The 564,542-nt window shown below is 49.7% G+C and overlaps 19 protein-coding genes across 39 annotated transcripts; 8 read left to right on the top strand and 11 right to left on the bottom strand.

Moving 5' to 3' along the window:
• Window positions 1-19,525: 19,525 nt before the first annotated feature.
• Window positions 19,526-91,138, bottom strand: TEDC1 (tubulin epsilon and delta complex 1). The gene is made up of 8 exons (XM_066555762.1): window positions 90,989-91,138; window positions 89,792-89,870; window positions 83,878-84,080; window positions 71,723-71,881; window positions 66,086-66,184; window positions 45,696-45,782; window positions 42,311-42,523; window positions 19,526-20,765 (listed from the first exon to the last, which is right to left on the bottom strand). Exons 1-8 carry the CDS (start codon window positions 91,136-91,138, stop codon window positions 20,409-20,411), a joined length of 1,347 nt encoding a protein of 448 aa, XP_066411859.1. The 3' UTR covers window positions 19,526-20,408.
• A 7,961-nt stretch (window positions 91,139-99,099) lies between these two features.
• CRIP1 (cysteine rich protein 1) lies at window positions 99,100-103,189 on the bottom strand. The gene is made up of 5 exons (XM_066555951.1): window positions 103,080-103,189; window positions 100,333-100,427; window positions 100,183-100,240; window positions 99,799-99,846; window positions 99,100-99,451 (listed from the first exon to the last, which is right to left on the bottom strand). Exons 1-4 carry the CDS (start codon window positions 103,117-103,119, stop codon window positions 99,806-99,808), a joined length of 234 nt encoding a protein of 77 aa, XP_066412048.1. The 5' UTR covers window positions 103,120-103,189; the 3' UTR covers window positions 99,100-99,451; window positions 99,799-99,805.
• An 8,010-nt stretch (window positions 103,190-111,199) lies between these two features.
• Window positions 111,200-127,081, bottom strand: CRIP2 (cysteine rich protein 2). Its single transcript, XM_066556039.1, has 8 exons — window positions 126,953-127,081; window positions 117,440-117,534; window positions 115,598-115,655; window positions 114,979-115,119; window positions 114,734-114,802; window positions 113,215-113,309; window positions 112,893-112,950; window positions 111,200-112,306 (listed from the first exon to the last, which is right to left on the bottom strand). The coding sequence occupies exons 1-8, from the start codon at window positions 126,993-126,995 to the stop codon at window positions 112,239-112,241; spliced, it is 627 nt and encodes a 208-aa protein (XP_066412136.1). The 5' UTR covers window positions 126,996-127,081; the 3' UTR covers window positions 111,200-112,238.
• An 8,078-nt stretch (window positions 127,082-135,159) lies between these two features.
• MTA1 (metastasis associated 1) lies at window positions 135,160-210,732 on the bottom strand. 2 transcript variants are annotated; one of them, XM_066556212.1, is made up of 21 exons: window positions 210,609-210,732; window positions 195,879-195,946; window positions 193,438-193,531; window positions 186,450-186,576; window positions 186,217-186,280; window positions 180,913-181,030; window positions 178,606-178,708; window positions 176,540-176,639; window positions 174,906-175,094; window positions 173,722-173,796; window positions 167,053-167,111; window positions 160,649-160,764; window positions 159,692-159,843; window positions 157,872-158,061; window positions 157,398-157,487; window positions 155,395-155,547; window positions 154,531-154,566; window positions 148,710-148,721; window positions 143,826-143,857; window positions 140,843-140,994; window positions 135,160-136,779 (listed from the first exon to the last, which is right to left on the bottom strand). In XM_066556212.1, the coding sequence occupies exons 1-21, from the start codon at window positions 210,634-210,636 to the stop codon at window positions 136,641-136,643; spliced, it is 2,097 nt and encodes a 698-aa protein (XP_066412309.1). In that variant the 5' UTR covers window positions 210,637-210,732; the 3' UTR covers window positions 135,160-136,640. The 2 variants fall into 2 exon arrangements, with proteins under 2 accessions (XP_066412309.1, XP_066412310.1); XM_066556213.1 differs by lacking the exon at window positions 148,710-148,721.
• Window positions 210,733-215,428: 4,696 nt separating this feature from the next.
• On the bottom strand, window positions 215,429-292,654 carry PACS2 (phosphofurin acidic cluster sorting protein 2). 7 transcript variants are annotated; one of them, XM_066555377.1, is made up of 25 exons: window positions 292,527-292,654; window positions 265,817-265,904; window positions 262,792-262,881; window positions 258,524-258,649; window positions 256,332-256,494; window positions 255,196-255,269; window positions 254,382-254,462; window positions 252,244-252,303; window positions 250,850-251,007; window positions 249,050-249,140; window positions 248,240-248,317; window positions 247,386-247,507; window positions 246,785-246,917; window positions 246,050-246,154; window positions 244,518-244,624; window positions 243,712-243,866; window positions 240,367-240,477; window positions 238,351-238,459; window positions 236,468-236,500; window positions 231,749-231,791; window positions 228,355-228,397; window positions 227,067-227,202; window positions 223,657-223,883; window positions 221,076-221,189; window positions 215,429-220,124 (listed from the first exon to the last, which is right to left on the bottom strand). In XM_066555377.1, the coding sequence occupies exons 1-25, from the start codon at window positions 292,652-292,654 to the stop codon at window positions 220,006-220,008; spliced, it is 2,694 nt and encodes an 897-aa protein (XP_066411474.1). In that variant the 3' UTR covers window positions 215,429-220,005. The 7 variants fall into 7 exon arrangements, with proteins under 7 accessions (XP_066411474.1, XP_066411476.1, XP_066411477.1 ...); XM_066555379.1 differs by having other exon boundaries at window positions 248,240-248,314; window positions 292,527-292,626; XM_066555380.1 differs by having other exon boundaries at window positions 254,406-254,462; window positions 292,527-292,626.
• A 332-nt stretch (window positions 292,655-292,986) lies between these two features.
• On the top strand, window positions 292,987-300,770 carry SEC22B (SEC22 homolog B, vesicle trafficking protein). The gene is made up of 5 exons (XM_066555826.1): window positions 292,987-293,120; window positions 293,363-293,472; window positions 297,751-297,911; window positions 298,238-298,384; window positions 298,749-300,770. The coding sequence occupies exons 1-5, from the start codon at window positions 293,046-293,048 to the stop codon at window positions 298,901-298,903; spliced, it is 648 nt and encodes a 215-aa protein (XP_066411923.1). The 5' UTR covers window positions 292,987-293,045; the 3' UTR covers window positions 298,904-300,770.
• Window positions 300,771-308,664: 7,894 nt separating this feature from the next.
• NOTCH2 (notch receptor 2) lies at window positions 308,665-398,040 on the top strand. Its single transcript, XM_066555271.1, has 33 exons — window positions 308,665-308,760; window positions 318,377-318,458; window positions 328,156-328,415; window positions 329,084-329,419; window positions 336,885-337,007; window positions 351,319-351,552; window positions 352,389-352,544; window positions 353,948-354,136; window positions 355,263-355,376; window positions 356,495-356,608; window positions 359,886-360,119; window positions 360,611-360,721; window positions 362,366-362,558; window positions 364,782-364,927; window positions 365,436-365,555; window positions 365,654-365,806; window positions 369,187-369,415; window positions 372,833-373,034; window positions 375,518-375,671; window positions 376,599-376,783; window positions 377,560-377,692; window positions 380,219-380,464; window positions 383,022-383,134; window positions 383,649-384,178; window positions 384,912-385,259; window positions 385,502-385,644; window positions 386,580-386,790; window positions 387,405-387,501; window positions 387,988-388,156; window positions 392,346-392,647; window positions 392,979-393,126; window positions 393,377-393,474; window positions 394,378-398,040. Exons 1-33 carry the CDS (start codon window positions 308,679-308,681, stop codon window positions 395,716-395,718), a joined length of 7,296 nt encoding a protein of 2,431 aa, XP_066411368.1. The 5' UTR covers window positions 308,665-308,678; the 3' UTR covers window positions 395,719-398,040.
• A 2,394-nt stretch (window positions 398,041-400,434) lies between these two features.
• REG4 (regenerating family member 4) lies at window positions 400,435-402,663 on the top strand. The gene is given in 8 exon segments (XM_066555272.1): window positions 400,435-400,481; window positions 400,483-400,529; window positions 400,974-401,068; window positions 401,754-401,829; window positions 401,927-402,024; window positions 402,109-402,246; window positions 402,326-402,431; window positions 402,590-402,663. Coding segments are annotated over 8 exon segments (681 nt in total).
• Window positions 402,664-403,754: 1,091 nt separating this feature from the next.
• On the top strand, window positions 403,755-407,071 carry HMGCS2 (3-hydroxy-3-methylglutaryl-CoA synthase 2). The gene is made up of 9 exons (XM_066555869.1): window positions 403,755-403,867; window positions 404,114-404,553; window positions 404,804-404,929; window positions 405,204-405,368; window positions 405,439-405,607; window positions 405,692-405,862; window positions 406,387-406,493; window positions 406,582-406,707; window positions 406,787-407,071. Exons 1-9 carry the CDS (start codon window positions 403,755-403,757, stop codon window positions 406,891-406,893), a joined length of 1,524 nt encoding a protein of 507 aa, XP_066411966.1. The 3' UTR covers window positions 406,894-407,071.
• Window positions 407,072-407,590: 519 nt separating this feature from the next.
• Window positions 407,591-411,230, bottom strand: PHGDH (phosphoglycerate dehydrogenase). Its single transcript, XM_066555468.1, has 12 exons — window positions 411,018-411,230; window positions 410,621-410,772; window positions 410,369-410,434; window positions 410,239-410,293; window positions 410,064-410,162; window positions 409,830-409,962; window positions 409,596-409,744; window positions 409,235-409,387; window positions 408,978-409,110; window positions 408,641-408,768; window positions 408,218-408,446; window positions 407,591-407,889 (listed from the first exon to the last, which is right to left on the bottom strand). The coding sequence occupies exons 1-12, from the start codon at window positions 411,153-411,155 to the stop codon at window positions 407,732-407,734; spliced, it is 1,593 nt and encodes a 530-aa protein (XP_066411565.1). The 5' UTR covers window positions 411,156-411,230; the 3' UTR covers window positions 407,591-407,731.
• A 4,364-nt stretch (window positions 411,231-415,594) lies between these two features.
• On the top strand, window positions 415,595-453,519 carry PDE4DIP (phosphodiesterase 4D interacting protein). Of its 11 annotated transcripts, XM_066555890.1 has the most exons (45): window positions 415,596-415,721; window positions 422,357-422,415; window positions 422,595-422,773; window positions 423,221-423,331; window positions 423,750-423,826; window positions 425,621-425,744; window positions 425,821-425,975; window positions 426,242-426,359; window positions 432,259-432,378; window positions 433,849-433,968; window positions 434,208-434,300; window positions 434,392-434,607; window positions 435,109-435,267; window positions 435,637-435,750; window positions 435,975-436,112; window positions 436,394-436,573; window positions 436,804-436,998; window positions 437,309-437,443; window positions 438,433-438,511; window positions 439,043-439,131; window positions 439,310-439,426; window positions 439,883-440,020; window positions 440,347-440,462; window positions 441,075-441,202; window positions 445,908-445,996; window positions 446,111-446,259; window positions 446,360-446,675; window positions 446,767-446,935; window positions 447,054-447,170; window positions 447,250-447,718; window positions 448,319-448,554; window positions 448,772-448,823; window positions 449,093-449,310; window positions 449,468-449,662; window positions 450,200-450,406; window positions 450,560-450,685; window positions 450,788-450,907; window positions 450,997-451,174; window positions 451,256-451,380; window positions 451,592-451,693; window positions 451,835-452,022; window positions 452,272-452,415; window positions 452,488-452,626; window positions 452,727-452,773; window positions 452,968-453,519. In XM_066555890.1, the coding sequence occupies exons 1-45, from the start codon at window positions 415,702-415,704 to the stop codon at window positions 452,998-453,000; spliced, it is 6,399 nt and encodes a 2,132-aa protein (XP_066411987.1). In that variant the 5' UTR covers window positions 415,596-415,701; the 3' UTR covers window positions 453,001-453,519. The 11 variants fall into 11 exon arrangements, with proteins under 11 accessions (XP_066411986.1, XP_066411985.1, XP_066411987.1 ...); XM_066555889.1 differs by having other exon boundaries at window positions 415,595-415,721; window positions 451,835-452,415; XM_066555888.1 differs by having other exon boundaries at window positions 415,595-415,721; window positions 425,618-425,744; window positions 451,835-452,415.
• Window positions 453,520-453,716: 197 nt separating this feature from the next.
• PRKAB2 (protein kinase AMP-activated non-catalytic subunit beta 2) lies at window positions 453,717-461,782 on the bottom strand. 2 transcript variants are annotated; one of them, XM_066556041.1, is made up of 8 exons: window positions 461,733-461,782; window positions 458,638-458,815; window positions 458,266-458,432; window positions 457,333-457,426; window positions 456,637-456,757; window positions 455,320-455,453; window positions 454,952-455,020; window positions 453,717-454,601 (listed from the first exon to the last, which is right to left on the bottom strand). In XM_066556041.1, the coding sequence occupies exons 2-8, from the start codon at window positions 458,797-458,799 to the stop codon at window positions 454,524-454,526; spliced, it is 825 nt and encodes a 274-aa protein (XP_066412138.1). In that variant the 5' UTR covers window positions 458,800-458,815; window positions 461,733-461,782; the 3' UTR covers window positions 453,717-454,523. The 2 variants fall into 2 exon arrangements, with proteins under 2 accessions (XP_066412138.1, XP_066412139.1); XM_066556042.1 differs by lacking the exon at window positions 461,733-461,782 and having other exon boundaries at window positions 456,643-456,757; window positions 458,638-460,698.
• A 290-nt stretch (window positions 461,783-462,072) lies between these two features.
• LOC136559906 (flavin-containing monooxygenase 5-like) lies at window positions 462,073-467,025 on the bottom strand. 2 transcript variants are annotated; one of them, XM_066555415.1, is made up of 8 exons: window positions 466,587-467,025; window positions 465,205-465,393; window positions 464,966-465,128; window positions 464,158-464,300; window positions 463,723-463,922; window positions 463,284-463,633; window positions 462,819-462,891; window positions 462,073-462,727 (listed from the first exon to the last, which is right to left on the bottom strand). In XM_066555415.1, exons 1-8 carry the CDS (start codon window positions 466,719-466,721, stop codon window positions 462,370-462,372), a joined length of 1,611 nt encoding a protein of 536 aa, XP_066411512.1. In that variant the 5' UTR covers window positions 466,722-467,025; the 3' UTR covers window positions 462,073-462,369. The 2 variants fall into 2 exon arrangements, with proteins under 2 accessions (XP_066411512.1, XP_066411511.1); XM_066555414.1 differs by lacking the exon at window positions 466,587-467,025 and having other exon boundaries at window positions 465,205-465,818.
• Window positions 467,026-467,369: 344 nt separating this feature from the next.
• LOC136559907 (flavin-containing monooxygenase 5-like) lies at window positions 467,370-472,442 on the bottom strand. Of its 2 annotated transcripts, none has more exons than XM_066555418.1 (9): window positions 472,398-472,442; window positions 470,877-471,034; window positions 470,487-470,675; window positions 470,248-470,410; window positions 469,860-470,002; window positions 469,319-469,518; window positions 468,698-469,047; window positions 468,385-468,457; window positions 467,370-468,168 (listed from the first exon to the last, which is right to left on the bottom strand). In XM_066555418.1, the coding sequence occupies exons 2-9, from the start codon at window positions 471,006-471,008 to the stop codon at window positions 467,823-467,825; spliced, it is 1,596 nt and encodes a 531-aa protein (XP_066411515.1). In that variant the 5' UTR covers window positions 471,009-471,034; window positions 472,398-472,442; the 3' UTR covers window positions 467,370-467,822. The 2 variants fall into 2 exon arrangements, with proteins under 2 accessions (XP_066411515.1, XP_066411514.1); XM_066555417.1 differs by lacking the exon at window positions 472,398-472,442 and adding an exon at window positions 471,470-471,574.
• A 1,846-nt stretch (window positions 472,443-474,288) lies between these two features.
• Window positions 474,289-477,340, bottom strand: PLPP6 (phospholipid phosphatase 6). The gene is made up of 2 exons (XM_066555607.1): window positions 476,842-477,340; window positions 474,289-475,093 (listed from the first exon to the last, which is right to left on the bottom strand). The coding sequence occupies exons 1-2, from the start codon at window positions 477,239-477,241 to the stop codon at window positions 474,723-474,725; spliced, it is 771 nt and encodes a 256-aa protein (XP_066411704.1). The 5' UTR covers window positions 477,242-477,340; the 3' UTR covers window positions 474,289-474,722.
• Window positions 477,341-477,703: 363 nt separating this feature from the next.
• Window positions 477,704-483,476, top strand: FAM78B (family with sequence similarity 78 member B). Its single transcript, XM_066556203.1, has 2 exons — window positions 477,704-477,966; window positions 479,328-483,476. Exons 1-2 carry the CDS (start codon window positions 477,704-477,706, stop codon window positions 479,848-479,850), a joined length of 786 nt encoding a protein of 261 aa, XP_066412300.1. The 3' UTR covers window positions 479,851-483,476.
• Window positions 483,477-484,804: 1,328 nt separating this feature from the next.
• PRDX6 (peroxiredoxin 6) lies at window positions 484,805-493,910 on the bottom strand. The gene is made up of 5 exons (XM_066556204.1): window positions 493,725-493,910; window positions 491,073-491,229; window positions 486,636-486,782; window positions 486,022-486,168; window positions 484,805-485,486 (listed from the first exon to the last, which is right to left on the bottom strand). The coding sequence occupies exons 1-5, from the start codon at window positions 493,814-493,816 to the stop codon at window positions 485,355-485,357; spliced, it is 675 nt and encodes a 224-aa protein (XP_066412301.1). The 5' UTR covers window positions 493,817-493,910; the 3' UTR covers window positions 484,805-485,354.
• A 21-nt stretch (window positions 493,911-493,931) lies between these two features.
• Window positions 493,932-507,748, top strand: TADA1 (transcriptional adaptor 1). Its single transcript, XM_066556202.1, has 8 exons — window positions 493,932-494,044; window positions 494,303-494,394; window positions 495,443-495,508; window positions 501,474-501,571; window positions 503,623-503,832; window positions 504,830-504,981; window positions 505,715-505,877; window positions 506,790-507,748. The coding sequence occupies exons 1-8, from the start codon at window positions 493,971-493,973 to the stop codon at window positions 506,940-506,942; spliced, it is 1,008 nt and encodes a 335-aa protein (XP_066412299.1). The 5' UTR covers window positions 493,932-493,970; the 3' UTR covers window positions 506,943-507,748.
• A 28,541-nt stretch (window positions 507,749-536,289) lies between these two features.
• On the top strand, window positions 536,290-546,092 carry TNFSF4 (TNF superfamily member 4). The gene is made up of 3 exons (XM_066555206.1): window positions 536,290-536,487; window positions 543,200-543,242; window positions 545,752-546,092. Exons 1-3 carry the CDS (start codon window positions 536,290-536,292, stop codon window positions 546,090-546,092), a joined length of 582 nt encoding a protein of 193 aa, XP_066411303.1.
• The last annotated feature ends 18,450 nt before the right edge of the window (window positions 546,093-564,542 follow it).

The raw sequence follows: 564,542 nt of genomic DNA, 5'->3' as shown, positions 1-564,542 counted from the left end.
GCCACTGGCCCCCACCCAGAGCCCAGGGCCAGCACAGAAAGAGCCCCAAAACCAAAATGCTTTGCTCCCATTTCCCTTTCCAGTGCTCCCACGGAGCTCCTCAGCCAGCCCTGCCAGCTGCAGACACAAAGAGCCTTGGTCAGTAGCTGGCACTGCCTGGAAAGGGCTCCCACCTGGCTCAGCCTCACCAAAGGAGCCACCAGGGCTGCACCTGCCCAGGGCCAGGCTCCAGCACAGCTCTGAGTGCCAGCCTGGACTTAGGCACAGCTGGCACCACCGTGCCTGGCCACAGCAGCCCCACGGCAGGCATGGGGGGACAGGAGGGCACTGAGGGCTCTGCAGGCAGCAGGAGGTGGCTGTGACCTTCCCAGGAACCAGCCATCCCTTCAGCTCCCACACAAATTACAGGATCAGCCTCACAGTCCACTCAGAGCATTAAGTACCCATTTCCTCATGTTGCTCTTGTTATTCTTATTACTATTTGTTATTATTATTATTATTATTATTATTATCATCATCATCATCATCATCATCGTCTTCTTCTTCTTCTCGACAGGTATAGAAACACCTCAGGCTACCAGGTTCTGTTGTGGCAACAGCTCAATTCCTCTCTGCCTCCTGCATGGAATCCTTGCCATAAAAAAGGCATTTGTAGGGAATGACTTTCCTCAGCTCCAGCACTTTGCTGCTCCTTTGTTCTTGCTGCTATCTCCTGATCTGCAGATTGAATACATCACACTGTCATCTCCCAGCCTTGATCCCGAGGCAGGATCAATGGGATTAAATTCCAGCTCTCCTCATAACCTTTCTCCCCAGAGCTGGCTGGAATAACCATTTGTGATGTCCCTCAGTCCCCTGCAGCCCCAGGCATCCCCTTGCATCCCCTGGCAGCAGTTTCAGGCTGGAAGCTGTCTCAGGAGGGCAGGATGGTCCAAAACCCGACAGCACAAGGGCTGCTGAGGTGTGGCTGTGTGCCCCCAGCTGTGACAGTGCCCCTGGGAGCCTGGAAGGTGCTGGGAGGTGCCTCCTGTCCTCTTGTCCTCTCGTCCCTGTTTGTAGCCTCTCTGGGACAGGGAGCAGCTCGTTCCAGCGCAGACTGAACATTCCCAGTGTGGTCCCCACCCCAAGGGAGTGAGGCCTCTGCCCTGCCCCAGCACAGGGAAAATTGCATCTGAGCCCTGCCCCAGCACAGAGCAGCCCTGCACTCCTCACCACCACGGGCTCCTTTGGGAAATGAGAGGGTTTGCTCTGCCCTGCCTGCTCCCAATGGAGAAATCGTGTTCTGCTCCCTCCCAGCCCTGGTACCTCCCCCAGCTCAGCAGCTCTGCCCCAGCACAGGTCAGATCTGAGTGCCCAGGAGGTGGAACAGTGTCTGTCACACCCTGCCTGTCACACCCTGTCACACCCTGTCTGTCACACCCTCCCTGTCACACCCTGCCTGTCACACCCTGTCTGTCACACCCTGCCTGTCACACCCTGCCTGTCACACCCTCCCTGTCACACCCTCCCTGTCACACCCTGCCTGTCACACCCTGTCTGTCACACCCTGTCTGTCACACCCTCCCTGTCACACCCTCCCTGTCACACCCTGTCTGTCACACCCTGTCACACCCTGTCTGTCACACCCTGTCTGTCACACCCTGCCTGTCACACCCTGTCACACCCTCCCTGTCACACCCTGCCTGTCACACCCTGTCACACCCTCCCTGTCACACCCTGCCTGTCACACCCTCCCTGTCACACCCTGTCTGTCACACCCTCCCTGTCACACCCTCCCTGTCACACCCTCCCTGTCACACCCTGCCTGTCACACCCTCCCTGTCACACCCTCCCTGTCACACCCTGCCTGTCACACCCTGCCTGTCACACCCTCCCTGTCACACCCTCCCTGTCACACCCTGCCTGTCACACCCTGCCTGTCACACCCTCCCTGTCACACCTTCCCTGTCACACCCTGTCTGTCACACCCTGCCTGTCACACCCTGCCTGTCACACCTTCCCTGTCACACCCTGCCTGTCACACCCTGCCTGTCACACCTTCCCTGTCACACCCTGCCTGTCACACCCTGCCTGTCACACCTTCCCTGTCACACCCTGTCTGTCACACCCTGCCTGTCACACCCTCCCTGTCACACCCTGTCACACCCTGTCTGTCACACCCTGCCTGTCACACCCTGTCTGTCACACCCTCCCTGTCACACCCTGCCTGTCACACCCTGTCTGTCACACCCTCCCTGTCACACCCTGCCTGTCACACCCTGTCTGTCACACCCTGCCTGTCACACCCTCCCTGTCACACCCTGCCTGTCACACCCTGTCTGTCACACCCTGCCTCTCACACCCTGCCTCTCACACCCTGCCTGTCACACCTTCCCTGTCACACCCTCCCTATCACACCCTCCCTGTCACACCTTCCCTGTCACACCCTGTCTGTCACACCCTGCCTGTCACACCCTCCCTGTCACACCCTGTCTGTCACACCCTGTCTGTCACACCCTCCCTGTCACACCCTCCCTTCACACCCTCCTTGTCACATCCTCCCTGTCACACCCTGCCTGTCACACCCTCCCTGTCACACCCTGTCTGTCACACCCTCCCTGTCACACCCTCCCTGTCACACCCTCCCTTCACACCCTCCCTGTCACACCCTGCCTGTCACACCCTGCTGCCCAGGATGGCTGCACAAAGGCTCTCCCAGGCTTCCCACACTCCCCATGCAGGCTGGAGGGAGGGCCAGGGGCTGAGCAGGATGGGCAGAGATCCTCACCCAGCCTCACCAAGGCTGAATGTAGGGAGGAGAGAGATCAGGCAGAGCTTCTCTGTTAAGCAGGGGCGCAGCCACAGCACTTTCCTCAATCCCAGCTCCCAGCCAGGGCTGTGGAGGCTGTTCCTGTGTGCTGGGCTCAGCCTGGCTCTGCTCCCACCCCAGCAGGTTCCCAGGGGGTACCTGGAGCCTTGCAGACAGTGAGATGTCACTTTGGTGCTCCAGCACTTAGGGAACAGAGCAGAATTAATGTTCTTACAGAGCTGGTGTGCTAAAATATGATACAAGTTAGGCCATAACTCACCTGACCTTGCATTTCACATAATTTCTAGTGACATTTGTCATTAACAAATAGCCTGTCACGTCCCTCTGCTCTGGGGCAGCTGCTGCAGAGCACAGGGAGTCCCTCCCTCAGCTGTTTACCCCTGATGTTCCCTCCTGCCATCATTTCCCATTCAGCAGCCAGCAAGGGACAAAGGACCAAAGGAACTGGAGCCCCTGTGCTTTGGGAAGGCTGGGGAAGCTCTGGGCTGGGGCTGGGGCTGCTCCTGCACACCCAGCCCCTGCACACACAGCTCACTCCTGTCTGCTCGGGAATCTGCCCATTGCCATGGAAACCGTGCTGACATCAGGCACTGCCAACGTTATTCCAATGACTAATTGCTTTAGGAACGGTGAGCCAAATTACTGAAACAATTCCCAGGCCCCAGGATCTGTAGTTAACACCCAGACACATGCCAAAAATTGTCCCTCACCTGCAGGGATGCTGGGCAGGGCTGTGGGAGCACAGCTGGGGACTCTTGTCCAGGCTTGGATGTGTGGTACAGAGGGCTCTTAAATCCTAATTTTCTGTGCTTCTTGAGAGCTGTTTTGTACCTATTTTAGCTGCCTGGGTAGTGCCAAGACTCCAGTTCAGGGGTTTCTCCTGTTTTCCCAGCTCACAGGGTCTGTGGTTGTTGCTGCTGCTGACAGCATCTGCCTGGTCTTTTTCTCCCTTGTTTTCCTCCTTTCGTGCCTTCTTCCTTCTCTGTGTCTCTTTGGGGTTGAAGGCTCTCAGGATGAGGATCTCCCCTTCCAGACAGTGCAGCTTTCCAGCTGCTGCCTCAAGCTGCCCCTGTGGCCATTCCTGTCCCTGGCTGCACCATTGGAAGCTGCACACATGGCAAGTGCCTCCTTGTCCCTGTCCTTCATGGGAGCTGCTCCCTCTGCTCCCACTCCAGAGCCCCTCCCAGCTTCCAGTGCCATGCCCAGAGCCCCTCCAGGCAGGGCAGCTGTGGCTGTGCAGCTGAAAGGGAACAGCAACTCCAGGGCTTGCATCCACAAGGGCTAACCCCAAAGAGGAAGAAGAAACAGCTCAGTTTCAACAGCCAGACTGAAAGCTGATGCCTCACTGGCCTCCCCCTTCCTAATGCTCAAGGATGGTGCAGGAACCATTGCTGCCTCTGGCAGAGTCAGAGGATGGGGGCAGAGACACCTCCTGCTAAACCAGGCTGCTGACAGCCCCTTCCAGCCTGGCCTGGGGCACTGCCAGGGATCCAGGGGCATCCACAGCTCCTCTGGGCACCTGTGCCAGGGCCTCACCACCCTCAGATTGAACAATTCCTCCTAACATCTAATTAAACCTGCTCTCTTTTGGTTTATTCCCTCATCAAATGTCCCTCTCTCTGTTTTCTATGAGTACTGGAGGGATGCTGGAAGTTTCAGGTGCTGGAGAGGCACCTGAAGAGCCAGCAGTGAAGGCAGGCAGCGTCTGGGTGCTGGTTATCCCAGCACTCCATAATTGCAGAGCATCCACCAGACTTCAGAACAAGGCAAAGCTCCAGGAGGAAGGCACTCAGGGGCTTGGCCTTCCAATTATTTCATTTTGAAATAACAAACAGCAGAAAAAGCCCCAGTCAGAGACCTCTCACAGGACAGGACAGTGAAGCTCCTGCTCTCAGCAGACAGCTGTGGGAGTAGGCTCACAGCCTGTGGGCTGCTTTCCTCTGAATCTGCTGGATCCTGCAGCCAATCTGATGGGAAAAAACCCCAAAACCCAACCAGGCCAGCTCTGAATGTTTATTCACTTAAATATTTTAAATCCCTTCTTTAAGGATATGTGATAGGTTATTGCATCAGCAATTTATAACCCCTGCCTCCCTACAGCATCCTAACTGTTTATGGCTCTGTGTTATTTACTGCCTGACACTGAAATAAGAAACATTATGGGAATTTGTTCAGGAGTTATTTGGGCACCCCAGAGGCAGAGGGGAGGCACTGGAACAGCTGTGGTCCATGGCAACCTCAGTGCCCAGCCTGCAGCACCATGCCTGCATCCCTGCCTGCATCCCTGCATCCCTGCATCCCTGCCTGCATCCCTGCATCCATGCCTGCATCCATGCCTGCATCCCTGCCTCCCTGCATCCATGCCTGCATCCCTCCCTGCATCCCTGCATCCATGCCTGCATCCCTGCCTGCATCCCTGCCTGCATCCCTGCATCCCTGCATCCCTGCATCCATGCCTGCATCCCTCCCTGCATCCCTGCATCCCTGCATCCATGCCTGCATCCCTCCCTGCATCCCTGCATCCCTGCATCCCTGCATCCATGCCTGCATCCCTCCCTGCATCCCTGCATCCCTGCATCCCTGCATCCCTCCCTGCATCCCTGCATCCCTGCCTGCATCCCTGCCTGCATCCCTGCCTGCATCCCTGCATCCCTGCATCCCTGCATCCATGCCTGCATCCCTCCCTGCATCCCTGCATCCCTGCATCCCTGCCTGCATCCCTGCATCCCTGCATCCCTGCATCCATGCCTGCATCCCTCCCTGCATCCCTGCATCCCCGCATCCCTGCATCCCTGCCTGCATCCCTGCATCCCTGCATCCCTGCCTGCATCCCTGCCTGCATCCCTGCATCCCTGCATCCCTCCCTGCATCCCTGCATCCCTGCATCCCTGCATCCCTGCCTGCATCCCTGCATCCCTGCATCCATGCCTGCATCCATGCCTGCATCCCTCCCTGCATCCCTGCATCCCTGCATCCCTGCATCCCTGCCTGCATCCCTGCATCCCTGCCTACATCCCTGCCTACATCCCTGCCTACATCCCTGCATCCCTGCATCCCTGCATCCCTGCCTGCATCCCTGCATCCCTGCCTGCATCCCTGCATCCCTGCATCAATGCCTACATCCCTGCATCCCTGCATCCCTGCATCCCTGCATCCATGCCTGCATCCCTGCATCCCTGCCTGCATCCCTGCCTGCATCCATGCCTGCATCCCTGCATCCCTGCCTGCATCCCTGCCTGCATCCCTGCATCCCTGCCTGCATCCCTGCATCCCTGCCTACATCCCTGCCTGCATCCTTGCATCCCTTCCTGCCTCCCTACAGCCTTCCCTGCATCCCTCCCTGTATCCCTGCCTGCATCCCTACATCCTTCCCTGCATCGTTCCCTCCATCCCTGCCTCCATCTCTGCCCTCATCCCTCCCCGCATCCTCCTGCGAGCCCTCCGCAGCATCATCCCCTCAGTGAGTGGCAGACACTGATGGCACCCGTGCGGCTCCGGGGAGCGTTAATCACGTTAATTACGTTAATTACGCGGGGCCAAGGCTGAGCCGCTCGTCGCTGTGCCCGAGCCCGCGGTGACACCGATCTGGCAGCGCTCGGGAATTATCCCAGCACGTTCTCGCAGGACTCAGCAGCAGCAGCCGCACTCACACATCCCCATCCATCACCAAATGTCAGGCCCTCCTACGGTGATCAGTTAAGAACAAACCGGCCTTTTTTTTCACCATCAGACAAAAAAATATTAGCATTTCTCTTTTTTTTTTTTTCTTTTTTTTTTTTTTTCCTCCCCTTTCTTTCCTTCCAGACACGAAGCGCACCTTCCCGCGCTGGACAGACACACGGCTTTCCCCGCGGGCTGCCAGGGGCTCTGGCTGAGCTCTGGCTCATTAATGGGCTCATTTAGGCAGCTGTCCCCCTCAGCGCCCATTAACACACACGAGAGAGTGCCCGGAGGTGAGAGCTTCACTAATCAAATGTGCTATTAAGATCCTAATCCATTTCATTAGCCCATTTCATTTGACACTTAGTGAGGCTCAGAGATGCTCTGTGGAACGGGGCTGAAGGCACACGGCCTGTCCTGTGGAAAAATAATCCTTTTTATGACACCCGTAATTCCCTTTTATCTTGTATTAGTTTGTTTCTGGAGCTGAAGGGCGCCTGGGATGTGCAGCTCCGGCAGAGATGCCAGGGATTTTCCCTGCGTGTGTGAACGTGTCATCACACAGTGTAAGCCTGGGAGGGATCAGGGCAGCAGCAATAGCCGAAAATAAAATGAAAACAAAACAAAACAAAACAAACAACAATAGCAAAACCCCAACTGAAAACCGGGCTACTTGATTATTTGATTATATATTACAGGACTGTATTTTGGGGATGTTATCTAGATGACCTTCCACTGAATATTTTGGAGGCTGAAATTATTAAAAGCTTCAGGTCTAGCTGAAATAATTCCTAATTTCTCTCTGGCTTTCAATGCCAGCCACGTGAGGTGTGGGAGTGCAGCAGAGGGGCGGGATGAGGATGAAATGCAGGTTGCTGGGCTGAACCTGCCCAATTCCCTGCACACATCCCCTGCCCCCTGCTCCAAACAAACGAGCATGAACACGGGGCTGTGTGATTCTGCCCAGCAGCTCTGCACAGCCCTGGGAATTCTGAGTGTCAGGAAAGGTCCTAAGTTATCAGATAAGCAGGGCTTCCTTATCAAATAAGCATCCCTAAAGGTTTGTACTTCCCACACAAAAACACACTTGAAATGGCATTAAAACTCGATACTATTAAAGAAATATTTTATGAAACAATAACTTTGTGGGTATAATATTCATCTCGAGGAGTGGATGGTGGCAGTTCTTCAGAAACAGCTGAGGAAAATTCCTCCATATCATACAGAATCACAGAATAATGAGGTTGGAAGAGACCTCTAAGATCATTGAGTCCAACCTATGCCCTAACACCTCAGCCAGACTCTAGCACCAAGTGCCATGTCCAGTCTTTTATTAAATACATCCAGAGATGGTGATTCTACCACCTCCCTGGGAAGAGCATTCCAGTACTTTATTATTCTTTTGGTGAAGAATATTTTTCCTAATATCCAACCTATACTTTCCCTGCCATAGCTGGAGACTGTGTCCTCTGGTTCTGTCAGTGCTGCCTGGTGGGAGAGACCAACCCCACCTGTGTGCAACCTCCCTTCAGGAAGGTGTAGAGAGCAATAAGGTCACCCCTGAGCCTTCTCTTCTCCAGGCTAAATAGCCCCAGCTCCTTCAAATGTTCCTCACAGGGCTTGTGTTCCAAGCCCCTCTCCAGCCTTGTTGCATCCTCTGGATGTGCTCAAGCATCTCAACATCCTTCCCAAACTGAGGGCCCAGAACTGGACACTGAAATGTTCCCTCTGAGCAAAGCTGAAATGCTCCAACTGCAGGATAAGCAGGCTCCTATCTGAATGCAGCCTTCTGCCTGCGGTTCCAGGGGTTCCTTGGGAGCAGCCCCCTGTGCCAGCCGGGCTGCCAGGCCATGCCCTGGCACCAAACCCTCCCTGGGCTCAGCCCAGAGCTGCCCCTGCTCCCCGGTGGCATCCAGGCTGGCAGGTGAATGGAGCCCCCTGTGCCACCCTCCAGCAGCCACACCTCGGCTCCCATCCCCAGGGACTGGGACAGGACAGGAGGCACAGCCTGGTGACATCCCCTGGCTGTCCCTGGCCGGGGCTGCTCCCGAGGGGGGTGAGCAGGGCCAGGCCCTGTCCCCGCAGCCAGAGGTGGCAATGGAAGGGATGAGTGGCAGTCACAGCATCTCCCACAGCAGGACTCTGAGGGGGACACAGGTCCTTTTGATAATTTATTAGCACACAGAGTCCCTGCAGCCAAAACAGCAAAATCCCTGTTCCTTGCTCTGTTCTAACCCACTTTTTCAGGACAATTTCTGAGCAATTGATAGGAAAAAAAAAAACAACAACCAAACTTTAAAAAAGCATCTTTACTCTTAGAAATTCAGTGCCATCTGCTCCCTCAGCATTGCCCAGGGCATTTGCCTCCCCCTGAGCAGCCAGTGAATGGAAGCTGGCTCCCACCTGTGCCCACCCCGGGCTGCCACAGGCATTGCTGTGCTCTGCAGAGTCCCTGGCAGAAAAACAGAGCTCAGAGCCTGGTGCCACATTCCTGTGCTTGAGAAAATGGGGCTGAGAGAGAGGGGAAATGCAGGGCACTGCTGCTGGGCAGGGAGAGCTGCCAGGGCCCCCAGACCCTGCAGAGGTGCTAGGGCTGTGTGAGAGCAGCACAGGATGTGGGCAGCACTGCTGGGCTGCACGGCTGGGCTGCAGGGCTGGGCTGCAAGGCTGGGCTGGGCTGCAGGGCTGGGCTGCACAGCTGGGCTGCAAGGCTGGGCTGGGCTGCACAGCTGGGCTGCAAGGCTGGGCTGGGCTGCACGGCTGGGCTGCAGGGCTGGGCTGCAGGGCTGGGCTGGGCTGCAGCTGGCACAGGGGAGGGGAGGATGCCCCCACAGGCTCCTCAGGGCAGGCTGAGCATTCAATGCCCACATTAAACACTCACAGCTTGACTGCCTTGGGCACTGCCAGGGCAGCACCAGGAAACCTCTGCCCGGGGTCTCTCCTGAAGGGGATGGGAGAGAGTGTTTTAAAAGCACCATCCTCTTCAAAGAAAATGCAGCACAGGGGAGAGAGGAATCCCTGCTGTGGGAGCATAACTCAGTGCCACCCCTGTCCCTGCACTGCAGCACTGCAGGCCCTGGCTGGGGCTCTTGCACAAAGTGTGTTCTCCACCTCCCTGGGACCGGGATCTCCTCCCTGGGAATCCCAGCCTGGGGAACCTTTCCCTGTCCCCATCCCTGTCCCTGTCCCCATCCCCGTCCCCATCCCTGTCCCCATCCCCGTCCCCATCCCTGTCCCTGTCCCCGTCCCTGCCCCTGTCCCCATCCCCATCCCTGTCCCCATCCCCATCCCTGTCCCCATCCCTGTCCCCATCCCCGTCCCCATCCCCGTCCCTGTCCCCATCCCCGTCCCCGTCCCTGTTCCCTGTCCCCAGGGGAGCAGCAGGGCAGTGCATCCCCACAGGGCTGGCTGTCCCCACAGGGATGGCACCTGGGGGTGACACTGTCCCTCCCCACCCTCTCCCACAGCCCCTCCATTCCAAGCCATGGCCTTTGCCTTCCCAGCAGGACCCAGGTCTGTGCTCCCCCCGTGCCCAGCCCGGGGGTGGGACCCCAAGCATGTCAATGGAAAGCTCTTCTTGCCTTAGCAACCTGAATTACAGCATGATATAAAGGCCTATTAAAGGCTGATTTCTAGAACAAATGCTGCCCCCGTGGCTAATCAGAAGAATATTTCCTTCATTGAGAGCCAAAATTAATATTGCTGTTTGGCAGATGCAATGATGCCAAGCAAATAACTCGCAGTTGAGCTTTATTGTTATGATGCCTTTGGTTGCTGGCCTTGGCCCCGAGAGGGTAGCAACAGAAATGGGGAAATACAAATGGAAACCTCTACAAGCCTGGAATAAATGCATGCCCTGGAACTGCAGGGAAGCAGGGTTTAACAGGAGCCATCAGCATGCACAGCACAGGCTGGGCACGCTGCCCTGGCCCCTGTGGTGGCACCCAGCAGGCAGGACAGGCACACAGCCTTGGCTAGGACATCTGCCCCAGCCCCCAGGCTGCCTGGGCCCTCACTGGGGCTTTACAATGTATTTTCATTTTTAAAAGGGGTTTGGGAAGCGAGAAGGCACTGTGTCAACACCATGAAAGCTAGCATTAATCAAGGGTGATAGCATGGTCTCCTTGCCAGTGGTTAGCACTAAAAAATACATATTAGCATTTTTAATATTAATCAGTGTAAACAAGAAAGATACTTCTATAAAAATTAATTAGAAAGCTCCTTTCCTTAGAGGACACTGATGAATTAATCTCACACCTCAGGGCTGCAAAGCATTCTTCCAGAGTGAACCTCCTCAGGCTCCTGGTTCTCCCACCCCTCACACGAGGCAAGGCTCATTCCCTTGGGTCAGGGGGAGTCACAGGCCAGCTTGTGCCACCAGGGGATGAGCTGAGCTGCAGAGCCCGTGCTCAGCCCAAGGCTCCTTCCCCCTCCCTGCTGAGCCCGTGGCAGGAGTGGATTTGCCATGTCATTCATGGTGCAGCCTGGCAAAGCCATTCCAGGCCCTGCAGGAGGCACTGAGTGCTGTGCTTACAGAAAACACCCAGCCTTCCCTTCCAGCCCTCTGCCAGGGGCCACAGCAGCAGGAAGGAGCCTCAGGCTGGGCCACAGCAGCTCCCACCCACACTCCAGCCAGCCTGGCTCTACAAGGAGCCTTCATGGAACAGCATCCCAGTAAAACCTCTGCCCTTCCATAGCCACATCTCTCATGCCCTGTGTCCTCCTGGGGCCTGGCTGGCAGCACAGCCCTGGCACCCCTTGGCTCATGGCCCAGGAAAGCTGCAAGTGCCACGTGGAGGACAAGAGGCTGGGAGGATTAAGCAAAGTCCTCGACTTAGCCCTGCCAAGTGCTGGAGATTTTGCCAACTGAGCAGTTGGAATGGCAGAAAACACCAGCTTTTCCCTTGGAATTGTGTTTGTAACATAAAGGGTGTTTGGTGGCTCCTGCAGTGTAAGAGCCTGAATGAGGGATGTGGGGCTCCAGGGGCTCTCCAAAATGCAGTTTATAACATCCAAGGTGTTACAGCAGGACAGAGCCTGTGCCTACAGCTGTCAGCTCCAGCTGCAGGCAGCCCTGCAGACCCTTAGTTTAGGTTACATTCCATTCTATACTTTTCTTTGATGAGAATCTTAATACAGCAGAACCAATCTATACCTTAACTTTTATCTATAGCCTATCATAACTGCTATAATTACCATATTCTTGTTACTATTCTCCAATCACTAAAAGTTTGTACATTACAGTTTAAGCTAGAAGTTGTTTTTCAGTTTTCTTGCAGTGGAAAATTCTGAGACCTTTTTTCTACTTGCAGCATTGGCAGGCTTGTTTGCCTGTGCTCTCTTTCTGCTTGGTAAAAACATCTTCTTGTTTGGGGTGGGTTTATCCTTTCCTCTAAGCCATAAAAACCCCTTCTAACTAACACACCCTTTGCCTCCTTGGTTATCCAGTAAGACTGGCTCAGCAATTCTTTTCTTCTGTATCAAAACTTGCTTCCATCTCTATTCCTTCATCAGACTCCACATTTAAAAACCTTTCTGCTAAGCATCCATATCTGTGAGACTTTCTTGTCAAACTTTCATCCTTCCCAACACCGTAGGACGAGCCCAGGGCTGGCAGAGCCCTGCTCATGCCCCACAGCCCCACTCCCTGCCCTGCTCCACTGCGCCCTGGGCTCTTCCCAAAGGATTCTCAGCTCTGCTCCCTCCAGAGCAGCTGGGGGCTGCTGCAAGGCAAAGCAGCATCTTGTGAAACAGCCAGGCTGATCTAATGGACTCAGATGGGAGAAGAGGAGCATTAGCAGGGCCTGAGAGCCTGCTCTGACTCTACCCCAGTAAATCCCTTGCTGCTGCTCTCTGATGCAGGCAGCCATGCTCAAATATTTCTTAGCTGTACTTGATGCTAAATGAAAGCAGGAGCCACCAAGAGAGTTCAGCTTCTCCCCAGCCCCACTGCCCCAGCCCAGGCTGCTGGGGGCCATCCTGTCCCCCTCCTCTGCTGGCCCTCCCAGTGCCCAGGAAACCACAGGGGTGCCTTTCCCCAGCTGCCGGCATTCCCTTTGCTCAGGTTCAGTGGAGGCTGCACCTCCACGAGGGTTTCTGGGCAAGGCAGGGGCTCTCCAGCCCTTCAGATGGAAGCAAACCAGCAGGAGCAGATGCAGACCCCAGGATTCCCACTGGGAAATAAGCTGGCACAGCTGCCAGTGAAGGTGACAGCTCCTTGGCTGAGGGGGACAAGGTCACCTCATGGCTGGGGGATGATGGTGTGGCTGGCAGAGCCATTTGTGAGCACAAATTTACACCATTTGTGAGCACAAATTTACGCTATTTGTGAGCACAGATTTACACCATTTGTGAGCACAAATTTACACTATTTGTGAGCACAGATTTACACTATTTGTGAGCACAAATCCCATCCGAGACAGAAGCTGAGGCCAGGCCAGACATGCCCAGCCTGGGCCAGGAGCTTTCCTGGGTGACTGAATGCTCACACGAGCATGCACACCTTTGCTGTCCCTGCCTCCCATTTCAGAGCAGCAGGGGAACAGAACACTTCAGGGAGAGGAACAGGGCTCTGGCCATGATGGCTGGGACACAGGCTGGGTGTGGTGGGGCTGCAAGGACAAGGATCTTCCCAGCCTAGAGGTGAGACACCAGTGACCAGGGCTTGGCTGTGAGCTGAGGAGCAGCAGCCCTGCCAGACTGCTCCATACGAGCTGTTGGCTCCAGGAGGTGAAGCAGGAGGGTGAAAGACCCCAGGCTCTCGCTGGAAGGGGCTGGGGTCAGAGGAGAGGGAGCAGAGCACCAGGCTGGGTCAGAGGAGAGGGAGCAGAGCACCAGGCTGGGTCAGAGGAGAGGGAGCAGAGCACCAGGCTGGGTCAGAGGAGAGGGAGCAGAGCACCAGGCTGGGTCAGAGGAGAGGGAGCAGAGCACCAGGCTGGGTCAGAGGAGAGGGCGCAGAGCACCAGGCTGGGGTCAGAGGAGAGGGAGCAGAGCACCAGGCATGTGTGTGTTCACTCCCTGTGTTCACTCCCACGGAGCTGCACCTCCCTGCCACACACACACATGCTCACACCAACTGCCAGCAGCTCATCCTCCAGCAGGGGCTGGGGGAGGAATCCCGCAGGGAACCCAAAACACTCCAGGCTGGAAATCACTGCTCACAGCAGCTCTTATTTGGAGCACAGGTTGCTTTAAGCCCTTATTTTCCAGCAGGCTCAGCGCTGTTGGGAGCGGTGGCTGCGGGTGCCGCGCTCGCCCTTCCCAAAGGGAGCCTCCTGTTTTGGCTGCCAGCTCAGCCATGCTCAGATATTTGGGGAGGAACATTTCCAGCTACACAGCGTGAGGCAGAGTTATCAGCCAATTATTTATGGCCAATTCCATTTTCCTAGCGAGATGCTTGGAAAGCAAGCCCCAGTTACAGCAGAGCAATGGGTTAAACGGTGCTCTCCTACAAACACCTCCGTGCTCCCCACCAGAGCCTGCGCAAGTCCTGTAAAAACTTCTCTTAAGGCTCTGCTGGAAAATGATCCATCAGCAGTCTCGGGGTCTCTAGCTGCTCAGAGTGACCCCAAGATGTGTTAGAAAGTCTCTTTTCCCAGCCCAGCTGTCAAGGAAGGAGTCAGAGCTCTTCAGTTCTCGGTCTCAAGGTTGTTTATTGCTTCTTATCTATAAAATTCTTTCTCCTGTCCTGCCAAGGTCCACTCAGCAGGACAGACAGAGGCACACTAACCACCCTCAGGGTGGTGTTATTTTTTTATACTAAAAACTACATGCACAATGTTTACAATTACTTTCCAATACCTATCACCTATGTTAGACAGTGAGCTTCTACTCTAAACCAATCTAAAAGTGCCAACATCACAGCAGAAGATGGAGACCAAGAAGAAGAAGGAGAAAGGCTGGACATGCCCAGATTCCTCCATCTTGCCCCCTGAACCCCTATTCTGAAAACCCCAAAACTAATTATTGTTTTACTTAGACTTTCATGGCTTGCAGATCTTCATATAAGGTTGGTAACTTGTTCCATGGGTCATAACCAAAGTCCAGGTGTCTTGGGCTCTGTGCCAGGGTCTCTGAGCCCCCTGGCAGGGTCCTGGCAATGCAGGGCAGCCAGAGGGATGTCCTGAATTCCGACAAGCAGTGTGGTTTGAACACTGCAGCAGCATCTCAGCATCTCAGCCTATCTGCAGTGAAGCATCAGCAGAGCATGAAGCCAAGGCCAGGTGCTCCCAGCCCAGGAGGAGGGGCAGCTGTGATGGGGCTCCACGTGGACAGGCTGTGCTGGCAGCTGGCACCAGGTGAACATGGGACAGCTCTGCTCTGCCTGACCCTCACCAGGGGTAGCTGACAAGCACATGCAGCATCTCTGCCAGGTGCTGATTTAAACCTGCTCTCCTGCTTTTCCAGCATAGGCTCCTGTCTTTCCCAGTATCACTTAGTTCCCAGCTGGATCCAAACCCAAACAACATCCTTCAGGATTCACCTACAAGAACTGCTTCAAACAAAGCAGAAAGCAAACTAAACCACTGCTGCCCACCCCAAATGTTTGGACAGCATCACCACCAGCTTCCCCCACCGCCTGAGTTCAACAACCACCTGCACACAGTGAGACACCCACACAGCTTCCCCAGCCCACACCCTCCTGTGCTCAACTCCATCAACAATTTCAGGGCAGATTCCTGCTTTCACAGGAAATGAACAACCAGCATGGTGGAATGGCAAAGGGCAAACCTCCCAACAGCTTCTGGCTTTGTTTTCAGCCTGTAGGGGGTTGTTTACAACACTCTACACTTTCTGTGAAGTAATGCTTAAGGTTTCAGAAGCATGCAGGAGCCCATGGGTGGCATGAACTGCTTGAGTCACCTTCCTTCTGTCACAGCATCTGCCACAGAGCAACCAGGCACGTGGGAGAGCCTGTCCTGCTCTCCCAGGGCAGCCATTCCCCCTCCTGCAGCATCCTCAGCTGCTGACACAGCACCAGGCCCCAGGGACTGAAAGGAAAATACCACAAATGCCATGGTAACCGTGTGAGGTGACAAACACCTATTTGCTCCTAGGTTATGCCCCATTTCGTGTAACTGTGGTCACTCTGTTCACTTTCCTGCCCTCACTGCAGCTGGTGTTAATCCAGGGATGTTTTCTTAGGCTTTTAAGTGGTGTTTATCACTCATCAGCTCCCAGCAGTACTGGAGAGACAGCTGATGGCTCACCAAGCTCACGAGGACTGGAGAGCTGTATTCCAGATGCATTGATATGCCTCAAAAGTTGTGACCAGTCACCAAGGCATGACCAGAGCTCAGCCCCTGTGTGCCCAGCTCCTGGGGAGGTGCTGTGATTTTTAAAAAGAAAAATGATCCTCCAAAACTCTGTGTGGGAGAGCACCAAGCCCTTATAGCATCCTGTGCACTCTGTGCTGAGAAAAGAGGCAAAGGAAGAGGAGGCTGCAATATTTTATTTGAAACCACTGCCAGCTCAGAACAGACTGCTGACCTTCACCAGGGCCTGCAGAGTAGCTGCTCTGGTTCAAGCTAATTGGTACCTGAAACAAAAGGCAGGGCAGAATTGTCACCATCACATTTTCTGAAAAATCTCTTTGCCCAGGACTTTGCTCCTGGGAAGCTGAGAAGCCTCAGAGAAAAATGAAAACAATAATTATCTGATTTGCTTCTCCTGTGTTTTGCTGTTTAGGAATGTGGTTTGGACATTGTTTACCAACAGGTGATTGTTTCATTGGTTTCATGTGAATTGTTTTTACTTATTGGCCAATTACAGCCCAGCTGTCTCAAGGTTCTGGAGAGAGTCACAAATTTTCATTATTATCTTTTAGCCTTCTGTCTGTATCCTTTCTGTATTCTTTAGCAGAGTTTAGTATAGCATTCTTAATTTATATATATTTATCTCTTATTTAATATAATACAGATCATGAAATAATAATTTAGCCTTCCAAGAACACGGAGTCAGATTCATCATTCCTCCCAACAACAGGGGACCCTGAAAATCCCACACAGAATGGGGACCAGCAGATCCTAACAGGACCCCCCAGCTCTCAGCAGCACCCAGCACAGCACAGCAGCCCAGGGGGAAAGGTGAGACCCTCTCAGCTGCCTCAGCTGCAGCCTCCTGATGGACACTCCAGGACAGGCAGCTCCAGCTCTCCTGACAGCTCCTCTGGGGCCACCCCAGCACAGGGGCTTGTGCCATGCAGGTTTGTGCCAGTCACTGTGGGCACATCACACACACACTGTACAGACACACTGAGCACATCACACACACACTGAGAATATCACACACACACTGTACAGACACACTGAGCACATCACACACACACTGAGAATATCACACACACACTGTACAGATACACTGAGCACATTGCACACACACTGAGCACATCACACACACACTGAGCACATCACACACACTGTACAGATACACTGAGCACATTGCACACACTGAGCACATCACACACACACTGTACAGATACACTGAGCACATTGCACACACACTGAGCACATCACACACACACTGAGAATATCACACACACACTGTACAGACACAGTGAGCACATTGCACACACTGAGCACATCACACACACACTGAGCACATCACACACACACTGTACAGACACACTGAGCACATTGCACACACTGAGCACATCACACACACACTGTACAGACACACTGAGCACATTGCACACACTGAGCACATCACACACACACTGAGCAGATCACACACACACTGTACAGATACACTGAGCACATTGCACACACACTGAGAACATCACACACACACTGAGCACATCACACACACACTGAGCATATCACACACACACTGTACAGACACACTGAGCACATCACACACACACTGAGCACATCACACACACACTGTACAGACACACTGAGCACATTGCACACACTGAGCACATCACACACACACTGTACAGACACACTGAGCACATCACACACACACTGAGAATATCACACACACACTGTACAGACACACTGAGCACATCACACACACACTGAGCACATCACACACACACTGAGCACATTGCACACACACTGTACAGACACACTGAGCACATCACACACACACTGAGAATATCACACACACTGTACAGATACACTGAGCACATTGCACACACACACTGAGCACATCACACACACACTGAGAATATCACACACACTGTACAGATACACTGAGCACATCACACACACACTGAGCACATCACACACTGTACAGACACAGTGAGCACATCACACACACACTGTACAGACACTGAGCACATCACACACACACTGAGCACATCACACACACACTGTACAGACACACTGAGCACATCACACACACACTGAGCACATCACACACACACTGTACAGACACACTGAGCACATCACACACACACTGAGAATATCACACACACTGTACAGATACACTGAGCACATTGCACACACTGAGCACATCACACACACACTGTACAGACACAGTGAGCACATTGCACACACTGTACAGACATCACACACACACTGAGAATATCACACACACACTGTACAGACACACTGAGCACATTGCACACACTGTACAGACATCACACACACACTGAGAATATCACACACACACTGTACAGACACACTGAGCACATTGCACACACTGAGCACATCACACACACACTGAGCACATCACACACACACTGTACAGACACAGTGAGCACATCACACACACACTGTACAGACACACCGAGCACATTGCACACACTGAGCACATCACACACACACTGTACAGACACACTGAGCACATTGCACACACTGAGCACATCACACACACACTGTACAGACACACTGAGCACATTGCACACACTGAGCACATCACACACACACTGAGAATATCACACACACACTGTACAGACACAGTGAGCACATCACACACACACTGTACAGACACACCGAGCACATTGCACACACTGAGCACATCACACACACACTGTACAGACACACCGAGCACATTGCACACACACACTGAGAATATCACACACACACTGTACAGACACACAGAGCACATCACACACATTGCACACACAGAGCACATCACACACACACTGTACAGACACACTGAGCACATCACACACACACTGAGCACATCACACACACATTGCACAGACACACTGAGCACTGCCTTTCTCACCCTGAGAAGTAAACACTTCTTCAGGGTGAAGCAGGGGCAAGGTGCTGCCAGTTGCAGTCCCTGCTGAAGGGGCCCTTGGCTGGACAGAGGCACAGGGCACTCAGGGTGTGGTGACAAAGGGCTGACCCCTGGAAATGTCACCCCCAAGGCACTCCTGTCAGGGTCAGGGCACAGCAGGGTAATAAATCCTGGCATCCAGCACTGAGCCAGCCCTGAGAAGCCACAGCAGGCCATGAGTTAGACCTGCACTTGAATCTGAGGGTTCTTGCCACACTCAAGAATATTTGCCCACTCTTCTCTGCTGAGTATCCCAGAAGAAGAAAAGATCTTTTGAGGGCAACATTTTAAACCTAAATGTGATGCAGTATGAAAATTTCCTTGTATAAAAGCTAAAGGAGGATATAGTCAAAGAGAGAGAGACTGGTGCTGGCACCCTTGTTAGTTCTGGGATATACTGCTTCACTCCCATTCATTCATAATTTTCTGTGAAATCTGTCTGAATGAGCCCTCTCATGCATTAAATGTCAGCAGTCCTGGAGCCAACAGCTGCCCAAAGTTGTACCAGCCTGAAACAGGTACCCTGCACCTACAGAGATGGTTTGGAAAGCAGAGTGGTGTGGATTGGCTTTTCAAAGCCATGGAGATTCTTCCAGGAGCAGCAGCCTGGGGCCACCTGCCCCAGACATGGACCTTGCCAGTCCCACAGGGTGTTTCTGCTCCAGGACTGTGTGTCACTCCCAGTGCCAGCTGCCAGCAGGAACACTGGCTGTGACTGACAGCCTTGCACAACACACACAAACACCCTGCTCCCAGGGGCTGCTTCCCCAGACAAAAGAAATCCCACTGCTCACAGCAATTCACAAATGAAAAGCAGACAGGTTTCTTTAAATATTATTTATTCCTCAGAGTGTACAACTAGAACATAAAAATATTCCTTGGTGAAAGCAAACCAGAAAAGGGTAGGAAATTAAGGCCAAAGGAAAAGCATTTCACTGTTCCAAGGGAAGAAGCCTTCAGAAACAGAACTTGGAGACTCCTCAAGCTTGGAAGTTAGGGTTGTATTTCTGTACCACAGAAACTTCCTGTAGCAGGTGCAGAAGTTATCCATCTCACTGTGACTCAGGACCTGATGGAATGGTTTCTAGTTTGTTCTCTTTGAGAACCCAATTACTTCAAGTGCATCACACCAGTAAATAAAATCAGTGCAGTGCTTTATTTATTATTAGGCATTTGTTTTTCTTTATTGTGACTACATTATAGCTGCCACAAATACTCCGAGCAGCTGAATTAAAACAACACACTCTTGAATATTTCCAATCTCTCTAAGCCTTGGTATTTTTCATGTTCTCCAATACTTGGATTTTTCTGACTAATGAACTCTTCCAATTGCTGGGAAATATTGAATGCAATTAGTACTTCAATGCACAGCCTCAGTGTACACCGTGCCTCGCAGCTGAGCACTGTAAAGAGCCAGGGCTTGGCAGAAGAACCAGAAATCCAGAAGATAAAAGGGAGATTTATGCACACTCCCACCAAGGCCTAATGCAGAATTTAATTGGCAGGGTTAGCAATAAAGGGGCTGCAGAGAGAGCACTGGGGTTGTGGCCCCAGCACAACTCACAAAGCAGTAACAAATTATGATTCCCAGGCTGTAGAATTAGAAATTACATTTGGTTCCTCAGCTCACACTCCCCTGTGCCAGGCTGCACAATGTGAGCAAGCCACTCTATTCCTTTGCTTCTCCCAGCCCAGGTTTGTCTCTTCAAGGGGAGATACAAATCACTCCCTCCAAGCCCTCTGCAATCCCATCCAGCCTGGTCCTGCACTGCTGCTGCAGCTGCTGCAGCTCTCCCTGCAGGCTGGCCTCCCTCAGCTGCAGCTCTCTGATCACCTCTGCAGCACTGACAGCTGCAGCAGCCTCCTTGGACACACACTGACCAAAGGCCATTTTGCTGGCAGGCTGTTTGTTCCTCAGCACCAGCCTGCACAAACCATGCATTCTGTTTTTCTGTGGAGCACAGAGGGATGTGAGACCGCTCAGTTTCAGTTCAATGCTTTCCTGTGCTTTTCTAGCAGTGGCAGAGAACCTCTCCCTCTGCAGTTCTTCTCTTGTTGCCACCTGTAGAGGGAAGAAAAAGAACAGGAAGGGAAGAGTAGGGTACATTTGTGTGAAAGAAATCCTCCCCCAGGTAACAACACCAAACATCACCTCTGGACTAGGACGAACCGAAAAGAGGAGCCAGCTGTGAGTGTAAACTAAAGCATGTGGCAGAGCAAACTGGATGAAGCTAAGCTGTGCTTTCAGCCAGGCAGCAGCCTCAGAGAGCTGCCTGCAGTCACTTGTTTGCACATTCCCAGTCCAGCAGCCCCTCCAGTGATGATTTACACACAAGGTGTCTGCACGCTTCCCTCTCTCTGGGGAGCGGGTGGGGTGGCTCCAGAGCAAAACACACGGAGCAAAAAGGGAGAGTCAGCAGAGTCACCTGCATCCCTGCTGTGCTTTGAGCCACCAGGTTCTCATAACAGATCAACTGCCTATGAACAACAGCATTATTTTGGTTTGCTAATGTTTCCTGCACTTGGCAATGCTGAAAAGTAGGGGTGACAAGTGTAAGCAAGCAATTCCTTAATTCTCAGTTCTCATTATGGGGTAACAATTAGAAAAAGGAAAATAATGGAGCAGAGTCAAGCAGAGGCCAAGACCAAAATGAGTACCAGGCAGCACACTTTCACTGAAGACAAGTCCCAATAAAATAAAAGCTTCTCTTGTGACAGCATCACAGTCTGGATTACAAAAGCAATTGTATATACTGGGATTTTTCCAAAGCATTTGATTTAATGTTCTCCAACAATTTGATTTGAAGAACTTGCAAGATGGTAATTGCCTTGCCAATTTTACTCGTGGATTAAATATGAATTCAGTGACTCATCTCAAAATGCACTTGTCAGTGGGGAAACATCTGTAAAAGAGGCACCCTGCTAAGGCCTTCAGGGAAATGGCTCTTGGCCCAATGGGATTTTCTGTTTCTGCTATGGCAAAAAGCTGCCAGATCAACTCAGTCAAAAAGCAGCAAAGTTTCCCCAAAGCGATGCTGCCTCTGCAACCTGCACAAATCTCAGAGCTCTCCTGAGACTTGTGCACAGTTCTGGAGTTTGTGCCTCAAAAAACCACAAGGAAACAGCAGGAGTCACAGGCAGGGCATCCAGTCACCCACAGCCCAGAAAACAAACCTTAGAATATGAAACTTAGAGACGTCAAAATATTCCATTCATGGAGACAGACACACAGTTTGTTTTACTTCCTAAAAGGAAGTGGGGAAAAAAGTGGCAAAGATCAGACTTTGCTGACAAAGCCACAAGAAGATCAAAATTCGAGTTAAGATATTCAGCTTCAGAGTAAGACACTGTTTCCTACTGTGAGGATAATGAACCATGAAATGCTTCAATGCAGCTCCAGGGACAAAGCCTTTGGCCAAAGCTCAGCTCAGGTCAAGCTCAGTGCTAATGATACCCCTTCCAGCCTTGAAATTGCTCTGCAACCCCTCCCCTTCCTGCCCGTGGGTGAAGCTGAACAACTCCTTGGGCTTTTAAATCTGCAGATCTGCATTAAGATATCTGTACCTCAGACATCACAGCTCTGACAAGTTCCCTGTAAAGTCAGGGATATTTTGGCAGCTCTCTGAAGCACCAGAGATCAGGCAGAGCTCAAAGCAGCCCCAGCTGCAAGGACAAGGGTCCTAAGGCAGTGAAGCACCTGCAGCATTTCCCCCTGTTCAGCTGCAGTTGCTCAGGGTCAGAGCAGCTGCTGTCTGGGAGAAGAAAAGGAATTTTATCCCCCAGATCAGGGGGGAAGGTTTTATTACTGAAACAAGTTGAGAAGGGGATGGCATGCAGGGGATCAGTCTGCACTGTCTGACAGTGAAACACTGCAGGTGTGACAGCTGCAGTCACAGCTAAATTCCTCCAGACACCAACTTCACCAGGGCTTCGCTCACTCATCCCACACCTTCCTTCAGAATATCTTCAGGAGTTTTCCAGCCAAGTAATTAATCCTCTCCATAGTCTTCTGATGAGTTATTCTCACCCCTCAGCCTCAGCTTAAAGAAGATTAAGAAAATCAATCAAATCAGAAAAGAAGTAAATTTCTCTGAATTTTTACTAAGACATTAAAGGCTTTATCGATGCAGAACCATCTGTTAAAGGAGACCTCTGTTGATTAAGGCATTTGAACAGAGAATTGAAGCTGAGAGAAGTCTATCTTTGTCCTTGTCCAAGAACCAGGGGTCCCTCTTTATCATAATCCCCAAGGAATCCCAGGGACATCTCTCGCTGTTGGCTGTAAGAATAACTGAGGTGCAATCCTCTAACACCACTTCAGAAGGAACAAAACTGAAAAAATAAATTCAGTGTTATCTGGTCTCCCCACAGCCAATGAATAAATGGAAAATGATGTTTGCACAAAGTGGATTTAACACTGGAATCCAGGATGGGAAAAATTTCCCATCAGTTACAAACAACAACATCACTCAGCAAACAGAGCCCACAAGATGTTATTTATTTTTCACATTAAACTCCAGCAGAAGCACAGTAAGGCTCTATAAAAGCATTTTTAACGAAACATAGGTTTTCACACTCTCCACCAGTCAAAACTGGAGAATTTCATTATCCATTAAGCAAGGCACATGATGGAGGAGCAGCATGCTCCTCTGAGCACTGAGTGCATCCAGCTCTGACCCACAGCAGCAGCAGGGATGGGAATTACTCCAGACAAGCAGGAGCAGTTCTGAGGACAAGGACAGCAGCCCTAGAGCCAGGGAACAGAAGTGTAACAGCACCTGCAGCCAAGCATCAGAAGGATGTTGCACATGCTAGCTTCTCCAAAGAGGACCAGTGTTTCCTGAGATAAATTAGATAAACTTAAGAGGGGAAATTTTTAAAATTATCAATATTAAATAACATAACAAGTTCAGCAAAGCACTATTTATTTCCTATCAGCACAATCTGGAACTGCAAAGCTAACTCCAGTTCTGTTCTTGGAAGGCTCTGCAAACATATGTATGGCCACAGATACTCTTGTTGCAGTTTATAGATTTCAACTGCTAAAAATCTCCAAGGGTTACCTTCAAGCAATATCCTTTACTCTTCACATCCTGAATGCTTGTGAAAATACTCAATAATCTCCTCCAGTATAGTTAATTGATGCTCTTTAACAGCTTGCTGTCTCCCATTAGTCAGCACACAATGATTATTTTACTCTGCAAAACAATCTCAATAGACCACTTTGTATTAAACAAACATATTGTAAAAGATTAGGAGCCTCAGCATTTTGTGCCTGCCTGTTTCCATCCCACAGCTCTGTCTTTCAGCCTCAATCTACCAGCTGGAATTTGAATTCCCAATTAGGTGCGTGGAGCTGTCTGAAAACTGCTGCACATCCTCTCCAAATAAATACAACAACATGATAATCATCTTTTCACTTGTACAGAACCATCCTCATCCCAAAGGGACCCGGTACACTTGGAGAAATTCCACTGCAAACACAGAGGGCATCAGCTGATGAAGAATCAGCATCTCCAACCTGACACATATCCTGCTCTGCAGTGCCTTGGCTTCTCCCTGCCCAGCTCTTCATGTCATGGCTGCTCTTTGGCACAGGACAGTGGCTAAACTGCCCTGAGTGTCCCAGATGTTCTCCTTTAGATAACTTCAGTCTTCACAAGGTATTAGGAACTAAAAACTAACAGGAAAACTGCAATAACTTAGATGTTCTAAGAAGAAGCCAACAAACCAGTGGAGTTGCAGGGAGCAGTGCTGCATCTGGGACCAGACTGAGCAGGGACCAAAGAGACAGCCAGCCTGGGCTGTGCTCCCCAAAGCTGGCAGGGTGCTAAGGGCTGCAGTGTGCACAGGCACAGGTCCTGCTGGCATGTCCACAAGCAGCAATGTGCACAGGAATCAGCACTGTCATCAAACAGACCTCTTCAACGTGGGCTGGAGGGTGGGCACGCAGCTGGTGCATGGTGGAACCAAGGGCAGGACATCCAGCAGGTGTGGAAAGGACTGACCACCCCCCTGGGACATCACTGGGATGCTGCCTTCACAAAACCACTCAGGCTGATCTGATTGAGGAAAATGGCCAAAGCAGAAAAGGATGGGCCAGGACAGAGCTGGAAAGGGGAACAGTCAAAGGGGAGGCCCATCCAAACACCAGGCTGAGCAGGCAGCTTGGCTAATCCACTGGGCTGGATTAACTCTTGCACCAATGCACAGAAGAGGCTTGGAGCCTGCAAACACCTACACACATGATTAACTCCTCCAGCACCTCCTCAGCACAGCCTTCTCTGAAATGTCTCCTACTCAAGGGCAGCTGGCTAAATGAAGAGAACAGCCAGTACTATCTCACCTCTTTTCAGTCCTGGGAATCCTCTGGCTTTGAATAAATCTTGTAACAATGACTTCAGTGGGCAAGTCATGGCAAAGGTAACATTGCATATTTTGAGTAAGCTGCCTTCCAGGTTCTTTGCATGTTCCACAGCTTTGAGTCACCTCCCCTGACATGTGACAATGTGCCTTGTGGACAGCCCCAGCCTTCCTGCTAGTGAAGCTCTGCTTCCATCTCCTGCTTGGATGCCCCCCATACTCAGCTCACTTGATCCCTCCTCAAAAGGAAACCTTCCACCACTCAGCTCCCTCACATTTGCCTGCACCTTTCTGGTAAAGAGATTCCCAGAGCTCTGTGTTTCATTCCACAGGGTCTGGAATCATTCCAGAGAGGCTGATCTCTCTCCCATTTTTAATAACTCACTAAAAAAAATGCAGGAAAAATTACACAAAAATCATTTGTTTTTCTGCTGAAAAGCAAGCTGAATGTGAATTTATTTGGAGAGAATGCAACGAACACGCAAGACATCCCAAAGAGATGCTGAGAGATCTAGATAACCACATCATGTTCCTTAAATCATTCCCAGTAATGGCCTAGCTGAAGTGACAATCTCCCAAATGCTGGAAGTCAACATTTCAGCTTGTTGAAACTTCACATGGCAACCTGAAAGCCTCACAGTTGCATCCTTGAAGGAAGCCACTAGACAGAGATGTAGGTTTAAAAAGCAGCAGCAAGGAAAGGTCCAAACATCTACTTCCAGGAGGAGGAGGGGGAATCATAGGAGCATTTCCATTTTTTGATAGTATTGCTGCCAGCTTCAAAGAAGGAAGAGCAAACAAATGGCTGGAATTTCTTTTGAAGTGGATGATAAAGACCAGAATCATGTCATTACTTTTAAATCACAATCTCTTCACATTATTTTAGGAGTTTTGCAGAAACATCTAGAACAGCTCTGTTCAGAAAAAACACACTGCACAAGCCTAGGAATGGCACATTTTCTGTCTCCAGTCCTACCTGTCCACTCCTCCTCTCAAATTTCCCGTATGAACAGGGAGAAGACCCCATATGCATAGAGGATGAAATACAAATTATCCTTGCCAAGCTGCACAGATACTACAAACTGTGATGACTGCCTGAAAACACAATGAGCCTCCTTTGTGCTCCCAGACACAAGGAACAAACAGAAAAATCTCAGATCTTGTCTTTTGGGGTTGAGGAGTGAAAGGAAATTAGGAAATATAAACAGACACAAAACCCAAGCCACCAAGTCATGCTCCTTTGCCATCAGGGTGTAATAACCCAACACATTTCATAAACTCTGAAAACACCAAACAGCATCTGACTTGCAGAATTTTGTATTCCTAAAGGCTGCTCATTTCTGAGTTTTAATTTAAACCCATCATGCCTAAGAAGGCCCCCGTGCCTGGGCAGCTGAAAAGGATGAAATATTCCATGCTGGGCAACAGAAGATCAATGAAGGGTCAGACTGCAGGAAGAGAGGAGACCTGCCAGGCCAGCCTGAGCACTCTCCATCCACCCTGGCTGCAAACAGCTCCCCAGCACATCACAACATCTCCAGCAATGGCTTCACCAGCCTGGAGGAGCTGCCCAGGGCTCTCAGCCTCCCTGCAAACTGAGCAGATTCAACAGACAAGAATCAATTTTAGATAAAGATCTCTAAGTGAGGAATGAAAGCAGGATAAGCATGGAGATATCACTGGGATGGAGCAGAAATCCTGACAGCTGGGCACTGGAATCTAGGAATGGCAAATTAACACTGCTTTAGGAGCTCTCCCTTTCCAGAGTGGAATCCAAATCAGTCCAGGGGCTGAGCCTTACAAGCACTTGTCTTTAATCAGTACAAACACTTCAGAAAGGATCATTATTTATACCTTGTGTTGCCTTACACACAGTTTAGTGGTGTTTTCACTACCACCCCCCAAGAAATGCCTTGCAGAGCTGCAATCCCAGCTGACAGTCTATCTGGGATACAGAAAACAGGATACAGAAAAAGGGATAAACAAGGATTTGCAGATTACTTTTAAGAAAGTCTTCCTTGTAAGCACTTAAAAACCAGCACCAAGTACAAAAGAAATGAGCAAAAGGAAATAATAAGCAGAAGTATCAATAACATAGTAGGGGGAAGAGCAGAGTCCCCTCTAAGTACAGGAGAAATACCAGTAGATATGAAAAGAAAGTAGAATATAACCAAAAGAGCCAGAGGGATCCCACAGCTTCCACCCACAAGCCCTTTGTGTTGCTGTACAAGGATTTCCTCACTGTTCAACATGCATTCTGTACCTTGCTGCACACAGAGAGGCCATGAAGGCAGCACCCAAAGGGGATGCCCAAGCAGAGTCTGTCTCAGATATCATCAGAGATAGCAGGAACTGAACATGCCAGCACTGCTTTAACCCAAGAGGCCTGTGTGACCCCAAAGCCATAAAAACAAAGCTTTTTTCACACATAAATAGGGTGAGGGGACTTTAGCCTTCTTTACCAATAACAAATAATTTGGTGGGGGTACCAGTTTCTTTTAATAAAAATGTTTGGTTTTGGTTTTTTTTTGACAATGATGGTTGAGGGTATGACAAATGCTTTCCTTCCTTAGCTGCAGACAGTGATCCATTCAGGCTCAGAGGAGCAGAGAAAGGCACTATTTCAAGGGATGCTGTGAATGCATAATTGATGGAAAATCAAATCCTGCAGCTCCTACTGCTGGGAAAAGTAATAGAGCAGAGGGGACAGGACCCTGCAGAGCCCATGAAGTTCAGACATTTGCTGAGAAGGAAAATCAGGCCCCCAACTTTCAGAAAATAATCTAAAGGCGTTTGCTGCTTATATACAAAAGCCCACAAGTTACAGCAAAAGCAATATCTGAAATCAGCTGTTCTGGATACACCACAACACTGAGTAAGCAGGTGTTCTACTATAAAAAACACCTTACCCTAATTTCAAATTCATGTCTTATAGTAACTTGCCCAAATGTAATTTCAAGCCTGTAAGGAAGTTACAGAGTTAGTACTGCAGATCTATAAACCTTGTCTCATGGAATCAAGCTTCTCTGCTGTCAGCTTTCAAGGGTTTTAATTTTCAGCTGCAATTTCTACACATTCAAGACTAACCAGTTTAAAAAGCTAGAAACCATCACTTTCTATTTTAATAGCTGAAGACTTCCCACACTGTCCTGCCTAAATGAGGTTTCTTTCTTCTCGTGAGAGCATTGATTGTACACAAAGAGACTTTAAATAGCCCATTTAATGCCAGTTTTCATGCACTGGAGGATTAAAGTCATAATAAACTGTTTGAATAGTCTAATCTATCACAAAGCACAGGCTACAGTCTCTCACCTGGTAATTTCTGCAATGTTCTGCTACATTTTGGTAAACTAGAAACATATAGCTTTAGGTTTCTAAACACAGACTCCAGCAGATTAAAATACTGCCCTATCACTGCACTACCCCAGCAGTGAAATGCAGTTATGGTTCAAAACACACCTCTTTCCAGCAAGCTCCACCTCAGCCACTGGGTCTGCTCATACCATCTTCCATCCAAAGTCTAACACCCTCAAAATTCCACTTCTGCCTAGGAATTTGCAGAACACGGTCCCACTATGAACTTGCCTTGGTTAAATTACACTTTTCTCACTTCTCAAAAAGCCAGACCAAATTCATTCCTTTACTGCCCTTCCATTAATCCTTTCCAACCTTTCAACCATTTCCCAGCTGTGATGGTGGTGTAAGTGGTGCCAACACACTTCATTAAACTCTGAAGTGTGATCTCTATCTCACCTGTCCTTCAATGACCAGTGGCAGATAGCAACACTTAGCTGCCAATAACCTAACAACTTTTCCATGACCCATTACCCTCTATTTCCAAAGGCCATAAAATGGAAGGGTTTGCATGTAACCAAAATCAAACTGACCTGAGCTACAGGAATTGGTACTTCTTACTAAACCCAAGCCCAACAACAGGAAGAAACTGAAATGATGTCTTTTGGCTTAACAGTAATTACAGCAGCTAAAGCAAAACGCCACCTTAATATAATCACTATTTTTTAACACTTGTTATTAGTTCAACATGAGGAAAAATTTCAGTCCTTTGGAACTGGTGGTGAATAAATGAAAGGGGTGATCTCAAAGTAACATTAACAGGGGCATTATTTGTCCCATAAACTATGAAGATATTTTAGAAGGGCTGTAAAGCTGAGCTATAGCAACTGACAGAAGATGTAATTATATAAGCAGCTGCATTCCAAATTTTGCTGGGATCTGCAATTTCCTGCAATTAGGAAGGAATGTGGAATGTATGCATCTCCAATCTTATGCATTTTGAAGCAAGACATTCACCATCAGAATGCTGGCTCCTGGTGCACCTATTGTCATTCCAAAACATACTGACAGGGAAGCCAGGGAGAAGCTAGTTACTTATCTTACCTAGGAACAGATCTGATAACTAAAAATACAGTTTTAATACCCAGAACATCCTTAGCTGCATCTGAGGAGAAGAGCTGGCACTGCTGCTCCCTGCTTCAATTAAACATCAGATACTGCAGAGCACTTCCTAAGCCTTCAGATCCACACTGTTCTCTCCAAAGGAAAGATGGTGAGGAAGCACAGCAATGGGAAGCTGGATGCTAATTAAACCATTTGACTCAGATAATTTCATAACAAGGAGTGACCTGATCTTGTCAGGATGGATAACAGATTTTTCTTGGGGTTTGCTTGGCTTGTTTTGGGAGCTTTTCACTTTGGTTTTTCTTTAAGATAATCCAATGGCTCTGTACTTAAGACTCATGTCTCTAAATAGGAGTCAGAAAAGTTAATTTAGCTTAAGGTAAAGGAAAAGGATCCAGGATTAAGAAAAGAGAACAACATTAATATTTTTCAGGGTCTTTACCAGAAGATTACAAATGCCCCCCCAAATATCAATACAAGGCACACAACTGATAAAAGCCCTGCCTGTGTGCTCAGCCTACAAAGAGCTGCAGCACAGGCAGAGCCCAGGGGAGATGAGATGAATCCTCTGGGGCCTGAGAGCAGCTGAGCTCTGTGAGAGCTGCTCAGGGGCAGGGCTGCCCCAGCTCTCCCCTGCCCTCCTCCAGAGAGCCCTGGGATGGATCCCTGGGGGCCAGGCCTGAGGCAAACAGCCCAGACTCAGCAATGCTGAGAGCCTCACACACCCATCCCTCTTCCACAGAGCCACAGAAAGGTGTCCTGGCTCAGGGGAGACCTTCTCACTCTCTAAAACTCCCCAAAAGGAGGTGGTAGCAGGGGGGATCAGCCTCTTCTCCCCAGGAAGAAGCAATAGGACGAAAGAAAATGGCTTCAGGCTGTGCCAGGGGAGGTCTAGTTGGATATCAGGAAAAGTTTCTTCACTAAAAATGTTGGCAAATGCTGGAACAGGCTGTCCAGGGAAATGGCTGAGTCACCATCCCCAAGGAATTTAAAAATGCCAAGTGACATAGTTTACTGTTGGATTTGTCAGTGCTGACTTTGACTCCATGATCTTGGCAGTTTTTTCCAATCTAAATGATTCTATGATTCCGTGATTCTGTTCCATAATATTTTCTGTACTCTCAGTTTTGATTTTTTGGCATATGTACTTTGCTTCCCAGTGGTTAACTTTTGAGGAGAGCAACTTAAAACAAAGGAAAAAACCAAACAGGAGTCAAAAATGTAATCATATTACTGCAGCAACTCTGCAGATCCAGACAAGGACAGGTCTTAAAATAATAAATGGTCTTCAAAGAAATTTCTGCACCACCTCTGCTCTGCTGAAGAGGATGCCAGCACTAAGAGAGCAGACACAAAACTTCAGGAAGAGCACCCAAGCTGACCAGAGCCCCTGTGCTCTGGAGGCAGGAGCTCACCTAAAGCTCCTCAGCTCCTTCCCAAGCTGTGCATGCCTGCCACTCAGGACAGCCTCTGCCCTGAGAACTGGGACAGCTCCAAGCAGCATCAGCAAACTTGCAGACTCCTTACCAGTAACTGCAAGGAGACACAGTCCAGACTTGTGAAAGTCCCATGTCCCACACAATTCTGAATGCACACCACAGGAAATAAGAGAAAAAAAACCAACCCTATTTTCTTCTCCAAATTAGAAATCTTGAGCATTTTACAGTAATTTAAAAAGTTCCATTCTACCATTCCAGCCTTTCAAAATGCATTTCTTTTTAACTACAGTTTTATCTCTAGACTTTCCCAAACCCTTGAATTCCATTAGAAGATCACAGAAATTAAAGTAGGAATAGGCACATACTGAAAATATATGATATGAAAACCAGAATATGTCAGTGTAAGTAATTTAGACACTTGCAAAAAGGCTGGTGTGCTACTCTGAAAAAGATCCTGACAACTACAAATTGCAAAGAAAGGCAACAGACAAGTATTGCTTTGGATAATAAATTGCTCACTTACTTTTCAATTTTTTCTACCAAACTTTTATCTTGGGCAGCAGAAACAAACACTGATGATAGATCATCTCAGATCCAAGTGGCCTGCAGAGGCTTGGAGGGTCTCACTTTGCTTTTAGAATACTTTTATCACTGCACAGCATGGAAGTAGCCACTTCAGAAAGAGTGCTGCTTGTGCCCTGCACTTGTCTGAATCATCCTGCTTCGAGAGAACAGGATGTAAAACTTGAAATCCAAGCAATGGGGTCCTTGTAAGGACAGCCAACAAAAGCAATGTTCATACAAAGCACTCCTAAAATACAGAGAAGAGAGGAAGGTATTACCACCTAGTCATACAAATTTTCAGAAAAAGGTTTTTCTTCCCAAGAATTACAAACAAAAACAAAGCCCCCAAAAGCCACCATGACTTATAGGGCATTTGTTCACCCCCAAAACTGGTTTTGTTCCCAGTTAGAAAATACTCCCTTGTCCCTTCCAGGGGCTTTGCATGAGCACTGCAGAACCTCCCCCAGCAGCCAGTCCTGCAGCTCCTATCCCAACTTTTGGGATCCAGAGCAGTAAAGGTCATTCCAGCAACACAGCCTACCCAGAGCTATGGCACAAGGAAAAGGAACTTTAACTCCCAGGTGGAGATTTTCTACAGAAAACACTGTCAGAGAGGTTCAGTGCAGACATTTTCTAAAGCCACTGCTCTCACAATGATTCACAGGGTCTGTTATCTCCCAGTCTGAGGGTGAGGAGCAGCTGCAGGTGGATGTGAGGCTGCCTGGATGGCCCCTGGGACTCCTACAGCAGCTAAAGACCAGGCCCTACAGCCAGCCTGCAAAGGGAGACAATCAAACAGCTCTCAGGGCTGAGAGAGCCAGTAAATTGAAGGGAAATGGTGACTTTGGAGCTCAGAAGAGTACTCAGGCTTTATTTAGATGCATTTCTGGCTGGAGAGAAGATATGTGACGACACTAAATTACAGATGTACTTTTATGTCAGCTCTTCCACAAGCACAAGGGACAAAGACAGAAACAAGGTGGATACTTTCTTCTCTTATGATCAAGTACCCTTGATTTCAGGCAGGCAACTGAGAGAACAAGGCCAAGGTTTCAAGAACAAAGGAAACAAAGTTAAGCTTTGAATGCCTGGATGCAAAGAATCCTTCTAAAAGCACCTCACCAAAAACAAAAACCCCAAACCAACCCCAGCAGTGCTGCGAGGCACTCAGTGACCCCAGCTCCTGCTGGCAGAGGGGAACCCATCCCCACAGCCTGCCTGGAGCTGCAAAGGCAGCCTGGTACCTCCTGCAAGTTCCTGTCCCCAAATCCCACCCTAAAGGTGCAGTAAAACACCCTGACAGAGCTCCAGGTGGAGCTGTCTACAATGAGCCTCTGGCTGGGGGGTTTAACACAGCCTCTGCCAGCCAGAATTAGCTGGGAGCCCGAGGTGCTGCCCTTGTGGAGGATGTGTGCTCTTGTGGCTCACCACTTGCAAGACAAAATCCAGTAACTTTGGTTTCTGGTGCCTCAAATCCCACCCATCAGCCTTGAAGCTTTTCAAAAAATAGCAGTGCTGGGACCTGTGCTTCCATATCTTGTGCATCTGAGCCCTGCAGACATTCCTAGTCTCCATCCTTGTTTTATTGTGTGCTTTAGCTGTGAGAGCCTAAGTGCTACACTTATTTCTTAAAAATGCACTAAAACATTTACAGTGGCTACAAAACAGTGGCTTCTCTCATTGCAATGGGGTTTTTTACACTCTATCATTAAATAAAGCTCATCTGAAATTTACTGGAGTATAATTCTCCAGCTGCATTTATTACATGTTTCATTGCCTTGGTCAGTAGCCAACATCTTCATAAATAATGCAAGTAAAATATTAACCCTGGTTATTTATTATACTTTAACTGATCCTGTCACCTGAGCAAACATTCTGCATTTTGGTAAGGAAGGGAAAACTTCTGGGAAGCAAGAAAAACTTTCACCCACTTTGCTTCCTTCAAACCCCAGAGTTCTGCACACAGAACAGGAGACGGCACTCGAATTTTTCATGTTCCCCTCCTCCCCAAGGAGCTGCAGTCTTTTAGCCTACGTAAGCCCCATGAAAAATGTCAGGCTAGGTAATTTATTTCCAGTTACAGTTTTTGTGTGTGTTTGAAATCAGTTTGCTGATTTAGCCACTGGTACACAGAGTGCCTCTGTGTCTCACACTCGGAGCTCGTCACTCTTTCAGCAATCTGCACAAAAAGTTGCATCTGCAAACAAAGAATAAACACTTCTCTTTCCAACTCTTTGTATGCTGCAAGCTTAACGTTGACTATTCAAGCCTGGCCAGCCTACACAGAGTTCTTAGAAGTGAGCAAGAGTCCTTCAAACAATCTTCCAGCTCTGCTTCTGTACAGTAACTTTTCACCTGCATCCCAGCCCTAAACCAGGCCAACCTGGGACTTCAGGTCTAAAGCAGATTTTAGATCCTGCTGTCAAAAGGAGAACCAGTGCACAGGTGTGATTCCCTTTCTCCTTCCATCAGGAGAGAGAGCACACTGCCTTCCACCTGGATCTCTGCAGGCACTCAGCACAAACAAACAGCCTCGGATCTCCTGCCAGGAATATTGATGACTGAGGAACAAGCCAATGCAAGGCAATCCAAGAGCAAAGAGCAAATGTAAAGATCAGTATTTACTTCCTACTGTTTACAGCAGCTTCATGTTTTCTCATGGCCTAAATCTGCTAGAGCCACAGCAATTCCACCAGCAGCAGATTTAATCCTACATTTAACTAAGAACTGCACATAAGAGCCAGCAGACTTGTCCCTCCCTGCCCTCCTCCTGTCTGTGTCCCCCACTGCTGCCTTTGATGGATGTTTGGGTTGATCTCTGTGGGTTCCCTCCCTACCCAGGCATCTGGGCCCAGCCAACCATGCACTTCCAAAAGCTGCTCTTGTGGTCTTGCTAGTTCTTCAATTCCTTTTCGCATGAGGAGCTCCACTGACAGCTGCTCAGGGCTCCAGATGGAGGCTTGCAAATACAAAGTGGAGCACAGAAACGTTCTGGGAGCAGGAAAGGGAATATGCTGACTGAGGAAATCCACCAGCACTGAACCATTCCCCAGCACTCCTCCACTTCCTGCACCCCAGACAGCATGGATAATTAACTGCTCACTACACTAACATCTTCATATTAGCAAAAAGCCCAGGGAACCAGAATCAACAGCAGCAACAGCAAAGATGAAATGGGAACAGTGTGCTCACAAAAAAATAACAGAAAAAAACCCCACACCAAAAAAAAGGTGGTTTTGACAAGTCTCAGAGAGTTCTTCAGCGAGAGCTCAGCTGTAGCTTTGCCACAAATCCCTGGTTTAAGGCAAGGGAAACACACCCCAGCCCTGCAGCAGTGCAGGAAGGAACTCAGCCCAGGGAGCCAGCCCAGCCCCAGCCGTGCCCCTCACCATTCACATGCTGCAGACAGCAACAAGATTTATCTTTTCCTAGCAGTGGCTACTAGGGACCCACAACTCCTCACCCCCCTCTCCAATCATTATAAGGCATAAAGAAAAACTTTGGAAGTGCATTTTTCTGAGTTGATAAAATTCAATTCAATCTTGGTAAGAGAAACAAAAAACCCAACCACAAGGGAAGTAAGATCATGTTCCAGCATCAGCTTCTGGAGCTGCTTCCTACTCCAAATATTGAAGCCTTAAATCAAAAGCAATCAAAAACCATTTAGTCTTGTATAAATGTAAGAACCTTAGAAGAAAGATCTCTCCTTTGTAGACTCTACAAGGTCTCTGGCAGTGTGCTGTGATGAGCTGACAATGGCAAAATGTTTATATGAACCACAGAACTCATAATGAGTGGAGTTCATCATGGAGTGATGGAGTGAAAGTGCCTCTGTGTTTCAGTCCCCACCACCTTCACCTGACTGGGTGCCCCAGGCCATTCCTGCCACCCTTGCATCCCACCCTGTCCCCAGAAAGGGAAAACAAAACATCCCTGTCCTGTCCAGCCCCTCCCCAGCCCACTGTGAATTCAAAGGGCATCTCTTCCAACACGGGGCAGCCCTGCATCCTCCCATCCCTACCCAGGAAACAGCTGCTAGGGTTTGGGAAGGCTGGAGATTACTGAATGGAGGGGAGGAGATGGATCAGGAGAAAAACACAGAAACAAGGACAAAATGTAGGTTCCAGTGGCCTCTCACTGTGATTATGGAGGTCTGGTCCAGGTCAGGGACTGCAGTCTCACCTGGGTGCTCAGACACCACCAGCCAAGCAAGAACAGCCACCAGAACTTCTGGGTGGAATTCTGGTGTGGAAAGAGCCTGTTCTAGCTCAGATTAATGGCTGCAAGCCTTCCTGCTCTGTGCCTCAGAGATGTATGCATGAGCAAGCTCCATCCCAGTCATACCACCATCCCAAAGGAGTCTGCCTTGCTTTTAAATGCAGGAGAACACAGAGGCTCCCAGGATACAATATCCCAAGTCTCAGCAAAAGCTGGGAATGGTACCAGCATTTATGTGACAAGAACTGAAACAATTACCACTTGGAGTCAAACATTCTGCATTTCAGCTTGTGGATGCCAAACGTTTTAACACAGACTGAAATCAAATCCTCCCCTCTAATAGAGGAGCAGGTAACAGAATATTCAGAAAGGAAAAAGCAAACAAACAAGTTCTCTTCTGGGATTAGATGTCATCTCTTAGAGTTAAGTTTGTTTCTGAGAGAAGAAATGTTCTTAAAGCTTAACCATTTCCCTCCCCTTTTTGATCATTTCCAGATCCCCAAAATGTCACCAAAGAAATGATTATTTGCCCAGTACTGCACAGAAAAGAGCAAAGCTAACAGAAAGAAAGCCCCATATTCAGATCACACCTCTGTCATATGCCTTTTCTCCTCCAAGGTACTGAACACTGCTGCCTAGAGATGGGTATCAGTTAAAATGTCCTATTAATCAGGGTTTCACAAATCACCCAAATCCCGTGGCAGCATTCAAATGTCTTCTAGTGAATGTCTCTGAAAGGTTAAGTCATTTCAGGGTCATTCCAAGCACATAACCAAAGAAACAGCTGGGGGTAGGCAGAAACAAACAAAAGAAAACAAGGAAATGAAAAATGAAACAAAATAAAAGAAGCAAAATAATTTTCTTAATTTTAAGAGACTTAAGATTGATAGTTTTAACTACTAGAATCACAGTGTGCAAATGATCAAACTTCCAACAAATAGATTCAGCCCCCCTGAAACCACATCCTGAATCATAAATTACATTCAGTGGTGCAAACCAGGCATTGTGGCATAGCAATGACTTTAACCCATCTGAAATACCTCTGCACAGTCCAAAATAAATAGATTAATCAACTGCAGGCTTTCCTAAATGAAAGACACTTCAACAGGCTTTCAAGCCCAAACCACAGTCTTAGAGCAGGTGGAGTAATTTCCTCTAGGTTCACCCATCATGAAAACCAAGGAGCATCAGAAGAACATAAAAAATGCTTCCTCCTGCTCCATCGTGATACCCCTCTCCATTCTCTCCTCTTCTTATGCAAGGAGCCCAGTAAGTTTCCTCAGAAGAACCCTTTCACAACTTGGGTCATCACCGCGTCCCCTCCCTGTTCCTTTCCAGCTCAAACACCTTTTATTTTAATTTATGAATGGGACCAGCACCACACAGCACATTCCAGAAAGAGACGGGAATGTTTTAGGTTTTGCTTTTTTTCTGCTTCCCTAACAGTGTTAGGATCCAGTTTAGTGTTTCTGACCGCTGCCCTTTCCACAGAGCTCGCTCGCGTGCCATGACAATCCAAAGAAACACATGTAAAATTATGATGCTTGCTTCAGATGTGTTAGCCTGGATTTATCTCCATGCAGTTTTTCTGATGTTTTACCACTTCCCTACTCGGCACAAGGACCCTCAATAATCCTTTGCTGTTGCTTCTAGGGATTCAGTCTCCTCTCTCCACGTGGGCACCTCGCCATGCTGCCCTGATTGGTTTTGCCTGGCCTGGTTTTTGGCTGCACCAGTGACCTCCACCAACCCATCCCAGCCACCTCCTCCTGGCTTCCTGCTGCTGTTTGCTCAAGGGGGAGAGGGAACACAGCCCCGTGGGCAGTTTATTTTTGCTCAACATCTTTTCAGGGTGTCCTGGTTTAGGGCAAATTTGGGAGAGAACCCCCAAAGGGCCTCCTCTAGGAAAGCAGATTCAATTGGCCCAATTTTCTCCACAACCAGTCCGGGAGAAAATACCTCCTTAGAGAAAAGTGGAAAAACCTATTTATTAAACAATAAAACCTAAACAACATTAAATAATAAAACCCCTTGTTGCTCCAAAAGAGATGACAAACTGAGAAAGTCCCTCCCTGGGTTGCAGTTCAGCTCACTCAGGCTCTGATCAGTCCCTCAGTGCTGGAAATGTTGCGGGCCGGGCCCAGCCCAGTGGGCCACAGGTGCAGCTGCCGGTGCTCTTCTGGATGTTCAGTCCAGAGCAGGTTTCAAGAGATCCAAAGAAAAGGGAAAAAAGAAAAAAAAACACAGTCCAGGGAACTTCTTTGCCTCAACAAGCTAAAACTAACTAAAAGCAAAGGAGAGCTCTGTCCCACTGTCTGTTCATCCACAGACAACACAGTCAGGAGCAGGAATGTGGAGGAGTGCGTGCAGTGTCTGAAAACAAACTGCACGCTTCTTCTCTCTTTGGAACAGGTCTTCAACCCCTTCACTCTCTGGAACAAGTCTTAAAGGTGCAAAACTTATTATTCAGCATAAGCAGAACAGATGATTGGGGATAAAAGCATCATATAGTCAACCCAGGACACAGGGCCTTCATCAAATGCCATTTGCAAATGGAACCAATGCAGCCACCCCTGCCCACACGCTCACCGGTCCCTGCAGAGAGCTCCAGCAGATCCCAGCCATCCTTCCCCCCTGCAGGAACTCCAGCAGATCCCAGCCATCCTTCCCCCCTGCAGGAACTCCAGCAGATCCCAGCCATCCTTCCCCCCTGCAGGAACTCCAGCAGATCCCAGCCATCCTTCCCCCCTGCAGGAACTCCAGCAGATCCCAGCCATCCTTCCCCCCTGCAGGAACTCAGCAGATCCCAGCCATCATTCCCCCCTGCAGGAACTCAGCAGATCCCAGCCATCATTCCCCCCTGCAGGAACTCAGCAGATCCCAGCCATCATTCCCCCCTGCAGGAACTCAGCAGATCCCAGCCATCATTCCCCCCTGCAGGAACTCCGCAGATCCCAGCCATCATTCCTCCCTGCAGGAACTCCGCAGATCCCAGCCATCATTCCTCCCTGCAGGAACTCCGCAGATCCCAGCCATCATTCCTCCCGGCAGAGTACTCCAGCAGATCCCAGCCATCATTCCCCCCTGCAGGAACTCAGCAGATCCCAGCCATCATTCCTCCCTGCAGGAACTCAGCAGATCCCAGCCATCATTCCCCCCTGCAGGAACTCAGCAGATCCCAGCCATCATTCCCCCCTGCAGGAACTCCGCAGATCCCAGCCATCATTCCTCCCTGCAGGAACTCCGCAGATCCCAGCCATCATTCCTCCCTGCAGAGTACTCCAGCAGATCCCAGCCATCATTCCCCCCTGCAGGAACTCAGCAGATCCCAGCCATCATTCCTCCCTGCAGGAACTCAGCAGATCCCAGCCATCATTCCCCCCTGCAGGAACTCAGCAGATCCCAGCCATCATTCCTCCCTGCAGGAACTCAGCAGATCCCAGCCATCATTCCTCCCTGCAGGAACTCTGCAGATCCCAGCCATCATTCCCCCCTGCAGGAACTCCGCAGATCCCAGCCATCATTCCCCCCTGCAGGAACTCAGCAGATCCCAGCCATCATTCCTCCCTGCAGAGAGCTCCAGCAGATCCCAGCCATCCTTCCCCCCTGCAGGAACTCAGCAGATCCCAGCCATCCTTCCCCCCTGCAGGAACTCCGCAGATCCCAGCCATCATTCCTCCCTGCAGAGTACTCCAGCAGATCCCAGCCATCATTCCCCCCTGCAGGAACTCCGCAGATCCCAGCCATCATTCCTCCCTGCAGGAACTCAGCAGATCCCAGCCATCATTCCTCCCCGCAGGAACTCCGCAGATCCCAGCCATCATTCCCCCCTGCAGGAACTCAGCAGATCCCAGCCATCCTTCCCCCCTGCAGGAACTCAGCAGATCCCAGCCATCATTCCTCCCTGCAGGAACTCTGCAGATCCCAGCCATCATTCCTCCCTGCAGGAACTCAGCAGATCCCAGCCATCATTCCCCCCTGCAGGAACTCCGCAGATCCCAGCCATCATTCCTCCCTGCAGAGTACTCCAGCAGATCCCAGCCATCATTCCCCCCTGCAGGAACTCAGCAGATCCCAGCCATCATTCCTCCCTGCAGGAACTCAGCAGATCCCAGCCATCATTCCTCCCTGCAGGAACTCAGCAGATCCCAGCCATCATTCCTCCCTGCAGAGTACTCCAGCAGATCCCAGCCATCCTTCCCCCCTGCAGGAACTGTGCTGTCTCTCCCCCTGTCCATCATGTTTCAGCTCTCAATTCTGCTGCTCAAACAGTTCCTACCCAGTGCCCTGGCACAGACATCAGGCCTACGGGCAACAACAGGCACAAACACACTGTGGATTATCAGGTTCTTTGTCAAGTACAAGGAAGTGGACATAAGAGCTGTAATAAACTCTGCTGGCCCTCAGCTGGGCATGCCTGTAGGAGCCAAGATAATTTCCAGATGTCTCAGTACTGCAAGATACAAAGTTAGCGATAATGGCTTCAGCTACCGCTGTGCCTTCTCTTTGTTTGATTAAAAAATAATATAGAAGGAAAGATTTGATAAGCTTATTTCTCCAGGGAAAAGAAGGGGTCAGAAACATGCACTTGATAGAGGAGCCTGCATTCAGCAAGCATCCTGGCTGTGGGAAAAAAGGACAGACCACAGGAAGAAAGCATCACAAAAGCAGCAGCACTATGCAAAGCAAGGCTTGATATAAAGAGGATTGATGGAGAGTCATCTGACCCCAAGCATTCCAAAAAATGCAGTCATGTAGCATTACAAAACAATTCTGTTTCAGGGCATATGTAGAAGAGAAGGCATTTGTGGTAAACCAGCCTTTTAACAACACACTTAAGATGTACTCCATTTATCACAGTCACAAACTCATATGACATCCAGAGAATCTCAGAAACACTGGAACAAGACCAACCATTATTCAAATGCAATCAGTGCATCTATTTCAAAGAAGAAATCATCAGTTAAATCTTTCTGGACTTAAACCCTGAATTTAATTATTTAAAAAAAAATCAGTGTGATATTATGTAACACCTAACATCATATATATTGTAACATATAAGAGAAGTCAGAGCATATCTTGCTTTAGAAATCATGCACTGGAAATTTTATTTTTAGAATTCGAGGTCTGAGTGGTCCCACAACAGTCATGTCCATTTTGCCCAGGAACAAGCAAATCTGATGATTCTAGAGATCTGCCTAGTCCAGTACCCTGTCACTGACAGTGAGTGACAGCAAGTGCCCAGAGAAGGCTCTGAGACAAATGTAAATACATGGATATGCTTCCTCAGGATATTCCCCCAGCCTGCAATGATTTGTTCTCCCACTAACTCATAAGGTTGCAATTTGTATCTGCATATTTTATAGTCTTTGATGGATTTCAACTCCCAAGAACGTGTACAGCAGATTTCAAACCCGTGTACGCTGCTTATACCCACAGTGCCCTGTGGTGCCTATGTTTTGTACTTTGTGTGAAGCAGCAGCTCCTGGTGCCTTCCCTGTCCAACTGATCCTAATTAGCTCCTTATGCTTAAGGTGGAAGAGAGCAATTAGCTCTCTTTTCCCACACCAGCCACCTTTTGAACTCTTGGGCAGATACTTTTTGATGTGACAACCTGCCATTTTCCATTTTGTCAGCTGATCTGCAATCCTGTCTACCAACACCCCAATCTAAAACCACACACTCCCCTCTGTCCTGAAAAGAAAAAAAAATCAAATACTCTGGGCTAAAAAAACCCTCTCCTGAGTTAAGACAGACACAAAGTGGTGATACAGTAATTTTATTACTGCTCTGTCATCCCAACAGTTTCTTTCACTTTTTCTCCACCCACAGGTATTATAAATTCTCTGGTAGCCTTCTGTCCACTTGCTGCCTGGAAAGAATCACTAGTTTTTTATGCCTGCATCTTCATTGTTCTCCTTGTGCCAGGATGTTGATACTCAGATTCACCTTCCACATCTACATTACCTAAACCTCCTTTATTTATGCCCCACCACCACTCTGGGTGCTTCCCAGTGTCTCCCCATCCTTGTACAGCAAATACCAGGCACACTTCCTTCGTATCACCTGCTTTCCTCCACAGCCAGCCTCCCACAGCCAGTCTGTTCTGCCATCAAATCTTGGGCTCAGTCTCTTCCCTCACTTCACAGGTTTCAAATTCCTCTTCCCCATCAGACATTTCAAAGACTCCTAATTCAATGAAAGATGACAAGCTCTGGCCTCTTTCCCTGTAAATACTTCATTTTCTCACTGTGACCATTACCACTGCTTTCAGCCTGCTGCATCCATCCCCTCTGGGGGCTGCCATGACTCCTTCTCTTTTCTTTATCTTTTCTCCTCTCCTCTGCAGTGCCTGTGCTTTGAAGCCTGCCCTTCCAGGAGAACTGTGGTTTTGTTTGTCCCCTCTGGGACAGATGCTTTGTGTTTGGAAGAGCACTGGGCAGGCTGTGGGCACAACAGAGCCCTGCAGCCCTGGCACCGTGACTGCAGCAAGGGTGGCACAGGGCAGCCGCAGGGCCCTGCCCATGACAGGCCATGGACAGAGAGCTGAAAAATGCAGGATTAAACCATCTGCAGTGGTGATGAGCAGCACCCCAGCCCTTACCTTCTCCCACCAGGAAGCCTTTCTCTGAGCCACGAGCTGATGCAGCTGCTCCTGGAGAGCCAGCAGGTCCCTGGATAATCTGTCCATTTGCCCAGCCAGCTTGGCAGCCCAGGGGCAGCAGGAGGTCACCTCTGGCAGCCTTCTTTTCTCCACATCAGCATCCTGGGACTCACACATATTTCCCTCCTCAGCCATATCATCCAACACAGTTTCCTAAACAAAAAACAATAAAAGTTACTTTTCAGCAGGAGCTAAAATGGTTCCCTCCATCCTTGTGGTAATTCTTAGCTAGGAATTCACTGCTGCCATCTCAATCTACAGTTGCTCCACAATTTCAGAGTTATTTTGAGAGAGAACCCCCTCAGTTCACTATAACATATTTCCAAGTTAACAGAAAACTTATGTTGCTAACCCAGCTTATTTTAGAAAGCACTGCACAGTCAGCTACTCTGCACTGCACTAAAGCATAAAGTAACACTCCTGAGATGGAGGTGATCAGCACTGCAGCAGCCTGGATATGCCCTTCCTCTCAAATTCTGAGCTTGGATGCACTTCTAGGGCTTTTGGCAACAAAGTGATGACCAGGGAGGTACATGTTCACACTGTCCAGGAGAGCCCCCCCTGCTCTAACACCCACAGGGTCACTTGTGCCCATGGAAAACTCCACAAACTGAGAAACATCCAGGGATCCCTGCTCCAGACTGGTCAGGAGCTGACAGCTCTGCTTGACCATGACCATCTAGCTGGTTTGATAATTAACTGTGCAATTGCCTTCCAAGGTAGCAACTGCTATTTCAAACACTCAAGGAAAAAAAAAAAAACACAAAAAACCCCAAAAGCATTTAAACAAAACATTCAGAGCCCATCTATACACTCTGGTGCACAGACTGTGCAGAAACACACATTTTTCAAGCCTGAATAGCACAGCATAACTAAAGGACATAGGCCTCACTCACAGAATATTAAATATTTATTTCCATACTGTTATCAAGAAGACATTCAATAGGAGAGGTCATAATCTCTTTTAAGGACATAATTTGCATCCAAAATTATCTTTAGCAATTGAAGGAGTAATTTAGAAGCACTGGCAGGAAATTCAGCAGTTGAGCAGCGTGGTCTATGCACGAGCAAGGAAAATCCAAGAGCATCATTACTGCACAGCAGCAGCACTGCTGGAGGAGATGCCAGAGAGCCAGAAGTCACCAATGTCACACTGCTCAAGTCAAGCACCGTGTCACAAACCATAACCACGAGTCCCAGGGATAGAAGAGTGCTGACTGTAATGCTGACTTACAGGTGAGGCACTTGAAGTTAAACACAGACAAACAGGAGGGAAAGTCCCAGATGAGAGCAGCAACAAACATCAAAAGCTCGAATGTATGGCCTACAAGGACACATAAAGACATCAAAACTTTAGCTTAGCCTAGAAACAGGGACTGGGACGGCAGTGACATGCTAACAACCTTCACTTATATAAAAGATTGCTATAAAGAGGATGGGAAATTTTATTTTTTTCTCCTCTTTCTCTCTTTTCTCAGAAGGTAGGTTAAAAACTGGCTTAATTCAGAGCAAGAAATTCTTAGACTCATGCAAGAGAAAGCTTCATAAGACAGCTAAGAATGGCATAGGACACCCTGCAATAGCTCCTTTCTAGGCAAGCACTGGTGCTGGGAATTGGCACAAAGCAGCACCATGGCCCAGCTCCTGAGAACACAGACACAGCAGGGACACGGACAGGATAACAAACTGCAAAGAGATAAAGCACAGGGCTTGGGCTGTTTGGGGTTCTTCTGTTGATGCCTTATTTTGTAATTGATTAAATTACAGAATTGTAACATTAACATTCAGACAATGTTCTCAGGCACGTGGTGGGATTTTTGGGCTGTCTTGTGCAGGGCCAGGAGTTGGACTCCATGGTCCTTGTGGATCCCTTCCAGCTGAGGATATTCTGTGATTACTGCAGTCATGCCATGCTGTGGTGCTCCTGCCCACCACCAGCAGGCAGCAGCTGTGCAAGAACCACCCCATCCATCAGATCAGCAAAGCAAAACACAAGTTTGGTACAAAGAGAAAACTACTGTCTTTTCTAGGTACATCTCATCCCCATACACCCCACTGCATACAGGAACAACCACCATCAGCAGAGAAACAAAAGAAAAAGGCAAATTCACCATCCAGCACACTGAGTGGCTTATAAAGATGCTGCTGGTCAGTTTTCAAGTATTTCTTTAGAACTTAACTCCAGAAAGCAGGCTAACACTCTTCAACACGTCAAAGGCAAATGTTTTGGTGGATACACAGAAATAATTGCAGTTATATTTTCCCCCCGGGAGCCAGGCCTGTGCTAATGTTGATGCTTTCCAAAAAAGCTTAAGATGGTAAACATGTAAAGCAAAAACCATTAGAGAACTAATGGAAATTGGAAGTACTCTTCAAGACAGGTGAGGCAATTTCACACTGCCCTTTGCCTTGCTTTTAGTGTAGAAAAAGGCACATGGGCAATTAGCAGTCAGCTCAACTGATTCTCAAAATTCTGTAAGCTCATAGAGCTAATGTGGTGTGCTAAAGAATTATTTCAGCAACACTGAATGGGCAAAAGTGGTAGAGAGAAGTGAGATGGATGGCATCGTTTGCACTCACTTGAGAAATCCTAAGATGCAGAGAGAAAGGGTTATTGATTTTCTTATGATCATTCAACACAGTTCAAGGGGAAATCAGCAATGTCAACACACTATTTGGCTGGGGAAAAATGAAGTTGTTTTCAATATCAGCTGCCTGCAAATTTAGTTGTTCTCAAGACTGCAATAAAGCTCAGAGGCCCTCTTCTGAAAAGCCATTTAATTTTACAAAAATGTGCAACTGCTATGTTTAAAAACTATTAAAAAACATTAAGACCAGACCTTTTCATTTGTGTTAACTATATGAAATTCTGCCATTCTGCCCTGCAATTCCTCAACTTAGCTGGGTGAGTCCCACTGAAGAAAACAGGAATGAAAGAGAACTGTGGAGTTTACTTCCTCAAATCCTGACTGGAGGTCAGGTGCTGCTACATTGACAAGCTGACCCTTCCAGATGTCCCAAACCCAGGCTGTCCCCTGATAACAATGCAAGGGGGTAAAACAGAACTATAAATCTATAAAACTTTTCTTAACATCTATACATGATATTTGTCTGTTAATTGTGAGATCAATCACCACATTACTCATCTATCACAGAACTATGAAAACATTCCTTACTTTACCAAGACTTTTTTTTCTTTCTCTCAAGTGCTGTTGAACAGATGGTTTGCAACATTTAGTTTTGTGGGACTTAAGGGCCCTTGGGAGTAGCCAGCTATGTTAAAGTCAAGAAAGATGCACCCCTCAAAATCAGTTTGATTTGTTACCATCCACTGCCAGTAAACTGCTTCCAGTTGCTTCCATTCCAGAAAGGCTTCCAGCTGCGTGCTCTCAGACTCCAGGAGCTGTAACAGCTACAGGAGAGGAGACAAAAGAAAGGAAATCAGGTAACTTTGGCCACTTGAGAACTGCGTGAAATGTGTGCTTAGCCTGAAAAAGGTACAAAAAGAGTGTGAGTGGTACATGGGACAACACTGGGTGGCTTTACAAGAACATTTTAAAAACAGATGGGGAAAGGTGAAGTAAAACACTTCTCCCAGTAGCACTGATTTATCCCTCACCCCAAATGTACCAACTTCATCAGCTTTTCCACACAGAAATGTGAGTTTCCTATTGTTTTGAGGGAACAAAGAGACGCAGTTCTGATAGACATGCTTAGTGAATGACCAGCTTCTAATCTTCTACACTTCTTGACCACCAAAATAAGCTGTTTCTGCAAAAGTATTTTTCCCTGTCCATCCCTTCACTCTGAAACAGCATGGAAGAACTCCCTGTAAAATGTTATGTATTTCATAAACTGCATCATCTGCTGCATGAGGAATCCCTCCCTTTGTCTGAGAGCACTCAAAGGAGAGATGCTGCATTAGAGGTACACAAATTATATTTTTTTCACAAATATATGCATGATACACATGTATGCATACACATATACGGTGAAGGAGACATTCCACTAAGTATTTACATACCAGTAAAAAAAAAGCTCTTGTAAAGAATGGTAAGGTGAACAAATTTGTTATAAATCACAGCTCACCAGCTTTAACAATTCTGGTCCTGACCATACTTTTGAAATGAACAATTTTAACACCAATCTGACACCAAGGGCGACTTCTTAAAATGACCACAAAGAGTGTAGGGCCTTGAGGAGAATGATAAAGACCAGACCAGTACCAGCTAAATCCATTTTATGGACTACATTTTATACAGACAACTATCTTCTACTAGCTTTGTTTGCTTTAGTTACTTAGTACATAACATAATTTAAGTAAGTACAAAGCATGAGCTGAGTTTGCAATTTTACTATGCAGATATTACTTGACGGTAATGGAACCAAAGAAAGGAAATCACTTTGCAAGAGTAACTGCTGGAAATTGTATGCAGTTTGCCCTAAAACACTGCTGGATCCAAAATACAATTATTACACATTTGCTCACACACCAGACACTTGGCATTACGCTTAATGATTCTGCCAGTTCCAAGCTCAGCTGGGATATAAAAGGTGGAAGAATGGATTTCTGTCTCCTTTTTTCTTTTCTCCCTTTTTTTTTCCATAGGTACATCTACAGCACCAATGGCTTACATTATGGCATCTGAGGCTTGCAAGAAAACCCAGCCAAAAAGTTGATTAAATATTCAGGCAACAGTGAAGTTACTTGATTTTAAAGTAGCTCTGCAATGTGGTCACGAGCTGTGAGTGATTGCAGTATGAATACTTTTATTGCAGCTAAAGAGGGCTGAAGGTTGGGATGGGGAGTTTTTCATTCTGAGCCTTCAAAAAAGAGTGATCTTAATAAAAACACAGTCATCATCTTTATTCTCACCAGAATGTTAGAAGCACCATATGCCACTTGCTTTCACAGCACAACTGAAAGGATATGGTTCTGAACTTCACCAAACCTCTACAGGATCTGCTGCAGTTAACTGACCTTACCAACAATCAAAGCTTCCTGAGCAGTCTCCTAATCTGAAACCCTTTGGCATCTTTTGTATTTGGGTGCTGTTGTTGCCTTTTTTTTTTAACTGCTTCACAAGTTGCACAAAACTCGAGCAGCTTGTGTGAAAGCCTTCATCTGACTCACCCACTTACAGCAAACTCACCTTTCACTCAGGTTTTAACACCCTCAGAAACAGCAGGCCAGCAACTGTGTGCTGGAAAGCTTCAGCCATAAATCAGTAATGGGATGACTCCAGCAGTCCTTGGAGGACAGTTTCCAGCAGAGCTGCAATACACCGTGGCAGCCTCAGGCAGGCCTGCAATAGCCAGCATTTGAGTTTCCACCCTGAGGGACTTAAGGCACTGCTCCTGAATGCCAATATCCTCTGCCATCCTTTTTTTACAGGCCTTGCAAGACTTTGATGTTATTGAAGCATGGAGAATAAAGCAGAACGCAATAAAAAAATAATGTACTACAAATATCCTTGAGATACCTTAGCAAAAATCATAAAAACAAATAAATGTTCAAGGTTGGGAAGGGACAATGGATTGTATGTCCATGTGCCCTGAATTTGGTCACAAAGACGGGGTCCATATGCCCCAGGGGTGACAGGTCTGACAGGTTTTCACTCAGACATGCCTACGCTTTGGAATGAACATTTCTGTCAGGCAGCTTCCTTCCCCCAGCCTCATGCTTTGCACGAGCTTTGTTCTTTAACAAACTCTGCATTTTGAGACTTTGAGGCCACAATTGTGCATGTTTTCTTAGGTTACACATCCCGGAGCTGGCATTTCAGAAACCAAAGCCCAAATTGTGCCTCTGCATCCCGCCCAAACACAGCACCACTTCTCCCCCCAAACACAGCACCACTCCTTGTTCATTTACCCCCCAAACACAGCACCACTCCTTGTTCATTTACCTCCCAAACATAGCACCACTTCTCGTTCATTTACCCCCCAAACACAGCACCACTTCTTGGTCATTTACCCCCAAACATAGCACCACTTCTCGTTCATTTACCCCCCCAAACACAGCACCACTTCTCGTTCATTTACCCCCCAAACACAGCACCACTCCTTGTTCATTTACCCCCCAAACACAGCACCACTCCTTGTTCATTTACCCCCCAAACACAGCACCAGTCCTTGTTCATTTACCCCCCAAACACAGCACCAGTCCTTGCTCATTTACCCCCCAAACACAGCACCACTTCTTGGTCATTTACCCCCCAAACACAGCACCACTCCTTGCTCATTTACCCCCCCAAACACAGCACCAGTCCTTGTTCATTTACCCCCCAAACACAGCACCAGTCCTTGTTCATTTACCCCCCAAACACAGCACCACTTCTTGTTCATTTACTACCAACAAAAGTTCACACACGTGCCACGAGCACTTCTACCTCTGATGCTACACCAACCTCTCAAAACATAAAACAAATTCCCAAGCTGTAACTAAAGCTGGCAGCCCATTTTCAGTGAACTGAGGACTCGATGTCACACCTCCTAATGAAATTTAAAGACTGAAGCCTGTAGAAGAGCATCAATTTTGTTTCATGAAAAAAGCGAAGCAGTGAGTCAAAAAAGTGCCTCACGTGGGTATCTAAGTGATGCTTAAGGATAATGCCTGAAAAATGTGTTTCCCTCTACACAAAATTAAGACAACCAAATCCATTTCCTTCATTCTTCTGGAGGAAGTTATTGCTTTAAAATATTTACACTGACTGAAAAAGTAACGACAAATTCAAATTGCTAATCTCTGTGGAGAGGCAATTCCATAATGAATGCTGAGAGCAAAAGCTTTGCAGGAACAACTTCTTTGAGCCTTTGTAAAGAAACCACCCCTGGTGCAAGCAACAGCTTTGCTACAGAGGGTGAACTGTGCCTGGCTGAGCTGGCTCAGAGCAGGCTGCCAGGAAACCCCAGTGTGATGCAGAAGGATGCTAACTCTGTGAAGAGCATGCCTTGCTTCCTCCAGCACATGGCTGTGACCTCCAAAGCCAAACATCCAGCCCCCAGCACAGATCACAGACTTCAGGAAACAGGGGGAGCTTCAGCAGCAGAAGGTGACAAGAACACTGAGGTGGTTTTGGACACTTCCCTGAAAATACTCAAAAGCCAGCTGCACACAGCCCTGTAATGTGCTCCCTCCTTGAGCAGGGAGGTTGGACTAGGCGCCTCCAGAGGTCCTTTCCATCCCTGCCCATCCTGTGATACTCAACAAGAGGCCAAAGCTGAATCTTCCACAGCATCCCCAAGTGTAATTCGTATGTTGTTTAAACATATTTGCAATTACTTTTTCTGTAGAGATATTAATCTCTTTCTTATTATTTACCACCATATTAGAAAAATCATTAGTGCCTGTAGACTGTTATGGAAATCAATATTTAATAAATTTGCAGCATAATGCACCCTTTTCACAGGCTCAGTTCCAGAGAGCTCCCTGCAACAAGTATTTAATCTCCGATGCCCACAGCTCATAATTCAACATCCATAGCACTGGCAAAACTATTTTTAATCAAAAATTGCCCTGCCTAAATGTTCAGAAAATCATTTTATTGTTAGACAGACAAAAAAAAATGGACTTTCAGCAATAAATTCTGTTTCTTGGCTCAGAGACAAAACACTGCTAATTCATCACTGTTCATATATGTCTGTAGACAGAAAACTTGCACTGAACTCCTGAGCCCTGCAAACCTCACCCAAATGCCAACATCTCTGGAGAATTTCTCAAGGCTTGAGACAGGGTTGGCTTAGCAGGAAAGCTTGTATGGGGAAGCTACCTAGACTATTCAATAATTGTTTAATAGGTAAGGGCTTTATTCAATGTGCAGTTGGGTAATCTGAGTTCCAGCTCTGAATATCTCACAAGCACAGGAGAGAAGCTAAGTGGAGAAGTCCATTCCAAAAAAATGCAAAGAAAAGGAGTAAACATTCATGGAAGTTATACCATTTATGGTACCAGATATAAACCATAACTGGGATTAAAACTTTAGAGACCCAACCAAGTATCAGATGAAACAAAAAGAATTCAACACATCTTCTCCTCTACCAATACAAAACTACCTTAACTGAAAAAACCTGCAAACCTTGACAATTTAGAGCCTCTTAGCAAGCAGGTTTTCAGGTTTAAATTTGGTTTAAAATGGCCCACACAACCCAAATTGAACTTTGGCATGGCTAAGTTTCACCAAAAGAAACTGAGCAAATCTCAGTATCACAACCATCTCAGGTTGGGACAAACAAACAACACTGTAGGTGGACACACTCAGTGTTCCAAGTTTCAGCTCCACACTGTGATTTTTCCAGATGCAAAGCTGATTTAAGACATTGCCACATATCCCTTGAAGGCTAAAACAAAAATAAACAGGCCTGAAAACTAGAAAGTCACGCTAGAGTAGTGTGAAATACAAGCAGCTGAAGAGCACAAACCCACAGAACAACAGGCAGCCTCTAGGCACAAGGCAAATAAAGACCTTCTCTAATTTCTCTGCCTGTGAAATACCACTGAAAGCCAAGAGAGAGCAGGAGGAGCACTGCAGCCCAACCATCACAAGGCAGTGGATCTGAAAGGCTCTTGGAGGACAGAAGTGGATGAGAAGCAGGACTTCAATCTTTTGCAGAAGACACAATACATAAAATACAAAACACAACAGTTCTGGGTGCCTGAGTAAAATTCCAGATGCCTGGATATGTGCAAAATCTCTGACACCTACACCAAAATATGGGACCTTTCCAGCCACCAACACCAGTTTCACACCACTACAGCTCAAACTCCAGTTGAGCTATCTCAGGGAGCAGGAAATCAAACCACTAGTTAAAAACTTAAATGACAAAGACCATCATGATAAAATGTAACTGCTATTTGTGGAGGGATTCAGAAAACAGCTGTTTAAAATGCAACTGAGAGAAAATGATATTTAAAACAAACAGAATGAGGCGTTTGGCAGATAAAAATTGTATTACAGCTTTCACAGTGATAGGCAGTGAACTGGGATGTATCAATGGCATTCATTTGCAGAGGAACGGGTCAATGAAGGGACCACTTGGCATTTTCCCCATGGAAACGTATTAAAACGTGGGAAAAATACCAGGAAAAAGAAGCCTGAAGTTTTACACTTCAACAGCCAAGATCAATAATGTAAGAATGAAAAAGGTACATATTTTCTTCCCTAAAGGTACCCATGACTTTGGGTACCTAACCTGGCATCCCTGAAAAGCTAAATTTTCAGGCAGTACCAAGTACCTGTAGCTCAGTTAAAGCACATTCAGTAGATACCAAAAATCACACTTTAGAGAAATCTCAGCTAGAGGATTTCAAAGAAAAGCATCAAATTGTATCACAGTACTTCCTGACAGCTGTTATTATTGTACTGCCAACCAAAACCCCCATGCAGCTGATGTCAAAAAAAGACCATTATTCTTCTGCTTTTATTCAGACTGTTTCTGTACACAGAACAAAGCATTATCTATCCATACTCATTTTTTTCTTTTCCTCCCCCCCATTTACTTGCCCATTTCCCAGTATTTTTAACAGGCCACAAACAATTAATTTAAAAACATGTTCGAGATGTGGATTAGTCTAAGATTGCCACTTGATATGAGTACAGTTTCTCCCAGCCTGGCTCTTTGACAAGCCATCATAGACTGTTTGTGCATGCAGGTATTTTCACACATTTTAAAATGTGTTACTGACTAGAGAAACTACTAATTTAAAGTCTGCTAGAGTTCCTCATGTCAATTAATTTCTCTTGCTAGTCTCTTTCATACTCCTTTAAATTAAGCAACAAACTTTAAAAAGAACCACAAATCCAAATCTCTTGCAAAACATGAGTAACAGCTGATTTTATAACTCTATTTTCCTTGGCTATTTAAAAAAACAAAAATACCTGCCAGGAGAGCTGAGTTAACATTATGGGCCAATTGCACAGAAAGTTTAATTTTACAAGGCTGTAAAAACAGCTCTACCAGTCTACTCACAAGCTGAGCTGCATTCTCACATGCAGAAAAGCAGCACAGGTCAGTTCAGCTTTCCAGCAACAGTTCAGAGACATTGCAACATATGAATTTAACTGTGGTCTGCTTCTTTAATGAGCAGTGAGGCTGGAGAGAGGAGTGGTCCTGTCCTCCTTGACTTTCTGCATGGGTTAAGTGTATTTTTGATTCAGAGGTGGATGCAGGCACAAGGCCCCAGTTAGGGATAACAAGATCATCATAGTTTCTGGGGCACTTCAGGATCAGCCCTCATCAATAGCTGTACTTTGGCACAAAAGAAGAGTGGGAAGCTTCTTTTCTGTCAGAAGCTGATAACTCATTTCTCTTTGGCATGAGAACAACAACAGGGTACACTCCTCAAGCAGCTCTGCCCTTTCTACTGACTACTGTGAGCTTCAAGGCACAATTCAAGAGATGACTCAGGAGTTTTAAAGCTCCTCACCCAAACTTTTTTCCCCTGATATTAAATTTGTCCTTCAGGGTCCAATACCCCAGATAAGATCCAATAGGCTGCACCAGCAGATCCTTTCTGACTCCATCACCAAAAACTATCGGCAAGTAAGGCACTCCCACTCTGAGTCTCCTCTGCCAGGAAGGCAATAGGCAGCACAGCATGACCAGGGGATTTGGATGTGGATACAGGACACTCCTGCCACCACAGCAGCTTCAGCTGCTCATGGCAGTTCCATCTTCAGCTTACAGGCATCGGGGATGATGCTGCTCCAACCTTTGCTGTAGCACTGTGGGACCACAGTGCCTGCCTCTCCTCCCCGTGCTGACCCAAAGCATCCCCTGAGCTGCACAGCTTGCTCCCCCCAACTGGGTTTGCCAGCACTTCCACCAGGAAAAGAACAAAAAAGTTGAATGAAAAAAAGTGATGACAAAATACCTCAGCCTTGTCTCTCCAGCTTATTAATTCCAGCTGCATTGTCTCAGGTGGAATTACATTCTAGTATATCACTGTCATTGTCACTGTCACAGCATTCAAATTATGTTAAGTATGGCATAAAACAAGCAAAAGCACAGAAGCAGCAGTGAAGCTCAGTATCATTGTATCAGTTCTGCTGCTGGCAATCACAACCTTGTGCTCACACCAGTGCAGTATGGATATCCTGTGCTTCATGTGCTTCAGAGACACCTTCCTTTCCTGTGGTGGAGGAGTCTAACATATTGCTGCTACATAGTCCAACAATTTATGGAGTCTGTGATAAACCACTGCATCATTTTTCAAGGTCCAAGAACTCTATAAGCTTGGTCAGTAAAATGTGCTAAGCAATAACTCATCCCCAAAAAAATGGCAATGGCAACTACAGAACTGCAGCTCTATTAACTCCTTCCTTTTTGTATGGATAAGTTTAGCTAAAAGCAATATTAGTGACAAATTGCAGCCTGGGGATATTTTCAGATCAAGGTAATAATGCTATAAGGTAGAATGATTTGCTTTAGTGTTGCTATATAATGCTGCCAGTTCCCTCCAACTGGACACTAACTGCAGCCAGAGGCCACCTTGCTTAAAAAAATATCTAAAGAAATATTTTAGCACTAAATCTGTCTGGAGTAATAAAAAAAAAAAACCCAGAGCATCCTTCCCAAGAAGGGGAAGTGGGAAAGTGAAATTGGGTAAAAAGTTCAACAACTAAGTGATTCATGGCTGATGATAAGCTAGTGCCTGGGAGCTGTAGGAGCTGGTTCCATGCCAACACTGCTGAACCACACAGGTGGGAAGGAGCCTCTGGAGGTCTCTAATCCAATCTGCTGCTCAAAGCAAGGTGCTCAGGGCTCTGCCCAGCAAGTCCAGAACACCATCAGCACAGAGGTCACCGCTTCTCCAGGATCTGGTTCCAGAGTTTGATCAATTCACAGCATTTTTTTCCTGTTTTACCTGGCCAGAATTTCTCATGTTCCAACTTGTGCCTGCTGCCTCTTCTCCTGTCCCAGTGCACCTCTGAGAAGGGCTTGGTCCATGCTCCAGCTCTGACCACCTCAGAGAGCTTACTGGATTTGCTCCTGGTCCTTGTGCTGGGACAGGGACACCAAGCACTCAGGATGTGCAGAGGGGCAGGATTCCTGCATTGCACTCCCAGGGACTCAGCAGAGGGGCAGGATGGGCAGAGGGGCAGGATTCCTGCATTGCACTCCCAGGGACTCAGCAGAGGGGCAGGATTCCTGCATTGCACTCCCAGGGACTCAGCAGAGGGGCAGGATTCCTGCCTTGCCCTCACAGGGATGGGCAGAGGGGCAGGGTTCCTGCCTTGCCCTCACAGGGATGGGCAGAGGGGCAGGGTTCCTGCCTTGCCCTCACAGGGATGGGCAGAGGGGCAGGATTCCTGCATTGCACTCCCAGGGACTTAGCAGAGGGGCAGGATTCCTGCCTTGCCCTCACAGGGATGGGCAGAGGGGCAGGATTCCTGCATTGCATTCCCAGGGACTCAGCAGAGGGGCAGGATTCCTGCACTGCCCTGCCAGGGATGGGCAGAGGGGCAGGATTCCTGCCTTGCCCTCACAGGGATGGGCAGAGGGGCAGGATTCCTGCCTTGCCCTCACAGGGATGGGCAGAGGGGCAGGATTCCTGCCTTGCCCTCACAGGGATGGGCAGAGGGGCAGGATTCCTGCCTTGCCCTCACAGGGATGGGCAGAGGGGCAGGGTTCCTGCCTTGCCCTCCCAGCATTCCAGCTGGCAGTGCTCACGATGCAGTCACTGCTGACTCCTGGGCAACCCTCTGCCCCCCTGAGCCCCCAGCTATTGCTAAAGGGCACTGCACCACCAGCTGAGCCCAGAGGGACCCCACCAACAGCCAGACACCAATGTGAGCTCAGTGGCCCAAACAATTCCCCACTGCTCCCTTATGCACACCCCTGTAACCAATTTGGCCACAAGGATGTTGGGATTTTCCTTCAGTGCTACACAAACACAGGCTCATTCTCTGTGCCTCCTGCCTTCCTCAAAGCTCCTTAATGACATGTCCCTGCCTCCTCCTGGGATGGGACACTCCACACTGCTTTGAAAGAGAACCAGCAGCAGGATCTGAGGCACTGCAGAGGTGGAAAGTGCCTGTCCCAGAGCACGTGGAACTGAACCAGCTGGGAACAGCAGGCATCAGAGGAGCAGAAACCATCTGATGCCACAGCCAGTTGCAGGGAAAGAGAATTGTTTTGATCATATTCACATTTTGAGATTTAGAGCAGTTTAGCTCCTGCAGAGGCTTCTTTCTTCCTACAGCATGAGGAAGAGTCATTCATACATTTCTAGCCTCTTCACTCTCCCTCAATTAACTCTCCTTTCTCCTGTCAAGCCTGAACTTCCACTCTGAGCTCCAGCTTTCCATGGTTCTGGAAAGTGCTTGTCCATTTTCCAGGCAGGATTTGGAAGCCAACCTCCCTGCTTCTGGAGGGTGAGTAAAACCTCCAGCCGCAGCACCACAGGGATCAACAGGGAAGTTAGGAGAGAATTCCTCACCCAAGACAACTGGTCCATTGCCTGCCCCAAGAGGAGACTACACAAAGTATTCAAAGTCATTTATATTAAACTTTTTTTCAGCCTTCCCTTCTAAAATCAACTTCAGTCTGCCTTAGAAACTCCCAATATCCATTATCTCACACAATTTGACTGCTCTTGCTTCCACAGTGCACAGCAGGGCAGAGATTTCCAAGATCTCCCTTTCTTAAGAAGGATCAGGAACTTGGCTACAAGCAGACACTGCCTAAAAGCAGCTTTGAAGCCATTTGACCTCTGTAATTCTTCCTGAATTTACATGGATGACAAGGCTAGAATCTGTTCTGCCTCAGTTTTGCAAATGAGTACCTGGATCCACTGTTTCCAAGAAGTTTTAATAACTCCTACAGCAAACCATGTTTTATGTAAAAATGTCAGGAAAGGAACTGAAAACCATTTGCCCACAGCATTTCGGAAGGAAAATGACATGGCAGCCTACCCTCTCCTCCTGTAAAGTGAATCATTATAAAAGGCAGGAAAAATATTCTTTGTTCCTACCATGTAGCACAGGGTGGGCAGCACATGCTGTCACTGACAGCTCCTTTGCTTTCTTAGCACTTACTCTTGCCTTGCAATGAAATGTGAGGAAGAAAAATTATGTCTGAATTGCCCAGCATTCTTTGGATTTCTGCTTTAAATTGTTTTCTCAGTAGCCTCTCTCCCATTCTGCAGGAAATACATAACAACCACCAAATCACCTCTTGTAAAACAGCACCCACTGCTGCTCCAGGAAGGGTGGGGAGGGGTTCTCAGGTACACAGGCAGAAGGAACAAAATCCACCAGAGCTTTTTCCAACCCCAACAACCTTCAGTGCACCAAGCTTCAAACCAACAGAGCCTCCTCACAGAAAAGCAACGAGTAATAACTATCCTGAATTTTAAAGGGGATCAAAGCAGTCCCACTAGGAAGACACAGCACTTCAAGGGATTGTGTTGAGCATCTTCACATGTATGTAAATATGGATTTCCAACAGAACGTCCCCTCCCTGGGGGCTCTGCAACTCCACCCATCCCAGCATAGCAATGTCACCAATTTTCTGAAAAATCCCTTTGCCAGGATTTTTCTCCTGAGAAGCTGAGAAGCCTCAGGAAAGAAATGTAAACAATAATTATCTGAGTGCTTGGAATGTGCTCTGGAGGTTGCTCACCAACAGGTGCATCTTTGATTGGTTGCCTGTGAATTGTTTTTAATTAATGACCAATCACAGCCAGCTGTGTCAGACTCTGGTCAGTCATGAGTTTTTATTATCATTCTTGTCTGGCCTTCTGATGTCTCCTTTCTCTTTCTTTAGTATAGTTTTAGTATATAATTCTCATATAATATCATATCATAGATCATATCATATCATATCATAAATCAGCCTTCTGAGAACTTGGAGTCAATTCTCATCTCTCACCTCGTCCTGGGGACCCTCACAACAACACTGCAGCACAGCAGCCACTTTGCTCCTGACATGACACCACCAAAACACCAGAGACAGCTAGAGAGAGAGAATAAACCTTTCAACCACCACATCCCAGGGAGGTTTAAAGCCCATTCTTGCTCCACCATCCATCTGGGTGATGGCAGGGCACCAAGGGGAAAGCAGCAGTCCAGGAGTCTCTGGCAGGGTCAGGTCAGCTCAGAAAAGGGCTGCCTACATATCAGACCCTGCTCATCACAGAGCAGCATCAAGGGTATACTTCATATTAAACCCATTCTTTCAACCTCCTCTGAACAACCACCATCACAATTCCAGCACTCTGGATCATTCAGCTCCTTCAAGCTTTCTTGTGTGAGCCTCCAGGCCTCCTGCATTTAGGTGCTGGAGCCCCATATATAATGCAATACATCATCAGATCTGCTCTTCTCTGCAATATTAATGCCAGCTCCCATGTTATTTCTCACCAGCCTGACTACCATGCATGTAAAATGTCTAAAGTAACTGTTGTTGGAAGAGCAACACAAAACATTAAGTCATTTAACAGGGGGGAAAAAAGCATTGCCTTTCAGTGGCAGTGCTGCTCAGAGCACATGGCAGGAAGCGTGTTTTACACCTCTAATGCACAGCCCAGCAGGATAAATGCTAAAGTTGGAAACTCTGGCATTCAAAGTTAAAAAGTGCCAGAATTCAAGCTGCCTGAACAACACTAATTTGACCCTCCCATGTGTATAAGGTCTAGCATTATGCAACCAAAATGTTTCCCTTCCTAATCTGTCTCACCAAGGGCACAGATTGGCTGGTGCTCACTCCACATGCTATTCCTTTTCCTTTCAAATGGCACATTATTCTGTTTGTTCTTCAGAGGGAAACCATAGCCTTATTTGTCACACATCATTCAAATCCCCTTCTAAAAGCAGAATTTTTATCTTGAAGATAAACAAGTTATCTTCCCTAATGACCCATGTGAGACAAGATAATAGCATCGCTGCTGGGCCACAAATGGGAAATGAAAACAAGGAGATGTAAGTAAAATGCTTCCATTGCTTTTGGATGCCTTAACTGAGACTTCCAAGACACGATTTTCACAAAATTTAGGAGTTACTATAAAGCACTTCGTGGATACATCTACCCAGCACAGCTCAACAACTTGCAACCCTGTGCTCAGCCCTCCATGGTCTTGGGTTTCTGTGGTTGAAATGGCTCCCGAGGTATTGAAAAGTCTCTTTCTTCCCAGCCCCATGACTGAAGAAGTCGAGATTTGTCAGTTCTGCTTTTCAAGGTTGTTTATTTTCTCTTATCTGTTCCATTCTTTCTCTGACCTGCTGAGATCTGTCCAGCAGGTCGGGTTGTGGCACAGTCCCTGCCCTTGGGGTGGTGTTAACTTTTTATACTAAGAACTCCGTGTACTTTATTTACAATAATTTTCCAATACCTACCACCTATGTTAGACAGTCTGTCTCTACTCTAAACCAATCAAACAGTGTCACCACCCCAGCAGAAGATGGAGGACAAGAGGAAGGAGAAGAAGGACAGGACACACCCAGATTCCTGCATCTTGCTTCTTGAACCTCCATTCTAAAAACCCCAAATTCTACTTTTTCACCCTGTGAAAAATTCACTATCATTCTACTCAAGCTCTTGTGGCTGGTAAATCCTCACACAAAGTTGGTAATTGTTTCCATGGGCTAAAATCAAAGGCACAGGTGTCTTTGACTCTGTGCCAAGGTCTCTGAGCCCCTTGCCAGGGTGTGGAATCACCCAGGGCAGCCAGAGCAATGTCCTGGGTCCTGACACCATGGAAAGTTTAGTTAACCTGAGAATCCAAAGGCACAGGAGTCTGGCAGCACTCCAGGACAGAGGAGAACTGCCTCAGCTGCTGAGGCTTCCTTCCTCTCCCAATGGCTCTCCCACCCTTCTTCACCTTCATCAAGCCCTTTCTTCAGCACAGCTGTGAACACAGACAAGGCATTTATCCTGCCCTCTGCATACACCATGGCTCCTAATTAACATACCTTACACTCCAGAATTGTGCTCCCCCCTTCAGATCACTGGTAACTTTGATGTTTTTAGAAAGACACTTTTGAAAACTCCTCCTGCAGCATCAGGAGGAGGTTGAACACTCAGAGCATCACAGGAGGGGGATGACATTTCCTGCAAGAGGGTGACTTCTCAGACTCCCACAAGGAGCAAGACACTGAGCCAAGTCTTTAGACAGATCTTCCCCATTCACAGAGCAGCATCAAGGGTAATTTCCCTGTCCTAATCTTCCCCTCCAGTCATGGTCTTCATGTTTATATTCAGCCCCTTATGCCTCACTTGGTTTCTTTTCACTCCTATCATCTGAATTCTTTCACATCAGAGCTACCTTGCTTCCAAAATGCCTCATTCAGGCTTCCTGTCCAGGAATGTGTCTCTCCCAGCTCCTGACTTCACTGGACAAGGGCCAGAGCAAAAAGGTTCTTCACTCTCCATCCTATCCCTTCCCAGAGTCCTGCTCCAGCTCCCAACACAGTCCACATTCCCTGTTCTTCAATGAATAATGTTGGAATGGCTTAGTAAAAGCAAGTTAAAGACAGGAAGAGAGGAAAATACTTTAAAAGGACAAAGCCTTTGCTATTTTTATTCCAAGTGTCCTAGTGAGCATAATTATGCAAATTCAAAAAACTTGTCATAATTGACCTTTTCAAAACATGTGTCCATGGGCCTAACATACAATTCTTTGGTGAACCTTGAAATTTATTAAAGGTCAGCAGCCCTAAAACTTTATTTCATTTAATCATTGAAGAACTTATTAACATGCAGCTATCACTAATCATCAAAGAAAAACAAAATTGCTTAGACACAGGTAAAAATTTTGATGCATTGGACCAGCAAAACCTGTAGCTTTAAAAAGCTGTAAAAGAAAATTTTAAAAATGTTCTTGCTACAGAACCTAGCAGTTTAGTTGTTGTTCTGAAAATTTAGCAATGCCAAAATCCAAGGGTTCAGGTCCATCTGAAGCCCTGGAAGCAGATCTGGTAAATGGTCAGAAGTCACTACTGATTCAAACTAAGTTAATTCCAGCAGTGTATAGAGTAAGTCTAAAATCTCATTGTGTTTAGATTCTCCAGGGCTTGGCTGTCTCTTCTGAGCTACTGCTCCAAGAACTGTCACAGATCTTTGTGCTCCTTTGGGGAAAACTGTTCTCCACCCTTAGAATCTCATTTGCAGCAACACAGTCTCTGCCCACCTCAGAACCTGGTTCTTTGTGAGAAAAGCTCACCCAGAGCCTGGCACGACTCCTAGTAAAATGCAACTCCATGAAGATTTCTGAGACATCGGGACTGGCCAAGGAGGGATTTTGGACAGAACAGGCACAAAAAGAAAACCAAAACAGGAAAACCCCAGGTTTTCACAAACACTCACAAGCCCCAGTGCAGCTACTCTTATGCTATTTATTTTTTATGCAGGAGCCAATTGAGAAATTTCAGGTTGTTTTTTTTTTTTTTTTCTTCCAGGGAAGTAAAACACGATTTTACTTTACAAATAGGCAAAGCTGTCCTTAATTAGACCAGGAGCTACCACACAAAATACTGATCTCATTCAAGGACAGAAAGGACAGAACTATGGCTTTTACCAAGGGAATGAAACAATAAACACATAAACAGCTGAGGGCCAGACCAAACAGAATTAGTTGCCAGAGCACCACAGAAGATCATGAATCTATGACAATTTATACCAGTGAAGGCAGCTTGCCCTTGAAGCTCAAGGACATTTTTTCACTAAACACCAAACCTTTTTCCTGAAATTTACATGCAGTACAAGCCTTCATCTCCTGACTTAAATCTTCTGCCCAGCAGCATCACAGTCTATAGAATGAATGTCATTTTTTCCCATTGGTACCTACACTCTGAGAAATGTGTTGCTTGAACTGCTTCTTGTACAACAGATGGAAGGACGTTCTAAAATATCAGACGGCTCCCTAACAGGCTCTTTGAAATTCAAATAAGGTTACATATCCTTCACCTCACCATACAAGACCACAACAGGGCTGATTACAGAAACACTGGCACAGGTCTGTGTCCAATCAATAATGTGACACAGTGTCAAGCTTATCAGAGGGGCTGAACTGTTTATTTTCATTTGGCACCTGCCTGCAGTGCCTGTCACCACCAGGAACATTCCAGGAAGTCCCAAGCAGCCAACACAAGGACACCAAATATAGCCTGGGACACAGCAGCTGGAACTGTCCTGCCACAGTTATTCCATTTTCATCCAAGGGGATGAACAACCTGGGATCCATTTCTGGAGATAATGCAGTAGCACAGTGATTATTCAGCAGCCAGACAAATACCTTGTGTTAGCTGACAGAGCTGATTTGGCAGCTCTGCCCCCACACACGTTCCAGGAGGTGGTGCTGTCCCTTGGATGCACTGAAATCACTGCTTTGTCTTGGCAGAGAAAAACTGCAGCAGATAAGGGGAACTTTAAGCAAGCGCAGAGCCCATGATACCAAGTGAAGACTCAACTTTTTGATGAAAAAGTAACTGTTAAATGCACATTCAACATTTCTGAGAATTCCAAGACTGTCAGTTCCTCATGCTTTCAATGTGAATGCACTTATTCTGGAAAGAACAGCAGCTCTGTAGTGCTTTGCATGAATTCAAACCACAGCCTATTACTCACAGAGAATAAACCTGTTGTGTCACCCATCTGTAACAGCCATCTGGGACAGATGTTTTAAATGGAAACTGCAACAAGATTTAGGCTTCACTGACAACCTACCTTACATCTTGATCAGTTATCCCTCAAATGACCCAATAAGAAATTATGGATCCCACCTGACTGAAAGAAGCAATACAGGTACTTCACATTGGTGTCCTTTCCTGATAAATCAACAGCCCAGAAAGCAGATCAGTGCTGTGCCTGCACATCCTACCCCATCCCACCCAATCCCTGCTGCTTGGAGAGCTAAAGCTCACTTGAATCTTTTATGGGCATGGAATTGACCATACATTATGTATGCAAAGTCAGACAGACTATTTGTTTGCTCCCATTTACTTGCTACCAAGAACCTTAGCTTCTTATGCCAAATAAATCACCTTTAAAACATGTTAATGATCAACAGATATAAACATTCTTCATAAAATTCTGAAACAAAATTATTAGCTATTCACATCCAGGTTCTATAAATTTCACTGCATGTCCATCTGGCAGACATCTGCATTATTTATTTGCTGTCACACTCAGTAAATTGATTTACTGGCATTTAAAGGTGTCATCTTTACTCATTACAATTTCAGTGATCACTCCAGCACTGCCAACATTGCACCAATGACCTGAGTTTCAACTATTAATCTCTCCTAAGATTGAATTCCACATACAAAGCAGTATGTGAAGAGACAGAGGAAACTGAAGGTGCTTTGATTCAAAGTTCATTGATCTCTATACAGTAACAATAGGGTGAGAAAGTTAATTTAATGACTCAAGTGCAACACACATTTTTCTGAGCCCAAGGTAAACTTCAGAACTGGCAACACTGCTGTGCAGAGTTAAGACAGGTGGACTTGATAGACAAGAAAAAGGAATGAGACCACATCCTGGGAAAGGATTACTGCCTGGAAAGTTTGGGGCAGATGTGGCCACATCACCTCTGTGCTCTCCCAAGTGTGCTTCCCAGCTATATCAGCAGCAGTGCCAGAGAGCAGAACTCCATTCCTGCCCTGGAGATATTTCAGGCTGTCAAACAGCAGCAGCCCCTTACCTCAGTTGCTGGGGGGAGCCATTTGAACACAAGCTGTTCATCAGCTTGGAAAATGCATCAGAACACAAGAGATACTCAGGGTGCTCTGGACTAAGTGATAAGTGCAGGAGATTTTCACAAGAAGATGCAATGACCCCTCCCAAGCTCCCCAGTTTGTGTGCTCCAGCACAAGCTCAGGCCAACAGCTCCAAAACCATCCCCACTGACCAAGGAGCTTCTGAGCTTCCACTGGAAACTGAGCTCCAGCTGAAATAACAGCACCTCCCCTCCTCTGACAGCCCCAGGCAGCACAGGAACCAAACACTGCAGTGACCTGCAGCTCACAGCCACACACATACACACAACCACAGCCAAACCACAGGAGAAGCTGGAGTTTGATCATGCCTCACTAGAGAAAAACATAATTAAAACCATTAGGTTTGGAAAACTTCCAGCCCTATGAATCTGAAAAAGACATTTATGATGGTAGAGGAATAATAATGTCCAGTAAAATCCCTGTACATAAAAGCACTAAAAGTGTTTTACAGTCAAAAATCCAAGGAAAGAACATTTTAAGTAAGTTAATATGCATCTTCTATAGAAAAGGAGCAGCGTGACTTTTACATTTCATAAAGTGAGCTTGACTTCACAGCTATCTGTATCCTATCACACTTTTCCTGTCAGACTAAACATCTCTTGTTTTGATGCAAACAGAGCAACTTCTCTTGCAGGGTATTTTTGATTAAAATGAACTCAAGGCTTAAAAAAGAAGAGCCCCAGTCCTTCTGTGATAGCAAATTTCTGATGCTGCAATCCACTTTGCACTGCTGGGCTTTGAAGGATGCCCAGGATGAGAAGGAATTCATAACCCCCTCCACCAAGAGGGGTGCATTACAGTAAAGCATACTGACTCTTTTTATTCATCCATGCAGCAGGTTCTTACTTGAGGTAACATTAAGAGAAATTTCTCATTTACTTGAAAAGACAAAAAAACAATTTCACAGTTTTTGGAGAAAACATTTGGCAGAGTGCTGCCATCTGCACCAATATTTGAAAACCAAGCCATTCAAACACTCATAATTTACTTAATCTTAGCAAGATATTTGAAAATTAGAGGCTTTTTATTACATTTTCCAACCAAAGCAGCATCACTTTGCATATGGAGTATTAGATCCATCTGGAAAAGTGACACTCAAAACAACAATGCCTTTTCAAGCCCATACCACCTTGCTGTACCAGGCTCTTCATACATAGTGAGCACATGACTTCCAAAAGCTGCTTTTGGGAAACAAGGGTAAGGGGAGACAAAATCCACAAAGAAAGTTCAAATGGTGACCATGACAATTATAAGGCTCTCAAAAGCATCAATACTCAAGTGTTGGCTTCCTGCAATTTCTCCTGTTTATTTTAATATCAGGCTCAAGAGAGAGGCTCAAGAGCCTCCTTTCTTGAATAGGTCTGAGAGCTTTAAGAGGTTAAGAATTTCACAGCTGATTATACTGACAAATAATTCCAATTTTGGATCAGTCCAAGCAATAAGCGACATAAGAAAGGAATTTCCAACACACATGCACTGGAGCTGAAGCTGTTTGGGATTGCACCTGTCAGACCCAGAAACTGAAGACAGACTGTGCCACTTGTAGTTTATTTAAAGAAAACATCTTCTGTCACCCTGCCTCTCAGTCATCACCCTGGTTTTGTTTCACGTATGAATGAAGACTTTGTTCATTTTAATTAAACTACAGAGCTGCCCACTAAACCTTCTTGACTACAGCACTCTACCTAACCACAATGCTCACAACACAGAAAAACTCCTTCCACTTTATCCTGAGCCTCCCCTGAACAGAACACCTGGAGCAGGCATCCAGGAAAGGGAGCAGAATGCAAGGAAAAGCTCCTGGACTGATTCATTCAAAGCAGTCAAAACCAAATACCAAGAGTACCATTAAGCTTTATTGCAACAGATCAGTGACACGCTCAGGGTAAGGCTTTGGGAAAAAAGGTCGTTGCAAAGTCCCTCTGCAGAGCCTGGAAGTTTCTAAAAAATACCAGCCTGCCAGACCTTTACAGGCATTTGCTAAGATCTGGAGACTACAGACTTCAGAGCAAGGTGCTGCTGTGTGTGCTGAGCCAACCACAGGAGGGGCACTGTGAAATACAAGTGAAAAAGAAATCTCTAGCTGACTTAAGGCCATTTGCTCCAGAAAAACAGTAGTTTTCCAGGAAAATGCTCTAAACAGATGAATCTTACCACGAGGCTGGATATGAACTGTTCATCCAAGAAATACTCAGCAATGAAAGATTAACATGCACTTTACTTTAGGGGCTTTGAATATAAAACTATCCTCCCACCTTCAAATCTACTTTCCTGAATTTCTTTGTGCAGAATATTTACAATGCCCACTTTCATTCTTAAGCAAACAGCAGAAAGAATATCTTCTTTGAGCAAACAGGTGTGGACAGACTGCAGAAATTTGCCAAATATTGATTTTGTTAGGGATAAGCTTGAAATTTCCATCTTGTTTCAGTTTCATACTGAATGAACTTTTAGAAAGTGATTTTTAAAAACAAATGTATTATACTGCATTAAAAGAAGTGAATTAAACTACTTCAGATAATGAACTGAAACACCTGTGATAATTGAGTAATTGAGAGCAGTAGGAATTTATCCTTCAGGGTAAAACAGTACACTGGGGAAAATGATGTTTTCCTAAGAGGTTGTGTCTTGCTCAGACAGGGCCACAGGCAGACACTGTGCCTGACTGGCCCAGATGTGGTTAAGCAGGATACAGCAAGTCAGCCAACTTATCTGGAGTGTTTTATTCTACAGGCTGTTTCTCCCGTGGCACTTTCAGTCAGGTCTCTTCCCACTTCTTGTCTATCAGGTTTTATAAAACTTACCCTGATACCTTTGGGCTTATGTTCTATCAAACCAAATTTGGTGAATACAAATAAGTGAAGAAACTGAAAATTCAATATATAAGCCCTTATTTCTGCTGGAAACTAAGTTTAAAAATGTTAAAAGAAATGCAGTCTTCACAATGTTTGTGTAAAGCATACTGAGCATCCAAGAATTACAGGAGAAGCATTACCTGCTTGTAGTTCTCTGGATGTCTAATGAGATCTGCTTCTGTGACAGAGAAATGTCCAAGGTTCTGGTCCATGTGGGAGCCACTGGTGAATAAATGGATCTGGAACAGATTGATTTAAAAGACAGTTGTCAGTGCAAGGAGCAGATCATTAAGATCATTAACTACCACCCAACGGCTGTGTGGGTTGGCAGGGTGATGTGACCAGTGCTCACAAAGCCTTTCCTGTGGACATGGACAAGTGTGAGTGCCACCACCAATACAACAGCCAGAATGGAGAGGAGGAGCAGGCACCACAACCACCTCTCAAAATGGTGCATCTGGTAGCACTGCCAGAACCACAGGCAGGAACTGCAACCACTGCTGCCACAGGAAAACTGAAGGGTTCTCTCTTCATCCTGTCTTGAAGTCTTTTTCCTTACAGCACACATGGCTGGGTGCATGGCATGAAAGGAGAAACCATTTACACAGAGAGCAGCAGTCTTAACTGAGCTAAAGTATACTCTCACAATAATTTTTATTTCTTTCTTTTAAGTAGAAAATGCTACCTAGTTACAGTAAGGTTCTCTTTTGCTGCTCTATACTGTTGGCTTTTGCTTACCAAGACCTTGTCCCAGCTGCACTGGTGATAGTATCATCAATTACTCGATGAAGAAGCTTCCCAAGTTAGTCAAGGGAACAATAAAAAGCAATTCCTCCTATTCAGAGCTGATCCCTTTGTAACTGTAATAACTGCAGCTGCCAAACAAGATAGCAGTGCACATTTGTCAGACAATCACTCATATTTCATTAATATTTCTGCCAGAAGACAGAGAATGTTTCCTGCTTTTCTTCCTTTATTCTAATACGAACTTTATCACACACTTGGGTATTGACAACTATTTTAAAGTTGACAGGCACTGGGTAATTATCAACCCTTCCATGAAACTTCAGAATATTTTAGCATTCCTTTCCCAAAACTCACTGCTGGTGACAACCATCTGTCACATGTGCAGAGCTATGCGAGTTTAAAAATAAAAGAGCACCTCCCCACACAATGTTCTTCCTTTCCACTGCCACTCCTCTCTCCCTGCTGCATTCTTGTGTAACCCTGGCTGCCAAACCCTTGGGCCCCAGCCGGGAATTTCAGCCCCTTCTCCGAGGCAGGTGGCAGCAGCATCCCTGGGTAAAGCCCAAAACAAACACAGTAAAGCTGTAACAACAGAGGAATGAGGTGCTCCCCTGAGACCACACTGGATGGATACCCAAATAATCCAGTATTTATATTTTTGCTCTCTTACTGATGGCTAACAGAAGATAAACAAGGCTTAAAGAGGGAAAGAGCACCAAAGCAGAAGCAGCAGGTGAGAGGGTGAGAGGCAGAACATGCCCAGCTTTTGCTCCTTGGCACTGGAATACCCCAGGTGGAGGCAGCTCTGATTTAACCTCACACTAACCTTTGCAAGAGAGCACAGGCACAGCCCCCACACTCAGCACCACTTTGGGGAGTTTCCAGCACCAACTCCTAAATGGCCTTGAGCTCACTCAAGCTGCTCTCCCTGCAGGGTGCCTAATTCACCTAGAGAAGATGAAAAGGGGGCTTGCTCATGGTTCACACACATTTGCATGAGAGGAAAAAATTTTACTGCATTAAAGAATGTGCTTCTGAGATCTAATGGCAAATTCACCTTAGGGGGAAAAAAGCAAAGATTTTCAAACCAAACAGACAAAAAATATATAAATAAACAAGGTAGCAATTCCCAGAGCAATGTGGTAGATTTTTCATGTCAAGATACAGATGCATCTAACAATTGCAGTTTAGCTCACTCATAAATTACTGACAACGAGGTAATTACCCAGCACCAGTCCCTGCCCTCTATTATTCAGAGATCAAGACTTTGTCCTTGTCCTTTACTCTTTCTACCTCAGATACAACCCATTCAATCTACTCCACTACATATTATTCTATATTGTTAACAGATAAATTGTTTTATATTTTTAACACCTTAGAGGGGCACAAGAAACCACTCAATTTGTAGGTAGTAATTCCCAGTGCTGCTCTGCATTCTTACTAACAATACAACTCTTGCTCTTAGTTTCCAAGCAGATTGAAACCATTTTTGTTGCTTTACCATGATCTGATAATTCCAGTTATGTTAAACTCTTCTTCTATCATTGAGAATTCCATTTAACATTATTTTATTCTTACTAACCCATATTCACAGCTCACAATCAGATATCCACCTCCTTAAAAAAAAAAAAATCTCTGAGCCTGATCTAACCCTCCACTACTTCAGGATGGAAAATACCCCTGGGATATCCATCAGTTTTGTAGAAACTCACCTGTTTCTCTGCTTTTTATAACATGCCAATTGTGGCAAGGTACATTTAACAGAGCCCCCCCAAAAATGAAATATATTTTAAACTATACAGGTTCCTTCCTGTTTTGCTGAAACGGTGCAAGGCTTCTTATTCACATTTTCTAAGGCAAAATTGTAACTCAAAGACTAAATAAAAACAACTGCTCTCTCCTATGAATTCAAGAGGGATCAAAACTCAGGTAGACAGATCCTTCTGGCATTTGACAGAAAGAAGAAAGAGAACAGAAGGAACCAAGAGACGTGCCTGAACACAGTAATTTATTCTCCATGTTCCCATGCATTTGAAGGCACACCAGATAAATATGTACCACTGAGAATTTCCAGGGAATTAGAATGGTATTACTACATTATACTTTCAAAGTGAACCAACCTGTCCATGTTGAGAAGCCATTAAAATGTTATTCAACAGCTCATTGCCTCAGGCTGCAAACCTCCTCAGAAACAGAGAGGTGAAGATTTCCCTCAGGAAGTCTTCCTCCTACAGCAGGACATGTGTGCTTCTGTGAGCTTCAACATGCCTTGTGGGAGCTGAAGTCACTGAACAGCAGCTCCTTCGAGCAGCCAGCAAAGAGCAACAGCCAGGCAGGCCACCTAACAAGCAATTCCCAGCACAGGAGCAGCTGTAGCTCCAGAGAGGCTTCCCTCTCTTGGGGACTGCAGAACTTCAGCCCATCAACCTCAGGTGGCTGCAGGCAGGATGGAGTAGACAGAGGGCACAGCAATATTCATACTAAAAAATAGAGTGGAAGGAAGAGCAGTCATCTTCTGAGTAAGAACATTTTTTCCAACTGTGTTGTGTTCTTCTCAGAAAGGCCCGAATAGAGAAAATGGCATTTTAGAGCCCGTGTGAGTCACAGAATGAAAGCTGCAGAAGTGTCGCCGCCAGTTGACAAAAATTCTAGCTCCTGATGAGCAGTAAATAAGATTGTTCCACAGCTGAGACACATAACCAGCTACGTTATTAAACAGAGAGAGTAAAAGCCTAATTATCATTTTGTAGAGAAAGCCCTCTGTAAATCTGCCAACATAATTAAAAAACATAACAGTCATTAGCCTTTTGCATACTGTGTTTGTGGTTTATTAGAGGAAAGCAGCAGCTCATATAAAGGTCATACTGGGTCAGTTCAGTCTTCTAACACATAGAATAGTTTAAAAGTTTTGAAATTAATGCAGTGGTAAAAGCAATTTCTCTAGAAAGAGTCAGGAAATATCAATTATTGTTTATACAGCTGTTAAATTGTGCAAGTATCTTATATTTTGTGTTACCCTAAATGCTAACATTAATGTGGCACTGTAATGGTGTCCTTCCAAAGTCACATTTACCTTTCTATTCTCCTGCTTTTAATTCAAACTAAAGTATAAATCAGAGCACTGCACTTTATTACAGCTCTGAACAGAACTCCCACAGCTGCACACATAATGCCAGTGTGGGTTCACATGTGGAGGAGTTGGGCTCAGTTCCATCTTCCTTTGTGCACCCCCATGGTGGCAGCTCTGACTGTGACAATCACCACCAGCACCACTGCTGCCTTCAGCTTCACCCAGCAATGACAGCTGGAGAAGGCAGTAATGACAGCTTTGGGAAACTGGATAACCAGAGACACAGACCTCCCTCCTGCTTATTCCTCCAGATTCTGGAAATCGTGGTCCAGCGACCTGCAGCATAACTAACCTGCCTCTTGCAGTTGTCTGACTGTCCTAACTTTAGCACACATTCTGCCTTAGACAGCCAAAAAGGGGGGAAAAAAGTCCAAGTTTATTTCAAAGTACAACTTCCACAGGAGGGTCATCATCTCTCATCTCCCCTGCCAACAAGTTTTTAGCATGTTGCCCCATCAGCACATCTCTCCATTACCTCAGAGCCTCATTTGGACTGCTGAGAATATCTCTGTTTGTACTCCAGCCCCAGGTCTGACCTGCTCTTAATTCTTCCTTGGCCTCATTAACTGCAGGCTGAGGCACTGGAGCTGCCTAATGATTTGTTACTGTCAAGTCTCACATAAATCAGAGCACTGATGATGAGTTATGGAGGCATTTGCCTCACCTACTAGAAAAACCAGCATACCTTAAATAGAGGTAGTTTATCAGGGGGAGGAGATGCCAATCATTTCATGTGAGATTCACCTCTCCCAGCCCCACACAGTCTGTGATCACAGTGCACAAAGCCAAGGACTGCAGGGGCACTTAAAGGGAATTGCCCCCTTTGTTCCCAGACCTGGGAAGCACATCAGCAGTGGTCAGTGAAATGCAAAAGGTTATTTTGGATGCTGCACACACTCACTGTGGTTGTCTATCAGACACCAGCCCTAGCAATCAGCTCATGGAAAGAACAAAATGTAACCTCATTATAGTTTTTAGCACTGCTCTGTCAGACACAGGATTAAAACCAAGAAATCATCTTCATTCAAAGGTGAAGATGGTTCTGACAACTTTTTGATGTGTATTTTGGGAAGAAATTTCCCCAAACCGTTTTTAGTCTCAAAAAAAGGTTTTCTCTGAAGGTTTTGAGAACAGTAATAGCTGTCTCCATTTAAGTTATTTAAATGAGATATAAATGGAAAAGGGGGACCTAGGAAAGTAATACATAATAACTTTTAGGACTCTCTTAAGAACTTAAGAGAAGTATTTTTTTAATTTGTTTCTGGAGTCCCCACCACTGTTGACTTTGGGACTGAAGGCTGGTTCCATCCTAAAGAGATATAATGCTCCCAGATATCTGTGATTAGACAGGCATCTAAACACTCATAAATGGGAAGATAACTGGAACCTTAGCAGTGTAGGGACCATTACTGATTCCTGATTTAAAAGCAGATAAATTTTGGGTTCTGCTGAGATGTCCCCTAGTACTTTGGAGAGAGATTTTGCATTTTATTTTGCTATTACTTTCAATATTTATGCTTAACATTTTGAATCCACATTTCCAGTGAACTTATAGTTCTGCATTGCTACTTCTTGTCTGGGGAGCCAGAATGCTCTGTCTTGTTTCTACCAGGCATTTTCTGAGAAAAACAGGAGCAGTCTTTGGTTGCAGAAGTGACTAATGTGCCAACCTGCAAAAGAGACTTTTATACAATTACAGCCTTACAAACACTGAACATACTACATTTTCTCATGGTTCTGCCACACTGGGGAAAGACAGAGCTGCTTATATTCAGAGTGATTCACTCTTACCTACAGAAAATGCAGAACTAGCAAACAAGAATAATTTGTACATTTAGCCCTAGCTGACAAGGCTTATAAATAATCAACTATGTCATAGTGAGTTAGAAGAATCATTTACCTTGTGCAAAAGTTTGCATTGCTCTTGGTGCTGAGCGTGCAAACTGCACCACTGAAACCTCAGCCTCCCGTGCAGCCACTGCAGGTATCGAACATCCACTCTGCCTTCAGCTCCTGCTTCACTTGTGCCTTCCTGGCTCTCAGGCAGATCATCTTCACACTGAAAGCAGGAAACAAAACCAGATTGGTTTTCATTAGTTTCAATATTTCCAAGTCATTCATTAGTGAACATACAAGATATACAGGCCAAAGAGGAAGGAAATTACCCTAAAATGAAGTCAATTCCAGCAGCACAGAGAAATTAGAACACAGGACTGGGAACAGCCTAAACAAGTAGAGAAGTGTGGAATACATATCAGCTTCTCAGCTGTGATATGGTGAGCTGTCTCCCCTCTCATCTTTCATTTTCCATACCCAGGAGGACACAGTGTTCCTGAGACAGCAAGCATGTTCTTTACCCAGATGGGAAAAAATGTATTTTGACTGCATTCTAATATGTCAAAGAATATAAAAAACAGATTTAGCTCCTGCAGTGTCTTCCTGAGACCCCATTTTGTAAATCAGTAGCTTATGTAGGGACAAAATCGTGGGCCTGTGCTTGCCCAGCTATTTTCTTTTCTCCATCCAGCATTTCCCGTCTGGTAGGATTGAGGAAAAGAAAAAATCCTGCAGCTGGCAGAGACCAGGACTCCACAGAGGCACTCCCAGCTACAGTTGTATCATCTGTCTTGCTTGTTTTGCCTTTTTCTAGAGTAATTTGGAAGGAAGAACAGAGAAGCAAAGAGTTTCCATTTGTTCATCTTGTCCCACTTTCCTTCTGCTGCAGATGAAAACCCAACAACAGCCAACACCTTCATCTTCTACATGAAATTCCTGCAGCACATTTGTTGTATCTCTTTCCCAGGAACACGGGGAATTCCACCTCCCCCAGCCCCTTGCACAAAGAGATCATTCACATGTACAGACAGATCTCTCCCTTTGCAGCTAAGACTCCTGCAGATTGCAAATTAAAAGGGGAAGAAGACATGGGTAGTTTTACTTCTGATGCCAGTAATACTATTTAAAGTAGAGCTTTCCATTTCATGCACTCTATAGGAATTACACACAATAAACACAATCCATTGTTCCAAACATTTTTACCACAACATGTCATAAGAAGTAGAAATAATACAGAACTGCAAAGACCCGGTTATTCAGAAGGGATGTTTGCCTTTCTGAAACAAAGTGTCTCCCAGTTCTTAGACTCTCAAGATATTTCTTTTAAGTAGAAATTTTTAAAGCCTATTTGAAACATGACTGTTTGCAAGAAAACACTTAGGCAGATATTTGGACCCACAGACCTTGATGGTATTTAAGCATATGTGCTTCCCTGCTTCACAGATTTGCACGTTCAGTAAAATCTTCAAAAGATCCAGTTGGCAGGCAAAGCTTGAATGTAGTTCCAATTTGGATCCTAAACTAACAATGCAAACTGTAAAATGAAGAGATTTAATCTTGCCTAAAATGCAGATTTCAACAGAAGTGTGTCTACAACCATGATTAAATAACCCCCTAACACTTGTTTTAACCTAAATATCTCCAGCTGACAGGGCCTCTATTACAATGTGTCCCTATTATTCATAAGCACAAAAATGCTGTTCTGGTCACATACCAAACTGTATCAGTATTACAGGTCTGTTCCCTTTTGCTCTGTGGCTCAGATAAACAAATGCTATAAATCACAGAGGTGCAGGGCTGGTAAAGGGCTTCTACTTTAAAGGCACTGATTCATCTTTAACAAAAAAAAAAAAAAAAAAGAGAAAAAAAAAGAAAAAAGAGTTTGTGTCAACTCCAACATCCCTCTTCTTCCTCTGTTCCTTCGTCTCCAGGCTCCTAAACCAAGGCACTGTGTCCTAGGACACTGCAGTCCAAGCCAAGGACCTCCACGGCTCAGATGGTTTTGCCCCAGGCAGGAAGGTTCCAGGACCAGGACACCATGCAGATATGATTACCAAGCTGCCCATTAGCATGGTAGCCAAGCAGCTGGATATTAGTCATGGCAACAGAGAAAACCCACCTGGTACAGAACATTAAAACACCTCACATAAGCAGCTAGAAAGCCACAAGGCCAAAGACAGACTTGGGAATCCCAGATTAAAATCTGCAGTGTCCATAATTTACAGTCCTACTCCAACTTCCCTGGTTAGAGGTTTCAGAACAGCACAAATACTGCTCTCCTGGGGATTTATTTCAGGAAGGAATGGCATTAGACTCGATTGCTTTGGCAGTATAGTGACAAACACCATGCAGAGCTAATTTTATTGTAGCAACCTGCCTTATTAATATTAAAATAAGGAAGCCAGCCAATGCATTTTTAACAGGATCTCTCCATTATTTATTTCACAAACTGCACAAAAAATTTACTTTTGCTATGAAATACTTAGCCCGGCATAAAGTAAACAAGGTAAAAAAAAAAAAAGTCTTGCATATTATACTGTGACCTCAATTTCCAGTCCCATCTTTACAATCTAAGACTATTTACTGCTCTCCCAGGGGGTGAAAAATCACTAAAACACCAGCCCAAGCTACAGGCTTTGCTTCGAGTATCACTGTGAATTTATCTCATCTATGCAGCAGTCCAGGTACACACCTACACTCACTCTGAGATACAGAAGTGCATATTTTTTTAGTCCAGTTCACAGAGAGAGCAGCCAAGGCAACTACCCAGAGACCCCAATGGCCTTCCCACACTTGGAATGCTCCACACCACTTTTGGAAGAGATCATTCCACAGCCACTCCCCAGAGAAGCATTTTGCTTGCAAACTGCTGCAATTAATGCTTCTCTCTGATTCCACTTCACAGAAGGGACGTGCCTGGATCAGCTCGAGGAATTGGTGGCACAGCCCTAAGGTTCAAAAGTCACATGAGCAAACATCAATGCCCTCATCACCACGTTGAGGCCTTTCCCATCACTGGTGGTACCTGAGCTGGTCTGGTCAAACTGGGGGATGTGGACCTGCCAGAGCAACCCTGAGCAGTGTAACTTAGGAAAATTGATTAAGCAGAAGATAGAATGAAGCTCCATATTTCACTCCCACCATAACTCACCCCAAAGGAGCTTTCTATCCTAAAAGCTCCAAGTACTGCTGTTAGAAGTTTTCAGTATCCACTCATTGGCAAGACTAAGAAAAGCAAGCACAAGTCTGATCAAAGTGACAAGCATATATTTACACAAGATCCCTCCAAGCCAGTTTCTGAACTATCACCCTGCCCAAACTTCAGCAGAACCACCTCTCCTGTGGTAAAAGATCCAGGAGAAATAAACAGCAAAGCCCCAGGACAAATACACCTCCCAAGACACCACCCATCACCATCCCAGTTAAGGTAGCTCACAAACTACAAAACCTACCCCAGGCTCACAAATACACCTCTGGCTTAGTCAGACCTAAACATGGTTTATGTCCCAAAAGCATATATTTAATAATTTTTGCAAGGCAGCCTAGAATTCCGTCTTTAACACACAAATTTTGCCCTAAACATTCCATCCCAATCTATTTCAAGTCAAATTATAAAAAAAAAGGTGTCAGATCATTCCCAAAAAGTGTGAATAGGCTTGTGGTTAGACAATGCAGCAAGTGCATTAAAAAACCTCCAACCCTGCCAAAGTCCTCCTGGCAGAATTGTTCTGAGCAGACAAGTCAGAGTCATGAAATACAGTGAACTGAAAAAAGCCATCAGATATGAAAGTACTCAGAGGAAAAGAATAAGGGGTGGGAGAAAGGAGGGTGTGGAAAAGACATAGTGCTTTATCAATTTTCAGCCACATTCCATACATGTGAGGAAACAACTTGCATGCAATGTGCTTAGAGAGAAATTAAAGATTAAGAAGTTTCAACTTCAACAGCAGAAATGAAGTTGTTCTTTTTGGTTTGAAATACAAAGCAATCCCACGTTATCAGAAATCAGAGAGCAGGTGTAGCAACAGTGGATGGAGATAAATTAAACAAGTACTTCATCATATAAATACTTCATCAAAGAATAACACAGGCACCAGTGTGTTTACAGACATAACAGAAGGGAGCATTTTTTCCACTGCTTGCTCTATTTGAGGATTTTAGTGACTTGGTATGGAATAGATTTTGCTCTGCTCATACATTTTGATTTAAAAACTCCAAAAACTGATTTAGTGAAAAATTCCTTGCAGATCCAGCGATATGCCATTAGCAGGACTGCAGAGGAAACATTCTGCTGTGCAAATTCATCTAGACTTTCTACACTATTCCTACTGATATAGGAATCTTTAAGGCTTATAAATCCTTACCTTAATAAATTCACTGTGCCCTGTGCAGGCACTGGAATAGAAAAGGCCGTGCTGCCTGCACTGCTGTAAAACACAGCGATGGCAGGGCTGGCTCCCCCAGAGATGCTCTTTTCTGACTGTGAGCTGCCACCTGTCGGCCCAGGACAGAGCCCAGCTCATCCCCACCGAGCTCTGCCTTTTCCCAGGCATCTTCCAAACCCCTCCAAGCACCAGCTCTCTGCCTCCACATCTGGACAACCAGCAAACCATCTGCTGCTCACGCTACCCATGGAGAAACAAGCCTGCTGGAACATGGATAAGATGTTTAACCTATGGATAGATGCACTAGGTCAACTCCCTGACACTAATCCTTGAGCAGAGCAACATGAAACAACTGCCAGCTGAAGCCTCCAGTGCCCATTCCCAGCCCACTGCTCACCTGCACAGGACTGACTCCAGGTCTAGACAGAAAATATTTATTCACTCACCACTTAGATCTGAACTACTCTAAGCCCACAGCCTGGTATCACAAAGGTGGGTAGGAGCACATTTAGATCCTCACTGCAGGGCTCAGGAAAGGCAAGGCAGTCACATAAATCAAGCCAATAAAGTGCTTCTGCAGCTTTTACTGAGCGTTCGTTCCGAGCCACTCATAATTCAGACATTGGTTTTGATGTGACATAACATATGTTAACTTCTGTAATTACACATCTTTAAACAGAACAGAGTTTTTTGTTGTTTTTTTTTTTCCTAATTAAACACCATAGCCAGAAATAACAGTATCAGACATGCTTTCTTAATTAATACAGCCATATATCTATCTGCAGGAGGGAAAATGTGAAAAGGAACAATCTGAACAGATGAATGCAAAAGGGACAGCACTATTTTCATTAATAGCACCATAAACAACACTAAATGGATTTCTTCATAGACAAGACAGGATCCAGATTAGATTTACACAGGGAAAAGATAGATGGTGTAAAAACCCATTCCCACATGGTGCACATACCAATTAAATCTCCAGATATTTGCATAGAAGAGTAAGTTTTCCACAAACATGAGTGCTCTCAACATCGAAGTTATGCTCGTATCGCGTTCAGCAATTAAAATAAAAAAAGTGAAGTCCTGTGTTTCCTCAAGGCCTTTTAGCTTTTAAATTTCTATGCCTCTTGTAAGAATTACTACTCACAACAGCACTCCCAAGAGCTTACTCTTGGCAAAGAGTGAAAAAGAGAAGGTGCTGAGGGAAGACAGAAAATGTGAACACAGCTCTTACCCATGCCTGCCTTGTTCAAACAAGCCTCTCTGGCAGTAGCCACGGGCCTGAGGCACTAGAGCACATCAGTCCTTTATCCCATCCCTCCCCACTCATTTGGGAGGCTGTTTAAGAGCTCTGCAATACAGCAAAAGCACGAGGCCTTTAAATGAGCTCGGCAGCGCTGCCTAATCTTTGGAGCCGCAAGGTTTTAAAAGAACACTAAAATCCCAATGCTCACTGCATTATATATTCAGACAGAACATGGAAACTCAACATCCTAAGACCAACACGTGACAGGGCAGACCTCAACTGGGAGAGCATTCTGCAAGGCTCATGAAATGCAACACACAGATAATGCCTGCACTGCTTTTTTCCCCCTGCCTGCAGCTGTAGTTCCCCTTGCCCATGGCCATTTGCTCCATGGTGGCAAGAGAGGACCCCTGGAGACAGAAAGATGCAGCTCCCTGCAGCAACAGCACACCTGGAGCAAGGGCAACACAGGGGAACAGCACCTGCCCTCCAGGAGAGAGGAGACAGAGCTCTGCCATGGGTAAGAGCCTGCCATGCCCCTCTCCACGCATTCCTGAAGGAAGAGTCCTCCTGAGGGAAAAGTGCTTTATTTCAAAGGATCCTCTCAACCTTAGACCCAGGTTCCTGACAGTGGGACACCACAAACAGATGTTGACATTTAACTCCAAAGGCTGCAAAGACAATCAGAACGTACCAAAGGCACTGGCTGCTCCCTGGCACTGGAGGGCAGGAGAGGCACTGAAACATCTCAAAATCCCTCTCATTTCCCCAACAGCCTGGGAAGGAGCTCCCTGTGCTGGATTTCAGCAAAATATCAGTGTGACCATGGTAAACCTTCCTACTAGCACACCAGTCCTCACCATTTGCTCCTCACACAGCTCAGGGGCCTGTCTGCTGAACCCCATCCAGAACACATCAGCTGTAATGTCAAGCTCAAGAAATTCTGCAATTCAGACATTACCAGAGACACAGCAGATTCAATAAATTATAAGCCTTTCTGATCAGTTCAGACTTGTCTTTTACAGTGTTTTACTTTGACATGCTGTCTAAAAAAAAAAAAAAAAAAAAAAAAAAAACACTTCTTAATTGTGCATTCACTGTGTCAAGCAAAGACAAATGTTGGTAACTGCACATCTTCCAGTGTAGCACAGGAAGAAGATACCATGACAAGTTCAAAGTATGCTACAACAGACTTGTCAGCCACACTGAGGTGAGGAAAATTCTGCAGGAGAAACCTCAGGGATCCTGCACCCCCTGCTCAGGTTTAGCAGATGGCTTATAAAAAAAGTGTTCCTTAGCAGCTAATGAATCCAGCAACAGTAATAGCAGAAAAAGGGCAAAAACATAAATGGTGGGAGTTACTAGGAAGACAGGAGGACAAAGAGAACAGAAGTGTAAGCTGAGGGAATAAGGGAGGAAAACCAAAAAATGAAAGCTGACAGACTAATATAGCCCATAAAGATCTGGAAAGTAATTACGCCTCTGAGTCAGAATCAATAAGGTTAATAAAATTCCCTCCTCTGTCCTCACTGGAATTGATAAAGACATGGAAAAACTGCAGAAAAGTACTTTTCACTGAAACTAGTGCCCAAGGTTTCCTGTTTTTCTACTAGGGGGAACATCGAGCTGGGCTGCTACTTTAACACTTTCCTCTAATAACATGGTTTATGGAACAGCAGTGACTGTCAAGTTTTCTGTAAAAGAAAGGCATTGCAACAAGATCAGACCAAGCATAACCCTTACACTATACTGGATATAGCCAGTGAGCCAAACTAGACCATGACAAACAAAAGATAATCAAATTGCAAACCTAAGGGTCAGAAGGCATGTTTATCTTCATTTTTGCCCACCAGAAGTAATTAAACTGAGTTATTTTGGCATGCTAGAGACACATGCATGAATTCCAAGCACAAGAGACATAATAGCTCTATTTGTTGATTACTACAAATTCACAAAAGGGGAGGGGCATCCAATTTCAGACTCAGAGGCCCAGAAGCAGACAGGGGGAACTAGTGGAAACAAGAACCAGTGTTTGTACAACATCTCCTGATGATCATGAGGGATATAACATCACTACACCATTTAAAAAGCTCAACAGCCTCCACACATAATCAAATTACATTAATTTCAGCTGTAGAAATAAAAGAAGCACAGGCAGTATTCCTCCCTGGAAACAGGAAGAATATGTGCTCACAAAGTACTGCTATTACCTGCCCAAACCATCACAGATTTGGAGAAAGCTGGGGCGGTACCATTGAAATTTAAAATGTGAGGTAAATAAGAATTAGTCAAATATTGAATGTGCTAAAAAGGCAAGTTTATATCAATTATATGCCTCTCAGAGAGAATGAGAACTCCCCAGGTGTGCCTCCCAAGTTCAGTGAAGGAGACAGTTTCAACTACAGGTTTTCAGCTGTGTCTTGTACACTTGGATTTGTTCTGTGTGAATAGGAATCAATAAATGGCACTTGAGAATAATCTGCCAGTACATGATCACCAAAGCAACAGAAGACGTTGAGACATCACAGCAGTGAATATCTGAGATGGAAATTCACAAGGGTTGTCAAAAGCCTTTGCAAACCTTGTCCATCAGTTACTGGCCCAGTGCTTTAATGCAATTAACAGGTGAGAATTCCCAAGCAGACACTTCAGTGCATCGATGTGAGCCTCCAATTCAGATTCTACTTAAGTCTTTATAGATCTAACAGAGTTCGTGATTACTTCTTCTAAAGAGTTGGCCAATGCAAGGTTTGAACTTTCACTTAGTGCCTCTGGAGTCACCAACCTGCTGACAGATGAGCACAGTAAATTCACAGAACCTGAACTGCTGCAGCCCAGCTCTAAAGTTTATCATGGATTATGGATCCCCTCCTCCTTCTCCTCCTGCACAGCAACACAGTTTGCTCCTTGAACTGTTGCCCCTCCCAGTTTATAAACTTCACATGCTAGAAGAGAGAATGGCCAGGGAAAGACCTGCCACAGGCCCCAGGATCCTGGCTCAGGAGACACTGCAGCTCTGCCCCACCAAAAAACACGAGCTGGAGGTGCCCTGAAGGAATCTCTTACCTAACACACAAAAGCAGCCAAGCCCCAGAAGCACCCCAGGCTACCAACCATGCCTGTCCTTGCCACAGCTACCTCACAGTGAGTTCTGACTACATTAGCACTACCTATTACCACCTTTCATCATCTCTGAGTTTATCATTTCAGGAATCATTTAACTCTTGGTTCTCAAAATGTAAGTACATGCAAAAGTCAGCTTGTGGAAGATTTTCACAGCTCAGGTTCAAAAGATTAAGAATTCCACACAGAGCCTGAGCTCCTTGTCCATCATGTGTCATGAATACCCTTGTACCTCTGAAAATCCTTTAGAGCTGATGGAAGTGTTCAATTTGCAGGGAAAGAAAACGGTGTTGCTAAGGAACTGCAAAGGAAAAAAAGGCCAGAGTGTGGTAGTCTGAAATGAAATTATTTAAATTAATTGGCCATTGATATGTTGGGTATTTGGCATTTTATCAGCAATTCAGCAGGCTTTGTTTTAAACTTGGGCTGAAAGAACAGTCAGAACATGATTGTACACTTAATTTAGGGATTAGCTCCATTCTCTCTTCTCACACAACAGACCCAGTTGTGTAAAACAGTAAAACAGTGGATTTCAGACAAAATTTTAAAAGCAAACCACATGAATATCAGTTTGAACTAAAGCTATGCCTACTGTTATTGAGACTCCTTTCCTTTTAAATGAAGACAAAGGGTAAGGATTCTCTCCAAATTTATTCTCACTGGTAGACCAACAGATGTACTTTTCCAGCAAGTACTGGCTTTCACACTTTGCTCATTTTGGCAGAGATCTCAGCCATGCACAGAACCAAATGTATTTCATGGATTTTTGTTTTGCAACATTTTCACTTCAGGAAAATTGTTTATAATCATTAAAGATTTCATTCAGTGGAAGATTTTTCAAGTTCTCAACTGAGAATTTAATTTCAATTGTTTCAAAGAGCATTCCCTTCTCTTTCTCCTATTTTTTGAGACAGATCTTTCCTGAGTGAAGGTTTTTTTCCTCTTCTTTTACCTTTTTCCTTCACTTTACTGAAATAGAGAGAAATAAGACTGCAGAGACTACATGTCTGGTGTGTTAACTTACAAGATGTCAGGTAGCAAAGTGACAACCTCACCCTCCCCCTCTCTTACTGAGATTTTGGGGTTTTATTGCTGAACACTGGCCGATGAGCAGGTTTTGCCACATGAATAAAAATAACAAAAATAACAAAATAACAACAGCCTCACAAAATAACAACAGCCAGCAAATAACAATATCTAACAGCAATAAAACTTCATGCTTTTATGAAACAAACAAACAGCAGGTTTTCATGAGTGGTTTACAAGGAGCTGATTCACTGACCAAAATGAGGTGTGTGTGACCCATCCATCTCCTCCTCACCCACCACTGCCTCCTTGCATCCTTGCCAGTGCATTCCTAGATCTTCATTTGCTTGGCACCTAAAGGTTGAATTTATTGGTTTTGCAATGCCTAGTTGATCAAATAAAAGGTAAGACCTCTCCCTAAAAATTCCATTTGTTTTAACTTTCTTGTGATGGAGAATCACAAAACCCACTAGTTATGCTATAACTATATTCTTTTTTTTTCCTAGTAAATATCTATTTTTATTGGAACATGAAAACTGCTGGATGAACACCATACAAGAAATGTTTCCATTAATACAATGAGCTTTACATACACAAGCTAAGTCCAACTTCCAGTCTATACAATTTTTGTCTGGTCTATTAAAAAAAAAAATTCAGACTCTCAAGCCTTTCCAAACACTGTTTTGGACAGTTATGGAGTAAAAACATTTGATATGCATTCCATGCTTTTTGAGAAACACGAGTACAGCAGGTGAGAATTGCAGTGAAAGACACACCAGTATGTGTGGCCATAAGAGATAACATTGTATTACCATAGTTCTTTCATCCCTTTTTGGGAATTGCAAAACTTGAAGCCTTCAGAGAAAATAACACAGGTGCTGCCTCACTCCCTGAATTCATGTCACATTTCACTTGTCACTCTTTTGTAACAGAAATTAAGAAAAATTTTAACAAAAATATTTTTAAAAACCAAAAAAAAAAAAAAAAACCCTGCTACTGCAGATGAAAAACAAGAAAAAGGTAAAAGAGAAGTTGAAAATAAAAAGTTGTCCAGCAGTGTGTTTTTTCTGAAATCTTAAGGCACCCTTCACATAAGTAGATGGCACTGCCACCCACAGCTCAGCCTCTTGTGCTCCCTCTTCTGTGCAGCAAATAATTGTAGTGCAGCAAGAGTGGTCCCTTTCCTCAAAATACTTCTTGTAATGTTGTTACAAAAAGGATTCTTTCCCTTGAACTGTTTTCCATTTGTACAAGTGTTTTCCTTCTGAAGACAGTGTTTTTATATTGCAGCTTTCCTGCTTTGCTTCCCCCTAAAAAGGCTCCAGAAAACCAGGGAAAAAACATATATGGGTTCAAGGAAGACCACACACCTCAGACACCACAAGATAATCAGCAGGTAGGGCTTCTGGCCTACAAAGTCCTTTGCCAAAAAACTAAGAAATTCTGTGAGCCTGTCATCTTGAAGCAGACTGAGCAGTAATTAGTGTCTGACTAGATGATGGCTACTTCAGAACAGACTTTCTATGTACTAACAGCTTTTATTAACAGAAAAAACAACATACTCTAGTGTGTTCTCAAAGGTCATTAGTTACCTCAAGGGCAGGAGCTGCCATTTGAGACCTTGCTGTTTGCAAAAAGTATTATTTGCCTTACCTGCTCTACCCAACAGTGCCAACATAGCCAGCATTCATTGCTAACCTGTTTGCCTGCCCTGCAGGACCACTCACAGCTCAGTCTGGGAGCCCAAGGCCCAGAAGCAGAGAGACTGAAGAGATTCACTTACCTCCACAGTGGTCTCATCTGTACTGGAAATAGAAATCAGGGAATTCAGGCAGGGGTGGGAGCTTGATAAAGAGAAAGAACTGTGGTGGTGTTTGCAGGGGTCCCAGGATGAGGGAAGAGATGAGAATCTTGACTCCATGTTTCAGAAGGCTGATTTATTATTTTATGATATATATTATATTAAAATAAAATGATATACTAAAACTATACTAAAATAATAGAAGAAAGGATTTCATCAGAAAGCTAAAAAGGAAAGGAATGGAATGATAATAAAATCTTGTGACTGACCAGAGAGTCCAAGACAGCTAGACTTTGATTGGCCATTAATTAAAAATGACCACATGGACCAATCAAAGATGCACCTGTTGCATTTCACAGCAGCAGACAATTATTGTTTTTCTTTTCCTTTGAGGCTTCTCAGGAGAAAAAATCCTGGCAAAAGGATTTGTCGTAAAATATGTCTGTGACAAAGAAGCCCTAAGCTTTGCACACAGAAAGTTTAGAGAAGGGAAAGGAAACAGACACTGGCCTTCTTTGAAGCTGAAGTCACTTACCTGCCAAGGCACCAGGACAGCACCCATGACACGCTGGTGGTGACACAGCTGCTGTCACAGGTGGCTCGTGGACGGGGGGGGTGGGGGGACACAGCATGCTCACCGTGCACACAGAGGTCTGATCCCCAGTCTGCACTCTGTTCCGAGCCAGGAGCTGCTCCAGGAGGCCGGGGCAGTGCAGCAGCCAGGAGAAGGCCAGCAGCAGCTCCCGGCTGCCCGCGGAGCCGTCGGCCGGGAGCCGCTGGAGCTGGGGCCGCCCGTAGCCCTGGTACCACAGAGCCCACTTCACAAACCTCACCTGGGCACCTGGAAGAGAAAAACACCGCAGAGTGACACCCTGCAGCACTGCATTCACCCACCCAGCTCCACGCTGCTGCCTCCTCAGAGGGCAGCACTCTTAAGCCAGCCTCAGGAAGGCAGTGGGGACTTGGTCTTTATCAAGGGTCATTGTAGCCTTGAGCTGGAGATAGAAATGAGATGGATGAGATGCTTGAGTTTTTTGTGTAGAATGGCTGAATCTTTATTGTACATAGCTTACTTTTATATGGTATTAGAAGTACCCTGTTTGAATTTGATAGGTTAGCAAATTACTGAAACTCAGTTGATTGGTTGGTAATGGCTAATGTACATGTTGATCAAATTTTTTTCTTTCCAGATAGTTTATATTTTTTCTTCATGGACTCACAGGACAGACTTCTTATTTTTGTAGCTGCAAACTCTTTTCTCATAAGAATAGATTGTTATGTAAACTGATTTTTATTCTTTTTTTTTTCTCATGGGAACTTAACAGGTTAGTTTAGCCAGAATAGTAAGGTTTAAACCATGTTTTATAAGGCTTTTCTTTTATAAGGTTTTATCTATATGATCTATATGCAACAATCAACAACTGGTGAAGGACAGGAGGGAAAGGATAAAAGCCTTCTTTATACTGCCCCATTCTGATTGCAGGAACTACTGGTCAGGGAAAAGAAGAAATTCAGAGTTGGGATCAAGACCAGTAATGGCCTCTTGGAAATTAATAAAGGTAACTAGCCATCCCCACTACAATGGGACTCCAATTCACCTATTCATTTTTTATGAGTCACCAAGCATGCTATGAATTAGTAAACACTCTGAACCACTCTACTCCTGAGCTAAACTGGAATTTAGAGATACGAGCTTCACAGCCTGCTGCAAATCTTTGAGTGCCAGAGAGCAGAGATAATGCAGCACAGCACATGGGCTATTAAATTCTCAGGAATGCTCTGATCCATATTCCTTCACACCAGCAAATGTTACCTGACAGCTACAAGACAGGCACTGCAGGGCTGTAAAATACTGCAGAAACATAGAGAAAGTTATTATTAAAAAAGGTTCTGCCCAATAAACCTTGGCTTTGTACTAAGTCAAAAACAGAATAAAGAACATAATTAGGAGGACAATGAAAACAACTCATAGTGGCTAAGAACCAACAGCTGTAAAAGGAAGACCTGCTCAGAAAGTTTCTGGAGTTCTCCAAGGGCTACAAGAAGCAAGTGATTTAGGAAGATTCAACCAATGCAAGACATTTAGACTTCCCATTGGGGTTCAGCTTGCACAAAGAAACCAAGGGACTGCAGTGGGGGGAGAGGAAGAGCCTTGGATCAATGACAAGTACCCAGCAGACAAGAACCAGAGGGCAGGAACAAACAGTGGTTTCACATGAGGGCTCTGTGCTAAACAGCTGCTGTTCAAACAACTCAAAATGACACTTAGACAACGTGACAGTGACAGAAAACTTGGTGCTGATGTGATATTAGTAGTAAAGAATGCAGGCAGATCATGAAGGACTGCAGAACCTTGAGCCCAAGCTTTAAAAAGACAGATAAAAGTATTTTTAGAAAAAATGAAAAATTATGTGCACAAAGAAAGAAATGTTCCTAACTTTACTGACTTACAACATGAGACTGGACCTGGAGCTGCTCTGTGGGCTCAGCAACACCATCTCAGATGACAAGGTTTTTAATGATAGTATCACAATTGGTTCTGACAGGCATCCAAAGGCAAACTCAGTGTGAGAAACCTAGCAAGGACACTAAACAGAACACAAATACCCACCATGACCCTTATTTCTTCTCTCCCATTAAGGCTGCAGAAAATTTGGAAAGAAATTGAGAGAAAGGACAAGTACAACCACAAGAACAGAACAGCTGCATTGTAAGAAGCTATGAAGTAGGCCAAGAAGAGCAAGAATGGATATGACAAACTCTTCAAAATCCTGAGTGCTGTGCAATTGGTGAAGAGTGGATGATTTGTTTGCACAACACTCAACACAAGAACTGTGAGCCAACAAAGTTAGCAAGCATGTGAGTCAAAACATGGTAAAAGAGATGCTCTTCACACACGCAGCAAAATTCTGAAATTGCTCACTGTGGGACTCTATGGACTCCTAAGAGTCACTCAGGCTCAAGGAGAAACTGGATTCACAGAACAGCAGTTCATGGAAACTTATGAAACACAAACATATCCTCTCTGGATTGCAAAGTCTGAGATGTAAACTGCTGGAGGCTGAAAGAGTATCCCCCCATGCCATGAAAGAATCCTTCTAGATTTGCTCTTTTCTTTTCCTTTGACAGCTGTCACAGCTGGGTGGAGCTAGAGGAATCTACAGTTTCATGCAGTTCAGGCATTCCTACAAAGACCTAAATCACTCCATTTGCTCTTTTCACAGACCCTGCCCTGTTTCATTCACATATGAATGAAACAAGCAGCTTCCCTTCCCCATGTCAGGGTGGCAGAAATGCCTATGGCTTGCTAAAAATCTTGCTGTAGATGTGCTTTCCAATCCCTCAAGCACAGGAGGAGCATGGAGATATTTCAGATTTTATTTTGATCACTTGTGAACATTCTTACAGGAGCAGGGTTTTCATGTCATCCTTTCCTTTTCTGTGTGCATTTGTCAAGAAAGGAACTGCCATAACAGATAAAGGCAGAAATCCTCCAAAAGGAAGGATGGTCAGTACATGCTTTCTGCCTTTTTCAAAGCAAATAAGCATCACATGCTGCCATCTGCAGTTCAAGGAGCTCCTTAACAAATCACATCTCAAAGTGGAGGAAAGGAGAGCAGGTCAGGTGGTTTTTATTTTCTTTTATCACCATTTCCCTGCTCTGATGTATCACTCAGGTCAGATCCAGCAAGGCAATTCACCACCTGAATTTCGGTGTTCTTCTGGTCCTTTATCTCACCCTCTTTCATGTCTCCCTCTGCAACATGCTGCCCTCACAGGAGAGGGTACAGCTGGTGTGCCAGGCAGGAACTGGGAGTGAGCAGTCAAGGCATGGATCTGGAAGTGGGGCTCAAGGAGCCTTCCTTTGACCTCAGAGAAATCCCTTAGTTTTCCCCATCTCCAGAGTGCTCAAGTTAAAATGCAAAAGTATAAATGGCAGTAAAGATTATGGGAGTACCCAGGACCAAGATGGATTCTTCCATAATGCGTGACCAAGGGAGAGGAAAAAACATCACTCAGATAGAAGAGACACACCAGACACCTCTCTGACATCTTCTTATGGCACTAGGACTGGGAAATTTATACTGAAAGACCTTCACAAGGCTCCCACCTAATCCCCTTCTCCACATAATATCCACAGATATTATTTATAAAACTATATTCAGCAAGCAAGACCAAGCTCAGGGTTCAGCTCACTTAAAACTGTACTCGAGCTGTGCTCTTCCACTGTGAGTCCTGACAAATATTTTCAGCGATTTACAAGATGATATTCAAACAATAGCTATGCACTAGCCTGGCAGGCTAAAATGGAAAGGAACTACAAACCAAGAAGAAGCACAGACACATTACTTCATGCACTCAGACAAGGAACACCTGCATAGGTAGTGGTATTATGGGAAACTACTGCTTCAGAAAAACATTTTCTGCTACATTTGTCAAACAAACAAAAAATCTATTGCAGCTCCAGACCTCTTTCCCATGCTATAAAAACTGAACAGCAATCTCAGAAAATAAATGTTTCCTCCAACTATCCAAATGCATATTGCACTGCTACCTGGTGTGGCTGTCAGGCTGTTAACCAAGTTCATCAGCCTCTGGGAAGAACAAGCAGCATGAAACCACTAATCATGATTTCATCAGCAAGGTTATGCCCAGAGTATTCACACAGCTTACTCTGACTCTCCACTGTCCAATGGCCCACTGCTGTGACATGTTTAAGGGGCTGGGTTTTACAGCAAGTTTACACCAAAGTTTACAGTTAAGTGTTTTTCACTGTGGGAAGAAAAAATTCTTACAGAACCAGAAACCAGGAGGCAGCTGCAGAATTTTATAACCACTGACTGGTAAGCTTCAGTGGGATTCCTGAACTGGCCAAAGATCAGTGTTTCCTTTTGAAAAATAAAGGATACAAGATCACTGGAGAATGGCTTCTCTTTTCCAGAAAGCTGTTTCTATGCTCACAGTAACCCCTAGACCAAAGGAGTCTTCACAGCCTTCCTCTGGGATCTGGCAACTGCTGCCCTCCTTATTTTAACCCAGGTAATTAAGAGGTTGTACAAAAAGAGCAAAGAAAAGCAAAGCTTGATCTGTGGACTAAGGCACTAGACTTGGATTAGAGGAATCTGTTTCAATTCTCTCTTGTGTAACAGGATCCTACACAAACCTGAGAAAGTTATTTAGTGCCTATGCCCAAGGCTTATTTCATTTGCATTAAATACACAAGAGACCAGAGCTGGGGCAGAGAAGAAAAGCAGTAAAATATCGATTGTGTTCAGAGCAGACAATTCATTCACTTGCCAAGCAAAAGTAATTAGTGTCATTTGAAAAACAGTACAGCTCTCCAGCCTGAACTTCAGCTTTAATCACCAAGTTGTGACTAAAAAGGTTTCTCAGAAATCAGCTGAGCAGTTCTCAGCAGAACCACACATTGCTACCTCACAATATAGCAGTGGAGGCTGTGTTTGCTGTCTCCAGAGCCAGGAACCTGCCACATGCACTTGGAATTCTGTCCCCAAATGCTACAGGCAATCACTATGGGAGCAGCCAGGATCCAGTAAGGTTGCACATGTGCAGGACCACATCCACAATGCTGTGGGAGACAGTCAATAAATAGACTTCCCATACACAGCAGACTGTGGATGAGTGGAAAAATAAAAACAGGCAAATGAAAAATAGCAGTCCTGCGAGTAACGGGACTTCCTGCTGAGCTACCAGCTAAACTATGCTGGTGGTTTTGCTCTGCATTCCACAATGCTGAACCTTTCTTAATTCCATTTACAGAGCCACCAGGCTCACAGCCAATCAGGGGCTCATACAGGGCTGTTTAGGGTGTTTTGCTTTCACGGGCAAAAGTGAATATTAAATGGAGTTGGTATGAGGAGACCTTGATTCATCACAATACAATTCCCACACAATGAAAAGGCCCTAGATAGACATGTTTCAAGAGAGAAGGTGGGGAGTAGTGGTACATTTAAGAAGTAAATAGTGTTCTGCTGTTTTGAGAAGCCAATCTGGATTCAGCTCCTCTCTGGAGAAGTGGCCTTGTCCTTAAAGACATTATTCACAGTCCTCCTAAAATAATCATACAAGTCCATTTCTTGTTTTGTCTAGAACTTCAATCCAAAACACTGCCTTCATGGTTCTCACATTGCAATTCCTGGCTCTGACACAGGACTGGATAGAAAAGGACCAACAGAATCATGGCATGAATGGGAATGGGAAAAGAAGGAACCAAAGGAAAACACCAAATCTACTTCTCAGTCTTTGCAGATACTGAGAAGGCATAACATCATTGCAGAGATTTACCTGCAATAAAATGTCACAGGGATGCAAGAGCCTGTGGAACATCCCAGTTTCCAGGACAAAGCACATCAAAGAGCAGCAAACCTGCCTCACAGCACGTTTCCTCATCACTAAACCTGAGGTCTGGTAAGTTGGTGGCACAGGTGTGCAAAACAGAGCACTCACTACAGGGAGAAAGGAGCCAAAGGTGCTACAAAACCAGTCCCAGGACAGATGGAAACTGCAGTCAGCCAGAATGATGTTATTTACCTATGGCATCAGACTCTGTCCACTTGCCCCCATGGATCTGCTTCAGAAGCACATACAGCAGCTTCCAGAAGTCCAGGCTCTGCAAAAGAGAGGGGTGGAAGGGGAGATCAGCAGGAAAAATATCTGCCATATTATTTAGTCTTAATTAGGCAATTAAGCCCATATCTGAACATCACACATTGAACAGCACATCTGCTGACCCAGCCAACACCATCTGACAGGCAGGTTCATGTATGTCAATGTTCCTGTTCATGTATGCTCACATGTTCCTGCCTGATGAACAGAGAATCTATAGAAAGGAGCACCCAGAAAGAAAAGGGCTAATGCTGGCTGCACAGCAACACCCAGCACTCCTACAGTGAGACCCATGTGCGGAGCATTCCAAAATCTACTCTGATACAGTCACATATGGCACAGCTCAGCCGTAGTCAAACAGGCACCTGAACACACCGGTAAGATCTGACCACGACAGCGCCAAACTCACAAAGAGGCACAACAGAATGAGCTGGAATTGGGAATCGTTTCTTGGCCGCACAAGGACAGCATGCTGACAAACTCAAATAGTGATTCCTACGGCTGGAATGTCAGTCAACACTCGTAAAACCCTTAAAATAGCCGAGGAAGGGAGGTACCCTGTGTGCGAGCTGGAAGTCTCGGAGGCAAAGCAGCCAGACCCAAGCTGGGTACGGCAAAGAGCAGGAAAGCCCAGACGACACCGAGGAGGTGTCACAGACCAGGGTGAAACACCAAGCCCCAAGTTACAACCACAGTGAGGCACAGCCCTTCCCAGAGCGGCGAGTTTGCTGAGATTCCCTAACACGTGTCAGCTGGGCGGACAGCGAACCTGGGCCACAGCGAACCGAGGCTACAGCGAGCCGGGGCCACAGCGAGCCGGGGCCACAGCGAACCGGGGCCACAGCGAACCGGGGCCACAGCGAACCGGGGCCACAGCGAACCGGGGCCACAGCGAGCCGGGGTCACACCGAGCCGGGGCCACACCGAGCCGGGGTCACACCGAGCCGGGGCCACACCGCGGCCCCTCACGCAGGGCCTGCCCAAGGCTCAGTGCCCGTGGCGCTGCCGTGCAGAGCCGAGCGTGTCCCCGGGCCCCGCCGCACTCGGGTGTCCCGCTGGTCCCCGCTGGTCCCCGCTGCCCTGTGCCCCGCAGGGTCTCCGGGCGGAGCGGCCGGCGCTCACCGCCTGCGGCCGGTCGAACCTGGCGCGGCGTAGGGTGTCGGGGGCGGGCCGGGCGCGGGGCGGCAGGGCCCGGCACAGCGCCCCGACGGCGGCGGGCAGCGCCGGGCCCCGCTGCCGCTGCTGCTCCCCGTGCTGCTGCCGCCCGCGCATCGCGCCGCTCCCGCCACCCCCGGCCCCAGCGGGAGCGCCCTTCCGGCCGGCCCGCCCGCGGCAGCGCCCCCTGGCCGCGGGGAGGGGGCACTGCGGGCGCGCCAGCCCTGCCTCTCGCCCTGCATGTGTCTGCATCTCCCTGCGTGTCCCTGCACCGCCCTGCATCTCCCTGCATGTGTCTGCATCTCCCTGCATCTCCCTGAATGTGTCTGCATCTCCCTGCGTGTCCCTGCACCGCCCTGCATCTCCCTGCATGTCCCTGCATGTCCCCGCACCGTCCTGCATCTCCCTGCATGTCGCTGCATCTCCCTGGATGTGTCTGCATCTCCCTGCATGTCCCTGCACCGCCCTGCGTGTCTCTGCATCGCCCTGGATGTCTCTGCATCTCCCCGCACTGCCCTGCATTTCCCTGGATGTGTCTGCATCTCCTTGGATCTCTCTGCATCATCCTCCATCTCCTTGGATGTCCCTGCATTGCCCTGGTCGTCCTTGCATTTCCCTGGATGTCTCTGCATGTCCCTGCATCACCCTGCATCTCTCTGCATCTCCCTGGATGTGTCTGCATCTCCCTGCACCACCCTGCATCTCCCCGGATGTCTCTGCACGTCCCTGGATATCCCCGCAGTTCCCGGACCGCCGGTGGTCCCGACGCTCCCTCGGCCTGCGCGCATGGCTGGGGACACAGAACGCTCCCAGGCTGTGACCCACACGGGGTGTCACCCCCCCGAGCCATGGACGCGCCTCCTGCCCCGGCAGAAAACACCCGGGGAAGCCCTGCGAGCTCCCCCCATCCTTCCTGGTGGACAGAGCTGCTGCAAAAGCCGGCAGAGCTACGGCAAAAGCACAGCTCTGCTGCAGTCAGAACAGCTCGGGGACACGGAGAGCAGCGCTGGGCAGCAGCAGCAGCAGCTCTGCGATGTCCCTGCCATATCCCTGCCATATCCCTGCGATATTCCTGCGATATTCCTGCGATATTCCAGCGATATTCCTGCCTGCCTCTTGCTCAGCGGGCCATGCTGCGGCCAGCCCGGGTCCCCAGGCGTTCAACCCCCGACATGAAACGATCCCAGGGGTTAATCCTTGGGGGCCATGGGGGAGGAGAAACGGAGCTGCCCTCTGGGAGAAGCCTGAGCTCCTGAGGGAAGTCCGGCCGTGAGCAGGGTTTACAGAACCAAAACCTGGCACGGAGATGGATTCCTGCTGTGGGTTAGCAGAGGGAGGACAGCTGGTCTGTGCCAGGGACACGGGTCTGCTCTGCCAGCGCCGCGGGGATCCTGCCTGTGCCTGGGCATGAGACCTGCTGGGAGCCCCCACTGATGGTTTCTTGGCCAGTTCCCCAGCTCATAGCCCATTTAATGTGCTCACTGTGCATCTAGCGTGATGCCTTTACTTTTTTTTCCACCAGTATCTGAACAACATGAAACAACATGTGAAATTCCTTCCCGCTATGCAGCAGGCTCTTGCAGCCAAATGGCTGCTTGCAATGAGGAGAGAAATCGCAGTGGTCCAAAGGGTCCTCCAGCCAACGTGAACTGTGTTTGCACTCCTTCCCTCTGGTTGCTCCTCTCCTGCCTCCCACCTCTATGCTGGGGAGCACAGCCCTTTCCAGTGCTGAGTGCTGCTTTAGAGCTCTCCCCATCCTGTGGATCCTGGCTCCTACTCCAGCTAGCCCTGAAAGGACCCCTGGGTGTGAGTTATCCAGGCTTAAGGATTTTTAAAATATCTTCTCTAGCAGCTGTTGTCTCACATCCTCCTTTCCTAATGGCCTGGAAAGCATTTTCCTTATCCCTTGTCCAGTTCTAGCTCAGCAATCTTTATCCACTTCTTTGCTCTCCTTCCTAACAGGCTTGGCATTTCCACATGGTTCCTTGCCTTTGGTTTCCAACAGCCCATAAAGTCCCTTTTTATTGCCCAGAGCCTTATCGAACCGGGACAATCCTGTGCTGTCTTTGGCATCCTTCTTGGCTTTCCATGCCTTGCTGCTATCGGGCGCTGTCTACTCCCTCCATGACACATCGCTTGTCTATTTTCCCATCCCTGCTGCAGTCTCCAGGCAGGAGGACCTTCAGCTGCAGCCAATTTCCTGTGTTTTCTTGACCACTCCATAAACCCAGCTCAAAGCTTTCCCTGTCCCCACACACATTCCTCTGTCTAGGCCTTTCCTCCCCAGGGCAGCTGCCGAGACAAGGGCTCTCCTGCACAGCCTGATGCACGCACAGGGAGTGGTTCTGTCCATCACCCCTCCTGTGGGCTCCTGTCCCCCAGCCAACCCCCAGGCCAGCCAACATCACCACTCAGCAGCTGAGATTCATACCGAGAGCCCCGTGCCACTCTCCATCCCGTTGGCCAACCCAACCCCAGCACAGGGCTGGCTGCCCTGCTGGCCAGCGTGCCCCTTGTGCCATGGCTCCCCTGGCACACAGCCCCATGGGCACAGCTGACACAGGACACTGGTGCTGTGCAGGGCTGGCACTCAGCCATGGGTGGACTGGAGACTAGGCAGAGCATCCCAGGCTCCCAGCAGCCCAGCAGCACAGCGGGTGCTCGGTGCTGGCCCGCCAGGCCCCACTTATCTGCTCTGCCTGGGCCATGTTTCAGCGTGGGAGAGGCCAAAGGGAAGGCGATGGTTTCCTGCTGCAGACATGGACCGTGTGCTATGGACAGGCGATGGAGGTGATGGTGTGACAGCCCCAGCATGCTGTCCCAGCAGGGGTGGCGATGGCGTCCCACTGGCAGCAGAGCCCTGCTCATCCAGGCCGTGCTCACCTCCCCTCTCCCAAGCAATACCAGCCATGGCTGGCTGACATCAGCACACAACCCTGATGTCATCGTGGAGGTTGGAAGCCCCCAGGACCCTCTCTATAGAAAGGAAGCAGGACGGGCTGGCTTATCAGCTGGTCCCTGGCTCCCAGGCACTGAGATAGATTCAGGGCAACAGTGCAGTGGGGACAACAAGGGGAAGGGAAAGTCCAGGCACGTACTGAGTGGCCAGGGACGCTTTAGCTGGGAGAGGCCATTGGACTTTGCCCTCTCTGGGTTCCCGGGCCCGCGTGGTGCCACACAGTCCCACAGCCGCCCATTTCAGTGCCGTGTGTCAGCTGTGGCCATTGCCGTGCTGGGTGACTCAGTGGGGCTGAGGGCGCCTGTTTGCACCCGTGCCATGGCAACTCGCCACCACACACGGCCCCGCTGCGTGCACAGGGCTGCCTGAGGTGATGACGGCGGCCCTGTCCCATTGCCTCATGCCGATTGTATGCGATAGCAGCCATCCCTGCCCGCTCCCTGATGTCACCTCAGCCCACTCTGCCAAGGGCAAGGTGGGAGCTCTCCTCCTGCAAAAACAACTTCTTTGGTCTTTGGTCTTAATGTTTTTATCCCCGTGAAGGCGTGGGCGGGAGCCAGCCTGTCTCCTGGCCAGGCCCCTAAGCCAGGCATCAGCGCTTCCCACACTCCGCCGCCAGCTCGGGTGGCCAGAGTTCTTCACCCCTCTCCTTCCCCTCTCCTTTCCCTCTCCTTCCTGCAGTGTGGTATCTGCTGAGCAGCTGTCAGAGCAGAGCACAGCTTCCCTCCCTGCCTGCTCGAGGGAGGCCTTGGGTGGCAGGAGTGTTTCACACCCTGAGCAGGTCAGGCAGACTGCACCACTTTCCACTGCAAACATTTCCAGCCCCTTCCCCATGCCCTCCTGGCCCTTTCATACACACTTGCTCTTCCCTCACTGGGACATCAGGTTAAGCAGAGTGGGAAAAGGCATGACTTGGCAGCATGGCCATGGTGCTGGCAGAAAGGAGCCAAGCGAGCACAGGGCTGTGGACATGCATTGCCTGCATAGATGGACTGCAGCAATGCTGCCATGACCCCACAAATGCTCTGGTGCAGCTTTTCCTGGACACAGGCAGTCAGTCAGCAGCAGGCCTGTGTGTGGGCTGTATAGCACCAAAATTCAAGGTCAGCTCCTAGCAGCTGGATGGTTAAGAAAGGTGTTGGTGTTTCAGGCCCTCTGATGCAGGGCTTTCAGTATGATAAGTGAATTGGGAACAAATAGAAAAGAGGTCTGAAGTCGCAGCAACTCTCTTCTTGGGAGTTTCAGCCTTTTTACTCTAATAGCCAAGTTTCTCTGCAGGAAACTCCCTGTGATCTCCTCCCCCAGGGCCTTTAACACAAGACTCACCAAAAGAAGACAGAGGCTTCAGTGGGAAGTCCTCGCACCCTTCCCTCTTGGAAACTCTCCCTGTTTCATTGAAAATAACACAAGAGGTGTGAAAGTAAAATTCAGCTCTAGGTGCCTGATGTCAACCTTTCTGCTTCCACTCCCTGCTTGGGCAAGCCACCCAGGACCTGATAAACACCCCCAGGGCTTTCTGCCCCCAGCTGCTCTCCAGCACAGGATCACCAGCAGCAGGAAGGGGTGAGAGTAGAGCAGCCTGTGCCTTCCTCTCCTTGCTCCCTAGCTAGACCTCAGGTTCCAGTACCTCAGTTCATGGTCCCATTCACTTCTTGTTACACCCCTGGCTGTCATACCCAGAGTCCTTCTGCCTTCAGTATCTTCAGTGTTTGCTGCAGGTGTTGTTCCCCATCAGGAAAATGGTTTTTCACCTCTGCAGAGCTGTTTCCGTTGCTGAGATGGGGGTTCCCCGAACCACCGCTTTGCAGAGCTGGATGGGAAGTCCCATCTTCCCCCGCAGAGTTCCTGCTGCCTGATATCCACTGCACGGCCCCTCTTACCACACTGTCTGCGTAAGAGGGCAGATTTCTGAGGCATTAGGTGATGGGCAGACACTTTTGGACCTAAAAGATATCAGAGCTCTTTGAGCTTAACACAAATCAGCCTTAAAAATCCCTGAAGCAGTGGATACCACCCAGCTCCAGCCCGGCTTCATCCCCATGAGCTCTGCACAGCACAGAGCAGGAAGCTCCTTCAGCCACAGCCCCTGTGCCACTCCCCCCCAGCCAGAGGCTGCACAAACCACCTCAAGGGAAGTGGTAGAAATGTCACATCAGTGCCCCATCAGAGCTGGCAGGAGAGGGTGAGTGGCCCCATTGGTGCCCCAGCGTTGACCCGGGCACCCAGCACATGTTAGTCCAGATGTGACCTGAAGGCTGCAGCAACACTGCCAGAACACAGCCCTGTCCAGGGCCCGAGCCTGCTGCCCTCCTTAGCATGACCCTGAGGAGAACCCTGCTGCAGGGCTTCCAGCCTGAGCCACCTCCCTTGCCAGCTGCAGGCACAGGGAAACATCTGTCCCCTGCTTCAGATTAAGGTCTGTCAATCTGTGCTGAGAGGAGGACACAGGTTCAGATCACCCTCACTGGCCACTCCTGCCTGCACTGTGCCCCCACAGCTGAAGGGCCCCCCAGCCCTCTTTCTTCTCCCCTCTCCTTTTCTCTTCTGTACAGAAAGTCACAAAGCTGGGATGGGGAGCAGCAGCAGTTAACCTAAACCCATCCTGTTTTCTGTCTTTGCCAAAATCTCTTCTGCTTCCCTACCCAGGGCGTTGGGGCTCGCCCACACCCAGCTGCCAGAGGAACTGTGATGTTGTTTGTTTTTTTTTGTCACAGTGATGAAGTGTTTATAGCAACTATCACTCCACAACCCACAGACTGATCTCAGCCCAAGCTTAGGAAATAACGGCAGAGGAAGCACGGCCCCTTTCTTCAGAGTCACCAACGGTGGCGTTTCAGGTCACCAAAGCAGGGAAGTTTTGTGCTGGGCATCACCATGCTATAAATCGCCCAACAACTTTTGCTGTCCCAGATAGGCAGAAAACTGGGATTTGCCCTCAGCATCTTGCTCTCCCTGCTGCAGAAGCAGCACAGCCAGGGCATCACCACACTGAGAGGGAAGGCACCATCCCTGCCTGTCCCAAGCTCTTGCCAAGGCTCAGAACCAAAAGCATCACAGATGAGAGGCACTCATCTGTGCCATGAGATGGAAACCACACTGCTGCCTGTCTGTGCAGTCACACTCCAGGCCACAGAGATTTACTGTTCAAAAGGAGAAAGGATTGTGTCTGCTGACAGCCCACCTCCCCAGCATGCCGGCCGCTGCTGAGCCTCGCTGAGCATCCAGGGGGGGCCTGGCTCAGCCATGGATTTCCCATCAAATGAGATACAGCTGTTCCTGCTTCCTCTCCAAAGACCAAAGTTAGTTTTTAAAAAAATCAATTTCTCATATATTTTCTTTGACCAAGGCTCCTTGTGGATGCGGCCTGTGCCTGAACTGCCCAACCTCACAGCACTGAGGCTGCATCAGGCAGAGAGCGTGGCTTGTACAAGCACGGCTCTTGGAGAATATCCCAGCAGAAAGTCCTGGGGCAAAAAGCCATCTCAGTGGGAGCTCTTACTGCAGAGCAAGCAAAAAAACAGGACTCTAAGAAGGAGATTTTGGCAATCAATACCAAGGGGCTTGTCCCCAGCCCATATTTGAGGGACCCCTGTTTTTAACGCACACATATATTCCCCTCTGCAGCACAGAGTGAGGCACCTGCAGGATCAAGCTTAGCTGCAGCTGCACAGGCCTGGCACCGCTCAGTTCCTGCATCCCTGCATGCACCCAGGACAGGGAGAGATGTCCCCCAGCCACCACAAGTACACTGCAAATCCAGGGACAGAAGTAAAAAGGAGCCCTGGGCAGCACACACTGCAAACAGCAGCACACAGCAAACAGCAGAACACTGCCTCCTGCCCCAGCTGCAGCCACTGCCACTGAAAAGGGCTGGATCAGCCCAGACTGCCCCTGTGCAGCCCCTGCTTTTCATACCTTTCACTGGTTCCTTCCTCATCCCTGCTGGCCGGGCCCCTTGTACTTGGAATAAGCTGCTTCTGAAATTTTACTGCAGGACCCTGCTGGGAAGGACCCTGAGCCAAATCCACAGGTCCTTTGCCCAGCTGGACACATTTATGCAACCCTGAGGATGTGTTTGCCATTAGTTTAAATGCCTGAGGGAAAACACTATCTCAGTGGCACAGTCAGGCTGCTGAGATTCTATCACTAGTTTCCTTTGAAGCTCAGCTGGCAGGGGAAATCATGTCCCAGTGCCCAGAGGCAGGCTGGAGAGGACAGGGTGTGGATGGCCAGGAGCCACGGGTCCATGGGTGCTGGCACCCCTGGGAGGCTGCGGGCACCCCGGGGAGGCTGCTGGCAAAGGCAGCAGTGGGAGCAGGAGGTCCCCACGAGCCCTGACTGCTGGGAAGCCTGATGACACCGAGCAGCAATAGCCAGGGTTTGCCTTTGACACAGACGCCTGTGTTTGTTGTGCTGTCGGGGTGGGAGGCGAGGCAGCGCCTTGCAGCATCAAGCAAGTTTTAATTGGAAGTTTTAAGATGCTTATCAGATCATGCTGCTTCTGACACCAAGGATTTTGACACTGGACATGTGTCTCTAACCCCTTAGGGTTTTGGCAAGTCCCAGGAAGGCTGATGTCACAGTAAAATGCAGAGCAGCCTCTAAGGAAATGCATGCATAAACTGTAGACAAAAATATCCCAGTGGGTGATGAGATATCTCTGAATATGTAAATGGAGTTGTTCAGGTTAGGGAAAGACATGGTTAAGAAATCATTTTAGAAACATTCCTCAAGTTGACATCTTTGACATCTGTCAGTGCCGTGTTTCCAGTAGGGCAAAAACGTTGAAACAAGAAAGAGCAAAGCTCTGGAGCCAGCTCTTGCTTTCGAACACCACAGCTCTGCTGTCCCTGCCGGGGGAGGCTGGCTCTGCCTCAGCAGTAACCTCCCGCTTCCCTTGGCCTTTTCAGGTGGCTGCTCAGATCAAGAGCAGCAAATACCAGGTTGTCCTGATGTGACAGTCATTCCCCTCCCAGCAAGACACCTCTGTGCCCCAGCTGAGGGCATGTGGGGCCACCACACAGTGTGGGGCTCAATCCAAAGGCCAGGGGCATCAAGCAGGTGGCAAGCACTTCACAAGCGGGTCCCGTGGGACTCCCGTTACAGAGAACACAGCTGCTACAGGAGGGAAGCATCTTTTCATTTATTAAAGACTGAGAATACAACTGTGGGCCCAGCCATGAGAGCTGGATGCCTGAAGCAGAGCTAGGTTTTGGCTGGAAGGGTGCTTTCTCCTCTCCAGGCAGCCTTCAGCAATTTCAGCCAAATTTCCTACCCGGCAGGGCAACCCAACGCCCCCACCCTGGCTGCACTCCATCTGGAGCACAGCCTCTCTCCACACCAGCCCAGCCTTGGTTACTTATTGCTTTGAACGTGCTAGTCTAGTACAGGGTGAATTAAAAACAAAAATGCATCTGCTGCGGTGTGTTTGTGCTGTCCTCAGGTTGTGCTGGGAACCCTGGACGTCAGACCTGGAGAGGGATGGAAGAGAGGAGTGGATGAAGTCAGGCTGGGCTGGGAGCAGAGATATCCCAGGGACAGCAGTGCTCCAGGATAGATCCTGTCTTTGCCAAAGGGTCACAAAGCAATAGCCTTTGGCACCCGGTGCTGGAGCCAAGCAGGTGCTGACAGTCAGCTGGGGCTGGAGGAGAGGAGCAGCTGGCACCCAGCTCCTGAGCCCTGGTGTAAGGGCTGGGAGTCACAGCCAGCCCAGAGGGATGCTGTGGCAGGCCTGCCTTCCCCACTGGCCTGAGGGAGGACAGCCCCAGCCAGCCCATGGAGCCAGAGACAGGAGAGGAGCTCCGAGGGAAGGACCAACCTGAGGCTTATTTGAACGTGTGGCTCTCAGCTCCTCCCCGGCCGAAACCTGGAAGAGACAGAGCAGGGTCAGCACTGCCATGGTATGGTGAGCACACCGAGGCTGCAGCTGGCCTGGAGACAGCAGCCCCGAGCCAGACAGCAGCCCTGACCCCCTCACTCCCTCCATGACCCTGCCAGGAGACAGGAGCCCCGAGCCAGACAGCAGCCCTGACCCCCCTCACTCCCTCCATGACCCTGCCAGGAGACAGGAGCCCTGAGCCAGACAGGAGCCCCGAGCCCCCTCACTCCCTCCATGACCCTGCCAGGAGACAGGAGCCCTGAGCCAGACAGGAGCCCTGAGCCCCCTCACTCCCTCCATGACCCTTTGGCCACACGCACGCACCTTTGGGCCCGAACAAGGCAGCGTAGCAGGGGTGGTTGCAGTAGGGTTTGCCATCGTGCTGCAGGGAGAGAGAAAGAGCATGAGCCTCACCTCTGCTTGTCCCAGCCCCCAGGTGCAGCAAACCCAGACCTGCTGGGCAGCAAACCTCACCTCTGCATGGCCTCCAGACGTCAGGGTCTTGTTACACTTCTCACATCTCAAGCAGGGCCGGTGCCAGTCCTTCCCCAGAGAAGTCACCTTCTCGGCTGCCATGCAAAGGAAAGGAGGCAGGTGAGTTCAGGCACTGACAGGCACAAGTTAGTTTTGGCAGATTGGCTGCCTTGCTGTCAACCCTAGGGAGGACAGTCTTGGGCATTTTCTCAAGTCTGTCAGTCCAGGACAGAGGGCACTGTGTTCAGACCCAAGTGTGCACATGCAGGAACGTGGATCTGTAGCAGTGGTGCCACACCCAGGGTGAGCAGGGCTGCATCCATGAGGATGGACTGACTTCTACCCCACCTTCCAAAGACCTGAGGACCTCCCTCCTTCCAACATCAGCATGCAAGGGGATTAATTCCTCCCCAGAGAGCTGGAGCCCAAGGAATCACTAGAGTTGGCAGGGGTGAAAGGGGATGTTGGCAAGGACTGGGGAGGCAAAGCCATTGCCACACCCTGCCAACACAAACCAGTCCCTTCCAGCCACAGCTTGGATTCTGCTGGCACCATGGCAAACCAGAGCAGAGCTGGAGCCTGGCAGGGGTTCAGGCAGCCATGGGAGGGACAACATGGGAGCCAGGACACGTTTGTGGAGAGAGGGGGGAGCACAGGGGGCCTTTTAATTGGAGCACAGCAGGGGAGAAGGGTATTTTCTGCAGGCATGTGTGCTCCTCATATTGGCAGCCGAGCTCCTGGGAATTTATTAAGTGATTAAACAGAGCTGTCCACAGGAATCATGTCAAAGCCAGGTCTGAACACTGTCCCCATGCCTGCAAATGGGACCAAGCCAGTGTGGGTAGTGCATGCCTTGGGGGGCCCTGGGCAGCCTGAAGCACCTTTTGCAGTCCAAATATGTCCACAACAGCCTGTGCAAGGAGCAAGCTGATGGCTGCAGAGGTGGGAGCGGGGGCAGTGCCCAAATGTCACAAGGCTGCCCTGCTGCCATTCTCCAGTGGCACAAAGGGCCTCCTGTGCCTGCAGCCTGGCAGCAGCAAGTGTCCTCCCCCGGGTGCCCCTAGGAGCCTGAGCCTGGCCCGAGGCAGGACCCTCCTATCACTGCAAGGTTTCTGCAAGGAGCACAGCCTCCCCACCTCTTGCACATGCATTTGCACCAGCACTTGGGCAGGAGCTCTGCTAAGGCTCATTACAGCACTCAGGCATGAAGGCAAAATTCCTGCAAACCCCATCCCTAGTCCTCTCAGCATCACCTCCTCCCCACCCCTGCTCTCTACAGACACGATTTAGCCCAGAGCAGCCTGAGGCACGCCCAAGCAGGACCGCCAGGCTCCAAAAGCCTCAGGGTGCCCCAGAGCCAGGCTTGCTGTGCCTCCTCTGCCAGCACTCTGGATAATCTGCAGGCACAGAAATCATGCATCCAGCTTGGTCCTGAAACAGCGTTTGAACCCTCCTCAGCCTCTCATCAACAGAGACATTTCGTAATAAGTGCAAGTGTGATAAGTGCAAGGTCAAACCCCTCCTTGGTCAAACTGTGCCGTCCCAGCTGCTCCATGGCCACACCTGTGGGCACAGCAAACCCAGCTCTGACTGACTGACCCACACCAAGGGAAGGCACACGCTGCCACCAGCACCTTGGTGCCTCCTGATATCAAGCCACAAACTCTATTGTGCCTGAACTGCCATCCCAAAGCCTGGCTGCAAGCAGTGAGTTCAGGGCAAGGCAGTGCTGCCCAGCTGCAGGAACCACAGCCCCTCAGCTCTCTGGGCAGTGCCCACGTCAGCCCCAGCACAGCTCCCCAGGGTGGGCATCACTGACACACACAGAGAGCAGCTCCTGTGTTTGAGCCTCCAACTCCTTGGCTGAGCACAAATCTTTAGGGCACAGGCACAAGCAGAACAGAAATAAAGCAGAGGAAGTAGTCAGTGATGGCACCTGGGTTCCAGATCCCTCATCTTGAGTAAATCAGAGAGCAGGGAGTGTCTCTAAACTGCTCCCAGCAAACCCCCTCAAGTTCAGCTATGCCAGGCAAGTGGAGAGGTCTGGCAGAGGAACCTGCCTGTTCCAAAAGCTGATAGCAAAGTGAGAACTCAAACCCCACAAAACCTCAGACAGGACAGCAGGTCCATGGCCCCAGAAGGGGCAGGAGCTTTGAGCCCCAGTTTGGAGGGAAGACATCTGCGGGAAGCCCAGCAGCAGACAGCAGCCCAACAAGGCTCACACCTACCCTGCAACAGCGGCTTAAAAATAGCACCCAGAGGTGTCATCCACTACACCACACAGAGCAAGGTGTGGGTGACCCACTGACCCAGGCACTTGCCCGAAGGCATGATTTGCCATTGGGAAGGTGCTTGCTTCACCTGCCCAGGCTTTCAGAGCAGCGGGGCTTTACCAGCCGGTCCTTTGGGCTCCAGTGCGGCTCAGGGCTGCGGGCTGTGCTGCGAAGGAAGTGGGGCTGGGCTCCCTTCTGCTGTGGAAGCACCCAGTGCAGCCCGCGCTCTGCAGCCAGGCATCTCCTTGGGGTGCATCTGTAGGATCCCCCACCCGGGGCACCCCGGGGACCCACAGCGCAGGGCTGAGCAATTCTGGGATACCCCAGGAATCTGCAGAGATGGGCTGCGCAGCAGAAGGGGAGGGGGGCGGGGGGGGCCAGAAGCCGGGGTGCCCAGAGGGTCCTCAGCCCGGCATCGGTGCCCGGCAGGTGCCCCAAGGTGGGGGCGGCTGGGGCGGGGCAGGGAGCCCTTACCGAAGTAGACCTCCTTCTGGCAGCGGGGACACTTGGGCATAGTGTCGGCTCGGCTGGGCTCGGGGCTCCGCTCGCACCGCCTGTGGGATGCTCCACGCCGGCCCCGCCGAAGTCACTGCTCGCCCGCCCCGCCCCGCCCGCCCCGCCCAGATGTGCGCCCCGCCCGCAGCTGGAGGGGACAGCCCGGGGCACGGCCCTGCGAGGGCTCCCGAGACGGGGTCCTGCGCCCCCTCCAGCCCTGCACCCCCTGCACCCCTCGCCCCTGCACCCCTCGAGCTGCACGTCCCGCGCCCTTTGCAGTGCACAGCCCCACAGCCCTGGCGCCCCGACCCCCGCTGCCCCCAGACCCAGCCCTGTCCCCTGTGCACCCCGGCCCTGCCCACGCGTGGGCTGCGGGGGGAGCCCCGCTCCGCGCGGGAGCTGCGGTTGGCGTCTCTCGGTTAACGCCACTCCCAGCCAGAGATTCGCGGGGTGCTGCCCGCCTGGGCTCACTCCCTCCCAGCACAGATACGTTTTTCTCCCAAGGGAGAGTAAAAGTCGAGCCTCAGGCAGGGTCTCCTGCCCATGGGGAATTTTGGGGTGCGGGGTGAAGCAGGCGGGAGCTTCAGGACTGTAACCCCGCTCCTGCAGGACATTGGGAATGGCGTGGGTGCGGCACACGGCTCCACTCACTGTGGAGAGCCAGCCCAGCTGTGTCACTGATTTTGTCATTTTATTAGGAGGGAGGACTTGTTGTTCCTTTGTGCTTGGCTGTAAAGGAAATGAAAAGCCTATCCAAAGGTCTGTTTTGTATGAAACAATCCTCCCCAGGGCACGTTGCTGTGCTGGAAAGGTCATGAGGGCTTGTGAAACCCAGCGCCAGGACGCCTAGTGACTGCCTCCCGAAATGCGAGGCATCCCTCCCGCCACAAACAGGGCCCTGCTGACACCGGATCCCAGCCGTGGGTGCAGGAGGAGAGGCGGCAAGCTGTGCCCAGAGGCGAAGTTCATGTTCAGCTGGGACCGCTTTAGGAGCCAGCCTGGCTCCGGGAGCCTCCCTTCCAGCACAATCCCCCTGCTGATGCTCCCTGCTGCTGCCGGTGGTCCCGGTCTGTGAGCCCACAGTTGGCAGCCCCACTGCAGGCTGGGGGCACCATCCTGCCCCAAGGGCAGCGCTGGGCAGCACCCACATCAGCAGGATGTCACCGGGAGCAGTGAGGCATGAGGCGTGAGTCATGCTGAGATGCTGAGACAGTGTCTTACAGTATGGGAGGGAAGGCAGAGTGTCCTGCAAGGGCCTCCACCCTGCCTCCTCCCCATTCTCCCTGCCCTGAGGCACCAGTACATGCAGGCACCCGTATTTCAGCCACATCACATCCCTGTACCCAGACACAGCACTCACTGAGCACCCACTGGGTTACCCAGGTCAGGACTCTTCCCCACAGCACGAGGGGTGCAGCTGGCACCCTGGTGAAATACAGGGGACAAGACATGTCCTCTCCCCCCTCTGGTGGCCCTGCTCCCCCTCGTACATGGTGCCAGTCCGCTTTGGGGCCACTGATTGCCTCAGACAGATGCCTTCAGCTGCAATCCCTTTTAAGGCAGGTTTTGTGCAGGCCAGCAGCTGAAAACTGCCCTCCTGCAAGTCCCTCCAGCTGGCCAGCCCTGTGGCCAGTCCCCATGGACCACTTGGCCCAGCTCCGTCTGTGTCAGGAATGCTCCCATCCCGGCTGGGGCAGCAGGGGCCTGTGCATGGCACCGCACACCGAGTGACGCGGCTGGAGCAGAGCCTGGCTGTCCCCTCCTCTCCGTGTCCCCATGGGACTCTCTCACTCAAGAGAGCAGGCACAGGACGTGGGCCACTCTCACAAAGAAGGCAGCACCGAGCCATATGGTGCTCTCTGCCAAGCCTGCCTGCACGGGGCTGTGTGCCTGCTGGCCCCTCATGGCTCTTGGTTGTCCTGGCTGGCCCTGCTGGGTTACCAGAACCCATGGACCCAGCCTGCTTCACCAGGAGTGAGCCAAAGCATGGAGCTGTGTGCCCTGCAAACCTACATGAATCCCAGCAAGCCCATCTCAGTGGGAAGGCTGCTGTGGGGCACAGCCCTGGATCCTGCACCCCATGGGAGTTGTGCCTGCACCCTGCCCACTGCTGTCCCCTGATCAGCAGGCATGCACAGGGCTGGGGCAGCACAGCAAAGCCATCTGGCAGAGGGCCCCAGCAGGGAGGGAGGAAGGGCTACAGGTGCTCCTGGAGCACAGCAGCATCTTGGGAGCTCATGGGATACAGCTTCTTGCCCATTTTACAGGGAGCGGGTCCATAAACACTTGGAATGCCAGTGTGCAAAAGTCATCAGCGCTCTGCAATGGAGCAGTCCCACTGTGCTGGAGGGAGATGGCTTGAAATGCTGCAGAGGATGACATTTGGGGTCACTGCTCCTTCTGCCACGCAGGGTCCCCCCAGGACACAAAACCGACTGTGTGGGAGCATTCTTGGAGTGGCAGTGAGCAGCAGCCAGCTCATCCCTCTTCATTGGGGTGCTGCCCATGGTGCCGTGCCCACGCATACAGACAAGGTCATCCAGTGGGCAGCTCCAGTGCTGGGCAGAGACAGCACCAGGGAGCAGCAGGAGAAGGGCAGGGGTGGTATTTTCAGCAAACCCAGGTCCCACCCAAAGCATCATTTCAAATCAAGGTTCATAGCCTGACAGGGAAACAACCCAGCCAGTGCCAAGGAGAGCAGTCTCTTCAGGAAAGCACAGCTTTATCTTATCTGCAGACCTTGTTCCAGCTAATTTAACCATTAGACTGAGCATGCCTCAGCTGTCAATGGCCTCTGATAGGAATCTGTGGGTGAGGCTCTATCCTGAAGCATCAGGCGCCAGCACTCCCCGATGGCATGGCAACAGCCCTCGGAAAACCTGGGCTGTCTCATTTGTTTGTTTGGGTGGTGTTGTTATGGCCAGGGCTATCCCTTCCCTTGGCAAGAGCCAGCACCAGTTCCCCAGCTCCATCTGTGCCCTATTTTGTGAAAGGTCCCTCCAGTCCCCAAGAGTTTCTTGGGCTCCTTGGACAGAGTTGCAAGTCAAGAGCTCCTGGGTGTGCCAGAGCTGCCTGCCCAAGTATCTCTCTCAAGCATCTTGGCCACTGGTGACTGCTGCACTAACAACTGGAAAAGCCACTGGCATTTTTGCAGGCAGGGCAGTGACATAAGCCAATTTGGGTTTGTTTTGCTAACACAGCAAGAAAAAGACAGCTATTTCCATGTAAGCAGACCAGCCCATCTGCCCAGGCAGCAGCTCCAGGCTCCCCCTCCTGCCCCACCTTGCTGGAGTGGGGTGGGGGCTTCCACAGCCCCCAGCACCCTTGCACAGAGGGGAGAGGATGCACCAGTGAGGGTGTGACCCAGGGCCAGTGGCACCCCAGTCCAGCATTGTCCCAGCACTCTCACAAGTGCGAGTCCTGCAAAATCTCCCTCCTTGGCCATGTTTCAGCCCACACTTGTGCATGTCAAAGGCTCTCTCAGCCAAGACTATTTGTTGAAAAATATGCACCGCACAACCCAGCGTGGAACTCTAATTTGACAAGAAAATTATAGGATGGCTTAAAACAAGCCTGGCAGAAGCTGGGGGAGCTGCCAGGCGTGTGATGCCATCAAGAGGAGCTCTCGGTGTGCCCTGCAATGGGGGCTGGCAGGCTCTGCCCCCACTCCCCTCAATCCCCTCTGATCTGCACACAGCTAATCCCATTACCAGACAGACAGGAAAACAACGGCACCGAGGCGGCTGTCAGGGCAAATTACACCCAAAGGAAAACCTCTGGGATACGTCTTCATAGAGCTGACAGGCAACCACTGCCGGGGAGGAGCTGTGAGCAGGAAAAGCCTTGGGGGGCTTGGGGAAGGGCTGGGAAAGGGGCACTCTGCGGGTTTGTGGCACACCCACCAGCACACCAGCACCCTGCCACTGTGCTGTAAAGCCCCAAACGGCTTGAGCCTGTCAAATACGCTCGCCGCCACGCCAAATCTGTGCTCTGTGCCCTTGGGGACACAGTGCAGAGCCGTCCTGCCTCAGGCACGGGCAATCACATGTCTGCTTCCAGCTGAAGCTGTAAAAACGCTTCCAGGCCAGCTGAGGCAGCTGGCTGCCCCCACAGCCCCTTGTCAGGTCAGCTCTCACCCTCAGAGGCAGGGTGTGAATTATCACCACGGGGTTAATGTTACACTGCACGAGCAACAACAAACACGGAGCTGCTCCCGCCTCAGCGTGGATGGAGCACGCAGGGCTGCCCACGTGGGGACAACAGGGACACGGTGCAGCTTCCATCCCTGGGACAAAAGGGTGTGGCAGCCCTTGTCCACCCTTCCAACCCTGCCAAGATGTGGAAAATCTCCTCCAATTCCACCCAGGCTCCTCCAGTCTCCCTGAGTACAGTCTGGCCAAAGTCTCCGCTGCCATCTGCTCTTTTCTGCAAGTTTCCATTAGTGGCAGCCCAAGGAAACCTCCTGGCTAAATCCTGATGGGGGAGGATTTGGTACATTTTCCTGGCATGGCCTGGCTGTTTTTATTGTGGCTATCGAATGGGGCCAGGATTGTCAAGGAAGCAAAGTCTGCTGCTTTGGAAAGCTGCCCAGTGTCCAGGAGGGGTTTTCTCTGCCTGCCAGGGAGATGCACATGGGTGCTGGGGCTGTCAGGGACTGTGGACAGCATTCAGGGGCTACTCTCAGGGGATCTGTGCCAGGGATCACCTCCCCAGCCTCCCTGGCAGTACCGCTTGCCCTGGGCTGGCTCCAGGCTGTTGATGCCACACCTTTTATTCCTGGTTAAAAATTCACTGTAGGTGAGGCAAAGGGGTGCAAAAGTGTTTGCTCTCTCTGTGAGCGCGCAGCTCAGCGTGGTCACGCTGTGGCAGTGGAGCAGGAAGGTGAAAAGGATGTGATTACTGTGCTCTGACATCCCCAGGCACAACAGAGGGCCAGGGCAGAGCAGGAGAGAGGAGGAGGAGGAGTCACAGGTTTGCTCACATTAGCAGCCTGCACTCCTCCATCCCGGCACAGGTACTCCTCCCCCAGTACCCCCAGGTACTCCCTTCCTCTGGCCCTGGGCACTCCAGGAGCCCCTCGAGCTCCCAGGGATGGTTCCCAGCTGCTCACCCTGCTGTAAACCTAAAGGCTGATGCAGAGCTCTGCCTGCATCCTGGGGTGCTCCCTCGTGGATGTCCCCAGACAGCAACACTGAAGAGGGGGAGCCAGCAGCAACCTCAGCAGGGCCACAGCCAGAGCCTGCACCAGCAGCTCTCCCTGTGTGACACTGCAGGGCACTGCACTGCCAGGGGGATTTACAGCCCAAGTCCTTCTCCTCTGGTTGGTTTTGTGCCATTCCTTCTTCATCCCTGCCTGCCCACCCACACCCTCTCCAGTATTTACACCCAGTTCTTTAATGTCCCACTGGGACCGGGCCAAAGCTCAGCCGGGCCAGGAGAGCCCCTCTGCTGACTCCAGGGAGCAGCTGAGCCAGCTCTGGGCCATGTGGAAACAAGCTGTGCTTACTGGGTCACTTTCAATATCCCATCTTAAATCACATCTTCCAGCACTTCGTCCCTTTTGGCTCCTGTTTATTGACTTCCCAGCAAATGCTTTCAATCTGTCTGGCTTCCCTGCCCGGCTGTGCTGCTCTGGCCCCTGCTGTCCCCCAGCCATCCTGTCCTGCTGTCTCCCTGCATTTCAGGAGCCCTCCACACCGTGATGGCTGCATCTCCTTCCCTGCATGGACCAGCTCAGAGGTACCCAGGGCTGCCCTCATCATTCCCACCCCTACCAGCTCCTTTCCTGGGTTTCCCATGTGTGCTGTGCCTCTCTGGGAACAGCCTTTGTGCACTCTCCATCCCTTTTCTGGGCCATGAAGGATGGCACAAGCTGTGCAGCCCCGTTTCTAGTGGCACAGGCACCCTCAGCCTCATGTTGAGAAGCACCAGTAGGTGACAATCCTGCTCCTCCTGCAGCTTGGGGACACCCAGGCTGGCACCCATCACCCACACTGCCCTCAGAATAGTTTGACCAGGAAACCTGGGAGCCAGCAAGTGAAATGGCCCAGGACAAATTCACAGGGCTTGGGGGATTTCCAAGCAAAGCTGCATCCACTTTGTTCTCTATTTTCATCTGTACCCTGGAGAGCTTGTCTGTAATCACCAGGGCCCTCCGACTTTTTTATCCCACTAGCAAGTCCAAGCTGAAAAAAAAAAATATTTGACATCCCTGAGGGGAAGGATGTTTTCCAAGCCTCAAGTAAAGGAGCACTTTAAGCTCACATAGGCCTCCCAAAAATAAATACAAAAATGCATCAAGGATTAGAGGCGAGAGCTGCCTTCCCTGCTTGAGCAAAGTGCCACTCTGCTGTGTCTGTGCTATGGTCCCCACACTGACCCATGAGCACAGGGACAGCCCCAGCCCCATAGCACACACAGATAATCCCATACAGGACCCCAAAGCCCTCCTATAGCCTTCAGGTTCCTGCTCTTAACACCCACCCTGGGGGCACCTGCTGTACCTGGGGACACTTTGTGTCATGAGGGGCACCCAGTGCCTCCACCTACCTGAGGGTGGAGGACATTGCCCACCCAGAGCCTGAGCAGCCAGGTTGTGCCCTGTGGCGTAGCAGGATGCTGTGATATTTGCAGGCTTCCCAGCACTCCATGGGGTAGCAGAGCTGAATTTTGTCTATTTTTGATTTCATTGCATTCCTTCAGCAAAACTCTCATGGGGAAAAGAAAATGTAAGGATTAAAAAAAAAAAAAAAAGAAAGAAAGAAAGAGAAAGGAATCGAGGGGGAAGCCAGTCCATGGTGGGATCCTGCTGGCATTGCTGAGCCTGGCTGGTGCACAGCACGGGAAGGAGAATCAGCCTGGCAGGCCATCAGGGAAGCTCCCTGCTGCAGGGCACGGCCACAGGCTAGCAGAGAGGCTGGCTTATTAAGCTCGTTAATTAATGATGGGAAGTAAGAGTTGCAAGGGGAGATGGATTGGTGCCGAGGGCGTTGCTGGCAGCTCAGCTGGGCCCCGGAGGAGCGATGGGCACCCCCCAGCTCAGCACCGCTGCTGCTGCACGGGGCAAACTTGGCAAATTGTGGCTGCGAGGGCCGAGCTGCGGGTCAGGGGAGGAGCCGAGAGCGACACCGCTCTGATTTACACCGCAGCCTTGTCCCTAAAGCATCCCGGGGTCAGCTCTCCATGGAAACCGCACCAAAACACGAACACACTGAGCCGGTTCCCGAGCCGGGAGCTGCGCTGCCGAGCCCTCCGTGCCTGGGAAAAGGCTCCGTGCCCTGGGATTGCTGCCAGCAGGGAAAAGCCGCTGCTCCCTGCCGGCCCCGTCCCGTCCCGCAGCTGTGCCCGCTGCATTTCCCAGCTGTGCTGTGCCCGTGGCTGCCAAGCAGCCCCTTCTGCACGGCCCGGGGCTGCGGCTGGGGCTGGCTCCGGCCATCGCGGGCACCGCGGCTCTGCTTTCCCCAGCGGACGGGCCGGGGGCATGGCCGGGTCCCCAGGGGCACGGCCAGCAGGGAGCCCCACGGGGCTCTTGCAGGAGCGTGACAGGAGGGACGGGCCCGAGCAGCAGTTCCCAGAGCCCGTGTTTGGCTTGGCAGCCCCAGCTCCGAGGGGAACAGCTGGATGTCTAAAAGCAGGCCTGGCAGCAGGGCTGCGATCTGGCTGGGGACAGGGCAGCCCCCAGGGGCTGGGCAATGCCCCACACTGCATTCCTGCCCTGCTGCTGCCAGGCCGAGCTTTCCCGAGGACAGCCCCACTCAGGCACTGTGCCTGCTCAGCGAGCCCGGGCTGGGGGGAGCAATGGCATCTGCTCTTTAACTTCTCTCCACTGGTTTCTCACTCCCCAAAACTGGGAAGGACCCATCCCACCGCACCCCATCCTGTCTGCAGGGCCAGCACAGCTTCCTACAAGGCTGTTGTGCTCATGGCACAGGAACAGCTCCTCGGAGGAGCTCGGGCTCCGCTGGAGCTCCTCAGGCCGGCCCCAGGAGGAGCCAGCTGGGATGGGGCAGCAAGGTCCCACCTGGTCATGGGACCCGAGGGATGCTGTGTGGTGTGTGCAGCCTCCCCCACCTCCGCCCAGAGCTGAGCTGCACAGCACATCTCTCAAAACCTTTATTGTCAGCAAATAACAAAAGTCAGCCCTGCAGCAGCGCAGGGAGCCTGCAGAGAGCGGGGTGCTGGCAGCCAGGGCTCGCTGCCCCGGCCCCCCCTGCTCTCCTGGGCAGCAGCAGGGCTGGGCGTGCACAGGGGACGGGTGAGAGGGGGCACGTGTCATTCTCCAAAGCAAGGAGCACATTTACAACTGCTTATAAATAAACAACAACAACGAGAAACCTCCGGCTCTGGGAAGCAGCGGGGGTCCTGCTGCCCAGGCCAGCAGCCCAATGCGCTCTGTCCTCCAAAGGTGGGGAGAGGGGAGCCCCCTCCCTCCCCCGAGCCGCAGCTGCCAGGTGCCCCCGGCACAGGCTGGGCCTCTGGGGGGATCAGGCTGGGGACACCAACCTAAAGCAGCCCGCAGAGCAGGCTGGGGCACCTGCCCGGGTGCCCCTACAGGGATTCGGGATTCAAAGACAGGGATGTAGGGAGCTGCCAGACCCAATAGTGGAGTGGGCCAGTGGTGGGACCCAGGGACAGTGAGAGCCAGGGCATGGAGCTGGGAAGGGCCAGGAGAAGGGCAGTGCTGCCAGGTGTCACACACCTCCAGCAGCTGGTGAGGAAGAGGGCTGGGAACCCTCACCCCAACCCCAAGCACTGAGGGACAGCCTGGAGCACCCTCCCGTGGTGAGAGTCCTGCCACCACCTTCCCCCATCCTCAGCCCTTTGGGTGCCACCCGCCATCCCCTGCCCACGGGGACACCCCCAGAGCTGCCCTGCTGCCTCCCACACTCGGGGGCTGTGGGAGGGCTGGGGAGGGCAGAGCGCATTGGGAACCACCAGAGATACCTTCTACCTTAGCCTTAAAACACTGAAGCTTATATTAGAGACATGATAATAACCAGGGGCAGGGCTGTCCTGCCGGGAGTAGGGACAGCAGAGAGGGCACAGCTCCGTGGGCAGCCTGGTGAGGCTCTGCTCGGGCTGGGAGCAGCAGGTTAGTACAGGAGGGGCACAGAGCGTGCGGCAGGGCGGGGACGCCGCCTAGGGCTGGTTCTTCGCCTCAGGGTCTTTGTCGTAGATGTAGCTCCCCACAGCTCCGGTGTTGACACCTGCACGGGGCGAGAAACAGCAGGGTGAGGACAGGGCAGGAAGGTGGCAGGTGTAGGAGTGTGCTCTTTGTTGATGGAGTGACAAACCTATCTTTTGTCCCCTTAAAAGGAAAGAAGCCCAGAAGTTTCTCTCCTTGATTAAGTGAAAAGACGCTTCATAGGACTTGGGGGACTTCACCTCAAACTTAAGGACACAAATTGGACAGAAGCCAAAGAGTCCCACCTGGGAAATTAACTAGAAAAGGACATGAACAAAGAAACTAAAGGCTTTTGTAAAGTGTTTTACCAGGAGCAAGAACGTCTAGCACCTGGCTCGGTTTTTCTGTTCGTTATTTTACCTTTTATTAAACCTTTTTGTTTCCAACACTGCAACAGCAGCCATCCTGATGATTTTTATGCCTCCAAGGGTAGCTGAGCTATCTTGGGTGTATTATAGGCCTCCAAGAGCTTATTAGACCTGGCTCAAGGAGGTTACTATAAGAGGCGTGCTCCAGGGAGATGTCCCCTCTGGCTGGTGGCACGAGCATCGACAGGGGCACGTGTGCCTGGTCTGGGTCCCCTCTTGTGCCCCCAGGCTCTCACTCACCCTTTGGCCCGAAGAGGATCCCGTAGCAGGGCTTGTGGCAGTAGGGCTGTCCATCGTGCTGTGTGGGGCAGAGAGAAAAACCTGTCACCTGGGCTGGGGGCCAGGGAAAATCCAGTGCCCAGGGCGTGCCCACCTCTTGTGCTCTTCCCCTGCAGACACCCCAACAACCCCAGCACTTCCCCAGGCTGAGGGGCTGCTCCTCCCAGCCCTGCCCTCCTGCAAAGGCAGTGGGTGCCATCAGGGTGGCCTGGGACATCTCAGCCATGCCCTGCTGGCATCCCCAGGTGTGAAGGCCAGGGTTCTGAGGCTGGCACCCCCTTACCTCGGCGTGTCCCCCCGGGGTCAGCGTCTTGCTGCAGCGCTCACAGCGTAGGCAGGGACGGTGCCAGTCCTTCCCCAGAGAAGTCACCTTCTCAGCTGGAGTGGGACAAGGAGAGAGGGTCACATCAGCCCCCTGCAACATGCCAAGGGGGAGCATTCCCCACGGGGATATCACAAAATCCCAGGAGAGCCCTCAGGATCTCCAGCCTCCCACATCCCTCCCACCCCTCTGGTGCCTCAAAGGTGACAGGGGATGGCTGAGCACAGCTATTACCACATGGGAGGTGACACAGCAGGGGATACAATGCAGATAAAGCCCTGCACCAGGAGTATATCCAAGAAGACCCATCCCTGAAGGCCCCTCAAGCACATCCCTCTGTACCCACAAACCCCTCTCAGATCCAAACCCCACTCCCAGCCTCTCTGCATGGCCCAGGGTTCCTGCACAGAGCCCATTCCCATGGGGCCATGCCATCCTGCGGGGCCATGCCACCCTGCGGGGCCATGCCACCCTGCAGGCCCATGTCACCCTGCGGGGCCATGCCACCCTGTGGGGCCATGCCACCTTGTGGGGCCATGCCATCCTGTGGGGCCATGCCACCTTGTGGGGCCATGCCATCCTATGGGGCCATGCCACCCTGTGGGGCCATGTCACCCTGTGGGGCCATGTCACCCTGTGGGGCCATGACACCCTGTGGGGCCATGCCACCTTGTGGGGCCATGCCATCCTGCGGGGCCATGCCACCCTGCGGGGCCATGCCACCCTGCAGGCCCATGTCACCCTGCGGGGCCATGCCACCCTGTGGGGCCATGCCACCTTGTGGGGCCATGCCATCCTGCGGGGCCATGTCACCCTGTGGGGCCATGCCATGCTGTGGGGCCATGCCATCCTGTGGGGCCATGCCACCTTGTGGGGCCATGCCATCCTACGGGGCCATGTCACCCTGTGGGGCCATGCCACCCTGTGGGGCCATGTCACCCTGCGGGGCCATGCCATCCTGTGGGGCCATGCCATGCTGTGGGGCCATGCCATCCTGTGGGGCCATGCCACCCTGTGGGGCCATGTCACCCTGTGGGGCCATGCCACCCTGTGGGGCCATGCCATCCTGTGGGGCCATGCCATCCTGTGGGGCCATGCCACCTTGTGGGGCCATGCCACCCTGTGGGGCCATGCCACCTTGTGGGGCCATGCCATCCTGCGGGGCCATGCCATCCTGCGGGGCCATGCCATGCTGTGGGGCCATGCCATCCTGCGGGGCCATGCCATGCTGTGGGGCCATGCCACCCTGTGGGGCCATGTCACCCTGTGGGGCCATGCCACCCTGTGGGGCCATGTCACCCTGTGGGGCCATGCCATCCTGTGGGGCCATGCCACCTTGTGGGGCCATGCCATCCTGCGGGGCCATGCCATGCTGTGGGGCCATGCCATCCTGCGGGACCATGCCACCCTGTGGGGCCATGCCATCCTGCAGGGCCATGTCACCCCGAGGCAAGCACGCACTGCCCACTTGTCACCTTACCAAAGTAGACCCTCTTGCCGCAGCGCGGGCACATGTTGGGCTCCCCGGTGAAGGTGGTGACACTGGAGGCTGGAAGAGAAGAGGACATGTGCCTGGGAAGTGGGGGGACATCTCAGCCAGGACACAGCAGGGTGGGGTGGGCCCCACACACAAACCCTGCACTCACACCGTCACCAGGCACGGTGGCTCTGTGCTGGCTGCCCCATGGCAAAGGGCCAGGCTGCCTGTCCTGCCCTGCCCCTCACCTTTGCTGGGTCCCTTGGGAGGTGCAGCGTTCACCTTCCTCTCCTCCACCTTCACGGGGTGCTCGATGGGTCCCGGGGCAGTCTGCCCCTCGATCTGCGGCTTGTCGTAGATGTAGGAGCCAGCCCCGCCGATGTTCACCCCTGCAGAGGGGCACAGAGATCCTGCAGTGACCTGGGAGCCCTCGGGGTCTCCAGTGTCCCCCCAGCCCCCTGTCCCTCCTCCCCCAGCCCCGCTGAGCCAGGGGCCACTGCTGCACTTCAGCCCCAGCTTGCTTTCTCCTGACCCAGGCTTCCTCCAGCCACCTCTGGGATAGGAGACTAACTCCACCTTCTGTTTGAATGGGAATTTGTTTTTTTAAATATTAAAAAAAAAAAAAAAAAGGCAGCTCTCAGAATAGATTCCTCCCTCCCTCCCTCCTTCCTTCCCTCCAGCATCTCTTCTCTACCTCTGCACAAGCAGACAGCTGGCCTGGGACTGCAATTTGCTGGCTCAATGCTCAGCCCATGCTAGGCTGGCTTCTGGGATGTTGCTGGGGCCACCAGTGGGGATGAGGGGACCTGGCCCCTCCTGCAGCCCCAGGCCCGGCACCCCAGGCAGGGGGGACACACAGGGACGTACCTTTGGGGCCGAACAGTGTGGCATAACAGGGCTTGTGGCAGAAGGGCTTCCCATCGTGCTGGGGAGAGAGGGCAGCGTTAGGAGCAGTGACCACGGCTCCCTCAGGAGCACCTTCATCCTCTGCTGTTCAGAGACCACCACGGCCATGCCAGCACCCTAAAATGCACCCAGTTCTGGGTGTGCAGCACCAGCCTAACCTGGCCTGAGCACTCGGGGGTTTCACCTGCATCAAACACTCAGGGGTTTCACCTGCATCAAGCACTCGGGCTGCTGTGCACAGGTCATGCCCTGGGGCTGGAGCACCAGTGGCCATGGCAGCTTAGCCATGGGCACCTCCATGCCCTGACCCAGCCACGTGGCACTGGAGCCAGCGCAGCATGGCCTCAGCCCCTCAGCATGCTGTGCACAGCCAGGCCACTCTCCATGCTCAGAGCACCGTGGGAGCTCAGCTTCACTGTTCCCTCATCTTGGCCCAAGATCAGAGGCCCCGCACGGGCTCTGGTCCCAGCCCAGCTGCTATCGACCCCGCTATCGTCTGGGGTGATTATCACAGGAAGGCAGGAGGCAGGCGATAAGCCCCAGAACTCCCCGTTTCTCATGGGCCAGCTGAAACCCAGTCCAAGAGAAAAGAGTGTTTGTGGCTGGAGCAGGGGGCCAGCAGGGCTGCCACACACACTGCCCTGGGTAGAAAACCCACTGGGAGCCTGTGCTCGGGCAGAATCCCACCCCATCTCCTGCTTGGCCCCACTGAGCCCTGCTCCTGCCCCATGCTCCTGCCCTCCATCCCTCTGCTGCAAGGCAAGGAGTGCTGCCCACACAGGGCAGGGTGGCAGCTGAGCAGAGGGGCCGTGCCAAAGCAAGGCATAAATATGAGTGTGCTCGCAGTGTTGCCATGCCAGAGGGGAGGGTAAACATTTAACTGGTCTCCCCGCGACACCTTTCCACCCTGGCCTCCTCAAAAGGAGGGAGAAAAAGCAGGGAAGGGCCAAATCTGCCATCAGCAGAGTCAGTGGGGCTTGGCTGCCATCCCCTATGGGAACAGAATCCAACCTTATATGGAGAAGCAGCAAATCTTCTGGGCTTAACCCGGTCTGGAGCACAGATCCACCTCGCTGGCAGGACAGGCCCCGCTTCCCCACGGGCTGGGGGCCACCCGCACAGCTGTCCCTGCTGGTGCCCAGCTGTTCTGCCTGCTAGAGCCAAGCTAAGGAGCTGGTGACACTGTGGAATGACAGGTGCTGTGCAAACCCAGGGTGTCACACAGGGACACTGCACAGCAGAAACACAGTGGCTCCTAAGCCCGAGCAGCTGCAGCCAGCAGCATGGCACCTCACACTCCCCAGTGCAGGGCAGTGGCATCACGCTCCAGCACAGGCTCCGAGCACAGAGAGCACCAGTGCCGAGCTCTCGTTGCCATGGTAACCCAGGCATTCCCCGTTTTCGGTGTTTTTAACCATAGGTCAGTGCAGGCTCTCAGCACACAAACCTCTCCAAAGCTGTGCGATGCCCAAACAAGTCTGCCCAGCGCATGGAGCTTCAAGTGCTTACTGGGGCATGCCAAGCCCCACCACAGCTGCCTGGGAGCCCGGGGTGACAGAGCAGTGTCACCACACGTGGTGCCAGCACCACTCTGTGGCTCGCCCAGGGCTGTGCACAAGAGCACTCTGAGCTGCAGCAGCAGCGTTTGAAGCCTCAGTGTGCTCTCCTGGGCTTGCATGCCGCAGGGACAGCGCCTCCACATGGATCAGATATCGGCCCCAGCCCTGGCTTTGAGATTTTCGTCCCGCCAGGCCCCCCCAGTGCCAGCACGGCTCCCACCCGGCCTGCCCTGGCAGCTCTTACCTCGGCGTGCCCACCCGGGGTCAGGGTCTTGTTGCAGCGCTCACATTTCAGGCAGAACTTATGCCAGTCCTTGCCCAGGGAAGACACCTTCTCAGCTGCAGGGGACACGAGAGAGGGGTGAGCCACTGCCCAGCACCCGCCGAGGCCCCGGGGGAAGCCAGGCCTGGGAACCAGGGGGGCTGCACCCCAGAGGGGCTGCACTCGCTCAAGGGGGCCTGCTCACCCTGTGCACTCAGCCACGCTGCAGGGAACAGGAGCCACGGTGCTGCAGCCCCCGGGGCCCCCGCAGCCCTGTGGGATGTGGGCACAACCCCGGCTCTTTGACCCCTCACAGCATGGCACCAGCTATGAAGAACATTAACCCTGTCCCAGCACCAGCTCTTAAGAAGAACATTAACCCTGTCCCAGCTGGAGGCAGGACACCCCCCAGCTGCTGTCCCACAGCCACGCTTTCCCACACGCCAGTCCAGCAACGGTAGCGTTTTCTTCCCTGCTCCCCTGGCTATTTTTATCCGCCACGCTACCCGGAATGACTTCACTCCCATTCAAATATTTGGCGTTTCCATGCCCACCCCGCCCCTGCAGTCACACTCCCCCCACGCACAGCCGGCCTCTCCCCAGGCTGGGAGCCTCAGGCGCAGCTCCAGAGATGCTCCCAGGAGGAGGGGATGGCAGATGGCCTCCACTGTCACCCAGGATGGACATGTGGCCTGGAAAACACCTGCCCCTTGCCCCCAGCCCGGGAACAGGCACGATGTGTGGATGAGCACACAGCCGCCATCCTTGCACGGCCACAAACCTGCAGAGCAACTGGCTGCCAGCACTGAAAACAGTGACAAAGCACCAGTGGGCAAATTCAGGCAAGGCAAACGCTTTGAGACTGGTTGTATGAATACAAATACAATCCTTCCATCTGGCCCTGAGCTGTAGGTGTCCAGGAGCACCCTGGGAGGCAGCACAGGCTGCCAGTGCTCCTCTTGCATCCCCAGCCTTGCACCATCCCCTCTCCCTCCCAGCTCCTGGGTGGCCACGGGCTGCCTTGTGCCCCCCACGGATTCCTGCTGGCCCTCCCTCTGCCCTGCACATGTGCAGAGACAGCTGGAAAACAGTGTGAGCCCGTTAAAGCCACCGTAAAACTAAATCAGGAGAGCCAAATAAAATATTTAACAAGCAAATAAAAGTGCAACCAGAGCTGGCTGCACTCCACGAGAAGACCTCCTCCGCGATGTTGGGTTTCCCCCCAGGACCTCAGCAAATGTCACCTGTTTGCATCCAGTTGAGACGGGGGTCAAGAGCTCCCCAAAGGGCAGGTCCTGGCTTCTAGAGCCACCCTCCTCCCAAGGCAAACAGCTGCATCCGGGGCACGTCACAGGGCCAAGATAAGCCGAAACAATGCCATCATCACCCAAAAATTCCATCTCAGTGCAAAGCCAGGGTGGGAGGGAGGGGCAGTGTGACAGAGCAGAGCCACAGCCATTGCACCAGGGTGCACAGGAGACTCCTGAGAGCACCCCAAGCAAGCACACGAGAGATGGACTCTGGGGACTCACATCGGTTGGAAGAAACTCCAAATCCACCTCCTGCTGATGACGCACAGGCTGTAGAACCAAACCCAGGCAGGAGCAGACAGCAGGGCCAAGGGATGCCCCACCAGGTTTCCCCCCAGGGAAATGCTGGGCCTGCCTGCCCAGCATTGCCAGGGCTATTCCCTGCTGGCTCCAAGCCCAGGGGCTCGGGAGGGCCTGTGTCTCCCTAGCCCCTCACAGAAGGCAGCACGCAAGGAAGGGACCAGGGCCAGAGCTGCCCTCCTTTTCCTCTGCAGCCGTCATCTGCCTCTGGGAGCAGAGAACCAGCTGCAGGGTGAACAGCCCCCAGGTCCCCCAGACCCCAGGGATTCCCCAAAACCAGGGGAATATGGAGGTCCCAGCACCCCACTGCCGTGGGGGCACTGCAGGAGCCCTGCATCCTCCCAGCCCTCCAGCAGGAAGGTTCCTCCCCGGGTGACCAGGGCAGGAAACCGAGCGTGATGGGCTGAAAGGCGAGCCAGGGGCTCGGGGCCAAGGAGCCGCTGGGCTGTGTCACGGTGGATGCACACACAGCCAGGCCGGGCTGTGCTCCCCCTGCCCCGACCCAGCGCCGCCACGGGTACAAAGCAAGGAGGAAGCTCCCGGCGGATGTTTTCCAGAGGCCATGGCAATTATAGCTGGCCACAGCCCCCACCAGCTCCTTCCTGCTCCCGCGATACAAAATGCTCCCCCAATGACCCCACCCCCCCCCACCCCAAGAAAAAACAACAAAAAAAAAACCCACATTCAGCAGATGGAAATCCTGGCTCCTCCCTGCCAGATGCACCCCCCCTGCCGATGCTTCCCTGAGGCACGCAGAGCCAGAGGGATCCCAGCGGGGCACGGGCAGGAGGGACGGGAGAGCACCCGGAGCACCCCGGGCACAGGGACAGCCCGGGAACCACGGGGGCTGCCCTCGCCTCCAGATGGAAATGATGGAAATGCCGCCCAGGGGCCGCTCGGGCATCCTCTGGCTGCAAACAAGGATTCCCGGGGGATGCATCCAGGACCGGAACAGCCGGGATGGCTTTCCAGAAGGCATTGTTTGCACCGAGCAGAGGAAGCAGCTTGGAGCCGCTCCGGCCCATTTCCAGGGCAGCAGCCTGCGGCCACACCATCCCATAAATCACCGCGGAGGGAAGGGACCAGCGCCCAGATTTCCTGTCACTCGGCCACAGCTGCTCCGCTGTTGCATCAGCTCCAGAGGAAAAGGCTCTGGCCACATCCGCCTGCTGCCGGGGCAGCCCCTCAGAGCCGCCCGGGCGGGCAGTGCGGGCCGTGCCCAGCTCCGAGCAGGGAGCAGGGGACGATGGCACGGGGCACACGTGTCATTGCAGCCAGCCTCTGCCACCCATGGCCGTGCTGATCCCTCTGCTCTCCCAGCACATCCTGCTCTGGCCCCCGAATCCCCCCTGCCCACTCAGCCCTGCAGCTGCCAGCTCTAAACCAGCTGGGCAGCAGCCCTGGAAGGGCAGGGGTGAGGATGCTTGACTGCAGGAATTTGGCCTCTGCCACATGTGTGTGGCTCGGGGGGTTTGCCAGCCCTGCGTGGGTAGGCACGGGGTGCCCATGGATGGGTGGGCACGGGGTGCCCAGAGGAAACAGCCTGAGGAGAGGTGGAGGCACACGTCTGACTGCAGGACGCAAAGGCTGTGGGGTGGGTTTGCTCTGTGCAGGCTATAGGGTGGGTTTGCCCTGTGCAGGCTATAGGGTGGGTTTGCTCTGTGCAGGCTGTGGGGTGGGTTTGCTCTGTGCAGGCTGTGGGGTGGGTTTGCTCTGTGCAGGCTGTGGGGTGGGTTTGCTCTGTGCAGGCTGTAGGGTGGGTTTGCTCTGTGCAGGCTGTAAGGGTGGGTTTGCTCTGTGCAGGCTGTAGGGTGGGTTTGCTCTGTGCAGGCTGTGGGGTGGGTTTGCTCTGTGCAGGCTGTGGGGTGGGTTTGCTCTGTGCAGGCTGTGGGGTGCGTTTGCCCTGTGCAGGCTGTGGGGTGCGTTTGCTCTGTGCAGGCTGTGGGGTGGGTTTGCTCTGTGCAGGCTGTGGGGTGGGTTTGCTCCGTGCAGGGGATGCACCCACGCTGCGAGGGACGGCAGGAGCAGGCAAGCAGCCGAGGGGGCTGTCAAGGCACACTGATCCCATGGCTCCACAGCAGCCCCGCCCCACAGACAACGCGGCTCAGCCCTTAATTACCCGCCGTGCCCAGACAAAGCAGCTGGCACAGGCCAGAGGTGGGTGCATCTTCTCAGGGTGGGAAGAGAGCATCCCTCCTCCCAGTTTCTGTGCCGCCGGCCGCATGGAGCCGGCCCCAGGCCCTCGCACAGGTATTTCCACAGCCTGACGTCAGTGCTGCTCCCAGGCGGAGCCTTATTCAGCGAAAGGAACCACAACTGCAGCTGCATCTCTGCAAGGGCTGGGCTGTGCCCCATCCATCCACCACAGCCCTGGCAGGGCACGGGGGAGGGCTGACAAAGCCCAGTCTGGCAGTAAGGATGCCAAATCCCCACTGGGATCCAGAGACAGGCATCCCTGGCAGAGAGGGATGCTGTCAGACTGACTGTAGATTCACTTCAGAGCAGTTGCAGACACAAAGGAATGGAGAAAGAAAAGTGCAAGGAAAGGAGCCTGGTAAATGGCTGGAAACAAAGCCGAGAGCCATGAGCCAGCAGCCTCATCCCTTCCCCAGTTCCTCACTAAGTGGCCAGGAGATGGAAAAGGTGGAAGGACAGGTTGAGGATTTCCTGCCCTTGCCATGCCAGGCCATATCCCAGGCACGCTGCCCTGCCCGGTGTCTGCAGTGCCCTCCCATGCCCCAGCCCATCCCCAGCCCTGGCACAGCTCCTCTCCCCCATCCACAGCCGGTGCTGACGCTCACACCGCACCCTGATTTGTGGCCAAACATATATATTTAGCTTCCCTGCAGCAAGGCAAGGCAAGGCAGCCCTCCAGCTCTCTGGGCTCCCTCCAAGTGTGCAACAAAGCCAGCTCAGTACGGCCTTGCTGCAGAGCACAGCCAGGGGGAACAGGGAATATCCCAGGGGGGATCCCACTTCCAGCCAAGGGGAGAGTCAAGGGCTTGAGCCCCCGTGTAGCTGAGCCACTTGTGTGCAAGGGGAGGTTGTTTGATTTCCACCCCAGCCTTGGTGCTCAGCACTGCTCCCGTCCCCTGCTGCTCCCTGCCTCTCCTCTGCCACAGCCTCACCTACTGCAGGCAATTCCCTGGCCAGGAGGAATCTCCTGCTCTGGTTTGCAGGGCAGCCTCCAGCAAGTCCCCCACCATTTTCCACAGGGCTTCATCAAGCAGCATCTGAATGGGATGTGTGTGAGGTTGGGCAGCCTGGCTGTGTCTGTGCTGGGGGAGGATCAGCAATGTTTCCAGCCAGGCACTGGCTTCAGCCAGGGCTGAGCCCAAGGAATCAGCTGCTTTCCATGGCAGCCCTGCATGTGAGGCATGGCAGGCAGGACCCCAGGGGGGGCAGGGGATGCAGCCCACACTGCCAAGGGACACCACCACAACAATCAGAGGCCCACCTGCAGCCCTGCCCTCACCCAGCACACAGGCAGGGCAGAGCAGGCAGTGAGAGCCGGGCACAGGCAGGCACACACCAAACACTCCCTGGGTAGCTGCTGGCTCAGAGCACACTGTTCCTTCTTTCTGCACTCTGAGATGTCCTCTCTGGCAGGCAGTGCCGGGAGAATAAGACAGTTTCCTGGCCCGTTTCAGCAAGAGCAGGATTCTGGGACATGCTGGAGCAGCCAAGCTTGTCAAAGCACCCTCCTGCCCCATGGCTCCTCACCTCCCCACCCTGCTGGGCCCCCACAGCCCCAAGCAGGGTTCAGCCCAGGGCTGAGGATGCTCAGGGGCTACAGCACTGGGGCTCCCCACCAGCAAGTGCACAGCAGGACGGTGGGACAGCTCTCCCCATCCTCATGCCAGGACCCATCTCCCACCATCACCTCCCTAGTAGCACCAGGGCCCTTGGCAGGAGCAATGGGCACCACCACAACCAGGAGTGGCAGCATGGCTCATGCTCCAGGCTCTGTGTTTGATTGCAACACTGGTGTGACAGATTTTCCATTACTCCTTGCTTGGGCGTTCCTGCTCCACCTTTCCCTGCCTTTCCTTTCCAGTCCCATCACCTCACCTCTCCCCATCCCTGTGCTCCTGCCAGGGAGGGAGGGAGGATGGGAACATGGGGACCTCTGTCTGCCTAGAAGCTGGGACACGGCTGCAGGACTCCATAACCCAGACACCAACCCAGACCAGCCCTGGGTTGCACAGGGCTGCCCCCAGCACCCACAGCCCTGGGGCAGCACCGCTCCCACTGCTGGCACTGCCAGCACCACCCTGCCAGGAGCCCCAGCAAAGCCCAGGACATAAGAGCAAGGGGACCCAGCCCTCACACCGCCCCGTTCCACACTCCCACAGACCATTTTCTGTAGCCCGTGCTTTTTTCCCGAGGGAAAAACTAATGCTAATCAGCCTGTTCTTCAGCTTCCCACAGAGGCATCCCTCCCATGGGCAGGGCTCTGCGCAGGGAGCAGGGAAGTGGAGCATCCTTAGTTACCACTCTGCACGGTGCCCTGACGCTCCCAGGCCCGGGAGGAGGCAGTTCCCGAGGAGCCCATCCCGCTCCGTGCTGCAGGGCAGTGCCCACACGGCCTGGAGAGCCGCATCCTTTGTTAGGGACGGCTGGAATGGGAATCCAGCCCTCCTGCCGCTCCTGCCCCACCGTCTCCCTGCCCGGAGCCAAGCACAGCGGTCACTCATTAATTGCAGAGCGGCTTCTGCAGCTTGAATTTCGCCGGGCGGCCCCGGCGGTGCTGTGCTCGGCAGGGAGAGCACCCCGGATCTGGCTGCACCCCGTGTGCCCCGGCACCTGCTGCGGGCCCCTGGCAGCACGCTGGGCTCGAGCCTTCCTCATTTCCCAGCTGGATGTGTCCGTGTCCTCAGCGCCCCTCTGGAATCCCACCGCCAAACCAGCGCTGGAGAGCAGCTTTATGCCTGGGGGCTACTGAGTGACTCCCACCTGCTTTGGCGATGCCCCTTTCGGAGCAAACAGAGCAGCAGCCTCCCCTCAGCCTCACAGCCCCCAGCCCGGGCAGCGAGCGCCCCAAGAGCCGCCCGCAGCCGGAGCCGCCGCACGTGTGCTCGCAGCATCCCTGGGGCTTGTGCCTGCCCCGTGCTCGGGACGGGAAAACAGGAAACCCCCTGCTGCCTCAATCCCCTGCTGCTCTGGGAAGAAAGGATGGGAGGCGAACAGGCTTGGCCAGGGCTCCCGGTGACCCTGCAAAACTCATTTAAGGCTTAGCAATGCGAAAGGGAGCTGGGGAAATGTGTGGCTGTTTGGCTGCAGGAGACTCTAGTTCCCCCGGAGCTTCCTGGCAGCAGTGAGAGCGCGAAGCCAGCCCCGAGCCCAGCGCTGCCACCTGCCCGCGGGGACGGGACGGGAATGGCCCCGCTCCCCGGCTGCTCCTGACTCTCAAACATTCACTGCATCCAGCCAGCCTCCCAAAGCAGGAAAGTTAGCCCCAGCCGTTCCTGGAAACAATGTCACAGACCTCCTTTCAAAAAAAAAAAAATTAAAAAGGGGAAAAAAGCCAAAAAACTATTTTTATATTTCCCCGTGCTTTTTAAAGGAAAAAAGCTCATTCTGTAGCTCAGGAAACGCCCACATCCTCCTGACTGCGCAGGGAGGAGCCCATTGGATTTTTCCAGGGAGCATGAAGCAACAGGCATGCTGGAAATGAGTTTTCCATGGGTACCCGGGAGTGCGGGCGCTGGGAGCCGCTCGGCTGCGCGGGGCCGGGACGGGAGCCGGCGGCGTCTCTCACACATGACCGGGGCTGCAATCCCAGGCATTCGGGCAGCCCGAGCTGCCAGCGCTCATTCAGCACGGCCAGGGAGGCTCCCGAACAAGCGGGGCTTTATGAATCACCTCCCCGCTAAGCTTCGGGCCGGCCCAGGAATTCAGGAGCGACACCAAAGCCCGGGCGCGGAGCTCCCATCGCCTTCCCAGCGGAGCACGCCCGGGGTCCGCACCCCGGAAAGACGGCTCAGGATTTGCATGGAGCTTCCATGCATTGAATAAACGGACTCAGGTTTATTCTTCCAGAGCCTGGGCGGTTCCTCAAGGGAAACCCAAGGTTCCTCAGCTCTAAGCACAGAGAAGTTTTTTTGCTCCCGTTTCAGCTCAGCGCTACCTCCTCTCCCCAGGTCTCCCTCGGGGGCAGCATTCCCTGCGGGAAGGTGTGGGATGGGGGCTGGCACTGCCCCGCTTCCAGGCACCTGCCTCCAGGGCAGGGAGCAGCAGAGCCCGGGACAGGGACCACAGTACCCACAGAAACCGTCCGGGAAGAGCAGCTGGGGCAGGGGCTACAGCCTTGTTCCCCCCCAGACCACATCCTCAGGAGACCCACAAGTGCCCCAGGACATGGGAGGAAAAAGAGCAGGGACACTGCTGGGGGCTGGTGCTTCTCCTCCTGGCACAGCCTGGCCTCCTCCTCGGGTCCCTGAGCCCAGCCCTGACACCCCTACGCAAGGCAGGCTCATCCCTGGAGCCAGAGGAGCAACTCTGCCCCCGGGTCAGTGCCCAGCTGGCTGGGGAGGCACTATTTTTTGCTTAAAAAGGAAAAGATTCATACAAAGAAAGACATCCAAGGGGCCAAGCCCTTCCCACCCACACACAAATAGGTTTATTTAAAGGAGGAAGACAGCAAATTCCTATTTCCCTGTGTTTACTTGGAGATGGCCGGAAAAGAATGAAAGCACCGATGCCTCCAATGCTCAAACATCATTTGGTATTTCTCCACCAAACAAACACACTGAGGCAACAGGGGCTGGACCCCGGAGCATGGGGGGAGATGAGTAGGGAGGGCTGTAGGGAGGCAGCGCCAGCTGCACCCCGCGGTCAGCTCGGGCTGGAGTCCTGGATCCATCCCCAGGGCCACCCCGAGCTCACGGTGCAGGCCCGAGGGTGCTCACCCAGGGCAGAGTCCCCGCCGGAGGCTCCGGGCTGGGGCAGCTCCTCGGGAGCACCAAGGCCGGGGATGGGATCCGCCGCTGCCCCAGCCTCGCTGCGAGCCGGGCGGCGGCGCTCAGCCCGCGCTGCCTGACCGGACACACGCCAGCCCCGCTTCCCAGAGATCCCGACCGGCCACAACCCCAGGCAGGGCCCTCGGAGACCTGCGGGGACTCGCTGCTGCCCTAACCCAGCCCAGGCGTGCTGAGATGGACCTCCGAGCCCAGGAGTGCCTTTGAAAAAGTCCCGTAGAAACCCCAAACCCTTCGTTAGATCGCCCAGCTGGGAACAGCCCGCTGGGGGCTGGCTGCGCGGCGAGACAGGGAGGGGTGAAGGGCACACCTGGGGCCAGGTTCACAGGGAATCAAAGAAACCGGCCGCGAGGAGGTTTTGTTTGCACCTGCCACTGCCAACTTCCCCGCCCCAAGAGATCCTCCGGATCACGGGAGCCCCATCCCGGTACCGGCCGGGTCAGGTGGGCTGGGTCCCCCTGACCCAAGGCAGCAGCACCTGGGGACAGGAGCCAGCCCCTCTCAGCACCCCAGGTGCGGGCACACAGCCCAGCCAGGGCTCCTCACCGCCTGCTCCCCCCTCAGCCCAGCAAGGCCGGGACCACCCAGACCCTCTGTGCCCCTGCCCCAGGGCCGGCGGGCAGCAGCCTCAGCACGGCCGGGATGCGGAGCGGAGGGGCCGCGGCCGCCCCGGGGGGAGAAGGAGCCGCCGCCGGGCCGGTCCCGGGTGAGCCCCGCGGGGAGCGCGGCGGAGCGGACACCGGGGCGGTACATCCCAGTGTGGCAAAGGGGGATGCACCGGGGCTCGGGGGAGGGGAAGGCAGCGATGAGCGCCGGCTCTGGGCTGGGGGAGCGGTCTGAGGTCCCGGGGATGCGTCTCGGGGCGGGGAAGGGGATGCGGGGCCGGGCCCCGGGGATGCGCTCACCGAAGTACACGGTCTTGTCGCACTTGGGGCACTTGGATGCCATGGCGGGAGAGCGGAGCCGAGCCGAGCCGTGCTGTGCCGAGCCGTGCTGTGATGTGCCGCGCCGTGCGCCCCGCTCCGCCCGGCCCCCGCCCACCGCCGCCCGGGGGGAGCCGGGGCGGGGCTGCCCGCCGAGCGACGCCGGGCTCGGCACGGCTCGGCACGGCCCGGCTCCAGCCCAGCGCAGCAGGTGCCCGGCCCCGGCGGCGGAGAGAACACCCCCTGCCCTGTCTCCCATCCCCAAAAGCTAAAATCGGGACACGAGTGCTCCCGACTTCCCTTGCCTGGGAAAAAAACCTCCATAATAAACAGGTTGTAGTTGAGCGACGCGACTTGTGGGGTTTTACCAGCTCCAAAGGCACCGGCCGGGAGCCTCCCCGGCTGAGTCCGGGACATGAGTGGGGGGTGGCGGTCCCGGCCGGCGGCCGCAGAGGGGCTCGGGCATCTCCCACCGCCCGCGGGAGCGCGCAGCCCGTCCCCGCCCCAGCCCCGCTCGCTGCCCGGCTCCAGCGCCCGCATCCCCCGGCTCCCGGCGCCATTCCTCTCTGTTGCCATGGAAACTCCCATCTCGAAAACCCCTCCGGCTGCGAAGGGATGCTCAGGGAGCCGTGAAGCCGCGGCGAGGATACCCGAGGAGCCAGGATGCCGTGGCGAGGCAGGGGAGCCCCTCCGTGCCCGGATGGTGCCCCGCGGCGGGACTGCGGTGGGCGCAGGGCAGGGGTGACAGGGCTTGGTGACAGAGGTGGTGACAGGGGCGCAGGGCCCGCGGCCGGGGAGCTGCCGTGTTGGTAAACAGGACATCTGCCGCGCCGCCAGCGCAGCCCTGCATTATTCATCAGCGGCAGCCTGGCTCTGCTCCGCCGCCATTGTCACAGAATTCCATTCCCTGCCGGCAGCTGCTGCAGCTGCCAAGCTCCCGCCCGGCCCCGGCGCAGCCTTGGGAAGGGAACCCGGGCTCCGGGACGGGACACGGCGACCCTGCCGGCAGCACGGGGCCCGGGGGTGCCCGACAGCGGTTCCTCCACAGCCCCTGCACCCCGCGGCGCTGGAAGGCCCAGGCACCCCTGTCACTCCTTGGCCAGCTGCTGTCACAACAATGCGTGGCTTTGTGGCTGCGGGGTCCCTGCGGGGCAGGTGGCAGCGCTGCTCCCACGGCTCCCGGGAGGGGCTCAGCCCTGCGTGCCCCACCGCGGAGCCAGGGAGTCCCAGCCCGGGCCTGCAGCCACCGGGGAGGGCAGGAGCTGGGGTTTCGTGGAGCTTCTGGTTTCCAGAAGAGCGACTGCCTGCTCCAGAACAGTCCCAGAGCACTCCTGGGGTCCCTCTGTGTGCCCGGGGTGGCTGCAGCCCTAAAGCACCCCAGGGCAGCGGGCAGAGCCAGCACAGCATCCCTGTGCCTGCAGCAGGTCACGCACTAAAGGGACAGCCTGAAAAGGGTCTCCTGTCTAAATCCTCTCCATTGTGAGGCGGCCTCAGCTGGTGTTCCATCCCTGGGGGCTGAGGGGTGCAAGAGGAGGAGGAAGAAGGCTGCATTCACCCTGTGGCCTGGGTGGGGGGGCCCCAGGAGAAAGCCTGGGCACTGCCACGCTGCAGAACCAGCACCCAGAAGGTGCCGGCCAAGGGCTTTTCACACATAGAGGCTGGGGGGAATTAAGACAAATCACCTAAAGGTGTGAATCCCTGCCTGCAAATGCGCTAAATCCCAAGCGGATATGCTGGTCAGGAGCAAAGTGGCTTTAGCTGGTCGTGTCTTAATCTCCCCCGATTTAGGCTGGGCATGCTCCTGCACGGAGGGCAGGGATGTGACAGGTGACTCGGGTGCCACAGGCGGAGCCAGCAGGGATGGCCGAGCTGCTGTGGGGACAGCACGGCCAGTGCCAGGGGGGACAGCCCGCTGCCGAGGGGACACAGGATGCTGGCAGGGGGTGGTGGCACGTGAGGGACACCCCCGACCCTGCTGTGCCTCTCCCCAGAGAGCACATTAATAATTTTCACCAAAGGATGCGTTTTCCGTCAGAAACTGGAGGGGCCCATCCCTGCCCGAGGGCTGAGCTGGAGTTTCCCTGGCAGCGGGTGACAAAGGCGCCTTTCAGCGGCCAGGGGAGGTCTCTGGCACGGGCCGTGCCCCCTGCAGCAGTGCTCGGGGGTGTCCCAGCCGAGGGGGCCGTGTCCCCAGTGGCGGGAGGTGACGCATTTTCCTGCGGCCCTCGGGATTTCCTCAGCTGCGGAGGCAGCAGCCTCCGGCCTGGGGCAGCCTCACCGCGCCGGGGCACTGCCCGTGCCCTGCCCGTGCCCCAGTCCCCGCTCCGGGGCTGTGCGGGGCCTTTCCCCCGCCATAAAGCCGGGCTTTAACCCGGCCACTTCCCTCAGTGCTGCGGGGAACGGAGCAGGAGCCGCATCCCTGCAGCATCCCGTCCTCGGCCGCAGTGGGCCCGAAGCAGGCCCATCCTAAAGCCCATCCTAAAGCCCATCCTAAAGCCCATCCTAAAGCTGCTCCTGCAGCCCTGTCCTGGCAGCAGCGGCTCTGCAGGGCCCGGCAGGGGCTGCGGGACACGGGGGGGCTTTGCCTTTGGGCTGGCCCTGGAACAGGGATCGCCTCCACTGGGAGCCCCCAAAAGGTGCGAGGCTGGGACCCCTGCCCAGGGCAGGGCAAGCAGAGAGCTTTGTGCAGAGATTAAGGGAAAGTGAGGAATAAATAAGGAATAACTCCCTCCAGACTGCCTCTCCTTTGGCTCACCTCTCTCCCCCTCCCCACGCCGACTCCCCTCAGCTCTTTTTTCTTCATTCAGATACAAATACCACAAAAACTCATGGACCAGACAGAGCTGCTCCTAAGGGGAGTTGGAAAGCCTTCCTCTGCTCTCATGTTTTCTGGCACCTAGGACCCCTTGGATTTGTTACCGGGCAAGAAGAGGTTGGGGGGGGGGGGGGGGCAGAAATAAAAGAGGTTATGGGAAAATCCCCTGCTGCTGGCTTGGTGTGCCCAAAGATCAGTGATCCCTGTGTGGCCTGCAGAGCCTTGGCTGGTGCACCATGTGCAGCCACAGGCCCAGGGCCCTCTGTCCCTCGTGACAAGGTCACCCCAGGGTGACACACTTCTCCTTTTTCCACCCCTGGAACTCCCATGTCCCAGACACAGCCCACAGCCAGGGCTTGTGGTTAAGAATGGCTGCTGCCCATGGCCAGGAACAGCCACTGCCCACGGCCACCCCAGCTATAACATGCCTCAGATCCTTGTGGTAGGCAGGAGTTTCATGGAAAAAGTGGTTGGGCTTCCCTTCATGGGCTTCCCTTCATGGGCTGGGAGCAGTTCCCTGTGATGGGATGCAACAGAAAGAGCCTTTCACAAAACCTGGCAACACACTTTTTTTCTTATTTCATTTATTCTCCACAGCCCTCCTGGATGTGCAGTGCCTGCCAGCGTGGATCTGGCTGTCCTACATGGCGAGCAGGGCAGCCCCCTGCCTGCAACAGGGGACATCTGTCCCCCAAAACGAGGATCCCGGGGTGAGGAGGCAGCCAGGGGACAGCCCCACGCCCGCCGGGCACCCAGCCCTGCTGCCCAAGGGTCAGTGCACAGCTCTGGAGGGAGCACGGGGGCTTAGGAAGGATTAGCAGGAGCCTAAGGGAAGATGGAGGAGCAGAGGACGGGCGTGCCGAGGGCTGGCAGGAGCTGGGGCCCGTCAGGCAGCACATGCCACTGCCCAGGGCCCGGCACGTCAGCGCCAGGCCGTGGCCCCTGCAGCTCCAAGCCTCCACTCCTCGCTCCTCTCCTTTAAAAGGCATCCGAGCTCCTGCCCTTATCAGGCAGGGCCGATAGCGCTGTCACGCCTGCGATAAACAGGTTTACAGATTGTGTCCTTGCCACCTGGAATGGATGTCCCCATTGTCCCTGTGACCGCTTCCCGGGCCGGGGGATCCCAGCGCGCTGCACGCCAGGGCCGAGGCTGCAGAGCTCGGTGTGAGCCCCTGGGGCAGATGTGACCCCTCCGAGGATGCAGAGCTCGGTGTGAGCCCCTGGGGCAGGAGGGATCCCTCCATGCAGTGGGATCAGCCAACCAAAGGCAGGAGAGCAGCTGCAGAGATCTGAGCACAGCCCTCAAACCCCGTCAGAGCCATGGTGGGACTGCAGAGAGCAGCCAGGGGTGGCCACTGCAGAGCCTGCATCGGTGGCTCTCCCCCAGGTTTTCCAGGGAAAGAAAGGGTGTCCCAAGGAACGGGCTGTACTCAGACCCAGGCTGCAGTGGCAAAGTTCAGCTCAGGGCAATTGGCCATTAAGCCCTGGCAGAGCCACGGCCCCCCCGGACGTGCTGTGGGCAGAGGTCGGGCTGGCCATGGCGCAATGTGGCTCTGAGGGCTGGCACAGCAGCAGGAGCAGTGCTGTGCCCAGGGGCTGCCCAGCTTTCATGTGTCTGTGCCCCACATGCACCTCCAGGACACTCTCAATGATCCCCTGGGGTAGGGAAGGGACTGGACACACACAATCCAGCACCTCACGAGTGCTGCAATGTCCCCACAGCACCATCTTCTCCGTCTCCATCAGCATCACCCACCCACCCACCAGGATGCATTTGGCCTTGGTTCCCCCCAGACATTCTGGGCATCTTCCTGGGATGCAGAGAAACCCAGCTTGGCTCCTCACCCACAGGATGCACACGTTCACCTCCCTCCTGTCCTGCCTGGGGGCAGCCAGAGCACAGGCAGGGGGAACAAACTCGCTCCTGTTCAGATGGAAAATCTCTGAATGAGCACAATTTGGCTGAAACCCTCTGGCCAGAACCTGTAAATCTGCTCCCCGTGACGCTGCCAGCATCCCACAGAGCACTGGATCCAGGTGGAGAGTCCCCTTGCAGGAGGGAAGGGAGGAAGCTGTCTGCAAAAAGATGCTGAATTTATGTTATTCATTCTCATTCCAAGAATGTGGTGAATGAACTTGCAAAGCCCAGGGCAGGAATCAAGTGTGCTTCAACCCTGACCTGCCCTGACTTTCTTCCAGGCTGAAGAAGAGGTGGAGACAAGCCCCAGCCCCACAACCCATCTGAATTTACTGTGCGTCTTTGCTTGAGGCAGCTTTCCTCCTCCTGCACGGCTGAAACGTGATTGTCAGACTGAGTCTGCCACCAGGTTTTGAAGCTGCTCAAGCAGGGCAAAACCCTTCTGCCAGTCCCCAGGCAGGGAAGTGAGGGCAGGAGGGACAGGGGGACGTGGGCCACCCCAGCCTCCTGCCTTGGGAAGGGCATAAACACCACCCACACTCCAGACATGTTCATGTTCTGGGGATCACAGCAGATCCCATCACTGTTGGCTCTTGCAGGCTGACCTTGAAAGGCACTGACTACATTTACAGGAAAAACCCCAAACAAACCCTCTCTCACCAGCTAGAGAGGGCTGTCATGCCTTGACTTGCCTTTCTGCAGTGATCTTTCCTTTCTCCCTCTAATGCTGCTGCCAAAGCTTATTTGGGTTAATTGTGTTTTTATGTCTGTGCCCTCTTGATGGATTAAGGAAAATAGAAAAGATTCAAGGTCCAGTTTCTGTAAATTAGTAAAATTCCTTCCTTCTCCTCATAGTCAAAATCTGCCAGATTTTATTTGTGCTCTTCCCACAAATCCCCCAGCAGGCTGGCACACCTCCCGTGCCACTGCCCATCCCGTGGCCCCTGTGAACAGGTGAGTGCCCCCTCCTCGTGTGGCAGTGGGAAGCAGCTCCACCGTGATGCAATCCCACCATCCCAAAGAGCCTCTCCAGCTTCCCAAGGTCTGGCTTGTGTAACACTTGCACAGAGAGCCAGAGCCCGCAGCAGAGCTGGCACCGGCTCCAAATTTCCATTTCAAAAGAAAATTTCAGCGTGTATTTTGTTTTACAACTCTCCAATAGTGTCCCAGTTACAGCCCTCCTCCCACAGCAGGAATGCCAGGTTTGGAATTGTTAGTTTTGGTCATACTTTGCTTTTTTTCATATTATTTCATCAGTGCTGTTACGGTCAGGGCGCTGCCTTCATGTTACAGCAGCAAAAGCAGAGATCACAGAGAGCTGCTATTAACAAGCTGGTAAAATGCAAAATGCAATGTAAAAAAGCGCCCCCAAAACACTCAAGTTAACTTTAAAAAAAATTAAATCTGTAACAAAAGCATTTTGGCATGAAGTATTGTAGGAATGTTTGGATTTTTGTTTTGTTTTTAAAATACTTTCCTGAGCAGCTTCCTGCTTCTTTTTAAGCCTGTAAAATTGCAGGCATGGCACTGAGTCTGGAGGTCAGCATGCTCCATCCACGTGAGCACAGTCCTCTCCCGGGGATCACAGCTGAGCCTGTGACATATCTGCTCCCACGTCCGCATGGCAGAGAGGGGAGGGAAGGATTGGGATGCCAGGGACACACAGTGAAGGGAAAATACCCAAATGCACATGGCAACACTTATTACATCCCAACAGACCTGGCCTGCTTCGGGCGGGCAAGCACTTCCCAGCTCCAGGCTCTGCTCCCCCTACAATCTCAGGGGCTCATTAGGAGGTGGGAAGCAAGGAAAGGAAGGGACCTGGAAAATGGGACATTGCCCCAGCTGTGTGAACATTGTTCTATTTTGACAAGGCTCTAGAGCAGGAGGGTGAATAACCAAAGGCAATTCCTGCAGCAACAGCACAGGAATGTGAATACAGAGGAGAGGCTGGCACAGGAGGGGCTGTGACAGCAGCAGCTCAAGGGAGTGACCCCTCAGGCTTGGACAGGTCAGTGCCTGGACCTACCACTCCCTGCACTTCCCAAGAGCCAGCGTTTTCCTTTGGTGGCCAAAGGGATCTTCCAGCCTCCCCTCCCAAGCTGGTACAAATATAAGCCAGGGAAACAAACACATGGCAGGGGAGCCTGCTACTGCACGCCAGAAAACAGCATCTCTATTGAAGGACACGCAAGGGTCCTTCAAAGTTAGGGCAGCACAGGACGTGCTCGCTCTCCTTGCCTGGACTCCTTCCCAGAGCAATCTCTGGAGCCGCTCCAAGAAAGCTTTTAAGTTGTTGGAAACCGCAGGGCTGGCACCCCCAAGTGGTTCTTGTGCTCTCGGTGCAGCCGGAGCCGCCTTTGCCGGGCTCATGGAGAGCTCAGCCCCAGCCCCGGGATCCTCGGCACAGCAGCAGCTCCAGCATCCCGGGCTGTCCGAGCTGCCCCAGCCCCGGGATCCCCAGCACAGCAGCAGCTCCAGCATCCCGGGCTGTCCGAGCTGCCCCAGCCCCGGGATCCTCGGCACAGCAGCAGCTCCAGCATCCCGGGCTGTCCGAGCTGCCCCAGCCCCGGGATCCTCGGCACAGCAGCAGCCCCAGCCCCCCGGGCTGTCCAAGCTGCCCCAGCCCCTCGGGCACTGCAGAGGCCAGCTTGGACACGGGGTTTTCCAACGTGATGTGTTCAGATTTCCTGTGGCTACTGGAAGGAATCCACAAGAGCTCTTGCCCTCACAGAGACAGAAGTGTTACAAAACCCTCCTGCAGCCGGTGTTTGTGGCGTACAGAGGGTTAATTCTAAGGATTGATGGTGACAAAGTAAAACTGCCAATGGTCACCGGTGCTGCTCGAAGCCTGAGGGCTTTTGTGCCCTTCCTGAGTAGCACATCCTTCAGGCATGGCTGTCCTGTCTCACTTTTAAGCTGAGGACAGGAAAGCCTCACCTGTAGCACAGGATACACTTAAGAGCTGCCAGGGTGCACAGGTGCTCACAGCCACGGGGTGAATCTCACCACTCCTGAGCAGCAAATGAGAGCAAACACGGAGCCCATGCTGCTCATCTGGGAGGACAGAGCGATGCAGAGCTCAGAACTGCCCACGGGTTGGGCTGCTGACCCCCAGGGATGTCCCTCTAACACACCAGAGGCAGGCCCAGAGCAGCAGGACCAGGAGCTGCTGTGGACAAAGGGCTCATTCAGAGGCCCAGCCCCGCATCTGCTGCCTGTCTGAGGAGGAGGGAGATGCCTCTGAAGCATAAGGAAATGTTTAAACTGCACAGGGGAGGAATCAAACTATGAGTGACTCTGACTCTTGCCCTGTACTGCTGGCCCAGGGACCCTGGGGAGCAGGACACAGCCCAGGGATGGGACAAAAGGCGCGGGGCTGCGAGCCCCGGGCACGTGGAACCTGAGCAAGGGCGCTGTTTCAGAAGAGACAAAAAGCAGATGTTTCACAAAAGCTCACTTTCCAGGTTTATTAAGTAAAGTTAACTGAATTGTTTTCATTTTGTGGGGATTCCTTTCCGTCTAACCCGGCGGGTTAACAGAGTTGCACAGAATCACGGTTGGACTGTGATAACCCAAATACAACTTTGGCTCATCTCACCGCTGACACATATGGAATGACTAGGGGGTTATTACATGCTGTGTCTGCTTGAGGCAGGTACATGTACAGATCAGCACAAGTTGCAAATGATAGTTTACATCCTTTCAAAACCGAGCAGGGCATCCAGCAAATGCACTGCCGTGAGAAGACATATGAAAAAGAAATGATACAGACTTGCAAATACATAAGAAGTTGAAGAGATGCAAGAAACCTCAAACACAAGAAATGTCAAGGGGGGAAAAAACCACTTAAATTCAGACACAATGTGTTCAAATGAAAACCCAGCTGTAATTTAAAGTCCCTTCAAAATGGGAAACATACAGTAACGCAATTAAAGAGAAACCAGGTCTCATCCTGGGAAACGTGTCCAAAAGCACTGATGCACAAACAGGTTCAGAGTTCTAAGCAAAATGTCCCTGGGCATTGGTGTACTTGACTCTTGGAGCCAGAGCAAAGCAATTCATTACACTTGCTGGGCCTACTGCTAACAGCACGTAGGATCCCAGATGTCACAGAGAAGGCAGCACGCAAATGCTGGTTACTGGGAGAAATGCCACGGGCCACATCTCCCAGAGAGCAACTAGAGTAAGGACACCTAATTCTGGCAGCCTGGCTCCACTGCACACAATGGTAGTGTAATGTTCTGCAAGGTTCTTCAGTTCTTAGCTCACTCCTTTCTCAGCCTGAGTTGGTCTGTCTTGTGCATGAGCACAACTGGCTGTGCAAAAAGATCCAAAAAACAGAAGGGACAGGACCAAAGAAAACTGGCTGAACCTGGGGCTGGCTTTCAGCTCCTATTTTCAAATATCAGTTAAAGATTGGAAATTTATCTACAAAAGAAATAATATAAATGAAATAAAAAAATGGCACCGTCCACAAAATTAAAAAAAAGAGAAAAGAGAAATCTTACAACACAGCCTCATAAAATGGCTTTGCAACGATAGCTCAGTCACAAAATGAAGGGTTCTAGCTCTTCATACATCAGAAGAGGAAACAAAGCTAAAAAGTACTAGTCCACATTCTCTTAATAAGTTAAACTTACTTTCCCTCCCCCTTCTACAAAAGGGGTAGAAGCAAAAGGGAAAGGAGGCTACTAAAAAATAAAAAAAAAAAAGAAAAAAAAGGAAAAAAATAAGAAAAAAAGATAGGAGAGAGTGCAAGAGAGAGAGAGAGACAGAGAGAGAGCAGTCTGTGGTCAGAGGCTCAGAGCAGGGCTGAGTTCCTTTTAAGGGTTTAAAAGATGCAAAACAGTTCCTCAAAAGTCCCCTCTCTTCAACAGTTAGCTCAATGCTGTAGCCATGGAAACTCAAGTAGATACTGGAGGAGATTGCCGGCGTTAATCCTCGATGATGATGGGCTCATCGTTCATGGGCTGGCGGAGCTGCACCGCCTGCATGGGCCGCAGGATAATCGGCTTGTAGGGGCGTCTGGCGGCTCGCTTGGCTTCCGAGGAGGAAAGCAGCTTGCGGATTTTCCTGCAGACAGGAGGGAGAAAGGCACGGATTACAGAGGCACCAGGGCTGCTCTGCTCCTCCAGGGGAGATGGGGCCCGCACACGCCTGCTGGGCTGGCTGACAATGGCTCCTTCTGCAATGGCTGCCCTGGGAAACTCAGATTCTCTGATTTATAAACCCCCCAGTGAAGAGGAAACCGCATTCTCTGCTCCAGAATCCTTCCCCTGTAGAAGGCATTCTGGTCCAGCCTGGTAGGACCAGGGTCTCTTGCTGGGAATAGAACATTGAAATAGTCAGGACAGCCAGTTTCCACACCATTTATTTATTTTGAATTTATTTTGATCAGCTGGATGTGCTGCAGGTAGCTCTGGGGAAGTTTACAAAGCCAAGGCAACACCAACAGGGTGTTTCCCCTTTTCCCTTCTCCCATACTGCATGTGCCCAACCCAGAGATGGGCAATATTCACACCTGGTATTTGGTTAAGGATTTCCCTATATGTACAAGACTGGCAACAAGTCCTATCAGCTGCAGGAAGCTGTTTTCCATATGGATAGAAAGAGACACCAAAGCTTTAAAATTACCGAAGTAAGTTAGACAGAGACAAATACTGAATTTGTTTCTTTTTCTTAATACCAGGCTCAGAGATAAAGAAAGCATCATTAAAAAACCCCATCCAAACCCAAAAATGCAGCAACAATGAAAAATGTACTGTGTAATTAAAATGAGGAATTCTTTTATACAGAGGATGTTGTGGTGGTCAAAGGCACACAGAGATTAGAAAGGAAAGTAATAAATAGTCACAAGAGTAGTCCACCAGTACCCACTATGAGTCTCCAGCTCAGGAACTGGGGCAACAAGAAGGGTCTGATAAGGCAGCACTGCCTGCCCTCACAGGCTCCTGACAGAACAAGGTTTTGGCTGACCACAAGAGACAAGAGAGAAAGGGCTCTGCAGCCCACATTTCAGCCACCTATCCCCCAATTTCATTTAGGGAACACTACTGGGGCCAAAACCCCCTTTTGTTGGTTGTGGTTTTGGCTGTTTGGTTTGGTTTATTTGTCAGTGGGAGAGAGGCACTGAGCTGATGCCTATCACTGTGCTATGATTTCTGCCTTTAAGATGTGATGGCTGCTAAAGAAAGTGGTCAAAATACCTGCCTTATCCTCAAAAACTTACCCTTTGCACCACCAGAACTGACAAACCATCAACTTCAGCTGAAGATTTTTAATCACTTCTTGTCAGATTTGGTCATCTCTTCACTTGGTTTTTTTGCGCACTGAGCAGGACAAGCTGCTGCACTCACACAGACACATTTTTTGTCTGCCCAGTGTCCCCATTTCTCCAGCATCTTCTAAAACTAAAAAGCCACAGGGTGAGGAGAGGTGAAAACAAGCTGGCAAAGTGGTGGTGCGGGAGAGAGAGAAGAAAATCTTGATATAATGACTTTTCCAAGATGTTTGACTGCAGTTGATCCACTTTCAGCCAGCAGAGCTCCTTGCAGCACCCATGTGTGCTCCATCAGCCACGCTGCCATCAGAAACACGTCCTGCAGCACTCTGGATTCTGATCAGGTCACCGCTGCCTCCGCTTGCCTGAGTTATAAATGCCAGCTCCTCACTGGGAGCCTTCAATTCAAAACTTACTCCTTTCATTCAACCAACTTTTCAAACTGCTCCTTCAGAGCCACAGAGTTTTCCAGCACCTCTGTTGTGTTCTCAACAGAGCTAAACAAAAAGGGGAGAGGAGGAGCATGTAAAACTTCAGGGAAACCTACTTGCTGTGACTGAAAACACAGCCTGACCCTCAGCTGGGGGACGATATGCAGATATTGCAGCTAGATTGATTGCTATGGAGCCAACACAAAGCTCAAATTGTTCCAGAGCTCACAAACAAGTCTTACATTCCTGACACTGGAATGCAGCAGATGGTTCAAGGAAAAGTTAGAGGTGAAATGCCCGACAGAAAACCCGTGCCACTGACAATGCTCCATCGCTCAGGCTTCCCTGCTCTTCACAGCCTGCCAAAAATCTCCTTTCACCACTCAGCAGTCAGCTAAGCAGCATGGCTGTCAGACAAAGAAGCCTGGGTGGTTTTTTTTTCCCTTTTCTTTCTCTCTCTATTTTTAAATGGAAGTGATAAGATCTTATTGAGCTGATGTCTATCACCACGATTTTCATTAGAGCTGTGCTGGCTGCTGCGGGACTGATCCTTCCTGCCTCTGTCAGTGGTTCTGTTTGAGCAGAGGATTCTGTGTATGCAGTAAATTGTTGTCACAACCAACACCACACTGGATGAATATTGTCACAGTTCTGTCCAGGTCAAAGGGCAGGACCTTGTACTGACACGCTGCCACTGTGCACCTGGAGTATTTAATGTGCCTTGGATAGTGAAGATGTCAAGAAGAGCTCCCTAGATGCAGGATTATGAAACAAGCCTTGAGCATCTAAGGAGTGCATACCCTGTGTCCACAATGGCACATGAATCTGAGAGCTGCAACAGGATCCCAGTACCTCTTTATCAGAGCGACAGCAGTAATAAGAAAACTGCTTTCCCTGAAAATTAAATCCTTCTCTCACTTTATTTTCAATTATATATGGAATTCCATATATAACTGCTTTCTTTCACAGCATCTTGCAGGCACAGAAAGGAGAAGGGAAAGACATGGCAAAGATATGAATGAACTGGTGTGAAATGCACAGTTGCATTAAAGGTGTCCATAGGAACAAGTCTGACCAGGAAATTAATTTCATGTATCTTCTGAGTTCCAACATGGTGTTTCCTGCACTGAAAACTGATCATCCAATAGATCAGTGGTTAGTAACTTGAATGTTACTAGTATCACCTATTCTACAAAGCCTATTTTTGATACTAGGCCCACAGAATAGTCCCTTGGCACTTGAAATGCTTTGCAGGTTAAGGAGAAGTTTGGAGATACCAGGACTCTTGCCTATGACCTTTGCGCTGAACAAATGAAGACTCAGAGCAGTGCCAAATTTAGTAGTACCAGAAGAGACAAAGCACTAAAATTCTCAACCTCCTCAGTCACTTGAAGGGTTCAGACATCCAGTAATTGCCAGGTCCATGTCTGCAAGTGGAGGGAAAGGTAAGTGCTTCTCTGCTCTTGGGGCACTCACTGATAGCGCAAGTGTTGATAACTCCAGGCTTCAGACCAAGACAGAAGCCAGACACCACTTCTGCTGTCAGGGAGGGCTGGAAAGCAGGGCTGCAGCTTTGCTCTGACCTTCCTCAAGGTTACCCAGAAGGGAGGCATCAAGTTCTTGGGAGGAAACCACACAAGCCAATTTCTCTACCTTCTCATCACACCCAGGAGCAACACTCCCCTCCTAGGAATACCAGTACTGGGAACTTTGCCTAAGGGATTGGGTCACATAGCTTCTACCACTCTGTCAGCAGTTTGTAAACAGTTTGAAGTGAAACTCACACAAGGAAAGCTTCTTCTACTATTTTTATCCTGTGGGCAGACCAACAAGAAGAATTAGGACTAGCAGAAGTAGTACCACCAAAGGAGGAAGATTGACACTGTGGGACTAAATCTCACTGCTACTGGTGGCAAATGCAAATCACTGAAAAATGAGTCAGCTCAGCCTATGGAAATCCTCTGTCACTCACAGGTTCCAGGACTCAGACACACGTGGAGATGTCTTGAGGGGTAATGCCAGAGTTCAGCATGCAAGAGGACATGCAGAAATCTGTGTAGAGGAGGCTCTGCTCCTCAGTGTCACCCGTGAGCCAGGAGGGCCCTATCCTGTCCCACTGAGATGGGACCTGCGAGGGCAGTGATGGGTCTGAACCAGGTGAATTCCCACCGCAGTCTTCCTCCCCCCTTTGCATCCATCTCCTACAGCAACTGCTTTGGAAGAAGAACAAGAATCTGCTTTCTCTGGAATGTAAGTGCATGATTATTTCCCACCCTTTCCCCACCTCAGCACTGGCTGTGGTCTCTGCATTCAGTTTGTAGCATCGGACTTGCTGACAAGATCCCCCTCTAACCACAACACCAGGTGCAGCACCCACAAAACAACAGACATCCCTTTAAATCCTCTGAAACACCACATTTCCTACCTGGTTTCTTCAGTGGCCATGTAAAAAACATCATCTGGTGCATCAATCCAGTTCATCCTCCTCCTTTTCACTGGAGGCATGGATCCACCACGAATTAATCGGACTTTTGTTGGGTATGATTTCCCATTGAGCAGCAAGTTTCGGCTTGGTCCCTAACGTGATACATAAAACAGCACAGTTATGGCCTGCAACAAACCTGCTGCAACATGTGCTAAGCACGCAAAGGAAAAGAGAATTAAAGTTTTTGTATGGCTTGCTGAGAGTTTAAGGTAAACACCTCCCCCTCTGGCCCAGGACTGAACACAGAATTCACACATAAGCAATTGTTCACAAGCAGAACAAGTCAGGCGCCTTCGATATGCAACAGGACAGCAATACTTCAGCGACAGGACAAATAATAAATGGAAGGCATTACCAATAATTTGTGGCTTGTGTCTGAAAGATGACATCAAGTTCAAAAGATTGAGCATCAGACTTAGATTTCAGCTACTACCATAAATCTAGAGCAATTCTATTGATTTCATGGAAGGAAATTAGCTACAGAGCAAATCAAATACAAGAATCAGAATTTACAGTTATTCTGGAGTACCAAACTTACCCACGTCCTTTTTGTTCTAGGGAGGTCAATATTTAATGAGGACAGTATAGAATTAAATATGTTGTTGAAAACAAATGTAGTACTACAAAGCTTGGCAGCTTTCATGATAAAAACCCTTTTAGTATTGAACACCACAGACTTCCCATAACAACACATTTGCTTTGCGAATCAACACAGGCATCATTTTCCAGACTCACAGTAAGCCCCTTACACTCAGCAGGAAAAACATGAGCTGTTATTAAGAGAGGTGCAGATGAAAGGGAGCAAAGTGTTAAGCTTCTCAAATGCAGCTGTCCTTGATCACTGAAGTCCAGTGCTGCTGCCCCTCTTCCTGCTGATCAGCACATTGAGAAATCCCACTGAAATCAGTAACACTGAGCAGCTGGGAAAGATGCAAAATGAAGGCCCAGAAAATTTGATGTGCATGAATTAAAGCTGGTCAGAAAACACCCTGGCATAAATTCAATAGTGGTATTTCACAGGCCATCTCCCCAGATGCACCAAAGCTTCCCCTTCTGCCCATAGAGTGGGAAACTGAGCGTTTGTGTGAGAGATGTCTGCCCTGGGAGACCCACCTCAAAAGGAATGCTGTGGACATGGGGACTTCAAATCCTTTAGTGTCAGGTCATTGCAATAACTAATTGAATTTTAACCTTGACTTAAAAAGGGAAGAATTCAGTCTAAAAACCAAGGGGAAAAACCCAACAAACCCCTGTGTCTATCTCATTTTGTATCTGAGCAGAAAACAGAAAATGATAATGACTTATTTTTTGACCAGCCTTAATCAACTGCTCTACAGCAAGATCTGCTTCCTGTAGAGCACCAGGGCTTTAGAGCTAAACAAACAAACCCCCCACCTTTTAAAACCCTAAGCTCTTTAAAACTGTTGCATACAAGTGCAATAACAATTTAATTTCTTAGTTGCCCAGCTCCATGTTATACAAGACAGCTTCAGCACCACTGCAGACCACTGAAATACTTCAACAATTGCTTTTAGATTTGACATTTGTTAAGCAAAAGGTTTCAAATAAAAGCTTTTCTGATGGCTTTATTTTTACTCCCTCCAGGTTTCTCCAAGAAAATCCATTCCTTAAGGTTGCAAAGCATATTTTCTCCACATATGCAAGATACACAGGAGAACAACTCCAGAAAAAGTTACTGGAAATACCTAGAAATGGCACCCCTGTGCTTCCAGGTTGCCCTTTCTCTACCTACATGGTGAAATCTATTTCAAATGATACATCCTAAATGAGGACCTTTAATTTTTCATTCACACTTGATCGGGCAACATGGAATCAAGGCAGTTCTGGGAGTTTCACACTAAAACACCTAAAAAGTGTTAAGTCATCAGAGATTTCTCCCTCTGCTCTGAGTTGGTTTATTCAGCAGACACAAACAAGTAGCCAGTCTTCTCAGTGACAAGGAATGAAGCTGAATTCATGGAGGAATACAATTTACCACTTCAGATGGAGCAGCAAACCAAAGGAATGCTCTGTCATTCCAAGCAGCCTGGCACACCCAAGTTCTGGCCTCCCCTCGGGCCACTGCTCACTTCCCCAAACCCTGTCAGGTTCAATAAAGCCTGTGATCACTGTGCAGTGACCATCAGCCACACCTGCTGCTGGCTGACCTGTGTCACAGGGACCCTGCTGACACAGTACTTGTGGCACTTCAGCTAATGAGGCAAGCTCCATTTGATCAACATCAGAAGATCATTTTGCGGGGGGAAAAATATATGCTTGAAGTTGTTTCCCATAAGCCACGTGCAAGGGGGGAAGGGGATGCACAGCCTTTGCACTGGCCCCTTCACAATTTAGTGAGAAAGCATTCTGCCAGAGACACATCAATCAGACTGGCTATTTGCTTCTGTCCTTTGATTAAACTCAGCACAATAGATGAAAGGCTACAAATATTTTTACTCAAAAAAAAAAAAAAAGAACGTAAAATACAAGCATTCTCAGCACGTAACTTGCACACCAACTTGCTAAAAGAAAATTAAAAAGAAACTGTTTTCCAAAACAAACCCTTCCATCATTTAAACTTTTCTCCTTCAGGGAAACACATTCACCTAGAAACACATCCCAGAACTTTGCTGTAAGCAGCCACTCAGTTTCTGCATGAGCAGAAACAAAATGCTCTGTTCAAAACAGGATCTCATTTATAGATATAAAGGTAGATAGATTTGAGGTTTAAATTGTATTTAACCACTAAGATGATTTAGATGCCCCAAAACAATATTTTTTCCCTTTTCAGTGAATTGGGAATTGTGACCAGCTGCAAACAGCAAAGGTGGAAGTGAAGCACTACGGTTTAATGGGGTGTTCTATCTAGTGTGGGTTAATAATTCTTCTTTTCCCTGTTTTGGTTAAATGAACATTCTCTTACCATTTGTCTGGTTTGTCCGTGGTTAGGCAGACCTAACAAACAGGAAAGAGAATAGAGCTGGTAAGACCATTGCTTTTCCAAGACAGAAAAAAGTACAAATTCAAAACACACGCAGCTATGATTACAACTGTGTTGTTTTGCTCAGCCTAGAGTTGCCTACTGAACTGACTTCTGCCCTCCTACAAAGGTGACTGAGAAAAGCTTCCTTGGCAACGTGGTTTGAAGAGCAGAGGCCCCAAGTCACAAACACGTTCCACTCGCCCAGTCCCTTCTCCATGTACTCAAACCTTGCTTCCCACTAGCACTAGAAGCACACCTCCCTTTCAGATCCCAGCCTTGCTGTGCATCTGGGGAAAAACCTGACATTCTCCTTTAGTCTGAGGAATTTACTGACGTCAAGGAGGAGAAAGTGGAAGGCATTATTCACTGTCAAGGCAGCAACAAATAGAATCTTCCTTATCCTCCTTGGGTCCCCTGGGAACTCCTCAGCTCCGACGTCAGCTACAGGCTGTTCGCAAACAGAGTGGATCTGCTGAACCTGCCACGAGCAAACACCTCCAGGCACAGAGCACAGCCACTGAGCTCTCACAGAGCCCTCTCCCAAGCACACACAGCACCAGGGGCTTTGCTGTGCTGTCAGGAACCCCTCACACTGCCCCCAGCTGTACTGAGCCCACACAGGAGCCTGCAGGACTCTCAGAGCTCCTGGGATCTCAGGGAAAGGCCTGCTGCTGTAAGGCAGCACAGCCTGGCACAGAATGGACTGGGAGACCAAATAAAGCTGTTTGCTAGCACTGTTTGGTTTTACAAGATGCACATTCCCAGAAAACACCACTTCATTAGCATCTGTGCACCAAACCACCTTCCTCAGCCTCTTCTGGCTGAGAACCAAAATGTCAGTGAGCAAATCCAACAGGTCCTATAGGACAGGCATCAGCAAATGCTATTGCTGCCTGCAAAAGGTCTCAGTGCAAATTCTCCTTTCACATTCACAGGATTTTGAACCTTCCCATTGCTAGAGAGTTAGCTAGGATTAAAAACTTTTTAAAGAAACCAGCAAGAATGAACTTTCACAGCTCATGGTCTGTATTCCAGCAGGTTCCTGGAAGTTCTCATTGGTAAAACTGTTCTTGCATCAAGTATGACAGGAAACACAGGGCACAGTAGTGTCAGGAGCAAGGAGGGCGAAGCAGGGGACATTTCCTGAGCATTGAGTATATCACAATATACCACACCAGAATCATCAGTTTATATCAAGTGTATTGTCCATCCTGTGTAGATGTTAAACTGTTAGCTGCTTCAAATGGGAAGACACATGGTTTCAGTTCTTGCTGCATTTTTGTGTCTAAGTATCCACAGAGATGAAGAAATAGCTGCCAAAAATATCTCCACCAAGCCTGTAGGACAGATGTACCAGGCACCAGTAAGAAGGCCAGTAAGAACCTTTGGATGTTGACAAAGGCAGTGTAGGCACCAGATAATCATTTGTTTTTACATGGGAGCAACCACAGCATCCAAAACACAGCTGTGAGCAGCTGTTTGGGATGGATGGATGGACAAAGGGCTCCGTGGATGCTGGGAAACAGCACAGCCAGCAGGATGCAGCCAGAATCTGTCAGCCTCAGAGCTAAGCTCCAGCACTTGTTACTTTCTTCCCCCTTCCATAACTGAAAGATTATGTTTTCTCCATTCACAGAAAGTCTGGGATGTAAATCAAGTGATGCTAGTCCCTGGATTGAAGCCACATATTTTCTTTTAACCACACTCCAGTTCAGTTCTTTTCTTGTAGTAAAAACACCCCTGATGCCAGAAAAGACTGTCCTGATATGTGGCTGCTGCTGCACTGACTATTGCTGGATGTACAACAGACAGTAAACAGTGCTATTTCTAAGCACCAGAATTAAACCAGAATATTCCATGGTGAGAAGCTGAGGGATGCAAACTGAACAAAGGCTGAGCAGAACTGCTGCTTGCTCTGAGCCCCAAAGCTTCAGAGCCCTCAAGCAGCACAGAAGCAGTGCTAACAACAGGAACACAGCTCCCTCCCAAACTGCCATTTCTAGGATAAAGCTGCCATGACAACTTTTTGCTGCAATAAAATAGGACACAAAACAAAGCTACAGCTTCAATGCAATTTATACCCTTGCTTTCACAGCAATAAGGTATCAATTAGCATATTAATATTGGTGAATTAATCCATGAATTTTCACTTTAGTCACACTTCAATAACTGGAGTCTGAAAGAATGAAAACAGGCACGAAAATGACCTTATTCAGTTTGCAATTAAAAATAGTATCACAGTAAGAGCATATGCAGCCAAAGCACTGCTATTAAGTGAGCAACCTCTATGCACAATCACCACCAAAGAGAGGCACAGAGACAGCACATCTGTAACCCATTGTGGAACTGCTGGCAAGTCAACAGGATGCATCTGGACTGGAAACAATGGATTTTCACCCAAAAGCTTTTGGTGGCTTCTGTGTGAGAGAGGAAGCCTATGAGACAGGCACCTCTAAAAACTAAACCAATCCTGTGTCTGTGGGTGAGTGGTGGCACAGGCAGAGAACTCACCATGCCAGACTCACACCTGCCCCACGTGCCTGCTCCACTTTCACAGATGAAGATTTGAGACATGTCTCTCCATGCATCCACAAGCAGGTTAAAAATAAGATAGCATAAGAATTTAAATCAGGAGCAAAATGTAACAGTTCTGGCAGCTCCTCTCCAGGAAAAAAAAAAGACTATACTTTATGGAAGAATGTCTAGAGAAGACACAGGGTAGAAAATGTGATTATTCCTTCTGATGAGATCTAAGGTCCAACTGCTTGAATTTGCACAGCTCCACATCAGCATCAACACTGACCTCCTCCAAATGACAGAAAAATACACAAACAACAAAAGGAAGTGTTTTCAGGATTCACCAAACTTCTAAAACCACAAAGTGTAAAGGTATACAGTGACAAATCTAAGCAGGTCTTCCACTCTTTTGCAGCCAAAGAAATTGAAATATACTCTCAAAATTCCAGACTAAATGTTAGGGGTAGCATTGAAAAGAACCCAAAGCTGTAGAAAATCTCTTGCCATCCAATTCTTCCTGCCAGTCTCCTCTATACACTGAAATAAAGAGGAAGGCCCAGAGGATAAAATGAAGACAAAGTCAATTGAAGCTATAGCTGCAGAGAATCATAAATGCCCTTTGCCACAGCCGATTGTACACCTCACTGACATGGCAATGAAACAGCTGATCACTGCAGAGATTAACTGGCACCCTCAGGGCAGGGCTGCTCCCCACAGCTCAGGGCCAAGGACCTCGAACTGCTCCTCAAGCTAAGCACAATCAGAGATTTTGGATGAAAACCAGTCCAGCAGGTTATTGTGCCCTAATGATCCCCTCATTCCTGAAGTACCAAAGCTGCAGGTGAATAGACTTTCTCCCAAAGAAATACAGGTGGGGAAGGACTGCAATCAAACAGCAACACAAGTCTGTTACTGCTGCTACTTTGCAGCTCTTTGTTGTCTTTGGAGGACAGGGAAACCACCTCTCAGTCAAACAACCTGTTCCAACAATCTCATGTCATTTGCCTCTCATGGTTTAGGATTTGTTAAAAACAATAATTTGAATTAGAGAATGCCTAAACCTCCAGCAGCAACTACAGCACTGCCCCAAGAGCATGCTGTGGGAGTAGGGGACAGCTGGCACTCCAAAACACAGAGAGCAAGGGAGAATCTCATTTCCCAATGGAAAGCAAACCAGCACATCTGGTCCCCACGGGATGCCTGACTCTAGACATGCTCTTTGCTGCTCCAGTCCCATCCCCTGCGACTCAGCACCTCGATGGCACAATTCCAAAATCACCCTCGCTGCTCACATTCTGCCCGTTTTGCCAGCACCACACAACACACAGCTGCCACGTGGAGAAACAGGAGAGCCTAAACCCTCAGCAGTGAGCCCAGTGCAGGCTGGAGCACAGGGATATTCCCATGAAGTTACTACAGCAGCCTTCAAGAAGCTGCTGAAGCATGGAGAACTTTCTGCTTGGTCAGAAACCAGCCAGTGCTTTTCCACACCTGAACATACACCCTGCTGCTGGGGATGTACAGCCCATTGCACAGTCTGACACAAGTCTGTACAGAACTGGCCTTGTACCAAGGAGGAAGAGTAGCCCAGCTTCCAGCCTGGACACAACTCAGACTTAGTAAACTTGTGTTTACTCAAAGTTACTAACTCCAATCTTCTGCACATCCACCACACACCAAAATTGTTTCATCAAGCAATTAGTCACAGATGGCATTTGGTTTCTACTTTGTTTACCCACAAGAAGTATCGTGCAGAACATGTAATATGCACTAAGACTCAGACATACATCTTCAATCACAATGAATGCAGAGAATTTCACAACCAGTGACTTCACTATTGCTTTCTAAAATCCATATACTCTGCATGTGCATTTTCCTGTTCCAAAAGTAATCCTCCTCCTGGGACTCTATCCTTCCCAGCACTAACAAAAACATCAACAGTACCACATTTGTGAGTAAGCTAGAGAAAAATATAAAAATTCATGCATGAATAAGGTTTGATGAACAAGGATTTCACTTCCAAGTTACTGGCTCACTCGAGGCAGTCTCAGTGTGTTGACATACACACACACACACTTTTTTGCCAGCTTGCAAGAACACTTCAGCATCCCTGCCTCTCTTATAACTACCAGCAGTGCTTTACCACTGTGAGTGTCCACTTTCTAACAACCAGAGGCTACAAACTTTCAGAAATGTAAGTGCAACAAGCAGAACAGAACATAAATTGTGCCAAACACCACCTAGATTTAACATTTTCTTAAAATTCTTTTGTACCTAAAAACAATGTTAAAATTGCAATTTACTTACCTAAGTAAGTTCCTACCAAGATTGGCAAAGGAAAAGGAAAGAAAAGATTTAAGGTTAAAAAAGGGAAAGATTCAAGTAGTTCAGAATACAGTAGCTCGGCCCCATGCAACAAATAGAGATACACAGACTGGTTTGGCTGTAATGAAACACAGAAGTGATCACATTTCTCTGTTGGACAGATAAAACCAAGACAACATTAAACACACAGCAACTCCAAGTGAAAGATTTTGCAAAGAGCAGCTCTAATTTTGGATAGGTAAGTACTGGTCTGTACCCAGCTCCTTCCACCAAGCCCTGCACATGAACATCACTGGATTTTGACAGCACTTCCTAAAATGCTTGGTCCAGCAGGTCACACAAACTTGCTGTAAGCACAGCCCCTCCCAGATGAGGTGTCTGTTCATGCAAGGCTGTACCTCCTGCTACAAGCACCTCAAGAACCCTGCTAATACTTTCTGAACAGTGGCATCCAACTGCAGAGAGCCAGCAGCTCTCCTTGGATAAGCACAGTGAGAAGGGAGAGCTGATTTCTGTCTCAGGGTTGACTCAATCAATACTGTCCACTCATATTCCAAAAAGAGCATCATGGTGGATTTTGCCTGGCTGTAACACACCAAGTGGGTAAAAAAAGAGGAGACAAAACTATGCAGCTCTCTGCTTTAGGATTTGCTGATCCAAGCTATCTAAACTAGAAAGCACTGAATTCTTCACTGTTCTTAGCATCAGGAGTATTTTACCTCATATACAATATACATATATGTGTGCATGCATGTATTTTATATATATATATATGAATGATTGCTATGTGTCACACTCCACTCCACTTCCACTCAATTACAAATTCAGGCTTTGTACTATCCAGGGCACTTGCAAATCTGCCCTTGCTCTGTTATACATTAATTTCCTCTCACATTAATTACACCTGCTCTCTACCATTGCCTGGGGATATGCACTCTCCTCTCAATCAACATTTGCATCTTACTCCATGCCATCACTACTAAATGAAATAGTTTTCACTAGCTGATCCACAGAGCATGATGCCCATCTGCTGATTTTATTTTCAGATCTTTCTTCACAACACCAAAAGAACCTAATCAGAATATCAAGGCTAAACGGAAGGCAAGTGAAAATTGTTTCACTTAGCATCTGAATACAAAATCCCATATGAAATCCTCAAAAATAATCATTACTTTAGGCAAATCTTAAAGTGAGAAAGTTGCACAGGCACATGGCTCTTGGGGTCTCCAAAAAGCAGTTCAAGCAACCTGACATTCTTCCCAGCTGTGCTGCAGCTGGCACTGAACATTTGCTCTCTCTCACTCAGCATCACTGGGGGCTGGATTCCAACAGCTAAAGCCAGGCCTTTTCCCCAGCACCCCACCATTTATTAAAGGACCAACACTCCCTGCCATGTACAGTAATTCCTGGATGAGCACATTTCCATTGGCTGGTTATCCCTCAGTTTTTAGAAGGACAGCTGGGGTCACTGGTGATAAAGGCAGAATTTTAATGGAACTTATGTATACAGGTAAGTCCACATTTTCTGCAAGTCTAAGTGTCTAAGTCAGAAAAAACATTTATATATATATATATATATATATATATATATGTATGTGTGTGTGTATGTATAAAATATTGAGGCAGTTTTGGTCCCCTACACAGCTGATGTTAGACAACTTCCCTATCTTTCCACCTTGACAGCTGCTTTTGTTCAAGACCAGTTCTTCCACTGCCATCCTCTTCTCTTGATAACTCAGCTAAGACCATGCCAGGCTGATAAATGCTTCCACTTTTGGTTCATTCACTTTTCCCAAAAAGGATGTGAGAAACAATGAACCAGAACATGTTAAATTAGATTGACATTCCATTTGGGTTTAGAAATCCCCAGCAGCAGAAGCAAGGTATTCCAACAGTTAATTAACCTCACTTAAAAATCTGCAGCTTTTTTCCAGCCAAAGTCCCCAACTGTACCTTCTGGCTACTGCAGCTTGTTATTGCACTCCCAGCTAGACTGAAAGCCCCCTATTATTATACTTCTGCTGTTCCTGTCAGCAGAGACAAGCATCTACAACTTCCACTTTTTTTGATAGAAGCATTTTCCATTATACAGAGTGTTTTCCAGTCCCTTCCCTGTTTTCATGGCTCTTCTATAAACCCTCTCCAGTTTTCAGCATTCGATCCACCACCATGTTATCAATACAAGTTTGTTGCTGGGAAAAGCCTTCCCTTTATTGCAGCTACTCATTCATGTTCTCCCTCTTTCTGCCAATTTTAGGAGTGCATGTGATGACCCTGAAAAACAATTTTGATTAGATGAAAGCCAGCATGGTGTAAAAGAGAGGGGAAAAAATAAAAATCTAACAATGCTCTCTCCCTTCCCCCAGCAGGAATTTGCATAGCCAAGTACCACACAGATCCCACGCTGCATGGCTGTAAGGAATCAAGTAAACAGGTTCCTGCACACAAAACATCCTCTCTCTCTCTCCCCAGAGGAAGTTTCATGGCAAAGACTGTCAGTCGAGCTCCAGAACACTACTGAAAAAGCAATGAACTACTGATTTTTTAACATCTCACTCTATTTGACAGCTTATGAGACTCCATGTACTTTTCATGTTCCGAAAATAAGATTCTGTAGCAATTTGTCCATGCTAAGTTAATGTTGAAGGAGAGCTGGGAAGTGTACTGTATGCCTAATGATGCCTCCAACATGATTTAAATAGGAGGAAAACAAAGTAGATTAAAGAACTACAATCTTCTAGTAAAATAAAATGGAAGCAGTGAGAACATGGCATTAAGACTGTTTTCCTGTTCTTGGAATTCAGGCACTGGTCAAAATTCAAAATGCCTGGCCAGATAAATCATATTCAGAGCTTGAAGAAGTTCGGGTTTCAAGGACTAAGCAGAGATGAGTCAGAAAAACAATAGTCAAAAGTTAAAATTACTTAGCTGGAACTACAGAAGCAAGAGAATAAAAATAAACAAATAGACAGAATTCCAAAGGAAAAATGTGAACTAACTCCTTGAAGTTCAGCAATTGTCGTGTACAAAAATGTGCCTTAATGCTTTACACTATATAGACACAAGCTCTTTCCTGCAAATAAACCTCTTGATTGTACTCTGCTTTACACCCTGGCCTTGAGGAAAGCCTTACAAAACCATCACATGCCATAATTTCCTAAGTGTTCAGGCTTCTCCCCTGTGTTTGGAGGTGATGGCCCAGCACCATGAGGCTTTTATCACCAGCAAAGAGACTTCAGCTAAAGCCCACCATAAAAGATTCCACTGTCCCCTGTCACAGACTTTGGCATGGTGACCTGTACAAAACCTGAGACATCTTCCAGGTGCCACCAATGCAGCACATCAGCAGGAAGCAGAAAAACTCCTGGATAACACATACAATTTGGCACTAGGTTAACATCTCTTTGGAAACTATTTAAACACAGGTGGACCAAGTGTCTTCCTGCACCTAAAGTTGTGCAGAAAGAATTTCAACCTCTCTGTGTAGATATTTTAACACCATCTTTTTTTTTTGCAGTACATGCCCCTACAGTGACCTAAACTAGTCAGTATGTCAAGAGGAGATGAGAAACATGAAAATAACACTCTCAATTCCCCACAGTATATAGGTAAATGCAGAATCTGACCAATTATAACAAGTCGGGCTTATTCTCAATATTTTTCTACTATTATAGGTCAACTATAATCCAAAAATCAATTATTCTGAATAGATGGGTTTATTTCAATCCTTTTATACTCCCTCACTGGCTCCTAAATTCTGGCCACAAGGCTTCAACACTCTCACTGCCATTCACCTCTTCTTCACAGCAGTTCCAACTGGTGCCCTTCCTACAGCAGCCCCCCAGACTATTAAACCTGGATGGCTCCATCCAAAACCAAGGAGAAGCCTCAGTGCCACAGTCCCAGTCCTTTCATGGCACAAGAAACCAGTTGTATCCATGCCCACAACCAGTAAGGTTTACCAGTTCATACACAAGGCAGCTGGGAACCTGTGCTAAGAGGCACCAACACACAAACTGGCACCAGGACAGAAAGAGATCCACCAAACTTCCACCATCTGCTTCCCTGTGTTTCCCTTGGATCAAAGATCTTGATCCAAGTTCTTTAAAATGTTGTTTCCTTGCAGGTGGAACCCTTCCCTCTCAGTCCTGGCAAAGCTTCCGGCAACCCAGAGGCTCAGGAAATATTACAGATGCAAAACTGCAGCATGGCAAACATTTTCCATTCACAAATAAATCTCAGCCAACAGGTTTAAGCTGAACTGCTCACAAGAATATCCAGTTAACACTCACTACCCCAGCAGGTAAGCAGATTCTGGGAGTGAACTGGATTCTGCTACCTTGCAGTTACAGGAACAAGTACTCCAGCAAGTATTTCAGTGGCTGGCTGAGAACAGACCCAACAGGTAGAGCAGCAGGTGCTCGAGAAGATCCAGGCCCTGCACAGCTACACAGACCTGCTTCAGAGAAACACTAACTCTGAGGAACAGGCACTTTTCCAAAATCATCTTTGCCGATGGCTCCAGCAACAGTTCTAAGCGAATGGAGCACTACAACAGGGATCCTCCATTTCCAGAAAATCATGTTGGGTTATCAGGTCCAGTGCTCTCTGCAGAGAGAGCCTTCCAGAGGAAAGGATCTGTTCTACCTCCTTCCTCTGGGCCACAACATCTCTGAGCTTCCCAAGTGTGTCATCTGCTGAGGAGGACATTCAGCAGGGAGCAGCAGGCCTGCCCATAAGCAGGTATTCACCAGGAGCTGTGGAAATTCAGTGAGCTACTCTGCACCTACATCCCTCATTACTGGATGAAGGTTCAGAGGAAGCCAAACTGACCAATGCAGCAGGGTTTTGTTACTCTTCCCAAAAGACACGTTACAAAGCACATAAAAACTCAGCAACAGGGTATCAAGGAATAAATTCCCAAGGAGAGCAAGACAGTAGAACAACCCCTGTCGTCACTGCTGCATTCTCCACATACACTCATATTTGCATGCATGTAAATATGGGTAACAGCCATCCACTGTCTCAGCCACAAAACACAGGGATTATCATCAGGGCATGCAGTGCTGGCCAGTTCATGGCAACATGTAAGCTTTTGTGTTTGCCTGTTCACAGTGACATTTTGTGGTTGTTTGCCTCCTAAATATTCAAAATTGGTCCGTTCTGCTACATTTGGAGAAGTGACATCATATATATGTTTCCTGCATGATCACAAATGAAAGATTCTGACATCTCTTCAGTACTCAGAACAGATTAATTTTTAATCAATGGAAATTTTGAAAATCATTTTCTACTGCCTGCAGAGACTGTCCAGACAGAGTCTCTAACCAGTGAGACTGTCCACTCTCACTGGAAAATACGGAGAGTTGAACTTGGGACTTGATGTAAATACTGTCTTCTATTTCTTTTGGTCCAAGCAAATTCAAAGCAGTTCAAGACATGTGAAACTTTGCTTTCTTAGAAGTCAAACAGTGAAACAACCCCTATTTTCAAACCAACCATCACAGCTTCCTGCAGTTTCACAGAACTGCTGGAAGACTGTTCTGTCAACTTGAGGAATTAGGAATCAATTCTCAACACAGGACTTCATGTCTTCAGTACAGTTGCACAACTTGTTGCCTGCATGTGAAAAGCCTGAAAGGTGAGCAGCAAAACCATGGGTGGAAGTGGTTACCCAAGGAACACTTAGACATCAACACAGAAGGTGCACACAGACTCATTAGCCACAAAGCACAGACAAGCCAGCAGATGAAACTAAAAATCACTCTCCTAGCATAAGCTGAGCGCAGCTTCAAGGTCTTACCCCTGCTAGGCATCAACAGGCGCTTCTTCATGTTGCCTGATAGAGCACAAGTGAACAGAAAAGAGAAAAACATCACATCAGCAACCTGAACAGCAGCAGTTTTAAAAGTTCTTAATGTTAAAACACAATCAGATATCATCAAATGTTTGTAATTATATAAACTACTTATAAAGTTAAAATTAAAGGTAAAAAATGAGAAAGACTCACTGGATCTCCCTCCCTGCTGGAGTCACCACTACACCAACTGTTCCTTTCCCATGTTAAGGAGAGCTACCTTCTGTGTTCTCACTCCTGTTATGACCATTTCCACAGACCCTTTTCTCTCATCTGACAGAGGCTGCACTTTCTCTTCTCTGACACTCTCAAGCAAGAGCAGTTCTTCAGAACAGAGACCTGGAGTCCACACCAGGAACATCCTGCTTCTATCTCCCACTTCAAACACCTTTCCCTTGCCTCCTCTTCTTGAGGAGTTGAAGCCCAAGCACAGAGGTGGCCAGTAACAGGGCCAACAAGGGAAACCTCACTCAAGAAGTCTATCAGGGTATTCTTCACACTACTAATTTAAAAACTGAAGGGAAGTTTCTCCTTCACTATCCCATTTGCAAGGTTGGCCAAGGCAGGCAGAGTTCCACTAGCACAGTGACTTTGTGTGCATGCACCTCCTAGGCAGTACACACCATGTGCCTCACCCAAAAGGAGAAATGGGACAGGTGGCTTTTACAAAAGTTAAAAATAATCTCCCTCAAGAATAAGAAATTCTGAATTTATGTAAAGGACTATGAGTTTAGATAATGTCCCTGTATACCGAAAGGACAGAAGAAAAAGCCTATAGACACAACATAAATTTTGTGGAAAAATATTTACCATCCATTCCATTGTGTTGTTCATAGCTTCTTTTTCCCAGGATAGTTGGGGACCCATTATTAATGACAGGTGTAAACTTAGCAGGAGTCAGATTGTTGAGAGAACTGGACAAGCTCTTTGCAGGATCTGGTTTTGGAGGACATGGATGAGACTCTGGTGGAAAACAGCAAAGTAGAAATTTTTTTATTAGCAAAAATACTGGAATTATAAATCCGAAAACAACCTGCAAACTTCCCAGGTGACCAGGTACACCTCCTCTTACATACAAACAATCTCAGTCAATAGTTTTGAGATTGCTACTGATATAAAGCATTTCCATATATTTAGAAATTCACCACTATTAAAGACATGGAAATCATTATCATACTCTTACCCTAAAATAAGATTTGATAGCAAAAGCACTTTGTATCCATTTCTGTAACACTGTTCTCCAATTATTTGGGGTGATTTTTGGGGTGCTGGATACTACAACCCAACTTTGGCCATGTTTACAACCCCTAAACTCTGGGGAAATTACAACTCTGCCAGTTTGCCAGAAAAGTTTATAAAAAATACAATTTCTCCAACAGCAAAAAAAGTGAAGATTCAAAGATCCACTATAAAGAACCCAACATCTGAATTCAAGCTTTGGGCCAAGGCAGACATCAAGCCCACACTCTTCAACTTTGAGTTGAGAAAAGACTTTGAGAAAGTTATAAGAAACAGCAAATGGGAATTTCAACTGAGTCTTCCCTCACAGGCCCAACAGCAGAATAAGATATAAATTCAATCCCACTAACACCACCAAAAAAACCTCCTTGCCAGTCCTCCCTCCATTTCCATCACTCTTTTCTCCCAGCTCAGTAATCCAGTGGAGACCCTGACACAGCACAAGGAAGGCTCAAAATCTGCTGCTACTTTCTGTACAATTATTAAAATAAGGATTTTATCCAACAGCATACTTCTCCCTTCATTTGCTCTCTTTTGTTGCACTGTATGTTTCCAAAGGTTTGTCAATCCATGTATCCCATTAGTACACAGCAGAAGTACACCACCCAACAGAGAGCAGTAAATATTTAATACACCCTCAGCCTTACAATATTTCATCAACAAAAACGTTCAAAGAAACCTAAAATCAACTCCAATGCTGCTTATCTAAATGAAAAGGCAATCAACTTCCTTGCTAAGCTGGAAGCCTTCAAAGAGGAGACACTCTTGTTTGGCTGCCAGAACAACCTGAGGGATGTCTGCAGGGCAACAGGGAGCACTGGGGAAAAGCATTTGGCATCTGTCTGGAGTCAGCACTGGCATGTTACACAGCATCACTCTGGATGCTTCCAGCAGCTCAAACTTACACCAAAGTCCTGCATGGGGCTACACAGTCCTGCCCCAAAGATCAGCTCATGAGGCAAAAGTCCTCAAGAAAATTGTAACTAAAAAAAATAATAAAAAACCCATCAAAACCCAAGAGGAAAGTGAAAAACAGAAGTATGATCCCCTTGTCTAGATTCAGCACAGAACAGCCATCAGCTGATTCACAAGCTGTGGGACACAGTGCTATCCTAAACCCAAGAGGCTTCTTGGAGCACCCAACTGCACAAACGACCTCCAGACAGCCCAAAACCAGAAGTGAATAATCAAATGTTCCCAAAACATGATGCTAGTGCCTCCACTAGCAAACGTAACTAGTCTCCATATACATCAGAAACCACAGCAAACACATCCCTCCATTCACAAGTTTCTGATACAGCTTTATGACCCCAGAGTGGACTGCAGAGACACTGAGTCTGCCAGATAAAGTAGGAAAAGTAAAAAGGACACGTTAACGAGATGGGGTTTAGATTTTCTTTTGTTTGCGGGGGTAGGGTTTTTTGTGCCTTGTTTCTTGTTTGTTTGTTTTTAATCCTGAATGAGCATCTAAATCTGGACCCAACTGGAAAACCCAAATGGGTCAGCAGAGTATCTAGGAGGGTGTTTCCTGTGTTTGGGGGGTTTTGCACGTGATGGTTTGGTTTGTTTAATACCTAAATACCGGAGTACTGCTTCTAAAGGCTTTCGAACCACTTGCTTTAATAGCAATGGGTTTTCTGATGCCTCAGGTAAACGTGCTGTGCCTGTAAAACACAGAAAAATAATTAGATGGTGAAGACATTTAGCTATTATAGCAAAACCAAGTGAGTAACTCCAGTGTCCTGAAAGAGCTTTGCCATTAAAAGGAATTTTACAGGTAGCAAGCAGATCCTGGCAACAGGACACAAACACAGAGAATGCTCCATGTAATAGCAAACACAAATGTTTTAAAACTAACAACTCATGAACTTTCAAAGTTATTTTGCCCAGCCTACCATCAGTTAGAAGGCTCTGCAACTACACCTAGGTTTTGTGAAAGCACTAGCTACGTGCAAGAGAGCATCTCAGCAAGCTGCAACTCAAAACTTCCCAGGACAGGCATCTCAAAGGACTCCTTGGCAAGGAGGTCCCAGCTGCAGCTCACTCACATTCTGCTTTGATTGCTGCACTGTTGATAGGCAGATAGGGGTGTCTTGCAGCGTGCCAAGGGCGCAAGATATCTCGACATAAACGTCTGGCAATTCTGGTCAGTTTTGTTGTGTGCAGATAGAAAGCTTGTCGTGTCTTCATAGCAAACTTGGGACTCCCACTGTTTCGTACTGGCACACCATGAGGACTCTGAAGGGAAAGGAAAATAAAAATAGTTTCCGAAAAAAGTAATTATTAGAAAGTACAGCTGCAAAGAAGAGAAAGTATTATGTAAAAATCACTTTCAACTACTGATTCTCAGACACAAGAACAGAAATGGTATTACAAATGAAAGTATTTTTAACCCAGCTATTCCCCATTTCCCAAGTCTTACCCCTAATATCTCAAAGGATAAAATGAAGGTAAACTTTTTCACTTTGCAGGGAAGCATTTATTTCTATGCTGTCACAAGCTTTAAGGTAGGGATCCAAAAGCCAGACATGAAGAAGTTACCTGGTGCTATCACATGATTAGAGCTTATAGGCTCAAGAGAAAGACTCTCCAGTTTTGGATGCTCAGGGTTGCTCTGGAGGTATAATGCAAACTCTTATAACAAAGCATTTGTCAGAAGGAGGGGAAAATCAGAAAGAGCTGCATAACGAAAATATACACCAAAAACTAATTTTCCAAAGCAAATGTATGGCATGCAGGAATGGTTTTGGTTCAAAGCTGCAAGAATTTAATTCTTACTCTCAACAAATGTACTCAGAGATGGAGCTCATATTCATTGCATAAAATAAAGAATACTACTGGAAAACATTTATCAGCTACTGAGAACCAAAGTAGTTATCTTCTTTATGAAAAGCAACTAAGTCAACCAATGAAATAATGCAAGTAGTATCTTATCTCAGACCCACCCACAGCTGGAAAACAGGAAGAAACTTCAGTTTGGGGAGAACAAGGCTTTCCCTTCTATGACTATTTATATACTTTTAATTAACAAACAAGAGGTATAAGGCAGTTATCTCAGCAATTAGGAGGCTTCAGAGGGCAAAGAGAAGCCTGGATAGGATAAATGTTAAACAAAAGAAATGGAAAGGGAATGATAGCAAAGAATAGGAGAGAGGAAGGAAATTATCCTGAGATAAAAGTTCAGTGTGTGCTATCCTTCTATCCATGTGATACAGCTACCTTCTCCAATCAGCTTAATGTCTAATGCTTCCAGATTAAACTTCTACCAAATTCAGAAAAAAACCTGAGAATTTTGGTTTTCAAATAAGAGAGAAAAAATGAAACAGAAACAGCTCATACAATGTTTACTCAAACCTTTCCAAAAAAAGGAGGATTATTAACAAAAACAGGATTAGGTAGAAAAACAAGATAAAGGATCTCTAAAAAGTCACTAGCTATTTGGGGTATATCTAATTTTGAATATGCCTTGGGAGAGTAAATAGGTTTCAGGAAATAATTAATTCTTTTGGAGAGAAAAAAACAGTGCTGTTCCCCCTACAGCAAAAATCATGGAAACCAAATACCAGAAACACTGGCTGGCATTTCAGTTTCTCCCATCTCCACTAAGTCATTTCATGCATTTGAAGGCTGGTTTGCTAAACAAACGATGGGTTTCTTTTCCTCAGGGCAGTACTTGGCAACAAATTACTTCTAGCTGAGGTTAATGCGCCAACTTCTGCTTGACACGAAATACCAAACCCAAGGACAACAATGAGGGCTGCAGGCATTCTTTTGGTGGTTAAATATTTAAGACCAGTGAGCAGGCGGTTAGGCAGCATGACACTCAGCTTGCCAGGCAGAGGCAGCAGTCTGCCTGGTGGATACCCACCAAATTATTGCGGTTTGGTCCGGGCCTCTCCCCATCTAAGCGTGTTGGCATTTTCAAGCCACCGTATTTCTTCCAGTAGGTCCAACAGGATGCACAGAGGCGACACTGCATGTTAGGGGGACCCCAAGAATACCACTGGTAAGACTGGGTGGCTAGAGATAACAAAGGTGGAAATTATATATATCCTTACACAGGATCACTTTTCAGATCTTATTCTCTTTAGAAGCAGCACAAAAGAAAACATCCCCCCACACACAGAGCAAAGCTCAAACAGACCTTCAAAACTGATGATGGCTTCACTGTCATCACCACTGTTAAACATACTTGTGATTTCAGCAGAATTAATTACATTAATTAATCTACATTCCTTTAAAAAAGCTAACAGAAAAAAACAATTATTAAGATAGGAAGATTTCCTGTCAGTGGATGAGAAGGTTCTCTTTTTGCAAAAGAATTTCTGCAGAACATGGGAAACAGCAAAGATTGCCTTCAGGAACTTCCCATATATTAATTTTACAACTAAAAAATGTACAGAGTCTGTGACTTGACTTCTCATACAGCATCATTCCAGCATCTCTATAGGCTCCCCATAAAGGAGCACAATCATTAGAACTCAGTATAATATCAGGCAGCAGATCAAACACAATGGTGTCACATATTTTAAAAACTACTAAAAATGATGAAAAAAAATTGTCAAATTCACACATTAGTGATTTAAATATTCACTCAATAGTTATATGCAATTATGTAGAACATTTACTAACTGCCCCTTTAGTACTTCATAATTCTATATACAAATGTAACACTAGTAGTTAAAAACCAAAACAAACACTAAACAAAAACAACCTCAAAAACCCCCAAACTTTTAAATGCTGCAATATCCAGTTCTGCCCCCACCCCAGCACAAGACAGCTTTGACTTTAACATTTCCATCTCAGCTGCCATTCTGGCACTTACTGTAACAGCTCTCACAGGCCCGTCCTGCTCCCGCGTTCTGTGCCTGGACTCCAGTACCATTTACCACTCCTGGTTTGACATTATTTACATTGATCTGGTTGGGGTTTGGCTTGTTACTTAAGACACAAAGCAAAAAGAATGACAAGTGTTAATTGAAGCATGCAATTTTTTATTTGACTTTTGAAAGTATGGCCCAAAATGGCTGAAGACTCAAATTTCATTCAGCATGGGGCTTCCAGAACCAGCTGTAATTACCAGCAATCTGAACTTTTATGAAGACACTGTCTTCAATAATATTTTTAGAATATTGATAATGAAAATAACTATAATGATAGTTGGATGCCATTTACAAGACTTCAAAACCTTTCAACAAACAATAAACCAGTCCAGGTAGACTTATATTTTATTCACTATCCCAGACATGTGAATTCAGGCAAAAACAGATCTCACAAGTCCTCAACATGAGAGATATTTTACTTAAATCTCCAAAAAGAAGGCTGGGGGCAGGAGCAGCAGGCAGAGAGAGGGCAGTGTCTGCTTTAATCAGGGAAATACGACCCTAGACTGCAGTCACAAATATTTTCATGTTGTCTCACTGCAAGAGTTTGGATCATGTGGCTACAATTCCCACAAAAACACCCAACATACAACAACATCTGGGTCACCTCAGCTCATCCCTATACCCTCTTTTAAAATGATGATTCTGGAAAGGCTAAGATCTATGAGCTAAAACAAAAGCTACTGGCGGGAGCTGAGAATGGAAGGTCAACAAAACCTTGGCATGGAGAGCAGTATGGAATAGCACAAAATCTCTGCAGAGGAAGAAGTGCCTGAGGGGGAAAATGAGGCCTTCAAAAAATCGGGCATGGGAGGGAAGGAGGAGGACAGAATATTGCTATTGCAGGGACAGGACTTCTGGGGAATAGAGGAAGGTGGAAGAAGTCGTACACAAAGTTTCACACAAGAGCACACATCAAACATGCAAGGACTCTGGAGTGCTGTTAGGGTTCACATTATAGAAGTAGCAAAGAGCAGGCAGGCTTTGGAGCCAACTGCTGAACATGAGCCCCAACTGCAATGCTGGTTACATTCCTATCGTATTCCCTTACCTGAAGACTGAAGGGAGTGGGCATATTCCTTTTATTTCCAACTAACAAACCCATGATTTGGAAGGAGAAATATCTTAAAATGGCTATCTGCAACCTCCTTTTCTTACACATCAGTTGCACACTGACACAGGAGTCACAGTGATTGCAGTAACCCAGAATACTTGCTGTGTTTCACCCAGGCTAGAGCTACAAAAACAGCATTGTGGGAATAGAGCCAAATTAATTTCTTTCTAACGGGGCACCAGCATCAGGTTTCATGTTCTCAGCAATGAAAAGCAAAGGAGTTCTAACTGACATAATTCTGAAGACAACTGGAAAGCTGATGCTTCTCTGCAAGCCAGAAAACATCCTTCTTATCTGAAAATGTCCAATCAGATCCTGAGATACAGAGCTCAGTAAAGCTCCATTTTGACAGAGACAAAATAAGTTCTGCTGTGAATGAACTACAGGAACTACACAGAGGTTGCATAAGGAGGGAAGACTATGTTTGTCCAGTCCAGGAAAAACTTCTGATAGTGTTCTCACTGTAAAATTCAGAGCCTTTTTGTAGCAGAGAAAGCTCAGGAGGCCAAATGGCACAGGAACACTGTAGGTAGTTTGTTCTTATAGTGCACTGAGCAGCACATATACAGCTCAAAAGCAGCAGAGGAGATTAAAAAAAAGACATTTAGATGAATTCACAAGCCTGAATATTTTTTCATCTCCTTTTGCTTATTAATTTACCCAGCTCCTCCAAAGATTAAAGTGTTTCAGGGTGCTTATCAGAAAGGCACCAAGTTCTGACCCTGCAGATGGCAGGAGATCCGAGGGCAGTTTAACAAAGGGGCAGTTGAAAGAGGGAACATTCACGCTCCTCTGCTCTGGGATGTCACTATAGTAACCTGCTGCAAAAGAACTTCTGCCAATGATTCACCAGCAAACTCCATATGCAAACATTGCCCCAGTACTGCAGAACAAACAGCCCTCCCAGACACACTGCCACAGGCGGTGCTGCTTCACAAAGAAGAGACTGAAGTAAAGAAAACTAAGGCCTTATGCTTCAACATCAGGCCTGTTGCTTCCCTTCTTTACCTTGGATTTATTCCCCAAAAACATAGCAGAATAGTCTGACATCCATCAGCAAAACCCAACAAAGCAGGTCCAAAGAATTGGGACTAGAAAGGAGGATCATGGCCTGACTCCATTATCCTCTCTAAAACCATTATCAAGCCTATTAAAACGTGAGTGGAAAGCATGCACTGGTGCAAGCTGAACACCAAACCACGGTGATCAGAAGGACTAACATGCTGTAGTTGAGGTAAATGTCAGGATTCTGCAACACTACAAGAAGTGAAGCTGCAGCAAGCACCAGAGAGTGTCCTGCTCCAAAGCTACGGTCAAGTTTCTGAGTGGCAGTAACAATAAAATTCAGGCAGATAATGTTTTCATCATATGAGAACGAAAAAGCTCTTAATTGTTGATGATATGTTAATTAAAATTGTTTGATATCACCAAAGCCTGCCACAGCTATTAACAAGAGAATCAGATGAGTAACTGGATGAATCATTAAGCAATTAATGAAGCTGAAGCTAAAGATGCAAATAAGGTAGTGAGAATACTGATGGTATGGCAAACTGTCATTTCCAGTTCTTGTTTCAGGAATGGAAGTCTCTTAAAGGGGTTTCAGTTATGAAGGAGCAGTCAGTTATGCTGGAACAGGGACCATGAAGTGCAGATTTCTGGGCTGTATTCTTCAGCTCAGTCCCAAGGGAAGAGATGGAGGCAATAAAGTATATGCAGAGAGAAGCCTGTCAACAGAGACTGAGACCTCTGCACAAAAAAGACCCAACTTGCAGATAATCCTGATCCCCACACAAGACTGATATCCCTTCAGCAGATGAGTAGACAGCATTTGGCCCACAGCACAGTGATAAAATTTTTGTTGTTAGAAATAATTATCAACTTAATACCATCCTGTGAATATTTCCTATTATTGAAGAACCCATGTGTGCTGGATGCAACAAAACAAGTTAGAAATAAAGCCTCAGAAATAAAAACAATTTTAAATCCTTTTTAAGGCACATTTGCACCATTCATCTCTGGGCATCTAATGGAAGTGTTTGGATCCAGGCAACAGAGGTGAGCTTTCATCACAGCTCTCCAACCTCCTGTGAATACCCACTTCTAAGAGCAGGTCTAATGACCATTAAACAATGCTTTCTGAATAGGAACAGCTTTCTCCAACAAAATGTTGGGGATTGCCATTTTAACTAGCACAGCTACAGAGGGAAGAGCAGCATTACACCTTTTTAGCTTTTCATGTTGCCATGGACCTCTGCACAATGAAACAGGGAAGAAAAACGATCTTGCTCCTCAAGTAGAGGACAACCAAGAAACAGACAAAGGAATTATCTTCAGCTTGTTAAGCAGTTGCCCCTTGTAGTGAACCAAAGCTTTGACCTATTCCTCCAGTTTCTCTATTGGATTCACAAAAGGGGCACAGTAGGGAGAACAGTATTTCCCTGCTTCACAGCCTTTGAGAGGCTGCATTTGCAGCTTGTCAGTGTGCTTTGAGAGTCTCAGATAAAATACTGTAAATAGAATGTATTCATTAACACATACAGATGGAGAGTTAAAAGTTACATTTTGGAGACTGGAAATCGTGTGGAGCAGTTCACTCTTCCCTTTCTGTTCTTACCCCTTCTGGTATCACTTAGATCAAAGCAAATGAGGGAAAAGCCACACAAAACTGGATGTCTCAGCCTTCACAACTGCAGATGTCCTAATCCCAAAAAGCACAAGCTACACAACGAGATCTTCATCAAAAAGAAGATGGTACATATGATGCCTGCAAGATTAGTAAAAGCAGAGCACAGCTTCCACAACAACCTGAAGAGTATGTTTGGGTACACACTAGAAGGAGAAAGAGTCTGAGACTACACCTGCATGAAGGTCTTTCAAGCACTGCACTCACTTTGGAAGATGCAGGATGAGGAGGTGAGAATGTGGAATCTCTTTGTGTGTTCAGATTTCTGTTGCTGCTTCAACACCACTCACACTGACACAGACAGTGCTACAGAAAACAACTGAAACATTTGTTTTTCAGTATTTCCTGAGTTTAACTGATTTTACACTTTTTCCTTTCACCAGGAAAGCACATCAGTGCTTTTCAGCCAAAGAGTTTCATTGCAAAGCCATATTTATAGACATCAGGTTCTGTCGAGTCAACTACAAATGTCTGCCCCAAAACCAGGGTTATTCTTGGAAGAGGTACAGAAATGCTTATTCAGTCTGAGTCAGAAGTGGTTTTCTAAGACTTTGGTGTAGGGCTTGATAACCTCACATCAACTACCTGTATGACCCTCCATGCTTCAGTTACCTGCATCAAAAAATTTGGGGCACAGTTTCAAGTTAAAAAATATCAACTCTAAAGCTTTACATAGAGCTGCTATTTGTCACTGCGTAACACGTATGTGACCTTTGAAGACAGCTTCTATTCTTTTTCTTATTATCTTCCTCCTCTCTGCTACATTTTCCTATTTACCATCAGAGAAACAAACAAGAGCCCTATCAATGGAAGACAGCCAGAGGAAAAAAAAAGGTAAAATTGTTTGAGCCTGATATCCTCCAGGGTCTCTCACTGCCAACAATTTTACACCAGTTACTGTTAAAATGGGTTTCAGTCAATCAGGTGATACACTTCTGCATAGGTCTTGTGACAGCCTATATCAAGTAATTTATTTTCGAGGTGACAAGTGGATCATTATGGCTCAAGCCTAGAAACAGGAATGGGCTCAGTAACATGATAAGGACAAATCAATAACATTGGTATTTAGATCCCTACACCGTGCATTGCTATTACAAGCCAAGAATATAATCTCCTTCTAGGTCACAAGATAATGTAGATGTCATAGAGTCTCTATATGCCAGCCCTTGTACTCAAGCTTGTGTAGAAGTAATCCAAAAAGCTTAGAAATATTTAATTATTGCCACCTTTAGAGGTATTAATAGCAAGAACACAGAAGAAACATTCCTGTGGGATTAAGTAAGTCATGTAATTGCTACTTTCCCTGATATACATGAAAGGATATTGAAGGAGGAGGAAAATGTATCCCCCATTTTATCAATTAAATAATATGTAACTTAAGGTACAACACTCATAAAATGAACCGTGACTGGAAATCAAAGCCAGAGACAGAAGAGCAGCCACGTGGGCAGAGCCAGGTCTCCTCCTGGAGCAGGGAGCTAAGTTGCTGATTTGATTATGTGTTCTCTAGGTAGGAAAAAAAATTACCTTGCTGAGGGATAAGATGCCACTCCAGGCAGCCATTATCAAATGAACACCACAACCTTCCAAACATAAAGCCCTCCCTCCACACATTCTAATCCAAGAGAACAGCAGGACTGCCAGGCTCTCTCGTCTGCAACATCCTTTTGCATCTGCAGTCTAAATTATACTGCCTTTTGCTTTATGAGCTTATCACATTGTGAATTCGTGTTTAATTTGATGGCCAGTGTCCCCCTGCAGAGTAACACCATCCACAAAAAGCAATACTGTTGAAAAATTGTGTGACAAGAAATCTATTTGGCTTCACTCTGAATATTACACCTCAGTTTTAGTAAATTCACCTGAGAGGTATTGACATATGATCATGGATCCTCTACTTTCAGAAGAAATAAGGGGCTGTCTTGCAAGCTAAATATATAAAAATTAGTTTTATCTAAAGTAACAGAACAGATGGTAGAAGTTCATAAATATTTAAAAGGAGACAGCATAAAAGAGCAAAGAAGTTATTTGGGATAATACACAGGGGAGCATATCTGGGAGTGAAAGTTGAAAAGTGAAAGGAAAGGGTAGACTAGAAGTTCTGCATTATAACTACTACTGACTAGGCTATGCAGATGAAATGCAAGTGAAGACACATTTTACTAAATATTTTGTTTTAAAATATATGTACACCTATAAATAATTATACATTATTTTTAATATATAATGATATATAGCAAACAGGCATTGGTGATCCACTGCTGAGAACAATTAAGAAAAACAGATAGATTATTAAGCAGTTAATTAGCTACCCTTTTGTTCACAACCATGCTGACCTGCCAGTAAGTCCCCAACTCTCAGTCCATACAAAAAGAAAAATTAGAAGATAATTAACAGTCACTTCAGGATGGGAACATTACAGAGAATGCAGGAAATGAGCAACACTTAGCACAACATCCTAACCAGGAAATAATAATATTGCTAGGACATAGAAAATGCTACACCAATCACTCTACAATGAGATAAAAAACAAAACAAGAGATACTTACTAGTTGGGTATATACACTTGTTTTAGCTTGCTTTCTGCTTCTGCTGCTTTCAATCGTTTCTTTGAATAGAAAAAAGAAAATGGTTAAAATAAAAAGAAAATAAGAGCCATCTTAGCTGAGTCAAGTAGTAAACCTAGAAAGACTTCAGCAGTTATTTACCAAGCAGTTACCACTAAATCTCCTTCCAACAAAAAAATATTCACTGAAGACAACTGTGGGCATCACATAACTATGTAGCTTTTCAAAAAGTTCAAAGAGATGTCAAGCTAATATAAATGAGGACAAACTTTTCATTCCCATTCACTTCAAATCAAATTCCTCTTTTTAAAAGTTTTTATTTTCCCTGCAGAAGAAAATCTGATATGTCACTGTCAATTCTCCATGATAACATTCACCAGTTGGACAGTAAGAGATACAGCAATACCACCTCTCCATCACAGTTCCTCAACAGCTGCACCAATTCAAAGTTTCAAGTAAGACTTTTGTGTTGATACCCCTAAATTTCTGAAGGCTCAGTGACACAGGATATTTTTCTTTTGACATGAGGAAGATCAATAACTCCTTTTATAACTCATACCTTCACCATTTAAGCAGTAAGAGAGACACTCTGAGATTCAAGTTTTCTCCTTATTACATTTGCTAAATAATTTTAGGGTGAACCTCTGGAGGTGTCTAGTTCAACCTCTGCTCAAAGCTGATACCAGCTGTCTGCATAAAGCTGTGACACTGTTCTCCAGACAAACCGGCAGCATGGGGATATTCCAGACAAACAGGCTAGCTTAACATGTGCTATGCAGCAGCCTCAAGGCACAGTCTAGGAAAATAATTTTAAAGCTCAAGTCAGTATCTTCATAGAAGCAGGAAGCATCAGAAAACATAATAAAATTGAAGAGTGTATCACTGAGGAGCTGGACAAACATAAAAACTGTTTTTACAGAGACACCACAGACACACGCAGAAACAACAAAGTAAATGTTTCCTGAAAGCATAAAGCTTTTATCAGGACAGTTTTAAACAACCATTTTCCATAGGACACACTGACAGTTCCTCACCAAAGCTCTCTGGACTACTGAAGAATTCCCCTCTTCCCTTTTCCTGTAAATAATAGTCACCCTATCTTAGAAACCAAAGTGAAGTTGTCAGACAAGAGAGCAAGGAATGAGAAAACAGAACCTCTGAAAGTTATCCTAATGCTACACCTACAGAGAGCTGCACTCCTGGCTGACTCCTTTCTGCTGGCATGGGCCAGTTTCCCAGATTGCCTCTGTTAAACTCCACCTAGGACAAGAACTGCTGCCTGAAAACTGGCCTCCAGAGAGCCCAAACAAAGACCTGCTGGAGATAATCCTTATCAATCCCACAGATGTGCAGGAAGCAATAACACACACCTTGCTGCCAGTCATGGAACTGAAGAGGTTCTCCTGAATATGAACTGCAGGTTCAAACTGATTATTTTCAAGACACCATAACTGAGCATCTTGATATAAGAAACAAAAGCACCCAAAGAGGGGCCCCAAGAAGTGCTGTCACCATGGCTCTCCAAACAGCATCAGAAATCCTCCTCTACCTTCCAGAGACACTACACAAAAAAATGATCCTTTTAACAAAATGCATGCTCAGATGCCCTTCAGCTCAGGAACTGGAGCCTGTTCCAACACAGCCTCAGCTGAAAAAGAGGACTTCATGCTCCAGGCCCAGACTGCCACAGGCACCTACATCAGCAGATGAACAGCTCCAGAGCTCGTAGTCCCCCCAGGAAATACATGGAAATCCAACACCAGACACTGCCAAACAGCTTCAAATACTGCTTGATGACCAGTACCAGATTCCAATTTCCTTGAGACTGGAAATTCAGGAAACTTAAACTGGTAGAGGACTGTAGTGCTTTTTAAGTTTCTAGATTGCGAGAGGAAAAAGCTGCAGTTTTCTTGACAACATCTCCCAAAGGGACTGTATGGCATCATTATGTTCTGACAGTTTTGGAAATGTATGAATGCAAGAGCTTCATCCAAGCACAAAACATTACCAGTAACTACAACACTCTCCTGTGCACAACATAAAGCCACTTACTTGCCTTGGGGATGTGGCTACTTTAGGGTATTAAGCAGTATTTTGGTAAACAGGTGATGAATGTTAACCTCACCCCACAGGTTTCCTTTGTGACTGATGACCATGGAGCAAGCCCTGAGCTAAGAACTGCCCTAAGTCACCTGGACCTCACAACACCCTCCTCTCTCCCTGCTGCCTGGGGAGCAGCACAGCACACAACAAAGGGCACACACCCCTATGACAAACAGCACACCAGGAGAACTGAGGGTTTCCAGAAGGCACCACAATGTCCTGGGTAAGAAGAGGCTCTGCACTAAGTACCTGTGGCTGTGGGCAATCAATAGAGATATGATGGGTTTCCTATTTCCTGGCAGTGACTGATCCCAGAAGGTACAAAAGAAAGGTGCCTGAAATGTAAGTTGTGCACAATTTCAGAATAATCCCTTCCCTGATAGAGTGCTTTGCTAGGTCCTTTGCCAGTTATTAATTGATCTGTGCCTGAAGCATATTTCTGCTATAAATTCTTAATGCTGTCTGATGTAGTTATGAATGTCCTCACTCCCAAGAAAAACCCAGAACATCTGTAACTTTTTCTAGTAGTTTGGCCTAAAAAAATCTTTTTGAATTATTTATATATATACAGATCTTAAGTATATCCTCTTATTTACCTCATCATATTTTCCCCATCTATAAAAGGAAGATACTACCAACATATCTATCCCACAGGGACCAAGGGATTAAAATACTAAGCACTGAACATTCAAGTTGGTGCAAACATTTGTCTTTTATATATCCTCTCCCAGATTTGCCATCCTACCCACTGAGCTTGAAAGAGTTTTTTAATAGGTGACGTATCAGAGCAAATGTTTGTGGTCATTTTCTGAAGAGTGAACACTTACAAAGAGGAAATAACAAAAGTAATCCAGGAACACTGTGGATATTTCAACCTCCACAGCACAAGGTTGGTGGATAGCGTGGGGATACCTAAGATATACTCAAATATTAAGTCTTTATTAGTTTATGATAGGAAAGACAAATTACACCTTCTGGGTTCAGAAGGAGGAGAACTTTCACATTGCTCATTCTTTTTTCAAACCCCTGAGCATACAAGTGTTGAACACACAATGGAGGTCAAGGAGGTGGGACAGAAGAGGGAATTAGTCTGTGATGCATTTGGGAGAAATGCTCCCAGCTGCTTGTGCTCCAGCAACACATCTCAGAATGGATGGGTTGTACCTATGGTCTCTGGCAGTTTTGGTAAGGAAGTGACTGAGTTCCATATTACCACAGGTTTAACAGGAGGTGTTTGGGGATAAAACATCCCACAAACCTGGAAAAACCTTTCATTTATGTTATTTCTACACTTCAGCACACAGAACTTTATGAAGGCTGGTACATTAAGACATCACTCACAGCTCTGGGTTAGGTATAAAGCAGGCTTACATCTCTTCAGAAATATGCATTCTATCTGCATCAAGACTGACCCAGAGATCTCAACTTTGTGGAGTCAAATGTAAGGGCATTTCCACTTTTCCCAGTGTGTTCTCACCAAGCAGACCTTAAAACCAACTTTCACTGTCTGTTCCTCCTATACTTCTCTAATGCCACTTCCACATAAAAAATAGAACAGTAGAAAATGATAGTATTTGATCTTCCCCTTGAAGTTACCTGCTCCTCAGAAACAAATAAAAATGGAAAAACTAAATTAAAGCCTTTAACTCTCAGAAAGAATGTGACTAATTTAAACAATCATCTGCCACTGCCATGTCCCAGGCTTGTCTCAACCTATAGAAAATTTAATGTTTTCAAGTTTTCAGGACTTCCCTAATGATAAGCATAACAGTAGAAGCATTTAGTATTTTAAAAAAATCACCCTGGAATTCACAACTATGCAAGAACTCAACCTCTAACTGAATGAAAATGTAGGCCCAGCCAAACACCACATCAACCCTCAGAGCTCTCAAATCACTGGGAGAAGTCAACAAACAGCTGTCAACCAGTCAAAGCCATTTCAAACCTTCCTTAATCAGAAATAGACACTCTTGTGTACTGACACAGAAAATCTGTCCCAGGAAAAGAACACGTTCAAAGGAGACCCAGGATAGTGAATTTGGAATGCACCACCCTCATTTTGTTCATGACAGTTCTGAAAGGCTGTTATTGACAGGACAGCTCTTGGGATCACTGTGGCCAGGCATTCAGGAGCCTGCACTGAAACACCAATCCTGTGTGGCATCGTAGTAGAATCAGTCCTAGCAGCTCTGTTCTTGGGGTCAGTCCTTCTCCAGATGACTGAGCTCCTACTTATGCTGGTAATCTTGGAAAGGTTATCTTCAAATAAAAACGACTGGAAAAGAGATCCAAGTGCACGCTCCAAAGGAAGCCAATTTGCACACATCTTCATCTCAGTGTCCTACTCACAAGACAAGGCAGTGCTGCACTGAGCCTTCTGATCTCCGGTACGCCAACAGGAGTACAAGTTACTGTTCAGTTCTCAGAATGAGCCTTCTGTCAAAGGCAACTCAAAATGCCCCTTTCTCAATGGCAAGAAACAGAGAGATTGTGATTCAGTACTATGGCAGTGTTCCCTCATCCCAAGAAAATATCAAGGGAAACACAGAAATCCAGAAGGATGCAAACAGCTCCCAACTAACTCTTGCTTCTTCATCCAAGCAGGCAATTGGTTGGTGACACAAATCTTCATTGCTATGTTTTTTAACTCACAGAAATAGACAATTTAAACGTACTTTTAATGTTCTTTCAACCAAAGATTTTATAAGAATAAGCAAATTATTAATACTATTATTAAACCCTGTAACATACAGACTTGGAATATAATTTAATCATGTTCTTGGAAAGAGGGAAGTGGAAGTGCAAAAACTCGAGGTACACACTTTGCATATCCTTACTTGGGATATTTTCTGTATCTTATGTACAAAAGTGCTGTCAAGACTCAGAAACATTTTGTGGTATTAGACCAAGGGAAGAGTCTGCAAAGAACAAACACTATGAAGAAACAGATGGAAAAAATGGCAACAGATGTACTTTGTCAAAGACACTGCCCTCATCAAGTAAAATACAAATGTAATACACCATTATTTGAACTACAACTTCCTATGCTTTCTCTTTGTGGTTACATATAGATAGCTCTCTCAAGCTTTTTATAAATGTTTCATGGTATTATTTGCTTGTACAACCTGGGAATTTGAGATGAGTCTCCAGCTCAATTCAGACCTAATTGATGTGGTGTCTCTGCACTGCAGCTTCTACTGTTCAGCTTATACTGTCCCCAAGAGCAGAGTCTCTAATTGGAAGTTTTCCCCAAATCCTACATCCTGGTAAACTCCTGGGCAGCACATGTAAGGTGCAGCATAACCACGAGAGAAAACCCTGTGCCCAGGAACAGAACAAGCCAGTATAAGAAATTTTAGGTTTAGGGTGTTTTTTAACTGCTGCAAGAGCAAATAATTAAAGTCCTCTGCAATTTTGCCTATGCAAAAACAAACTTTAAGAAAATGGAGAAAACAATGGGGAAGAAAAAAAACATGAGCATTATTCTTCCCAACCATACCAGCTTCCATCACTATCTCATGTTCCTACCACCCACTTCCTACCTAGAATGAAAAGTTTCAGTCAAAGAATGAACTTAGGGAAATAGTGGAATGAGGATGCCACTAATACTTTTATTAAAAATGAAATATAATTGATGCAAAAAAGAGTTCTCATTTGTCATGAGGGGACCTCTAGTTTCAACAGTGCCCCAGCCAGCAAGAAAATGGTAAAAATCACATTACAGCACATGGCAAACATTGGTCAATGCCTCAGGCACCTAGTCTTTATCCCAGGTTGAATTTCCAAGGAAACAAGTTAAGGCAGGACATTGTCACAATTCCACTTTTTCTAATACTTCAACTAGATGCCTCATCTCAGGACTGATAATTATAAAGAAAAACCCATTCTAAATTTCTCCCTTCTTTTACTCAGTTTTCCTGTCAAATATTGTGAGTAGTTTTCAGCAACTGATACTCTGCAAGAATTTGCATGCCACTTGCATTGTGCTTGCTTTTTGTCAGGGACCAGCCAGCCTTTGTATTTAAACAAGCAGAGATAAAAATGATTGTAAACACTACTCAAAAGTTGATTCTCAAGTATAACAAGCCTGGGAATTGGAGCCAGTGACACTTCCCAGGTAAACACTTGACTCACAGAGCTTACATGGGGCAGCCTCGTGCATCTGCCACCCAAGCCATGGGCAGCAATGCTGGGGAATCAGGGTGGGGCCTCCTGCACAGCAACTGCCCCTCCAAGAAGTCACTGAAGGGAACCTTGAACTCCACAGTCAAAAAGCAACTGCCCTGCCTTCCCTCCTCTGCTGAATTCCAAACCAGACATTAGAAAGCTCTGAGCAAACAGGGTAGCAGCAAACATGAAAAGAATGCACTCTTGCCAATGCTGTTTGTATCCACAGAAGGGCTGATGAGTTTAGGGACAAGAGGCTGATCATAACAGAACTCACCTGTTGGAAAGGCTGAACCCCAAGAGGGAGAATAAACAAGGCTTGGTTTCACAGGCAAGAAAAACAACTTCTGTTAGAATGAAGGAGGTGATTCTGACTCTTACCTGCTGAACGTATCTGTCTGTAGTTTTCCACATATAGTAATATTCTATAATGCTTGTTAAGGACTTCCATGGGAGCTGGGGACACAAAGGAAAAACAGCATTTATTAAGGGAGTTGGCACACAGTCTCACTGAAATTCACAGGATTCTTCTGACTAATGGTTGCAGCAGTCTTGCAACTACTAGCCCTCCTCAAAAAAAAAAGACAGTCTGAATCTACAAAGGAGATTAGATGCACATGGGACCCAGGTTAAATTAAATGCCCTTTCAAAATACTCTGAGCTTTCAGTGTAAAAGTGGAACAGGCTGCAGGTAAATCTTCATGCTGCACTGGCTGACAGCAAACCATTCCAGAGAGGCACAATGTGGAAGGAATCCCACAGGCTCAGACTCTGCTTCAGCAGCAGTTAAAGCAAGAGTCACAACTACAGTATCACAGCTCTGATACGTTTGGCTTCAATGGAGCTGGCCCATTAAAAAAAAAAAAAAAAAACAAACCAAAACAAACTGCTAACAGAATTGTGCCCTGCCAGTTCTGTTCTCTGCATGAGAAGCATGAGGATTTCAGCAGGACCACAGAGTGTGCTGCTGTTTCCAAGTCCCTCTAATAGATTAGAGCACAGGACAAACAACACTGGAACTACTTGTTTTGTCCCAGAGCATCTGAACAATGACACAGTGAAACTTGGCTCTTCTTACAGCGCTCCATTCAATCTGCAGGCTGAGCACCTAGGGTGGTGCTTTGGCCAAACACAGGACACTTCCCTTGGATGCCCAGGATTCCTTTTGAAAACTTTCAAAAGGCCCTTTCTGAAACCACATTGTAAAGGTGACTACATTTTCAGGTTTCAGAAGGCCGAATATTTATCTTCCTTTAAACACAAATTACTCTAGAGCAGCTCGGCTGTCACAACAGTTTCCTACATCCTCCCTTGGCTGTAGTGGAACAGATGATCCTAAATTAATGTTTCTACAGGAAAAACTATGATCTGTGATTTGAAATTCTGACTGTACACCAGGCTGTCACTAGTATGAGGTCTCCCTTTCCCCACTTTACAGCAAGACACGCACTCCAGTTCAAAGCCCCCTTGCTCACACAATGAAGAACACAGTTTAGACAAGCTGCAAGTCAGCTCTGCCACCAGTCAGAGCTGGTCACCACAGGGGCACCTTTTTATATACTTACAAAATCTTGCTGAATGTCAGTGAAATCTTTTCCATATTTTTCTAGTGCTTCCTCAAAGAGGTTTGCCTCTGAAGCAGACCACTCCTCCATCTCATCTCTGCACAGGACTGGCCCACCTTGTGGCACAAGTGCAGAGATTGCCTTGGAAATGTCATAGACATTTTTGTGCAAAGTGTCCATAGCATGGAACTAGGGGGTTGGAAAGGAGAAAGAAACGTAAGGACAAGTATCTGGGGGGAAAAATGTTCAACAGTGAAACAGCAATGACAAATTCTGCACTGAGTTGTGAAGGTGTGGTATTCTGTACCTGAGGAAAAGTCAGTAAAAGCTGGTTCCACCCTCACACTGACTGTAGTTGTCAGTGTACAAACCTAACATTCGCTAATAGTGAGGCTTGTGGAGCACAAGCTCTTGTGTATCAATTATTCCTATCAGCTCCTCACCAGCAGCACCATGGCAGCACTGCTGGTAAGAAGATGCACGGGATGGATCCACTCCCCCCAGGACTGAGCTACCATCCCCAGACGGGCCATGGAGATAAGAGGTCCAAGGGCGTTTCCTCACAGACATAGCCATGCATTTTCTTTGTCAAATAATCCACAAAAAATTCATATATGAAAAACAAGAGCAGCAACACATGTATACATCCCCACCCCAAAGGGCAGAAACCTCAACAAAGATTCAAGTTAAGTCACACATCACAGCTGAATAGGAAAAAAGAATGACTCTCAGGGGCAATTACTCCTCAGAAAGGCAAGCTACGGCTGTCTGCAACTTGTGATTTATAAGGGCTGAGAACATGCTGAGAGGGAGGAATTGCTATTAGTAAATGAAAGCTTGGCTTTATTTCCACGTTTCTGCAGTTTTAATCAGGATGTTATTTGCCTTTCATCATACCAGTTTTGTGTATGTGCATAATTAACCTTCACTGTTCTGGACTAGAATTTGTTCTATGTCTAAGTTTACATTACTCCAGTAATGAGGTGAGGCTTTGATAACAGTTCTCTGGAGACTTCAGATATTTTATTCAAATTTTCATTAAACTTTCTGTAGCATAAAAGTTCAAGTTTTTTCCCTTTCCTTGATCTACTCAGCAATATTTATGATTATGAAATGTTAACAATATCACTACTACTCAAGTACTCTAAACTGGAAGTCAAAGAGAACAGTATCAACTGACATTTCTTATCTGACCACAAGCTTTTCCCCCAGACATCCTTGGTCAATCTCACCCAAGGATGCCAGTGACAATCTGGTGTTGGGAAAGTGATGATGAATGGCATTCTGGCATTGTAACATTACAGACAGGCAGACCATAATTTGTGTTCTTCTCAAGAGAGCTACTGAGCCCGTGCAAGGGATGAGCTGTCAAGCATGTCATCAGACTATTTTAATACAACTAAACAAAAAAAAAAAAATTGCCTCATAGTATTATCCGTGATGGATCATAAGAGGCACAAGACCAGAAGAAGTTACTTCATCTGTAATTAAAGGATTCCTTTGCAAAAGCAGGGTCTGTTTCACAGCAAGCCACAACTACAATCCATCTGTCCCTTCCTCTTTGCCAACTGTTAATGTTGAGGTGAATATTTTGCATCTCTCACAAACTTAAGGTCTTCTAAAGAAAATCTTACCAGTGTGATGTCCCTGGAGGCTGCTGCAGCACTCATGTGCAAACTTGGCTGTCTGACAGAACTACTGCAATCAAGGGCTCGGGCAAAAGTACCAACAGACCTGAAAGGAATTAAACACAGTGTTAATTTCACGTGCAAACCCAGCATAAACACCCAGCCAGCACTTTCTGAGATGAGCAGACTCCATTTCCCAGTTACAAGATTACATGGTTTACCACTCATTCTGAGCCAGAGACCATTCTCTCCAAATGTGGTTTGTTATTGTGAGCACTTCACTTAGTTCGTATGATTGAAGAGGCTTAGGCATGGCAGAGGAAACAGAGAAAGACTCAGGAGTCACCAATGGGGAGTTCTGAGCTACTCTCTTATCTCTTATCTCTCAACAGACTTGAGCTGCAACAGGAACAGGGCACAAGCAAGCTTTATGAATGACAATAATCTCCTTCACAATGGCAAAGAGCCTGTCCAAAAGGTACAAAGACAGATGCCAAGATCAGACACAAAAAATGCAGCAATGCAAGCGTTTTTCTAAAAGTCTCAGAAAATTTGAAACAATATTATTTTACAACATTGTATTATATATATTTCATAAAGCTTGCATAACACAGCAATTCTCAAATACTTCACAACTCATCTCTGCATCTGAGACCACAAGCCCCATGCTCTTCACCTTATTCCTACAGAAATTAGTTGGAAAAACCTGTAACAAGCATTGGTTCTCAAAATTCCTACTCCCCCACTTGCTTGCTACGCCACATGGGTGCAACACTTGTGCTGCTGCACAGTGAACTGGAGCTGAACTCCTCTGAGCAACTACAACAACAAAATAGGCGGGTTGGGTTTTCCCCCTCCACTCAGGTCACTTCCCCAAAGCAGCTGAGAGCACAGAGGAACACACTGGTGCCAAGCAGTGCAGGAGTAGGAAAGGTAAATGTTTGGTGACAACTACTTCTCAAACATCTAATTTTGGCCAAAATCCAAACAAGCCTCCCCCATCAGTGTCTGTGGTGACTCACACCTCACCCTCTTCCCAGCCTCCCAGTCACTATCCCTGCCCCACAACTCCCCCGAGCCCAGCTTCAGCTGAACTGATACTTCCCTATGTGTGAACTAATTATAAACTGGAACGCTTTGCTGATTCTGAACAGAAGCAATTCCTGCACTCATCTTTGCAGTGATTCTCATTACAGCCTGCACCTTGCAGCAGCAAACCCAGTGGGCAGCACTGACTGCCAGAAAGAGCCGCTCAAACCAGCTCTGCCACCAGAAAGTGGAAACACCCATCACAAAGCAGCTCCACGGTCACTACAAACCAAACCACGTGAAAACCCAAGAGGGGGAAGGGGAAAAAAAGGCAGACAGAACCAGGGTTCATTTCTAAAAGTACCACCTAAAACACAGAGAATTTGGAGAGTGCTACTGTGTATTTTTTTCCCTAAATTATTCAGTCATCAATTGCTATGAGAGCCTAAAATTTAATAGAGGCTTCTGTTTATAGAAATGGATACACCAACGAATTAGTTCAAGAACCTTTTATAAAGGAAGAGCTGATCAACAAAGATTGCTTTGGGCTTGAATAAAAACATCAGTAGAGATTTGCAGGGTTTTATTTTATTGTGCCTACCTCTTGGAATCTACTCATAAGAAAATATCTCCAGCCCATCATAAGCATTTACCAGAATTCTTAGCAAACCATTAATGGATGTTAAAGTGTCACTGGCTTTGAAAAAAGCAGTAAATGGACAGAGCAAAGAACTGCCAAGAATTTAATTCACTAAATCTTCTGCATGCTGACTAAAGTATTCAAAAAACCCCACCAACTACAGGATCATTTTCACATGCAACTTGCTTTGCTTTTATGAAACCAAGTTGTAAATCTGAGGAGCTGTTCCTAAAGTCATGCTATTCCCACGAATGCATGTAAAATGTACCTCATCTTAAAATGGAGCAAGTGAATCAAGCAACCAGAACCAGCACTCATTCTAATAACACAAAAAAGAACACAAGAAAGTGCTTGGAAGAGTTACACTTACTTCTTCTTCAAAGGAGAGGTGAAATACTCTTACCGTGCTACCACCAGGAACTGGTCTATCTGCTTGTCTACTAGTGGGTTAAAGGCTTCCCAAACTTTTGTTTCAAGTTTTGACTGATCTCTTCCATCATCCTCACCTGGTTGAAAAACAAATCAGAAGTATTCAGTATGGCTCTTCTAAAATATGAGTACTTTCTAGATTCCTTTTTTATCTCACAATAACGTCACTGTTAGCCCATCTCAGTTACTCTGCCTAACAGGCCACTGTGAAAATTTCACTCACTTATTTGTATGTGACAATTTCAGCTTGACAGACACAGCAACACAGCTCATCCACATTGGGCAATCAGATTTTCACAAACTGGTGTCAGAGGATATGTCATGGAAAACAGAGTGCATATTTCTCCAAACTAGACACTTTCTTTCCCCAGCTTGTCTGTCTTCCTCCTTTATCTTGCAGCAGTTCCAGGAAAACACACACACTCCAAGCTGCTCTGAGCAGGCAAAGAGTAGATCTCAGCTGCTTTCTAGGGGGGAAACCATGGCATCAGACACTCCTCATTTTCCTGAGTCTAAACAAGCCAGAATACCATGGTGTTGTGGTTTGTGTTTGGTTTGTTCCGTTCTCCCCTCTCCTAGCTTGGCAAGTTGGTCTGGCTCAAACCCCCAGTTATGTCAATCACGGTTTTCCCCTCCTCATTTTCCCTCATTATCCCTTATTTGTCCTTGTATCCCCTCCCCAGGCCTTCTGCCAGTCACCGACACCCCGCCCCAAGTTCCAGAATCTTCCAGCTAGGGTGTCGAGTGATTGGCTGGTAGGCCTGGGCTCCTCCCCTGACCTATCCCCATTGATCCACACCACCCATCAGTCTTCAATGTATGCAAATTTTCGTTCTATGATTGGTTTCTTGTGTACCCACCCCTTCCCTGTAAAACCCGGTCCCCAGAGGGGCCCGGGGCTCCTCCTCCGCTCGCCACCTTTGGGTGGCCACCCTGCACTTCCCCTACCCTGGATTAAACCAAGTTAATTCACCCAGCAGAGGAGGGCCGTCTCTTTCCTTCACTCCTGCGGCATGGTTGCTTCAATATCGGTGACTGTTTCCTCTCACCCCACCCACGGTCGGCACATGCTTCTGGCTTCGTGCCAGGGGAGTGCCGGTATAACTGAAGGTGGCTGGACTCTCTAAATCCCTTCAGCCGGGCCCCCCTTAAAAACAGCCACAGCTTCACCATGGCAAAATACAGGAGCTATTGAGACTTTTTTCTTTCTGCTTCCTTTAAAACATCTGGCAATTATCCTTCTCTGAAGCCCCATGTTGGCCCACTGAGGGAACAGGATGCCTTTCAGATTAGTTCATCCTCACTTAGGAGACTTGCCCCGCTGTTGGATAAATACTGGTTTCAAAGACAAATTAAACAAGAATCCTGAGCCCTTTTTTCACCTGTCTTAACATGAGACTAACAGTGTCAGGAGAGCTTCTAAGCAAAGACAGAAGCACCTCATTGCTTCCACATCCTGGCCCATCCAGACTGGATGTGGTCTTCCCAACACAGGTCACAACCCTCTCTCTCCTAGGAGAAGCTTATGGATAGACCTTGCCCTCTGCATTACACAGGGCTCAGGAAAGAACAATTAGATGCCAACACTCCTCATCCCCCTCAGTTTTTCCACCCACTTTAGGATCTGTAGGGTAGTGCAGAGACAAATCTAAAGTTAGTTACTATCTGATAAATATTCCTGGTTCCTGCTACTTCTCCCTCATCCTCAGGTCCTCATGGTCCCACTGCTCCATGACACAGGCTGAAGTCTCAATGCATGCTCCAGCCAGCAAATTCTTCCTCCTGCCTGTTAACACTGCAGGTGAGAAGTCTAGGCTGGCAGCCAACACTGGGATGGGGAGAGGGCTCCAGGGAAAAGGCACCCAGCAGTAATGGGCAAATTGATGAGGGTAGACAGCATTTAATTGGCAGCAATTTGGGAGGAGCTCTTATAGGGAAGTGAGGCTTGATTAAAAACACAAAAGGCTTTACAGATGTGATGGAAATTTGTGTTTCCCATGGAAATTCTGAAATCTCTTAATAAAAAGAGTGCAAGCTCCGAGAGAGCCCATTAATTCAATTTATTTCAACAACTTTTATGATTTGGACAAATGCCCATTTAAAGACCCATTTGCAAGAGAACTAATTGCCTTCAGTGGGCAACAGCCTCCACAAACCCAGCCACTGCTGCACACATGGCCTGGCAGTGGAAACCATCTCCCACACCTAGGCAGGCCTCACACAGAGAAGTGGCCACGTTCAACATGAACTCTTGATAATTTAAATAAATTACAGAAATTACCCTCTTTTAGTAAGTCTGTTATATCTGCCTGGTATCTGTTTCCAACTCGAATCTCTCCTTTATCAGCAAGCAGGGTCTTTTGCTGAGGATCATACACTAGCGAATAAAAGAAGAAATCCTAAAAATAAAACAAGAGCAAAAAGGTAAACAGTGTTATTAGCTTTTACTTTCAGCTTTGCAACCATACTACCAAGTTTTTACAGTTTAAGTGTGGTTTTTACGTATATATATAGATTTTAAAATTGGGCAAACAAAAAGTAAATGAACCACCAGTTTAAAAACTCCATTTAAGTGCCACTACTTTCTTCTATATTACAAGTGTTAGCTCCCAACAACAGTCTCTCTCTTAACATACAGCCTCCCAAATTGAACAAAGCTCCTCTTGCACAGGGCAAGGCTCAGAAGGGCCAGGACACAATTTTTAGTCACATCAGCTGTTTCGGAACACAAAATTGCCACATTCCATGCAATTCCCATATTCCAGACCAGGAGGATTAGACATCAGTGACCCATCCACACAGAAATACCAGCACATATTGAAACATAACTTCAGAATGTTACAGCCAGACTAATGCAACCCCATAGAGGTGTGAAGCCCCAGACAAACCCTATGGCCTCTGCTGGGCTTGCTCCAATCTCTCAATGTCTCCCATGCTGCAAGGCCCAAAGCTGGACAAAAACCTGCACAAGTGGTCTCACAAGGGATGAAGTGAGGAGATGACCCCCTTCCCTCCATCTGCTGGCTACACTGCTGCTAATACAGACCAGGATGTGCCCAGCTTTCCCTGGCACAGGGATGTGCTGCTGACCAACTTCTGGCCTGCCACCATCTAAGCTTAAAGCACCACGTTTCTTTCTGCTTGTTATTAGGAGAGGGGCAGCAGATTTGGCAGCAGCAGTAATTAGCTGCAGGTGGCAATCCACTAATTTGTTGCTTTTGTTCAAGTAGATGTGGAAAAGGCTAAAATAGCTGCTTGGCTTCCGCTACCTTGGTGTGTAAAATGAAAGCAAGAAGGCATTCCAGAATGAGAATGTTCTGCCAGGGCAGAGAAAGGAAACAGCCAAAATTTTTAACTACCTAAAACTGTACAGTTTAAGTAATTAAACTTTTCTGCATGGATAAGTACTGAGCTATAGCTATTGACCAGGTATGCTCCATCAAAGTATAGTGTGCAGTTCTGGGCAGGATTAAAGCTCTGGTAGGACATGGAACAACAGACCTTTTGTAACCTCTGTCCACAGCAACATGTTTATCAGGAAGGAGAATTGTCTGAACAGAAACAGGATGTGCAGTGTGCCATTTTCCACATCTCAGGTTTCTGGCTTATTTTTTCACTCCCCTTATTTCTCTGGCACTGGCAGGCACCCTGTTTAAATACATCTCATTTCATGCTCACCTCATTTTTCCCTTTCCCTATATTTGTATGTGTCAACAGTATGCAACAAAAATTAGGACAAAACCAGCAAGAGTTTCAAGCCCGTTCAGCTTTATGAAGAGGTGGCAAAGGAAAAGAGAGTCTCCCAATCTGTCATGCAAAGCCCCAGAAAAAGAAGAATTGCTGCGAGTTTCCACAGTAACATGGCAAAAATTCTGGAAGACAACTGAACTTCAACTAGAAAGGTTGTCTGTAGTTGGGTTTAGGGTCAGAGGATTTGATTGCATCCTAAGCAAATGATACTTTTGAAAAAACTCCTACTCCCACAGACACCAGGGTCAAGTTACATCAACCTACGGGCAGAAGGCAACTTCAGAACATATGAAAACTCATTTATATCACATCTATGTAAAGAAATCTGGGGCTCCTGCTCCCTGACACACTCAGAGCTCAAGATATTGCAATAGTTTGAGAATGTATCACTGTGGAAATAAAACATAGGGAAAGCTTTTGTCTCACAGGCTTCCAGGTTATAAATACAGTGTTTAATTTGTTCCAGCTCCAAAATACCTGACTGCAGGACAAAGTATATGCAGTGCAACATTAATGCTTTGTGGGCACCTTGCCCAGCAAATATACAACACACTGCAGAGTAACAACACAGTGAGCCCCAAAGAAGACCAATTCCACAGGCAATTTCTTTAGTCTTTTTTGGCCAAGGAAAGTCATACATTGTGGAGGAGGTTTCTCCCATGATATTTGATTGTTAGATGCCCTACTGCTTTTCTTTTATTGGTTATCACTGTGAATTTTGTCTACAAAATCTCAATTAGTTTCAGGTCATCCATTTATGTCTCGTCCAGATCTGTCTCAAATCAATCAGGTTGAACAAAAGAATGAAAATCCTGTGGTCTCTTCTCCCCATCCAGAGCCTCCTCAACAGAGGAGAAATGGAAGCCTGGGGGCCCAAGTGTGAATTCTACAGAGGCTGCAACCCCTAGAGGTAATACAACACCACTGCCATCTTCCCTCACAGACATTGAGATTCATTCTTGCAGACTGAGTGGGACTGCTGAAAACATTAATACACATCAGCTTAGTGCCAATGCAAACTAAGAAACAAACCAGATCCTCGTGTACTCTAAAGCATGTGTGAACTCCTGACCACCACTATGTGATGAGAACTATTTTTCACAAGGGTTTCACAAGAGTGATGTTCACAACAAAATAACACTGCTCTTCAAAATCCTCAACACTCATTTGTGCTGTCAAACTGTGTATGCTGGGTTTGCAGCAGGCAAAAAAGAGAAGGGTTTTCTCTTTTCATTTCAGATCCCAGAAAACACCCAACACGTTCAGGAAAAATTAACGTGACCTGCCAAGAGTTAAAATTGAGTAATGACTTTCTGCTTCTCTCAACTGCTAGAGAGCCTTATCTGCTCAGAGCTCCCCTATCCAAGCCCCTAAGCTACCCATAGCTATGCCAAGAACCAAAGTCACCAAGAAACTGGAGAAAGAAAAGCCAAAGTACACCACAGAAATAATGGTTACTTCCCTGCAGCTTGCAAACTTACTTTCATGTATTTGATATATTTTAACTATAGAACATTTTATTTTTAGGGGACTACCAAAAGGAACAGATATGTCAGACATCTGCTCAGCAGGCAAATTCACACAAGCCTCTGGATATAGCCAGGCAGAGCAGTAAAATAGATGTACATTCAAAACAGTTTCCTGCAGAATAGGGAAATCTAGTGCTTTTGCCATAATTGGCTATGATCTCCATGGGAATTAGGTGAATAGAAAATTCAGGTTTTCTAGTTGCCTTTTTTTCCCCTCTATTTCCTGTTATTCCTCATTCCTGCTACAAATTTTAAAGAAAAAGTCAGTGCTGGTCCCCTCCAGCCTGTTTTCCAAACGTGCAAGGCAATCTTCCTGAACAGAGAGAGGGTGGAGGAGGAGAATAGAGATAGCAAAAATGCAATTTTGCTTTGCTTACTATCTCCCTAAAAAATTCTGTCTGGATGCTTAACCTGCTTCAAGGCAGACAGCCTTGGGCTGAAAGCCTACTTTTACTGATCATAACATTTAGGAAATCAAATACCAGGTTCCCTAGAACTGCTTAGGTTGTATTGACAGAAGCCACGTTAGAAAAAAAGGAACTACCCTGAAACATTTTGAAAAGCAAAGGTTGGATTAAGAACAGGAGGCATGGGGAAAGAAGAAACAGTTCAAAACAATAACATGAAGTGTTAGGAACCCATTGGGCAACAACTATCTCCTTTTCTTAATCTCTTTACCCTCCACCCAAGCATATTTATGTTCCTGAGCTTTTAATTTCTTTACCATCTGTCCAAGTTAGTTTGCACCACAGCAAAATGCCATGCTAAGTGACAGGACACATTCAGGGAACTCTCTCATTCTGTGAAACCTCTAAGTGCCTGCTCAGTTCTAAAAATAACCCACATCACTCATCTTGCATTTTGAAAGTTCAAAAGGATGGGGAAAAAAATTATCTTTCTGTGCATACATCTACAGCTGAGCATTGCATGATCAGAGGAAAGCATCTCCCTTCAGTCTCTGCACACCTACCTGTAACACCAGTGATAATAAAAATATGTTGGGAGCAACTGAGAACAAACACTACTTAAGAGCTGGGTACTAAAAAATCTGAAATCATTTCAGTTTGATTAACTTGTGCTTTCAAACTGGCATATCCTGGGCTTCTAGCTGGTTACAAGCACTGCTGAACACCACATCCCTTGTTTGATGCTCTGCCATTTGGCAGCCTTCAGCAGAGCCGACATTTTTTGGTTTCACATTGCAAAGAGAAACTCAACTATTTAATCCCCGTGCCTTGTTTAAAATTCTCTTAAACTAAAGTATCAGATTAAAACTAATCTTATGCTTAAATAAATACTGAAGAAAGCTACAAAAGCATTTAAAAAGAAAGCCCAGCTATGAGAGAGACTGCAGTATGCTCCTTGCATAAAATGGCCTCTTTTCTCCTTTCTTAAAGGCCAGTAACGGCCATCACCCCACTGGTTTAACTACAAGATTTCCTCTCTTGTATAACATTTCAATGTTTTCAAATGCAAATTATTTGCTTGCAGATGTGTTCAAATAATAATATCCTGAATTTCTTTGTTAATCTCCACAGTAAATCTCTCACAGATTGTCAGACTCCAAGACTGTCTAACCCAGCCACCACCCAGAGGTCTAGCCACAATTAAAGGTATAGAAACACAACTTTTAAAAAATACAATGATAATAATTTAAAATCACAAAATACCTGAAAAAGTAAATCCCTATATTTATATTCTGAATGGTGTTTAACTGTGCAAGACAATTCAGTTTCAAGTTTTGGTCTGAGATACCTTTAAAAAGAGACTGGGTAAATTTCTGTCAGATGTCACCTGACAAGCAGTTTTTCAAGGATTTAAGTGTCAGTGGTGGTCTGTGAAGGAGTCCAGATAAGTATTTTGACCAATGAACTCAAAGAACAGGGAACTAAGCTCCTCAAAAATCTGAGGCAAGATCAAGCTTAAAGCATATTAACATAAATCTGTATGATTTCAGGATAAAGCAAATACAAAGAAGCACAGCTTGCTCTCTCCTCTACAGTTACAGCATCTCCCAGGGCATCAGCCTCCAGGTTGGAGCTCTCAGCCCTGCCACACTGATGAGCAAGTTGGGTTCACTTTACAGGAGAGGCAGCTCACAGGGGTGTAAACACAAGGTATGGCCCCCAGACCCACAAAATTTTATGCACAATGAAGACTGTACAGAGCCTAAAGCTTCCCACTGTCAATGCCCAGTACATGCAGAAATGAAAGAACTCTTTTTAGAAGACTTGCAAAAAGGCACCAAACCTAAATTGTGCCAGAAAAAACTGTTCAAGCTTTACAATGCACAAAATGGTTCCTACCTCCCGTTCCAGATACGATTTAAGGGATTCTGTCTCATTTAACAGAGTAACGCTGCATTTGCCTCTAAAAAAAGAGAAACACATCTCATGAAAAAATACATCTTAAATGCTCGTGTGATTCACAAGATGGTATCACTGAAGTTGTACACAGAACTTGATCTTACATTGAAGAGCACTTGAAAAATAACAGTGTTGTGTGATTTTTTAATAAAATGGCAGAAAACAGTCATTACCTAATGTGTGTGGCTGGCAGAGATTCCAGCTGTCGTGAGAGAAACAACTCACGGTGTCGTAGCTGATGCTTCTGTTTCTCTGGTAAATCAACCATTTCTGGATTTTCCATCTCCTCTTCCATTTCTCCTAGTCATAAAGAGACAAAATTGATCAAGAACAAGACATGGATTGACTTTGAACAAGGCAGAATGACCTGCTCCAAAACCTTTGCTAAATAACAAACTTTGTAATCAGATTTAATGTAACGTTTTGGCCAACTGAACAATTACATGATTAGTACTCTTGAAATTATGCCTGTGAAGAATTTTATTTATTTACCACCACCATCAAATCAACCCCAGGCACACACAGGTCACACCAAGCTGGAAGGCACACAAATCTGCTACCAACAGAGGAGTTCTGGAGAGAGAGAAAGAGAGAGAGAGAGAGAGAGCTGCTTTTGGAGACCATCAGTGCATCAGATTCATCCGGTAGAAGCTGACACACGATGAGTGGGGCATACTGAAGTCTTTCCTCTTTGCCAGGCACAAGTTATCATAAACGCTAGTCCTCTTTCAGGACATCATACTGTCCCACGCCAGCTTTAACAGCTTCTGCAGGAAATGCCCACTGGAAAGGGCAGTTTATTTAATTAGTGTTATTTGGTACTCTCCTCACCCCAACCACAGCCACAGGATTAACTGGAATGTAACCAAGTGCCTGAGGCCACTCCTGCCACCCTGGTTACCCAACCCACACCACACACACCCAACTGCAGCACTCCTGCATTGCAGCAGCCAGGATCCACCACCTCTGCCTTGGAGCTATCCAATCTCCATCCAACCAGTTCTCAAACATACACCAAAGTAAATACATGAAATCCCACCCACACTGACATGCAACTGATCCCAAACATCTTCAAGCATCTTTCTTTTAGGAAATAAATTGTATGTTTTGTGTTTGTTAAGAAGTGTTCTGCCACTTACGCCAGCTAAAGCTGTAAAGTGCAAAATACTCAAAGAAAAAAAAATTCCAAAGATCCTCCATGACAAATGACTGAGAAAGAAGAGATCAGACTTTTCCCTTCTCTAAGAAATTGATGCAGTTACTTGTATTTTGCAAAACCACAGGCAAAGTTTCCCAGACTGTAGTAGAATAAGCTGTAAAAGCCTCATGCATGAATTGTAAAACTCTTAATTTTACAGCAGCATTACTCTAAAAGAGCAGACTTATGCCTCCAGCTTAATTCAACAGTTGTTGCCAAAAAACATTTCTAATGAGAAACACATACAGACACAGTTATGATTTATATACCCTTAAGATTAGTTAACTAAAATCCCCATAGTTATCCCAGAAATAAAGCAAACAAAAATCTCCATTTTATAAAACACTAAAATTGCATTAAGTTTTAAACAGGCCACCATTACACCAAAGGTGGTGACAAAAAATTATGTACCCTTCAGGTTGCCCACAATTTATCACCATTTTACTGCCCTGAAAAAAAGACCTGCAGTTTATTTGCTCATCAGGTAGGCTGCTCCAGCAAGGAAGGAAAAAAAGAGCAGCATAATTAAACCAGACTTCAACACACAATAGCTGCTACACCACATGAGCTGGTAACCATACAGCAGCATGTACTTAGGTTTTAATATTTTCCTGGGAACTAGAACACCAAATTTACATTTGTTGCACACTCTCATGGGTCTGCAATTTATTTACTGAAGTGGATTCTGTTTTAGTTGAAAATTAATATTGTGACTGCTATCCTACACTGTAAATATACCACAAACAATCTAACAAGTTCCAAGCTCATTTGCCTGAAAACTGAAGGATGCACAAAGGAAAGGGGAATTCATGCCTGTACTTACAGCAGCTTTTGGACATGACAGTAGTGCACGGTATAATGCAGGGAAAATACTACAAGGAGCAACCTAAAATAGTTTGTATCTTCGGTATATTTGATAGCCTACAGCTTTTAGAAATTACATTTTTCTAAAAAGTATGTCAACCCCTTTGTGGCAATGAAATCTACAGACAAAAGGAAAGCACCCAGCACAACCAAACTAATCCCAGGGACTGCATCCCTTCCGGTAGGCTTGCCTTCCAAGCAGTATTTTATTTATGTGTCTTGCTTTTGTAATAAAACACAGAAGGTGGAGAGCACACATGTTCTTATGGCAGCTCTGCTATGAACAGCTTCTCAAAACCAAAAAGCACAATACATTTCTTTTCAAAAACAGACAGACATTTCTACAGGTAACAAACATTTCCCTCACACACAGCAGTAAAACTGTCATAGCACCCCCAGACAGAGGCAGGAACATTCCAAGAAATAACAAACAAACACATCCATATGAACATTGTCCCTCCTTTTTCACAGCCATGATTTAACCCTGAAAAAAATTGACCTGATCAATGTACTGGGAACCAAGGGATGGAGGAGAGAATGACTGGAACCAGGACAGGAACCTCTCCCTCACTGAGGTCAGGCAAAAGCTGCTGGACAAAAAGCACCCAGCAGCACCCCACCCCCAGTAACAAAGAGCACCCAGTGGCACCTCACCCCCACTAACACCTCACCCAGACAGCTCAGGCTGAGTCAGACCATGAAGCACAACAGGGGCTGTCCCAGCCCCAGCTCCAGGACAAGTCTGACATATCTGCATTTCACCTTCCCACAGCTCACCCACTCACACTGACTGGAGCAAACACCACCATCAAGAATGGTGGCATCCGAGAAAAAACCTTTAAAAAAATAGAAACACATTTATAAAATATCCAAGAAACCTTTTCAGAAAGATTCGCCTGCATTCTTTACAGTACTGTGGAATAAGTGGTATGGGAATACAGGAGGTGCAGTACATTGGGACTTCAGTGCTCTCATAAAGCCTTACTTCAAATTAATCTTTCTGCTTGATAGATGTGCCTGTGCAGATTTGAAACTAAACATTTAATCTTAATACAAACAGTAATATATCAGCTATGCAGCAGTAGCCAGTGGAATGCTGCAAGAAGTGTATTAGATTAAGTATTATTTGATATTTAATGGCAGAATCATTAATAGCACATTAAGAAAGCTTGAAGATGACTTATATTAGGAACAAGAGATAGGCAGATTAGGCACAAACAGCAAGACTTGTGTGAAAGCTAACATATATGGGGAAAATAATTACAAAGAGTAAACTTTGAATTGGCAGGAGAAACCCAAGAGGCAGTAATTGTAATTTAAAATGACTGGGTGTGTGAGATGTGAAATTAAACATCAATATTTGCTAGACACGAGAAAGAATAGCAATTTGCTATAGATCAGATTTGGCTCTCCAGAGCATCAAAAGCAGAAAGCAGCAGCCCTTTCTCTGCATTTTGGGTGTCATACAAGTAGCTACATGACAGAATTCAGAAATGCACAAAGGTAAACAAGATACAGAAATCAGGTTTAGAGAGCAGACAAGGTTTACCAGCTTGGGAAACAGTCTGCAGTAACACAAAAATTAGTTAGCATAGTTATAACCAGCAAAAAAATGTAAAGAATAAAGAAAAAGAGTGGGGCCAAATCATTGGGAAACACAGTAAAACCAGTGGTACTGATCTGCACAATAGCTCCTTCGGCAGCAATGGAAGCTGCAACTCTGGCTGCTTTATCAGCTTAACTAAGAACCTTGGAGGAACATTCTAGAAATGCTGCATTTGAATAAATTAAAATACAACCCCAGGTTCCTTCTTCCAGGTTCAGTTTCAAATGGCTTGTATGAAGCTGTAGCCTTAATTCTTTTTTCTCTACAAAAAAGAGATATTGACTCATAGCTGTAGAAAACATGGAGAAAGTTTTAACAGGCAGGAATCCTTACAGCTTGACACTTGAGAAGGAGTTTGCCACATAATCAGTGTGGATCCCCTGCCACAAAGCTCTGGTGGTCATCTCTTGCAGCCATGGCCACTGTGTCAGGTAGCAAACAGACACTATTTTGGACACCTGCATCTTCCCTCACTGCACCACTCCCAAAGAGAGAAGACACAGTTCCCTCCTCTCAGCAACAATTGAGTCAAGGTGTCATTAGTGGATTTATGATTGGACTCCTCTTAAATCTGCATGTGTGGGGCTGGGAGAATATAGAGAAGGAGAATAAAATGGAAGAAATAAAAAGAGCTAATTCATGAAGCTTTGTCCAACTTCATTTAGATTGGTGTTATTTAAAATGTAAAAAAAATTCTCAATAAACTCCCTACCTGTTTAGGCACAGAGGTATCATGCAAACATCTATTTTCAGAAGCTTTGGTACTTCCAAAACCAAGCTGCCCTGTGTGCCAGAGCACCTGCTGAAAACCAACCATAAATCTGCCAATCCAGACAGTGCTATGTCAGTTCCCCAACCACTACCAACTGGTCAGTCATGGCTGCAAATACTGAAATAATTATGAAAAACTGTGTAAGACATTAAATAAAGAAAATACATAGTGACAGCATCCAACAAAAGGTTGAGGAGTGAAGTATCTTTCCCATTTCTCTTCCATCAAGTCCTGTCTGCAATCTTGTTTTCTAAGTCTCTCAGCAAGAACTAAAATCAGTGTCTTACTGGTGAAGCAAGTTCATTTCAGAAACAGTTGGAGAAACTCCCTAGAATAATCTGTGAGGTGATTAAAGAGGCTTATGAATAAAAAGCACTAACAATGCATGGAAGACATCATAGGGCTGAAAGATTTATAGGACAGCCCAGACAAGCTTTACATCATATGATAAAAATAGTAAGATCACAGATTAAATCCAAGAATCAGGTTACATACATCAGGTACCAATTTATAGTCACCAACTACAAAATAAGGCTCTTTCAACACATTTCTCTGTATACAGACTTAAGAGAACAGACAACATTTCAGACTTGCCTGTTTCAGATACCTGATGGATCGCCCAAGCTAAAGTGACCTTTTTTTTTTTTTAAACTTCAAAACATTGATTTCACAATTACATCTTTTTCTTTCCTTTACTGGAAGAATAAAAAAATAACAAAATATCCATAGAATTTTTTCATTCATGCTCTGGCTGTATCTCCCCACTGCTTAGCTCTCTCACTGCACTGATCTCAACAGTAGGTCTAAAATAAAGGCATCTTAAACAGAAGACTGTGTGAATCCAGAAATGTCTGCAGTCAGAAAGCTCCATTAATCAGCTGAACAAAGGCAGTTAAAAGATCAGCGATGCAGACACGTACATCTACTGCAAATGCATCAAAATGAGGCAACAGGAGACTTTATGGAAATGAACTCAAAGTCAGTGACAGTGTGCAATATCTGTACTAGAATCCTAACATCTATAAAATTTAATTTCATTATATCATGCAGAATGCTGATTTTTTTTTCAGAGTAAAGAACTAATGGCTGTCCAAAGAGCTTAATTTTGCTCTCTCTTCTGCCTTCTTATGAAGAACAGAAACCACAGAGCAGCACATCTATCTAAATAAATGGAAGTCATTCAGTAGGAATTTTATTCTGCACCAGAAAGAAAGATACTGGAGAAAATGCTAGTTACTAATGAAATTTACTCTAAGAGGCAGACTCAGTTGTCTCTGGTTGCTCTATTAATATGATTTTGCTATAGAAGAATTTTCCCATCTTTCAAACAACATATATGAACAATGAATTATTTGTCTGCATTACAAAAAAAACACTTAGATTTCTTATCACAAAGAGAAATCAGCATTTGCAGGTTCAAAGAACATTTATGTGGGTTCAAATTATTTTTCATTTTCGGTCTCAGCTCTGTGTTCCTGTGAACCCTTCCCACCTGCTTCCTTTACTGAACCTAGTGAAGTGAGACACAGATGAAGGAATCAATAGCCACGTTGTTTATGGTGAAGCTCCTATTGAGCTCCTCAGATAAAATGAATACTGCTGCACTGAAGAGATCTCAAAAAAGCTTCGCCTGCCATCACAATTCTGTGACACAGCAGACTCTCCCTCAACACCACGACCTCTTTCCACGGTATGGCTGCAATGGAGGGATTATGTGGACACACTACAACAGAAAATACTCAAATTTATCAGTAGTTTTGCTGCATCTTTTCCCCAATGGCATTAAAGCAGTGAGAACACAGCAAGGCATTATATTCCTTGCTAAAACTGAGTACCTGATTGAATCAATCCCCAGATCACTCTATTGATACACACACCAAGAAGCACATTAAAAGACAGTGATGCTTGCCAGCTAAATCACAGTTCTGACATGCCCATATCTGATTGCTTCCCTCTCATTTATAGATGTGCCCTGAATTACAAGGATTCATAAGGCCGTCCATGCTTTTTGCTAAATTTTAAGCAATCTGAACAGCTACACCTCACACAGTTCGCTGTTTACAAGAGAAAAACATTTTAGTTACTCCACTTGCTTCCCAACAAAAGGGCTTTAATTCAAAATTGTGATAGGAGAGTCTCAGATTTGCTGTTTTCAAAGTCTATTTACTGAGCATGTTCAGACAAAAGCTGTGTCACTGCAAGAAATATTATTAATATTGAAATTCAAAGAGAAATCCTGTTAGTCAGGTTTCAAGCTGGCCATGTTTCAAGTTGCTTTCCCATAATCAGTCTACCTGATTCCCTCATATAATGTTTGAGGGGTTTTTTAATATACAAACCAAACCAAGCAATTAATGAGAAGTTATACTCACAGGGAGAATACATTCTCTCATCCCAGAAATTAAAAAATTCATTTCTGTGGAGCAAATAAGATGTCTTTACTCAGCCCTAACTGAAACCTTCTGTCTTGTCCCCACCAAAATCCAACCATACACAAACGAGGTATTAAAAGGTTTAAGGAAAGGGGAAAACAAAACAAAACAAATAAAAAAGAGAGTCAGGTAGAAAGACAGAAAAGTCAGCCAAACAAGTAATGCAAATTGCTAAAGATGACTACAGAAAAAAATACATTTAAGATACTGGTACTTGAAATATCAAAGTCGTCCCCAGGTTGGACAATTCTGTGCAGAAGCAATGTCATTTAAACACAAAGCAGCTTACTTGCATGTTTGTCTGCCAGTACAATGAGCGTGCTGGAGATGTCTCTCCTCCTGTAGAAACACACCACCTTTGCTTCCACATTTCCATTGGCAGTCTGAAACAGGGAACACAAGAAAAAACTGATCCCTGACCAGGAACTTGATAAATTATTGGGAATTTTGCACAAGAGCTACACAGAGTCTGCTTTTAGCACCTCCAGCTGCACACATTACCTCACACACAAACTCCTGCATGATTCAGTCCAGGGTAGGGCAATTCCAGGCAGTTTGGCTCTGCCCTGGTAATGGTTCCTGAGGAATCACCACCTTTAAGTTACAGATGTTTCAAGCAGAGAAAACCACGCTCACCTGCCATTGCAATCTATTAACAAGTCACTTTGCTACTTTTGAGGTGATGCCTATATTAAACAGCACTCAAATGAATCTTTAAAAACCTAATTAAAAAACCTGTGAAAAATAACAGAATTCAGATCTAGGCTGTTCTCCAAACTCTACAGGGCAGGAGAAAGGCAAGAAAGAACGCAGCCATTGTTACTTTTGCAAAAGAAATGACATGAGATTCTCTGACAGCACTGGTGAGCTAAATAATGACCAACACACCAAAAAGTCATTACAGAAGGAGAACCAAAGAAGCTGCACCAGACAATAAACTCTTTTTGTATGCTGTCACTGAAATAAATTCAGAATTTTTGAAAGATTATTCACTTAATAACTCTTAAAATGAGATAGGTGATCAAATGTAAGATGGCATCTGTCAAACAGTGCAAGTGGCTTTTTACAAACTCTAGGGGAAATAAACCTACTGGTTTGTAACAGCCTCAGCCAATTTACTATCTCTAAAATCAAATCATGCAAAAGTAACTCAAGAGTTGAATCCTACAACTGAAGACTCTTTGAAAACCATAATGAAGGCACAGTTCCCAAAAGCAGAAGATACAAATTCCCTGCTAGGGAAGTCAGCAAAAAAGGGTAGTAAACCAGCAATGTGTCCACAAGGAAACAAAAATTTATGTACATGCTCATTCCTAAGATGGGAATGAACGAAAAATTTCAACTTTTCTAATACCAGTTTTCCTAACAGAAATAAAAAAAAAACAAAACACAGACATCACATACGTGCAAGGATATTTCCCTTAAAGACCAAAAGTTTTCACTAATTTCTCACAATTTCTACCTTCTTCTGGTAAATATAATTCAGAACTTTTAAATTTTGAGAAACTAAAATATAAAGGCAAGAACCATCTTGTTCAAACACAGACAGCTTTCATGTAAATTGATCTGGTTTATTTAATTGCCAAAATTTCATTTACACTCAGTTAAAAATAAACAAGCTAGGATTCATTTCAACCTGAAACATTCATTTTTAAAGTGTAGGTCAGAGAAATCACAGCTCAAGCAAGAGTTGCACCAAGATGGGGGATCCAGGTTGAAAGTTCATCTTTTTTTAAAGGTGAGGGGTAAAATGAAACTGAAGAGCAAGAGGGGAAAGCACTTTCCAGGAAAGTGATAACAAACCTGCACCCTGTAATGGACTGGAATACAGACAGTGATACCTCATGGATAGGGATCCACTGGGAACATTTTAAGAATTCACTCATGTTTCTTTAAGGCAAATGAGACTTAAAGATATTTCAGTAAAAGACCTCCATGGGGTGACCAAGGATGTCCTAGTACTCAGATTTTTATTGGTCATGAAATTGATACATTTTCTCTTCCAAATAACTGTTTGAGAATTACATGCTTTCCCATGACTGGTGGCTGTAGAAGAATACCTGATACCAGTCAGGTATCAGGTATTGCAAATACCAACCAAATTTGCAAATCCAAACCAGCAATGTGACATTCCTTCTGTAAGGGCTGCCCTACAGTTGGTGTTAAACCTGAACATATGGTGTATTTAGGATACAGCCACCGGCTTCAGAACCCTCTTCCCCTCTCAGCCAGGTCAAACTTCAGCTGCCTTCCCACACAGAAACCATCGTGCTTCCCTGCTCAATCCATGGAAAGGGAATTTGGCAGATCAAGTTCACTGGCCCAGAAGGACAATCAGCAAAGACAAAGTCTGAGCAAGCAGATCACAGCTGCAAACCTTTCTCCTGAGCAAGAGTCTCCCACAGGAAAAAACCAAAGTAAAGCTCTCCATAGGCAAACTCTTGTATATTCTTCATATCCAGTGATCCTGGCATGGAAGTGAAGAACTGCAGAAACCTGCCCTAAAGGTGGGCATCATCACCTTGAGAATGACATGCCACTGATACTCAGTTCTTTCATACCAAAGGAGAACAAAAGGTCTTAAAGCATTCCAGAAAATTATCAGAGAACAAATGTATTTTTAAGCTTCTAATTACCGCAGAACTGCTAAAGAATTGTTTTGATTTTAATCAATTCAAGCAGATCATAAATTCAATTAACTTCAAAGACTTGATGGAAAAAAATGTTTACCTTATTGAGCTCTTCTATTCTTCGTATCAAATAGGGGTTACTTGAAGAATTTTCGAAGTAGACATAATCTGACAAAAAGAAAAAAAGACTTTTTAAAATATGAACTGCTAAAAATCAAATCAAAACCTTTATAAGCCTGGAGAGCAAAGCATGTGATCTTCCTCCTCTCTCTGATCAGATTATTTCCACTTAGACCACACTGTTGTCTTTACTTGCTTCCTGTTCTTATCAAAATCCAGCCACTTTTCACCAGCAATATGTGATCTCTCTCTTCCCCTCCAGTTTACAAGCATGGCTCATTTACTTAGAACACATATAGTTTCTCTCTCTCATCTTTTACACTTATGTGATCCTAGAATGCCCTCAAATTTCCATATCGCTGCCCAGACTTATCAGCAATATCTGTATTTTGAGTGGGTTAAACATCTAAAGTTATAGGAAAAAAAACAAGTTCTTACCAAAGGTAGTGCCTTAAAAAAACCCAAACCAACCAACCAAGCAAACAAAAAAAAACCCCACCCACAAAGAAAACCCCACAAAAACAAAAAACCCCACCAAAAAAACAAAACACCACAGAAACATGCATGAGTGCCATATAAATTATTTGGTATTAGGGAACTCCAAGCTTCAGCACTCTCTAGGAAAACAGATGCTCATGAGTTCTGAATGAACTGGCCTGTCTCTCCTAGAAGCCCTAAGCCTGAACCGAGACAAAGAGGGACTGAATCCACCTCCTGCTGCTAAGGTGCTGACCTTGCACACAGATCTGACAATTCCTTCCAGGACTATCTAAGACGATTTCCCTGCAGACTTCCCAGCTCATTTGTGTTTGGAGGAAAACACCCGTAGCCCCCGGGCACACCTCAGGTGATCTTTTGCAATGCCTGCATTAGCACGATGCTCCAGGATGAGCTGGTGTTCAGCAGTGCTCAAACAGGGACAGCTCCTGAGGGTTACTCTCAATCCCCCTGAAATCCTTGTAAAAGGGCTGTGCAAAGCACAGATACTGCCCCCTCCTCCCCAGCCCAGAGGAAGGAAGACATCCCCCAAAGGTCTCTGCTCCTGGAAAAACTGCACCAGGAGAGTTAAGGGGACCCTTTCATCTCTGGGCTGACCAGAGAGACCTCAGGGCTTTTATCCATCACAGCCCTTCCACCTGCCCCGTGTAACACCACTCGAGCTGCAGACACACCTTTTTTCAGACTGCTGCTCACACCCGGTTATCCATAGGTCTCCCTGGATTTACAGACCCACCTACTTGCTGCATGGACACCAGAGCACAGCACTGACCACCGGGCAAACAACCCCAAGGAAGCTGCTCTTGCAAAAAAGAGCAAAAATCCCAAGTGCCCGCCTGCCCCTTCAGCGGGGCTGGCTGCCTTAGGAGCGATTCACTAACCAGGAATCCCAGGGGTTACAATCCCAAGAGCAACAATTCTTAACAAACCTATTTTCCAAGCTCTTGGCTTGCCAGAATGTGTGTTGTTGTCAAGCCACCTTGATAGTGAAGTGCCAGCCTGGTCTTGGTGGGAGTGACAAGTGAAGAGTTTCAATGGTTATGCTCAGCACGACTCTTGGGTTACCGAGCCACAGAGTGTAACCAGGGCTAAGAAGCACTGAAATAGCACACTCAATTTTTGATATTTTTGTGCATTCAGTGCTCCAGGCCTCTCAGGCTGATCCTCAGCCATCTTAACACACACCAACAAGCACCTGAGCGACGCCAAAACTTTACTCCCAGCTCCTAGAGTCAGTTCCTCTTAAATATCACATCCCTGCAGCCTTTAAACTGGTGGGAGGTCTCAAGTGAGGAACAGAATTTGGACAGCTGGCTTGTAGAAAACTTTGGGGGTTGGTATCAGAAATGGTTAAAACAACCAAGTAAGTAGATCCTAAATTTCAATTCCTAAACACTGGCTCTGTGCAGCACATCAAACAGGAAACAACAGGCTCAACATTATTATGACCAACTGTACCAGAAGTTACAAAACCAAACAGATATTTGGCAGCTTCAACAATAACAACTGCTGACTGAAATAAAAATGGTGGGCATTAAGCAATTTACTGATCAGCAGAGTAAAGAGAAATTATTTCTCCTACAGCTGAACCACCCACAACCTACAAGGGCACTGCAGCAGAGGATGTTGAAGCCTCAAGGTGCCTCTCCAAGCTCACTGGCCACTTCTCACTGGAAGGCTTCAACAAGTGAAGAAAGGATGAGCTCTTTCCCTCCAACCTTCCAATAATTCTTAAGACAACCAGCTACTTCTCACTTCAGGTACTTTGACTGAGGCAGATGCAAAAAACATTACTTTTTTTTGTAAGCACCGTGCCTGAAAATTATAAATTAAAACTAAAAATGTCAATTTATGTCTTGAAAATATAACCTTGACTTTAATCCCATGGGTTTCAGGTGGCTGTTACAAATGCTCCTAGTTGACAGCATTTTTAATCAGCTTTTTTGTGTGCATGTACACGCATATATTCTCAGAGACACATTTTATACCTCAAGTGAACATTAACTTCATTTTTTACGTAACTATAGTTTATTGATTGTAAAATCTGGCACGGATTTAAAGAAAGCTTATCACAGATGAATGGTTTACCAAAGAACAGCTGACAGTGGTATCCAACAGTACTGAATAATAAACCCCCATCACTGTCTTGGTCAGCAGCAGGAGCATCCCCAGACCCACAGTGTGTGACCAACAACTGCAGCCCAAGCTCACAGGAAGGAACCACCACGTTCTGCACGCTGCTGGCACCAAGGCAGAACCAAACCTGGCCCTCAGGATGCTCCAAGAGCTGACACATGACAGTGCACAGCTGCATTCCTGGGCCGCTGCTGATGACTTCACCATGCCAAATCCACAGTCCAGTATATCTCATCATCTCATCCATGTTTTAGACTAATTCCACAACTATGCTAAGCATTTCATCAGTATCCATGCAACTAATGGAGACCTATCTCCCATTGCTCAAATTACCTGGAAAAGGGCTTCTTCCTCTCTGCAAGTAATGCAGAGCACGCTGCAAACCACCTAACACAAAATAATGTGTATCAGAGGAAAGTGTCTGCATTTTTCATAAAGATTTTAAATAGTAGAACTAAAATTAAAATGCTATCTTGCACAGAGAATGGTCTGAATTCCTGTTCCACAGGTACAACATGGAAATTTTAAGTTCAACAAACCTCTCTCCAAACTGATGCTTGGGCTGGTGAGAACAGTTCTGAAACTCCACAAGCATCCAAGGCCAAGAAGACTGGTTTCCTGCACAGGAGGTTTAAAGGAGGCACACCACTACACTCCAAAACACTGCCTTTCTCCTTGAGTAGCTCTTCCACTTCACCTCCAGCTTCCCCCCATGCCATGGAAGTGCCCCCATTCTCATACTGCCTACCCAACTAATACGATTCCCAGTTTGCTTCAGGGCAGTGCCTACAGTTGCAGATGCCTGTGCACACACACACACAATAAAGAGAAACCTTCCACAGACTCCCAACAATCCAGCTGTCAATGGGAGATATCCTGTATGTGCACAGCTGCCAGGGGTCCTTACCCTGGGCTGAAAGGGGGATGGGGAAGGAGACAAAATTAGTCTCTAGACAACAGGGAGATACACATCTCAACTCCTACTAAGAACAGGATGGAAGACTTCACTAAAACGAAATATAAGGTCTAGGGACAGAAAGGTAGAGCCTGATAGCAAACAAAACAAGTCAGGCCCTTCAAACACAACGACTATCCTTGCTGATTTATTTGCTTTCCTACTTACAAAATTGAAGAAAAGGACTAGTCTAAAACTGTTCTGCATCCACAAGCATGACATGCCCCCTAACCACCATAAAAAGGACATGAAGGTAATCCCTCACCACCCAGCCTGAAGAGAGTTTCAACCCCATACCTTCACAACAGCTGTTGGCTTCAGCTCACCATCCCCGAATTAATCAGCCGTGCACCCATACCACGGCCCTAATTAATGGCATCACTCATGCATGCTACAGTTATCTGTGATCAGGCTACAACAATCACTGAGGAGTGTGGAAATACCAAAAGGCAGTAAGGACCATCACACAGATCATCACCCTCTGACAAACTCTAAATGTAGCTCTTCCCCTTGCCTGTGCTGTTATAGAGCAGAAGCACCCACATACAGAAATCTATGCAAAAAAGGGCTTTATATCCCATTATACTTTTTCTGAATATGCACAACATAACTTGCCAGAAAGCAATGCTGTGTTACACAGGTAATGACTGAACTGCTAGAACACACAGACACAAGTGCAGCAGCTAAAACTAGAATGACAGCCTACAGAGCACAGAAGATGAAAATTTTCCATGAAGGCAGTAAGATAACAGTTCTCTATTCACAATTAACATAACAGAATTTCTTTTTGCTCTCATATGCTTCTAAGACATTATTGCAAGACAGTTTCTTCCTCTGTCTTCATGTTCAGCTGTTGCTTATGTTTACATCAGTCCATGGAAAAGAAAATCAGGAAGGGGTACAGCAAAATAAATAACACACTCTGTCTAGAGGTCATATATTTATAAGATTAGACATGTCTGAGCTACCTAATAACCTTATAGGCTTTTAGGTGATCAAGTTGCAAAAATGCCCAAAAGTATTTTTATCCTTCCCAAGGCACACTTGCCTTTCAAGCTACAAGTGCTTTCTGAGGACTGAGCTGGCTGAGTATTCCCTCCCTCACCCCCCAGAAGTCTTACACAGTGAGTACTGCACCAGCCTAGAGATGTGCCCAGGATATCAGGGAGGCTGGAGCCCTCCTCTTCCCACACTCACTGCCACTGCTGGGTACAATCTGCAATTCCAGACACGAGATAAAGAAGCAACTTCACAGTTGTAACTATTTCCCCTCCCCAACCCACAAAGCTGCTACCCTAAATTAGAGATGAGCATCAAGAGAGTGCATAAACTTCTGATGACCTGCTTATTTTATGACTTCTTTTACAGGAAATATATGGCTCCTCATACTTTGGGCTCTCCAGCTTTGGGCCAGTTTGCTTCATTAAGTTCCAGTGTTCAAATTATTCACCAGCTTTGTCCCTAAACTGTCAATCATTTTACATTCTGGATAATACAATTCCTCTTGGTATGAAAGAGGAGGTTGGAGAGGCAACCCTACAAGTCCTGCAATCTCACCTGGCAGAGCCCAAGTCCTACTGCTTCTGGCTCTTCAAAAAGCAGCAACAGCCCCAGCAGCAGTCACCCAATGAAATGTTTAGTTACAGAGCAGAGTTTCAATAGAGAAAGCCTCACCAGCACAGTATTTTCATTAGCAGAAAGGCAAAACTGAAACAGTTCTTTCTATTGCAAAAGGAACTATGGGGTCTAATACATCTGGCAATACACACAAACCAGGTATTTACAAATTAATGTCTTTCACAGATCAACAAAGGTATTAAAGATATACTGTCAGCACGGGCTCAATTTGTATTTACAGGACAGCAGTATCTGTGGCTACTGTATGCACTGGATGCATCGAGCTGAGGATGAGGCAGCACATGCTATGGGAAACACCAGCACTACCACCCAACTCCTTAAAAGAGATGTGTAAATACCTGTAGCCAGCTAGCGAGGGACATGGCAAAAGCAAACATTCCCCCTCCACACAGTTCACAGCAAACCATCACTAAATTTAGCAAGGATAAGTTGAAGTACCCCAGTTAAATCAAGCCAGCTTTGCTCTGTTTCTTGAGCAAGAATTATCTACACATTCACAAGGTAAACAAAATGTTCATGTTATATTTTCTTCCAAATGTGCAGAATGAGAAAGGGACAGCCAATGTTACTTGGCTGTTTTGAAATGTAACCTATGGATCACTTTTTCTGACAGGCCTCCAAAAGGCCAGGTTCAATATTAGCCAAAACATAAGTCAAAGGAAAAGCAATTCATGGCAAGATCCATGTAATAGGACAAAAGGTTATGCACAGGCCTATAAAAAAAGTTGATACAGTTGTTTATCATGCCAGGTCTTATAGCAAGAGTTATTGCAACAACAAAAAAAACCTTCACCAAAACACCAAACTCTGAAGGACCTGTAATAGCTATAAACAAAACCTAAAGTACCTTCCATACAGAAATCTGTTCAAGGTAAGACATAACCTATATTTTTGAAGTTAGAAGAAAAATAAACCGAAGTTAATGACATGCAACTTGCTTGGACAAACTATTGATTGCTTGATCCATTTTAAACTCTGAAACATTATGATATTTGGAATTTTCCAGATGTCTTCTGCTCTTTGTTTTTTATCATGTCAAGGGAGGGGGTAAGAAAAATTCCTGTCCAGCCATCTAGTATCATTTTTTTGCCTGATTCTTAGTGAAACAAGGTTTATGCAACTCCATTATTCATGCATTAGTTCTTCCCTATTAACTCCTGAACCCTTTGTTCAGACATTTCACAAATGGACAGAAGTCTCAAAGATAATTAAGTTCTGATCATTGTTCCCTATATAAAAGACATAGACACAAAAACTACAAGTGAGAAAGGTAAGACAGAGATATTAAATGGTTCCTGTTTCAGAAACAATTAATAGACTGGGTTTTAAAGCAAATCACTGGAGATTCCACAGTGTTTGGAGGAATTATCAGAAGTCCTTGCATTCTGATGCACCTCTCAACTCCCCTATTGTCAGTGCTGCTCAAGGCAGGTCCTGGGCTCAATTAACTTCTAACCTGATTCACAATGGCCAGGTGTGCTCCCAAATATTTCCCCTCTCTGCCAGGGAAGGAGGCAGGTATTCTGCCTCACAGCAATCACCTAGGGACAGAAGATCTCAGCTCTGCATGAGGCCCAAAGCTCATACAGGTGGTACCTTTCCCAGTAAAAGTGTATAATTCCCAAGTAGGGGGAACAGAAGAAAGGGAAGAACCACCTCATGGAAGAAAACCCACAACTTCTGGATTGTCAATATCCTTATTTCTGTTCCTCGCAGCACTGTTGGCTGTTTTCACTTACAGACATCTATGGAAAAAAAACAAAGGACAGGAGTGTGCTGGTGCTTTTGACAAAGAGATTATGGGTGCCAGCTGTACTTCATGGGTCAGTCATAGGTAAGAACTGTGCCATACTAGAGTAACTGCTACTAGGGATGCCACCCCAAAGGAGACAAAAAGTCTGTACAAAAAGATTAGAAAAGAAACTGCAAGAATCCTAGAAATAAAATTAAGCCTCCAAAGCACTACCCTGAGGACAAAGAAGCAATTTTACTGTTAGAAATCAATTATATGGCAGTTCAAGAAAACCAATTTCAATTAATCCACTGCCAATATTCCAGCTATAACTAAGGCACATTTGCATGTGGCACTGACACTTCAGGTTCACTGAGTCAACTCCCTCCAGCTTCCTCCAGGACAAACCTATGCTAAACATTCCTAGAGAACAACTTCTTTTATTCTGTGCTTTACAGGAGACATGGAAGCACAATTTGAAGGCCTCTGGACACAAAGCCTCTTCTGCCACTTCAGTTCCCAAGAATGTAGCCATACAAACATTTTCTGCAGCAGCAAAGTTGTGAGCCTATGCAATTTCAGCTGCATCCAGTGCCATTCTTTGTGCGTCAATACCATGGAAATAGTTCAGGCTTAAAAAAAGAAAAACCTTTCCCCAAAGGCATGTTGTAAGGGAAGGGCCAGGATGGTCTAATTTACAGAAGAGTCACTTGAGCAGACAGAGAAACTAGTGAGAGTTCCTTAAATCATGGGGGAGTATTTGGAGGGGGTAGGGGGAATGGAAGAGGAGTATCCTCAAGCTACACCCTAACAAAAATCACCATCTGTAGCAGCCAAGAAAACAGCCTGTTCCATTGTAATTGTCATTGCTAAGGACAGATAAGAAAAGCATTCTTTTCCAAAAGATATTTAGGCAGCAAAGAAGATGACAAGAAACTAGCATTGTGTTCCCTGCAAGAATCTGGAGAGTTGCAAAACAAGAACCTCTGTAGTACTCAAGACACCAAGTTTAGCATCACCTCGAGAAAAAAAACAAACTAAAAAAAGTTGTGTTTCTTGTTCGGTTTGCTTGCTTCTTTAAAGGCAACACTGAACTTCAGTTTGTCAACGTGAACTAACTGCTTAGGCCATGGTATGACAATATATTAAGTCCAAAGGTAGGGCTTTCAGTGCCAGATCAGAAACATCACGGCTTCACAATGCAAAACACGGACAAAGTGTAAACTCCTGCCAGCGTTTCTGCAGATGTTTCTTCAAACAAGAGTGCCAGTGAAGCTGATTCATCCTCCACCCTCTCATACCACCCCCTCAAATTGTGACAGCCTCTCCCTGGATGGCAGGAGGCCTGCACATGGTAAACACAGTTAGGCACTCACATGGGTCAAAAAACTGTCTCCAACCAAACCAAGCCCTGCCCAGCTCCACCGCACAGCCTGGCAAAGGAAGGAGAGAACAGCTACAACTGCTTCAATGGACACCCTACCAAAAGAAACATCCACTCAAGAAACTGTCTCACTTGGCTGGTTCAAATTTGCTCAGATGTTGACAACTTAACTCTGTAAGGACAAGCCCTGTGCTAAATCAGGAATCATCTGTTCACACCACACTAACTTTATGCTTGGTCAAGTGTCATCTGTCCTCCTACATCTTGCATGAAAGCGTAAAGTCCCCAAATTAATCAGAGCACACTGTGTGCAATTGAACAGAAACGTTACCATGGGCCACATCTGACACATGATCTGGGAGTGCACAGAACCAGAGCCACAGAAGCCCAGGCACCATGAAGACTCAACAGCTTGCAAGCAACACACGTGTAAAGGACTGGAGAAGCCCAAGTCTTTCCTCCACTTGCAAACTCACTTTAAAGCCACCAACTAACTTCTTTGCTTTGCTTCACTGATCAATGCCAAGTAAAAATTTCACAAATGCTTCTCCTTCCTAAAGGTGGTCCAGCCAAAGAGTTGGAAGAGAAGAACATGTGAATACCTTCTTTGAGGCTGGGCTACAGCCCAAAAGCTTGACTAGTACTTTGCAGAACCTTCCAGATTTGATTTCACAAATAAAGAGGGGACATTCCAGACCTTCAAAGACACTCTGAAGCAGGGCCTCTTTGTATACTGGATTTATGGTGGTGAGCTCCAAAGACCCAGAACCATAGTATCTTACAGGAGCACCTCTCCCAACAGCTCCCGTTACCCAAACCTCATGGGAAACTAAGGCAAAGCAGCTGCAGGGCTTGCTCCCTTACCTGCTTGGGGATTAGAAAAAAAAAAAAGTGCTTGGAAAGCAACAAGATAGTGTGTAAAAAACACCTTACTTGGTGCAGAAGTAACACGGATTTCACAGGTTACTTTTTGCCAGCAGATGCCCAGAACTACCAGAAGCCAGTCTCCAACAGTTCATACCTTTGTTTTCAAGCGACCCCAAACTGCTCAGGAGTGGTTTATAAATCAAAGTAAAAACAGTAACAGCAAGCATCTCATTCTCTCCTCATCCTACTGGGGAGACTAGGCACTCCATGTCCTTACAGAAATCAGGACGATTAAACAGGAAAAGTTGCTTGAAAAAAACTGGATGCAAGTGAAAGGAACATTCTGACATTCACCAAATCCAACTAGTTAAACAAAACAAGTTTTAAAAGTCCTTTTTCCACACTTTTTAATCAAGTGCCTTTTCTTCACCATCACTGAAAGGCAAAACACCAAGGAGCAAAACAGGCACTGCCAAGGAGTGCCCAGCCACTCCCCAGACCTCCAGCGGGGCCCCCGGCCCAGCCCTCCCAGAACGCTGCCCTGGCACAGCCTCCCACCCACCAGCCCAGGAACAGCCTCAACTCACCCACAGAGCAGAAACAAACTTAGTCCTGTCACTCCATTGTGCCAGCTGCAAATGGCTTGCAGCTTTTACAAATCCAGAGCTGTCACAGCTCTAGCCCCCAACACACCGAAGCTGGCTGACAGCACTCTCCCCCATGCAGCATTTCCCAATAAAAGGCTAACCAATGCTGAAGCAGTCTGATATGGGGAGAGGAGAAAGGGCAGGGAAGGAAAGGAAGACTGCAAAACATGTGAGATAAACTTGTGTAACTAGAAACAATGAAAGGAAAAGATGAAAAAACCCACTGCCTAACTATTGCTGAAAGGTGATAAGCTAGAAGCTGTCCTAAATTTATTAGGGCAAATGACTGCAGAAGCCTATTAGTAATTTTCAAGAATAAACTCTCATTTTTATCTTTCCAGGTTATTTAATGCCTCTCTACTAAACCCATTCCCAGCTCAGGTTACCTGCAAAGTTAGAAAACAAAAACCCAGCAAGCACAACCAAAACAAGGATATTGCACAGGAAGCCCTCCTGTCACCCTAAACACATAAACACATACACACTCACAGCAAACCAAGGGGACAGGAGAAGGTTTACAAGTGATCCTGCAGTTAAATGATCTGAATTGGCTCCAGATTCGGACTCCAGCAACATGTTCTATGCAAGCTTCCTTAACAGCCCTCAGTTCTTTACCAGGAAAGCTCAAACAATTATTATTGACATTATTGTCATGTCAAGAGGACTGATGCACCATCCCTGTGCTCAGAGCTCTCTGGCAGCACTAAGGAAGCCAAGAGCTGTAGGCTGGATGCCAAGGGGGAGTAGGGAATGGGATGGGGGCAGGTCAAACCACAGTCCCCAGCCACGCATTCACAGCACCCTATGGTAGCAGAGAGATGATGTCATATTGCCATTCTTAAAAACTGTGGGGACTACACTGATAAAAGAAAGATGTGTGACTGCAGCACAGACAGGCAGACACACCACCACCAGCTATAAAGTAGTAGCCAGTAAATTCTGGAGCTTAAGCCTCCAGCACACTGGAATAAAGCTGCTGTGAACCTTGGGTGCCCACGTCAGGCACTGTGGGTCATCACTTCCCTCACTTCAAAGGTATTAGATGCAGCAAGTACCTCTATGCTTAACTGACTTGTGATCAGATCTCCCAATGCCATTTAAACATACCTTAAACGTACCACAGACTGAAAAAAGTGCTAATTTTGTAGCTAAGCATGCCCCCAAACAAGAGGGTAACCCGTAAAAGTCAAAAACACATAAAAGACTCCATCTGAAAGTATTATCTGACATTTATCTCAGCAAAAGTGTTGTCTTTAGTAGTTTTTCCTCCATCCTTCCTATCCGTTCTTTCCCCATCCCCTTGTTCACTGCCCTCCCACTGAGCCCATTCAGCTGTTCACACAGTCCCACAGTGAACCAGATTGAGTAGCTGATGCAAGATTAAAAATAATCCAGGAAAAAACAAAAAGTGAGGAGGAGGGAGGTGGAAAAAATTAAGTTGCTCAAATCAGTGCAAGATGAAAACGCAAAAAATCATTGTTTCACTGCATCAAGGGAAGGCCATAGGGTCATAAACCTGCAGTGGGGCTCAGTCAACTGCCAGCACTAACGGAGTACGTGTCACACCAGAGTTAAACTCTCCCGAAGAAGGTGGAGACAGAATACCTGCTGGAAAGTCTCTTGATACCAAGATGACCTGTTCCCTTCCAGGCAGCTGACACAGCACTCTCCTGAAAGCAGAGCCTGGCACTAGCTAGAACAATGAATATGTCTCTCCCACATGCATTTTTTCATCAGAGGCCCCAAATTCCAGCTCAGAGGTCCCAAGCTTCTCCGATCTGGTGTTTATGCAACATTCCCATACAGTCTGTGATCGTGCAGGCTGCCAGTCCTCTCCATGAAGAGGCAAACCAGCCCACCATGACTCCTTCCAAGTGAAAGCAGTCCACTTTCTTTGTGCTGCCATTTGTTTCATGGCTGTACAGCAGCTGTTAAGAAAATCTTCACTTCTGCTATACCAGAGGCAGGCAATTCCAGAGTTTCCTACAGACCAACAACTAAGATCCCCCATTTCATTTTGGAATTTGATACCCTGGCATTCTTCCCCACACATTTCCAAAGTTTTACATCCCCCCTGAACTATGCTAGCTTGTGACAGTCCCATTTGTATTGGAAACCAACTCTCTTCCCATCAGAAACCTACCAGGAGAAACTTGGCAGGATCCAGCAGAGCCAGCTGCTCTCTCCAAACAACTGGATGCCACCAGCCAACTTACCCAGAGAGCCTGACAACCATTCCAGGGGCAGCTCCTAAGCCCCCCAGCATGGTCACTCTGCTTCTCACACAAAGGGGAAGACTCCAGCCCCCACAGCACAGGCTGCTCAGCTCCTCTACCCAGGAACACACGAAGAGAACAACACACTTCATGTCCATCTGGTGTCAACCCACCACCGGCTTCTGGAAACAGCAATTCATGGTGCTTCATGCCCAGGCCTAAAGCAGTGACCATCCTTTCTGAGTGAACAGAGACTTCCAGGAGCAGTATTGATCTGTAGTGAGCAAGCTGCTTTTGGCAGCTGTTAGGTCTGGAGTTCATGCAGCACATCCGGTAGTCACAAGTGTAATAAGAGATTATCTGCTGAGTGTTTGTCTTCCAGTGGGAAGTGTATGAAATGACTGTGCACAAATCCCATCCCAGATTTAATCCTGCCCTGGAGTTCACATACAACTTCAGTGCACAAAACCATTAGTGGGAGATAGGAGCACCAGAGGTCAGAAACAATTCGATAACACACACTTCTGGGCTCAGGCTGAACAGAGCTCTCACACAGAAACAGCTGCATCCATCCATATGTTGATCTTGGTAATACATCAAATCAAGACTTCATCCATATGGACCATAACAGAGCACTGCAACCCTGGCTATCAGCCAGCTGCCTTGCCCTCTGCCCAGAAAGGCTATGGAGCAAATCCTGGGCAACATTTCCAAGTGCAGGAAGGACAAAAAGGTAACTGAGACCAGCCGAAATGGATATTCCAAAGGCAAATCCCACCTGACCAACATGACTCCCCCATCTGGGATGAAGTTGGCTCTGTGGCTGAGGGGAGAGCAGGGGGTGTTGGACACCTTGACTTATGTCAAAGGCCCTGTTAAGCCTCCCACAGCATCCTTCAAACAAAAATGCTTGAAAAACTGGATGATAAAGGTAGGGGGAAAACTAACATCAGGTTTAAAGGATCACAACCAGCAGTTGCAACCTCCACTGGGCTGCTGGTTACTATGACATCCCTCAAGGATCAGCCAGCCCTGCTTAGAAACAGGGATAGGGTGAGGGATAACGGGAAGGGGGACCCCAGCTGGAACAAGAGAAAATCCATCTAGGCACACGGAAACAAATATTTTCTATAAGCATGGTCGAGCACTGGATAGGGCCCAAAGTAAGGGTGGCATCACCATTCTTAGAGCCTGGGATGGATTCAGCCCTGAGCACTCGGATCTACCAGGAGATTTTTCTAGCAGGAGGTCAATATAGAGACCTCCAGAGGTGCTTTCCCACCTTCTATGGGATCCACAGTACAGATTTAGCCATACAAAATGCTAAGAGATGACACTCCCCACAAGACTTGGCCATTCAATGCTGAACAAAAATTTCCAGGAAACTATTCCCTTCACAAGTCACACCAGGGTGAATTTCCACAACTCATCTTGCCTATCATCCTACTCTCAGCACCCCCAAACCAACATAATGCTACAGGCACACTATCAGCTTGGGCAACCCAAGACACAAAGCTGGGACAGCCAAGAGTCAGCTCTCATACCTCTGTGAAACCAGGTGCAACCAGAAAAAAAGTACAAACACGACAAAAGCAGCTGCATTTTTCAAAAAGTAAGGGTAGGCCAGAAGAGCAGAAAGAACAGAAAGTAGTTGTTGATGGAGAGCAGCCAGACAGGATGGCTTGGCCACCTTCACTATATTTTTTCTCTTGTTTACTTTACTTTGGTTTTGCAGAACTCCACAAGAAACAGGACATTTTGAAAAGGAGGGAACTCCACAAAAACATATTCCTGTACAGCCTATAGTCCTGGGGAGAAGGAAGCTCCAAAGAACAGCTTTTATGAAGGAAAATGGCTGAGCACAAATTCATGCCAGACCACCCTCAGTTTATGTTCCATAAAACACGGTCCCAAACCCCGTTGCCTCTCCTTTCTCTTCACGTGAGCCAAAACAAAGGACAATCAGACAGGAGCACAACCCTGAACAGAAGACTAATGGGAAAGCACACAACAAAACAGCAAGAGTGGAAGGGGAGGCCAAGATCTGCAGGACGTGCCTCACAGCAGCCCCCTGGTCCACCAGCAGCCTCTGCCCATCTTTGTGCTCCTTATCGCAGCAACTCCTCCTGGGTCCCCACCCCGAGAACCTCGCATGACCCCCCATGCGAGCAGCCTCTCCGCGCCGGGCCCATCCCGGGGCCCGGCCCCATGGCTGCTCTGCTCCAGCCCCGCTCACCCATCCCACCCTGCCCCGGTCCCGCATCTGCCCCAGCCGCCGAGCGCCCACCGCCTCGAGCCTCGCACGCTTGGTTCTCCCCGCACCTTCGTGCTCCGTGTGGCCCCACGCGGCTGCCCCCCCTCCCTGGGCCATCCCGCTGCGCCCCCCGCCCCGGCTCCCCCAGCCCCGGGCACGGCGCCCCAGCTCGCCCCGCGCCGGGCCCCGCAGCCCTCACCCCGCGTAACCCCACGGCGGGCGGGCCTCCCTCCCCCGGGCAGCCCCCAGGCCCCTGCCCCGCGCCCGCCGCCCCCTCCCGGGCCGCCCCGGCCCCCGCCCCGGGCCTGCCCCGCCGGGCCCCGAGCGCCGGCCGCGCGCGGGAAGCAGCACGGGGCGGGCGGCGCCGCCGCGGCCGCTCTTACCTCCGACCCGGTACATGTTGGCGGCCATGCCCGCGACCGGGCCGGGTGCGGGGCGCGGGCCGCTCGCCGCTCCCGCCGCCGCCGCCTCCAGGTGCCGGATCCGCTGGAAAATGGAGGCTGGAGCGGGCAGCGGGGGAGGGGAGCGGGGGAATTAAAGGGGCCGCGCCGGCGGACGGGGAGGGAGCGAGGCGGAGGGCGGGGCGGCGGCCCGGACCCGGCGGCGGCGGCGGCGGGGGCGGCGGGAGGGAGGGAAGGAAGGAGGGAAGGAGGGAAGGAAGGAGGGAGGAAGGGAGGGAGGGAGGGAAGGAAGGAAGGAAGGAAGGAGAGAGGGAGGGGAACGAGCCAGAGCCGCCCGCCCGCGGCGTGTGAGGGCGGCGCTACGGCCTGCGAGGGGAGGGACGGGACGGGAGCGAGCGGCACGGCCTCCACACACAGCCTGTCCTTGCACACGCACGCGGCCTGTCCTCACACACACACACACCAACCGCCTGTGCACACCTGTGGCACACACACACTGACCGCCTGTGCACACCACAGTGACACATACACACTGCCTGTGCACACCTGTGGCACACACACACTGACCACTTGTGCACGCCTGTAGCACACACACACACACACTGACCAGCTATCCTCACACACATACACAGACTGACTGCCTGTGCACACTTGTGGCGCACACAGTGACCGCCTGTGCACACCTGTGGCACACACACACACAGACTGACCGCCTGTGCACACCTGTGGCACACACACACAGACTGACCGCCTGTGCACACCACTGTGACACACACACAGACTGACCGCCTGTGCACACCTGTGGCACACACGCACACACTGACCGCCTGTGCACACCTGTGGCACACACACACACTGACAGCCTATGCACATGTGTGGCACACACACAGACTGACCTCCTGTGCACACCATAGGGACACACAAACACGCTGACCGCCTGTGCACACCACAGTGACACACACAAACAAACACACACACACAGTGACTGCCTGTCCACACCCGTGGCACACACACACACAGTGACTGCCTGTGCACACCTGTGGCACACACACACACAGTGACCGCCTGTGCACACATGTGGCACACACACACACACCGACCGCCTGTGCACACCTGTGGCACACACTGACTGCCTGTACACACACATGACACCCCTACCCTCACATAACCCTCCTCACGCAGCTCTCTGGGCCCCACAGAGGCTCTGCTCTCCTCATGCACCTGCCCTGATGTGGCATGGGCAGCCCTACACACACTGTGGAGACTGTCCTCAGGTACACACTGACACACACACACACAGTGGAGACTGTCCTCAGGCACACACTGACACACACACCACCTGTGCTCACACGTGTGTGCCTGTACTCACAGTCTGTCTCATTCACTGGTATTCACACACAGCCTCCATCATGTACAGGCACCACTGGTATTTTTGGACAGCCCTCAACACTGCCTTGTTCACACACACACACACACACACACACACACACACACACACACACACACACACAAAGAATCTTCCTCACACACACCCAGCTGCCACAGGCCATGCACAGCCAGGGCAGGAACAGGAACAGGAACAGGAGGCCCCTGCACGGACATAGCCCTCCTGGTGCACACCTCTCCTGCTCACACCTACACCCGCGTGCTTCCCACACACATCCCTCCCACCCTACACACCCCTCCTGCTCACACTCCCCACTCCTGCACTGTCCCACTTGGGTCCTCTCTGTGCTTGTGTCCCCCACTGCCACGCTGGGGCTTTCCTCCCTCCTCAGGGGTCAGCCTGAGAGGTGAAATGATGCCTTTAGCTTTCCCTTGCCCACTGACCTGTGGGTGTCACTGGTCCTGGGCACACCAGGGCTGCACTGCACAGGTACCTCCCTTCTTCAGTCCTGCACAGTTCCTGTCCAGGTGTCTCCTCAGCAGCCCTGCAGTGGTTATACAGTTGTTGATCAGCTGTCAGCTCCAGATCATTCTGTAAAACTTGCACATTGCCACTGCCACTTCCTCTCCTACAGGAACTGGCTGATGCCAAAACACACCCCAAGAAACCACCATTCTGCGTACAGAACACCTTTACAGCAGGTCCCGCAGCCGGAGCTGACAAAGTGCAGCAGTGAAGGCGACAGACCATCCCCCCAAGGACTTCTCCATGCACGTGGCCAAGGGTAGATGGTGAAGCTCAGTGAAAAGCTGCCCCTCTGATGGCCAGTAGAAGCAGACCTGGAGCACTGCTCCCCTCTCAGGCAAGGCAGGATGACTACCCTTGGCTCCAGCACAGAGCTCAAGGGTCACCTGGTGTTACCCAAACCAGGTGACACCCCAGGACCTCTCCACACAGTCACACAGATGAGGATGGCCAAAAAATATCTGTCATGAAACTCTTTGCTGGAGTATGTGATCAATAGTGCAGTCATACCTTTTACTGGATATGGGCTAGGCAGAGCTGCTGCCTGCACTCTAAACACGCTTCTCACAAAGTACTGATACACCTACATAAGACTGCCCAAAATACATATATTTTTCAGAAAGAACAGGGCTTAAAATTTGCTTTGTGTGTTAGGAAAACAACCCTAATCACCAAATTTCTGACAGTCCTCAGATCCCAGGAGGGCACAGGGCTCTGCTTTTATGTTCCCACTGTGCACGAGGAGCACGGCTGAGTGAGGAAAACACTTCTGGGGGTGAAAATCGGTCAGCCAAAAAAGGTCAGTGCGCCGGGGAGCAGGGCTGTGATATTTCCTCCTTCCCGAGGCACCGGGGGAGCGCGTGCCGGCACAGGCGCCGGGCATGCCGCAGGACACGAGGGCCGGTCCCCCCAGGCTGCTGCTGCAGCCGCTCTGCCGAGCTCAAAATAATCCAGCAGGACACAGAAAAATTATCCAGAACAAATATTTACAAATCGCATCCCAGCACTCTCGGTAGCTGCACACAGAGAAGTGGACAGTCACACGGCGTTGATTACTTTTTCCAAATGCTAAATCGTGTTTTAAACGATAGCGAGAAAAACGTGTTGGATCTTCCCTGCTGTTCCTCTTCCAGGTTAAGCAACAGCTGTGGTCAGGGCCAGGGTGTTGTGCAGTTGGAGGGAGGCGAGCTGGAGCTGCCACACTCAGCCTGGGAAGGAGCAAGCTCCTGCAATGCCCCATCTCCCACCACCAAACCCCACTCCCACGAGTGCCACCAACTCCCACCGTGCAAACCCAGACCTCCCAGAAGGCTTTTGGTGCATCCTGGCAGGGCAGCACTTGCATTTGACACCTCTCCCATGGTAGTGAAGGTCTGAGCACAAGGTGTGAGAAAGGCCCAGACCTGCAAAAGAAAGATGCCAGTGCTTTGAGAGCCTAGGTTGCCTGGCAGAAATTCATCTGTCCCAGTGCATGTGAATGAGGGAGGCTCTCCAGGCCCATTGCATGCAACCTGCTACACTCTGACCCAAAGTCATTCTTGTTCCACCCAGCCCTCATTTCTTTCTCCTCTTTTCCAGGCAAGAGCAGAGTGTGCCAAGGGCACTTGGGTTGGTGCTCTCCCTGCTGATGTGGGGCTCATCCTCTGCTTCCCCCAGCAGCACACAAGCCTTCCCACCACCCCAGGCCTCTCCACTCACACCCATATTCACTTGCTGAGACAAATTCCTCCACGGGTTCTAAAATGTGTTGCTCAGGATGTGCCTCTTTCATAGAGCCAGGCCATCAGTGCAAGTTTACAGCTGAACCTGTGCAGAAAATACACAGCCAGAACACAGCCTTCACATGTTTGTCTCCCCCAGCTCTCCCATGGTGCCCCCCCATTTCACCACAGCCATTTCACCACCCCCTCCGTGGCCTTAGGTGCTGTTTCTGCACTCCAGAGTACTGATCTTGCCCTCTCCTGAGCTACCCCCATTCCTCCTACCTGGAATGATCCAATGCTTGCTCTGTGCCACCATGTGTGGGCTTTGTGTCCCCTCTTCCAGCAAAGGGCTTGGGCCATAAATGCATCTGCACCTGGCCGCGCCACGCAGAGCATCTGAGCTGTCCACAGAGACACGTGTCCCTTGAGAGCAGCCTGGCCTGCTCTGAGGGGCTCCCTTCACCCCAGCTCTTTGCTCCACCAGCTGTCACCCCTCCACCCCTCACCCTCGGGTCAGGACAGCGTGAGGATACAGGCTGTTCCAGCACAGCATTCCCATTTCTGCCTCCAGCATCCTGCATCCTAAGGACCATAGCCATAGGCCCATTTCTCACAATTTCTTCTTCACCTTCCTTCCTCAAAACAACAGCTTAGGTCCCCTCTTTCCTTCCTCTCTTCACCTTCTGACTCCCCAGCACCAAGCCCAAGTTCTTGGAATCCCACACATCCCTGTCCATCCTACAGTCCTCCCAGGAGCACACACAGCTTCAGGCTCCCACAGCCTCAGTGTTCCCCCCAAGATGCCCCCTTGGTACCCCAACACCACTGTGTCCATCCAATGCAGCCCCCAGATGAGAAACAGGCACCAGCCTGGTCTTTCCCTGCTGAGCAGAGGTGAGGACTGAGTGCTGGAGACGGCTGTCATATCCAGGAGAGCTGCAGGAGCTTGAGCAGATCCTTCTGGGAGAGGAGGCAGCTAGGAGAGCAGCAGGGCTGCAAAAACTACAGGAGGGCTCGGTGCTGGGAAGGACGTGCCAATCCACCAGCTCTGCCCTGGAAGTGGCAGCTGGATAAATAACACAAGAGAATCCCCAGGGCAGAAAGCCATGCTGCTGTTTCCTCCTGCAAACAACTGCCCTGGGCATGCCAGAGCAGCCCCTGCTGAGAGACGACTCAGGGGACGGGTGTGTGCTTTCATGTCCAGTTTTATTAGTGTTGCATTAGTACCATAAAATAGTTGACGAGGTCGAGCACGTTGCAGTTTGTTCCAAAAAAAAGGCTATTTACATTTAATCTGTCTTCATAAAAAACAACCCTAGAACCCAAACAATACAACAATGAAACAGATGGACAGCTCGGGAATCTACACAGTGGTAACTTCCCCTCTCATGCCGCGGTCCGGACAAGCCTGGTGGCACGCAGCCCCGGAATTCAGGCGCTTCCCCACGGCTGGGGCACGTCCAGAGCCAGGCAGGCCACACTCCAGCCACTGTCCAGCCAGGGCTGCAGCCAGCAGCTGGCTGGATATGGCCCCAGAACAGTGGCCCTCTTCTTTAAGGAAACCGGCAACCTGCTGCTTCACAAGTTGGCACATCCCCTTCTGCCCCAGTCTGTCCCAAAGCACCAGAGTGATCCTTCCTGCAGGAGCCAGCCCTGCCAGGAACATCTCCCATGAGAATACCATTGAAGAGGCTCCAGGAAACCTCCAGGAGATGCTGCTGCTCATTTCTGGCATTCTCCTGCCAGGTTAAGCCCAGAGAGAGTGCTACATTAAAATGCCACCACTCAAATATCTGCTGAGATCAAGACCCCCCAGATGAAGGGGACAGACCCATCCAAACTAATTTCCAGAAAGCTCCAGGGCCCCAAGCCCTTTACAGCAGCATGGCCCCACTGTCCTAATCCCGTTTCCCAATCCCTTAGCACACCAAGCAGCAGGAAAAGACCACTGGTTCTGCTGCCTCTTGACATGATTTCCCTCTCAACTTTGGAGACTCCAGGTGCAACATCCTGTGCCCTGGCTCTCCAGTGCTCCCACCAGCACACGCTGCTGGTGAGAAACATGACAGGGCCTTTGCTGCAATCACAGGTTAAGCACAGGGCAGTGTGGTTCCTGGCTGAGTGTGATGATGGGAAGCAAACAAGCACATCTCAGCCCCAGAAACCTGCCAGCCACCTACCCCTGCCCTCTCTGCAGGATAAAGCTGCAAGCTTTATCTCGTGTTCTAACTAAAGCAGCAAAACAGCCAAAGAGACCACGGGTCTCCCAGAAGTCATGTGTAATTCAGGAGGGCTCTGCAGTCACCGCTGCCACGGGAAGTGACAATTGGACTGGATGGGAACTGCAGCACGGAGCTGGACCAGCCACACGAGATGTCCCTGACACCGCCAGTGCCCACAGCAGAGCCAGCCCTGGCTGAGCGCTGGCAGGGCTCAAGCCCAGCCTTTGTCTCCAGGAAATTCAAGCCAGAGGAGCAGGAAGCGCTCAGGGTGCAACATGATGCCACAAACCCCTTCCATCTTTCATCTGCTCTCCGGAGCTGCTAAACTAGGTCAGCTCAGCATGGAGCCAGCCACTCCCAGAGCTCACCCCGAGCCAGCCGGGGGCCTTGCCCACAGCAGCTGGAAAAGAAACCAGAGCTCCGAGAAGCCACAGCCAGAGGGGCAGGAGAGACGGGCCCTGTGGGGGGCTGGGGTGAGCTCTGGGACACAGAAAGGGACACACCAGGGGACACCACCTTCAAAGCACCTCCTGGCTAGAGATCCACTCAGGTGCTGCCCACCCCAGGGCCTGCCTTTGCTGTCAGACCACACAGCTCCAAAGCAAGCATGAGGGAGATGGCCCCCCTGAGCTTCTTCATTTGAAATGTACCTTCCCTGCCCAAACTCTCCAGAGCTGAACACAGAGCTCTCTGCTCTAAGCCATCCTTCTGCACTTGCTGACATGGCCACGACCACCCAACCCCACAGGCTGGCACAGCTCTGCAGGCACGGGCCCTCTGCTGCCCAGAAACTTTTCCTCATCCCACAGTGATGATCCTTCAGGTCAGTGGAGCTCAGTCCCAGCAAGAAACTTCCCCAGAAACTGTGGGGAAGCTGGGAAACCTGAGATCAGTCACTCATTCATGGGACCAGATTTAAAGCTCCTTCCCAAAGCAGTCTGAGCCATGTGCTTTGACACTCATTTTTCTTAGAGACAGAAAACTGTTTCCACTCCAGACAGGGAAAGAAACAGCTGCACAAAGTGGCTCCACAGGAGAAACAACAGAGGCACAACAACCTGATCAGAGCTGTGCCACCAAATTTGCATGCCAGCCCTTGCCTCCAGGGCCAGGAAACACCACAGACCCCCTGGGCACACAGCTGCCCACAGGCAGGCCCGGCCTGCCATGCTGGACTCCCTTTGGGATAACAAGGCTGAGGAGTCAGGCTGTTTTCTTGCATGGAAGACGCAGTTCAGAGCAACAACAGCTTTCCATACAGGAAATCAAGCCCTCAGGTGTACAGAGAGTCTCCTGATGAATTTACTTGTATAGAGTCAGAACAAAACACAAACCAACATGAAATGCAACGAGCAGAAGTGTTTCTCTCACACGTACACACACACACACATACACACACAGAGAACAGCAGGGCAACACACATTTGATAGGCAGGACTCTGGAAACCCTGTCCTAGCTACCAGATTCCTTCTTTACAGTAGGTTGAAATACAAAGAGGAGCACAGTGATGGTTCTCCCCTCACCCCCCAGTAAACAAAGTTATTGCAGTCAGTCAGTCCAACCCACCTCTGCAGCAGCACCACCAGAGCTGCCCAGGCTGCACACAGCTGTAACCAAGCCCAATCACCCTTGTCACACCAGTGTGAAATTCGAGGGAGAAATCACACACTGACTAATCTCTTTTTACAAAGCTTTTTTTTTGATGCAACAGCCTCGATAAAGATGTGATGTGCTTATACACCCTCTCCCACGCTGCTGCTGCTAGGCAACGCTGTACAGCCCCAGAGCATCAGCTCAGGTCACCCAAAAACATCAGCTGAGGGACACAACAACATCCCCCTACAGCCCAGCTTCTGCCACAGCCAGGAGCCAGCCCACAGCAGGCAGGAGGAACAAAGTATTGCAGCTAGACAGTGTGTCCTACCCAGCAGCGTGCCACCAGGCTGGGGACAGCATCCTCCTCACTGCGTGGTTTGAAGGGAATACCCAGGCCCTGGCCACACAGGGTGCCCTTGTGCTGGGAAAGGTTTCACAACATCAGCTGGTGAAGCAGCCCAAGCTGTGACAGGCACAAGATGCAGCTCTCACCTCAGAAGCTCCCTGCCAGCAGAGCACACAACCAGTACCTGCCCTGGGAGCCAGCTGGTCCCCATGCAGAGCAGGACCTGCCATGCAGCGCAAAGCAGGCTCCCCAAGCCTTTGGAAACCCAAGGGTAAGGGATCAGGGAAAAAAAAAAAAGAAAACAGTTGAAAAGCATCACTGCCCTCAGAAAGTGCCTTCTGGAAATGCTCACAGAGCCTGGCTTGCCCACAAGGGGGGACCCAAAAGGGCCCATCAGAAATTTCAGTCCCTTAGCCTGAAATGCCAGAGATGTCTGTTCTTCCACATGGCAACAACACCCTGCTCCCCATACCCCACCCAGCACCTGACAGAGCAGCCCGTGCCACCTCAGGTGTGCAGTGTGACACATGGGCAGGAAGGCAGCTGGACACACAGAGTGCCTGGCTGGCTCCCAGTCCAGCCACTACAGTGATGCATCACTCCACAGACAACGGCTCATCTTCCTGGGTTTGTGGGGTTTTTTTTGGCAAATTAATATTTTTCCTGTTATTTTTTGTTTTTATTTTATTTTATTTTTTTAGAAAGCATTAAAAAAAATCTGCAGCTGTTGAAAAAAATCCTTTCCCTTTCGAGGCTGGACGAGGTTTTATTGACAGGTAAATAATCGGTGTGAGTATGTAATAGCAGCGACCCCACTGACGTGGTGCCCCTCAGCAGCACAGCCAGCTGGGGAACACAGAGACTGGCCAGGTTTGGTCATTGTCACAGACCTGGGACATGGGAGTTTCCTTATACTTAGTGATTCCCTAATTCCTGTTCCTGCCCAACCCTCCTCAGGCATCGCTTCAGCACCAACACCTGCCTCTCCCTATGGCAGGCTTCACGCTCCGAAGGGGATCTCCTCTCCAGACCTCCCTAACTCTGCAAGTGGCTTTGTTTTCCACACCAGACAGTTGAACTCCCTCCAGACTCACTGATCTCTCATCCTTTGGCAGCAGGAAGAAAGATTGGCCATCCTTTTCTCCTAGAAATACAGAGCGGGGGCCAAACGCACGTAATGCACACAATCTTCTGCAAAATCTGTTCGAGCTGATCCACGGCTCCCCCAGCCCACTCACACCAATGAGGTCTCAGGTTAATAAGCAGTGCAGTTACTCAGCTATCTGCTCGTAAGTGGTAGGTGTTCTTGGGCAGGTTGCCTGCTCCTGCCAACTCCCCCACGACTTCACGTTGTCAGCACATCTATATTTAAGACTGGTTTGTTGGTTGGGGTTTTTTTTTGCCTTTGTTTAAAGGGGCTTCCTTCCTTTGTAGTAAACTTAAGAGTTAATAGAAAAAAGTAATTCAAAAGTAATCCAAGCACATCTGTAATTAATTCTGCAGGAGAGGGCAGAGCGACGCGAGTCAGAGTTGGCACGCAGTTCCTGGCTCCTGGTGTGCAGTCCTCGGGATGGGCAGAAGGTCCCTGCGCCGAGCACAGCTAGAAGTTGGATTTGGAGTGTCCAAATATGCAGATGGGAAAGTGCTTGACATGAGAGGACCACTGTGCTGCCAGCTGAAAGAACTTGACGTCATTCCACTCCACCCCATCGATCAGGACTGCAAGGGAGGGTAAAAAGAGAGCAGAGTTAGGAAATGCTGAGGGGAAGTGGCCAGCCTGAGGCAGCTTTGGCAGAATTCCCCTGCAGTCGGCAGAGGGAGGCCTGGCCACGTTCAGCTGCTCTGCCCCACTCAGCTGCACTCACAGGGAGAAAGGCTGAGGAGCACACCAGGTTTGGGGAGAAGAGCTCAGGTTGTTGTTCCAGCATCGCTCACTGACACCAGAGCTCCCCACACTGCTGATTTCAGTGTCACCTGATCCGGATTCTCAGATTTCCTCAGCACACCTCATTTTCTTTTTTGGGCAAATGTGCTCTTACAGAGATGGACATCAGTCTCTCCTCACTGGCACTCTCACCAGGACATCCATGTGTCCCAAAGAGGTGACACGTGTCCTGTGAGCACCTCTCATGCCTGCCAGTCTCACAGGGACCAGGCCAGGATGAAGGAGGTGACCCAAGCGGGTCCCTCTGTTGGGGATTACTAACTGAACAGACCACAGGGGTATTTTTGCTCCTGGATGCCCAGCTCCACTGACAGACACTCCAGGTCTGTCTACAAGAGGCATATATGGCTCCTGCTGTGGCATGAGCATGTGCCAGTGTCCTGCCCAGAGGGGCAGCCACAATGTCACCACCTGCCACCAACAACACTTGCACCAGATGTGCAAGAGAAGCAGGGGATGACAGAGAGGGGAATGGAGCCCTGTCCAACCCTTGTCCTCATCCAGAGCACTGACTCAGAGCTAGCTGTGGGAGGATTTTCCCACATCCCAGACCTATTAAAGCCTTCCCCCATGCTGGGCACACCAAAGCCCATTCCCCAGGAATATCCCCAGCATGCTGGCTCCAGGGCACAGGGCAGGGCACCAGTCCAGCCCTTTGCCTGGAGGACAATCACAGCACGTGAGCCTTGCCCCAGCACCCCCAGGGATGCAAGTGCTGCACTCACCACGCAGCATGTTCTGCTGATGTTTCGCTGTGCAAATCAGCCTGCTGATTCCTTCAATACACTGGCTCTTTGACTCAACCTCCTTGTCCTTTGTTTTCTTGGGCAAAAACATCACTGGAAGAAAAGCAAACCAGCACAAGGTCAATCTGTGCCACTCACAGGAGCTGCACTGATTCTTGTTTGAGCTTCTGAATTCAAACATTCCTGTCTGAAAATTCTTACTCCTAAGATCCTCCCTTTTTGGCAGGAGTCTGTCAGTGCTGAGCACCGTCACTGATGCACATGAGCATCTTATTCCTAAATGTCTCTTTGTGAAGCCTTCCCAGCTCATAACCCTGACCCCAAAGGGCATGAGCTGGGCCCTCTGTTGGGACACCATACAGGGAAAACATCTGCATCTGCAGTGCCAGGCCTGCTGCACTGACTGTGGCCCAACACAGCCTGGGCTGCACAGACACCTGGAGAGCAGGAGGGATTACAAAATGGGGGCAGCTGGTGGGTAGGGAAGGCATAAGGAGAACTAAAGGATCCAGCTCCCCAAGAACTGTCCAAATGCATGAGCAAAGATGTACAAACTGGTTTCACAAAAGCTGGTGGTGTTGAACACTTCTGCTGCAGGCTGGGCCACCCCCAGGGAAGAATGTTTGGAGTGTCTCAGGACTGCCTGTCCCACCAACAGGACATTCCCAAAGGGTCTCACCAGGGCTGGCAGCTCAGCACCAGCAGGGCCACAGCTGTGCTGGCCTGGCAGTGACCTGGCTGCAGGGTTGTGCACCCATGTCCTGCAGCCCAGGAGGCCCTGCCAAGCCTTCTCTCAGAGTCCACCCAGGAGTGACTCCCAGGCCTACATGCAGAGGGTGTTGTGAAGGACAACTACTGGCAGGCAAAATATAAATGCAGAACTGCCTTGTGCTTCCTTCAAAATAATTTGTTGCAGAGCTGTTCTCAATTTCTAAAATGTTTCACATTACCAAGGCCAGGAGCAAATACAAAATCACTGACAACATTCAAAATGCCATTTTGTTAGTTTGGTTTGAGAAAATAAAGCCACTAGTTTAAGAGTATTAATCTTCCACTTCCTCTTGACCCACAAAGCATTCTGTGCAAAAGCATAAGAATTATAAAATCATGGAATTGCTGAGTTGGAACAGATCTCCAGGGTCATTGAATTGAACTGCTAATCTAACACTGCCAACTGCATCCCTAAACCATGTCCCCAAGTGCCACATCTATACATCTTTTAAACACCTCCAAGCATGGGGGGATGGTGGCTTCGCCACTGCCCTGGGCAGCCCCTTTTGGGGCTTCACAACCCTTTTGGTGAAGAAATTTTTCCTAATAGCTAATCTAAATCTCCCCTGGCAAACTTTGAGGCTACTTCCTCATGCCCTGTCTCTCATTACCTGGGAGAAGAGACTGACTGCCACCTTGCTCCAATCTCCTTTCAGGTAGTGGTAGAGAGTGATAAGGTCACCCCGAGCCTCCTTTTCCATGGGCTGAACACCCCCAGTTTAGCTGCTCCACCCAGGACTTTGCTCCAGGTTCTGAATCCCCTCGCTGGCTCTTGTGGGGTGGTGGGTGCAGGAGGAGAGAGGGAGGCCCCAGACTCCAGTTCAGGGGTACTCCTGTTTTGTCACCTCACAGGGATCTGTGATACTTGCTGGGCTTTTGTTTTCCCTTACATGCCTCTTTCGTTCTCTGTGGCTCTTTTGAGCTAAAGGCTCATAGGATGGGGATATCATCCCAGAAAGTAAAGCTATCCCAGGTTTCCAGCACACTGCCAGAAAGAAGGGGCTCATTTACCCTGACTGGTTCTGGGGCACAAGCTGCCTCTTATCTAATCCAATATCCCAACACAGCACCAGCAGGCTCCCAAGGAACACAGGCAAACTGTCCAGGCATGGCCTTGCTCTGTCCCCACCTTTGCTCTTTTGGGCTATACCATCCTAGCTTCAGCCACCAGGGTGAACACATCCCCTTTTCACCTCACACAGAGGAACCACCCTTCCAAACCCTATCACTTCACACAGTCACTCCTCAGCCACTGATTCGGACTTTGGGGATAAAAATAGGACTGAGGTGCTGCCATCCAGCACTGACAAGTCAGGCAGTCCTGGAGCAGCAGGACAGGGACAGAAGGATGCTGAGTTTGTGAAGTCCCCAGGACGAGGTGAGAGATGAGGAATCTGACTCCATGTTCTCAGAAGGCTGATATTATATTATATATCATATATCATATTAAATTATATACCATATCATATCATACTAAACTTATACTAAAGAAAGAGAAGGATACAGACAGAAGGCTTAACAAGAATGAATAATAAAAACTCGTGACTGACTCCTCAGAGTCTGACACAGCTGATGGTGATTGGTCATTAAGTAAAAACAATTCACAGGAAACCAATTAAACATGAACGTGTTGGTAAACGATCTCCAGACCACATTCCAGAGCAGCAAACACAGGAGAAGCAATCAGATAATTATTGTTTTCATTCTTTTCTGAGGCTTCTCAGCTTCCCAGGAGAAGAAATCCTGGGGATTTTTCAGGAAATATGACAGGGACAGAAGGACACCTTACCCTTCTTGTTCTTCTCTTTTGTCACCACAGTCATGGACATGGTTGGCGTGGTGGCGATCTCGCCGCTGGCAGGGAGCCTGCTGACCTGCAGGGACCGGAAAGTGCATTTCAGTGTGTTTTTGGTGGTGGAGGGGTCCTTCTTCTCTGGGTCTCTCTTCCTGTCCACGGGTGGAGCTGCAATCCAGTAATCCACCTGCAGGCCCATCAGCTCAGCACCGAGGCCCTGGCTGGGAAACAAGAGGAGGTGGTAATTCCTGCGTGCCCCTCAGCAGGGTTTTGTCAGAGTGGCTGCATTGCTGGTCAGAGAATAAACTGCTGGCTCTTTGGGCAATCAGGCTGTGACATTTCATAGAGAGACTCAGCAATTACAGAAGCCCAAGAAGCCACCCCTGAGAGACGCAGCCTGGGTCCCACTGCACAGAACCTCAGTGAGCTGAGACAAGCTGACCTGCTGCAGTCACGAGGGTGAGCAGTGGGAAAGGGAGCACACAAGCACTTTCCTTAGAACACAATGCTGAGTTCTGTGACACAGCAGCAAAGGCAGCTCCTGAGGTGGCCCAGATTACTTCATTTTTGAGTGGGGAAAAGAGGCTGTAAGCACCTTGCTGCTGCCCCCTGAGCACTGATGAGTGACTCTGTCCAGGCACAGCACTGCCAAAACCAACTCAGCTGGGGTGAACAAGGACTTGGCAGGTCCCTCAACATCAGGCACTCAATTCCCAGTCTCCCTGACTTGCTTCTTGCAACTGCCTATATCCCCAAGCCTTGCCACTTGCTGGGGAATTCCACTGTTGGGAAAAAAAAGTTCTGCCAGCCCTGTGATGTCTGCTAAACAACAGCAGATTTCAGGATATGCTCTCTTGTTGAAATCTCCTTGCATCATGTGGTGGCAGCTGTGCATCACCAAAACATGCTGCCAGCCCTTTCTTGAGCCAGCAAAGGTAAGATGAGCAGCCTGGGAAGCTCCAGCCCTTTCCTGCCCCTGCCTCTCACTGATAACCCTGAGGGGAGCAGGGCTTCACCATTCAGCAGACCTACAAGTGTCAGCCTATACTTCTTCCTACACAGTGACAATCAGCGTTGAATAATACACAAGTACCAGACAAAAACCTAAATTTATCTACCAGTCTGTGTCCCCAGTTTGAGAAATGGCAGTTGTTAAGGAAGATAAATCTGTGATCTTGAATGAAATATGCATCTCTCTGCACCACCCGTCTAACAAGGAACTCAAGGTAAAACAAGGACACCCCATCCCTACAGTCCTCTCAGCAAATCATTTCCTTTTCTTTGCCATTCATTCAGCTAAAAGTCAGACTGCAAAGCAGAGTTCATCTTTGATGACTAAAACCAGGGTTTTGGTTCTCAGGGCAATATTCAGAAGTGAGATTCTTTAAGGATGATGCTTTGAGTTGCAAAGCTCCTTTGCATCACATTTCTCAACTCAGTCATAAAGACAAAGCATCCCAATATTCACCAGGCCCAGGCAAGATTTTATGTTCCCTTCTCAGTTAAACACATGGCTCAATCATTCAGTTTGGGTCACCCTCCACCCCCTGTGCTGTCACTTAGTTAGAGATCAGGGAAGACAGAACAATGTTGAACCTGCAATTCCTCATTTCTTGATGATTTTGCCACACAGTATGAAACGAAAAAGTACCAGATTCCTAGAGCTGGGGTATCAGTTTCAGATTAATCACATCCATGGCTCACAGCTTTAATACCCTACACTCTTGGGGGCACCAGTTTCCAAACCACTTCCACCTTTGGAAAACCCACACACAAAGCTCACACACAAGAATTCAGTTCTGCTCCCTGGAGCCTGCCCAGCCCCCAGCCCTCTGCACTGCCAGCCAGCTGCTGCTGGGGCACAGGGACTCTCCTGCCATCCAAGCACAGGGATACACCAGGAAGGGCCTGGGGAACTGGGCCCTGGCACAGGTGAATGGGCACTAACACCTTCCAGGGCTGGGCACCTAAACTGGCACTTTCACATCTCCATTGCCTCCTGTTCAAAGGGAACTCTAAAGCCACTCTAAGAGGTCAGAGGTTAAAGGTCGCTGCAGGGCACCCTGGGGTGGGATGAAAGGTCCCCATTCTGTCCCCAACAGGGACAGCAGGGGATGCTGCTTGGGGAGAGCACCTTAGCCCAGCCTCAGAGCATGCCCTGGCACTTCCACAGCCTGACAACCACGGGACTGGGGATGCTAGAGGGGAGTCCCTGACACATCCTTTAGTAGCCATTAATGGATCTGCTGTCTGTGAATCTGTCTGACCCCTATTTGACCTGCTGATGCTGCTGCCACAGAAGCAGCAGGGGCAGACATGGTCCCTTCCTCTCTCTCCCTTTTAACTGAGCTCTTGCAGTGTCACTGTGTGCCCCCAGCTCTTGTGCCACAGCTTCAGAGAACCCCAGAATTGCTGGGGTTGGGAGAGACCTCTAGAGGTGACCCATTCCAACCCCCCTGCCAAGGCAGGGTCACCTGGAGCAGGTGGTGCAGGGATGCATCCAGGTGGCTTTGGGATGTCTCCAGAGAGGGAGAGACTCCACAACCTCCCTGGGCACTTCTCCCAGTGCTCTGCCACCCTCTACAAACCCAACCCCCCCTGACTTTGCACACCTTGAGTGGTTTATCACTTTCCTCTCCTCTCCTAAACTGCAGAGTCCAAATGTTTCTAGTTTCCTCTTCTCACAAGACTGCTGCTATGTTCCCTTAGAGGCTCAGGGGAGTTAACAAAATCAAGGGGAACTTCACCAAGTGCCTCTGAGTATTAGAGCTGCACACAGAGTGTTAGACAGCTACAACAATGTTTTGTGCAGCAACAAAATGAAGAGTCCTGGCCAGGGCAAGTCTTACTGACAGCTTTCTAAGGGTTTCCTCCCTTCACCCCTAAAATTTTCAGCTAAACCAGGGCTTAGTATTACCTGTAGGTGCAATCCCCTTGCTGTTCAGATGTGCTTTCAGGCACACACATGAATGGGAGCTGCAGTTCCACTTTACAATTGCCAGCATTACCCTCACAGAGAAAGTCATCAGCTCCTTCAAAAGTCACTCTGACCTTCCACTCATTTGGCTTTTACAAACACAACAATCATGAGGGATTAGCCTGGCACCCATGTGTACTAAGAGTCAGTAATTTTTTTGAATACATATCTTCCCAAGAGAATCCTGCCCTTGAGACATGCAGCCTTCCCACTAAGTGCAAAATCCCCCCTGCCCTCCCCAGCCCCTTGGCAGCCTCAGCAAGGACACAGTCACTCCAGAGGCAAAAGATGTGAAGGAGAAAGGTGACAACTCCAAATGTTTGCTAGGGATGAAGGAAGAACTATTGGTTTTCCTTTGGAGTTCTCAGTCACGTGTATGCCACATAAGCCAACCAATGGAGCTGTAAGGAGACAAAATATGGTTTACCTTGGGGAGGAGAAGCTGCCTGTAACAGATGGTGAGGAAGGGGGCGTGGGGGAGGCTTCTTTCACAGCAGGAGACACGGAAGGCGGGGTGGAAGAAAGGACAACGGAACTTGAGGGAGCTGCGTCATCAGAGTCACCTTAAAAAAAGGAAGGGAAACTGTTTGTCTGGGTTTGTCTCACAGCACAGAACACTGGGATAAAGCTCAATCTCCTTGTCCACACTCCTGCTGCACAGGTTTTGTTCAGATTCAATCCAGAGGTCAGCTGGCCCATCAGTTCTGACTGGCTCCACACTTCTGAGGGGCTCTGTGTGTCTGGGTCCAAGGCAGGCACAAACACTGACACTCCTGGGGCTCCTCCTTTGGCACCTGCTCTCCAGGGTTTGCTCCCAGCTGATTTTGAGCCTCCTGCACAGCCACAGCCCTGCCCACTGATCTCCTTCCTACAGGGAATCTCCCCCTGCAACCACTGCAGGGCCCCATTGGAATCCAGCACCTCTGGGCGACCACAGGGATCTCCCCCTTCCATCTGCCTCCACAACCAAGGTCTCATCCCCTTCCTGCTGGCCCTTTAGGATGGTGGGAGCACTGTGGCAGCAAGGAGCGACCCACAGAAGGGCTGCCTCCATGCACAAACCTGTGTGTCACCCAGGCCACAAGAATCTGGGTTTGACAGTGAAGCAAAACAAGAAACAATCCCAACACGAGGAAAACAATAGTCCTGTGCATATGGAGGGAAAAAATAAGTTTGCACTGACAAAACAGCACCACTCCATGTCTGTGTCTGTAAGCAGACAGTATCCTTCTGCATAACAGCTTTGCACCTCCTCCAGTAAAAAATAAATGGGTCTAAAATTTTGCCCACCCACAAGTTCTCAGGCACCGAGATCAATTTCATTCAGCAATTGAGCCCACTGCAGGGAGACAGGCATGAACTTCTGATGAACCCCCTCCTCAGGCTGAAGCAGGAACCTCAAAGAAGTGTAACAGTGAATCCACCCCACTGACAACATTAGAAAAATGGGGTTTGCAGAAACGTGAGAGTAGAGCTTCCCTGGATGTAGGTGTGGGAATTTCAGCTGGCCTGAAGCTCCATGTAAAGTAACAAAGAAAAAAGGGCGTCTCCCAAGAGAGAGGGCTCTCTTTCTGCAGGCAAACCACTGGGAGCTAATAAAATCCAACTCCACCTCCCAGCTCCAAGGCATCAGTGATGGACGAGTCTGCCCAGCCTGTGAGGTCAGGCTCCCATGCTGCAGCACACAGAGAGCACACACACAGGATGGTCCTTACCTGATGTTGCAGAAGATTGTTCCACTATTCCAACCTTCACCACCTAAAGGGGGCAGAACAGAAGAGCTCTATCAAACAAGAGCCCCCTGCACTTCAGGAACCCAAACCCCAGCCCTGAGCTCATCTCTGCACTCCCCAAGGCACTGTCCCTGCAGTCAGAGTAGTTAAGGAGTCCTCTAAGAGCCTGGCAGGTCCTGGCAATGTCCAGCCAAGCAGTGCCAGCTCACAGCCCTGACCTGACCCACACAAAGGACAGCAGAGACCTGCCCAGCTCTGCAGCCCATCAGCTCCAAGCTATGCCAACTACAGGGAGGAGAAGGGTCAGAAATATCCCTTCAGCACTGCTTGGATGCACCTGCTGATTGCAGACACACTGCTTCCATTGCTCAGGAGCAGCCCCTTCCAGGGTGCAGCATAGTTGGGGTTTGAGAAGAAACCACAGAAGCAACAAAGTACAGTTCCTGATCAGAGTTATCCATTCTCTAAACAAGAGAAGTGCCCAACAAAGAAGATAAAGCCCCTACCAAAGCCTCTGGAGGCAGACAGGGACAAACCACCACATGGACAGGTCAGAACAATCCAGATCACACTGCAATAAGGGCACAAACGTGTGTGGCCAGTCACCAGCTGGTACATCAAGATTAATGATAAATGTCACTGGCAATAGCTTGTGGAACAGAACATGCTGCAAACAAACTCCCAAGAACACACCATGCCTAGAAAGATAAAGTGGCCCCATGTGATATAAAAGCAGAGACCTTCTGCAGTGATAATCTGCTATGGTACACAGGGATCATCACTCTTAACACTGCAGAGAAGAGAGCCTTTTTAAGGTCCTTAAGAAACTTGTCTCCATGGATAATGTCTACCCTACACAAATGCTGACAAATGGGAAAGAGCTGCCAAGGGAGCTCAGGTCAATAAAAACTGCTTTAGAATGAGCACCGATGTCACACAGGCTGTGTGGTTTGAAAACAGAAGGTCATTAAGTTCAGACGTGACCATGTCTGGACCACATCTCTAGGGAGCACATTTCTGTAACACAGGGTCCAAAAAAAAAAAGGAAAAAAAAAGTTTATTCTTAGAAGCAAAACGCTTTGAGAGGAGGAGGGCAGGGAGACGTATACTCAACAGTAGATCCTGGAGAGTTGTCAGGCTCTCTGGTGGATTCTCATTTAGATCCAGTCTTGAAAAAGCCACCATGAATTCAGCAGTGTGTACACAGGCTCCCTGAGGGCTCACAGGCTTGGGAGAGGCTGCAGCTCAGTTTGGCCAGTCTCCACCCAAAAAACAGACAACTCAGGCTCTGGAGTGCAGTAGCCATTTGTGCTGTATGTGTTAAATGCCAAGAGGATATTCCACAAACTGTCACTGGCTGTGAACAAGGGGAGCAGGGTTGGGGAGGGACAAACAACACAGAAAACTGCCTGCAGCCACCTTGATCTGCAAGCCAGGCAGGAAATCTCTTCTGGCCTTTTCCTCCTTGTTGGCTGACTGAAGATGCTCAAGTTCAGACACATGGGAGGAACACAAGGTTAAACATTTTCCCTTCCCTCCACTCGGGGAGGTGCATGACAACACTGCAGCTCCAGCAGGGCTCCATCCAGGAAAGCTGCAGCAGCCAGCCCCCTGTCCCTCCAGGAAGAGGCACATCCTGTTAACTCTCCTGGCAACTGGCTGTCAGCCCACAGCAGTCTGAGCCTGGCCCCTTGTAAGGCTCCACTCCCACCACTTTGAGCCCAGCTGAGCAGCATGGCACTGCCCTGCCCATTTCTGGGTCAGAGACTGCACAGTCCAGCTGCAAGACACCAGGTTTTGCACCCCAAAAGCCCAAGAGTGCAGCCAACATCAGTTGCAAACCCAGAAGTCACTGGCTCCCTCTCTTCCTTGTCCAACAGCTCTGAGCAGGCTGCAGCTGAAGGGAAGAGCCTCAGTGCTCATGTCCAGCCTCAGACTTTGTGAGACACCTGCAAGTGGCCCTTCACTCTCTCCAGATGTGTTTCACAGGGCATTACGGTGTCAGGAATGCTTCAGAATCAGGAGCAAGCAGCACTGATTTGACCCTCACCACCAGTGACACAGGAAGTCATTCTGTTCTTTCAAGGCAAGTTTTTTGGGGAGCTGGCAATGGTATGTACACAATAAAGCAATTCCACCACTTTCAGATAACCAAATCCAGACTGGAAAAGCAGTGCTAATGTCAGGACGACAATCATTTCAGAGAAACTGGATAAACACTCTGAGCCCCATTTGCTTGCACAAAATTCAGGACTAAATCAGTCCTGAAAAAAAGCTTGCAGAGCCCAAAAACAGTCTGGGATGTTCCAAGTCCTCTAGGCTTTCCATGTTAGTGGGAAAGGTGAAACGGCTGTTTTGTAAGAACAGTCCATCAGTAGAAATTGCAGTTCATGGGAGATACAAGTTGCCAGCAAAGCTTATCAGCAGGGCACAAATTGGGGAGATGTGTCTCTCTGCCTTTGCAGAAGGCCTCTCTCCATCAACAAACAAAAGCAGCTTGTCATCTCAGGAATGCTGCAGAGAGACACTCTCACTATGAGGAGACACCAGAGTGAAAGCAGGGTCAGCTTGAGGGCAAGAGAGACTAAGCTCTTTAAATGCCATGGGATTTCAGAGGAGCTCTGACACACCGAGGGACACAGAGGGGACGTGTCAGGGTCACACTGAGCAGGCCAGCACACAAGGCAGCAGCAGGAACTGGGAACAGGACATCCCAGAGCTGAAGAGCAGCCAAGGGATTTCTTCTGGCTGCAGGTCAATGACTTTACACCTAAAACTTAATGAATTGAAGAGCATGATCAAATAAGGAGAGGGAAGCTAGAAAAGGCAAAAAGCACATAGTGCACGAAATACAGTGACAGAAGAACAAACATGGCCCTGTCCAGACACTCTGCACCTCAGATGGGAACACTTAAGGACAGGGGGAAAAATGAGGGACTATCCCAAATAAATAACAGTGGTATAAATTGCCTTCCTGCCGGGATGTACGCCTTACTTCCCAGGAACAGATGGGATGCTAAGAGGATGGGAGACCATCAGTGACAAGCATGCAGAGAAATGACACTGGAATAGCAAATTTGGCCAAAGAAATCAACCAGGGCAATGCTAGGCACAGCATCCCTATGATCAGGTTTCCAGGGACACATCACATTCCTGTCTGAGAAGGAAAATACACCCTGCAGTTTATTAAAGTGTCTTAGAGGTTTGCTTAAATATCAGGCAGCTGCATCCAACCATGAGACAGATTTTCATGCTGATCATCTGCCTTAGAGCACCCAATGGCTTCTGCTCCACTCCAGAAACCTGGTAAGTTTAGGTTAACACCTGAGAACATATTTCAGCTTGCTTGAGACAGCATCACCACGTCAACACTCACCCCGACAAAGGGAATGAACTTCTGCGAAGATTCTTCGTCGGGGCTAAAGGCAAAGAGAAGAGAGTTGTTAGCAGCTCGCCTCCATCCCGCACCATACTCACTCCATAGGTGGCATTCCAGCATGCAGCAGGGACGGACAGGATGCAAGCGCCAGTCCAGCCTCTTCTCGAGGCCCCTGCCGGCACCGGGAGCCTGCAGGGCCGGCAGGAGCACAGCCTGCGGGGGAGCACAGCCTACGGGGCAGCACAGCCTACGGCAGTCTCGGGGGGAAAGGCTCTTCCTCCCTCCCTCCCTCACGCTCCACAGAGGAACATGCTTGGATGGCATGGCAGTCACCACAGACACACGGCCTCCAGCTGCGAGGAAATGGATCTGTGCCACCACAACACACAGCGCGGGGTGTTACTGACTGGAGCCCGGGGCGCTGTGCCCGCACGGCCTCCCGGCGTCCCCCCCTGGAGCCGGGTGCCACGGCCGGCACATCTCCCTTGGAGCCAGGTGCCACGGCCGGCACATCTACTATGGGGCACATCTCCCATGGAGCCGGGTGCCACAGCCGGCACGTCCCCCTTGGAGCCGGGTGCCACGGCCGGCACGTCCCCAAGCCGTGGCCCTGCCGCGTTACAAGCCGGGACCCGCCATTACTGCTGCAGCACCAGCACGGCCGCGCCCTCATGGCCGCGCCCTCAAGGCCCTCCCTGCTGCCGGCAGCTTCCACGGGCACAGCCCCGGCACCGGCGCACGCAGCCACAGCCGGGCCCAGCCCACCAAAGGGCACACCAGCCTCAGAAACAGCGGGAGACAACACCACACACATCTGGAGAGCCACTCTGCTCTGGGCCCCGCCAGGACGCAGAGGGTGGAGAAAGGCAATGAAGGGCACAGTCAAACCCAGCAGGAATTAGGGGGAGACTCAGCAAAGGCAAGAGGAGGAAGAGATGGACGAGAAGGAAGGCAGGCCAGAAGGGCCTGCAGAGCCATTGCTCCCTTCAGTGGCAACAGAGGTCAGAGATGGACCCACAGGGTGAGGAGAAGACCACAGGAGCACATCCACATGTTTGGAGGAGCTGCAGTTCAGCAGAGGGAAGTGACTGCACAGGCAAGACACATTTCTCAGTGACTGAGCACAGGAAACAGGTAGGAAGCACACAAACACAGACTTCTCATGTTTCTCTTCCTGTGCATCCCCCAGTGCTCAGGAAAATCCATCCAGCATTGCTTTCATCCAGAATTTAGCTGGGAGTAGCATAAATACTGCAGGTCTTTCTGTGTTATTTCCAGTACGGATCAGAAATGCACCAAATGCACAAAGGTTGTTAACCTGTGTGATCAGCACAGGTTGGACACTTTCCTCTAAGCCCCAAGGAAAGGATGCCATAAAATTGCAGTGAACATGACTCAGCCAGAGCTCCCTCTGGTCCAAAGCAGAGCACCACTTTGCAAACAGCGTCTCGCTTTGGCTCAGCTCTGCTGATCCATCTTTAAGGCAAAGCCAGGGCCATTGCTCCCTTCATACCTCACACCCTCAGGCACTGCACCCTCACTGTTGTCCTCAAGCACAGGACAAAGTGACCAAGCCCCTGATTCCGTGCTGGAAGGCAGGAAGGTCCCATCTTTGTAAAAACCTCTGCAGGGCCCAGCAAACACATCTCCTACAAACAGCACGTTTCCAGCTCCAGGTTTGCAAAGGGAAAGGAGAAAACCACAGAGCTGTTGGGAGAGGCACAGAACAGAGGCTCAGGTCTCTTCTCTTTCCTTCAGCTCCTTGGGCTTGGAGGCTGGCAGAAAGCGAGTCCCACTCACCAAGCGAGGCAAGCACCACAGCCACCCAGTCATCTCTCAGCTACTGGATGGCTTTGCTCCGAGCTCTGAACAAACCAACCATGTCCAGTTCCAGCAGAAAACTCATCCTTGTTCCCCTGAGAGCTCTGATTCCCACGGCAGAGAGCTCAGGGCCAACTCTGAAATACATCATTCCCTTCAGCCACCATTTTTCAGGGCCCACAGCGATGCACAGGCTGTTCCAGAAGCAATCCAGCTGGATTTCAGCTCAGCCAGCCTAGTCCTGTCACATGCCCTCCTGGAACTCTGCTCTTGCTCATGTATGCAGCTTATCAAAACAGCTGTTCTTCTTGTGAATGAGAGAAAAGATGAGATGACCATGCTTGTTCTTCATTTTTTCCTTCATGCTCTTCCCAATTTTTGTTCTTCAGGATCTCAAGATCCCAAAATGTGAATTCAGAATCCTTTCACCTTGGTAACAGCTGTTTCAATTCTTCCTCCTATCACAGCCCTGCAACTAAAATATCTCTCAACTCTGGAAAGGCAGCTTCCCCTCATTACCTCAGCTGCACAGATTCCCAGGCTGCAGAGGGTTAACTCCACATGTCCAAGGCTTTTTTTATTTTTACCCACAGGGCTTCTGAAGGCCCTGGTACCTCAGCTGTAATTTAAAGCCAAATCTGGCCCAATTTTGTGATTTTTAGCAGTAATTGATGTGTCATCTCTCTAACCAGGAGGGTCTCAGGCACCACCTTTATTTGAGTCTAGTCCTGAAGGAGGCAACAGAAAAGAGAGGACTTCTGTCACTGAAGGACTGTCAGGCCAGGCACCACCACCAGCTCTTCACTCACCTATGACATGAAATCTGTCCTGCCCACTGGGCAACCCCAGCTGTCAGCTGGCTAACACTGTCCTGCTTCCACCAGGGCCAAACCAAACAAGGGACAAAGCAACACCAGGTCCTCATGACACATCACATGAGTCTCCTCTCAGCCTTCCCAAAAACCTCCTTTCCAGCATCTTCACTTTCCTGTGGTGGGCTGGACATTACCAACAGGACATCCATAATTTCTTGAGCCTTGACTCTCCTCTGCTGCACTCCTGTTGCATTTCCAGCAGCTGCCCAAGGAGTTTCCTGCAGTAACCAGCAGATAAGATGAGCTCTGCTGAGCCAGAGGAGGGAGCAGGCCCCTCTTGGCCAGCCAGATTCAGGTCCAGGAGCTGCTGCAGGGTGTGTTTGAGGAGAAGCACTCAGAGCAATGACCTGGACTGCTCAGCCACTCCCCTGCAGGGCCTCTGAGACACACAGCAGGCAGGATCAGTGTAATCTGTGCTCCCTACTGCCCAGGAGCCCTTCAAACCAAGGGAACTCGGAGCAAGAGCTGGGAAGTGCTCCCAAAAGCTTTTGGTAAACACATAACCAGGCAGGCAGTGATCCAGCCCTTGCCCTGACAAGTGAACAATGCTTCCATTTCCAACAGCCAGGCTGCTCCCCAGATTCATGCAAGGGCTATCCAGAAGCCACAAGGCATGAGCTGTGCTGGGCACTGAATTACAGTGGGTGACACCAGCCCAGCAATCCAGCTGCACTGGGAATGTGTGAGAGCTGACGCCCAGGCCTCAAATACCACAGGATTTCTTTCAAGAAAGCAATGCAGAGACACATCAGCGACATGCCCCTCCTGGTGAGAAGCCCACCCCATCCCCAGGGTCTCAGCTCCCCAGGTGTTGCCTGGATTGCACGGCTCCTTCAGAATTCAGTAACCAGGGCTTCTCCCAGAGCTCACAGACACAGTCAGTCACCCAGTGTAACTCAGAGGAGCTGCAATGGCACTTCATTTCCTTTGTGAACCCCCTTCCTCACAGCCAGTCCCTGTGCTTTCAGGTAAGGTCAGCAGATGCTGCAGAAGACCAGGACAAAGCTTTGGCACCATTGCAGTCCATCACAGGCAGTTCATGCGCCAACCTTTGCCATGACAAACAGAACAAGGGCAGGGGCAGAGAGCGGGGTCAGAACAGGAACAGCTGGCAAGAGAGTTGTAAAGCAGCTCATCACATACAGCTACATCCTAGACACTGGCTGGGCTTTCCTTGCACCACTAGGACTTGTTTAACAGAGCAAATGCCAGGATTCTGGGAGAATTCTTTTGCAATGAATTTGTAGGTAGTGCTGCTTGTTTCTACCTGGACCACTGCCTTGAAAGCTGGCCTTGGAGAAGCCATTCACCTCTGGCCTCAAGGGGGAGGGAGCTGCCGTAACTTTGTGTGCTGAGTACAAACTAAAAAATGCCCAATAATCATATGATTCAAAGCAGGGGACCCTGCAGAGCATGGGGGTTTGGAGGCAGCTCGGAGAGCACAGCTCCACTGCCAGCACACATCTGTCTTCTCTTTCTTAACCTCAGAGAAGTCCCATATGTTTGGGGTGCTCTGCCAGTAAGAGACTAGTCCTCAAATTTTTGATTACAGATTTGCTGGTGTGCACTCGGACACTGCACAGCTGATCCCCACCCTGAGCCACTGAGTGCCACCTACAGCACTCCAGCTCCAACAGATGGGAACTGAAAAGCCTTTACTCAATCCTGATCCTTCTGGAGCTATGCTCTATCTTCTGATGGCTAAGGGAAAAGGCAAAGAAAAACCTCCACCTTCTCCATGTTGTACTGCTGTACTGCTCTAAGCTACTCTCTGAACAACTCCTTCATTCCCACTCAGTCTACATCCTGGGAACCCAAATGTGTGGTCCAAAAGCACAGCAGTCACTTTCAACGCTGCAGGCTGCCAGCAGATGCCATGGTTTCAAAGCAGTGAGCAGAATTCAACCCAAAGCACAAACTGTGCATCCCAGACCTGCAGGACCTGTTAAACAAGGCACAAATCACCAGTTCACTGGGAAAAGAGAGGAGCTGGGAGAGGGAACCTAAAAGGAACTGATACCTTATGGTAAAATCAAAATGAAAGCTCTTTTTCCTTTTCAGCAAGCAACCAAAGAAAAAGATAAATGTGTTATTATGTTATTATACTTACAACAAAGTGATACATTTGTTTAGATAGTGCTAATGAAGACACAATTTCTGTGTTGCTTTTAAAAATACCCTTTCTAAATTGCTGCCAGTGACAGAGACCCCCATTCCTAAAGGAAGGGACACAGGAGACAACTGCCCATGCTCCAGTGAAAGCCTCTGGCTCACTCTCCTTTGCTCACAGGGCACTGATCTGAAAGCAGAAGTTATTTTAAGGCAGACACACAGAAATACTGAGAGATTGCAGGTTATGCCAGAGTCTGGCTGAGTTCCAGAAATCTCTCTTCCCAATAACCTCCTAAATGAAAACTATGAACTGCTTCAGGCATGGCACCAGAGTCCAAAGGGTGTCAAACCAAAATGGATCAGACCAGCCTGGTAAAGCAGTCCTGCACACTGCTGGGGGGGGAAAAGGGCAGAGCTTGCTCAAATACATTTCAGTTGTTTTCCAACAAAGTGCTGAATTGAGCTTCTGGACACATTAAAAAGTCAAAACCTTTAAATGTGTTTTAATGACACAAATGAAGCTGTAACAGGATGGAGGAGGCAGTGGAAAGCAGTGCAGAACCCAGCACCTGAAGGGTGCATAGGAAGAACTAGGCAGCCTCAGAAGGGATTCCCACTGCACTGAGGTGTCTGAGCTCCCTGCTGGTAACCAAGGTAAGCCTTCACACCAAAAATAAATGCAGAACTGAAGGCAAGAGCTTCAAGTGCTCTGTAGCTCTTTGAATTTCATCCTTATTATCATGTTAACTTTAACAGAAGTCCACAAATACATGAAGAGACTAGACTAGTGTCTTTTACTTGACTAGTCAGTCTGGAAATACAGGAAAAACATGTAGGTAGAATGGGTGAAATTTCACTGAATCATTTCTGCACGGTAATGTGAGAGCAGAAGGAATTCCACAGGAATGCAAAAGAAATATACTATGAGAATTTCCAAAAAGAAGGGGGAAAAGTGATGCTACCCACACTTTCAATTTCTCCCAATTCTTAGGCAAAGGAGACACTAATAAGAGATGTTAATGGACCAAAAATGAAAAATCAAATAGAAGTAATTAAAAATCAACAACATCCACATCTCATAGGGAGTTGCTAGTCCCTGACTGAGGAAACTCACATCAGCTGAGTTCAAATCTATCATTCTCCTCTGTCCCATGACAGAAATGCTTCTCTACCCTTCAGTGACAGTTACTCTTCCTCCTGGACCATGGCCACAGGAGGCCCTACCTACTCCTGAATCTTGTTTTCAGGCCCCAGTCCTCCCTCCTACAGCCTGCTTATCCCTTAAGAAAAGCTAAAATGAAATCTAGTGAATGTCAGCCCTCCCCAGCAGGAGTCCTGGTAGCTTGCAACTGCCAATCAACAAGGATTTTGTCTCTCCTGCAAGAAGCTCTGCTATTTACACTCCAAAAAGTAAGGGGCTTAGTTCCCTACATGCCAATGTAAAAAAGGTCAGGTCTCACAGAAGATACTCTGTGGGAGAATGCCAAGGTCCAGTCTGACACACCTAAGGTCACTGTGGTGAGAGATCTCTGGAACCTAAGCACATAAAACTTGTCCATCCCCATCCTGCTTAGCCTGCACTTCCCAAAACCTCTTACATCTTCAAAAAACAGAATCTCTGCACTTAAAGTAACCCTGCTGCTGTAGATTCCCTGAGTGGGACACACTGCTGGGTGCAGGCTCCCAAGGGCTTTGCTGTTTGGTTTTCAGACTGCTGGCACGACATGAGAAAAGCACTTTGCTCTCAAGCAGCAGCTGGTGCTGGGAGCCAGCAGGACAAGGGGGCCATACCTCTTCTGTTTGTAGGTCAGCATGGCTTCAGCAATGGGCAGCTGGTGAGCACAGTTTGCCCCTGCTATGTACTGAGTTATCCGGGACACGACGTCGGGCGCATCCGAAACTGCAGAGAACACAGGGAAAAGCATTCAATGACTGCTCAGACCATGCCAGCCCTGGCCTCCCTCAGACCATGCCAGCCCTGGCCTCCACCTGCTGGTGGTGCCCAGCCAGCTGTGCACCTTGCACAAGAAGCTCTGCCTACCCCAGAGCGCAGTAAAGCTGAATCTGTACTCAGCATTTCTGACCAAATCTGGGGTCTTTTCGATTTGTTAAAAGCTTTTCTTTGTCCCTGCCCAGAGTCAGCTTTAGACATTTCATGCCTTGGCTGCAGGTGTCTGCTGAATAAAGTGCCTGGCCATGTCTCTCAGGTGAGCTGCTCTTACACCAGCACTGAGTTACCTGAGTTTCTAATGAACTCATGGCCCTGCTCAGTTGGCCTAAAAAGACTGAGGGGCACACAAGGGTAGGAAGAGCACAAAGATCCAGTGATTTTGTGAGACTGTGGTTCATTCAAGTTGACACAAAGGCATTTCCTAAATGCCTTCCATACTTCTTTGGTTTCAACCAAAGAGCCTCAACTGTGAGATCCCAGGAACACAAGTGACCTTCAGCAGGCACTTCCATACTTTAAAATGGGCATTTCAACCCAGACTCTTTGTATTTGAACAGTGAACTCGTAAGAGTTATGGTTCTCTGCCAAATCTTCTTGTGCCATTACAGAGTTCCTGTGCAGCTGCCACCACACAGACAAAAATGCAGAATGTACAAAGTCTGCACTATACAAAAATGAAGTGGACTTTTCCTTATAGCAGACAATCAACTAAGGAACAGATATGGCTTTTTCTGGGTTTCTACAGGTAATGAAGTATTCCTAATTTAGACACAAAAATCAAGTCTGTATTGACATTTTTCTGCATTTTTAAGTGCACCAAGTAATTAAAGGAAACCAGTTCCATACACCAGTTCTTCCCTGAATTCAGGATTAAGGGAAAGTGTAGCTTGGATAGCACACTAGGAGATTTCTAGTCCAGCCCCCTGTTCCAAACAGGGCTGACTTCATCTTCAGAACAGGCTGTCCAAGGCCTTGTCCAGCCATGTCCCCATCTGCTGGAAACAGCTCTGAACAATTACCCCTGAAGAGGTCTCTCTCCTCCTGTCATGGCTAGAGGACTTCCAGGAGCATCCTGGGAGTCTCAGGAACTCTGCAATTCCAACAGGGAGAACCACATTGCAACACTCACGGTGCTACACAAACTTCAAAGCTTTTTTCTTCTAATGAAATTTCTGTGTGGGCAATGCTGCCACAACAGCATCAAATCTCAAGCCTTCACGTAGCCCTGAATGTGGAAAATCCTCCTTTCTCCTGTTTCCTTCCATTCTTGAGGAAATGGAGGAAGAAAGTGTAAGCATTCATATTTTAAACAAATTAGTACTTCAACTGAAGTAAGGCTTTAATCTGGCCTAGAACAAACTCAGATCAGAACAGGAACTTGTTGGTCTGACCTAGGGCAGCTCCCACTCGTTACCACACTGGTGAAGAACAAAATTCTTCTTTAATGAGAATGTTTTCAAGTCTGCTGGCAGGAACTTTCTCACACACAACTAACAGAAGTTAATCTTCCCAGAGCATCCAGTTTTCCAAACGTTTTAGGCTGCACAGTTCCTGAAGGAAAGCAATGTACTGAACTTAGGAGCAAGACCTCCACATCAAAGAACAAAGCTGAGAGCTAGGTAAGAACAGCATGACTCACAGGCAGCTACTTAATGCCTCTGAGAGCCCATAACTGATTGCAAACCACCATGGGCAAGACTTAGAAAGGTCAGCATCTGAAATGGGAACGTGGTGTAGTGAGGAGAAAAGAGGAACAAAACCACTTGTCTGCTTCCTCTCGTATTTACTTGACCTCTGCTAAAATTACTCACTCAAGCTTTTCATCCCACACAGGCCAGACAGACACAGAGTCTTACCAGTGGTCTGTGCTTCAAGTTTGTTGAACAGATCTCTCCAGGCTAGATCTTGGAAGAAGTTGTTGTATCTATAATCTACAGACCCCAGATACTTGGCCACTGGATGAGAGCCTAAGAAAGAAAGGAAAACATCACAGCTGTGCTCTCCAGCACTGAACACAAGCATGGTTTTGATCTGTAAGGAATTCAACCCCAAAATCAAAACCACACTAGACACCTCAGAAATAAACTTCTTCAATTATAACCAAGTCATTTAGTCCAGCTTATCTCTACAAGAGCATGCAAACAGACTTCCCAGTGCAGACTGCTTCAACACATTGCTATCTTTCACTTGAACCTTCCCCCTAACAAATTAAATTTTAAAAGGCCAAAGGAAACAGGACTGGGAAACTGCTGAGGAAATAAGTTATTTGGAAGGCACAAAGGCTCTACAGCTCTCCATGTCTCTCAGTTTTGCAAGCAGCTCTCCCAAACAGCCCTTCCTGCCCACAGGCTGCACCACAGCCAGGCCACCTCTGCCAGGAGGGGCCAGACCCCTTCCTCCAAGCACCATTTGTACCCCACAGCTATTCCACAACACTGAGAAGAGGCAATTGCCCCCAGGCAGGAAAAACAACCCAGGGAGGCTTGTTTAATCTGTGGAGAAGGGCTATAAACTCAATAACTAGGCTGCAATTTGAGGCAGAAAGCAGAGCCCAGGATTACAGGACTCAGTGAATACTGGCACATGCAGCAGGTCCCTGCTTACTCTGCCTGAGCCTCGTGGCCCAGCTCCTCCATGAGCATGGAAAGACCTCCTGCAGAAGCTTGGTGTGTCCAGCCTCCAGCCCTGCCTGGACATCTGACTGCACACTTACACTGAGCAGGACAGGGAAGGTGCTCAAGTGACAACCTCTGCCCTGGGAGGGTTCATTATTTTAGGCCACTTTCCTTTTAGGACATCTGTGTCCCCAAAGCAGACAACGCCCCCTAGCAACTATCTCTACAGTCTTTGAACACAGGAGAAAAGGTGTGCCAGGATCACCCTGCCCAGCCACCACCTGGCAATCAGGCTCAGCACCAGCCCTGTACATTTACACTCAGCCATGAAGCAGCCTCAGAGCTCCTCTTAATCACATTGTTTTCATCCTTCCTACATACCAAATTTGTCCATCAAGCCACACTTCCAGTCAGCTGAGTTAATGGGAAACCTGACAAATCCCTTCAGGACAACCCCAGTTGCTTAACTGCCCTCACCATGGTCCAGGAAAGCTCTGGTGGAAAAAAAAAAAGACCCAAACAATAAACCCACTGTCTCAGTGCTTCAACTCTCCAAGCTGATTTCCAGCCTTCAAGGAGAGGTGAAAGCAGGAGGTGCCTCTGAGCTGCCTCAGGGTCAGTAGAGGCTGGGACCCCACATTTCCCCTGCAGTGGAGTTTTGGGCAGGGCACACAGCACAGCTCTGCACCCTGTGCTGGAGAAGCTTTCCCACACTCTGCACATGGAAACAAGCAATCAAAGCAAGGCTCCCAAGAAGTCCTACCCATGGGAGCTATACAAAATGTTAAAATACCCCAAACAGCCAAAATACCCCCTCAACATTTTATTTTCCCCTTTTCAGCTATGATATAGTGTTTTAGACAGCAGAGGAGTCTTACAGCCATGGAATCAGTGGCATGGAGCAGGACTGAATCTCCCAGTTCATATGTTTGCAGACACTGAGCATTTCTGATTGCTAATAAACCACTGAGGGTTGACCCTTCTGTCACTGGCGTGTGTAGCTGTGGACTCAGAAAGTAAAACCAGCCATGGAAAAACCCTAGTTCACCACCAACCCATTTCAAAGGTATTGCAAGCAGCAGAGAGGCTTTTCCTTTAAGACATTTATGGCATGGTCACCATTCTGTCTTTGGTGCTTTTTCAATTGTCAGAAATGAGAGGTGGCTCCTCAATCACTTTAATGAACTGCCAGAGAGCTGGCCAGAAATAAGCACTTGATCCAATCAGGAAATACTGCAGACTTCTGTGGAAAAGATCCTCTTAAAGAAGTTCTATATTTAAAGTAGAATCTAAAAAGAATCCACAGTTCTAAAGCATTTCATTATCAAAGTGTCTGGTTCATTGTTTTCTTTTTTGATTACAAAACAAAGTTTTAAGATTAAAAAACCAACCTGAGCCCAAACACTAGCTAAATCTTGTGTTTCACTTTCAAAGATAGAGTATTTTCAGATCATTAAAAACTGCAGGACAGAAAACTCTTCTCCTGAGGCCAGGAGACAGTCAGCAAGTGAGCAGCAAAGTCTCAGACACAGATTCTCATTCAAAGCACATTTAACCTTGCAGAAATTAATATTTTTTTGGTTTTACTCCCTAAAGGGCTCTCTCTTCTCTTCCTGCCAACCACTTTGGAAACTAAATGCCTTTTTTTACAGAATGATCCAGTTCTTTTCCTCTGCCTTTTTTATTTCACTCTTGCAAATGACACCACTGAATGGACAGCCTAACCCCAGTGTTCATGGTGCTGGGCAGCAGCTTCTGATTCTTACAGGAACTTCCGTCAGCTGCCCCCAAACCCAGAAAAATGGAAAACACTGGCAAAAAGTGCTTTTCAAGTGTTCTGTAGCTTGCATCACTTAAGTGCTCTGTCCACACAAGTCAAGCCCTGGACCCCACCAGCACTGCCCAGATGTCCCTGCCCACAGCACCAGTGACTCCCCTGCTTCCCAGGCCTTGCCACCACCACATTCCTCAAGGTTGTGACTACACCAGCACCCTGGTGCTGCTATCAGTGCACTCTACCTCCCTCACCACAAGCAATCCAAGCTGGGGAATGTTCCACCCAGGCAGGCCTGCTGAGCTGCTGAAAGGGCAGAGATAAAGTGAGGGAAAAACCTGAGCAGACCAGCATGAAAAGTAAAGGTCAAGAGATGCATGTAATTTGAATAATTCAAATTCTCAGCAGTTTCAGAGCCTTTTAAAAATTTTCAACCCCTCCTCTTAACATTTTCTGAGTCAAGTCCAGGGAGGCCAGAACAGTTATTGCTTTGGGAAACATGGTGCCCACTGAATTTAACATTTCAGCCAGGAAAAGGGTTTCCAGAACAATTCTGTGCATAAGAGTCTCCCTGTATGGGGAAGGAGTACTTAACCCCTTGCTTCAAACAAAAGGCTTACAAGCAGACTTTGCCATCAGGAACTTAGAGATGAAATTCACTTCCACAAGAGCAGTAACACCAGCACTGCACAGTCATCTAACAATTTGCCTCATTTAACCTATAGCCAAAGCTCCAGAAAGGCTTCTCCTGAGGGAACACAACAGATTTCACCCATTCCCCTCCCTGTGAAGAAACACCATTCCTTATTTACCTAGAGGGATGATCAGAAATTTCATGTAGCCGAGCCAGTCGGGGGTTTTGTGAGACAGCTGCTCTACAAAGAGCCTCAACACAGCACTGAGGTAATTCTGGGCTCCTGCCACTGCAATTTTAATTGGGTTTGGAGGCTGTGAATTGCAGTTACAGCTAGACAGAAAAAGAGGAAACATATTTGTAATTGTGCCTTCAACCACATATTTCAGAGCAAGCAGCAAAAAAACCCAAAACTGGTTAATAACAATTATAGCAGAAGAGAGTTTGTTCAATACACAAGGCAATATTGCAACGATTCTCAGCAGCTTAAAACATTATTAATAAAATACAACATTCTTCAGTAATTCCTTAATTGGTCTCCCTGCTCCTTCTTTTGCACATTTTGATATTCTAAAGGGCTGGGCTCAACTACCTAGGTTAGGATGTACCTACTAAATGCTGGGTCAGAGAGCACACTCAGGTACCCACAGCCCCCAGCAGGTAAGCAGGGAGTGCCTTCAGAACTGAGGAATTATTCTGGGAATTGTTTGGAAGGGAGAGCAAGAACTATTTTAAACCCCTATATTTGTTTTGCGTGCACTACACCCCCAAGGCACAGTCTCTGATAATCACTGCTGCTGGTGACTTGCATGCCCCACATGAGGCAGAACAGCAGGCCCTGCAGGGGTGGTGAGTGCTGAAGAGCCACACAATGCAATTCTGACTTCAGGAAAGCAGACTGGAAAGGTTTCATGCAGTAGTTGAGAAATGAACTCGCTGAGTCCTGGGGCACAGGAGCTGAGAGGCTTTTAGGTGAGAACTTACTATCTCTGTATCCTGGAGACAATTGTGCTGAAAGCTGCCTGAATATCAGCAGAGGAACATGTGCAGACCACTGGCAAGGTGTGCTTTTGCAATACATCTGAAAGGTACTGAGGAGAGAACAACATTTTTTAGTCAGTTTTTTTCAATAGAGTTTGTCACAAGAAGAAAATGTGCCTTCCCCACCCTCCTGGGTATTCTCACACCCACTCCTGGGCACTCTCCCTGTGTCTGAAGGTGATGTGGCTATTTCACAAATGCCTCCTCTCTGCACAGCAGCCAAAGGAAAGTTCTCCTTCTAGAAAAATGGCAACATCTTCTTGACAGACACAACACCGTATCCCAGAGATGCAGCACAGTTTTTACAGCCACAGAGGGCAGGGCCAGCAGAGCATTCACTGAGCAGACAGCCCTGGGAAAGAGCAGACACTGCTTACCTGCCTGCTTCTGGCAGTGCAGCTGCAGCTCTCTGATTTCCATTTTGAAGAAATGCAGTGCTCTGCCCACCCTTAAACACTGAAGAAAGGGAAGGGTGCTACCACATCCATGTTCCTTGTGAGGGACTGTTTCCCCTCCATGCAGCTGATGGGGGCACCACACACCTCAGGTACACATGGACATAATTATGGCACTAATTATCTCACACTTTCAATTTCTGCCTGACTGATCTATACACCCCAGTCCATATCCCTCATGCCCTCTGATACTGCAGGCACAAGCTGCCAGAACCCCTGGCAGGTGATCTACAACATCTGTCCATCTCTAGAAGGCATTTCTGTGTCTTCCAAGAATAGAGAAAGTGGAACCAGTAGCTCAGATGCTATTTTTGCTCTCTCACACATTGAGACCCTAGTTCTTCTAGAAACAGAAAGCCAAAGCAGACAATGTAACTCCACAAGCCTGGCACAAGTTCCCCAGGCAAGGGCCACCCAGCACGTGTTCATTGGTCCTCTTCCATACATATTTTATTGCTTTCTCAGAATAAGGTTCCAAAAGGAGCAAAATTTGCTCCAAATTTGTAAAAATTTCCCAATTTGTTGTCAGCAAAAGGAAGTATTGGTCAGAGTTCTCCTTAAAACAACTATCACTCAGCAAGGATGGGGTGATTCCTGCAGTCAGCAGTCACATGCATGTGTACATGGCTACAGAGCTGATCCAAAATATTTTCTCCTGTTCACCACCTGTGCTCAGAAACCTCAGCCTAAACCACCACAAGGTCAGACCCTGCTTCCTTTGTCCCAGCCTACCATAGTTTAGGGGGCTTTTGAGTGCAAGGGTTTAGCCACACTCCCAGTGTGCTGCTGACCACAAGGAATGGCACTGCTTGGGGGAGAAAACACCTCTGTGGAAAGGTTCAAGTGGCAAAGCTTTATAAGATCCCAGCATCTCCTGGCCAGATGAAATCCAGCCTGTGAGCACTGAGCACTCTGCAGGCAGCAGACCCTGCTTGGTTAGTGCAGAGCTCAAGGCCTGTCCATTCCTGAGGAAGAACAGTACAGGAGAACAGTGCTCCAGGTAATGCCTCCTGCCCTTACCTGGCCTTGCCAGTCAGATGTATTGACAAGGATAATGTTTTCTGGCAGCTGGTCATCAGAAACCAGGATGTGATTCAGCTGATCATACACTGTTTTCCTGGGGATCTGGAAATAAAGACACAGAGAAGGAACAGTAAGAGGTGTCAGCTTTAGCCATCAAGCCTCCAGCTCCAGCTCTTGCAATTGATGTAGATGCTGGTCAGTCACCCCACCAGCAGAGGCACACTGGACACTCTGCAGCTTCCTCAGTGTTAGCCACCATGGATTTGTTAGCCACTACTCTTTTTGCCATGCACCTTTACTTACATCACTTTATACCAACTAACAGCAGCCCAGGAATTTAAGATTCATAAAAGCCAGGAACAATCTCCTTCAAGGAGGGAAATAAGTGAGTCCCACAGCTAACAAAAGCACAGCACATATGCTGTGCACAAGACAGTCCCTAGCAATCTGCCTTATTTCAAAAGAGTAATTCCTCAACACACCCCTATTCATTTCTCATTCTAACAATCTGCTCCAGTGTTTTGAGTTTATGGCTGGCTGACAAAGCTACAAGCTGGCAGACCCCAGCAGACTGGATGGAAGATAAAATTTTAGCCAAGACATGAATTCCCTCCTTCCTGAAGCTGCGGGGCCCAGTTCCTTCCCAGCAGGGACAGGGCTCGAACCAGAAGGACAAGGAGACAGTGGAGAGGAGGAGCACTGAGTGGCTGGAGGGCAGCAGTGTCAGCTGACCTGTAGGTGGTGCCGGGTGTCCGGGGAGCGCTCGTTGTCCAGGCTGTTGGCTCTCTCGTTCTGCGGCCTCACCGGCTGCCTCTCCTTCAGGGACGTGCTCCTGCCCCGGCGCCCCGTCTGCTTCCCTTCAGACCTGCTGGGAGACTCACACTGCCAGGGCAGGCACACCTCTGAGTGAGACACAGCCCCCAGAGCCCCACCACCCGTCTGGCAGCCTCAGTGATGCCAGCAGAAGCTCTGGGGAATTCTGCACGGAGATCTGAGCTAGCTTGAGCCCGGCTGATTCTGCTTCTGACAGCACAGCTCACAGCTCAGCACATTCTCAGGAGTGCAGGATGACTTCCACGGCCTGTGCTAAAACCCACACCCCCTCTCTGCTATTGCTACACCAGCATCATAAGATCCAGCCAGGCAAACTGCAGTCACACACCCAAAGCAGCACAGAATACCTCTGGGCAATCATTTATCAGTGCTCCAGACCCATTGCTCAAGTGCCCAAACACAGGGACGGTGTCCTTGCAGCTTACTGCCTTAAGGCCACCCTGACCAAGTCCTAGCATGCTGTCCATGCCTGCAGCAGGCACAGCCCTGTCCCCTGTACCTGGTGGATGGGATGATGAGGGACTCTGTCTTTGTGATCTTCCCACTGGGTGGGAGCTTCTCCACAAACACATCTGGAGTGGGGAGCTCAGCCTCCTGGACCTCAGCTTGCTGGTTAGACTCCTGCAAAAACACAGGGAACAGAGTTAGCAGGAACAAACCCTCCCTCTGTCTCACCTTGGGAGCTTAGCTCTGGCAGGGGCACATTGAGCTGCCTCTTCCAGACATCCTGCTCACTGCCAAAAGGGGGAAACCAGAAGTAGCTGTCTGGGGCTACCTGTTCCCAGCTCTGCCTCACAAGGGAGCTGGAGGTAGGAAAGGTGTTCAGATATGCTGTTTGGAACAGGCACTCTCACAGCTCAAAGCCAGGGACATGCCTCCTCATGCAATGCAGATGAATTCACCTTACCCAAATGAACTAGCTAAGAGAGAAAGACATGACAGAAATGTTACACACCCCACGTTCCCAGCAGAGCAACTTGAGCTTTGGGATTTCTACCCCAGGACCAGCTTGATTTCTGCCAACTCAGCTGAAAGTAATACTTCTGTCTGATCAAATGGAACAGCCCTGAGCATCCTTTGCGTGCTCAGTAGCAAACTTTGGGCCAGCCTTTCTCAGGCTGCTTGAACAAAAGGTCAAATAGAGCATTTCACCTGCAAAAGGCTGAAAGACAAGAAGCTCCAAACTAAGGCCAGGAGGAGAACTCAGTGCTATCTTCACTGCAGCTGATTTTACCCATGGAAGTTGTGTTGCATGTGCAGCTATACAGACAGACAGATGCACCCCACAGAATGCAGCCCACAGCTGACACCAAACTGACAGGAGGAAGGTCAACAAGTGCATTTTCAACTTACATAAGGGACAGTGTCAGAAACACTGTCGCCTGCATGTTTGGTTCCAAGACTCTTTGTCTTTTCAGGCACTTCTACCTGCTTGAGAGAAGAAAAATCCTCAGGAGGTTTAGCACCAGCACAGTTTCCAGCCATGTTCTCTGGGTCAGGCTGTTCAGAAGAGAGGCTTCTCCATTTAAACATCACACAGCTCTGCAGCATGGCCAGCAGCGCTCCCTGCTCACACCAGGACTGCACACATCACTGTGGGATGTGGCAAAGCTGATGAACAACACACAGGAGAGGCAATGAAATGCTCTGGGATGGGACTGACACTTTATGCCCATTCAGGAGGGAATGGAAAAGCAGCTGAGCTGCCCCTGACCATTCACTGTCAGCCACCAGGAAAAATACCCCAACATCAGCAAAGAAAAGCTTCCTCCACAGAGTGCTAGGAAGTCCCTAAAACTCCCAGGCAACATCTCCCATCCTGGCAGCCATTTCAGGCACGTGGGAATCTGAAGCTATTTACACCATGAGCAAGTATTCAATACATAACCTGAAGATGCACCCTCAAGTTAATACCATATTTGCATTAAAACAAAACAAAACAAAACCAACAATAACAAAAAACCCAAAAAACAAACAACAACAAAAGAAATCCCAAACAAAAAAACCCAAACTGGCCAAAAAAATCTCCAGTCCCCAAAAAGTCTTAGCAGAAAATGTGTATCTCTGCATCCAAATCGTTGGGATGTTAGGGGTGTCAGAGAGGGTAATTTACAGATGCAGTTAGAGAGAGTGCAGAGAGGTAACACTTGAAATGTGACTTACAGGACTTGGTGGCTCTCTCTGGCTCCTGATGCTGTGGATGCTACCAATTTCTGTCTGAGAGCTGGAGTGTGACAGTCCTTCAAAGTAAGGTCTGAATAAGAAAAGTAAAACCCATTTCTTATTACCAGAAACACCGACAGGGCAAGTCCACCACACTCAGAGCAAAGCAGCACAACAGTTCCCAGATGATCTTACTGCTCCCCAATGGTTCCAGTGAAACAGACTATTTTGAAAGGAGAGGAGGGTGTCCAGGACAGTAAGAGAAGCCAGAAAGTCCAGGCATTCCTGAATTTAGCTTCTGACTGACATACAGCAAGCAGAATTACTGCTTCCCCCACACCCCAACACTCTGCTCCTGGGTAAGTGATTCTTGGGCTAACATACATTTTGTTTCCAGCTTGCATCTGGATTTGGCTGCCAGCCCTAGGCTCCAATTACACATTTGCTCAGTAAGATAAGGTACCACACACAATCAGATTGTGCTTCCACTCAAAAGGCAGCTCATCACATCAGGCTACAAGACACAATTACAACGTAAGGAACTGATTTTTTGTTGTTGTGGGAAAAACCTGCCTCAAAGGCATCAACATTTATCACATCCTCTTCAAGATATGAACACCAGAACTGAACCTAGGAAACTACAGAGTGTCTCCCCAGGACCACACACAGTAAGTTCTTATTCCAGCATTACTCCAGCAATCACATAGCCCAGCATAGTTTGCTCCTCAGCTCCAGGGAACAGGATATGAACTGGAACATTTTGGCTTGTTTCAAAGCAGCTGCTTACCACAACACATCTATTTTCAAATCCCTTCATGGTAGGGCCAACCAGCTGGCTGGAATCTTGGGTTAAGTACCAAACACCTTCACATGCCAGCAGCCCCACCATTTCCACTGCTGCCCCACTCTATCCTTGGCATCTCCTGGCTCACTGACAGGGACCAGCTCTCCCCAGACCCAGAATCTGTTCTCAGCCCAACAAGGTTATAATGACACCTGGTAATTAGCAGATTTAGCAGATGCTGTACTGACCAGCTGCAGTGGTCAGTGCCATAAGTCTCTGTTTCAGAGCCATCACACACTGAGGGCCTGAGCCTGCAACCATACCCCAGCCAGAAGCAGGAGTCAGCTCAGTCTCACATTTTCAGCCTTTATTGAGCAGAGTGTGACACAGCTGTGTTAGCTCAGAGCTCTGCATCTGCTCAAGACCCCGAGCCAGCAACCCCCAGCTCAGCTCCACAGTGCTGGGAGTGACCCACAGGAGCTCTTTAAGTACAGGCTGGAGCACATCCACGTGTGCTGCAGTCAATGCCTTTGGGCCCTGAGGAATCCACTTGTTTCCTGCAGCTCTGCTTCCTTAATCCCTGCAAAGACTCTCTTTCCACACAGGTGTTATTACAGGAAAGGTCTTTCCAGAAAGACAGTGTGCCTTGTTCATCCCTGCCTCTACTCCTGCCTTAGCACACATTTCCTTCCTGGTTCTTCATCCCTGCCTCAGCACACATCTCCTTCCTGTGTCTACCTTCCCTGTGCTCAGGTGGCAGTGCAGCAGAACATCTGCAGAGGGAACAAGGAAGAGCTGGGACTGAAGGGAAGTCAGACACCCCACACCCTACCTCTAGATCACAAGCTGTCACTCCCATTCTAACACCACCATGTCAGGAGGGGAAAAAGAAACACAGAAGAGTGGGAATAAAACCAACATCTGACATTGTACATGGCTGACAAAGCTACAAGCCGCAGCAGACTGGATGGGGTTTGCCAGCCACCTCTGGCCAGCAGAAGCTGCCTCACACTTACTTTAACTTTGGCTTTGGAGTGCTCAGGACACTGTCATCATCCTCCATTTCTGGCCCGCTGTCACTGGGGTTCTCTATATCCAGCGTGTCATACAGAAGGTCCAAATCCTCCTCCACCTCTGGAACGTGCTCTGCTGGGTCCTGCTCTGAATCCAGAACCTACACAGGACAAAAAGAGGCATCACCAGCTCTGCTAGGAGCCAGACTGATCCCACATCACCCCTGCTCCCCCCAGGACTGCAGGACACCAGTCCTGGCAGTAAGATTCTATTCCTGGTGCTAGGATACTATATCCAAGGAACATTAAGTACATGAGAAATGCTTGTCTTGGATCAAGCTTGTCAATGCCTGGTTAAGCAGGAGTTATATATTGGACCAGGCATCCATGAGTGTGCCATTGTTCATCTCCACTGTTCAACCCCATTCTATAAACAAAGCTTTAAAGCTCCAAAGGAATCGCAGTCTTCCTAGAACCAGTACAAAACTCCAGTATTCCCAACAGTGTAGCATGTATTGGTTTTTACTGAAAAAGCTGTCCTGACACCTCCTGATTTGATACCCAGAAATGTCCACAGGAGGCGCCTGAAACCTGGAGGAGGATCCGCTGCCACGGCCGAGGCAGTGAGAACAAACATCTCCCACTGAACTCGCTTTACACACATCCCGGAGCAAGCAGGGGCTGTGCCCTGACCAGAGCTTGCTTTTGGAGTGGCAGCTCCAGAAAAAAAGCAGCAGCAGCTCGGCTGCCTGAGCTCGCAGCTGTGGGTGCTGACTCTGCCGAGCAGCAAAGCTAACAGGACTGCTTGCAAGAGGAAGGCAGCACCAGGAGTTACTCACTCTTTCCCACAAGCCACAGAATCAGCACACAGCCCCACAGCCAAAGGAGATGTTAACTGGTTTTGTGTTGGATACTTATTGTTACACAGGTTTCTGGGGGTTTGGACCTGTTTCATCCTTTCCTGCTCTGACCAAGCAGCTGACTCTTGTGGATTGAGCTCCCCATCCAAGGTTTTCATGTCTTGCCTGGCTGTTCTAGTAAGATGATCAAACAGGCTGGGCTTTAACCTCACAAGCAATACACACCATTTGGACTGCTTGCCTTTGAACGGGTCAAAGATAATTTCAAAGCAATCTGCAAAACTAATGGTTATGCACATAGCTGCCAAAATCTGCTTTTGATAAAACTTCATCTACAAAATGCTTGTTGACATTTAGAAGTTGGCCCTCAAGCCTCCCTGCAAGGCCAGGGTGTGAGGAAAGGTCACATACACTGTGGACTTGAAAACAAAATGAAGGGAACAGAAGGAAACAGGAGTGTTCCTGAAGACTAAAGCAAGATGCACCAAGCAGAGGGCAGCACACAAGGCAGGGAGATTTACAGAAGGAATTACTCACCTCATCAGACACTTTAAACCTCTTCAGCAATGCCACAACCTTCTGTTTGAAGTTTTGTTGCTGCAAGTTAAAGACACTTTTACATAAGTAAAGCATTAAGTGAGCTATTTTCTCCCAGCCTGCAAGAAGCCAGACACATCTGACACTGGTACTACCCTGCTGTTTAAAATCAAACAACATCTGGCACCACAGACCACCTCCCTGCTGTCCTTACACTGAAACCAGCTTTTCCACACCCATGATAACTTTATTACCACCAGTGGTAGGTCCCACTCCAACGAGCACTGTAAATCTGAAAGATGGCACTCCACTTTTGGCTGGACACACAATGGATAACAATTTTATCTGCCAGATCACCTCCCTGTGCCTTTTTGATATATTCCTGGAAAACACCTGAAAGTCAACTTCTCTGATTCTTAGCAAGAGTGAGCCAACATAGAGAACTACCCATTGACCCCAAGAACAAATGTGATTTTTACCACCAAAGCATGGGGGTTTTTTTGCAGGAGTTTGCATGGCAGGTTCATTTATTTCACTAGCAGCACTGGTGAAAAGCTGTGGCACCTATCCTCAGCACTTGCCCCATCACACAAATGTTTCTTGAATCATACTCCCAGATCCTGGACACAGCAGGAAACAAGGCCAGAGCAACACAAGGCAAACTGCTGCCCTCCCTTTGTGCTTGCTCACCCCCAGGTGCTCCCCTTTTGCAGGATCAAACAGCTGAGGTTTGCCCAGCCCTTCTCTGCCTGTCACTGACAAACCTGATGTGCACATCCTCAAGAAGGGCCCGCGTCTCAGTGCTGGTACAGAGCATCTGAGGTGGCATCCTTGGGTCAGGAGAAAGGGAGAAGGAAATGGCTGGCACCAGGCCACTCCGAGGTGAAGAAAGTTGCTCATTTGCTGCCTCTCCTGAGGTTCTGCAAGTCCAACTGCCTACTCCCAACTCTGGCCTCAGACACTTCACACACCCTTTATCTCTGAGCTCCTATCCTGCAGCTGCAGCCACCTTCCAGACAGCTGAAGCTTAGGTGAAATAAATCCAGCACACTGTCCCAAGACAGCCCTGTTTCCATGCCCAGTGCATCCCTGAGGCTGAGATGCTCTCACCAGTGTGACAGTTCTGCTCTGGCTCAAGCAAACCCATCTATGACAACACCTGGGGCCAGTTCAGCAGCCCACAGAGGGGGGACACGCAGCATGCAGCAGCCAGGGGGACATGGCAAGAGCTGTTTGCTGGCCTGAATGGTTTCATAGAGAGCAGATCTGGTTTGGAGCTGGGCTGATGGTAACGTAACTGGCATCACCAAACCCAGTTTTGCACCAGCTGGACCTCCAGCATCAGTTCAGAGGTCAGGGCTGGAATGGCATTCCTCTTATGGGTTCCTTGCTTAATACCAAGTAGTGGATTTTGTCCTGACTGGTCACTGTTCAAAGCAATACAGACACCAAGGGTATGAACTAGCACACTCCTGGTCTCACAGGAAGGATCTTTACAGTGATGGATTCAGGTCAAAACAGGGTGTATTTCAGACCTCATCAAAATGTGGATTTCAGAAACAGCCTTAGACCATGGTGTGGTGAAGCTCAAGTTCCTGCTCCACACAAGTGCAGCTTTGCAGGCACACCCATGCTTGTGGGGGAGGGTGGACAGCCACATGCATCTTTCTAAAGCTTCTATATACATCATATCCAGCTACTTCTTTTGCCTCAGCACCACATGCACCACCTGATGTTTATCCATCAAGCTTCAACCCCTGACTAAGCCACTTCATTTTGAGAACTTCCCACTGGCCTCTCCCATGCAGAACACAAATAGGAGAGCATTCCTTCACTTAGAGCCACTTTCAGGACTTACATGAGCATGGATCCTGCACTGCCTTCTTCATGGGGATAGGATTTCATACACTTGCATGATTTTTGGAGCTCCTTAACCTTGCAGCCAAGGGACACTCAAGACATGCACACACCTTGGATGGTCCCACTGCCTGAACTGGCTGCTTTCTCTAGCTCTTCACATGCTGTGACCATGCCCCCAAGCTCCATGCTGGGCCAGCGTGCCTGGTCTCCCACAAGCCACATGCACTGCACATCCTGGCCAAAGCCCATCAGTGTTAGTAAAACTGATTTCCACCGACCCTGGTTATGGACGTCGTTCTTACTATCGATCTCCGCTGCTTCTTGGGCTTCCCCATCTCGTACTCATCATCATCCAAATCCTGAACAGAAAGAGGATTCCCGTGTTACCTTCGTCATTCTGAGACACATGAGCATGTCAAAATGTTCTTTCTATACAGATGAACCTGCTGCTGTGTCTTCCAGGCATCCAGCATTTGCCTTAATTGCAGTTATGATGGTAGAGGGAAAAGGAAGTGAGACAGGTCTGCAGGGACAGGAATAACAGCTTGGAGAAGCAAAACAGCCCTAGCTCTACATTCAAGGAACAAGGACAGTCACAGCCCCACATCTTGGTGGGTCCCTCTCTCAGTACCCTCTGATAGGTGATGCCAGAGTCTGAAGGCAAGTAAGACCCAAACTCAAAAGCATCTCACATCTAGTCAGGGATTCTCCATAAGGACCTATTGCGAAAAAGGTATTAAAGACTAAAGGCTGCCTCAGACCCCACTGGCCCTTTAATTACAGCTGGGGATCCAGTTGGGCTCTTTGAATCCAATGAGCACTATAGAAGCAATTAAATGACTCCCTGACCATTAAGCAGAGAAGCACAAGGATGCCAGGGAGCTCAAGTCCAAACACGTGAACAGATAAATCACAGCATGGTAGAAGAAATGGGTTACTGTGCAGGCCCTCTCCACTGCAGCTGAACACTTGGTAACAGTCTCACACTGGTGTGGTTTAGATACAGAAATAGGCTTTTAGTTTCAAGCAGGAGCTGGGAGTGCACATGCTCCACTGAGCCCTCTCAGGGAGAAGCCATGCCCTGAACAGTACCTGGCCCTGTACGGCATCATCACTGGCCTCCTGCTCAGAAGAGAAGCTCTCGTACTCTTCCTCGGAATAGTTGTCTGAAAGGGAAGGAAAGAGGGGAAAGATCCTGTGAAACTCCTTCAAGGTGAGGGCACGCTCTCATCTCAGGAGCAGAAAAGGCCAGCTGAAGCCACAAATCAAGAAAGGAGACACACAAGGAGAAGATAAACTAGCAGGCATCTATCCGTGCTAGAACCAGTGAGATGGGAATTGCCTGGAGGAAAGGAATGAGGAGAAACACACCCAGTAAGAAGGAAGGACCAGGACACAGATAAGGCTCCTCCTCCTCTTAATAAGAGGATGAAACTTCTTCCCATTGGAAAGTACCAACCACCTGGTAGACAGCAGCAAGTAACAAGGTTTCTCCACAAGGGAAATTATTTTTCCCCCCTAAGATGTGCATAACTGACTTAAAGGGACAAGTGAAACACAACAAAACCTTTGTGGAAATGACCCTTCAGGTGAGCTGCCTGGCCCCAGGCAGCAACACACAAACATCTATGTGCACTACCTTCAGCAGGTCACTCTTACAGCAGTGAGAAGAGGGCTGGCACCACACAAAAACATCACCACAAGTCTGAACCCAGAGACTTCCCTATACAGTGCACAACATCATGGATTTACACTCATTAAGCCAGGCCACCACCCCCAGCAAAACATGCTGCAGGCTTGCAGGTCTCATCTAAAGTTAATGAAATTTATTGTAGAATACTCAAAGGAAAAGGAAGATGGAAGAGTAGCTTAAATGTGAATCTCCTGAATACAATGCTGATAGCCAGGTGAGAAGCTACAGGCTCCCAAAACATCCACCATAATGCTGGGAGAGCACTGGTGAGGACACAGCCAACCCTTGCTGGATGGCTCAGGTGTAGTGTGGCATGCTGGAGAAGCTCTGACAATTCAGTTCCTGTCACACTCCCTGCTTGCACAGCAGCACTTTTGCAAAGTGGGTTTTCTTTGCACTGATCACTTAGAGACACAGCAACTTGTGCAGACCAGTCCTCATTTGTCCCAGGAAGCATCCAAGCCCAGGTGGGGTAATTTAACTCCAGCTAGTTCAGGAGGACACTGGTCCTCAGAGAACGTGGTTGGACTCTCACCTGTAGACTTGATTTTCTGGCTGGCCTGCATAGTGCTGTCCTCATGGTCGATTGGCTGACTTGACAAGGAGAAGATCCAGATTTCTGCCACCTTCACTGGAGCCTCTTTGATGTTGCTGAAAAGGCTCAGAACCTGGCCACCTTCTGTAGGGTGCTGCATGACCTGGGACAGAAATTAAGCAGAACAAATCTGCATTTAAGTGTATTTAAACTTGTATCATTTGCATACTACATGAGTTATTTATGTTAATGGAGTTACTCTACATTTCCAAGACCTTGTAACCACAGGAGCCACTTGCAGGCAATCCACGAGGCTAGTTGAGATTTTATCTGACTGCTAATGAAAGTGATGGAAGGAAACAAAAAATATTCTGAGCTTAAGAGCTGATTAGCTCACCCTTGAAGCAGAGTACTTGACTACCTCATTACTATGTGTTTGCTTCCCCAGCACAGAACTGATTTGAATTATCAAGTTACCCACCTTCTGAACACCTAATTAAGGAACTTGATATTGTCTTAAAACCAAGCAAAAGAGCCGGTAACAGCAAAAATTCTTGGTGAGATACAGATGTAAAGTACCTCCTAAAGGAAAATATCCTTGCTGTGGAGAGCTGACACACAAATCTCAGAGGAACTGGCCACCACCCCGGGACAATGAAGCAGCAGGTCATGAAAAACAAGTCAGTGGTGGAGGCAGAGGGACATCTTGGTGCAGGTTTCTCCTTCCATTGCCACTCCCAGCTCAGAGGTTTCTCCCCAGAATCTTGTGATCTTCTCTTCCCCCACCAGAGTGAGTGTGCCCAACTCCTCACCTGCACAGCAACACACACCAGGCTGCTCTGGGCCTCCTCACAGGGACCTAAACAGACCTGAGCTGATGAGGAACATATGTCCCCCTGCTCTGAAACTGCTCACTCTCAACTCCAATTCACTGCTTTGTTTCAACAGCTTAAGAGAACTTTTTATAATTTTTTTAAGAAATGAGTCAGTGGAGTTTAGGGGTCATCATCCTATAAACTCCAAAGGAGAGGGAGGGGAGGGCTTGTAAAATCAGTTTTCCTGAAGACTTCAATTTCATAAATATTCCAGATGAGCTGGAAAGCAACTGTTTCCTAACATGGTGAACCTTTGAACATTTTTGACCTTCTAACCCCAGTCAGCTGACATTACAAACAGACATAAGAAAAACCACATGTAGCAGCAGCAAATGCCCAACACTTAGAAGTTCACCAGTGACTCTAATTAATGGGCCCACATTTTTTCTGCCTTACAGCAGTATTTACTTTCTGGTTGTCCAACAAATCAAACAGTACAAGAAAAATGTTAGCTGCAACACCATGCACTTGGCCAATTCAAATAAGGAGCTCACCATTCACTGCAGGGCTGAGGGAAGCTGCACTCACACAAGAGAAGCACTCTTTAGAGTGAATTATTTAATATAATAATAACTCACCACAGCATAACACTGGCTTATTTTGGATAAAAGTCATTTGTTGACAGAATGCAGTCTGATGAAAAATATTGATGTGAAACTGAACTTGCTACTGCTAAGCCCATTTCTAAACACTCAGACACTGAAACAGCAGAGATTAAACAGGGCATGAAGTAACAAAGCATGGAGCTATGCCATTCAGAAAGCCTTTGTGAATAATTTATCCATACTTGACTCCAGCATTAATTTTATCATTTACTTCTCATGAATAGAGCTCCACCTAAATTACTAACAGCCATGAAACAACAATGGCCAAGGGTTCTTCAAGCAAAATGAGAGAAATTGCTTAATCCTGAACACTCATACTGTGGCACTGAGAAGCACAGCAAATCTTGCTTTAACTTTACCACTTCTCAGGGTTGGAAGACTTGCCCAAGTGACTCTGCCTCGTTCTGCACTTTTGATCTGGACCCCCTAACTTTAATAAAGCCACAAAACAATAACAAAACCCTCAAAAGGTCACAAGCTATCCTTGTGAGAGCTTTAGCTATTAAGAGATGAGGCAGAAAATGCTCGATATTATTACCCAGTAATAAAATCTGGTTAAAATATTGCCCTGTGAATATTGATTGCAGCTATTAAGATTGCAGCTATTTGAAATCCTGTCAGGTCCTTCTCAATGAGGCAAGTGACAAGAGTGGGTTTGGAGGGAAGGGAAGATGTCCAGGTGTGTAAGCAGACTCTGTGGAGAGCAGCTCACCTCAGCCATGTTGATGCATCCCACAGCCAGGGTCTTGTAGCCTAAAATGGTTCTGTTCTTGTAGCGCTTCCGCCGCTGCAGCATGATCTGGAGCTTGTTGCCTTCTCTCTTCAAGAAGTGAGGGTACTGAGGTGGGAAACACAGTGGAAAAGTTCATTTGGCTGCCTGGCAATATCTCCCAAGCTTCATGGTTAACCTCCATTCCTAAGGAACAGCCCCAGCTGCAGTGCCTGCAGCTCACTCACACTCAGTGCAGAGTTCTTCATTATCCTGGGGAAGACTCAAACAGCTCAGACAGGCACTCCAAAAACACAATCCAGGCACACAGAGCAGCTGCTCAGTTTGGGAAGGGCTGGGCCCAGGGAGATGAGCAGCCTCCAGGAGACACTTTCCCCAAGAGCTAAACAGAGGATGCCCAGAAGTGGAGCCTTGGTGCTGCCCTGCACAAGCAGTGGGCAAGGCAGGGACAGCCACAGACCCCCACACTCTTGGCAGGACACTGCCTTCCCCCCAGCACAAGGACACTTCTCAATTGGTTGTATTTTAAGTAATTAAGTCAAGAAAAAAAAACCTGTCCTACTGCCAGGTTATGTTGCTAAGACACAAACCCTCCCAAGGCATGTTCCATACAAGAAAATACATTTGTTTATACACCTCCTCCAGAAAGTCCCCAGCAAGAGAAAGCTGTGAAGCCAAGCAGAGACTATTAGGGAATGAGTAAGGCTAACCATAACCATAACCATGAAGGAGAAGCTGTCCAAAGGAAGAAAAGTCTTCAAGGAAAGATAAAGCAGCAACCTGACCAGTTCTCATCCCAAGAATAGAGGAGCCTGGGACATGTGCTCCAAATACACAACATAAATAGTACTAAATAACCAGCAGACAGGAGAACCTAATTGCTGAGATCTCAAAGAGGACATTCCCAAGCAAAGGATGCTTCTCTTGCAGGGAAGAACTACTTTCTTTTTTTTTTTTCCTTGGGACATTATGAAAATTAACTTCCTGCCCATCAAAACACTTGATAAAATCAAATAGCAAACACCACAAGAAACCCCTGAGATACTAATTTGCAGTCCAGAGCAAGCCTGACAGCTCTGCAGGGAGCTGGGAGCAGTGGCCACCCAAACAAGAAGAATACTAATTAGCTGATTGCCCTGCAAGGGCAGGATCTACTGCTCACTGCCCGAGGCAGAGGCATTGTAAAGAGAGGAACAACAACCCACCTGGCTAAAAGACAATCCCAAAACACACAGAGCCTGTGACCCTACAGATGTGCAACTTCCCTAAAGAAGGATGGAATAAAGTTACTGGAGAGAAGGGAGAGGGGCTCAAAAAGCCAGAGGCCCCTTTCACACTCAAATTTACCATTTTCTTGCTTCTGGGGCCCTTCTACATGTTGGAAGGGCAGCAGGGAAGAGGGATTCCTTGCTCTCAGTTCACAGCATTTGAGCCACACCAAGGCTGTTTAAGTACAAACCTAGAAGTGAAGTCCCAAGTCACCCTTGCTCCCAGGCCAGCTCATTTTGAATGTGTCCAGTTTTCTGGGATTCAAAAGCTCAAGTCCATAGATGTACAAGTTTCTGTTTTTCTCAGCTGTACTGCTCTGGCCACCTCTGATGAGCATTCACAGAGGTGGTAAAAGAAGGAACAGAGAGACTCAGGCCACTCAGTTCCTCCATCAAGAGCAAGGCCCTCCAGAAGAAAAGATGAACTATCTGATAGCACAGTCCAGCTTTTTTAACATCAGCCATGACTTATCAATTCTTCAGAATTGCTTCAACACAAACTTTTCAGTGTCTGTCTGTCCGTGACAGAGACTGGAGAAGAAAACAGTTTGACTTAAAACGTTTGAAAGCTTTTAGAGGGGAGCACCAAACACCTCAAGGCACCTCTGAGGGGTGAAAAAAATGCACACATCAGAACAGTGATAGTCAGGGCAAGACTTTTTCTGAAGCCCCAATAATGTCATCTCTCCCATCTGGAAAGGTTTATTAGATTAAAGACAGGAATTAAGTGCAGAGCTCTTAATTAATGCCAGAGAGCTGTGATGTTGTGCTTGGAATATGTGGGGAATTTCCCTGGGCTCTGTGAAGCCACAGAAGTGTGGGTCAGGAGAAGCAGACATTCCAGCAGGAAGGGTGATGACAGCTCACCTGCCAGAAGGGCTGCTGCTGGCTTAGCTTTAGCCCTGGCTAGGAGGGGAAGCAGGACTGCACAGGGCACAGACTCCATTCTCAGCTGTGTGACAGGGCAGCAGGAAACTCCTCCCTTCACTTTGAGCACAGGCAGGCCAGACACCACGGGCTGCTCACCCTAGCTGAACACCCCTAGCTCAGCTCTGGCAAGGGAACACTCCCTGCAAAGGACAGGAATGTCACCCAGGAGAAGGAACTGAGCAGGCAGGGAGCACAAAGGCACGAGGGGCTGCAAATCCAGGCAGGCAGCACAAAGGCAGGCACAAGGTGTCGAGAGCTGACTGTGTAATATGGAGATACTGACTGCTGCAAGACAACAAAACCCTGCTCTGTGACACACACATGCTTTTACTTTGTGGCCCATGGCCACTCTCAAATATATCCCAGGCACTAAATTCAGATTGGAGCTGAATTAAGCTATGACTGCTAGCTAGAAGTAGCTCTCAGCCATTGTCCAATTAAGCAGCAGTAAAAATTGCCATAAAAATCCAGCTGTGCTGTTTCATGAATGCTTCCCTAGCCTTACTGCATCCAAGACCACCAACCCTTCCTGCAGTCAGAGACCAGCAGCACCTCTCTGCTTTAAGCTCACTCACCTCTGCTGAAGGCTCAGTGCCACAGCCCCTCCTCTCCCCTGCTCTGGCTCAATCCCCAGCCCCATCAGGGGAAAGAGAGTTAAAGGCAGTGCTCTGCACCCTGCTGCAGCACTGCTCTGAACCCCAGGAAAAAACCCAACACACCATAATCCAAATGAATTCCAAAAAGATCTGCAGACTTGCTCCTTGCTGACACAGGACTGGCAGAGGGAGACCTGGCTTGTCTCACAGCTTTGCTCCCAACCATGGGAAAGCTGCAGCCACAGGATTCAGGTGTAGATATTCCTGGCATGCAGCTTGGTTATTCCTGTTCATAAAACAGGGGATGCAATGCTGCAGTTAACCCAGCCATCTGCTTGGGCAGCTGCAGGGTTATCATCTGTCTGCAGTGAAAGCTTTCCTGCTTCAGCTCTGCACAGGTCTGAGTAACAACCAGCCTCACATCATCACCTGAGCCTTTCTCCTTACCAGATCAAAGTCCTGAAGTCAAGCTCTAACCCACAGTCACAAAACAAAGATAATCCAGGTATCAATGCTCCTGAGGTCTGTCTGGCTCTGCTCTATGTGTGCAGGATCCTCTCTCTCACTTTCAGCAAGCCAGCTCTTATTTACCTTATTTCCCTGCTCAGGAGGTAGCACCAGGGCAGCAGGCTTTGAAAAGAGGAACCAAAAAATACAGTTGTTCCAATTCCCAGCTATTCCTGTGACTCCAAAGCCAGGAGTAACTATAAGCACACTGCTCCTGCTTCCCCAAATGGTGCCTCCCTCAGCAACTGCAACTCAGAGACTCACCTGACTCATTCCTACTACTGCCTTCTGTCAGCCTGACACTCCACACCAGCCTCACAGCTGCCATCCTCCACTGCCTGCTCATTAACAAGGCAACAAAAGGCAAAAAAGAGCCAACTCACTCTGCTTCAGCTCTTGCCACAGCTATGCCTTGAAGAGGAGAGCCTGCAAAGCCTTCCTGCTCCAGGATGCCCTGTGGAGGAGCTGGGAGTCAGCACCCTGCTCCAGCCCCCTGAGAGGAGATTCAGACAAGCTGTGCTGCTGCTCACCAGGACCTGCAGCCCAGAGCCCCCAGGCAGCCCTGCATCCCCTAGGAGCCCCCAGGCTGCCCTGCATCCCCTGGGAGCCCCCAGGCAGCCCTGCATCCCCTGGGAGCCCCCAGGCAGCCCTGCATCCCCTGGGAGCCCCCAGGCTGCCCTGCATCCCCTGGGAGCCCCCAGGCTGCCCTGCATCCCCTGGGAGCCCCCAGGCTGCCCTGCATCCCCTGGGAGCCCCCAGGCTGCCCTGCATCACCTCGGAGCCCCCAGGCAGCCCTGCATCCCCTGGGAGCCCCCAGGCAGCCCTGCATCCCCTGGGAGCCCCCAGGCTGCCCTGCATCCCCTGGGAGCCCCCAGGCTGCCCTGCTCCCTGCAGAGCAGCCCCGGGGAGCAGCAGCAGCCCCGGCAGGAGCAGCCGGCCCCAGCCCTACCTGCAGAGAGAAGGTCAGCGCCAGCTCTGTCTCCACGTGTCCACTCGGGGGCAACACGATCTCGTGGGAGCGCAGGATGCGCTTGGAGCCCTGCAGGGAAACAAAGTCCAGCAGCGGGTGAATTGCCCCGAAGGCACCTCTCACATCCCATCCCAGCCCTGTTTACTGCACACCAGGAAACGTTGTCAGGGACTACCACAGAGAAGTGAACGGATGGCTCTGACCTTGTACTTCTGTGAAATATTAATGAGATGAAAGGGAGATATTTGACTAATAAAGATTTGGGCATATTTACTGTCCCTAACTGCAACAATGCAGCTTTTGTTCTGCCAAACCCCAGCATTGGAAAGCTGTGAGTCAACCCCCATCCCTGGAGTTGAAGTCTCCTATTTTCACTTCAGCCAATAGGTACAAGGCTCTTGTCTCCTGGGTCTGGAGCTGCAGCATCATGCTTAAATCTCTGCCATTAGCCATGGCAGACTAGGCTTTTCTTTTTGTGCACACACCCCTCCCCGGGGAAAATGGGGACTTTAACCTGTTTAAACAATTGCCAGTAGCTAGGGATATTAAAGAAAAAATTCACTAAGCATCTCAGTGGAGTCTGGAGATTTAATGTATCACAGGGCAACTCCAAATCAACCCTGTGTGTGGGCTGCTTTATGCTAACAGAGTTACCAGGCTATTTACTGTGTGAGCATTTCATTTCAGGCAATGTTTGAAGGAAAACTAGCAGGAAAACATGACAGACTGCTGCCTAGCAAACCCTTCTGCATTGTTCAAACACAGTGCAAGTTTCAGAGGTCTCTGGCTCAGCGTTCTGCTGAGGCTGCAGATCTGGCTTTGTCCAGACGGGCTGATCTCCCAGAAGCACAGAACTGGAGCTCTCGAAAAAGCAGCATCTGGGAAATCAGAGACAGACTGGGGGGGTAAACACCTCCAAGCTACATCCAGGGGGAAATGTGGTCTGCCCCATCAGCCTCAGAGAGCATCAGCAGATGAGACAGCAGCAGAGCCTTGTCTCCATCCCCTCCTCCCCAAAGGCACGGCTCAGGCCGTGATCTGCAGCCCTGCCTCAGCCCTGCACAGCTCCAGCTCCTCTCTGGGAACACCGAGGTGCCTGAACTCCAGCAGCTGGGACAGCACACACAGAGCAGAGCCAGGCACCCATGGGCTGCCCCCAGGACAAGCAGCACACGTGCCAGTGAGGCACAGCCAGCCTGGCCGCTGGCAACAGCAGCAGCTGCTCCATTTGTGCAAAGCTCCTAATGGCAGCAATCTTGCTTTGCTGGTTACGCAACCAAAACCTAATGAAAGACCAAATATAGCTGCTTTTAAAAGACTGCAGCAGATAAACAGAGCAACGGCTCGGGAAACACAGCTGACAACTCTTTGAACATCTCTGCTCTGGAGGCTGCAAGGAAACATGGGAGATGCAGGTAAGATGCTCTCATTAGGTCTGAATTCAGTCATCCCCTCTGGAAGGGCTCTGGTGTCTGACAACTTGAGTGCAATTCCCCACACAAAGGCAGTCATTTGACAGAGACCTTGTATCTGATGATCCAGTGCCACCAGCCTCAAACAAGAGCCATGTCAGAAACCTGAGTGCTGGCAAATAAAGCATCCCTGGAAAAGCCTGTCAGCATCAGCATCATAACCTGCAAGATCTGAAGGGATTTTTAATAGCAGGGCCTGGTGTGGAGAGGACTGCTCAGGTTCCAGTGTCTGAACCCTGCAGCAGGGCAGACCACAACCCACACACAAAATGGGACGTGAAACTCCCACGTGTTAAAATTCCCTTTGGATCTGTAGGCCTGGGCAAGCTTTCACCTACAGAAAGTGTAAGCAAGCAGTAACCTGGACAGGAAAAGAAGGTCTTGCTCTAATAAAAGCTTCTGAATTCTTCAACCCAAGCCTGGCACTCTCTGGGCACAGATCAGTCTCTGACAAGCCTCAGGTGCTTACAGTGATGCATTCATCATCTAGGAGTACAAACATATGGAAAGCTTTCAGCCTTGATAAGCAGTATCTGACAGCCTGGAAACCCACAGCAGTGCTTCTTGTGAGGCTGCCACAAATCCAGGTGTGTGAAGCAATTCTCTGCCTTTCTGCCCTCTGCTCTGGGTGCACAAACCCCGTCCCACTTAAGACTGGCACATTTTTATCCCAGCTGGACCACTCAGAGATGAGAGATACCAATTAAATCCTCAGCTATGTGTTTTTCCTTCCTGATTTCACCTTCCAAACGAGACTTTGTGTGCTTTGACACAACCAGCTCTCTGCAGGGGTTTGCTTAGCTCTTCATTTGAAAAGCAGCAGCTTTTCAGCCCAGTTAATGTTCTACTTATAGGTCTGCTAGGCTTTTCCTGGTTAAGCACTTGAGGGTGTGCAGTGATGGGAGCACGTGGGCCCAGCGATGCTGTGACGCACCGAGCCCCCTTCCTTCCCCCCTCCAGGCAGAGTGACCTACATGGAGGCACCTCATTAAATGGCACAAACATCTGCTGTGAAGTGGGATATTTACTTAGGATGACAACTGTATTTTAGGAAAAGCAATTAGTCTGCACAGGCACCCTACAAACCCACTGACAAGCTTGGCTACAGACTCAACAGGAGAGCTGCCCAGCAGCAGGGGAAGGCCAGACTCCCCCAAACCAAGACCCAGTTACCAAGATATTCAGCCCTAGACTGGTAAACAGAGATCCAGGCTTGGATTTAGTGCCAGCTCAGGAAGAAAGGGGACATGTGATCTGTGAAGAGCATTTTTACATGCAGATAAGCTCATGCTGAGCCATTGGTGAAGAATATTCTTCACTTACAACAGTGAAATGAGTTTGGAACATGGGAGAAAGGTAAGAAAAGAGTCTACACAGATCCAGAACTCCCTGATGGACTTGGGAAGAAGTCTGTGGATGCAACGTGAAGTTGCAGAAATCTGTGGATCGTTACGTGGGGGTAAAGCTCAGTTTGGACACCTGCCAGTGTTCTTAGTCAAACAGCACAATTCTTAGTACTGGGCAGTAATTACCTGCATTTTGACAGCAATGACCCCGGAAATAAGCTCTTTATCCAATTCCTTTAAGACTACCAGTTTCTTTAATGTCAAGCTGCACAACCTGCAAACAGGAACAGAAGAGAAACAGTTACAATCATGTCTGAAAAAGGAAAACCTCTGATCAGTTTTTACATGCAACAGTATCCCAGTTTGAGGGAGAACAGGCTCCAGACACAAGCCCCACGCTAATACAGACAAAGACAGCAGAAATATATGAGGCTTCCTTGGCTTCTCAAGACTGAACTTCTCCAACCTTTCATAAATACAAGGAGGTGGCCAGGGGGTGCATCTGTCTCTGATACAGACCCATGGCCACACGAGAGCCCCAGACAGCACTGGCCTCCACTGACCACAGCCTGGGAACCCTTGCTTTGAGCCAGACCAAAAGCTTCAGGGTCAGAGGAATTAAATTCCAGCAATATGAAAGCATAGGGTCAATCTAATTTTAAACTTGTCTACAAGGCTTTCCTAAATTGTTGGCTTTTTCAGTTTCAGACTCCTGGCTCCCAAAGATTTCGCTCCCACCTCTTCTTGTCAACCCACACATTCTTCTGCTCACCCCCAAACAAAAGTGCTAGCAAGTGCTCAGGCAAGGGCAGAGGGAAAAAAAGGAAAGAGAAAGGAGAGGACTCGAATAGTGCCCTCTGGCCCTGGTGTTCACATGCCACACATATGCAAGTAAATCACATTCTTCACCCAGGCAATGCTACATTGTTCTGGTTAAAGCTGTTTGCACTTCTGCCTCCCAGCACAGGGAGCTTGGGAGCAGATGGAATTCGGCCTCTGCAGCCCAGTTCAGGCTCTGGGTATCGGGAACGTTGGTGCTGTCACAGTTTCACAGAAGTTACCACCAGCTGAGGGAATTCAGAGGCATACCCCTAAACAAACTTCAGGCAAAGATAAACCTGAAGCCAAGACAGCTCAGTTTGAGGATAGCAGAGGCCAGAGAAAGTTGCTGGGCAGGCTGTAGTGACTAGACATCATCTGTCACACTGGCCAGGAGCCAGCACTGCCTTTGTGTCAGGTCCTTACTCCATGGCATGGGCATCTCTGGCATGGAATGTTAGCAGGCATCAGCATTGCTCCTCTCAAACCCACTGCTGAGCTCTCTCTCCCAGATCAAGTGTAACATCAGAGCTGTTCATGGAGAGGTGAAGTCCAGCAGGAGATGGGAATGAAAGAGGAGCTGATGCTGGATTTTGGCACAAGTGCCACTGACTGAAGCCTGTACCTGAACTACAGTACTTCACACTGGTGCCAGGTGCCTGACAATGCAGCACTGCAAGGCTAACTTGTACCTCCACCACCTTTTCCACTGGTTTGCTGCAATGCCTGAGGGCAGACAGGATCAGCCTGGGTGTAAAACAGCAGGAGAGATGCAGCTAAAGGCTCTTCCCAACAGGAGTGGGGGCAGGTGTTGAAGCAAGTACTGCTGCTCTCATCCTGAAGCACCCGTGGCTCTGCCTGAACTCTGGTCTCTCACACAGGGCCAGCAGCAGGGAAGAGCCAGGCTCAAGGTCTGCACTCCAGCACCTCTCCAAACATGTCCCTGACAGCCTCTTCTCCACCCCAGCCCAGGCCATCTGCTCTCCCTCCTCATTTGCAAAGCTCTTGTTCCTGCTAAAACCCCCAAAAACCAAGACAAGAGAGGACTACAGCTCTCTCCTTTGCAGAGCTTTGCATCACAAGACAGCACAACCAGAGATGCTGCAGAAGTTACAAAGAGGTACAAAAAAACAGGACTGGCAGGGCCTCTGTCCCCTCCTGTCCCGCTGTGTGCACTGGGAGTCAGGTGAAGCTGCACCTCTCAACCTGGAGCACAGGAGAGGGTGTTGGCTTTTCCTGTGCATCCCAAAGGAAACAGCAGGCACAGACAGACACACGTGGGCCAGGACCTGGAGGAGGGAGGCTGTGAAGCCGTTTGTTTTCTTTGTAACGCTGGAGCTGGAGGACAATTGTGCTCAGCCTGCCAAAACCCACAGAGCTCCGGCCAGTCAGGTGCTGAGCGCAGAGGTAGGACAACACACTGCCATTGTCTCAGCTGACAGGCAAGGAACAAAGGCCTTTTCTCTGCAGCCCCGAGCTCGAGGATGGAAAAGGTACGGGAAGAAACAATGGTGTTCTCAGCACACAGAGCAGAGCACAAGGAGGGCGTTCTGTTCTCCACCGGGCATTCCTTCAATTCATCATTTATGAGCTTTGATCAAACCCTGTGGAGCACTTGCTGCTTGGGGAAAAAAAAAATTAAAAAAATTAAAAGCCTCCTTTACAGTGATCAGAAAAACAAAAGCAGTTTAAAAAGACATGGGACACATCTGCTTTCTTCATCCCCCAGTGCTGGGCTGCTGGTACTAAAAGGCACTTCACACAAAAAACAATGGAATGTTTATCCTCTCCATCGGCGGGGGGCAGGGTGTGTGGGGGATGGATAAAAATCAGTTTAAATCCCATCAAATCACTCTTACCCTCAACACACTATTTCAGTCTAAGTTGGCAGCTTACAAGTCAAAGCAATCTTCAGGACATGTGGCAGAAAGGGGCCATACCTTACTCAAATCACAACAAAAGGCACATGGCAAGTGTGTCCCTGCCACCAGCATGAGGATCCCGAATTACTCACAGTACAGGGAGGATCTGTGTGCCAGAACTGCCTCTGATAACACTGCACTTCTCTTTCAGCAAGGTTTTACTGTGTTCCCAGCTCAGGGGTCAGAACAGGGATCAGCCTCACAAGCCACTTTTATCAACAAGCCTGTTAGGTTAAACACCAGTAAGTCAAACAGAACAGACACAGCTGGAGCTGGAAAGACATGGAGAAAGAACAAGGCTACATTTGGAAGTGTCTGATACATATAGATATGATCTCTGTGAACAGAGAGAAAATAACCTGACACACACAAGGGGAACTGAGGAAGCCTCAGGTCTGGAGCTGAAAGAGCCTGAAGTATTCTGAAAGCCTGGGACTCCAAATCAGGAGGTGCAGAGAAATCCTGTCTTTGCATGTTTCAGCAGTGACCTACAGCTGTACAAGGAGAGTTCAGCTAGCAAAAGCACTAAGTTAGTGAAGCAGACTTAAATAAGGACAATGGAAATCAGAGAGCCAATATTTCCACTCGTTATTGAAGGTTCAGAGTTGATCTCCCTGCCAGGAGCTCAGCTGGGTCCCAAACAGCAGCAGGAGCCTCTCTTCTCTGCTCTGGTCCCCGATGTGTCCCCAAGGCCAGCAGGCACAAGGTACTTTTGCCTGGTCCTGTTCTCAGGTCAACAAATCATGAGACACCTTAATGCTACAATTAAACTCCATATTTTTACATCACTGCTGCAAGAACAGAGTTTTGAAGAGAAACCTCGACTGCCCCAATGGTTTCAACTCGCCTTGCTAATGCAAGTTGTGCTGAGCAGCTTCATCACAAGCCCTTTGCATAAGGAGGCAGCTCTCTGCAAGGAACACAACATTTTGGTAACTGAGATGCAGCAAACGTGTCCAGAACAACCAAGTAAAGTGTCGTATTCTTTACTCACTGGATGTTTTGCTTTTGCATCCCTCTGAGTAGGAAGATCAGGAAAATAAACCCCCTCCAAGAAAAAGTCTGCTGGCTGAATTAAATGCCTGTTTCTCCACAGGGAGCACAGTAATTGCACTGAGACCTCGTTCACGCAGAGACAGTCGAATCAACAGGAAGGAAAAATTAAAAATTAAAGACCTGCATTTTAATTAAACCCCACAGAAGTAGAGAATAACAACAGGATGCACCACAGTTATAGGGGACTCCAAGTACAAGATGGGAGCTGGGGCAGGAAGACTGTAGTACACAGATAGCCTTTGTCCAGGTTAAGAGCTGTGAAGAACTGTTCCTAGAGAAAGTGCTCCATGCCAGGAGCACTCTCCTCTGAGGTCTGAAAACCTCAATCAGCCGATGGCTATAAGGAAGGAATTGGTTTCCTTTTGGCCACTGGACAGTTTCACCCCATCCAAGTTATTCCAGCATTTCAGGACAGCAAGCAGCCTCCTGGCCCGGTGCTTTCAATGTCCACGCTGAGTGTTTTGCTTCAAGCTGACACTTTATACCCACATCAGTCCCAAAATAAACCACGAGCCATGGAAGGAGAACTGGAGGGAGACACCCCCCTACACAGGCTTGCCCAGACAAACAGAGCCATTCTGCACATAGCTAAGGGGTGTCTGTGCAGGAGAGGCCCCAGCCAGGAGCCCTGCACAGCATTTTGGGGACACAGCTGCTTCAGGAAGGTATGGATGTCTGCAGCACACCAAGAGCCAGCTGCACCAGCAGCTTCTCAGGAAGAAAAGAACAGACAAGCCTGTGGCTGCACTCACATGCCAAAGGCAGGGCTCTGTACTGCCCTAGGAGCTAGCTAGGGGAGAAAGCAGGGCAGGAGTACTGTCCTCTGATGTCACTGACACATCAGGGCTGGGCTCTGGTCAAGGGCAGCAGCAGGAGCCTCTGGAAGATGCTTCCTCACTTTCCAAAGCTGAATGAGACAACCCCCTCAACATGATCTAATCCTGGTCCCATTGTCAGGGAAGCTCCCAAGCAAGGTGAAATCAAAAGAGGAGGCAGAGGTCAGGCACCCCAGTTTCTGTCATGACAGAAACATAACCTGAGTAACCTGCAAAGAAACCTAATAGTCCTTCATTCACATTTCCCACGTTTAATCAGCTGTTCTGGCTATAGATCCATTTGAGTAAGGTTTAAGCAGCCAGGAAACAATTGCAGAGCCAGTATTTTCATTATTCTTCTTCTCAAGGATCTTGAAATCCTCTTCCCAGCATTCATACAGAGAATTAAGCTCTTAAGATTCTGGAGACTAAGATCTATAGAAATGCTGGAGCAAGCAGGTCTTGTTCAGCCAGGTAGGAGGATGGCAGCTTATTTTACACAACAGGTTCTACCCAGGACCTCACAAGGACACACATGTACAGCCAGACACTATCCTTTTATAGCTGAAATACTGTCCTGCTCACTTCAAAGAAATTACATATATGCCTACTCCAAACTGGCCAAGCAAAAGGAGGTGGGTATGTTAAAATTCTGCAGATCTGCAGAATTTTTACAAGATCCTAGAACTTCACATGGGCACATTTGCTACTTGAAGTTAATATGACTGAGTAGTAAAGCACATCTGGGCTTAGATACTCTAATCCAATGTAACCATTGGAAAATGCTGAGAGATGTCTTCCTTCAGTAGGTCAAGACATTGCTGGCTGGCTCTAAGGGACTCAGCAAGGGCACAAAGGGATCAGGGTCCCTGCAAGCCAAATAACCCTCAGTGAAAAAGCAGAGTTTACATATTCCACTGGCACTTCTCATTTCTTAGTGCTTCAGTAATCTGGGAAGGAAAGGGCACTGCTGGTGAGACACACAGGTGTTAAACCCAAACCTCCACAGCTCCACACACTCTTCAGAGAGCCAAGCAGAATCTCTTGTGGCAGTTGTGTCACACTCAACTGTTCTGACTACCTGGCCAAGACATGATGTGTTCCAAGTCACACCTGCAGGGAATCAGCCTGTCTGACACCAACTGCTCACCTCCAGCTACATGCTCTGAACTGGGCTGCTGAGAAACAGCAGCTTTCTCTCCCTTTAGGAAATCATCTCAGCAAGAGCAGGGGTAGCTCTTTACACATCTGTTGCGCTCAGTCAGATCTCAGTTCCTGCACACATTGTTATACATGGGTTTCTTACTCTTCAATTTGATTATTTCAAATCCCTTTACAGGGTGACTTAGAGGAAGGAAAAAACCCAACCACTGACAAAACAGGGATTAAATCTGTTTCTCAGACAGGCTATGGAGTATAAAGGAGTTGGTCAAACTCACCTATGTGTTCACACCATGCTGCCTGCAAAGCCAGGCACAGGCACAAATGTACTTAAATATTCTCCTGGTTTGCCTCTTCCAAACCCAGCATCCAGAACAACAGGACTGCACAGCATCCTGATACCAAAGTGAGCACCAGTTAAAGTGCCTGTGGTACTGGTGAATTAGGTTTGATCAATGTTTTCAAAGTTTTGAGGCAGTAGGAAGATGCTTTATTGGCTTTAAAGAATAAAGTCAGCAAATAATGAAAAGCTGATTCACGGTTAAGGCTCCTTTGACAGACATCAGGATGACATTTTCTGTATTACAGATGACACTAACACATTTGATATTTGTTGGGTTCATTCAGTAGTAGCTGGAGCAGCCAGAGGCACCACCAAGGAAGGAGATGGAGGCAGACCAGGCACAGCCACATCCATCAGACCAAAGGCTTGTGGCAGCTGTGGGTCTCAAGCTTGCAGGAGACACCCATGGACTGCAGTAGAGCTCAGAAATGCCAATCTCCCATTTGAGAACCTACTAACCTCTGCCAAAACGCCACTGTCAGGGAGGGGGAGTCTTTAGGATGTGGGCTGGACAAGCCATTTCTGTAGCTAGGGCTTCATTTCTCAGCTAGTCGGCAACAAAGGCACAACCCACAAAGTTTACGTGAGCCAGCCAGGGCGGAGGGCAGCTCCCACCACACGCCTCACACGTTGGCAAAGAAAGACATACACAAATGAGCAAATGAATCACGCCCTAGACCAAAAGGAGACTCAAAAAACAAATCAGGGGGTGGGGAATGAAGAGGAGAGACCTTGGCAGCCACAACAAACCCAGCAGCCCTCCACTCCCTGGCTCACAGTGCGTGCCTTCCTTATGCAACCTGCCCCAGACAGCAGTGCCTGTCACACAGCACTGAGCACTGGGACTGCCTATTGCAGGCATGCTGCAGAGCCCTCCTGCCTGCCCACAGCCTTCCCACCCGCCCCTGAGCCCTCCAGGACCAGCAGGAGCCACATGAAGTCACCAGCAGCTGAGAAGGACCATGGGAGCTAAAGGCTTCCTGCTGTGTCCAATGCACCTCACAGCATGGAGCAGCACATCTGCCCCAGTTTGCTGCAGCAGCAGCACATCTGCCCTGGCCTGCAGCAGCAGCAGCACATCTGCCCCGGTTTGCTGCAGCAGCAGCAGCACATCTGCCCCGGTTTGCTGCAGCAGCATCCCCCTGCCAAGCTGCCAGTGCTGCAAGAACAAAGGCAGCACCCAGCCTTCCAGCACACACCCAAGGGAATCCTCGCTGTGGCAGCCAGCTCTGTTAGAGGTGTCAGCAGATGAAAGGGTTAAATAAGTGCCTCAAGGCACAGGGTTCTCCAGCACCTGCCTTGCCCGGATAACCCTCGCTCTCCTCCCCTATCCACGCCTCAGCCTGAGCACAGCATCCCCAAACACAGCGGCAGCAGCAGCGGGCCGGGAGCTGGAACATCTCCACAGCAACTGGGGCTGTCACCGCCTTCTCCGCAGCCGTGCGACAAACAGCGCTCCGACAGACAGACAGACAGACGGCTTGTGGCTGCTCGCTCCCTCCGGAGCCGCCCGATGGCAAAGCCTCGCTCGGTGCTGCCCCAGCCGCTCCCCTCCGCAGCCGGCAGGGCCGCAGTGCCGGCCGGTTCAGGGGGCAGCACTCCATCAGCCAGTCTGGTTCAGTATTTAGTATTTTCCTTTCAACAGCAGGAAACACAGGTCTCCATGGACTCTTCCACTCTACTTTCAAAATGCTTGGCGTCATTCTGCTTTTTGTTCCCATTCCTGAACAGCCCACAGCAAGGGCCCACTGTGCTCTGCACGCTCCTGTTCCCACCTGGGGAGACAGCACAGTCCCAGTCACAGCACACTGTCCCCAAGGCCTACAAATCTTCAGAGAAAAAGGACTCTGCCTCAAACATTCTGATCTTCCCCTTTGTCTGTAAATCAGCCATCAAGAGGAAAAAACGATGCCAAGAGGAGCCTGGACTTCAGGCTCAGCCAGAAGAGCTTGTAAAGAAGGCTCAATTCTGCTCGCGTTATCCGTCACTGTGATCTCTTCAGCAGGAGAAAGTAGGACTAGGAAGCCTCCAGCTAGGAAAGCAGTCAAGGAAAAACAGATGGCTTCTTGGTGTAGCCAAAGCTGAACTTGCTCTCAGGGCATGAACAGTGTGCCATCTCTCTGCCTGATTTCTCTCCACTTCAAATAGCTCCCACAACATCACCTGACACAGAGGTGAGCTGAACAACCTGTCACCCCAGAGACCAGACTGGCGCACACCATGGGTCACATCAAATTACTTCTCAGTCAGCCATCCAAGAACAATTCCAAACTCACTAGCAAGTCAGGCACACGGGCCTCCCACTCAAAGCCAAGATCCTGATGTCATGTAATTCCTAAGACTTGGTGCTTCTTTGGAAGACAACCACATCACACCGTTTCAAATAAAGAGACTGTCTGAAAACTGGTGTAGGAGATTTTTTAAATTAATTTTGGGGATGGGTTTTATGGTTGGATTTGAACTTGATTCTTTTCCTTTGCTGACCCACCTGGACCCAAGGCAGCAAAGCCAGGGCAGGTGGACCATTCCTAACCACTTTCTGTAACCTTGATTTAAACCAGCTGCATCAAGTACCAATGAAGAGGCTTTTGTTTGTGAACTTTGCCATGTGGCCCAATATATACAAGCTGGGAGAACCACACAGCCATAATTTAGACCCCAAAATGCTGTTTGCTTCTTTACTGAGAACTCAGTGTCCTGTAAGAGTAAAGGCAGAGCAGCTGTAAGCAGTGAAAACCATTGTGAACTTTGATGGTACGTTTGGTATTAGCCAGCACAACAATCAGATATGCAAAGCATGTTTGCTGGCAGGCTTGCTTTCAGGCTAGAACACTTCACAGACCCCAATGCCATTCCCACTGCAGCCAGGCTGTCCAAGCCAGCCATTCTGGCCTTCTTCCAGACAGGCATGTGCAGCCAGCCACCCCAACACCTCTCAGAGCCAAGGTCTGCACTATTCCTCAAGTGCCCCATGTTTAATGCTACCTCCCTTCTCCCCTGACCCCAGAGATAAATGATCTGACAACCAAAGAAGTAACAAAATTAGTTACCAAAGTTTGAAACATAATTGTTTTGCACAATTCCCATTGTGCCTAAAATACAGGAGAACTATTTAGCACCCCAAAAAATTATTTCTCTCCAGCGTGCAAAAATACAGAACTAACAACTTGAACTACAGAGAAGGAGGCAGGAGAACTGAAACTCTAAACGCCAATGCATTCAACATCAGGTCAAGAAGGAAGGTTAGGAGAAAGACCAGCTCCACAAAGAGCAATTTCTAGAATTGCTACAGCTGTGCCAGACCCCCTGTGTAATGCTCACAGCACCTCAGCTGTGCACTCTGACTCTGAGCCCCACAGCTCTGCCTCACCTGTGCACAGGTGCTTTCACTGTGGGACTGCAACACTGGCAACCCATTTGTTCTCTGGCCACGGCTCAAAGGATGTTCCCAAACCCAAGACATAAAAGAGTTAGAAAAGAAAGGTGGTTCTTTCCCAGAAGAGTTTATTTGAACAGCGCTGGTTTTTACATGGCAACGATACACAGCTGACAAAGCAGCCTCCATCAGCACTAAATATAATTCACAAAGGACTCTAAATCCTGCCACTAAAGCTGGGGCATTCAGCATTAACTTGCTGGAAACACTGATGAACAGCCCTCAAACTGGAACAAAACACTGAGGGTAGAGCAGCTGAAAGGTACTGTCCCTTGCAGATTTGTCTCCCCAGAAAGGAAGGGGCAAACTGAGAGGAGCTTTCCAATATTAACAGTGGTCAAAAAAGGCCTGAAAATGCCAAAGCACTCAGCACTCCTTGCAAGGAAATGCCTCTGATGGAAGCTACATTGTGCTCCAGCACATATCCCTTGCATTTTTTCCATCAAATATTCTGGGCAGCACTTGCTCATTTGCACACTGCCTGCTCAGAAGAGCACAGATAAGCTGGGAAGGAAATCACCAGAGGACAGAAATAAGGGATCCAGCGAGAGTCTGCAAGCCAAACAGCTGAACACATTACCCCAGCTGATGCAAGAATGAGATGGCTGAAGTGAAACTACCAGCGCTGCTGCCAGGGATGGAACTTCAGCAGTAACCAGAAGCAGAATTTTAACTTCCAAAACCAGCTGAACTGGACTGAAAAGGCTCACAGAGGGTGCAGTGCCCAGCCTGCTGCCAAGCACAACATGAGCTCTCCAAACACAGCCCTGGAAGCTGCAGAACCCACCAAAAATGCACAAATTAACAGAAACTGGGATCTCTTGTAGGCTTTAAAGCTGACCCGTGGGGGTGACCTTACACTGGAGCAGCAGCAGATTTTTCACTGGCAAAGACTGCAAGAAACCCTTCCCAAGCCCTGAGAGGGAAGGCACCTGCAACACCAGGCCAACCTTATAGCCTGGGGTAGAGCCAGGACATGCACTTCCAGCTGGTTTGCAAATAGCTCCAATTTTCAGACCACTTCTGATCCCCTCTCAGTAAGAGCAGCTTCATTTAGGGAAAATCCCCATCTCCAGGTGATCTCAAAACGTCTCTCAACAAAACCTGAAAAATGCCTTCCCCCACAGTACATCTCTTTACATCTAAATATACCCTGTGTGCTCTAGTTTAAAGAATCACTACTGAAAAAGAAAGCACTTGTTTGGAAATAACTCAGCACAAGGTTTTCTGTTTGTTTTCTTCTCTGTAGAAACCCCTCATGACTGAGATTTCTCTGTGTTCCTCATGAAAAAGGGAGAAAACCTGGCAACTCAGACTCTGTTTACACTCTTTTCTGAAAGCTAACATCACCTTCAAGTTTATCAGGGAAAGAAGCAACCACAATTTTTACTAAAGAAGTACAGAAGAATCCCAGTGCCAAACACTTGCTGTGGCAGGCAGAATACAGTGGTTTGCTCCAGAAAAACATTTGCATTTCCTCAATACTCTAAACCTCTTCAGCAGCCGTGGGAAGTTGAGCTGGCAAGCAGAGATTCAATATTATTTAGAGATTACAGTCCTTCAGCATTATTGCTGGTGATATTTCATTCCTGAAAGCAATAAGGGAGCAGCAAAGCAAACCAAGTGCCTGAACTTGCTAGTTCAATCTGCCAAGAATATTTATTAAAACATCAGTGTGACCTGTGTAAGCCAGCAAAACAGTGGGCATTCAAAGACACAGGGTGCTCCAAGATGCTCAGAACTTGTTCCAGACTCCTCTAGGATTATTTCAATGTTGAATACAAGCAATAAAACAAAAAGCAATTTATAACAATCATAATCCATTCAGTCCCCAGAACCTTTCATCAGGCCTGTGAGTTCCCACTGAAACTGGATTTATCAAGATAAACTGTAGATGCTCAACAAAATAAGCAGACTGAGGTAAATGAGGCATGAACAAACTGAGTTTGAATGAGAGGCTGCTCTTCTCCAGCAGGATATTAAGGTTCACTGCAGGGAGGGATTACCAAGAAGCCTATGCAGGAAAGAGATAGTTACTCCATTTGTGAACAAGATCACACCATCAGATCATTCATGGAGACCAAATTCCACAGTCAGAGCAGTCTCAGCCCCCTGACAACATTCTGCTCTAATGCCTTTGCTGATGCAATCAGCTGATGCTAACATGACAGTGATGCTAAGAGCAAGGAATAGATATCAGCATCACTCTGTGGGCAGTGCTCATGGATGAGGCATGGCACATCTGGAATTAGGCACACTTACTCAGCCTGTCAGAGAGCATTTCCATCACAGAAACAGCTGAGGATCATCAGTGGCCATGAGACAAGGCCAAGTACCACAGCATCAGGATGGGATTTATCCTTGATTTTATTCTGTCCTCACTCAGAGGACCACTCAACATCTGATTTTCACCAGTGACTACAGGTAATACCAAGCACATCAAGCTTTGCATCAGGGTCTATGGCTAATCATACAACAGAAATGTGTTTCTGTGCATTATATGTTTCCAGCACAATCCTGGTGAGCCCAGCCTCTCTAGAGCACCAGTGTAGATCTTCTACACTTCCAGGGTGTTTATTTTGAGCCTTCATTTCCATCCCTGTGAAGCAGAGGTCTGCTCACAGCAAGCACCTTGAAACTGGCTGAAGGGAAACACTGGAACTGAAGCAGTGGTAGTCGTATGACCTTTCACTAAGACATGGTGTGTTATGTGTATCATTTGTTAAGTAATCAAACATAAATGTTCATCTAATTACAAATTACCAAGCCATTCTCTGTTTCCACACCTGAATCAGAAGAAGAACACTGCAGACACAGGTGGCGCCCCATGACTGATCCTCAGTGGGGTCCTCTGTTTGCAGATGTACCTCCTCAAACACAGATTAGCTTCCACACAGAGCAGGTCCTCTTGGAGAGCTGATGGAGAGAGTGAATTCACTCGCAAGAGAAAAGCCCAAAGTTACTCATGCAATAGCTTGGAAAATGTGGTGATAATTTTGGAACCAAGATAGGCCCAGGAGACTTAGCAGGAGCAGCAGCAGTCTGCTGGCAGAGGACAGAGAACAGAGAAACAAAAGCTAGAGGAGCCTCAATTCACTGTTCAAGAGTCAGGAACTGTGGGAGACAGGACAAAATGTTGAATTTCCAGACATTAGAGAATTGTTTACATTAAACTGCACTGAATTCTGCCACTAAAGTGATTCAAGTACCTAGATACTGATAAATCCTTTCACCTTATTGATAAACAGACGTTGGATCTTGTTATGTTTGAGATTCAGGCAGCCCCACACAAATCCTGGCAGCACTGGGCCATTGTGACTGTAACAGGATACTGTGTGCCTGCAGTCTCACTCCCTGGGCTTTGTCACACTCCAGGAAAAGCAAGGAATCACAAAAGCATCTGATGGATCCAAAGAGGGAAAGAGAGCTGCAAAAATTCTCCATTCAACGGGACAGCAGAGGAAAGCTGCAGCATGCAGCATTTTTCTAACTTTTGTCTTTTATCATACTCCAGCTGTCATATGATTTCCACAACACAGTGTGAGGAGAGCAAAGGAAAACTCAGCTACATCCCCTTTTCACAGGGACACATCTAACATATTTCCCCAGCATAGATCTCCCCTGCTCCAGATACTTCCTATCTGCACTCAAAAGTAGCAAGTGGTCAACACACTCTCAGAGCTTGGTAAAAATCAAAGTCAAGTGTTTTCAACAAAATCCTTCTTGTTACTGCACTCTGATGGCCACTGAAGCTGCCAACCTGGTCAGAGAGATGCTTTAATGATGAAGCATCATTTTAAAAATGGATTTGCAGCTGTGCATATTTCACTTCAATCACTCAATTGTGAATTATACCTCAGCAAGCCCTTGAAGAATAGAGGTGGGCTGTCAGGGCGATGTGAAGGGGGAGAGAAGAGAAAGGAATTCCTACCAGACAAAAGAGCTCCAAGAAACTGATACAACTTCGCTGGAAGCTATTCCCAGCCCACTCAACATTTTTTTCTGTATACAGACATACCAGAATCCCAACAAGGGGCATTTTTCCCAGCTAAAATATGAACCATCAGCAAATCTGACTACTGCTAGAGAGAAATACAGCAACCTGGTGGATGCAAAGCAAAGCACAGTGAAATAACCTCAGAGGTGTGTAAACTCAAGGGCCCAGAGGCACCTCTGAGAGCTCACCATGGTGGCAGCCTCACACAAGCACCTGCCCAGGGCCCAGCACGCTGCCTGGCAAAGCAAGAATCCTGTTTGCTCTCCTGACAAGAGCTGTTTACATAAGATAGGAATACACAAAATCCAAAGCACCTTTCCAGGCCTCCCCAGAAGGCTTGTGAAGAACAGTACAACTTCACTGATGCTCACCAGGTGGGTTTACTGTCCCTTCTGCATTGCTTTTGGGACTGAAAGCCACAGCAGGGGCCAGTGGCAATGCTGAGAGAGGCCAGGGCAGAGGGAAATACCACAGAACACTGGAGGCAGTGGTTGGGACATTGATGGGGTCGGGCTAAACCTACCCAGAACCCAGCTCCAGAGCAGATCCTGTACTCCAGCACCTGGGTGCAACTGTTTTCTTAATCCAGAGATCCCCTGGATCCCAAGGGCTGTGCAAAACACCAGCAATCAGGCTACTGGGACCTGCAGGAGAGCAATGGTGCCAAGCAAACCTGAGCATGCAAACCCAGACAAGGCAGATGCATGGTCCAAGTGCATCAGCATGTGTGAGGAGAGCTGAGCACTTTTCTCTCCACACATGCACAGCAAGGGGCCAGCAGCAGAAAGCTGGCCTTGAATGCAGCTGCAGCAGGAACACAAACAGCCACTTGGACATTTAGGTTATGATCCTGGAACAAGGAAACAATTGAATGGACAATAAAAGCTTATTAGAAATGGTTTTTTTAAAGACACCCAGCAGGACCTGCCATTTAGGTGTCAGAAAAACAGGAGCATGCTGACTGAAGGCTGAACTGAGAAAATCCAGCCCTGAAAGCCCTTCTCCCTGGAAAAAGCTCCATGTGTTTGCTTGAACTAGCACTATCCAGGCTTCTGATCCTCAGGCACATCCCCCTGGGCCAAGGGTAAGGAGCCACCAAAGTTTTGTCTTAGTGAGCAGCTTTACACTTGAGCTGCTGAATGCTACGTGTTGGGAGGAAAAAATCCTCTGATCTGCTTTGGAATCTGCCAGTGGCTGTCTCAAATCTTCACTGGGACTGAATATGAACAGGCAAACCTTATCCAAGTACCTGGAGACCCTCAAAGTCTTTTTGTGAAGCAAGGACAAAGTCTACACTAATGGTCTTCAGCTCTATTAAGCAAAATAAAGCAGAATCATGGCAGAAAGAAGACACTGATCCCCCCACCCTGAAAGAAATGGGAGCACCTTGAATTCTGGCACACTCTCAGGCACAGCATAGGGAAGAGGTAGAAGAGCAAATAAAAGGGAGTTCAGCCCGTAACAATCCACTAGCAACATGAAATATATATGATCCAGTTCTTGCAGTTCTCAGCTTTCCTTGCAAATCCTTCATTTTGAGGCAGTGGGTGCAACTTGATCAGGAAAGTAGCATATCATCTTTCTACCATCGAGAAAGCACGCAGATATATTTTCATTAAAGGGGTCCTTTTCGAGGGATCCTTTTGATGCTGAAAACTGCCCATCTGAGAGGAAGAGATCACAGGGGAAAGGCTGCAGGACAGCCCCAAGAAACTCAGAGCAAACCCTGCAAACTGTAAACCAGCAGGCAGATGGAAGAGCGGAAATGGGAGGAGGGCAGGATTAGAAGTGCTATAGATTTATGATAAGTGATGCTCTAACAATAGCTTTCTTTTAAGAAGGAAGCTCTTCCTGCTGTAGTTAATCTAGTTAGCCTGCCCATGCACTTTCATGCACTGGGGAAGGACTGCATACAGGACAGGCAACTCCTCAAGTCAAGTGAAAGCACCCACTTCAAAGCTCATAAAACACCAACCCAGTAACATGGACCATGGCAGAGGGGAAAGAAAGAGTTGCTCCCCTCAGCAGCTGTCAGGGGCTGTTCAGGGGACCTGTTCCAGCCTTTACATGGGCTAAATGTGCAAGGAAGGTCTTTTTCAGCCATGTTTTCCATTTTCATAATTTCTCCCCACCCTGAAAGGTCATGCAGATGAAAACATCAATTTAACTAATGCCAGATGGAAGACAAGTTAAGCCATATGAATCTTTGCTGATTATATAATTACCTTCATTTCTTGCAGAAACATGGAAATGCTTACAGTCACTGGCAGATTATTTTGTACATAAACAAACATTTCTAGGATGTTTGTACTTTAAAGAAATTAAGTCCACATGGTTTTGACCAACTGCTCCATTACCACGTGGCACATGCATGAAAAAAAACAAGCCTGAATTTGAAACTCCACCAGGAGGTTACAGACACCCATCTTCCCCAATAAATAATACTTTTTTAATGGGCTCATCAACTCACAGTTATAGATTTACTGGATAGAAAGTTAAGATGATTTGCACTCAGTGTTAAATACACCAAATTATTTTCTGCAGACCTCAAGGTCATTTAATTTACCTCTAATGAGCCCCAACACATCAGCGAGGAAAAGAGCACTGAAATGTTCAGGCTCATTGGCTCCTGAGCCAGAGCAGCGTGGCAGCATCAACAACAATCACACCAAACCACCTCAACAGGCGACTTGGGCAAAATCTACAGAGAAACTTCACGTGTACAGGGAAGGACAGCACTGAGAAACCAGCACAGATGCAGTTCTGTGAGCCTGACTATAAAGCCACGAGCAATTAAGGATCTACTCCACAGATGCCGATTTCTGAATGGAGCCGGCTGCGTTTGTAGGTGTCCCATTAGAAGCCAGGAGCACATGTTTAAATTTGCATAAGAATCGGTGTGAAAGATTCAGTTACATCCCCAGCAATCTCCAGTAGCTTTGGTTACACTGTCAGATACTCAAGTTAGGAAGTGTCTATTTGACAATCTCACAGCAAAGAGCCCAGCTCCCAAAGCCTTTTTCCCAGCAGAGCCAAAGCCAGGGAAAGACCACCTCCAGTGCAACCATCTCCTGAGCCTGACCCGCTCTACAGCTCTGACAGCAGCAGCCCCGAGCTGGAGAACACACACAAGCCTTTGGACCACCCAGGGTTTACAGCACAGAGCTGAAACACCAGCCTTTAAACAAGGGGCTGGACTTCTCCTCCCACAGTCATTCAAAGTCATTTCCTTGGCCCAAAGAGAAACTCCACCGAATTAGAAAGGTTATGCAGGGCTGGGTTAAGGGAGTTACTTGCTCCATGCTCACCTGCAGACTCTACCTCAGTTGGATCAGTTCCAGATGGACCATTTGGTCCATCATGCAAGGCACAGCAGAGAACTGATCCAACTGAGCACAGCCCACCTCCTCACCTCCTCCCCCAGTGAACCCCCACCCTGATGATCCCCTTCACCACGTGAACTCTCAAAAGCTTGCACTGGCACAAGGCAGAAGGTGCTGGCAAGCAGCAGCCCAAGTGGGTAGTTTACAAAAAGCCACCAGGCACACCAGCTTTGGAGGAGCAGCTAAAAGCCACCTCTAACCTTTACCTGGATGGTGTCAGGACAGCACAACAGCTCTGCACACACCCAAGAGAGCTCCTCAGGGAGCAAGCTGCTGGAGCCTACCTGGCAGAACAGGTAAATGCTTGTGTCTTACACCCCCAAACACACACTGCACTGATGGAACAGAAGGAAGACAGCCCTGATGCTGGGAAACAGGAACCACAACTGCTCTGCTGAGAACAGCAAGGCCCTGTCTCTGTTACACACCACCACAGTCACACGGCTGAGGCAGCACTGAAATCAGGACAGCACAACAAGCTGAAGTGAACACTGCACATATAAGATCTGGGAAGTTTGCAGGACTGCACTGAGATTAGACACCCATTTTCAGCACAGCCCCTCCAGAGGCAACCAAATTGAGCTCTGGCACAGCCTCCAGCTGAAGTGTGCAATCCCTGAAGAAACTCAAGACTGAGTGACCTCAAACGATCCTGCTATATTTGTAAAATTGTCTGTGAGGAGATGTCCTCCAACAACCCTATGACTTTCATAGGAGCTACACCACCAGACTAGCTCCCTAAAAGAGAAACAAATCCATGTCTCCAGTGTAGAAAATGGTCTTGCTTTCTGAAGACCTAGGCCCACAATCCCAAAGCCAAATGCATCCAAAGAGAAAGCCATATCTCCAGCTGGTCCAACAGAACCTTGTGAGCTGTTTGCTGACATTTCAAGCTGGTAGAAAGCTCTCCAGACCCTCATTTCTGTGATTCCATGAGGTGCTGCAGAACTGCTAAGCAGGCAGCAAACTCTCTGCAGTAGAAAGAAGGCTGTGCTCCTCCATGGCTGTCACTCAGCAGCTGCCAGGACAGCTAGGAAATATGGTGGTGCACCAGCTGGAAGAAGTCATGGACTAAATGGAAAGGAAGGCTGTAAATGGCCTCAGACATCCTAATGGTGAAACCATACAGAAATGAATAGGAGACCACACTGCTGTGTGAAAGGGCACCTTGTCCACCTCACTGTGTGTTCCCACTTCTGATCTAAGACACCTGCTCATGGTTTTTTTTGTTTGAGTTTTTTTGCAGGTGGGCTGAGCATTGCAAATTGCTCCTCATTCCCAAAGCAGCAGAATGTCCGTGCAGGTCCCTCTGACAGAACATCCTGGTAAGCAGCTGCAAGAAAGGGAACTGTACTGGCATGAGAACCCTGCATAAGCTCTTTCATGACAAGTCAGTGCCAAGCTACGACCTCATTGCTTTAATGAGAGCGCCCAGCAGAGCAGCGTGCTGGAAGGCACAGCACCATCAGCCATGTGCCCCAGCTGTTCCCTCTGCCCTTCGTGCTGCCACACAGGACAAGCCTGGCTGGCCACAGGAGCGTGCCACCAGCCTGCCACCCCAGCAGGGACAGCACAGCTGGGGCTGTCAGCAGAGCATTCCCGGTGCCACCCATTGCAGCGGGAGCCAGGACACGCAGCCCTGATCCCGAGGGTCCCGCCCGGCTCTCGGAAGCTGGGGCGTGTCCGCATTAAGCACGCTCCCGGGCAGGCTGTCCTCCCGGCAGAAAGGGGATACAGACTTATATGGACTATATATAGATAAGGCTTCCTAAGAATCTCCCCATGGGGGTTGTTCTCTGCTCTATATCTAGATCTGGCCGGGAGCCTGTTGGGAAACACGTACCAGACATGTGCAAGCTGCAGCTCGTTCTGGCCATCAATGAGAGCCCTGCACCAGAAACCCCTGAAATACAGGCCAGAACCACGTTATGAGCTCCATGGTTTTCCCATGTCTCCATTTACAGCCTTCCACGTGTCTCCCTGCAGAGGTAAAGATGCCTTTTAGCAATCCCTCTCCTGCACATGATATTTACTTAGCAGCAATGAGGAGCAACCCCAAGCTCCTGCACAGCAATGGCTTTGTGGAAAAATAAAAAGAGCAGGAAAAGATTTTGAACAATTGAGCTCAACAGAGCAAAGGGATCTGATGAATGCAGATAGTGTCTTTTTCAGAAGATTTTAAACAGCAAAATAAAGTGCTTTGTTGAGCAGTGAACATGTTTCACCCTGCACACACAGGCATACCCTTCATGCCCTGCTCCTTCACAGCCTCCCACCTTCAAACTTCCACTTCTCCCCAGCAATACATGCTTAAAATAATAATAATTTTAAAAAGGTCACCCTAGATCACCAGGTTTGTTCCATTTTTCTTCCTTTTTAGAACAAAACCAACTATCTCCCTGAGGTCCAGAAGGACCTGTGAGCTATGTAGGTTTTGGTTAAACACCAGCATTCCCCCTTGGCTATTGCCTTTCACTTTCCTCCTGCAGGCTCCAGAGCACCTGACTGCCAAAAAAGCAAACAAGCAGGAGAGGGGAGTGGGTTTATCTTTACACCAAACTAGAGCTGGGGGAGGGAGGTCCCACACGTTAGAGCACTGGGGGGAAAGTGGCTAAGCTGCCATTTCCCAGCAACAGCAAAGTGATCACATTTATCTGATTGTCTGGATGAGCCACAGCAAGAAGCAGGACAAGTTAATCAAAAGCTTGCAGTGCCCAGGTGCTGCTCCCTGCCCGAACAGCACACAGCATCCTTGGGGCATTTCCCAGCCCATTCCAACACTGAGGAGCCAAACAGTTAACTCTCCAAACCAGTACAAAGGCTATGGATGAGCACACTTCACACTACATCAAAGCTGATATTTTATGCTAATCCATCTGCTTACAGGAGAACAAATGCTATTTTCCCTGACAACTCTTCTGAAATCAGATCTGAGCAACCATGCACGTTTGAAACATCAGTAAACCAAACATTGTTACTTTCAGTGCAACAACTCCCAGGAACAGCAGCTCAGTCAGTGACGTCCATAAAGCACTCAAGCCCCAGGCACTGCACCCAAAACACCGGTGCTGCCACACATACCCCGAGCCAGGTGAGCACCCGAACATTGGCTGGCCTGCAGACCCCAGCTTTGCTTTATGCACACGAGAGCCTCCACCAAACAAAATTCACAGCATACAGAAGCTGCTCCCAGTTCTACTTTTGCTGCGTACTTTAAAAATTAGACTGCTCTTCCACTGGGGCGGGGGAAGCATTTGAACTCCTGATCAAAAATAGTTATTGCCCTGCAAGTAAGTGTGCTGGAAGGCAGCCTGGCTGCAGACTGGCAGCTGCTAGGCGAGAAGGAACAAGGAGGCCACCTCAAAAGAAAGGCACAGCTTGTGACAACGACACCACAGCCACAGAGAGACTGCGGGAGAGGCTGAGTCTAGAGGAGGAAACGTGTTCCAGACTCCAGCACACAAACCGAGCCCACACATCTGTTTTCCCAACAAAAGGAGCCTCACCTGGAGGCTCTCCACCACTGCTGCACCAGCCCAAGGACAGGGTCTACATGTGTGGTAGCCCCTGGATTTTTAGGGATTCCTTCTCCAGGGATACGGGCCACAGCAAGCAGAGCACACCCATCAGAGCTCTCCAGGCAATTCATTATTTTAAACAAATGAGTGATTAGCAAGGATCCACTCTCTCCTAGTGAAGCTGGCTGCATGCCCTGCAAGCCTCCACATCACTGTACAGTATCATAATCCAATTAAACCTCACCATGAGAGAAGCTTCATGCTATCACATTCAATTAGCCAGTTAAGCCTCTTATCATCTGCACGTTGGGATCCATTCGGACTGAAAACTCCCCCAGCACTGATTGGGCATCCTTCAGCCAGGCAAGGACACACAGATGTCACAACTGGAGCAGCAGGAGGGCTGTACAGCTTAGGTAATCCATACTGCTGGCTTATATGGAGGTAGAAGCACAGGAGAAACAAACCACAGTGACCAGTTCCTGCCCACTCACAGTTATGTGCTGAGGTGACTTGCTTCCCGACTTCCCAAGGAAATAGGTCAATTCTGAAGGAGCTCAAGGGGCCCAGAGGAATTTCAATGGAAAGGCAAAGCTAATAGAGGACCTGGCAACACAGAGTCGTCTGGCAGCCAGCCACCAATTCCATAGGAAATACCCTCCCTAGAAGGTCACCATAACGGTGGCAAAATTTGGCCCAAAAGAATTGGAAAAAGCTGCCAAGATGTGACGCAAATGAAGGCAGCGAGCAGGCCAGCTTCCTGCGTGAGGCCAAAACACGGAGCGCTCTTGGAAAAGAGAAAGATTAAGGGTTGCAAGGAACATAATGGCCTCTTGTAACAGCTGAGTTGTTGCTTTTCTTTTCTTGGCAGAAAAGAGGGATGTTTGGTTGCTGGTTGATTAATCTATTATGCAAATCATTTCATAGCTAATTTGATACAGCCACAAGCTTGCCACAGAAATTGGCCGCCTGCTCAGAGCTGATGAAAGGTGGAGCATCAACAGCTCCATTTGACAAGAGCTTTTATTTCCTGGACAAGCAGCTGCAGGGGCACCTCCTGCCAAGCAGGGCTGCAGGAGCACAGGCCAGACCTGCCAGTGGGCACGAGGGAAAGATGCTTTGGGCACCCTCACTTGGTGGAAGGCAAGGAAAGAGGCCTTTCAAAAGAGCAGCCCATTCCTTCCACTCCCACCACCCTTCTGCACTGGGCATGCACAAAGCGCCCAGGTGAAAACCATGTAAAATCCTATCCAGAGACTTTGGCTAGCAGCTCTGAGGTTTTAAGATCTGTTTCAGAGCTGTTCTTGACGTGCACAAGCTTCACCTTAAAAAATGACTAAATAATAGGTCTCACTGGAACTCTGACTCCAACAAACCACTCAGCCTCTAGACAGAACACTTCCACTGAATAAGACAAGCACCCAAGTTACATTCAGCAGGATCATACCAAGTGATAGGATTTACATAGGGAACACTTAGGGATCCCTTGGGTTTGATCTCTTCCCCAAAGACTAAGGAGGAGAAATAGGATGTTCTAGCTCCAGGAAGAAGGATTGGTTCTGGCCACTGTGCTTTACTCCAAGCAGTTTATCTCCGTTGCTCAGTCGTGGATGTTTTTCCTCATGCATCTCACACATTCAGCATCATCTCAGTGATATTTTTAAAGGCTGTCCTGTGCCCTCATTTGTATTCAATTTCCTTTCGAGGGAAAATGTTAGGCATTTCATGCTATTCAAACAAAGTCAAAACAAAGCCTCCAAATAAGCACTTCTGAAATGTACCTAGTCATCTGAGTAATTAGACATTTTCCTAGCTCCAAATGCACTGAAAATCTATTGTCAGCTCCCAATGAATGTGCCAGCAGTTATCCTAACCAGGAAGAGTTCTCTCCTAAATGTTAACATACCAACAGAATAGAAGGTTAAGATACACTTACATTAGATCTCTCCCTACCTGAATTAATCAGTGGTTTTAATTACATAGCATCACCTGATCATAATTATTACTCTAGCAAGTTGTTCACCTTTCTCTGATGATATGATGCACAGTTGGCATTGCTCAAGCCAAGTCAGAACATGCTCTCACTGGCCAGGGGAAGTTCCCATTCCCAGTGCAGGCATGCATCCTTCACACCAAAGGGCAAAGTGTTCCACTCCTGAGTGAATCTGTGGCAAATCCTCACAGGGAGAGTCAGCTGTGGACTTCACACAGGTCACAAGCCCCTCAACACTCTGCTAGCAGAGGGAATTACCAGCTATGGGTGCAAACCATGGAGTGGCTCCATGCCCCAGCAGTCCTCACTGTGTCCCTCCTGTCACGCATCTGCAGTGCTGTCACCCTTCCACGCTCACAGAGCCCTCTGCAACTCATTAGCCCACAGGAGGCAGCCAGCCAGACAGGCCAGTGGAGGAAGATGGGAGCTGGCAGAGAGAGAGGAGCACACAGCCTGGGGCACGAGCACACTGTTAGGATCACTCAGCTGCCTGAATCCGAAATCTCGCCCCATCACTGTCCATGGCCCCCGGGGATGTCCGTACCAGGGCTGCTGTGCATGTCCAAGTGCTGCACGGCCATGCCACAGCACTGAGCAGTCACATCCCCACACCCCCAGCCTCCTGTGGGCCCAGGGCACGTGTGTGGAACCCCTCTGCATTTCCTCACCCAGCAGCCAAGCTACAGAGTGAGCCAACAGAGGAAATGCTCAGGCAGTGCCCAGTGACAGCCCCAGGCCTTTGGCACTCCCTTTGCACTGCTCTGCTCCACAGACTTCTTCCTTCAGTCCCCAGGGACACTGGGTCACACCTGCTCCACATTCAGCTTGCTCTCAATCCACTTTACAGTTCAAAGCTTAGCAGCAACTTTTACAAGTTTGTGACAGCTAAGGCAGTAGCCTGAAACAAAACCCACTCCAAATGGGAATATTGCTTCCCTTGCTTGGGAATATAGCCTTCCCTTGCTTCAGCAGACCCTTCCAACAAACCTTTCCCCCAAGACCTCTCTTCCTCTGGACAACCTCCACATGGTGCCATCTCCTCATGAGACTGTTTCAACATGGGACAGTACTACATCCTGCCATTCACACCCACAGATTCATCAAAAGATTGGAAGGTAAAGAAATCGACACTAAAATCCACAGAATAATTCTTACTTCTACTCTTTCAATGAGAGGAAGAGGTGTTGATTCTCTTGCTGCCATGCAGCAAGAAGATCACTCTCAGTGTTTACAGGTGGTAGGGAGAACTTTATGTAATGTAACCTTCCCCAAAGGAAAGTCTTTCAGTGCACAGAAGAAAGAAACAGCAGGAGAAGGTAGGCATCTCTGCCTTCCGGTATGCAGTGGATACGCCCAGATAGTGAGACATTTTGAGTCACATTTCTGGGATGACTAAAAGAAAGGAGCTGCATTTCAGAAATGCTATGGTCAAGCCTCCCAGGAGCTACGTGTGCTGAAGAATAAATCATAAAATCACTTCTGCAGATGGCAGAGGAGTAAGAAAGCCAGAACAAATGCAAAACACCACCTCACCTCATGTTTCACACTAAGCACACAACTGCAGGACACCACCATGACTCTTCCCTACTATTCTTCCTTAAGTTTAGACACAGCCTTCTCACACAAGGAAACTCCATGGATGCACCAAGGCAGCCTTCCAGGTTTTGCTGACACCCCACCCAAGCTGAGTGGACTTTCAGTAAATCACCCACCAGAGTGTGTTGAAGCACACACACATCCACACAAGCACCCCCACACACAACCTAGAGCGGGGCAGGACCACTCCAGGCACTGCTTCCATCCAGGCCCTCCTGCTCCAGGCCATGGCAGGACAAACACCTTAGAAATAGGTTCAATAAGATTTATTGAACCAAAAGGAAAAGGGAAGGAAGCAACATTCCCTCCCCAAGCACGCGCTCCTCTCTGTGAATCCTCTGACTTTGTGCCAAGTTCAAATCTCTTCTCCGCTTGGAAAGCCTGTCCTGCCAACAGAGACCCAGAAGGGAACTGGTGGAAATCTCAGAAGAGGCCAAGGCAGTTCCACAGTGTCTGACCACACAGCAGGGCCCACTGTCCTCCGCATCTGCCCCTCACGTCCCAACAGACATTTGCTGGGACAACAAGCTCACTTGGGATATGGTTTCCCACGCAGAGCACTTCATTCTAATATCTCTTGCTTTAAGATAAAAGAATCTTAAATGTCATTGTGCCATAGTAAAAATCACCATATGAATTTAAAAGGCAGAGGCAGGGGCATAACTTAAAGGTTTTCAAGCTCCTGCTTTCTCTGACAGAAAGGTCTGTTGCAAAGCCCATAATGAAATGCAAAGCATGATGATCAATGATCAGAAACAGCAGCACTGACTGCTGCAGAACTTGGTGCTTGCCCAGCACACACACCCCACCATGCCACAGGACCAACATCCCCACAGAACCTGCAACCTCAGCTGCTCCTGGCCTCCCTTGGGGTTAACAAACCCACCCAGCACCCACAGCCACAGCTGCAGCCTGTGCCCAGCCCATGGGCTGCCCACTCCGTGTCCAGCAGAAAACTCCACATCTGGGGAAATGCAGGTTCACAGGGTTGGCAGCAGCAGGTGCAGCAGCTGGATGGAGCTCACCCCCCTGGCTCGAGGGAAAAAGGGCACCCAGGAAGAGCAAGCAAAGGTAATGGCAACAGCAGGGCCAGAGCAGAGGGACCCACCGCCACACCAAACTCCCTCTACCAAAAGCTTTGTTCCTACAAGGTCCCAAATGCCCCAATTCTTCCATCAATTCCTCAGGGCAGGCAATCTGAGCACTTTTATCATCCCCTGCTTCACAGCAATTCCAAACTTTCCCCCTCAAACCCCAGTTCTGCCCCAACTGCCCAGATATCCACATGTGCTTTGCATTCCCCACATTCCTCCAGGCACCTCAACCAGCTGCCTCCCATCTGCTGCCCACCACAATTCCAGCACCAGGACCCACCCTTGTGCTCCCCCTACCTCACCAAGGCAGGGTCAGTGTCCTTACACTGCATTTTCTGGTCATCTACAGATTTGCAAACAAGCAGGCTATGTTGTGAGCTCGTTTGCAGATCTGCAAGTATCAGCATAAATGATAATGCAGAATGAAAAGTCCTTGACAGTGTCGGACGTTTGGGTTTTTATTGGTTTAACAGCCACTGTCACAAGGTTGGATGGGATGGAAACCCAACTGCCTTCCTGTAGCAAAGGGTGCAGTGGAGAGAACTGTTTTCAGAGCAGTGCTACCGTGTCCTCTGCACAGCAGGGACAGTGCCAATTGCACTGGAACCACAGAATGCTTTGGGTTGGAAGGGACCTTTTAAAGATCATTAAAGTCCAATCCCCTGCCAGCAGCAGGGACACTTTCTTGTCTAGTGCAAAATGAAAAAGCACCAACTGCTCCTCCAGCTACTCCCATCCAAGTGACAACTTCCACATCAAAGGGACTCCTTGAAGAGGGGCACATTCCCCCGGGTGCCAGACCCTTTCCAAGATCTTCCGTTGCAGAAAGGAAGGCTGAACGAGACACAAGCTGAAAAAGTTGCTGCCTGAGGCGCTGCTAGCACAGATGAGCTGCTATAAACCCAGATTATCTGCAATAGCAGGACTCAGGTTTGCTTCTGCCCCTCTCTGTTCCTACCCACGATGTCAGACCACTACAGTGTTGGTGATAGTTACTCGTCCCTGCAATACAGGGGCATGGCCACCGAGTCCAACCTGCTGTGTGGATGGCGCAGCAGACAGAGGGATTAGGGGGGGTTTGTAAAGCTTACAGAGCTTTACGTTCCTGCCAGGTCAGCCTGATGATTCTGTTTCCTTTCTGCTCGCTCGCTACGTCCTCGTTTAAAACAAAACAAACAAACAAAGATAAAGAGGAGCGCTTCAAAGATTTGTCTCCGGCACGTTTAAATGCGCAGAGGCATTCTGTTCTGAGCTAGGCTTGAAGAGCGCAAAATTTCTAAAAACTAAGAGGAATGCCTGCCATGCGGGCTAAAAGCAGCGCGGGCAGGGAGCACGGCCGCGTGTGTACACACAGCAGAGGCAGGGAAACGGAGGGGGACGGGCAGAGGGCGAAGAACCATCCCCGGAGAAAGGGATGCGCACCCCGAGCCCATTCCTGCGGGCACTGCCCGGGGAAAGGCGGCGGTACCGGGGCAGCCCCAGCCCGCGCCGGGGCTGCGGGGACCCGCACCGCGAAGGTGACCCCGCACAGCCCGGACAGACGGCAGCAGCCCCCCGCCCTCCGCGGGGCCGGGAGCCCCGCACCGCCACCCATCCCGAGAGCCACGGGAGGAGCCGTGCCCGTCACTGCGGTAGCGGCGAGGGGCGGGAAGGGCCCTGCGGCTGCGGGAGGCTCGCACAGGTGATGGGAACGGGGCTCGAGGAAGCAGCCGCGGAGCCGGGGAGGAAAGGGGGTGCGGTCCGCGCCCTCGCCCGCCCGTTACCTGGGCACGCAGCTGGGGCTGGAGCCGTCGATCTCCCAGGTGGCGAAAAGGTTCATAGGCACGGGCCGCCCCAGGGCCCCGGTGCCGCCGGGGAAGCTGAGGCGGCTCCGCTCGGCCGCCGCCGCCATGGCTGTGCCCGCCGCCCTGGCGCGCGCCCACCGCGCCGGGCCGCCGCCGCCCCGCCCCGCCCGCGGGGGGCGCGTCACGGGGCGGGGCCGGGAGGGGATATGGGCGGGGCTTACTTGGCGCGGCTGGAACGGGGCGGTGCTGCTGAGGGGGCGTGGTCACACTGAGCATGATGGGCGTGGCCATGCGGAGGGGCCGCGTTTGCTCCAAGGGGGCGCGCCCGTGGGGGCGCGGCTATGATAGGGGCGTGGTCTCGCATTGGCGCATGCGCGCGCGGGGCGGCCGCCCTTCCCACGGGCGGGCGGAAGTGCCGCCGGTGCGGCGGCCGCGCACCGGAAGCGGTGGTGGCAGTTTCCGGGTGGCTCCGTGGCAGGGCGGGCGGCGGGCGCGACCATGGTGCTGCTCACGATGATCGCCCGCGTGGCGGACGGGCTCCCCCTCGCCGCCTCCATGCAAGAGGACGAGCAGGTGGGGCCGGCGAGGCGCGGGCGGGGAGGGGCCGGTGTGTCCGTGAGGAGCGGGCGGGGGGCGACCCACCAGGAGCCGCGCTGTCCCTTCTTACAGCAGGGCGGCTCCGGCACCGGCGCTTGCCTCCCGGTGGTGGCGGGTGGGACGGGCAGAGCCCGCCGGTGCCGTGGGGCCGGTGCTGGCGGCCCTGGAGCCCCCCGGTGTGTCCGGTCAGCCGCTCTCCTCCCTCCCTGCCTCCTCAGTCAGGCCGCGACCTGCAGCAGTACCAGAGCCAGGCCAAGCAGCTCTTCCGCAAGCTGAACGAGCAGTCCCCGACGCGGTGCACGCTGGAGGCGGGAGCCATGGCTTTCCAGTGAGTACCGGCAGCGCTGCGGGATCGCGGCTCCCCGGGAACCGGCCGGGGCTCCTTGACCTGGGCTGGGGTTTGTTGGAAACGGGGCTGCCTGTGAGCCCTGCTGCCAAGGGAGAGTGTGTGAGCTGGCACTGCTTGGCACAGGTGTCTGGCGCTTGGTTTTCAGCCAGGTTCGTGGTTCTGCCTGTGCTGCAGACAGTGCAGGTTCTGTTCCCTCCCTCCCTTTCTCTCTGTTGTGCCCTCACTGCATCTTCTGGGCGGCCTGTGTCTCGTCTTTAAAGAGATCTGTCCTTGTACAGCCTTGTACTGTGAGCTCCTGCTGCCCAGGACTGTCCTCTCTGTGCCCTGTGAGAGCTCAGCTTTCATGAATTACAAGCACATCGAGCATCTCTGAATATTTCTATTATTGTTGTCTTGATACCTGACAGAATTCTTTCTCTCATCCAGTAATTTCAGTCTTATTGTTGCTAGATTTATTGGGTGTGTTTAATTAATTTCCTTAACTCTTTGGGAGCTCCTGACTTAAAAGCACTTTTGGCATTCTCCAGTAGTACTCGTGCAAGAGAGCGTGGCTATGAAATAAGGAAATCTTGCAGAGGTCAGACATCCTTACTCCTTAATAGCAGGGGAGGTGAGTGAACAGAGTTGGAAAGCTTGTGTGTGAGGAGGGAAATGGTTCTTTCTGTGCCATGTCATTGCCTGGCAGAGTAATGCCTGAGCACTTAGTCAGGATCCTGCTGGGAATCAGCATTGTGCCATGACAGGAATGGCTGTTGGAGGGCTCAGGGGCCAGGTGAGCTCTCCAGGTAGAGCTGTGCAGCTGTGGCAGGAGTGTGCCAGGATCCCCACGGTGCCACCCTCAGCAGGATCCCTCTGTGTCAGGTGACTCCAGTGACTGGGTGTGTGTCTGTGGCTGGCAGAGGGGGAGGTGGCCTTTGAATGCAGGGCAAGGTTGGCTTTGGGCCTCTGCTCCAGCAACAGGAGCAAAATCTCCCACCCTGACCCTTTCTTCAGAGATTCAGAGGTGTGAAGAGATGAAAACTGGAGTTTTTTGGATGGACAATCTGACAAAAGCTGTGAGGTTTTGGGGGATGCTGTTCTTGTGGTTGTCGTTTGTCTGCTAACTGCGACAAGATTTATAAAAAAATCTTTTCCTTCTGGTTGCTTTTGATAGGGAGTTACAGTGTCAGAGGATGGCCCTGATTGGCCTGGCCACCCTTATCTCCTACTGGATTTGGGTGTTGTTGCTGGAGTTAAGTGCTAACTGCTGCTCTTCCTCTTGCTTTTTCTAAAATTAAATCTTCGCAGAATTTAAAAACTGCCCCGTTTCTGAGTGTCTACTTGGCACAGCATGGGTGTAGCTCTGCCTGGCAGTGAAGCCTTGGGAAAAAGCCTGTGTAGATCCCAGTAAATCCCTTCTTGAGTTACCTCCATGATGCAAGCAGGGAGATGTCAGGGAAGGTGGCAACACTTGCCCAGGAAATCAAAGCCTCTTAGTGTGGCTGTACTGACAGCAGTTGTGACGAGGAGGGAGGGCTTGGGCAGGACTGTTTTGCCAGCTGTCCCAAAGGAGCAGCCAGGTTACCTGGCTGGGACAGGAGTGTTCCTGCTCCTGGGCTGAGTTAGTCCCTGGATGGGTTTTGCTGGCCACTGACAGCTGCTGCTGCAGAGCACTTGCTTTTGCCTCCTTTGAGGTGGGACATTACAGCAGGACCTGTGTGGAAAAAACAATTTCAGGTCAGAAACTTTCCTCTGCAGGGAGGGGAGGTGACGGGGAATTTGAGATTTAGTCTGAAATAACGCTGACCCATGGCCACGCTGCTCACCAGTCCTGTGCCAGACCAGAGCTCTGAGTGCTGAGGGCAGCACAAAGCAGCACAGAGCAGTCAGCAGCACAGCCCAGGGTATTGCTGGGGAGCGGGGTGAAGCTGTTTTGCTGAGGTGCTGTTGAACATCTTCAGCTTCATCAATTCAAAGCAGAGCCGAGCCTTCCTGAAACTTGAAATTTAAATTGTGAGCCCTTGGGTGATTTCTGCCAAATGCTGTGCCAAGGTTTCAGCTGCAGGAGCTGTGTCAGCCTTGCAGCAGCAGCACTGGTGCTGTGCAGGTACAGGAACACCAACAGCTCTGCTGTGCTGTCAGTGAGCAGGTGACCTTTGGCTGATGAATGGCTGAAGTGATTCCTACCTGTCATTTAAAAGCAACCCTTGGCCTTTGCCACTGTTACCAGGATAAAGCTTTTCTCTCTCAAAATGCCCAGTGTGATTACAGGAGACCTGCTGGCTGCACTCTGAGCAGAGTTAACAGTGGCAAGTGGCCACATCTGCCCCTTCTGTGAGGACATGCAGACAGGTGCTGTGCTGAAGCTTGGAGGTGCACACAAAGTATGAAACTGAGAGGCCCAGCTGGGCAGGAACTCTGGTCTGAAGTTGACAAAATTGTCTGAATCTGGGGCAGAATGAGATGAGCTCGCTCCCCGTGGTGCTGGCAGACCAACTTTAAACCAAACACCCTGAATATCACACCAGGGAGAAGCAAGTGGGAAATGCAGCTGAGGAGCTCCAGGCAGGACCATCTGGGCCAGGCAGAGATAAACAGAGCAGGAACAGGGACCTGTTCCTCTCTGTGAGGGAGGTCCCTCTCAGGGACCTGTTCCTCACCTGGAGAGTGCTGCTCCAGCAGTGCTGTCAGAATTCCCTTCTGACACTGGTTCTCCTCATTTCAATAGATTTGCTCAAGTCTTGCTCGTCATGGCAGTGGCTAAATCAAGCTCTGGGTCATGATCTTTAGCAACCCCAATGTGGCAAGCAGGTCTCCAGGGGTAAGGGAAGTGATGCAGTCCAAGCTGAGGAACATAAAAAGGACCAAAGGCCACGGGCACACGGGGAAATGCTGTGGAATGGATGATGGCAGCTGAAGTTTCTTCTTCTGGTTGGGGTGAATCTGTTGTTGTTTGAGGGCTGCCAGGGTTCACACACGGGCCATATAGAGGCAAGAGGAATGGATAATCCTGAGCCCAGGAACAAGGTGAGGATGGCTAATTTAAAGGACATGGCCCTGCTGGGGTATCTGGAAAAACAGTGGGGAGTGGGGTGAAGTTGTTTTGTAAGCTTGATGTGTCTATTAACAAAATTTTAAGCTGCTTATTTTACTACAGTGCCCTCAGGACTGGATCACTTCTTTAATACACTGCTAATCTTTATGCTAACCAGACTAATGATTAATGGCATTATGCAGAAAGTCAAAGGAAGGTAACCTAAAAGTAGCATTCACACTCCACCCTGAAGAATATAGATAAGCATTCAAAAGTGTTTACAGGACTGTTTACTGTCTCCACCCCCTTGCTTTTGGTGGGAGTATTGTAGCCTTTATTTTTATATTTGCTAAGTGAGGAGGAAAATTCAGATGGAAATGTGGAGCAGCAGAGTGACAAAGTGAAGCCTAAATAATCTCAGGGTTGGTGGTGGGTGAGAAGAGGACCCGTGTGCCCTCAGCTGGGGGGGCAAAACAAGCAGCTTTACATAGCAGCAGGAGCATCACTGTGTGCTTTGGAGCTCCTCACCTTGCAGCCAGAGAACTGCTGGCATGGTCACACCCACCCATGGTGAGTCTGTAAGGTCACCAGAACCCACCTAGCAGCAATGCCCCTCCCCAGCTGCCCCTGTGGTGATGCATGTGCACAGCAGCACCCCTCTAGCAGGCTGGTGGTGGTGAGGAAGGGGTTAGCCAGCCCTCTGAAATGGAGAGGGACAGCTGGCAGGGACTGGGTGCCTTCCCAGCACGCTGAGACCAAACTCCTGTGTGTGCCTCCTCATCTCAGTGCCTCAGCTTCCCATTGCTGGGCCTCGGGTAATTGGCTGTGCTGCCACTTAGAGACGTGTTGGCCACCTTCCCCTCTATTCTGATGGCAAACTTTCCTGTGCTCCCCTCCTCCTGACTGCAGGGTGTTCTCTTTTTTATACTCCAAAATTACAACTCTTTTGTTGCTGGTATTTTGTTAAGCTAATGGCATTCACAGGGCAGCTTTTGTTCAGCTGAAGTCAAAGCCCAAGACTGTTGGCATGGGTGTAGGGTCTGAGGCTACAAGAAAATTTATTTTGGCTGAAGAAAATATAAGCCATTGCTTTGCAGAAAGGTTTACACTTGATCCAGACATAGAAAACCAGAAGTTCTTGTAGCCAGTTCTCATTGCCTCGTAGGAATAGAGGTGTGCAGGGTGGTGTTTGACAGGATAGGTTCAAAATTGATTGATTAATGCTCTGTCTGCCATTCTTGAAGCTACATCATCGAGAAAGGAGTGTGTTACCTGGTCCTGTGTGAAGCTGGATTCCCCAAGAAACTGGCCTTTGCATATCTGGAGGACTTGCACTCAGAGTTTGATGAGCAGCATGGCAAGAAGGTTCCAACAGTCTCCAGGCCCTATTCCTTCATTGAATTTGGTGAGGTCCCTCTCCCTGTGGCTAGTCAGGAAACTTCTTGCTGGGAGGGAGCAGCGGCCATGGGATTCTCTGCAGCTTGTCCTGTGGAATTGACAGCTCAAATTCTCCTTGGCACCAGAGACATGGGTGTTCTGAGCGGGAGAATAGAGAAGTGGTATGGAAGTGCTGCATGTCCATTAATTCAGATTTCCTGCTTTTAGTCTTTGGCCTCCCTCCAGTGAATATTTGCATGTAGTCTTCTGGCTGTCTCAGCAGTGCTCCCACTCCTGCAGCCAGGCAGCTCTGTGCTAGGTGAGACTCCCCCTGACAGCCCTGTCTCCTTCCAGACACCTACATCCAGAAAACCAAGAAGCTCTACATTGATAGCCGGGCGAGGAGGAACCTGGGCTCCATCAACACAGAGCTGCAGGATGTGCAGAGGATTATGGTGGCCAACATTGAGGAGGTCCTACAGCGAGGAGAGGCCCTGTCAGGTACTGGGAGTGGCCAGTGTTTGGCACACAGTGCTGTCTCCTGGGGCAGCTGGGTGGGCAGAGCATCCTGAGGGAAAGGCTTGACCCTGCTGAGGAAAGCAGTGAACCCAGTGGGTGTTTCAGCTGGATCAGCTGTGTTCTGAAACAGCTGGCAGGTGCTGGTGCTGCTGTGGGGGACACCAGCCCCTCTCCAGCTCGGGTGGCTCTCATCCCAGCAGGACAAGCCCTGGGGACAGGGGGCACAGGGCACACTGCCACGTGAAACTGCTGTGCTTCCAGCTGCTCCAGAGAAACTTGTACACTTAATGTAACATTTGGGGAATGTTCAGTTAATCCTAACTCCTCTCCCCTTTCCCTTGAACAGCTCTCGATTCCAAGGCCAACAACTTGTCCAGTTTGTCCAAGAAGTACCGCCAGGACGCCAAGTACCTGAACATGCGCTCCACGTACGCCAAGCTGGCGGCCGTAGCCGTGTTCTTCATCATGCTGATTGTCTATGTGAGGTTCTGGTGGCTGTGAGCTGGCCCAGCCATGGAAGAGGGAAAGCCAGTGGCCTGGCAGGTGAATGTGTGCAGGACACTGCTCATGGGGGATGTGCATTAGAATCCACACAGGACCATCACCTTCGCAGGAGTGTCCTGGAGTTGTTAGGTGACACCTGGCTACTGCATCTCTTAGTGGAGCCTAACAATAGGTGTGAAGGCTTGTTGACTGCAGGCTTTTCCTCTGAGGCAGTTTGCACTGGGATACTGCAGAGTTTGGCCTCCCAAGGTTCTTCCCCCTCCTGGGGCACTCTGGGATCAGTCAATCAGTGCTGTTTAGCATAATCATATTGTACATCCTCCTGTTGAGTAGCTCTAGTGGGAACTGGACTCTAATGAACATTCCTTGTGTTGGTAATGTTTGCTTTTTTAGAATCTGGGTCTGCAGTTCTTTTTCTTTCTTTCTTTTTCAAGACTCCCCCATTTGCAGGCAAGTATTTCACTGTACATAAACCAGCTTTCACCTCTGTCAGAATATCTGTTGAGTGTTTTGTGTCTAACATCCTGGCTTGTTACAGTTTAAATTGCTTTAGGAAGAAATGGATGTTAAACTATGCCTTAAAACATATTCTGTCCAGTACTAGGAGGGGCAGTGGAAGGCTTCTGTATTAACTGTTTCTGCAGAATTAAACTCCAGGTTTCTAAGTGTCCACTCTCCCTCTCCTGACAGCTGTGTGTGACAGTATGTTTCCACATGAACAGGGTGTGTAATTCAATGCTGTTGGAACGGGCACAGTGCAAACTATGTCAGCACTCTCTATTTTTCCCTTCTAGCTGCAGATTCACTACATTATTTCCTTCCTTTTTATAACTGTGCTTTCCTTCCAAAATGTGTCAAAACTGCCAGCATTTCATCTCTGGGATCCTTGTTTTCTTTCTCCCTCTTTCCCTCACCCAAAACAACCAAAAAAACCAAAACTCTGAATGTTTTTGTGAAGAAAAGGCAGTGTTTCTGTAAAGAACACTACATGAAGGATTAAGATAACTTCAAAACAGTGAAATCCTTTAGAAACACCACCTCTTTTACCCGTGGTCACCTTCTCCCTACCTCACTTGGGAAGTTGAAACTGTAGGTGAAGAAAAACTCATTATGGGGCAATAGTATAGAGCTTCTTCTTTCTTACGAGCCAATCTCTATATCACCAGTGTAATGTGATTTTTTTTATATAATTTTTTTTGGTCCACCTGTGCTGAGAAAAACATTTTAGCAGATTTTGGTTTTATTAAAAAAAAAAAAAAAAGGAGAGAGAGAAAAAAGAAAGTCCACAGCTCGGGCACTCTGCTGCACTCAAATGTCTGCCACTTGGTAGAGGAAGCAGGTGGTGTCACAGAAGGAAATGTCAGGACTTCCCAGCACCTTTTACAAGCACATAACCTTGTGTAGTTCTGGATGTATAAACTGTGACCTGGAAGTGTTTCCTGCCACGGGATGGGAAGCACAGCTGTTGTCCTGTCTGGGAATGCTGCCCAACCTGGCACCTTGTTGGACTGGCAGAATGCAGTCAAGCACTCGTCCACCGATGAACCCAGCAACTCTGAGCTGCCACATAGTCTAAAGTAATCCAGTTTCTGCATGATGCCTCTAAGTGTTACTTTGTAGGTTGCTTTATTATAATTATTATAATGATTTTAAGTCCTTTTAAGTGGTGTCCCTATGAGGTGAATGTCCCAGTGATGTAGGTCTGTGTAACGGAGGTGCTGGAAGGTCTCACCCCTCAGACACCGACCGTCCGTGGATTGCTGTGATTGAGGGGGTGATGTTTCTGCAGCACGGGGCAGCTCAGGGAGCAGCTGCCCTCTGCAGCCCCAGTGTCAGCAGGGAAATAAATGCTTCTGAAAAATCCCCTCTGCGGCGTGGAGTGTCCTGTATCTCATTCCTGTGACCCTGGGGGATGCTTTCCTTCCTTCCAGGGACACCAGGAGGATGAAGACCCCATAGATGGAACCACTGGGATATAAGGGCTCTCTTTTGGAGGCAGAACTAGTTGAAAGATGTGATCTTGACCATTTTCTGCCAGAGAAGCTGTACTTTGGTTATAGCAGGAGTCTCTCCCTGCTGGCACATCTCTGCCTGTTGCCAGGAAACCTCCTCGGCACAGGCAGAATTTTATGGGGACAGTTTTGTGGCCACGCTGTTCATAGGGGCAGCACGAGAAGCAGCACAAATCGGGAGTGAGTGGGGTGTGTGTCCCCCGTGGGCTGTGCTAGTCTGAGCAGGGCACGGAACTGCAAGTGCCGCTTGCCTAGAGGGATGGCAGGAATCCTCCTCTCCCGCAGGCAGCCTGGGCCTCCAGGGAACACCTTACGAGCAATTTCCTGCCTGCTTTTAAAACGCGGAGCCCCCTTTCGTCCCTCGAACAGGGGAGGGATGCTGCTGATGCTCCGTGCCAGGGACGTGTGGACAGGGTTTTGCTTAGCTGGGCTCTCTGCGCCTCCTGCGCAGCCAGGTGTGAGCTCAGCTCCTGTCCGGCTGCTCGGGCAGAGGGGAGGAGAAGCCGCTGCTCTTTTCTCCGTGCGTTTCATGACGGCTGCTCTCGGCTGGGAGGGGCTCGCTGCAGCAGGGGCTCGCTGCCGGGGGTGTGCGGTGGCCGGTCCCTGCCGGGGGCTCGGGGGTCGCGGTGCTGGCAGGGCCGGAGCCGGCCCGGGGCTCTGCCTGCAGATGGCAGTGCCTGCGCGGGGCTGGGGCGCGGTGCGGGGCTGCGGACACAAAGGGAGCTCTTCCTCAGGGCACCCCCAGCTCCTTGCCATGCCCTGGCCATCCCCGTGAAGCCGGGGATGTGCCCGCGAGGGCCCCCGGAGCAGGCGGTGCTGCCCGGCCTCATCCCACCGTGCAGCCGGGCCGCTACGGCTGGGACGGAGGGAGGCGCTTCTCGCAGGGCGTTTGCCTGTCACCTCCTAGGCAGCACCTTTTCCATCTCCATTCCTGCTTCTGAGGTCCCCCTGTGCTTCGAGGGGCTCTGAACAGCCTTTGCCCGCTGGGCAATCCCCCAGTTGCTGCACCTGCCTCCCCCAGCCTGGCAGACACGAGGGGTTTTGTCCCGTGTGGGGCACACGCGTAGCAGAGGGGAAGTGGGACCGACCTGGGAGCAGAGCAACCTCCTGGCGGCTGAGCCCCTGCTCGGGTGGGTTTAGAGAACAGAGCTGAGCTGAGCTCTCCCTTCTCCCACAGTGTGCCCATTGCCACTGGGGAAATATTGGCACGGGGTACAGGCAGAGTGCAAAAGAAAAGATGCTCGTGCAGAATGCCCTGGGAGCTGCTCTGCTCATCGTGTGAGCACGGAGGTCAAAAGCTGCCAGTTTTGGCTGCTGACATTCCTCAGCTCAGGTCAGGGCACTCCTGGGTGTCTTTATGCTGTTGGGGACAGTGCCTGCTGCAGGGAGCAGGAGCTGTGTACCAGGGACATGGCTGTGTCTGTGTACCCCACTGCCCACTCAGGGGTTTACACCACTGGGCATGCTGGGTTTGGGTGATGGAGGTTTCCTCCCTGAATGACACAGCAAGAGCAGACAGGCAGAGCTGGTTCCCAGATGCTGCCAAACCTACCATGGGTGGGGCACGAGTGGAGAGGAAGAGTGCAGCAGGATGGCAAAAGCTGGCTGGGTGCTCCAGCCACCGTGTCAGGTATAAACCAGGTCTCACCTGGCACAGGCTGTGGCTGCTCTCTGCACTGGCACCACTCTGGGAGCAGGAGGGTTTTGGTTTCTCTGTTGACCTGGGAACCGGCTTCTTCTGCTTTGAAGCAGCTCCTTGCACTTGTAAACCCCATTTTTGAGTAGGTTTTGAGAAAGATCCAGTTCCAGCATTTTTTCCCCTGAGATCCCATGATTTCTGGGAGCTGTTTTGCCGTGGGTGAATGTCCCAGTGGTGTGGAGACTTGTGCCTGCAGCACCTGCCCAGAGCACTCAACAGCAGAGAAGTGCTTGGACGGCAGTGGCCAGAGCAGCAGGGCTTGAAGTTCAGCATTTGAACACCATGGTCCTTGTTCTCCCTCCCTGTGTGGCCAGCGTGAGCTGCCACAGCTCTGGAGGGCTCTGAATCCCACCAGGGAGGGATGTCCCACAGAACCAGGCTGAGGACTCAGGAGATCCCCTCTGCCCCTCACACTTTGCTGTGTTGCCTCAATGTGACCTTTTGGAAAGGAGGATGTCGATTTTCTGCCACCCAAAAATCGAGGCTTTTCCGGGGGCGGGGTGCTGGGTTGGCAGCTGACCAGGGACAGCTGACTGTGGGACCAGCCCTTCTCCAGTGGCCTGAATCAGTGCCACATCCTGCCCCAGAGCACCCCTGAGCTGTGCCGTCTCCCTGTCCAGTGATGCAGCTGGGCTGGTCCTGAGCACTCAGCAAGCCCCGGGGCAGCATTTGGGGCACCTGCCTAGCCCTGATCCCCTCTCCACTCTGTCCCTCTTGGTCACCCCAATCTGAGCTCTTTGAGGGTCGCTGAGCGTCCTGCACTGGGGAGAGGTGGGGTTTGACTTTTTCCCTGCAGATACCCTCCTGCACTTCCTGCACAGTCTCTGCCCCCTCTGCCCAGATGTATTCCTGGCTCTGCTTTCTCTGGAGCAGCCGTGCCACCTCCCCTCCCAGCCTGTCCCTTCCTCCCCCGCCTTGTGCAGTGTTTGGGTGCCCTGCAGGGCTGCCCCGGGGTTTGCCCACAGCTCTGAGCCCTGCACAGCTCACACGGCTGCTCCCAGCTGCAGCATTCACGTCTGAGCTCACAAACCCACCGCAGGGGACAAAGCAGAAGTTGGGGAGTCCCTGCTGCCCTGCCCACCCCAGCGGGGCTGTTGGAGCAAGCCACTAGGCTTTCTCAGAGCTCATTCATGGCTGCATGCAGCAGCCCAGTGCAATTTTGGACCCTGCCACAGAAAACCCCTTGTGGCTGTGCCCCAGCGCTCTGCAGAGGGACGATAAACCTGTTTCCTCTGTCACTGCTTTTTCTCTATTTTGTCTTTTCCTCCCCTCTTCATCCTGCAGGGAGCTCTCTCGCCCCCCCAGCGCCCTCAGCTTCCCTGGCACGCTGCCATGCTCGCTGCAAACGGGATTCCCCAGCCCCACTGCGGCACAGCTCCCGGAACAGCAGCGCATCCTCCTCACCAGCCACAGCTGGGGCACCCCCAGACTGGCAGCAGGGACAGGATTTGCATAGAAGAGCAGAACAAAATGTGCTTGCAGGAGCTACAGCGACCCCAAATCCTGTGCGCTGGGACCTGTTGTGCCCGAGCCTGGAGACCCTGAGGTGTGTGTGGCTCCTCAGGACCTTTCCTGGGGTTTCATGTTCCCCCCTTCACAGCCATGAGCTCCTTGCAGCTGTGATGGCGTCTTGTCCCTGCCTTGGCACAGGAGGGAACTCTGGAGGCAAGGAGGGGCTGGGTGGTCTCTCTCAGTTTGGCTGCAGAGCAGCACGAGGCTCCTGCCTGGTGACAGGAGAGACATAACAGCATGTCTGGGGACTGAGGCCGGGCTCTGAGTGCCACAGGAACAGGAGGAAGCCCCTATCCTGCTTTGCTGTGCCCCCAGAGGCTGGGGGAGCACAGCTGCTGGGGCTGTGCCTGCCTGGCAGTGCCACACCATGGCACAGGAGGGCTGGCTTGCACGGGCTGTGTGTGTGCTGGGAGAGGAGCGGGATTTGCCTGCTGCGGATCGCTGCTGTAGCTACCTAGAGGCTGCTCAAGGTCAAGAGGAGAGTTACAGATTCCTGTTTCTTCAGCCAGTCCTGGATGCAGACCCAAAAAAGGGAACCCAACAATTGTGGTGAGCAGCTGCCCTTCCTTGAGCCACGGCCATGCCACGGTGCCAGTGTCATTACAGTGCTGGCTGTGACCCCCAGGGTGACCACAAATCCCTGTCCTGTTCCACTGCATGCCCAGAGCTAGTGGCATTTCAGGAGCTTAATGACCACTCTGTAGGTCAGACCAACTTTGGTAAAAGCTGCACAACTCCATCTGCAATTTAAATCCTCCAGGGGCTGCAGAGAAGGCAGCTGAGGCAGAGGGTACAAATTCCCCTGGCGATTAGCAGCACAGGCAGAACAGGGAGCCCAGAGCATTCCTGCAGGGCTTGGTGCAGGAATGCCTCTGCACTTCTCTGTTTCTTTTTAAGACAGGCTGGCCGGCAGGTAAGGTAATCATGGCATAAGCCAAGTCATGTGGATGTTAAGAGTTTGCAGATGAGCCACAGGACAAGCTATTTGCGGCATAGGCACAAGGCTGCCAGCCCTGAGGATTTCGTTGGAAGCCTCTCTCCCTCCTGCTTTTCTTAAACCTCTTGGCTGCTGACATCTAGTAACTATGAAACACCCTCAGCTCCCATTTTAATGGGGTTCCAGCTTTCCTGATCACAAAAGAGAAAGCTGGAACTTATGACTCAAGCATGTTTGTCCTAAGGATCCCCAGATCAGGGCAGGTTATCTGGGATAAAGGCAACGTTTATCTGGGACAATGTGTAAAAGCAAGGATGCAAGGCAGGCATTGGGGTATGGGCTGAGCTGAGGTCTGAATGCCTGAACCACCATCAATGCCACTGAAAATTACTGCAAAAAACCACAATTTATTCTGAGCAAGCCAATACAAAGCTGTTGAAATCAGCAGTTCCTCCAAGGTGGGGACAGAGAAGTGCCATGGTCCTCACTGACCAGGTACAGACACACAAAAAGCACCTCAGAATGTTTAAATGCATTTTATCTTCTGTGAGAGGAGCAGGGGTGAGCACTGCAGAACCCCCAATATCTGCCTGGCAGAATTCCCTGGCTGGAGAGAGGTAATGCATTTGGGATCTGGGGAGCTGCTGCCCCTGGGAGGTTTCTCTCTGAGAAAAGTGCATGGATCCTCTGTGAAACCAAAATCATAGAGAAACCAGAATCATAGAGAGAGACTCTGAGTGGAGTCACAGGGAGGACCTGATCTCCCAGTCTTTGTCAGACAAAGTGCCAGGATTTCCCTAATTGCTGAGGCCGCTGCCGTGGATGTGGAGCCTGCTCAGCTCTCCTAATCCCTCAGCTGGCATCGCTGCCAGTGCCCCAGTGCACCCAGCCCTGTGCCAGGCACCCTGCCTGACCAGCAGCTGGGGCTGGGCTCCCACACCTGGGGGAGACACTGTGGGCAAAGAGGGGCAAGGCATGGCCAGAAAGCAGGCAGAACTGCAGGAAACTTTGCAGAGCTCTCCAGTTCCAGTGTTGGCTGCTGGTCTTCTCTGGGTGGGGAACTGGGGCTGAGGTAGTGTGTGGTAGGGCTGCATGAAGATGAAGCAATGCTGAAACATATTTCTAACTCCTCCTAAAGGATTTATTGCTTAATGACAGAATCATGAGGATAATGGGGAGCTCATTGAGGAACTTTGGCATGGGGACACAGTGGGACACCTGTCCCTGTCCCCTATCTGCGATGTTCTGTGCATTCCCTGCTGGCACAGGCAGCTCAGCTTGCCAGGGCAGCTCAGAGAAGCTTGGCCCTCACCTTCCTGGCAGCAAAATCCACTCTGTCCATCTGGATTCAGTCACTCCCAGCCTCTGTCACATAGAGGACCCACTGGTGTCTGCTCTCAGCCCTTTTACCTCCCCAACAGAGCTGCCGTGGGATGCTCTCTCCCATGAGCAGCTGAGTCCATGTGCACCATGAGGGCAGGGTCAGAGCAGAGAGAGAAGAGCAATCAGCAGGTTCCCCAGAGCTGCAGCAGGGAAGCAACGCCTTCCCTCTCGCTGGCTGGATTCTCCCACTGAGCCTCAGCTGCCAGCTGGGGCTGTTGCTCCCAAGAGCTGTGCCAGGGAGGCCATGGATCCTGTCCCTGTGCTGGGGCTCAGAGGCTTGTGCTCAGGCCAAGGGAAACAAAGTGGAGGATGAGCCACTTCAGGGTCAGGGGTGATAAGTAATGCTCAGCTCCAAGGGGAGCTGGAAATGGCAGCTCTTGGTGAAACACCAGAATTCCTCCTGAATTTGCCTACGGGGGGTCTGGCCTCCACCTCAGCAGGTGAGGAGCTGCAGGGAGGGTGGTGGGCCAGGAGCAATCCCTTGGAATGGCCATGATGGCTGTGAGGCACAGCTGCCTGCCCACGAGCAGCTGCTGGAGCAGAACAGGAGGCTCTGGCAGCTGTGCAGGATGGAGGGGGACTTGTCAAGGGGTTACACTGGAATACCTGGAAAAATCATAATGGGGTTAGGGCACTGACTGTCCAGCCCCATGCCTGGGAGGGACTCCAGATCTGGAGAATTACAGAGGGAAAACAGTGAGGTTTATTCATTGCCCCCCTCTCCCCCAGCCCCGGTACAATCCTGCCTTCACGGGCCAGGCTGCCGTGTCAGCACTGCACACAAAGGGCTCTCAGTCCTCGGAGCCTGAGCCAGGGCAGAAGGATTTTTAACGCTTTAAATGATATTCGAGGATTGGGAGGGATCTTGGGGCTGAATCCAGCTGCTGTCCTCCTGAGACCTCTTCCGTGGGAACACAGGTCTCCTCCCGGGCTTTTGCAGCAGGAGCAGCTGTGGGGGTGAGCCGTGGGGCAGTGAGCTGGTCTGTCTGTCCAGAAGCTCCCCTGCTCACTGGGGTCAGCCTCCGTGCCGAGGCTGGTTTGGGATTTCCTATCCTGCTGGGCACACCCCAGATCTGCTGCCTGCCCCCACATCTGAGCGAAGGGCAGCGCAGTGTGGCAGCTGGAGAGCCCCCTGTCCTCCCCTGTGGGCACCTGCCACCACTGCCACCCCCCGGCTGGGGGACACCGTGTCTGCTGCCCTCACTCTCCGCTGCCCCACCCTTGCTGCCATCCGCTCCCATCCCCACTGCCTCCCCCCTTCCGTGACCCCCACGGGTGGGGTGTGGCCCCTCAGTCCCCATCGCCCTCATCTCCCCATCCCCGGGTCCAGCCCCGCTCCCCCATTCCCCCATTCCCGGATCCATCCCCAGTCCATCCCCGGTCCATTCCCGGGTCCATTCCTAGTGCATCCCCGATCCATCCCGGTCCATCCCCTGTCCATTCCCGGGTCCATTCCTAGTGCATCCCCGATCCATCCCGGTCCATCCTGGTCCATCCCCGCTCCATTCCCGGGTCCATCCCGGTACATCCTGGTCCATCCCCACTCCATTCCCAGGTCCATCCCCGGGTCCATTTCCCCCGTCCATCCCCGGTCCTTTCCTGGGTCCATCCCCTGTCCATTCCCGGGTCCATCCCGGTCCATCCCCGCTCCATTCCTGGGTCCATCTCCGGGTCCATTCCCCCGTCCATCCCCGCTCCATTCCCGGATCCATTCCTGGTGCATCCCCGGGTCCTTCCCGGTCCATTCCTAAGTCTATTGCTGGGTCCATTCCCGCTCCATCCCGGGTCCATTCCCGCTCCATCCCGGTCCATCCCCGCTCCATCCCGGGTCCATCCCCGCTCCATCCCCGCTCCATCCCCGCTCCATCCCCGCTCCATCCCGCTCCATCCCCGCTCCATCCCGGGTCCATTCCCGCTCCATCCCCGCTCCATCCCGCTCCATCCCCGCTCCATCCCCGCTCCATCCCCGCTCCATTCCCGCTCCATTCCTGCTCCATTCCCGCTCCATCCCGGGTCCATCCCGCTCCATTCCCGCTCCATCCCCACTCCATCCCCGTTCCCGCCCCTCATTCCCGCTGTCGGGCGCCCCCTGCCGGCGGCCCCCGCGGGGCGGGGCGGGGCGGGGCGCGGCGGAGGAAGCGGGGGCGGCGCGCGCGGCCGTGTCCCTCCGCGCGGGGCGGGCGCCCAGATCCCTCCGCCGAGCCGGTGGCGGCGGGAGCGGCCGTGGCCATGGCCCGCGGAGCGGGGCCCGCGCTCGCCGCGCTCCTCGCCCTGGTGGTGGCCGTGCTCCGCCGCGCCGAGCCCGCCGCCGGTGAGTGCCGGGGGGCGCGGGGTTGGTGGGGGGGAGGCTGCGGCGGGGCGCCGAGCGAGGGGCGGCGCGGGGGGGACCGGCCGCTCTCCGCCGCTCGCCTCCCCCGCGCTGCCGCCGGGGAAGGGCACCCGCGGCCGGGTGACATCGCGCGGGGGGCTCGGGGCCGCCGCCGCTTTGTCCGAGCGGCCCCCGGGGCGGGCGGGCGGGCGGGCGCGGGGGCGGCGGCGGCTGAGCCCCGTGGGAACGGCGCTCCCGGAGCCCCCGGGAGCCGCCCCGCGCTGCCCGGCCGGGGATGCGCTCGGCCCGGGGACCGAGCTGCGGGAACGGCAGCGAACGGGAGGAGAGGGTGCGCGGCGGCCGGCGCTTCGCATACCTGCGCCGCGAAGCTTTGTGTGCGGGGGACATTCCTGCACACACACAGGGAATCTCTGCCTCGCCTCCTCCTCCTCCCGCTGCTGCCGATCAGTCCGGGCGCGATAAAGCCATGTGTGCACATCTGAGGGAAGTGCCGCTTTTGGTCACTGTTCCCCCTGCACGCTGGCGCTCGCATTATGTGTGAGGCTTGTTCATAGCCGTAACCGAGGGGATCTGGTGGAGATTTATCTCCTGGCATTTCCAGCAGCTCCTGCTCCCGGAGTAAATCCTGTGCGGTCTGGCACCGCGTTAAAGCTATCGAGGACCAGCAGTCATTGATTGATTGCGTGCCTTCTCATTCCTTCATTTTACTCTTGAGAGGTTAGACTGCTCCTCAGATGACTTGAGAAGAGTGCAGCGATGGGAGAAAGTATTAGTGGAAGTCGTTTAGGGATGAGCAAGCAAGACTGCTATTTTCAGTACTTTTGTTGTGCAGTATGGTTTTGGAGTGGAAATTGTTGAATGTGGCGTTATAACCACTTCTTGCTGGTTTGGATGCAGAATAGTTGGGTCAGCCAATCGATCTGTTTTGACTTTGATTTGGCCAAATTAAAAATGGACAGTATTTGTCTCCTGGGAGAAATGTTGTTGGGGTTTTTTCCAGTAATCCCCTCTGAAAGCCGATTTAGTTTTGCTAATATGTTGCAAGAAGGTGGTTGGAGTTTAGAAAAAAAAGCTATTTCACAAATGTATTTTGGCTAGGTTTGTTCAAAAGGAGAATTAAAGGGTCTTTCAAGGGTAGGCGTCTTAGAAATATGCTTTTGTGGTAGCATGGACTTGTGGTGCATAGTAACACCGTCATTTCTGGAAATGGCTTACACAGTCCACTAAGATGGCAAAACACTAATTTTGCAAAGGCTAAATGTCGTGTCCACTTAGTGAAACTGTACTTTCATAGGAACAATTTAGTAGCTTATTGCTGGCCCCTTTCCCTGAGGGGCTGGGAGAAGTAGCTGTGGCATCACCTGTTGTCACTTGCCTGGCTACTCTCGCCTGAGGTGGCTGAGGTCCTCCCAGGGTGCCGAAATTTTTTGCTTTTGTGGGTGAAATCTCTTCCTGGTGCTGAACAAAGGCTGGTCGGCAGAGGTGACAAATCCAGGCTGAAAGTGACTCCTGTTGTTGTGAGATACTGACCTGCATCTGCTCAGTATCACTCCTTGGGAGTGGGAGCTGTGGCTTGATTTAATGGGAAAGGGAAAGATGAAGTCACCGAAAGGGTATTTTCGGGTGCATATTCAACTGGCTTGATGCTCTTGTGCAAGAGAGGGCAGGTACCTGATGTCAGCCCTCTTGGTCAATAAAGAGGAGGCTCCTGGATGCACGGAGCGCTTTGGTTTGGACTGCTCAGCCCTGTCTCATCATGCAAGCCCCATGGTGCAGCAACTCGCTTTTCCAGTTTAGTTTTGCAAAGGGCTGCAGTTGGAGGTGCAGTAAGCTGGGGTGGGGCAGCAACACCTGCGCTTTTGGTGAGGATACTTACCCGATAATTGCTGTGAACCATTCCCTTCTCTTCTGGCCCGGCTGTCAAGCCCACCCTAATTACCCGCTGTCGTTAACGCTGGTGCTGTGTCTCACCAGGCTGCTGCCGCTGCCTGCCAGCCGTGTTTCTAACAGGTTACAATCCACCTTTAATCGGTGCTGTGCTGGCGTGGACTGCAGTGTGAGCTCCTTAGTATTCACCCGGTGAAATTTGGAGGACTTCAGATAACGCTGACAGTGCTGGTCTGCTTGATATGGATTTGCTTATGGGGAGAGCAAGTTCGACTTGATTTTTTGAAGGTGTTGCCATCTATCAAATTTGTTCTTATCAAAGATGCTGATTTAGACTTTCAAAAGGGAGCGTTATGAAAATCTGGCTCACTCGCATCACTTCCTGCAGGGCATCACTTAGTCAGATTATAAATACGTGAAGATCCTCCTGCTCCCGTTCTCAGGACTTGAATCCTTGGGAAAGGAGGACTCACGCCTCTGGTGGCATTTGGCATTTGAATGTCTTTCAGTGGATGGGTTGGGTTTTTGTCAACTTCCACAGCTACTTCCCTCCCTATTTTTTTTTTAAATTATTTGCTGCTGTTGCAATAAGTGGGTGATTCCCTTCAGTAGATCCTGTTTGGGTTCTCCCATTTCCAAAACTGGTGTCTGTGCCATGGAGAGTATGGGTGGCTGGCCTTTAAGCCCAGGAGTAGATGGAAAAGCAGTAGCAGGACTCTGGCAGCCTGTTTCTTCTGGGAATCTATTTTACTTAGCATCAAGCCCAAGCAGTTATTGTAACTGTACATGTAGTACTGTAACTGTGCAGTAGCTCCAGGTGTAACATCGTTTCCTTTGAGTTTGTACTCTTGGCTAATGACTCTTCAGTGGAGCATGATACAGTGGTTATTGTCATCCCTCCTTTGGGACACCTTAGCGGAACATCATCCACATAGTGGGAAAAAGAGCTTTCCTAAGCACGTGTTAAAAAGTAATTTTGTGGATTTTTTATGCCCTCAGTTTCTCTGAATTCGTTTTGAAATCGTCTCTCCAGCAGAAGTCGAAGGCTTGTCTAGGAGAAGTAGTGCTTATATCATTCTAAGCAGGGTCATCTGAGATCTGCAGAAATAATCGTCTGTTCTGTTTAGAAAATAGTCTGTTCCTAGGGCACATGTCCTTTTTTTAGACTGCCATGGGGATGAAAAAAGAGCTTTGTATCTCAGAATGGCACGGGTGCCTGCTGTTTGTTCCATGCAGCAAGCCCTGCTCTCGCTCTCTGCCATCCGCGGCTGCGGAGGCGCTGGGATAACATTTCTGTACGGGCACACATGCTCAGTGTTCACTTTAATAATAAAATTTAACATTTCTGTACGGGCACACATGCTCAGTGTTCACTTTAATAATAAAATTTAACATTTCTGTACGGGCACACATGCTCAGTGTTCACTTTAATAATAAAATTTAACATTTCTGTACGGGCACACATGCTCAGTGTTCACTTTACTAAAGATTTAACATTTCTGCACGGGCACACATGCTCAGTGTTCACTTTACTAAAGATTTAACATTTCTGCACGGGCACACATGCTCAGTGTTCACTTTAATAAAGATTTAGTCCTGCAGAATGACGGAACACTTGGGAGAAGAGGCGAGCATGGCTCCCGCCTGCCAGATTGCCATGGAAACACCAATACCTCTTCAGCTCTTTAATTGCCTTCCCTACATTTTTTTGTTGAAAACTTTTTTTTTTCCTCCTAACTAAGTGCTTTATGTTGCAGTTCTGGATTTTAGGCATTTTGGCTTTGTTTGGAAAACTGCAAATGGGGGAAGGCGGTAGCTGTGTGGGGAGATGGAGAGCATGGTGACTGACAGTCTTTCAAACTGTGTTACAAGTTCATCCTAAATTCAGTATCTATCACAATGGGAGTTTTTATCTATAGTTATTCAGCAGCAGCAGTGTCACATGAACTGCAGCTGCATCTGATATACATATCAGTGTTCCTGCAGCTTCCTGGGCCAAAGACCCCAGTGATGAAAGACTTCAACTCTACCTGTGAATCTACAGGATGGTTCCCAGCTCTGTTCTTAGGAGGGTTAGTTAGTAGTTTTTGCTGGTCCTAGGTGTTTGGAATAGAGATTTGAACCAGATGATGGCAGGGCATGAGGTTCTGCATGTCCAAGAGCTTTGTGTAGTCAGATTGGCTGTTGGCATCCTCAAATTAAAAAAAAAAAAAAAAACAAAACAAAAAACAAACCAAAACTGATTAATTTCTTCATATTTACAGGCTTGTTCTTCTGAAATCGACTTAAATATTTTCTTTTCAAAATTTTTTGCACTTGTCTAGAGTGTTAGTGAAGGAAACCAGTTTAGATACTAAAGTTTTTTCTCCCAAAAGGTGTTGGGTGTTGGTTGAGTGCCTTCACACTTCTTTGAGCTCTGCTTTGCTTCTCAGTTGATGAGTCTTGCATTATCCAATTGATTTCAGGCTTTCGTGTGTAAAAACAGTGGAGATGTCTTAATCTGATTAAAGCAATTCACTTTACAGACTGTTTCCATGCCCTGTAGACAAGCTTTGTCTTTAACTACTACCCTCAGTGTGTGAAGTGCTAACTGGTCAGCTTGTTTAAATTCCCCAAATGTTGATGGTTTCTAAATCTGAGCTGGGTATAAGGCTTTACTGCTTTTTCACAGTGAAGATTTTTACCAGTTTGCTTCCTTCCCCCTGCATGTGCCTGCCATAGGATGATCTTTTCTTCAGAAAAAAAAAAAAAAAAGCTATTTTCCTATTTTCAGCTAGCTGGTATTTACTAGTGGTTTCTTCCCTGCTATATAATCTCACTGGAGCTGTAATCTCTTGAGGTTAGTGAGCAGCACAATTAGTCCTTTGTGGTTTTCCTCCAAAATCTGGTTATCTTTGGGTATTCTCCCCATATATACAGTGCTGCTTACTCCTTACCAGCTCTTCCAGCAGTTGTGTGTTGTGCTGCTATGGAAGCATTTTGTCCCTTTCTGCACGAGGAGGACCTTCCTGCAGAATGTACCTCATGTTTCAGCATTAACTGCTTTCTTCACGCTCTGTTTTTCCTGAAGGGAATCAGCAGCTGTCTTTCCCTCCCTTGGAATTTGAGACCCCCTTGATTTGTTGTGTAACTGGTGTTTCTGGCCACGCTGATGTCGTCCTCTTCAGAGCCGATCCACCTCTGTCAAGCAGCCCTGAACTGGGATTTTCCATGCCTCGTCTTGTGTTGCTGTTGTTTGAGGGCTCCAAATCCTTTTCCTCCTCTCCCTTCACACATAATGGCTAGCACAGTTGAACTGACAGCCTGATTCTCATGAATCTCAATCAAGACAGAAAATTCACTGCCTGCATAAAGGTTATAGAAACCTATTTTGTCCTTTACTTTCTGTCTAGTCTTAAACACGTTTTTAGCTTGACTTTTTTCCTACGTTCAAGTAGGTTGTTTTCCACCCACTCCCACAAGAAAGCTTTTGAACCTATGGGCAAGCTTTAACCATGTAGGACAAAGGTTTGGGTTCTGATTCTGAGTTTCTATGAACATGATGAAACATTTCTGGGCAGAAAGAGGAGAGAGGCACATGTAGTGTCCTCCCTGGAGAAAGCTGTACCAGCAGCTCGGCTGTGTGCTCTGCCAGGACATCGCTCTCCCCTTACTTAAAATAAAACCTCTGGCCAGAGCCTGCACCTTCTGAAATGCAGGATAATCAACCACAAAGCTACAGGAAATCAGCTTTATAATGTCTTTCTCACAGCATAAATTGTTTTGGTATTTTTTGAATCTATTTCTGTTTGACTTTTTCTGAACTTGTGGGCAAGGAGTTTATTGGCATTACTTTCCTTTGGGTAGTTAGAACAAAAACCCTTTCAGACTTGCTCTGGTTATGGCTTGAGTTCCCTATCGCAAAGTTCTCTCAAAAGCTGAACTCTGACACAGCTTCTGATCTTAATCCTACACTATTTCTTTTAAATTTATAGCCCAGGAAATATTTGAATTTATAGTCAGCAGATGACGTGTGGAAACCAAATCACAACATCCAGATCATCTTGGCGTCGTAAAGAACACTGAGGCAGAAACAAAACTTTTCTTTTCCCCCTAGATTTTAACTGTCTCTTTAGCCAAAAAGAAAAATTAAATCTAGTCATAATTGTGTCCCAGTTATGAGCTTCAGATTTGGATGTTGAAAATTCCAGCATTCCCTATAGTGTATATTGTGCTCATTTTACAGCAGTGGTTATCTGGTTTTCCCTCTGGCTTTGGAAAATAGTCTTGGTAGGATGTGAAATATCAGGTTAGAGTTTGCATCTCAGTGCAGGCAAGGGTTGGTATGGACTCCAGGCTGGGTGGTGTCACTTCAAGAGTTCATCTTGTCTGTGCTCAGGAGCCCTTTCCTGAGAAGTCCTTCAGCCTTGGCTGCAGTGACTGCTGGAAATTGGGTGCTCCTTTCTGGCAGGGCCTGTCCTCTCCAGGAGAAATCAGTCTCTTGAAAACCAGGGGGTGTCTTCCCAATATCCCTGAAATGTGCCTAAAATTCATGAGGCTAACCTACCTTCTGGCAGGCTATGGTAAGCCAGAAAACCACCAACAATTCAGCATTTCTGTTTGTGTTAAACACAGAAGAAAACTGTCAAAAGCAGCTGTCAGAGCCTTGACAATGTGCTGATGCTGTCTATATATGGCTTCTAGAAAAGTGGCTTTATCTTTTCAAGGCAAAGCTGCCTTCTCTCATGCTGTACACACACCAGAGTATTTCCACTTCACACAATGCATGCAGCAAAACAAACTTTTTGTGCTGGCTGAGGTAGAAGGTAGTTTCTGGCACTTTTGACTCTTGATCTCAACATGGTAGAGTAGCAGAGAAGTAGCTTTTGAAGTGATTTGTGTTGAAATGCCTTGGTTTTGCATGTGTTGTGAAATTTTTATGAAAGATATAGTGAAATACAGGAAGACAGTGCTTTGTGCACAGAAATGCTAATTTTACTGTGAGAACTGTAGTCTTCTATTTCCCTTGTGATTTCTTTTTTTTTCCAAGAGAAGTCACATGACTCTTTACTTATTTTAATATAGAATATGGCTACATTTACATTCATTTCAGCTGTAGTTGCATTTCAAAGCATGTCTATTCAGTCTGAAGCCGAAAAAGTACGAAGTATTTTTGTGTTTGTTTTCTTAGCTTCTTTCACTTCTGAATTACTATAGAGAAAATATATCCCATTGTCTCTGTGAAAGAACTCTAAAGGCTGGTAGTAGTTTTATGACCTGCTAAACAGCAGTTCAAGGTGGGAATAATTTGTCAAAAACCCCAGGAAAATTAATCATTACTTTGCTAAAACCTCTCTGCTGTGTCTGTATTTGCCTCTAGCAAACCAAGTTGGAATCCTTGGTTGGGATCCTTCCTGTGACCCCGCCAGGCTCTTGTTCCCCTCTGTGTGCCTGTGCTGGAAGGTGTTTTTGGCCAAGTGCTGGTTAAGCTTTTACCATGTGGGTTACAAAATCAACTGGCCGCTCAGTTCTCACTGGGGACGCGGGTACTCGATGAGATTACAAAATTGTGTTTGAAAGCACGAGCACAAAAGAAATAATCCTCTGAGTATTTGCTTCACTCGCTCGATTGGTGTGAGAAGAATGGAAATTCAAGGTGCTGAGATGAGAATACCAAGGCTGGTTCCCCTCCTGGCTCTCTGAAACGTGGCACAGCTCACTTTGACCCCCCTCCAGCTCCCTGGAGAGCCCTGGGTGGTGGGAGTCCCTGGAATCCCAGCACTTTCCCTTGGCCACAGAGCAGTTTCTCTTGGACACGGTGTAACCCAGCCCTGCTAACTAAAGCTAATCTTTGCTGTGAAAACAAGCTGCTGCCGTGGTAGACAGCAGCAGATGAAGTTTGGAGTCAAAGCCGTGTGGAGGTTGCGGTTAAATGGGACAGAAATTGTCAGACAGGTGCAAGTCAGCCCGGGTGTTCCTGCCTGCTGTGGGGGAATGCCGTGCACAATCCCTGGTAATGTTTCTGTCGCTTGGTAACCCTGACCTGGGGGTTATCTGAAAGGGGCTCAGAGTGGAATTTTGTTCATTTCCTGAGAGCTCTGCAGAAGCAGCGCCATCCAAGTGCCCCTTTTTCAGAAATCAAGTTTCAGAAATCAAAACAGCAGTAAGCATACTTGTGTTGTGGGAAACACTGATACTCTTCCCTGGGTTGAATTTAACTGTATTCTCTATAGGGATTGCAAGTGAAACGTTCCTGTAGTGCCTCGTAGTGCGTGTGACCTGTTTATGTGCTCAGGGTTATTGAGAAATAACACTTCAAGCCCTGGACTGCAGAAGCAGAGTCTGTTCCAAGCTGTCCAGTTGCTGGACTGAATTTGCTCGGGTTGCAGGCAGAGCTTAGTGGGACTGCTGTGTTAACTCTTCCCAGCCCCATTCCTTAGTCACCAGCACATCAACCTCGGTGGTGGTTTGCATCAGCTTTCCCTGATGCCCCTTGCTGAGTTTGTATTGAAAATTTAGTACCACTTGAGGAAAGGAAAACCATCTTTATTTAAAAAAAAGGGAGGGGGGCAGTCAATTCTCCAACAGCTGGCTGACAAGTGGGCAGTTTAGGTGGTTGGATATTATTGATGTCTTTAGGTGCCTTTAAGGTTGGCTAAATGCTTTCCCAAATGCAATAAGGTTGTGGAAAGGGGATCTGTAAAGGCATGGAAGGGTGTGAGTTTGAGGCTGGGAAGAGCTTGTGATTTCTGGTCTGTGGATAAGCTCAGGACAGGACCCAGCTGATGTGGTTCTGAGAGCTTTATCTGGTAGTTTGGTGCAATTCAAATGGCAGGCTGTGGTCTAGGTGGAATGGCTCAGTTTTTGTGGTTCCAAAGTGCGCTCTGCTCCTGCAGAGTTCCCACCCTTCTGGTCACTTTGGAGTGCTGCTTCAGGTCCCTGTGAAGGGAAAAGCACTTGCCAGAGCTGGAGGTTCCATCAGGACAGACCTCACTAGAGCTTCCTGTAAAAAACTGGCTGGCCCTGAGCTGTGTCATACTTAATGCCTTTTTAAAAACACATCAGCAAAAACATCAAGTGCGAGTTACAGAGAATCTCCTTAGAAATACCAAACTCATTGCTGAAAGTTGTCAACTGCTCTGGTGTTTTCCACTAATTTGCAAACACAATTCTGCCTGAAGTCAGAGGGCCACAACAGTACCTGTTGCAGCAAATTCTGGGTTGCTGGTGACAATCAGCAGGTCAGCTCATGAGGGACAGATGCCTCTGTTTCAGTGCCAGGTATACCCCTAGAGACAGTAAAAAAGAAGGAAGGGATTTCAGATTAAATATTCTGGAAGAAGGCTTAGGAGTAGCTGCTTTGTATTTCAGAGAATTTCAGTCCAGAATTTTGATCAGAAAGTAGTAACTGAGGACACTTAACCCAAAGTATGCAGGTGCCAACATGAATGTCTTTGGAGCTTGCTGAAATTACTGCTCACTTTGCTTTGAAAACCCACCTTCAAGAAATTCTGGAAAGATTTGGTTGCCTGATGAACAAATCTGTATTTGATTCTTCTTTCAGTCTGGCTCTTTTGATGCTGCCAGAGATGAAATTCAACTATGTGATAGTGTCTTTGTTTTTGTTCCAGTCCTATAAAGTTTTCATTCCCCTGAATATGCTAATGAAGCTTTGACCTGACATGTATTGTAGCTATGGGGTTGATGGTTGTTTTCTTTTCTTTTCTTTCAGCTCTGCAGTGTATGGATGACTCCAAGCCATGTGTTAATGAGGGAAAGTGCATTCCATATCAAAATGGTACAGGATATTGCAAGTAAGTTGGTTTCATTTCTAATCAATTTAATTACCCATTTTCTTTCCTTCAGGACCTTAGCCAGAAAGGAAATGTGATTTTTTGAGATTTTCTTAAAGGGTTCTTTCAGCATAACAGTTTTAGCACAGTTGGTGATTCTTTATGATGCATTAGTTCTTATGTGCTAGCTTTTTGTAATGTAGGAGATCTGGGATTCTTGTTCAGTATTTGGGTTTGGATCTTTTCAGTTGGATTTCTTTGCACTAGGTTGGGAACTGAGGCCAAACCCATCATAGAGGTAAAGTCTGTACCTTGTTTCCAGACCCACAAGCTAAGTTGAAACTTGCTCCCCATCTTAATAGCTCACCTTACATTATAGAGCTCCAGCCTCAATTTAAATATTTTTGAGGTTTTTCAGAACTATTCTGCACTCTGAAGTGTGCCAATTGCCTTCTACTGCTTGAGAACAAGTAATACATGTGAGTTGCTGAAACACACTAACAACCACCCCCCAACCAAACATCCACATTTGTTTGCATCTTGTAAATTGATTTTGGTAAATGCTGACACCCATCTCCACTTTGTTGCCGCATGGGACATGGGAAGCTCATCAGCAGGAGCTTTGGCAGGGTGTATGTTATCTGGAGAACATCACATCTATTTAAATGCAGTTCACCTTTTAAACTGCAGTACTGAGCTTTTTTTTTTTTTTAATAAAGTGCTATTTTGCCAAAAAATTAATCCTCTTTGTTTGGTTGGGTTAATTTACTACGTCTGCAGTAACCAGATTATTTTCTAGAGGTTGTTTACTTCATCAGTTCAAGTTGTGTCATTTTCTAGCATGCTAAGACATTATCTTAGTGCCAGCATTCTTTAAATATTAGTGAATTTTCTCCTGTTGATTTGGCTTGGCTAACACAGAGCTGTGCTCCTCACACTTCTTTACACTTCCATCTTCCCTAACCACAACCTTTAGTTCTCTATTAATGTGGTACATAGAGCTTGATGTACTGAAATTGCACCTGTGGCACACGAAGGGGAAATCATAATCTAATTGGAGGCTCTCCTCAGGTTCAGATCAATACCTGATGTGCAGAAAGGCCACAGAAAAGCAAATATGTAACTTGTTATTCCCTGTTTCTTCTAAAATTTTTGCTGGTTCCTATTTTTTTTCCTTTCCAGGCTTTTATATTGATGTCAGCTTAAAGAAGCTGCCCTTCTAAAAAGAGAGCAGGAACTTTTCCTGCTTTTCACTTCTATCTTGAGACTGAAACAAGAAATAGGTGTCTTCTTTAGGTCTTTCTGGTGTCTCCTTAAGCATGTTAGTCTGGAGCCAAAGTATGTAGGTCACAATAAAGGTAATAAACAAGACCGGTATTGATGTTGCTGCTGCTTTTACCTTCCTCGGGACATTTTCTCCAGCTTGCATGTTCCTCTTAACCATGTCTTAGCAATTGTTTTTTACAGCCTCTGTTGGTTCATCTGATTAACTTTGCACTGTTTGTGGTGCAGTCCAGATCTTGACGCATTTCCCTCATTACAATGGCAGCTTTGACCAGTGTTACATTTTTTTTTTAGCACACATTTACAATAATAATGTTGCCTTCCTCCCTGTTGTGCAAAGTGTTCTTGCTGGTTTTAAACCTACCCCTCCTTCAAGAAACAGCTCAGCTCCTTTGCAGGTGCTGTATTAACTGGAAAGGCTAACAAAGAGCTCTATACAGAGATTAGTAAGTGCCTTTTAGTTCTGGCTCAAGAACACTTTTTTTTGCAGAAAGGAAGGAACAAAGTAGCAAAACCCACCTCAATTGTGGAGTCTCTACCTTTAGCAAGCTGATTCTTAGCATCCTGTTTTGGTTTTGACTTTTTTTTTTCTTTCCTGCACTATGAGGAACTCTGAATAGGGGAACTTTCTCTCCAGTTTAGTAACCTAAATGACTTTCTGAATTTTTGATGGTTGTGAGAGTAGAAATGTTTTGCTTAGGAAACTGAATTTATTACTAAAGCAAGTGGCTTGGCTTCTAAGTCTACAGGATCTCTCAATGATTAGCAGCATCTCCACCCCTTCCACTTTCTTGAAGTTATCTGCAGTACTTCCTTTACTGGGCAATAAGTTATTATAACTGGCTCTCTTCCTCTTTCTGTATCTCCTCTTGGCTGAGTTGTTTGCTGTAGTGTGTGGTCAGGCCATCCCGTCAGTCTTGCTGTCTCCTAGGTGAACTGCTGAGGGAGAACCTGCATCAGCAGTAACCAAATGTGATAAGATATGAGTAAGCACTGATAAGAAAACACCTAGTCTGGGTATTTGGCCCAGCAGTGGATGGCAGCATGTTGCTGAAGCAGCTTCCTTTGAACATCCTGTAGCATCTCCTCTATTAAAAGGGAAGGCTGGTTTTCTGCTGAGAAACCTTCATGGTGGTGTGTCTGGCATCTGTTATGGGAACAGTGAGTGTGACCCCTGTAAGGAAGCTGGGGTTGAGCTTTATCAGATTGCTGCTGTGAGTGCCCTTTAAGCAGCTCTGTTCCCCTGGTGACGCTGCTGGCCCATGGCTGTCCTTCTGTGGCACTGCTTGACAGAGTTACTGACCTCCCCTGACCTTGATTTTATATTTAGAAAATTACACATTCCTGTGTTTGTATCTTCCAAAGACAGGATTTTTTTTTTGTGTGAGAGCTCTTTTCTGCACTCATTCAGTGACTCTCATGGTGAGGATGCAGGCCTTATTCCACAGAATATGTCTGTATCTGCAGCAGCACTGGAGGGGACCTGTCCTTCCAAGCTTTCTTGGTCCTGCTTTGACAAAAGGCAGGTTCAGTTTGCAGTTTGGCTTTGCTTTGCACTGTGATGGGTGTTTTGTTGTCGTAGTGGGTGAGGTTTTTTCCCCTCAAAGCATCTCTAGGCAGCCTTTTACCCACTGCAGTGTCAAACACGAAGGAATCTTCTTGTATCCTCTCATATCCAAGGAGAAGCAGGGTTACAGTTCCTCATTGCTCAATGCTGATCGTGACCATCACAGCAAAGCAATTTCTTGTCTCCCTGCTGCTGGATGACTGGGAAGCAGTGGTGGTGGGAAGAGCCCATGGGCAGAGCTGTGAGCTTGCAGTGTTTCTGCAGTTGCAGCAGGCTGGGGAGGAAGGTGTGGGCACAGGGAGCTGCTTCAAGGACAAGCAGAGCAGAGATCTTGGCATGGCTGTTTTCTGAGCATGAGGATCTGCTCCCTGCAGGTGGGTGCAGGATGGGGCAGTGCCTCTGCTTGGAATGGGGCAGGGCCCAAGAGCAGAGGGTCTCTTGACTGATATCCCCATGTTCCAGAGCTGTGGCCTCTCCCAGCTTCCCACCCCAGTGGCAGGGAGCAGAAGCAAGGCTGTGCCAGGGAGAGAAGCAGAAGTGGGGAGGGAGTTGACATAGGGGTGCTGCAAGGTTTAGGGGCTTGCTATTTCTTGTGCTTGGCAGGCTCTGAGGTCTGAGTTTTTGACCTCTAGGACTGTTGCAATTTGTGTATCCAGAAGGGATAGCTGTACCTCTGTGAAACCAAGTGGTTTCACAGAAGACACTGAGGTCTTCTGTTACTCCTGATGGTGTAAAAACCCTGAGCTGTGCTCAGTCAAATGGGGACATGGAGTGCCAAGAGGACAGTCTCCTGCAGCACATCCTTTCCTGCCCCAAGCTGCCGGGGTTTGTACAGCTTTGTGTGCCCCTGTCTCTTCAGTGAGCAGTGTTTCTCTCACCGTGTGCTGAAGTTTATGCACCTTTTCCATAGCATGATGCAGTTTATGTGTACACTGGCAGTGGGAGGACCTCCAAAAAATGCTAAACTCAAGGCAGCAATGGCATGGCAGTAAGGGGATTCTATCTTAATTCCAGCTGACAGTAACTTCAACTCCCTTGCAAGGTTTTTGGCCTACCTTTCCTTCAAGATGGACCTTCATAAATGAATTTAGCTTTGATTTAAGAGGACTTCTGGGGCTGAAGGCAAGATCCAAGACCGCAGACCTGCTTCTGAGACTGCATCTGATATCTGCTTGAGATCTGTCTCGAGAGACTGATCACTCCTAGGCTAATGAATGGGGAATACCCATAGGAGACCTTGTAGCAGGATGAGGTCTGAGAGTTTTCCACAAGAGGCTAAATGCAGAAGTTGAGAAGTTGTCCCTTTCTGAGAATGGTCTGCCCTTTTCTGTTTCCTTCTGTCTCCTTTCAGAAGTTAAAGGAGACCCTTGAGACCAGGGCAGAGGAAAAAGGGGAGAGTACAGCACAGCTAGCTAAGATTCTGGGAACAGAGTAGTGATTTTCAGTCACAGTTTTTTATTGTGAGTTACCTGTGCGCACCAAAAGCTCTTCAGAGCTCTGATGGGCAAAAAAAGCTGAATTAAACCCTGTGTGTTCAGAGTGTGGCTGCTGCTGCTGCACTGTGGAGTGGCTCTCTGCAGAGGCACTTTCTGTGGGCTGGGAACAATAGCTGAGTGCTGCTTTAAAGGCAGGGCAGGGAGGCCGTCCCATCCCAGCGCTCGCATTCAGGGTATGACGCATAAATGGGCGCCTTGAGACCTGGGAAGGAGCGTTTGTAAAGCGAACCAGAGAATCCTGTTCTGCCTCCTGAGAGGAGGAGTAGGTGTGGGAGTCAGAGCACGGGAGCCAGAGGGAAGTCTGGTTAAGATCTGTGACAGAATAGCTGGGACCCTTCTCGCCTCAGTCATCAGAGGGAATTTTTTAGTCTCTTCGATGAAGCATCTTCCAATCAAAGTGGAGGAGAGTTGGGTTGGAGGGGGAGAGGCAGGACTACAAGGACATGCTTCCCTTTGCCTTTAAATTAAAACCATCTGCTTTCTTCTGTGCATCTCCAGATGATATCATGGGCCTGAGTAGAAAACTCCCATGAAAATCAAACATCTGGAAGTCTGGTTAGAATTGTCTATAAGGTGCATTTGAAGAGGCTGTCTCATGAATGTGCCCAGGCAGACATAGTACAGCAGATGAGGAAGTTTTTCCAACAGACCAGACATATTTTCCAGAAGTCCATTGAAAGCAGGAGAGAACTAAGTTTTGGAAGGTAGCTTTGGTGTAGTTCTGTGGCAGAAGAACCAAAAGCACAGCTTTTGTGAGTCTTCTACTTCGATTTGCAGCATTAGGTTGTTAGAGTGAATGCAGTTCTCTGGGTTTGTGGATACTTCAAATTTGGATAAATACCTTTGTTTTGTTTCTACGTCTCTTGTTTAGTTCCATGAGAGCCTGAGCTAAGGCAAATGCAGGCTGGAGCTGAAAAGGAGGAGGGGAAAAAAAAAAAGGCTGAGCTCTAAAGTATTTGTGCTGGAAAGTAGCCCAGAGAGAGTAAAGGAGAAGCTTTAATTAGAAGCAGCTGCATAGCTGATGCAGCCCACAGGACATTTTCCCATTTCAACCTCTCTAGCTTTCAGAAATCATGATTTGAATTAAGTTGTATGTGAAATTTGTTCTTAAAAGATTAAATTCCTGTTGAAGTAGGCTGAGAGACCTCGTGTGCTTCCAGAAAGTGCCAGAACAAACTTCATCTTCCTGTTTCTTTTTCTGAGTGTTAAATGGAAAACTGAGGAGAAACAGTGGCTTTTATTTGGAAAAGATTTGGTTTCCTGTTCTGATCATGTCATTTGGAGCTGACACAAGCTGCTACAATTTTAAGCTGCTCTGTAGATAAGTGGGGTTTTTTTCCTCTCTAAAGAGAACTTGAAAGAGTAGGTTGGGATGAGAGCAGAGCAGGGGTGGTGGGAAGCTGGAACTGCCCTTGAGTTTAATCATATCCTATAAAAAAGTCTGGACTTAGACTGCATGTTTTCAGTGTTTGCCTCTGTTCTTAGAGAAATGATGTGGTGCCCAACATGAATCAAGAGCAAATATTTGCAGTTTTTTCTTCACCAACATTTAGAACTAAATTACTAGTATTTGTGCCTAGAAATGTTTATGACGGGAGACATGGTTGAAAATCTGGACTGTAGGTTTTTTTGTTCTTTAACATTCAAAAAGGATTGCACTGAATTGCTGGAGGGCAAAATTGCATCACTCTGTGACCAGGCACTTCTCCAGGAGGAGAACAAAATGGTGGGTACAAGGGCCATGGATACCTGACCTACCATCTTTCCATGGGCAGGCATGTTCCTCCTTCCAGATGAAAAGAGCTGAAGTTAAAAGAGGTTTTGCTGTTCCCTGTCGGGAGCGCTCCCCCATGTTTTTCTGATTAGCCTCAGAAGATACCAGAACAAGCCTGGTCTTGGAGTGCTCTTCAACTTTGTACCAGAACATTTGTGTACAAAATGCTGTTTGTTTGTGGGTGATGGTTGTCTCAGAGCACATATCTCAGCTTTCCTTTTCATTCATACCAGCAATGCTCTTAATCAGTGTTTAGGCTCCCTTCTTTCTCTTGTCTAGGGGCACCAGCCAAATGCCCCTTCCAGTGTCCTTGAATGTTAGGGCTTGGAGAGAAGACATGTTTTGGGGCTTTATTTACTTCTGGACAAAACATGAGAGGTTCCTCTAGACTTTCTGTTTTGCTTTACAGCTGTTCAATGAAAAAGCACTTCAGCACTTAAATTCTAGGTGTGTTTTGGTTTATTTTGTACTTGCTGGTGGAGTTGGAGGGGCTCTGATGAGATGGCCTAGGTGAGTTGCTCTGGTTTGTTGCTCTTTCCTTCATGGTAAAGAGAGCTACAGATGTGTGTGATGTGCTATCTGAGGAGCTTGGTGCAGTGATAAAACTGGGGGAAATCCCTGTAACCAAGACTTGTGAGGCTCTGGGACTGAAGTTCAGCTTGTCTTGACACAGCCATGGGCTGCACAGGGATGTCCAGAGCCCTGGCTCAGCCGTGGCTGCCCAGGCAGGCTCTGAGCAGGGGCAGAGCTCCGTGAGCAGCTCTGGAGCCGTGGGAGCTGAGCTGAGCTCCAGCTCCTGGCACAGCTGTCCCTGCTGCCTGCCAGAGCTCGGGGGGATCCTGCAGAGCCGTGCTGCAGCCCGCTGGCGTTTGGCAAAGCAAGGAGAGATTTTGGATGTTAAAGGAAGCCCATAGCCCGTGTGGGTTAGGCTCAGAATAGCCCAGGACTGCCTCTCGTGTGATGTGGCTGTGGCTCACGCTGACCCACAGCCTTGGGCTGCTGCACCGAGCATGGCACAGGAGGCAGAGGATATTCTGAATTGCTGCTGTCTCAGGATTTGCTTTCTGTGACTTTATTAATCCTGCCGTGCCCTGCAAAATCTCTCCTTTCATGTCTACTCTTGGGCATGAAGTTGAAAGTATTAAGGTATGGTGAAAGGAGCCTAATTTGGGTGTGGGCAATGGTAAATTACAATTGTTGCCGGTATGACTTTCCTGCTTTAGACAAATGGCTAAAGCTAGTTAATAAATTTTAACATGAGAAAAAACAGTTGTGGTCATCTAGTAATGGCCCCTTGCATAACTTGCATAATAACCTCTCTGAATAGCTTTGTTTGAACTAGCGTGCATACTCTCCCTGAAACAGCCAATCCTGGGCTTCTTTTAAACAAGCATGAGTGATGGAGAAATTCCACTACAACCTTAAATGCGTTCTTCCAGTTGTTTCTCTCCGCTGCTGAGAGACTGTGTACAAGTCTGTGTCTGAAAATAAAGATACTACCCTATTTCTAAAGTGAATTCATCTAGCTTAAAGTTTTAAATGCCCAGTTCTGTTATGCCAGATCTTGTAGAATGGGAATTATTGTTAAATCTGTGTTTCACAGTGGACACTTGGAGCTTTGATTAACTGTCTTGTTCCCTTTTCCCTTTGCTAAATAGACTGAGCCACCTGAGCCTTTCATTGTGGCCAGAGTTTTCTATTACTCATTACTGCTGGCTTCTTTTAATTCATTTGAGCTCTTCTCTCTTAAAGAGCAAACACCAGCACTGATGTAGTGGCTGTGCCAAGCATTTATCAGGTGTAGCATAATCTCATTTATTCCTTCTTGATATTTGCCATTTGTACATGTAAAGTATCCCTGGCCAAACTGTCATGGTAGGAATTCACATTTATCTGGCTGTTAGGAATCCTCAGAGCAAGTATGTTGTTCCCAGCTCCCTTTTCTGGTTTGGGGGGGATGCCCTATGTGTTTTGTGTAACTTTGCAGTGTTTAAGTGCATTTTGGGTGCTGACTGGCTTGTTAAGCATGTTGCTGCTCTCTATCAACCACTTGTCTTCTCTCCTACCTACATATTTGACCAGCTTTGATGTTTTCCATTGTTAATAATCAATAGAAGTGTTGAATAGCATAGGAACAAAGGCAGATTCCTGTAGGATCCTGATAAACACAACTTCATGTCCATTTGTTTTTTCCACTAATTTTTAGAGCCTGTCTGGTTAGTTGTGGGGTTTTGTTGTGATGTTTTTTGGTTGTTTTTATTTTTTTTTTTTGATGGTGGGGGTTGTTGTTGTTGATGTGGTTTTGCTTTTTTCTTCCTCCAATCTACCATACACTTTTAAGTTTGTAAGGAAAAAAGCAGCCTCTTTACTGTTACATTCCTGCTTGAAGACTAGAGACTTTATGTGTTTCTAGCAGCTGGAATCTCCTCCCTTCAAATATGAGTAACTCACTGATTTAATAATTACCCCTTTCCTGATCTGGAACAAAGCATATCTAATGTTCATCTCTGTTTTTTTTTTCACTATGAAATACGTTTTCTCTTGGGCTGTCTCTTGGGTTACTCACAGTTACAGCAGGCAGCTGTGCACTACGGGAAGAGCTGCAAGAGGACAGTCCCGTGTGTTATTTTTATCCAGAGTGTACCCTTGCAGCTTTCTGCTACCTGAGAGAAGCCAATGGACCTGGGGGGGGCACGGAGGTGGGCTTTGCAGGCTTGCTTGCCTGGATCCTCTGTCTCTGGAAGTTAAATGGTAAATCTGTAGTACAAAGGCCAGCCAAAAGATGGATTGCAGCTGACAAGCGTAGTCAGACTGTATTGACATAAGTTTAGGTTAGAGAGAAGTAACTGCAATTATTCTGCAGTTGGAGATCTTTGTATAAAATACTGCCCTGGCTGTAGATAGTGTGTGTGTACTCGTTTTTCTGTGGGAGACAGAGGAACAATGACCTTGTCGTTAGGGTGCTCGCCAGGGGCGTGGGAGACCTGACTGCAGTGCTTGTGTTGCTATTTGAGTGCAGGCTGCAGGCAGTCCCAGTCCCAGATGCACTTATCAGCGTGAGGATAACAGTGTATTCCTGTCTCACGGGAGCCTTGTGCAGAAAGAGCTGCTGCAGAGCTCCAGGTCCCCAGACACTGCATTTCTACAATGTTTATAAATATTCTGGGAGGATGGATAATACCTGCTGTTAATGCCTTATTAAACTGCTTGGTTTTCTTCTAGAAAGGGGTGCTTGTTAGAATGGGAGTAGGTACAAGGAATTGTTTCTCAGTAGTTCTTTAACACTTAGGCTTTTACTGAAGCTTTGAAGGGAAGTGCAAAAACGAGGTTCTGCATTTGATGCAGCCCTGATTGAATGTGGTATTTATTTTGCAATGAGCAATTTCACCATTTGCATTAAGTTTGGTCTCATTTGAGACAGTCCCACAGGAAGTCCCTGTTACATCTGTGATGTCAGCCTTTTAGGTTTATTAGTGCCACCATCAATTATTGCAAACTTCAGGACTTGTGGTGGTCATGGGACCTCATTCCTGGAGTCTTCCCAGAACAGCAGAGCTTCAGGTGGGACTGCTGCACTTAATTTCTCCTCTCTTGTAGGTGTCGAGAAGGCTTCCTTGGAGACTACTGCCAGTACAGAAACCCCTGTGAGAGCAATACCTGTAAGAACGGGGGAACCTGTGAAGCTGCATCCCTGATAGGAAAACCAACCTGCAAGTGTGCTCCAGGATTCACAGGGGAGGAGTGTCAGTACTCAGAATCTCACCTCTGCTACGTGTCCCAGCCCTGCCTGAACGGGGGCACTTGTCACCCCCACGGCCAGGACACGTACGAGTGCGTCTGTCTGCCAGGCTTCACAGGTGGGCTTCTGCATCTGTGCCTCCAGACCCCCTCCTTTGGGAACAGCTTCACCCTGGAATGTTCTGGGGCAGTTCTAATATGCTCTCAAGTTTTCTAGCTGCGGCACAGGAAATGAGAGGAAGTCTAAATGACTTCATGACCAAAAAAAGCAAAGGGGAATAGGGAATCAGACTCCCTACCCTTTACACGTAAGCAGAAAAATATTTGGATCTTGTGGGGTTGTCCACATGGGAAAACTGAATGCAGAAACTACTCTGGAGTGGCTGTTACACTTTGAATTCAGAGTCTAGTTTAAAAAAAATGGGCAAATTTGGCCAGCAAAATCTGTCTATGGGAAAACAATATTTTGATGCCTGAGGGGAAGCATGGAAATTTATTCCTTTCACTCTTGAGGGGGAGGTAGAAGAAGAGTGACTGTCAGTGTGTGTAGTATGACTTGAGGTTGTTTTTATAAATCACAACATTCCGTATCTTGCTGCAACCCAGTAAATGGCTTCATGTGTAACCACAAATTCATTTACATTTCAGATAGAATAGGGTAAAATGCAGACATCAGTTTTCCTGTAGTAATGTAAGGATTTAATTCAGTAAAAATTTTGAGGCAGTGTAAAAGAGATTCTGTTTTCTACAGAAATAATTTTTGTTAATCTGCCTTGATTTCCTAAAGGAAAGGAATGCCAGTGGATTGATGCCTGCACATCCCAACCTTGTGCCAATGGAAGTACATGCACCATGTCTGGAAATAAGTTCTCCTGCACCTGCCTGGCGGGCTACACGGGCCAGAGGTGTGAGACGGACGTGAACGAGTGTGCCACGCCGGGGCTGTGCCAGCACGGGGGCACCTGTGTCAACCTGCCCGGCTCCCACCGCTGCCAGTGCCGCCCGGGCTACACCGGGCCCCGCTGCGAGAGCCTCTACGTGCCCTGCTCGCCCTCGCCCTGCCTCAACGGGGGCACCTGCCACCAGACCAGCGACTTCACCTTCGAGTGCAACTGCCTGCCAGGTGAGCCTCTGAGCTCAGCTGTTAACTGCAGCCCTGGGATGTGTGAAAAGTCTCTGTTTCGGCCCGTGCGTCCGAAGAACGAGTCAGAGCTCTTCAGTTTTCGGTCTTGAAGTTGTTTATTAAGTCTTAGCTATAAAATTTTCTTTCTGCCCAACCGAGGTCTGCTCAGCAGGGCAGCCAGTGGCACTCTGACTGCCCTCGAGGTGGTGTTGTCTTTTTATACTACAAACTACGTATAACGTATTTATGTCTATTTATTATTTATATTTATTGAAATATCATTTATATTTATTAAACATTTCTATTTATTTATTATTTATATTTATAAATATGTTATACGTAGTTTGTAATATAAATAAATATATTTAACATATTTATATTTAACAGTTATATATTTATATTTAACAATTACTTTCCAATAGCTATCAGCTATGTTAGACAGTGAATCTCTATTCTAAACCAATCCCAAAGTGCCAGCATCACAGCAGAAGATGGAGGTAGAGAAGAACAAGAAGGAGGACTGGACACACCCAAGTCCCTCCATCTTGTCCCCAAAACCTCCATTCTAGAAATCCCAAAATCTACCTTTTCACCCGGTGATAATTTTTATTATTACATTGGTTAAACTTCTCTGACTTTCAGGTCCTCATACAAAGCTGGTAATTTGCTCCAGGGGTCATAATCAAACCCACAGGTGTTCTGGGCTGCGTGCCAGGGTCTCTGAGCCCCCTGGCAGGGTCCCTGGCAACTCTGGACACCCAGAGGGATGCACTGAGTTCCAGAGAGCTTCGTTTGCAGCCTTGGTTCTGCATTCCTGCCTGCTCCTCCCCAGAGCTCCTCTCGGGGTTTCTGTGCCCTGTCAGCTGGGAGGGACAAATCTCAGCAAGATGGGAACCTCTGTAGTGCTTCTGCACTATTAACTCATTTCTGAGTGCTGGGATTTCAGGACACACAAAGGAAGGAAGGGGAAGGCAGTCAGAAATTACAAATTTCTATGGAACCCAGTTAGAGTCAGAGAATCTAATAGGTACAGGCTACAAGGTAGATTCAAGGAGATTAGGGTGGTATCTCATAATGCCCATTTGGAATGTGAAATTCTATGTGCATAAGCATCTACAAATACATAGTTTTGTGTCAGTGAAGGCCTCAGGTAACTTCAGTGTTTGAAGAATGCACGTGTCTTTTTCCCCTCTCCATCTGTAGCCCTAAGACACACTAAGTTCTGTTCTATTCTCTTTTTTTTTCCTTCTCCAGTTCCTCTAAATCTAACAAGATACCAGTTCCAACTCACCACACCCTTTTTGTCTCCAGATAAATTTTGATTTGTTTGTTTTCTGATGCTGTTAGCTGCCCTGAGTTCATGCACAGCAGGGGTGACCTGCTAGCTCAGGATCAGGGGCTGCACTGGTTTTGTGTCACCTCTACAAGTGGCCATGTGTCACCTGGTTGGGATGCTGGTCTCATCCTGTCCTCCTCCCTATCCACTTGTCAGCCCTGACAACAGGGCCCTGCTAGTTGTCTTTGCATATTCAGGGTATTTTTAGGCTGATATTTTTTTTACTGAGTAATTCAACTCCATGGGAAACTGAGTGTTTGGAAATGCTTTTGACTAGACTTCCTACTTGAGTGTATTGCAGTTTGGCACACACAGACTTGGTGTGTGGTAATCTAGAAAAGTAAACTCTTTTCCCTTAAGCATGTCTCTGTTGTTACTGATGTGAAAGATGCAGCTGCCCATTACTTGGGATGAATATAGAGTGGCTGTGTTCTCATGAGGATCATCTGGAATCACAGGTCTGTGTGGAAAGGGCATTTAGAACTTGTGAAAACTGTTCTCTTTTTGGAGACCCTTGTCTTGAGGTGTTGGCTCAAATGACCTTAAATGTGTGTTGCCAACCTTAGTGTCTGCACCACCACTTTCTGGGTTGTCTGAGCAAGCATGTGATTTTGAAGAATTTAGCAAAGTCAGTCTAAAAGTAGAAGGATGGATCATTATTTTTGAAAGGAATTATTCTAACTATGCTTGGAGGGAGAGTGCTTTGAAAGAGACTTTGAAAATGGAGTAGTTTTACTAACCATTGCCCTGGAGGAATTTATTGCTTTTCTGCTTTGCATCTTTTTAAAATTAAATTATAAGCCAAGTATCTCTGGATTAACAGTCTTGCCCAGAAATTCAGAATTTCCTTTAAAATCAGATCTGTTTAGCCAGTTCAAGGACTTTAAGGCCTCATGCAGGAGCAGTGTGGTGGGAGGAAGAAGAGAGAAAGATGAAGTTAGAAGGACTTGATCCTGTCAAGCTGATGAGTTTGCTCTAGAGATTCTCTTACAGGGCACGAGACTGAGTAGGAGCAGATTTTCCCTTAGACAAGTGTGTGGGCTGGCTGAAATATGGTCAGGAAATGGAAATGAGATTGCTATAGTAACAGTTACACACCTACACTCCTCACACATTTTGGATTATTAGCTGTCTTTTTTGACTTGTTACACAGTGTGTATAGTGGGGGTGAGTTAATGTGGCTCTGAGAGCCTTTATTTTCTATTTCCTGAATTTGTTTAAGTTGGCCATGCTGTTTTGCTAGCTTGTTTTTTTGTTTTTTTTTTTTTTTTTTAAACCAGTCATTTGAAAAACAGCAAAAAAGAGAGCTGTTGGAGAGATCCAAATGCTTACATTAAACTCTCTGATAAAGGCAGGGCACCCAGCCATTTCTCTCCCCCCTTAGTGCAGAGCAGAATTTCTGAAGTGTTGGAAAAGGTTCTGTCTGGAAAGGAAAGGTCAACAGAAAGAGAAGAGAAATGGTGCCTGTCACGCCTGGGGAGGATGTGAACAAGGCCTGCTCCTCTGGAGGACAGTGCCAAGATTATGGAGGAGAAATTCCACTTCAGACTCCCTCTCTGAACTGGAGCAATGCCGATGATACTGTGACTATAAATGGAATTGCTCTGGCCCTTCTGGGCTGCCTTAAGATGCTGCCATTGCTGAGTGTTCTGGCCACAGAGGCAGGAGGCACTTACATCTCAAACTGCTGGAGTGGTTTTTGATAGGATTTTGCATCTTGTGACCTGTAAAAGTCACACTTCAAAGAAACTGTGCCCAAGCAGCATTTTAGGCATAAATAGGCTACTACTGCACTGGCCTTGAAATGGGTTCTTGTTTCCTGTAGATGTTTCCTTCTTAGCTTTTCAGTGAGTTTAATTTATTTGTAAATACAGATAGGTGAGAATGAGAGCTTGAAAAAGTAGGAGGAACCTAGAACCTGGAGCTGTGTGTCACAGCAGCTTTTCCTACTGTCACACAAGTACTGTTTATGTACAGTGGAGTCCAGCTGCTATTTAAAATTCCCAGGTTCCCATGTCACTTGTGGATGTACACAAACAAATCCTGCATTAGGTAATCCATGAAGTCATGTGTGTTAAGTCAGCATTTGGTGGCAAGCACCAAGTGAAGTTACATATATACAGTACTGGTATTGCATCTATCTGGAAAATAAACTCATTTTTTATCCTTTTGGCTTAATCATTTTTCCTCTGGGCTTTGTTGATTTAGGTAGAAACGGGATTGTAGGCAAGTGAGCATGTTAGGTCAATCATAACAGTGTAGTAGTGAAAAAAAATTCCTTGTAGGAGACGTAACCTGAAGCATTACCAACTCCTTTGAATATAAGAATGAGCTAGTAGTTATAAATATTTGACAAAAAAGGACTTCATTTGGCAACTAACCTTTAATGGAATGTTAAACAAGTCAATAGAGGAAGTTCTTAGCTGGGAAAGTGATTATTCATTGTTATCCATCAAAATAATTACCCATTAACTAAGATAAGGACCCTAGGGAATTCCAAGGGCTTGTTCAGGAAGCGATCTGTCAGGCTGCAGCGAGTGTTTGTGAGAGCTGCAGCACTTCCTGGGAAGAGGAAGGAACCTCACACTGGTTCCTGGCTGAGTGTCACATCTGGGGACCCACACACATGGAGCTCCCCGTGCTGGGCAGCTGGGGTTGGGCATGAGCACCTTCCCCTGAGCTCTGAGCTCCTCCCTGGCTGCAGCTCTGGGATTTGGGCATGAGCACCTTCCCCTGAGCTCTGAGCTCCTCCCTGGCTGCAGCTCTGGGATTTGGGCATGAGCACCTTCCCCTGAGCTCTGAGCTCCTCCCTGGCTGCAGCTCTGGGATTTGGGCATGAGCACCTTCCCCTGAGCTCTGAGCTCCTCCCTGGCTGCAGCTCTGGGATTTGGGCATGAGCACCTTCCCCTGAGCTCTGAGCTCCTCCCTGGCTGCAGCTCTGGGATTTGGGCATGAGCACCTTCCCCTGAGCTCTGAGCTCCTCCATGGCTGCAGCTCTGGGATTTGGGCATGAGCACCTTCTCCTGAGCTCTGAGCTCCTCCCTGGCTGCAGCTCTGGGGTTTGGGCATGAGCACCTTCCCCTGAGCTCCTCCATGGCTGCAGCTCTGGGGTTTGGGCATGAGCACCTTCCCCTGAGCTCCCCCCTGGCTGCAGCTCTGGGGTTTGGGCATGAGCACCTTCCCCTGAGCTCCCCCATGGCTGCAGCTCTAGGATTTGGGCATGAGCCCCTTCTCCTGAGCTCTGAGCTCCTCCCTGGCTGCAGCCCTGGGGTTCCAGCTCAGGTGGGTGCCCCTCTGCTCCAGATGAGCAGCCCAGGTGCTGCCTTAAGTAGCCCAGCTTGGTTTTAGCTCTCTACATCCCTGATTTCCTGCCAGCAGGCCCTAAGTCTGGAAATAATGTGATATATTTCAGGCATAATTTCCTGTTCTTAGTACTAACTGGGCCTGAAAGCAGCCTAGAAAGTCTGGGGTGTAATTGAGATGTTGAAATAAGGCTAAAGACTAAGATTTGGAGGGAATTGGATCGGATGCTCAGCAACGGGGTGGAGATTTCAGATGACATAGGAATAAAGTTATCTGCTTGTGTCAGTCTGTACTAGGGGAAGAACAACATGCTGCTAGCAGTGGGAACACTTTTCCCCCTGAGGTTCTCATTCCTTAGTTTGGTGTGCTTTGAGATATGGAGCAAAAGTCAGGATGTGGATTGCAAACTGCTCTCGTGCAGGGAGAAAACACAGGACAACATGTGAGTCCCAGCACAGGGGGGAGCAGGAAACAGTGTCAGGTGTCCAAATACATTAAAACAGTGAGCTCAGTGGCTTTCTGGAAGAGAGTCAGGTTGTATAACTGCAAAATTAGATCCTGGGACCCAGCTAGAGAAAAGCTCACATACCTCAGAGCAGCTCTTTGGTAGTATAACTGGTTAAAATGTGAAAATATAGAATGGCTTGGTGAGATTTTAGTAGTGGGGTGACTTCCATGTTTTATTCTGGAAAGAATTGAGCCTCTTTAAATTTGTGTGAAGTACAGTGAGGGAGTTTAAATGCCTGCTGTCAGAAATTTGTTTACTAGAAAGTAGGGCTGGTTTTTATATTATACAAACTGAAGAGATAAGAACTTAAACCTTTTGTCTTTGTGGTTGTGGGTGTATTTCCATGCTGATCACGTGCTGGCATGAGTGCAATATGTGGTCAGTGGGATGATTCCTCCCAAGCTGAAACACAAGCTGATAGGACACCCCTGTGTTTCACACCTGAGCCTTTGCTCAAGCTTGGTAGCTTTATACACTTTTAAACATGGAGATCTAAAGCTAATTGTTTTCCCTGGTGGTTGTTCTTCAGCAGCTTTTGCCAGGAACGTGCTGCTGTGATGATTGGGACTCTGGGAAAGCATGTTATACTTCCTCTTTGTTTTAAAATTCCCTACTGTCACAAAATTTCTAGGATCTTGGGTGGAGGCTGGAGGGGCTTTGAAGGGATGGAGTAATATTGAAGGTCTTGTAATTTTGGGGTTTGTTTTGTTTTGTTTGTTTGTTTGTTTTGTAATTATTGAGTGTTGTTCCTTGCTGATGCTCATGCACTTGATACAGCTTGGAACCTCCCAGCTCTACTGTAGAGAAGTTGAAGAGATGGAAATGCACATGAATCACCTCAGGTCTCCTGAGAGCAGCAGCAGTCTGGAGAAGCTGGCTCAGAGCTTTATAGTCTCTGTCTCATGTGCCACACAGCACAATCTGTCTTGGACCAGATGTTACTGAGAGGGCTGTGAGACTTGACACAGATGCTATGGAAGCGTCTGGAACAGGGCATCAAAAGTAGAGGGGTTAAAGCCTGATTTTGGATGAGAGAACTGTGTCATGTTAATATTGCATTCCAAAGCAGTGAAGAGGCAGGGCTGGTGTTTTAAATTAACATGTGTGTTCTGGAATCATTTACTTCATCCACATTAGCATGCATTCCACTTGTGCTTTGATAAATAGCTCTCTCATCCAGCAGAAATGGCAGGTTTATTTAATGAAGCATGAAATAAATCAACAGGGGAAATCAAGGGGAAGACACATCACTGACAGCTCCCTTCCCTAATGTCCCCACTTCTCCTTCTTTGAAAAGGAGAGGGAACTGTAGCAAGAATATTTTGGCAGTGTGTTCATTAGGAGCCTGAATTTTCATTGGGGAAGGGTATCTGATTTCTTCTGCTTTTCAGGCAGGGCTTAGTGTGTAAGCATCACTTGGGTGGTAGCTGATTTGTTGATTGACTGACTTGTCTAACACTGAAGAGAGCCAGATCAGGACTTTAGAAACTCCTTTTCAAAGGACTTTTCTTTGACATATCCAAGGCAGACTCTGCTGAGGTATCCATGAAATGCATGCCAGAACTTTTTTTTGCCATGGGAAAAACTTCTCCTGGCTGATGCTTGGTGGGCAGTGACAAGTTAATCTCATGGTAATCGAAATGTCTTGGTCTTCACTTTGTTTGCTTTGAATGACAGTGCTCCTCAGTCACTGAAAGAGAAACTCCTCATGTCCTTTGGGCTGTGAAAGCACAGTTGGCCATCTACCCATGGTGGAAGTGTTTTAGCTGTGTCACCTGACCCACATGCTATTGGCAAAGGCATTCAGCAAAGTCGTGCTAGGTGGGGATGTGTCCCTATAGAGCACAACACGGTGCAAAGCACCGAGACTCCATCAGAGGGGTGCATAAGAGAGATTTATTACAGCAACATGTGGCCTTTATAGTTTTTCAAGATATTTATGTTTACTTAACTGACACGTTCACTGCCCATTGGTCATAAGAAAGAAACAAAATTCTCAATAGGTGAACAAGCAGCCACGTCACTCTGTGAGCCAGCTCGAGTCCACATCTTTTAACTTTCTCTCTTCCATCACATTGTCATGGGGACAGCCTTGGTGTCTTCCTTGAGAGAGATACAGGGCTTTCCTTATCTTCAGGAAGCCTTTGCTGGCTCACAAGAGCAGCACAAAATGCCTTTCCTACAGGGATTCATCAGGATGAGGTGAACAGGGCAAATCTTTAAGAAAAGAAAAGGAGGGGAAGCTGCGTCGGGGGTGAATTCTCCTCAAAAGAGGTTGGAAGCCCTTTTCAGCCTGCTGCTGTTTCTGCTTTGTCCAGGTTTCGAGGGAAGCGTCTGTGGACACAACGTGGACGACTGCCCGAACCACAAGTGCCTGAACGGGGGTGTCTGTGTGGACGGGGTGAACACCTACAACTGCCGCTGCCCGCCCCAGTGGACAGGTACGTCCTGGGCTGGCCCTGCCATCCATGAGGGAAATCCCTTCGCCAGGGTTTGTCTCCTGAGAAGCCTCAGGAAAGAAATGTAAACAATAATTATCTGATAGCTTGGAATGTGCTCTGGAGGTTGCTCACCAACAGCTGCATCTTTGATCGGTTTCATGTGAATTGTTTTTAATTAATGACCAATCACAGCCAGCTCTGTTGGGCTCTCTGAGTCTGTCATGGATTTTTATGATCATTCTTTTCTAGCCTCCTGATGTATCCTTTTTCTTTCTTTAGTATAGTTTTAGTATACCATTTTCATAGAATAGAAAATATATAATGTAATATAATATAATAAATATAATATAAAATATAATATAATAAAATAAAATATAAAAATATAATAAAATAAATAAAACACAAAAATATAATATAAATATATAATATAAATATAATATAAAAATATGATATGATATGATGTCAGCCTTCTGCGAACTTGGAGTCAATTCTCATCTCTCACCTCATCCTGGGGACCCTCATAACAATTAATAGCCTCACTGGGGCACCAAGAGGGATATGGCCCTGGCCCCGTGCCCACAGTCAGGGCAGATGCCAGTGCACCCTTTAAAAGAAAAGCTGTTGGCATCAGAACCACCACAACAAGGGAGAATTTCTCCATGAGTTGCACTTCTCGTGAGGATTTGCACTTTGTAAATGGAGAAATGTTTTCCAAAAGCACAAAACGTGGCTTTGCTGTTACAGGTGTGGGCATTTGCTGATACATGCAGGGGTGTTTCTAAGTTGGGATAATGATCATGTTGGTTATAGTAATGCTGCTGAGAAACAGGGCAAATCTGAAAGGTAGGGGAAAAAGGAGGGAAGAGCAGTGTATATATGGGAAGCTTATGGTTTTACTACTGTTATTTTCCTGCTTGACTTATTTTTATGTAAAGTTCTCCAACTAACAAAGCTCCTTTTGCTTCATAAATGAGTCTGGTTTTACTCAGTCTGAAGGGGAAAAAAGCATGAGTTTCAAGAAAGTGTTATGCACAATATAAGGAAGCAGCTTACAGGAAACTCAGTGTCATATTTAGTTGCAAAATGTCTCCATACCTCAAAAATAAACAAACACCTCCGGTTATGGGCTGAGTTTTTTTGAGTCATACTAGTCTTAGCTGACGCACTTTTTCAGCTGAGTATGGTTTTGCCCTTATTTGAAAATCATAGGCGAAGAAAAAAGACCTAAAACCAGTTTTTAAAATGCCTTTTTCCTCAGAGAACATTAATTCTGGTTGTAAAATGTTTGTAATTAAATGCAAAGGAGGCTGCCAGTTAAGAACCCTCATTAACTTAAAAGAATTATATGTTCTTAAATTAAGTGAAAACCACATAAGAGTGAAGTGCACCACAGCTTGCATAGGTCTTTGAAACTATGTGCAAATAGGAGAAAATGAGTCCTCCCCTCAATGAGCAAGTGTCCTTGCTTCTGTGCTACTTCTCCTTGTCCTGAAAGCCTGCAGAAAGTGAAACCTGTAAATGAAAACACAAGACCTTGGGTGTGGAGACAACAAACCCTTAGTGACCCCTATAGTCTTGCTCCATCCCACAGAAATTAAAACCCTTGTTGTGATTTCTGGCACCTGTCAGTAGCAAATTAATCTGTTTTACTCCCAAGCACAGAGGTGTAATGACCATGAGCATACAGTCTCCAAGGGATTATTCTGGCATCATAAATTTAGTTTGGCTTGCAGGATTTAGGTGGATGTCTGCTGTCAGCTAGGGATGACTTCTGCAACTCCCCTGGAAGAGACCTTGGTCTCTCCATCACAAGCAATAGGCTGAGATTCTGTTTGGTTTTTTGGTAGATTTTCTCCCCAGCAACTCTTTGCAATGCAGTTGTGGTGGTTCCCTCTCTGAACCTCTCATGGGCTCTGAGTAGCAATGGGAAAAGTGGTGAGGCAGTGTTGTGGCCTCTCTCGTGCCATCTTTTTCCTGTGTGGATGGCCCTTGCAGAAAACCTTGTGTGTGTGAAGGATGCTTCCCTCCAGGGAAACCCTGAAAAGAGAGAGGAGGACACAGGAACCTCCCTCAGCATGAGGTTCCTGTGGCTCTCTAGCACAGTTTAATGGAATGGGCTTTCTGAGAATTTCCTTGTTTATGGTGCAGCTGAGGTTATCAGTGCAGCAGTGGTTTGAGGTGATGCCTTCTCAGGGCCATTGTCTTTCTAGGATTAGGTCAGTGTGGAAATAAAAATGAGCTCACAATTTAGGAAGCAGCAGCTTGGCTGTTTGAGCAATGAAGGTTATGGAACTGTCCTGTCTGAAATGCACAGTGCAAGTTTCTATGACTCCTCTCTGTCATCTCAGTAGCAATTTTTGTGAAAGAAGCTTTTTTTTTTTTTTTTTTTCTGAATGGACTCCAATCCCTTCCCTGCATCTTCAATTAGAGACCAAGGAGGTGAGGAAAACACTACACATCCAGCCTGGAGACATGAGAGGTGACACTGAGGCAGGGCACAAACCAGGGAGGATGGATAGAGGACTTCTGCAATAGTTTGGAGAGAAAGATGATGTTTTTTCAAGGTTAAACTGCAGTTGGTGCTGACAGTAGTAAACAATAAAACATCAGTTATTCAGCAGTAAGGAAATGCATGACTGCAGGTCCATCCTTTACACACAGGGGGTTTATAACATTTTAAATCATCTCTAAGGTAAGTAAAGAGGAGAGAGCTGAGCTGGCACCTCTTTTGGAGTCTGTCCTGATAAATGTTATAGCTCAACAGAGCTAAACTGTGAGAATGAACACCTCAGGAAAACTAAAGCTTCCAATGAGACCATGAGGTTAGAGGATATTGTGTGCTGCTTAAAAAAAAAAAAAAAGCCCAAATACCCATATCTGTAAGGAAACATCAGCCAAAAATGAAAGGATGTTAAATTTTCTAAGAACACCTGACAGTGTAGATGTGCTGTCTTCATAACAGTCTCTGCTTTCAAGTACTTGTCAACTATTTTTGGGGAAGATTGAGTTTCTCTGCAGTTTTAGTCTTTATTTAATCTTTGTGCCATGGGTGATGCTCTCCAGTGTATGTTAATATGGTTTGTGCTTCATGGCACAGAGAAAGCAGTCCCATTCCTTGCTAGAAAAATCAAGAAGTTGTACTGCATCTGATCAAGACAAGTTTTATGTTAAGTAATATTGGAGCAACCTTCACTGAAACAAAATCTGTCCCAGTTCCTTTTGGTAACCATCTGCCTCTTGTAATTCCCTGACAGGTGGTAGGCTGGGCTACATAACTATGCATTTTTTTTAAAGAATACTCCTTTATTTTGCTGCTTGCTCCTACCTTTTGTGATGCTGTTTGCCTTCAGTCTTATTTCCTGCTCCTCAAACAGAGCTCACTGCTCCTTTTCTGTTCAAGTGCCTGCCTTCTCATTCTCATTTTGCTGTTTTTCCGGAAAGATAAAATCTTGCCTTTCAAAAACAATGATGAGAAATTCCTGCTGTCACCAGTGGTTTTGTCACCTTCAAAGTTCTCGTATTTCATATGATTACAGTGATTATCAATCTCATAAATTTGTAACTGGCAAGGCAGTCTCCGGTGTGCTTGGGTGAAACTGCCCCAGATCTTTCCTGTTGCTGAATGTTAACTGATTGCTGGTTTGTTTGAAGATGACTTTATCTTGTCCCAGGATGGGGCCTTTGTTAGAACCTGTGTTTGTTGGGTCCTTTCAAAGCACAGTGGTGCAGATGTGTGATGAAGCTCCTCCTTTCCTTGGAGACAGTCCTGGGTGCTTTTGTGAAAGTGTGAAATCTATTCCCTGTGCATGACAGGCCAGAGAATTTGGTGTAAGTGTGGTTTGAGTCAGTTAGCCAACAGTCCTGGCTAACATCAGATAAAGTGCCATGTGAGGGCTGTTTTATGCTGCTGTTCTTCAGCTTCACTGTGGTCTGAGGAGGAATGTCATTACCTTCTCTCCCTGCTCACAGACACTCTTCCCTTTCCCTTGAGCTGGCTCTGGGATTTGTTGGAGTGTGCCACTTTAACTCACTAATCTAGTAAAAAATCCTTTCCATCTGCCTTTTTTTCCCCCTTTCTTGCTTTTTTTTTTTTTTTTTTTTTCTGGGATCGGGAATTCAAAATCACAGAGCAGTTTCACAGTGAGTGGGTGCAGAGGGAAGTGATGGCAGTCCAGGGCTGAAAGCCATATGGAAGATTAGGGTCTCTGTCCCTCTGCACACATGGGGAAACCATCAGAGAATTTAAAGGCTACTCAGTCATTCTAGCTACAATTCATCTAAAGAAACAAAGCTTGGTTTAAAATGCACCTGTTGATTCTGTTGACCTGACCTGTGCAGCTTTGGGTCTAGAAAGATGTCTTGGGTGCCTAAGTGATTACCAGTACTAAATGCTGTAAATGATTATGTTTTTCTTGTATGTCTAATAAAGATTCCTGCTCCCCTGGGAAGTGTGCAGTGTTTTAGAGGCTCACCATGAATCTGTTTTTGGCCCAAATCATGTTTCAGGAGCAGTGTACAGCACAAATAAAGATTTGTGCCCTCCATGGAGTTAAATCTTTTGTGCAGTTTGCTGCATCAGAAGCTGTGGGATGAGTCTCTGGGTTTGGGGGACCCTGTGCCACTCTCAAGTGGGTTTTAGAAGACTCAAGACTCACATTATAGTGTTTCAGATGCAAGCTTGGCCTGCTCACTCCCTTTCATTATTTCTGCCCTGTGGCTGGGAAGGCGAGACTCCCATGGCAGTTGTATTTATTTAGGCTTTGTTTTCCCCTGAAAAGAGGGCTCCAGTGAGCTGTATATTTTAAAATCTAGGCGACCTTTGTCTCTAAGGGAAGCAGAGTGTGCTAACAGCTGACTCCACCAAAGAACTCCAGCACTGGGAGCTAGCTTCAGCAGCAAATGTTTGTCTTGAGCAGAAAAGCTCTTCAGGCAGCAGGGCTGTGCTTTTTAATTAAAATAGCTGTTAGCTTGGTCATATGCTCTTCAAACTAGCACAAGGGTTACTTTTTCTGCAGAGCTTTAGGCAGGAATTTTCAAAGTGGGGTGTTAAGGGTTCAATTCCTATTTAATTAGAGTAATATTTGCTCCCTGGTTTTCTTTGAAAGTCCCAGTCTTAAACTCTGGGCAGACATGACTTTTCTAAGAAGGGGGATAAATATCAAAAGGCTAATATGTAACATTTTAATTTAAGATCATATGCTGTGGTATTTTGTTTCTTAAAACTCTTTGCCAAATACCACTTTCCTCAGCTTCTGTGTCACCAAAGTACACAGTGGCAAGTCATGTTAGTGTAGTGTTCCAAAAAATGCAGCCTTCTTGGAGTACTTAGAGGGCCAAAATGTGGAGGAACTAACTCTGACAATAGGTGACATGGATGATAAATATTGAACATGCCAGTCTCCTAAGTAATTAAATATACATCCTTGCTATTTTTCAGAGAGTGTTGATGATTGTGTGCCAGAGAGCCCTGTCAGGGATGTTCTCCTGTCCCTCCTGGTGATCCCAAATGACATCCCAAGACCTTTGTGTGAGCTCAGGGTGGTTGGGTCCCTGAGAAGTTCAGTCATGAGAAGTGCAGTCATCTTCCCCAGCAGTGCAGCAGTGATCAGCTTCCTGGTGCTTTTCCAGGCTTTATTAAAAAGCAGAGTGGCCTCTTTGGTACTGCCTGGGATCTGTCTATGCCAAGCTTGATGAGTTGGCTGGTGTCACTGCAGTGGCATCTCCAAGAGACAGCTCTGACTGAGGCCAAGAGCGATCATGGTTCGTTCTCTTCCGTCATGTTTGAACTGGCAGATACAAAGGGAGCAGGGAGCACGTGGCAGCCTCCAGAGCTGGCAGCTCCAAGCTTGAGTGTACAAATGATTTGAAGTGCTGGACACAAACAGACTTTATCCTGGATGTTGTTTGTTTCTCTTGTGGCCCTTGATCTCAGTGTCGTGCGGAGGGGACGGATTCCAGAGGCATTAAAAGTTACACCCTTGGTCCTTTATCCAGTGTGCATTCTGGAACACCTACCACAGCCTCCTGTTTGCTTGGTGCTGCTTTTCATTTCCAAGCCTTGGGTGGGAGGCAGCAGTAATAAAACACCTGAGGTGTGAACAGCTGAGCTGATCTGATGACAGAGTGGCAGCGTCCAGCGCTGCCGCCTTCCCTCACGCCCTTGGTGCCTTTCCAGCTGGGGAAATACTCTTAGCAGTCAGATGTGCCAAATGATCTCCTATGGAGATGTCCTTGGGTTTTCAGTACCTCTTTTATGTGCTTGGCACTAAAGCAAGATGGGCCCGACCCCTCTGGTGAGGCTGGGTTGGTGGATGTCTGCTGGGGACCAGACTAATAGAGAGCACTTGTTACATCTCCAGCTGACTCCTTTCTGGCAGTTCCTGTCCCTTCCCTTGTACTTAAAATGAGGTGATTTGTCTTTGAGTAATTACTGAAGATGGGTTGCTGAGATAGCTTGAGAATATGAAGCTTTCATTGTAAGTTTTGGCTCCTGCTGTCAATTTTTTTTTGCCTTGCAGATCTTTTCACTTGTTTGGTATTTCCCTGATTCACTGGATTTTCCAGAGGAGGTAAAGAGAAGGACAGAGCAGAGAGTAGCTTGGTGATGTGTATTTCCTGTGGGTTACTTCTCTGTCCTGCTCCTGTCCCCAGTCACTTCACCTGTCACCACCATATTAAACCAGTCTGTCATTAGTGCACCAGTTTTAATGAATTTTTAATGAATCCTGCTCTGATCATTTGTATTGCTGCCTCTGAAGAGCTTGGTCAGGACTGCTCTCTCTACCCAACAGTCTGTGGGGAGTGATTTAGGGCAGTATTTAATGGATCAGGCCGTGCATAAGTCTCTTAAAGCCCAGAGTTTTGTATTTGGGGCTTGTAAAATCCCTTGTAAAAGCCCATTAGTTCCACTGCATGCTTCCCAGTGTGGTTATGAAATTAAACTCTTTTCTCTACCATATTAGCCTAAAATAAACACAGATGCTTGCTGCTTGCTCATTACAATCATAGATTTGTCTTCAAGTGTTCAAATTCTATATTAAGCTCTTGAATTTTATGATTTCTTTGATGGTATTTGACATCTATTTGAGATCAAATGAAAGCAAAACCAAAATCCCAACACCTGAGGTTTGGGAATGGCTGCTACTGCTTTGCTGCTCTGGAAGAAAGATGCTGTGAGATCCTGGGGAATGAGCACATTTCTGAGAGCTGTGATGCTTGTTCTTTAGAAAACTCCTGAAAAGGAAAAATAGTTGGCTTCAGTCCTTTTTTCTGGGGGAACTAAAACTTAAGCAAAGAAGACCTTTACTAAACACACATGCAACTCTGGCAGGTGCAAACAGTGCAGTGCATGGAATTCTGTGTGCCCCTGAAGCCGTCCTTGGAGATGAGGGCATCAGTCTCATTTGTTGGATTGCCTGTGGGGGTGGCTTTGTTGAAGGGTCTAGAATCTGGATGTGATTTGGGCATTACACCTGAGATCCCTTTCAGTATTGCCTGTTTATTGCTCAGGACATTTTGGCCTGGACTTCCTCCTTCAGAGAAGTTTGCAGTTCTCTGCTTTGAGATACCCACTGTCAATAAAGCAAATTATGTAAACAATCAAATATTTTCTTTTGTAGACTTTGCCATGTGCTGCATCTTCCCTGCAATAACTGATGTATTACACTCTTTATTAGCTCTCTTTGTGGGTAGCAATTCCTTTATAAGTCTCCTAGGAAGTTCTTCTCTCCAGTAGTCTGTCAGGCTATGAACTCTGTTTTTTTTATTCAGAGGTGGTGGCTCCAGTACAACAAAACGTATTCCTGACAGAGGCTGTGCCATCCCTGTTGCACAAGCAGTGTTTGCATTAGTTATTGTTCCTTGCAGTCAAATGTCTGCTCAGTGGTGTTTGTTTTGCTGATTAAAGCTGTGATTGAGCAGAGGTGCCTGCTGAGCTCTTCCAGGGAAGCTGGTGTTTCCTCCAGGAGTGCCTAACCCAAACCTTTGCAGCAAGGCTGTTTGCCTTTGTATTTTGCTTGGCTTTTGTGCCTCCAGCCCTGCCTGCTGTTGCACTGCCCAGGTTGAACCTGTCTGAAATCCCTGGCTTCCTCTTGGAAAAGAGAAATGTTATTTTGTTAAAGCCACCACTGCCTACTGTTTCATCACCTTCTAGGTCATTAATTAGACACTCCAGTGCCTGTGTGCATTAAAAGCTGCTGAACTGTTTCAAGGAGCATGGATAGTTCTGTGGGTTAAAGATTGAACTGAGTGCTTTTACAAGTACACAATTCAAAAACATGGGAGCTGGAGTATTTTTCATAGATACCATTTTCCTGGAAGGCTCAATGGTTCCATGCGTTTTTCCCTTTCTGTTTGACAAGGTGGCTCACACAGGAGCATGAGGAAACTTGAGCTTTGAGCTGCTTTGAGCTGCTTTGAGCTGCATGTTGGGTTACACTGTCAATGCAGGCATTTTGCTTGTATTACAAGACAGAAGTGGACAGGGGAGTGTCCTTCTGCAGCCAGCAGTGGCCTGCCAGCTGGCATCCTGAACATGCACACGTGGGGTTAGAGAGGAGAAGAAAGTGCTGGGTCCTTTGGAGTGTGGCACCGATGACCTTCTGCCATGATTAGATTTGGGCATGTATACAAATGCTGTTCCTTATCTCTTAGCCCCTTCTTGAGTCTTGATAAGATGCTGTTCACCTTCTCACTTAGGAGTCCTTTGAAACTTGGATTAAAAATGCAAACAGTTCTAATGAGCCATGCTTTTTTGAGCTACACAGGTTGTATTCAAAAACCCATACAGCAATATCTGGAATACTTTGTGAATTAAACTACTCTTTCAAAGAGTTTTGTCTAGATCTGGTTTATAGTTCCCAGGTAGCCCTTTCAGGAGAGCTAGTGACCTCTTCCCTGTGTGCTGTGTCTGAGATAAGTCACAAACTTCTTGAGCTACTGAGTGGGTAATGGCATAAAAGCTTCTTGAAACCTGATGCTCCTTTTCCAGTGGGTCTCTTAAGACCCCATGGACCAGTTTGTGATTCTCACAAGTTGCCTCTCCAGTATCACTAAACTTGTAAGATATTCTGACTTCCAGTTCAGTCTGAGCCCAGTGCTGGGGTGGTTGTGATTTTGAGAGAAATGGGATATTGCCTTCTCCTCCCAGCTCAGTTTTCAAGGAGCTGATTTTTTTTTTTTTCCAAGGCACAGGAAAGTATTTGCACCCTTTGCCCTACAAAATGTTTTTAGTGATTAAACTGTATTAGATCTGCTGTCAGGAGCTTTAGCCTCTGATACTCCAGCTGTGCATCAGCAGACTTTCCTGCTGTTAAGAGGCCAAGAAAATGTTCTCCTTAGTCTGTTCTGCCAAAGATGAAGTCCTCTGCTTGAACTGTCTGAGGGTCCTGCAGGATCAATGCAGCTGGAATTGAGGTTAATGCAAGCCCTCTAAGGTTTGGTAGGATCAGCTTTTTGGAGATGTCTGGTGCTGCTTTCCAGGGTGGCTGTTTCACTGACTGCTTTGTCCAAGCTAATGCTCCCTACTTTTGGTGTAGCATTGTTCTAATTTTGTGTGTTGCTTTACCTGTATAAATCAGGCTTTGTTTTCTTTCCAACATAAAGAAGGAGAAGGGCTGTTTCTTGTCAATGAGATCTGGCACAACTACTTGACGGAAACTCCTCGAGTTCCTTGCAGTTCCTGAGGCTCTGAAAATGGGAGCAATCAAAGCAGCAAACATGTCTGACTTACTCCCTATGGTTTTTCTGAGGGAGGGGAAATATGCAGGAAGTAACTTAGTTTCATAGTGGGCAAAAAGTGCTAAGAGTTGAATGCTGTTCCCTTTTTCTACTTCTAGTTTTCAATTTTGAAATACCACATGGACTAGCTGTTTACTTTGTACAAGGTCACTCAGAACCTGAGTCGGCATTTTACTGATTTCCCAGGCTCTGCAAATATCAAGGTCAGGCTAGGTTTTCATTACCTTCTTGGAGTGAGTTATGTTTCCTTTCTTTTTGTCTTTTATGTGTATGTTTCCACATTTCCATCAAATTATTGTGCTGTAAGTATATTCACACTTCACTTGTTCAGCCTATGTTTACTGTGTGTCTTTTAGAAATGTAATTGAAACTAGTGAGAGCACAAGGAAAGAAATACCTACACCAACATGCAGTCAGATGAATTAACATTGAGTAGTTGCAGCATTCAGAAGTGACTTGGGTTGTGGACATGTGTGTTACACTGTGCAGTTTGTACAGTCCATCATGGACTTTGCCCTTGGAAGTTGAATTTCTGTTCTGTGAATGAAAGACTTGATTCTTCCTAAAACTCCTCTAACAAGCAGAAAACAAGCTTGCCAATGACATGGCTACAAATAAATATATTTATTTTGTTACAGTTAAGTCAAAGCAGCATCCCATAAGTAAATTGTTTCAGGAATGAGAACTCATCTCATTTGGTTTTAAATCTAACTAACCTGGCAGAGAGAAGTCTTCAATTAGGAACAAGGTCTTTTCATTAAAGTACTCAGTAGTAAAATGCAATAGTTAATTGTTCATTTATGCCTCTTAATATGTTGAATTGGATTTCCTTTGTTTTTAAAACAAATTGCATTAAGGTGCAGCTCTGATTCATATTCATAATTAAACACCAATACAATTGTATGGCAAAAGGGGCATTAGAAATTGGAGAAGCCAAGTGAGGACCAGATTCAAGGAGCTCAAATGTGGTATGTGTCTTTAAAATACAGTTCAAGTGCTTGAAGAAGTTTAAGCTCTGTATTCTTTTCTTATGAAGGCATTGTTTGATCTTTTAAAAGTTTGGTTTAGTTTAGGGCTGCAGAAAAATGGAATAGCCAAGAACATAGGGTTATTGCAAGGACATCAATGATGTCACTTGGTGCTTTTCTTTCTAGAAGTGGAGAGTGAGTACTAGTAAAAAAATACTAAAAGAAGGCCTAAGTGTTGGTTCTACCAGTGACACTCAAAATGGGAAGTCAGAACCAAGCTCTGATAGTTTATATGGGCGATTAGTTAACCCATCTTTGCTTAACAAAACACTGCAAACAACTATAAAAAACATCCCCCAACAGCAAAAGAAGATACAAATTAACAGCATGTACTCCCATGCTCAATCACCCTCACCAAAAGCCCAGAGAATGTTGCATTTTGTGTGTGGAGTTCTGTTGCATTTTGTGTGTGGAGTTCTGTTGCATTTTGTGTGTGGAGTTCTGTTGCATTTTGTGTGTGGAGTTCTGTTGCATTTTGTGTGTGGAGTTCTGTTCAGCCAGTCAAAAGGCAAATGATTTTTTTGGGGCACCACACTGGGGAGTGCTGTGGCTGAAAACTCTTCGTGCCTTGGTGGCAGCAGCTCAGGCTGGCTGAGCCAAAAGGATGTGAGCTCTGCAAGGGTTCCTCAGCAAGGGAGTCCTTTGATCTGGCTGGGCCCCCTCCAAGAACAGAAGGAAAATCACTTCTATAATAAGCAAATAAGGTCTTGATTATTTTTTCCTGGAGGGAGTGGGCTGTGTTGGGCTGTGAGATACGCGTGACTGCTCAGAGCCAGCCCCAGCTCTCTGGCTCTTGCCAGGGTGGCCACTGATAAGGCAGCACTGAAAGCTCCTGAACAATCCACTGCTAGTGTGACAAATGCATGGTTTGTGTGTTCATAATGCACAGAGGTGTTTTACAGATAACAATAGCAAGGGATTGAGTTCTCCCCAACTCTTTCATTAAGCAAACCAGGAATTGAAGATTAATTCTGAAAACTCTACTGTAATTATCATTGCTGTCAAAATTTTGTTATGGTTTTCTAAGTGATAAAATTATTGTTGTGAAGTAGTCCTACCAAAGAATGGAACACCTGCACAGAACACAGTTGTGCATCTTATTCAACTTATTCTTTTAATGATAATTTCATTTCTTTGCCCCTAAGTGGGGAAAAAGAAATAAATCTAAGTCTCATGGGATCAAAAGCTAGGATTTATCCAAGTACTTTGAAAACAAAAAGGATCATGAGTATAGTAGATGGAGATGGTTACGTTTGGATGTTTTTAGATTCCTGCTCAGGATAAATGTTTCAGTTTGGTGTATTGGAGGAGGGTGTGTCTGTGCTCTTGCAACATTATTTCTGTGCCATTAATAAACAATGTCACTTATCAACATCTGATAAGTATTTTTAATTTGGCAAGCCTGAAGAAACTGGAGCCCAGGTGCATTGGCAGAGAAGACCTGTGGCCTGCTCTTGAATTTCTTATTCATGGAATACGAGGGGAATTCCATGCAAATGTAAATGTGCAGCAGATAGAGTAGCTGGGGAAGCGAAATCTTGTGGTAGAAGATTTTTACTGAAGAGTAAATTTACTGAAGAGCTTTGACCCGAATAACAGCAAGCTGCTGGAAGCCAGTGAGAGAGGAGATGCTGTCAGCTGGGCAAGAGGGGAAGGTCACATCAGACAAATCAAATCTCTCTCTCTGATAAAGGGCCATCTTCTGATGCTGTGTGCATCCTATCAATGTTTTAAAAAGGGTGGCAAAAGCAAGTTACCAAGAAGTGTTAAAAAAAAAAGTCAAGCTTTCAGTGCTTAGAGAGTTCTTAATGTAACTTAAAGGAGAGAAATAGTTTATCAAGAAGAAAATTGTGGACTGTGACCAGTACTCTGTGGTTGCACATGTGTACCCATATGCCAGCCTGGGAAGAAATGAGCTGGTGCTTAGGAGGTTTTATCTGTTCAGGAAACTCAAAATTACTTGAAACTTCAGCTAAACAATTTTGGCTTAAAAGTAAACTGTGCAACTTTAATGGGGAAGATGAATAACTGTTGAAGCAAAATATTATTGCAAGTGGTAGGTTCTCCAGATTTTGATGTCAAAGCAAGATGGATTTCAGCAAAAAAAATACTTCACTAAATCTGAATTGCAGAGCTTTCCATAGATGTGACTGTAAAGTTCAGCATCCTCTGAAAATTATTTCATTCTTACTGGTCCTTTGGTCTTTTTCCTTAAATCTCCCTGAGTGTACATTTGTTTTCTTCTCTCTAATATCTCTGGTTGTAAGAACATTTTTAGATTACTTATTTTGTTACTGAAAAAAAAAGAGAAAATGTCTCAATAACCAAGAAATCCCCAAGTATTTGTGGTTGTCTGTACAATACCTGGGGCAAAGCAAATAATTATTTCAGGTGTAAGAGTTTTAAGAATTCTATTCTTCCTCACTGAGTAATCATCATTGAATAATTATACAGGAAAGAATTAAGTTCTTCTGACAAGTGTGACCTTGCTGCTGTCCTGTTGATACTCCTGTGGCCAAGATTTTCTTGTTATGCTATCTTTTCTCTTAGTCCCTCTGGCTGCCCTGCAGGCAGCCCTTCATTCTTTTTGCTTCTCACCTCCTTGCAGATGTATCTTCAGTGTGCTGCAGGCTGCCTGCTGGCTCTTGCACTGTGCCTTTTTAAAGTAATTATTTTAAAGTCATTCTTTTAAAGTCGTTTGCAGCCCAGCTCCTGCTTTGGGGCTGTTTGGGGATGCTGGTTGTCTTTGCCTGATTTGATGACAGTGCTGTGGAAGTTCTGGCAGTGGAGCATGCTGGAATTGAGGAGCATCAACTGAGGGACTACAGCATTCCCTTTGGTCATGTTGTCTGTGCAAGAACCTCCTTGAGTCTGAGCACCTGAGGTGCATTAAACTGCTCCTTTCTGTGCCCCAGTGTAGGAGTGACGGGGGTGGGACGGACGGACACCAGAGATCTCTGCAGCCAGATTGTGGAGCTTGTGGTTTATTGCAAAGGGCCTGGGTGCAGAGGCCCTGCTGGGAGCTGCCAGCCACAGCTCAGAGCAGGCCCCAAAGAGGGAGAGAGAGGTAAAGAGAGAGAAGGCAAGAGCCTGGTAAAGAGGATGAGAGAGCAAGGGAGAGGATAAGAGAGTGAAGTTCCCATTACAACACCATAAATCTTCTTCTGTGCTGAATATTCTAATTCTCACTAACCAATCTAGTCTAATATACAAATCCTATAGCATTTACATACAGCCTATAAGAATCATTACATTACCATACTGTGTAACATTTTAAACCCTAAAAACTCCTCTTTGGACCCCTTCTGCTAAGCCAGTAGGGTCTGCTCTGACCCTTGGAGCTGTCTGCAAGCAGAGGGTGTTGTTTCATCAAAAGGGGATCACCTTCAGCTGGCCACACCATTGTTTTCCTGTTGTTCAGTAACTAAGGGATCTCAAAGCTTGCTTTCATTTCCAACTCGCTTATAGTTTCTATATTCTCAAAATCTTTTGCCAGACAATCACATTTATAAGGCTTTCCTGTTTCCTCTTCCCCAACACCCCAGGCCAGTTTTGCACCGAGGATGTGGATGAGTGCCAGCTCCAGCCCAATGCCTGCCAGAACGGGGGCACCTGCACCAACCACAACGGGGGCTACGCCTGCGTCTGCGTCAACGGCTGGAGCGGGGACGACTGCAGCAAGAACATCGACGACTGCTTCACTGCCTCCTGCGCCAACGGCTCCACCTGCATCGACAGGGTGGCCTCCTTCTCCTGCATTTGTCCAGAGGGGAAGGCAGGTGAGGGCACACACCTTGCGCAAGTCTGGCACTGGCACGGAAGGTGCTCCCTGGGGTTTATGCACTTGTTTAAAGTGGGGTGTTTATTCTGTGCACTTCACCACCAGGAGGAAAAGCGCTGTCTGTGAGCAAGGGGCTGTTAAACCCCTCTAGCCTGGGACAAAGTATTTGTGTCAGGCTAGAAGACAAACTTAGTACAGTTTAGGTTGCAAGGGAAGATCTTTTTCCAGCCCTTAGCAGAATCTGTATTTGCTTGAGAAGTTGCACATGAATGTGACTTGCTCTATGCCCTTTATAATAATTGTATGAATCCAGAAAGCAAATTTTGATATCTTTATGTGTTTGTGTTATGATCTGGGCATCCTCACTGGTATAGTGGAAAATTTTCTGGTTTAGGTTAGGTGGAAGTGTATCTCCTAACTACATGGAAATAAAAGTGATCTGCATGTCTGAATTAAAGTGAGCTTCATGTGCACCTTTTCAGATGTCAGAAAAATTATCATGCTGGTTTGAGTGAAGAGTTAGTTAACTGCTCCAAGAATGAGATTTTGATAATGGTCAGCCATTTTCCTGTTTCAGAAATGCTGGACACACCTCTAAAGTGACAGAATTTGTATTTAAATATGATGTTCTGTAAGTGTGTGATGAATTCCCTGTGGTAGTTCAGGGCTCAAGCCTGCTCAAGTTTCTTGCTGTGGGAGTCTCTATCTGAAATACCAGGACGCAGAATTTGTGTAAAATGCTGTTTTTAATTTTACTGTTTTTATTTTACTGTTTAAAATACAGTCTGACTGTTTCATCTCTTTATTTTAATAAACTCTTGGATGCTTCTTTAGGTCTTCTGTGCCACTTGGATGATGCCTGTGTTAGCAATCCGTGCCAGAAAGGTGCTCTTTGTGACACCAACCCTGTGAATGGAAACTACATCTGCACCTGCCCCCAGGGCCATAAGGGAGCAGACTGCACTGAGGATGTGGATGAATGTGCAATGGGTGAGTTTCTGTTTGCTCTCTGTGAGTGCAAGAATACACATTTTGTCATAACTTCTCCACATACATTGGACTCCTTTTGTGCCCTCCACCTTCCATTTCAGTGTCTTCAGATGCATTTTAAACTTGTGTGAGACCTGGGGCAAAGGGCTGAGCTGGAATAGTTGTCCATGTTTGAATTGGAATATGAAAAGCAGGGGGATGCTTAACCATTCTTCCTTGTGCAAGAGGGCTTTAGCACTGTGTGGGGAGTGCCTGCAAACAGATGTGATAATTAAGCTGTCCCTTAGAACTGCAGGGTGCAATGAGAGCACCGCAGTTCGTGTGGGAGCTGTTGCAGCTACGGCCTCAGTAGAAATATATCAAGGCTGTTTGACAGCCAGAATATGGCTGGATCTTTTGAGTGCCTTCCAAGACTGGTGACCACGTGGGCTTTTAAAGCTGTACTTCTCTGATAGCATGCTGTTGTGTTGTTTTGGGGATTAACTGCACTCTTACAGACTTACTTACAGTTTTGTGAGTGCTCGTTCATGCTTCTAGAGAGTGATGCGTGAAGGTAATGCCTAACCAGCACATGGAAGGGTTGGAAAGAAGCACTTCTTTGAATTTCATTCCTCAGTCTGCCTTGGACAAGAGTGCTGTTCCTTTTTGAAAACACAAAAAGGACAAGTTTGGCTGTTTTGTGGCTGTGGCGGCATCTTGTCGGCCTCAGGAATGAAGTAAATGTAAAATGTGATCTGGAAATAAAGCCTTGAAAACATTAATTAGTTCTCTAATCCCTGCTAGCTGATACTTTTCTCTTAAGAGCTGTCGTTAGTAATATGGAGCAGAGTTACTCCTCTGGTCCCTGATGGTGACAGCAATCCTTCTTTTGGCCCCTGACAGGCAAGAAACTGCCACTGTTTTCTTCAGTGGCCTTTCCCCAGCAGGATGAACAGTCTTTCCCCAATATTACTTGCCAGAAAGGAATGCCCCTGAAAAGACCACGACTAATAAAGAATGCTGTGGCTTTCCTGCTCTGGGGAGAGGTTTTCACAGAATCACAGAATAATGAGGTTGGAAGAGACCTCTAAGATCATCGAGTCCAACCTATGCCCTTACACCTCAACTAGACTGTAGCGCCAAGTGCCATGTCCAGTCTTTTTTTAAACACATCCAGAGATGGTGATTCTACCACCTCCCTGGGAAGAGCATTCCAGTACTTTATTATTCTTTCAGTGAAGAATTTTTTCCTAATATCCAACGTATACCTTCCCTGCCATAGCTTGAGACTGTGTCCTCTGGTTCTGTCAGTGCTGCCCGATGGAAGAGACCGACCCCCACCTCCCTTCAGGAAGGTGTAGAGAGCAATAAGAGAGAGAGCAATAATTTAGACCCACACATTTGTGTCTTTCCTATTCTTGCAGCAAACAGCAATCCATGTGAGCATGCTGGGAAATGCGTCAACACCGAGGGCTCTTTCCACTGTGAGTGCCTGAAGGGCTACACAGGACCTCGCTGTGAGATGGACATCAATGAGTGCCACTCAAACCCGTGCCAGAACGATGCCACCTGCCTGGATAAAATTGGAGGGTTCACGTGTCTCTGTATGCCAGGTGAGGGGAGGTTCTGACAAAGATGGAAGGGAGCAGGAGGCAGAGCTCAGGGAGGGCTGCCAGCTCTGCTCAGGTGGAACACAAAGCTGCAAAGGGCTGAGGCTGAATGCTGAGAGAGAGCCTGCTGTGGTGGCACCAGCCAGGAGGACCTGGTATTTGTGTGTGGGAGGGAGAAAGCAATTAGAGGGCTGAGAAAGAAACCAGTCTCTGCATCAGCAAGGAAATTAGCCTGCTGAGCTGGGTATGTGTGAAAGTATTTGTTACTATACCTGGTAAAGTGCGTGTGCAGAGTCATCTCTCTGGGAAAGCAAAGCGGGTGCAACCTTTAAAGAGTGACTGTATTTTGAGGTATGCATATGGTGATTTCAGATAATGGTGTTTGGGGTTTTTCTGTGCTTAAAATACCCTAAATAATGCAAGCTTCCCATTGAGCTGAGGAAGTCATTGTTAAAAAAACTACTTGAATGAAATTGTGCTTGTAAAATTTGCATGGCCAATGTAACCAATGACCAATGTTAGTCTTGTATTTTGCACTCTGATAGAAAGGGGTGAAAAAAAGATGCAAGTTGCCAGTTGCACAGACTTATAAAGTATTAAAATCATAAATATAAATAGAGAATTGTGACCCTTGCAGGAGATCAGATGATACCCTGACAATTACAATGAGTTTTTATTAATACAGTATTTATTAATGTATAATATGTTTTGAAAGGTGGAACAGGAAAGGCTAGTCCCAAGTATTTCATCACCCTTCTTAATGTTTTTCTTGTACTCTTCCATTAGCTAAAAGCCCTTGAGCTAAAACTATCTGTTGTGTTTGTTTATATACCTTTTACAAAGTAATTAACCCCTTCTCAAGTGGAAGAAAACATTAGATGTGAATTCAGCATTGACTTCTGCTGTTGCTGGTTAGGTGAGCATCTTCAGCAACAGTGAAACCTACACAATCAACATCTCTTTTTAGCCTCTGGGGTATATTTGTACCTCATAGTTTCTGTTCAGACTGCAAACTTGCAATGAAACTCTGCTTAGACTTTCAGCACTGGTATAAGAGACAGTTACACTCTCAAGAGCACTTTCTACAGCCTTCAGTCACCTCTTCTTATTTATTTTTATTTTTTAACAGGTTTTAAAGGAGTTCACTGTGAAGAAGATATTGATGAATGCCTGAGTAATCCCTGTGTGAACAATGGAGTGTGTCTTGATAAAGTCAACCGCTTCCTCTGTGTCTGTCCTCCTGGTGAGTTCTGATTTCTGGAAGCTTTTCCTGCTTCACCCTATCAAGACCTGCACAGATGTTGTGGGTGAAATGTTTCTTGTGAGTCTCTGTTGTTTTTAGGGCAGTATCTGTTTGAGTGAGTGAAGTGCAATCACTATTAAATCAGAATAGTTTCATGTTGGTTACAATAATATTGTGCTTGTAACTGGGTGAGCATTGACAAACACACAGTTGGACACCTCATCTAAAAGGGCAGCTGGCAACACGAGTTTCTGTTGTTGTGGAAACTACAGTGAGAGTCTCAGCACATTTTAAAGATCAGACCCTCTGCACACTTCTTGTTTTTTTTCTGAGGTTTTTAGGCAGAAGCTGGTTTTGCATCAGTATAGTTTATGGTGCTTGCATGAGGAGTGAAATGAATTGGGCTTCACTAGAAAAGAAAAAGAGCTGAGCTGAGGGATCAATGTTAGCTGTAGAGTGAACATCACTTATTTTCTTCATGGGTTACAAAAAATTTTGAATTCAGAATTTACATGACAAAAGCCTGCTCTGCAGCCCTTCTTATTGACTAATGGTGTTCAGGCTCTTGCTTTGGTTCCTTCCTCCAAGAAGAAACCTCATGGTTTTTTTTTTCTGAAACTGCCCAAGGATCTGCATCATCTGACATCACCTGTCAATACTTTCAAAACAGTTCTTGAAATAGTTAAGAAAGTTCCAGTGCTGTTTTGCAGCACATTCCATACTGCTGCAGTAATTCCAGTCTGAAGGCTCTAGTGATGTATGCGCTGTTATTTTATTTTTAGCCGCTTGCTTTGATTGCCTTAAAGATTTTTATTAGATGGCTCTCACTTTACAGGCAGGCATACTGTCCAGTGATGGACACTGCTTTATTTCTCTGTGACTTGGCCATCTCAGTTTTAAGCTGACCTGGAGGACAGAACCTTTGGAGGGTGGGCTGGACGAGGAGCGAGCCCATGCAAGGTGTGGTGTGTGTGCTTCATGATGCCACTGAATGTAGATTGGCTGGGCTTGTGTTTGGATGGGCTTGAGGGTTTGTTAGAGGTAATTCCTGACAGTGCAGCTGTCTAGGTGAACTCCTTCAGTGACTCCTGGTTTCCCTGTGTTTGTGTGCCTCTCAGGGTTCAGTGGGGCCGTGTGCCAGATTGACATAGACGACTGTTCCAGCACGCCGTGCCTCAACGGAGCCAAGTGCATTGACCACCCCAATGGCTACGAGTGCCAGTGTGCCACAGGTCAGTCTGCTGTTCTGAGCCCCTGGGGGGAGAGAGCATGCAACCCAAGTACATGAAAGACTGGTCTCAAAGATGTCACTGTTTTTTCTTTCTTTCTCTGAAATGCTGCTTGTTTGTTGCAGAGCTTTGTCCACTCCTTTGTGCAGGGAATAGTATTTAAATAGAGAAAGCCTTTCACTTGTGGCAGCTAGGTTCACAGCTGATGAGAGTTCTGCCTCCCTCTTTCAGCACCATCCTTTGCTTCCCAGAAGATGACAGCTTCTTCTGTACTAGCTATGGAATCTACATCTGGGAAAACATGAGTGTGATTTACCTTCTTCTCTCCCAAGTCAGATTATATCGTATGCACTTGAAAAACAAGAGATGGGCAGAGCAGTGCTGCTGTGCATTCTGATTTCTGTTGCATCAGAAGGCTAAGTTCCATTTTATGTCAGAAGTTGCATTTTATGTCAGAAGGCTAATACTGAAATGCAGTAAGAGCTGTGGAAGAAATTCCACTCAGAATTTGAGTGGAAATGATTTGAAATAATTTGTCAGGTACCACACAGAAATTTTGGCAGAGCTGTGGCCAGAACTCAGGTGGTTTTTTAATGCCTGGTGAGTTACATATTCAGAAGCGTCAGGTTTAATGATAGGATTTTCTTATCTTCAGACCTCCAGGGGTGATGTAGATATGTTTTTATCTTCATTTTTACATCTGGTCAAATAAGAGGGTTCAGAGCTGTTATGTTCTAATTTTCAGTAAGGAGCTACTCTTGGTTGCTTTCAGTTCATGGTCCCTCATACACTGCTCATGATACAGATTCAGGTATGAAATGCCTTGGCTTTAGCTCTTCCATTAGGAAAGAAGCTGAACAGTTCCCGGAGCTCTATTAGTCCCAGTAATGTGCAGTAAGGTTGGTTAGATTTATGTGCAAAATTTCTCATTTTGAATCATTCCAATAATCAAATGATTAAGGCAAGCTTGACTTCACTGCGCAGAATGTAGCAAAGATTAGCCTGAAAATAGCCTGGTTTTTCTCACATGTGGTCTCTCCACCATTTCCAAAGTTCCTGAAGAGGCATTGAATTTGTTGGAAGAAGGAGAATGCAGTAGTTCTGACCAGGAGAGGAATAATTACTGTGGTCAGAATTTTCCTTTTGACTACTTCATGTGACAAATAAGCAGACACTTGCAAAAGGAAGGAAAAGCTCAAATCTTCTCCAAACTTGGAAACTGTTTTAGTCTTTCTCAGGCTGGGGTGTGTTCAGGTTGCTTTCATTCACTGAGACTGCAGAGCTTATCAGGCCTGGGTGGGTCTGGGTAGCGTAGGGGAGGACAATGTGGAGAGCTGTGCCTTGAAAAGCAAGTTCTGAATTTGGCACCAAAACTGCATAAATCAATACAGAAACTCTAGGTATCCCACCTGGGGAAGGAAGGCAATTGCTTCCATGAAGGCAAATGATGTAAAGGAGCATCTTCAGGCTGAAAGCAACCAAATGCATGTTACTGAAGCAGCAGTTCTAGTAAAATCTTAAATATCTGACTGAAAATTGGAGAGGGATGCTGTATTAGGGCTGTTTTCCATCCTGTCAGAAAGATTCTCATATTCAATATTAAAATGGTTTTTTCCTAGTCTGAATCTTGTCTGCAAAGAGAGAAATCATGTTTTGGTGAGGTATGTTCAGTTAGGAGATCCAGAAACGTTCCTGATCTCTGAGTGGCTCAGTTGAGCTACAATAGCAGGCAAGGTAATGACTGTTGAATGAACGTGTGCTAAGTGTTATATTTAATATTGACAGCCTTCTGTAAGACTGAAATGTGGAGTTCTTCCTGGGGGCAGGTCAGTTACTGGACAATGAGTTCGAGTATGTTCTTGCTCTGCTCCTCTCATGGTGTGAGTGATGTGTTTGTGTTGTTCCCTGAACGGTAATCGCCGGCTGCCAACGTGATTGAAAACTGCAAAATGTTTGGCCAAATGCTGTACAGATAGCTCTATTTACTGCTTGCTTTTTGTCTTTTCTTTCCCTTCTGGCATTATTCCACTTCTCCTTCCCAGTGGTAGATCATGGCTTTTCTTTTCTTGGGTTGTTTCAGGTCTTTCCTCTTTTGTTTGTCTCTGCCCTCTTTTTTTTTCCCCCTCTGCCACCATTTCTCCCCTTATCAGTTTGTTTTTCCTCCTTCCCTAACATCTTTTTATATCCATCTCTCTAACTAGCTTCCCTTCCCTCTCCCCACCCACTTCCACACCCATTCATCCAAGCATACGTTCGCAGAACTTGGAAATGTTAGCCGTCACCTGGTATGTTTGACCACAGAAATAACCACAAACCTGTATGAAAAATGGGGAGCCTCTTATCCACTTATAATACTCAGGTGAGAACCACTCTTCAGCTGTTGAAATTCCCTGCAGCTTGGTTTGTATCAGTCTCCAGTTGGTGTCTTGAAATTTCAAGTTCTGCCTTCCTGATCTTCAGCTGCTGGAAGGCTGTGTGAGCTGTTGCTCCAAAACCTCAGCTCTGAAAACCATTTATTTGAAATTGTCCCAATCTTATATAGCTCTGCTCCATCATGGAGAGCAGGGCTCTTGAGGAGGGACTTGTTTGCTGCTCCTACTTCCTGAACCCCCTCTAGCCCTTTTTGTGGATAGGTTCTGTCCCTCTCTGTTGCTCAGGATGTTTCCCAGCTGAAGCAGAATGAAACAGGCCAAATTGCTGCTTGTTTCATTGCTCCTGACCAAGAGGTTGCATGCAGCCTTCAGTAAGTTTGCAGTTGGTGCTTGATTGCAGTTACTGAAAAGTTTCCCAGTGAAGGAGGCAAGAAACTTTCTAATAAGCAGAGCTGCAGAAGCTTTGACATGAGCCAAGGGAGTTCCCCTGGGAAGGTTTCAGCAACATCTTTGCAGTAATTGCTCATTTTAAGAAGGTCAGCCCCACTCTGTCCCCGTTACTGTGCAGAGGAAATAATGGCAGGAGTGTGCCTTCAGACAGTTTATACTGATGCAAGTAAATATTTCTGATGGAGATTTACATGTTTCCTCTCATGGCTACTGTTCCAAATAACCTGAAGGTGACCACTTCCAGTGCCAGGGTTCTCCGTGCATGCTGCTGTTCTGTAATGCTGTGAACAGTGGAGAGTGTTGTGTTCCAGGGCTGGAAATGCAGTTGAGGTGCCCAGTTAACCCTTTGTGCTCTCTGCCACTTTGCTGATTCTTGATACAATTCTTTCTGTACCTGCATTATATTCACTGCAGCATCCTACCAGTGGACTCCTTCCTTACTTGTGACTTTTCCTCAGGTTTTACTGGCACTCTGTGTGAGGAGAACATCAACAACTGTGACCCTGATCCCTGCCACCACGGGGAATGCCAGGATGGCATAGATTCATACACATGCATCTGCAACCCTGGCTACATGGGTGGCATATGCAGTGAGCAGATTGATGAGTGCCACAGCAATCCTTGCCTCAACCAAGGGCGCTGCATCGACCTGGTCAATGGCTACCAGTGCAACTGCCTGCTGGGCACCTCAGGTATGGAAAACACCACTGGAAGGCTGGGATTCAAGCAGAATTCAAGCATCTGATTATTTCTTACCTGTGCTCTGGTGTGTGCTAAGTTGAGAGTATCATTTTCACATTGCTTTGCCATGCTGAACTTCAGTGTGTTTGTGTGGATTGTCTAACCCTCACTGGTGCTGCAACCAATCTTGGGAGAATTTGCCTCCTCTTTACTCCAAAAAAAAATCAAGCCTGCAGAAAAATTAGGCATAGCATTCAAAATGTTTATTCCTCTGTTTAAATATTTAGTACAAGCTCAGGGTCATATTCAGTCAGCACCCAATGGCTTGGGTGGCATTCCTTGGTGTTGCAGTGCTTCTGCATCATCACCTGTTTAAGTTGCCCCCAATGTGACTTTGAAGCAAGTGGGATTCTTAATTAGGCTATTTTGGGAAATAGTTCTGTTGCCTTCTTTTTAAGATTTACCCTCCTTATTCCTCTAACCCTTGTTTTTTTTATTCCAGGAATAAACTGTGAGAATAACTTTGACGACTGTGCCAGTAACCCGTGCATTCATGGGACCTGTATTGATGGCATTAATCGCTACAACTGTGCCTGTGAACCTGGATTTACAGGTAAAGTCAGTTACCCAGGAGCTCTCAATTGTTTGGAAGATGGTTATCCAAGTAGTCAGGGAAGTGCTCTTTGCATACTCACTGCAAGGGATTCAGTTGGTGTCTCAGTAAATCCTTCTAATCTTTGGATCTTAGCATCTTACATTACAGCCAGTTCTACCAAACAGAAAAATGGCCTAATCTGTGCTGTGAAATGCCATTCTTGTTAGGTAATTAAGTCTAATTCATGGTTCTTGGGTTTATAACAAATAAACCCACGTGACTTTGGTTTATTATTTACAGCCCCTTTCCAGGGACAGAGAGATTGTGGACAATGTGGAGAGGTGTTTGATTAGACTCTGCCTAGAGCTTTGACCATGAACAGTATTTCTATTTCTGTGAAATCAGAGCATTAACTTGGTGTTCTCTTGAGTTGCTTCCCACTCTGAAGTTTCTCAGTACTTCTCTGTCATAGCATGGTGTGTTCTGTGTTCTTTTTATACTACAAAATTTCTCTGGTACAGTCAAAGTAGGGCTGAAAAAAGAAGTGGTTAGACACCTCTGGATCCATATTTAGAGCTCCGAGTCAACATCAGGACTATTTCTAATGACTAAAGCACATCTCACCACTGTTTGTAAGGGCATTTGTGTTTTGAGCCATGTAGAGTAATACAAAATAATCGTTGTGAGGCAATTGGTACTGTTTATTACAGCTTTCTCATCATGTTTTTTGCTGTTTATTACCAAATTATTCTAGTCAGAATAGATCTGAAATGCATTAGAGCACTAAAATGTTTCATGAAAATGTTTCATGTGTCTTGTGCTTTTCTCTTGGGGTCTTTCTAAATTCCTGATGCTCCTTCCTTCTTCCCTATGGCTCTGGCATAGTGGAACTCTCTGGTTCCCAGAATAAGATGGGGGATGATGCTGATCACTCGTGCCTACTGCTCTCCTAGGTTGCTGGCATTCCATATCTGTTATCCTGCTGGATCTCTTACTGTTACACTGTTAAAATAATTCAGTAATGTGATGAATTGGCATATTCCAGTCTTTAAGGAGCTGGCTTGCATGGGGTCTTGGTACTTTGTCATTTCCTTCTGTTAAAAATGCTTTCAGCTTACTGCATCATTCACTCTGTTTAGCTTTCCAGCCTCACAAGTCCTTTTGGTCACTGCTTCAAGGATCTTGCAGTCGTAATCAGAGGCAGGCAAAACAGGAAACGGTGTTTTTTAGAGCCCCTTTTGCGCAATAAACCACAAGAACTGTATTTACTGCAGACATTTGGGCACTATTGGTTGTTCAAAGGGTAGGTACTTCAAAGCAGAGGAGCAGGGCTACGACAAGTGCAGCTCAAGAGGTTTGTTGCAAGCATGATACAGCTGAGTGGTTTTTGCTTTCCTAATCAATATTAACTGGTGATTTAAGTGGAGATTCTGGAATGGTTTGTAAATACTTGCTGAGTGTAAGTGCTGTTTTCCAGGCACAGCAAAGTGCTGCATCTCTCAGAAACGCTTCTCTTGGCTTGAGTTAAAGCATGGAGGCATGTGAGCTCCATGCTGCTGCCTTGGCTTCCCTGAGCTGTGTCTCAGTGTGTGCTCTTGCAGAGGTGCAAAGCAAGCGTTGTTTTAAGAAGTGCAGCTCAGGAAGTGTTGTTTTCCCCTCCAGGGCCCCGGTGCAACGTGGACATCGACGAGTGCACGTCCAGCCCGTGCCACAACGGGGGCACGTGTGTCAACGAGGTGAACGGGTTCCGCTGCGTGTGCCCCGAGGGCTTCCACCACCCCCACTGCCAGCCCCAGGCTGACGGCTGCCTCAGCAGCCCCTGTGTGCACGGCAACTGCACACACACTGCCACGGGGTGAGCACCACTGAGCCTGCCTGCTGCCCTCTGCCCTGCTGTCCTGTCTCTCCAGACCTACAGCTCCTGGTTTTTCTCTAATTTCTCAGAGTAGGATCCCAATTTATCTGATGCTTGTGACATAGTCACAGTCAGGTGAGAGAGCCAGGTGAGAATCTCACCTGAGCCCCTGCCTGTCTCACCTGCACTGTGGTGGCTTCCAAGGGCCCTTCCCAACACTGGCCAGCTAAATCCATGGTCAGCAACAGCAATGGGTTATTTATGCACCATCTGCATCCAGAGCTCCATTTCCCCCTGCTTGTGTGGGAGCAAGCCACAGCTCCTGCCTTCAAAGCAGAGCCAGGCTGCCAAGTTTCAGTGCAGCTCCTCGTGTCCACTCAATCTGGAGAGGGTTCTCTGTCTGCTGCTACACCCCCTCCAAATCCTTTTGATTACAGCTGCCTTTCCCACAAATCTGCCACAGCAAACAAACAGCCATAATAAGGTGTAGATCTTCATTCACCAGCTGGTGTTTCAGCGCAGGTTTTTCTGTCCTGCCTCGTGTTGTTTGCTGGTTTTGCATGGGCAAGTGGTGCAGGGTGTACTGTCACCATCTAGAGGGAGGGTTTGGTGATTCTAGAGTGTTGTGGTGTTGTGGGTCCCAGGACAAGGTGAGAGATGAGAATTTGACTCCAAGTTCTCAGGAGGCTGATTTATTATCTTATTATATTATATTATATAGAATTATATACTAAAACTAGACTAAAGAAGGAGAAAGGAGACATCAAGAAGGCTAGACAAGAATGAATAATAACAACTCATGACTGACCAGAGAGTCCAATACAGCTGCATGGGATTGGTCATTAATTAAAAACAAAAAAAAATTCACAGAGAACCAATTAAAGATGCACCTGTTGGTGAGCAAGCTCCAGAGCACATTCCAAGCAATCAGATAATTATTGTTTACATTTCTTTTCTGAGGTTTCTCAGCTTTTCAGGGGAAAAATCCTGGTGAAGGGATTTTTCACAAAATATCATGGTGACACTAGTGAGCTGAGTGAATGCAATTAAAATAAAGAAATGGTTCCAAATTAAATCTTTGGGGAGCAGCAGCAACATATTCCATCAAAACCTAAAACATTGAGCGTGGGGACTGTCTTTATTAGCTAGAGCTGTTCATCCTAACCAAACACTGTATCAAGGAACAGGCTGACAACTTTTGCTCTAGGGATGGATATTTCACCCAGGACACTTTGTCCACTGCTGAGATTTTGTCAGCTTTACTCATATTGTTGCATGTCTGAGAAAAGAAAGGAAAATTCTCTCTGGGTCTTTTGCTGGCAGTAGTTGCTTCTGAATCTTCCCACGCAGGAAGACCAAATGCTGATTTTGGGAGCCCTAAATCAGATTTCTTTTTGGTAATGGTAAGTCTGGGGTTGTTCTGTTTGTGGAAGTTCTCAACTATATGTGGAATAGCCTCCCAAAAATGTGCTGTGTCCTGGGAAGTGTTGTCAGCACTTGGGCAAGGAAGTGATTTGCTGATGCAGGTAGCTCTGTAGATCAGGATGCAGCACTTTCCCTGTAGCTGGCAGGAAAGCTGCTTTTATTGCTAATTCAGCCTCCTTGAAAGGTTGGAAAACAGATTTTTGTTCACCTTGTCTGTCATGTGTCACTTTGCATTTGTACACCTCACTCTGTGCCAGGTGGAAGAAGCTGTGTTTGCAGGGCAGGGACAGAGGCCAGTGTGTGCTCTGTGGCCCAAGTCCAGGCTGATGCACCAAGCCCTTGCTTCTACATCTTTGTGGGTGGGGTGTGCTCTACTGCAGGTTTTGAAACCTGATGGAGAAGACTGCTCCTGCTCCCAGCCAGCTGTTTTCATTTGAAACCACTATTTGGTATTAAATCAGTCTAGTTATCTTTGGAGCCTATTGTTCCCCTCCACTTCTTTTTTTCTAATTTTTTTTGTTTCTGTCTTTGAATGTGTTGAGATGGTCTTATCAAAGCAGAAACATATTGCTGGTTGACTGAACACTTTGTGAAAACTGTAATGAGGGAAGTGTGGTTGTAAGGGAGGGTTTATTTTCAGTATTTTCAAAACTATACAGCTGGGGCAAACAATCCAAAATAACTTAGGGCTCTTCTCAAGAGAGTTCTTCTGGTTTTCTCTCCAAAACTAATCTGCAGGAGAAACTGGTAGAGGAGTTACTTCAAAATGTCTAAATTAATGCTGTTTTGCCTTTCAAGGTACAAGTGTGTCTGCGACCCAGGCTGGATAGGAGATTACTGTTCAACAGAGGGGAATGAATGTAAATCAAACCCATGCCAGAATGGAGGAACGTGTGAGGATCTGTTGAATGCATACAGATGTACCTGTAGGAAGGGATTCAAAGGTGAAAATTCAGAAAAAATTTGTTATCTTTTCCCTTTTTACTTCATTGCACCTTTAGGGTAATTTCTTTTCATTAAACTTGGTGGAAATAATAATCAAGATGGGAAATGCCATGGCTCTATGAAGTTAAATTAGTCAGTTCCTGTAGACATGATACAGTAATAGAATACTTGGCAAGGGCTTGTCTAAGCCTTGCTTGGAATCATTAAAAAATGACCTGTTGGAAGCTTAGCTTAATTTTCTTTGTAAATTATGAAATTTACATAAATGCCCTGGAAATTGGAGGGGCATTAAACTCAAAATGACCATGGCTGCTTCTACACTGAGCCCATGAGGAGTGCTTTGCTCTCCTTTTCGTTCTGCTGAGATTTTTTCAAATTATGGCAGTGCTGTCCACTGCAGTGTGGGATAATCACACAATGTGAGTTACAACCTCTTTGTTCATTCTTCCAAGAAGCACCAAGTTCTTAGCAGCACATTCTTCAGCTTTTTCCCATTCTGCTCTCCAGGTGTGAACTGCCAGGTAGTGGTTTCTCCTTGTTCCCCTAATCCTTGTGAGAACTCGGGAATCTGCCAAGAATCTCCTGACTCTGAAGGCTACACCTGCCAGTGTGCCCCTGGCTGGGAAGGTAACCTGGGTTGGGAACGAGGTGTGCTTGCAGTGCTGGCTCTGAGCCTCCTGCCATTGCTTGGGAGGGGTCTCACCCTTGCACTCTGCACCTTTCAGGGGAAAGATGCACAGTGGATATTGATGAGTGTCTCTCCAAGCCCTGCAAGAACCATGCCCTGTGCCACAACATCCAGGGCAGTTACCTGTGCGAGTGCCGGCCCGGCTTCACCGGCGGCGACTGCGACACCAACATCGACGACTGCCTGGCCAGTGGGTATCAGCACCTTACTCTGTGTTTCCCAGTCTCCCCCAAAAATCAATTTGCTGACTGCTGTTTGACAGATTCAGAAGGGTCTTTTATGATCTCTTGCCAAAAGAAAAAAAAAAAACCCAAACTTCAGTTTTGTAATATTTGAAGAAGTCAAAATCCATCGTGTTTGGCTGCTAGAATGGACCACGGTGTGCTAACTGATGGCAGCTGTTGTTCCCAGATCCTTAACTTGAAAAGGCCCTTAGAGTTTACATACCTTAATAAGAGGCACTGTTAAATGCAAAATTGTATTTGCCTGAAATTTTAATCCATCAAGCTAAAGTGCCACTGCAGGGCTTACCTGTATTTCAACGTTCAGTTTGATGGAGGTGTGGTGGGAATCTGGGCTATAGCAGTCCTTCCTGAAATGTCTGTCTGGCATTAATATTCTGGGAACAGTGGGTCCTGTTGCAGTTCCAGTTAATCCATATCTGAAAACAAATTAGGCAGCAGGAAGGCCCTCTGCTCTGGAATAGGTGTCAGTTGCAGGAGGGGAGGCCATACCCTGATAAGTACTGGAACGGCTCAAATTGCAAGAAAACAAGTATTAATTTCATGTCCTTGACACTGCTGTTTATAAGGGAAACCAAATACATAGTAGCTTCTTTTTCTTACTGGGCATATTTTATATCATCCTCAGATAAAATCAGAGTCTCCTGAGAAATGTCACGTGTTTAAAAGTTCATCTGTTACTATTTGAAAAGTGCTTTATCAAACCTTGGAGGAGTTCACAATGCTGTAGTTCTTAGATTGGCCAGGTCTTTAAAAAAACCCAACCAAATGAACAGAAAAACCCCAAACAACCTCCCCAAAACAAAACAAAAAACCCCACTCCCCTGTTTCTTCTATCAGCTTAAAACCAAAATGGAGTTTTGAAGATTTAAGGTGTGAACTTAGCAAATTGTGTTTTGCATTGGGAAAAAAATGGAAATTCATGACTGCTGTAGAGAAGGATCCAAACAAGTCTATTAGCAAAAGTTACCGTGGGAGCCCCCAGAGCAGCACTCAAAGAACTTCTGAGGTGTCTGGCTCAGGCTGAGCTTTTAATTCCTTCATTCTGAGCAGACAGGTACAATACAAAAAGTGTCACGGTGCAGTGACCCAGAGCTTTGCTTACTGAAGCCAACAAAATCATTGCCTGTCCTGTTAGTTTTTGTGTGGGTGCCTGAAGATAAAAACATTCTCCAAGTGTTCATCTTTCCCTCTGGAACAGCTGGGACATCTCTCTCCCTCCTCCTGAGTGTTCTGAGAGCTGTGGGATTCACCCCATGTTGTCTTAGGCAGCACACCCGTGAGGCTGAAGAAGCATTTCACAGTGCTGCCACAGCTGATTTCATTTAGCATAACAAAAACCTTCCATGCCTTGAGCCAAATGTCTTTAATCTATGAAGCAAACAAACCCTCCAACAACAGGAACTTATTGAAAAGTTGATACCCGAGTCTCCTTCTTCTGTCAGTAAATGTGTGGCACAGAGAATTAATGCACAGCTTTTGGCTTCACTCATACATGGCTCACTGCCACAGACACAACATTTTATAGCTGCCAGGGGTCTTGCTTTGAATGTGCTTTTTCTCTGCAGTAGTCAAATGACCTTTAAATGGATGCAGGTGTGTCTCATAATACAAATTCTTAACATGTGAGCATATTTCTCAGTCAATAAATGAGCTTTAATTACCTTTCACATTTCTTCATTTCCCAGTAAACAGATTTAGCTTATGATACTTATGATAAACTGCAAATTTTTGGTGGATTCTATTTGCATTTTCCAGTTCATATTTTAGTAGTACTTAAAGGTAGTCCTAAATCAAAAATAAGGCTCAGTAACCTATTTTTCAACCCCCTTGCTTTCTCCCTTTTTCCTCCCCCCTCCCAGTTTCCCTCTCTGCCTCCATATATTAGGCTTTTGCTCTGTGGAATGCAGAGTAGAAAAGGAATCTGGCTTCAGGAATGTGGGTCTTAAATCCAAAAGTGGAAGGAGAAAAGCAGGAAGAAATTACTGAACGGCAGAAATCTTTCAGGCAGATTGGTGCTTGTGGAAGCAGAAGGAGTACAGTAGTAGAAGGTGGCTTAGACCTAAAGAAACAGTTGTATGCAAGTAGCAAGAGCATGGCAGAGATAAGGAAACTATCAAGAAATGCAATGATTGAGGAGAATCCTTGGTGGTGTAGGAGTTTGTGAGCTTTTCTGGCAGCCTTTCCCCAACCAGTCTGTGATGCTGGGAAAAATGTCAAGTGCTCAGTAGTGCATAAGTGCTCATATATGTGCTAATACACACATACAGGTTTGATTTGACTGCATTGCTTTCATGCTGAAAATTAAGCACACAAGTTCTCTCTTGTGTTAAGAGAGAATGTGCTGAGTTCTCTGATGAATAAAACCTGGTAAGGAAGAAACAGTTGCTGCTCTGTTTTTATTGTACCAGTAGGCATCTGTCACAAAAGCAGCATTTGAATTTTAAACCAAGAGGCTCTGGGTTTTGGTTGAACAAATTCCAGCAGAGAAACCTTTAGGCCCTGAAGGTTGGCCTTGATCCACACCATTTTGAAAATTTCTGATTGATAATGCTTTGCAGTTACCTGTTCCATAAAGAGGCTGAGAAAAACCTGTCAGTCCTCTGTCCCACTCTGGGCTATGTGGCCCCTTCTTTTTCCATACAAACAGCTGCTCTAGGCCTGGCCCTTCACTGTTCTTGGGTTTTGGTGTTGCTGAAATGGCTCCCAAGGTATTAGAAAGTCTCTTTTTTCCCAGCCCCGTGACCAAAGAAGTTGAGGTTCCTCAGCTCTGGTTCTCAAGGCTGTTTATTTTCTCTTATCTGTTCCATTCTTTCTCTGACCTGCTGAGATCTGTCCAGCAAGTCGGGTTGTGGCACAGTCCCTGCCCTTGGGGTGGTGTTAACTTTTTATACTAAGAACTACGTGTACTTTATTTACAATAATTTTCCAATACCTACCACCTATGTTAGACAGTCTGTCTCTGCTCTAAACCAATCCAGAAGTGTCACCATCCCAGCCAGAAGATGGAGGACAAGAAGAAGAAGAAATAGGACAGGACACACCCAGATTCCTCCATCTTGCTTCTTGAACCCCCATTCTAAATCCCCAAAATTCTACTTTTTCACCCCGTGACAAATTAACTATCATTCTACTCAAACTTTTGTGGCTTACAAAGTTGGTAATTGTTTCCATGGGCTAAAATCAAAGGCACAGGTGTCTTTGACTCTGTGCCAAGGTCTCTGAGCCCCTTGCCAGCATCTCAAGCCATCCAGGGCAGCCAGAGGGATGTCCTGGGTGCTGACACACTGTCACCTATTTTAACACTCCTGTGGTGCTTCTGTCCCAGATCCCTGCCAGAACGGAGCCTCGTGCGTGGATGGGATAAACTCCTTCTCGTGCATCTGCCTGCCTGGATTTCATGGGGACAAGTGTCAGACAGACACCAACGAGTGTCTGAGTGAGCCCTGCAGGAACGGGGGCACCTGCACCCACTACGTCAACAGCTACACCTGCAGGTGCCCGCCGGGCTTCGAGGGCACCAACTGCGAGAGCAACATCGACGAGTGCACGGACAGGTGAGGCACTGCCCCATGCCAGCTCCTGCCCCCAGCCTGCTGCTCCTGCCCCCAGCCTGCTGCTCCTGCCCCCAGCCTGCTGCTCCTGCCCCCAGCCTGCTGCTCCTGCCCCCAGCCTGCTGCTCCTGATCCTGCCCCCAGCCTGCTGCTCCTGATCCTGCCCCCAGCCTGCTGCTCCTGATCCTGCCCCCAGCCTGCTGCTCCTGCCCCCAGCCTGCTGCTCCTGCCCCCAGCCTGCTGCTCCTGCCCCCAGCCTGCTCCTGCCCCCAGCCTGCTGCTCCTGCCCCCAGCCTGCTGCTCCTGCCCCCAGCCTGCTCCTGCTCCTGCCCCCAGCCCACTGCTCCTGCTCCTGCCCCCAGCTTGCTCCTGCTCCTGCCCCCAGCCTGCTGCTCCTGCCCCCAGCCCACTGCTCCTGCTCCTGCCCCCAGCTTGCTCCTGCTCCTGCCCCCAGCCCGCTGCTCCTGCCCCCAGCCTGCTCCTGCTCCTGCTCCTGCTCCCAGCCTGCTCCTGCCCCCAGCCTGCTCCTGCTCCCAGCCCGCTGCTCCTGCTCCTGCCCCCAGCCTGCTCCTGCCCTCAGCCTGCTCCTGCTCCTGCCCCCATTCTAAAAACCCCAAAATTCTACTTTTTCACCCTCTAACAAACTAACTATCATTCTACTTAAACTCTTGTGGCTTGTAACTCTTCACACAAAGTTGGTAATTGTTTCCATGGGCTAAAATCAAAGGCACAGGTGTTTGTGACTCCATGCCAGGGTCTCGAGCCATCCAGGGCAGCCAGAAGAATGTCCTGGGTTCCAACACCAGTCCTGCTCAGGAGCAGCTTCTAACCAGGGCAATTCTCCTTTCCTGCATTTGTCTCAGGCATACTTGTGATTCTTGCAAGGAAAGCTGGCTTAGTTGAAACACATTGCCTGGTCCTCAGTTTCTTCTAACTTTCTTCCAACAGTTCATTACAGCATAAATGGGATAGCATTTAACAAAAGTTAAAACAGTTAGGGATGCTAGCTTATTTAAATATAAATAATTCATATTTTTACAAGACCTATCACATAGGGGAGGGGAAATAATTGGTCATGAATGGTTGGTTACTCTGTTGAGAAATACAAAAGCTGCAAAAATGGAAGCAATGGCCAGCTTAGAAAAGCAGCAAAAATAAATTAGCCCTGAGTTGTTGACAACAAATAATACGAAGAAGAAACCAAGAGAAACACTAAATCCACTAAATTCTAAAATGGAAAGATTTTATTATCGGAGATCTTTAATGCTCGCAAAAAAAAATGGGATGTGGTTTAGCAGTATCGAGATAAAACCTGAGGTCATTCTAAAGGGGGGGATGTGGAACTGAGTTAAAATGCTCAGCAGCTGGTCCTCAAATAAATGGTTCATGTGGTAGTTTTAAGAGCTCTTTGAGAGTTAAACATGTGATTCCATCATCTGCCTGCATATTTATTTTAAGCTTCCTTAGGATTGATGTAAGTAACTTCAGATTCTCAAATGGAAAAAAATTCTAGCAATTTCTTTAAAATTTGCAGTGGTTAAAAAATAATTAGAAGTACTCTGTTCTAGTCTAGTTACCAGAGACAGATTTTGCAAAACTCTTAGTTTTCTCAAGTATTTTCTGCACAAATAGAAAAGATCTTTCCTACCTTTCATAAAATTGCATTTGAGGAGGAGGTATTTTAATATCTTTTTCTTAAGAGCAGGATTGTGTCACTGATGAGGGTGTGTTTAATTTGCACAACAGTTGCTGAATCAAGTGGAGTATGCTGGGTGTTGTAGCAGAACTCCTGGCTCTTCCTTGAGGTTCATCCTGTTTTTGTTATCAGTCAGGGCAGGAACCAGTCTTGCAGGTATGAATTAAGGATGTAGCAATTTTCAACGCTCTGCCAAGCTAAACCAGTCACACCTTCTCAACCAAAATTACTGAGCTGTGCTTAAGAGCACTGTGGTGGTTGGCTAATTTGAATTTGGGTCAAATGATTCTTCCGTGTGTGGTGTGAGAAGCTGCCTGTGAGAGAGTGCCCTTTCCTTTTGGTACCTGGTTTCAGTGAAACACACCAGGAGACTGGCAGTTCCTCTGTCTCCCCTGCTTTGCCAGGAGTGGAAATGGCAGTTTGCTCTCCCTCCAAAACAGAATTCAGCCCCCAAGACAGAGGAGTTCTCTGATGAGCAGTTTAGTGTTTGATGAGTAGGGTAATGCTGGCATCTCTGCCGTCAACGCAGTTGGAATTTTGGTATTTAAAACTTGCTTCCCTGCACTGGGAGTTCAGGTAGCTGAGTCAGGGGCTCCTCTGGTGGAAATACCCTTTGAGGGCACAAAGCAGATAGCAGGCATGAATTTGGGTTGTGTACTTTATCAAACTGATTATCTCAAGTCTGATCTAGCATTATTCTCAGAGGAGCAGGAGTTCCTTTACAAGGAAAACTGAGTCAATTTTGCATGAGTCAATTCCCCAAACTTTCCCAGTCCCTTCTCCTTAGGACACCTAATCTGGCAGAATTTCATATGATCAGAAGATTGGGGGGGAGGGGGATAATTCCTTTGATCTGAATTCTGCCAGGGCATGTATGAATAGTTTTACAAATCAGGACTTAAGATTCTCATGAGAAGAGAAGGAAGGGATTTAGCAATACCAATACTTTCACATAATTTCAGTGAAGAACATGCTTATGTTTTGCATGTTGTATGAACTTTTTCCTTGAGAAACCATACCCCTGATTCCTTTGAAGATTTTTTTGAAGGCAAATTGTTTTGTTTCTCATAATTTGTAATACAATTGCAATTTGTAATAAAATGTATCAGTTTGAGCAAGCCGCATGAGGTAGTGTTTGTGGTCACATTGAAGCTGGGAAGATTACATTAAATTAGTTGCCTCCATCACTAATGACTCATTAAAACCCTGCTTTACCTTCTTGATCTGCTGAGGTAAAAGTGAGCTGGAGGCTGAGCTGGAATTCCCTAGGATTGCTGTTTCCTGCTTGATGCTTCTTCAGCCAGAAGTTAGCAGTGATCAAAAGATCCTGTTATCTGCTTTTCTCCCTTATTTCAGTCATGTTTTGTCACTATAGGACACGAAAGAACACAAGCACACGCTGCTGTTCTCAAGGTGAAGAAAAAAAGGAAGTTTATTTTCTAACATTTATCGTTTTCTAAAAGTGACAGTGGATTGGAGGGTGACAGTGCCACCTCTCCAATTACACTGGACAAACCAATAGTCCATCAAATTTCTCTTCCTCCATAAAGGAATGCAAAACAATAAGTTATTTACAGAAAGTGTGTGAGAAAGTTCGTTACAAGAATGTTAACATCAGAAGCTTAGAAAATCTTAAAAAATCAGGGCAACAATGTTTATGTCCTCTTTGTCTGTGAGCTAATTGCATTTTGTCTCAGCTTACCTTTGTTTCTCCTCCCTTGCAGCTCCTGTTTCAATGGAGGCACTTGTGTGGATGGAATCAATTCCTTCACCTGCCAGTGCCCCCTGGGCTTCACGGGCCCCTTCTGCCTGACAGAAATCAACGAGTGTGACTCCCACCCCTGCCTCAACAGGGGCACCTGTGTGGACAGCCTGGGCACATACAGGTGTATCTGTCCCCTGGGCTACACTGGCAAGAACTGCAAGGTGGGTGACTTCTGGTGGCATTGTTGTTTGAGCTGTCCAGCCCAGAGGTGACGTGGGAGAGGTGTGAGGTGCCAAATGTGGCTGAGCTCTTCCTCCTTCAGTCCTGCTTGGCCCATTAGGTGCCCCTGCTCAAAACTGGAAATCATAGAATGGGCTGGAAGAAACCTTAAAGATCATCTAGTTCCACCCCCTGTCTATGTGCAAGGAGGAGAAGAGTGGTTATTTATGAGAACAGGTGTCACTGGAACTTTCTAGATTCATTTTCTTAAATTAAAACCAGCTGTTACCCTGGAAAATGGCTCCATTTCATTCAAAGCATAAAATTGTCTTGATTGAAGACAGTCCTGTATTTAAAAAAAAAACAACTAAACAAACCAGCAAACAAGCACAAAACAAAAACAGAATATCAGTCTGATTAGTAGGATTTAGATTTAATGGTTCATTTTTACAGGGAGGTAAATTTTATTCAGGGTTGATTGTAAATTTTTTTTCATGAAAAGCCAGAAAATGTTTTGGGGCAGTAAATGACGTGCCTGTCCTATTCACAACCTCAATAAAATCTCCAGCCTTACTTGCACATTTACGTTCAGGCAGTTCCCAGTTTTCCACAGGAGCTGCAAACCCTGTATGCTGTAAATGACTGACTAGTGCCTATTAAAAACTCTAACTTGGCATAGCACAGTGGAAACAGAATGATGTTTTTCAAATCTGAATTCTTTTTGATTCTGTTCTTATCAAAACAGCAAGAATGACTTGAGACTATTTTTGCTTTTGGAATTGTAAACTCTGTATTGGCTTCCTTTACCAGCAGTCTTGACTGCTGCCATTAAAAAAAAAAAGAAAAAAAAAAAAAAGTTGATTTCTTAAATTTCTGGAAAACACTACAATTTTGTAAGAATTTTACAGCTCTCTTTCGTGCCAACATGTCTTTGTAAAGCAGGGAGAGTTGGAAAGAAGCATTTTAGTGGCAGTGGGGGAGGTGCTTTTTCAGAAGTATGTTGCTAGACATTAAATTGTCAGGTCTGCTTCTAGGTATTGCTAATGGAGGAAGTGAATGCAAAGTAATGAAGTGATAGAAAAAAGCAACCCCTCTGCTACCCTCATTATGCATTCTGGGCACACCACTTCAACCTCATTGGGAGAATTAGCATTGAGAGGGATCCTGAAGTACTGTGAAGTTCAGTAGTTCCTCTTCTGTTATGTTTGCTTTGTTTTTACTGGAGAAAAGGATTAATGTTCCTTTCCCCAAATTAAATGCTGTGGATTCTCAGAAGGTCTGCTTTATGTTCAGAGAAGCTTGATTGTAATGTATTACCCATTTTATACAAGGAACCAGAACTTTCTAAATTTAGATAAGTACTACTCAAAGCTGTATTGAGGAGATTTATAGATTACAGCTACACTGTAGTTCTTGTCTTAGTGGTAAACTGGCTTGACCTAATTAGCAAATCTAAATAAGCAGGACAAAATCAGACAATGATTCATAAGTTTTAGAATTTGCATGTAAAACAGTCAGCTACTCATTACAAATGCAGAAGCAAGAGGCTCGGTGTTTTTTCTTCTTCACGCTCAACTACATGTGATAAAACTTAATTCCAAGTTTCCTTTTGGTTGCCTGTGAAAGCACAGATTTTTTTTTTTACTTTAATCTTTGTGAGGAGACAGTTTGCATCTGAAAAGCAGAACTTTCTGCAATTGAAATTGCATTTTACAGCCAAAATTCTGTGCTACTCACTTTAAAAACCTCACCCTTCCTCAAGTCAGCTTGAAATCAATCAAATAGCTGTATTAATTTGAAGATGAAATGGTGAAAAGGAAATTATGGTTAGTGGCCGGTTTATATTACGTCAGACAGTTATTTTGGGTCTTCACTTTCATATGATGATTTACTGAGTTTTAGACTCTGTTTCTATATGAGAAATCAAGAAAAGCAATATACTTTGGCCCATCTTCAGTTCTTAAAACTGTTGTGGGGTTTCAGTTGAATCTTGGAAGACACAAAAAGTCAGAGAGACCACAGTGCAGCAAGTGGGGCCAGAAGGAGGTATGGTGAGCTAATGATAGAAAGGAAAAGTATGGATCAAAATGTGGAACACATCTGTCATCCTCAGAAAGCAGTGAAGATGGGGGGAGTTTGGGAGAATAGTTGGAAGCCTCCTGCTACCATGGAGCTAGAAAGCTGGTCTGAGATAAAACCCAATTTTCTCAAACTGAGCCAGTCAAAGATGCAACTTCATGGTGAGGTGTGAGGATTTTGAAATAATGCTGCCATCTGGGGTTTATTCCTCTGTTCACTTGCACTTTCCCAGGCATGTGAGACTGTCAGTAGAGTACCTGGCTTAGCTTGGGAAGGACTCTCCTGCCCTTTCCAGCGCCACAGGGATCCCGTATTGCAGAGCTCCCTTTCCTTGCATCTGAACTTGTTCTCTGAGTGCTGTTTCTCGTGCCTGTGCCATGTTTCACATGGGTTGTTTGCCCTGCAGTCCCTGGTGGATCTGTGCAGCAAGTCTCCCTGCAAGAACAAGGGCACGTGTGTGCAGACCCTGGCCCAGACGCGCTGCGTGTGCCCGCCCAGCTGGACCGGCGCCTACTGCGACGTGCCCAGCGTCTCGTGCCAGGTGGCAGCTTCACAGAGAGGTAAACCAGCATCCTCTGGCCTTCAGCAGCTCTGTGCCCAGGCATCTCCTTCCCCCCTGCCCCTGTGCACAGCCCAGAGAGCTTTGCCTGCAGCTGGTCACTTCTTGAGTAAAAATACTCTCTGCAACGGCGTGTTTGGGAGTCAAGGCTTCCTTGGTTCTCCCCATCACAAAAATGTCAGAAAGGAAGAATTAAATACTTCATGGAGCCTCAGTTTCAGTAGTGCTGTTTTACATGGACTGCCTTTTTGGAAAATACATCAGCTCTTCATGCTAAACCCCAGGCAGGCTAAACCCCAAGTGGACCAGGGGTTAAGGCCACATCCTTCCACAAGAAAGGCACCTTGCAACTCATGATAAGTATTTTTGCAGAGAATACTGATTACTGAGTGCACTGTTTAGCCTTATAGGTTATACCATGGCCCCTCAAAGTAGTAATTTTCTATTTCAGATGTTGTATAGGTAAAAGATTTGGTTTTTAAGTGAATTTTGTCTGGCAACATGGCCTGTACCCCAGGCAGATGGACACTGTCAGGCCACTTTTGTCCAGGAAATCCAGACAAGCAGGTTCAGTGTCAAAGGAGAAAGGTGTCAAGCTCCTATACTTTTTGGGGACATTCTAGGTACAAACACTGAACCTTTGTAGAGCAGCAGTAGTAGTTCAGATATGTATTCACCAGCCAGTGCTAAAGTAACACAGCAGTACAAATACAGTGTTGAATCCAGTGATCCAAAGAGGACAGAGCCTGACTTCGTTTGTAAGCCAGTTTTGGTTCTGATCCACTGTAATTTAAGGAGTAACTCTTCAATTTTAAAGTTGCAACTTTTCAATTTCTTGGGCCTACCCATATCCATTCCTGTCTGAGCCATCAGCACTGACAGCACTCGTGTTTTATGTGTTTGCTCACTTGTTTTAACTCTGCTTCAGGAGTCCCTGTGGACCAGCTGTGCCAGCACTCTGGGCACTGCCTCAACGTGGGGAACAGCCACCACTGCCAGTGCCAGGTGGGCTACACGGGCAGCTACTGCGAGGTGCAGCTGGATGAGTGTGAGTCCAGCCCCTGCCAGAACGGAGCCACCTGCCGGGACCACCTGGGCGGATACCACTGCCAGGTACCCGGGGGCAATGGGGAACAAAGGCACCTGCAGCAATCACAAACACCTGCAAGTGGTGTGGAGAACCTTCAAATAGGGGGGTAAAAGCAGCCTGCACCTGGAAGGAATTTTTAATTTGGCTGCACCAAAACCAGTGCTCCTGAGAGGTTTTTAAGAGTGAATTAAGAGGTGTGGTTGGAAGGAGCTGTGGTTGATGAGCATTTGAACTTTTTGTGACATTGGAGAAGAGGTTCTAATCTGGAAAGGCTTTTTGCCTGAGGTGTGGTTTATATTAAAATTTTGTAAAATGCATTAAACAATATTGTATTTTCCCTGTTGGATGGGCAAGGTAGCCCTTGCCTCCCAGGGTGGGAAATGCTTTCCACTGCTTTCTGTTGCTTCACACTGATGCAGAGAGCAGTGTAGGCCATGAGATTGTTGTATATCAACCTCCCTAAGCTTTTTGGAATGGTAGAACACCTTGGAAGCCCATGTCCAGAGGGAAAGGAGGAGTTTTATGTAAACCTTAAGCCAAAACTTCTAAGCCAGTTTCGGTGGTGGAGGGTATCAGGATTTGATTTGCTGTGTTTTGCAGCAATCTAATCACTTGAATTCAAATTTGCAGTGTCCTGTTATGTGTCACATGGTTGAGTTGTGCGTTTAAGCTGCTTGTCCAGCTACAAAGGCAGTCCTGATGTGCCCCACTGAGGGCTCCTGTGTCGGTGTTGGCCTTTCTGAGATGCCTGCTAATGTGTCTGCTGGAAAGCCATTGACACTTATTTCTGTGCCGGCAGTGTGTGGCTGGATACCAGGGGGTCAACTGCGAGTATGAGGTGGATGAGTGCCAGTTCCAGCCCTGCCAGAACGGAGGGACCTGCATCGACCTGGTCAATCACTTCAAGTGCTCCTGCCCACCAGGAACCCGGGGTAGGAAGCTCAGCAATTAAGTGAATGTTACAAAGGGGAATTTTCCTCTCTGGCTGCTGGTTTCACGAGACACAGTTTAAAGGGGATGCATTCTGTTCTTTGAAGAATGTTCCCAAAGTACACTGGATCCCTTGGGATACATATTTTCTCTTTAAAAATAAATGCTGCTTTTTTCCCCTCCCTTTTAATTTTTTTTCTTTTAAAGGAATAGGTCGTGGCAGTGTCCCTTGGGAATGTATGAGCCATCTTTGGCAATGTGGATGCAGGAGATTGCTGTTAAGGTCTCTCCTAAACCTATCTGTTTTGATACAGTAAATCCAAGGTTTCTTTTTGGCTAAGGTGCTATGAAATAAGTAGGAAACCTTCTTAGTTTTTAACATCCAATGTCCTATACTTGCTTAAACTTTTGCCCTTCATTTTCCTCTGTCCTGGAGTCTTTTGTGGAAAAGAAGCTGAGTGACTCTAGGCTACCCTAAGCTATTTCAGCATCTTTGAGCTCTTTTATTAAAAGTTCCTTCAGGGGAAAATATTGAAAAAGAAAAGAAAATAAAAGTAGTCCACAGTTTATATCAGCAGTTTTCAGTAAGCATGATTCCACAGGCTGTTTATTGTCAGGTTTCTTAAAACCTAGTCTTCCCTTTTATATCTTACCTATGAACCTGGCTTCTACCTTTGAAAATACTCAGAATTTAACATTTTAACCAATCAGTAAATGCTTTCTCACTTGATGTTCTTTTTTAAGCTTATTTCTCAAGTCAGAGCAATGTAAAAATTTTAACTGAACTTTTTCTTTCTGAAGTGTGTCATCTCAATGTTGGCAAAATCTTCAGATGCCAGATGGAACTAAATTCTTGTTTCATAAAGCAAATTTAAGTACGATTATAAAATAATATATTTGCCTCTTGCCCACTCATATCATCAGTTCATTCACTTTAGTGTGGCTCTTCCCACTCTGGATAAGTGTTTATTTCATTGTAAATCATTGCACTACCAATTCTTCATGTATTGTTCCTAATATTATTCTTCAATTAAAAAAAAAGGGCAAAAAAAGTGCAATAAAACAAAAGCAGAAACAAACCTGCTTTTTAGGTCTCTACATCCAAGAGTGTATTTAGGTACCAGTACCTGAATTTCCAGAATGTCTGTTTTCCACTAAATCTCCACCATCCTTTGAGAGGTTCTGAGTGTACTGCTTTTAATCCTTCAGTCTTTTTTTGTTGAGATTAATTACTTTCTGGATGTGACGGTTCTGCTGGGTTTTTTTATTTTGTTTTATTTTTGTTTTTTTTTTTTTCTTTTTTTTTTTTGTAAATGAAAGGAATTGGGGAAGACTTGATACAGTTATTTAGGATAGTAAAACTTAGCTTTTGTCCCTGGCCCAGTTTGTGATTAGTACTTTACTGATGCCAGTATAAGCATCCCCCACATTTAGGTGAAGGATTTTACTTGCTCTGGGTGGAACAACAGCAATAAACTTGCTCAGCTTCCCCTCTCTGCTCTTGTGCAGTGAAAGCAGAACCAGCACCTGACCTTGTCCCTTGAAAGGAAATCCCACAAGGAGGAGAAGAAATTTCTCTCCCTGGCTGCTGGTGGGGGTTTGCTGTAAGTCCCCAGCAGCCAGGCTGGAGGAATCAGTGTTTTATCACAGCTGCTTTTTTTGTTGGTGTGCTGTTGCTTGTTTTAATGCTGTTGCTACAAATGCTCTTTGCCCAGGTCCAGGGTAGCCTGGTGGCAGCTTGTGGCTGTCACGGCCAGCACGGGGCTCCCAGGCTCTGCTCAGTCTCAGGGCTAAATCAAGTGCATCTTTTTTGGGCTTGCTTTGGTTTTGTGTTTTTAATTATACCCTTAAATTAAGTCAAGTATGAAAGCTGCCAAATACCAGGACAGCTTAGCACTGAGGACAGCCTGGATGTAAAACACATGTACCCTAAGCCTGCTCTGGAGCTGGCTGTCTGCAAAGGGTGTGGAATTAAATTGTGTGTATTAAACTGGGATCTTTACCTGCTTATTTCAGGGACTGTGTGTGACATGGCCTTAAAACTTGATGAGCAGTGTAGATGATGCCTACTGGAGCAGAGACTGGGCAGAATTAAAGGAATAAAGCAGGGATTTATTAAAGGCCTTCACAGGATACACCTTGGGCAGTACAAGAGCCTGGCCAGGGCTCCACCCAAGATGGACCCTGGGTCACAAGTTTTCACACTTTTATAAGTTCTGGTCCATTTCCATCTTGGGGTTAATTGTCCAATTCCAGCTCCAGGTTATGCAGTCCCATCCTCCCAGTTTGCTCTCCTCCATTCCCTGTTGTTTGCACTTTTTGGGCCTGAAGCTGCAGCGGTGCCCTTGGTTCTGGGGCTGGAAAAGGATTGTTCTGTGTGCCTGAGCTGTGAGGAGAACTTGCCAACACTTTATATGGAGTTTGCAGTTATAAACTAATGCAGTACAGAATCTTTAAGGCAAACTTAAGGCATGCCAGGGAAGGCAGCCGTGGCACTGTGTCCCCAAGCTGTCCCTCTCTCCTGGCAGGCCGGCTGTGTGAGGAGAACGTGGATGACTGCATCTCGGACTCGGGGGCTCCGCGCTGCTTCAACGGGGGGCAGTGCATCGACCAGATCGGGGGGTTCAGCTGCCTGTGCCCCCAGGGCTTCGCGGGGGAGCGCTGCGAGGGCGACATCAACGAGTGCCTCTCCAACCCCTGCAACCCGCGCGGGAGCCTGGACTGCGTGCAGCTCACCAACGACTACAGGTGCATCTGCAGAAGCGCTTTCACTGGTGAGTAGTGTAGGAGCGTCGGGGGTAGCACGGTCGGGACGGACGGACATGAGAGATCTCTGCAGCCAGGGCTTGGAACTTGCAGTTTATTGCAAAGGGCCTGGGTGCAGGGGCCCTGCTGGGAGCTGCCAGCCACAGCTCAGAGCAGGACTGAGAGAAGAGAGGGGGAGAGAGCATGAGAGGGTGAGAGAGTAAAAGGGTAAGAGAGCGAAGTTCTCATTACAATACCATGAATCTTCTGTGTTGAATATTCGAATTCTCACTAACCAATTTAGTACAACATACAAATCCTACAGCATTTACATACAGCCTATAAGAATCATTACATTACCATACTGTGTTACATTTTAAACCCTAAAAACTCCTCTTTGGACCCCTTCTGCCAAGCTGGTAAAGTCTGCTCTGACCCTTGGACCTGCCTGCAAGCAGAGGGTATTGTTCCATCAAAAGGGGATCACCTTCAGCTGGCCATGCCATTGTTTTCCAGTTGTTCAGTAACTAAGGGATCTCAAAGCTTGCTTTCATTTCCAACTCGATTATAGTTTCTATATTCTCAAAATCTTTTGCCAGACAATCACATTTATAAGGCTTTCCTGTTTCCTCTTCCCCAACAAGTAGTCATCAACATGCATTCCATTTCATGGCAGTGTCTTGAGAAATGGTGGTTCTGTCCCTTCCTGGCAGTGCTGTTATCTGCCCACTTCTCTTCACAGTGCCTGATTGTTTCCCTACAGCACGTTTCAGTTTTTAAACTGTTCTTTCTTTTAAAACTCTAAGAAATTTGGCTTCTAGAGCTGTCTCAGATGAAGGAATCTCCTGAGACATTTGGCTTCCAGGACTTCTCTTTCCTTGTGGTACTTTTCTCGCCTTCATAATTTCACATTTCTAATACTGAAAGTGTAACAGTTCACGTGCCAGCTTAGCTGTGAGTTCTCCTTTTGCAAAGCAGCCATGTGCATTTTCTCTATAAGTCAGTGTCGTGGTATCATAATCAGCTTTTGGCCTCCTTTTCTACTCCTAGCTGCCTTTCCTCCTTGCATTGGTGATGTGGTCAGGATGGAGTATTCTCTGCATAGACAGGCTGTACATTCCTAGCTTGGTGATCCTTCCACAGTCCGACTTTGAATCACAACTTTGCAAGAATTTCACACTGTGCAGACTTGTGTCTCACTCTCTCTAGACCTCCTCTTTGTTAGTATTGCTGCTATTCTGCTTTCTGCCTCCCACTGGGCTTAAGTTTGGTCTAATAGTCTCCAGATGTGTCTTAACTTTCAGCTTTCCATTTTCCATGTCAGTTTAACTTCTCATGCATTCAGTTTTCTTCCATTAAAACCTTTCACTTTCCCTGCTTACCAGTCACCTTTCCTGCATGCTTTATCAGCAATTTTTACTCTTATTTTTTCTTAAAATTTAAAGATGCTGTGATTTTCCACTGAATTTGTGAGTTTCAGATGCAAAGAAATCACAAAGATAAATATTTGAAGAATTCATGTAGTAGCTTTTGAATGCATTACTTGTCCTGCCAAAAGAAGTTCCTGAAAGAATGATGTATGAGGGAAGTGGAGCTGGTGGGACACTGGTGCAGGCCACCAGATGGGTTTATTTTAAGCCTGTCTGTCAAGGCTGCTTTTATGAATTATGACTCATGTGGCTTCTGACCCTCATGGAAGGGTTGCTGGATCCTGTGCTGTGGGGAGTGCAGGCCTGCTGCACCCCAGGAGGAGCAGGGAGAGCTGCTGTGTCTCAGACATGAAGTCTGTCTGGAAATGTTAGGCACAAAGGGTAAACATGTTTCCTCCTCTAGCTGTCTGTGTTCTGCACATTCCCCACTGACCCCTCTGCCTGGGAGGGGACGGGGTGGCTTTGCTGTGGTCTGTGACTGGTGGGATGCCAGAACTCTGTGGGCCATCCTGCCCTGTCTGCTTCTGTCTGCAGAGTCTTGGCTGCACATGTCTGGAGACTTCTATTAATGTTTTCCTAGGGGGTCTAAGTCATGCTGAGATCATCCCCAACTTTTAGAAGTTTGGTGTCAGCCTGACTCTGGGAGCTGCTGCGGAGCTGGTCAGTGCAGTAAGATCTCTGTCTGGCTGATCAGTGTGAGGAGACTCTGCCTGGTTCTCCTGTTCACTTGTGGTACATCTGGTCCTGAGGGTTGTTCATTCATGTTACAGTGTGAGTTGCCATTGGACTCATTGAGCATCTCCCAAAAAGTAAGGAAGTCTTAGGAACCCCCAAACTGGTGTGATACATCACTTCCAGCCTCTGTGCCTGGCTGACTTGGGGATGACAGCAGCACACTCTGTGCTGTGTTGTGTGTGTTCTTGAGGAGGCAGGCACTGCCAGCTGTCTCCAAATGCACCTTGTGGATCCTGGGGCTGTGCCTCCCTCTTTACTGCTTAGGCAGCCACGTGGAGACCACACCTCATCCAAAGGGATGCTTCCTCCTAAAAGAGTGCTCAACTTGCTGGTTATTGACAGTGTGTGTTGTGTGGTGATGGTTTTTGGGGTGGTCACACACACGTTTCTCTGCTCTCTCTCTCTCTGTGCCCTGTCCCAGGCCGTCACTGTGAGAGTGTCATCGACGTGTGTCCGCGGAAGCCGTGTCAGAACGGCGGCACCTGCGCGGTGGCCAGCAACATGCCCGAGGGCTTCATCTGCCAGTGCCCCCCGGTAAGCACCCACCCCCTGCTCCCCCTGCCCTGCCTGCCCCAGCTCCAGAGCCCCCACAGTGCTTACTGCAGGTGATTTACCCACAACCCTTCGTTTATCTGCTCAGCAGGGAAACCCAGGGCTTCCAGCTGCCCCAGGAGAGTGATGCTGCCTGTTGCTACCCCAAACATGTATGGTCTTCAAGTATCACAGCTGACTTTTTTGTCTTAAATCTACCATTAAATTACATTAGCTTAATTAAATTAACTTTTTTTTTTCAGTCCTGTGTTTTCTGTGCTTGATGCAAGCTTCCCCTTGCTTGTGGCTCTTCTAGACTGTTTTCAAAACGTAACAGAGCCTTGTGATTTCCTTCTTTATCCATGAGGTTAGGTCCAGAAAGTCATGGCTCCTGCAGTGAGGCTAAAGGAATTACAGGAGAGAAAGGATTTGCACATGACACCTTGCCTCCAGCCCTCAGAATGCTGAAGAATAGGTTTGTGGCACTGATTATTTTGCCTTTTTTTCCACCCTGCAGGGTTATTCTGGAGCAAAATGTGAGTTCAACAGCCACAGTACCTGTGGACAAGTGAAATGCAAGAAGGGAGAGCAGTGCATCCAAACATCTTCTGGTCCTCGGTGCTATTGCCCCAAGCTGTCTGTGGGAGAGGAATGCCAGACACACCTAGGCTGTGCCAGTGCCCCCTGCCAGAATGGGGGCAGCTGCCACCCTCATTCTCAGCCTCCTTACTATTACTGCCAGTGCCCTGCTCACACCCAGGGCAGCCACTGTGAGCAGCCTGTCACGTTCAGCCCGGAGCCCCGAAGATGCCTGGATTCCCAGTGTGCAGAAAAAGCCAGGGATGGCTATTGTGATGAGGACTGTAACACCCACGCGTGCCAGTGGGATGGAGGCGACTGCTCCCTGACTGTGGAGGATCCTTGGGCCAACTGCTCCTCCTCCCTGCCCTGCTGGATGCTTTTCAATGGACAGTGTGACGAGTTCTGCAACACGCCCGAGTGCCTGTTTGACAACTTTGAGTGTCAGCAAAATAGCAGGACATGCAAGTAAGGCTCGATGCTGAGAACATTTTCTCTGTGTGACTACATAGCTCCTGCCTGTTGCTCCCTTCTCTCCCATTGTTCCTCTTGCTGTCCTTGCTGAAAGCTTGGCATCCAGCAGTTTCTGCTGCTTTGTGTACTTCTCGTCTGTTTTTGGAGTTTGTGTGCTGTGCACTAAGTCGATAACCTGAACAATGGTAATGTGTTAACCTGCTTGATGGATGTGCCCTGCTTTCCCTGGAAATGCTAATAGGATGCATTTTGCCTTGTACTAGATTTTAAGTGTGCTGCCTGCTATCCTGATTTTTTTTCCATACCAGCAATACCTGTATTTTAATCCCAGCTGTGCTTGCTGTCTCTGAACATGTTTTCTAGCTTGTTTGTAGCGACACTTCTTTCTCTTTAGTTATTTTTGACAAATGCTACAGCTTTGCAGTGATGATTCTCCCTCAGCGAGGCAGGAGGTGTTAGATATCTTAGTAAACAGAATAAGCAGTTCTCTTACACTGTTACCAGAATGAAAGAATGGTTTCTTGGAGTGTGCTGTGCTTCCTATTTCCACCCTCTCAGGCTGCAAGCTTATCCTGGCGCTGTATTTCTTCTCCCACTACCCTGATTATGAGTGTTGTTTTACCTCAAACGATGCTGAAGAGAGTAAGACCCGGTCCCCCAGAGTGCAGATGTGCTGTGCAGAGCACATCAGTGCCCTGTGCTGCCCGTGAGCCTGTCCCTGCTGCAGGTACGACAAGTACTGTGCGGATCACTACGCGGACGGGCGCTGCGACCAGGGCTGCAACAGCGAGGAGTGCGGCTGGGACGGGCTGGACTGCGCCGGCGACAAGGCCGAGAAGCTGGCGGAGGGCACCCTCATCATCGTGGTCCTGATGCCCCCTGACGAGCTGCTGGAGGACGTCCGCAGCTTCCTGCGCACCCTGGGCACGCTGCTGCACACCAACCTGAGGATTAAGCTGGACTCCCAGGGGAACCCCATGGTGTTCCCCTACTATGGGGAGAAATCGGCGGCGCGGAGCCGTCGGTCACTCGTGGTGGTTCGCAAGCACAGAGAGCTGGAGCAAGAGGTCATTGGGTGAGTGGATGCCTCTGTCTCCCTCTGACCTGGTTGTGCTGGTAACTCTTCCTTGTAGTTGTTTTTCTAGACTTTCTAGGGCTGTAGGCTGTTTTTTAAATGGAAAAATGTAATGCTATTGCAACTGTCCAGTTGGGCGTTGGGATAGGAAGATTAACGTAAAACGCTGCTGCAGTTTGACCTACTGCTTTGGCATAAGTTTCTGTCACTAACTGCTGTGCCCTCTTACTGTGTCTCTGCAGCACCAAGGTGTTCCTGGAGATCGACAACCGCCAGTGTGCAGAGGACTCAGAGCAATGCTTTCACAACACAGAAGCTGCTGCAGCTCTCTTAGCTGCTCAGGCCATCAAGGGCATGCTACCCTATCCTTTTGTGTCTGTCCAAAGTGAGTAATGGGAGAGGAAAAATTGCTTATTGAGGGAGGCAGTCATCAAACTTGGGCTTACAAAATACTCAGATTATTGATCATCTTGTTCTTGTGTCTCGCTGTTCAGTATGGTTTATGGGAGGTGACTTGTTTGTCCCCAGTTATAGGAGTATGTTTGTGCAAAGTGCACAGAGGGCATGTCTAGTAAGGCAGGACATTTAATTTAGAGCCCAGTCACTTTTATACTTGTAGAATCAGTAATCTCTCGTGCTACAGCACTGCAGTGGCGATCTCCACACTACAACCATTCACGTGCTTTAAGCCATGAATTCAGTGGAAAAGGTGCCATTTTAGAGAGGAAGGCTGGGAGGCATTCCTCAGTCCAGTCTGCCAGATGTTTTCTTCTCTGGCAGTGTGTAATCACTTTTTGATTTCTGCTCCATCTCCCTCAGTCTGAGGCTCAGCTGCAAACCCTGTTCTGGGCTGGCATTATTGCTTTTCCTAGTTGGGTTGTGCTTGTATCTTTTTCCAGGGAGGTGGTAGAATTGCCATCTCTGGATGTGTTTAATAAAAGACTGGACATGGCACTTGGTGCTAGAGTCTAGTTGAGGTATTAGGGCATAGGTTGGACTCGATGATCTTAGAGGTCTCTTCCAACCTCATTATTCTGTGATTCGTGTAGATCAGCTCTCTCTATGCCAAGTGAGCATGGCTGGAGGAAGGAGCAAGATCTTTGATTCAGCAGCCATGTACTCTGAACACTACTTTGAGAAAGGGAAGTCATACCAAGGGAAGTCAAAAAGAAGTGATGTGTACTTACAGCAGTCTCAGTGGAGCCTAAACTCTCAATATGCCCCCTGTGAGAAGGGCTGTGCTGAGAAAAGAGAGTCTGTAGGTTGAAGACTGTTGTCTCCACTTTGTTAACCCCACTGTGTTTTAACTGGAACTTTCAGGTGAGCCCTTGTTACCACCAAAGACCCAGCTGCTTTACCTGCTTGCTGTGGCAGCTTTGATCATCCTGCTGATCCTCCTGCTGGGGGTGATGATGGCCAAGCGCAAGCGCAAGCACGGCTCCCTGTGGCTCCCTGAGGGCTTCATCCTGCGCAGGGACCCCAGCAACCACAAACGCAGAGAGCCCGTCGGGGAGGATGCTGTGGGACTCAAGTGAGTTTGCATCTAGGCCACTGACACTGTTTATTACTGGCTGGAGGCTTTTGAGAATGTGGCTGAAATATGTTTCATCCAAGGCACTTAACTCCTTAGAGAAAGCTTCCTTTTAAACTAGAACTTCTTAGGCTATTCCTCTAAATTTAAAAACATCTGGTTTGGATGGAAGAATTTTAATTAACTCATGTATAAAATGCCAGCAAGGAATCTGATCTCCTGGTTTTGTTTGGTTTTCTGACACAGCAGTATGCATCAGCAGCTTGGCACTGTTTGCCTAATTTTCTCCTGGAATAGGTGAGACATTTTTAGGTTGATAGATGACAACAAACTTTAAATATCTCTAGCTCAACGCATCAAAAATGTGACTCAGAAGTAATGGCAATTTTCAAAAGTTTTATGCAATTTTGGCTTTCCACTGAATTAATCTACTTTGCAGTTCTAAGTGCATTTAATGCCACTATTGGCTGCCTGAAATTTGTGATTTCTTGGTTCCTCTGTTTGCAAGCTACCAAACTTACAAGAACCCCTTTGTTAGTCTCTGCAGGGCAGTGTAAGTAGCAGCAGTAGCACCTGCTCAGGCTGCAAAGTGATATCTTCTCCTTGTTTGTCAGAAATCTGTCAGTCCAGATACCAGAGGGTAACCTGGCTGACCCTGGGACGACTGAGCACTGGGCAGGAGATGGTGGGCCTCAGCCAAAGAGAGCTAAGGTAAGGAGCTCCAACACTTAAATACCATCTGAAACTGCTGGTGAGACAAACATCTGCATTACCTTCCCTTGCTCAAAACCTCCCTTGGCCTAGGGATTGGTAATACATTATTAATGGTATCTGAGGAGCAAATCCTCAGGTTAACACTGCCACCACAGGCTGGTGGAGAAAGTCAGTACCTTCTGTTTCAGTGTCCCCTCCCTACAGCAGCAAGAGGGACAGGAAAGTTAATGGCATGTCTTGCAGTTCAGGCCTGGTAATGTATGGTGAGAGTATGAAAACAAGTAAATACAGACCACCATTAGCTCAAAAGAAAACAACCCCCCCTAAAACACCAAGAAAGCAAACAAAACACCAAAACACAACAAAAATCCCCACCCAAACCCTGAGAAAGAAACCCCACCAAAACTAAGAGGACCTCAAGAGCTTTGACTGTCCTTGGCCACTCTCCGGGTGTTTGAAGCAGCTGCTTGTGTGTGTGCTCAGGCTGAGGACCAGGCCCTGCTGCCCGAAGGGGACGAGCAGATTGACCAGCGCCAGTGGACGCAGCAGCACCTGGAGGCGGCCGACGTCTGCGGCAGCACCTCCCTGGCCCTCACTCCCCCCCAGGCTGATCAGGAGGTGGATGTGCTGGATGTCAACGTCAGGGGGCCAGGTCAGTACTCAGAGTGTCTGTGTGTCCTGCCAGCCCGCCCTGTGTCCCGTGGCTGGGGCTGCTGGTGGTACAAATTAAATGGAGTATGCAGGAACACCAGCATGATGCCCAAGGAAAGCACAGTGTGCACTGCTGGAAAGGTTAAACCATGGTCTGTAGCACATGGAATATCATGGAGCCAGGAGGAAAGGTTCACTTAGCAAGCACCTGTAGAATCTCATTTATAACAGTGTGTGCCTAAGTGATATTGTCAGAAATTCTGAATGCATAATTGTGCTGGAAATATCCCCCAGTTTCTCCAGTTGGTTCACTGCAGATATCCATGACAGACTTTTCTGAGGACCAACTTAGCAGATTTTATACCTGAGGTGTCTGTTATCAGTTGAGGAAGCAAGGATGGCCTTTTCCTGAATAAGATGACTTTTTGGCAGACAGTTTACCCTCATTAGTAGTGTGTGAGGTGTCTGTCCTGAACAGATCAGCAATGCAGCAAGATTGTTCATGATTTTTTTTTTTATTCCTTGATTTATATATTCAGCTTATGATGATCAAGTCATTGAATTCATAACAGAACTGTGGACTTGGAAGGTTTCTTTAACATGCAGGCAGGTTTGCTCTCTCTCAGTCCCAAATGAGTAGATGCCCTGGGAACCCTCTCCTGCTTTTATGAGTGTAGTGCTAAAGCTGTATAAGCTGGTAAGGGGCTGGGTGGGTCACCTAGTAAGAACTGATCTCTGGGCTCTGAGAGGAGCCAGTTGACCAAGGACTTTATTCTGGTTGGAAGAGCTGCAAAGATGGCTCTTGTTCATATGCAGAGAGGTGATGCTGATGATATTGCTGCAATGCCTTTTTCTGCTGTGTTTTGTGGGAATATTTCCATGCAATTTAAGGATGACTGGACCCATTCTCTCAGTTCCTTTCTATTGTCTTTTCTGCTCATTGACCCGTTAGCTCTCTTAAATGCAAAGGGAAGGAGGGATTTTTGTGTAATGAGTGTGAGAACATAAACCATCAGTTTCTGCCAAATTTAAGCTTTTCTTTATTTCCCCTATTGAAACTTCTAGCTGTGTGGCAGAGTAGAAGCTTTCCAAGTGCAGGCAATAATATTCTTAAGACTCCAGTTTATTTTCACGTTCACCCAAAGCTTTGTCCAACAACAGCAATGAAATAATTCTGACCTGTGAGTTGTTTTCCTGCCATCCAGATATAATTGTGAAGCTTGCAGCAAGCTGCTCTAAGTTATTTCTCTCTGTGGCATCAGAAGCAAGCAGCTGTCAGGGGAAAAATAATTTAAAAGTCTGAGAGATGTTGGAATAAGGGGTTAGTAAGGAGGGGTAAGATTCCTCACAGTTAGTGTGGCTGTTTCTCTGCCCTGGCCACCCTCAATTTTTGCAGGCAGTTGGAAAAAATGGGCCCTTCTGAGAGGTAGTTGCCCTCTGTCCCAAGAAGTCTGAAAAGTGGATTTCACACACCAGTAATGCTTTGCTGCCCCTAAGTAATTACAAAGGGTGTTCAGGCTGACTGACTTGAGTGCAGGTGCCTGGGCTGGAGCCACCTGAGGCTGGGTGAGTTAGATCCTGGCTGCAGGTGCAGGTTGAACAGCAGAGATCTCTTCCTGAGAGGGGAGAAACACCTCAGTGTACCAAGGGTTTGTGCCCTCTCTTAACCCACACCTTCTGCAGTCCCTCAAATCTAGGGGGATCCAAGATCTCCAGTGTCCTCCAGAAGCATTGCCTTGAGATTTTCCCTGTGGGTTCCTTATATCCCAGCTTTCAGTACCTTGTGCCTGACCTTCAGGAGTACCTGTCTGGTGAACTCCTGACTTTACTATCTCACTCTGCATTTTACATGTACTCAGGGGCTGTCCTACTGAAAGACAGCAAACAGAAGAGTTTTTATAAAATGCTACCACCACCTTTGTCTCCCCGTGCTATTCTTTTGCTGTGTCCCCCAGAGCAGTGAGGACATTCTTTTCACTGCAGTTATTGTGAGTGTGTAACCAGGGTAATGCAATTATAGGCATAACTAGTAACACCACCTATAATTGAAATTGATGAACTGTCTCTATTATATGCCCCTCTTTTTTTCAGTTACTGAAACTTCAGTGGTTTAGACTGGAATTTTCCATGCTGGATGTCTGCCTCCAGCTGGATGCTTTTGGGTTCTTTTCCAGCTCTTTGAGAGAACAAGCTGGAAGGGGGAAAAAAGACATTGTGTCCACAGCTTTTTTTTTCTCTAGTAGTCCATCAAGCACTTAATTGTGATTGTCTAGCTGGATGTGCTTTTGCTAGCCTCATAAAACCAACCGTGTGTGGCCAACTTGCAAGGCTCTGAAAAGAGCTGCATGTACCTGAGAAACTCTGTGGATGGTGGCAACTAATTATTCCAGGGATTTAATGCTGGGCTGTCCCTGTGGAGAAGCTAGGCACGAACATCCAGGATAACTGCAGTGATTGAGCAAGCCAGACCTGGCCTGTGAGTGGTTTTTCCCAGGGCTGGGGTGCTGGGGGAAAGGAAAGCTCCTTTCTGTGCTCTGTGTCTCTGCTCTTTGTGTTGTGGCAGTACGGAGGAGAGCACAGCCTGACTGGAATACTGAGGAGAGTTCATTTGGGACAAGGGAGCAGAGCCAGCAGCGGGAGGGAGCAGCACAAAGGGAGGTCCAGCTTTGGAGAGCAGCAGAGAGGGTCTGCAGACAGGGCTGGATCTTGGAACTGAACCCAGCACTTGGCTGCTGTCTGTCCAAAGCCTGGGGAAGGAAGGGAGGCTGTGTGTCCTGTGGTGGGGAGCCACTAGGAGGAGCGTGCAGGCTGCTGGAGCCGGGCAGAGCCTGCTCTTCCAGTGCCCCCGCCAGAACCGCAGATTTCTAGAAAGTTTAGGGACTGTTCTAAAGCAGAGAGCCAGGAAGGCTCAGTGATCAGAAGCTGGGAATGGGAGCAGGGCATTAGAGCTGTGTGTTACTTCCACACACAGGAGGTATCACCTTGTTTATGTGCCCAGTGTGGCTCTGTGTTCTGTGACTGAGAGCTGTGCAGGCAGAGCAGCTGCTGTTTGTGCCCTGCTTGCCCATGGGATAAATCAGGTACTTGCTGAAAATATTGTCTTGTATTTCTGCTGGTGGGCTCCAGTGGAGCAGTCAGCAGAGTGAGGTTCCCCTCTGCTGCCATCTCAGTCCCTCTTGCTTTCCAGGTGCCTCTGAAGGATGTGCAGGAAAGCAGTAAAATCAGCAAGGAAGCATCAGTGTCTACAGCTGCAGCTTTGAGGCTTTAGGGAATGTCACATAACATTCAGAGGCTGATGGAACTGGAGTACTCGGCATTTTTATGGGTTGCTGGAAATATATGGAGATGTTTTACATCTTAATTATCCTGCATTGAGGAGGGTATAACAAGGGTGAAAAATCAGCAGCATGAGGTGGTCTTGCTGCACTGTCCTCTCTGATTGGCAGAGAGGGAGATTCATCAGAGGGGGAGCTAAGTTAAATTAGAGATTTGGAGGAGCCTTTCTCCTTCTACTGACAATGCAGTGAACCAGATCCTGGTTGGATGAGTGTGACTTTAGCCTTTGTGGGCATCCCATCACTAGAGGCTTGAGGAGAGTAAGACCAGTATCTCCAAAGTACTCAGAGTGTGTGAGAGTATTCATCCTGGGGCATTTGTCAGCTTTGAGTGCTCGACTCTTACAACTTCAGGATCTTTCTTGTGATAACCTTGATGTACATTTGAAGGCTTTAGTCTGAATTTCACTTCAGGTTAATATCTGAAGTGAATGTCACCTATGTCACCAATAATCAGTGGCTAGTTGTTGAATCATTTTTCCTTCAACTGTTTATTTTCCCCAGGGATGTGATTAGAACATCCGTGCAAAGTTACACTGAGTGGTCAAATTAATTTGAATTTTACAGCCCTTGCTTCTCTCAGCTAGCCTTTACTTTTTGTGGAAGTTTTACACTTCAGCAGCAAAGGTTTTTTGTTTTATGATGATCTTAGTCTTTAGAGGAATACCTTAAGTTCTGTTGGGTTTGCAGTAGGTTACTCGTTCTTGGAAGGAAGACAACTCGCTAACAGCGGGGCTTTAGGAAGAGGTCTGCATTAAAGTAACTGGAGGGGCTGTCTGTAGCTCAGGAGGAAGGCTTGTAGGAAGGTTTCCATGCCTCTGCCAGGTTCCTGTATCCCCATCTCCCCCTCTGCAGACGGCTGCACCCCGCTGATGCTGGCATCTCTGCGTGCGGGCGGCTCCGACATCAGTGAGGATGACGAGGACGGGGAGGACTCCTCAGCAAACATCATCACAGACCTGATCTACCAGGGGGCCAACCTGCAGGCTCAGACAGACCGCACTGGGGAGATGGCCCTGCACCTGGCAGCCCGCTACTCCCGAGCCGACGCTGCCAAGCGGCTCCTGGATGCCGGGGCCGATGCCAATGCCCGGGACAACATGGGACGGACCCCTCTGCACGCGGCCGTGGCTGCTGACGCCCAGGGGGTCTTCCAGGTATGGCCACTGGAGAGCTCTGTGCTTATGGGAGCCTGTCCAAGCTGTGCTCTGCTCACTCACAACCCTGCTCTCATGCCTTCCACAGTGTGGTGGTGAGGCAGAGCTGTTTGACATCCAGTTTCCTTGGGTATTCACAGCTTGAAGAGCTCAGCGTGCATAAATCATCTGGCATGTATTTATTTGGTCTGTTTGCCCCTGTCTTTCTGGGTCCTTGTATTTCAGTGCTCTGGCTGCTTTTTCATTGTAAAATTTCTCTTGAGATTCTGCCAAATCCTTAATTTTGGCCTGTAGTGGTATTGAAAAAACCCCATCTTCCCCCATTGTCCAGATCCTGATCCGTAACAGAGTGACAGACCTGGATGCTCGGATGAACGATGGGACGACCCCGTTGATTCTGGCTGCACGTCTGGCTGTGGAAGGGATGGTGGCCGAGCTCATCAATTGCCAGGCTGATGTCAATGCTGTGGATGACCATGGTAATGTGAACATCGTGTCCCAGGCTGGGCAAATATTTGCTGTGGTGTGGGCAGGGAGGGGTGGGTTCTGCTCTCCCAAAGTGGGAGCTCTGCATGAATTCCGTAGCTAAATCACACACTGGGCTCTCCTGCAAAGTCCTCCAGTGGTAATGAACTACAGGCTGCTGCACAGTGGCTTGGTTAAACAGTGCTGGAGGAGAAGTAAAATAGCTCCTTGGTTTGTTACTGATGTTGTTGTGTCTCCCTGCAGGCAAATCTGCTCTTCACTGGGCTGCTGCTGTCAACAATGTGGAAGCAACACTAGTACTGCTGAAAAATGGAGCCAACAGAGACATGCAGGATAACAAGGTACAGTGTGGCAGTGCTCAGCAAGCCTGTGCTTCCTATCTCCAACCATCTCTTTGCTGTTGGTAGTGAACTAAGTTCAGATTTTCTGAACTGGGTGCTTAGTGCAGGTCTTCCAAACCCAGACTGTGACTGGAGCTCTCTCCAGGTGCTGGGTGTCTTACAGGGTTTCTGATATGGGAGAACAGTTCTCTTCCTTGTTTGGCCAAGTGCTGGGCATCAATGCTGTCCTGCTTTCCTTGCAGGGGAGGAATGCAAAACACAGTCAGTCCTGTGTGAGAGCAGCAGATGAAGTGCTGCTGGTGTCAAACAGCTGGATTCCAGTTAGCAGTTAGAAAAATACCTGGTGGCACAGCAGCAGTGGCATCCTGTGACATTTCCAGTGATCTCAGTGCAGGGTGGAGATGGGGGACAAGCTCCTCTGTTTAACAGACTGCACTGTGCAGATGTTCTGTAGCTTCACTATTAGTTTTTGCTGTGTCTTAGTCCTTGATTTATCTCCTCTGCCTAAAGCATCTTTTTTGGATTATTATGTATCACTCAGTCGATTTTAGAGCTACCAACAAGTTCTAGTTCCTTACTGGGCTGTTTTAGCCTTTTGTACCTTTCCCTCATAGGAGGCAAAGGAGAAAAGCACCAGGTGCTTTCATGGTTCCTCCAAGGATCCAGGGCACAATAGTGCCCTTCCTGGTGGGAACGTTCAGCCTGTGCTCCACTGCTGTGTGTGAAATTATCTGTAATCTGCCTTTTTCAGTGGGCAGCTCTCAGGGTGGGTGGCTCTTGGAGACTGTTAATGTGACACTGCATTATGCAGTGCTTGCCAGTCTGCCACACCATAAGGGATTATGAGTTGTAAGTCAGTCCCCTCACACTGAAGCTGCTAAAATATTTACTCTGTGTTTCCAGGAGGAGACTCCACTCTTCCTAGCTGCTCGTGAAGGCAGCTTTGAAGCAGCAAAAATCCTGCTGGACCATTTTGCCAACCGAGACATCACGGACCACATGGACCGGCTGCCGCGGGACGTGGCCCAGGACCGGATGCACCACGACATCGTGCAGCTCCTCAATGAGTACAATGTGGCCCACAGCCCTGCCGGGCACCCTGGGGCCATGCTGAACTCTGCTCTCTCCCCTGTCATCTGTGGCCCCAACAGGTCCTTCCTCAACCTGAAACATGCGTCACTAAGCAAGAAGTCACGAAAACCGAATGCCAAAGGCATGCCCACCAGCCTCACCAAAGATGCAAAGAGGAGGAGGAAGAAGTCCCTCAGCGAGGGGAAAGGGCAGTTTTCAGAGAGCTCTGTGACCCTGTCACCGGTGGATTCCCTGGAGTCTCCCCACGCTTTTGCATCTGAACCAACTTCCTCTCCTGTGATGCCATCACCGGGGGTGCTGCACTCGTCGCCCAGCTCGCTGCTGACGGCTCCGTCGGTGCAGGCCGCGCACACCATGTCCTTCTCCAACCTGCACGAGATGCAGCCGCTGGGCTGTGGCTCCGGCACGGTGCTGCCCTCCGTCAGCCAGCTGCTGTCTCAGCACAGAACCACCCCTCCCAACAGCGGGCTCGGCAGGCTGCGGCCAGGCAACGTCTCCAGCGAGTGGATGAACCGCATGGAGGTGAACGAGTCCCAGTACAACGAGATGTTCGGCATGGTGCCCCAGGTGATGCATTCCCACCCCAGCGTCTCTCAGCAGAGCGGCTTGGTTCAAGCGGACGCCAAGCACCTGGGGGTGTCCAGGGAGTCTTTGCCCCCCATCATGACTTTCCAGCTGGTTCCCAAGGGCAGCATAAACCAGCAAGCACTGCCGCAGCAGGCCCAGTCCAACTGCGCTCAGAACATGGCTGGCCCTCTTAGCTCCATGTACCAGATCCCAGATCTAGCCCAGCTGCCCAGCGCCTCGTTCTCCATGGCTGCCATCCCTCAGCAGGATGGGCAGGTGGCTCAGACGGTCCTCCCGGCCTACCACCAGTTCCAGAGCTCGATGGGGAAGTACCCCACGCCTCCCTCCCAGCACAGCTGCTACTCCTCGGCCACAGAACGGACTCCTAGCCACAACCGGCACTTACAAGGGGAGCACCCGTACCTGACTCCGTCACCCGAATCTCCGGACCAGTGGTCGAGCTCTTCCCCCCACTCTGCCTCTGACTGGTCTGACGTGGCCACCAGTCCCAGCAACAACCAGCGTGGGCCAGCGGCCGCCCACATGCCGGAGCAGCAGCGGAACAACATGCAGGTGTACGCCTGAAGGCTGCCCACGGTGCAGCCCTACTAAAGCGGACTCCAGAACTCATGAAGGTCTTCCAGGATGGAAATGAAGAACCATTTTAGTATCCAAGAGTCTTAATGAGCCCAGGATGTTCTTTCATTGGAGGGACTGTGGTCGCTGTAGACTTGTATGCTTTCATGCTAAATGGAGAACTGTAGAAGCTGGTGATGGAGAAGACCTGCTGGGTCACTTCTGTCCAACTGGATGTGACTGCTGTCTGCACTGGATTCTCCAGTCTGCTTTTAAACACGTTCCACCGTTGCTTTGGGGAGACAGCTCTTCAGCTTAGTACATCTTGTGGTCATTTCTCCAGAAATTTAGCCAAAACCAGCTTTGTATCCTTATTTTGTTACTCCTCCTGTTACCCACGTAACCTCTCTCTGAAGCACCTTCTACTAGTTCTCCTTGAGTTCAAGTTGCCTTGTCTTGACACAGCTCAGAGCTGCACCCACATTCCTAGCCCCCCTCCTTCCCTCGTCCACTCTTGCTCAGCAAGCGAGCTGGACCTCCCAAAACACCTGCAGGTCAAGTGACACCTCCTGTCACGCAGCTTCACCCTTTCCTCTTCAGGAATCTTTGCCTTGTAGAGACCCACTAACACCCCTTAGCGTTCTCACTGCCTGCTCCCCAGGTATTATGAGATTATATATACATATAGTCTTTTTAGGTTGTTTGTTTTGTTACTTTCCCTCCCAAAAACGCTGGTCTGGCCTGGTCTTCCCACCACAGTGGCCCATGGGCCCATCTCTTCCCTGAGACACCCCTGACCATTTTGACACACTACCCTCCCTGTGCCCCCATCCTACCAGGACTGTCCATGACTGCCTCCATGGGCTCCCATGCCAGAAGAGATGCACTGCAACTGATACAGGATACAGGCCTTTTGGGATGAGCACGAGTGTTTCAAAAACTGTTAACACAAGCTATCAGCGTTCTTGCACAGTAGTCCCCTCCCCTCCATCCAAGGGTGGCTGTGTGTCCTGTCCTCCAGATACCATATGCTGCCTCTTTATGGTATTATCAACAAGTGCCAAACATGTGGTTACATGTTTGCGGTGTGTGTCCTTCTGCGTCAGGAACGACATCCAGCCCTTTGAGAAGTGTCCCTTTTGCTGCAGCCCTGGGTCACAGCTGCCTGTCCTCCCCTTGCAGCGCACAGAGGCCGCAGCACTGACTGCCCCGCCGGCCTCCAGGAGCTGGGCTGTGGCAGCAGACCAAATAGCTCAGAAAGCATTGCCTCCTGCAGCTTGGTGCACAGCTCTGGGGCTGTCCTCTGCCCTCAGCTCCAGCCTGAGCGGAGATCCCCCAGCCCAAGTGGCCCGTGTGCTCTGTGGGACCATAGGGCCGCTCGTGGTGCGGCCGCCCCCATCGTTGGAGCTGTGGCAGCCAGCTGGCACTGACCCTTGGCACACAGCCGCCCTTTCTGCTTTGTCCACAAGAGCAGCGCTTCTCCGAAGGGCTCCAGACCAGCCAGCAGCCGAAGTGAACATTGTGGGGATGGTTTGCTCCTACCTCTTCAGGGGAGTGCTGCAGACACGTCTTCCAAAGAGCTCGGGGTGCCGGCTGCTGCCAAAGGACTGAAGGCCGCTCCCCTGCGAGCCGCCATCCAACACTCTACCGTGTACAGTATTGTCTCTGCTCTTCCCTTCCATTCTAATCGAGAGTCAAACTTGCTTTGCTTTTTTCGTTCTGTTTTGTTTTCCAATTCTACCCAATGGTACATGAAGGCAGGGCCTCAGGAGGAGCTGGTTCCCGGGGCCGTAGCTTTGGGCTGAAGTTTTTAGTTTTTAGCTGTGTGTGGAGCTGCCGCTTTTCCCGGCGCACACAGCATTCCCAGCACACTGGCTGCAGCGGGGCAGCTGACTCAGACCTCCAGGGGGTCTGTCCAGGTACACCTTTCACTGCAAATAATGAAGTGTTGCTACATCCATGCTAAAGAAACAAAGGGCTTTTGCTCGTTAGCTCCAAATAACCAAGTGCCTTTTTATATATGTGGCTACCTTTTACATGATGAGTGCTTTCTGTGGAATGAAGCCGGTTCCGTGCCTGGCTGTTAATACAATGGCCCTCTGCCTTTCTTCTCTATTTTTTTTTTAACTACTTGTAAAGATAATATCTCCTTAAGGTGGTATTTTATCTCGTAAGTTGTAGAGTAACCATTCACGCTGCAGCATTTTCCTATATTAATAATGGAAAATATTTGCTTATTTTTACATTTTTTATAAAAGTCTTTTATGAAAATAGTTGCTGCCAAATGTATAAGCAATTTTTATCCCCAGAATAAAAAGTATGTGCCCAGTGTTTGTGTGCTGCTGTTTTAATTTTGTTTTCCTGGCTACTGTGGCACAGCCACTGGCTTATAAATGAATCAGGAGTGCTCTGTCTCAGCACCACATGAAGCCCACCATGTAGCTCCACCCAGGGGAGCTGGAAGCAGCCTGGTGTGGGTGTAGCAGGTGGATTTTGGGTCTCTTGGCTAGCTGGGAAGGGGGCAGTAAGCAGCAGCCAAGCAGCTGGGCATACTGGGAAGGTTGGGGAGGGACTGGGATGGGTCCTTTCCTGGGCACTTTGGGTGAGAGCACTTGCTTCCTGTGGGAGCCAGGGAAGGCTTTTAGGAAGGTGCTGAGCGAGTGTGGGCTGGGCAGTGGGGCTGTGGATTCACTCACTCTCTCAGGTCCTGCTTGCTGCCCTTGGCTGTTTCCTGCCCTCTCAGTAGGGAAGAGGACCCTCATCCCTGGAGCTGGGGCTGCCTCCCTGGCTTTGTCTCAGCAGCTGATGCATGGAATCCTTAAGGCTGGAACTGGAACAGACCCCTAAAATCATCGAGTTCAACCTTTAACCTGGCACTGCTGTGTTCACCCCTTAACCATGTTCCCAAATGCCACATACAAATGGGTTTGGAGCATTCCAGGGATAGTGATTCCATCTCTTTCTGGGCGGCCTGATCCAATGCCTGACTGCCCTTTCATTGACAAAATTTTCCCTCGTATCCTGTCTAAACCTCCCGTGGTGCAACTTGAAGCCATTTCCTCTCATCCTATTGCTTCTTACCTGGGAGAAGAGGCCAACCCCCACCTGTCTACTGCCTCCTCTCAGGTTGTGTAGAGAGTGATAAGGTCCCCCCTGAGCCTCCATTTCTGCTAAGAGCATGAAGATGTGTGATTCTCCAGCCCCTGAAACAGGGAATCACCCCTCCTCTGTGCTGGTCTCAGGCTTGGAGAGTTTGACTTGAGCAATCAGAAAACAATAGCAATAGCTGCTGAGCTGTGTTTGCAGCACAGAGGTGCCACTGAAGCCTTGGGCTGTCCTGGTGCTCACCTGGCTCTTCTCCAGCTCTTGTTGTGGACTCAGATGGAGCCAGTAGCTGAGTTACGGTGCTGAGCTGGGGTAAAGTTGCTGGGGGCATTTTAAGGGTTTAATATTCAAACAGTGCAGCTCCTTTATCTCCTGGTAGAGCCAGCTGGGCGAGTCCAAACCTCCGGGAGGCATTCATCCACGTTCTCCCACAGCTTGCACATCTGTGCCAAAGTTTAGCAAGATCTGCTGAGCCCCTGGCACAGCAGCATCGAGCTCCCTGGTGCTCAGGCTGAGACTTGAAGCTGTCTCCTGGGGCTGCTCCTGCCTCCTCCCCAGCCCAGCATGGCCAGGGGCTTGTGGAAACTTGCTGTGCTGCATCCAAACTGAACCATCCAGGCAGGGAGCTGCCACGTCCCTTATCTGACTGAGGAGTAGTGGAGGAGCCTCAGGCTCTTTGGGGGAGATTTTTCTCTGTTTTTCCATAAATCAAGGGTGGAGTCCTGTTTTCTGGGGAGTTGCTGTGTTTGCAGGGTTTTGCCATTGATTGCAGCAGCTGATGTGTCCAGGTTGTTTCTTTCAGAAGTAATAGCAGGCAGCAGCTGTGTTTGGACACGAGAAGGTCTCACCCCAGAGGATGCCTAGCAAGAAGCAGCAGCTCTATCTCGCTGTGTGGGTGAAGGAGAGGGGCCTGATCCTCCTCCCTTCCCGGGGCAGAAGCCAGACCTGCCCCTGCATGCCGACAGGGAGCTGCTCCCTGTGGTTGTAGCAGCGTTCACCGGCTGCATATTTCAGCAAATGCTGCAGCAGAGGAGAGCCCGTGGCAGTCCCTGGGCTGTGCAAGGCTTGAGCCTGACACAAAGCTCTCCACGTGGGGGGAAGCAGGGCTCAGCCCTGGGTCTGGATCCTCTGCAGGTCACACTAATGCTGCTGAGCACCAGGCCCTCAAGGGGGGGAACTCCCCTCCTTCCCACCAGCCTCCACCAAGGGTTTTGGGGAGGGAGAGCCAGGCATTGGCCGGAGCTGGCAGCAGCAGGATGATCTTTCAAAGCCGCTCTGGTCCATCAGGAGCCAGCAAAGTGACGCTGCAGAGCAGCGTGGTGGCAGCAGGAACGTGGAGAACTCCACAGGTGCAGAGGGCACCCGGGGCGAGGAGCAAGGGCCGTGGCAGAGAGGGCTGTGCCAGACCTTGCCGAAGGGCTCCAGCTGCTGGGCCCGGAGCTCATCCCCGTGGCTCCATGCCGGCAGCAGCCTCCCCGGGCTGGGGCTGCAGGGAGCCGCCGGGGCAGGGGCAGCGGGGGCTCTGCTGCGGGAGCGGCCCCTTCCTCCCGGAGGGACACACAGGGACGAGGGCTTGCGTCACGGCCGGGCCCGAGGGCTGGGCATCCTCCCCGCTATCTGATGGCACCTCCAGCCCCCGGCTGCAGGCTGTTCCCACATCCCGGCGTCCCATCCTGCTCGCAAACATCCCCCGGCAGTTCAAACAAGGGCGGTGTGTGGGTGACGCATGGCACAGCCGGGCAGGGCGCGGGGCCCGGCCGGGTGCCATCCCCTGGTTGGAGACAGGGGCAGTGCCAGGGGGTCGGACCCACGGCAGGGTCCCGCTGGTGGCAGGGATGCCCTGCCCGGGATCGGGGATCACCCCCGGGGCTCACCCCCGCCAGCCCTCGGGCGAGGCAGGGCTGGCCCAGCGGGCATCCCTGCCAGGTGCCAGGCTGCTCGGGGCTGGAAGATTGTATCTGTATCGCGGGAGCAATTAATGATGATTGCAGGGGATTTATTGACCAACGAGGACAGGTTCTTCCTGTCTGTTTCCGGAGATATGTTAAATGCAAACAGATTGGAGATCTGGGCAATTTTCCAGCAAAGTGGGGGGGGGGGATGGAGGGAGGTCAGCAGTAATATTTTTATGGTGAGAATCACCTGAGTAGGGCAAACAGATGCGGGTGAGCACCAGGCTATAAAGGGCAGCTCCCCTCCTCTCCCGTCCCGGTGACTCGCCACAAGCCGCTATTCCTCACCATCCGGACAACAGGTGAGGAAGAGGAGCCTCGCAAGGCAGCTGGGGCCTCGGGATGCTCAGAGCTGGCTCACGGGCAAACAGGAGCTGGTGCCTGTCCCTGGCTGCTTCCGTGGGAGCCGAGCTCTGCTCTCGCTGGATGGGGCAGGCTGTGATGCTGCATTTTTCAGCCCTGCGTTGACTTTTGTCGCTGCTTCTTTGAGGGGAAGACGAGCTGAATCTGCAAATCGGCCCCGGTGCCCAGGGATTAGCCCAGATAAAGGGGAACTACGCTGATGTGGCCGATTTGCCTCTCCAGCCTGGGCAGCGCTACGAGCTCAGGGCGTGCAAACGCCGCCGTGCACGCAGTGCCTGCAGCCCCACCTGTGCCACTGCCTGGCTGGGGTCCCGTGTCCGCCACAGCGCCCTCCCCTTGTCCCCACAGAGCAGCTGGGCTCTCCCGGGTGTCTCCTGCCGAGTCTGGGACTGCTGGGGCCAGGACAATCTGCTGCCAGTGTGGGCTGGGGACTCCCAGCCATGCCTGGGGCACGGGGTGCAGAAATGGGGCAGTGCCCTGTGCCGGGGGGCAGACAGGGAGCCACAGCCTGTCATCTCCTCCGGGCAGCCCAAGGGGGCCAGGCGGGCGGGTTTGTACTCTCTGAGCACAGGTAGCATCCTCTGTCCCCAGGGGAGCCTGTGTGACCCTCCCGAGCCTTTACAGGGAGCAAGGAGGATGGCGGCTGCGGCCAGACTCGCCCTCCTGCTGCTGGGCTGCGCGGGGCTCCTGCGGCCGGTCGGTGAGTGCCAGGGCTCGGGGGGCAGGGGGGAGCCCCGCTCCTCTCCAGGCAGTGGTGCCGGCTGTCCTCATCCCTGCCCGCCGCTCTCCCCAAGCAGGCGGCAGGTACATAGGCTACTGCCCCGACGGCTGGTCCTACTACCTGCTCAGCTGCTTCAAATACTTCTCCGAGCCCCGGAGCTGGGACGAGGCTGAGGTAAGCGCAGCGGGGTACACAGGGGAACAGCCCCCCCCCCCCCGTCTCCCCTAGGCGCCCCGGCATTGACACCTCTCCCCGCAGAGTCGGTGCCAGGACGTCGAGAAAGGCGCCCACCTGGCGTGGGTGGAGAATGCCCACGAGGCAGCCACCCTGCGGAGAATCATCTCCTACTACCAGAGTGTGCAGCCCGTCTGGATTGGACTGCAAAAGAGCAAAGAGGTGAGGTGTGGGCGGCAGGGCTGATGGGGGCCTCGGGGACAGCAGGGCCGTGCCTCTGAAACCCCCTCGCCCTGCACAGAGCCAGGCCTGGCAGTGGACGAGTGGGAAGGAGTACAGTGCCACCAGGGAGGTGCCTGGGAACGGTGCCCGCGGGGGGAGCTGCGCCGCGCTGACCCATCACAGCGGTGAGTGCCCGGTCCCTGCACCCACCCCAGCGCCCGGGCTGGCGGCATTGCCCTGCCCCGTCCTCCTGCCGGTCCCCATCTCCTCCAGGGCTGCGGTGGCCACAGCTGGTCCCTTCCTCGCCGTGGCCCCGCCAGCCCCCTGCCTGTCTCTCCCGCAGATTTTGCCGTGTGGTCCAGCGCCGACTGCTCCCGGCAGCATCACTTCATCTGCAAGTTCAACCCCTTGCACTGAGCACAGCCCTGGCCCGCGGCGGACCCCGCGCTGGCGGCGTTCCTCCCGTGCCACCTCCGTGTCTCTCCCCGCAACTCCTATAAATGCATCTTATAAAAAAAGAAGCATGCAAGTGCTGTGTGAGCCTGGTGCTGGTGCAAAGCCCTGGGCTGCTCCGTGAGAGAGAGAGAGAGAGACGGGCTCTGCCCCGGCTCCCCGAGCTTCCCGGCTTCCAGAGGCTTCTGCTCTGCCGGTGCGGGCAGAGCTGCTCGGGGATGAGTCCCCTGGAGCTGCGGGGACCATCGCTGAGCACTCGCGTTTGCTCATACCAGCCCTCGGGTGCCAAACACCACAGGCGTCCCTGGGGAGCAGGTGGGGGGACAGGAGTGTCCCCAGAGTGCAGACACAGAGACCTGGGACACAGATGTGGGTGGGGACGGGAGCTGTGGTGGGTGTGCAGGCATGGGGACAGGTGGTCCCCCAGGTGCAGACAGCTCCACAGGGATCCGGGGCCTGCAACACGGCCCCATGGCCATGTTGACAGCAGCACCGGGACCAAAGGTCCCTTTTGTGGCACTGTTATCTGGCCACGGGCATCACGTGGCTGTTTGCTCTGCTGCTTTGAAGATGGCTCTGCCCCCACCCAGCTCATGGGTTTTTGCCCCTCCAGAGCTGCGGCACGTGTCAGGCGTGGATGGTGCCGGCCCCAGAGCCCGGCCGCCCTCTGCTCCCTGCCCGGGCCCGCGGGGGCGGCGGGGAGGCCGCGCAGTGACCACAGCGAGCCCGGCACCGGAGCTCCCCTGCCCCAGGGCAGCCGGGGCTGCGGGACAGCCCGTGCCGCTGCTCAGCCCCGGCTCCGGCTCCGTGTCCCCGGGTTTTGGGCCACACGAGACGGAGACACTTCGCAGGCTCCCCCCTCTGAAGCTGCGCTGCCCCTGCTGCGTTGGCTGGCGCTCGGTGACCTTTGAGCGCCAGGGTCCGGCAGGCTGATAAAGGCCGGGAGGGCTGTGCCGAGCTGCCCACGCAGTTTATAAAAGCACTACGCAAGGCCCATCCCGCTGTCCACCTGTCCGGCCGGCCGTCCCTCTGTCCGCACAGCGGCCGGGGTGAAGATGCTGCGCTTGGTCGGGCGCGCCGCACGTTGCTGGGGGGCGAGGTGGGCACTGCCCGGGCCGGAGCGGGCACCCCGGGGCACCCAGCAACCCGCGGCCTGGCAGAGGGCATGGTGAGCACCCACGTGGATCGGGGGGGCTGGAGACACAACCAGGGTAGGGCTGGGGAGCTGGCTGAGCTCTTAAACCTTGCTGGGCAAGGGGAGCCTCTCCCTCCTCCCTGCAGCACTGCAGGCACAAGGAGCTACCAGGGATCTGGGGTGCTCCCAGCCTGGGCTGCTCGCCGGTGGCATCTCTGCAGGGCCACCCTCTGTGCCCAAGGCTGCCACGGGATTGCTGCCACTCGTTCTGTCCTACAGCCTCTCCAGTGCTGCTGGGACAGGTGCCTGGCCCAAGGACGTGGGCATCCTGGCCCTGGAGGTGTACTTCCCTGCCCAGTATGTGGATCAGGAGGAGCTGGAGAGGTTTGATGGCGTGGAGGCCGGCAAGTACACGCGGGGCCTGGGCCAGAAGCAGATGGGCTTCTGTGCTGCCCACGAGGACATCAACTCCCTGTGCCTGACCGTGGTGCAGCGGCTGGTGGAGCGCGGGCGCCTCTCCTGGGACGCCATTGGCCGCCTGGAGGTGGGCACTGAGACCGTCATCGACAAATCCAAGGCTGTCAAGACCGTCCTCATGCAACTTTTCCATGACTCTGGCAACACTGATGTGGAGGGCATTGACACCACCAATGCCTGCTACGGGGGCACAGCCTCGCTCTTCAATGCAGCTGCCTGGGTGGAGTCCAGTGCCTGGGATGGTGAGTACAGGCAGGGCCATGCCGTGGGGCTGGGCACTGGGTGGGTGCTGTGGAAAAGGGAAGGAGGCAGGAGGTGGCCTGAAACCCAAAGATGCTCCAACTGCAAAGGGAGCCACTGCACCTCCAGGCTCTCTGTCACCCCTGTTTCTTGCCCATCTTGGTGCGACACACAAGATGGGAACACAAAAGGGCCATGGGATGGAGGCTTCTACTCTCTGGTGGCCCTGCCAGTCGCTCTGTCCTCCCCCAGGTCGCTATGCCGTGGTGGTGTGCGGGGACATCGCCGTCTACGCCACGGGGAACGCGCGGCCCACGGGAGGTGCCGGTGCCATTGCCATGCTGGTGGGACCCAACGCCCCGCTGGTGCTGGAGAGAGGTCGGTGCCATGAGGCCCTGGGGGTGGCGAGCTGATGGGTGCTGTCCCTGGGGGCCATGCATCCATGTCCCAGCCCTGGGCAGAGCTGCTCAGCCAGACCCTGCTGGGTATTCCAGGATGCTGGCTAGCCACATCCCTGTGGGCACCATGGAGTGACTCAGGGAGGCTGCTCCAGGATTCCAGGGATGGCACAGCAGGCAGCACCCCTGGCTGTTTGCCACCTGGTTGGGGTCTCCCCATGCTCTCTGACAGCTGGCTCTCCCCGTGCCCCCAGGCCTGCGTGGAACCCACATGGAGCACGCCTATGACTTCTACAAGCCCAATCTGTCCTCTGAGTACCCGGTGGTGGACGGGCAGCTCTCCATCCAGTGCTACCTGCGGGCGCTGGACCGCTGCTACGCCGTGTACCGACGGAAGGCGCAGAGCCAGTGGCAGCAGGGTGAGTGGCAGCACCCCTGAGGTGCCCAGCACAGCCCCCTGCATACTGATGGCCCCGTGTTGCCTCCCAGCTGGCATCCAGAGGCCCTTCACCCTCGATGACTTCAAGTACATCATCTTCCACTCGCCCTTCTGCAAGCTGGTGCAGAAGTCGGTGGGGCGGCTGCTGCTGAACGACTTCTTGGCCTGCCCCAACCCTGACACAGCCTCCGGCCTCTACAAGGGGCTGCAGTCCTTCCGGTGGGTCCCTGTGCTCTGTCCCCATCCCCCAGCCCAGCCAGGCACGTGCTGCTCTGAGGTTCCAGCTGGTCTCTCTCTGGGCAGTGGTGTGAAGCTGGAGGACACCTACACCAGCAAGGAGGTGGAGAAGGCATTCCAGGCTGCCAGCCAGGACATCTTCAACCAGAAGACGAAGCCCTCCCTGCTCCTCTCTTCCCGGAACGGCAACATGTATACACCATCCATGTATGGTTGCCTGGCCTCCCTCCTGTCCCAGTGAGTCCCCCAAAACGCTGGCTTGGGGGGAGGGAGGAGGTGATTTTGGGGAGGGCACTCCCTGTCTGGATAGAGGAGCAGAAGTCATCTCCCAGCCCTCATCTCTCCCTGCCTCAACAGGACCTGATCCTTTCATTGCACACAACCCCCAGTATGGATGGATCCTGCTCCAGGCCATTTCCCTGCCAGACTTTTCATCCCAGCTTGCTGGATCTGGGCCAGTGCCTAAAGTCCCTCTGTCATCACTGGGAGGAGAAAAACCCTTGTTGTCATGCCCAGTAGAATGAGTGACCCCATGAGAAAGGAGTCATGGGAACAGATAGGCTCTGAGGGGAACAAAAGCCTTGTCCTGGGGCTCCCTGGCACCACCACACTCCAGGGCTATGCTCCCTCAGAAATGTGGCCCCAAGGATCTGCCTTGCCTGCCTACAAAGCAGGCAGCCCTCTACACTGCTGCCACAGCCCTGTATCCCCATCTCCCCCTCAGCCCAAATGTCCTGTAACCCCCTCACCTCTCGCTTCAGGTGCTCAGCACGGGACCTGGCCGGCTCCCGGATCGGTGCCTTCTCCTACGGCTCAGGACTGGCAGCCAGCATGTTCTCCTTCCGTGTCTCACAGGATGCAGCCCCAGGTGGGCCCCAGGGGACAGAGGGGTTGGGAAGGGAGGGCAGCGTGGGGCTGTCAGTGCTGCCATCTCACACATGGGGTGCCCCTTGCAGGCTCCCCCCTGGACAAGCTGGTGTCCAGCCTGGCTGACCTGCCCGCTCGCCTGGATGCCCGCAAGCGCGTGGCCCCGCAGGACTTTGCCGAGATCATGAAGCGGCGGGAGGAAACCCATCACTTGGGTGAGTGGGGCTGGGGGATGTGAGCCTGCCCTGCTGGGACCCCACAGCACCCCTGAGCACCACTGCCCTCTCCCTGCAGCCGACCACGCTCCCCACGGCTCCCAGGCGGATCTCTTCCCCGGAACCTGGTACCTGACCCGGGTGGATTCCAAGTACCGCCGCGAATATGCCAGGAAGCCCATCTAGAGTGGGATCACCAGAGTGGTGAGCCCTGGGGAGGGGGATGCTCTCTTTCCCCCTGTTCATTCCCCGCATCTGGGGCTGGTCTGTGTGGGAAAGTTCCCTTTGTATGGAGGGGAATGGCCAGCAGTGGCTCGGGCCCCAGAGCTTCTGGAGATGGCAGCATCTTCTGCAAACACCTGGGCAGTGCAGGGGAATAAAGGTGTGGATGGGAGGGGGCAGCAGCCCAGCTCTGGCTCCTGGTCTTGAATGGTCTCCTCCCACCCCCGGTCCTTCCCAATTAACAACCACCAGGTCTGGATCACAGCTGCTTAGGGGATTTGTTCCATGGCCACCTACCCTGTTAGACATGGGAGTTTGCCCTGACAGTCTGGGACTCAAGTAAGCCTCAGCCTCCCAGTCACCAGTTTATGGGGGCAAGATGGCATTTTCCTCATGATGTCATTAAACTGAAACCTCCTCACGGTAAAACCCGTGGGCAGGAGGGCACAGGCAACACAGTGGCTCACGGGGGGGCTCGTGCCCCTTGCAGTGCTGCTCTCTGGGCCATGTCCCATCACGGGACTGTGGCCAGACAAGACCTCAGCAACCACAGGAACCTTTGCACCCTTCGGCAAACAGCAGCAGGGCCAGGGAGCAGCAGGGGCAGGAGGGAGGGGGTTTGGGGTTGAGGACAAAGGACCGCACAAGGCACCACATGCTCTCTCCTTCTAGACCCTTTATTGAACATGGGGCCACCCCAAACCCACTGTGGGGCTCAGGGGTGGCCATGTGCAATGCTTCCCCCGCTGGGGAGGGCCCAGATGCTGTGGCTGTGGGGAGAGTCCTGGTCGGCAGTCAGGGTCTACGGCAGGTGGAGCTGGAAGATTTCTGTGACCCGTGGCTTTAGCTCCCCGAGGCTGGGCAGGGGGGCTGAGAGCCCTACGACGCTCCACTGCTCCCCTGCCACCGTGCTGGAGCTGTGGTAGGACAGGAGCTGGGCCCCTGCCTTGCTCAGCAGCCCTGGAGGGGAGCACAGGAATGAGGGATCACAGGCTGCCCCACTGCCCCAGCAGGGAGCTGACCCTCTGCTCACCCCAACCCCCTGCTCAGAGGTCTGTGATGCCATTTCTTCCTCCAGCCCAAGTCCTTTGCTCAACATCACACAACCCCTGGCCCAAACCCTCCATCCATCCATCCATCCATCCATCCATCCATCCATCCATCCATCCATCCATCCATCCATCCATCCATCCATCCATCATCTGCTGCAGCAGGGGCTCAGCTCTAGGTCAGGTGTGGGGGTTTCCCCAGGCTGTCCCTGCAGCTCAGGGCTGGCACAGGCACTCACCGGTCAGCGTGGCCAGAGCACTGCTGTCAGAGGCTTTGGCTCTGTAGATGAGGAGAGGGCCGGACAGTGGGGCTGGCAGCTTGAAGGTGGCCCCGTTGATCTGCCGCAGGACTGGGGTGCTGCCCTGCACCGTCCCCGTCACCTGGTGTGGGGTGCCCTGCAGGGACACCTGCACCAGCCCCGTGCTGCTGTCGGGCTCGGGGGCCACATCGCTGTGGGTGGTTGTGACCTGCCAGGGAGACACAGCCACTCAGTGCCCAGGTCCTGGTGTGGCTGGGGCAGGGAAGGGATGTCCTTGGGAGCACCCCAGGGAACACCCAGCCTCAATGCTGCATTAGCAGCACGGTAGGGTGTCCCAAGGTTCACACTGCTTGCTGGGGAAGGCACACCAGGCTGGGCTGCAGAGCCCGGGTGTCCACGCACCTTCAGCCCAGCCTCCTGGGCCAGCAGTGTGGCATTCACCAGGGTCACCTCCTTCTGTGTCCCTCCAGCCAGCATGCCCGCGGCCACAGCAGGTGTCAGGTAACTCCCAGCCTCCTTCAGGGGTGTCCCTGGGATGCAGGGAGGAGGCGTGCATGAGCCAGCAGCAGAGAGGTCAGGCCTGCAGTGGAGTGGCCAGCCTGGGGCTGGTCCTTCCACTCACCCAAATCCATCCACCCACCCATCCCTGCACACTCTAGGGCTCCAATCTCACTGTTAACCACCTTCCTGTCTATCTGTTCTCTTGCCTGCCCATTGTAGTCCCCACACCCAGGCTCACCTAGGGTGCAGACCTGCATGCTGCCCTGCATTTGCTTGCCCACCGTGCACAGCACTGTGCCCAGGGCCCTGGCCAGGGCAATCCAGGGCTTGGTCTGGGGTGAAAAAGCCTTGCTGAGAGCCTGCCCATTAACCTGCAGGAGAGAGTGAGCAGTGAGAGCCTGCCAGGGATCCCCCATGGAGCACTGCTCCCAGTGCCCCCATGGGTTACAGCTGGGGTAGCTAAGGCACGGAGCTCAGGTGCTGCAGGGCACTCACGACGCCGGTCAGCCCCTTCCCCGTGGCCATGTCCACGATCTGCATGGCGATTTCCTTGCCACAGCGGCTCTGTGCCTCCCGTGTACTGGCACCCAGGTGTGGGCAGGAGATGACGTTGGGGTGGTTCACCAGGTCACGGTCCTTTGGGGGCTCCTGCAGACACAGTTCCATCCTGCCATCAGCTCCCAGCACCCACCTGGGAGCTCGGAGCAGGGGGCATTTACCTCACCTCCTTTGCAAGGAGAGAAGCTGAGGGCTGTTCCTGGTCCCAGCCCCACAGGGTTTGCTAGGCTGTTTTGGGCAAAATTAAGGTGGTGCTGGGAGAGAGCCATGCTCAGGAGGTCCCCACAGCCCCACTCACCTGTGTGAAGACATCGAGGGCAGCCCCACCACACTGCCCCGACTGCAGCGCCCGCAGCAGCGCGCCCTCGTCCACGATGCCACCGCGGGCACAGTTCACCACCTGCACGCCACGGCGGCACTTGGCAAAGGTGCTGTCGTTCAGGAGCCCTGCAGAAGGAGGGCTGTGAGCAGAAGGGGGCTGCCCCAGCTCTCCCCAAACCTCCCTGTGACCATGACCATGCCCGCTCCATACCCGTGGTGGAGGGCAGCAGCGGCGTGTGCACCGTGATGAAGTCGCAGCGGGGCCAGATCTGCTCCAGCGGCAGCTGCTCCACACCAAAGGTGGCTGAGACATCGGGGGTGATGATGGGGTCGTAGCCGATGGTCTGAGGCAGAGCAGGCACTCACTTACAGCCTAGCACGGTGGCTCTGGCCAGGTGAGGAAGGTCGATGCTCCCCAGCGTTCCTCCCTGCCCCATCTCCTCACCTTCATGCCAAAAGCCTGCATGCGAGTGGCCACCTCCCTGCCGATGCGTCCCAGCCCCAGCACGGCCAGTGTCTTCCCGTTCAGCTCCATGCCCATGTACTGGGGAGTACAGGGAGAGTGAGCGAGCACACCCCACACGGACACCCCCACCCAGAGGTGCTTCACTGCCTCCTACCTTCTTACGGTCCCACTTGCCCTCCTTCATGGAGGCAGCTGCCTGCGGGATCTGCCTAAAAGGGAGGCGGTGGTCAGTGTGGGGTAGGGGGCTGTAGGACACACCTGTCTGCATCCTGCCTTGTGCTCACCTGGCCAGACACAGGATCATCCCACAGGTGAGCTCGGCGGCGCTGAGGCTGTTCCCAGTGGGTGTGCTGGGGATGGAGAGGGGTGTCACTGGTGTGAGTCCCCTGGGCTGACAGGGATCTGTGCCCCATGAGGATGGAGGGAGGCACATAGGGTGCTGCCAGGGGCGCCATGGGTGGGGAGGGCACCCTACTGAACTCTCCCCGGCCTCCCCAGGATCATGGGCACGGATGTCCCCACACTCCTGCTCTTACTTCATGACCAGGACGCCTTTCCTGGTGGCTGCCTCCACGTCTACATTGTCCACGCCGGTGCCAGCTCTGCCCACCACCTGCAGCCTCTCTGCCGCCTCCAGCACCTCGGCCGTGACTTTGGTGGCCGAGCGGACGATGAGCCCATCGCAGTCCTAAGGGATGACAGACACGGCGAATGGGACCAGGGTCGGGGCCATGGCCCCGGGTGGGTGACGGGACGGGGACAGCCGCCGGGGTCCGGGACCGGCCGTGCGAAACCGGCCCCGCTCTTGCATCAGACGGGAGGCGGGGAGCGGTGGAAGGGGTCCGCTGCCACCCGGGACCGCCGGCCTGCAGCTGTGCCCACCCAGCCACGCACTCACCCACCCAGCCACGCGTGGGTGCAGCCCTGCCTCACCCGGATCTCCCGCAGCAGCTCCTCCTTGCTCAGCCCGGGCTTCTCCTGCACGCGGAGCCCGCCGGCCTGCAGGATCTCCCGGCAGCAGGGGTCCAGGCTCTCGCTGATCAGCACTTTCTGCAGCTTGCCCAGGGCCATGGCGGGAGCGGGGCGGCGGCACGGGGAGGGACGGGACGGGACGGGGGTGCCGGCTCTCTCCGCACGCCGCCGAGAGGCAGTTGCTGCCCCTCCGCCGCGCTAAAAGAGCTGCGAGCGGTCACGTTTTTCGGGCTCATTGGGTCCCGTCTCCATAATCCCACCTCCTTCCCTTCCCCTCCCCGCCCCAGCCCGCCCGGTCCCCCCCTCATCCCCCCCGCCCCCGGGGGGAGGGAAGGAGGGAGGAGGCGAGGGGTGCGGGGCCAGGGGTGCGGGGCCAGGTCTGGGCCGGGTCCCCCAGCAGCCCCAGAGAAAAGGAAGGAGGGGCCCTGCCAGGACCCCGTGGGTCAGGGAGCCATGAAAACCGGGGCTAGCCTGTCCCGACCCTGCCTCAGTTTCTCCGTCCCGCATATGACAGCTCGGTAAGGCAGGAGGGGGACGGCAGTGGCAGCCACGATGGCGTGGGTGGCTCCCCACAAAGCTGGGGGTGCTGCTGGCAGGGAGCAGCCCAGCCCATGGCGAGCCCAGACACGGCCTCCCCAGCTCGCTCAGGAATGGGGGTTCCCCAGACCCCACAGCTCAGATGTGAGGCAGTGCCGCGGCCCCGGCCCACCCCCGACTTGGTGCCTGCTGTTGAGCAATGCCCCTGATAAGGGGCCGGGGACGTGGGCCAGCCCTGGCCCGTGGCTCCCAATGCCGTGGGGTGCACGGGAGCCACCCAGCAAACGCCCTCCATGCGGCAAGAGCCAGGTGGCCGTGTCCAGTGACCTCGCACGGGGCGGGGGAGGTGCTGGCCCTGAGACACGATGGGGAGGGGGCCGGAGACCGGGCGTGTGGATGGCAAGGGATGCGGCCAGACCCTAACCGGGCACCCGGACCCGACACACCCCAGATCCTGCCTATGGAGAGCAGGAGCTGGTCGTGCTTTCCAGCACTTTCCACGAATGGGAAGTGGGCAGAACCCACCCAGCGCTGCCAAGCCAGGTCCTAATGGGAGTGGGCCCGTCCCCAGGCTCTGCGTGCCCCTCTGCTGCCCTGTGTGCGACCTGGTGGCCCCGGAGGCTGTCAAACCAAGCAGAGCCCAAGTGACGGACCTGTCCCAGCAGACAGGAGGTGGCCAGAGTTGGATGAGTGTCCTCGCCACAGGCAGCGCCGCCGAGGTGGGAGAGCCCAGCGCTTTGTAGAGCCTGGAGCTGCGCACAGCCTGGCACCACCCAGGGCCGGTGCTGCCCTGCAGCCACGGCCGGGAACATCCGTGACGCCAGAGCGGGGAAAGTCCAGGGCGGCCGGCGCGGGGTGAGAGATGCGGTCAAGGGCAGCGGCTGGTGAAACCTGCAGCGATCCCGGGACGGCCCCTCGGCAGGGAACTGTGACCCGGGCACCGCCACAGGGCAGCCTCGCCACGGCCTCCCGGGTGGCGTGGGCTGGGGACACCCGCCCTGCGGGACCCGCTGCGGCTGGGACACGGCCCCGCAGCCCTTGGCACAGCCGGGCGCTGGCGCCGGTCTTTGTTTTAGCCATCAGGACCTTGCTCCAGGTGCCCGCAGGACACACCAGGACCTGCCTTCCCGGCGCCCTGCTCCCCGTGCTGGCACCGCCCGGGCTCGCCCAGGCTATCGGTGGCTCCTCTCCCCCGCCTGTGGCACATTGGTGCGGGGGACACGCGTGGCCGAGCCGTCGCTGCCTGCGCCAGCGCATTTGCGGCTTTTCCCGGCCGGCTGGTGCCCTCTCCTGGGGATCGTGGCCAGAGGCACAGCCCCACGGCACCCGGGCCTCGCCGCGGGCCTGCGGGGACGCTGGCAGTGCTGGAGGGGTGGCTGTGCCAGCAGGCATGTCCCCCCAGCCCCTGGCCACCTAGAGAGCCGGCCGGAGGGGACCCGAAGGATGGAGGGGACCCAAAGGTGGCAGGGCCAGCGGGATGGGTGCCGAGGGACTGGGGCTGTGGTGGCTGATGAGTCACAATGGGAATAAAGGGGGGGGTAGGGGGCCATCGCACCCCTCTGCTGACCTCATTTGTACCAGGTGTTGCGTTGAGAGTAAGAAATTTGGCAGAAAATAAACGCAATGTGTTCCAGCTGCTCTTCACAGATCAGAGGGCTGGGGACAGCTGAGCTGAATTTCTGAGTATAACCAATTTGGCACTATAGGTTGTGTTCAGTAGGAAATTCCATGAGTGCAGCTTCACAAATAGTGCAGTTTATTAATTCAACACCAAAGGTTTGGTCGCATTCCATAAAAACCTTCCTAATCACAGATTCATGAATACTGCAGTATATGGAAGCTGGAGAAATACAGATACAGAATTGCTGGTGATAAAGGCACCAGCTGCAATAGAGGTTTAACAGTAACAATAATGTTGTGTGGTGATAATAACAATTGTATGCAGAAACTTACCACGAAGGTGTCCCCACTAGGGAGGAGGGAGAGGAGAGTAGCCCATTCTGTCTCCTGAGTATTTTTGGGTCTTCCTCTTAATCAGGTAAAATTCCTACCCTCCTTATATCCAGACCAAATTTCTCCCCTACTCCTACGTTATGCAGAGCACAACCCAAGTGGAGAGTATGGAGCTATGGAGGTGGTACCAGGTACCATTATCTTATTAGCATATGCAAGGAGTGTGTGTTAATATTTAAATGGCCCTTAATCACACAAAAATTACTTTTTTTTGGCCACCGTGTCCTCCAAATTTCTGGTCATATGACTTTGATCCATTTGTCAGAGCCAAAGCAGAATCACCCCATCACCATAGGACCTCCTCCTTCTTTCTTGCCACCAGCACTGTGGTTCTCCATCCACACAGGTAACACAGAGGGTATAGAGAGGAGCCCTGAGCCCCCACCTGGCTCCTTGGTCATCATTCCACACAAGGACAGACTCTGCTTGGTGGCAGGTGGGTGGCCGTGGGGACAGCTGGTTGAAGGGCTGTGGCAGCGCAGGAAAAGGAGAATGGGGCCAAGGAGTAGGGGATTAGGGGGAGGGTCCCTGCAGAGAGAATGGGGCTGGGGGAGCAGTCAGGGGCAGTGCTGGTATTGGGGTGTTGGAACCCAGGACATCCCTCTGGCTGCCCTGGATGGCTCGAGACCCTGGCAGGGGGCTCAGAGACCTTGGCACAGAGTCACAAACACCTGTGCCTTTGATTTTAGCCCATGGAAACAATTACCATCTTTGTGTGAAGATTTACAAGCCACAAGAGTTTGAGTAGAATTATAGTGAATTTGTCACGGGGTGAAAAAGTAGAATTTTGAGGATTTAGAATGGGGGTTCAAGGGGCAAGATGGAGGAATCTGGGTGTGTCCTGTCCTTCTTCTCCTTCTTGTCCTTCATCTTCTGCTGGGATGGTGACACTTTTGGATTGGTTTAGAGTAGAGACAGACTGTCTAACATAGGTGGTAGGTATTGGAAAATTATTGTAAATAAAGTACACGTAGTTCTTAGTATAAAAAGTTAACACCACCCCAAGGGCAGGGACTGTGCCACAACCCGACCTGCTGGACAGAGCTCAGCAGGTCAGAGAAAGAATGGAACAGATAAGAGAAAATAAACAACCTTGGGAACCAGAGCCAAGGAATCCTGACTTCTTTGGTCACGGGGCTGGGGAAAAAGAGCTCTTTAATACCTTGGGAGCCATTTCAACCACAGAAAACCTGAGATTGGTGTGTCCAGCAGGTAAAGGAGTTGTGGGTGTCAAAGGGGACTGGGGTTATTTGAGCTGGGATGGGGAGTGGCAACGAAGAGGAAAGGGGTGGGAGAGTTTGGAGGTGTTTGGCTGGGATGGTGGGTGTTCAAGGAATGTCCCAGTAGAGGACTGGGAAGTCATGGACAATTAGAAAGCAAGTGAGGGTGTTGAGGGACTGGAACAGTACCTGGGACTCATGGGGTTCTGGGGTGGCAAAGGGAATTGAGGATGTCACGTTGGGATGGAGGCATCCAAGGATGACTGGGCAGGTAATTAGGGTGTCAGGATTGATGTTTGAGGGTGCCATGGGGGATCCTGACTAGCTGGGGAGACTGTGAAGTTGGAAGAAGGATTGAGAGGGGAGAGGAAGGGATCATGGGTTGTTTCTGGGGGTGTGAGGAAGGGTTGGGGCTCAGTCGAGAGGGACTGGGTGGAGTGAGGAATTGGGGCGGGGAGGGTGGATGTGTCAGCCGGGACAGGATGGTGCCTGGGCGGGGGCGGCTGGAGAGATTAAGGGTGGATGGACAGACGGATCAGGGGGAGGGAGAGGGGAAGGAAAGATGCGGGGTCAGGGGGAGGGATGGAGGGAGGGAAGGAAGGATGCGGGGTGAGAAGGAGGGAGGGAGGGAGGGAAGGATGCTGGGAGGCAGGGAAAGATGAAGGATGGAGGCAGGGAGGAGGAGGAGGGGAAGCAGAAGCGGGCGGAGCCGGCCGGTGCCGCAGAGCCGCCTCCTCGGCGCACGCTGGGCTGGCTCGGCAGCGCCTGCGGGGACCCGGCGACCCGGCCCGGTGCTGGCCCGATGCTGGCCCGGGGCTGGCCCGGCCCGGCGTCCCCGGTGACCGGCCCGGTGCGGCGGAGCCCGGCGGGGCAGGATGCGAGCCCCGAGGCGGAGGTGAGGAGCGTGTCCGTGCCGCGTGTGACACCCGGGGGGATGCGGTCGGGATGTCCCGGGCACGCGGGGGCTGCGTGTGCCCACGCTGCGCTGTGGCGGTGCCCGGCAGGTCGGGGCCCAGGAAACCCCGGCACCGGTGCGGCCGGGATGCGGGCAGGAGCAGTGTGCACTCCCTCGGGCTGTGCAGGGCCGGACAAACCCTGTCCCAAACCCCATTCCCCTGGGCCGTGGCTGTCCCCTGCTGCTGCTGGCGTCCCGCGGGTTGGGGCTGCTGGCGGGGGTTTGGGACCGCGGGTTGGGGGCTCTCTGGGCCCTGCACCAGGCAAGCCCAGGAGAACTCGGGAGCCGCTGGTGTGCACGAAAGGGACAGGAGTCCCTTGTGCAGCGCCGGGGGCACGCTGCTGTTCGCTGTCCTGTGCCATGGGGACCTGTGGGTGTCAGGGCAATGTATGTGTGCCAGATGAGAGGCCAGGAGCTGTAGGGTGCTGTAGGATCCTGGGCTGGTGCCTGCACCATCACTAAGCTCTCCTCGGTGCGCTGGGCATGTGAGGTTTGCTGGAGGTGCTGGGCCAAGCAGAGCCTTGAAGGAAGGGGCTCAGGGTGCTGGGGTTGGTGCAGGAATCTTGGCTTGCCCCATCTCCTCAGCCCCGTTTTCATCGTCCCTGCTCCTCCCCGGTTGTGCCCATCCCCGATTCCGCTCCGAGCCGCTGGCCTGGCCGTTTGTGCCGCTGGGCCCCGGGAGCTGAGCCGCTGCCACGCCTGCGGGGCCGCGCCCGGAGCCGCCCAGCCCGGAGCGGGGGCAGTGCCAGCCCGGAGCGGGGACAGCGCCAGCCCGGAGCGGGGGCAACGCCAGCCCGGAGCGGGGGCAACGCCAGCCCGGAGCGGGGGCAGCGCCAGCCCAGAGCGGGGCAGCTCCAGCCCGACTCCCCGGCAGCCCCAGCCCGGCTCCCCAGCAGCCCCAGCCCGGCTCCCCGGCCGGCCGTGCTCAATGGGGACCTTGTTGCCGTGCCCGTGCGCAGGTCCGCGGCTGGCCGTGCCGTGCCGTGCCGTGCCGTGCCGTGCGCTCCGTGCCATGCTCGCACACTCAGGCAGCCACCGGCTTTGGGGACGGCTGTCCCCGCTCCTCCTCCTCCGTGGGGGCACTCCGCCCCTGCTGAGACATTTGTGCCAACGAGTCAGCGGGGAGCTGGATGTGCCACGCTCGGAATCTGAGCTGCCACACTCTCCGTGGCCTTTCCTGGCCCTTGTCACAGCCCCTCTGCCAGCCTGGAGCCGCTGGCACACAGTGGCTGCTGCTGAGCACGGGGCTGGGGCCTGCTGTCCATCCCTCCATCCATCCCTCTGTCCATCTGTCTCCCCGCAGGAGGTGATCCAGGAGCAGTAGAAGGTGAGTTGCTGTTGCTGGGGTCTAGTGCCCGGTGCTTTGGGCACTGCAGCCACTCTGACACAGCCCACGTGCCCTGGCCCTGGCTGCCAGCCCTTCATTGTCCCCTCTCCCGATGGCACCCTGGGGTGCAGTGCTGAGGAGTGGCTGCAGTGGCCCTGGTGTGATGCCCTGGAGATGCTGTGAGTCAGTCAGGGCTCAGTGCTCTGAGTCAGGGCCATGTGGTGCCCCTCGTGCCAGGGCTTGGGGGTGCATGGGGGTGGGTGGGCAGTGCTGCCAGGCGAGTGGGGGGCCCCAGGGCTAAGCCCCCCTCATTCTGTGCTGTCCTGGCAGCTCTGCTCCGTGCTCCAGGCTGCCATGAAAGGGCTCTTGTCCTCCTGCAGCCTCAGCAGCACTGCAGCGGCCTCCCCTTCACAGCAAACAAATTCCCAGTGTTGGGGCAGGGAGGGGGGAGCCCCCACTCAGCCCAACCTGCCACGGCTGTGGCAGAGCCCTGGGCTCCTACTGGCCCAGCATTGCCATGGCCAGGCAGGGGGCTGCCACTCTGGCTGGCTGGGGGTGCAGGCTGGGCACTGCCCTGGCATGGCTCCGCCTCAGGGTGGCCCTGAGCAGTAACATTTTGTTTCCCAGGCATAAGGTTATTTTGGGGTTGTTAAGAGCACTGCCAGGGTCCCCATCGGAAGCATTGTAACCAGCACAGGATGGTCTGCTATCAGTCAGTTGGGTATACCCCCGGATATTCTCACTCTGTCCTTCCCTTTGTTCTTTCCTTATCTGCTCTGCTTGTGTCACTGCCCCACCAGGGACAGCAAGCCCTTCTCTAGATAGGAATATCATGTTCCAGTGTCATTGAAAGAGTGGCAGCTAATGTCTACTGCTCTCTCTGGCTCTTCCAGCCCCTTTTGACACAGATTAAAAAGGGAACTGTGTACACTGAACCCGCATTCCCCATAAAAATATATGATATATATTTATGGTATATGCTACCATAGGTATCTGGGATCAAGCTGATGGAACAACCTCAGTTCTCTTATTAATAATTCTAAAGTTCCTAGAACTTGCTGTCACTCCTTTATGTTAGGTGGATTCTGTCCATGTTCTGTTTTTTCTGTGGTTTGCAGGAGTACAGAAGGGGCTTCTTTAATCCAATAGACTCACAGCAACTTAACCTCCTGCTTGGGCCCCTGATGCTGGGATGTAGAACAGCTCAAGGCTCACATTTTTCCTTGTGAAAAAGGAAAAATGTGTGCAAAACCCACATTTTGGGCGAAACCACCAAAGGGTAGTGGTGGGCAAAATACCAAAGGGTATTTTGGTATTTTGTGGGTAAAAACACCAAAGGATATTCTCCAACCAAATTGATTAGAGGGATGGAGCATCTCTGTGAGGGAATTTGAGAGAATTCTCTCTATGACACAATTTGGCTTCTTCAGCCTGGAAAAGAGAAGGCTTCAGGGGCACCTAATTGCGGCCTTCTAGTACCTGAAGGCAGCCCACAAGAAAGACAGAGGGGGACTTTTTACAAGAGCATGTAGTGGCAGGACAAGGGGAATGGCTTCAAACTGACAGGAGGTAGGTTTGAATGGGATAGTTGGAAAAAATTCTTTACTGTGAGGGTGATGAGACCTGGCCCAGGGTGCCCAGAGAAGCTGTGGATGTCCCATTGCCAGAAGTGTTTAAGGTGATGCTTGATGGGGTCCTGAGCAATGCTGGCTGGTGGAAGATGTTCCTGCCCATGGCAGGGGGGATGGAAGGAGATGATCTTTAAGATTCTGTCCAAATCAGGCCATTCTGGGATGATTTGATGATGATGATGATGATGATGATATTATTGATCTACTGATATATTGTAACATTTGATGGGTCACAGCTGTGGCTAAGACTTTACCAGAGCTTTATGAGCAATAGTGGAAGAGTGTTTATATCCCTGGAGCAGCCTACTAAAAACACGCTGCGCTCCCTTAGAGGTGATGGTAAATGAAGCCTTGTTGTGTCCCTGGAGTGGAATCACAAAAAACATATATTTTACATCCAGGGTTGCCATCCATGAGCGGGGCACTCCCTGAAGCTGAGTTACTGGCACAGCAGTGGTTAAAGGCTCAGCATTGGCATTGGCATCTCTCTTTTCTCCAAATCTGGTCCCACCCCATCTATGTGCCAGTAATCAACAGGTAACTGCCATCTCCATTTAGTTTTTAGCCAAAGTGGTGAATTACATGGGGGGAAAGTTTGGCGAATTATCGCTTGGTGAATTACATGGGGAGTGGGCTCTGCAGCTGATTTAGATATATAAAATGTATAATATACACATTAGCAGCTTTTGAATAAGGTACATTAGCAGCTTTTGAATGAGGGAGGGTAAGCACCCTGTGGGGTGAATGTGGGATCTGGATTTCTTTTAGGGTCAGGGTTGAACAGGAGGACCAAACGTTGCTCTGCATCAGCTGCCAGGTTTGGCTGCCCAGAACATTGACACCCAAAATGTTTTCATTGTGATCTTTTGCTGCAAAGTGAGGGGAGGACATGTGGTTATCGCCTGGGAGCCATAAATTAGCCTTGGTGGTTTGGCACGTAGCACTTGCTCTGTTCACTCCAGTGATTTCAACTCTGTCCAGTTTTTCAGTGTCCTGCTCTGTCAGTACTGGAATTTGTGTTCCCTTATCTATTAGAAATGGCATTAATAGTTGAAGAGGCCCACCTGGAATCAGAATGTGTGGGCTGTTATTATGTGTGCACTGAAGGATTCCTCCTGCTGAATTTCAGTCCAGCCTGGTTTGTGACCACAGCACTTTTCAAAGTGAATCAGATTGAATGGGCTTATTTTTCAGCTATGATTCTCCACAATTCACCAAGGTTCAGTTGTCTCTTCTGTTGCTATAATGCATCTGCCTTCATACTCAGGGGGATTTGAAGGAGACAAAGAACCATCTTCCCCCAGTTTTCTGTCATTTGGGTCACCCCATATGTCTCCATCCTCTTTCTCAGGGAATATGATTCGTTTTCTAATCTCTATGATGTCAGGGGGAGCAGCAGCTCACACAAGCATCATCTCTACCTTTTCTTCCATTTTTTTTTCTCCTTCTTTTCCTCTAAATGTTTCTGTAGTTGCTTTTCCTTCTTTCCAGCTGTGGCCAAGTACATTTTAATTTGCTCCTTTTCTGATTTCAAAGCAGTATATTCTACATCTGCCATTTTTTAGGAGAGAGGGTGCTCTGATTTCCTTTTGCACACAAGATCAGCAAGCCCAATTACTTTATTGTTGTTTTTCCAACATTTTTGGGCCCACTCTATTCCCTCTCAGGAAGGTGCACACTTGTGTTAAGCCAAGTAATAACAACAATAATATGCAGAAACTTAGCAAGGTGTCCCTGGCTTGGGACAAGGGAGAGAGGAGTAGCCCATTGACTGTCCCCAAGGTATTTTTGGGTCTTCCTCGTAACCAGGTGAAGTTCTTATCTCCCTTATGAATAGCCCAATCCGATCCCACTCCTCCTGTGTGACATGTGGCATGATCTAGGTGGAGAGTTGAGTAACAGAGTAATTTATGTGGCAGCATGTATTTCATTAAGCTTATTTGCCTGTGCAGTGTTGTGTGTTTCATTATTTAAATAATCCTTAATCAGGAAAAAGTTACTTTTTCAGCCATGGTGTCCTTCAAAGTTCCAGTCACAGGACTTTGTTCCGCTCTGTGCAGTTTTTCAGAGCCAGGGCAGAACAATCCTATCTCACAGGACCTCCTCCTTTGCCCAGCTCATCCTTTCTTTCTGTCAGCTGTGCACATCTCCCTGTGCACAGTTAACAGTGTAGGCTGGTAAGCCTTAGCCCTTGCCTGGCTCCTTGGTCATCACCCCGCAGCACCCCCAGGATTTGGGGTGTTGTACTGCCTGATGGCTATTCTGTCTCTGGGCATTGTGTCTCCTTGTGCATTAAATACTTGGCAGTGATCCCTCCTTGCTTGTTGTGCCTCTGGGTATTGCCCTTCTGGGTGTCAACCATATTATGGTTAATGTGCCTTTTTGGGTATTTTGCCTCCAGGGATATCATGCCTTGGGATATCATGCCCTTGAGCACCATGCTTCCTTAAGTGTTGTGCCTCCTTGTGCATCCTGAGTGTTGGATGCTTTGCCTCTGGGTGTCACACCTGGGGCACCGTTTCTCCTGGACTGTCATGCCTCCAGAGGTCACACCTCCCTGGATATTGTGCCTCTCGATCTCCTCAGGAGTCACACTTCTGGTTATTGAAATTTGGGTGCCTCTGGGTTCCACACTTCTGGGTAAGATGCCCCTGGGCAGTGCACCTCTGAGTGCTCTGCCTGCAGGTACAACATCTCTGGGTGCTTTGTCTCGGAGTATCACACTGGTTGTGGTGTCTGGCAGGGCACACAGCCATGCCTGATCAGTGCTGCTGTGTTTAAAATCATCGTGCCTCAGTTTCCCTCTATGATGGGTTGTTGCTGCAGGGTCTGTGGCACCCTGTGTCTGCCTCTCCTGCTTCCTGCCAGGCTGGGAGTGCTGTCCCTTGCTGCAAGGTGCTGGTGTGGTGTGCAAGGCTCTGGGGACATGGTCCCGGGGTCTCCACCATGGTTTGTGCCACAGGAACATGCTGGCCCTCCTTGGATCTTGGGGCTCAGCCTTGTGCATGTGGGCAGGGCACTGTGCCCACACTGATGCTGAGACAAGTGCCCACCGCCCTGGGACCCCACCAAAAAGCAGTCAGGCTGAGATTATAAAATAAACATTCTGATTTCTTTAAAAGGAGAAAAACCCCTACAATCCAGGTGGGTTTTTTTTTTTTTTTTTGTTTGTTGGGTTTCTTTTTCTTTCTCTTAAATCATGAAATGACTCACACGTCTGAGCTGAAAATAAACCCAATTACGAGCTGGCGAGCCATGGCAGCATGGAGGCACAGGGTCCCTCTGAGAGCAGCCAGGGCCAGCCCTGCCTTGTGCCCCAGATTCTCCCCTGGGGGCTGTGGAGTCTGCTCTGGGGGCTCAGGTGGCCCTGACAGGGCTGCTAATGGAGCTAAAGTGCTACTGAGGGGACACTGCCATCTGCACAGCCCCCAGGGCCTTGTGTCTTTGCACTCAGAGCCTCTGCCCAGCGGCTATGGGGATGCACACGTGTGTCCCCACGTGTGCGCAGACACCAGTGGCACCCTGTCACCCTCCCTGGTCCCTGTGGCACAGCGCGGGGTGGCACAGGGGGGCCCCTGGTGCTGTGCGTGACAGGCTGTGTGTGCTGCTCTCTGCAGGGACCCCTGCAGCAGTGACACTGTGCCAGCCGTGGTGCCCGGAGACAGAGGCATGGCGGGTAAGGCACCCCGAGAGCCCCGGTACCCTGCATGCCCTGATGCCCCGCACCGTCCGGGGATGGCTGGGGGCTTTCTGGGCCCTCAGGTGTCCCCTTGTCTCTCCTCTCCTCGGGAGCACACGAGGTGTGGGGCAGCCGCTTTGCTGGTCTGACTACTGCTCGCCCTTGCTCCCTGCCAGCTTCCCAAGAAGGGCTGTGGGGTGAAGCTGATGAGGAGCCTGTGCCAGCCGAGCCGAGGGGGTCCAGCGGCCCCGCGGGTGCCCAGCCCCAGCCTGACCCCTTGGCGCAGACGTGTCTCCTCCGGGACCTGGAGATGGGGCCCCTCGCCCACACACAGACCCTGCGGGACTTTGAGCAGGTGAGACCGCGGGGCGCCGGGACCCGCATGGCACCGCCGGGGCCCTCCCGGCACTGCCGGGTGCTCGCAGGATTCGTGCCGGGTCCCCTGGTGACAGCGGCGGGGTGTGGAGCGCAGGAGGGGCGGCGGGGCAGGTGGCGGCGGCAGAGGGGCCGGGCCCGGCCGGGCGCCACGCTCCCCTCACCGCCCTCACGGCTGCGGCGCGTGGGGGCCTCCGGGGCTCGGGTTTCACCAACCCGCTGTCCCCGCTCCAGCGATTCCTCAAATAGCTCTGGGAGGCGGAAAAAAAAAAAAAAAAGAGGAAAGGGAGAGCAGCGGGGCCAGCGACGGGAGCTGCGGGCGGGCAGGGAGCCTAGGCTGTGTCCCGGCGGCGCCATGTGAGGGGTGCCGGGATGCCCGCCTCATGGAGCACCGGCCATGGCTAACGGGTACCGCACGCTCTCGCAGCACCTCAATGACCTCAAAAAGGAGAATTTCAGCCTCAAGCTCCGCATCTACTTTTTGGAGGAGCGCGTCCAGCAGAAGGGCGAGGACAGCCGGGACGATGTCTACCGGCGGGTGAGTGCCTGTAGGGGACAGGCTGAGCGGGTTTCCTCTCTTTTCTGGGAGGGAATGGGGTGGGGGGAGTGTAGCCGGGGGGGATGCCAGAGAGGGCTTCGGGCACTGGGCTGGGGGAGCTGCTGTTGGGAACTTGCCCCTCATTTTCTTTGACAGGAGCCGGGAGAGGGTTGGAGAGGGCGTCCCCAGCCCAGGGTGGGTGACAGTGCAAGTTGGGGGGCACACAGATGGAGTGGGGGCACCCCATCCCGGAGCCGACAGGCTAAAATGCCACCTGTGCCACTCACTGACAGGAGCACCCAAAGCCCTGCCATGGCAGGGGGGTCCCCCCTGCCACTTCTTCATTCCCGTGGGCAGTGGGGCTGGGGTGTCCAGGCAAGTCTGAGGGCATCCTACCCACCTCCCTCCTGCTCCATAGAACATCGAGCTGAAGGTGGAGGTGGAGAGCCTGAAGCGGGAGCTGCAGGAGAAGCAACAAGCCCTGGACAACACATGGTGAGTGGGGCTGGCCAAGCCCCTCAGCCCGGGGCAGACATGGTGCCCATGCCCTGCCTGTGGTGGCTTTGTGGGCACGGGCATGGGGGATGTCTGCCTGCACCCTGCCCATAGCAGGCAGTAGAGGGGCCTGCAATGGGGCTGGAGGGGTTTGCAATGGGGCTGGGCACCCACAGGGCTCCTCTTACAGCCCTGGCGCCAGCCAAAAATAAAGGACAGCACCTGTTTGGGGGGGGAGGGCAGTGCCGTGCCCAGGGGCCATGGCATGAGTGTTTCACCATGGGGCACCGATGGCAGGGGGGCCAGTGGCAGAGCAGCTGGTGAGGCCCTGGTTTTGGGAGTGTGTGAGGAGTGCAGTGTGTGAGGAGTGCTCTGATGGGTCAGAGCCTAAACATGGCTTGGTGCTGCCAGAGGAGCGGTGTCCCCAGGGCAGGACATGGGGGGAGCCAGGCTTAAGGGCACCTGGAGTGGTACAGATCACCCAGCCCAGCTGGTTTGGGGTGGAGGCTGTCATAAAGATTGTGCTATGCCATGCTATGCCATGGTGCACACTGCCAAACCACACTGTGCTGTGCCATGCTATGGGAGATGTCATGCTGTAGCAGGCTGTGGCACACTGTGCTGTGCCAGGAGATGCCATAGGAGGCTGTGGCACATCGTGCTGTGCCAGGAGATGCCATAGCAGGCTGTGGCACACCGTGCTGTGCCAGGAGATGCTGTAGCAGGCTGTGGCACACTGTGCTGTGCCAGGAGATGCCGTAGCAGGCTGTGGCACACTGTGCTGTGCCAGGAGATGCCATAGGAGGCTGTGGCACATCGTGCTGTGCCAGGAGATGCCATAGCAGGCTGTGGCACACCGTGCTGTGCCAGGAGATGCTGTAGCAGGCTGTGGCACACCGTGCTGTGCCAGGAGATGCTATAGAAGGCTGTGGCACTCCGTGCTATGCCATGACATGCCATAGCAGGCTGTGGCACACCGTGCTGTGCAATGCCATGCCGTAGCAGGCTGTGGCACACCGTGCTGTGCCAGGAGATGCCATAGCAGGCTGTGGCACACCGTGCTGTGCCATGCCATGCCGTAGCAGGCTGTGGCACACTGTGCTGTGCAATGCCATGCCATAGCAGGCTGTGGCACACCATGCTGTGCAATGCCATGCCATAGCAGGCTGTGGCACACTGTGCTGTGCCATGCCATGCCATAGGAGGCTGTGGCACATCGTGCTGTGCAATGCCATGCTGTAGCAGGCTGTGGCACACCGTGCTGTGCAATGCCATGCCGTAGCAGGCTGTGGCACACCGTGCTGTGCCAGGAGATGCCGTAGCAGGCTGTGGCACACCGTGCTGTGCCAGGAGATGCCATAGCAGGCTGTGGCACACCGTGCTGTGCCAGGAGATGCCATAGCAGGCTGTGGCACATCGTGCTGTGCCAGGAGATGCCATAGCAGGCTGTGGCACACCGTGCTGTGCAATGCCATGCCATAGCAGGCTGTGGCACACCGTGCTGTGCCATGCCATGCTGTAGCAGGCTGTGGCACACCGTGCTGTGCAATGCCATGCCGTAGCAGGCTGTGGCACACCGTGCTGTGCCATGCCATGCTGTAGCAGGCTGTGGCACACCGTGCTGTGCCAGGAGATGCCATAGCAGGCTGTGGCACACCGTGCTGTGCCATGCCATGCTGTAGCAGGCTGTGGCACACCGTGCTGTGCAATGCCATGCCGTAGCAGGCTGTGGCACACCGTGCTGTGCCATGCCATGCTGTAGCAGGCTGTGGCACACCGTGCTGTGCCCAGCAGGGTGGCTGCAGAGAGCCAGACGAGCCGCAGCCAGGCTGCGCTCCGGCAGCAGTACGAGGAGCGGCAGCGGGAGTCGGAGCACGTCTACGAACTCCTGGAGAACAAGATCCAGCTCCTGCAGGAGGTGAGTCTCAGGGGATGGTGGGGGCCAGGCAGGAGCCAGGGGCTGCTGCCTGGGGGCTCACCCTACTGCCATGCAGGAGGCCAGGCTGGCACGGAGTGAGGCCGAGCAGGCCACGGCGCTGGCCAGAGCTGAGGCAGAGAGATGCCGGGAGTTGACAGGGAAGCTGAAGGAAGCGGCAAGGACAAAGCAGGAGGACAGCAGTGACAATGGCTGTGGCTCCATGGCCCAGAGGTAGGTGTCCCAGACATGTCTCCTCTATGCTGCCAGCCTGTGTGCTGTGCGAGTTCTTGGGGACTACCGAGGGGCTTGTGATGTGTGTGACTGAGGGGCTGTGCATATCTGGTGGGATGCAGAGGTCCCTCAGTGGGGGAGAGCTGGTCTGTGGCAAAGGAGGGAGCAAAGCTTTGCCCCAGAGATTGACCTTTGTCAGCTGTCCCCAGTGTCATCCCATGGCCATCCCAGTCCCTGAGCATCCCATGCCCTTTTGTCGCTTTCAGGAGGATCGAAGAGCTGACCCAAGAGCTGGCTGCCAGCAACCAGCTTGTGGAAATGCTGTCAGCAGAGAAGTGTGACCTGCAGCAGTGCCTGGAGGGGTCCCCGGTCATGGAGGGGCAGGTAAGTGGGCAAGGGTGGGGAGACCCCAGGGAGGAGCTCGTCCATCCAGGGCTTGGCTGGTTGTTGTCATCCCTGTCCCCTTCTGAGGCTGTGGCCAGGGCTGTGCCGTGTTCAGCCTGGCAGGGCTGGGTGATTGCCAGGAGCTGGGAGGAGCAGGAGGGCTCAGAGGACACGGTGTGAGCTCTCAGGGGACAGGCCACCAGCCTGTGCAGTCCTTCTGAGGGTGTTGGTGCTGCTTGCTCCCGTCTGCCATCTAAATCCAAAGTCTAAAAATACCCCTGGCAGCCTGGCGTGGTGCCAGGCGGGATTTCAGGGCTGTGAGAGATCAGAGCGGCATGTTCCTGGCAGCTGCACAGCTCTGGCCATGCTGGATGTTGGTGGCACGGCGCTGTCCCCAGCAGCCGCGGGCTGTCAGTGCGAGAGCTCCTGCAGGGACCCTGCTGTTTGCCCGCCAGGTGGCACGGGCTGCTGTGCAGGTGCTGGTGGCACTGTGCTGCGGGGACGTGCCCACCCACACTGCCTGCTGCGGCTGGGCACTTGGGCACGGCACTGGGGGGAGTCCTGGCGCTGGTACAGGCACTGGGACAAGGATCCGGCACTGGGACAGGTGCTGGCATTGGGACGGGGACGTGGAACAGGCACTAGGGTGGGGACTTGGTACTGGGACAGGCACTGGCATTGGAGCCAAGCACTAGTGTGTGTGTGTGTGTGTGTGTGTGTGTGTGTGTGTGTGTGTCTCTGGCACTGAGACTGGATCCCTGCGCTGTCACGTTCCGATCGATCACCGTCACCTCTGTCGCGACTCTCGGCACTGCCCGTGTGCCCGGGCGTGGCGCAAGCCGCCACTCCGCATGCGTAGGCGGGCGTGGCAACTACATATCCCGGCCGGCGTTGCGGGTCCTGCGCATGCGCGGGAGGCTGGGCTTGGCCGCCATCTTGAAATCTGAGCCAGAAGCCGGGCGCCGCCGTGGCAGGAGCATCCTCGGCTCGGGGCGGTGGGGCCGGGGCGGGACGGGAGGGGCAGCCCGCGGTGAGGGGCAGCCCCGGGGACGGGGGCCGTGAGGAGAGAGGGGGCAGAATCGGGGGCTTGAGCTGTGAGGCGAGGGAGCAACATCGGAGGGGCGGGGGGGCCAGCTCAGGTGTGGCTGTGAAGATGTGAAGGAGGTGGCGCAGGGTGGGATGTTTCTATTGAATCAAGGGTTCCGGCGTGTGACCTCCCTAAAAAGAGGGTATTGGTGCGGTGAGACGTGCCGCCGGGCTCAGGGACTGAGGGAGATGTGCTGACCTCGCGAAGGTCTCCTGAGAGCCCGCGGGAGTGGGTTTGTGTGCCGGGAGGGAGGGAGGATGAAGGAAAACTGCCGGATCTGCGGCCGGGAGCTGTGCGGCAACCAGCGGCGATGGATCTTCCACACGGCGGCCAAGCTGAACCTCCAGGTGCTGCTCTCCCACGTCCTGGGCAGGGAGCTGTGCCGGGACGGCAGGTCCGAGTTCGCCTGCAGCAAGTGTGCCTTCATGCTGGACCGCATCTACAGGTTCGACACCGTCATCGCCCGCATCGAGGCCCTCTCCATCGAGCGCCTGCAGAAGCTGCTGCTGGAGAAGGACCGTCTCAAGTTCTGCATCGCAAGCATGTACCGCAGGAACAACGACGACTCCAGCACAGAGGACAGGGCTGGGGAGGGGACCGTGGACCTTTCCAACCTGCCTGATGCACGGTACGCTGCCCTCCTCCAGGAGGACTTCACTTATTCGGGGTTTGAGTACTGGATGGATCAGGAAGAGCATAGCCTGGAGCCGCACAGCTGCCACGGCTCCGAGGGGGCAGGGAGCCGCCCGCGGCGCTGCCGGGGCTGTGCTGCCCTGCGCGTGGCCGACGCCGACTATGAAGCCATCTGCAAAGTGCCCCGAAAGGTGGCCAGGAGCATCTCCTGCGGGCTGTCCAGCCGCTGGTCGGCCAGCATGGGCAACGAGGAGTCGTCTGTGTGTGATGTGGCCGAGTCCACCAGCTCCAGGGTGGCTGTGGATGGGGACAGCATGGAGGAAGGCACACCTGCATCCTCTCTTGAGTCTCTGGACACCACCGTGGAGGCCAGCGCTCCGCAGCAGAAGGATGAAGATGCAGATAAGGGGCTGAAAGGGAATGGGAAATGTGACGATTTCTCGGATGATCGCATGACCCCGAGCTCTTCACTGAGTGGGAACAGGCTGGAGCTGGCCCTCAATTTGATCAAGACTTTGGACTACAAACCCCTTCAGAGCCCCCGAGGCAGCCGACTGCCTATTCCTGTGAAGTCCAGCTTGCCCCCTCCCAAGCTCAGCCATGAATTGGCAGATGGCAGTGCTTCTGCTGGCTTAGCATGTGCTAGTTCTGCCTTCCTGAGCACAGACAGAAAATCGTTTTCCAGAGCTCCTTTGGGCCTTCCCCTGGAAATTTCAGAGCTGCAGGAGCTGTGGGATGACCTCTATGAGGATTATATGCCGCTGCGGGTACAGGTAGAGGTCACGGTGCCGCCCTTCCATTGAGCATTGTCCTCGTGGTCCATTGCTGAGCCCACTGGGGATTCTTCTGTGCTGAGATAATGCAGACAGCCACGTGTGGCTGATCAGGGGCTAAGAATAGGCAACTCGGTCCTTTTTAGGTGTACTGGCGCTCTCCTCAGTCATTCTCTTGTCTCCTGTCTCCTCCCGGTGTTCTGGGAAATGACCCTTCCCCCCTCCATCAGCCCTCCCTGACACTGCAGCCTGCTAGGTGGGTCTAAGCTCTTTGTCATTTTCCTGCTGAGAAAACACCACTTTCACTTCATCTTTAAACTTAAAGTCGGCGTGGCTTTTATCCACAAGTAAAGGGAGTATTTTAAGCTTCTGGGCATGTGTTTTCAGCAGGTGTGTTTTCTTTGTGCCTGAGTAATGGTTGGAGTGTGGGGAACGCCTGCCTCCAGCCCTGCCTCTGCAGGTCAGGCCTCCACCTGCCCAACGTGCAGAGCCACCCAGGCATCTGTGGCCTGTGCCCCGAGGAAAAGGTGTTTTCCTCGCAGGTGGATTTGTGCCAGAGGATGACTTTAGGGTTGGTATTCAAGATAATTGGTTTATTTTCTGATCCTTTGAAAAGATCTATCACTTAGTGGCAGGTGTTGCTGAGAGGGGATGACAGCTCCTGCTTTTGGGAGGCTGTTATCTCTCTTGATAGCAGTCCTACCTCCAGGTTGCCTCTGTTTAGCTGGCTTTAATGAAATTTCCTTTAGTATGCAGTCAAACAGCCAAACTCACTTCTCTACCACGTCCAGTAATGAATAGAAGGCGTCAGTCAGGTTCAATTCTGGAATATCCGTGTCAACCTAATTGCATTCCCATTATCAGCCTTAGTGCTGCCTAATGCTGTAGGTAGCCTGGGGGATTAGGAAAATGCTCGTTTATTACTATGGCAACTGTGGCAGTGCTGAATTGCTCTTGCTCTTTAGCCGGCTCTCTGTCCCATCTGCTTGGGCGTTTCCCGGAGCTGTGTGCTTTTTTCCATAAAAGCCTGCTCGAGAAACGATGCTAGGGAGGAACGTAGGAAAACTAGTTTTCATCTGGAGCACAAAGGCATCGCGCTGGCAGCCGAGGATGTGAACCAGGGCATCGTGGCTCATTTGCTGATGGTTCTCACTGCTCGGGGTGTGTTTGCAGGGTAAAAATGGCCTTTCTCTGAGCACCGTGGTGTGTTTGCAGGTTGGCTTTGTGTCACACATGGCCATCCTCCTCTACGAGCTGTGTTTTGAGGAGTTTCTCCAGCCTCTGCCATCCGACCGGTCCTGCCAGGATTTTATCCTGCGGGATTTTTTACTGCCGGTTCCTTGCCGTGACAGCAGCAGCTCTTCAGCGCAGGGTCTGGCTGAAGGGGGAAGGGCTTAATCCTTCGGATGGCTTTAAGAGCAAAAATGGGAAGGCAGATGCAGCTACTAGGCTGAATAGTTCTTGCACAAATGATTTTTCTTTCGGTTTGTAAAAGCAGCGCCCTTCCTATAAGTCAGGTGCTGTTGCTGTCCAGCGATTCCTGTGCATAAATGTGAAAGGAATATCTGGAATATATAGGACCACAGTTCTCTTACTGCTTTTGCAGTTCTTTAAATTTATGGAGCATTCTGATGTCAGTGACCTTGTAGGTAGCGTCTTGCCGGGCGTTTCCTTGAACCAACAATTCCTCCCTTTCCCCAGCACAGCCCCAGGGCGGTGGCACCAGAGGGAGCCTTTGTGAGACACTCCCGCAGCTGACTGCGGTGCCCTCCTGGCAGCCCGGGTCTTCCCCGCTGTGCTGGGCAGTCTGAGCTCGGCAGGCTCAGAGAGTGCCGTGATTATCATTTTCAAAGAAGTGTTCTGTTGGGTCAGTGTGTGCTGGGGCTGCTGTGGCTGCGCTGAGGAGAGATTGGCAGTAAAATGCTGATGTTGGAGAAGTCGATATGGCTGCAGGGAGGCACAAGGGAGGCAGCTTGGGCTTTGGAACTTTGGACTCTGGAGCTGGCTCTGCATTTTCCCTCCCTGCTCTTAGCTCTTTCCCGGTTTTCAGCCCTTTTTCTAATGTGAAAATTGAGGAAATGTGTTTTCCTTTTTCCCCCTCTCTGTTTTAATCAACCTTATATCAAAATAAGCTGCTATGACAAATTCCAGCAGCTCTCCCTGCCTCATCCAAAGTCTTCTGGCAGAGAAAATATGTAATCACCGCGACTGTAAGCGTTCACTGAAATCCTAACAAAACATCAGGGTAAAGGGAGGTGTTATTTCTGTCTGTGAGAGGCAGTGCACAGATCTGAGGGAGCTCCCCTGTGCTGATGGCTTCCCCACAGACAGCATTTCTATGGCCACTGAGGATGAGGATTCAGCCTGACAGTGCTAATTGGAACTGACTGTTCTGGCTGTGCTGCACTGCCTGGAGCTGGTGCTCCTGTGTGTGCTCCAAAAAGCCCTGCCACATTTCCACAGCCTCTGTGCTGCATCCAGCAGCCCTTTCCAGGGCTCCCACCTAGAGCAGGCACCAGTGCAGTCAGTCCTGTGTCGCTGATAATATTCAGGAGTGCTGAAGGAGCCCTGTGAGGGCTGCAGAGGGTGGCTGGGATGGAGTGCTGCCCTAAGGAGTTAATTCACTGGGCGGGGGACAGCAAAATTGTAAGGAGGGATGACAAGGGATTAGTGTTGTGCTCAGCCAGCCGGCTCTGGCAGGCCACGTGGCACAAAGTAGGCTGTTTACATTCCCAATAAATGGGTATGTGTCATGAAAAAAATCTCAGCTGTGGCACTGAATTTGCTCCTGTTTGAGGAGCTGCAAGGAATTGTACACGGTGTGGGTGCTGGAGCACGGGAAGTGGTGAAGGAGAGCCCAGAAAATCACAAGTGGGGGGGTTCAGAGCAGGGAGTGACTGCTTGGTTGTGGCAGGAGGGGAGTTGGTGGGAAGGATTGAAGGTTGTAGGCTTGATAAAGACACAGAAGCTCAGCAGAACATGGGAACCATTCAGTGCAGGTTTTGAAGCTTTTTTAAAATGCCAGCAGGGCACATGGGAAGGAGAGCAGGTTTCAGGGCTATGGCTTGGGTGTGGGGAGAAGATGCATCATTAGCCCACAGACAGTGGTTAGAGCTATACAAGCTGCTGGGCTCGTGGTGCAGCAGTGAGGAGAGACAGGGAGCTCAATCAGAGCTTTGGGGCACCAGGGCACTTGTGGCACATGAGGCAGAGAGCTGCCAGGTGCCAGCCTGCCACCCCGGGGAAGGGACACACGAGTAGAGTGATGTCTCAGAGCCAGTTAGAAAAGCACATGGGGCGCGTTTAAACCCGTGCTGCAGGGTCTGTGGTGGCTGACAGCTGAAGAGAAGAAGCCAGTGCAGGAGCTGAGCCAATGTCTCATTTTTCACTGTGTTTCTCCTTGCAGAATTTGCAGGATGAAGGGCAGCAGGCAGCTCCAGGTAGCGCTGCAGCAGGGGAGCACGGGGCTGATGTGCGTGCAGCAGAGCTGCAGGGCAAACTCCAGCACTTGGAAGCTGCCAACAAGGTATTTCTTCATGGAGAGCACATCCAGTGCTATGAGTCTGATGTGGTTAGTGTCAGAGGGTGCCTCCTGGCCTGGCTGGAGGCAGGTACCTGCACCTCTCTCCCAGCAAGGTTGTGTGATTCTCAGTGCTATTGTCAGTCAGATTCAATTAAAAGCATTTGCTTTTTTTCCTGCAGCTGGGCTGCGTAAATTTTCCATATTTAATTTTGCAAATCATTATTTTGGAGGAACTTTCCACTTGCCTGGTGAGCCTTCCAGGAGCTGGTGAAGGAGATGCACAGGGCTGTTTCCTGTCTCTTGGATTTGCATGGGCTGAGCCTGGTCTAGGAGAGAGGGAGTCCTGGTTTCATTTCTGTTTAAATACTTGGGAAAGAAACATCTGAGTTCTCTTGAGGCAGATCAATACTAACACATGTTGAGAAGGGTAAATGTTCTTAATTATGCTCTTGAACTCTAAGGTAAATTATATCCTCTGGAAAAATCCTCACATTAAATGTGGGGAAAAAAATTGGGATGGAATAATTATTTAAATCTAGGGATGGCCATAAGGTGCTGCAGCTGCCTGGACTGCAAAGCTTGACGGAAATAGAGACCCAGGGCCCAGTTAGAAGTGTTTAAACAGGTTGGGGGAGTGTCTCAGGTCAGAGATAACAGGACAGGTGTGTCAACAGATGAACAACAGGAGGAAATTATGTGGCAGTACCAGCTCCAGCTCCAGAAGTTGAGTCCTGAGTAAGCTCATAGGAAGAGGTGTATCATTCAACTTTGAGAATCTCAACAGGCAGCATGTTTAAAAATGCTAATAAGCATTTGTTTAACTGCACAACCTGTCCTGTGTCATGAGCTTTACGGTGAAAGCAGCAAACTGTCCTGAAACTGAGTGGTAGTGCTCTCTTTAGGGCGAGACCATCAAAGGCAAAGGTTTCTCAGGTTGTAAACCAGCCATGGAGACTGCTGAGAGGTTCCTGGCAGTGGCCAGGTTCTTTTGTGCTGAAGCCAGAACTTAATGCTAAATAAGCCACTGATTTGATCAGTGAATGTGTAGCTTCTTCATGCTGATATTTTTCTTTCAGATTTTTGGGAGGATTTTGGGCTGAAGCAGCCCCTTTCCTTTTGAGTAAAGAGAAACAAATGATAGAAACTGGGAGGGAGGGCTGCAGGGCAGCCTGAGGAGTGAGGCTCTCCTGGGGTATGTGGGAGGCATTATGGTATGTGAACCCAAGCCTGGAACCTCTGCCCTGCACACCTGAGGGAGCAGAAGCCCTGCAATAAGTCCTGTCAGGGGCCTTTGTGTTTACTCACCAGTCTCCACCCAGCTCCAGCGGTGTTTACAGACTCTAGAGGGAGCCACGTTGATCTCGATGTGGTCAACACCAGGGCTGTATGGAGTAAGGAGTGGAGGGAGTCTTAAGGGTGTTTACATAGAGCATTAAGCAGGATTAAATAAACCCAACTTATTTCTGTCTTCAGTTGTTACAGGAAAAGCTGAATGAATTGAATTTCGAATTAAAATCTGTTCAAGAAACATCACAAAGGCAAGATCGTACAATCCAGAGCCTGAACGAGGCCCTGAAGAGCAAAGAGAGTAAGGTAATAGTTCAGGGTGGGCAGGGTGGTGCTCACAAAAACAGGGAACTCTGTTCCAGCCCTGTGGGCAGTGGCTGAAAAGGAATGCTTGAGCCACTGCTTGGCATCCTGCACCTCACTAAATTATTTCTTGCAAAGCCTCTTTCATATGGTGCTGAGGTGTCATAATGCAGGCTGGAGGCTTGGGATGGGAGAGTTTGTGCTTGGTTGCCACTGACTGGGTTTCCTGTGCTTGGGCTCAGACAGAGGAGCTGTACCACATCATCGAAGGGCAGAATGAGACCATGGCCAAGCTGCGGGACATGTTACACAGAAACCATCTGGGACAGCTGCAGGTATGCCCTGGAAAGCCTCATACATCCTGGTTTTTAAATCCCTCATGTGAAGAGAATCTCTTGAGTTTCTGTGAACCCTGCTTTTTGGTAGGTGTCAGAGAGCCCACTGTCACCCCAGGAGCAGCAAATGTCACCGCTCGATCTTCAGAACGCCCTTTTCTGCACCAAGCTGGAGGTGCAGAAACTGAAGAGAGCTCAGCGCCAGAAGGAGCATCAGCTGGCTGAAGCCAAGAGAGCAACCCAGCTCCTGGAGACCACGGTCCATGAGGAGGAGCAGCAGAAAGAGGCAACCTGGAAACACAACCAGGTATGACAGGCACTTAGCCTGGAAGTTTCTGGGTTTACACAACTAAGGAGCACTGAGGTGGTCAATACTCTGCTCTTGTTCAACATTTCTGCCAACAGCAGACTGGGCACACTTGCCTAACCCCTTCTCACATGTGTGTCAGGGGGAATTCTCCAGCCTCCTCAGTGTCATAGCTGAGGATTCCGAATCAGCAAAGACCCTTGATAGTGGGTATGTTGTCACTTGTACATCACTGGCTGGTGCAAATGTCCCATCTCTTTTTGTGGTGTTCATGTCCCCTGCTGCACAGCTTAGCTGTGATTGACTAAAGCTCTGCCTGTGGCCAGAGCAGGGGGTTTAGATGGATGGATACCCTGGGCAATGAAATAAATTCAAACACCATGGCAGTGTGTAAAGTTGTAGCATTGCTGATAGCTGTTCTCACAGCCCTTCCTCAGACTGGCCTACTGTTTATGGTTGTGTTGAAGACTGAATTCCAAGGTATTTGCCTTTTCCTTCCAGGAACTGCGTGCTGTGGTACAACAGCTGCAGGCAGAGCTGCAGGACAAGGCTCAGCAGCTCCAGACTTTGGAGTGGGAGAAAAGCCGTGAGCTGCAGGCCCAGGAGCAGAGAGTTCAGCGTTTGATTCAGCAGCTGGCTCACAAGGAGCAGCTTCTGCAGGTGAGATCAGCAGAAAGATCTGACTTGAGCATAATTAAATGGAGTCCCTGATCCTACTTTCATGTTTGGCCATGCAAAAGTCTGTCTGTAGCTTTCATGCATGTCCTTTGAAGAAAGGAAGGAAGGAGAGGGCTTCTGGGCCCCCAGGGTGAGGAATAAGACACAGGTATCCACATACCTCAGCCCCAGCAATGCCTGGTGAGGCCTGGCAGGGCTAGTCAGCTATCCCCAGGTGCTGGGGCTACCACCCTTCAATGTGGAGGCTAGAGCAAGCATTGGGTGGAGGAAGTTATCCCTGTGTGCTGCTCTTGGGATGGGGGAGGTTTCTGTACTGTCAGTTGTACTAGGGAGTGTGTGTCTGATCTCTAGGAGTCCAGGGAGCTTCTGCAATGCCAGCAAAGCTTGGAGAAGAGCCCCGCAGCCATGAATGCCATGTTGGAGAAACTGCAGCAGCGTGTCAGCGACAGGGATGCTGCTCTGGAGGTGAGCACATGTTGTAGGCAGTGTTTCAGCTGTCCCTGAGGCTCAGCCTTTGGGTTACCATCAGCCCAGGCTGACCCCAGGGGTGACCATATCTTCTGCATGCTCTTCATGGCTCATCCTTTGAGAGGAGTCCCCCTGGCAGGAGGAGCTGAAGTCCAACATACAGAGAGTGTTGGCTGCAGAGCCCCATGCCCCCATTGTGAATGATGCCCTCTGTCACCCAGAGAGCAGTAGATGAGAAGTTCTGTGCCTTGGAGAAGAAGGAGCAGGAGCTGCAGCAGCTGCGCGTGTCCATGCGGGAGCGCGGCAGCGACCTGGAGAGGCTGCGCAGTGTCCTCTGCAGCAACGAGGCCACCATCCACGTGAGTGCTGGGCCTGCACAGCCCAGCAGGGCTCTGGGGACGGGCTGTCAGACACACCTTCCTGTCAGTGCTCTGGGGACGGTGTCTGCAGGTGTTTGGCTTCCTCTGGCCTTGTGGTGGGGCAGGTTCCTGGGGCACTCTTGTTTGGGCTGGGCAGAGAGGCCACCTGGAGCAGATGGATGAATCTGTGTGACTCTGCTAGCAGTAGAGAATTTCCAGTTTTGCTTAATTTGGGATTAAGTTTGTGTCCCTGCTTGAGCTGCTTCTGTTGTGGTACTCAGAGCCTGGAGAGCCTCCTGAAAGCCAAAACCCTGGAACTGGAGCAGGTCTCAGCAACCTGCCAAAACCTCCGCTGGCTCAAAGAGGAGATTGAAGCCAAATCTGGCAGCAGGCAGAAGGAGCAGGAGGGGATCATCCAACAGCTGCAGACCTGCCTGCATGACAGGAACAAGGAAGTGGAGGTAAGGCCTTAGCTTGGCTTCCTGAGCCTTCAGCCAGTTTGTCCATTGAGAGAGTGGTGCCAAAGCAGAGGCTGCTGCTGCCTCACATGAAGCTGTGCTCAGTGTTTGAAGGCTGGTTGCTTCTGGCACTTGAACTTACCTGTGCCTGCTGACACTGCTCCCTCAGCTACACCCAGGCTGGAGAGTCCTTGAACAACTCCCAGTCTCATTCTTTCCTCCCCCTTGCTCAGGAGCTTACAGCAACTCTGCTGTGCAAGCTGGGCCCCGGGCAGAGTGAGGTAGCAGAGGAGCTGTGCCTGCGCCTCCAGCACAAGGAGAAGATGCTGCAGGATCTGCTCAGTGACCGGAACCGGCAAACCGTGGAGCACGATGCCGAAATTCGGGAGCTGCTGCAGGCTCTGAGCACCAAGGAGCAGCAGAGCAGAGTGAGTTTTGTGCAGTGCCACAGTGGGAGGCTGAGGTGGGTGGCACTGACTTTAGTTAAGCAAAGAGAAGCCCTGGAGTGGACTGAGAGAAACAGAGGAGTTGGTTCCTCTGTATGTGAGGGGCTGGTGAGCAGAGATGGGAGGGCTGCACTGGAGTGGGGGTGAGGGGCCAGGAGCTGGTTTGCAGAGCACTTGGAGTCTCCAGTGACAGATGAATATTGAAGTGGTTTCCCTTAGTCTCCAAGGAAGAAGAGGGTCTAGGACCCTCACCCTGGTCATGGCCCTATCCCTGATTTTCCCCCTCAATCAGGTGGCTGCAGAGAAGATGGCACAGGCTTTGGCTGAAAGGAGCAGTGAGCTACAGCTGCTGCGCCAGCACGTGTTGGGGAAGGACCCTGTTGGGACCCAGTCAGCTGGTGCCAGGCCATTGAAGCAGGACAAACAAGTAAGAATCGTGCACTGTGTTTCTCTGCCTGTGGCCTTGGGGTTTCAGAAAGAACTGATTGCCACAGAAGTAAATAGGAGAGAGAAGAGCACCACAGAGAATGATAGAAATGAAAGTGGGATTACCAAAAAGTCTTCCTATAGAAGAAGGAGAAACTGAGGAGCAGGAATGCTGCCTGAGTGTTCTGATCTTGATTTCACCAGCCTTTGTCACTCAGTGTCTCTTTGTTTTGATGGAGCAGTAATTGGATCCCTGGGGCACATGAGAGTATGAAAGACATCCACCCTTTGACCTTGTAGCATTGACCCACTCCTTCCTTGGGCTGGGCTGCCTTGCTGTATTGTAATCCCCTCCCTGACATTGTCACATTCTGGTGGGGACAAGAGAGCTAAATTTAGGTTTCACTAATTCTTGGCAGAGCCTGCTGGCTGTTTGCTGTCTCTTCCACAATTGGAGTTGGTATTTTTAAAGCAGCTTTGCTAAAACCCCCTTTGAGGCTGAACACAGCTCCAAGGCTGCATATGCCATGGCTCCTACTTGAGCAGCTGTTAATGGTTTACTGATGAGCTGACTTGTTAAATGTTTTTAAGCAGCTGTAAACAGGTTTCTATTCCCAGCTCTAGAGACTTCCAGGGATGTGTTTTCCTTCCTGCATGGTCTCTTTGGGCCACATCTGAGATAAAGATGAGTCTCAGTTGAAATATGGTCTTGCTGCAATTGATGAAACCTGTTTAGTCTTTACTGTGAAGACACTTGCTGCCAGCAGCTTCCCAGTGCCAAATAAAACAAGGCCAGTGCCCTCTTCCCCGCAAGTACAACTTCTGGGTGCAATTCACTTGTTCCTGCTGCCAGGCTACATCCCCTTCATTGTCTGTTCACATTTTAGAGGTGTCAACAGAACAGCCAGCAGCTTTGCTGCAGTCCTGGAGTTCTGGGGAAGCTGTGTGTTCCCCATGAAAATGCAAACCTGCAGACTTTTATGTTTTCAGGAGATACTGCAAAGAGCTTATGGAGCTACAGTCATTGCTGGATCCCCACAGGAAGACAGCAGCTGCAGGACAGAGGAAGGTCAGTGTGGGACAGCATCTTTTGAGGTCCCCAAATATGACCAGGGCTTTCTGCCGTGGGGAAAACATGATTACACAAAAGTGAGGAACAGTAGAGAACTTTGAACAAGAGAATTTTGAAATAAAGCTCTGCCTGTCTTCTGGGTGGTGTCTGAGAATGGGAGTAAGAGAAAGAGAAAGGCTGCTTTTGGGTTTGAGGTGAGGTGTTTCTGCTCAAGATCTGATGCTGCCCACTGGAGAGTTTTTGACTTTGTTTCAGGCTGAGCTGAGACAAGTGTGTAACTGTTTTGGGTTTTGCCTTGGGACCAGGACACGTGAACTTTGCCAGGGGTAGGACAGCAGGCCTGTGATGTTGCCATTGCTTTCAGCTGCTCTTGAAAGACCAAGCAAGGAAGAAAAGCATTTACTGAGAAACAGTGTGATAGGGAGCACAAGCACCAGGGCCCTGTCTTGCCAGAGAGGGATTGTGTGTGATCCTGGGGTCTGAACTGGCACACGGTGTTCCTGCAGAGTAACCAAGCTGTCTTTGCAGTTACAATGTCAGCAGCAGAACTGGAGAAGGATCTTGTCAATGCCAAAGAGGAGCTGGAGCTAATGGCAAAGAAGGAAAGGGAAAGCAGGGTGAGCTTGTGATGGAACCTGTGCTGATCTCCTTTGCTTTTGGGAGACCTTAGGGGCCCTCACTGGAGGTTTTGGACCCTGCTCTTGTGAGGGTACCCCAGTGAGAAATGGAGGGCAGTGTCCTGCAGGGGGGTGTTGGCTTTCAGAAGTCTCTGAGGGGCTTCTCTTCCCTCTGCAGCGGGAGCTCACTGCTCTCCAGTCTGTCGTGGCCACACAGGAGGAGGAGCTGCAGGTGCAGGCCTCAGATATTGAGTCCTTGACCAGAACCATCCAGATGAAAGAGGACCTCATCAAGGTGAGATGCTGTGCTAGGCTGGGGGAGTTCCACCTGGGAATGCTGCAGAGGAGTCTCTTTGTTCCCCACATCCTCGGAACAGCGTGGCTGGCTATACCAGATGCTATTGCTGCTGGTTTGCCTACAGCTCTCTGGGTTCCTTTGGCCAGAAGGCAAAGGCCCCAAACCCCCAGACTGTTCTTATTTGGTGTTTTGCTCTTTCTGTACCAACCACCCTCCTTCAAGTCCTTTAATCAGAATGCACCCTTCTTGTGTCCCCTCTTGGTTCTTACTGAACACTCTGGTCTGTGCCTAATCCACTCTCAGTGCTTTGGCATTTTTTCCTTAGAAGACCTGGATCTTTCCAAACACTGGAAACTTCTGGCACTTGCATTCCAGGGAGGTTTGCAAAGGTGCAGCTGCCTTTGTTACTGATCCCTTCCTCACTGAGCTCTCCTGCTGTTTGTTGGGTTTCAGGATCTACAGATGCAGCTGGTGGATCCTGAAGAAATTCCAGCCATGGAAAGGCTGACACAAGAAGTGCTGGTGCTTCGGGAGAAAGTGGCCGTAGCAGAGTCCCAAGGACAGGAGGCTGCTGGAAACAGAAGGCAGCAGGTAGTGTGCCAGTGGGGCAGGCTTGGATGTGCTTGTGCTTCTGCTGGCACTCAGGTATGAGGTTTTGTTTTCAGCCTTTAGATAGGCCAGGGTGTGCTTGTTCTTGGAAGCTGGCTGTGTGTGATTGTGGGAATACAGAGGAGAAGATCAGCTTTCTTTAGCACTTGTCCAAAGAGCAGAGGCTTTTGGGAGTCCAGGAATGACGTGAACCAACTTGAACACAAGCAAGAGAGGAAAGGGAATTCTCAGTTTGTCAGGGACAGGTAGATAACCTCCTTTGGTTTCTGTCTCTGTTTAAGAGCTGCACCTTGTCTCTTCTCTCCAAGCAGTTGTTACTGATGCTGGAAGGGCTGGTGGCTGAGAGGAATCGGTTAAATGAGGCTCTCCAGGCAGAGAGGCAGCTCTATGGCAGCCTGGTGAAGTTTCACACACACCCAGACAGGTAAGTGAGGCTGCCTTGGCTCTGTGCTGCCCTGCTCTGCAGGCAAGTCTGAGAGTTTTCAGTTTTAGAGGGAGTCTAGGCAAAGGATCAGCCAAATGCCTCTTTGAGAGTCCAAGTTTTAGGCTGCCTTTTTCCCTTGAAGAGGCTGCAGTGGGCAGCTGTCATGGCTGCCTAAACTCCCCCCATTGCCATGAGATTTCCATCTCTCTTCCTTGGCTTATCTTTTCCCAGCTCAGTTTCCCACCCACACTTGGCCACCTTTCAGAGGCTGCTGTCAAATTCTCAGCCAACTGTTGGGTTGATAAGGATCCCTCTAGGTGCTTATCCAGGCAGTTGCCTGTCCCCTGATTTAATCCCCTGCCCTTCACAGGGCTGCAGCCTCTGGGATATTTGAGCTACCTGATAGCAAAGGGAGCACATAAGTGGAGTGCTTGGGAAAGTACTGCAGAACAGCTGCGACTCCGAGGCCCCTACCGCGGGCTGGGGCCTTTTTTGGGGGTGGCTGCGCTCTGGGGAAGTTGGAGGTGAGGCAGCAGGTGCTGGGCCGCTGGCTCGGTGTCTGAGGGCGGGGCCGGTCTAACCCTCTTCCCTCCTGTGCCGCGCTCCGCTCAGCGCTGCGAGAGACCACGCCCTGCAGGTGGAGCTGGAAGGGGTCCACGAGCTGCGGGGACAGCTGGAAGAAGCTCTTGGAAGAAGCTTGGAGTGTTTGAGCAGGCTGGAGACACAGGGCGCCATAGGAGGTGGGGAACAGGAGCGTGTGAGAGTCCTCCCCCAGCATGCCTTCTGAGCACTGGCGCTCGCCCGCCTGCCACGGAAACGGTTCACTAACCTGTCTCACTGACTGAGCTTTGGTACTTGCTGTGGTACGATAGAACTGGGGCAGGGCTTCTTTTTTGTTTTATTTTTGAGCTGCTTTGGAAACGGCGATCAGTGCAATCCACCTGTGTCTCGTGTACGTTCCTGTCTGACCCACCCTGGTGGCCACTGATGTATTTGCACATTCAAATCATTCCATTTTAGTTATTCCCCTCTATCTCCCTTCTTTTCCAACCACCATGGGCCAAATAAAGATTCCCTATCTCTGAAGGAAACACCAGATGTTTTCTATCATCTCCCAAGTGCATGAGTGTGAGTTTTTGTATTCCCTCACCATTTTTCTTACCCAGTGACACCCACCCCTTGGGTTGATGGTGGCTGGCCCAAAGGGAGACAGTGTATCTGGAAAAGTGTGTTCCAGAGACAGAATTCAAGACCTGGGGACACTTGCCTGGGCCTTTTACACAAGACTTGAGTGTAGAACCAGCAATTCAGTTTATGCTTAAACCAAATCCTACTCCAGTGTTAATGATTTTACTGACTGGCTTTTTTTCCTAATTGTAAGTTGTTTCAACATAATTTGGGAGTGCCTTCATGGGAGAGTTTCCTCCTCTTTAAGACAGATGGTCTGGGGGGACTGAGACCTGTCCCTGCTCCCAGGGTCTGGGCTGGGTCTGCTCCCTTACTCGTAGATGTACATATCCCTTAACATGCTCCACGTGTCCCTTGGGCCATGGACAGGACCCTGTTTCTGAGGTGTCTGTCCCCCTTGGCCCCTCTGCATACCTTTTCCAGGCTCTCTTCCACCTTCTTTGGGAATGTGGGAGCTGGTGTGAAAGCTGAAAAACAGTAGCAACAACCCTGCAAGGATCAGGGCTTCCCATGCACAGTGGGCTGTGGATCTGCTGTCTTGTACTCACTTCTCAGAATGGCAGGAGCAAATTTTGCAGCTCTGAGCATCTGTTTGTGCTTGCTGGGGAGGCTGAGCTAGGGGCAGGCAGAGCAGAAGAGCTCTGTGGTGCTGGGCTGCACACCTGGACTGAGGCTGCTCTGCTGCATGGCTCCCTGCAACTGCTTCAGATGGCACCACCTGTGCCTTGTGCTGCCCTGGGGGCTTCTCCTCCCTGTGCCCCCGGGGCTGGGAGGCAGCAGAGCTCCCCTTGGCACCCAGCAGGGCAGCACTGCCCCTCTGGGTCAGCACTCAGCTGCACTGTGACTGGAGCAGTTCCCCTGTGGCTCAAAGGGACACAGCTGGGAGCTGCTGGGCAGCTCTGGACTTTGTTAGCTTTTCCTTTCTTTGTTTCATCTCATTCCCTTCTTCTCACTTCTCTGTGTAGCACCATCTTCTCTTCATCCTTTTGCTTCTCACTTTGTAGAAGCCTTTGTGTCCCTGTTCTTACCTTTCCATTTTCCCCCTACCATCCTGGCACTGATGCCCAGCTGGCCCCCTGGTCCCTTGGGTGCCATGGAGCCCAGGACCCAGCCCAGACTCGTTGGCATGGCTGAGAGGAGTCTTGGCTGGTGCTCGGGCACCTCCCTTCTCCACCTGTGTCTGTTTTGCTGTAGATCTGTCCCTGCCTCTGTTAGCATCAGTGCCCCTTAGGGGCAGTGTTATCCTAGGCTCACGTGCCCCAGCTTTTCTGGCCTGTTCTTTAAGGCCCCCTCTTATCTCTGATAGTCCTGGCTGAGCATTCCCTGCCTGAGATCACCCTCTGTCAAACTGTGCAGTGCTTTGTGCTGTCTCGTAGCTCTTTGTGGGAGTCACTCTTTCCTCTCTGAACTTCCCTGAGGGCCTTGCTTCCTGTCCCTTGTTCCCAGCAGTGTGAAGGCTCCTGTGCAGCCCCTGTACCCGAGTGTCCCGTGCTCGTGGGCCGTGTACAATTTGCAAGCATGTAATTAATTCTCTGTGCCTTCAGGCTGGGCTGAAAGCCTGAGGAGTGTGTGGGAAAGCAGAGCTGTGGCTGCATCTCTTGTCTCCTGTGCTGGTGGCGGTCACAGAGCTGAGCAGCCTGGTGTGCTCCTGCTGTGATGGGGGCTCAAGCACGTGCTGAGCACCAGCCAGGGCACAGCTGCCCTGCGTGCACCCATCTCTGCTCCTCAGCCAGCTCCCTCTTCTGCCCCTTGGTTTTAGTTGGGTTTGGGGTCCTTTTTCCTTGAGAATTGCGCTCCCTTTTACTCAGCCCCGGAGCACTGGGAGCCACGTGGAGCTGTGGGCAGTGGTGAGAAGTGGGATGCTGTGCCCTGGCACAAGGGCTGGTCCTCAGAGCAGCTGTGTGTCCCTGCTGCGGTCCCTCAGCCACGGTGACCCACCTTGAGAGCCTTGTGGCCCTCAGCCCCCAGCAAAGTCTGCGGCCGACGGTCTGACCCCTCACCCTTCCGGGCCCCCAGGCACTGCTGCCGCCCCGGCTGCTTCAGCCGCCGGCAGGTTCTGGTTCTGTCCCTGGGGCTCCGGGGCTGGGCTCTGGCTGTGCCGAGTGCCGCCTACAGGAGCTGCTGCTTCCCCGCGCTGCTGCTGCCGCCGAGCCATTCGCTCCCAGAACAGCATTTCTCTTTTGTGTGGCACTGATGGCTGTCCTTGCTCCCCGGGGCACTGATGGCTGTCCCTGCTCCCCAGGGCACTGATGGCTGTCCCTGCTCCCCGGGGCAGTGATGGCTGTCCCTGCTCCCTGGGACAGTGTTGGCTGTCCCTGCTCCCCAGGGCAGTGATGGCTGTCCTTGCTCCCCGGGGCACTGATGGCTGTCCCTGCTCCCCAGGGCAGTGATGGCTGTCCCTGCTCCCCGGGGCACTGATGGCTGTCCCTGCTCCCCAGGGCACTGATGGCTGTCCTTGCTCCCCGGGGCAGTGATGGCTGTCCTTGCTCCCCGGGGCAGTGATGGCTGTCCCTGCTCCCTGGGACATTGATGGCTGTCCCTGCTCCCCAGGGCACTGATGGCTGTCCCTGCTCCCTGGGACAGTGATGGCTGTCCCTGCTCCCCCGGGCACTGATGGCTGTCCTTGCTCCCCGGGGCAGTGATGGCTGTCCCTGCTCCCCAGGGCAGTGATGGCTGTCCCTGCTCCCTGGGACATTGATGGCTGTCCTTGCTCCCCGGGGCACTGATGGCTGTCTTTGCTCCCTGGGACACCACTGCTTGCGTGGACAGGCTCCACCGTGCAGGTGGTGTCTGGCCAGGTTCAGCAGTGACGTTCCCCACATTTTTGCAGCCTCATGGCACACAGGGGTCTCCTGAGCGTGTCCCCAGCTATGAGCATAGTGCAAACGCCTGCCCTGCTGCAAGGCACCTTCCTGGCTGCTCCTTGGCTATTCTTCCTGAGAGCCAGATGCATCCCTGCTGGCTTCCCCTTCAGCAGTGATGCTTGGCATCTCTCTGTGCTCCCCTGCTCTGTGTTCTGCCTTGCCTGGCAGCTCCAGAGTTGATGGATTTGGCCACAGGCAAAGCAGTTACCTCTCCTTTGGTGCACAGGCAGCTGTGGAACCTGCCCTTTCACAGCTCTAGGGGGTAGTCTTGGGCCCTGTCTAAATATCTCCCCCTGGGGAGAGGAGGGATTTGTGACCGTGTTCACAGGGGTCTGAGGATGAGGGAAGAGATGAGGATCTGACTCCATGTTTCAGAAGGCTTGATTTATTATTTTATAATATATATTATATTAAAACTATACTAAAAGAATAGAATAAAGGATTTCATCAGAAGGTTGGCTAAGAATAGAAAAAGAAAGAATGATAACAAAGGCTTGTGGCTCGGACTCTCTGTCTGAGCCAGCTGACTGTGATTGGCCATTAATTAGAAACATCCAACGTGGGCCAATCACAGATGCACCTGTTGCATTCCACAGCCTCTCAGCTTCTCAGGAGGAAAAATCCTAAGGAAAGGATTTTCCATAAAAGATGTCCGCGACAGGGATTGGGGATACAGCCACGTTCCAGCTGCCCAGACAAGGGGCTCGAGTCCTCACCCAGGGTTTGGCACCAAGGGGATGGGAGCAGAGCTGTGTGCCAGCAGAAGAGCATGACCCCAGCTCTGCCCAAGCTCTCCATGCACATGTAGGGACACAAGTGTCCCTTTAGCTCTGCAAAGCCAGCACAGGGCTTGCAGGGAGCCCCGGGCCATGCCCGACAGCACAGCTTGGGCACTGAGGGCAGGGTGGCTGCTCCCGAGCTGCCCCTGCCTGGGCGGGAGATGTGAGATGTGCACCCCAATCCTCCCAGCGGGGTGGGGCAGTCCAGGGGGGCTCCCTGCCCAAGCTTGTGCTGCTGCTGCTGCTGGCTGTGGCGTGTGGAGCGGCTGCAGGGTGGGTGGTGCCCGTGTCTGTCTGTCTGTCTGTCTGTCAGGGCAGCAAGCACAAGGCATGGATGGGGCAGGAGCCATTGCCGTGCTCCCATCCCCGGGGCTGTCCCCTCTCCCAGAGATGGGCCAGCACAGAGTGCAGTGTGCAGGGAGGGGGTGGCAGCACCCAGGGACGGCAGGGGAAGCTCGGTCCAGCCGGGAGTATCCCAGCAGCGGGTGTGAGTGAGAGCAGACACCGCCCTGGGGCTGCCCGCAGTGACCATGGGTACCAGCAGGAGGAGGGGACAGAGGCAGCGCTGCCAGTGCCGCTGCTCTGAGCGCCCCGTGTGCTGTGCTGTCCCCCAGGTCAGGCCGCAGGTACACACACCGATGGCAGCACCAACTTCACCGACAGCATGAAGGAGGAGGCGGCCCGTGGCTCGGCACCCCAGCAGGTGAGTCGGGGCAGCGCCAGGCCGGGAGCGGGGGTGGCGGAGCTGGACATTGCGCCACAGCCAAACCGCGTCCCAGCCCTTGGGAAACGTCCCTGTCACCCTTTGTGCCTCTAGAGCAACCCCCGGGCCCGCAAGGAGAATGGGGGCACCGAAAGGAGCACAGCGCCCACCGTGCCCGAACGGGAGCTGCGGGCTGAGGAGGAGCTGCGGGAGCTGAAGGCGCAGCTGGAGGAAGCCGGCTTCTCCTCTGTCTCCCACATCAGGCAAGAGCTCTGGGGCTCTGGAGCCGAGGGTGGCAGTGGCCGGAGGAGACACCCTGCATCCCGGCCTCTGCCCGTCCTTTACCGTGCCTTGTGCCCCCAGGAAGGCGATGCTGAGCCTGTGCCTGGAAAACGCGGAGCTGAAGGAGCGGATGGGTGAAGCCACGTCGCTGCTGGAGAGCGGGGAGCAGGAGGAGCCGGGGCTGGGCAGCCCCCTGGCCCCCGAGCCCCGGCGGCTGCCGCGGAAGAGCCGCGGGTCCCTTGGGGAGCGCCCGGCCGGAGGCAGCGGGGATGGCCCAGGGCTCCCGGCAGAGAGGGGAGCTGTGCCCACCAAACGCCCGGCGCTGGAGACCCGAGCCCAAGGTGATATGCCCAAGAGACCCTGCCCTGGCAGCCCCGGTGGAGGGGACGGGAGCCATGTAAGTGCGCAGGGATCCGGGATGGAGATGAAAATGGAGATGGGGATGAGGGTGGAAATGCGGAGCTGACAGTCCATCTCCCCTCCGGCAGGTGGAGGGCTCGGTTCCTGGCGGGGGCTGGCCCGGGCTGGGCGCAGAGCTGCGCTCCCAGGTGGCACAGGGCCAAAGGCAGTGCCAGGAGCTGCAGGACAAGCTCGCTGCCTCGGAGGCCACGGTGCGGGCACAAGCTGAGCAGCTGGAGAAATACCACGTCCTGCTCCGTGAGTTAAAGCCAGGGTGGGGTGGGGGCGTGTTCTCAGCCCCGTGCATGGGCTGTGCATGGGGCAGGGGTGGTGAATCCTGCCCGGGGGGCCCTGAGCTGATGGTGCTGCCCAACAGGTGAACCTCAGGCACAGCAGCTCAGCAAGCAAGTGCAGGTGGACTTCCAGGACCTGGGCTATGAGACCTGTGGGCGCAGTGAGACGGAGGCTGACCGTGATGAGACCACCAGCCCTGGTAAGGAGAGCCAGGGCTCCAGGGATCCCTGTGCTCTGCCCCACTGGCACAGAGGAGTGACACACTGTGCCCTCTGCAGAGTGCGAGGAGCCAGATGTGTTCAGTGAGACCAGCCTGGGTGAGGAGCTGGGGTCTCCGTGCCAGCCAGGAATGTCCAGAGTGGGCAAAACTGCCCAGAAAACCATGGAGGATGTGGAGGCCCTGCACCAGCACATCCAGGACCTCAAGGCTCAGCTGCTCAATGCCAACAAGGTGATCCAGAGCCTGCAGCGCCGTGCCCGCTCCATCTCTGTCACCAGTGGCTACACCTCGGGTGCTGAGCGGCCCCTGGCGGCTCCCAAGGCCTCGGCGTCTCCAGCGCACAGCCTGACGGACGAGGACGAGGGCTGGCAGTCGGACGGGCACGGCACGCTGTGCCCACCCGCCCTGCGGGCACACCGCGACCTGCAGAGCCTGGTGCACCGCGTCACCCTGCTCGAGGCACAGCTGCCCGCGGCCAAGCACGGAGCCACCTTGCCCAAGGAGCTGCACTCTGCCACTTGGCCAGGGTATGGCCCTGGGGGCTGGGAGCAGATGGGGACATACAGAGATTTCCAGGAGCTCCCCGAGGCTGGTGGCTCCCTGTTGCTTGGTTTCCCTGCAGGCAGGTTCCTGCAGGGGTGTTTGTGTGGTAGGGCAGAGTCCCAGCCGTGGATGAGGCACAGACTCCCTCCACGGTGTAGGAGTCTGAATTGTTGCTAGCATAGTCCAGGGTAGGGAAGCAAAAAGGACCTTTGCATAATATCCACATTTTTGCATAATATCCACTTTTATTCAGCTGCACAGTGAGATGTTCAGCTCCCAGCACCCACACCCAGAGCGTCTAGCTTTTTCTCTATGGAGGTCTGGGGGCTGACCCTGGTCTGGGGGCAGTACAAAGGTGAGGGCCAATCGGGGAATAGGGAAGGAGTGGCTCAGGAACATAAGGAACAGACATAGGAACAGCGGAAGGAGCCAGTGGGGTCTAACAGCTTTTTGAGGGAAGCTTCTTGTGTCTTCCTAGACCAGGGACTGCCCCTCAGGGTCTCCACACCATGGCACTTCATCCCTGCTGTGTTCTCAGCGCGTCTGGCTGCCCTGTGAACACCCTGCTTGCCCATCTCTCCTAGGAAATACAACTCTCTGATCCAGGCCCAGGCTCGGGAGCTCTCCCACCTGCGGCAGGTGCTGCGGGAGGGCCGTGGGCTGAGCCGCAGCCTGGCCCAGCACCTGCGGGACGCCCTGCGCTCCTTCGAGGACCTCCTCCGGGGCACTGACATCGACTACTACCTGGGCCAGGGCTTCAGGGAGCAGCTGGCCCAGGGCAGGCACCTGGCTGAGAGGCTCAGCGACAAGCTGGGCATCAGTAAGCACCTCTAGGGGGGCAGTGGGGCTGGGTGTCATGGGCGTGTGATGGGTCAGGAAGGGATGCTTTGATGGGTGAAGAGCAGGAGGTGCTCTCACATTACGTGCTGTGTGGGATACCCACTTTGGTTTGGGCTGTCTTGCTATGGCTCTGTGTGGGACCAGGCATCCTGGGGCATGGAGACACTGACTGGCTCTTCTCTGGCTTGCTTTCTCAGGAGATCGACAAGACGGGGAGGATAAAACCAGTCATGAGCTCCTGGCACAGAGGTACCTGTTCCCAAGGAAGGCTTTGTGGGATGTGTTGGCATGGGCACCCTGAGGTCTATCACTGCTCTTAGGGTGGGGGCCCAGGGTGCCCTCGGGGTCTTTGCCCCAGGTGGATGTCCTGGGGCTGCTCTGCTCTGGGGATGGAAGCCTTGTGGGCACTCTGTATCTCTGAGCAGCCGTGCATCACTAGTGGGACACGGAACGTGGGGCATCATGTAGGAAAGGGCTGTGGGATGGAGCTCAGACCTGGTGATGGGCCATCTCCACAGGCTCAGCCGAGAGCTCCAGGAGAAGGAGAAGGTGATTGAGAGCCTGGAGGTGAAGCTGCAGGAGCGCTCTGAGTCCCCAGGTAGCAGCTGCCCACCCTCGGAGTCATCCCACTCTGCCAGCAGCTCATCCTTCACCTCCGAGGGGCTGGAACCCTGCTCTGATGGGGATGCAGCCAGTGAGTACAGCCAGTGCCACGAGGAGCCCGCCCAACACACAGGTACCACCAGGGGCCACAACTGCAGCACCCCCAGACACAGGGACTTGGCTTCTCGGGCTGTGCCAGGGTCCCCAGAGCACCAGGGAGGAGGGGTCTCTGCCAGGCTGAGCCAGAGCCATGTGACACCCCTCTCTCTCCATCTCTCTCCTGTCTCTAGGCCTTCACTTTGACTCCTTGTCCCAACCTGTTAGTGCCCCCCTGCCTGCCCTGGCCCCCGGGCTGTCCCCCTTCCTCCCTGCTGGGCCCCCTCCTGCTGCGGCCCCGCCACTCCTGGGCTGCTGTGGGAATTCTGTCTGCTCCCTGGCTGAGGCACAGCAGGAACTGCAGGTGCTCCGGAGGCAACTCGGAGAAAGTGAGCACACTGCCTCTTGGCTTGGGTTTGGTCCTGCCTGCCCTGCATGCTGTGCTGTGACACATCATCCCCACCCCTTCTGACCTGCATGTCCTGCCCTTGATCTCCTCCTTCTTCTCAGGGCTATGGCTTTGAGGTTGGGTCCCACTGCTCTGGCTGGGGGACAGTGGGAACGTGGCTTTCATGTAGAGAGGACCTGATGGGTTGGAGGGACCCATTCTGACACAGCATTAGCCCTAGGTGTAGACACTGGCATATTCCAGATCTTCTAGGAAAAGGCTGATTTGGTAAGGTGTTGTGTAGGAATTGGGTGGAGACCCTCAACCTTGTGTCATGTAATCATCAAGTCCTGGGAGAGCCCCTGCTCCTCAGGGGGAATAGGTTTGGTTGGGACAGGAGGTTAGTGATGGGGACACTGGACTGCACTGTTGAGAAGAGCAACAAGGGGGGGAAAAGCAGATGAGGGAGTTCGTTGCCCCATTCTTCCTACCTGCTCATTGTCCTTCTCCTCCTCCCTGCTTTGTCCTGTGTGTGCAGGTGTGACACTGCCCATGGCACCAGCAAAGCCCACAGTGCCACTGGGCCCTTTTGGAGAGGGCAGCAAAGCCCCAGCATCGTTCTGCCGACACGGAGCCCTGCAGGGCCCAGCTGAGCTCCCCCATGGCCTCTGGGACGTGCCCCCGCCCGGCCAGCTGCTCTATGGGGCCCTGCCCCCGGGGTACCCCTGTGGGCAGAAGCTGACAGGTATGGTCCATGGTGGAGAGCACAGGGCATCCCACCTGCCTGTGGGGTACTGGGAAGAGATCCAGCACCACAACAGCTGCGGGACAGGGCTCTGCTGTGGAGAGGGGCAGGCCCAGCCTTTCCTGCCCTGAGCTGTGTCCCTGGCTGTGGCAGGGGCAGACCTGCTGGAGGAACACCTGGTGGAGATCCGCAACCTGCGCCAGCGCCTGGAGGAGTCCATCTGCACCAACGACCGGCTCCGGGAGCAGCTGGAGCGCCGCCTGGCCGGCAAGGGCAGCGGTACGGGCTGGGGCTGCGGGGCCAGGCCTCTGCACATCCCTCTGCTCACCCCCTGCACAGCAGGGCACTGGGACAGAGACTCAGCACTGCTCCCCTCCACAGGATTGCCCAGTGATGTCTATGCCCAGACACCGGAGCTGGGGCTGCAGCTGAGCAGGGAGAACCAGGCTCTGCACGAGGAAAACCGGACCCTGCGGCTCCAACGGGACCACCTCTCCCAAGGTAGGGCTGGGCCAGCGTTCTGGGGCTGAGCCCCGGAGGGCACTGGCTGAGTGGGGTGGTGGTGACACCTCCGTGCTCTCTGTTCCCAGAGCTGGCACGGGTGCAGGAGACACTTGTGGCTGCCTGCTCCCGGGCACGGGAGGCTGAGGCAGAGCTGGGCCAGTGGCGCGGGAAGCAGCGGAGGCTGGCAGAGGAGCTCTCCGAGTGCCAAGAGAGTGTCCGGCAGCTCCGGGACGAGCGGCGCTCTCTGCAGGAGGACAATAACAGGTAAGGTTTGGGGTACTGTGGCCTTGGGGCCACAGGACTGGGAGCGGTGGCTGGCACAGGACCCACGTGTCACCTCTGCAGGCTGCAGCACTCGGTGACGCTCCTGCAGCAGCAGAGTGAGGAGCAGCGCCTGCTCCTGCAGACCCTGCGTGCGGAGCTGCACGTCTACGAGAGCCTCCCGGGCCCCTCTGCTGAGACACGAGCAGGTATGGGACCCATGCACGGCATCCCTGCCCAGCCCCTGCCCTTGGGGTGCCTGGCCCCTCTGCAACCCCTGGGTGGTCCCAGACACTTCTCCTGGGGCAGCAGGTTGCACACAGTGGCCCTGCTGGCAGGCAGAGAGGGAGGGCAGGACCCCAGCAGCCCCAGGCACAGCGCCACATCTATCTGCAAGGGCTCAGATGTTTCTTGTTCCAGGCTGCTTCCCATCTCCTCCAGTGCGTGATGTTGGCACTAACTCAGCAGCTCCCCTCCTGTCCCCACTGCCCTCCAGCACGTCGGTGCTCCGGCGGATGGACGGTGGGTTCTGCTGAACGCGTGGCAGCACCCTTGCTGAGCAAGACTGGAGAGCTCAGAGCAGAGTCGAGTGCCTGGGATGGGACAGGGTGGGTCACCGGGGGAGCGGGCAGTGGTCCTCTCCTCACCCAGCTTGCTCCACAGAGCCACGCGGGGCAGACGTGCTGCTGAGGAAGAGCGAGGGACTGACGGGGGCTCACGTTGTCGGCCGCCTGGACACGTACCGAGCCCTGGAGCAGCACATCGTGGAGGGAAAGGCCTTGGCCCGGGAGCTGATGTGTCTCACACGCCCAGCACTCGGGCTGCCCAGCTGCCCGCTCCCGGCAAAGGAGGTAAAGCGTGGGCAGGACGGGGCAGGCAGAAGCTGGGGGCCAGACCCTCGGTGCACCTCAGTGCATTACGTGGCTCCCGAGCCCAGAAGCAGCCCCGAGGGCTGCAGGGGCAGCTGGAGGCAGGGAGCCTCCAGGCCAGGGAATGCTGCCGGCACTGCCCAGCTGTGCCGGGCTGAGCAAGGCCACTCCCCGGCTGCGGCGGGATGGGGGTGCCCCGGCAGCATCTGCTCCCGCACCCTTCTCCCGCAGGCCCTGGGATGGACGGGCACGGGGCAGGGGCATCTGTGGGGAAGCGCCAGCACCCTGCACGGCATCCTGGAGGAGTGCGTGTCCCTCCTCGCTGCCTTCTGGAGCACCGTGCTGCCCGTGAGCCCTGCCCAGCACCAGGGCAAGGTGAGCAGGGGCTGGGGGCCGGCGGGGCACTGGGGCCGGGTGCTCAGAGCTCATCCCCCGCCCCTGTCCCAGGAGCAGGTGCTCCAGGGCGAGATCGCAGCACTGCGGGCCCGGCTCTCCGAGAGGGAGGATGCTCTGCAGAGCACGGCCAGGCGGCTGCGCAGCACAGCCCAGCTCAAGGACAGCATGGAGCAGTTCATCGTCAGCCAGTGTACGTGCGCTGGTGGCACAGCCAAGCTGGCCTGCTCCCCACGTGCCCATGTGGTTCTGTGGCACAGGGACCTCACTGACCCCATCTCTCTCTCCTGCAGTGACTAGGACCCACAGTGTGCTGCGCAAGGCCAGGACAAACCTGGAGGTGAGTTTGCCCTGATGCCCTGGGGATGGACACAGATGGCACACACCCCTGGTGGCTGTCCTGGAGTGCTGAGGGAGCTAGGTGACTGTGGGGGACACAGGGACACATTCTCCTCATCTGTCCTCAGCTAGCATGTCCCTGTCTCCAGGGCACAGTAGTGCTCTTCCTTATTGCCATGTGTTGTCTCTTGCCAGGTGAAGGCCCAGCAGGCCCTGCCTGTTGCGTGAGCCCATGCAGGGCAAGGAGCAATGGCCAGCATGGAAGAGCCCGCTGGCTGCTGAGCTGAGCCGTGCCAGAGGGCTGGAGTGGACCCTATCCCTGCTGCTCTGAGGGCTGGGGTGAAAGGGGTCTGGGATGTCCAGAGCTACACAGTTAGTGGGTTTGGGCTGCTGTGGTGGTTGCATGCCCTCCACCAGCCTTTGCTTGGCATGGCAGCAGCAGCTGCTGGCTTGGCCTTTGTCTGGCCCATGCTTCAGCACTTGCTCCCTTCCACCCTTCGTGCTCAGAGTGGGGTGACACAGCCCCCCATGCTGAGCACACCTTGCCCTGGGACCTGGTCCCCTCTGTAACCCCGATGAGTCCCTGTCCCTGCTTGTGGATGTATGTATATGTATATAGACAGAGGTATTGGAAATGCGCTCTGGGGACTCGGCACATGTCGGGGCCCCAGCGCAGGAAGAAGATGTAAGAAATGCCATATTCTGTTCAGTGGCTGAAGAGTCCCCAATAAAGGTTTCCTTTGGGTTGTGGTGTTTCTGGCATGCCTGTCTGCAGCCGTGCTCCCCCTCCCCAAACCACCTGCAGCACAGGGTGCCAAAGGCCCCAGCTGTCCCCAGGGGGTGGCTCTGTGCCCTACCTTAACAACCCAAGGACAGCTCTGTGCTGCACTGGGTGCTCCCTTTCCTCCTCTTCTGGACCTCCTCTCCAACACCAGGCAAGCAGCACCGAGAACAATAAATACTGTAATAAATAGAGAACCCCCTGTCCCACGGCACTGCTGCGGCAGCAGGCGGTGCAGCCGGGGTCCTGGAGTGCCTGCCCGGCTCTGCTCTTCCCAGGGCATGTGCCAGTGCCCCTCTGGCTGTGACAAAGTCAGCCCTGTCCCACAGAAGCAGCTGATATTGGGGACAGGGCATCGCAGTCCTTGATGGTGCTCTCACAGCAGCAGGTAAGAGTGGCTGGGTCCAGCTCTACTGTCCATCATGCTGGCTCGACGCTGAACCTCGCGGAGGTTCAAAAAAGCTGAGGGGCAGCCCCACAGCCAGGGCTGTGGAACAGGGGGCAGATGTCAGGCTGGAGTGTCACAGAGCCCCTAGCAGACAAGGTGGCCTTGGAGATTCAGCACCAGGGCAGCAGCACAACCTTCAGAAGAACAGGATGTGTTCCTGGAGCGTGGACTGGGTGCAGTGCCAGGACCACCTTGAGGCCCTCACAGGTTGGAGAAGACAGGCAGGGTGAAGCCCTTTTCGTGTTGGGCGTGAGGAAGGGCTGTTCTGGTGAGCAGCAAAGTGGTCCCAGAGACTCACAGAAGCCAAGGGAAGCTGCAGGTGGGTGGAAACCAAGGGCTGAACCACGCCGGTAGGATGGGACAGCGTCACAGGCCCCAGTGGCCCTGAGCTTGTTGCCGGGGCCCGCGTCCCTGCCAGGTTGGAGGCTGGAGCCAGTGGCCAGTTGTCACACAGTCCCGTGGCCCAGTGTGTGCAGACAAGCGGCGTTTGGTGTCCTGCGTGGGGAGCGTGTGAGGCCTGGCTCAGATGGGCTTGTACAGCAGCGTGGTGACGTACTTCTTCTTGTAGCGGTGCGTGGCACTGAGCACCATCACGCCATCCTGAGGGAGACAGCGTCAGCACCTGGGGCCAGGGCACCCCTGGGGCTCAGGGAGCTGCCCCAGCCTGTCCCTGCTGCCCCCACTCCCACAGCCAGTCCAATGCACAACAGGGCAGCGGGGCAGAGCTAGGGCAGGGTCTGATCCATGCTTAGCTCCCCCATGCTGCAGGGAGGCGGCTGAAGGGAATTGTCAGGAGGTCACACCCTCTGCCCCTGTGCGTGCCACCCCTCACCAGGCAGCCAGCTCCCATCTGCACCCCCAGCTGAGCAGGTTCTGCTCCCTGCAGGTGCTGCAGGCTCCTGGAAGCCAGAGCAGCTCCACACCTGCAGCCTTGTGGGACCTGTGCTTACCTTGATGGAGAGTGCGTAGAGGTGATTGAGCATGACGTGGTTGGGCTCGGGCAGCAGGGCTGGGTCACACTACGAGGAGAGGAGTGTCACAGGGGAACAGCAGAGCCCTGATCCCCCCGCCCCTGCCAGCACAGGGAGCTGCTGTCTCAGGCAGCTTGAGCTAACACTGCCTCTGGCTGTTCTGAACAGGCACAGAGCTCAGCTAAGCACCAGAGGCCAAATCAGTGTGGAAAATGGGACAAGTGACTCTTTTCCTAGGAAATGCCAAGGGCTAGACCCCAGCCAAGGGCAGCCCAGGCTCCCTGCCAACAGGACTCCCTTTGTGACCCCAGTGTGGCTCTGTCAGTGGGCAGTATGCTGGTACACACCGAGATGTTGGTGTCCTTGTTGAGGATGACCTGGAGGAGGTGAGGTGGGAGGATGGGTGGGGATTTGAAGCGCTCTTCAGGCCGGTACACGTACATCTCCTGGCCATAAGGTCCCGGTGGGGAGCTGGATAAATCTAGAGACAAGACAAAGGCAGAGACATGAAATGACTGAAGCAGGATGGGCGAGCACAGAGCAGCTCCCAAGAAGCTGAGAAGGACTCAGCAAGGTCTTTCAAGCACAAACATCCTCCACAAGCCATGGGCAGAGATCTATTCTATAGCAACAGGTCAGCCTTTTCACAGCAGAAAAAGCAGCTGGGTGAGCCCATGGCAATTCCAAGCAGGGCTGTAAGCTGGTACATGCACTGACACAACACAGGCACCCCATGTTACCCATCACAAGACCCCTCAAGCACATGGCTCAGCCAGGTCCCTCTCCCTGCAGGAAGCAGCTGGCATGCTCCAGAGCTGTGCCCTCAGCAGCAGGGGCACAGGGAGCAGGCTGCTCTAGGTGCTGCCTGATGAGGAGGTCCAGGGAAGGCAAACAGGAACTCTACACTGAGCAGCTGTTCCAAACAGGGGAGGGACCTCAGGAGCTTGTGGTCACTGAAAGCTGGACTGGCCACATCTCCCAGCCACATCTGATCTGAACCTTTGGTAACAGCCAGCCCCCAGAAGGGCTCCATCTCCTTGGGCTGCTGCTGCTTGCTGGCTTCTCTCCAGCAGAGCCTCTCTTGCCCAGGCTGGGAAAGGACATGAAGCTGAGCTGTACCTGAGATGGGGCTGTACCAGGGACACACACACGACTGAGCTTCCTGCCAGCATTTCACACTGAGCCAGCACCACCAGTGCCTGTGTGGTAACCCAACCTGCTGCTGTAACACAAGCAGACAGGGAGGTTTGCAATGTGCTAGCACTGGTACAAATTACCTTGGCATGAAAACCAAGAGTAGGTGCTGAAAATAAACTGGATCCTGCTATCACCTAGCTTGTACCCTGGATCAGATGACTTACAGTTGATCAGACAGAAAGGGCTGATGTTCCTGGCATTTCCCAGTCTGAAATGGCTCCCTCAGCCACGCACTGCAGCAGCTCTGCTCTGGGATGGTGCTAGCACAGAACAAGTTACACCAACACAGCCTCTCCAGAGGGATGAGGCCTCAGCTGTGGGCTGAGGAGGACACGCTGCCCAACACTGCTCATCCCCAGTGAAGGCTCACACCTCTGCCCAGGGGGTCTGTGCACCCAGAGCAGGGAGTCTCAGAGCAGAGGAGGTGGGAAATAGCACATGCAAAGCTCTAATGCCACAAAACTCACCCCGACCTGAGGTTTCTGAGCTTTCCAGGGAATCCACCTTCAACGCATCAAACACCTCGAAGTCAGACTTCTTGACGTGGATGAGGTTGTTTATCGTCCCCATCTGGCTGGTAACCACAGGCTGGAAAGAACTGGAGTGAGAATCTTTCTATGTTCAGCTCCAACTGAGGCACATTCAGTGCTTCCTAGATCCTCCCAGCCCAAGCTGTCTTTGCTGCAACACTACCTCTGAGCACAGGAGGCTGGTGTCCCTCTCTGTCCTACACTTGTAGACCTCTGCTGTTTACCCCGGGAGGATTTTCCTTTATCACAGACTCCTACATCACCTCCTATTTCCATCCTCCATCCTGCTACATGCCCATGGGTAGGTGTGTTGTCCTTCCCATGCTGCTCCCCCATGATTCAGTTTGGAAGAGAACCTGTAAGTGAGTGCTGACCTCATGGCCCATCTTCCCATTGCCAATTCTCAGTGGGACGTGACGGCCTTCTGGCATTTCCCTGCCCTTTCCCAATGGTTCCCCATAAATCATGACTACGTCCAGAGGAAGCAGCCTCTGAAATGACTCAGGGGATGGAGGTGTGCCTTTTGTTTCAGGAGACAGTCTCTGCTCTCCCTGTTCCCCCTCTGCTGCAGTTACATCCTGTCTAGTTCCCTGAAGAAGAGAAGATCTGAAGGGATAAAGCTTGGAGCATTACCTCCGATGGATCGTGAACCCACTGGCCATCCACAAAAAATTTGTACTGGTGCTCTCCTTCTGGAAGGTCCAGGATAGCAACAAAGTCATTGTGGCTGTGCAGAGAGAACAGATGTGCAAAGGCATCAGCCTGTTGATGCTCTGAATGCTGCTCTTCCATGGGGCCCTAGGAACCAGCACTGCCCAGCCCCTCTACCCCTCATGCAGGGTCAGGCTTGCTCATCATCAGTGACCCAAGGCATGGCCACGACAGGCACCAGCATTCCAATGCTCCTTTGAGCATTCCATGGCTCAAAGCCCTGGCATTCCAGCTGCAAGTGCCAGTCCCGCCCTCCGTGCCCCGAGAAAGTGGAGGTGACAGACACCCTGCGCAAGACAGGCTACGAAGAACACGTGGGCAAAGCTCCTGCCCTGTGCTGGCACAGCAGGACAAGGGCAAGTGGGACAGCTCTGTTTGTCAAATCTGAAATTGAGATAAACTCATTCCAGATTAATTGCTAGAGTCCTACATGAGCTTCCATGTAAGTCACAGATGTGCTGCAGAACAGTGAGAACATCATTAGGGCAGGAAGATATGTGAGGGACAAACAACTAACACCCACTGGCAGCCATACAACTAGGCATGGGCTAATGCTGCAGCCAAGGGAAGAGCTGACAGCTTCCAGAGGGCTGCTGCATACCTGGGCAGGGCTCTGCTGCCAGCACTGGCTGCTGTGTGACATCCAGCTGGGCATGCAAAGTGGCCCATCCCGTCCTGTCCCTGTTTCACAACTTCCCACTGTCCCTGCAGCACCATGCAGGGATGGAGCTGACTATGTATTTGCCTCAGACCCACAGCTTGAGTGAGCAGAGAAAAGCCAAGAGAGCAAAGGAAAATGTTCTCTGCTCTGGAGCAGACATGAACATAGAGTAAATGACTTGAGGGACTGGCTACCTCTTGATGAGTGGGATCTTGGTGCTCCAGTTGTTGAAGGATCCGGAGATGAAGACCTCCTTGCCTCCATCAGCCCAGCGTATGACAGTGGGACGAGCCTGTTGGGATGGTTTCACTGGCTCCTCCAGGTCTGGCTGCCATGACACAAACTCCTTGTCCCCAGGAATCTGGGCAAAGAAAACCAGAGAGATGTGACCGAATGAACACATTCACGCAGCTGGCCTCTACCAGCCACACACAGGAGCACCACAGAGCTCCTCCAGGCCCCCAGCTCCCCAGAGACGCCTGGCATGGCTGGAAGCACAGCCCCACACACAGGCAGTGTGCCGAGGCTCTGGAAGGCAGGCAGGGAAGGCAGCAGCCAGCCCCTACCTTGGAGTCGTGGGAGCTGAAGACGCTGGGGTCGTCGGTGCTGCCCACCATGATCTTGTGCGGGTGCTCCTTGGCGGGGTGGGAGGCACCGGAGCCGTCGGAGCGCTGGGACTTGGAGCCATGGCGCTCCCCTGACACCCGCTCGCTGGTGGTGTTCCCCATGGCCCCTCAGCAGCCCCTGGCAGGGACACACAACAACACTCTGCCTTTGCCCACGGCCCTGGCAGCAAGGAGAGGAGCAAAAGAGCCGTCTCCCAAATGTTCTTTGCCAGTGGAGATGAACAGCAACCCTAAAAAAGGCCCCAAGTTCATTTCCACTACCAAGTTTGGGAGCTGAATGGGAATGCAACAAACAAACAGCTTGACCTAATTATAGCCACATCCTTAAAACCATAACTCTAGCTAAGCTGGTAATTGTTAAGACTCCAAAACCAATACGACTTCACCTGTGTCCCACATCAACCCTTGGCACCCAACAGAGTAGAGCTGATGGGAAAAATAAAGCCAACCTTTATTGTCAAATCAACTGCCTGGTGTTAACAGAGCCTCTTTCACAGTCCTGCAGTCAGCTCTACAGACAACCCAGCAAGAAAACAGCCAGGGAGTGAAAGTAGCAGCTGTTTTACAGCTCCCAACAAGTCTCCGAGAGCTCGCAGGCAGAAGAGCAGAGCCTTGTGCCTGCAAAGGCGACAGGGAGCATTTAAAGTGTCCGAATGGAATCGCCCAGGCTGGAGCTTGTCCAAGGAGCAGGGCTAATGCTGTGGTGTCTGCAAAAAGCTCAGCTCTCAGCAGCATTCACTTATGATTCACCAGGCAAGTCACCGTGTCAGCTGCAGCACAGCACAGCACAGCACAGCAAGGAGGACCATTTGTTGTCACCTAGCCAGCACCTGCCCAGCTCTCTGCAGGGACACGGTGAGGGAAGGGCCCTGGCCACCTCAGTGTCCCTCTGCAGCTGGAGATGGCCCCCATGCCCAATCTCACCCAGCGCAGAGAAAGCAAAACACAACTGACCAAGCCATGAACAACCACACGCCTTTTAGGATAAACAACAAAGTCACTGCAAGCTACACAGGACTCTTCAGGCCTTACCCTCTTTCCAGGAGCTGAGATGGACTGGGGTTTTTGCCCACTTCCAGGCTTATTTTGCAGCTTTCAGCTTACTGTGGGATCTGCAGAGCAAGCAAGGGGACAGCCAGCCTTGCTTCATGTGCTCACTTGTGACATTTGGAGGTTTGTTTAAAAGATCAAGTTATATGAAAGGTGCCAAGTGAGGCTGCCAGCCAAAGCCAGGCTTTAGAACATTATGGAGCAATTACTACAGTATTTCTTAAATCCTGAGGGCTAAAAGACAGCTCATGTGGGCAGCTAAGCCATACCCTCACCCCTCTCAGTGCAGATCAAGTACACCTGAAGATCCAGGTCAAATGAGCTGCACCTCTTGCTCTGACATCTTTCCCCTCTGCTCTGCAGAGGCTCAGACAGCTCCTCACAAAAACTGCCCCTGTACCACCAGACCTGCTGCTGAGGAGTTTCCTCTCCAGTATCTCCACTGAGGCTCCCTTACTTCTCATCTATAGGGAGGAAGGTGGGAAAGGCTCAACTTCCCTTGTAGCAGGACAGACCTGGGAGATATGTGCAGATGTTACCAGGTGTGAAGCTTCCCTTTCTCTTCTCTAAAAGTATTCCAGTCCCTCTGTCCCTTACAGGTTACGCTCTCCAAACAATCCCTGAGGTTTATCCCAGGTTCCTGTCTGGCGTGTGCCATCTGCATCCCCTGCATCACACACACAGGCACCCGGCCTGTGTCAGGACAGGTCTTTGTGCACAGCCTGAAATACCTGGCTTTGCTGAATTAACTTTTACAGCTCAAACCCTCCTGCATCCAGGCCAGCCCTTGTAGCACAGGGAGATGGTGTGACACAGGTACACCCAAGTCAAGGATAGAAATGCTGCCCACACCACAGCCCCAGCAAACCTCCACAACATCTCCGTACATCCCAGTCTGGCAGCGAGCCCCTGCCTGCCTGCCCCATCACCAGGGCCCTTCGGCTCCAGCCAGCCCCAGCTTCTCATGTGGAAAACAACATGTGAATTACACCCATTCCCCTCCCCGGGATGTGCCACCCTTGCTGCCTCCCACCCGGCCAGTGACCGCACTGGGAAGCACTGGCAGGCAGCCCGAAGGGGCTTCTGCAAGAGGGATGGGATGGGGTCTGTCCGGGAGCACCGGGAGCACTGGCAGGCATTCATTCCCAGGGCTCTGAGGGAAGGATGGGGTCTGTCCAGGAGCACTGGGAGCACCGGCAGGCATTCATTCCCAGGGGGTTTGAGGGAGGGATGGGGTCTGTTCGGGAGTATGGCAGGCATTCATTCCCGGGGGCTCTGAGGGAGGGATGGGGTCTGTCCGGGAGCACCGGCAGGCATTCATTCCCAGGGGGTTTGAGGGAGGGATGGGGTCTGTTCGGGAGTATGGCAGGCATTCATTCCCGGGGGCTCTGAGGGAGGGATGGGGTCTGTCCGGGAGCACCGGCAGGCATTCATTCCCAGGGGGTTTGAGGGAGGGATGGGGTCTGTTCGGGAGTATGGCAGGCATTCATTCCCGGGGGCTCTGAGGGAGGGATGGGGTCCAGCATCTCGCCGGGCTGACACCACCCGGGGAAGCCGGATCCGCCCGGACTCTCCCTCTTTCGGAGACGGGAACCAGAGCTGAGCCCTGAGCTCGCCGTAAGGTTAAGGGGATGAGCTGGGTAAGCGGGGGCGGAAAATCTGCCTCCGAGCAGGCAGGGCTGGGGCTGGGGCTCTGCTCGGCGGAGGCGGTGGCGGGGCTGTCACGGCGGGCTCGGCCCACGGGCAGCCGCGGGTCTGCCGAGGCCCGGGGGAGGAGCGGGACACACCGGCAGGGCCGGGCCCTCCCGAGGGGCTGCCAGACGGGGTCTGCCCGCTGCGGGGTCCAGGACACCGCTACACCGCGGGGACGCGCGGCCACGCCTCACCCACCGCCTCCCGCAGCGGCGCCCGGGGAGCCGACACCCTCACCCCGACCCGTGACACCCGCCCCACCGTCCCCGGGCCCGGGCCCGGCCCGACCCCACCTGCCGCTGCCGCCGCCGCCGCCCCGCTCTCCGCCTCCGTCCAAGATGGCGCCACCCCCCGCCGGCCGCTGCGGGGCGCTCTGACCCGCCCCCGCCGCGCTCCGCGGCCGCGCCCCGCCCCCGACCCGCGGCCCCGCCGCCGGGCACCCGCCATGTTTGCTGCGGGCGGCCGGCCCGCCGCTGGCACGGGCGCGCGGGGCGGGGGCCGCGTCGCCTCAGCGGCCGGCGGCCATGTCTGCTGCGGGCCGGGCTGAGGGGGCTGCGGGGTACCGGCGGGACCCCCAGGATGGAGCTCAGACTGACGCAGCCAGGCACTGTGCTGTCCGGTCCCCGCGGCACGGCGACAAGCTTTATTGCCTTTTCCCGAGGCCCCCGCTTGGGCACGTTCCCAGTTTCTCCACCACCTCTGTGACCTAACCCATAGATAGAGCTCGTGGGGCTGCCGAGCCAGGACTTAGGGAGCTGCTCCCAGAGCAGCCCGTGAGCAGACTCGGTGGTATCACAGAGGGAAAGCGCAATAGACCAGCCTGCACCTTCAAGGAATGGCTCCCTCCGTGCTCCGGCGCAGCTAGCGAGGGAAAGCCCAAGGGAAAAGGAGAAGACTGCCGGCAGCACCCGCTGTCTCCTTCCCTTTAGGCTAAGCAGAGAGCGAGACGTAGACGAGGGTGGCCACGATCATGCCGATGCTGAAGAGCACCGTGAGGACGTGGGGCAGGGCGCTGGGCCGGGCGGGGCGGCGGGCGGCCCGCGGCTGCAGGGCGCTGACCACGCGCTGCCGCTGGCTCAGGATGGCGGCCCTGGCTCCCGCCCACGCACCCGGGCCCCGCAGCCGGTACTGGTACGGCGTGCACGGACCGAAGGCCACCTCCATGGCCAGCCTGGGGTCCGTGAGGAACAGGGAGAGCAGGTTGGGCTTGACCCCCAGCTGGAGGGCGAGCTCGTCCATGTAAGGGATGTAATCCACCTGGATGGTGTGCCGCTGGCTCTTCACGTACCTGCGGGCAGCGAGAGAGGGAGAACGGGAGGGTTTGGCACGGGCAGCACCGGGGGTGAGGGTGGCAGCGCCGTGCTGCGCCGGGGCCTTACCGCTCAGCCATTCTCTGCTTGGTTTGTGTGATTTCGGCCAGCATGTCGGCGGGTGGTGGCAGGCCCTGCAGCCCTGGGCAAAAGGAGGCTGGAGCTGGAGGGTGGGCTGTGCTCCTGCCATAGTCTGGATGGCTCTGCAGCCCAGCCTGGCCCCTGTTTGCACGTGGGGCTTTTGGGACGTGCCACTACGTCAGGAGCAAGTGGGAGACATGGGCAAAGAAAATAATAGCAGGAAAGGAAAGGGAGAATATGGTTGCAGGCAACAGGACTAATTAGTGACCCTCACAAGAGAAGAACAGTGCAAGAGCCGTAGAAAAATGCAAAATGGGGTTTTGTCCTCATGAAGAAGCAAAAGGAGGATAAAAAGGTGAGTCAGGAGAGGCAGCATGTGAGGGGATGCCACCAGCAATAACTCAGTCTTAGCATGGCTGGGGGAGCCCAGCTGCATCCCCCAAACTGACTTACCTTTGAAGACGTAGATGGCCAAGCGACTCTGGAGCTCTGAGATGGGCATGATGGCTCCCCAGGGCTGGATGAGGCCGATGAAAGCCAGTGTTGGCTTCTCCAGATCAGGGGGGAACATGAATTTGTAGAGGGGAATCTCGTTCTCCACCACCTTCACGCAGCCCTCGAGGAATGGGAAGGAGAAGCTGTATCCTGTGGCAAAAACTATGGCATCGACATCTTCCCTGGTGCCATCCTCAAAGATGGCAGATGTCTCTGTGAACTCCTGGATGTTTGGCTTCACCCGCACCCTGCCCGAAATGATGCGGTTGGGCAGGTCATCGTTGACCGTGGGGTGTGTGTCAAGGACCCTGGAAGGCACAGACAGACCTCGTTCAGGTCCTGGCAGGGGGATGGGCATTGCTGGAGCAGGTACCTGGGGTGCTGCTGGGGCGCTCACCCATGCTTGGGCTTTAGGCCATAGAGTGTGTGGTCAAAGCGGGCATTCAGCTTCCACTCCATTAAGGAATTCAGGATACTTTTAGGCACCAGGTTCTGGATGAGGTGCAGAAAGCGACTGGCATAGCTGACATCAAAGGGGTACCCATTGTCTGCCACCCGGTGCAGCACCCAGGACCCACGCCTGGTGCTGAGGAAAACCTGGAAGGAAGGTGAAGAGAGGTGGTGGCACGGCAGCATGTTCAAGACTGGGCTGGGCCCCTGCTGTGCTCCAGGGACAGGGAAGCCAGCACAGCTACTGGGACCACAGTAGCCACCCCCACAGAGAGGGGACAGGGTGCTTGTGCCAGGTGCTGGAGGTTGGGGAGCCCACGGGGGATGGTGGGTGATGATCCCCCCCTCTGGGGTTCCGTCCCTGTGAGCTCTCCCAGCACACCTGCTTGGCTGTGTGGCTCAGCTCCACTGCGATATCGATGCCTGAATTCCCAATGCCAACCACGACCACTCGTTTTCCAAAAAAAGGCTGAGGGTTCTTGTAGTCCCGGCTGTGCAGGTAGCAGCCCTCAAACTTCTCCAGCCCTGGAAGAGAGAGGGAAGCCATGCTGGGCTGGGATGTGGGAACAGGAGGGTGGCTGCCCCCTGTTCAGACTGGTGGTGTGTTTTGGGAACAAGCTAGCATCAGTGTGACCAACCGGAGTTATGCAGCCCTGGAGTAGGGCCCAGAGAGGTGGTGGCATCACCAGCATGGAAGATAGGTTAGCCCTGAGCATCCTGCTCTGGCTTTGGGACTAGCCTGGCTTGGAACAGGGCTTGGACTGGAGAATTCCATGCTTCCATCCCAAAATTCTGCTGCAGATCGTGTCTGGTGCCATGCATTGCCAGTAGAGGAACAACCAGGGTCTGTGCCATCTTGCCAGACCCTGGTGGACAGTGTGCTCCAGCCTGTTCCCCAGCCAAAGAGGGCCTCCACAGCTGAAAGCTCTCCAGGCATTTTCCTCTGGCACCCAGAGGCAAGACCACCACCAGTGCCGAGCCCTCCAGCCTTGGTGAGGAGCTGGAGGGCCCAGCAGGTGCTTGGCCAGCAGTATGGGGAGGGAGCCTGTGTCAGGTGGGAGAGGCACGCTGGCAGCGGTGACATCTGCCAGCAGGATGCTTTGGACACTCTTGTGATCCCCCCTAGTGTGTTAAAACTGCAGAGGCATTTAGGGATGCTAGGGAGCGGGCAAGCAGCCCACAGGCAGTACCTGGGAAGGAGCTGAGGGGGAGATGAGCGTTGGTGTGGTGCCCGCTGCACACCAGCACGGCGTCGAAGACGGCCGCCTCCTGCTTCCCCTCGCTCTCCGTCACCACCTCCCACTGCCCGCTGCTGGCGAAGTCGGGGCGCTTGGACACGCGGCACACGCTGGTCTGGCACAGGACAGCGGCGTCAGGCACCCTGTGCCCCGCTCCCGCTGCCACCTCCCCCTCGGGCCCCAGGCCTCACCCTGAAGCGGATGTGGCGGAGCAGGTCGAAGTGCTGGGCGTACATGCGGAAGTACTCCATGATCTTGGAGTTGTGCATGTAGTTGGGGAAGTCCTCAGGGATGGGGAAGTCGCTGAAGCACATCATCTCCTTGGAGGTGTTGATGATGACGGAGCGGTAGATGCTGGCACGGCCGTCCTCGGGGTGCTCCTGTGGGAGGGGGGCACAGCTCAGCGCTGCCCGGGGAACGATGGGCCACCTGCCTGTCCCGCCTGGCACGTCCCCCATGGGTGCAGGATTAAGCCACAGGCTGTTGTAGCACCCATCCCTCCACCCAGCAACTCTCCTGTGGTTGAGACCCCCCACCCCAAAAACCAGGGCTGTATCTCTGGACTGGTGGGAGCCAGGCAGTGGTGACAGTGGGTCATGGTGGTCTTGTGCCTCAGATTCCCCACTTCCACTCCTTGCCCCTATGAGGCAGTGCATTCCCAAAGCTCCTGTGGTGCTGTTGCCCTGGCTGCCACATCAGGTCTCACCAGTTGTGGAGGCAGCTCCAGTGCTTCCTGCTGAGTGGTTGCTCCTGCTTACCAGGTCTGTGCCTCGATAGCTGGATGCTGCTGCTCTGGTTCTGCTCCACCAACCCTGCCCCTGACCCACCACAGGTAGAACTAGTGGGCTGTGACAGATCCACCCCAGACCCCACTCTGACATGATGCCACCTGTTTTTCCCCAGGGCTCTCCCACATGCATATCAGAGCATGGTGGAAACACTGGTCATTTTGTTGGTGGGTCCATGGGATTAAAGTCAGCAGCTTCATTAGGTGGAGGCAGAGATAAGCTCCAGGATGGCTCCAAGGCAGGGAGAGCCAAGGCACAGAGAAGGCAGGACACGGTATCTCTGTGTGGGTGAGTGGCACAGAAGCAGAAAGAGGAGCAACCATGATTCCAGGAAAGGGCTGGGCAGAATGGGGACAAACAGTGGGGTCAGATAAAACAAGATAGGTAGGCAAGTGTTGGGCAGGACAGGTACAGACTGTGGAGTCAGATAAGATAGGCAGGCAAGGGCTGGGAGTGACCAAGAGCAAAATAGCAGAGGAAGGTGTGGATGAGATTGGGAAAGAAGGAATGGGAAAGGGGAAATCTATGCTGGGGGAGCAAGCCATGGATTGAAGTCCTTGGGGAGGCTTCATCCTGCTGCTGGTGAGCAGGAGCTGGGTCCTATGTGCCTGGCACACCAGCTGGTACTGCGCTGCCAAACTACTTTTACTTTCCTTGGTTTCCCTTGGAAAGCTGCCTGCCGCACGCATGCAAAGCAGGGGAACGGTGCACGGTGATCTGCCAAGGACCGATCCCGAGCCCGTCCGTGCTGCTGCCAAGGAGCAGCCTGGCTGCTCGGGGCTTACCTCGAAGCGCCAGAGCCCCCCGATGTCCTTGCTCCTCTCAAAGCAGGTGGGCTCCAGCCCCTCATCCAGGCAGCATTTCAGGGCGCACAGGCCGGAGGCGCCGGCACCAATGACGGCCACTCTCCGAGCAGCCATGTCCCCCGGTGTGGTGGTGACAGGGGTGTGGGAGAAGCTGTGGCCAGGAGGTGCAGAGCCAGGCGCGTCCCTCAAGGGAGGCTGCCCACTGCTGATCGTTTTGAGGGTGACTGTCCCTATATTTCCTGTGGGTGGCCAAGGTGTCACAAGATGTTCTTCCAGACATGATCTACAGGTTTCTCTTACCTCCTTGCCACACCTCTTGGCCTGCCCTGCCCTCTGCAAGAGGTGCACTAAGTTCTGTAAGCATTTAATGATGCCAACAGTGCCCCAGGACTTCCTGGGCAGGGCAGAGATGTGGCTATGCTTTGGATTTCAGCAGGTTGTGGCGTGGAAGACAAACCTAGGGGATGGGGTGGGGGGGGGGCGCTGGCATGACCAGCCCAGGCATCTGATGGACAGGACCCACACCCTTTACCCACTCTGGGTCCCCAGCCCACCCAGCCACCTTCTGGAGGAGCTGTGTGCAGGTCACCAGGGTGGCACTGAGCTGTGCCTTGTGACCACCAGGACCCACTGTGGCAGGACACACCTTGGGAGAGGCTGTCTTGCTGTGGAGCGTGTGTGCACGTCAGCCTATGGTGTAATAGGCCAGTGCTACAAGGCTGATCTCAAACCCATGAGCATTCCCACAGTACACGGAGGATCGTGACGGTGGCAGTAGCAGGACAGACACTTGGCTGTTTATTGCATTTATCCACTTAGAAAGTGTGCTGTGCCTTTGCTGCTTAGCTCTGGTGTGTGTGTGGCAAAATTGGCATGGCTGGGTTACAGGGGACAGAAAAGCCCAGAGCGCTGGCTGAGAGGGACTGGAATTTAGCCTGCAGTGAGCAGGTTTCCTCCTCTGTCCATGACAGCATTCCCCAAGGGGAGGTGCAGAGCAGGAGCCCAAGCATTGTTTTGGCAGCTGGGGAGGCTCTGTGCATCCCTAGTTCATGGTGTGGTCACAGCTGGGCCGTGCCAGGCAGCAGGAAGGTTTCTGCCACCAGAGGCTGCCAAGGGGCAGGGGTGGCCAGCCAGTCCTACAGCACATTGCAAAGCTGTCCTGGTTAAGGGAGTCACCCCAGGACAAAAGCCTCCCTTCCTGCGCTTGCAGGGCACCTACAAGTAAGCAAAAATGGCTGCCAGGATGGCCACGGCCCCGATCAGCTTGAAGATGAGGGGCATGGCAGGGGCTGAGGTGCTCTCTTCCACGGGTCGTGTCTGCAGGGGCTTGAGGATGCGCTGCTGCTGGGTGAGGATGGCTTCCCTGGCACCCTCCCACGCGCCCGGGCCCCGCAGCCGGTACTGGTACGGCGTGCACGGACCGAAGGCCACCTCCATGGCCAGCCTGGGGTCCATGAGGAACAGGGAGAGCAGGTTGGGCTTGACCCCCAGCTGGTGGGCGAGCTCGTCCATGTAAGGGATGTAATCCACCTGGATGGTGTGCCGCTGGCTCTTCACGTACCTGTGGGCAGGGAGGAGGGCAGGTAGGTGCTGAAATCAGAGCTGGCAGGTACCCTGCACACCAGGAAGGCGGTATTGGACAGACTGGACTGTGGGTAGTGTGGCCAATGACATCCCTGCCCTCTGTTGGCACACAGAAATGTGCCAGGACACATCCATGGGACAGGATGGATGCCCATGAGCAGCTGTGCCTAAGGCATCCCTGCAGGGATCTTACCGCTTTGCCATCGCTTCTTTCTTCTGCTCAATGTCAGCCTCCATGTCGTGCTGCAGGGGCAGCTCGTTCAGCCCTGGGGAGGATGAGACACAGCGGCCACTGTGGTGCTGGCCTTGCCTGGGTGCTGTGCCTCTGCCAGCACCACCGTGGTGTGTGGGCTCGCACCTTAGGCACGTCCAAGTGCCACAGGATGGGAAGGAGCAGCCTGTGGAGCTCAGGGTATGGGTGTGCCTGTGCCTCTCAGAGAAGAGGCCATCTCACTGACTGCCCTCACTCCAGGACTGCATCTACAGAGCAGGTTTGCATGACTTACCTTTGAAGACACGGGTGGCCCAGCGACTCTGGAGCTCTGAGATGGGCATGATGGCTCCTAGGGGCTGGATGAGGCCGATGAAAGCCAGTGTTGGCTTCTCCAGATCAGGGGGGAACATGAATTTGTAGAGGGGAATCTCATTCTCCACCACCTTCACGCAGCCCTCGAGGAATGGGAAGGAGAAGCTGTATCCTGTGGCAAAAACTATGGCATCGACATCTTCCCTGGTGCCATCCTCAAAGTTGGCAGATGTCTCTGTGAACTCCTGGATGTTTGGCTTCACCCGCACCCTGCCCGAAATGATGCGGTTGGGCAGATCATCGTTGACAGTGGGGTGCTGTTGAAAGACCCTGGAAGGTACAAGAAACCATTAGGGCTGGGAAGGAAGTGTCTCTGCTCCGTGTCCTGCTCCAGCTGCTGCTTCCTACTCTGGGGCAGCTGCCCCTACACTGCTGTCTCCAAGAGTCCTTGGAAGGGGCAGTGGTGGCTCCCTTAAGCATTGCCTGGGCACAACAAGATAATAACCCAGTCCAAGCACAGGGAGCAGGGAATGGCCAAGCTGGGCAGGACACAGAAAGAGGCAGAGGATCCCTTCTTGGCAGGGGGGATGTTTGGTGATACCTGTGCTTTGGCTTGAGGCCGTAACGTGAGTGATCAAACCTGGCATTCAGCTTCTTCTCCATGTAGTCGCATGTGATGGATGAGCTGAGCAGCCCCTGCAGGAATGTCTTCAGGCGGGTGGTTAAGATGGTGTCGATGGGGTAGCCCTGATCTCCAACGCGGTTGAAGATCCAGGCACCCCGGCGGGTGCTGAGGAACACCTAGACAAGGAAGAAGGATTGCTGCCTGAAGGCAGTGGTGGTCCTGGGAGGGCTGCCCTGCAGGGGACGTGCCCTTGCCCAGGGATCACTCTGCTTTTTGCTGCCCAAGCACTGGGTTGAGACCCAGAGGGCAGAGGGAGCTGGTGACTGGCATCTCGCAGGGGAGTGGGACCAAGTCTCAGTTGCTTGGCAGCTGGGATTGGCAGGAGCCAGCACTGCCAAACACAGCGAGTGCTGGCATGGAAAAGCAGCTGTGCAAGTGCCTTGGTCCTGGTGTCCCTGCAGAGCTGACAGTGTCCCACAGGGTCAATTCTGCCCACTGGGACCCTACTCCTGCTTACCTGCTGGGCTGTTTGGCTGATCTCCACAGCCAGGTCTGACCCTGAATTCCCAATCCCGATGACAACAACTCTTTTGTCTGTGAAAGCCTGAGCATCCTTGTAGTCTCGGCTGTGGAGATAGTGGCCCTTGAACTTCTCAATTCCTGTGAGCAGAAGGAGGAGGGATGCTTGGCTTCCTGGTGCCAGGTTGGAGGATCATCCCCTAAAGACTGGAGACGCTCCCTTACCCCACCACAGCACTCCTGGGGAGCACAGGAGCTCTCCTGGAGTCAAAACAAGGCAGGGAAATGTTTGGGCCGGGGGGAAAGCAGCAGGGAGAATAGGGACAGGCATGGACTAGCTTTCTAGTGTCTCTGGTGTCTCCTCACACTGGTGTACAGGGCAGTACCTGGGAAGGAGCTGAGGGGGAGATGAGCGTTGGTGTGATGCCCGCTGCACACCAGCACGGCGTCGAAGACGGCCGCCTCCTGCTTCCCCTCGCTCTCCGTCACCACCTCCCACTGCCCGCTGCTGGCGAAGTCGGGGCGCTTGGACACGCGGCACACGCTGGTCTGGCACAGGACAGCGGCGTCAGGCACCCTGTGCCCCGCTCCCGCTGCCACCTCCCCCTCGGGCCCCAGGCCTCACCCTGAAGCGGATGTGGCGGAGCAGGTCGAAGTGCTGGGCGTACATGCGGAAGTACTCCATGATCTTGGAGTTGTGCATGTAGTTGGGGAAGTCCTCAGGGATGGGGAAGTCGCTGAAGCACATCATCTCCTTGGAGGTGTTGATGATGACGGAGCGGTAGATGCTGGCACGGCCGTCCTCGGGGTGCTCCTGTGGGAGGGGGGCACAGCTCAGCGCTGCCCGGGGAACGATGGGGAAGGATGGCTGGGGTTGATGAGGATCCTCTTTTCATGGAGCCCCTGCCCTCAGTCTCACCCAGAGGATCCCACTATGGCCGGCTGCCGCCCCAATAACCACCACGGACCCCTGCGGTGGTGACCCCAAGCAGGACACGAGGCCAGCAGGGTTTACCTCAAACCTCCAGAGGCCTCCGATGTCGCCGGTCCTCTCGAAGCAGACGGGCTGCAGCCCCTCCTGCAGGCAGGCTTTGATGGCGCACAGCCCGCTGCTGCCCCCGCCGATGATGGCCACTTTCTTTGCCATGCTGCGCTCCACCGTCGGCTCTCTGCCTGGGGACAGCGTCGGACAGCGGGCTTGAGCTGCCAGCGCTGCGACTGTGCAAGACTTTGAGCCTGCTCAAAGAGGTCCCAAGCAACAGAGGCAGCCCCTCAAAAGTGTGTCTCGGGTGCAAAGCCACTGCTGTCCCCCGCCAGGTGTAGACCTGGCCAGTGCTGGGTTTTGCACTACTGTGGTGCCGCCTCTGGACGCCTTGAGGAGAAATCCTACCGACTGTCAGGGAGCCCCAAAATCTCCGCGCCCATGCCAAGTCCCGGCGATGGAGGTGCCCTGAAGTGCTGTGCCCTGCTGTGGGGACCGACAGCTCCCTCCCCGCGGGTGACAGCCCCCCTGCCTGCCCTTTGCCCTCTCGCTTCCCCGCGGAGATTGCTGTAGTGCTGTCGCGGTGCCCGCTGGTGCCGGCAGCCCGGGGGACACCCTTCACCGACCTGCGGCCGTGGGACGAGCAGCCCAGGGAAGGCTGGCGGCGGGCACGGGGCCGTGCGAGGCTCTCTGCCGGGGTGCCCCGGCCCGTGAGGCCGGCCCGCGGCCTGGCTCGGTGATGCGCAGCGTCCGGGAGCGGGGCCTCCCCCTCCGTCACTCCTCCCACGGGCGCGGGGAGAGGAAGGCCGGCTCCCGACCGCCTGCACGGCTGTTCCGGCAGCGGCGGGGCCGCAGCCTCGGCCGGCGGCCGCAGGAGCCGTCCCAGGCGCTGCGCGGGGACACGGACACGCAGCGCAGCCCATCCTTGTGGTTGCGTGCTTGGTAAACAAGCGCTGTCCTGGATTTTGACCCTAGGATTATCGGGATCACTCCACGCCCGCTTATTGTGGTACTCGGGGTGACACAGCGCTCTGGCTGCTCCAGTGGCAGCCGGCACTGGATCGCCCACATCCCCTGTCCCCCTGGCCTGGGCGTGTCGGCACAGTGTCCCCATAGCCACGGCTCACCCCTGGGCTAGCAGAGTCCTTGGCGCCAGTGGAACCCCGGTGAGAGGAGCACCACGCTGCTGGGGTGTCCCTGGTGTGAGGGTGCTGGGACCAGCAAGGAAAAGGCTGTCCCTCACAGCAGGAGGCACAGACCATGTGGATCCAAACTTGCTGCTGGCTCCTGGCACACTCACAGCCAGACAGCCCCTGAGGCTGCAGGGGAAATTTGCTCTTCCATATGCGGAGAACTGAGTAAGGCAGAAGGGCCAAGGTCTGCAGCTGAAGCGGTTTTAACCTTACAAAACTCATAGTATGTTTGCGGTAAGCTTAATAAAGCTCTTTCTGTCCCTTGCTGTCAGCAAGGGCTGATCTCTGCCCGAGGCAGAGACGCTGAGCTGCCAACCCACACTCTGTGCCTGCCTGTCAAAAGGCATCAAAAGCATCTTACCAAGCAAGGGATCAGCACAGGAATGGAGAGCTGGCAGCACAGGCAGTGCTACTCTTCCTGCTCTGCTGTCGGCTGGCTTCTGGCTCTTGCAAGCTCTGCACAGACTGCCCAAGGGCAACAGGTACTGGGGAGCTCTCTGAGCTCTCTACCACTCTGCTGTTGCTATGAAACCTCTGTGCAGGTTGTCTCTGAATTTGCCCTTCTCCCTGCAGGAGGCTGCATAGCCTTGGACTTTACCCCCCTGTAGCTGGACTCAGTACAGAAAAACCGTGCTGCCGGGCACTAGGGGCATGCCATGACATTTTGGTTTAGGTTGGTATTTGGTTGGTTGATGTCTGTGGAAATTCACAGTTCCCCATACCTGGCAAGCACCCAGGATGCAGATGGTGTGCAGCAGTGCCTGCTGTACAGTGTCTGCTCTGGGCTTCCACAGTGGGCAGAAATGCTGTGGGACAAGTGGGGCAGAAAGCTCCTCTGTCCTATCATGGCTGCACCCACGCTTGGAGATGACAAGCATGGAGAGCAAAGGTCTCTCTGGTGGAGCTGCAGAGAAGCACAAAAGAGCTGGCCAGGCAGCCTGTGACCCAGCAGGGCTGTGCAGTGGTGATGGTGGGTGCTACCAGGGCCTCATGGAGTGTCATGCAAGTGAGTCAAGAGCCACTTTTTGGCACACGCATGTGTGGGAGCCACACATGCACAACAAGCCCTGCCCACCCAACGCTGCCCACCCAGAGTGTGCCACCTGCCTGTGCTTCCACAGCCACCACAGGGCTGGTCCTCTGCCTTGGGGCAGGAGGGCTGGCCAGAGTGTCCTGGTGCTGCTGTGCAATTGCCAGACTGGCCCAGCTGGCTGCCAGGCCTGCGGTGCAACCCAGGGGATTATTTTTTGGTCACTGCAGCACCAACCCAGACCTGGAAGCTTCCTTGTCTCACCCTGTCATTGGGTCAGGGCTCATCTCCAGGGGAACCTTGTCATGTCAAGCACTTCCATTTCAGCCCCTGTACAAGTGACAGGGTGCTTGTACCAGCAGCCATCAGGCTGCTCCTGCACACTCCACCCAGGAGAACAGCACACTTAAACACTGCTTGGTCTTAATATGACTTAATTGGTGCTTTGCCAGGTCCTGAGTGCACTAATAAACCTCAATGACCACAAAGAGCCTCACCTGGGCCCAATCCCTTTACTGACGTGCCAGGAGCACTGATGAGGCTGATTATGTGAGCTCAGTCTAGAGCCCTCACTCCCTGCCTGGCTGTGGTCCCTGCTGAAGTGTGTTTTATGATTTTCTGGCTCAGTCTCAGCCCTAGCTCATTAGAGAGGCTCCTTGTGGTCCCCTCCTGCCAAGGACCAGCAGCCCTCTGTGAAAAACAGGCCGCCAGTGGTGCCAGGAGAGGAAAGCCAGCCTGCCTGGAGCACAGGGAGCTGTGGCCATGGTTGGCAGAGCCAGGGCCTCTTGCTGGAGGAGGTGCAAGCAAGGCTCAGACCTGGGGCTGGGTGTATTTCTGGGCTCTGGGAAGGGGCTGGCTCTTGCAGGACTCTCTCTGCAGCCTGGAATATGCTTTTGATTGGGAATTGCTGTGAATGCATTGTACCCCCTGAGAAACTGGAAACCCTCTGGAGGGCAAAAGGAACTCTGGGGAGCTCTGGATAAGAGCTTCAGGAGCAGGCTGCTGCTGGGGGCTGCTCACCGCTGCCCACTGAATGATCAACCCTTCAGTGCCACTCTACTTTCCCAATGACTCTGGGGGCCATGTGCTTGACATGTAGCCTTGGTGCAGCACTTAAATTGAGAGCAATAGGGAAGAGATTGCTTAGGGAGGCAAAGCTCTGTCTACCTCTGAGGAAAGAGCCCTGTGGGTCCCCTCCAGGCAAGTGCTGTAGATCAGGCTGTGCAGGGTATGCTTGCGACAGCAGCATGATCAGTGTATTTATAGGATACAGATACAGGGGTGATTGCAGAGAAACCTCTGCAGAGTCACAGCTACCACGTACACCATGGGCCATTGCAGGTGCCCAGAGAGCATGCAGATTCACAGTATGAGCAGCGAGCTGCCGGCTGGGTGTGCTGAGCCCTCCCCAGGCTCTGCAGAGACTGCTTTTGGTCACCAGAGAACAGTCAGCGCAGCCCCTGCCTGGCAGCCCACGGGAGGGCAGGACAGCACCAGACATCTGAGTGCAGGCCCTGGAGCCTGCAGCACCGCTCGTGTGGAAGTCTTGGCCGGACTGACGGGATTCAGGATGCCACTTCAGCACCAGAATCCCGTCCCGTGTGTGCTCAGAACGGCAGCACACGGCCCCTGCCTTGTGCCGAGGCCGGCGGGCGCTCAGCGGCTCCAGAGCGCGAAGAGGGCGGGCGCGGTGGCCGGGGACAGCCAGCAGTGCTCCACCACGCCGTAGAGCGCGTAGCCCAGCAGCAGCCCGAAGAGTACGTCTGTCATGTTGTGCCTGCCCAGCATGACCCGGGAGATGCTGACGATGAGGGCCCAGAGCACCACGAGCACACGCAGCGGCACGGCCAGGACCAGGTGGCGCAGCACGAAGCGGCAGACGAGAGCGGCCCTGGTGGCGTGGCCCGAGGGGAAGGAGTACTTGTCCACCGAGATGGTGACGAACATGTCCATCTTGTTGTGCGTGGGCCGCGGCCGCTTGACGAGCCCCTTCACCACCGACACCATCACCAGGTCCAGCAGCAACGCTGGGAGAGACAGCAACAGGGGTTACTGAAAGCAGGATCATCAGCTAAGGGCCATCGGCCGTCAAAGCTGCCTGAAGGTGATGTTTTTCCCCATGGCTGCAAGACCCAGGCAGGGAGAGCACAGCACACAGCTGCTCTTGGCCTTCTGCAGCAGAAGGAGCACATCCTCAAGCTCTGCTCCTCTGCACACATGCCTCCTGCACCAGCAGCCCCTTGGCCTGCCACAGCCGACAGGGCCCTGCCCAGCCTGCACCCCAGGGCTTTTCTCTCCGCAGAATCTGATCTTGCCACGACTCGGGGCCAGTCTGCTCCTTAATCTGAGGGCAGTAGAGGCATGAAGTCCCCAGAGCTCCCTTCCTGGCAGTGCTGACTCTGCACTGCTGTCTGCCCTGCTGACCGGGGTCAAACTGGCTGGGTGAATGATCAACCCACTCCCCTCGGGCACAGGTCAGCGGGAAATGCTCAGGGCTGGTGGCCTGCCAGGGCTCCTGGGGTCTGCCTGCTCCCTGCTGCTGGGGGTAAAGTTAACCCTGCTCTGGTTCTCAAGAGATGAATCAAGGATAAGTTATGGTGGCTTGCCCCTGAGGGCTAAACGCTGTTGTCACAGAGGAGGCAAAGCGCCTGTGGTAAATGTTCAGCCAGTATTTTGCAAGAGCAGCTTCTCATTTAGGGCAGAGGGTGCTTTATCCATCCCTGTTAGCTCAGCTTAGCACAGCACCCATAGCCAGGGCTACTTCTTGTTGTGTAAGAGATCAACTTCTGTTTGTCCTAAGACACATTTCTGGACACCAAATCTTTTGGTCACTTCAGTTCATTTCCTTTGGTTAATCATTTAAGACCAAATTTTTTTTTCCACATGTAAAACTAGATCATTTGCTTTTTCTCTTTCTACACAGGATCTGGGAATTCAAGTTGGACACAAGGGAATCGTTCTTCCCCACAGGGGTGCTGCAACCCAGGAACAGATCCCCAAGGAGGTGGGTGGCTCTTGCCCAGAGCACTGAGGTGCTGGGACACCTCTCCTTGGAGCAAAGGTTAGGCTGGAGGCATCCGGTTCTGCTGTGGGGCTCCAATTTAACCACATGCTGCTGGATGAGAAAGATGCACAAACCTATTTCCCACCAAGCAAATTTCAATTCAAAATTGAATGTGAGATCCTAATTATTTGCAACTTAATACAAGATAACAAGAGAGAGAAGGTCTGGTGTCCTAGAGCTATAACAGTTTCTAAACATGCAAAAATTAATTCTCTTAAATAGATCTAGGCTGTTCTGTGTGTGTGTGTGAAATACTACAGCACGCAGGATTAAAAGTCGTGCTTTAAACCAGGTTTCCTCACTGGCTGGAACAGAACAATCCACGAAGGCCCTGTGGGCAGGAAGCCAAGGGTCTGTGTGCCAGAGCAGCTTTTCAGGGAAAGGTCTGGTGTCTCAACACTGCACCTGGAGCGTGCTGTTGTGCCAAGCGTGGGGAGCCGAGAGGCTTCAGCCCCGAGAGCGTTTTGTAACCGCGAGAGCAGTTTGCAGTCGGGAGTTTGCCAGTGCGTGGTGCCAGCTGTGCCAGGTGACTCGTGTCGCTGCCACCACGCCCTTAGGCCGCGGGGTCACTCCTCTGCCACCGGCAGGCATCCCGGGTGAGCCCGCACAGGCTGCTCAAAACCAGCCGGTGCTCTCGGGCCTTCGGCTTGCCCAGCTGTGCCCCATCCCTCGGGTCGCCCTCCCCAGCCCCGGGGCGGGCCCCCGCCTCACCAAAGAGCAGGTTGAGCAGCACCTCCCTGGCCGCCGAGCTGTCAGTGTGCCAGAGCCCGTAGAAGGTGCCGAGCACCCAGGGGATGCCGTGCCCCGACACCTCGATGACCTTCATGAGGGGGCGGGCACTGCCCCAGGCCGAGCCCTCCCCAGCGCAGACCCCCAGGCGCTTGGAGGCCCAGAGGTCGATGGCGAGCAGGGAGCTGAGGGCGATGCCCACGAAGGACGGGTTCAGCTTCATGCAGTCCTCCTCGGGCAGCGGCGCGGCGGCGGCGCCGGCGGGCTCCCTGCGGCGGGACGGGCTGTCGGGGGCGGCGGGCCCGCGCTGGCTCAGCGACAGGAACTCCAGGCGGCCGCCGCTGCCGGCGCGCCGCTCGCGGCCGCTCCGGGGGCTCGGCATGGCGACGGCGGGCGGCCTGCGGGAGGCGGGCGCCGGTCACCGCTCACCCGCTGCCAGGCCCGCTCGGGGCCCGGCATGTCCCCCTGCCCGGGCCGCTTCCGTCTCCCCCTCCCCGCGCCCTGCCGGTTATCCCCGCCCCGCGCTCCTGCCCGGCCGGGGCGCGGTGCCCCCGCTCTCGGCGCGTCCCCCGGTACCGGGCGGCCCCGGCGCCGCTTCCGCTTCCTGTTCCGCTTCCGCCCGTGACGCGCGCGCCGCTGTCGCCGCGCCCCGCCCACCGGCGCGCACGTGCCCGCCGCGGCCGGCGTACGGCGGCCGGCGAGGGCCGGAAGAGAGGGCGGCAGCGCCTTCGCCCTGCCGGCGCCGGTGCGGGCGCCGTGCGGCGGGCGGCGATGCGCGGCGGGCGGGCGGCGGCGGGACCGGCCGCCCCCCCGGGCCCGCGGTGACGGCGGCTCGGCCGCGGCCATGGGGTGCCTGCAGAGCGTGGCCTGCAAGGCGCGGGTGCGCCGCGAGCAGATCGTGGTGTCGGACGTGTCGGCCACCATCGAGCCGGCGGCCACGGCCATCGAGGAGAGCTCGCCGGTGGTGCTGCGGTACCGCACGCCCTACTTCCGCGCCTCCGCCCGCGTCCTCATGCCGCCCATCGCCCGCCGGCACACCTGGGTGGTGGGCTGGATCCAGGCCTGCAACCACATGGAGTTCTACAACACCTACAGCGACCTGGGCGTGTGAGCACCGCGGGCACGGGGACACGGGGGGTTCTGGGGGCGCGGGGCCCGGGCTGGGAACGGCCGGGACTCCCCGGGGCGGGCACCTGCCCTGCCCTGCCCTGCTCCGCCCGCAGGCACCGGGAGCTGCACCGGGCATTGGGAGCTGCATCTCTGGCATTGGGAGCTGCATCTCTGGCATTGGGCTCTGCACCCCGGCATTGGGTGCTGCATCTCTGGCACCCTGTGCTGCTGCCCCAGCACCCTGTGCTGCCCCTCTACCCCACCTCTGCAGCCACACACGGGCAGCACCTTCACTCCAGCCCCACTCCCTGACCCCACAGTTCCTGCCCCTCGGGCCCCACAGCAGCTCCCACACCATCCTGCTGGCCCGGACCTCGCCTCTCCGAGGGCTTTGTGGCCGCTGTCTCCCACCAAGCATCGTTTCTTCTTTGGGACTGGGACTGGAGCATGGGCTGTGCTGGGGGAGTTGCTCCCTTGGCTTGTGTTACAAGAAGGGAAGGTTGTGGTGCTGGGTAGAAGTGGCAGCTGGAAAACAGCCTTTCCCAAGGCTGAGTGTGACTTGTGGGGATGCTGACGGGCAAAGCTGTTGGCTCTCTGTCTGTGTCTTCTGCCTTTGGAAAGGGGTGATGTGAGAGGGGAGATGTCCAGAGGGGTCTGTTCTGCAGCTCGCTGTGGGCTCCTGCTGCTGCTGCCACCGTTCTGTGGGTGCTGGGGGAGCAGCAGGTCCTTGTGCTGCATCCTTGTATCGCCACAGATTGGTGCACGTGGGGCATGGAGCACTTGGGGACGTTGGAGTGAGTGGGGTGATCACTTGGAGGGATGTCACAAGTGTGGCCCCAGCCCCTCTGCTGCAAAGCTGCTCCCGTGTTATTGCCACACAGGCCTTGCTGTAGCCCCACCATGTTGGTAGCATGGCCAGCAGCAAAGATTTGGGCTGAATCCTCCCCACCAGCCATATTGCAGGGATTTAATGGTGCCAGCGGCAGGCTTAAGTGTGGGATTCAATTGTTGTATGTGTCTCAGTGTTTAAGGCATAAAAATCACAGACCTCCTGCAGGAAGGGGCTGCTGAGGGGCTGGACTGCAGCTGGGGGACAGGGATGGCTGTTCTCCAGCACAGGAGCTGATCAGGGAGTGAGTGACCCCAGAGAGAGTCAGCAGTGGGTTTTGGCCCAGTCAGTTTAATTGCAGGTTAATTAAAATGGCATTGTGTTGGCAGAGCAAAAGCTCGAGCTGGACGTGCTCAAGGAACCGAAGCTGAATTTGTTCTTCAGGGCTGTCCCTGAGAGTTTGCTGCAGGCAGGCAGAGGGTCCCTGTGCTGCCATTTCCCTGCTCATCTTCCTCTTCCTCTTCACTAGGTCGAGCTGGGAGCTGCCTGACCTGCGGGAAGGACGAGTAAAAGCCATCAGCGATTCGGATGGGGTGAGCTACCCCTGGTACGGAAACACCACAGAAACCGTGACCCTGGTGGGGCCCACTAACAAGATCTCCAGGTTCTCGGTGAGCATGAACGACAATTTCTACCCCAGCGTGACGTGGGCCGTGCCCGTGAGCAACAGCAACGTGCCACTGCTGACCAGGATTAAAAGGGACCAGAGCTTCACCACGTGGCTCGTGGCCATGAACACCACCACCAAGGAGAAGATCATCCTGCAGACCATCAAGTGGAGGATGCGGGTGGACATTGAGGTGGACCCCATGCAGCTGCTGGGGCAGAGGGCGCGGCTGGTGGGCAGGACTCAGCAGGAGCAGCCGCGGATCCTCAGCAGGATGGAGCCCATCCCGCCCAACGCACTCGTGAAGCCCAACGCCAACGACGCCCAGGTGCTCATGTGGAGACCCAAGCGAGGGCAGCCCATCGTGGTGATACCTCCCAAGTAGGGCGTGCAGCCGAGCCCCTGGCTGCCCCCAGCCCGCTGCGCACGGACAGGGCTGCCCAGCCAAAGCTGACCTCTCGGGCTCTCCTGCCTTTCTTGTTGTGCTTGGAAACGTGGCTCCTCCTTGGGCAGAAATAGAGCCTGGCTGGCACAAGGGTGCAGAAGAGGGTTTGCTGAGCTGGAGGATTTCCTGGGAAGCGGAATGGAGTACTTGCAGCTGGCACAGAGGCCATCTGACACAAAGGACTCGTCTTTCCTTGCGGGGCAGCGCGAGGAACATCAGTGTGGTTGAACTGTGCCCGTGGCAGATGCCTGCTTCCCACCCAGCCAGAGGGAGAAGCAGAGGCTGTTCCTGCTGGCAGCAGGGGCTGCTGTGGTCCCCGTGTTCCTGCCGTGTCCCTGCCATGTCTGTACCTATGCATTTCAGATCCATGATCCCCCCCTCGCCTGCCCGCTGGGACCGGGCGGGAGGGCCGGCAGTGGGGTGGGACCGGGCAGTGCTGGGGGCGGGCCAGAGCCCGGTGCTGGTCAGTGCCACCACCCGGGAGGAGTTTTCTGCAGCCCGGGGGCAGCGGGACACGTTTTGCATGCGTCTGGGTGTGTTTGGAGTAGTTGTGAGTGTAGGAGATGCCATAGCTCTTTTCTGTCTTGGGGTGAGGTCTAAGGACAGGTTAGATGTCCTTTTGTTGTAAGGTGCACTACTAAGTCTTTGCATCCCTCAGCCTCCTCTCCCGAGCCCGCTGGCCCTTCGGCCCTTCAGCAGAAGGATTGTCAGCCCAGTCCGGGTGGGGAATGGGGGCGCTGCCGTTCTCCCAGCCCGGGTGCTCTGGGTGTGTGTGGGGTACTCAAACCAGCCCACAGGTACCCCTGGACTCGCTTTGCTTCACTGCAGACCCCGCTCCCTTGCTAGAAGTTGGGTGCTTGCTCATTTTCCATGCAGATGCTGCTTCATGTGGAGGCCTCTTCCAGCCACCCATGGAGCAGGGTGGCTGCTGGCTGGGCCACCATGCTTTGTGGTACCTCCCCAAGCTCTGTGCAAGGCAGGGATGTGAGTGGAGGCTGTTCAGGGCAGGCCTGGATTTGCTTGGGAAGGAGGAGCTGAATGTGCTGCCTGGGGCTGCCTCCTGCTGCTGTGCTTGGAGGGGTCACAGGGGATTTACTTGCCTTTCTCCTCACTCCTTGCTGCCTGGATGGCTGGCACTGGCTGGTCCGTGGGGCAGCACGCTGCTGTGGGATGCAGCTGGCAGTTCCCAGGATCTCACCCTGGAGCTGCAGCAGAGGCATAAACCATGGCTGTGCTGCCGCTGCTCCGGGTGCTCCATCACTCCTGGGCTGGTGCTTACAGCTTTTGCTGCTTTCTCTGCTCTGTCCTCCCTGGCATGAGCCCTGCAGCTCCTCCAGCTCACAGCCTTGCCTTCTTCACACTGCAGGGAGGCTGTGCTGCCCTGGGGATGCAGGTCATTCCTGCTGGGAAGGTCCCTGTGCTATCCTGCTGGCAGGACAGCCTGGGGCGGAGTAGGGTGACACTTCCCTGCACCCCGGGCCCTGCCAGCACAGGGGCTTCCGAGGCATCTTAGACCAAAAATCCCTGTGAAATCCCCGTGCTATTTATTGCCCTCAGTAGTGTTTGCTGCTGATCCAGTTCTTTATGTATTTTTCCTCTGGGAGCGTTTCCTTTGGATGCCCTGGTGCAACAATTCCGTGTGCTGGGGCCGGCGCTCCCGCTGGGCTGGGAACCTGCTGCTTTCCGTGCCTGGGTGGGGTTCTGCAGGGGGCAGGCTTGGAGGGAGAGAGGGCTTTGAGCTTTGGTTTGCTGTGTTTTTTGCAGCAGAGCTCCCACAGGGAGCTTGTGGTGTGGGAAGATGTCCTGCTCTTGTGAGACTGTGGTTTTGTCCTGGTGCGGGACTGATGGCAGCTTTTGCCATCACTGATGTTTTGTTTTTCAAAAACTGTGTGTGGAGAGGGGTTAGAAACTTGAAATACAATTTTCCTTAAGGACTGGGGGAGGAGGGGTAAGTACCTTTTGGTTTGAAGTAAGACAGGTGTATACTTTTGACCCAGGGGGACAGAAACATCTCTGGCAGCATCAGAGCTAAAATGCCAGAGGAAGGGGCTCCCCAACAAACAGGTGGCTCCAAGGTGGGCTTCCTGCTGGGAGAGGATGCTGTGTCTAGAGGCTGTGTGAGCCAGCTCCCCAAAACCCACGGGAAGTGGCTGCAGGCTGCTGTCAGCCCAGGGAGCTGCTGTGGCAGCACCGTGGCTCCAGTGCCTGGGAGAGCAGGGACACTGCTGCAGGGATGCTGTTGGACTCAACATTGCCACCTTTTGGGATTTGCTGGCCAGTCTGAGCCTTGCCACGTGGCTGATGCCATGACACTGAGACAGCACTGGCTGAATTCCTGTCCATGAATGTCTGCAACATCCTGGTGCCAGGGTCAGGCTCCGTGCCTGGCTGTAGCTGTGTGCCTGATGCCCCAGGGCTGCCCCAGCCTGCAGGCAGGTGTTGGCTGAGCCCTGGGGCTGTGCCTGTGTTCACCTCTCCAGGCTTCTGCCAGGCTTCCATTCCTGCTCCTCTGACAGCTGGATTTGATGCACTTGGTTTGGTGCATGGGTTGTCTTTGTGGGCATTTCCCCGTTAAAAAAGAAGGGGGAAAAAAAAAGTTTGCAAAAATTGTTTGCACAGAAACACATGCAAACAGCGTTTACAGAAACGTGCAGGCATTTTGCCTGTTGGCAGAGGTGCGTGCTCACACCTGGGTGGAGATGGAGCTCTGGGGCTGCTGGTGCTCAGAGGAAGGAGGGAGGGTGTGGGGGAGAGTTCCCATGTATGATTCTGAGTTTGGCTTGTTCCCTGTGGCTGGATGAGCACTCAGACTCCTGGGCTTCCCCCCACGGGATGCTCTCCCTGTGCCCCCCTTCCCCACCAGCACCCTGTTATCTCAGGGAGGGGCAGCCCATGGAAATGCCCACCCTCATGCTCCCTGTGCCCTGAGCCTTGGGTGCCCCTTCCCCTCCTTCCCACCCTAGGGTCACTTATTTATTTATCTATTTATTTATTTAAGTTATTTATTGGTATTTATTGACAACTGGAAGTCGGGGGGGGGGAGCTCATTTCTGCTGCACAGTGGGGGCAGCTGGGCCTCCCCCACACCCAGCCCCTGCCTTTTGGGGTGCTGCTGGGAGCACCTCTGGGGAGGGATGCTTGTGGGTCCCCAGGCTCCCATCCCCTTTTGGAGAGGCAGGGGAGGCAAGGGGAGCACACCGTGCCTGCAGGGAGGGCACCCGGTGCTCACCCCTCCCTGCAGAAGCTTGGAGTGCTCCCTCCCCTGCCCATCCCTGTTTACTGACCCTGCCTCCTGGTGCCTCTCCCGCTGGATTTGCTGTTTCCAGCCCCTGGAGAGGGTGGGAGGAGCCAGGATGGATGAATGTCACTACGGAGAACAGACCAAACCAGGTATTCTGCTGCCGCGTGGGGAAAATCAGAGAGGGAGAGGAAAGCTGGTTTTGCAGAGTGCCTTAAACACAAATGACTTTACCCAGTAGGGGGCTTGGACTTGTGTCTCTGGATGTTATTACCAACTCGAAAAATGTTGCATTTCACTTCTCTGGGATTAAAAGAAAACTACTCGAGCTGTATTGGAGCCAAACCTTGTGTTTGCTTGAGTGTCTCTGGCTGGTTTGTACCTCTGGGGCCATGGCAGCACCAGGGAGCAGGCGGGAATTCATGGAATTTCAGTCTGCCTCAGCAGTGGCACCAGTGGCTGTCCCTGCTGGCTTTAAGCCCTTGGGTCTGGTGACAGGATTTGCTCCACTTTGTCCTGACTTGCAGGTGGCTTCTGTGCTGTCCCAGAGAGGCTGTGCTGGCCCTGCAGTGCCCTTCCCCAGGGGATGTTCTGAGCAGGCTGTTGGCACAAATCTGCCATGGGGCTGTGTCCTCACACCTCCAGAAAACTGGGCAGTTGGTTGGAAAGCTTGGAGGGGGCAGATGTTCCTTTTTCCCTTAGGAAAGCAGATCAAAGTGAGGGAGCAGCAAGAAGCCCAGGAGTTTGTGCAGCCCAGCCATGGGAACTAGGAAAGCTGCCAGCTTGATAAAGCTGAAAAGCTACACTGAAAAAAGATGTTTCCCTTTTGAAATTGTACATTCCCTCTCCCCTTTCTTGCAGAGTGGAAGAGTGAGAACAAAAATCAGCCCAGAGACCAACTGTTCCTATCTTCCAGTCAAAATAATACATGGGAATAATAAGGAGTTTCATAATGAAGGTTCATTTAAAAGCCATTTGGGGAAATACACCAATATTCACTGCATAGCTCCTGAAGGCAATTAAAAATTAATAAATCTCTTTTTTGGGGGGGGAGGGGTAATGAAAGAGGGTTGTGGGTGCTGCCTGAGGTTTAGTCTGGAGGGGGATCTCACTGCATTCGGTGCTTTGCTCACCTTGAACATCAAACCTGCCAGTCCCCACTTGCTGGGGGGGTACATTTGTGCCCAAGTTAGCTGATTTCTTCAACAGCTGCTCCTTTTGAGCATTGCTGGCTGTGCTGGGCACTGAGGGGTGCTGGCAGCCACCGTATGAGCTATTCAGTGAGCAGCTTTCTTTCCTGCTGTTATATTAAAACATTGCTCATTTCTTGACAAATCCCTGAGAAGGAGGTGTGGGAGAGCAGGAGTCTGCAGGGATCCTGTCGTGCCTGCTCATGCCCCAGGAGCAGGGAAGGACCTGCCCTGCAGCCAAGGCCAAGGCTCAGGGACATTGTTCCTCCCCAGCAGGGAAAGCACAGCTGCCTTGTCTGAGAGCGTGTGCCCTGGGACAAGCTGTCCCTCCAAAACTCCTTCCTTGCAGAGCAAGAACAAGGGCAGTCTGTGCTGCTGCCACCCCCTCCAGAGCCTGGGCACAAATCCCAGCTGGTGCCCACAGGGAACACAGCAAATGTGGGGGACAGACAAGGGACACTGCGGGTAGTACTGAAGGTCAGTTTATTTGCTTGACTCCCTCTTCCACAAAACCTGGAAACCATCACCTTCCAGCAAGAGACAAGAAAGCAGTTAAGAGGTGAGAGATTTAGCTCTGCAGCTCCTCCCCTACTCATGGAGCACAGGTTAGATGGCTGCTCTGAAAGGCACACAGCAGCTTGGAGCCCCCAGAGCTCCCTGTCCCAGCAGGACACCCCTCCTCACCACGCCTCCAGGCTGGCACCAGACGGGAGGGACACCAGAGCAGGAGCCCCGCAGTCCCCTCTGGGCTGCTCGTGTGCTCCTGGCAGGGCCGGGCTGAGGCAGGAGAACACCCAGGGGTTGGTTCTGGGGGGGTGGGAATGGAGGGACAGGAGGGCTGGTTCTGGGCTGGTTCAGGAGGGCTGGTTCAGGAGGGCTGGCTCAGGGCTGCCATGCAGCAGCAGTGTGCCAGGACAAGGCTGTAGGTGGTGCGGTGTCAGAGGGGCAGGAGCTGGGCTCGGGAAGGCTCTGGCATCCCAGCAGGATGGACAGACAGACAGACAGACAGCCAGCCCTCACTCTGGCTGTGGGGTGTAGCGCAGGTACTTCTTGCCTGAGGGCAGCTCCTTGGTGAAGACACCTTTGGGGAAGAGCTTCTTGGCCTCCTCGTCAGGTAAGGTGGGCACGACCATGACGCTGTCACCGGGCTGGGGAGCAGATGGGGACAAATGGGGACAGTCAGGAGCTGGCAGGGCTGGGCACGGGTGGCACTGCCCCCCTGTGAGTGATGTCCCATGCCTGGAGCCAGCAGTGAGGGCAGAGTGGGAGCTACACCAGGAGCCACGGGAGATGTCCAAAGGGAGAGCTGTGCCACCTGCCAGCCCTGCCAACGGCATCCCACAGCCATGGCACTCCCAGGGGAACAGGGAGGGAGGAGGGGGAAGGCTGAGCCTCTCTGTGATGCTGGATGGAGCACAGCTTGCCCTGGTCTGCTCATCCATTCCTACAGTTCAGACAGCCCTGGGCAGCTGGTGCTGGCTCCCCCTTGACTCCAAGCCCTGGGGAAGATCTGCTTTGCTGGGAGGTGGCTGAGCTGGCCCAGCCGACTGGGGAAACCTTCAGAGGTTTCCCTCTGCCTCCAGCTGCTGCTTCCCCCAGCCTAGGTGCCCCTCCAAGGGGGGCTGGCTGCCATTTCAATGCCTGTTCCCAGTGCCTGGCTGTGAGCTTTGCCCTGCTCCTCACCTTCCAGTCCACAGGGGTAGCGACCTTCTTGTATGCTGTGAGCTGCAGGGAGTCCACCACTCTCAGGATCTCATCAAAGTTTCTCCCAGTGGTGGCTGGGTACAGGATAGAGAGCTTCAGCTTCTTATCAGGGCCAAAAACGAACACCTGAGCACAGGAAGACAGTGTCAGGGGCTGGGCACATTTGTCTGATTGCACTGCTGGATCTGCTCAGCCCTGATGCTCCTTCCTTTCCCAGGAGCTGCCTGACCACAGGTGTTGGGACAGGGGAGATGCCACAGAGGGGATCCAGAGAGCAACTGATGCCCAGGGGATGGGCTTTTGCTCTGGGAGCTCCTGTGTCCAACACCAGCTCGTTTTGCTACTTGTGCCCTTCTAGTGCAAGCACATGAGGGGAAAGGGAAAGCCCAGCAGATCCAGCACTGACAGAAATGAGTTGGGACAGGCACGACCAGAATTGGTGGATCACCATGACAGAACCCAAGGGAGCCAGCCCAGCTCCTGGGGGTGGCCATGCCCATCCAGGTGAGCTGCCCCACAGGCCCAGGGCAGGCTGGCAGCCGTGGCTCTGTGCTGCTGGGCAGGCCTGGTGCTGTGGGACAGGCAGGACTCACCACTCGAGCCGTCAGGGGCATCCCGTCCTTGTCCTGCTCGTCCGGGTCCAGCATGCCCAGCTTGACAGCCAGCTCCCGGTTCTTGTCAGCAATGATGGGGAAGGGCAGCTTCTCTGCAGGCTGCTCCCCGTTGTAGGCATTGATGTCCTGCAGGGACAAAGCCATGGGATGTTCCTGTGGCACCAGCACAGAGGCAGAGGCCAGGCAGAGCCAGGAGCTCCCTGGCCCCAAGGCCTCGGGCTGGGACAGCACAGCCAGGGTTCATGGCCTTCCATGAGTTTCCAGAAATCAGGTGACAAACCAGAAATTTTTGTGCCTCCTCGTTCTGGAGGTCAGTTCTCAGGCTGTCTGTGCTCACAGCCTGGGCAGCAGCTGCTTTGCCCAGACAGTGGGCATGGAGCAACAGGGAATTCCTGCCCCTGCTAGTGACACAGAGAGCTTTAACTGAGAACTGTGCCCCTCTTCCAGCTCCCTCCTGCACTGCTGACAGGTGTGTTGGTGTCACAGCTGAACTGGACTGTGCTCCTAAGGAGTTGTTTCTCTAGTGGCAGAGCAAACCAGCTGACAAAGAAAGGCCCAACACTCCACAGGTCTTGTGCAAGGCACCAGTGCCATCCAGTGAGTCACTCACAGCTTACTTAACTAAAGGCTCTCAAAAAACTCCACTGGAAGCCTGAGTGCAGGTGCTGGGATGCTGCTCACTCATTTCTGAACCACTCCTGGCACAGTAGAGAAAACCATCTCCCTCCACAGCCCTGGAGGCTCTGCCTTGTGAACATGGTTTATGAGGCTGTACTGATCCCAACTGGACCTGCTTCACAAATACACACAAAGAAATGTATTTTGAGCATCTCCACACTTGGTTTGGACTCAACTAGAGCATTTAAGTTATGCCTGGGGTCTGCAGTGCCACCCTCCCAGGTCACAGGGAGCCCCAGCAGTGCTGGGAGGAGCCTGCTCAGGGCAGCACAGGCAGGGCAGCTGCCAGCATCAGAGCAAGCAGAACTCGAGGCTCTTGCCCCAGGACAGGGCAGCCTGTTCCTTCCACCCTCTGCATGCTACAAGGAGACAAAAGTGACTGCAATGCTGCTGTGAGGCTCCCTCATAGGGCTGTGCTGCATTATCAGCTCAGCTGATAACCTCAGTGTGCAAACCCCCCTGCCTTCCCCGGGCTCTGAATGTGGGGAGCAGGCTGGGCCCTGCTCACAGGGAACCCAGGGAGGGCAGGGTTGGAAATGCTGCCCTTTGGCTCTGCTCAGAGCACACCAACAGCAGCAAGAGCAGGCAGGCCCTGCACCCTCCCCATGGCTGCTGGTGCTGACAAAAGGGGCTGTAGCCCTGCCCCAGCTGCTCAGGATGCTGCAAGCAGGTCAAGTGGTGCACTCGTGGCCAAAGGTTTCCTTTCCAGCTTTGCTCTTTGCCTGTTTTCTCCCCAGGCCTTTCTGTGTCACCACAGCTCTGCAGAAAGGGGCCACTGCTCTCAGCTGGGCTGTGGCCAGGCCTGCCTTGGAAGGAAGCAGGGAATTGGTTCTGCTGTCCTGCAAACCTGCCTTGGCAGAGCAGAGCAGGGAAGGAGAGCAGAGCTGGAGAGTTCAGCTGAGGAGAAATGCAGCTGAATGCTCCACAGAGTCACAGGAGGCTGCAGATGGACATCAGCAAATGAGAGCCACCCACTCCTCTCTTTAGAGCAGGGCTGGAGGATGAGCAGAGTTTCTGAGAAGTATTGTCTGAATCCTATGGACTGTAACTTGTTCCAAAATGCACGTAATTTCCTGGCCTGGGGAGAAAACAGCCTCACAAACCACACTGTGTTGCAATAAAACACCCATGACTCCCTTCCCTAATCACTGATTTTCTTTCCAGAGTCCAAGCTGAAACCAGACATCACAGGAGGGATTGATTCACCACTGAGTCACCAAGGTGCAGGTATCCCCGGCCAGAGAGAGCACTGAAACCTCTGACAGCACAGCAGGGCCTGCTCAGGGAGCTCAGGCATTCCCCCAGCCCTTGGAGAAGCAGCAACCTCTTGCCTGGGGAGCTGGGATCAATCCCTGGCTGAGCCAGAGTCCCCAGTCCTGGAGCAAGGCTCTGTTCTGTGCCTAGGGATGGCCAAGAAGAGCTGTGACATCCCTGGCTGGAAAGCACAGCTGCACAAAGGGACACAGGGATTCCTGGCTGCACTCTGGCCCCACCTTCCCAGGCAGATCCCATCTGCCCACTGAGACCTGGCACAAGTTTCCTTATTGTTTCATGCAGGAGTTCAGCCACCCCTCCTGCCCCCTTGCTTCCTTGCAGGCTGTGGCCCAGGTAAAAGCATCTTCATCCAGACAGGGAGCAGAGGTGTGTTTGGGAATGCTGCACACAGGGTTCTGCCCACCCAAAATTTTGTTCACTCCAGGTCTCAATCCAGTGAAACACAGGCTGCATGGAACACTCCAGCCTTGTCCTCACCAGCTGGATCTTTGGCTCTGGAGGATTTTCAGCTGCTTCTGTCTGACAGGTGCTGAGCTGACACTTCCAAACCTCTGGCTCCAAGGCTTCTCCCAGCCTCACAGGAAGCTCACCACAGCTTCAGTCACTGCCTCTCCATGGTTTTTCTGGAAAGCTTTCCTGCTCTGCCTCCCCTCAGCCAGCATCAAGGCTGTTCTGCCACTTTTCCTGGTCTCACCTGAGGTTGTGCCATGTGAATAATTCCATAGGATCAGCAGAGTCAGCTCATTGTTCATCTCTTTTTCAGATCACCTGAGTCCGCTGAACCCCACACATCCCTGCAGGATGAAAGAGCTCAGCACTTCCCTCCAGGATGAAAGAGCTCAGCACTTCCCTCCCTTGACACAAATCCCTGCTTTCCTGCAAGAAAGAGCCTGCCCTTCACAGAGCTGACTTCATGAAAAAGCTGCTTGCAAATTCAAAGGCTTTGCAGAAGTCAGCAACACCCTAACACCTCAGCTTTGACCAAGCAGCAGATGAGTCTCCCTCACAAAAGCACAACACAAATGTTCTGTTCTGGCTAATGACATGTTATTTGCTAATTTGTCCGCTGGTTTCAGCCAGTTTGAGCAGCACAGAAATCTCATTTACTGGGATTTGTACATTGCTTTTCCCAGGCCCTTCTGAGGCTTGCTGGGGCATTGGCCATGCACCACTCAGGTACAAAGGCTGATTTAAGCAATAAGGCAATTAGCTAATTTCTAAAGCCAGTTAGTCACAAAGTAATGTCCAGCTGAGTGTAGAAATTTCTCACCTTTAATGCCTCTTATTGCAAGCACCTCTCACCCCTGGAAAATACGTGAGAACATTCCCAATTTTAAGAGCTAAGAGAGTGGCAGGTAATTCACCCAAGGATTTTTACACTCTGGCCATTTCTGTCTGAAACACTCATTTTAGACCCCTGCCACCTCTAGCCCTGGCAGCATTCTCCCTGGTAGCACACACAGGCTGCCTTTGAAGTTTTTCTTTAGTTCCTTGCAAGGTCCTTCACTGAGTTATTCCATTCCCATCTCTTTTTAATACTCCCTCATGTCCATTTTACACTTAACATTCTCCTATTTGTGATTTTACAGTTAACATGTCCATTTGTTTTCTCCTCTCTGCCTGAGCACGAATTGCAATTTTCTCCTCACTTCTGATGCCTCTTTTCCTTTCCTGTTTTATTACAGAACTTCCTGAGGGTCTGTGGGTAGGCTGCCTTCCTCTGAGGTTCTGGCATCACCTCCACACATTTTAACCCTTTCAGTAGTGCTGGGACAGCGGTAATATTGCTTTCCTCTTATATTGATGCCTCAGGTTTGCGCTTTTCTATTTTTCAGGTTCTGTGCTGCTTTAGTGTGTGGGTCTGGGCTTCGTATTAGGGGATGGTGAGCTCTGTGCACAGAGCAGGGAGACAAAACAATTCCTGCTCCAGCTGGGGACCAAGGACAAATGATCCAAATCTCAGCACCAAGAGCACAAACACCGTGGGCTGAAGAGAGAAAAACAGGAAGGATGGGACTTGATAACCTAAAGCTGTAATTGGGCGATTAACTCCAATGTGCACATAGAGCAGAACTTATAAAAGTGAGAGACCCCATGACCAGTCATCCATTTTGTGACCATTTTGGTTCATCTTGGGTGCAGCCCTGGCTGGGCTCTTGTGCTGCCCAAGGTGGATCCATTGAGGCCGTTTAATAAATCCCTACTTTATTCTTTAACTCTGTCCAGCCTCTGTTCTAGCTCAGCCTTCTCAAGGCATCACCATCAAAGTGCAAAGAGCACCCTGGACTTTGTGGGGTGCTCCATGAAGATGGAGAAGACCCTCCCCATTCCCGCTCTGCATTTCAGCACCGCCACACTTTGGGATGCGACGCTTGTACCTCCAAGGCTGCATGGGCATTTTCTGCAGCCTTTGGAGCATGGCAGCAGCACAAGCTGGCCCTGAGGCCCCCCCAGAGCCCGTACCTTGCACCAGGAGAGGTGGTCCTGCACGCTGTCGATGGAGAGCGCGATCATCTTCACGTTGCGCTTGCTGAACTCAGGTGCCAGCTTGGCCGCCCGGCCCAGCTCCGTGGTGCACACGGGGGTGAAGTCCCGCGGGTGGGAGAACAGGATGCCCCACCTGCAACGGCAGGGAAGCAGCTGTGAAGGTCAGCTGTGGTTCTGGTTTGTGCTGCAGGCAAAGGCTGTGCTGTAAGAGCCTGAATGAGGGATGGGGGGCTCCAGGGGCTCTCCAAAATGCAGTTTATAACATCCAAGGTGTTACAGCAGGACAGAGCCTGTGTCAGCCCCAGCTGCAGGCAGCCCTGCAGACCCTTAGTTTAGGTTACAATGCATTCTATACTTTTCTTTGCTGAGCATCTTAATACAGCAGAACCAATCTATACCTTAACTTTTATCTATAGCCTATCATAACTGCTATAATTACCATATTCTTGTTACTATTCTCCAATCACTAAAAGTTAGTACATTACAGTTTAAACTAGAAGTTGTTTTTCAGTTTTCTTGCAGTGGAAAATTCTGAGACCTTTTTTCTACTTGCAGCATTGGCAGGCTTGTTTGCCTGTGCTCTCTTTCTGCTTGGTAAAAACATCTTGTTTGGGGTGGGTTTATCCTTTCCTCTAAGCCATAAAAACCCCTTCTAACTAACACACCCTTTGCCTCCTTGGTTATCCAGTAAGACTGGCTCAGCAATTCCTTTCTTCTATATCAAAACTTGCTTCCATTATTTCTTCAGATTTTACATTCAAAAACCTTTCTGCTAAGCATACATATCTGTGAGACTTTCTTGTCAAACTTTCATCACTCCCAATGCTGTGCAGACTGCACAGCACGGAGTGCAGGAACAGCTCAACTCTGATAAGGAATTCCTGCCCCGGCAACTCTTCCTTCCCTATCACCAGAAACTTCCATGAGATAAGCCCTGCTCTGGGAAACTCCCTGCATCTCGCTCCCCACTCTGCCACCAGGATCCTGCAGGAGATGCTGGAATAGCCCCTGGTGCGTCACATGGAGGTGGACACTGCTGTGTGAGGGAGGAAGTTTGGGGAGCCAGGTGTACAGTGCAGCCCAGAGACCCCACGTGTGAGGGGGTGCCTGGCCAGGTTATTGCAGAGATGGCCACTGACTCACGAGCTGGCCACTACCCCTGCACCTGACCTGCACGAGGAGACACACACAAATGTGCATCGTGCAGCTCAAAAGAATGGGACAGGACCAAGCCTTAACCCAGCTGCTGCTGTGAGCTACACTTCATTAAAAGGTAAGAATTAATCAATAGTGGGGGAGGCCAGAAGTTAACATCACATTGTGGCTCCTGTTACAATGACACAGCCACCTCAGCTTGGCAGCAATGGATTTTGAGTCTTTAAAGCAGCAAACACTAATCCTGCACCTCCCAGGTAAGGTAAAGAGTGCACAGAGAAAGGCAGCAATGCAGCCCAGCAGGACAAGTTGGAGCAAAAAGGCTCTCAGGACTTCCCAGGGGCTAAAGCAAAGCCACCCCCAGCACTCCAAATTCCCTGCCAGAGACTCCTTCCACCATTTCTCAGCTCAAACCACACAGATCTTACTGCACTGATCTTCACCCGGCCCCCAGCACCACAGCAAAAGCCCTGTCTGAGAGCCTTGGGAATGCAGCTGGAGGGACGAGGTGAGGGTTCCTGCAGCTCTGCCAGGGCCGTGTGACTGCCACGGGTCACCAGGAATTATTGACGTGGAGCTCCCTGGCCATGGTGCCAGGAGGCTCCTCGGACAATGCCTGCGCTCCGTGAGCAAACAGCAGCGAGCAGGAGGGGAGAGCTGTGTGCCCGGCCGGAACAGCCGCTTCCACAAGGGCTCACAGGGCTCTTATTCCCCTCTGCCCAAGCTCCCAATGGCCACAGCAGGGGCTGATCCAAGCCTGCCAAGCGTTACCGGGAGCGGGGTCCGGGGTGCCGTGCCCGTGTCGGGAATGGGGCAGCGGCTGCGGAACGGTGCCCGAGGGAGCGGGGCCTTTGTCACCTGGGCACACCTGGGCACTCCCGGGACACCGAGCTGTCCCCTTTGTCACCTTGGCACTCCCGGGACACCGAGCTGTCCCCTTTGTCACCTTGGCACTCTCGTGGCACCGAGCTGTCCTTTGTCACCTTGGCACTCCCGGGACACCGAGCTGTCCTCTCTGTCACCTTGGCACTCCCGGGACACCGAGCTGTCCTCTCTGTCACCTGGGCACTCTCGGGACACCGAGCTGTCCCCAGCACCGCCCTGGGCTGAGCGCCGCTCTGGCCAGCCGGGCTTTGCCTCTCCTCTGTCCTCGGGAGCTCGGCTCGCCCTCCGGGGACGATGGGAACGGGATTCTGCCCACCGGGAATCCCGCCGTGTTCGGCGCCCCGGTTCCACGAGGAAAACCCACATTTTGGAGCGAGCCCCCAGAACCGTGTGACACGGGACTCAGCGTGCAGAAGGAAGGAAGGAAGGAAGGAAGGAAGGAAGGAAGGAAGGAAGGAAGGAAGGAAGGAAGGAAGGAAGGAACGCGGTGAGCGGCCCCGCTCCGTCCCGCCTCACCGCGCTCCCCGGCGGCGCGGACATCCCACCCCCGCTCCCGCTCCCGCTCCCACCGCATCCCCAAGCACTCACGAGTCTCCCAGGAAGTCGTGGAAGCGGATGCGACCCTGCGTGGTGTCCGCCTCGAAGTTGGGCGCCTCATCCCCCAGCAGCAGCCCCGGCATGACTGCAGCTCCTAATGCAGCTCCTGATGCAATTCCCGGTGCAATTCCCGGCGCTGCTCTCGGTGCCGCCGCCGCCGCCCGCTCTGCGCCTGCGCGCCGCCGCTGCCCCCTGCGCGGGCACGTGAGCGCGGGCACGTGACGGGCCGAGGCGGCGATGGCGACCTACGTGAGCGAGCTGGAGGCGGCCAAGAAGAGCCTGAGCGAGGCGCTGGGCGAGAACGTGAAGCAGTGAGTGCCCTTGGGGAGCCGGGGGAGCCGGGTTAGCGGGGCTGCGCCACCCTCCCGGCCCCTCGCGTTCTGCCGTGTTCCTGCAGAGCCTCGGCGCCGCTGCTGCCGCTGAGTGAGGGAGCAGCGCTTCTGCTCCGCTCCCTCAGCTGAGGTGCTCGGGGAGGGGAAAGAGCCGCGGTCTGGTTGAGAGGTTGGACCCTCTGATCTCGGAGGTCTTTTCCAACCGCATTGATTCTGTGGTTCCCTGCTCTTCCCGAGGTACTGGGCCAACCTGAAGCTCTGGTTCAAGCAGAAGATCAGCAAGGAGGAGTTTGACCTGGAAGCGCGCAGGCTTCTCACGCAAGACAATGGTAAAGGAGCACCCGGGGTTCGCTTCCCTGCTAGGCCTGGGAAGCTCCTGCAGGCTCCGCGGTGCTTCCCGAACGGGGACAGTGCTTGTGAGGGAAACAGCAGCGGCCAGGGCTCCGGCAGCAATGGGGTTAAAATGGTGGGAGGTGCCCTGGCCTGCATGGGGAAGTCCCTCTGTAACCCCGGTACTGACAGACAATTTGCCGTTGTAAATGTGATAAACATGTAAAACATGCTGTTCGAGCAACCAAAAAGCCATTTTTTAATGTCACTGTGGAGGCACAGTCTTTTCTGCGCTTTCCCTTTGGCTGGAGCTGGAGCAGGGGCGGGAGCCTGGGTTCCCCAGGGTGCATTTGCAGCAGGCAGGTCCTTCCTGCCCTTGGGACTGGCAGCTGGGGTGCTGAGGGGGAGATTCCTCGGTCCTTGCGTCTCTGTGTGTCCTCAGACGTGGGTGGGCATTGCTGAGCTCACTGTGGGGGCTCCTGGTTTCCATGTTTGTGATCCCTTAGGGAAAGGCAGGGAGTTTTTTTGGTGCTCAGACTCCAAAGAGGATCCTAAAACCCTCTGAAGTTGTTTTCACTTTCTCTTGTGCACATTTACTCTATGTTCCAGAAAACCTCTGCAATGAAGTTCTGTTTTGTTAGAGCCTATTTGAGCTGACTTCATCTTTGTGGTTCTCATTTTGGTGTATTTGTAACAAAACCAAAAGCACTGCAGTGGGGTGCCTGCATGGCAGGAGGGGACAGCTGCTCTTCTGATTGGCTGAATACAGCAGAACTTGTCAAGCAGCTGTAATACACTGTGTGTAATACTGAGAAATGACCTCATTGTTTCTGTGCTGTGTGTAGTATCCTCTGTGTTGTTGTCATAGTAGTAGATTCTCAGCCCAGTAGAAGAAAACTCTCAAAAAACTTAAATTAAAAATTGACTGAGCAGGTGGGGAGAACACAACAGTGGGAAAGCTTGGGGAGCAGCTTTAGGATGGCTTTGAGGGGGTGCCTCTGGGCACTGATGTGCTGCTAATGAGCTCTCTTCTCTCTCTCTGCACAGTCCATTCTCACAATGATTTCCTCCTGGCTATTCTCACCCGATGCCAGATCTTGGTTTCTGCCCCAGGTGAGTCCTGAGAAGCCTCATTAAGCCCTTGGTGTAACACTGTGCCTGCCACTTGTGTGTTTGGGGGTGTGTGCACAGTACCCCAATGTTCTCAGCCTTCATATTCATGGGTTTTTTGCCACACAGGTAAAAATGTAGCAAAATGATGTTTCAGCAGAGGTGCTTCTAACCAAGCTGTGTGTGCTTGGTTAGAGGCTGATGCTGGATTGCTGCCTGTGATAATCTGGTTTGAACTCTGGGTTGGTGTCTGCTGTGAGCTGAAGGGTCAAAGCACATGCAGCCTTCTCTTTGATGTGCTTTGCTTACCTCTTTCCCTCTCCTCTGACCTTTGTTCCTGGTCATTGTGGAGAGCTGACTTTTCCTGACTCATCTTGATTTCAAGTACATATCTGATAGAAAAGTGCTTACTGGAAGCCTTGGTTGAGCTATGACCTATTAACCCAGTCATCTGCAGATAGTTAACATTTTAACTTTGTGAGCATCTAGAATTACATTTTAGCTCTGTGAGTGTCTAGATTGGCTGCCCTCAGGGGTGCAGGTGTGTTTTGTTTGGTCTCCAAAAGAGCTCTCAGCCAAGAGATGTGGTAGCAAGGGCAACTGAGCTGCAATTCAAGGTGTGGAACTGCTGTGTAGGAAGGGAGAGGAAATTGTTACAGCTTACATGGGCTGAGACCTGAGAGATGAGTTTTTTGAGGGAATACCTGCTACTGAGGTGCCTGTTGTAGCTAGTGGAAATAATGCCTGAAAAATTCATGGATGGCCATGAGTTTTTGTGTTGGAGCTGATCCTTAACTCTACCAGCTCTGCTAATTAAATGTTGATTGCCCCCACCTCCAATCTTGTATTGTTTGCTGTTGATTGAACTGCAAAAACACCTTGTGTGTCCTAAACTTGTTCCCTTTAGGGAGCTGGACTCGTGTAAATCAGAGGGTTTATGTCTGAATCTGCTGCTCCTTGCTTTTAACCTTGAGTAATTAATTACAGCTGGATTATAAAGAGAGTGCACAGGAACAGAGATTCCCCTGATGATCACCTGGAGCAGCTGAGTCTAAATGAGGAGGGGAGGGAGGCAGAGCCTGTTCTCTGAGCTCAGCAGTGAGCTGCTGAGTGTTGGGGTGCAGCTCACAGCTCAGAGGCAGTGGTCAGGCTAGAGCCTCCTGCCACGTGGCTGAGGCTGGGGTTTGTTATTCCTGTGTGCATGCTCTGGGCTCAGCTGTTCTGAATATCACTTGTCTCTTTATGCCACTTAGTCATGGTGTGCAGCTGTCTGGTCAGGATTCCTCAGCAAACTCTCCCAGGTGTCCCTTTCCAAGGCTGTTTAGGATTGTTTGAAGGTGGGAGCCCCAGCACAGAGCAGGGTGCTGCTCCACAGGTGTTTTCCATATGCTCTTTATTTCCTGCCTGACCTGCTTTAATTTCAAGTCCCTGGAGGTTGTTTTCTCTTGTCCCATTGAGCTGCTCTCTTCAGAGCCCTGGAAGAAGCCTGGTTGTCGTGGTTCAGCAGGTCATGGCAGCCTGTGGTGGCAGCCAGCTGGCCACCAGTGCTGGTCACCTCCAGGGCTCTCAGGCAAGCTTTGGCTGGCTCTGTGGCCACAGACTGCATAAGCCAGCTTGAAAAAAATCAGTTTAATCATGGCTGTGTGGTCTTAAAGATGTGGTTTGGTGCTGTGGGGCTAACAGTGCGTTCTGCTGGTCCCTTCTAGCAGCTCAGCTGTGCTGTCCACAGATCAGTGCAGTCTCCCAGTGATCTGGGAGCTGAGGTTCCTCTTTCTGGGCCACTGACTGGGAGATCTCTTAGAGCAAGATCTCCCTATCAGCTGTGTGTGCTCTAGGGTGGTACATGCAGGCCCAGGAAAATGCAGTATCACTGGAATACTAGCTTTTAACATCTAGATTTATCTTTCTTCCCCTAGATGCCAGTCTAACACCTGCTAGTTTGTTTTTTTTGTTTTGTTGTGGTTTGGTATTTTCTCTCTCTCTCTCTTTTTTTTTTTTCCCCTCCATGTAAGAATGGAAAGCTAACAGGCTTTTATCTCTACCACTGTCTTTTGGGTAGAAGGTGTTTACTTGATGATTCATGGAAATAAGTAACTTTAAAGAAGTGTTTTTGAGGCACCTGGCACGCCATCACAAGGGTTATTGATGCATGTACTTTCCACCTTCTTGTGAGAGACAAAGGGAAAATAACCATGTGTGGTCAGTGGTCAAGTTGTACTTGATACTGTACTGGAACAAGAACCCTTGGAGAAGGTATTTTTCAGGCGTGATTATAGTATATCTTGAACATGCAAACAAACCCATCTGGTCCCGATTTTGCTGCCTCTTGTACTAGTGGTTCCACCTGGGATTTAAGGAGCAGTTGGTGACCGTCACCCTTTTTGAGGATGCTTTGCATTTCCCCCTCTCATCTGCTCAGGCTGTCAGTCACCCAAACCACTTGAAATCCCAGTTGCACAGCCTCTCTGGCATGGGCCATCTAGGGCTGGCTGCTGCAGAGGCAGGGAGGTGTGTTGTCCATTCTGATGTCAAGGATGACCATTTGGGGTCAGCTCTCCTGGCTCTGTCCTCTCCCAAGTCCTTGTGCCCTGCCAGGCTCCTAGCTGGTGGGATGGGGTGAGGAGCAAAAAATCCCTGGGCTCTGTGCTCTGCAGGAGTGAAAACATCTCTGTGTCACCAACATTGTTCTTGGCACTCATCCAAAACATAATCCTGTGCAAGCTACCATGGAAGAAATGAACCTTTTTCCTCCCCAAACCAGCACACTGGGATTTTTTCTGCCCCAAAAAATTCCATCAAGAGAGACTCTGATTTAAATCCTTTCTTAACCTTGCATGGACTTGTTTACTAAGCTGACCTGCCCTTGTTTGTTGGACAGTTGCAAGCACTCAGGGTAGCAAGGTTTCTTGAGTTAATATGTATCTTGTTGCAACTGTTCCTTCCTTTCTTAGTTAAATGTTAGCAGTAAAACTGAGACAATTGCAAACACTTGAGTTAGTGATGTAAGGATTTAATTTATTGGATAATGTTCTGAAGCCAATTAAAAGATGGTTTGGTGAATTAGAACTCATGTGGAATAACAGCAGCATTTTATTTCATCAGGTTTGTCCACAGGCTTTGCTTAGAGGGCTTTCAACTGTGAGATTGGCTCAGGTTGCTCCTCTTTGCTTCTCCCAGAGTACTGAGAAGGGAGGAAAAGTAAGAAAATAGCAGTGTGAGGAGAGCAGAGGAATATGCAGAGGAGAGCCAGCAGAATATCAACCAGATATCAGCAGAATAGCTGACCAAAACCCTTGTCCCTGCAAGAAGATTAAAACAAGCAACCCCCCCAATTGAAGATCAAGTAAACAGGCGTGGGAAATGTGTTTTCTCTCTGTCTGCTTCTTTCTGTGGTGACTTTCTCTGTTTCTTTGTCCTTTCCTCATGCAGCATGTCAGGCAAACCTGACAGGCTCTGTCTGGACTGGCTGGTGCCATCATGATGGTGCCATGCAGAGATGTGGCAGCTCCTACAAAAATGGTTTTAGCTCTTGCTGATCTTTGAAGGCAGAGCAGCAGCTGTGGCTTGTTAAGGTCTGATTCCTTTGCTAGCAAGATTAAATAAAATCTGCATTCATCTCTGAAGTTTCATGTCTGAGCCAACCCAGCCTTGTCATTTGTGGCCAGGAAGGCAAGTACTGGTTTCTTAGAATGCTAGAGGGAAATTTTGCTTTCTTCATCTAGTGCAAGTTGGGCTTGGTAATATGAAAACCTGGAAAAGGAACCAAAAATTGTGCTATGGGCTCCTTATAGTGGGGAATAGGAGATTCTATCTCACCTTTTCCTTGTTTTAAGCTGAGTTTGGCTAAGTTCTTGTTAAACATGCACGTTGAGATTCAATTAATTTGCATCTTTCAGATCTACTGTCAAAGCCTATAAATTTAGTTGCCATTTAATTTAAAACCTACTGTATTATTTTTCTTAAAAAAGGTATTTCAGAAATTCAGACTTAACTGTAGCTTATTATATCTGCATAACACTGACAGAGAAAAGAGTGTTTGCAATTTCCATCTCCACTCATGGCACTTTCTCTGGTCACAAATGAGGCTGTGAATGAGCTGTGTGAGACCTGATGTGGTTCTCCACAGTGGTTTCCTATGCTCCATTATTAGGGCCTCTCCTGTGATGTATTGATGAGCAGTGACACCAGCCTTACAATTTTTGGGGAGGTTTTATTTATTATCTTTTAATTTCTTAAATTTACCAGTGGATTTTGACAACAGGGTTTGTAGGCTATGGATTTCCACCTCTCTGATAGCATGTAGCTAAACATCTTGGTAAACTTTTTTTTTAATATAGGGAGAATGTGCCATCTCTGTGTGTGTAGGTTATTTCTAATCCCTTCTTAGCAGCTGACCATTCAAAAACTAAACCTGAATCCTTCAGCTGAGCCTGATCCTGTTAGAATATTTTTTTTCCAAAGCAGAGGGCACGGTGCTTGTGCTCCAGCTGTGAGTGTGGGAAGCTCCCCATAGCTAAGGTCTTCTAGCCAGCCTCATTCCTTACAAACAGGGCTGTGGTATAATTGTGTTTGAGTTTCTGACTACAGCAAATTAACCATAGTTAATTCTCAATTATAGCAGATTGAGCATAGTTGGGACAGCCAGAGATAAACCCACAGATTGGTGTGAAGCTGGTGAGAACTGTGGGAGCAGGAGAGACCCACAGCTGGGTGTTGGTCAGTGCTCAGTGAGGCTGGCCAGGCTGTGGGTGGTGAGATGTGGAAAGGCTGTTGTCACCTCTTGTCTCTCTCTAGAGGAAATGGCAAATTCTGGCTGAGGTGTGGCCAGGGGATGTCCAAGACATTGCTGTGCTGTCAGAGCTGCCTGGCAGGGAGCTCCAGGCTCTGCTTTGGGGGCAGCTGAAGTGCCTTCAGAGCTGAGCTGTCCAAGTTCCCTGCAGTGGGACACGCTGAGGGCACGCTGTGCTCCAAAGGAAGAGGATGCTCACTTGCAGGGCCGGGCTAGGCAGGAGGGTGCTGCACACAGCACAGGCTGCTCTGCAGCCACAAGAGGGCTGTCCAGCCTCTGAGTTGCACTTGTTCCCGGCCAGCAAGCACACACACATCCAGTGCAGTGCTGTCCTAAGCCAGTGTTCCTGAAGGAATTAATTGCTCACAGATGCTGTAAGCCTGTCAGCAGGAAATTTGCTGGGCTGTCCTTGCCAAGAGCTGTGTGATTATCAGGATGTGGTTTGGCCTGCTGTAGGGGTAGCTGTTAGACAGCATCCAGTGGACTTTAGAGCTGATGATTTTATTGTATTTATTTATTAGTACTAAACAGGAACCTCTTTTTCAGCTGTTTGCTCACCGGTCACATTAGTGACATCCTGGTCCTGGGCTCAGTGGCCTCTGCGGTTCTTCCCCCCTCTCCTCTTCAGTGTAGCAGAACAATCAGCTTGATGTAGTGGTGTTTAATAAGGATCCATGACAAATCTTGCTGAAGCAGCAGGAGAACTGGGGAGTCAGGCTGCTCAATTCAGATGATTTAGCATCTGACCTGATCCAGGAGTGGGTGAGAGGAGAACCCACCTCCAGGTAAGAGCTTTAGGCAAGCTCTTACCTTCCTGATGGAACAAACAGCTTGTTCCTTCCTTTTGGATTTTCTTACGGGCTGTGCTTATCTCTCTCCTTCCACTGTGGGTTTTGTGTGGTGTGTGGACAGAAATTGCTACACAAGTCATGGGTGTTGTGAGTGAGTCAAAGTAGCAAGGGGCTGACAAAGGAAGGGAGGGGCCACCAAAGATGTTCTCCCCTCTTTGCTATGGCTGTTGATTTTGGTTTGAGGCTTAACAGGTGGCCAAATGTTAAGGGTTTCATCCTGGCCCTAAATCAGCAACACTGAGTGGGTGTTTTGTGTTTTTTTGGTTTATTTTTTGTTGTTTGTTTGTTGGTTGGTTTGTTTTGGTTTCTTTTTCCTTTCAATTTGTAGAAGGTGCTGGATCTCTGCCATGGCCAGGTGGCTCTGCAACTAAACCTGGAAAACCCAAAGGGAAGAAAAAGATTTCTTCAGTTCGCCAAAAGTTCGATGTAAGTGTCTGTGGTTCTCTTTACATCTGCCAAATTCCTAAAACAAGTGATTTACTGTTTATTCAGGCAGTCAGATAGAATTCTCTGACTAACTCTCAAAGTGTTAGAAGTGAGATCCTGGGTGTAATGTTTTCAGAAGGTCAAGTTGTTTCAGAGCTGAGAATGCCTTTTAAAGGTGCTATTTTCTGGTAGGTGGCACAGAAATGTGCAAGATCCGGTTCACTTTGCAGCAGAGGCTCTGTACATCCACCCTGCACTGTCACACCCCTGTTCTGCACTTGTTTCTGTGCTGCCAGACCAGTGTGGAGGGGAGATTTGGGATTAGGCACTCTGTGTGTGCTTCAGAGACTAAAGGAATCCAAAGAAATGCAAGTCCAGCTGAAGGCTGCTTGTATTTAGGAATTCTCAAATTACTTTGCAGTGCTCACAGCTGCAACCTCTATTGTGATGTTCTGAATTTGTACTGTATTACCTTGCCTGTCTTAAAACCTGACTGTAACTCTTGAGTTCAGTAGCAAGTAGATGAGAGTTCGAGAAGCAAGTTGTGATGTAGTGGAAGTCTTGGAATTTGATTTACTCACTACCCTTAGGATGCACCAGATTTCTAGTGTGTGTTGTTCAGGAATGCTTGGCAGTAAGCACTGTATGAAGTGCATCTTATGATTAATGGGCTTTTCTGGTACTAATGGGATTCCTGAGTAGTGTGAATGTGCAAGTGCCTTGGTATTTCATAATATTTCCCTCACTGGTCAGAATAACAGCTGTGAATGACCACAAGTCCATTCCAGTTGGCTTCTGCTCTCCCAAACCATATTCCTCTTGAGAGTTGCTTACGTTTTGAAGGTCTTTTTTTCCAGGCATGTGACTTTCCTGTAATGAAAGCATAAATCTTTAGAATGATGGGGAGGGAAACCTGCTTTCACATCACCAGTGGGTGGATTGGTTTTTCACTCTGAGTTAAATGCCACACTGTCCTTTGACTAAAGCAGCCCCCCTTTCTCCCCTGAAACTAAGATGTGAGAAATCCACTTTGCTGCTTATTCATTGTTCATATTTAAAGTGTGTTTGTCCTGGTGCCCCATAAGAGCCTTGCAGCAATCTCCATTCCACAGCTACTGGAAAGTAGAAGGAGTGTGTTGAGTCTGTTTCCTTGTGGGTCAGAGCTGGGCCAAACACATGGCTGGGCTCAAGGATCAATAATTTCCAGTTGCTTTGTTCCCCCCTTTTTCTGGAGACTGGGGAGCCATCACAGGCACTCAGAGCTTGAGACACAATGCAGCCAAGGATTTGTGCTGGAATACATATGGCCTGGGAAATGCCACCTTCTAGTATGAATTCCTCTTCTGTGATGAGTATTTTTGCTAAATTACTGAGTCAGTTCAGAAAAATAGTCATATTCCATCTCAGTGGCTGTTCTGTAACACAGCTCTGCTTAGAGTAGTGAAAGTACACAGGGAGCCTGGAGTATGAAATTAGTGCTGGAATTGGGCTAAGTTTAAAGCATTAGAGAAATGTAAGAATCAATCACACAAGTTTAGGATCATGGGTTTTAATCTGGAGGGTAACTGTACAGATGGTAAGTAAAAATGCACCCTTCTGTACAAGGAATTACTAAATAGATGAGAACTTTTCAACACAGAAAGTGTCTGAGAGATGTGAAAGTCCAGTCACTGGCCTGGGTAGTGTGAAAGGAGATAAAAGGGGCAGTCACTGACTGCATTTGAGATTCCCAGGAGAATCAAACAAATCTGGCAGGTGGGGTGGTACAGAGCAGACCAGAGCAGGTGAGTCTTCATGTGGTGTGTAGAATTTCTTGCTGCAGTGGGTTGTGGATACCCAAAGTTCAGGTGGTTTGGGGTGCTACTGAACAAGGCCAGTGAAAGGATACCAACACTGACTTAACAATTTCTTCAGTCACAAGCCATTGGGGAGGATTTTTAAAGGATTTTTTTATAGATGTAAGCTTTCTGACTGGAGAAGGGATGTCCCCTAGATGAACCAAAGGGTCTGAATGAATATTACCTTATGCTTTAATGTTGTGTTCCTGTCAGCACCGGTTCCAGCCTCAGAACCCACTGTCGGGAGCCCAGCAGTTTGTGGCAAAGGATCCTCAGGAGGATGATGATTTGAAGCTGTGCTCTCACACCATGATGCTCCCCACACGTGGCCAGCTGGAAGGAAGGATGATTGTCACTGCCTATGAGCATGGGCTGGACAATGTCACCGAGGAGGCAGTGACAGCTGTTGTGTATGCTGTGGAGGTGAGGCTGGGCTGGGGGGCTGCAGTGCTCTCGTGACAGCAGCAGCAAAAGGCTCTGTGTGCAGTCTGGGGCTTTGCCCCCCTGCATGGGGTGGAATCCTGCTGTTCTGATTGTTCTCCAATTGTCCTTTTGTCCCCAGAGTAATGTGAGAATGGACAATCTCGTGCCCTAGATGTAAAGTCTGGGACTTCTGCCTGCAAGTGTTAGTTTTGATGTATTTGCACAATACCCCAGGCATGCTGAAGTAGCTGCTGTGGAAAATACTATTCCTGTCACTTAAAAGCAGGGACAGAATGGGAATGCCAGTTTGACCAGTTCTATAAAAAGCAATCTGTTACAGGCACAGTGTCTGGCCTGGCCATGAAGGGACACAAGCAGGTGATACCTTATCCAGGTGAAGTCCTGGTTTGGCTCTGGCCATTGGTGGTGCATCACTGTACACATCCCAGGAATGACACAGCCACTGCTTGGAGCACTGATGTGTGGTTGGTTTTCTGCACTCAGCATGTGGAGGCCACCTGAGTTCCCATCTGGATTGAGGCCAAATGAAGAAGTTGTCTGCTTGTTTTTTCCAGACAGTTCCTTCTCCAGCATTGTTCGGGCAAATGAAAAAGATGAGTGAGGGGCTTTTCACTCTCATGTCAGGACGTGCATTTCAGTTCAAGTGTAACATCCAGTGTCAGTTATGAAATCTTAACTTTTGATCAAAGGTTGGGAATTTCCTAGCATCGAAGACACCCCTTTGACATTTGAAGCAGGGCATCACATATTAAAGTATAGTTCACAGGCTGATGTTTACAGTCCTCAAAGTGCCATGTTCTCTGTATCCAAGGGCTGGATAATGAAAACCTCCTGTAGCTTGTCCAAATATTGGTTCCCTTCCATCTTTAGGTCCCTGTAGTCATAGCAGCACTGCTTCTGTCTTGCCGTTTGTTGAGGCCCTTCTATCCACAAGTGAATGAATCAGCACATGTCACAAGATTGGTTTTCCTTGCAGAACCACCTTAAGGACATTCTGACCTCTGTGATATCCAGGAGGAAAGCCTATCGTCTGAGGGATGGCCATTTCAAGTATGCCTTTGGAAGCAATGTCAACCCTCAGCCATATCTGAAGAACAGTGTTGTTGCTTATAACAACTTAATTGAGTGGTAAGGAGCTGGCAGCACGCTGATAATGTACATGGATTTTGCTGGTCTTGGAATTACTCCATGGCTCAGTTGCATCTTGTATGTGTGTTGATGGTGTCTTGCTTTCACCAGCTAGGAAGGCATTGGTATGGAGGATTGTGCAGCTGAACAGGGAGTGAGAATATGGGGATTTCCCAGCACTGGAGTGAGGACCTGCAGGACACTGCCATCCTGTCATTTCCTGCATGCAAATGTGTTTATGGTTCTGTGGCACATCTTTCCAGTTAGCAGGGCTTTGAGGTCCTTCTGTTTGGAGTCTGTGTCAAAGAGTTTGTGCAGTGCATCTGGCAGTGTTTGTGTACGAGAAGGCAGTTTTGTTTGTCTGTGGCAGCTTCTAGCAGTTGACAGGAGGTCGTGGGTGTTTGAAGATTTGATTGTAGCGCTACAAACAACTCTGCCTAACGGCCAGTGTTCCAGCTTAATGTTGTGTGTGCCTTAATTTTTATGCTGGGTAGAAACTACTGGATGCAAGTAACAAAAAGTTGCACAACTGAGACCATTTAAGCAGGGCTGGAGCATGTTGAGGCTCAGTCCACACTCCTTGTTAAACTGGAATTTAAAAGAAATTTTTATTAGAGCTGAAATAATTTTATGTACCACATCTGTGGTGCAGAACAGCAAGGCTGCTGCTGTATGACAGCCACAGCTGGTGCTGGTTTGTGACTGGGATGTTTTCTGCCTGCTCTGCCCCCAGCCCCCCGAGCAGCACCACGCCCTCAGCAGGTCAGAGCCTGGCCCCCCCACCCGCTCCTGATGATGCTGAGCAGCAGGCAGCCCTGCTCCTGGCCTGCTCTGGGGACACCCTGCCAGCATCCCTGCCTCCAGTCAACATGTACGACCTCTTTGAGGCACTGCAGGTAAGCTGGTCATGTCACACCTTCGTGTCACCGGCAGCGCCGCCCTGGGTGCCAGCTGCAAGTTTTCGGCGTGGTTTATGTGCATGGAGGGGGACTTGTTTTCTCTTCCCATAGTCTCTTTCCTTCTTTGGCTTTGATTTGTTCCCACTGTTAACTGCTGGTTTAATGCCTGTTCTGATCCCCTTGGTCACAGAGCTGAGGAGGAAATCCCTGTCTCACAGCTGTGTAAGACAGGTGAACTCTTATTAGAACTGAGCTGGGTGGATTTTGACAGTGCTGCAGAAAAATACCTTACCTGGCATGTCCCTTCTTACTCTTCATTGTTCCACCTGGGTACTTAGAGGAATACCTGGTCCTGGCATGCAGGGCACTGCAGTGGGTTGGCTGTGATCACCCCAGCCCTGGGGAGGCATTTGAGGTCAGTTGGGTGAATTTTCATTGGCAGTGTATGGCTGTGGTTCCCTCCTCCTCTGGCAGTTGTGGGGGCATTGCCACTTTGAATGTCTAAAATTAGTTGTTAGAAATTCCCCCTTGATGATCTGTACTGTTGTGAACAGGCCTTGGGATTTTGTCTGACAGCTGTGGATACAGACCACAGAGCTGTAATCAAGCATTCACCTCATGTTTAGTCAGAATTGTTATTTCTGTGGTTTTGATGATCAGTTATTGATTGCCACCCCAAGAGCAAAATTACTATTTCCTTACCGTGGCACTCCCTTAGCAAGTGGTGTAAGAGGTTGTTGTGCTGTGCTGGCTGCTCTGGTGGTGCTGGCAGGGAGCAGCTCTCCCTGTGAGATTCCCTTTGTTCCCACTCTGCAGAGCTGGCCCCTGTGGTAGAGGGAGATTATTCCCTGGTAACATGGGCAAATGTGTATGGAAGTGTGCAGCTTGTTTCCCACCATGCCTTTCCAGGTGCACAAAGAAGTGATCCCTGCACACACAGTCTATGCTCTAAACATTGAGAGGATTGTCATGAAGCTCTGGCACCCCAACCACGAGGAGCTGCAGCAGGACAAGATCCACCGGCAGCGCCTGGCCGTGAAGGAGGGGCTCCTGCTCTGCTAGAGCTGGGCAGCCCTGCCAGCCCTCAGGTGGCTCCAGCCTGCTCCTGGGACTTGGCATTCAGGTGCTCCTTACAAACCTGTGTCAGCATCTCCAGGATGATGTGATTTATGAGTCAGCTTTTCCTATGGAAATGGGACTGAGTTGTGGGACACTTCTCTGCTTCCCCAGAGTCATGTGCCGTGGAGGACTTGCAGCAATGCCACTGAATTGGGAAAGAGAAACGAGACATATTTGCAAGGACTGTTTTTAGGAAAAATAAATGTGAGAGTGGAAAGAGTTGGTTTTAAATAAGGTGTGCTCTTGTTTTCTTCTGTGAGCATGGAGAATCTGCCTCCTTGCCCTCACCTCTCAGATAGTTTCCCTCCTGAGCTCAGAATCCAGAGGTCTTGTCCAGCTTCTGTTGCAGTTAGTGGGATCCTTTTCATTAACTGGTTATGAGGTGGGCTCTTGTGCAGATGAGCAATTCTGTTAGCTGATGTTGTTCCTCTCCTACCAGGGGAACTTCTGCTTAGAAACTGTGACAAAACAAAACTATGACAAAAGGGAATTGTCTTGGTGTTGAAGACTCCTTGGATTTGCAGCATGAACAAATCTCTCCTTTTGCTTCCTTGTAAAAATATGCAGGCTTGTATTACTTCATTATGAAATTATGCAGCCACACCTCCTCACATGGGAGATGTGCAGATCACTGTGTAAAAGGAGAAATCCCACCTTGTGGGTTTCAGGTGCTTTGCTGTATTCCTGAGTCAGCTCTGGGAACGAGCTTATTATGACAAGAGAATTCCATTAAAGTGTCCTAATTACTACATGGCCTGGGTTTGACCTCAAACATGAAGGTACCTGCTGAAGTGTGACTCACTCACTGTGCCTCCAGATTAATGGAATTGAAACAGCTTCTTCTCGGGGAAAATGAAAGGGGAAGCTCATGGTTCCACTTCATTCTGGTTTTCCTATTTGGAATGTATTTGGATGGGAAACTTGTCATATTTCTTGTGAAGTTTTCTTCTCTGCTGTACCCCCAGGACTGAGGAGGGTGTAGATCCCTGATGTTTCTTCCCAGTTACTGTTTTTATAACTTCCTTTCCTGTCCCCTCTGACTGTTCATGTTGCACCAGCATTGTAACAATGGGCTGTGCAGCTGTCCCCGTGTTCCTGGCTTTCCTGCATCCCCTTCGGGATGTGCTGTGCAGTCAGGCATAGCAAGAGGCAGTGCCTGGACAGGTATTGGTGACTCTCTTCATGAGAAGATCATTTTAGGATTATGAAGAAACTGGGAAAGGCAAGGACACAGAGCTGCAGCAGGGCTTGGCAGGATGGGAGCAGTTGTAGGTAGGTCTGGCACTGTGTGGTTCAGAGGGGAGTGGGGCAGAAAAGATGGGCAATTCCTTTTGGTCCTTTTCTTTCGATTGCTTTGTTTTTCTGTATTTAAGCTGGTCAGAGTGAGTCTGAACTTAAAAGTTGACCTCAGTGGCTTTTACATGAGAGTTTTTAAAAGCAGTGTTTAACCTTAGTAGCTGTGTGGTGGTGAGATCATCAAGCCACCCAAAATACAGCCTGTGGGGTGTGGGAGGGAGATTTCCCAGGTAGTTGTGATGCTTCTGGTGTAAAATGAAAGCAGTAAGTTTGTTTGCTAGAAACTCTGGGGCAGCTCTGAGGATCTCAGATGTGAAGAAAGCACCCAGCCTCTGGCAGCATCACAGGCAGGTTCTGAAACAAAATGCAAAGTGTGGCACTAGAATCTCCCTGCTGTTTGCCTGAGCTTTGTTCTGAAGAGCCAAGTCATCTATTTCACCCTGCCAAAGTGGAGTGTTTGGTACAGCTGCTGCACAACAAAGGCTCCCACAAGGAACTCATGTCAGCTGCATTGCAGAGATCTGAAAACTGAAAGGCACATGTTCTCAAAGCACTTTGCCATGAAGTGTGAGTTTTTGTGAGAAACAATGCTTTACAGGCTTCTTGCGTGATGGAGCTGCAAGGGATCGCAGAATATTCTGAGCTGGAAGGGAGCCACAAGGACCAGGAGTCCAACACTTAAGGGAATGGCCCATATGGGGATCAGACCCATTATGAGCACTGTGCTCTAACTGAGCTAATCCCTGTGGCTGGCTGGAGGCTGCTTTTCCACTCCCTGCTGAAAGAAGGGCCAAGCTCAAAATTAGAGCAGGTTGTTTATTTCCAGAGATGAGACCAGAGAAAGCAGTGCCATCTCCAGTTCTGCTATGTGAGCATGTGGACAGTGAAGGTTTTCCTTGGACCCCTGCCGTAAGAGCAAGGTGCTGGTACTGACAGGTATCACTGTTAGGCTGTGACATGACATGTGTCTCTTCACTACAGTAGTCAGCCCTCTAAAATGAATAAATAACACTGCTGAACTTCAAAGCAACACAGAAAATAGTTTGGCAGGGTCTGGCTTTTCCCCAAGATCCACCCAGAACCTGCCAGCTCTGTTGCAAGCTAAGCTTGAGCAGATGTTAGCTCAAAAACCTTCAGTGGAACTTCAAAGTTACCTTGGGCAACCTGGTGTGCTTTTAGTGGCCTTCACCATTGAAGGATTTTTCCTCTGACCCCTGCCTCTTGCTGCAGGCCTGGAATTTATTACAGTCATGCCAGATTATGGAAGGACAGAAGGGAAGGGATAAGACACCACCTGCCATGTCCTCAAGAGTGAGAATTGCATCTTATGCTCTTAACCCCATAGGAGCTATGTAGTGTACTGAAAGTTGCCACTTTTGGAGTTTCTATTGCTTCTGCTTCCACTTCTAGATCTGTAGCGAAAAACCACTGGCCACCTCATGAACAGGGGGAGGAAAAGTGCTTGAGGTCTTCACTGGGCTTGCTTCATGGCCTGGGTTGGGGTGAAGTTGTTCATCTCATCCCAGAAAGGATCAATGTGATCTGCATCCCTATGAGTGTAGGAATCAGAAAGAAAATCTGTTGCTTTTCAGACAGTTTCAGCTGCCAGACCTGGTTTAAGTGTGACCAAACCTTTGCAGTTGTGTGCCAAGCAGGAGGGCAGGGATGTGAACGTAGCCCTCCTCAACATCCCCAAACAGCCAAACTCTTGCTCCCCAGACTTTGCCCTTGCCTCCCTGGGACTGTGTTGGTTATAATTAAAAACCCACTGTTTCCATTTGAATTTCTAAAACCAGTTTCCTAGTGGTGAGCTGGGTTATAGTTAATTAAAGGCTCCCACAATCAGATATCTCCTCCTGTGCAACGACAGCCACTTCTGAAATGCCACTGCGGTCAGAGCAACGAGCAGGAGCTGGGGCCACCTTCATCTCACAGGAAGGGCTGCTGGCCTTCCCATGGAGCACCCTGTAACCTCTTTGAGTCCTTTAAAGGCTTTTAAACCCTGTTTTGGCATGTGTCAGCAGGGCTCCTGCCCAGGTCCTGGCAGCTGTGCGTGTTCTTCCCTGCTCCTTTCTCCACGTTCACAGCTGGCCAGCTCTGCATCTCAGGAGGTGATTTGGTCCTGGCTGAGCAATCTGCCCTGTACTTCTATTTATACCTCACAGAGATGCTCCAGATGGACTTGGCAGAGGAGCAGCAGGTGCTTGTCTGTGCAGTGTAGTCTTTCTGTGGAATGGAGGCTTGATTTTCAGGTATTTATAGTTTGTTTGTGTATTGTTGATGGGAGCAGCCACTCTCTTTTTCCCACTGAAGCTTTAATTTCTCACTAAAATGCTGTTTTCCCACCACAAAGAAAGCAAAAGGTAGCTCAGCCTGCTTTATTTTCACCTCTGTCTCTAGCCTCTCAAAAATATTCACCAGAAGTTTGTTCCAAGTTGTCAAATGTGGGTTTTAGCTCTATAATAAATACAGTATTGAATAACTCCATAATAAAAGTAATTCTTATCCACTCTCTGCATTCCCAAAAGGCAGTGAAGGAGGGAGCAAGAGGCTGGTTCTGTTCCTGTGCCATGGGAGTGCCTGGTGCAGGTGCAGCCTTGCTGTTTCTCTCATAGCTCACTAAAGGATTGATGCTGCAGGATCATTCTCCTTTCTCATGTGTTGGAGATTGATCTCTGAATTCCTCCTGCTCTGCAAAATGTCTCAGCTGGACTCCATGGTTTCCCCTGGAGCCTCTGAGAGGGATGTGTGAGAGCTGGACCTGCACTGCAGGCAGTGTGTGGTTCCCTTATCCTGCCAGTACAGCCACCAGCAGTGGAGGCAGCAAGACAGAGGTGTCAGAGCAGAGCTTTGTATTGGTGTCCCTTCTGGAGCTGTCACTGGGGAGCCCAGTTGTGCATCTCACAACTCTGTGTTGATAGTGCTATAAAAGCCCTTGGAGCAAAAAAAATCAAGTATTTCCTCTGCTGCCCCAAACCAGCTTGCACAGACTGGTGCAGCAAGTCCTAAATCCTATCAGAAGAGAGCCAAACCACGTGTCCTTGTCCCTGGGACAGCAGGGCCCTGAGCAGCACATCCCAGTGTGGTGAGGCTTCTTTTTTTTCTTTTTTTTTTCTTTTTTTTTTTTTTCATTAGAAATGTTGGAAAAGCTAACAGAGGAAGCAGACAGGGAGGAAGGCTGGAACCTGTTCTCCAAAGCCAGGAAATGTTGAGGGCAGCCTTTGCTCAGCCAGCTGGGTGCAGGGAGCAGCACGGGGCTGTGCAGCAGCTCCTGAGGTTTGCTGGCCCTGGGTCCTGCCCTGCCAAGGACATGGGGAAGGCTGGGAAACCCATCACCATTGCCAAAACAGCTCTCTTGCAATTTCCTGGAGCTTCCCAGCAAAACACAGCAGGCAAGGCTTGATTTAGGGTGTTCTCTCAGAGGAGACCCCTCGAGCCACGGGTGCAGTCTCTGCCAGAGGAACACATCAGTGCCTGTCAGGGCAGCTGCTCCTCTGACCTCGTGGCTTTGTGGGCTCCAGCTCCCCTCACCCTGCTCAGACACTGCTGAGGTTTGTGTCACTTGAGTCTTCAGGATGAGTGGAAAAAACAAGAGAGGCAAAGACAGGATCCCAGCAGCACACACGGACAGGTTGAGAAAGCAGCTGAGCCCAGCCCAGCTGTGGGTGAAACACACCAACCACTGTGCTCGTGCCACTCTGAAAGTGCTGTTTGAAGGCTCAGCCTGGCTGTGCCCTGCTGAGGGGGGATATTACAGCTCATCCCAGTCTCCTGTTTCCTGATGCCAAGACTTGCTGTGCAAGGAGTGGATGTATTTGCAGCTTTGGCATTGGAGAGAGCAATCCATCTCTGGATCCCTGTAAACTGGCCTCCTCCGCACCAGTGCTTGAGGGAGGAACTGCCCCCACATGCTGCTGATCTCATTAAAACCTAACTTACCCTCCACGGCCAAAAACTAGAGGAATAAAGCAAGCAAACTCTCAAGTGTATCGTGAATACAGAGCAGCCCCAGTTATTTCGAAATCACTCTTTGAAATAATGAGTCCCTCAAGACTCGAACCAACGTTGCAATTTCTTTTTTTTTAGTCGTTAATCAGTGGCTATAGCTACACAGTTGTGATTAAACAATTGCAATGTGAACGTTTTAGGCTTGGCTACTCTTTTGTTTTGAGGAAAACAAAAGATAATCCCAAGATGAATGGGCTGTCTGGACACAGGCACCAGGAGTGAGCAGTAACTTGGGGAAGGGTAATTCTGTCCACCAATGATTGATTTAGGGTGCAATGACCCTGCAGCATCAATCCAACCCATTCTGCCCTATCTTGCAGAAATGACAGGACAGTGTGAGCAGAGGAAGGAGCAGCTCCCCAGTGCCCTCCCCGTGTGTGGCCTCCACCCAGACCCTCACTGGCTCCTGGGAAGGTGGTGCTGGACAAGTGGGGCTGTGCCCCTGGTGTACCACACTGCTGCTGGCACAGTGGGGACAGGGGGAGCAGGGCTGTGCCTGGATGGCAGGGATCAGCTCCCCAGAGAGGGCTGGGCACAGCTCTGCTCCTGCAGGAAAGAGCAGCCACAGGCAGAACCTGGCTGTGAATTCAAAGGCACGCAATGCAAATGAGCTGCACCTCAGAGCTGGTGCCCAACCACAGCTGGGCCTCTGCCTGGGCTGTGCAATTATCTCTGCTGGCTCCCCTTCTGAAGCTTCTTGCTGCACCCCAGAGCTGCTCGAGGTGCACTGGGGCAGAAGTGCCAGGCCAGGCATGGAGCCAGCATGGTGGAAGCACATCGTGCATGTCCTGAGGTGCTGATGGAGCTGGGAGAGGAGCAGGCAGAGCACAGCTCCCACGGGTGGCTTTGTTGGCAGAGTGGTGAGGACACATATCTGCTTCTCTAAGCACTTCATGGCTCTTGATTTTGCTACTACTAAAAGGGATTATGTGACAAATAAAAGCACAGGCCTGACTGCCTAAACACCAGATTGTCCAGACCATGAAGGAGCATCTTGATGCTCCCAGCAACTCTTCACTCAGTGTATGGTCTCATTCCTATTCCTGTAATTGTTTTTCATTCTGTTATAGACTTGGAGGAAACTTGAAGACCATTAGTCACAGCTTCTGCTTTTCTGGGGCTTTAATTGCTTACTTGTTAAAATTTTCTGAAAATGGTAACCACAGGGGAAATTGTGGTCCTTAGCCAGAGGCTGGCTGGGATGATTTTTACTATTACAGTTTTTTATGAGAACAAGATTTCCAGTTCCTGCAGAAATACATCCTTGGTCTCATGCTCCCATGTCTGCTGGGCTGACATCAGTGCTCTAAGTGAGTCCCACACTCATGATCCCAGCACCCTCCAGCATCAGAGGGCCCTGGGCATGGGTCTGTGCTCCCTGTCAGTGTCATGGATGAGAGAGAGGACCTGGAGCTGCTTTCCAAACTGAGACTGAGGAGGAAGAGAAGCACGAAGGATTTCTGTCAAAGAGCAGAGTATGAAGGCACGTGTGGGCCATGTGTGGGCCCTGCCTGAGGCACATTTGCTCAGGGTGACAGCACTGCTGCCTTGTGCTGCTCTAGTGGAGCAGGTGAGGTTTGCTCCAGCTTGTTTAAAGCCTGGAGAAGTCCAGAGGCTGAGGGAGCAGCAAGGAGTGCTGCTGGCAGCCATGCAGGAAAAGGCTGTGGGCAGTGCCTGTGCCTTTTGGGAGGCTCACAGGGAGCTGGGATCTGGGAGGCTGCAGCCTCTCTCCTGTGGCACAGAAGGGGGTTCCAAAAGGCCCCTTTTGCTGCATTGCCCAGGTGGGAGGTGGGGCTTAGCCTGTCCCTCTGGAGCAGCTGTGTTCCCTGAGCCACCACCGGTGTCCTTGCTCGCAGCAGCAGTCCCAGGGCTTGTCACAGCTGGGCAGTGCCTCACAGCTGCATTGACCCAAACAACCCAGGGGCGGGTGTGGCAGCCCCACTTGGCATCACTGCCAAATCCAGAGCTGCCACCCCAGTGCATTCCAGGGCCCAGAGAAGTGGTGGGCACACAGGACAGCGGGGCACAGGGGCAGAGAGCAGCTACCCCACCACCATCACTGCACAGCTCTGGGCTGCAACCCCGGGCAGGACTGCCCAGAAGCAGCTGTCTGGATGCTGCTGGCACATCACATCTCCTCCCAGCCCCTGGGGGTGCCAGGCTATGGCCAGTGTCCCCTCTCCACGGTGCACAGCTCACTGAGTGGGCACTGTGGGGCCGTCACCAAGGAAAGCCCACAGCCCTGTGGGACCAGCCCATGGTGTGCTGCTGCTGGAAGCTCCTGCTGTGCTTGGGTCTTCTGGAAATCCCCTGGCACCGTGGTGGCTGTGTGAGTGTGGCAGAGGCTGAGGTGGGGCATGAGGAAGGTCGGGGAGGGCTGTGGCTGCCACCACATCTCGCTCTGCTGGGGAAATTCCTTGGCGGTTTAACAATATCTTTACATCGTCCTTATCTATGGTTATCTATCTATTTTCTGCTCACTTCAGGAGTGAGTTTTCTATTTAAGGCACATCATCTAAAGTCTAATTCCTTCCCAGGATCACCAGGCAGAAGCCCATCACCCTTCAAGCACAAAGGCTGACGTGTGTCCTTGCTCCCAGTCCTCCAGTTAAGGGCTTGCCTGGGAGGGGGTCTGGCATCTCACATGGCACTGCTGCTTTTCCCCTTGCTGGGCTGGGCTCAGTCAATTACACATCCATGGGATAACAAAGAGGACTGGGGGCTATCTGGGTAAGTAAGATCTGTGTGTGCCTCCTCCTGTAGTGTTTGTTACAGAATCACAGCCTCAGCTCGGTTGGGAAAGACCTCTGAGATCAGCGAGCCCAGCCCATGACCCGACATGCCCTTGTCACCCAGACCATGGCACTGGGGGCCCTGTCCAGTCCTTAAACACCTCCCAGGGCAGCCCATTCCAGTGTCCAGCCACCCTTTCTGTGTAGAAATTCCTGTGAATGTCCAACCTGAACCTCCCCTGGCGCAGCTTAAGGCTGTGTCTTCTTGTCCTCTCAAAAATAACGTGGGAGAAGAGGCCAAACCCCACCTGGTTACAATCTCCTTTCAGGTGGTTGTAGAGAGTGATAAGGTCACCCTGAGCCTCCTCCAGGCTAAAAACCACTGATCCCTGGGGACACCCCTGATGTCTGGATGCCAACTGGATGTGGCACCAGTCACCACCATTCTCTGAACCTGGCCATCCAGCCAGCTCTTAACCCAGCCAAGAGTGCTCCTGTCCAAGCTGCAGATGTTCAGGGAATGCTGAGGGAGATGGTGTCAAAGGCTTTGCTGAAATCCAGGTAGACACATCCACAGCCTTCCTTGCCTCCACCAGGCTGATCAGCTGGTCTAAAAGGAGACCAGGTTGGTGAGGCAGGAGCTGCCTTTCCTAAGCCTGTGCTGGCTGGCTCTGCCCCCTTGGCTGTCCTGTGTGTGCTGTGTGACTGCACACAGGGTGATCTGCTCCGGAACCCTCCAAGGCCAGGCTGATGGGCCTCTTGCTCCCCACCTCCTTCTTGTGGACAACCTCCAGTCACCTGGGACCTTCCCAGTTATGCAGAATTGATCTAAATGAGGGAGAGCAGCTTAGCAAGCTCTTCCTCCAGCTCCATCATGACTCCAGGATGGAACTGATGCCTTGAGAGGCTGACCTAGAACAGAGACTAGACAGAGTTAAAGAATAAAGTAGGGATTTATTAAACGGCCTCAATGGATCCACCTTGGGCAGCACAAGAGCCCAGCCAGGGCTGCACCCAAGATGGACCCAAAATGGGCACAAAATGCACAGCCAGTTATGAAGCTTCACACTTTTATAAGTTTTGTTCCATTTGCATATTGGGTTAATTGTCCAATTACAGCTTCAGGTTATGAAGTCCCATCCTCCTTGTTTGCTCTCTTCAGTTTCCTGTTGTTTATGCTTTTGGGCCTGAAGCTCATAAGTGTTGTCCTTGGTCTCAAGCTGGAAAAGGAATTGTTTTGTCTACCTACCCTGTGAAGGGAACCTCCTAACACTTAATATGAAGCTCAGAGCTCCACACCTAGGCAGCACAGAATCTGAAAAATATGAAAACTGAAACTTAAGGCATCAAACCGACCCAGTCCTGCTGAGCAGCTGAGCTCAATTCATCTTGGTGGGTCAGGGAGCCACAAGAGTACAGGAGAGTCACTACCTGAATGGGCCCTATGAGGCTGCCCCTGGCCAGGTACTCTCACAGCCCCTGGGCAGTCACACCTGGTGGAAATGCTCCTCCAAAGCCTGAGGAAATGCAAATACCTGCCTGGGGAATTGCCCCTGGCCGCTCTCACAGCCCATCTCTGTTCATGTGCAGCCCACCAGGAGTTTGCAGTGTGTGTGGAGAGCTGGAAGGGACAGTGAGGATGCCTGGGGGGAAAAGGGCTGAAAAAGGGGAACTGCAGTCAGCTACAAGCTCCTCTGAGGGCTCTGCATCCATGAATGGGGTCCACAGCAAGCTTCATGTGGTGGATGCATGACAGAGCAGTTGCCCTCCCACCTCTGCCTGTGAGCTTGTTTCCTGCAGTTTACCTCCTCTTGGGCAACCTGTGTGCTGTAAATCATTCAGCTTGGAAAAAAGCTTTAAGATCAGATGTTAGCTTGGCACTGCCTCAGAGAAGTGTTGCATCCAGTAACTCCAATGAGTTAATTTTGTGGGAGTGCACAGGAAGCCTGAGAAATGCAGAATTATTTCTCCTGGAGTCAGCACCAGCTGGGCTGTGTGAGCTGCTGCTGCTGCTGGTGTGTATAAACCCCAGAGAGCAGATGAAATGCTCCCACAGGGGGTTAACCATTACTGAATGCAGAGCTCTGCTGCCAGTGACCTGGCTCCCCAAACAGGCAGCCCTAACCCTAACCCTGACCCTGACCCTAACCCTAACCCTAACCCTGACCCTAACCCTAACCCTAACCCTAACCCTGACACATTGGCTTTCCAGCTGGCAGTAGTTATTAACTTAAAGTTATTAACTTTATTCCCTCCATTCCTCCCACACGACCTCCCAGAGCATATCATGCTCCATTCACCAGGTGGTCACCAGATGGCAAGGGAAGCTGATAAAATGGTCCCAAGATTGCTCTGCTTGTGCTGATGTTGAGCCAGGGGAGGGCACAGGCGCCAGCCCAGCAAAGCCACCCAGCCCTGCCAGGGTTTTGCAACCACCAGTGATGCTGTGCTGTTGAGTCTCAACTTCTTTTAGCCAGGGTAGGGATTAAATGTGTGAGATGGAATTTCTTGTTGGGATTCAGGTGTTTATTAGTTCTTATCTCTGTTACAGTCTCACCAACCCTGAGCTCTACAGCACTTCACTCTAAAACAATAAAAATGGAGCCCCATCTCTCTCTCTATAAGGACTTCTAAGGACAAACTGTCCAATTAAGAAATGACGCCGAAATTATTTTTACTTTTAACCCAGTAACCAACCACCCTTGGCCTGCAATGTGGACTTTTTTATCCAATTACACAAAACCACCCAAACCCATGGAGAAGAAGGTGAAGAAGAAGGACCAGCCACTGCCCTAAAACCTCCATCTTGCTTTACATATATTACTATATTATAAAACCTTAAACTCTAAGTTTTCACCATGTGATATCACACACTTCTATTCAAACTCCACACCCACAATCCCAGTTCTGTCATTCCATTTTGGAAGCCTTCTCCATGGCCTCAGGTCAGTGCAGTGTTATCTTGGGGGTCAGAGTCTGTCAGCTCAGAAATTCTCAAATTCTCAGCAGCCAGGGCTCCAACACCACATGGCACTTAGCAGTCATTAAATTTGTTTAAGCTGATTATTTGCTGGATTAGCTGGCAGACAGCAGATTACCTGGAGACTTTTTGAGCCCAGGAGGCATCAGCTTGAGAAGAGGTCTAAAAGAAAACCACAAAGATCTGGACTGGTGAGGAGGAGAGGGGAGGCAGGTGGGGTTGGTTTGTGGTGACATGGATGGAGCAGCAGCTTGCAGGTCCTTCCCCTGCCACTCTGTTTTGCTGGGGGCATCACTGGGTTATGGCTCCAGGGAAACTTCTCCCTGCTCCCTGCATAGCAAAGCTCCTGGTTGTGGAAACCTGCCAGTTATTCTTCCTTCAGATTCTCATGAAACCCAGCAAGCACAGAGACAGAGGGACTGGTTATTCTGCAGAGGCAAGAACTGCTCAAAAATAAGATCTGCCCAAGCAATGTGTGGTTTGAGACAGAAGGTGCCTGTGGCACCAGAGAGCTGCAGCTCAGATGCTCTGGGCTCTCTGATCCTCCAGGGCAGCTCTGGCTGGGCACAGACACACAGTTCCCTCAGCTGCTTGCCTCCTTTCTGAGGCTTCAGAGCAGTGCTGGGCTCCTCACAGGCTTTGAAGGTGACCTGGGGCAGCCCCTGCAGCAGGGGCAGGGTGAGGACAGCACTGGGGCAAGGCTGTGTCCCTGCTCTGCAGGCAGTGCTCCTCTCCAGGAGCTGGTGTCCAGCACAGAGAAACCCTCTGCCCCACAGGACTGCCAGCATCTGACAGCTGGGGTCTTCTTCATCTTTAAAGATTTCAAAATCTTTCATCTTTTCAAGTAAAGATGAAAAAGCCAGCCCTGGGTTGCTTTGACTTTGGGAAAATCACAGCCTTAAGCAGCACATTTTTACCCCAGATTTGACTACATGCATGCTGTGTAACTAAAAGCCCACAAAGAACTGTGCATGGGGAGGAGAAAGGACAACAACCCACCACTCCCAGCACCAAAGCCCCTGCTCAGCCTGAGGGACACTGCTGAGGCAGCAGGGACCAGTTGGCACCCACTGTCCCTGGGGTGTCTGCCTGAGAATCCTGTAATGGTTTTGGTTTGGGACCTTAAAGCCCATTCAGTTCCAGCCCTCCTGCTATAGGCAGGGACCCTTCCACTAGAGCAGGTTCTCCATTCATATCTGCCCTGGGCATCCTTTGCAGGGCTTCTCTGCCCTCACAGTAAACAATTTTTTTCCTAATATCTAGTCCAAATCTACTTTCTTTCAGTTAGAAGCCATTCCTCCCTTATCCTTGCAAAAAGTCTTTCTCCATCTTCCTTGTGGGCTTGTTACAGGTCTCTTTTCAGGCTGAACAATCCCAATTCCCTCAGCCTCAGGGGAGCAGTGCTGCCCAGGGCTGGCACATGAAGGGGCTCCCAGGCCCTGCCAACACTCTCAGTGCAAAGGCATGGGGAGCTCTGCTCAGGAGTGCACGTTTCTGTACCTGCATCCAGAGCTGGCCAGAGCCTGGCAGAGCTCCTGGCCTGCATCTGCATCTCTGGCAGCCCTACAAGCCCCTGGCTTTGATCCCAGCTGAAGGAGAACCTGCCATCTCCATTTCAGAGGCTGGAATCTTTCCTCCACCTCTGCTTTCTCCATGCCAGGGTCTCTCTGTTGGGGTTGGGCTCTGTCTGGCTGCTGGGGTGCTGTTGCACTGAGGTGTGGCTCTCGGGCAAGGATGGTTCTGCAGCTGGGGCTGTCCATTGTGGTGGGCTCCTGGGAGGCAGCACACACAAACTCCACCTAAAAATTTCCAGCTGACACTAGAGCAGTTTCAGTTTTTCCATCCTATCTCCTGCCCAAGTCATAGCAATATTGATGATATGGCAGGGTGGGGAGACATGACTGCACTGCTCCTGGCACTGTGCAGATGGGACTCCTCCACATTATCAGCTGAACTCCTTTGAGATTTTTTTTTCTTTTATCTTTTTTCTTTTTTCTTATTTTGCTTTGTTTAGCCACACAATACCAGAAGAGTTTTTCCAGGAAGAAAAACCCCAAAACAAAACTGATTTTTTTGAAGTTAAGCCTAAACCTAACCCTAAACCCATATTAAGCTAATGCTGGGAAGCAAAGGGGCCAAAAGGAAGCTCTTCAGACACTCCTGTTGGCATGATAAGATCTCAGGGAGACAGGGGTTTTAAAAGTCTCTCCTTCATTCCAGTGTCCCTGTGGGAGGCAGGGTGGGCCATCAGACAGGGCTGAGAATATCACAACCTTGAGACAAGTGTGAGTGGCACAGAAAGCCACAGGGCTTTATTTTCCAGCACTAAGCAACATCTCTGCCCAGATCTGCAAGGATTTTGTAGATGGCAAGTGTGCAACTACCAATGGGTCATAACCACAAATGCTTCTATCCATTAGCAAAATTAGCCTGCCAGGACTAACATAACCACAGAAAAATCAGTGGAGAGAGTAGAAAACTGACTGGGAGAATGTTTGCCTGAAAGATGGGCACAAAACCTGGCAGAGCACAGCCCAAACCCTTAGAGATGTGGTGTGCCCTCTTATGGTGGTGTTCACAGGGATCCCAGGACGAGGCAAGAGACAAGAATCTTGACTCCATGTTTCAGAAGGCTGATTTATTATTTTATGAAATATATTATAGTAAAATAAAATTAAATTATAAATGATATAAAATATTATAAATAATATATTAAAAGAAAATTATATACTAAAACTATACTAAAGAAAGAGAAAGGATTTCATCAGAAGGCTAGCAAGGAAAAAAAAAGGAATGATGATAAAATCTTGTGACTGAGCAGAGTCCTGACACAGCTGGGCCTGTAATTAGTCATTAATTAGAAGAAACTCACATGGACCAATCAAAGATTGCTGTTGCATTCCACAGCAGCAGATAATTATTGTTTATGGTTCGTTTCTGAGGCCTCTCAGCTTCTCAGGAGAAAAGATCCTAGCAAAAGGATTTTTCACAAAATGTGTCTGTGACACCCTGTTGCCCTGCTCCCCGCCTCTGCGGGCTGTGAGGAGCCCCTGGCTGTCCCCAGAGTGTCAGTGCAGCACAGTGCAGGATGTCTCTGGCTGCCACCCCCCGTGACTCAACTAGGTCAGCGAGGCGGCGGTGACAGGGACAGGCAGCGGTGACAGAGGCGGGGTGACAGGGACAGGCAGCCAGAGCCGGCGGGGCTTTCTCTGCTCTGAGAGCCGCAGGCTCTGCCCATCTCTGACCTTTTCCAGGCCTGGCTGAGGGCGGAGGTGGTGGGGAATGTGTCCTCCCTCAGACTCGCTCTGCACATGCCCCAGGCACTGAAAGCCCTGTGAGTGCCGCTGGGAGAGAACCCACTGGGACAGAGGGCAAGGCAAGGCACTGCTCCCATCCTGCTGGGATGCTGGATTGTGGCAGGAGACCCAGCTGCCATCACATCTCTAAGGGTTTGGGCTGTGCTCTGCCAGGTTTTGTGCCCATCTTTCAGGCAAACATTCTCCCAGTCAGTTTTCTACTCCCTCCACTGATTTTTCTGTGGTTACGGTAATCCTGGCAGGCTTATTTTGCTAATTGATAGAAGCATTTGTGGTTATGACTCATTGGTAGTTGCACATTTGCCATCTACAAAATCCTTGCAGATCTGAGCAGAGATGTTGCTTAGTGCTGGAAAATAAAGGCACACTTGTCCCAAGGTTGTGATGTTCTCAGCCCTGTCTGATGGCCCACCCTGAGGCAGGGCAGATCCTGCTTGCACCCATGGCACACCAGCCTGCTCCCCATGCTGCAGCCCAAGAGGTTTTTGTGATTTATCTTCCTCTGGCCAGAGTGAAGGATGCAGCTGATGTGTGGGAGAGACAGCTCTGATGCCTTGTGAAGGCTGAGCTAGAACAGGAGCTGGATAGTGTTAAAGTAGGGATTTATTAGCAGGCCTCAATGGATCCACCTTGGGCAGCACAAGAGCCCAGCCCAGATGAACCAAAATGGTCACAAAATGCATGACTGGTCACAAGGGCTCTCGCTTTTATAAGTTCTGCTCCATTTCCATATTGGAGTTCATTGTCCAGTTACAGCTCCAGCCCATGCAGTCCCATCCTGCTTGTTTTTCTCTCTTCGGTCCACATTGTTTGTGCTCTTGGGCCTGAGATTTGGATCATTTGTCCTTGGTCTCCAGCTGGAGCAGGAATTGTTTTGTCTCCCTGCTCTGTGCAGAGAGCTCACTATATGGAGCCCAGACCCACACACTAAAGCAGCACAGAATCTGAAAAATAGAAAAGCGCAAACCTGAGGCATCATTTCCCCCTTTTAGAGGCTTGACAAGGCCTTTACCTTGTTGAGTCTCTACTCTAATATTTACTAATAGTTAATGAATAACAGATGAGTATCTAACAATAATAAACTACCAATACAAACATCTAATAATAAACATCTAATAACAGAAAAATATCTAACAGTAAATGTCTAACAACAGTAATGTCTTGCACAGTTGGATGTCCTGTAAAGAACAATAATGATTATTGTGAACAGCTCTTTGGGCACAGAGGAGGAGGAATCATTGAAAACAGGTTTTCTCTGCAGTAGTCTCTGTTTTTACAGCTGTCTCAGGCACAGCACAGGCTGCAGGCAGAGGCTGGGGCTGAGCACAGGAGCCAGGCCATGGGTGAGCTCCTGCAGGGCTGGCTGGGTGCTGACCCGGGCCAATGTGCCTTGTGCTTGCAGTGCTTCCCTCGCTGCAGTTTCACAGAAAATAGAGCCACGTGGTGAGCTGCTGAGTCATGCCTTGGTGTTTGATCACTGTCACCCATGGAAGCCACCCCTTTCCCACATGGCACAGCCTCCCCATGGGGCAGGACACCCCTGGCCTCGTCCCGAGGCTGCCTGGCCCTGCTGCAGCCCCCAGCACCCCCACACTGACACGGACAGCATTTCCTGGGAAAAAGCACAGATCTGCTGCTCTTCTTGGCACTAAAGGCTGCTCAGAATTGCGAAAGAAAGGCTGAGACAGACTTTTTAATCTTTTCTTTCGTTTTTTCCCCTGAAATGTATTTTTTTGTTTACATACGTAAATGGTTTTTTTTTTTGCGTACGCAAGCTTTTCCTTTTTGCAGGCTGAAGGCCTCTCCAGCTATAAAGGGAGCAGGGCTGGGCTGGGGCTCTTTCTGCCTGGGGGTTTCTCTGAGGCAGAGGCAGGACAGCGAGGCTCAAGGTGACCTGAGCTGAGCTGTTCCCATGGGAGCTGCTGGCTCTGGCCACCACTGCTCCCCCCTGCCTGGCACAGACACCACCAAAGGAGAGGAGATGCTGTGAAAAACAAGGTAATCTGGGGCTCTTTTTCCCATGCCCAGCCTTGAAGGGGGCTGAGAACATTGGCAAGGAAAAGTTCTCTTAGGAGAAGAGACTGTTGTGCTCAGATCTGAGTTCTCTGTCATGTCTGCATTGAAGATGCAACTGAAAGAATTCATTTGTCTAGGTTCTATGTAGCTGCAGACACTGAAAAAGCAAAAAATCCCTAAACACAAGATCAGGAAGAGATAAATTATCACGATGGAGATGTTGTCAAATTCCTGAGTGATAACTCACTGATTTTGCAGTCATGCAATGAAAACATTAAAGAGCCATTTGATGTCAGTGTGGGAGTCTGTCTGAAGAACTCTTGGAAGGAAGATGAGAGGCATCAAATGCTCCAAGGATCTGTTCCATATGTGAGCTCTGGTGGGGAGAGGACACTGCTGGGTTAGTGCATCTGCTGTGGGGAGGAACTGGGAAACCCTTCCCAGCTGCCAAGCAAGGAGGGTGATCAGCACATGGAGCTCATTGCAGCGTGCTGGGAAGAGCCCTCAGGACTCGTGGGATGTGTGGGGAAAGGGATGAACCCAGGTGGGAGGAACCAGTGGGGGAAAACAGAGGGGAAAGGGGACAAAAGGGGCTGCTCAGGTGCCTGTCTGGCCATGCCCTGTGCCTGGTGGTTACAGCACATCCTATCTGCTTCCCAAACTCTCTTCAGCTGTTTCCCTGCTGTTTGATGTGCACAGGCACATGTGGAGGTTGGAGCACCCCTGTGCTGGTTCTTGGCTTCTTTCTGCCTCTGTCCAGGTTGGGATTGAAGAGGATATTTTGTGTTCAGACCCAAATGTTTATTTTTTCCTATCTATGTTACAGTCACACAGTTCTGCAGTATTCCACTAACAAGCTACAAAATGGCTAACTATCTTTCTCTACAAGGTCTCTTAAGGCTAAACTATGCAATTAAGAAATGACACCTGAATTATTTTTACTTTTAACCCAGTAACCAATCACTCGAAATCCACAATGCAGACTTTTTTATCCAATTGCACAAAACCACCCAAACTCACGGAGAAGAAGGTGAAGAAGGACCTGCCCTAAAACTTCCATCTTGTCCCAAACATATTGCTATATTCTAAAACCTTAAACTCTAAGTTTTCCACCATGTGATACTACACACTTCTAATCAAACACACATCCATAATCCCACTTCTATAATATTTTTTTCTCCATAGCCTCAGGTCAAATGCAGTGTTCTCTTGAGGGTCTGTGCCTTTCAGCACAGAAGGTTTAAAATTCTCAGCAGCCAGGGTTCCAACAGCCTGACGGGAGGGACACCATGGGGCAAAGCACCCTGTGTGCCAGGATGGGGCTGTGGGTGGCTGTGTGGGCTAGCAGTCAGTGAGCCAGGCCAGCTGGAAACCAGGAGAAAAGGCTCAGGAGCCAGGAGGACAGAGTGCAGAGACTGTACATCTAAGATTAGCAGCTGGAGGAATTTATATTTTGTGTACATATCTATCCAAGCAGGGGCATCCCCGACGTTGGTGAGGGAGAGAGAATAATGATGCATCTGATTCCATCATCAGAAGGCTAATGAATTACTTTATTATACTATACTATGTACATTGTATCCAAACTGAATCTGCACTCACTCTTGCTCACAACTGCTCACACTGCACAGAATCTCTGATTCTCCCCTGGCTGTCCCGTGACAGTCCCACACACACACACACACACACCTGGCCCTGACAGGCCAAGGGAGCCAAACATCCTCACTTTGGGTAAACCATCTCCATATTGCATTCTACTTCAGCACAACACAGGCACAGCAAGCGAGATAAGAATTGTGTTTTCCTTCTTCTCTGCTTGTCTCACAGCTTCTCTCTGTTCAGAGGGCCTGTGGATACCACAGATATCTTCTGGGCTCTCATCCTCATAAGCCAGGGAGGATGAGGGCTGTCACAGACATCGTTTATGAAAAATCCTTTCCTTAGGGTTTTTCCTCCTGAGAAGCTGAGAGGCCTCAGGAACAAAACGTAACCAATGGTTATCTGCTGCTGTGGAATGCAACAGGTGCATCTGGGATTGGTCTCATGTGGTTGTTTCTAATTAATGGCCAATCACAGCCCAGCTGGCTCAGACAGAGAGTCCAAGCCACAAACCTTTGTTATTCATTCTTTCTTTTTCTATTCTTAGCCAGCCTTCTGATGAAATCCTTTCTTCTATTCTTTTAGTATAGTTTTAATATAATATATATCACAAAATAATAAATCAAGCCTTGTGAAACATGGAGTCAGGTCCTCATCTCTTCCCTCATCCTCAGACGTTTGTGAACACGGTCACAGAGGAGGATGCCGGGAACAGGATGAGGCCACTGGTGTTGCCTGGGTGAGGATTGTGCATTTTCTGCCAGTGGCACAGCGGTGTGAGCTCCTGCCTGCAGAGAAATGTCCCCTCTCACCCCGGGGGATGCAGGCAAGGAGCCCCAGCCGTGCCCCTGCAGCCCAGATCTGTCAGTGTGCCTAGAGGAGAATTGGCTGGGCTGCTTTTCACCTAAGGACCAGTGAAAGTGGCAGATGGAGAAGAGAACCAAGGCAACCCCGGCTGCAAACCCCCCTGGGGAAGGGCTGATGCTCAGCACTTCGCACCGCCCGCAGCCCCTGCGCTGCTGCCGTGCCCCTGGGGCTGCCAGCGTGACACGGGCGGGCAGCCAGAGCCTCGGAGCTGCCGAGCACGGCTGCTGCACTGTGTCAAACAGAGAAACCTCGGGCCGGGCTTACTCATCTGGGGCTCTCGGTGCCGCCGGGCCGCGGCCGGGCAGGGAGCGGCGCACTCATCCCAGGAGCGCAGCCAGGGCAGCGCCCACAGCGCCCACGGGCAATGCCTGCTGCACGCCGGGCACACGGGCAATGCCTGCTGCACGCCGGGCACACGGGCAATGCCTGCCCCTGCTGCACGCCGGGCACACGGGCAATGCCTGCCCCTGCTGCACGCCGGGCACACGGGCAATGCCTGCTGCACGCCGGGCACACGGGCAATGCCTGCCCCTGCTGCACGCCGGGCACACGGGCAATGCCTGCCCCTTCACACACTGGGCACACGGGCAATGCCTGCCCCTGCTGCACACCGGGCACACGGGCAATGCCTGCTGCACGCCGGGCACACGGGCAATGCCTGCCCCTTCACACACCGGGCACATGGGCAATGCCTGCTGCACACCGGGCACACGGGCAATGCCTGCCCCTTCACACACCGGGCACATGGGCAATGCCTGCTGCACACCGGGCACACGGGCAATGCCTGCCCCTTCACACACAGGGCACACGGGCAATGCCTGCTGCACGCCGGGCACACGGGCCCTGCCTGCCCCTGCTGCACACCGGGCACACGGGCAATGCCTGCCCCTTCACACACCGGGCACACGGGCAATGCTGACTAACTAGATGTCTCACTCACTAACCCTAAAGTGTTGAGACTTCCACTAATTCAGTGTTTTGAACCCCCTATAAAAGGGGGCATCAATAATGACCATTGGCTGTTGTGGCATGATCGTTCAGTCATGTGCCCATCTCCAAAGCTGCCACTAAATGTAACAAGGGGCAAAAACCCCCAGAAGAAACCAGAATAATTTGAATTTGCAAGACTGCCTTGCAGCCTCTGGTTTGCATTCCTTCCTTCTCCAGAAAGGAATCAGCAACAGCAAATCAGCAGGAGCCGTTCTGGTATTGCGAGTAGAACTGTGCTGCTGGGTAATGTCATGCAGACAGTGAAGACTGAAGATTGAAAGCCTCAAGGACTGATCTGCCCTTGGCTAAGGGCCAAGGACTGCCTGATTTTTGGAGATATGGGCCCTTCCTCATCTCGCCCAAAAGTAAAAGTTTAAGCCAACAGAAACCCTGTTGTAATGAGAAATTTCAATCATTCATTAAAGCTGCACCTAGATAATTCAGTGTTTCACAAATGAAAGGATTAAAAAAAGAAAACTGAGCCCTTTTGTCCTGTGTGCTGTGTTAAAACAGAGATTGGCACCAGGTCCCAGCAACCCTCCCCCTGCAGGGTGCAGAGAAGGGAAAATCTCCTTTAGGACTTGTGTGAGACCAAGGAGAACGTTGGGAGAGTTTACTACAGTGGCTTCAGATGGACATTTCCTGATATTGACACAGTTATGGTGGAACTGTTACACTGGATGCAAGTGCAATATTTGGTGGCTTTTAAGTGCTGAAGTTTTTTAATTTCTGAAGAAGTGGTCAGGGCTTAAGGATTAGTGACCATGATCTGACTGTAGTCAATATGAGCAAAAGGAGGGCAGCCCCAGTCAGTAATACAGCTACTAGATATTGCAAAAGAGCTAATATAAGTTAGGGGAAATTATGAGCCAAACTGACCAGGTGGAAAGAACAATAGCTAAATGACTGTGAATGGAAAGTGAAAAAACTCTTTAACGTGTATTTGAGAGACAGCAAAGGAAACAATTTAGCCAGAAGGTTAACCTGATAGCTGTTAGAAATGAGAAAATGATGCTGAGAAAACAGAAAAGGAAAGAGTTCACGGTGTTCATGAAGGTGAAGCATTGCTCTAATCAGTGTGTTTTTATTGACACCAGATCCTGACTCAGTCTCTGAAGTTCCACAGTGAGTGGATTAACCTTTGCTGGTGAAGCTGATGGTGAGAGGCACGTGAAGTGGTGCTGCATGCATCCTGACCAGCAAAGGATGCTCAAATATCACCCCAACAAAACACTGGCACAAAGGGCTGAAGTGTCTTAGGCAGGAAATGGCACTGGGATCTTTCTTGCTGGGCTTGGCTGGGGCAGGAATAACATCTAACCCTTCTCCACCACTGCAATGCAACACTTTGAAGTAGATGCAGGGCCATCACCACTGCTTAAAAAGCACAAGTCACCCCAAAACAGAGGCTGGGATTTGCAGACAGAGCTGTTGCAGTCTCCAACCTGACTCTGTCCCAGAAAATTCACCAGCTCTTAACTCCCTTTCTTCCTACTGCAGTCTCTACCTGCCCACCACCCAACTGCTCATGCTTCAGCTACTTAAGGGAATTAATAAGGCTAAAAAAAGGAAGCACCTCTGCCTGAAAATCCTTCCTCAAAACCTGCTTGCAATTCTTCTCAAGTTTAAAAGAAGTGAACAGGTTAGAAACACACAGGAAGACTCAAGAGCTGCAACAAAACCTCATTTTCAGAAGGGATGACTTTGAGACCATCTTTGCTGGCCAAGAACCTCCCACAGGGGTGATTAGGGGAAGCAGTCAGGTTAATGATGGCAGGGCCAGATAGGAAGAGAAACCACTTCCTTAACCCAGAGCAGAGCTGTATCTGGGGCATCAGGGTCTTCATGTCCCTCCTGGGGATTTCTGACACCACAGGAATGAGTGAGAATGGAGCTGGGCTACCCAGATACCTCTGCCAGAGCTCCATTTCTGAATGTCAGCCCTAGAATTCTTTCTTTTCTTGTCATAGATTGATTATTGTCTGTAACAGAAAAATGTCAAAGATGTATTTGGTTTTCTCTGTCTGTACCTTACAGCAGGACAGTGAGTTATGGTGGGATTTCTGGCTGAAGAGCTGTAAGACAAAGAAGGAAGATGTGTGTGACTAAGTTCACCTTGACCTTTCAGAGGTGCCACACTGAATGCTTATGTGCCTTAAGGTTTAGCTTTCGTATTTTCCAGATTCTGTACTGCATTAGTTTGTAACTCTGAACTCCATATAAAGTGTTGGCAAGTTCTCCTCACAGCTCAGGCACACAGAACAATCCTTTTCCAGCCCCAGAACCAAGGGCACCACTGCAGCTCCAGGCCCAAAAAGTGCAAACAACAGGGAATGGAGGAGAGCAAACTGGGAGGATGGGACTGCATCACCTGGAGCTGGAATTGGACAAACAACCCCAAGATGGGAATGGACCAAAACTTAGAAAAGTGTGAAAACTTGTGACTGGTCATCCATCTTGGGTGGAGCCACGGCCAGATCTTGTACTGCCCAAGGTGTATCCTGTGAAGGCCTTTAATAAATCCCTGCTTTATTCCTTTAATAAATCCCTACTTTATTCCTTTAAGGCTGATATATTATATTTATTATATTATACTATATTGTATTGTATTGTATTACATTACATTACATTACATTACATTATATTACATTATATTATATTGTATTATATATACTAAAACTATACTAAAGAAAGAGAAAGGAGACATCAGAAGGCCAGACAAGAATGAATAATAAAAACTTGTGACTGACCAGAGAGCCCAACACAGCTGGACTGGGCATGGATCCAATCAAAGATGCACCTGTTGGTGAGCAAGCTCCAGAGCACATTCCAAGCTATCAGATAATTATTGTTTACATTTCTTTTCTGAGGCTTCTCAGGAGAAAAACCCTGGCGAAGGGATATTTCAGAAAATATCACGGTGACACAAGGCACCTCAGCACTGTGTCCTCTTGTCCCTTCTCTTGGCCCAGGGACTGTGACAACCAGGAAAATGGCTCTGCTCACAGCAGCTGCTGCAGGTGTGCCCTGGGGAACCCATCCCCTGCTCATGTCCCTGCTCCCATGAAGCAGCTTCCCGGGAAAAGTTCAGCACTGTGGGATGAGGCACAGTGGGATTCACCCCAGCGAGGTGCTCATGCTCCTTTTGGGGTATATCTGCACACAATCCTGTGGAGATATCCCCAGAATGTCAATATGTCTAATATTCACATAAATGTCGATATTTTTATTTGAGATTTCACAGTGTTTCCAAACTAGCCTGACCAACATGAATTCCTCCTCACTGGCTCAGTTTTTTTGCTGTCAGAAACCCTCAGCACAACACACACACACATCAGCCAAAAGGTGGCTGCACACAAGGAGCAAGGAGAAGCCACATGGAAATGAAATTAATCACAGAATCATAGACTATCATGAGCTGGAAGGGATCCACAAGGATAGTTTAGTCCATCTCCTGAATTTTTAGAGGGGCCTCTCCACCTGCCACCTCCAAGAATAACTTTTCAGCTCAGATTCATAATCTATTTTAGCAAAGGAAACATGTATAATATTTTTTCCACTTTAGCAACTAAAATCAATCAGAAGTCATCTGATTCTTAGTGTGCTGAATGTGAAAGACATTGGTGGTTTTTGCTCTGATGATCAAGGGAGACAAATAATTAATGTGGTTCAGACAGTGGAGCAGGACTCTGCAAATCTTTTAGGCAAAAGTCCTTGACTTTGACAAATAAATCTGCCTTAATTACAAAATACTTTATTTCTGGAGTGGACAGAGACATTAAACAGCAGTTTCTGGGGCACACACAAACCTTACCTTTGTATCACTTTGCTTTTCTCCCCCTCAAAGGCTTCCTTTGCTATTCTGTACTGATTTATTGAATCAAACCATGACATCAGTTATTCCTTGCTGGAAGACAGGCACCCACACACAAGAGGACAACTCAGCATCCAGTGTAAGTTTTATTGCTTGACTGCAGCTAGAATTATAGGTAAAAGGTAAATTATAGATAAAAGGTACCAGCAGGAGCTGAGAGGCCAAATCCCACATGTGAGCACATCCCCTTCTCAGGGAGAAGGGCACACTGCAGAAGGGCAGGTCCAGGGGGACAGGGTGCATCCTTCCATTCTGTTAAAAATAGATTTTTATTAAAATTTTTATATAAAATCATTATATAAATTAATATAATTTATACAAAATTATTATAATTTTTATTAAAATTAACATAATTTAAAATTAATTACATACAATTAAAAATCACACCTGCTGAGCAGCAGTTTCACACAGACCATTCCTCACAGGTATTATGAAAAAGAGAAGCAAGGCTCTTGCTGGAGATGCAGTGCATGTCCACAGCTGCTCCTCTGCCCAAGGGTTTTCCTTGCCCCACAGGCAGCACCAGGTTTTGCTCTTGGAAGTCCACACTGCTTGCTACTCACTTCCTTTTTCCTTGTAGCTGTTTGCAAACAGTTTAACTGGTTCTTCCACTGTTCTTTTGAGCAGTTAAATTCTCCTGTATTGTCTGACAATTCCCTTTTCCTGACTCAGAGATGGGGCAGCTGAGAGGCATTTCTTATCCCAAAGTTTTCACACAAATACAAACTGTGTGAACCTTCTATCAAACCCTAAAAGCTCTCCACAAATCTATTTCCTACACTCTATAACTCCCCAATTCCTCCTTTTTTAGGGGATGAGAGCACTTTCCCTGAGAAATGGGGGTTAAATTCTGGTGGGAGCTGTGAGTGCTGCCCAGTGTGGGTTACAGGCTTTGCTCTGTCACTGTCACACCCTGAGTGTCCCCGTGGGCCAGGGGCTCTGCTCTGTGCCTCTTCCCAGGGATTTGTGTGGGACCCCAGGACATTCCTCTGGCTGCTCTGGAGGACTCCAGACCCTGCCAGGGGGATCAGAGACCCTGGCACAGAGCCCAAGACCCCTGTGCCTTTGATCTTGACCCATGGGTAAAACAACTACCAACATTTATATGAAGAATTACAAGTCAAAAGAGCAAGTAGAATAATAGTTAGTTTGTCATGGGGTGAAAAATAGATTTTTGAGGGTTTTAGAATGGGGGCTCGGGGTCCCAAGTTGGAGGAATTTGGGTGTGCCTTGTCCTTTTTCCTTCTTCTTCTTGGCCTCCATCTTCTGGGTGATGTTGGCACTTTTAGATTGGTTTAGAGTAGAAGCTCACTGTCTAACATAGGTGATGGGTATTGGGAAGCTGTGGTAAATAATGTACACATAGTTTTTAGTATAAAAAGATAACAACACTCTGAGGTGGTCAGAGTGCCTCTGTCTGTCCTGCTGAGCAGACCTCAGCAGGCCAGGAGAAAGAATTTTATAGATAAAGTACAAGAAACAACCTTGAGAATGAGAACTGAAGAGCTCTGACTCTTTCTTCAACCACTGGGCTGGGAAAAGAGACTTTCTAACACATCTTGGGGTCACTCTGAGCATCAGAGATTCTGAGAATCTTGGGCACTGCCAGCCTGGGGCTCCAGCTGAGTCCTGGTAACCATGACAGTGCAGGATTTAGCCTTGACTGTAACCAAAACCCTTCAGCCAAAGGTTTAAATCACTCAGCTCCCCAGTCTGGGAAAGCCCAGAAATGACAGACTGATGTAGGAGATATGGGATTGTAGTCAAACCCAAACAGAACAGCGTGCCTGGTTACCAGCCTGCCCTGCTTTCCTTCAGTCCTTGCTGGAATGAAGCTCCTGTGGCTGTCACCCAGAGGCATTTCTTTGGAAAATGGCAAGGCAGCCACAGCAGCACGTGCCCAAAGCCATCCCTGCTCACCAGTGACCTGCTGACTGCAAAAGGCTGAGGCAAAACCCCAGGAGACTCCAACTTTAGGGCCCCTGTGGAAGAGGAACCAAAGTAATTCTGCTGAATTATTCTGTTCTGATGAACGCAGCAGATTTTGGGAAATGCTGGCTGTGTGCAGCAGGTCTGGGATGTGTCAGGATTCCAAAGGCTGGGGAGCATTCAGAGGGAGAGCAGAGCCTCTGAAAGCCTCCAGGAAGCATGTGCAAGGCAGGAGGAGAAGCTGAGAGCAACCAAAGCCATGAAGAGTCTGTGCAAGGTGTTTGTGATGCCCCCGGAGTGTTTGTGATCCCCCTGGAGGTGTTTGTGATGCCCCTGGAGGTGTTGTGATGGCCCTGGAGTGTTTGTGATTCTCCTGAAGGTGTTTGTGATGGTCCTGGAGTGTTTGTGATTCTCCTGAAGGTGTTTGTGATGCCCTTGGAGGTGTTTGTGATGACCCTGGAGTGTTTGTGATCCCCCTGGAGGTGTTTGTGATGCCCTTGGAGGTGTTTGTAATGGCCCTGAAGGTGTTTGTGATGCCCCTGGAGGTGTTTGTGATGCCCCTGGAGGTGTTTGTGATGCCCTGGAGGTGTTTGCGATGACCCTGAAGGTGTTTGTGATGCCCCTGAAGGTGTTTGTGATGCCCCTGAAGGTGTTTGTGATGACCCTGAAGGTGTTTGTGATGCCCTTGGAGGTGTTTGTGATGGCTTTGGAGGTGTTTGTGATGGCCCTGGAGGTGTTTGTGATGCCCTTGGAGGTGTTTGTGATGCCCCTGGAGGTGTTTGTGATGCCCCTGGAGGTGTTTGTGATGGCTTTGGAGGTGTTTGTGATGGCCCTGAAGGTGTTTGTGATGCCCCTGGAGGTGTTTGTGATGCCCCTGGAGGTGTTTGTGATGGCCCTGGAGGTGTTTGTGATGCCCCTGAAGGTGTTTGTGATGACCCTGAAGGTGTTTGTGATGCCCTTGGAGGTGTTTGTGATGGCCCTGGAGGTGTTTGTGATGCCCCTGAAGGTGTTTGTGATGACCCTGAAGGTGTTTGTGATGCCCTTGGAGGTGTTTGTGATGGCCCTGGAGGTGTTTGTGATGCCCCTGAAGGTGTTTGTGATGCCCCTGAAGGTGTTTGTGATGACCCTGAAGGTGTTTGTGATGCCCTTGGAGGTGTTGTGATGCCCCTGAAGGTGTTTGTGATGCCCTTGGAGGTGTTTGTGATGGCCCTGGAGGTGTTTGTGATGCCCCTGGAGGTGTTTCTGATGCCCCTGGAGGTGTTTGTGATGCCCTTGGAGGTGTTTGTGATGGCCCTGGAGTGTTTGTGATGCCCCTGAAGGTGTTTGTGATGGCCCTGGAGTGTTTGTGATGCCCCTGGAGGTGTTTGTGATGCCCCTGGAGGTGTTTGTGATGCCCTTCGAGGTGTTTGTGATGCCCTTGGAGGTGTTTGTGATGGCCCTGAAGGTGTTTGTGATGCCCCTGGAGGTGTTTGTGATGCCCTTGGAGGTGTTTCTGATGCCCCTGGAGGTGTTTGTGATGACCCTGGAGGTGTTTGTGATGCCCCTGGAGGTGTTTGTGATGCCCCTGGAGGTGTTGTGCTCTCTCCTGTTTTGGGTACCATGCCAGGGACATTACCTGAAATGCAGCTTTCCTGTTGCCAATGCTGCTAACTCAGGCTCAGAGACACTTGCTCTGGGGAGTACAGAAATGACAAGACAATTCCAGAGATACATAAGCACAACCTTCACACAGAGGTTTTTTTAGAGTTTTCGGAAGAAAACCAGTACAAAATCCAGGGTCAGGGAGAGAAGAGATGGGGAAGAGCTCGTGTCTGGTTCCAAGGCAAGTGTGTAAAATGTGAGAATCACAGACTCCCAAGGGTTTGGGGTGTGTTAGCTCAGCATCCTGGTGTTTGTGCAGGAGCTGAGCAGTGAGCAATGAGCCCAACTTTCCTTTCCTGGAGGGAGCAGGTTGGGAGCACTCAGAGCAGCTTTCCTGGGGACTTCATCATGCCCAGACATGACACTGCAGATCCACAGAAGCAAACAATCCTCCTCACATCCCTGCAGCCCCAAAGGCCTCTGCAGCACCTCAAGGCAGTGCTTCATTCCTCTGCAGGGCCTGGCCAAGGCTGGGTCCCATCCCAGGCCCTGTCCCCAGGTGCTGTGGGACACAAACACCAAACTCAGGCTCTGCATCCCAGGAGCTGCTCTGGGGCAGCCCCAGCCCTCCCTGCTGTGGCTGCAGTCGTGTTCCTGCTGGAGGAGGGGGGCTCAGGCAGGAGCTCCAGCACACCCAGCAGTGACCAGAGGTGGGAAGGGAACAAGAATTTCTGTGCCAGTGGAAGATGTGGAAGCTGACCCTTCTTCACTCAGCTTCCATGACCTGTGCTGTGTTCTGCAGATAAACCAGGGTGTGTTCCTGAGTCACCCACCCTCAGCTCAGCCTGGGGCATCCTCACAGCAGCTCCCACCCAGCTCTGCACTCCCCTCTTCATCTGATTCATGTTCACAGGACATACCTTGCCTGGATGGGAGAACACATCAAAGACCATTGCTCCTGCTTGCTCTGCCTGCAGTTGACATGACAGGACATGTGCCTCGTGACAGGTTAAGGAGGGCACATTTTGGGGAAGGGAAACTTTCTGACAGCTCATCCCTAGAAGGCAGGCAGGTAATTGTACTCCCAGTGGGCTCCATCCTCACCAGGAAAAGGCAGCGCCTGACTTTGGTCACGATTTGGTAATTTACAGCAGAAAAAAGCCCAGCAAAAGGAGCAGTGGAAAGAGCAGTGCTGGACTGCCCCCAAAGAGTGATGCAAAGTCTGCCACCCAAAATAAGCACAGGAGATGGAGTCTGGTCAATTGACATTTGGCAGCTCTGGGTGTCGCTTGCAAAAGTCCCAGAGAGACCAACCAAAGGCATCCCAAGGGAAGGCTTCCCTCTGCCAGGAGAGCAGCCTGCATGGCCAGGAAATGCCCCTCTGGAGGCATTTTATAGACTACAGGTTTCCAAGTGTGCAACAGTTCTCAATCTTCTCAAACAATTCTCGGTTTTCTCGTCCCAATGCCTTGCACAGCATCCCAAGCTTTAAAACCAGAAGAAAATCATGAAAAGGGAAGGGCATGTTTTCTCTCCAATCCCTTATGCTCTCCACCTGTCCCACATCCTTTCCTAATCCTTGCTTCTTCACAGAAAAGGGATTTCAGGAGCATTATAGGATGCTGGAAGGGAGAGAGCCAGCCCTGTAAACTCCCCACCTGAGGGTGAGCAGAGAGGTGAGAGCTTTTACTGACAAAGACTGAGTGAAGACAAGCACTGTCCACCCAACTCTTCATTATTATTGGAAAGAACACATATCAAGACATCCACAGTTGAAGCTATGAAAGACATAAACACCTCTCCTTTCAAAGGCCCTTACTCAAAACTGAACTGGGATGCAATAAATCAGCCCCCACATTCACACAGAAAACCAAAAAAAAAAAAATTAAAAAAAATAAAGAAAAGAAAGAAAGAAAGGAAGGAAGGAAGGGGAAATTTAGATTAGTCACAAAGAAGTTCCCCCGCCTGCTTCTGTGTGCATAAAGCAATCTCCTGAAGGCTCTGCCTTCACTTCATCTCTGCTCTGGGACAGGAGCTCCCAGCCCTGCTCCCTGCCAGGCCCCTGGCCCTTCCCAGCACTGGGATGGAAGGAGGGGCCGGGATGGATGGACAGACGGACGCAGGGGCAGGAGCAGGGCAGCAGCTGGAGCAGCAGAGGGAGGGTGCAGAGGAGGAGGGGAGGCTCTGGCAGGGAGGCCAGGCCAGGAGCTCGCTGCACCTCGTCTCTGCTGTGGCTCAGTGGGTTTTGCTGCTTGCCTGCCTGATCTACCTGGGAGTGCATTTCCTGCGGCCCTCCAAGGTAAGAGCTCATCTTCCACCTCTGTCTGCTGGCCTGAAAAGCTTTCCATGGGCTTCTTTTCTTTTTTTTTTTTTTTTTTAAGAAAAGAAAAAAGCTTTTAGGTTTATCCCTATCCCTATTCAAGATTTAATCCCTTCTGTATGATAGTATACTTTTTAAATTTTTTTTTCATTTTAATTGCCTGTCTTCAAAATGACATTCAGTGTTGCCCAGTGCAGGGTTTGGGCCCAAGTTTCCAGCAGAGTGACCGTTCCAAGAATGCTTTTTACACTGACCCCTGGGGAGAGAGGTCTCACTCCCTCCCACTCTTGCCCCTCTCTGCAGTGACTCGTGCATATTTCCATTTAACTGAATAGCACTGAGTGAATGACAACCCAGTGTGCTCATAAACTCCTCCTGAACTTCCAGAGTGTGCTAAATGGCAAGCAGATATGTGAGAACCAAGTCACCCTTGTGACAGCTCTAGCAAGACCTCCTGACACCTTTGGTGCTCTCAGCCTGCCCATCAGGCAGGGTTAGGAGCAGCCACCTCCTTCTGTGCCTGCCTGAGCAAGGCTGGGGTGTCCAGAGAGAGTTCTGTGTGCCCACCAAAGCACCAGAGCAAGCAGGACAAAGGACAGAAATGCCTGGGGCTCACAGTGCTCCAGCACAAGCTCAGGAAAGATGGGTTTGCCTCTCTCACATGCTTGCAGGCTGCTGGATTGTCAACAACCTCTCACTGCTGCTTCAGAGCTGCTGGTGCCGCAGCAATTTCTCCTCCCACTCCTCCTCCAGGAGCTTTGCACCACTTTAAAGCTTGTTGTGCTTTGTTTTACCCCAGTTCCTTCTCTCCTCCCAGCCAGGCTGGGCACAGAAGGAAGCCAGGCATGTACCCATGGCCTCATGCTGCTCAATGAAAACCCTGTGCTCTGCACAGCTGTCACTGACTTGAGGCTCACAGGGGCTATTAAACTGCAGAACAACCATCCAGATAACACTGAAAGATAACACTTATCAACCAACACTTATCAACCAGGTCAGTCCCCTGCTCCTTCCCCTGCCTTGGGAGAGAGTTGCACTGCAAGGCAGCAGAGGAGTGCACACAATCACAGTGCTCAGGATGCAGAAACCTCTCCCAGCTCACACTCTGAGCATCTCCCAGCATCTGGCTCCTCTGTAAAAATGCTCCTCTTCCAGAGGAAGGGAGCAGGGCCTGGCATTGCTGCCTGGGAGCCTGACAAACCCGAGGGAGCAGCAGCAGCAGCCCAGGGGACACAGAACCTGTCTGGAGCTTCCCCTCCTCAACAGAAATAACTGAAACAGGGGGCTCCAGGAACAGCAATGGCAACAGGTGAGAAATCCAGGTCCTGAGAATCACCAAAGGACCTTTTCAGTTTTAAACACTTGCTAACTACAGGCTTAGGACTATTATTTCTGTTATTTTAACAGATAACCGTGGTGTCCTGTTTGGAGTGCCCTGCTCTGTGCAGGAGTGGTGCATGGGGAGATTTCACTGCAGTGCAGTCACAGGGCTCAGCTGGAAAACCATGAACTGGCCACATAAATGTCTCCTGGAGGGGCAGCAGCTGGGATCTGACTGGGCTTTTGGGGCAGTTTAGGGATATTTATGAAATCAAGGGCGCAGCAGTGTGAGAGAGGCAGGCTTGGGGTGCTGGCCCATGGGGTGAATGAGTGGCTCTCCCTGTCCTTGGTGCACTCCAAGGTGCAGAGTGCCATGATAACTTTATTTGCAAGGGAATAACTGTGTTTTTTCACAGAGAGACCGTATTGGATTCCTTTCCATTGTCCTCGTGGAAACACAGTTCTTAAAAAAAGCCCTCCTGCACTGTTCTGTGAAAACAGAGCATGAATAATGTCATGGCCCATCCTCAGTACAGGCAGCATCTGCAGCTTAGACTGTGCTGAACAAGAAGGGACAATGATCTCATTTCTGACATGATACTGCTTGGAGAACAAACCTCAGCTGAGATTTCCAAATGAGGAAGTTAATAAAAAGGTCACTGATAATCTGCTTTTGCATCTGCAATTCCCACTCTGCTGGAATTGCCTTCTCTTGCCACAGCTTTCCTCTTGCTTGGGAGGTAAAATCCCTGATCCTGGTGAGGAGAAGGTACAACCCCACTTCCAGGGGGGTGTCACCTGCCACCTGTGGGACACCTCCACGTGTGACACAGGCCCTCAGGCAGCCCCTGAGGTTTGTGTTGGTGTGATCCAAACTTATTCCTGAAACTGGGGCCAGGTGGGATGGCCCTGGATGGTGTCCCAGCCAGGAGAGTCCCCTGTTCAGGGATCCAGAGCAGGAAGGAAGGGTCTGTGTGTAAATGGCATGGGGAAACCTGAGGCTGTCAGGGAGAAGCACCTCTGTGTCCTCAGCCCTCCTGGCACACTTTCCACATGGCCTGTGAAGGCAGAGCAGAGAAACAAAGGTCACTAACTTTGCTATGAGCTCCCAGAGTCCTTCCAGTACCACCAGTACACGGTGTCCTCAGCAGGATTCACCAGTGGGTACCTGCACAGTGCTCTGAGATCACACAATAACTGCAAGAGATACATAACACAGGCAATTTGCTTTAGTGACAATGGGGTTGATACCAGTGCAACAATGCTGTCCCCCGGGCTGTCAGTGCTGGATACACCCTGTCCATCAATGCTGGATACACCCTGTCCATCACTGATCACACAGATGGCGGCAGACCTTGTGTGACCCCACACATGTGCTACGTGCTTTGCGCTTGTCTTGTTGAGAACCTGGAAATCCCGGCTGTGTGAGCCAGGAGGGAAATGCTTGTGCACTCAGGAGGGAGATCAAGCGTGAGATTGGAGCTGAGGCAATGGGTAGGGACGGTGATGCCAAGGGAGGCAGTTCCAGCTACTCACGGGCGATGAATCTTGTGTTTGCCCGCGGTCTCCAGCCCCGCGGGCACGGAGGAGCAGCCGTGGCAGCACTAGAGGGTGCCAGAGCATCTTTTCCAGCTCCAGCTCCCACCGCAGCCGGCATGGAGCGCTCCCAGCTCCCGCAGCCTGCCCCTGCCTTGCGCCGAACCTGCAGAGAGGCTGTGCTCACACCCTGCACACTCTGTGCTCACACCCTGCACGCTCTGTACTCACACCCTGCACACTCTGTGCTCACACCCTGCACACTCTGTACTCACACACTGTGCTCACACCCTGCACACTCTGTACTCACACCCTGCACACTCTGTGCTCACACCCTGCACACTCTGTACTCACACACTGTGCTCACACCCTGCACACTCTGTACTCACACCCTGCACACACACTCTGTACTCACACACTGCACACACTCTGTACTCACACCCTGCACACACACTCTGTACTCACACCCTGCACACTCTGTGCTCACACCCTGCACACACACTCTGTGCTCACACCCTGCACACTCTGTGCTCACACCCTGCACACACACTCTGTGCTCACACCCTGCACACACTCTGTACTCACACCCTGCACACTCTGTGCTCACACCCTGCACTTTCCCTGTCCCCCTGTGCCACCGAACCCGAATCCATGGAAGCCAGCCCAGTCCACATCTCATGGGCACAGCTTCTCCTTGTGACACTGAGCCCAAACCCATGGAAGCCAGCCCAGTCCCCACCTTCTCCCTGTGACACTGAGCCCAAATCCAGGGATGCCAGCCCCATCCCCACCTTCTCCCTGTGCCACCAAGCCCAAATCCATTGAAGCCAGCCCCATCCCCACCTTGTCCCTGTGCCACCAAGCCCAAATCCAGCCCAGTCACCATTCCATGGCACACCTTCTCCCCTAGGGAGCCTTTGGCACAGGTAAGGAGAAAAACAGAGAGCACAGAGCCCAAGATTCACTCTTTAATCAGGCCAAAGGCTGAAGATTTGCGGTTGTGTAGAGACTGCAGATTTGGGTCTCCTGTGGTTATGATGAGAGACAAGTTTGAGATGCCAAGTTCAGATTTAAAAATCCAGCGCACAAGCCTGGTGTTTTGCATATCTGAGCAGTAAGATACACACTTCTATATTTGCATTCACTTTCTCTGTTACATTCATAAAATACGAATCACAGGGTCACAGAATGATTTAGGCTGGAAAGGACCTTGAAGATAATCTCTCTCCAACCACTCTGCCATGAGCAGACAGGGACACCTGCCACTGTCCCAGGCTGCTCCAGGTCCCTTCCAACCTGGCCTTGAACACTTCCAGGGATGGAACATCCACAGCTTCTCTGGGCACCTTGTGCCAGGGCCTCACTACCAAAATTAGGAAGAATTTCTTCCAAATACCTAAGCTAAACCTGCTCTCTGTCATTTTAAAACCATTCCCCATCCCTCATCACTCCAAGCCCATGTCAAATTCTCTCTCCAACTCTCTTGTAGCCCCTTTAGGTACTCAAAGTGCTTTAAGTTCACCCTAAAGCGTTTCCTTCTCCACACTGAACAACCCCAACTCTTTCACATAGCAGAGGTGCTCCAGTCCATTTTAAAGCCACCCCAGTGCACTGAAGAGCCTCTGAGGGACCCACAGATCCAGTAAGGGCCTGGGCCAAAGTGCAAGGAGCCCCAAAGGCAGACCCACCTGAAACAGGGGTCTCCTCCAGCCAGGTCTCATGAGCTCTTGGAGGTCCATTTCACACCCAAGATAGCTCAGCTACCTCAGAAGGCATAAAATCAGCAGGATGGCTTCTGTGGCAGTGTTGGAAACAAAAAGGTTGTAATAAAAGGCAAAATAACAAAACTCTTTACAGAGAAAAACTGAGCCAGGTACAAGAGGTCCTTGCCCCTGGTAAAACACCTCATAAAAGCAATTAGTTTCTTTATTCTCTTCTTTTTCTAGTTAATTGCTCAAGCAAGATTTTTTGGCTCCTATTCAATTAGCTATCCTTAAGTTTGAAGTCCCCCAAGTCCTATGAGATGTCTTTTCACCTAATTGAGGAAATAAACTTTTAGGCTTATTTCCCCTTTAAGGGGACAAAAGATGGTTTTGTCAGTCCATCAACAAAGGGCACATTCCTATAGCCAGTCCTGGTGCCCTGCAGGGGGGTGGCACAGCAGCCTGGCCCCTGCTCTGCCCTCTGCCAGCTGCTCCATGCCAGGCTCAGGCAGAAAAGACTGCACTCCAAGGTCCTGATGAAATTTTTTTGGTAGGATTTTATGATGGGGAGATTTTAAAAAAGCTTTGTGTTAGGAATGAGAGATGGATGGCATTTTTGCCTTTTTAAAAAAATTTTTGGTTTTCTTTTTTATTAGAAATTTTGTATGTTGTTTATATTTTAGATTTAGTGTATTAAGAGAAGGTATTAAAAGTTATATAGATGTAAGGTTTTTTAAAGTAATTTTGTTTAATTAATTTTTAGAATGTATCTTATTTTAATTTTTTATTAATAATTGGTTTTTGTTTATGTATGTAATATTTGTATTGTGGTATTTAAAATTAATTATGTTATGGTTTTAATATTGTAGAAAATTGATTAGATGAAAAATAAGAAGGAGATTAGATAATGTTTAAATTTTTTATTTTGTTCTTTCTTTATTTTAATATTTACTTTAATATTCATTAATATATTAATAATTAATTTATTAATTTACTAAAATTTATGAATAATAAGTTAATAAATAAATTTGTAATAATTATAAATTATTAAAGTATTTTTATTAATTTAATATATTTTAATTTTTATAGAAAATTTTTAATTTTAAGTTTTTTATTTTTTGATAAGTCATATTATTATTTATTTTTATATATTTGTAGATTTTAATTTATTTTAAAGTTTTGGAAGCTTTTTTTATCGATGAAGGTTAAAAGTAATGGGTTTTTTGGGGGATTAGGATATTTTAGGATAGGTAGAGAAATATCTTTTATGTTTTCCTTGCTGCTTGCTCTGCCTCAATGCCCACACCAGAGTGGTTTTCTGAACAAAACCAACCCTGCTCTGGAGGGCTCAGCACTGGGCTGGAAGTCACACAGGCTGGGAGCAAGGCTGGAATAAAATTCTATAATAATGAAATAGTATTCTATGATAATGAACTAAAATGAAATAATATTCAATAATAATGAAATAGTATTCTATAATAATGAAATAATATTCTATAAGAATGAAATAATATTCAATAATAATGAACTAATATTCCATAATTTTGAAATAATATTCTGTAATAATGAACTAATATTCCATAATAATGAACTAATATTGTATAAAAATGAAATAGTATTCTATAATAACGAAATAAAATTATATAATATTGAAATAGTACTCCATAATAATGAACTAGTATTCCATAATAACGAACTAGTATTCTATAATAATGAAATAGTACTCTATAATAATGAAATAAAATTATATAATATTGCAATAGTACTCCATAATAATGAACTAATATTCTATAATAATGAACTAGTATTCCATAATAATGAAATAATATTCCATAATAATGAAATAGTATTCTATAACAATGAACTAATATTCTATAATAATGAAATAGTTATTCTCTAATAATGAACTAGTGTTCCATAATGATGCAGTGCCCCGAGCCCATGGGGGTGGCTGGCAGCTGCTGTGTGCCCAGGCTGCCCGGGCTCCCCGCCGTGCCCTTGGCGATGCAGCTGCTCTGCCCCTGCAGGGACTGAAGGGTCCTGGCAGGGAAATGAAAGGGCGGCAGCAGCAGCAGCAGCGGGGAGGTGCCAGCCCGGTGCCTTAACCAGGATTTATCTGCTCTGTTTTCCAGACCCAGAGTGACAAAGTGCTGTGGACCCACATCCGATACTCAGGTGGGTGTTGGGGGGACCCTGGGGGGAGCCTCGATGATCCCCAGTGCAGCACCCACATCCCCTGGCACACTGGGAGGGCTCCCCACCCTACCACAGTCCCCAGGGACCTCCGTGGCATCCTGTGGCCCCTAAAATACCCTAATGGCTCCTAGGTGCCACAGTGCTGGCTGTTTCTTCTGATGGAGGAGAGGTGCCAGGAGAGCTGTCAGGGGAGAGGGGCCAAGCCTGCCCCAGTGCTGCAAGGGGACAAAATGAAACAGTTGGGTTTTCCCAGAGCAGGACAAAAAAGCTGAAAATCTGCGTGGATCCCTGCAGCCCTCACCTGTCTCCTAAACCACTCTGTGAATGAACAAGAAAGTAATTTTTGGCAATTTACTGAATGCATGCGGCACGCTCTTGGGTTTTTCTAAAACAAGTCAATGGTTTCCTGATTTATGAAAAATGTAAATGATTTCCTCAGGAGGAGTGGGTGAGAGCACACACCAAATCAGATGTGCTGCTCTGCGTGCCAGCTACACTGGAGGTTTGTCTGATGTCACATCTCAAAGATAAAACCAAGCAGTAAAACTTTTAAAATAATACTGAAAATATTATCGACGGTTTTGCTTTCAGTTAAAAGCGTGAGGCAGCAGGGAGCCTAACCTCATAGAAACTCATGTCCTTTGGAGGAAAAGCTTGAGAAGTTTGTCCCCAGCCCAGAGGGGCTGTGCTCCCTGCCTGGAGAGCCCCTGGGTGCCCCAGGGGTTTCAGCTGCTGTGCTGAGAGCCCGGGGCTGCAGCACAGAACGTGGCCAGCACAGCCTGGGAACCCTGACTCTCCATTCCACCAGAAAACCTTTCTTGCCAAGTTCCTGTTTAATTTCTCCTTTTTCTGCTCTGTATTAATTAGTTCCTTCTGCTTCTGTCTCTTTGCTGCTCTTTCATCTTTTTTTCTGGAAAAAAAAACCAAACAAAAGAAGAAAAAAACACCACCAAACCCTAAGATAAAGGCTTATGTTACCAGCATCTCAACAAAAAGAACTTTTTGTCATCCAGTTCTGGATCCCTTTTCCTCATCTTATTTACTGTCTCAATTTTCCTGTTTTTTTTTATGAACCTGTTCTTTCTAAACTCACAGTGATGCTTTACTTGCTGTATTTTTTCTGTATTCTAAGACACAGAGTAAGTAAATTGTGCATAAATAAAAATTTGGAGGAGCAATTCACATAAACCATGTGCCAAAAGGCACAGCTTAGTCAAGAGTGGTCATCTGTAAATTTCCATGGTAGATGATGTCTGGCTAGGGTGGATAATATTCTAACTCTGGTCTGTTGGATTAAGCTTTTTTTTTGACTTAGAGATGGAGTAACTGAGAGGTGTTTTAAAAACTTTTATTTCATTTTTAGTCTTATGCGAAGGGTGAGACAATACAGATGTTATAATTTCTGTTATTATAATTAGAAGCTAATTCTTTCTTAATTACAATATATTATAAGTGTATCTTGGTTTATTAGTTTTTGTCACATTATGTTGTAAATATTTTAAAGTTAATAATCTAAAATTACTCTTTGTGGGTTTTACTACAATGTGTTTTTCATAGTTTTATTTCTCTAAAGCATTTAGTCTCATTTCAACAACTTGAAACTTGTTTCTAGTTCTATTTCTTTCTCAACTATGTTTGTCTTATTCTATGGTATTTCTAACTTAGTATTTTTTATTTCAGAGTTTGTATGCAGATGTATGCTCTGGGTGTCTCTTGTTAGGCTTTGAGAATTCTCTACAAATCTATTTCTCACATTGGTCTGCCTTGTTCTCTAGTTTACTCTCTCCCTTTTTTTAAATATTTTTCCATCTTCCCTGCAGTCAGGTGGTGTAAACTGTGAAACATGCCAATTGCTTGTTTTTAAAATTTTTAAGGTTTAATAGTAAAAATAGTAATACAATTAGAGAAATAATAATTTGGACAACTTGGATTAGGACAATATGAGACAATAGAAACAAAGAGTTACGGACAGTCCAGGTACCTCTTTCTGGGCAAAATAAGCCCAAAAAAGGACCCACGTTAACAGAGGATTAACCCTTAAAAGCAACCCTCATCCATGATGCATAAATTCCATTCAAACACAGGATTCTCTCTGGGCAGTGTCAGCTTCTTCCTCTGGATCCTGTCGGTGTCTTCATGCCCGAGCAAGGCCGGAAGAAGTTCATTTCTTCTGATAATGGAGCAATAAATTCTCTTTCTCTGAAAGATTCAGGTGTCCTGTGGCTGCTATCTGCTGCGAGTCCTTTCTTTAAAAAAAGTATCTTACATAGCATAGTTTGTATTTTAACCTTATGTTATAACCTAAAACTATATTTAACACACTACTTAAGTGAATTAATACAGCATAACTTTCTAACATAACGCATATAATATTCACTTTAATATTTGCAAAAAGCCAGTCATAAAGTACGCATTTTTCACATAAACCAGCCCATTTCCTAGCAGACATTTGTCCCCAGGGGATCACCTTTGCCTCCTTGCATTGCAGGCAGGAGCACCAGGGGAGCAGCCGTGAACCTCTCAGCGGAATCGGGGCCCATCCAGATCCGGAATGGCTCCGTGCTGGTCCCCTGTGACGGCCTCTACCTCCTGTCCCTCAGGAGCACCATCTACCTGGATGAGAAGGAGGAGGACTGGCTGAACCTGACCCTGCAGGCCAGCAGCAGTGTCCTGTGGGAGCAGATTGTGCAGAGCAGTGAGAGCAGAGTGAACCTCACCACAGTGCTCTACCTGTTTGAGCAGGACAGCATCACGCTGTGGACCAGCTCCAACGCCAGCCTCTGGGACCTGTCCCTCAGCCTGGTGTTAGTAGCTGACAGCAAGTCCTAGCTGCAGGACTGGAGCAGCACGGAAAGCACAGCCTTCCCCACCTTGCTGCAGGTTTTGGACTTGTATGGGCAGACTGCTCTAAACCCCTCCCTGGGGCTGTGGAGGGCCTGGCTGGGAGCGCAGATGAACCACAGGCTTTATATAGTGCAAGATTCGCCTCTTTGGAGCTCTGTGCAGCTGATTTGCTACCCAGGATGGATCTTCCCAACACTGGGGAAAGGGATGTGTTGCGCTCTTGAGAAGAGCAGAAATGAAAGCCAAAGAAAGTCACCCAAGCTTAGCTCATATTCAGAGAAACCCCAGGTTTCTCTATTTACTTGACAGTGTCTGTATATAGTAGAAATGTGTTGTGTTTTTCCTCAAATAAAAGTCTGGTGAGTCAGGAAGGTACCTCAAGTGTCCTGAAGCCACTTGGAGCAGGAGGAGCATGAATCTGCCTGGCAAGATGGAAAACAGGGAAGAGGCAGCAGGGAATGCCTTTGGAGCGAGCCAGATAAAGGCTGTCTGAGAGGAAGGGCCGTGAGAGAAGGTGGAGTGTGGAAATGAGCTGACAGGACTGCACTGGGCAGCAGGAGCACTGACTGTGGAGTTTTGGGGAGCAGCCTTTGAGAGCAGAGCCCCACTGGCTGTTCCAGCTGTCTGCAGACTGCTGAAGCCAGAGCCCAAGGAATATCTGCTGTAAGGCCTCAGAGGAAAACCTCCTTCAAGCACACACACACACCGGCTTGACCCAAAAGGGATCCAGGCACATAAAAAGTTGGGCAAACATGAAGACTTCTGGATGTGGTGACCTCTGACAGACCAAGTGGAAGCTGCAGGTCTGAGCATCCTTTCCTCAGAGAGGACCCAGATGGTTCTCATGGCTTTGTCCCACAGGTGTGCCCCAGAGATTGGCAGGCACAGCCTCCACGGGGCACCAGGCACACCTCAGTGACCCTGGGCTGCTCATCCCTGCTCATCCTTGCTCATCCCTGCTCATCCCTGCTCATCCAGCTGAGACAGGTCCTGCCCATGCTGCAGGCAGCCCCTGACCCCAGCACAGCCAGCAGCTGGGGGGTTTTGCTTGCAGCAAGGCAGATTTTAACCACCTGTCAGTTTTTGACTTCGCGTCTCCCAACATTTCAGTGTGTCTCTGCTGTCTTTTGTTAGAAGTATTTATGTATTTAAATGATGGGCATAAGAATGTTACATCAGATTGCTTAGAAACACTGGGAAGGCCTCACACCAGGTTGTCAGCACTGAACTCCTCTTTGAAAATGCTCCCAATGCTCTGGGCTGGTCCTGCTTTGCAGACCCAGACCTGGACTGACACACTCATGCTGAGCACTCCAGCAGACTCAGGTGCCAAAGGGAACTAAGGACATGCTCCAGGCCTTGGAGAGCTTTCCTGGCTTTAGGCTAAGGAGCTTCCCCACCTGGGCCAGGCCAGAGCCTCAGGGGAAGCTGGCTGAAGCGCTCAACTCATGTAGTGCCAAGAGGCAGCTTCTCTCCTCTCACTGAGAAGCTGTGGCTGACTTGCACCCACAGGATGCTCATCATTAAGGCATATTTTGTGCTTTTAACTCTGGCCACACTCACCACCACGGGGACTGAAGGCAGCTGCACCCTGCCCCGAGGCTGGGGATTGTCACACTCCCCAGTAGAAGTGAGAATGTGTTTCTCTTCCTAAAAATAATAAATTTTTCCTTTGCAACACTTGGGTTTGTAGTGTCCCTTGGAGGCGGGGGGAGGAGGAGGCTGGAAGTGCCTGGTGAATGATGCATTCAAGGTTTGAGCAGACACTTCCTGTGCTATGGAAACTGTATGAAATTTTCACATACTTCCTTTTTTTTACAGTTCAGCTTTTGTTTCAGCTCTCCAGGAGGGTGTGCAGGGCTGGTACTTCCCAGCATGTGCTAACACAGGGCAGGCCATGCCAGTGGTGTGTGCAGGGCTGCACAGCACAGCAAGAAAGATGAAGCCTGGAGAGCACAAATGGATTTGTTCTTTGGAAGGCTGCACCCTTTCTTCTTGTTTACAGCAGGAGAGGGCATTTCCCTCACTGATCCCCCTGCACCTCCAGGCTGAACTGGACTGACCTACTTCTATACAAACACCTGCACTTGCCTTGAAATACAGGCTGGAATGATTCAACTCCCAGCATTGATTGCTTGATGGACTGACTGTCCTCATCAGAAAGTTTCCATGCCCTCGGCTTTTGTTTGTATCCAAAGACTACTTTCTTCCACTAGGTTAAAAGTCTCTTTTGTTGGGTTTGTTGTTGCTGAAAAGGCTCCTGAGGTGTTAAAAAGTCTTTTTTCCCCAGCCCTGTGCTTGAAGAAGTCGAGATTCCTCAGCTCTGGTTCTCAAGGTTGTTTATTTTCTCTTATCTGTTCCATTCCTTCTCTGACCTGCTGAGATCTGTCCAGCAGGTTGGGTTGTGGCACAGTGACTGCCCTTGGGGTGGTGTTAACATTTTATACTAAGAACTACAGGTACTTTATTTACAATAATTTTCCAATACCCATCACCTATGTTAGACAGTCTGTCTCTACTCTAAACAAATCAAACAGTGTCACCATCACAGCAGAAGATGGAGGAGAAGAAGAAGATGGAGAAGAATATGAAGAAGAAGATGAAGAAGGAGGAGGAGGACAGGACACTCTCAGATTCCTCCATCTTGCCTTTTGAACCCCCATTCTAAAAACCCCAAAATTCTACTTTTTCACCCTCTACTCAAACTCTTGTGGCTTGTAACTCTTCACACAAAGTTGGTAATTGTTTCCATGGGCTAAAATCAAAGGCACATGTGTCTTTGACTCTGTGCCAAGGTCTCTGAGCCCCTTGCCAGGGTCTCGAGCCATCCAGGGCAGCCAGAGGAATGTCCTGGGTTCCAACACTCTTGGTATGAGAAACATCAATTTTTGTTACTGGGGTTGTCAAGACCTTGTAGGAGCTCACAGGTGGTGCTTGAGTCCCACCTTACAGCTCTGTTCAGCCAGGCAGTGCCCCCAGGGTTTGGGTCACCCCTTGAAGCCGGGGCTGGGGAAGTGCAGGGCTGTTCCTGGGGACAATCCCTGACTACAGAGGGGCAGCACATTCATTTTCCTGTGCTTGCAGTCACAGAAAGGGGGCTTGTGGTGTGTCCTCTGTGATAGATGAGTAATACAATTAACAGACAAATATCATGTCTATAGGTTAAGAAAAGTTTTGTAGATTTATAGTCCTGTTTTACCCCTTGCATTGTTATCAAGGGACAGCCTGAGTTTGGGACATCTGCGAGGGTCAGCTTGTCACTATGGCAAAACCTGACCTCCAACCAGGATTTGAGGAACTGATCTCCATCACTGGACAGTGAAGAAGGGGTCAATGGACAGAACTTTGGGAGGGGCTAAAGGCTTAAAAGGTGAAACCTCCCTTGTGTGGATGAGCACATGGTGGGAAAAATCCTGGGGTATTTTCTCTATTCAGTCTTCTGTTGTATTTTTGATAAGGTTTAATAAACCTTTTGTGAAAAACGCCAATGACTTGTTTTTAAAATTTTTAAAGTTTAAGAGTAATAAAATGGTTATAAAAATAGTAATATAATTAGAGTAATAAAAATTTGGCAATTTGGATTAGGACAATAGGAGACAATAAAAACAGAGTTACTTATGGTCTGGATGCCTCTTTCTGGGCAGCATAAGCTTGAAAAAGGACCCACATTAAAAGAGGATTAACCCTTAAAAGCAACAGCCTGTTGCATATTCATACACCTCATACATGATTCAGAAATTCTTTTCAAACAAAAGGTGTTCTCTGGTTATTGTCAACTCCACCCTCATCTTGTAAATCAGTCATCTTGGTCCCCACCAAGTCTGGTCTTTCCCAGTAAGGAGGCAATAATTCTTCTCTTGGTGATTTTGCTGTCTTGTTGCTGTTATCTCTGGGCGAAGAATTCCTTGAGCTAGTTAGAAAAAGTATCTTACATCACACAGTTTCTATTTTAATATTATATTATAGTCTAAAATGATATTTAACACACTACTGAAAAGGATTAATACAGTATAACTTTCTAACATAACACATATAATATTCATTTGTATATTTGCGAAAAGCCAATCATATAATATGCATTTTTCACACCGCTGTCTACTCCCTCCTTTCTCCCTCTCCTTTCCTGTGAAGAATGCCAATCACTTGTTTTTAAAATTTTTTTTAAGGTTTAATAGTAATAAATTGGTTAGAAAAATAGCAATGTAATTAGAGTAATAAAAATTTGGGCAATTAGGATTTAGGACAATAGGAGACAATAGAAACAAAGAGTTACAGACAGTCCAGGTGCCTCTTTCTGGGCAAAATAAGCCCAAAAAGGACCCAAGTTAACAGAGGATTAACCCTTGAAAGCAACACCCTGTTGCATATTCATACACCTCATCCATGATGCATAAATTCCATTCAAACACAGGATTCTGTCTGGGCAGTGTCAGCTTCTTCTCTGGAAACCTGACAGTACCTCAGGGCTGAGTGAGGTGTGAAGAAGTTCATTTCTCCTGATAAGGGAGCAATAAATTCTCTTTCTCTGAAAGATTCAGGTGTCCTGTGGCTGCTATCTTGGTGGGAGTACCTCATTCCTCTCTTTGTAAAACATATCTTCCATAGCATAGTTTCTATTTTAGCATTATGTTATAATCTAAAACTATATTTAACACACTACTGAAGAAAATTAATACAGCATCACTTTCTGACATAACACATATAATATTCATTTTTATATCTGCGAAAAGCCAATCATAAAATACACATTTTCCACATTTCCCAAATCTCCTGGGTGACGTTAAGGGTGACAAAGCTGCTGTGAGAGCCACGGCCACCCCTGGGGGAGAAGGAGCTACTGAAGGTGAGGCAGAGCAGAATGGGATGGAGGCTGCCTCTCCTTACACCAGAAATGAGGGGAAACATTCACAGTCCACTCACACCTGTGTGCAAACGACCTCATTTTCTACCACATAGGTAGTAATAGTGGCTAATGAGCCTGTGTGTTTTCAGACACCGTTTAGGTTTACGTTTAATCAGCCAGTGTGAGTCACAGCTGTTGCCTGTCAGCTGCACTGGAGAGAAGAAGAAAGCCATGGTGTGCTTGGCAAAGTGCAGCTGGCTGCTGCTGCTCTAGAGCCAGCACTGTGCAGCTCAGGCAGCAGAAAGCACAGGAATTTCTTTTCCTTATTCAACATCAAAATGGGAAAGTATGACAGAGACTCGAGCAGCTTCCTGTAGTAACTAATTGGGAAGGTTTGACTTATGAGACTTTTCTCAGTAGCATCTCTAACTTCAGAGCTGTTCTCTGAGCTGGCAGTTGGTTCCTGTTTTCCAAGAGATCCAGACCATCCCCAGAGGTGCTTGCTTCCAGCTATGGGGTAATAATCCACCAAAATAAGCAAATTGAGCAACACACACACTGAGGGCTGGGAGGAGTTGGTGCCAGGCCAGAAAAGAACAGTGGTGAAAGAGCAGAAGGATTTATCTGCAGCCTTCTGTCCCCGAAGGCCAGGGAGGATCTGGAGGCTGTTTGCTCATATTCTGAGTGGATGAGGAAGGCAGCTGAAGGCTCAGTTCTCCAAGCAAATGAGTAAATCTGTTAAGTGCTAGAGAGCCAAGCAAGCAGAGTGGAGGCTGGGAGCACATCTCCCCGTGGAGATGCCAGCAAGGCAAATTTCTGACAGCTGTTCAGCATCCCAGAGCTGAACACACCCCACAAACAGGGCTGGGAGAGGCTCCCTGTGCCCCCTGCACCAGGAAGGAGGAGCCTGAGGATGAGAAAACCCCCAGGCCGGGGCAGGAGAGGACAGTGGGGCTGGCTGACCTGTCCCAGGGGAGCAAGGACACTAGGCACAGAGCCCAGGCAAACACAGGGAGGGAGCGCTCAGGAGAGATGTGAAGCTGGTAGGGGTCCATGGACTGACTGTCCTTAGGACTTTAGGAATGCAGGACAGTCAGAAGGCAGGACTAAAGCAGTGTTTCTCCTGTAAGCTCACTCTCAGTGAACCAAACCTCTGCAAACACCTAAACACAGCCACTGCCTCCTCAAAGAGCCACTTCCTGCTCTTGCACAATTACCTTTTCAGCAGGACAGCTCGGTACTCTTGCTCACCTGGTGCCCCAAGGGGGTTAGGAGCCCCGGCTGCTCACAAGCAGGGAGCACTCCCATTGCTGCACTTTCTGCTGCCTCTGCATGTCACAGGGGCTGGGAGTCCATGCTGTTCTTTGGTGGCCAGCCAAGGCACAGGACAAAGTTTGGGGCAGGTCAAAACCTGATGTGGGCACCGATGTACTTTCCTAATAATTACTTTCATTGTTTGTTTGGAGGAAAAATTCGCATCTAGTTCCTGGCAACCCAGGGATCTGTTTCATTTCTTATATAGAAAAGGTGGAAGTGATCCCACTGCAAGGACAAATGTTTAACCCAGCATAGGATCTCATTCATAAAGGATACAGCAGCCCCATGATTTCATCACCAAGTACATGCCTGAGACATTACTGGTGTTATCTCATGGAGTTAAAAGGACTCACTTTCCTTTCTCTCATTTTGTTGATTTAAGGTTTCCATTACTGCCAGTGTCTGCTTATCTGGCTTATTGTCACCAGCAGAAAAAATGAGTAGAAGGCCTACACCCAGTGAGGACAAACAGATGAGACTTCGTTTCAGGCTTTTTTAGGGTTTATGTGCAGCATTTTGAACCATTGGTTGATCTGCTTCTCCCTTTGTCACTTTCCACAGGACTCAGACATTGACACACCTCCCAGCAAGAAACTTCTTTAATGCCTCCTATGTGCTGGGATTGATAGTCTGAAAGCCTTTTCCAGCGTAAACAGTTCTGTTGTTCCATGTGTTCCACCCTGGAAAATGTGAAGAACTGACTCTGATAGCTGCTTACCCACTCTGAAAATACTCAGATTATCCAAAGTCCCAAGCAGCATCCATACTTTACAAGAAAAGGTTTGCTGCACCTCGCAGGAGAAAAATCTCACTGCCTTTCCAGTTAGTTTCAATAACTCAAGTCATCTCCCTGTGTTATGCTTGCTCCTTTTCCCAGAAATGTCCCTTCCAGAAGCAGGGCTAGGTGCTGCCTTCCTGAGCCAGTGCATTTGGCCCATGTGGCAAATCCTGATGTTTGCACTGACTGTGCTGTCACAGAGGCAGCCAGAAACCTCACCTGGCCAGTTCCAGAAAAGCCAGGATCCCTCCTTGCATTTGTGGGCTGTGAAAAATGCCAATCACTTGTTTATAAATTTTTAAAGTTTAATAGTAATAAAATGGTTAGAAAAATAGTAATATAACTAAAGTAATAAAAATTTGGACAATTTGGATTAGGACAATATGAGACAACAGAAACAAAGAGTTACAGACAGTCCAGGTACCTCTTTCTGGGCAAAATAAGCCCTAAAAAGGACCCACATTAACAGAGGATTAACCCTTAAAAGCAGCAGCCTGTTACATATTCATACACCTCATCCATGATGCATAAATTCCATTCAAACACAGGATTCTCTTTGGGCAGTGTCAGCTTCTTCCTCTGAATCCTGACAGCATCTTCAGGGTTGAGCCAGGCAGGCAGAAGTTAATTTCTTCTGATAATGGAGTAATAAATTCTCTTTCTCTGAAAGATTGAGGTGTCCTGTGGCTGCTATCTTGGTGGGAGTACCTCATTCCTCTCTTTGTAAAAAAAGTATCTTCCAAAGCATAGTTTCTATTTTAGCATTATGTTATAACCTAAAACTATATTTAACACACTACTTAAGAAAATTAATACAGCACAACTTTCTAACATAACAAATATAATATTCATTTGAATATTTGCGAAAAGCCAATCATAAAAATACACATTTTTCACAGGGTACAGTCACACACACCTTTTTCCTGTGCCTGGGTTTGCAAATGTACCTGTAAAGAAACAGATGGAGGGACAGAACCCTCCACTGACCCTGCAGACTCCCACAGGGATCTACAGAGTTTGGACCAGAGAAGCTCTAGCTGTCTGCAGGAACTGTGCTGCAGGAGGTGTTGTGTTGGGAAGGATGAAAGTTTGACAAGAAAGTCTCACAGATATGGATGCTTAGCACAAAGGTTTTTGAATGTTGAGTCTGAAGAAGGAATAGAGATGGAAGCAAGTTTTGATATAGAAGAAAAGAATTGCTGAGCCAGTCTTACTGGATAACCAAGGAGGCAAAGGGTGTGTGAGTTAGAAGGGGTTTTTATGGCTTAGAGAAAAGGGTAAACCCACCCCAAACAAGAAGATGTTTTTACCAAGCAGAAAAAATAACACAGGCAAACAAGCCTGCCAATGTTGCAAGTAGAAAAAAGGTCTCAGAATTTTCCACTGCAAGAAAACTGAAAAACAACTTCTAGCTTAAACTGTAATGTACTAACTTTTAGTGATTGGAGAATAGTAACAAGAATATGGTAATTATAGCAGTTATGATAGGCTAGAGATAAAAGTTAAGGTATAGATTGGTTCTGCTGCATTAAGATGCTCAGCAAAGAAAAGTATAGAATGCATTGTAACCAAAACCAAAGGGTGTCCAGGCCTCCCTGCAGCTGGAGCTGACAGCTGTAGGCACAGCTCTGTCCTGCTGTAACATCTTGGATGTAATAAACCGCATTTTGGAGAGCTGCCTGGAGTCCCACATCCCTCATGTCAGCTCTTACAGTGCTGGTCTGAACTGAACACCAGCCACACGATTACCACCCCAAGATTTGAGGTCAGCACAACAATGCTGAGTAAAGAAAGCTGTGTTAGACCAGAGAAGAGGCTGAATCATGATCAAAACCCAAACTGAGTGGAAACAGCTGGTGCTGCACAAGTAACACCTGCCATGCTTCACATTTTAAGTATAGCTGATCAATAAAGCAGAGAGAGGCAAAATCACCAAAGAGCGAGAGGAAAAGGGTGAGCAGAGAAAGCTCTGAGGGGTTTTCCAAGCAGATTGTGAAGATGGCTTTGCAGAGAGAAAAGGGGCTCCTCCATCTGTGTTGGGTGCAAGCTCCAGAGCTGCAGGTGAGCTGGGAGCAGCACCTGCACACAAAGTCCTCAGGACTGTGTGTTTGGGATCCTGGGAAAACCTCACTCACAGACCATATCCATGATGAGCACTGTGATTAGCCCTGTGGGAAAAACACCAATCACTTGTTTTTAAAATTTTTAAAGTTTAATAGTAATGAAATGGTTATTAAAATAGTAATATAATTAGAGTAATAAAAAGTTGGACAATTAGGATTTAGGATAATATGAGACAACAGAAACAAAGAGTTACAGACAGTCCAGGTACCTCTTTCTAGTCAAAATAAGCCTGAAAAAAGGACCCAAGTTAACAGAGGATTAACCCTTGAAAGCAACAGCCTGTTGCATATTCATATACCTCATCCATGATGCATAAATTCCATTCAAACACAGGATTCTGTCTGGGCAGTGTCAGCTTCTTCTCTGGAAACCTGACAGCATCTCAGGGCTGAGTGAGGCAGGAAGAAGTTCATTTCTCCTAATAAGGGAGCAATAAATTCTCTTTCTCTGAAAGATTCAGGTGTCCTGTGGCTGCTATCTCAGTGCGAGTCATTTCTTTAAAAAAAGTATCTCACACAGCATAGTTTCTATTTTAACATTTTATTATAACCTAAAACTATATTTAACACACTACTGAAGACAATTAATACAGCATCACTTTCTAACATAACACATATAACATTCATTTGAATATTTGCACAAAGCCAATCATAAAATACGCATTGTTCACGCCTGGAAGACTTCTGGGAAGCACACACAGGCTGGGACAGCTCCTGGCTTGACAGCTTGTGAAAAATGCATATTATATGATTGGCTTTGTGCACATATGGAAATGAATATTATATGTGCTATGTTAGAAAGTTATACTGCATTAATCCTATTTTTGGTAGTGTGCTAAATATAGTTATAGGCTATAATATAATATTAAAATAGAAACTGTGTGATGTAAGATACTTTTTCTAACGTATCTTACATGACAAAGCTCAAGAAATTCTTTGCCCAGAGATAACAGCAACAAGACAGCAAAATCACCAAGAGAAGAATTATTGCCTCCTTACTGGGAAAGACCAGACTTGGTGGGGACCAAGATGACTGATTTACAAGATGAGGGGGGGGGAAGTTGACGATAACCAGGGAACACCTTTTGTTTGAAGAGAATTTTTGAATCTTGTATGTGATATGTGAATATGCAACAGGCTATTGCTTTTAAGAGTCAATCCTTTGTTAGTTAGCCATGCTTTCAAGAGGAAAGCATCTGAACATTCGTAATTCTTTGCTTTTCTTGTCCTTTATTGTCCCAACTCGGATTGTCCAAATTCTTATTGCTCTAATTTGTATTACTATTTTTATACCCATTTTATTACTATCAAACTTTTAAAATTTTAAAACAAGTGATTGGCATTTTTCAGAAGCTCCCCAGGGCAAAGGCCGAAATCATACAGCACTGGGAGTCTGCACCACAGCACACCCTACCAAATGCACAGAAGGTCACCTTGTTTCTAACAAGAATTGCTGTAATTGAAAACCAAGCGAGCTTAGTCAGAGAACATAGTCATAGTCATAAGGGAAGAAGTCCTGTCAAGTAATGAAAAATGACCTTATCTGTTGAGGGCCACCAGCACAGCACATTAATTAAGGTGTTTTGTTGAGCACTGATGCCTATCAATGTCTCACTTCTTGTGAGTGTTTTCCTTGGGCCTAAGGCTGTACTATAAGCCCACCCTGAGGGAAACATTTTCTGGCCTTGTCCATCTGGAGCATAGCTCTCAATGAGTGGCTTTGTCTACACCAGTTCTATCCTCAGAGCCATCATTCTCTGGTCACTGTGGCCCCAAGAGCATGTGAGAGCAACTTGGTTTCTTTTCTTTGTCCTATTTCGCACCCTCTGTCCCAAACTGAGCACAGTGAGTCAGACCTGGAGGTCTGAGACTCTGTTTTTCTCCTTGTCCTCCTGACCACGATCATCAAAAGCATGAGTATGTTAAAATCCTTCAAAGGAAAGTACATTTCGTCTCATTCTTGCAACACTTTTACACCTGCACTTTCTCCAAACCCAGGAAACAGCAACAACAAATTTAGACAGACTGAGCAGGGCCTGCGGTTACGCTATTGTGTCTCAAATATCTGAGGATTGCCCATCTCAGTTTGGCTATTTCTCAGGCTGTTCTGCAATGCTTATGGACTGTGAAAAATGCATATTTTATGATTGGCTTTTCGCAGATATAAAAATGAATGTTATCTGTGTTATGTTAGAAAGTGATGCTGTATTAATTGTCTTCACAGGTGTGTTAAATATAGTTTTAGATTATAACATAATGTTAAAATAGAAACTATGCTGTTTAGGATACTTTTTCTAAAGAAATGACTCACACCAGGATAGCAGCCACAGGACACCTGAATCTTTCAGAGAAAGAGAATTTATTGCTCCATCATCAGAAGAAATGAACTTCTTCCTGCCTGGCTCAGCCCTGAATGCACCATCAGGATTTCGGGGAAGAAGCTGACACTGCCCAGAGAGAATCCTGTGTTTGAATGGAATTTATGCATCATGGATGAGGTGTATGAATATGCAACAGGCTGTTGCTTTCAAGGGTTAATCCTCTGTTAATGTGGGTTGTTTTTTGGGCTTATTTTGCCCAGAAAAGGTACCTGGACTGTCGATAACTCTTTGTTTCTATTGTCTCATATTGTCCAAATCCAAATGGTCTAAATTATTATTACTCTAATTATATTGCTATTTTAATAACCATTTCATTGCTATTAAACTTTAAAAAAATTTTAAAACCTAGTGATTGGTGTTTTTCACAAACACCCTTCACACAGGTGCAGATATGCCAGGTGTTTTCCTCCCAGCTCCTGTGAGAACAACCACAGCAAATAGCAGGGCATGAATTCAGCAACGTGGTGGAAATGCACCTCAGGCCTGGACTCACAGTTTCATTTGAAATGGTCCTGAATGGCTGTGGTGGCTTTGCACAGCTGGAAATACCAGACTGGCCGCCGTGTGGGTGCAGGAATCTCTGTGACACACTTCCGAGGGTGGATGGAGAGTTTGCTGGCCGCTGTTGTGGTCATGGCTGAGGGATGAACGCAGCAGGAGGTGACACGAGAAGGCAGCGGGCAGGAGGCAGCCTCAGGCAGGGCTCAGGGCTGGTCCCCATCCAGCACAGAGCTCAGAGAGCAGCCAGAACAACCATGACTTCACACACACACACACACACACACAAACATTGCCTGCACCCCTAAGCCAAGGAGAGAAAGGACAGGTCAGGACTGGAGCTCTGGTCTCTGCTCCTGAACCTGGTTTTGGTGCTTACCCACAACAGGCCCTGAGGCAAAATCCATGAAGGATGTGCCACCCATCACAGCCCTGCAAGTGGAGTTGGGGTTCCTCCGGCTCGTTCTGGCTGCCCCAGCCCTTTGCAGGGTGACACAAGCTCAGCAGGAGGGTTGAGGTGGCTGCCATGGAGCAGTGAGAGAGGCCCCATCATGGGTACGTGGCTGAACAATGCCTCTTGCTTGTCATTCATGTGGGATTTTTTTCCCCATGCAAAAGCAGGCCAATGTCACTGGCAGAATCCAGTCTTTGCCTGATTTTTCAAGTTTCCCTGGGAAGGAAGTTTTAGGTTATGTCCCATCTCCATCCACATTGCCACAGAACTGGAGCAGGCTGAGAAGAACCTGGCATTGCTGAGAGCAGGCACACTGGGTCGTGTCAGGGTGACAAAATGAGCTGCCCAGTGTGATAGATGAGTAATGTGCTGACTGACTCTCACAATTAACAGACAAATATCATGTCTATAGATTAAGTTTAGTTTTATAGATTTATAGTTCTGTTTTACCCCCTTGCATGGTTATCAAGGGAAAGCCTGTGTTTGGGACATCTGGGAGGGTCAACCTGTCACTGTGGCACCACCTGACCTCCAGTCAGGGCCTGAGGAAGACATCTCCACCATTGGACAGCAAAGAGCAGGTCAATGGACAGAACTATGAGAGGAGCTGACGTGTTAAAAGGTGAAATCTCCATTGTGTGAGTGAGCACATGCTGGGAAAATCCTTTGCTTCCAATGCCGTGACCTTTTTCTCTATTCAGTCTTCTGCTGTATTTTTGGTAAGGTTTAATAAACCTTCCTAAATTGTGAAAAGTCAGTCACCATTTCTCACACCAGGGAGGAGCTTCAGGCTCAAGAGAGAGAATTCTAACTCCAGTGCATGGCAGTGAGCTTGGGCAGCCTTGGGGGGAAAGATGCCTGGGATATCCCTCCCTTTCTGAGGTCTGGATGTCTCCTGATGGACTGGCAGGAGGTGCACACACGGGAAGTGGGAGCTGGGATGCGTGGGGGAACATCTGGATCTTTGTAAACAGAACCAGCACTGGAGGTGGGAGCTCCCAAGGAATTGCTGCACAGCAGGAGACAGAGGGAATGTCACAGCCCTGCCACCACAACACCTTCCTTGAAGCATGTGAAAAATGCCAATCACTTGTTTTTCAAATTTTTAAAGTTTTATAGTAATAAAATGGTTATTAAAATAGCAATATAATTAGGGTAATGAAAATTTGGACAATTTGAATTAGGACAATATGAGACAACAGAAACAAAGAGTTACAGACAGTCCAGGTAACCCTTTCTGGGCAAAATCAGCCCAGAAAAGGACCCATGTTAACACCTTGAAAGCAACAGCCTGTTGCATATTCATACACCTCATCCATGATGCATAAATTCCATTCAAACACAGGATTCTCTCTGGGCAGTGTCAGCTTCTCCCTCTGAATCCGGACTTCGTCTTCAGGGCTGAGCCAGGCAGGAAGAAGTTCATTTGTTCTGATAATGGAGCAATAAATTTCCTTTCTCTGAAAGATTCAGGTGTCCTGTGGCTGCTATCTTGGTGGGAGTACCTCATTCCTTTCTTTAAAAAAATATCCCACATATATATTTTATTTTATTTTATCCCATATACATCTTATTTAACTACAAAAGTACATTTTATCTGCAAAACTACATTTACCATACTATTAAAATGTTAATCCAGCACTACCAGTCAATACAACATAATACACATAGTAAATATGTTCATAGAGCTATATAATAGGCACTTTTCACAAAGCAATTCCCCAGGATGCCCTGAGATCAGAATTCCTGCAATCACAAAAATACCCCTCCTTTCCTGCTGCACCTTCCCCACCTGCTCCTCCTCTGGTGGCCTCACCCCAGGAGAGGTGCAGCTCCCTGCAGCACATGAGATCACCCTGCCAGGTGCTGTGTGGGCAGCGGGATCTGTCAGCAGCCTGTCCCACTGCTGAGCCCATAAATGACATCTCCCTTCATCAGAAAGGCAGGGAAAAAGTTCCAGTTCTTTTGCCTGGGGGCACTGATGGGAAGGGCTTCCAAAGGAGGTTGAGAATTAAATAAATACAACAGCTCCCAGCTTGATAGTGCCAGCTCATCAGTTTCTGGGCTGGGCAGAAAACCTCATTGTGGCTGCAAAACTGACTGAAATCTTAATTTTTCTTCTGCCCGAGGATGAAAAATGCGTATTTTATGATTGGCGTTTCACAAATATTCAAATGAATATTATATGTGTTATGTTAGAAAGTGATGCTGTATTAATTTTCTTAAGTAGTGTGTTAAATATAGTTTTAGGTTATAACATAATGTTAAAATAGAAACTATGCTGTGTAAGATACTTTTTTTAAAGAAAGGACTTGCAGTGAGATAGCAGCCACAGGACACCTGAATCTTTCAGAGAAAGAGAATTTATTGCTCCATTATCAGAAGAAATGAACTTCTTCCTGCCTCACTCAGTCAGGATGATGCCATTAGGATTCAGAGGAAGAAGCTGACACTGCCCAGACAGAATCCTGTGTTTGAATGGAATTTATGCATCATGGATGAGGTGTATGAATATGCAACAGGCTGTTGCTTTTAAGGGTTAATCCTCTGTTAACGTGGGTCCTTTTTCGGACTTATTTTGCCCAGACTGTCTGTAACTCTTTGTTCTTATCGTCTCATATTGTCCTAATCCAATTTTTTATTACTCTAATTATATTACTATTTTTATAACCATTTCATTGCTATTAAACTTTAAAAAATTTAAAAACAAGTGATTGGCGTTTTTCACACCGAGTCTCAATCAGCTTTTCTGTTGTGACAGTAAATAGAGAAGGCACCTGAATGAGCAGGGAGGGTTGGCTTTCACTTTCCACCCTCCAGGCAGCGTCAGGTGACTGCTGCTCAGCTCCCTGGCTGTGTTCCACCAGCCTGAGCTGTGCTGGGGCATTGCCTCCTCCCTACTCCCAGATCCTACTAAAACAAACTCCTGAACTGGTGCCTGCATCCTGGTAAGGGCAGAAGGCAGGGTTGCTGTAAAATCTCCCAAACAAAGAGATGATCCCAGTGGTGAGAAGAGGTCAGCAGGGGTTGGAGTGCACACAGTACTCAAGTGGCAGCTCTTGACACAATCTCTCAAGCATCGTGCCTTTGAAAGGTTAGATTTTAGGATAAGGTTGGTGACTGTCCTTAATCAGAGGAAACAGACTTGATTTGGGTGAAAATCCCTTAATTTCTGCTAAATCCTCCAAGGAATGCAATTCAGTATTTGGATAAAATCAATTGAAGGGTTCGACTGAATCCTGTTTACGTAGTTTTGATACAAATGAAGGCAAATTCCCACAGGCAGTAATTTTCTCTTAATTCCCCTCAAGACTGTTTCCATGTTTCATGTTAAAAAAGGGCTCCATTTCAAAAATATCAGTGTTTTTTTCAAAGACAAACAAATAAAAGCCTTAAGAACAAAATAAAATGTTTTACGTCTGACGTCTGATCTTGTAATGTTTTTGTCTGCAAGGAAGAACAGATGCTTTTCCTTCTTGATCCTTACAAAATTTCAGCTCATAAACACACACGCACACAGTCACACACTCCCAGGGAGGCTTTTCAATACAAGCCACAGGATCTGTCCAGGACATCTCCCAGATGTTGGGAAGTCTCCGCAAGGAAACACAAATCCGGGGAACTTGGCAGTGATAATGCACAGAAGTGTCTGCAGGGATGGGGTTTGTTTTCCTTGCTTCTGCTCTGAGCTGAGGATGACTCCTGTCTTTGTAAGCCTTGCTGGAGACAGCAGTAACAGGAGCTGAGCTCTGGGAAGACAAAAGTAAATGTGCAGAGAGGGCGGGCAACAACCCAGCTCAGGGGAGGCTGTGGGCTTGGGTGGTGGAGCTGGCTGAGCTCAGGGAGGTCAAACACTGAGCTCAGGGAGGTCAAACACTGAGCTCAGTGGTTGGATGTCTCTTCCCTGGCTTCTAGGCAAGCAGCAGGGGAGAAGGGGCTACCTTGGGTGGTTGAGGGGGATCCCCAGCCTGCTTTCCCCACTCTGCTCGCCGTGCTCTGCACAGTGCTCAGAACCAGGTGAGATGGGAAGGAGATTCCTGCTGAGGAGCTCTGACAGAGCCACGGGGTGTCTGACAGCACAGCAGGGTCACAGCTGCCCAGCCAGAGCAGCTGAGAGCAGGAGAAACTGCTGAGGGTCCTGGGCCAGCAGCCAAGGGCTGCTCACAGTGTCACAGGAGCTGCGTGCGCTGCTGTCCCCAGGGAGCAGAGGCAGGATAGGGACAGAGGACTGACACGTGCTGCTGGAGCCTGTGGTGCTTTTGGAGCACGTTTGTGAGGCTGTGGGCCACAGCACAGCATGGCTGCTGAATTTATGACATGGTTTGCTCACCACAAACTGCACAGGAGGCACTTTTTGGTCTTCTGGATGGCTCAATGCTATGGATTCCAAAAAACCCTGCTCTGGGGTTATCCTAACTCCTTATTCCAGAGATTTTTCTCCAGCAGATCCCTGCCTCTCTCCCAGGATCATGGATGGTCAGAGGAGAAAGGAGCACCCTGAGCTGCCTCACTCTGGGAAGACCAAAGAGGACCCTGGATGGACCCACGAGCATCAGGAGGTGACACAGGACCTGTGCTGGCTGCTCCTTACAAAGCGAGCCCACATAGAAGGGAACACGTCATTAAATGAACAGATAGCAGGATTAAATGGAAAACAAGGACTTCCAGAAGTCTTTTCATGCAATAGGCCATATAAAATAACCTGCTGAAGTCATTGCTATAAGAGGAAACTGGAAGCTGGGACAGGCTCAGAAAGCAGTCAGTTCACACACAAGGAATTCCTCAGAAACTGCTGAAAGAAATAAAATACACGTCAGACCTGGTGTCTAAGGCAGGATCCACACTGGGTGGGCCTCTGAGCTCACTCAGCTCAATCACTGTTACACAAGGCTGAATGGAAAGGGCAGGACTCCAAAAAATGCGTTCCCAGAGCTGAGTAGCCAAACCACAGCAGTGTCAGGCCAGGCTGGCTGTGCCCAGCGTGGGCAGCTCCATGCCACGTGTCCCTCTTGAGCCCCTCATGACACAAAGCACCAGTCAGAAGCTGTTTAGACTTCTTTATTGAAGCAACATGCTGCTTTTATAGTTTTACAAGTTTTTAGTTTAACAAACACATACATTGGTCATAAAGGTGAAACAAAACTCTCAATAGGTGAAAGGAGCCACACCACTGTGTGAGCCAACCAAAGTCCAGATCTTTTGCTTACAGTTTTCTCTCTCATTCCTCCAATTGTCATGGTGATAGGTTTGGTAAATTCCTTAAGAGAGATATGAAGCTTTCCTTATCTTGAAGAAGCCTTTGCTGGCTCACAAGAACAGCACAGAAGTGTCTTTCCCACAGCCATGTGCCAGGGCTGGGAGTCCCTGTGGCAGTGCTCATCATCTGCTGCCCTGCCAGGGCAAAAATCCCCTTGCAAAGCTCATGTGAGTGAGGGCAGGGAGTTGTGCAAGGCGGCCCTGGAGGTGCTGATGACACAGCCACAGCTCCATCAGAAGGCAGTGGTTCTTCACATGCATGGAGGAAATAAAAGCAGCATCTGATGATGCAATGGGAAGAAAGTCAAGAGGGGGGAACTGTAAAGGCATCCATGCACGAGGAGAGGAAGGTTTAATTAGCACAGCCATCCTGGAGCAATGCTGAGGGGAGCAGGGACAGCTCAGGGTCCCTGGGGGCTCACCCAGAGCTGGGCTGTGCCCCTTGGGGGGCACTGGGGGAGGCAGGAGGTGCCTGGCTCACACTGCACAGCACCCTGACATTGCTGAGCTAAAAGGCAACCCAGGTTTTCAGCCAACATTTTCAGAGCTGGGTTTCTTGGCGGGCTGGCCCACAAAGTTTTCTTTCTCCTTTATGACCAATGTATGTGTTTGTTAAACTAAAAACTTGTAAAACTATAAAAGCAGCATGTTGCTTCAATAAAGAAGTCTAAACAGCTTCTGACTGGTGCTTTGTGTCATGTGGGGCTCAACAGCTCCAAGCTGAGTGACAGCAAGAGCAGGGCAGTTTCACTTTACCAGGGAGGGCAGAAGCAGAGAGAGGCAGG

The sequence above is a fragment of the Molothrus aeneus genome, chromosome 9 (assembly GCF_037042795.1).
Source record: "Molothrus aeneus isolate 106 chromosome 9, BPBGC_Maene_1.0, whole genome shotgun sequence".
Lineage (NCBI taxonomy): Eukaryota > Metazoa > Chordata > Aves > Passeriformes > Icteridae > Molothrus > Molothrus aeneus.
The sequence above is the reverse complement of the archived record's forward strand: the minus strand, read 5'-3'. Positions and strand labels throughout refer to the sequence as shown.

Coding starts and splice junctions, on each gene's coding strand:
- TEDC1 (XM_066555762.1), bottom strand. CDS start 91,138: ATGCGCGGGCGGCAGCAGCACGGGGAGCAGCAGCGGCAGCGGGGCCCG. Junction 84,081..89,791: donor GACAGAGTCTGATGCCATAG/GTAAATAACATC, acceptor TTTCTCTTCCAG/GTGCCCAGGTGAGGTTTGTG. Junction 66,185..71,722: donor AATGCAAACTTTTGCACAAG/GTAAATGATTCT, acceptor AATCTGTTCCAG/ATCCATTTATTCACCAGTGG.
- CRIP1 (XM_066555951.1), bottom strand. CDS start 103,119: ATGCCCAAGTGTCCCCGCTGCCAGAAGGAGGTCTACTTCG. Junction 100,428..103,079: donor CCAGAAGGAGGTCTACTTCG/GTAAGGGCTCCC, acceptor TTTGCATGGCAG/CCGAGAAGGTGACTTCTCTG. Junction 99,847..100,182: donor TGCCTTGTTCGGGCCCAAAG/GTGCGTGCGTGT, acceptor TGTCTCTTCCAG/GTTTCGGCCGGGGAGGAGCT.
- CRIP2 (XM_066556039.1), bottom strand. CDS start 126,995: ATGGCATCCAAGTGCCCCAAGTGCGACAAGACCGTGTACTTCG. Junction 117,535..126,952: donor CGACAAGACCGTGTACTTCG/GTGAGCGCATCC, acceptor TGTCCCCTGCAG/CTGAGAAGGTGTCTTCCCTG. Junction 114,803..114,978: donor TCCCAAGGGACCCAGCAAAG/GTGAGGGGCAGG, acceptor CTTCTCTTCCAG/CCTCCAGTGTCACCACCTTC.
- MTA1 (XM_066556212.1), bottom strand. CDS start 210,636: ATGGCCGCCAACATGTACCGGGTCGGAG. Junction 195,947..210,608: donor CAACATGTACCGGGTCGGAG/GTAAGAGCGGCC, acceptor TCTTTTTGTCAG/ATTATGTCTACTTCGAAAAT. Junction 160,765..167,052: donor CAAGTGTATATACCCAACTA/GTAAGTATCTCT, acceptor TTGTGTCTTAAG/TAACAAGCCAAACCCCAACC.
- PACS2 (XM_066555377.1), bottom strand. CDS start 292,654: ATGGCGGCGGCGGCCGAGCGGAGCCGCCTCAGCTTCCCCGGCGGCACC. Junction 246,918..247,385: donor CTCATCATCCCATCCACCAG/GTACAGGGGACA, acceptor GTCTCCCAGCAG/GTCTGAAGGGAAGCAGACGG. Junction 240,478..243,711: donor ATTTCTGATCATCCCTCTAG/GTAAATAAGGAA, acceptor TTTCTTTCTTAG/GCTCTCATCCAGTGGCCAAG.
- SEC22B (XM_066555826.1), top strand. CDS start 293,046: ATGGTGCTGCTCACGATGATCGCCCGCGTGGCGGACGGGCTCCCCCTC. Junction 293,473..297,750: donor GCGGGAGCCATGGCTTTCCA/GTGAGTACCGGC, acceptor CCATTCTTGAAG/CTACATCATCGAGAAAGGAG. Junction 298,385..298,748: donor GCGAGGAGAGGCCCTGTCAG/GTACTGGGAGTG, acceptor TCCCTTGAACAG/CTCTCGATTCCAAGGCCAAC.
- NOTCH2 (XM_066555271.1), top strand. CDS start 308,679: ATGGCCCGCGGAGCGGGGCCCGCGCTCGCCGCGCTCCTCGCCCTGGTG. Junction 337,008..351,318: donor CTGCCCGCCCCAGTGGACAG/GTACGTCCTGGG, acceptor CCAACACCCCAG/GCCAGTTTTGCACCGAGGAT. Junction 376,784..377,559: donor TGGGCGGATACCACTGCCAG/GTACCCGGGGGC, acceptor CTGTGCCGGCAG/TGTGTGGCTGGATACCAGGG.
- HMGCS2 (XM_066555869.1), top strand. CDS start 403,755: ATGCTGCGCTTGGTCGGGCGCGCCGCACGTTGCTGGGGGGCGAGGTGG. Junction 403,868..404,113: donor GCGGCCTGGCAGAGGGCATG/GTGAGCACCCAC, acceptor TCTGTCCTACAG/CCTCTCCAGTGCTGCTGGGA. Junction 406,708..406,786: donor GGAGGAAACCCATCACTTGG/GTGAGTGGGGCT, acceptor CTCTCCCTGCAG/CCGACCACGCTCCCCACGGC.
- PHGDH (XM_066555468.1), bottom strand. CDS start 411,155: ATGGCCCTGGGCAAGCTGCAGAAAGTGCTGATCAGCGAGAGCCTGGAC. Junction 410,773..411,017: donor AGCTGCTGCGGGAGATCCGG/GTGAGGCAGGGC, acceptor GTCATCCCTTAG/GACTGCGATGGGCTCATCGT. Junction 409,745..409,829: donor GCTGCTGCCCTCCACCACGG/GTATGGAGCGGG, acceptor CTCCTTCTGCAG/GGCTCCTGAACGACAGCACC.
- PDE4DIP (XM_066555880.1), top strand. CDS start 427,704: ATGAAGGAAAACTGCCGGATCTGCGGCCGGGAGCTGTGCGGCAACCAG. Junction 434,301..434,391: donor ACCATCTGGGACAGCTGCAG/GTATGCCCTGGA, acceptor GCTTTTTGGTAG/GTGTCAGAGAGCCCACTGTC. Junction 436,113..436,393: donor GCAACGAGGCCACCATCCAC/GTGAGTGCTGGG, acceptor TGTGGTACTCAG/AGCCTGGAGAGCCTCCTGAA.
- PRKAB2 (XM_066556041.1), bottom strand. CDS start 458,799: ATGGGGAACACCACCAGCGAGCGGGTGTCAGGGGAGCGCCATGGCTCC. Junction 458,433..458,637: donor TCAGCTCCCACGACTCCAAG/GTAGGGGCTGGC, acceptor TTCTTTGCCCAG/ATTCCTGGGGACAAGGAGTT. Junction 454,602..454,951: donor TCTACGCACTCTCCATCAAG/GTAAGCACAGGT, acceptor TGTCTCCCTCAG/GATGGCGTGATGGTGCTCAG.
- LOC136559906 (XM_066555414.1), bottom strand. CDS start 465,669: ATGCACTGCCTCATAGGGGCAAGGAGTGGAAGTGGGGAATCTGAGGCA. Junction 464,301..464,965: donor CCCCCTCAGCTCCTTCCCAG/GTACTGCCTGTG, acceptor TCTCTCTTCCAG/GGCTGGAGAAGTTTGAGGGC. Junction 463,634..463,722: donor GGCCTAAAGCCCAAGCATGG/GTGAGCGCCCCA, acceptor TGTGCCTTCCAG/GGTCCTTGACACACACCCCA.
- LOC136559907 (XM_066555418.1), bottom strand. CDS start 471,008: ATGGCAAAGAAAGTGGCCATCATCGGCGGGGGCAGCAGCGGGCTGTGC. Junction 470,676..470,876: donor GAGGCCTCTGGAGGTTTGAG/GTAAACCCTGCT, acceptor CCCCTCCCACAG/GAGCACCCCGAGGACGGCCG. Junction 468,458..468,697: donor GGCCACCCGTGTCTTCAAAG/GTAAGTCATGCA, acceptor CATCCTCCCCAG/GGCTGAACGAGCTGCCCCTG.
- PLPP6 (XM_066555607.1), bottom strand. CDS start 477,241: ATGCCGAGCCCCCGGAGCGGCCGCGAGCGGCGCGCCGGCAGCGGCGGC. Junction 475,094..476,841: donor GCTGCTCAACCTGCTCTTTG/GTGAGGCGGGGG, acceptor TGTCTCTCCCAG/CGTTGCTGCTGGACCTGGTG.
- FAM78B (XM_066556203.1), top strand. CDS start 477,704: ATGGGGTGCCTGCAGAGCGTGGCCTGCAAGGCGCGGGTGCGCCGCGAG. Junction 477,967..479,327: donor ACCTACAGCGACCTGGGCGT/GTGAGCACCGCG, acceptor CCTCTTCACTAG/GTCGAGCTGGGAGCTGCCTG.
- PRDX6 (XM_066556204.1), bottom strand. CDS start 493,816: ATGCCGGGGCTGCTGCTGGGGGATGAGGCGCCCAACTTCGAGGCGGAC. Junction 491,230..493,724: donor CACGACTTCCTGGGAGACTC/GTGAGTGCTTGG, acceptor CTGCCGTTGCAG/GTGGGGCATCCTGTTCTCCC. Junction 485,487..486,021: donor CTACCCCTGTGGACTGGAAG/GTGAGGAGCAGG, acceptor TCTGCTCCCCAG/CCCGGTGACAGCGTCATGGT.
- TADA1 (XM_066556202.1), top strand. CDS start 493,971: ATGGCGACCTACGTGAGCGAGCTGGAGGCGGCCAAGAAGAGCCTGAGC. Junction 494,395..495,442: donor GCTTCTCACGCAAGACAATG/GTAAAGGAGCAC, acceptor CTCTCTGCACAG/TCCATTCTCACAATGATTTC. Junction 504,982..505,714: donor TATAACAACTTAATTGAGTG/GTAAGGAGCTGG, acceptor CTCTGCCCCCAG/CCCCCCGAGCAGCACCACGC.
- TNFSF4 (XM_066555206.1), top strand. CDS start 536,290: ATGGATGGACAGACGGACGCAGGGGCAGGAGCAGGGCAGCAGCTGGAG. Junction 536,488..543,199: donor ATTTCCTGCGGCCCTCCAAG/GTAAGAGCTCAT, acceptor TCTGTTTTCCAG/ACCCAGAGTGACAAAGTGCT. Junction 543,243..545,751: donor GACCCACATCCGATACTCAG/GTGGGTGTTGGG, acceptor CTTGCATTGCAG/GCAGGAGCACCAGGGGAGCA.